The sequence below is a fragment of the Bombus vosnesenskii genome, unplaced genomic scaffold (assembly GCF_011952255.1).
Source record: "Bombus vosnesenskii isolate JDL3184/JDL3185 unplaced genomic scaffold, Bvos_JDL3184-5_v1.1 scf7180000013285, whole genome shotgun sequence".
NCBI lineage: Eukaryota > Metazoa > Arthropoda > Insecta > Hymenoptera > Apidae > Bombus > Bombus vosnesenskii.
The window spans coordinates 1,828-578,543 of NW_022882938.1; the positions used below are offsets into that span (position 1 = coordinate 1,828).

The 576,716-nt window shown below is 37.0% G+C and overlaps 38 protein-coding genes, 3 long non-coding RNA genes and 2 other non-coding genes across 71 annotated transcripts; 16 read left to right on the top strand and 27 right to left on the bottom strand.

Moving 5' to 3' along the window:
- Nucleotides 1–13,148: 13,148 nt before the first annotated feature.
- Trnav-uac lies at nucleotides 13,149–13,221 on the bottom strand. Its single transcript has one exon. It is a non-coding gene; the product is annotated as a tRNA-Val (tRNA).
- A 764-nt stretch (nucleotides 13,222–13,985) lies between these two features.
- On the bottom strand, nucleotides 13,986–21,781 carry LOC117232242 (lamin Dm0-like). Of its 2 annotated transcripts, XM_033491496.1 has the most exons (9): nucleotides 21,176–21,781; nucleotides 17,999–18,311; nucleotides 17,590–17,882; nucleotides 17,266–17,460; nucleotides 16,919–17,147; nucleotides 16,603–16,824; nucleotides 16,417–16,521; nucleotides 15,812–15,870; nucleotides 14,691–14,792 (listed from the first exon to the last, which is right to left on the bottom strand). In XM_033491496.1, exons 1-8 carry the CDS (start codon nucleotides 21,577–21,579, stop codon nucleotides 15,847–15,849), a joined length of 1,785 nt encoding a protein of 594 aa, XP_033347387.1. In that variant the 5' UTR covers nucleotides 21,580–21,781; the 3' UTR covers nucleotides 14,691–14,792; nucleotides 15,812–15,846. The 2 variants fall into 2 exon arrangements, with proteins under 2 accessions (XP_033347386.1, XP_033347387.1); XM_033491495.1 differs by lacking the exon at nucleotides 15,812–15,870 and having other exon boundaries at nucleotides 13,986–14,792.
- Nucleotides 21,782–22,778: 997 nt separating this feature from the next.
- Nucleotides 22,779–27,363, top strand: LOC117232240 (uncharacterized protein PF11_0213-like). Its single transcript, XM_033491492.1, has 8 exons — nucleotides 22,779–24,478; nucleotides 24,550–24,640; nucleotides 24,964–26,006; nucleotides 26,088–26,301; nucleotides 26,370–26,531; nucleotides 26,611–26,899; nucleotides 26,961–27,156; nucleotides 27,234–27,363. Exons 1-8 carry the CDS (start codon nucleotides 23,135–23,137, stop codon nucleotides 27,300–27,302), a joined length of 3,408 nt encoding a protein of 1,135 aa, XP_033347383.1. The 5' UTR covers nucleotides 22,779–23,134; the 3' UTR covers nucleotides 27,303–27,363.
- LOC117232249 lies at nucleotides 27,307–28,407 on the bottom strand. The gene is made up of 2 exons (XR_004493093.1): nucleotides 28,270–28,407; nucleotides 27,307–27,844 (listed from the first exon to the last, which is right to left on the bottom strand). It is a non-coding gene; the product is annotated as an uncharacterized LOC117232249 (long non-coding RNA).
- On the top strand, nucleotides 28,328–33,330 carry LOC117232241. The gene is made up of 5 exons (XM_033491493.1): nucleotides 28,328–31,631; nucleotides 31,730–31,937; nucleotides 32,008–32,117; nucleotides 32,183–32,557; nucleotides 32,640–33,330. Exons 1-5 carry the CDS (start codon nucleotides 30,498–30,500, stop codon nucleotides 32,784–32,786), a joined length of 1,974 nt encoding a protein of 657 aa, XP_033347384.1. The 5' UTR covers nucleotides 28,328–30,497; the 3' UTR covers nucleotides 32,787–33,330.
- A 453-nt stretch (nucleotides 33,331–33,783) lies between these two features.
- Nucleotides 33,784–36,642, bottom strand: LOC117232247 (transmembrane protein 59-like). Its single transcript, XM_033491502.1, has 4 exons — nucleotides 36,367–36,642; nucleotides 36,166–36,280; nucleotides 35,652–35,935; nucleotides 33,784–35,368 (listed from the first exon to the last, which is right to left on the bottom strand). Exons 1-4 carry the CDS (start codon nucleotides 36,505–36,507, stop codon nucleotides 35,039–35,041), a joined length of 870 nt encoding a protein of 289 aa, XP_033347393.1. The 5' UTR covers nucleotides 36,508–36,642; the 3' UTR covers nucleotides 33,784–35,038.
- A 767-nt stretch (nucleotides 36,643–37,409) lies between these two features.
- On the top strand, nucleotides 37,410–40,266 carry LOC117232244 (putative cystathionine gamma-lyase 2). The gene is made up of 8 exons (XM_033491499.1): nucleotides 37,410–37,555; nucleotides 37,838–37,972; nucleotides 38,247–38,534; nucleotides 38,639–38,773; nucleotides 38,840–38,975; nucleotides 39,057–39,209; nucleotides 39,362–39,527; nucleotides 39,602–40,266. The coding sequence occupies exons 2-8, from the start codon at nucleotides 37,838–37,840 to the stop codon at nucleotides 39,744–39,746; spliced, it is 1,158 nt and encodes a 385-aa protein (XP_033347390.1). The 5' UTR covers nucleotides 37,410–37,555; the 3' UTR covers nucleotides 39,747–40,266.
- A 348-nt stretch (nucleotides 40,267–40,614) lies between these two features.
- On the bottom strand, nucleotides 40,615–42,598 carry LOC117232245 (solute carrier family 35 member E2A-like). The gene is made up of 5 exons (XM_033491500.1): nucleotides 42,003–42,598; nucleotides 41,636–41,887; nucleotides 41,315–41,501; nucleotides 41,010–41,213; nucleotides 40,615–40,925 (listed from the first exon to the last, which is right to left on the bottom strand). The coding sequence occupies exons 1-5, from the start codon at nucleotides 42,262–42,264 to the stop codon at nucleotides 40,733–40,735; spliced, it is 1,098 nt and encodes a 365-aa protein (XP_033347391.1). The 5' UTR covers nucleotides 42,265–42,598; the 3' UTR covers nucleotides 40,615–40,732.
- A 175-nt stretch (nucleotides 42,599–42,773) lies between these two features.
- Nucleotides 42,774–45,217, bottom strand: LOC117232243 (prenylcysteine oxidase-like). Of its 2 annotated transcripts, XM_033491498.1 has the most exons (8): nucleotides 45,184–45,217; nucleotides 44,802–44,855; nucleotides 44,421–44,627; nucleotides 44,203–44,344; nucleotides 43,806–44,109; nucleotides 43,609–43,732; nucleotides 43,198–43,547; nucleotides 42,774–43,120 (listed from the first exon to the last, which is right to left on the bottom strand). In XM_033491498.1, the coding sequence occupies exons 1-8, from the start codon at nucleotides 45,200–45,202 to the stop codon at nucleotides 42,866–42,868; spliced, it is 1,455 nt and encodes a 484-aa protein (XP_033347389.1). In that variant the 5' UTR covers nucleotides 45,203–45,217; the 3' UTR covers nucleotides 42,774–42,865. The 2 variants fall into 2 exon arrangements, with proteins under 2 accessions (XP_033347389.1, XP_033347388.1); XM_033491497.1 differs by lacking the exon at nucleotides 45,184–45,217 and having other exon boundaries at nucleotides 44,802–44,960.
- Nucleotides 45,218–45,295: 78 nt separating this feature from the next.
- Nucleotides 45,296–46,930, top strand: LOC117232246 (ribosome biogenesis protein BRX1 homolog). Its single transcript, XM_033491501.1, has 4 exons — nucleotides 45,296–45,525; nucleotides 45,645–45,921; nucleotides 46,026–46,381; nucleotides 46,473–46,930. The coding sequence occupies exons 1-4, from the start codon at nucleotides 45,412–45,414 to the stop codon at nucleotides 46,743–46,745; spliced, it is 1,020 nt and encodes a 339-aa protein (XP_033347392.1). The 5' UTR covers nucleotides 45,296–45,411; the 3' UTR covers nucleotides 46,746–46,930.
- Nucleotides 46,931–48,999: 2,069 nt separating this feature from the next.
- Nucleotides 49,000–52,070, bottom strand: LOC117232102 (CTL-like protein 1). Its single transcript, XM_033491264.1, has 12 exons — nucleotides 51,957–52,070; nucleotides 51,671–51,816; nucleotides 51,204–51,586; nucleotides 51,040–51,129; nucleotides 50,810–50,949; nucleotides 50,545–50,731; nucleotides 50,337–50,468; nucleotides 50,118–50,262; nucleotides 49,893–50,033; nucleotides 49,656–49,815; nucleotides 49,346–49,567; nucleotides 49,000–49,269 (listed from the first exon to the last, which is right to left on the bottom strand). The coding sequence occupies exons 1-12, from the start codon at nucleotides 52,068–52,070 to the stop codon at nucleotides 49,117–49,119; spliced, it is 2,013 nt and encodes a 670-aa protein (XP_033347155.1). The 3' UTR covers nucleotides 49,000–49,116.
- Nucleotides 52,071–52,334: 264 nt separating this feature from the next.
- LOC117232104 (E3 ubiquitin-protein ligase Hakai) lies at nucleotides 52,335–54,845 on the top strand. The gene is made up of 5 exons (XM_033491266.1): nucleotides 52,335–52,685; nucleotides 52,909–53,012; nucleotides 53,141–53,452; nucleotides 53,686–53,874; nucleotides 53,953–54,845. Exons 2-5 carry the CDS (start codon nucleotides 52,911–52,913, stop codon nucleotides 54,634–54,636), a joined length of 1,287 nt encoding a protein of 428 aa, XP_033347157.1. The 5' UTR covers nucleotides 52,335–52,685; nucleotides 52,909–52,910; the 3' UTR covers nucleotides 54,637–54,845.
- A 254-nt stretch (nucleotides 54,846–55,099) lies between these two features.
- LOC117232105 (transmembrane protein 115) lies at nucleotides 55,100–58,824 on the bottom strand. Its single transcript, XM_033491267.1, has 4 exons — nucleotides 58,279–58,824; nucleotides 57,796–58,051; nucleotides 57,538–57,714; nucleotides 55,100–57,400 (listed from the first exon to the last, which is right to left on the bottom strand). Exons 1-4 carry the CDS (start codon nucleotides 58,727–58,729, stop codon nucleotides 57,196–57,198), a joined length of 1,089 nt encoding a protein of 362 aa, XP_033347158.1. The 5' UTR covers nucleotides 58,730–58,824; the 3' UTR covers nucleotides 55,100–57,195.
- A 98-nt stretch (nucleotides 58,825–58,922) lies between these two features.
- LOC117232101 lies at nucleotides 58,923–76,024 on the top strand. Of its 5 annotated transcripts, XR_004493066.1 has the most exons (9): nucleotides 58,923–59,488; nucleotides 59,615–60,047; nucleotides 60,146–60,286; nucleotides 60,617–61,305; nucleotides 61,613–61,991; nucleotides 62,066–62,231; nucleotides 74,026–74,186; nucleotides 74,795–74,935; nucleotides 75,567–76,024. XR_004493066.1 is itself a non-coding variant. In XM_033491261.1 (8 exons), the coding sequence occupies exons 1-8, from the start codon at nucleotides 59,392–59,394 to the stop codon at nucleotides 62,576–62,578; spliced, it is 2,091 nt and encodes a 696-aa protein (XP_033347152.1). In that variant the 5' UTR covers nucleotides 58,923–59,391; the 3' UTR covers nucleotides 62,579–62,617. The 5 variants fall into 5 exon arrangements, 3 of the variants coding, with proteins under 3 accessions (XP_033347152.1, XP_033347153.1, XP_033347154.1); XR_004493067.1 differs by lacking the exons at nucleotides 74,795–74,935; nucleotides 75,567–76,024 and adding an exon at nucleotides 74,333–74,373; XM_033491261.1 differs by lacking the exons at nucleotides 74,026–74,186; nucleotides 74,795–74,935; nucleotides 75,567–76,024 and adding exons at nucleotides 62,308–62,416; nucleotides 62,502–62,617.
- A 16,686-nt stretch (nucleotides 76,025–92,710) lies between these two features.
- On the top strand, nucleotides 92,711–116,818 carry LOC117232103. The gene is made up of 4 exons (XM_033491265.1): nucleotides 92,711–93,587; nucleotides 97,866–98,075; nucleotides 99,579–99,859; nucleotides 116,417–116,818. Exons 1-4 carry the CDS (start codon nucleotides 92,711–92,713, stop codon nucleotides 116,657–116,659), a joined length of 1,611 nt encoding a protein of 536 aa, XP_033347156.1. The 3' UTR covers nucleotides 116,660–116,818.
- Nucleotides 116,819–118,282: 1,464 nt separating this feature from the next.
- Nucleotides 118,283–121,136, bottom strand: LOC117232106 (prostaglandin reductase 1-like). 2 transcript variants are annotated; one of them, XM_033491268.1, is made up of 4 exons: nucleotides 120,781–121,136; nucleotides 119,190–119,484; nucleotides 118,780–119,056; nucleotides 118,283–118,702 (listed from the first exon to the last, which is right to left on the bottom strand). In XM_033491268.1, the coding sequence occupies exons 1-4, from the start codon at nucleotides 120,884–120,886 to the stop codon at nucleotides 118,361–118,363; spliced, it is 1,020 nt and encodes a 339-aa protein (XP_033347159.1). In that variant the 5' UTR covers nucleotides 120,887–121,136; the 3' UTR covers nucleotides 118,283–118,360. The 2 variants fall into 2 exon arrangements, with proteins under 2 accessions (XP_033347159.1, XP_033347160.1); XM_033491269.1 differs by lacking the exon at nucleotides 120,781–121,136 and adding an exon at nucleotides 119,850–119,905.
- A 1,777-nt stretch (nucleotides 121,137–122,913) lies between these two features.
- Nucleotides 122,914–157,719, bottom strand: LOC117232313 (HEAT repeat-containing protein 5B). 5 transcript variants are annotated; one of them, XM_033491642.1, is made up of 35 exons: nucleotides 157,605–157,719; nucleotides 132,585–132,753; nucleotides 132,261–132,472; nucleotides 132,034–132,181; nucleotides 131,857–131,967; nucleotides 131,602–131,785; nucleotides 131,368–131,528; nucleotides 131,039–131,288; nucleotides 130,806–130,949; nucleotides 130,480–130,730; nucleotides 130,281–130,392; nucleotides 129,931–130,183; nucleotides 129,729–129,838; nucleotides 129,486–129,649; nucleotides 129,241–129,273; nucleotides 128,847–128,921; nucleotides 128,500–128,775; nucleotides 128,134–128,415; nucleotides 127,811–128,000; nucleotides 127,566–127,735; nucleotides 127,140–127,461; nucleotides 126,787–127,053; nucleotides 126,529–126,710; nucleotides 126,208–126,453; nucleotides 125,928–126,147; nucleotides 125,579–125,845; nucleotides 125,340–125,502; nucleotides 125,157–125,272; nucleotides 124,804–125,088; nucleotides 124,505–124,741; nucleotides 124,271–124,422; nucleotides 123,987–124,200; nucleotides 123,864–123,878; nucleotides 123,597–123,742; nucleotides 123,325–123,501 (listed from the first exon to the last, which is right to left on the bottom strand). In XM_033491642.1, exons 2-35 carry the CDS (start codon nucleotides 132,714–132,716, stop codon nucleotides 123,325–123,327), a joined length of 6,267 nt encoding a protein of 2,088 aa, XP_033347533.1. In that variant the 5' UTR covers nucleotides 132,717–132,753; nucleotides 157,605–157,719. The 5 variants fall into 5 exon arrangements, with proteins under 5 accessions (XP_033347535.1, XP_033347534.1, XP_033347531.1 ...); XM_033491641.1 differs by lacking the exon at nucleotides 157,605–157,719 and adding an exon at nucleotides 132,964–133,255; XM_033491644.1 differs by lacking the exons at nucleotides 129,241–129,273; nucleotides 157,605–157,719 and adding an exon at nucleotides 132,964–133,255 and having other exon boundaries at nucleotides 122,914–123,501.
- On the top strand, nucleotides 139,963–157,010 carry LOC117232314 (scavenger receptor class B member 1-like). Of its 3 annotated transcripts, none has more exons than XM_033491647.1 (11): nucleotides 139,963–140,323; nucleotides 143,528–143,626; nucleotides 149,230–149,321; nucleotides 149,471–149,631; nucleotides 149,731–149,875; nucleotides 150,930–151,130; nucleotides 154,463–154,623; nucleotides 154,711–154,997; nucleotides 155,495–155,613; nucleotides 156,055–156,180; nucleotides 156,666–157,010. In XM_033491647.1, the coding sequence occupies exons 2-11, from the start codon at nucleotides 143,593–143,595 to the stop codon at nucleotides 156,924–156,926; spliced, it is 1,587 nt and encodes a 528-aa protein (XP_033347538.1). In that variant the 5' UTR covers nucleotides 139,963–140,323; nucleotides 143,528–143,592; the 3' UTR covers nucleotides 156,927–157,010. The 3 variants fall into 3 exon arrangements, with proteins under 3 accessions (XP_033347538.1, XP_033347536.1, XP_033347539.1); XM_033491645.1 differs by having other exon boundaries at nucleotides 139,964–140,236; XM_033491648.1 differs by lacking the exon at nucleotides 139,963–140,323 and adding an exon at nucleotides 141,581–141,600.
- Nucleotides 157,720–158,516: 797 nt separating the features above from the next.
- LOC117232315 (serine/threonine-protein kinase pelle) lies at nucleotides 158,517–160,724 on the bottom strand. The gene is made up of 4 exons (XM_033491649.1): nucleotides 160,464–160,724; nucleotides 159,726–160,352; nucleotides 159,208–159,647; nucleotides 158,517–159,110 (listed from the first exon to the last, which is right to left on the bottom strand). The coding sequence occupies exons 1-4, from the start codon at nucleotides 160,594–160,596 to the stop codon at nucleotides 158,769–158,771; spliced, it is 1,542 nt and encodes a 513-aa protein (XP_033347540.1). The 5' UTR covers nucleotides 160,597–160,724; the 3' UTR covers nucleotides 158,517–158,768.
- Nucleotides 160,725–161,506: 782 nt separating this feature from the next.
- LOC117232137 (lambda-crystallin homolog) lies at nucleotides 161,507–164,886 on the bottom strand. 2 transcript variants are annotated; one of them, XM_033491317.1, is made up of 6 exons: nucleotides 164,807–164,886; nucleotides 162,917–163,104; nucleotides 162,604–162,812; nucleotides 162,336–162,493; nucleotides 162,124–162,266; nucleotides 161,507–161,820 (listed from the first exon to the last, which is right to left on the bottom strand). In XM_033491317.1, the coding sequence occupies exons 1-6, from the start codon at nucleotides 164,869–164,871 to the stop codon at nucleotides 161,603–161,605; spliced, it is 981 nt and encodes a 326-aa protein (XP_033347208.1). In that variant the 5' UTR covers nucleotides 164,872–164,886; the 3' UTR covers nucleotides 161,507–161,602. The 2 variants fall into 2 exon arrangements, with proteins under 2 accessions (XP_033347208.1, XP_033347209.1); XM_033491318.1 differs by having other exon boundaries at nucleotides 164,716–164,884.
- Nucleotides 164,887–164,962: 76 nt separating this feature from the next.
- Nucleotides 164,963–170,196, top strand: LOC117232136 (nuclear factor NF-kappa-B p100 subunit). 3 transcript variants are annotated; one of them, XM_033491315.1, is made up of 19 exons: nucleotides 164,963–164,979; nucleotides 165,148–165,265; nucleotides 165,650–165,787; nucleotides 165,866–166,011; nucleotides 166,129–166,295; nucleotides 166,428–166,566; nucleotides 166,686–166,827; nucleotides 166,907–167,011; nucleotides 167,105–167,216; nucleotides 167,304–167,431; nucleotides 167,684–167,887; nucleotides 167,959–168,026; nucleotides 168,114–168,359; nucleotides 168,486–168,609; nucleotides 168,852–169,096; nucleotides 169,184–169,339; nucleotides 169,430–169,546; nucleotides 169,650–169,904; nucleotides 169,975–170,196. In XM_033491315.1, the coding sequence occupies exons 3-19, from the start codon at nucleotides 165,661–165,663 to the stop codon at nucleotides 170,077–170,079; spliced, it is 2,586 nt and encodes an 861-aa protein (XP_033347206.1). In that variant the 5' UTR covers nucleotides 164,963–164,979; nucleotides 165,148–165,265; nucleotides 165,650–165,660; the 3' UTR covers nucleotides 170,080–170,196. The 3 variants fall into 3 exon arrangements, with proteins under 3 accessions (XP_033347206.1, XP_033347205.1, XP_033347204.1); XM_033491314.1 differs by having other exon boundaries at nucleotides 164,972–164,990; XM_033491313.1 differs by lacking the exon at nucleotides 164,963–164,979 and having other exon boundaries at nucleotides 165,148–165,509.
- A 355-nt stretch (nucleotides 170,197–170,551) lies between these two features.
- LOC117232138 (vesicle transport protein SFT2B) lies at nucleotides 170,552–172,047 on the top strand. 2 transcript variants are annotated; one of them, XM_033491319.1, is made up of 5 exons: nucleotides 170,552–170,638; nucleotides 170,910–170,981; nucleotides 171,238–171,407; nucleotides 171,709–171,826; nucleotides 171,915–172,047. In XM_033491319.1, the coding sequence occupies exons 1-5, from the start codon at nucleotides 170,627–170,629 to the stop codon at nucleotides 172,041–172,043; spliced, it is 501 nt and encodes a 166-aa protein (XP_033347210.1). In that variant the 5' UTR covers nucleotides 170,552–170,626; the 3' UTR covers nucleotides 172,044–172,047. The 2 variants fall into 2 exon arrangements, with proteins under 2 accessions (XP_033347210.1, XP_033347211.1); XM_033491320.1 differs by lacking the exon at nucleotides 170,552–170,638 and adding an exon at nucleotides 171,106–171,119 and having other exon boundaries at nucleotides 170,646–170,981.
- Nucleotides 172,048–172,948: 901 nt separating this feature from the next.
- LOC117232275 (importin subunit alpha) lies at nucleotides 172,949–175,744 on the top strand. Of its 2 annotated transcripts, none has more exons than XM_033491565.1 (8): nucleotides 172,949–173,109; nucleotides 173,475–173,576; nucleotides 173,724–174,034; nucleotides 174,115–174,370; nucleotides 174,439–174,577; nucleotides 174,670–175,028; nucleotides 175,112–175,444; nucleotides 175,525–175,744. In XM_033491565.1, exons 2-8 carry the CDS (start codon nucleotides 173,511–173,513, stop codon nucleotides 175,618–175,620), a joined length of 1,560 nt encoding a protein of 519 aa, XP_033347456.1. In that variant the 5' UTR covers nucleotides 172,949–173,109; nucleotides 173,475–173,510; the 3' UTR covers nucleotides 175,621–175,744. The 2 variants fall into 2 exon arrangements, with proteins under 2 accessions (XP_033347456.1, XP_033347457.1); XM_033491566.1 differs by lacking the exon at nucleotides 172,949–173,109 and adding an exon at nucleotides 173,340–173,358.
- A 451-nt stretch (nucleotides 175,745–176,195) lies between these two features.
- On the bottom strand, nucleotides 176,196–181,362 carry LOC117232274 (type II inositol 1,4,5-trisphosphate 5-phosphatase). Of its 2 annotated transcripts, none has more exons than XM_033491562.1 (19): nucleotides 181,139–181,362; nucleotides 180,760–180,895; nucleotides 180,485–180,665; nucleotides 180,229–180,363; nucleotides 180,028–180,143; nucleotides 179,807–179,949; nucleotides 179,561–179,734; nucleotides 179,300–179,462; nucleotides 179,039–179,217; nucleotides 178,738–178,959; nucleotides 178,526–178,661; nucleotides 178,269–178,448; nucleotides 178,112–178,208; nucleotides 177,905–178,042; nucleotides 177,737–177,834; nucleotides 177,287–177,464; nucleotides 177,083–177,210; nucleotides 176,893–177,004; nucleotides 176,196–176,823 (listed from the first exon to the last, which is right to left on the bottom strand). In XM_033491562.1, the coding sequence occupies exons 2-19, from the start codon at nucleotides 180,823–180,825 to the stop codon at nucleotides 176,657–176,659; spliced, it is 2,613 nt and encodes an 870-aa protein (XP_033347453.1). In that variant the 5' UTR covers nucleotides 180,826–180,895; nucleotides 181,139–181,362; the 3' UTR covers nucleotides 176,196–176,656. The 2 variants fall into 2 exon arrangements, with proteins under 2 accessions (XP_033347453.1, XP_033347455.1); XM_033491564.1 differs by having other exon boundaries at nucleotides 180,760–180,937.
- A 393-nt stretch (nucleotides 181,363–181,755) lies between these two features.
- Nucleotides 181,756–189,679, top strand: LOC117232272. Of its 3 annotated transcripts, XM_033491560.1 has the most exons (15): nucleotides 181,756–181,900; nucleotides 182,011–182,228; nucleotides 182,709–182,943; nucleotides 183,035–183,144; nucleotides 183,205–183,237; nucleotides 183,367–183,647; nucleotides 183,726–183,996; nucleotides 184,107–184,834; nucleotides 185,087–185,359; nucleotides 185,991–186,248; nucleotides 186,829–187,137; nucleotides 187,233–187,450; nucleotides 187,527–187,643; nucleotides 187,726–187,844; nucleotides 187,914–189,679. In XM_033491560.1, exons 3-15 carry the CDS (start codon nucleotides 182,735–182,737, stop codon nucleotides 188,084–188,086), a joined length of 3,099 nt encoding a protein of 1,032 aa, XP_033347451.1. In that variant the 5' UTR covers nucleotides 181,756–181,900; nucleotides 182,011–182,228; nucleotides 182,709–182,734; the 3' UTR covers nucleotides 188,087–189,679. The 3 variants fall into 3 exon arrangements, with proteins under 3 accessions (XP_033347451.1, XP_033347449.1, XP_033347450.1); XM_033491558.1 differs by having other exon boundaries at nucleotides 183,035–183,237; XM_033491559.1 differs by lacking the exon at nucleotides 182,011–182,228 and having other exon boundaries at nucleotides 181,802–181,900; nucleotides 183,035–183,237.
- LOC117232273 (follistatin-related protein 5-like) lies at nucleotides 189,366–236,398 on the bottom strand. Its single transcript, XM_033491561.1, has 17 exons — nucleotides 235,955–236,398; nucleotides 203,384–203,470; nucleotides 197,405–197,540; nucleotides 195,279–195,518; nucleotides 194,553–194,737; nucleotides 194,338–194,472; nucleotides 194,119–194,251; nucleotides 193,786–193,946; nucleotides 193,504–193,627; nucleotides 193,142–193,435; nucleotides 191,581–191,702; nucleotides 191,215–191,352; nucleotides 190,906–191,121; nucleotides 190,672–190,822; nucleotides 190,381–190,581; nucleotides 190,159–190,305; nucleotides 189,366–190,086 (listed from the first exon to the last, which is right to left on the bottom strand). Exons 2-17 carry the CDS (start codon nucleotides 203,468–203,470, stop codon nucleotides 189,857–189,859), a joined length of 2,700 nt encoding a protein of 899 aa, XP_033347452.1. The 5' UTR covers nucleotides 235,955–236,398; the 3' UTR covers nucleotides 189,366–189,856.
- LOC117232276 lies at nucleotides 213,590–217,816 on the top strand. Of its 2 annotated transcripts, XM_033491568.1 has the most exons (4): nucleotides 213,590–214,043; nucleotides 215,215–215,615; nucleotides 216,166–216,878; nucleotides 217,095–217,816. In XM_033491568.1, the coding sequence occupies exons 1-3, from the start codon at nucleotides 213,981–213,983 to the stop codon at nucleotides 216,740–216,742; spliced, it is 1,041 nt and encodes a 346-aa protein (XP_033347459.1). In that variant the 5' UTR covers nucleotides 213,590–213,980; the 3' UTR covers nucleotides 216,743–216,878; nucleotides 217,095–217,816. The 2 variants fall into 2 exon arrangements, with proteins under 2 accessions (XP_033347459.1, XP_033347458.1); XM_033491567.1 differs by lacking the exon at nucleotides 213,590–214,043 and having other exon boundaries at nucleotides 214,753–215,615.
- LOC117232277 (acyl-CoA Delta(11) desaturase-like) lies at nucleotides 220,059–231,000 on the top strand. 4 transcript variants are annotated; one of them, XM_033491571.1, is made up of 6 exons: nucleotides 220,059–220,347; nucleotides 227,427–227,672; nucleotides 228,196–228,326; nucleotides 228,413–228,618; nucleotides 229,006–229,188; nucleotides 229,310–231,000. In XM_033491571.1, exons 2-6 carry the CDS (start codon nucleotides 227,459–227,461, stop codon nucleotides 229,572–229,574), a joined length of 999 nt encoding a protein of 332 aa, XP_033347462.1. In that variant the 5' UTR covers nucleotides 220,059–220,347; nucleotides 227,427–227,458; the 3' UTR covers nucleotides 229,575–231,000. The 4 variants fall into 4 exon arrangements, with proteins under 4 accessions (XP_033347462.1, XP_033347463.1, XP_033347461.1 ...); XM_033491572.1 differs by having other exon boundaries at nucleotides 227,444–227,672; XM_033491570.1 differs by having other exon boundaries at nucleotides 220,061–220,347; nucleotides 227,458–227,672.
- A 34-nt stretch (nucleotides 236,399–236,432) lies between the features above and the next one.
- LOC117232278 lies at nucleotides 236,433–237,597 on the top strand. Its single transcript, XR_004493100.1, has 3 exons — nucleotides 236,433–236,752; nucleotides 237,074–237,435; nucleotides 237,511–237,597. It is a non-coding gene; the product is annotated as an uncharacterized LOC117232278 (long non-coding RNA).
- A 2,524-nt stretch (nucleotides 237,598–240,121) lies between these two features.
- Nucleotides 240,122–371,111, top strand: LOC117232125. Its single transcript, XR_004493072.1, has 5 exons — nucleotides 240,122–240,207; nucleotides 241,260–241,570; nucleotides 241,857–241,956; nucleotides 370,373–370,601; nucleotides 370,740–371,111. It is a non-coding gene; the product is annotated as an uncharacterized LOC117232125 (long non-coding RNA).
- Nucleotides 243,879–355,278, bottom strand: LOC117232123 (storkhead-box protein 2). Of its 2 annotated transcripts, none has more exons than XM_033491295.1 (8): nucleotides 354,276–355,278; nucleotides 298,899–299,156; nucleotides 283,802–283,997; nucleotides 252,054–252,509; nucleotides 249,128–249,334; nucleotides 248,397–248,581; nucleotides 247,740–248,213; nucleotides 243,879–247,216 (listed from the first exon to the last, which is right to left on the bottom strand). In XM_033491295.1, the coding sequence occupies exons 2-8, from the start codon at nucleotides 299,097–299,099 to the stop codon at nucleotides 245,975–245,977; spliced, it is 2,961 nt and encodes a 986-aa protein (XP_033347186.1). In that variant the 5' UTR covers nucleotides 299,100–299,156; nucleotides 354,276–355,278; the 3' UTR covers nucleotides 243,879–245,974. The 2 variants fall into 2 exon arrangements, with proteins under 2 accessions (XP_033347186.1, XP_033347187.1); XM_033491296.1 differs by having other exon boundaries at nucleotides 248,397–248,560; nucleotides 354,276–355,277.
- LOC117232124 lies at nucleotides 307,180–312,053 on the bottom strand. The gene is made up of 2 exons (XM_033491297.1): nucleotides 311,469–312,053; nucleotides 307,180–307,790 (listed from the first exon to the last, which is right to left on the bottom strand). Exons 1-2 carry the CDS (start codon nucleotides 311,480–311,482, stop codon nucleotides 307,445–307,447), a joined length of 360 nt encoding a protein of 119 aa, XP_033347188.1. The 5' UTR covers nucleotides 311,483–312,053; the 3' UTR covers nucleotides 307,180–307,444.
- LOC117232317 lies at nucleotides 344,598–344,699 on the bottom strand. Its single transcript, XR_004493105.1, has one exon. It is a non-coding gene; the product is annotated as a U6 spliceosomal RNA (small nuclear RNA).
- A 53,350-nt stretch (nucleotides 371,112–424,461) lies between the features above and the next one.
- On the bottom strand, nucleotides 424,462–427,611 carry LOC117232187. The gene is made up of 8 exons (XM_033491395.1): nucleotides 427,449–427,611; nucleotides 427,095–427,211; nucleotides 426,909–427,026; nucleotides 426,101–426,365; nucleotides 425,918–426,037; nucleotides 425,422–425,512; nucleotides 425,216–425,349; nucleotides 424,462–424,878 (listed from the first exon to the last, which is right to left on the bottom strand). The coding sequence occupies exons 1-8, from the start codon at nucleotides 427,593–427,595 to the stop codon at nucleotides 424,731–424,733; spliced, it is 1,140 nt and encodes a 379-aa protein (XP_033347286.1). The 5' UTR covers nucleotides 427,596–427,611; the 3' UTR covers nucleotides 424,462–424,730.
- Nucleotides 427,612–429,238: 1,627 nt separating this feature from the next.
- On the bottom strand, nucleotides 429,239–430,718 carry LOC117232297. Its single transcript, XM_033491609.1, has 5 exons — nucleotides 430,516–430,718; nucleotides 430,164–430,425; nucleotides 429,768–429,887; nucleotides 429,445–429,535; nucleotides 429,239–429,373 (listed from the first exon to the last, which is right to left on the bottom strand). Exons 1-5 carry the CDS (start codon nucleotides 430,622–430,624, stop codon nucleotides 429,239–429,241), a joined length of 717 nt encoding a protein of 238 aa, XP_033347500.1. The 5' UTR covers nucleotides 430,625–430,718.
- A 2,325-nt stretch (nucleotides 430,719–433,043) lies between these two features.
- On the bottom strand, nucleotides 433,044–433,933 carry LOC117232185. Its single transcript, XM_033491393.1, has 3 exons — nucleotides 433,853–433,933; nucleotides 433,654–433,787; nucleotides 433,044–433,219 (listed from the first exon to the last, which is right to left on the bottom strand). The coding sequence occupies exons 1-3, from the start codon at nucleotides 433,892–433,894 to the stop codon at nucleotides 433,072–433,074; spliced, it is 324 nt and encodes a 107-aa protein (XP_033347284.1). The 5' UTR covers nucleotides 433,895–433,933; the 3' UTR covers nucleotides 433,044–433,071.
- A 1,370-nt stretch (nucleotides 433,934–435,303) lies between these two features.
- LOC117232184 lies at nucleotides 435,304–436,321 on the bottom strand. The gene is made up of 2 exons (XM_033491392.1): nucleotides 436,160–436,321; nucleotides 435,304–435,743 (listed from the first exon to the last, which is right to left on the bottom strand). Exons 1-2 carry the CDS (start codon nucleotides 436,304–436,306, stop codon nucleotides 435,555–435,557), a joined length of 336 nt encoding a protein of 111 aa, XP_033347283.1. The 5' UTR covers nucleotides 436,307–436,321; the 3' UTR covers nucleotides 435,304–435,554.
- Nucleotides 436,322–437,650: 1,329 nt separating this feature from the next.
- On the bottom strand, nucleotides 437,651–442,918 carry LOC117232186. Its single transcript, XM_033491394.1, has 9 exons — nucleotides 442,667–442,918; nucleotides 442,117–442,233; nucleotides 441,937–442,054; nucleotides 441,279–441,540; nucleotides 438,983–439,105; nucleotides 438,806–438,896; nucleotides 438,121–438,254; nucleotides 437,825–437,957; nucleotides 437,651–437,739 (listed from the first exon to the last, which is right to left on the bottom strand). The coding sequence occupies exons 1-9, from the start codon at nucleotides 442,814–442,816 to the stop codon at nucleotides 437,692–437,694; spliced, it is 1,176 nt and encodes a 391-aa protein (XP_033347285.1). The 5' UTR covers nucleotides 442,817–442,918; the 3' UTR covers nucleotides 437,651–437,691.
- A 2,377-nt stretch (nucleotides 442,919–445,295) lies between these two features.
- On the bottom strand, nucleotides 445,296–446,532 carry LOC117232298. Its single transcript, XM_033491610.1, has 3 exons — nucleotides 446,523–446,532; nucleotides 445,806–446,001; nucleotides 445,296–445,539 (listed from the first exon to the last, which is right to left on the bottom strand). The coding sequence occupies exons 1-3, from the start codon at nucleotides 446,530–446,532 to the stop codon at nucleotides 445,377–445,379; spliced, it is 369 nt and encodes a 122-aa protein (XP_033347501.1). The 3' UTR covers nucleotides 445,296–445,376.
- Nucleotides 446,533–450,572: 4,040 nt separating this feature from the next.
- On the bottom strand, nucleotides 450,573–452,384 carry LOC117232299. Its single transcript, XM_033491611.1, has 3 exons — nucleotides 452,314–452,384; nucleotides 451,020–451,181; nucleotides 450,573–450,753 (listed from the first exon to the last, which is right to left on the bottom strand). Exons 1-3 carry the CDS (start codon nucleotides 452,382–452,384, stop codon nucleotides 450,573–450,575), a joined length of 414 nt encoding a protein of 137 aa, XP_033347502.1.
- Nucleotides 452,385–455,326: 2,942 nt separating this feature from the next.
- Nucleotides 455,327–458,869, bottom strand: LOC117232182. 3 transcript variants are annotated; one of them, XM_033491389.1, is made up of 7 exons: nucleotides 458,766–458,869; nucleotides 458,250–458,367; nucleotides 457,913–458,174; nucleotides 457,725–457,841; nucleotides 456,353–456,646; nucleotides 455,988–456,120; nucleotides 455,327–455,896 (listed from the first exon to the last, which is right to left on the bottom strand). In XM_033491389.1, the coding sequence occupies exons 1-7, from the start codon at nucleotides 458,853–458,855 to the stop codon at nucleotides 455,849–455,851; spliced, it is 1,062 nt and encodes a 353-aa protein (XP_033347280.1). In that variant the 5' UTR covers nucleotides 458,856–458,869; the 3' UTR covers nucleotides 455,327–455,848. The 3 variants fall into 3 exon arrangements, with proteins under 3 accessions (XP_033347280.1, XP_033347278.1, XP_033347279.1); XM_033491388.1 differs by lacking the exon at nucleotides 458,766–458,869 and having other exon boundaries at nucleotides 455,330–455,896; nucleotides 456,353–456,489; nucleotides 456,556–456,646; nucleotides 458,250–458,758; XM_033491387.1 differs by lacking the exon at nucleotides 458,766–458,869 and having other exon boundaries at nucleotides 458,250–458,758.
- Nucleotides 458,870–462,476: 3,607 nt separating this feature from the next.
- On the bottom strand, nucleotides 462,477–467,250 carry LOC117232183. Its single transcript, XM_033491391.1, has 6 exons — nucleotides 465,706–467,250; nucleotides 464,725–464,911; nucleotides 463,844–463,960; nucleotides 463,664–463,781; nucleotides 463,096–463,357; nucleotides 462,477–463,004 (listed from the first exon to the last, which is right to left on the bottom strand). Exons 1-6 carry the CDS (start codon nucleotides 465,738–465,740, stop codon nucleotides 462,929–462,931), a joined length of 795 nt encoding a protein of 264 aa, XP_033347282.1. The 5' UTR covers nucleotides 465,741–467,250; the 3' UTR covers nucleotides 462,477–462,928.
- Nucleotides 467,251–481,127: 13,877 nt separating this feature from the next.
- On the bottom strand, nucleotides 481,128–563,379 carry LOC117232140 (insulin gene enhancer protein ISL-2B-like). Its single transcript, XM_033491323.1, has 5 exons — nucleotides 562,918–563,379; nucleotides 554,748–554,956; nucleotides 487,345–487,488; nucleotides 485,590–485,719; nucleotides 481,128–485,511 (listed from the first exon to the last, which is right to left on the bottom strand). The coding sequence occupies exons 1-5, from the start codon at nucleotides 563,284–563,286 to the stop codon at nucleotides 485,281–485,283; spliced, it is 1,083 nt and encodes a 360-aa protein (XP_033347214.1). The 5' UTR covers nucleotides 563,287–563,379; the 3' UTR covers nucleotides 481,128–485,280.
- Between the last annotated feature and the right edge of the window lie 13,337 nt (nucleotides 563,380–576,716).

Genomic DNA, 576,716 nt, shown 5'->3' on the forward strand with positions numbered 1-576,716 from the left:
TATATAAAATATCGTTATTTGGTATAACGTTATAACGTATTACGTTATGTGGTATAACCTTATAACGTATTACAATATATTCTATATCGTTATAACGTATTATGTTATATAAAATATCGTTACACGGTATAACGTTATAACGTATTAAGTTATATGGTATAACGTTATATCGTATTACGTTATATAAAATATCGTTATATGGTATAACGTTATAACGTATTCCGTTATATGGTGTAACGTTATAACGTTGTAACGTATTACGTTATATGGTACAACGTTATAACGTATTACGTTATATAAAGTATCATTATATGGTATAACGTTATATAAAATATCGTTACATGGTATAACGTTATAATGTATTACGTTATATAAAATATCACTATATGGTATAGCGTTATAACGTATTACATTATATGGTATAACGTTATATAAAATATCGTTACATGGTATAACGTTATAACGTATTACGTTATATGGTATAGCGCTATAACATATTACGTCATATGGTATAGCGTTATAACGTGTTACGTTATGTGGTATAACGTTATAACGTTATACGTTATATAAAATATTATTATATGGTATAAGGTTATAAAGTATTACGTTATATAAAATATCGTTATATGGTATATCGTTATAACGTATTACGTTATATGGTATAACGTCGTAACGTATTACGTTATATGGTTTAACGTTGTAACGTAATACGTTATATGGTATAACGTTACAACGTATTACGTTATATAACATAACGTCATATAGTATAACGCTATATGGTATAACGTTATAACGTATTACATTATATGGTATAACGTTATAACGTATTACGTTATATAAAAGATCGTTACATGGTATAACGTTATAACGTATTACGTTATATGGCATAACGTTATAACGTGTTACGTTATATGGTATAACGTTACAACGTATTACGTTATATAACATAACGTCATATAGTATAACGCTATATGGTACAGCGTTATAACGTATTACGTTATATGGTATAACGTCGTAACGTATTACATTATATCAAGTTCAATTATAAGAGACTTGCTCTAGCATGCATATCTGTCTTACCTTTGGGCGACAAATTGCCATCTAGGAATTATATCTACTCAAGTGTTGCAAGTGAACCAACCAAGGATGGAAAAAGTTCCAACGATAAGGGTATTAAATAAAGGAGAAGCATGCACTATAAACAGGGCAGTAGACCAACAGTGCCCAATCGCAACAATAAGTGAAGTACAGGACTGCTCAAATACAAAGGAAATAGAAATGGAAATAATACAAGAAGTCTACGTAAAGAGCAATACCAACAAGGATCTACCGCAACATAACGAAAGCTGGAAGACTGTAACTCCCAGCAAAAAAAGAAAAATAAACTCAAACACAAACGATAGGTGGACCACAGGAACAGAAAGACAGCAATGGCTACAGGAAATTCCCACACAAAACTCCTTCAGCTCACTGACAGAAGAGATGGACACAGATCCTATAGAAAAACCAAGAACACACACGCCTAAGCCACCGCCAATCTACATAGACGCAAAAATAATAGACCTCCTCATGGACCTGCCAAACAGCACGGCAAGAAATGAAAACTACACTATCAAACAGCTCAAACTGGACCAGGTAGAAGTGCAAACCAATACCCCAGAAACCTACAGAAAAGTAACTAAAGCGCTAAAGGAAAAAAACGCTGGGTATCACGCTTACTAACCCAAATCCGACAAGAGCTACAAAGCAGTAATCAGAGGTCTACACCCTAAAACAAATACAAACAAAATATGCGAGGAATTGGCCAAGATCGGACACCAGGTAAGAACGATCAACAACATAACCAGATTTGACACTAAGCAACCACTACCCCTATTCCTAATAGAGCTAGAACCGAAAAGCAACAACAAAGAAATATTTGAAATTAAAAAAATCTCAAATACAATAATCACAGTCGTGCCACCCAGACACAAAAAAGACATACCACAATGCATGCAGTGTCAACAATACGGACACACAAAAAACTACTGCAACAGAAACCCGGCGTGCGTCAAATGCGCAAGGAAGCTAACAGTGAACTGCCCACACACGGGAAAAATAAACGACGTAAAATGTCGCAATTGCGGTGAAAATCACCCAGCCAGCTACTGCGTAGTCAGAAAACAACTACAAAGCAAACTTTTCCCGCCGATTCGAAACAGGACACACAACAATCTCCACGCGCAACAGGACAACACGAAATCTATGCCAACACCAAATATACAGTACGTAATGAACAATAACCACACCAACACCAACACCGTTAGAAACCGAAGCTACGCGCAAGTAGTCAACCGGTCGTCACCCTCAGATAATCAAGTACAGAACAACCACAGCAACGACGCTACAGAAATCAAAGAGTTAATAAAACATTCCATAAAAAACACCGAAATACTCACAAAAACGATAAGCTACCAAAACGAACTCCTCAGACAGCAAACACAGCAGATAACAGTCATGTTACAATTACTTACTAACATGATGAGCAAAAAATAAAAATAGACACGCTTAAAATAGCAACCTGGAACTCTAACGGCCTACAACAAAGGGCCCTAGAAACTAAAACATTCCTGCACAGCAATAACATCGACATACTACTCGTCTCAGAAACACACCTCACAATAAAAAGCTACATAAAAATACCACACTACACCATATACGACACCAAACATCCCTCAAGGAAAGCACACGGAGGGACGACAGTAGTAATAAAAACGACATTAAACATCACCTACACAGCCAAATCAGTAAGGAACATATACAAGCAACCACCGTTACCGTACAGACTAACAGCAACCAACTGCAGTTGTCAGCAGTATACGCACCGCCGCGACACAAAATCACAACGCAAATGTGGGAAGACTACTTCCGACACTTAGGTGACAAGTATATTGCAGCGGGAGACTATAACTCAAAGCACACACTATGGGGATCAATAATCATCACACCTCGAGGCAGAACCTTGGAAAAACACATCAGAAATTATAACCTCAATATATTATCCACAGGAAGACCGACATACTGGCCGACAGACCTGAGCAAAATACCTGACCTGCTAGACTTTGCAGTTACAAAGGGACTAAACGCAAATAAACTAAACATAGCACCCAGCCTCGAGCTTACCTCCGACCATACGCCCATAATAAGTACATACAGAAACAAACCAATACTTTACAGCAGCACAGAGAAGCTATGCAATAAAACCACCAAATGGCAAATATTCAAAGAAATAATAGAGAGTAAAATCAGCTGCAACATCCCACTGAAAACACTTGAACACATCGATCAAGCAATAACAACACTCACAGCAACTATCCAAGAAGCAGCAAGGGCAACCACTATACCTGAAACAACCAACAGACAAACAAAAACAGTTCCACTAGACATCCTCGAAAAAATTAGAGAAAAAAGAAAAGCGAAAGCAAAATGACAAAAACACAGAACAAAAGAAAACAAAAAACACCTAAACAAACTCACAAAAGAAACAAAAAACAAAATAAAAGAGCACAACAACAACGAGTTCACAAAGTTCATCGAGTCACTATCTGCTCACGAGAACTACAACTACTCCCTTCGGGAAGCCACAAAAAGAATAAAGAAGACAACAAAAATGGTACCAGGAATCAGAAGAGCAGACAACACATGGGCAAGAAGCAACGGAGAGCAAGCTGAAGAATTTTCCAACCACCTATGCAACACATTCACCCCACACAACATCAACAACAGCAACCACAATAGTCATACGGATGAGGACGCGCTAACTACTAGTACACCAACTGACAATCACTACACCATACCCAAAGCAACAGCACAAGAAATCAGAAACATAATTGAGAAAACAAAAAACAATAAAGCACCAGAAATCGACCTAATTAACGGCAAAATCTTGAAAAACCTTCCGCCAAAAGCGATAAGACAAATCACAATAATAGTAAACGCAATACTAAGAATACAATACTTTCCAAAAGCTTGGAAACTGGCACAAATCATAATGATACCCAAACCAGGCAAGGACCCACATGAAACCAAGTCCTACCGACCAATCTCACTACTCCCGGTGTTCTCCAAGATACTAGAGAAAATAATCTACGACCGGATAAAACCAATAATAGAGAAGAACCAGTTAATACCGGATCACCAATTCGGATTCAGAAACAAACACTCCACAATAGAACAAACGCACAGACTCGTCAACGAAATCCTACAGGCGCTGGAAACAAAACAATACTGTACAGCCCTCTTTATGGACATCGAAAAAGCATTCGATAAAATAAACCACACTAACCTACTACAATCAATCAGGAAACAGTTCCCGGGGCAGATATACCAACTAATCAAATCATACCTAAGCAGCAGAAGCTTCATAGTAAAAATCAAAAACACACACTCGGAAGCTAAAGAAATCAAGGCAGGAGTTCCGCAAGGAAGCGTCCTAGGACCAATTCTATACACATTATACACGGCCAACATACCAACAACTAACAACAGCAAAATACTGACATTCGCGGATGACACAGCTATACTAGCCAGGCACACTAACCCTGCAACAGCAGTTACATTACTACAAGAACATATCACAAAAATAGAAAAGTGGCTTCAAGCAAAACAAATCAAAGCAAACCCCGAAAAATGCAAACACATTACATTCACACTGCGAAAACAGAAACCACCAAACATTGTACTAAACGGCACACGCATAATACAAACAAGGCAAGTCAAATACCTAGGACTCCACTTAGATTCACGACTCACATGGAAACAGCATATTAAAGCAACAATACACAAAATACAGATGGCAAGGAGACAAATGTACTGGCTAACAAGTCGAAAATCCAAACTAAGCATAGAGAACAAACTAAAAATATATAAAATGGTCATAAAACCAATCTGGACGTACGGAATAGCACTATGGGGAACAGCAGCAATGAGCCATATAACCAAAATAGAGGCAACGCAATCGAAAATACTCAGAACAATAGTAAACGCGCCATGGTACGTTAGGAACGAGGACATTCGGAAAGACCTGGGAATACCAACGGTCAAAGAGGAGATTAACAAAAGTGCAAGAAGGCACGGAGAAAGAATAGCAACGCACCCAAACCGGCTGGCAAAGGAAACGGTCGACACATCAAGCATAAAAAGAAGATTAAAAAGGAAACACCCAACAGATCTCACAAAGGACATAACCTAACAAACACGTATTATCTGAGATGATTAAAGAAATAAATCAATCAAATTCGAAGATGGTATCCCACTGGGGGTAGCCATCCACATGTTATAATACTATATCACTAAGCTATAATATTTTACCAAATGTCCTACTGGACAAATTGTAAAATGTAAATAAACAAATAAAAAAAATAAAAAAATAAAAAAAACACGAACTCTCAAAACTCGGTCACGAAGTCATCAACGTAAGTAATATAAGGCATGGAGTCTCGAAAGACCCGTTATCCTTATTTTTCATAGACATAAAACAAAAGCCTAACAATAAGGAAATTTACAATATCAGTCGCCTAATGAACTCAATAGTAAAATTCGAACCACCGCTTGTGAAAAAAGAAATAGTGCAATGCAAAAGGTGCCAAAGGTAGGGTCACACGCAGAAATACTGCTACCATATCTTCCACTGCGTTAAATGTGCAGGCACTCACTCCACTGACCAGTGCGCTAAATCACCGGAAACCCCAACAAAATGCATCCACTGTCAAGGTGACCATCCTGACAACTATAAAGGCTGCTCAGCCTATAAAACTCTATACACAAACAGGTACCCTAAACTCAGAGCAAAAGAGGTAACCAACCAAACACCCAGCCCGCCGAAATTCACGACTACCCCAATCCCCTCAACCAACCAAACACCCAGTCCTACCAAATTCACCACCACCTCAACCTCCTATGCCCAAGCAGTACAAGGCATCCAAAATAACCCGAATAGCCAAAGGGATCTTTCCCAAAATAGTGTCCCCAACTCACCTAACACAAACAACTTCTCTAGGCTTGAAAAGCTAATAGAGAAACAATCAGAGTAAATAAATAATTTGCTATCGCTACTAACACTCATCATGGATAAATTAATACGCCCCGACGCAAAATAAAACCAAGGCGCATAGCTCTTTGGAACGCCAACGGTCTAGCGCAACACAAACTTGAACTAGAACTCTTCCTAAAACACCAGCAAATCGACGTAATGCTCGTATCGGAAACCCACTTCACCGACAAAAACTACCTGAAAATAAATGGTTACAAATTCTACTATACCCAACACCCCAGCGGAAAGGCCCACGGTGGCACCGGAATCATAATCAAAACAAGTATTAAGCGAACTTCCGTCATTCCAGAAAGACTCCCTCCAAGCAACAAACGTAGCAATAGAAGACTGTCATGGTACAATCACCACTTCAGCAATATACTACCCTCCCAGACACTCCATCGCCAAAGAAGACTTTGATAACTTCCTGGACACCCTGGCCAATAGATTCATAGCTGGAGGAGACTATAACGCCAAGCACACCCAATGGGGCAGCAGACTGGTTACAGCAAGAGGCAAAAACCTCCTAAACAGCATAATAACCAACAACCTCAACTACCTCACCACATACGAACCCACATACTAGCCCACTGACACTAACAAAATACCCGACCTTCTCGACTTCTTCGTAACTAAAAATATCTCATCAAGACACGTCCAAATCAACTCCTCGGCTGATCTCTCCTCTGATCATTCCCCCGTGATAGCAACAGTCAGTTCAACAATTATCGAGAATACACCTAATGGCTCCATTCACACCAACACACCAACTGGCAGCTCTTTAGAGAAGTCTTTACACACTCAACTTCAGCCTTAACTTCACTAAAAACTAAGGAAGAAATCGAAGCACCCACGGAATACTTAAACACGAGCATAATAAACGCCATCCGCCTCTCCACACCGACAAAGACGTCTATCAGCAAACAAGAATATCCCCAATACATACTAAAAAAAATAGCAGAAAAACGTAGACTAAGAAGAGTATGGCAGACCCATAGAACACCGGATGACAAACGCAAACTAAACAACGCAACTAGAAAGCTATCCAAAACCATAAAAAACTACAAAAACGACTGTTTCCAAAAATACCTCGCCAGCTTACATACAATACAAATAATCCCACCAATCCGCCGTCCGCAAGGTGAATGGGCGCGAAGCCCTATAGAAAAAGCCGACCTGTTTGCTAAATACTTGTCTAAAGTATTCAAACCCCATTCCCCCAAAGCTGCCGCGGACGTTACTGAACACTTGCACACCCCCTTCCAACTGTCCCCTCCTATCGAACCCTTCACTTCTGCAGAGACTATAGAAACGATCAGTCGCCTAAACCCCAAGAAAGCAGCAGGACACGACCTAATAGGCAATAAAGCAATCAAGGAACTTCCCATAAAAGGGATAGCACTCATCACATCGATTTTTAATGCTATCCTTCGCCTTGAACACTATCCTAAATCCCTAACCCTACTCATCCCTAAACCCGGTAAACCGATATACGAAACCAGCTCCTATTGCCCAATCAGTCTTTTACCTAACCTGTCCAAACTATTCGAGAAGATGCAACAGTTCCTAGCAGGGACTCAGTCCGATACCTGGGCATGACCCTGGACAGGAGACTAACGTGGAAGAAACACATCTCAGATAAATCGAAGCAACTAAAGGACAAACTAAAAAAACTCTATTGGCTCACGGGCCGACGCTCCAAACTAAACATACAGAATAAAATTACCCTCTACAAGACCGTAATAAAACCTGTCTGGACCTACGGAATCCAACTATGGGGAACAGCAAGTAACTCCAATATCGAAATACTACAAGGCTTCCAATCGAAAACGCTAAGATCCTTAATAGACGCGCCTTGGTATGTTACCAACGAAACCATCCATCGCGACCTCAAGATACCCACAGTCAAAGAGGAAATAGCAAAATACAGCGACAGATATAGCAAAAGAGTCAACAAACACCGAAATCCCCTAATCACTGGACTACTTGACACGACGGACCAGATTCGCAGGCTGAAGAGGCACTACCCGCTAGACCTAAACGCTAGATTCATTTAGTTATCCAAACTAAGCATATGCACTTACTTATAATACTTATAAATTATACCTATCTATAATAAGTATTAACTTATTGTAAATAAACAGCCATGTCACTGCGCCACGCCAGAAAAATTACTGAAAATTCTCAACGCGAGAATTGATTGTAATTTCAACAAATAAATAAAAAAAAAATGTTAATAAGTATTTGTAACATGACTGTTATCTGCTGTGTTTGCTGTCTGAGGAGTTCGTTTTGGTTGCTTATCATTTTTGTAAGTATTTCGGTGTCTTTTATGGAATTTTTTATTAACTCTTTGATTTCTATAAATCGTTGCTGTGGTTGTTCTATTCTTGGTTGTCTAAGGGTGACAACCGGTTGACTACTTGCGCGTAGCTTCGGTTTTTAGCGGTGTTGGTGTTAGTGTGGTTATTGTTCCTTGCGTGCTGTGTTTTTGGTGTTGACGTAGGTTCTGTGTTGTCCTGTTGCGTGTGGAGATTGTTGTGTGTCCTGTTACGAAGCGACGGAAAATGAGTTGGTAGATGTGGAAGTTGGCGTTCAGGGTCCTAAGTATCTTGGTGAGTTTTCTGCAAGCTTCTGGGTTCGTCGGCAGTATTTTTACTTTGTTGTTATTTATCTTTAAGTTGTAGTCCTCCTTGGAGATATCTCTCTCTCTAAGGACTTGATCATTGTTTGGATGTCGATGACATCATCAACAAATATTGGTGGGGGAGGGGAGATTCTCTGTGCGTGTTGGTTTGGCGGCGGGTCTGCGATTTCCATGGCGTCGTTTATGGATTCCAATATGGCGAACCTGTTGTGGGTGTTTATTTGTATCGTTGATTGTTCGTTCCGGGCGTCGATTGTGTTTGATTTTAGTGTTTCTATTTTTCGTTTTTTTGTATTATTGGCGTCGTTGGTACGGGGGGATCTGCTGCACTTCTGCCACGGAGGAGGTAGCGCGAGGTAGTTGCGAATTTGCTCAGGAGAGCCTGGTCGTGATTGCTGGGCTATCATCGAGCTAGTTAATTCGAAATGAATAACTAGTCGTGAGGCTATGAGGCTAGTATTCGGGTTGGGGTTAGGTGCGTGGGATTTTCTTCTCCCTAAAGGGTAGGAAACACTTGGCTGTGTTCACTTTCGACGGTTGGGCGACACGTGTTGTTTTCGAACTTCACTGGGCATTAGAGACACGTCTGCACGCTTCGGCACTCCACAGCGAGCTGATTGTTCATTACATGCTGTGTATTTGGTGTTGACATAGATTCTGTGTTGTCCTGTTGACACGCTATAGATGTAAGAGAAAATCAAAGCGTTAAAAATATAACACAAGTACCGATCTCTCCGGCCAATTATTTTAATCTTTAATCGTAAATCCTTCCGAAACATTCCTTTTCTTTCCTCCAAGCACACATGTTAACGTATTTGTCACGCCATTTCCCAAGACGACACAAGTAACATCAGACTACAAAAAGCATAAAAAATGTTATATTATAGAACCATGAATACAACCACGGAGAAACTCATAATTCTTGCTCGATCGTTGCGACATAGAACCTGAAATATCATCCGGCTCATAGTTGAATCGAATCCATGGAAACCATTATTAAAGGCAATTTAATTGTTGGTTGAGATGTAACTGCAGATTAGGGTCAGGGTGAAGTTCAGCAGCAAGAATAAAAAGAGGCTGCAGGTGGAGACGGAACATTGAACATCCGTGCGACTGGTTTCTCGAGATTTCACGCTGCTTTCCAACAGGTAGTTTCCTCGGAACACTCACCAAAACAACCAAACGGAAACTCCATGTATCGTTCTAAACGAAGCCGAACCATTGAAACTGATTGTTCCACGCGGGAGGTAGAAGTCCTTGCGTCTTTTTCATGACTGACTACTTCTGACCGATCATCCCGCATCCTGAATGGGCCACCTGCAGTTACCACAGGGAACACGGATGCATGATAAATTCGAGCCGTTCGACCCGATTGTTACCTAATCCTTTTTATTAGTACCGATCTGGCTACGTTGATCGTATCTGACCTCCTCCATCATGAATCGTTTCGTTGTTTTGTCGACGATCAAGTTGAAACATGCGGTTTCGGTAGATAAGGAAAAGATCTATCGAACGATTGATGTTCGGGAATGTTAAAAGAGGGTTGCGGTTCGGTAAAAAATTTGTCATGAGCCTGTTTGCACGATAATTTAGTAACTCTTGGAAAACAGGCGATCGTAGAGTTGCAAGTCGACCCACTGCTATTTTTCGTAAAACAGTGGCAGACAGGGAAAGTTCTACTTTTTTCTACAAATTTCATAAAATCGTTTGAAGTCAGGAAAACATATCGCGGCAGAAAATAAAGTTATGATCAATTACGAGACTGAAGAGATGACAGTTTTGAGAGGTGAAATGCGTGACTAAATCCAGTATTGTCAAAATCTTGATCGACATCGCTATGAATTTTATCCAGCCGTTTGTGAATTGACAAGCGAGTAGTCGCGGAATAGATGTAAACTTGTGCTTCGTAAGTAATTTTTGCCATGTGATGTCGATTGTCTAGTCGAAATCAGCTGGCTTGTATCCTGTAAAATTGCAACAGTAATTTGTAGGAATCCTTTGTATTGAAAACTTGTAACTTGCGATATGTAAAATTTCATTAATAATATTAGTTCAGTTGTAAAAGAGAATAGTGACGATAAGTATCCGTGGGCTGAGCTATGTTATGTAGTTGAAAACGATAACAAAGTTTTTGAAATTAGGTAGTAGATAACAAAGTGGAACAACATATTTAGAAGCTAGACTCACGAGATCAGATAAATATCGTTAGTACTGAATTAGCAGCAGCACAAGCAGGGAAACATTAATGTAGACGAAGATCAAAGTAATTTCGCTGTCCGCTCCCAAAAGTGATATCTTTTTATCAGATATTTTTGTTTAATAATAAAGCTACTTGATCGAGATAAGAAACGTTAAACGACATTCGTCGATAACGTGAATTCTTACAAGTATTCAAATAAGTGATTAACCTGCGAGATTACGATCAAACTCACACACAGTAGCATTCGGACGGATCAAACAATATAATAGTAAAATTATATTTTCACAAGTTCTTTATTCTCGGCAGCGTGGAAACAATGTAACTTTTCATCGCGCGGATTCGCGTCTGAAAAGACGCGAAGCACAGAAGCGAGAGCCACGTGAATCAAAGTACGCCTCGCACAAAGATAGGAGTTGTTGAAGAACACTAGAGATCGAAGATGGCCCAAAGTATTCTCGCAACACTTGACCCAATTTCCTATTTCGTCGTGTAATTACCAAGCGAATAATCAAGTTACCAAGCAGTCATCTGCTTCGAAGGCAAACGACCGAGCACCAATTCCATATCTCCGCTTCTATAGGCGCGAAAACAAACGCGTGTTAACGTGAGCGACTTCCAACACTTCCAAGACTTTCCGGAGTTCTAGAGCGTCGAATCATATTCCAAGTGGCTAGAATTCTGATAGTCTCAGAGAACGTAAAATCGTCTCAAAACTGAGAGTCGAATGCCTGTCACTAATTATAATTCGTCGTAATTTTGTACTTTTTGGGATGTCATCGCTTAAATGTCACTGACGGAAAGAGTCGATGCGATATCAATCGCGTTATATACACACGGTACATAAAATGAGAAATTTGATGGAACGTGGGCATCGCATGAGCATCGACGATCCGTATCGTCATGCGCAGTTGAATCTTTGATGATCACGTCGATTTCGCGATTCTCTGCAAGACGAGACGAAAAAGAACGAGAGAAGAAGGAAGAAGAAACGCGATCGTTCGAAGACGCATCGATGTCCACGCTACTCTCCGTTCTGTCGTCCTGTCGTCCTGTATTGGGTCTCTATAAAACACCAGCTGAAAAAGAAGCGCTGAATAGCCGAAGCCCGACTAAAAACCGGATTTGCTCTCATTACACGATGCCAAAAAAACGAAGCAGTTGGCTGCGACGCGGTGCAGGTGGATTGCCAGATGGTTAGAACGGAAACAGTGAATGAAGAAACGAAAAGAAACGAAAGAAACACACTCTGTTCATCCCATCGTGCGAACACAAACGCATGACAGGGCAAACGCCAGCCGAATATACCAATTTTGATTTCCGGTTCCGTGATTCCCTCCATTTCTTCTCCCTTCGTTTAACTGGATTTTAAATGTCAGGTGTGATAATTAACTATAAACGAAGCGCAGATAACCCGAACAAAAGGAGTACGATGACAGCTTAATGATAGGAAATGTGGAGCAAACTGGGATACGCGGGTCATGACGCATATTAATATCTTTCTAAGATAAGAGTTGCAATATGTGGCCAACGGATGATGTTACGTTCGCGGCTGGACCTCGTGATAGTAAGAAATCAATCGCAGAACAGAGAACGTCGTAGTTTTTCATTCATTGAAAGTTCAAGAATTTCGAGTTAAAAAGTTTCAGTGTCGCGTTGATGAATTGAGCTTTTTATAACGCTCGGATTTAAAGAATCTATTACGGTAAGAACTGAATTATATTCCAAAGTCTTTACACGGTGTTTTGATGTTTTAAATGAAGCCAGGCACCTGGTTTTGCCCATACTTTCTATATACAGTGTAAAAAACGTCATTTAGTCTTCATTCCTGTTTGCTATCATTGAAAGAAAATGTTATATTTCTTTCTTTATATATTTTGAGACGAACTCTTCATTCGTTCCAAGCCATAAGACGAGTGGATACATTGCATTATAATGTAATATATTATGTTGTACGTGTTACGGAGGGCTACGACACCCTTATTTGTAATTGTTGTTCAATAATGATTAATATGATTTTTGTCTATATTTATGAAGATTATATATATATACATATTTCTCTCTTTAATGGACAGTATTTTGGAATTGTGATAAGGGTTGTATTAGAATAAAGTAGGTGCAAAAGAAGATAATGTGTTTTCTACCCTTTGCTGTTTACAACTATTATTGATTGGCGTTTTTAAGCATATTTATTAATTGTAAAACGAAAATATTTAAAAAAAATAGGATAAGTGTGGTTCCGACCGGGATCGAACCGGCGACCTTCTGCGTGTAAAGCAGATGTGATAACCGCTACACCACGGAACCCGCTGGTAGCAGTTTTTCGTTAACATGAATCTGCTACACCATTATTTTACCACTATATTTATATTATATTGTCAAGATCTTTACTTACAAATAACATCTAATATAAAAATTATACAACATTAGAAATTATAACAATCAACTAAGGAATTTTTAATTCAAAATTACTTACTCCAGTCACCATCAGATGACAGCACATCACTGATAAAAAATAGTTCTATAATTGTAACGCCATGGGATTGACTAAGTATAGAATAGATCTGATATTAAATGGAACTTCATGTCTCACATTTTGAACTATCGATCTCGAGAAGAATCACATATCTTGAAACGATCAATATTTTATTATGACTATTATTGTCAATATTTAAGATTCTCAACATTATTATATATATTAAGAGACCATCTAAAGTCTGGGCGATCAATATATATTGTCAATAGAATGTTAAGAACCTTAAATATTGACAATAATGTTGATCGTCTGAACGTTCCTATAGGTCCTTTGCGATTTGCTACAGAGAATATAGAAATTATGGCATGACATTCTGTAATACCGACCGTTCAGAACTGTGCACGATAAAATAATTAAAATCTTAGTAAAATTATTAAATAAATTGAAAGAATGGATATCATATTATTTTTACTAAATTTTTAACACAAAAAGCAAAATTGAAATTTATTCTATAAGAGAAAAATATAAATTTTGTATTGATTAAATTACATAGAATTTAATGACAGATAAGGACTATAAGAAAAGATAATAGGGATATGGTTAATTATAGATTTTTATTACTTGTATAAATGGTATAAAGTCGAATACAATTAACAAAATGATGTTCCGGATGGCGGAGCTGATACATTTTGCAATAAACATAGTTCCATTTTTTTACTTGTCTTATTAATTAATAGAAAACTCAGTATACATATCAGAAAATATTTTCCTGTCAAACGAATCAATCTGAATATTATATACGGCGGGCACCATGCTCCTATTGCATCCGGGTTTGTACTTAAAAATAAATACTACTACCTACTAAGAAAAAAGATCTCTTTCTTTTACATTTAAAAAGGCACGATAACGACTAGGTAGAAATAAATGGTACGCCAAAAATAGTTATTTGTTGAAAAGATTATTCGTGCTTCTTATTCAATAAAGCAGCAACTCTGATATAACAGACAAATAAGTTTTGTACGAAGTGCAAATATGTAAATGCAATAATCGTTTCGATCTTCATGAAACTCTTCATTAAGTTTGATTTAAACATTATATTACAGAATATTTTCTCATATGTAGTACATATCTCTATAAATATAAAGTACTAACATGTGTCGTGAATTCTGTTTTTAATCTCTTCTTTATTGTTTTCTTAAGCAAAATATATCATTCGAAACTTTATATGAATTCTTTATATTAATGAAATTTCTGAGATTTGATTTCTAAACCAAATTCTCTCGTGCTTTTTCTGTGTACCTTTTTTTAAGCATTTTTAAAAACGTGCTGTTAGAATTCTTGAAATTATTTTGTGGACTTATTTTCACATAAGGCGACAAAATTCTTCTCCTTGAGGATCACCCTGAAACAAAAAAAGAATCATATTTATGTAGACAAAAATATTAAGATTGGATACCTGAATTAAAATTGGTTCGCTCGATGAATCCAACTGGCATGATATGATTATATTATGTCATTATATATATTATTCGACAATTATTAGTTACAGAATCTTAAGCCAATATTAATGAATGTTAATTTTTTATGAAGAAATTTATGAGAGAAATAAATATTGTACGTTTATTCTTACATGCGTGTAAAGATATACACACGTACATATATTAAAAATATACACGCACATAATATTTACTTTATTGGTAAGAAATATATAATTATTTTATTACTGACGCAGGCAATTTGTATATTTTAATGGAACCTTTTATTCTGTAAATTAAATTTAACGAATGATATATATGTACTTTTGAAACAATGAAATCGTTTGATGAATATTTCCATCAACTGATTTCACTTAGTTAATACCAAACTTTTCTGGAAAAATGTTAAAATAATGTTTATGCATGCATCACATCGGCGAAATTTTCTAATAAGCCTCTATAAATACAAATGAAAAATAATTTTTTTTATTTTTATATATAAAAAAAGATGTTGATTCGTATAAATTTCAAACAATTCAATAAGTAAATATAACAGCAATAAAGTGATGGACTATATGTTAATAACTTTTTAGTATTTTAACGTTTTAGTTGATATAAGTATCAATAAGTAAGAATACCAATAGTATTGTGTTAATAACAATATCGATGATAATGAAAAATGTTGAACAATAACTGTATATTTATATGTATAATGAGTTTGTTTAAATATATATCTTAAAGACAATGTGGTTAACTAATGAGATGTTTATATTTTAACCAAAAATTACATTATATTCTTAACATTCATGATGTTTTAGTTAAGCGTGAGCATGAAAATAAAGTGCTGTGAAGAAGAAAACACAAAGCAAATAATTTCTTTTACTTAAAGCGCGAATGACATTGATCATCGACGACTATTTTAACGTTCGATAAGTAGAAAACTTACATAAATTGACCCATCAGAACCGTTCGCTCGCCCACTTAATATGGGTAGAGATATCTTCTCTATGGAATAAGAAGATTCGTTGATGATACATATCCCGATTTTATTTTATATTTAAAACATTAAATGTAACAATAAAATCAATTTAAAGAAAACTTAAAGAAACTTTGTATAAGAATTTTATAAAAATAAATGACAAGAAAATCAGAATGTTTTATAGCCACATTGTCTTCATTAACTAAATACAATTACAAAAAAAGAAACAATTTTTCGAAATAATAAGATCATTAATTATTTTGTAATTGGTTTTTAAGTTTTCATTGCAACTATGGACATTGATACAGTAACAATTTTTAAAGGTCGTATTTATGATATTTCTCACTTATATTTTCAATGTTCTTATTAATATCATTACTGAGTAAAATAGTATTAAAATATTTTTAAAAACATATAACACTAATACTTATTCCTAAATAATAAAATAAACCTTTTAAGATTTGGTTTAGCTGTGGATAAAAAAAAGAATAAGCCGAATTAAGATCGACTATCATAATGTGTATAATTCTATAACCTCTATCTTAATATTGTATCTGCATATTCATACATACCTGTTGATGGTGAAGTTCTTCCGAAGGTCGAAAACCCAAGTTTTCCCTATGTCGGGATAGAGATGTAGACAATTGTTGTCTTTTACACTCTGAAGTAGCTATTTCCTATTTGAACAATAAAATATTGAAGATATTCTTTACATTCATTGAATAACACAGTAGTAACAAAATGTAAGAAATACTCACTTCGCCGTCGTTGTTAAGAAGTGTAGTTGTCATAACATCTGATGTAAACCATTTTTGGCCTTTCATAACAATATTTGATGGTGGTTCATGGGTAGCACCAATATCAGCAGACCACACCATTACAGTTGCACCTGCTTCTAATTTTGCAGTACGATGGAACTTAAATACTGTTTCCAGAGAACTAGCTTTACGAATAATTTGCCAACCACTAAGTCCTATTTCCTATAAAAAATAAAAATAAATTGAAAACATTAAATATAGTATGATAGAATTATTGAACATGCTGGAATACTTTATTCAGTGCTAAATATCTTACTTTATTGCCTTTATTGGTGAGTTTGACAAATCGTCCTTGAGGATCAGCTTCTGTAATTTCTATGTCCCCTCTAGATGTTCCAGATACACTATAATCAGTACTACTACGTTCTTCACTTTCCTCTAACAAAGTGCGTTTTCGTTTTCCACCTCTTAATGGCGTGTGTCTTGAAGGAGTAGTCCTGCCACTAGACGCTGTTGAACTTGACTGTACAGGCATGATATTTAATCTGTAAATAAATAAATATGAAATATTTACAAAATTCTTTTTCATTTAATGCTTGTAACTACATTGTATTATAATATATAAAATTTATAAATATTTTTATAGAACATTAACTGTATTACCTGGCTTCTTCAGATTCCAAAAGTTTTCGATATGCTGCAATTTCCAAATCAAGAGCAACCTTGATATCCATAAGATCTTGATATTCTTGTATTTGTTGAGCCATTTCATCACGTATACGTGCTAGCTCTGCTTCCAAAGATGCTACATTTTCTGCATGACGGGCCTTCTCATTTTCACGTAAATTTTCTAAATCCCTGTATTTAAATTTGTACAATAAATTTAAATTTATCCTATATTTAAATTATTACAACTTGTACAATAGCTTAAAATACTTAAAATTTATTACATAAAAATATAAATTCAATTAGTTCATAATAAATTACCTTATTCGTGCACTAAAAGCATTATTTGATGCTTCCAATTCATTGATTCTTTGATTAAGTGTATCAATCCTTGTTCTTGTTTGCCTTAATTCCTCAACAGCTAAACTTGCTGCTCCACTGTTACGTTGGGCATGGGCTGCCAAATTTTTAATTTTATTTTCATATAACAATTCAATTTCTTCTCTATTAGCTCGCATCTGAGCTTCATATTGATCTCGTAATTCATGCAAAGATTTTTGCATTTTAGCTTCATATTCCTCAGCAAGACGACCATCTATTTCAGAGATTTCAATCTAGAATAAAATATAGTAAAAATGGACAATCATACAGAAACATTTATACTAAATATACCTATAACTATGTGGTTATTTTCTAAAATGGCACTAACTAAATACCGTCAAATACAAACCTGTCTCTTTGTTCGTGTTTCCGTTAATTCCTGTTGATACATTTGGTCTTTAAAGCTAATATCTTCCTTTAAACTTTGAATATTATTTTCAAGAACAATACGTTGTAGAGTTTCTTCTCCCAGATGTTTACGGGAATCTTCTAACAATGCCTTCAATTTCTCTACTTCTTGTTCTAATTCATTTCTCCTCTCAGTATCCTTTTTACGTTCTGCTTGACACTGATTATATTGTGATTGTAAATCATTATAGCGTGTTTCATATAATAATGAATTTCTTTCAGCAACTTGTAAGTCCATTAACTTTTTATCTAATCTGAGAAAACCACACAAAATATTTACAAAATTTATTAGCTAAGAAATATTTAAAATACAGTTATAGATTTTAGATATTTTAATATTATAATATTAATATTTAATATCATAATATAATATATTAAAATATTATAATCTATATATGATAAAATGTATAATATCACATTATATTTAAATATAATATCTAAAACTTTCATAACTCAACAGTGCAATCTCATGCATTGTTCTCCATTTATGTATTAAAAATATTAAATTTGACATTATATAATACAAAAAATCTTTTCATATTTCTCTTCTAAGTATGTATATATATAATAAATTCCATGAAAAAATTTTAATCATTTCAGACATTCTGGTAGTCGAAAACAAGAGAGCTTTAGCGTTTCTATTTCAGGCAACGACCCACATCGAGAATTTTATTTTGTACAACGATGTCTCGAAAAGTTTTAATATTTCGTTAGTTTAAAATGTACAGTATATTAGACTCGTAAAATATAATATGTATCAATGTGATATAAAAATGTGATAAATAAAATAAAATGTAACAAATAAAGACTAATTCAAATACTCAATTAAAAAATAATAAGTATATAAAATAAAAACGATTCTCTGGAATGAAGTAAAATTTATAGGCCACACATATATAAATTTTACCCATGACAAGATTTTACCACAAAAAACGCTAGGTTTGGATCATCATACGAAAACAAGTATTTTACAACTCTATCAATGTCACTTTCTTCACCAAGAAGTATCGTTTTTTATAACTGCTATATAGCCAACATTGACAATGTATGTATACATATATGTTACATATAATTTCATCATAATGATAACTGCAGTAAATTTTGAAGATCGATAAAAAAATGATTGGGAAAATTAAAAATATTACACATTTCGAATTTTTTAACGACTGGCTTACACTTTACAATACACTTTACAATACAAAATAAAACAAAAAGCTGAATATAAATCCGGACGCTAAAACCCTCAGCAGTCGAGTTCAAAAACATAGTGGAGATATTCCGTTAAACAAAACACAAGCAAATATATACATATGTACTATATTGATATTCCTCAAAATATACTATGTATGTAAACTACAAAGAGTCAAAGTTTCAATCCAACCGAAACATTAGTTTTTCATTTTATTACTTGTGTTTATTCATAAAAATATAAACTATTAAATTTTCGATATTTCATAATATTAAATATATGTTTACAATAAATCTAAAGACATTTCTACATACTATATGTATATACATACATACTTTTATTCGTTTCTATCTTTTAGCCTGTTAAACAAAGTAATATGTATTTCCCGCTTCTCGTTTCTCGTTTTACTTGTATTTTTATCGATTGCTCAAACGCTTGCTCGAAAGGAGGTCAATGTTTTTAGTCGAGGTTATACATGCGGTTGAAGATGACATCACCGCCGCATAGTAAACGTGACACAATCGCTCGTAGTAACGTCACGTTTCAAGTTAGTTAGGCACACCCAAATATTTCGAAAATTTTATAACGAATTTTATCAATGGAACATCATTCTCTTGAAAATTTCATTCAACTACGTTCTAGCGATATATATTTCGGAAAAATAAACATAAGGAATTGATATTCGATTTTAAAGAATACTATAGATAACTACTACAGATAAACTTCGTGGTATATTTTCTTTAGATTAGAATGTAACAATTAGGAAAAGGGAAAAGTAAACAAACGTACAAATTCTTTTCACAGATATATATCTATACCCATATTTTGATAAAGCTATACAAATGCTATAAATGAATTTCTATTGCATTAACATAATATAAAAATCCCATTTATGTTTGATGTTCCTTAGATATCTAGCCTAGTTATAGCAATCAACATTGATAGTGTCATTTGACTTATAGTGAAGCACACTTAAAGTGAAGTACATAATACATGTAATAAAACAATGTAACTAAACAATTTGTATCAATAAATGTATACAATGGCTTAATTCTGAATTAAGTTAAGAGTCATTAAATTAACATTAAACCAATGTATAAAGCATTTGCATATCATTACACATGTTTACCATTCATTAATGTATACAAGCAAATGTAGGAGTAATAAGAATTCTAACATGCAAATGTTGAAGTATAATGTACGTCTATATATCGAAATACATTTTTTAAGTATAAAAATAGACAATTATAAAATACATTACTTCCTGATATCCTTGTATTTAATTCTAATAATTTTTTAAACATGTATTATTTTCTTTTAATTCCACATATTTTATTTACAAATATACTTTATTTTGTTATTAGAGAACAAAATTTTTTTCTTAAGTATCAATATTAATTTTATCATTTTCTTCGGCAAACACATTCAAATATTGTTACATTTTAATTGGTGATATGAAATTTATAAATAACATTGAATCAGATAGAAAATATATCTAACGAACCGTATGTAAACAACCCTTACAGAATCAACCATTTATTTTTATAAATTTCGGAAATATTTATTGCAAAACAATAATACTATTTGCAAAAATATATCATGAACTATAAATATAAGTATACCTTTATCATAACTTTCCAAATAATCACCTCCATCTATACCCCAAATTTTGCGATATTTTTGTAAATAACGCGTAATAAAATGCAAATTATATACAATATATACATAAAATATAAATGCAAATCAAACGGTTTCGAGCTCGTAAACATAGCGGGAATTAACGCTAAAACATGAGACATGCTGGTTACAAGAAATCGTAAATTTTATAATCGCCTCGGCCTCGTCCCTTTGAAATCAGGCTTGCATCGATTCATACGTATTTCCGAGACGCATTATCACTCGACCAGAATAAAACTAAATGTGACTTACGTGGACTTGAGCTCCTCGTTATTATCCCATAACCGTTTGGTATCAATTTCTAACTTTGCTCGTTCTCTCGCAGTGTCATCCAATAGTTTCCTTGCATCGGACAATTCATGCTCGTACATAGATTTTATATTAGATACTTCGCGGGTGATAGTCTCCTGGGTCGTCTGTACCTCCCGCGTAAGTCTCGAATTCTCGGTTTCCAAATGTCGTACTTTGTCAATGTAGCAAGCCAACCGATCATTTAGATTCTGTAAATCTTGCTTTTCCTGAAGACGTGAATAACGGGTCGGACTCAAAGGACTCCCTGGCCGCTGGCCGATCGGCGTTGACGTGCTGAATTGTGACGACTGCACGTTGCTACTCGAACTCGCCGCTGTGCTCTTCTTCGTTGCCTTCGTTGACATTTTGTTTCACAATAAATCAATTTTTTTATTGCACTATCACTCGCCCTGGCACTATCAAATCATCAATTTGGTGCACAATAACACCGTGTCCGTGAAAGACGCTTCCAGCGAATTTAAAAAACTACCGAAGCCCAAATCCTCTTGCCTCGATCAACGGAAGAACTGTTTAGCGGTGACGCCAACATTAACGAAGCAATCTCCTTATGTGCATCTTTATATTGCGTTAGTAAACGCAACGGAGCAATGCGATAGGTTACGTCCGGTATACACAACGCTCGCTGGCCAATAGCGTGTCATTTCCTTCTAAGTCCCCGCCAATAGCGAAACGTTTAACCACTAGTGAAACGCATCGACAATCTTTGACTTTTACTAGAAAACTTGTATAAAAAGAAGGGAAATATAAAAGTTTCGACTTTATATATATATATAATAAAACTTGCTGGTATTTAAATAAATTGCCAGATTTTAAATTTAGTTTTTTATACAGAGATTATGTAAAATTTAAATATATATAAAAATAGTAATATAAATTATAAGTTCTTATTATAATTTTATACATTAGATATTATCGCTAAATCATTTTTGTTGTTTTACAATGTAGATTCTCTTATATCTGAATAAATATTTCAAGGATACCATAACGAGTTGTTTATTATCCGGTAATCTTGAATTACATAAGTAGAGATAATATAAATAAATAGTTTCTATAAACAGTTCACGATGCTCATAAATTTCATACATTTATACTCATATATTTAGAATTCAATATTAATTTAAAGAAAAGATATCATATATCCATATTAAAATATTTTGCATACTTTAATGTGATAATAATAATTTATTTTACTCATATGATTTAATACTGTAGGAAATCAAGAACGCTAATGAGTTTCCACACAACTTCTGATTTCTGATAGTAAGATCTGTGACGTATAACGGCGACTGAAATGTGAATATGCTTGTAGTAGTAGGGAATGGTAATACATGTATGAAAATATAACAATATAACTTTTAAGCATGTGCTTCTTTTATCATTTTTATGATCTAGAAATTAAGTTTCTATGCTAGAATAATTTTTTAACTTGTTAATAGTTTTCGCATATATTTATTTTTGTTTCTTAAATTATCTTGAAATACGTTATAAATAACTTCCGTTTAGCATTTAGTTTTTAAATATCTACTAGGGGGCAGTAGAGTAAAAACTTTTAAATTGTCTGTAATAGTAACTGTAAGTATCTAGACTTAGACGTTAGTATCTCCGAATACGTGAATATTATACAAAAAATAAACAATTTATATTTAAGGTGGTATTCATATAACATAAATGATTTTTAAATATCAATGATCAAAGTGAAATTGAATATACATCAAGAAATTATGTATTTGTTGAGAAACAACTCACATATTTACAGATTGTGACAACGGTGTTTGCAAATAATAATAATAATAATATGTATCATAAAATTTCGTTACGATTTTAGGAACATTTAATTGGTATGACAACATTGTAATACTATTATTGGAAGTGAAGATCTCAAACGTCGTAAACGCGAATATGTGTGATCTTATAGATTTAGATAGCCCTGACAGAAAGGGTTCATTAAGTTCAAGACTTGCATCGCCTTTAATACCAGCTCCTGCAGATATTATATGCAATAACTATAATACTCGAATGAACGAAACAAGTTCTCTAATGATAGGAAAACGTGATAGTTTAGAGAATAATCCTTTTGATATGGTGCTACATAAAACTACGGAATATATTCAGAAAAAGGATGATCCTTTTGAAATAACTTTAGAAAAAGCATTGAAAGTAAAATGCAAAAAGAATACTTATTTAAGATCAGGTTCCTTTGATTTACCAGATAGTCGTGTTTCTAAGAAGAAAAATAGACAAAAGTTAAAACTGAATAAAACATTAGATGAGTTTTTGATTAATGACAAATTAAATCTAGGCAATGCAGAAGCTAATAAAATAACTAGTAAAAGTATAATTGTTAATTCAGGTAATACTAATATATTAAGCAATAATTTTAAATCAGATAATGTTATACCTACCATTAATGTTCAAGATCTTGATTTATCCATCTTGAATCAATCTGTGATGAATGATATATTATTTGAAGAAAACAGTGAATCAAATAAAAATGAAATAAAATCTACTTTACAAAAAGAAATGTTAGTTCCTAATGCAACTTTGAAAATTGCAAAATCTAGGCGTTCTTTTTCACAAGGAGGAACATCTCCAAAGAGATCAGAATGTCTACATCAAATATCACTATCTGCATCATTAAGAACTAATTCTAATAGTGCAAGTAACATCTCTTCCTTAAATTCGCTTGACATGCTAAATGAAGGATTTTTAAAAAGTGATAGTAGAAGTTCTATATCTTCAAATTTGTCAAATATTTCTTCTATACCTAAATTAAATTCTGTTTCCTCAAATATTAGTTCATCACTAATGTTATCAAATGGAACTATGAATCGAACATTCCTAGAAAGTTGTTCGTCAGAAAGATCAGGAAATACAAAATTAACTGAAGGTGAAGATCATAATAAGGAAAGAGAATCTGCATTATCACCAACAAAGAATTTAGAGATTTCTGTAGCAAATGTATCAACAAGATCCTCATTGTCTGATTTAACAGACCGATTTAATAAACTTAAAGCAAGATTATCAGGGATTCACATTCCTCAAAATTGTACCAGTAATAAAGATGAACTCACATATAATTCTCCCAGTGATATAAAAGAATGTACAACTGTAACTGAAAAAAATGAAATGTGTGATATAAATAATAAATTAATAGATGTTGATGTTTTCACACCAGACAGTAATTGTAGCAATGAACACCATAAAAGTACTATTTCAGATACATCGTCAGATTCTGTATTCCTTGTAAGTTTCCTAATTTATATATAAAAAATTATTTGTCAAAAAACATTTCTTAGTTCATTTTTACTTTACAGGAAGGAAATAAGATTAATAAATCAATACTTCAGGAAGCAAAACTTCTTGCAAAAACTTTTGAAGAATTAGCCATAAAAACCAGTTCGGGCTGTAAGTTTTTATTACATTCAATATTTTTTAAATACATATAATAAGTACCATATCAATGTTGCTTATCAAAAATCTAATTCTCATTAACTTCTTTGGACAATGTTAATCTAATAAAATTTTAATACCAGAAAATGTAGCAAGGGTAGATAATAAAAGAGATCAATAATTAAGCCTTAAATATCTAAAACAAAAAATATAGAAATGATCGGTACTAGAATATATTTTTAAAATAAGCAAAATTGATACTTAAATGTATACATAGTTTAAATATACATTTGCAACAATAATTTAAAATGATATGTATTTTGCATTTTATTGTTTAGCAAGCATTGATGATCTCATTACAAGCAATCCTTCATGGACATTAGAGTTGTTACCAGCATTTGATGATGAAACTTCAGAAAATTTAATTGAATTGCCTGTATCTCCTGATGGAGCTGGATCAAAATCAAAAAATATAAAAGTTACAGAGAATAAAGATAATGAGTCATATAAAGATAGAAAAGACGAATTTAGTAATAAAATAAAAAAAGATATGGAAGATTTAGAAATGGAACTTGTTGAACCAATATCAATGGAAAAACGTACTACAGCAGTAACACTTTTACTAGACCTTAAAAAATTAATCAGAACAGAAAAGAATATAGAAGCAAATAAATTATTGGAAAATTTGGAGAAAGTTTTAGGTATTAATTGTGAGAACAATACCGAATTATTAACTACTTATTTTAACACAACCAATAATTTATCAAAGAGTCCACCAAAATCAAGTAGTAATTTGGAAGTAATTAAAAATGTGGCAGAAAATAATATGGAATATAGTAAAGAAGGTAATTTGACTGGTGATTCAACAGAAAGTATTAAAGAATCAGTATTCTTTGAAGACATTAATGTAAATGATGTAAATACGAGTAAATGTATTGATAATCAAAAGTACTTAAGTAATATAAATAAGAAACAAAAATGTGAAACTTCAGGAATCGAAATAAATATTGAAAACATAAACAAAGAAAAAGATAAAAATGAATTTAGTGCTCAAAAAATATCTGAAAACGATTCTTCTTGTAAAGAGAAAAATAACAGTCCATTGAACGAAAAAGTGGTAATCGAACTGCTTGCAAACATAGGAAAATTAATATGTAGACAGACTGAAGAACATCCAACTTTGAATATACTTAAAAATTTAGAAAAGGTATTGAATGTTGCTTCCAATAATTGTAATGTTGATAAAGATACAAAAAATAAGAATGATTATATAGAAATTCAACAAACTCCAAAAAAATCAAAACTAAAATCTGAAAATGAGAAGCAGTCATCATTTCTATCGAAATCGGTTAATAGATTGAGTTTAAACTTAGGATCAAAAGTAAGCATAATACTATAAAAAAATTGCAAAATTTTAATAAATTGCCTAATAAATTAATATAGATGATGATGTCTATTTTAGAAGCAAACAATTAGTAAAAATTTTATTAGAAGAAGCGTATCTGTATCTCAAACACCACCAGTTGAGACTCAATCAGGTTCATTAATATCTACCAATAAAGATACATCTCAATTGAAGGAAGTAACAAAACGTTTTCCTAGTGATCCTGGTTTTGTTAGCCCAGTATTGAATAAAAAAGTCATTATAAATAACAATAAAAATCAATTACCAAGAGGTAATTTTTTGTTTTTATAACATTGACAAGAAAAATATTTAAGATAATTAATTTATATCTCCTTTTAGATACACAAACTAAAACGGGAGCAACCTTAGATCTACAGAAAGAGAAAACTTCGATGATATGTACAGTTAAAAATAGATTGAAGAAGAAGATAGACATTGATATAATAAATAAAAAGGGGCCAATGAAAGCTATTCTTCCTATAGGAAATATGCAAAAAAGAGGTATATTGTTAAATAAATAAAAAAAATTATATTTCTATTTTTCCTTATTATACTAATATTTTATTTGGCTTTTTTGCAGAAAATATTAATAAAAAAATAACTTCATCTATTGGAAGTACAACACCACCTCATAAGATAATTAGTAGTACACCTAATTCCACAACCAACGGACCTCAACCAGTAAAAAAATCGCGATCTTCAAAACCGGTAGCTTCATCAACTCCAGATACTGAACATTCTAAAACGCGGAAAATACAATCGCATATAGCTAACAGCCCAAAAAAACGTAACTTTTCTTGTGACATTTCACCAGTAACTACACGTGTAAATGTCAGTAATAACAGTGGGCTAAATAATAGTCCAAGAAGGTATGTTGAACTTATATTATATCTGAAAACTTCGAACAATAAAAAGTAATTTATTTTTTAGAAGTAATAAATTACCATCTCCAAAGAAAACGACACCTAAACGACGACCAACAGAATCTGGTATTCCAAAAGCACAAACACCTCCTATAAGAAAACGATTACATTCTTCATTTGAGGTCAAAAATGGAAACAATATCCAGCGAAGTCCGTTAAGGGATAGTAACAAACTTATCCATAAAGTAAAGCCGACCAATTTGGTATGTACAAAATCGTATTTTAATAATACTCATCCATATTTGTAAATAGTAATTAAATTATAGTATTTTTTTAACAGATTTCAAAACTTCAGCGGCACAGTTTTACAAGTACAAATGTGATGGACAAAGAAAACAGCTATATTTAATTTATAAAATTCCTTTATAATTGATAATGGTTGTATTATTAAACATACATAAAGCTTTTTACAACGTGTGTATTTTTTACATTTACATTTTTTTACAGTGTTTTACAATAAAATATTTGAAACACGAAACAATTACCATTTTCCTTCTTTTATTTATCCATTTACTACTATGGGGCATATTTGTTAGTCTAACGTAAAAAGTTATAATCTATATTTTCTTATACAAAATATATCTAATATTGTATCGTACGTTATTTTGCGCATTAAGTATTTGTATTTTCATAATCAACAGTTTATATACTTTTCTCGATACTTTTGTTACCTTCGAAAAGTTCAATTCTATGCGTTTCAAACGGAGCCTGGTATCAAAAGCTTCTACAAAAATAAGCGTATTTAAATTGTGCCACGTGCAACATATCTTAAAATTTGCTTATGATCTGTTGCGTCAGATCCGTCGATCTGAAAGCAGGCTCAAAAGGGAGCTACTCGGCCGGGAACGAGGATAGCAGCGCTCGGGAATGGCCGATACGTCACGGTCGTTTCTAAAATCACAGACACAGTAACGTACCACATGTAAATCATAGAAAAAATTTTCTTCCAAGACATACTTTTATTTCAATTGAAATTTACAAAAAATACATTATGCTTTAAACTCATATATAATAAATTATCGCTTAATTCTGCGTAATATATCATACCGTACTAAATATTTAGCAAAATATGAAAAAAAGTGGTTATTAAGAGTAAAATTCCTAAAATCTTTTTTCCGTGAATATCTATCAATATTTTTCAAAAAACTATGTTTTATTAATTGAATTACTTCAATAAGAAGGTGACAAAATTACATAGTTAAATAACAATAGGTAGGAAAGGAAAAAGAAAAGGTGTTATTAGAATAACTGTAAAATTGGTAAAGCAATGCGCAGAAGCCGATTCCTACAGGGTGTTAAGAAAGACATCGCCGTACCTGCACGGACCAGTCCCCGCAAAAAGTGCGCTCCGCGTGTTCCGTACTCCAGCGGCGGACCGTCCACACTTGCGTGTAGCCGCACCCGGCTTCGCGCTCTTCGCTTTTGTCGAAATAATTTGTGAAAGCAGCTCGTTTGGAAAGTTAATCGGCGATGCAAACGATTTTTTGAGAATTCTCGGAAGTGACAGTGGCAGTGAGGTGAAGTGCGTCACAGTTTCTCCGAGTTCGATCTTTTTGGGCGTTCTGTAGAAACGAGCAGAGGTAGCGCGGCGCGCACAAGAGGCCGCCTCTAGGAAAAGAGCGCGTCTCACGCGTTGCGCTACATCGGAGTTATGCGATGTTCGTGAAACTATCGCGGAACGACATAGGAAATGATGAAAAAAATTCGTAACTGATCGAAGTGAAAGCGATTTGTAATAAGCGAATCGATGTTGTTGTAGGTGTGCGTGGATTCGCAATGATTTTTGTCTGGTCGAACTGGGAGTAAGAAAAGAGGCTGGCGCGCACCGAGTCTACCTCGGTAAAAGACCGCGTCTCGCAGGTTTGCCGTGTGCTGCGATAGCTATTGTGTGATACGATTGTCTAAGCTTATCGATATTCTTAAAATTGTAGTACTTGTCATCGCATACGATCGAGGTGATAGAGCGTAGAAAGATTTAGCGAACGGTTTGTACACAGTGTCAACACGTACAAAGGTATCGTACAGGGAACGCAACCGGCGACGATATATCCCGCGTGGTACGTATACGCATATACGCGTATAACATATATACACGTAAGCGCGAATACGCGTTGGTGTGGCATGCACATAAGGACTGTGGACTCATAAAATCGTGGTGTATCGTTTAGTCGCGTGTATCGAAGTGGCCTGTCGCGAAGCGCGCTTACAGAAAGAGATCCAATACTGTGGAAAAGTTGTTGGACAAACGGTGAGGGAGAGAGATCAGCGAAAGAGGAAAGGTATCCGTTTTGTTGGACGATTGGCGCGTGGCGAAAACGTTCGACGGTCACTTGGCACGTATGTAGTGCGATTATTCCCCGGTTATACCGTTTCGTCCTCGTGAAGAAGGCATTATTTATGGGTGCATGGATCGGTGGATTTTCACAAGCGAAACAAAAGAGAAAGATAGTAAGCAATTTCGAATTAATACGAAGACAGTTCTCTTTGTTCGGACTGCGATACCTCGATAACGATTTGTTCGAATTTTAAATCGTCAGTGAGGACGATTACCGGAAGGAAGTTACGTACGTGGACACGAAAGTATCCTGACGTCGTTAAAAGTGCGTGTAAAGGGTGTGAAATGCGTCGCGCTGCAGTTCGATGTTCGATCCAGCAGCGGCGGACGACCTGACTTTGTCAGATTGCTTCTTCGTCGCCGTCGTATACACCTCTCTCGGCTTCAGTCCAACAATGGATCAGCGCAGTTGTGGTACGCGATTCGAAATTCTCTCCCGGTATCGGACATAAGACGGTAGAAAGTGATAATTCGTGAGCTTCGTTTTCCTAGCCGCGTTTAATCGCTTTACTCGGCTGATTAACGCCAAACAGTTAGCGGACATTTCGCGCGTTCCGAATGCGCCATAGATTTTGCACGTTATTGACTTGGTCGATCCGTGCAATCGATAATATTGCATCACGTTAACGAGTTTCATCGGTCGTGTTATTTTTCTCATTTCAATCCGATATGCTTGTACAGTTGAAAAAAAAGCGACTAGACAATCCGTATACGTAGAAATATATTGAGATACACGTTTTTATTATAACGTATTGCTTCCACTTGTTTATATGTGTAAGAACGATTCTGCGCTTGATACGAAGCGGAGCGGACTGTTTCCACCGCAAGAATGATCGACATTTTATCTACCCATTGTTTCGAATGGTAATCAAGAACTTTCGATATTTACGCGATAATAAATTGAGATAGGTATACGGTTGCAAGAGTTTCGCTTTCATGTTACGTTCTAAGAAGAATCATTTCGAAAACAGAGCGGACATTTATGCGAAAGTCAACTAAATGATAAAGTAAGAGCGGATGTATACGCGCAATATATAGAATTTTGCCGGTCGTTATGACATCACGCGCGAATGCATCGAGCACCGTGAAAACGTGCAGAGATCATCGTGAAACGAATTTACATTGGTCCTATGTTCTTTTTAACGATCGTGTGAATAGAAATTGTCAGATATACTATTGTGGCAGAGAAGATTTTATCGACGCGTAATAATGCAGCAACACCGAGTAGAAACGCAAATACTCCATGAGGAGCAAATCCTGGAGGCAATAGATCAGTTGCGTCGACGAAAGGCGCGACCCGACGCTGATCGCATCTGCAACTACTTACTAAGGAAGTTTTCGGTAGATGCACGGGACACCATAGCCGATCTTCATCGGTTAATCGAAGCAGAAAAAGTGATACAGGTCGACTATAAGGGTAATACTAGTTACCGAAATGCCTCGAAATGGTCACGGTTACAGCTTTACAAAAATCGACCGGAGGGTTTCGTCAAAGAGAAATTAAACTCCGGGATGGTAGCGGGTGCCGTGGCAGAACTCGTTGTCGAGGAGCCAGATTACCTTGATCAAGGTGTACCAGCTTACAGATTGATTGAACAGTTGCTTGATGGTGTCTCAAATCCTACTTCTAGACGTATGGTAGAAGATTTTCTTGGAAAAGAAGTAGCAAGTGGTAATTTGACGCGTCTTTCTAACGGCAATTACTCGTTGGTGGCGACGTCTGACATGACAACCACCGCTGAGCCACATCGAGAATCTTTTACCCTTGAGAATGGAAACGTGCGACGTAAGGAATTACAAACTGTTTCATCAACCACAGGTGGTCTTTATGATTTTGACGAAACAGAAAACCTGACGATTACGGACTCTAGGTCGAATACACCGAGGTCCTCGCGTCAGGCAAGCCCCAAATCTGATCCACAGATCAGAAAAGAAGAATGTTTCGAGATAATCGTTGGAAGAAACGAAAATACCGAATCATCAGTAGAACACGATTCTTCGAAAGAACGAGAACCGCAGGAGCCATCGCAAACCTCCGTTGAAGACGTGAAAGAAGACTCAAAAAATACGGATAATCAGACTCATAACCTTAAAAGGTCGTCGAAAGCTGAGCGTAAACAGCGCCTACTAGTTCGAACAGACGACCCTATGGACATAGAGATCAAATTTGAGGACTACCAAAAAGATAATAAAGAAGAAATAAATTCGCAAAAAGAAAAGAGAGAAGAGACTGGACATTTAAGCGAAGAACGAGAGGACGAGGATGCGGGGAGAAGTTCCACTAATCCTTCGCCTACGCCATCCAACACTAATGTTGGAGGCTTTCGTAGTGCTCGTAGAAAGGTATGTATCTTTTCTATTTTTTAAATATAATTGATTGCTTAAGGTTTTTAATTCGATTTGTATATGTTGAAAAAATTGAAAATACAATTTCGTTCCAGAGAGCAAAAAAAGTATTTGATCCTTCTGACAATAATCTTGTAAAAAGAAAACGTGGGAGACAACCAGGCTCGCAAAATAAATCTTCTATACCTCAAGAATCGCAGGATTCTAAAACAACTGTTAAGGATGGACCTTGTAGACAATGTAGTCTTTGTGCCAAAGAAAAGCAAGAGACTTTAGTTGCTTGTCGTGATTGTACTGTACGAGGTATTATCGTATTTGAAAATATGATAAATGTTTTAAATTAATGATTTAATATATTTTCATTTATTTATAGCACATCCAAGTTGTATTTATAGTCCAGAAGAAATGATTCAAAAAGCAGGTAGCAATTGGCAATGTGAACGTTGTAAGAGTTGTACAATATGTTGTGAAACCTCAGACGCTGTAAGTAGATTATAAAAAATATATTAACAACTTTTTCCCAATTGTAATATAGCTTAATTTTACAGGGACCACTTGCAACATGTTTTACTTGTGATGATGCTTACCATTATTATTGCCACACACCACGTATAATAATTCCTAAATCAAATTCAAAGTGGCAGTGCAATGATTGTGTTCAAAAACAATATAAAACAAATATAAACCAGAATATTAATCTGGTTACTAGCAGGCCTGATACGCCATCAAATCCGCCTGTGTTACCCCCAGTTCTAAGTCCTCAAGTTTCCCCTGCTAGAGGATCTTCCGACCAAATGGAAGATGATGGTCCAAGAGATGGAATTGATCCAAATATACCTGATGCTTCTAATTGGACATCTGAACAAGTATATCAATATTTTGCAAGACTTTTTCCGAAAGAAGCAGAAGTATTCAGACAACAGGTACTTTTCTTCTGTTTCTAAAAAGAACTTGTGTTATCTGGTATCTATTATTAAATATTTCATATATTGATATGTATTTCAGGACATTGATGGCAGTTCTTTATTATTACTGAAACGGTCTGATGTGTTAAGTGGACTTGATTTACTTCTAGGTCCGGCATTAAAAATATATAGACATGTATTAAAATTACAAGTGAGAAGAGATGATCCAAAACTTTATTGGCTGTAAATGCTTTAATTACTTAGGATAATATTTAAACAAAGTTAATTATACTGTACAAATTGATTCCTTTTATATTTAAGAATTAAATATTTTTTTGATTCAGGATACTTTTTTATACTGTACATATTGTGGCTATCTTGAATTAAAAAAATAATTCTTTATCATAGAAAACTTCAAACTAACGTAAAAAATAATAAAAGAATTTCAAAATAGTTTTGTTTTTTGTACACAATTTTTTGCATTAAATAGATTAAATGACTTACTATTAATGTAAACCTTCCTTATTACAGTAGAATATACTTATGTTCAATGATTGTAATCAACATTTTAAAAGGTGCTGATCTTGTCACTTGTTACGTGTTAAAGTTAACTTCCTGTCTCATAATAAGAATTCTAAAAATTGTTCTGTTTGAATAAAATAGTGCGAATATGGAGTATAATAAAAAGTACTATTTGCATACCTTATCTTTTTTTTTATTTTTGCAGTGTATAATGAGATAATAAATATTAATACAATAAATTAGCACTACCCTATGTAAGGAACATGATACTTTGGTTTGAAATATACTTTCTTATCCTTTAATTATATTAATATTTACAGCATATTGCATCTTATATAATTAAAAGAAACATTTAACTTCAATTTCCGTTACAATTTTCATGACATATTAAAGTTTTGAATATATCTGACAATTTTTCAAAGACTTATAATTACTTTAGTTTTCGGTATCGATATTAAACATTAAAAAAGTTTCCTCATTTTTTATAGAGCAAATTTTGAAATCAATTCCTATAATTATATACAAGACACATAAAACTTGTTTATAAACTAATTCATCAAAAAATTTATAACATTAATGTATCATCTTAGCATCGTATTTGTAACATTTACATCAATATCTATCAATATTTATTCTGAATAAGACCATGATATATTTTATCACTTTAACGTTACAGTAATACGAAAAAGATATCATTTTTTGAAACATAAATACACTAATAATTGTGTAACTATTTCATTGACCCTTTATTTTAAATTACATTAAATTGTTAAACATTGCATATTCAATAATTCATAATATTCTACTAAAGGATAAAGACATTGTGACTTTTTTAATTATTTTTAAGTAATGTCTTACATTGGTTACATAATTATATATTAATTTTAGTTTGTTGAGAAAAAATATGAAATTTGTATATTACTGCATAATGTAGTCGACATGTACTATCGAAAAGCCTCAAACCATATTTCAATAATTACAATGACATAAGATATCATGTATTTAAATGATACAACATAATATCATACATAATGTTTTAGAGTTCCCTCAACTATACATTGTATCATATTTGTTTTTATAATTGCAATATTTCACATTTCCCCATGTAAAATAAAAGTTGAGATAAGTTGATAAAATAAATTTCTAACTATAATTTTTACAAATACATACCCTTTTACTCCAAAATTCATCTTTATGATTTTAAACTTATTAAACTACTATAATATAGGATATAAAAGATACAAAAGAATACGTGCATTCATTAAATATACAAACATCTTGAAACAAGCTGACTGTACTTAAATGTAAAATAAAATTTATCATTATTAAAATGAATAACCAATGTAAGAACAATAAAACAAAACTTCCCAAAAGCAATTGCTTTCAATGATCATACATAAATTTTCTTATATTTATACATTATATTTAACAAAATAATATATTGATACAAATACAAAAGTTTTTAACCCTTACTCAATTACTAATAAAGTACATAATTTGCAGTCTTATACATGTGCATATACCTTTTTACTTTGCAAGTTTTATTTCAATACTGATTTCAGTTACTTTATCTATTGGGAAAAGAAGAATAATAAGATCTGTTATTATAAAAACAATGTTATTCTGTACAAAATAATTTTATCATATATCACCATTTATTCAACCATAAATTTTCCCCACAAAATATTTTATTACCTATTTTATCATTTATTTTGATTTTAATTTTCATATGTATGTTTCAAAATCTCAATTAATTTTTTAAAGTCTTATTTTTATACACATATATTCTTAGAGGATTATCTTTTGTCTATGAATAATTTTGTTGAAAATTGAAAGTGCAGATACTTCTTAATAATTGTAGTATTCACAACAATCTATGATACATAATATAAACAATTTCTTGAAAACTGCGTTATTATACTGAAATTTCAACAACCTTCAAAATTATTGAAAAAATTATAAAGTTGAAGGTTCTAGCTAAACTTTGATATTAATTTCCGCAGGATCTATGCTATCAAAATATTTTGGTGGAGGCTGTTTATGAAATGGTGCTTCGTGTACATATAATGTAGCTGTTGGAGAAATATCAGATTTTTCAATAAGTATTTCTTTAAAAGGATCAGTAGGTTTTTCTGGATATAAACATAACCAAAATGCAGACAATGCTGCTGCTGCAATAGCAGAGGCTAAAAGCCAATGTGGTAGTCCAATATGTTTCGAGGCACACTGAAGCCAATCAGATCCAGGTACTGAAGCTGATTGGTCATTTTCTCCAGAGTAGTCTGATGGTACACCATAATCCACTGTCTATCATATCATGATCAATCAGATTTATATGACTTATAATAAATAAATATATTCTACATAAAGTGAAATTTTCAAACAAGATAAATATCGAAAACGAAATGTATATTATGATTAAAATAAAATAAATTTAAAAAATAGAAATATTAAATTAACAAGAAACTTTTGCTACATTGAATTATATATATATATATATATATATATTTAGTTTCATTGATATCTTCAATAAATGATTAAAACTGTATCATTTAAATTTTTATTATAAAATACACAGTTAAAAACTTACCCCAGCATCTAATGGAACAGTCTTAATATATGTTTGTGGCAATTTAAATCCATTAAAATCCCACCATCCTGGGAAAAGTTCCTTCCGCAAACCTGGATCACTCAAAATATCATTTTCAGGTATATCAGGTGACATTACAAGTAAGTTGGAATCTACACCTTCCTCTATATAGACAGCAACAGAAAATAGTGATAACAAATCTGAAACACGTTGTTTGGCCATGAAATCACAACCAGTGCTACATGCATAGCGATCTTGAGGAGCTGTATATGCTTCTGCACATGCTACAACAAAATGAAGAAATATTTTATTTAGAAATTTATTAGTTACAATAATCTTACGTAATTTTTTAGAAAGTAATTTACATTATAAAAAATATTTTTAGTTGGCATGCAAAAATAATCTTTTAAATTAATAATTATATGAAATATTATACTATATATTTTATTTTATAATTAAAATTAAATTTAGTTTTAATTTAAATGCTATTATAATCATTATATGCTTTACATACAAGCTTCACAGGCATCCCTAGTACCATTTAAGCTGTTTAGTTCTAATCCATAATGTAAATCCACTAAATTGAAGAATCTACATCCTCGCTGACAACATGATTTGACATATTTACTCTAGAATTAATGAACGTCATCGTCATCATTAATGTATCAGTTCATAATATGTAACTTATAAACATATATTTGCTGATAACGCGTACATTTGTAAAAGATAATGGTGTTTTTTCGCACAAGTTAATGCACGGATCTTCTCGATTTACAAGATTACAAAACATATCACCACGTACAAGACTTATAATAAATAATAACAGCAACGAAATAATTTCCTTTTCTTTTTTCATCTCAGAGAACTGTTGTGTTCTGTATTCTGTAAAAGAGTATTTAGCGTATCAATCAAAATAATTCGTTAGACGAAGAGACTTCACTGAGAGAAGGTTGATAGCTCCTCGAATAATCGAATAAATATCGATTTAATTATGGTGGGATGCGTCGCATTGGTCGACATGTTTGTCGTCTATAAGAATCAACCAATATTATTTTTCGGAATTATAAATGCATGTCATTCGCTAATCTGTAACATTTTTTATGCATTAGTAAAATTATGAATAAAAGCTTCATACGAGCTTCATAAAATATTATTCTGTTAGTAACTTTTTATTAAACCAAAATCTTTCTTTGAGATTTGAAGTTATGATATATTATGTTACAAAGATACATTATGATTTCTTTTTTACAAATTTTATTTTTAAGTTCTAGATTAACAGTAGTACTGAAAAAAATTACTAAAGATAAAAAGCAGTGTAAACTACATATAGGAAATTAAGACAAATGCTATAATGTTTGTCAATGTTGATTTGATTGTTGAGATAAAATGTTGAAATAATTAATAACAAATTATTTTCAATTGTTTTATAATTGTTTTCTTTATCTATCAAAAATTCACTAGAAATATTAACATATTAGAAATATTAACATATAACATATAACAAAGATCTTAAGAAAAAAACTAAATGCTATTATTCTTTATTTAATATAGATTCAAGTAAAATTCCCATTTTATATCTCGATATCTCGATAATGCAATATAATTCGATACATATCGTGAGCTTATGACGTATGTAAAATTTGTAGGATTTGAAGCAATTACGAGGAGTTTCGTGTTTTATCAATCTTTTATCAGTGGCACTTAGTAGTAATTTTCTGATTGATGACACGTGGAGTGTCTAGATAACAGATTGTAATTAGGCACTGTTGTATGCGAGGTTATCATTTTATATTGAATATAGTAAAAGTACGTGTGCCAAAATTCTTCGAACATTAATATAAATTCTAATTTATATAAGTTTTTAACCTATCTGTTACTTTTAAAAATCTTTAAAAATAACTGAAGTAAGTAATACATTTTTATCTTAGATATAATGGATGAATTTCTTTTTGCTCGATAATAACAATATATATATATCAAAAAATTCAAATCTTAATCTTTCAATGAAACTATTAAAAAAAGAAAAAATGGCATTTATTATAACATGAACATGATGTAATTGAGATCAAATTATATATGATTAATGGTAATATGCCAAATCTCATTGTCAATAATATTCTGTTATCTAAAATTCATTTTATTCAATAAAAATTACTGTTAATTATATAATAAATGCACTTAACAAGATGTCAACAGAAATGGGGTTTGCCACAAAAGCTATTCATGCCGGACAAGATCCATTACAATGGAATCATTGGGAAGTAGTACCTCCTATTGTAATGTCCACTACTTTTCGTCAGGATGGACCTGGGCAAACTAAGGTAAATGCTTTTTATTTTAAAACTAAATTAGTTTCAATGATATTTCATAAATTATTAATGTATCTTATGGTATTATAACATAATGAAAATGTGAGTACTTATATAAGTTATACATAAATTAAACATTTTTAATTTTTAAAATTAATACCAATTGTATTATCAAGTGACTATTAATCATAGTTGATAAAAATCATAAACAGTTAAATTTTATATACTTACTATTTGGGTCATTATTTTATCATTTATTAATGTTATATGTTATATTAAATTCTAGGGTTATGATTATGGAAGAAGTAACAATCCCACAAGAAATGTTTTACAAACTTGTTTAGCTGCTCTAGAAAATGGAAAATATGCATTAACTTTTGCATCAGGTTTAGGTGCTACAACAGTAGTAACTTCATTATTAAATGCAGGAGATCATATTATATCTGCAGATGATATTTATGGTGGAACTAATCGTTTTTTCCAAAAATGTTTATGCAGGCAAAATAATACAGTTACATTTGTAGATATGTCAGATATTAATAATGTTATAACCAATATAAAACCTAATACAAAGGTGTGGAGAAATTTTGAAATTTTATTTTTTATAATATTAATTATAATAATAAACAAATTTTGATATTGTTTAAGACATATGAATTATACATTTATATTTTTTAGATGGTTTGGTTAGAGACACCAACTAATCCTCTACTAAAGTTAGTTGATATTCAGGCTGTTGTTCAAGCAGTCAAACAAAAAGATGCTGAAATTATTGTAGTAGTAGATAATACTTTCCTAACATGTTATTTTCAGGTGAGTAGTACATTTTATTTGCCACTATAACATGATTACATAATTTATGTTATATATTTTTTATAGAAACCATTAAATTTTGGAGCAGATATTGTAATATATTCTCTAACGAAGTACATGAATGGACATTCAGATGTTATTATGGGTGCAACAATTACAAATAGAGATGATCTAGCACAAAGACTTGCATTTTTTCAAAATGGTACTTTTGAATTACATCCCTAATATTTCTTTAATTTTAGTTTTAGCTAATTTTCTATATAATTTCCAATTTTTATGTTAGCTATGGGTGTTGTTCCGTCTCCTGTAGATTGTTCTTTGGTTAATCGGAGTTTAAAAACTCTGGAAATTAGAATGCAGCAACATATGAAAAATGGGTTAGCAGTTGCACAATTTTTAGAATCGCATCCTTGTGTAGAAAAAGTAATCCATCCATGTATGTATCTTTATGAAGTATTAAATTCATAACTTTTATATGTTTTAACATCTCATACAATTTTAGAAAAATGTAACACAATATTCCCTACAATTAGATAGTATGTAACTGATATCTTTCGTCATCTTGTAAAATGTAAAATTTAATTGTAGACCTTCCCTCACATCCACAGCATGAAATTGCTCTTAAACAAACTTCTGGTCATAGTGGAATGGTTTCATTTTATCTAAAAGGTGATTCCAGCAAATTTTTAAAGGCCTTAAAAGTATTTACATTAGCAGAATCACTTGGTGGTTATGAATCTCTTGCTGAATTACCGTGAGTAAATGGTAGTTTATCATCAATACATATAAGTCTTTCTACCATTTTTATTGTTTTAATTTCTTGCATAGGTGCGTGATGACTCATGCTTCGGTACCTGAAGAAGCTAGAGCAACATTAGGCATTACTGACAAGTTAATTCGTTTATCTATTGGTCTTGAAACAGAACTAGACCTTTTAACTGACCTTGATCAAGCTCTTAAAGCTAGTTTGTAAACATATGTTGATTGCCGGATGATTTTCTACATAATACTTTACTAAAAAGGAAAGTTGTTCAAGCACTTTATGGTGCATTTAATATTTTAAACTATAACTATTAGAAATAGTAAAAATTTTATGAATAATTTTTTATGTAATTTACATGTAATTAATTTTGATATCAACATAATGCCAGTCATCATAACAGTCAATGTGTTAATATAGTAGGAGCCAACTTAATTTACTATGATAGAAAATTATGATACTATACGTGTTGTCTTTTGAAATTAATTAATTTTTTGGGAAGGATATATTGCCATTCATATTTTAACATTCCACACTACACTGATGTTCGCATGTTTCATAATGTACATTATTATATGTACACCATTTATTCTAATAGTGCCGTATCCTGTATATATTTTTATATCATCTATTCTTTGTATGAAAAAATTGTACGATGTTGTGCAATACCCATTGAATTTAGAGGATTTTAGACAATTGTATATTAATATTTTTAAACTGTGTATAAAAATAATGATACAAAAATAATAGTGATCAAAGAAACTTAAATACAATTATAAATTAAGGAATTTATGGTTTTTTACATTTTTTAATAAGATAAAAAATTATTCTTAAGATTTTTTAATCTTGTATTAAATCAGTAATATTTTACATACATATATGTTAATCTGTCAAAAATAAATTATTCTTTTCTTATGATATACTCATTGTATACGACAAAACTTTTATGATCATGTATATCTGAAGTATTACATGTATTCAGTTAAAGTTGTTTTACTGTAAAATGCATCTAAAGTGTAAAATATACTTTTACTTTATAAAGAGAATTGAAATTATAAATAATTTATCATTGCAGTGAATAAAATACTCTATTATAAAAATTATTATTACACTTGTTTTCATTTTTCATTACGTAATTAACGTAAACGCGTTAATTATTTTTATTAAATATCAAATTTTTATAATTTGAATAATTAATATTATTGTAAATTAACTTTAGAATTGTATCGTGACTTTGCTTTGTTTAGTTTATCATATTCTTGTGCTCGATTATACAATAACACTCCTATTATTACTAAAGATGTTCCCATAGCAGATAAACCAGTTACAGGGTTATTAAATAGTAAAACAGAGAGCCAGATTAAAGATGCTCTCTTTGCTGTATTAACGACACTGCAATGATACAAAATACTGTTAGTAATCAAATTTCAAAATATCTTATAAATATTTTATTTTAAAATAGCATAAAAAGCACACCTATGTGTCACAGGACTGATGTAATTCATAAGTACATATGCTGTAATACTTTGAAAATGGAAGAACACTCCATTAAGTAAAAATGCTGTGAATAATTTAAAACTCAAAGAATGTTCAAGTGTTGGTAAATCTACAAATAAGATCAATACTGGTATTTGTACCACAATTGATGCTAAACTAGTATAGAATTGCAGTTCTGCAGGCCTGTAATTTCATATTATTAATGAATATAAAAAATTTAGTTGAATAGTTTAAGACATAAATGACAGTAAATAAAAGATCTAATATTAATATATAATACTTACGTATACCTAAAATTATCACCACTGATTAACATTTTGGAATAAACATTTTGTAAACATTCTGTTACATTTGTAGCCATAGCTGCAATAAATCCTCTGAGGTCAAAACTAATTTCGTTTATTGAACATAGAGCTAGACCACACATTAAAGGAATTAAAGATAAATTTACATATAATCCTGTATGTTCCCCTGTAAATAATATATTAATTTAATATTTCGAATAACAAATATTTATATAACTTAAAAATATTTGTAGGTAGAAATGTTTATTAAAAGATTGTATATTAATAATAGAAAAAAAATAACTATATATTGATTCTTACCTAATAAATATCTGCTAATAAGGACGGTAAATAGTGGCGCACTACTTTTAATAGTTTCTGTGAAACTCACTGCTACATAATTAAGTGATACTAGCCCTAGTACTACAGTTGTAAACCTTGTACATCCAACCAATATCATATGCTTATAAAAACCTGCTGGTCTCATTAATCTGGGACGTGTTTTGTACATTCCACATGGAAAATACATTTGAATAAATCCACAAATTGTGGTCATTAACATTTGACAAGCACCTATTCAAATAAATTAACACTTAATATTAAAAGCAAAAATTGTTAACATTTCAAGTCTATAATTTTAAACATGAAATAGAAAAGAAAGTTTATATCAGTTTAGATATTAATTTACCCAAAATTGTAGGATTGCCTTCCATATATGATAATATGTATTTATTCAAGAATAAAGTACATCCACTAATGAGATACCATAATACTAGAAATAACATAGCTCTGGGATAGAATGAACCACCCATAGTTTCACTTGTTACAGTCGTTTCTTCGTGTTTCTTAATATTTTCTTCATATGATTTAGTTTCACCATCATGTATTAATTGCTGTTCTGTGTCACGAGGTGTTAACGCGTAATTTATACGAACCGAATGATTTTCCATTACATACAGTTTCTTTTCAAGTGAAATGTTTATAACATTACATACAACTTTGCTTCTGAGATCACATTTTTCACATGTCACATTCGTATGATATTGACATTCATATGTTTCATTCAAGGATTAAAGAGGTTATATTCTTAGAGACTTTTAAATTTATAACAAAAATCTTAATTTTAATGTTTATGCAACATGAAAAGCTTTTGATATTAACATTTATACACAATTTTTACTTGAGTACACTTGAGTAATAATAGTTATTTTATAATCATTGCATTATTATAAAATAGTATATATTTGTAGTTATACCAAATTCGTATGTTTACCATACGATCATTTCTACTTAACACTTCAGAAACTAATTGCAGTTGAAATAAAAATTTCTACTTATTTCGTTTTAATATAAATTAACGTGAATAACATGAAATAAACATAACACAATTAAAATTATATACTGTGTGAAATTATAAGTTAAAAACTGTTCATGTTTGTAATAAAAAATAATATTACAGTAATTTAAATAATAGCTTTATTACAAAAATTATACACATTTTACAATTTTTTAAATTAAAACTAATATTAACTGTTTTGTACTAATCTTATATTACAATTCAGTGGGTAATTTTTTTTTAAGTGAACTTGTCTGTATAATTTTTTCAATACAAAACTTTCTAAAAAAATCTCTATGTGCTAATAATGCAACATTTCTTCCACCTATTGCACTCATTTCCATTGCACTAGCTATCCATTCAATAGCATTAACATGATAGAGTGCATTATGCAATTTAAATTTTGCTTCATGAATTTTTGTTGAATATTCAGGATATGCCTTCCAAGCAATCTGTTTTATTTCTTGAACCTTAAACATAATAAATTAATTTTATGTTGCATGTCATATATATCACAGTTTATATAAATATTATAAAGTAGTCTTACGTTTGAAAACATTTCATTTATAATATTTGACTTTAAAGGTTTATTGCTAAATATTTTCCAAACATTACTATTCTTCATTGAACCTTCTACAGAATTTAACCTTCCCAAAGAACTAATTATCGTTCTGTTAGGATCACAGCTTAAAATATTATCTAATTCTGCCTCTAAGCCAAAATAGTGTGGTTTTAAATCTGCTTTCACAAATGTAGCTATAGTTTCATGGTACTTCGCAGGACTGAAAAAATCATTGTTTGGAAACCCTTCAAAAGTTATAGGAAATTCTTGATTATGGATAAGTGGAATTGCCAGTATTACAATATCATATGTTGCTTTCATTATATTTGTACTGTCTGAAATAGAAATCATTCTTTAATCATTATAAAGATATCATTTATTATTTTTACATCATACCTTGATTATGATAATGCACTTCATATAAATTTTGAGTACCATTGTTTAGTATGTTAATAATTTTAATTACATGTGAAGGCACAACATTTACATGTTTATTTCTATATATTAAATGTTCAGGTACCTAAAATATTAGTACAATGATTAATTATGAAATGAAAATATCTTTTCTACAAAATTAACAAAAAAAAAACAACCTTTTTATTTCCCCCTTTTACAGACCACAAATTAAAACCTGCTCCAGCTAAAGACACAAATCCAACAAAACTATGAACATTTGTGTCTTGCCCATAATTTACTACTAATGTTGTCTTCACAAGTTCATTAATTAATTTTTCTGAATAACCCAGATTCAAAATCTCACTTTTAATAGATTTCTCTAATAACTTTGGAAATTCAGGATTCATAGATAACAAAAGACTACTGATATTCGTGAAAACTTCTCCATTATCCTGTAGATGGTATATTTTTTCAAAGTTATTTATTATAGAAGTTACATATCTGTTTAAAATTAATAAAGTCAACTATTACTGTAATATCAAATATATGTGGTCAGATGTTTGATATACTTTTTTAAGAATACATATGGGATACCTGTAGAGACTGAATGGCTGAACACTATATCTGTAAATTAATTTAATAAATGATAATATCTCCCAGTTACTCTCTTCAAATATAATTTCATTGCCATTCCAAATACTTGTTTTTTTACCTTTAGATGGTCTGTGTTCTAAACCTAAATCAACAGACGTACATTTTAGATATTTATGAAACTATATCTGTAGAAATGTAAAAATAAGAAAACAAAGTACCGAGTAATTCAACAAAATCTCGCATATATTTATTTTGAGGATGTATGATTGAACCTCCAGCTTCGAATTCATTACCGTCAACTTCTATAGTGGCCAAACGCCCACCGATAATTTTTGCTTCGTATAAATCGATATTAAGATTATTATTAAATAGTTCTGTAAGAAAATGAGAACTTGCTGCGCCACCAATACCACCTCCAATAATTGCTAAAAAAACAAAGTTTTAAATTATTGTTATATATCTTATTAAATGTGAAAATAATATGCTTCATTGCTTGAAATCAGTTGAAATATATTTGCTTTGTCTCAACTTTCTTATATTTTAAACGTAAAAATATTACATAAAATTATTTTATATCATTAGTATATTCTTTCACTCACCTATATTTGGCTTACACTTTTCATAACAAATTCCTCTTTTAAAAATCAGTATACCTAACAAAATTATACGCCAATTCATGATCACGATTATCATGTTCATGTTGTACTGTTTTCATAGAAATTTAATTGTCTACATATGTATGTATATTAACAATTAACGTTATGTTACATTATTTTTTATTAATAACTAGTATATTTTCTAATTCAATATTTATATAGTCTATAAAATTATAGAGCTTATACTATATACTACATATAAATATGATTTATTATATCCTACGATGTGATTGATATCTAATAAAACATAATATAAATTACAAAATTAATTAAATTATTTTACATAAATCCAGGAATTGTATTTTAAATACAATAAATTATGTACCTACGTTAAATACATACATATAGTGGTATTTGAGTTTCACTAGTCAGCAGCCAATAGTTGCAGCGGCAATAATCAAATTTTGTTTATGTTGAACAGAATACCCATATGTAGTCTGTGTAGTTTTACTGCCTCCATGATAGGGGAAGTACGTGTAATATATTCCTGTACAGTTAACCTTACTCTTGGAAACATTTTTATATTTATTTATGTGAGTCCTTCGAATTAATAATGGCGAAAAAGGAATTAAAACGTAAACGAATCGATAATCTTAATAATGAAAATATACCACAACCCGAAGTTTTACCAGCAAAAAGAATATCCGATGAACCACCACCAAAAAAGGTTTAAAAATATCTTTTTTCTGTTTTATTTTGAACTTCTAGCAAGTAGAGATATAAATATATATAAAACATATTTCAATTGGTAATAAATTTGTTATACATTTTCATTTTATGTTATAGATAAAATGGATTAATAAGCAAAGAGTGTTAGTATTTGCTACTAGGGGAATCAGCTATAGACATCGTCATCTCATGGATGATTTAAAAACTCTTATGCCTCACCATCGCCCTGAATCTAAAATAGAACGTACTAAAAATTTACAAGTGATTAATGAAATATCGGAAATGAAAAACTGCAATAAATCAATATTATTTGAAGGCAGAAGAAAAAGGGATTTATATTTATGGTTTTCTAACATTTCGGTAGGACCATGTGCAAAATTTCTTGTTGAAAATAGTACGTATTATAATACTTAATTATAGAATGTTAAATTCTATAAACTATACCATATTATAAATAATCTTAATGTCACAAATAGATTAATGACTTCTATGTTGTAGTTTATACTATGGCAGAATTAAAAATGACTGGAAATTGTTTAAGAGGTTCTAGACCATTGTTATCATTTGATGAGAATTTTAACACAAAACCACATTATGGTTTGTTGAAAGAATTGTTTGTTCAAATCTTTGGTGTTCCCAATCATCATCCTAAGAGTCAACCATTTTTTGACCATATATATACATTCACTATATTAGACAATAGAATATGGTTTCGAAATTTCCAAATTTTAACAGAAGATGGAGGTTTAGCTGAAATAGGTCCAAGATTTGTATTAAATCCAATAAAAATATTTGCTAATAGCTTTAGTGGAGAAGTACTTTGGGATAATCCTTCTTATATATCCCCTGCTAAGGTATAAACCAATCAAATTTTTATGATAAATTTAACGTGTGACAAAATTAAAAGTACTAAATGTAATAATTATAACATTTTAAATATTATAGTTTCGACAGTCTTTGAAGAAGAATATTGCTGGTAAATACATAAATAAGGTAGAACAGAAAGTGGCACAAGAGAGTAGTAAACCAAAGGAATCATATTCATTGAATCCCATGGATGAAATATTTAAAGGTGATCCATTAAAGAAAGCAATAGAATTACAACAGAAAGAAACAAAAGAAGTACAGGCTAATGAAAGTGGAAAGAAAAAAAAAATTAAGATGCGATTAGGGAAAAAGATAAAAAAGACTAATTCTAAAAAGAAAAAAAGGAATTAATGCTGTAATATTGCACTCAAAAGTTTCTATTCTATTGTAATAATATTACGTTAATAAAAATTTTTTAACTATTTCATAAACAATATATTTTTATTTTTCATACAGTGTAATATACATACTTTATAAAGACAAGCCTAGAAGAATTAGCAATCTAAAATATATAAAATACACGTATATGAACTTTATACATATCTTGTTTAAATTTTATATAATTTATATACTACACATACATTTTCATAGAACTACATAGCAACGTGATTTATTTAAAACTGATTTATATAAAATGCATAATGTTAAACACGATTGAATAAACAAGTATAATTATTTTGTATAATTACACATCATTGAAGAAAAAAATTACATTATTGCACTTAATATAATTCATAAACAAAGATATAGACAGAAAACAAATATTTGATTCCATTAATAATAAGATAATATTCTACGTTATAATGTATATATATATGTCGGAGAAGAGTCAGGAACAGGGTTGTGGGCGTTTGATAGACCTCCCTTGGAGTTGGCCAGCGTTGTATTATAACGAAGATACGGGCTGATACTACGAGTATGAACACTACCGATTCGACGATCAACAGCGGTGATTAGACACTCGCAACACTAGTGATAATGGTCTTAGGTTCGATAACGAATCCACGGTCAACGGGAGGGTAGGTATACTTGCTCTAACTCAAACGTGTACTACTCCCTTCGCCGATTTACTTTAGTAAACTTTAGTAGTAAACTTTAATTACGATTTTACGGATTTTCCCGGAGTTCCAGGGGAAGGTCCGGTGTCCTTCCATCTCCGACATATATATATATATATATATATATATATATATATGTATAATATATTATAATGTATTATATAGCCTTCAAATAAAAGTAAATTTATTATCGTAGTATATGTCATTTGATAATATTACATAAAGTTATTCATAGATTCTTATCGCATTATAAATTGCGCTGGCACATATTTGTACTTGATTTAGTTACATTAAAGCACACTTTATAGGATACTATAGGAGGATACCTTATACATTGCATATTAATGCAGATGCTTGAATGTTTTCATGTATAAACTCTAAGCTCAAATTTAAATTGACTTAAGATGTTAATTAAGAATTATTTAAACAATAATAATCATTCAGGTATGAAAATTCAGGTATAGATTCAAAATTTAAAAATAGCGAGATGGTTATTGTAGTTACACATTATATTTTTCTTTTTTCACTTAATATTTAAAAAACACCTAAAATAAAACATAAAAAAATATTTTATTATTTGCATATACCACATGATAATAATGTATTTCAGAACTAGAAGATAAGATATTAAAGACCTTAGAACCAACACAAATGCAGTACGGAATCATATAAGTATAGAAATTGAGGTTGCAATAACATTGGGGTAGTTTAATTTAGATTTTAGAAATCCAAAATAATTCAGTCTCGACGTCACGATTCCGTAGTATACATACTTAGTTCTTTCTATTTTAGTGAATAATAGCACTTGTAGATCTTTCATATCATTTTTCACATCTTCAGTTGTGTCATTCATTATTTTCATTATATAGAAAATTATATATTTATGTTACATTTATAAATACTGATAACAATTCTAAAAGGAAAAGAAAACACGTATTCTCTCCAAGATCGTGAAAACCAATTTTTTTTTGTTGATGTTTTTATGGAAATATATGTATCTAAGGACTTTAAAAAATGCATGATTAAAATCTGTATTCTCCACATATATTAAGTACTATAAAAATAGCAAACAATACTTTTACTAATAAATTTTACAAAATCGTACATAAAATATAAACAGCCGTTGATCTTTTTTTAATTTAATATTTTTATAAAACAGATTTTAGAAGTATATCATAATAATTCAATGTTTTAAAAATATATAACATTGTTTTTTATAATCAAAATACATATTTCTCACGGTTTTTGTGTAATAGCCTTTAGAAATACTAATTAATAATATTATTTTTATGCATTTTTTAAGGATATGCTAAACTGATTAAAAACTGATTAGAAATCCTGAGTTATAAATCAAAGATATTTTGTACATATATGGCAGTAGTTTTAGATGTATAAAAAGATTTGTTAATTGATAAGTTTAAGCTGTTATCTAAATATAGCTTGTATCTTCAATGTAAGGTACATATTCGTAATCATATGTACATACATATATATATTATATAATTGCTATTACACTATTATTATATAATATTACATAATGTATGTATAATAATATATATGTATGTATATGATGATCTTAATTTTATAGACGATATAATGTTGCATAAAAGCATCTATAAAAGTGAAGGAATATTGGGAAGGAAGTTTGTGCTTTAGCATAATACTTATGTGTTCATTGGTACTAATTCATGTGATTGTTGTCCATTTGAACTAGTATTAGATCCAATTTGAGCTAATGCTGACTGACGCCACTTTCCATTTTCTCCATTTAAATTCTTGTCCTCACAGATACAAAGAAACAGTGTATCTATTACAGTCTGTAATAAAACATGAAATGATAAATATGTATAAGATTCATGTAATCTATTCATATAAACAATCTTTATAATATACCTCATAAAGAGAAATAATACAATGAGCAATAAAAAATGCAAAAACACAGATAACGAAAATTGGTGCTGCATAAAAATGTAATCTGGGATCCTGTTTCATAAATAGCAATCCAACACTCCCCGTTGCAGCAGTGACAAAACATTTACCCAAAAATAGAATAAAATCTCCTATTCCATTAATTACCGCAATTTGTAAAGCATTACTAACAAGAGCTGTAAATGCCTACAAAAGTAGAAGAATGTAAATTATTGTATTTTCTATAGCATTACTTTTATAAACTTCTAGCAGATAAAAATAAATTATAACATACGATTTTAGCTGCATTGCAAAAGTGTGTTCCTTCAATGGCAACTACAGTATATGCGTTATGATTCATATATCGAATAAATTTTTCTAAGCAATAAAAACAGCATATGCAGCATTTTAAACCACACTGTGCACATGGAGATGTTTCTTTGCTTTTCTCGAATCTGTGGAATATTTATATTACAAATTTTTATATTTCATACATCTTATAGACTCATCTATGTTTATTAGTAAAACATACTTAGCATAAAGATATGTCAAGATCAAACGAGGTAACTTAAAAAGTGTTATTAAAAATGAACCACAAGCTACAGAACCTAAGTGATAACTAACTAAATTTCCCATAGCAGAGCATACTGGGGATGTACTAGCGTCTTTGCCTCTGAAATAATAAATATATATATCATATAAATATGTATATTCTACTTTATTTATATGCACAAGACGATTGTTCTTATAATATTACCTGAAATACCAGTGAGCTACAGCTCCTGATATCACCATATCTTGACAAGAAATAATGAATTCAGACGTCCATATTAATCCTATGATATACACCCACCACATATATTTTACCCAAGTTGGGTCTACATATTCCACAAGTGTGAAAGCTAAAACACTTCAATGGTAATAACAAGTGCTAAATTAAAAAAGGGACATATTAGATATGTTAGTATAGGCTTACTTTTAAATGAGTCAAGAGAAAAGTCAAATTTCCTTTCTTCAACATATGCACTTTTTTCTCTAATTAGACTAAAATTTAGAGGATCAAATATATGATTTTTATACATCTGTACAGATTTTGTTCCAGGATAATCTATAATTTTTGCATTGTTATATAAATATTACTTCTATTTTGAGATTATGCAACACAGACAAATTAAAATACTTACTGGCTGTTGCAAGGCAAAGAATTACAGTCACCCAAAATGCAAAAAATAATATCAGAGCAGTAAATGTTAATAAGGGTTGAAAAAATAAACCTGGTAATTCTGCCAAACATTTAGCACTTTCTTTGAATAATGCTGTCATAAATCCAATACGTTTACTTAATATGCTTAAAAGTAATAATAAAATGACCTAAAATATATGAAAATTTATAAGAGAAACAAATGTTTTAATCAATCAAAAAAGTAATAGTTAATGATAATTACTTACAGTTATTATTGTTGCAATAATAGAAAAGGCTAAAAACGCTCTTTCATTTTTAACAGATTCTTCTAAAAGCTGATTTGGATTAGTTTTATCCAAAGTTCTTTTAATTTCTATATATGTCCACCATAATAATACACTTCCAGCTATACAATCAAATATATGAATTATATTCTATTGAATAACAGTTTAAATAATCATATTTTTTAACACCTTTTTGTATTTCAATAATTTACCTATAGTAGTTACACTGACAAGAATCATCACAATCCATGTTACAATACTTGCTAATAAATGAAATATGGCAATCATAAAGAGAGATAAAACTGAAATGAAACATTTCATTTAATTATTTTTATAGAACATATAGAATTAACAATGAATATAATAAATTTCATACCAAAAGCTAAGAAGGATAAAGACAAAATCTCTCTCCATGTTTTATACAAATCTCCTAAAATTTGTTCAATAATATCCCAAGAATTAATAAGGCCATATAAATTTGCAATTATAGTTTCTCCCAGATCTTTAGGAATACAACGATTAAGAACTGGTATACTATTATACACTGGTAACCCAGGACAAGAACCAGTTTTATTTTCTCTATTTCCATTACTACAAGCACTTAGATCATTTCCTGGCTTGTCATGACAAAGTTGAGATCCTGTTTCTTCATAAAATGTACATATATCATTCATTGTTGTCATATTTCGATCTGGACACTTCTTTACACAAATTTTTAAGGATTGTGTAACATTATGTATATCCAAAAAGAATAGGAATCTAAAATAATCAATTTCGTGAGACTTTATATTCTTTTACCTATATTTTATTTGTAAAAATGATAATTTTTATATTAATACTAACGGCTTATCGCTAGTATCTTGTCCAGATAATTCCATACTACCAAATTTTGGGTTATTTTTCATACCACAAGTGTTTCCAAAGCTATCATATCCATTAATAAGTCGTAAAGGGTTACCATAAACAAGAGCAAAAGCTGCTATTAAGATCTGTAATATAATATCACCATTAACAAATAGTACATTTGTATACAAAAATTATACATATCGTTATGTAAAAGATGTTTAATAACATTTTTAACTCCATATACTTTTTAAGATAAAATTTAATGATAAATTCATTTACATACCATAAGAAACCAAAATACTATAAAGCAACAAAGCCAGAAAATATCTGTGCATCCTCGCACACGTGTCGGCTCAGGCCGTTGTTCATCATCCTCATCTCCTGAACAGCAAGACATCTTTTATAAAACTTATTGTTACAAATAAATTGTTACAAATTACAAAATAAGGTACTTAAATACTATGTTAAAACACTTGAGTTGTCTTCGATTTCAGAACTACTCCCTCCATTGGATTACCTTGAAGTTGTCTTCAGTTATGAACACATTATAATGTAAAGTAACAATTTTATTTAATCATATTTTTTACATAATTTTACATTATTTAGAATAATTTCAAACAAGAGTAAAATTATTACATTAATCAAGTTTATATTGACTAACAATGGCCAAAATGCAATGATAAACATAAAGATGCAGGGTACTTTGTTTCAATATACGACTTTGCATTTTGTGTGAAGTAGACTGTCGTCTCCAAGGTAACAACAAAATACTACGTCACATGGATTACTACAATGGAGATTGTAGCAACAGCTTATTTCTTCATTCATACATATATGTGGTCTAACTAGATTCAGTGCGAGACGTTACATAGTCCAATAATAAAAAAATTCAACTTTTTAATTGTTAGGTGTAAACATTTTCTTCTCAGCAAATTAAAGCATTTATCAATAAATATGATAATTGATATTATAATCTATTACCTAGAATTAGAAATATAACCTACATAATTAGGTAAGTACCGCCTTACCGACATACAATTTTGAAATTAAAATATACCTTACAATAAAATATATAAAACGTCGAATCAATCAAATTAAACCATACTTTTATTACTGATTATTTGTTTGTTTAATTTTTGAGATAATAACTAATGTACTATTTGTTTGATCTTATGTTTCCAAAAATTAATGATTGTATAGTAGATGATTAGGTTTCTAAATTTTTATAATTATAGTGATGGAGGAAGATAGTGGTAAAAGAATGAGAGGCAGAACTCGTGGTAGAGCACGTGGTAGAACACGAGGGAGGGCTAGAGGAAGGTCTAAAAAACAAGTAAAGGTAAATCTGAATGTTCTTTTAGTTTTAAATTTTTGATTAATTTATTTCTTTAATTTATCTCTTTATTTTTTTAATGTCTATCCTACTTAGCTGATGTTATTATTTCATTGTATATATATTTCAAATAGGTCATTGAAAGTGATGAAGAAGATACTCCTCAACAAGTAGAAGAAGCTCCAACAGAAGTTGTTGGAACAGAATTAGAAGAACATGAAGCTCCACCAACACAGCAGCTTCCTTTGGAGCAACAGTTTGACTTGGAAGCTGATATATCACAATTGGAAGCTCCAACTTTTACAACTATCAATAGAGGACCGCCTGAACCAATGCTACGTTTAAGATGGGATCACAGAGTAAATCTCATTGGAGAAAAAGTGTTAAATCCTATGATACATTGTTGTGATAAGTGTTTGAAACCAATTCTTATTTATGGACGCATGGTGAGAGTTTCTTTTATGAGGAAAAGATATTATAACAAATATATATTTATATACATATAAATCAAACCTAATAAATTTTTAATAGTTAATATCTAAGTCATAAAAGCTTAAAAAATAAACATAGTATATCTTTAGAATAGACTAAATCATTATAAAATCAACTGACTTAAGTGTTATAGTTATATTTCTTAATTTAATATTCATAAATTTTTATGCTTATATTTTTGTTTCAGATACCTTGCAAACATGTATTTTGCTTATCTTGTGCCAAAAGGGAAGATAAAGTTTGTCCTCGTTGTATGGAAAAGGTTTCTAGAGTGGAACAAACTGGTTTGGGTACTGTGTTTATGTGTACACATGGAGGAACTAGATATGGAAATGCAGGTTGTAGAAGAACATACCTTAGTCAAAGAGATTTACAGGTAATTTCTCTTTATTTTTCAATTTTCCAATTTTTATTAATTTATTTTGATCATATAGATGTATCAATTTGTACATAGGCTCATATAAATCATCGACATATATCAGCTCCACCACAGCAAGTTCAAGGAATGCAAGTTGATCCTCCTCAATATGTGCATTCTAAATCGGAGATAGAATCTCAATTAACAAAAGTTTCGTCGGTTGCTATGCAGAATACCCGCATAAAATCAGTGCAATCACATATGGTTCAACCCATAATGGGAAACGATCCTAGAGTGAATTCAATGGTCAATCAAACTCCAGTGGAGCATAGACAACAACATAGACCACAGGCATTAATATCAATGCAGAATTATTCTCAAAATCCTGCACCTCCACTGCCAAATAATGCTCCATTAAGAACAAATCTTATAACTGTACCTATTCAAGATACAGCTATGACAACACATGACATACACACGCAACAAAGTCATCATTATTATCCTCCTCCACCTCCACAAGTTAATTATGGAGGATATAATGTGCCACCACCTGTTTCTCAAACACAATATTATCCGCAACCACAGCATCCTGCTCAAGTATCTTATGTGCCACCACCACCACAACAACAACAGCAATATGTATCTTCTACACCAAATTCAATAAGGCCATCTCCAACAGGATATATACAAGATCCATCATATGGTCCACCACCTCCACAACAACAAGCTCCGCCACCACAAACACAATGGTCACAGCATCAACAACAATTTTATAGGTAAAAAAAGTATATGTCTTTGTTGTAAAGACTTGTATGATATAAATTGTGATAAAATTATTATAACAGTTAAAAGTAGTTCAAAATATTGAAAATGTGCTGCCACCATTAGAAAATATTCGGAACATTTTATACTTTTCAAGAACTATAATTGCAACATTCAATGACAAAGATTATATATTATAATAGCAATAAAGTTCTTTTCATCCTATAGATATATTTATTTATTTCCCGCTTTTAAACTTATAGTTTGAGAAAGAGGATTTGTAACAAAGAATGAGATACTTTTTTTATGTAATATGAAAACATTTTATACTTATTATTTATATACACTTAACAAATTAGGAGTAATGTAAATTAAATAATAAGATATTAATATTTCAAATAAGTATTTCTATTATGTATTGAATATCTAGTGTTAATTGTTATAATTTTATCCTACAAGCAGTATAGGAAAATAGGAAATATGTATTTTTTTAGTAAAATTTAATATTGTACAGACTGTAACGATTTTAACATATGTACAAAACTCATTATATATAACATGTACATATATATAATGTGTAATTATTATATTAGACTCTTATAATGTATTTAATGAAATTAACAAATATTCATTTGTTCATACACTCCATTCTGGCCTTTCGCTTTTTAATTCTAGTAATATTTATAATAAATATTAATTGACTAAAAATCTTATAATAAAAGTACTTAAAAATTTTTTTATCAGTAATCTTTAAGTGGAAGGCCAAAATATGAATAACATACATTCTTAAGGGATAGTTTTGAACCATACATGAAAATAGTTTTTAATCTTACTCCGTCACACATGTATTAATGTATCTATCTATGTATAATTACTGCATCATTATAGTGTCTTGATCCCTTCACGTTTTACATCACTCCTGGTATTTACAACCTATTGATATATCAAATATTATCCACATTGCTATACATTTATACGAACTACTTTCCATTCACCTTTTCATACATATATATAATTTTAAACAATTACTTTTAAACTATAATAATCAATATTTAACAATTGTTTAAAAATATCAATAGATGGCGAAAAAAATTGCAACATGTGTTTGTGGCACAATAGTTGATTGTTGCATTGTTTTAAGTAAAGAAAGAATGTTACGTGTGAAAATATAAATCAGATATAAAATGAAAATAATGTTTGTGTTACAATGTAATTAAATGAATATATTTTAAATACCTGTACCTAATAAGCAGTAAGAATTATGTTAACTATATTTGAGCTATATAGGACAAGATTAGTAGAATAAATTAATAAAATACACAATGAACATAAATAATATAAATTTATGTGCATACAAGCAATACATGTGTATTAATCAAAATATACATGTATTTTATAATTTAGATAAAATCTTTAATATACCTATATTAGGTATTTAGGTACAGATATAAATATAATTATTGCTTGAATATGAAAATAATTTATTGAAGTTAAATTTGTTCTCTGTGTCCTAAAATAATTGCCTTAAAATCTACAGAAATAATGCATTTGATACTCATCTCTTCATTTTTCATGATGTAAAAAGTTAGCATTTTGTCCTACAATTTTTGTTAAAGTATGACTTTAAAATAAGCTGAAAATGTTTGTGTTTTATAATCGTCATCTCATTTCAACATCTATATGTATTGTACATTAACATTTTACACTATACAGAATATTTAATTGTAATCCTGATTGTATAAAATATTTCCTAAAACATGTTGATAAAGTAATAACCTTTTCCAAATTTAAATCTGTCTCTAGTAAAATTATTTTACATTACACTGGAAACCAGTCTATTTTCATTCATTGTTATTAGTAATGTATCTTTACCTTCCAGCTATTACTGAATAATATTAACGACGGAACATTGCTGCACTTATACAGTATTTCAGGACCTTCAACATATTTGTTAAAAAAATTTTAATTATTTATCTTTTACCGACAATACTCAGTTACATAAATAGAGTTTATAGTTTCTTAGTAACAAAGAACGCGATTTTCTTGGAAAATATCATCACAAACTAGAAAGATCGGCTTTCCTATATTTCTTGTTAAGAATCTTCTAAAGACTATATAATGTACAATCTGTAATATGGCATTATGGTTAATATATATAAATTTATTTACCGTATAAAATGCCATTTTGTATGTGGTAATATCAAAGAACAAGTCAACTCGGCGTTTATATGTTTAAAAACAGATTTAAGGTTGGATACACAAATTAATTAAAAGTTATAAACGCCAAGGCACAGCTTGAATATTACATATTGTTCTTTGAATTTACCAATAGACATTAAGAAATAAATGCTTTTTCGATGTGGCTGTATAATTACAAATTAGAAAGATCTGAAAGTACTTTCTTTGCTGTTCTTTTCTTTTTTATAATCGCGCTTTGCTTACATATGTATATTACTAAAAATTACCATCTCACGAAACATTGCCATATTATCAATATTGTTGCATATTATTAATATTTTCTTTAGAAGTTTCTTAAAATACTTATGCATGTATTTGAAATCAGTCTATTTGATGTGATCACGTATTAGTAGAAGTATGATTATGTATGTTAACACTAACTTGAGGAATGAGAGGAGATGCAAGTGGCTTGGGTGTAGCAGTATCAGGAATTGGGATTGAAACTGCAGGAGGTACTGGAGAATGTTTTTTAGCTCTTTCTTGTTGCCATGGTTTTGCATGATCCTTGCTCAATCTTTCACTCAAGGCTTTTAATGCTATTTGCCTGAAAATTATTATCAATTATAAACCTACAAATATTATTGTTTCAAAATTAACTTTAAGATTGTTACTGAACTAACAGCTCTTCTTTTTTACTTTATTATATGCATATTTTTTAATAAACGCAAAAGAATGTCAAACCTTCTTCTTTCACTATCATGTGGATCGATACCAGGAAGATTTATAATGAGACCAGGTGGGGCATTGGACATGTCAAATCTTCTAACTACTTTTCTACAAATTCCAACTCGTACAAAAAAGCCATGTACCGTGTTACTCACAACTGCTATTGGTGGTTGTAAGACATTTGGAAAGAAACTATAATCAAATTCATATGCATAAGGTTAAGAATATTCTATCTAATTTCATGTTTTTCAATAACATTAAAATAAAATTTACCTTGCAAATGTGAAATTATCTGCCATATCACCACGTGTGCCATTGTTATGTTTTTGATAGAATCTAAGATATATCCACGATACTAATAAACCACTAAGAAACATAGTTGGATGAGTGCCTTCTAATAATCCAAAAAGCCATAATATCACTCCCATAACCCATACCATTAATGGTATATTCCTATTCGTAATCTTTCCAATTGGTGTTTTAACTAAAATATGATCTGGCATTATTTGTTTTACAGCTACTGCAACACCTACAAACAAAGATAAATAACATTAATTATGTCTCAAGTTAATGCAAGTAATTTTCTTTAATTAATTTCTATATATTTCATGTATTTAATATTATCTAAAACTATAATACTATACTGAAAAAATATAACAAAATATATTATAAATCTATACATATATATGTGTATATATACACATATTACATGACATGTGTTCGATGACAACAAAAGGCTATTCATAAAGAATATACCTGCTATATATCCAGTTAGTCCATGAATGTGTATATCAAATAGCAGATCCGGATCGTTGGTGCACATATAAAGGAATAAATAAAATAAAGCAGATAATACAGCGACGCCAAAATTAACGATAGCAAAGAAAGTCATCATTTCCATCGCGCCCCATAGTGGTTCGATCAATTTGCCACAAAGACCTACTGTCACAATATCCACGCATACTTCCCAGAAATGTATCTCAAGGAAACAGAAGGTGAATGCAGTCCAAATCCAAAAAACTGGAGGCAGTAGGTAACCTGGTGTTACGCTCAATACACGTACCGTTTCCGTGGAGAAAGAAAGGCAATAGGAAAACAGAACGACTATGCATATGAATTTAACACTAGTACTGGTGTTTCCTAAAAGGGCAGCAAATTGTTGCCTCAGATAGGGGATATTTCTACCCAGGCCCTTTATTGCTGCCATTTCTATTAGGCAGCTCTCTTAACCTCTTTGAATCACGGAGCCACTTGCACTATGACCTGACGTTTGTTGCATGTGGATTAAACACATTGACTTCCTCCTTCACACGTTTACCAATGTAGTATGTATGAATTATAATTTCTCTATTTGGTAAATGTAAAACAGCAAATATATATTTCAAACGTTTCTAATAAGAGTAATTGTGTATTTCTTTATAATAATAATGATATATACTACAATAAATGAAATATACTTGACATTATTACTTGTAAAAGATAATTGTATATGATCTTGCATATTAACAGTCTCTAATATTATTTTATAATATTTATGCTTGTGTTTTGTTTTACATCGATTTGTAATTGATGTTCGACATTTTTTAACATCTTTTGGGAAATTTATATAGATTGTTTTTATATAACAAAAATTGATTATTACAAAATTAAAAAATAACTATGTGTGAAATTTATTGTGTTCTAAATGATTATTCTGTAAACGTTCATAAATGTTAGAACGTACATCGTACAGGTAATCGAAGACATTTTAATAGAAGAGGAGTTTAATATGTAAATTGTGTATAGTATAATTGAGGATAGTAATATGTAAAAATCATTGCAACATGTGTTTTCAAATACTAACAAGAAGTAGATAACGTTGATTAATAAATGCCTGGAGTTTGTCCACGTTGTAATCGCGAGGTTTACTTCGCAGAAGAGAAATTAGCTCTTGGAAAAGTTTGGCATACGTTTTGTTTCTCTTGTCGTTAGTATCGTAAATTTCTATTAAAAAATTTAATCTAAGTCAATTAGTCTTCCTCTTGTAATGTTTTCTTTCATTATTCGATCATAAATCCAAGATTATTTAAATTTGACTTTCAATGCTCCATAGGTAATTGTCGAAAATTACTGAATAGTTGTAACGTCGTGACGCATCTCGGTGAATTATTTTGCAAGAATTGTTACGTTCGCCTGTCTTTGTCAACTGCGAATCATGAAATCAAAAAAGTACAGCACTTGCCTGCAACCTTAACAATTTCGGCAAAGGAATCATTAAATTACCAGTGTTATGACACAGAAAATTCAATCGGTAACGCGTCACTAAATAGAAATCAACATTATCAATCTGACAAGCATAGACTTCGCGGTGGAGGTAGCGAAGCCGAGGAGACAAACGTTTACTTTGACAAGGAGAAAAAGCATTTCTTAGAAAACGAGTGTGCAAATCTAGGTGTTGTTAATTCAATGACAACAATTTGCGACCCTTCACCCAGTCCTAACGCAATTACTACGTGGTACAATCGTCAACATTCTAAGTTCCGCAGGTTTAAATTTATTCTCGATACATACATATTTCCGCTTTTTCTGGTCATACCTAATTTCAAGCAAAAATGCCTTGTTAATGATGCTCTTATTAAAACAGTACGTTGTCTCTGGAGTCGCAGAAGAATAACGATATCGCGAAAGATTGTCGATTTGAAGCGCAGAAACAAGAAACAGATCAATTTGAACCAAAGATTTTGTTTAGTAATAATGAAGTCAACATTACAGAGGCTCAATTAAGGTATATCGAATTTTCTGAATTTTCCTTATTCCTATTCTTCCAGATTTTTGTAAGCTATTTCTGAAGAAATGTTTAGCCCTAAGTGCAAAAATAATTGGATATATTAGACTAGCATTTACGTTGAATTTGTATTTACAACTTTTCACCGGAAATAGCATCCGTCGGTAAGATATCGGTAGTTTCAAATCCTTTAATGGTTGCTTAACAGTCTAGTTGCCACGTTGCGTCATTAATTTCAAATTTCTATTTTTATTTCTGTATTTTTATCTAAAAACATCAGTGCAGTGACAACTTGTCAAAATAAGGCTTTCTAAGCGTAGATATTTCCAGCATAGATAAAACTCAAGTGACAACTATCAACCGGAATAATAAAATTAACAAATACGACCCCGTGTACGAATTTAGTGACATTAGCGTCATTATTCCGTCAAGACGAAAATTTGCGTATCCGCCGGTACCACCGCCTCGCAGTCCGCTGCCTTCCCGACGACGAGTCTCGTTCCATGACGTCGTCTTCGGAAATATGCGCGAAAACCACCAGAATTGTATCACGAAAATGCAGGATGCTCATCATAGGCTCCGTTACAATAATGATAATAGACAGGAATATAATAATACTTACGATATTTGGCAAGCGGACGATTCGGTTGGTAAAAATGACGGCGGATACGAAAATGTTAACGTAAATCATACCGAAGATAGTGGCAGAATACATTTTGAAAAAAGCGCGTCAGAGTGCGGCGAAGAAGATACGATAAGCAAATGCAATGACATCGAGAAGAATCGTGGGCAAGATCGTTCCGTCAAAGGCAATTCAGAGTCGCGCACATACAGAATAATGAACGAAAAAGACGATGCATCGTCGAAGGAAGACATGATGACGTACGCTCATCAAAGTGGCCCGAACTCATCACTTGATGAAAACGAACGAATGCGGGGAGGATGCGGTGGACCGTGCGGAACTCGCCTTAGACCTTCGTGTGGAACAACAAAAGTTGAAACTGCCTGTCTTTGCAGAAGTAAATATACTGAGATCCAAGCATGGTAGACTCCCGCTTAACTGTCCTTATAGGGCTGAATAGTTAGTTAATCCGAAAATATATACCAATTATCACATACACCATAAGATAAACAATTATGTATCTACACTGTCTATTATTTATAAATGGTATTTCTAGACAATGTGGATAACGGAATATGTTAATTATTTTCATTTTAGTAAAAATCTGATTAAAACGGGACTTGATAACCGGGAATCTACTATAGTACATAAAAACAATTTATCTATAAAGAAAACTAGTCAGAATTGTAATTTTTATGTTTCAGGAGATCCATCAGAACAATGTCGCACAGCTGTAACGTCCTGTACAACCTGCTCATCCAATGTTCAACCAGTTATTGAGAGACGTTGTTGTTGTTCATCATCGCTTGAACGGCCAATTTGTAAGAAACCGATTTTTAGATATCGTCAACCGTGCACTGTAGAATCTCAAAGTTGTGGTGGAGGTGGATGTTGTGGAGGAGGATGTCGTGGTGGTTGTGGAAAACCTGGACAAATGTGTTTACCTGCGAAATCTTGCGTGGTACCACCTTGTCGTCCGTGTTCACCTTGTTCTCCACCACGATCGTGTCCTCAAGTAATTTGTTGTTGTGGTCCAAAAAGTGGAAATTGTTGTGGAAATGGAGGTAGCACATGCTGCTGCCGGTAAGAACATTTCAATATTGCTGCTTTATATTATTTTATGGCGCCTTACTAGTGACATTTCTTTATCTATGAAGGTCAAAAAGTCCAATATGTCGAGTAAGAACCAGAAGGTGTTGTAGCACCGATAGAGCAGAACCCATTGACCTAGGATGTTGCCGACCGAAAACTGCATGCGACTGTTTTGGCGGAGGTCTTGATTGTCAGCGCTGTGGCCGAAAAGTGTATCAAGCTGAAATGCAGGTAATTTTGCATTATTTGATCAATTAATAGTTTTCTATTAATTGACATTGAAACGCGTGAACGCTGCCCGTTCAAGATTGTGTCTGGTATACCGTTCCATAATACGTGCTTCAGCTGCTATTGCTGCAGAAAACCCTTGGAACCCTTAACGTATCAGGAGAATTGTGGGGAAATTTATTGCAAACGTTAGTTATTCTGATCTTTATAATCTTGTATATTCTTCTTTATAGTTATTAGTTAGCAAACGATCGATTTTATGTTGCTATTTAGAATGTTACGTTCGAAATTTCGGACCTCAAGGATACGGATATGGTGTGGGTCCAGGTACATTACAAACTCCCATGTAGAGTTATTATACAAGATTAATAAATGTCATTGATTGAAAACTTTAGCTATAGATAATTTAAGAATGACAATTTTTAGTTAATAGTTTATAAAGAGTGTGTTTTCTTATAAACATATATATATATATATATATATATATATATATATGTTCCTGATTTTGAACGTATATTGAAAATACACGTGTACACGTGTACTTAAAAAAAAAGGATATATGGTTTAATGAAAGAGTGTCACCTTCGTTCCATTCAAGTTTGAAACATCTCGAAATTTCCGAAATTATAGTTTTTTTTTAAATATACCTTAGTACTTCAAACGAATATCGCCAGAAAATTCATGCAATAATGAAAATGCTAGTAGACTATCACAAATTATTTACTTATTTGCATATTTAAATATTCTGATATCTAATTAAAAATGAAATATGGTGTACGGATTAATACACGTGAAATTATATAATTTCTATACACGTGTATCTGTGAAAGTCAGTACACGGATGCATGTACAGATATTACGATCCGTATACCTAACCCCATATACCCGTGTATTGAGAAATACACGGATTAAAACGTAGAGATATTAACTACATGTGTACACGTATATTTTAGGTACACGTGAAATCGAGATCTCTAATATATAATAAATAATAAATAATAAATAAATAAATAAACAAACAAATAAATATATATATTTATTTATAAATATAATTATAATTATAATTTACAAAACAATTTACATTACTTTACTTCTCTAATATTTATCTAAATTACAAGTCAAAATGGATTGCTATGTTGTACAAGGATCCTGAAAAACATTAGGAAACTTGTCATAACCAGTAAGTTTGTAACAATAATAAAAGGATTTAAGTTAATATAAAATAAAGAATATGAAGATTGCGACCAGAAAAGAAAATCAGAAGAAAAGAAACTTAATCGTAAGAGTACTGTGGCAAAGTCGATGTCTTTCGTTAGAACAAAAGGCGTCAGAGAAAGCACGAATAATATCTCGAGTTCCACGCAGAGATTTCAAGAATAATACGAGTGTATCCACGGATTGGCGAAAGTATGAAGCAGGATAAGCAGAATGGTTACTTCTTCGTGAAAAATAGAAACACACAAGGAAGATCATACACTTCGTAAAACTGGGAAGAAAGAGAAATAAGACGATTTGACGGGTAGTTTTATTGATAAAAATAAAAAAGAGATATGTAGGAAGAAAGCAAGGAACAGAGTTGGATTCTGTAAAAATGCAGTGAACGAAGGAAAAGAAAAGATACGAGAGAGAAAGGGAAAAAGAGAATGGGAAAGAGAAAAAGATGAAGGAAGAAAGAGAGTGAGTGGTTGGTTTATTGAGTCTCTCCTCTTAGTGGATTGCAGAACGCGGAACGTACGCGGCACTGCTGGCTAGAGGGGCGTTTATATAGCTTTCAAGCGCAGGAGCTTAATCTAATTTCAAATATAAATCTGTTCTCTCTCCCCGTTTTCCTTCTCTTTCTCTTTCCGCCTTCGTTTCCTTCCTTCGACCGACCCCCATCCATATAGCAGCGTGCTCGCCGGCTTATATTATCCAGCTGGCTACGAATAATCTCTTTCGCTTTACCTATTAACGTTACGAGACACGCCGATTTACTCGACTTTGGTGAATTATTAGCCAGAAAGTGGAACACGCCTCGTCTGTTGCGATAAGCACATATGCAGTTTATTAAAATATTTAGTTTTACTTAATGTACAGTTATGAAAACTAATAGATGTATTAACAAACATTTTAGACTTCGCTAAGTTTTAGTTTCATTTCATCGAGAATTTATTAATGTTGTAAATATATGATGTTCAAGCAGAAATTGTTAAATATCAAAAATGAACTTTTTATTAATGATATATATTCTAAATGATTAATTTCAGCAATATATACGGAGATAATGACAATGTAATAAGGCAATGTAATAAGACAATATATACGATAATAAGAAACGAGAGATCTTAGATATCTTCCAAAATTGTTAAAACATTGTTTGCTTATAATGGTAAAGATCACAGTAGTATTCATGTTAAATCGGGAAAGGAGCGTATAGAATTATATGAAAAACGAGCCAAGTATTTTCGCGTTGTAAAGGAAAATTCGCCTAAGGCTGAAGCTTTTTCATACACGATGCAGTAACGTGGATGCACCTGTGGTCAGGAAATCGAGAAAATATCTCCTCGGTTCGGCGATCGGCTCGCTCAGTCTTTTGCGCGCGCCGCTGACTCCGAACGGTATGAAAATCAATTATTTCGTTAATTCGTGCGTTACATTGGCTGTCACGGAACCATCACTGTGAACGACAGCGGCCCAAGGCACTATTTTTCAATTCCCAATGTCGCCCTACCTTTTCGAACGTATTTCCGTCTGATACGTTCGCGTCATTTTACGGCCTTAACTCTGTGTCCGGGATAAGTAGTAGGTATGTTTTATATTATAAGAATGAATACTACACGTATGATCAAGTACAACCATTACAATGAAATCGTCTAAGATCGACAGAACTATTGAAACATTCGACAAATATCTTTTAATACACTGCTCTGAATGGATGAACGAATTAATTTTTAGAAATAGAAAATGATTGAGTATTTAATGTATTATAAATTTTAGTTGTCGCTAGATTTTTTTTTATTGTATTGAAATATTGGATACACCATTATTATGTAGTAAAGATAAAGCTATTTAATTACATGATGTTTCAATTGCATTTATTGCAGAAAGTCCAGAATAAATCTATGATAGTTTATGAATTTTATAAACCTGATATTTTAGATTTTACATTTATGATATCTGGATGTATCTAGCGAATTTTGAGAGGAGCACGGGAGAATGAACGCGACAATCGAGGGTAGTATCCCATGACGTGGATGTCACGCGAAATTCTGGTACGTTAAAATTAATATCTCCCATTTGTCAATGGCCGATACGTTTTCGTTGTACAATGAAAACTGGCTAAAAAGGGGAGCGTACACAAATGTTAGACCCCAAAATGTTCCCTAAACATTGTCACAACACGACTAGGTAACTGGTAAGGGTATTCATTCGAATCACATTAAAATGAATTGTACTTGTAACGTGTTATAAATTGGTTATTTAACGTGAAGCAAGTAGGTAGAAACAATCTTTTACTCTGTCTAACCAACCATAAATTTTCGATCTAATAATAATACAACGGAAGTGTAATAATTTTGATTCGAAATTGTATTTATCTTGAAAATTCATTAATGGAACCTCTTGTTCATCGTAAGGTGATAACGAATAAAAATTACAATAAAAAGACGTTTTATTGCTGCGAAAAATGAATAATTGCTTGTAGGCCATGGAGGGTAATAGTGATTGTATCCTGTGTATCTAATTGGTAGACATGTGGACGCGACCGTGAAGAATCCCCCGCACGCGTTTCAAATGGATCACAGTTTATTCAATATTCTGATTTAGAAAGGGTTCCAAACCGTACTTTCAACCACGTAAGTGTTTTAGTTCCTATAATAATAATCGCTCACAAATACTAGACCATCATAGATCCATCTGCCAATTGCTGAAACTTTGTATTCAAACGAATGCCATAATTATCAATCTTCATATTCTATTCAGTAGTTTGAACAAAAGATGAGAATTAGAATAAAATTCATATGTTACGTCTATAAAATATTAAGAACGGAATGACAAGAAATTTCGTTACATATTTTTACAGGATTTTATGTATGTATATGTTGCAATTAAGATATTTGAAATAAAATGTGACTACATATTTTAAATTACATTTTTAACTACATAAAAATGGAGAAGAACATGCTAATAGGTAAATAAACCTATACAAGTTTTACACAAGTCGTTACCGCCTTTTGTTTACAATTCTCCTTAAACTTTCTTAGAATAAATGAAAGTCTTTTCATGAGAATTGGAGTCAAGTTAGATAGCATGCACAAGTAGTTAAGGAACAAGTCACAAGCACGAGACACAGTAATGAAAACGTTAAGAATAACAACGATAGATTCGGTAGGGGATTTTTGTTATGGACGAATGTTAGCCAGGCGTGTGTGTGTAGCGTACACATTTAATTTGCATCGTATAAATCGTGTTTCCGGTCGGGCACGCAATGCAAACATGCGTTACGTTTACGCCCTCGGTCCCTCACCGCATTTTCGATCCACCATTTGGGAGGAACAGAGAGAAAAGGAACACCGTGGAGACGCGCGGGCTTTTGCATGCTGCCACGTATTGTAACCCCGGTAATTTATGATTCGATAAATAAATCAGCCACGTTTTATCCGTTCTCTTTCTTCCTCTCTGTTTCTCTTTCTCTCTCTTTCGATCCCTGGCGCCGATTCCTGCGCACACTTGTAAGATGATATTGGGGGTTACGCCCAGTTTACCATTCGCAGACCTTCCTGGGAGAAGCAACCCCCTTTTTTCTCTCGTTTGTACCTGGAACATTTCAATGGTCGCGTTGTACCTGCGACGATCTCTGAACTAGTGGATCTACCCTCGGTTTTATCGCAACATAGTTGCTTCTTTCGACTAGAAGTCAAAATATAATTCCAAGTTAACTCAAAGGTCTGATTCTAACTTTTTATGATTTTGAATGATTTATGAATAGTTTAAAGAAGTTTAGACGGCTTGTGATATATAATATTCTTATGTACACTTCAGTAACGAGGTTTTGTAAAATAGTGAAATAGCTGCAGCATGAGAGCAAATTGTAAGAAAGTGACAAATAAACCGCTAATAATATGAAAAGTTGTAGGATTAACTTTCAAGCAGTATGGTAAATTTTTAGATATTTTTTATGTGTATATGCAAAATGTGGAATAGTTGTGCTGCTCTTGTATGTTTCATGATTGTCCATCGTTAACCGATCATGAATATTCATACCATTATGCATTTGTTTATTGCCCTATGCTTTGGTACACCGTGATGTATGCAAATATTAACAAAACATATTCATTTTATAGTCATCAGCGCGTGCCAAAACGTTATTTGAAAAACATTTTCGCTCGTTGCTCTCTGAAATCGATTGGAAAAGACGAGAATAACGTTTATTCTTTGATAGCTTGGAATTTTATTAATATGTTAGAGGTACGTAATTAATTGATCAGCTAGAATATCGTGCGTATGCTTGCACTGACAGGCAATTGTGGCGAAGAAGCGATCAAAGGCGCGCGTCTCGCGGGTTTCTCTCACATGAGAACGCTTAATCTTCGTTTAATGAAAATTTAGTCGACGATGTATTCGAAGGTTAATTTCCAAAGCGGCAGACATTTACCGAATTACCTTCAGTAATTAATATCGTGCAGACATAAACATGTTGAAGCTCATAACAAACTAAAATAATCGATTTGTCGTTCTTTTCGCATATTTCTAAGTATTCAGTTGAATAAATGAAATACATTTTTAATGTTTGAAATAATTGTGAATAATTCTTTTCTTTTTTTAGATTAACTATTTAATAAACATGTCTATGTTACGTGGGTATAAATTATATTTAATTTATTTATTGATCTTTACGAATTCAAGAGGTCCGATGTCTTATATCTATATTAACATACCTAAAGATATATCTTATAAAAATATATTGCATATCCATTTGCAAGTAAGTTGCTCTTTATTTTAAAAGTTTAATCATTTTCGCTAATAAACCAAGGAGAAATTTATACGTTGAGAGATTATTATGTATTAAAATGAAGATTCGATTTGATTGAAATCAACTCATAGGTAACTTCTTTGGTCCCCAAAAAGTAATACCGCCGTTAATAAAAATTTCTGTTACATTTCACGCAACGTGGTTCGCTTAAGACCGATTCGATTTTGATACCTGCGTTATACTCTGATCGATTTCTCGGAAAGGAGAAATAAATAGGAGAGTAAAACGGCGGTCCAAAATTTACGAGCTGGCCCGGTGTGTTATGGCTCCCGGTGCGGAATCAGGCCGATTTCCCTTGGCGTTTTTATTATTTTCTGATAGCATGTTTACGAGGAAGGATGAATGGAAGCGTACTTTATGAGACAAGTATGGGTTTTAGATTAGGTATAGGTGACGCTTTTGCAAAATATATATGTTACTGTTTACAGAGCCCAGGAATCATTCGTACGCATTAATTGTCAATTTGTGGCGACCGATTGCTTTTTCTTGAATTATCTGAAAATATCGTAAAAAGATCAAATCTTTTGTTAATTTATTATTCCACAAATTGTTTTCCTTAACATATTCAATAGCAAATTAATAAATTTAACAAAAATGGTGGCAACAAATTAAATCGTTTGGGGTATTACAACTCTTGAACCTGTTAATTTCAATATTTACTATATTTATGGTATTATCATTAATAGGTACCTATGTATAATTAAACTGATATGTCTATCAAGTTAAGAATGAGAAATTTTAAAAGTTACCCTAGCATGATACAAGAATGAAAATAATCGAACCAATTAAGTATAGTCGTTCGATAGCTTCAGTTACCAAAATATTCATCGCTCGATTGAAAATTCCTATATCAATCAACGTGCGATTCTTTTTCAGCAATCCGTTTTTGAATCTGGGTTTCGCGTTTTGAAGCGCGGGCCAAGGAAAAAATATGGCTACAAGTTATTAGCGGATCGGTTTTCGAAAAACAAGGAACAATTCGCAACCAGTAGCCCATACGTTGTAGCCGTTCTCGAAACAGAGAAAGAGAAACACGAGGGGGGAGGGAGAAAAAAAAGGGTTTGGAGCGTAGAGTCGGGAACCGGGGAGAGGGAAGAAAGAGAAACAAAATAAAATCAGAACGGTGTCATATGCGCCTGCTTGCATGATAAATGTAGCGATTTAAAATCGAAATTTCTCTTTTCGTGTGCACGAGCCCCGACGTTTGACTAATGGTCCCGCATTAACTATTGGAGCATTATAGAACGGCACGTTGAAATTTTGAAAAATACATTCGCCCCGACAAGAGATTAATATTTTGTAGCTTTATCTATGCTTCGTTGGGCCGAGTTCTACGCCCGTGTCGGCCGCGTTAATGATAATGATCGCGGGCATCCATCCAACGTTTTTCTCGCCCTTCTCTCGAGTACCCGAAATTTCCGCCGGGGAAAACAACCTAATTGTGGCGAACAACAAGAAACGAAGGAAGTTCTTGGACTAGAGTGAACTGCGATAATTGTGCCTTGTGATCGTGTTTTGATACGTTTAATAGTTTAAAATTGACTGGTCAATTGAATAACTCTTATCGAAACGACTTAAATTTAATTTAATTATCAGTTACCACTTATATTATTAATAACACCATAATAAAATCAGTTTTTTTTATACAGGGTGGTTGGTAACTGGTGGTACAAGCGGAAAGGGGGTGATTCTACGCGAAAAAAGAAGTCGAAAATATAGAATAAAAATTTTTCGTTCGAGGCTTTGTTTTCGAGAAAATCGACTTTGGATTTTCGCTCGGTACGCGTGCACTTTATCACGTTTCGTTATAACGGATCTCACTGTAGATTTTTAAAAAAATTTAAGAAAAAAAATAAAAAAAATTTTTATTCTATATTTTCGACTTCCTTTTTCACGTAGAATCACCCCCTTTCCGCTTGTACCACCAGTTACCAACCACCCCGTATATTAAAATCAATTATGTACATACTTAGTAACTACCCTATATGTAATATTTCGCTACGAATTTTTGGAATTTTCGCACTTGATAATATTCTAACTGTCTTTTATATCTAACCTTCGAGATAAAAAAATGGCACATTTAATATTTCGTTTCTAAGTCGAAAAATTTTGCATTTGTCGTTAGCTTATAGAGAAACGCGACAAATCGGCTAAAAGAATATGCAACACGTCCTGTAGTACGAAACACGTTGAACGTTCCGAAAGGGAACTCTTTTGGGTGCTCGAGCTCTACTCGACGAAAATAAAGAACAGTATCGAAAGGAGACCACCCGTACAAAAACGAGGCCGGGTTGACACCTAGGGCACCTAACCACCTCGTCTATTGTGCATGGATAGGGGTGGACTTGCCCGATGGACCGTGCTTTACCGAGCGTAAAATATCCCCATTCTTTAACCCGTAATGCTTGTCGGGTTTTCCGCGCATCACTCCTTTATTCTATACAAAGTATAAAACCATGAAAGGTGAGCTGTAGTTGATTCGAAGTCGAAATGAGGGATATATCATGCTTAAGATGGATTATCATAAGGATTGAAGATTCACGTTTCGCGTTTCACGTTTTTTGGCTTTATCTTTGAAATGTAAAATTATAAAACTGTATTTATTCAGAAGAATCACTGGAGTTAAGATACTTTGATCGATATTGTAAAGAGATACGTATGCGGTATTTACGAGGAGACATTTCTATTTATCATAGTTTTTTTAACAATAAGTAACATGAAAATTAGATCAACAAGAATGTTCATTATATTTCTTGTATGATATATTTGTCAGAACACATATCGACTGTGACCATAACGTAATAATAAGAAAAATAAGATAATACCTATAAATCAATCTATGGATGAAAAGAATGCCAAGGTGACCGGAGGAGACATGTTCTCGACCGCAAGTACGTGAAACCGGTAAAGACGGTTTTAATTGAAACACGAAACATAGGGGTGAACATGAACGTGAACGTGGCCAATATTAACTTCTGCCTCTCAATAAAAGGATCGGTATCGAGAATAAGGTATGGCGAGGAGGGGAATGAGAAATTAAAAGAACTGAAAGGTACTGGTGGAACGCGTGGGAGCAACGAGGTGAAGATACTGAATTCTTTTTCGACGAATATTAAAACGAAAGCGAAACAGAAGTTCCGGTATATCTGGCGATGAGAATCGAAGCGGCAGGTTGGGTGACGGATGAAAAGGGACGGGACGAGGCAGATGGAGGCAGAGCGAAGTGCGGATGGAGCCTCCGTGACAGAATGATAATAATCCCTTGAGCGTTTTCTTTCATTTCCCTTTATTATCATATTATTAAAAAAATCTCCGTGAAATGTTATTAAAATCGTTTAAACGTCGCGTGTCATGGGCCACCGCCATTGTCCTTCAATTTAATAATATTAAGCGCGAACTTTCCTGCGAGGGGTTGGAAACGTGGGACGGGTGGACACCCTCTCCCCCGAATTCCGGTCTGCACGGCGATCGTCGTAACGAACCGAGACCCACCACCCTATTATTCCTTTTATTTTTTCGTTATCGACCATTACGCCATTTATCTTTTACCAAGCTGTAGCATCACGGCGTTACGCAGCGACGGTTTAAGAAACAACAAACGATGAATTTAGTATTCGACGATTTCAACGAATCGAGTTACTGAATTTAGAATGAATTTTGCGGTTACATAGAAGACAAATAGATTTATCAATCACAAAATGGAAGATGCGAATATTTTTTAGTTGGAAGATTAGATTACGAACAAATAATGAATTTTGAGGCCAAACTAAAGATCGCTTTCCTTGGTAAAGGTTGTCGGAAAATTTCGATGAACCAGGTGCGTACAGGCCAAATCGTTTGCAGAACTGTTGATTGAATGGTGCAAGGATCTCACAGAATACTAGCGGCGCAGTGGCGACGAAGTAGAACGAATCAACGTCATTAGTGGCGACCGATTTCTGTACGATGGATGCGCATCGAGGTGCAACAAGCCAGGCCAGTTGCACATTTATTTCAGACTTAATGACAAATAGATCCTGCCTTTTAGACGTCTGCAGGATTATTTCGCATACGTAAAATTTATCGCTATTTATATCATATTACCTTTGGAATGCAAATGCTAAATGTTTTTAGTATCTATAGATCAAAATTTACAATGAAATTGTAATAAAGGTACAAGATCCTTTTGCATAATAATTTATTAACTAATATTATGAGTTCAATTATGCACGAAGGCTATGAAGATAATTACAATTTCTGTAATCTTGATAACTATTCTTGTAAACAAAGAAGGAGTATAAAATGTAACGAAATTGAAGAAGAAGTAAAAAAGAAACGCTTCGAGAGTCGAGTGCAGATGGAAAGAAGAAGGTAGAAAGAAGGGACGAATTAAAAAAATCAGAGATATATATTAAAAAAGAAGCTGTGGCTGAGTTCGGCTAAATGGCCGAGACAAGGACCGAAATGTTTCGGGTAGAATGGACTGACGCAACGAAACGAAAGTGGATGACAGATCGTCTCTCTGTTCCGCGAATAGGCATGCGATGATGGATTATGGAGAAGCGACGTACGCCGTTGATTTGTACCTATAGGCACATCGCACCTTTACGTTCGTTCTCTCTGCTGACATTCCTGCAATTGTCCTCAATGGGGTAGTCGGTTTTTTCATGGCTCCGCCTTTAAATGCTTCGCAAATGATCGCCCAATTTTATGGGAAGCTTTTCTCTCTATTCGCGGCACGATCTGTCACACTTCCGCTAACGTGCATTTTCCTTTTTTCTTATTTATAAAATTAAATTTTATTCCAAGTTCGATAATTTTTAAGGAAATAATTGGACAATTTTATAAAACTTTAAATAAACGCCTAACGCAAGTTATTCGTGAAATATGTACTTTCTGAGATGTTAAGAGCGTCGTCACACGAACACGAGACACAGCCGGGTAGAATAGTCGACGACCGGGAAGAAATAATAAACGATTGTGAAATCGACAAGTCACGTCCCGTCGCACGATCCACGATCACTTTCACAGCGTGATCCTCCCGATCTCCGGATGAATCGAAGGGCCCATCGTGTGTAAGGGGTGCGTGCCTTCGATAAAGGGACGTTATTTTATGCCTCTCTATCCATTCCACTCTGTCTATACCTCTCTCCCTGAAACCCAACAATTAGTCGCCTGCTTATGTCCGTGATTAATGGACATCTACGAGTGCAGCAGGCGTGTTCCAATAGCGGATGAAGAAGAGACGAAGAGAGACAGAGATGAGAGAATTGAGAAAGAGGAAGAGCGATAGAGTTAGTTGCGAATAATGATAATATTCCATTAGATGCTATTATATTCATCACGAGACTTCATACGTGTGCTTCTTGCGCAAATGTATATCCCTTTTATAGCCATATATTTCTTTGAAAAATCTTCTCCTTTTTTTCTCTTTTAGTTAAGGTTCGGTTAAAGTTAAGTTTTATTTCTAGTTAAAAGAGAAATTGGTAAAATTTGTTTATCGAAGAATCATAATAAAATTCTCTTGTAGCAGATGGTCATATCGAAAACGTTTCGATAACAAACTACATTCGTCGTGGCCCTTTTGTAGCAATTTGTTGTATAACTTTGGAGACAAGTGGGAATCGGTGGAAAGGCAAATACGCGTCTGCAATTGCATGCATATGCACGAGACGAGCAGACTAACCAACCAGCCATCCGGGCCGTCACGATTACAAAGAGCACGTCATGAGCTCTGACACTATTGCTATTCTAAGCAAACACGTACTGAACAGTCTTTTACCTTTTCTTTTTTTTCTTTCGTTGCAGCTCTCTTGCATTTACACAGCAAACACACATGTAAGGATAATATTTTGAATGTATAATGAACGGCGTAGCGCATCGCGAGCTGGCACGGAAACCCTGCAAAAAATCAAGCAAGAATGATATTTGCGCGAAGATTCAGTTGGTTTCATGCAGCACAAGTAGAGGTATATTTCTCTGTTTCTGATTTCCCTCTCCTCTAAAATGTGCCTTTCTGATGAGAAATAAATTAACTTTAACAATGAAAGGAAGGCTTTGTTGCGCGAAGCAAGTAACGAAATATTAAATTATTTAAGTAAATTATACTATTTAGGATGGGAACGAGGAAGAAAGTTGGAGCAGAATTTCGAATAATGCCCCTGTAATGCCCCTCCGTCGAGTAATAATATCGAACAATATTTTTCCGCTTATAATATTTTCAATAGCAGACGCGTTAGGATGAAGTTCTTCCGGAGAATTGTATGAACGGAAAATTGCTTTTTACGTGCGTGTTCCTCTGGCTCTTCGTGGTAGAATAGCAATTAATTCTATACCAGCGAAAGTGAAGTATAAAATCAGCAAGAAGCGAAAGATATTATGAAATAAATTAGAGATAATAATGGGAAATTCGCAGTATAACGCGTTACGATCGTCGAAATGCTACATCGCAGATTTATTGAAGACACTTAGTTTCTAATAACTTTATTATTTTAATCGAGGTATTTATTAGAGAATACGCATAAGATATAAAAATAATTGTGTATTTTTTTCGTTAATTACCAATCTTTTATTACAGATAATTTTTCTAAAGAAAGTATCAGTTTTCCTCGTTTGAAATACATCATGGAAGAACGTAAATCACGCGGAGCCGACAACTCTATGACAGCTACTTAAAGCTTGCGGTTTCCCATAGGACTATTTGGTCAGATTAGACCCGGTAAGTGTGTTCTAATCCTGTTAAAATGTTTGCCAACAGGGAGGTTTGGGAGCACATTCGAATTGTGCTCCTCTTACACCGATCTACACGATGTTCGTTTATATTTGCACAGCTTGGTCAAACATTGGAGTGTGCCTTTTAGTAACCCCGACGCCTCTGGCAAAAAGAGGGCACACCGTTATGGGGATTATACTAAACGTGCATTCGATGGAATCTATTGTAATCAAGAACTTTTCTGATCGCTAACAACTTTCAATGAAATCTATATTCGTAATTTTGATAACGTCTGAACTTTCCAATTCTGTGAATTTATCGTTCAATTATAAATTTTCTCACACACAAATTTATAACTGAGAAACACTGCAGTATAAACAGAGATAATTATTAATAATGTTCAGAATAGTGTAATACGATGAAATTATGATATAGTTGAATTATTATTTTCCAATTACAAATTTTGTCGCATAAAAACTTTACGACGAAGAAACACGATGATAGAAACGAAGATAGTCCTTAACAGATGACTTTCAAATCATCGTGCAAACTACCAGTAAATAGTTTCATGTATAACACAGAAAAGCAAACTATTGGCAACATTTGGGGTTGCTTATCGAAAAATACTTTATCGCAGGCAAATCTATGTATAATGTACCTCCCTTTATTCCGGCTAAAATCGAAAATATGGGAAATATTAGGCGCTAATTTATACATCAATTTATACATCATAAAGCGCGAGAACGTGCGCGACAGACGTAACAACGAGCGATGTGTCATAATAAAATCCTCGACTTCGTGTCAGGACGTAAGGCGACTGGCATTATGCCGATTCTATTATATGCCATATTATTGTCGGTCGCCCCGAAGAAAATGACTGATGACAGAGAAACTTTTCGTACAAAGCCGAATGGACGTTGGCAACCGTGTGTCGCTCTTTCGTATACGGGAATCATCGGACGACAGAGACAGAGAGGGGAAGAAGAAAAAAAAAGAAGAGAAATCGTTTCTACCGGTGTGAAAGAAGAATTGAAAAGGGAAAAAGCAGAAGTGGGCGGCATAATTCGATCGTTTTCCAAAAATGTGGAAAAAACGTAGGGGTTACAAGCGGCAGGCATGCGCGAGGTCGATTTTTTCATCCATTTTTTTTCATTTCTTTTTTTTCTCCTCTCCTTTTCAGGAAAAATGGGGTAAACGTTGCTCACACCCAGTCGAGCTCATTGTCGTTGACCTGACTCCACCGCCATTATTAGCCGTCCTATCTACGAACGCAGGATATCCCGCAAATATACCGGACTAACCGAGTCCTGTTACAAATGGTCTAACGACTATCGAAAGTAAGTTCATAGAAATACATCAAACTGTTGTATCATTATAATTTTAATAGATTTGTGATTTTTATAATTTCCTTTAATTGCTCTTCTGGCAAGATTAATATTAGAAAGATTAATATAGGATAGGAGATTAACGTTATGAATTTTATTTATTGGATTGCAAGTAGTTTAATATGAAACATATGAAGGGGGTGGAAATCGATTGCAATAGCTATACGAATAAATGTATCGATGTATATAATTGAATAATAATTGATTTTGTTTCAATACTGATTTAGACTCAAAAGACGTATTAATCGATGCTTTCTATTGGAAACATTCACTCCTCTTTTTCACTTTAATAATTGAGAAAACGTTCGTTCTCCGTGGTGCACGTACGTACTAATGTGGAGTATAATTATTTCATGTGGGCGTGTATAGTAATAATAACGAGCCAACTAAAGCTCCCTTTTGTACCTCCCCTATTGAGGAGGAACAGTCGGAGGAGCGAGGTTAGGGGATAAGAGGCGGCAGTAGCGTATTTTACAAAGGTGTTCCAGACTTCTACACCAATTCAATTCAAGTACTTATTTAATAAGGCTAAAAAAGAAATGCTCTCTTATTATTATCATTCTATTAAACCGTAGAAACTTGAAAGGTAATAATATCTATAGGTATATTCCCTATATATAAACGCGTAATAAAACATTGTCTGAATCAAATCACACCTTTATCATACGCGATAAAGATTCTGTATTGTCAAAAAATAATACTTAGTATCCCCTATTAAGACCTATTAGTATTTTTCGAATATTTGCCTATACTCTAAGATATCTTCCATTTAAATCTACTAGCTGGAACACTGAATGCGCTGCTCGAAAAGCAAACAAACCTTCAAATTTTCTGTCGTAGGTGTGCCGACAGAACGCAGCCATTAATACACCACTGTTGTGCGAAGAGCGCTGGAAGGTAGGAGAAAGGGAAGGTGGTGGCGTCTGTTCGGAGAAGAGGCGACGAGAAGAGGGTCGTCGGTGTACGGTCGAGAGGGTGAGTACCAAAAGAGGACGAGAGTGAGAGAGGGGTGTGTCTCAACGCCTGGCCGCGACATCACCAATTAGTCACCGACGCTTAAAAACAGCGGGGGCGCTCCACCTACCTTGCAAGCGTGCGAGACTGCATCCGCGAGGAAGCGCATTTTATCGCGACCGAATCGGCTGACTTACTTGCATATCGACCGTGTGCATCCGCCTGCCGCTTCTCTTTTGTTTCTTTATCGGAGTAGCTAATCAGCTGTCGTAGGTATACGACCGGGGATATCGTCTAATTGGATCTTATTGGACCGATTTGCTTTAATCCGGTGTCATGCATAACTTGAGATGGATTTTAGGATCTATTTCAATTTTGTGATACTTTATTCCTGAGTGTATCACTATTGCAGATTGTAATAAATAAAATCCGAAGGATTTCAAGCAGATCCAATATCTATATTGCATTTATTGGAAGAAAAAGAAAGGCATGGATCTCATATTTAAAAGCGCGAAAGTTTATTATTAGAAATATTAGTTGACTATGAATTTGTAATACGTTTGGGAAACTAATTTGGTTTTGATTGATTGCATGTTACTCAAATTCTTGAAAATTAAGTTTTCTCCTTATTGCGGTAGCTTCTTTATTCGTATAGATCACAAACTAAGATACAAATACGATTATTATGTATATTTAAAGTATAAAGAATTCGTGTCGAAAAGTTGAATTTCAAGTGGTTATGCTACTTGAAAACAGTATTAAAAAGTGATACGATTAGATTCCTCAAATTAATTTCTCCATTTCGCGTTTGATACATTAAATCCTTTTATGTGGTAAGAAATATAAAGAGGAAAATGATAGGGTAGTACAAAGAAAAGGGAAGTACAAATCGGTCAGAAAAATTGCGGACATTGTTGAAGCTCGTTTACCGTCTGGACATGAATATGCCTCTAGTATCCAGGTCCAAGCTGTAGATAAGGGTGAAGAAGTGAAGTGAATACAACAAGGGGGTGCCGTAGTCAGGGGTCTTGTGTGTAGCATAGCAGCTGCTATTGACACCTCGATACCCTGACTCAAATGGAACCAACCAACTCGCGTTGCACGGCATAGCTTTGCTGTATAAGGTCTAAAGCTGCTACTGTGTCCGTACCTTTCCAGTCTGTATGCGCTTGTAACGATACTATTCGTGTATACGTGTACAATATACTGAAGGTGCAACAGACGATGGAATTGAACAAACTCTCAAGACGGTCGGTCATCTTTATACGAACCAACGAAATTTATGCAGGAATTTTGTTTTCTTCCTCGCTAGAACGAAATTTTCATTTTATATTTTAACATGAATCAGTTTAAGAGTTTTCCGACAGTATGAACACTTAAAATATGTAGGTACGTGTCATTCAGTTCGTTTAATATCATGTATAGCGTTACTAGACACTAGATTACAATATCATAACGCAGATGTGCAGCTCGTATTAACAAGCAATTACATCGTTCCCAGTTACATTAATTATCTACAATAAAAGGGGCGTCATTCGTCGCGAAGAATGATATCTCTTTGTCCATGATCCGCTCGATTGAACGATTAAGGTCCCGGTGTTCTTCTTCAGGGTAGTCGCAATAAACAGTCCGTACCTTTCGTTTCTCTCCCTTTCGGCATAATTCGATAATTAAAACTGGAAGCGGGAAGAATTTGGAGCGGTCGTATTTCGAATCTCTTGAAATTTGCATAACCTGCTCCGATGCGCCAGGTAGTCGAACGAAATAGAGACAAGGTAGCTAATGTTGCGGAAACTTTTTATTACCGGATACAAAGAACCGGATAACTCTAGTATTCAGTTGGAACAAACTTGCCGTACTTCGTACCTACGAACGTCAAGTATTGTTACATCTTGATTCTTGTTGTATTTCAGTTTGCTTGGAACTTTTCAAATAGAACACTCGTAACATCTGATTTATTTAAACTTGTACACAATATTTCTCCATACTCGATCATTTCCTTGTTCGATCAATCAGGGTCAATGGTACCATCTATCGACACGTTTCCACCATCTGTTTATCCACTTTTCGGGGATCACGATTTGATATCGGAACGATCGTGCGGTAGGTCGTAAAGGGAGCTACTTACAACGGACCAATATGTAATCGCCGACAGATTAAATGCAGACAACGATTTCTACTTGCATACAACTCGTCGGACCATATACTTGGTGGCACGCGACCGATCCATAGAAATCCTTTATAGAGGCGGCGTGCGGGTGACATTTCTGGACGAGTGTTTCTGACTGCCGAGCGACATACATACGCGAAGACAGATAGCAACTATAATACCGTACGTTTGACCTTCCCATGAAACATCTCGTCTGTAGGCCCTTTAAGAAGATACTCCAAGGGCCACTCCGATCGGCCCATTATCGTCGCGTGTTACTTGTAACATTCTACCGATGATTCTTCTGGATATCGCGACATTGTGTTCCTTTCCCAGGACATCTTCTTTCATAGATTTTCTTTAACACGTGAGCCAAACTGATCAATTCGATTTTTTATAAATGTTATCACACAGATGCGCGGTTGATATCTAATTTTCAAGAAACAAATGAAACGCCGTCATATAGCATAAATAATAGCAAATTGATAAATTTAATCAAATAGCTCATATGACGATTAATATCATCACCCAAATTAATAACTCCTTCAAAGTTTGATTTCTTTATTATTACGTACGATAGATAGAAATTCCACTAGACAGAAAAATCTGATTCTACGTTAAATTTTCATTCAAAAATTATGAATTTCGAAGTTATAACCATTATTAGATATTCGTTAGGAATTCATTATACTGACTCTTTCTCACCATAGATCTCGAAATGTCTTCTCTATTCGTTTCATAGTGCATCAAGCGACAGAATTAAGACGGTCCCAAAAAGAAGGCAGAAGAAACGGAAGATTGAGCGAGCGAGGGAAAGAGAAGCAGAGGGAGACAGAGTCACGGGTAAATGGAAAACTAATAGGACGTCCCGACAATGGGTTTGGCTTGATTTTCAAGCCGCAATCAGCCGCGGTTCCACGTTTTCCTGGTTGGCGTTTGTTGTTCGGTCGCTCGTCAGCCGCAGGCTGCATCGATGTGTATGTCTCTCTTTTCTACGTTTCTATACACGTACACGCACGTGATATCGTGTGCAAGTCGTGTGTAGGAGAGTGTGTTCGTGTGGTCGGTTCGGAGGGTAGAGGCCGCATTTTTCCACTGGCACCTGCAGTTTAAATAAACGAACCGCCCATGTTCTATCTCGCTTTCTCTTCGACTGGTCGAATGAAAAACGAAGGAACGAAACGACACCGCTACGGCAGCCAATCGGCGAAACGCCGGAAAACAGGTGAATCGGATGTTAGGTATACGCGTAATTCTACAGCCCGTGTTTCAGGTACACGTATCATACATGTGTTTGCGTGCCCTGCTATTTTTTGGTATCGCTTCATCCATCTGCACTACGCCTCCACGATTTTTGTTTTCACCTTTCAAATGTTCTTTCCTTGTATCGTCGTATCTTGGTTATGTTAGAATTCGTGTAAAGAAGGATTTAAGATTTACAGAGTAGATAGTAATTCATTAAGAAAGTTGTTCGAAAAATTAAGGTTTGCTAAAGTTAAAAGTGATTTCCGATGAAGGACACGTTTAGTTAGAAAAGGAGAAAAGTCACTTGTACAACTGCGTAACTTTCACAGGGTTAAGTTTTTAACTTCTGTTTTCTTCAATTTATTCTTGATATTTCAATTATTTTACACTTTGAACCTCGCGTATACACTTTAATTCGAGCCGATGAGAGTTAGATATTACATGAGATATGAGAGTATAGATATTTTTATTTCGAATATAACCACTTTTAAGATTCTTACAATCACAAGCGACGTTTGCTGTCGGACGTCTCGATTTCCTGATAGGGAATATCTTAATTGCTAGATTCAGCCCGAAATGGGACACAATCAGATCAGTTTCCAAAGTTATTCGAGGAGAACATCTCCCAGCAATCCCTCCGAGGGATTCGTATTTCTCCCTCTCGATAAAGAGCAAATACCACGTCTGAAATATATATCAGCCGTGTATCGGCACCGCATTACGTTATGCTTAGACGTGCGCAACAATACAGTCATATAGGTCGGATATAAGCTTCGAGGCTCTTTCATCTTATCGTGGTATCAACGTCAAACGCACCAGACGCTCGACTCGACTCGACTCGGCTCGCTCTCTGACTGGTTTCCACCCATTCTCATTCTCCGTACGTATCCAGGCCGAGCCAGAAGTCAGTACCTAAACCTAAGCCGTGGCCTGACTGCTTGTAACGTATCGCCTTTCACCATGTATGTGTATACACGAACCTTGATGCAGTTTCGATTTAGCTTCCAGGGGGATGGTCAGAAATTTCAGCTTTTGGTCTGCGCGTTTTATCGTTTTTCTTCAAATGGCACTATCACGAGTTAACACGTGTATGTCGCTTGAAGGCGATGAATTTCAGGGTATATAAATTGTCAAAGAAAGTTATATTTGTTCGAAAGAACATAATTGAGTTTTCAGCTGAATGCTTTCATGTAAATGCGTGATAGTACGATTTAGGAGTAAGTAAACGTAAAAGATGTTGCCTCAAGGGTTAATGCTTTCCATTCTTTCCTTATCTTCCAATAGTATTTCCGTTTTGCATGCTATGAACTTCAAAGCAAACATATTCGTTTCCTCGGTCAGATCCCCTGCGCGTATGTCTACAATAAGAAATCGAACCCTACGCATTATGGGATCGCGCAACCTCCCGCTGGCTACACGTTCAAAACAGAAGCAGTAAAAGTGAAGAGGCCACGTGCTAGCCAGACGTCGTTCGTAGCTTGCGAACTGTCGAACCGCGTAATTCGTGAATTTTCGTGTTGAACGAATTAATGCTATAAGTAAATCCAATTTAATTTCATCCCACTGTGTAATGCATAAATTATTCTACCATTATAGTCACATATACGCAATTATTCATACGTAATCGGTCGCGTTGTAACTTTTCTAATTCAACGTTTTACGATTAGCGCTATCAGCACCGATCGAAACAAAGGTGCACCCGATAAAACATCCGTCGTTGAAACGTCATTCGCTTTTACGGAATCGAATTTCAAAGCCGGCGTATCGCGTTGTTCAGCCTCTTTTTTCCCTCTCTATCGTTCTTATTATTGCGGTATCGCTACGTAACTGGGCTGCTTACCATTGAGAAAATAGCAACCATCGACAAGTTGAAACCGATCAACGAGAAACGTCAAAGTGTCTGTACGCACGCGGTACACGATAATATCGTTAACCCTCGACTTGGCAGGCTTGTTTCCACAAACCTGATAATCCGTGATCAGCTTCGCCTATTCAGGCACACGTACGCACCGACACAAGATTCCGGACCCTGGTCATACAGATACACGCGGCACGTACGTACGTGGCTACCTATATCTATAATCTGTCGACGTATTGGGCACTGAGATTTGGCGGACCCCCTCGACTCGACTTGCGATTATTCAATTCATCGGCCTGTCAAAAGCACCAGTGCACGCTGTGTTCCCCGATCGTTCTCTCTTTCTCTCTCCACGCTCTCTGCCTCTTTTACCTCCTCTTTTCTTTCTCCCACTTTTCCTTCCTCTCTCTTCCCCCTTTATCACCCCCGCTGGTGCTCCCTTTCGCTCTTTTCCTCTTTTCCCTGGCTCACCCCATCGACGCGTACGGCCCTCCTTTCTCTCCTTCTTTCTTTACACCGGCCCTCTTCGGTCTCTCTGTTTCACGCTCGTTCTCTCCTCCACGCTCTCACCGCCCTCGCCAGCTACCGTCAGGGCAGAACGATTAGGAGCAATACGTTGCGATAACTGCCCCTAATATCTCGGCACCGCTGCCATACGCAATACAAATTAGGGAAGCGTACCGTGAAAGCACGCCGGATATTTGATCCTACGATTTTCTCCTAGCCCACTCGGTGCCGGCCAACCCGGCCCGATTTGCCACGGGCTCTCTGCAACCGATTTCCTCCCCGTTGGATATAACAGCTCTTCGATAATCGCGATCAATTTATTCGATTCGCGGATAGATCTAGCAAGGAGGAAAGAAGCTGAATCATACTTTTTCTTACGAGTTTGTTCTATGTTTATATTATGGGCGATGAGCTTCCCTAAAAGTTATTCACTGAAAATAGCACAGAAAATAACGCATACAGAATCATGTCATGAATTTTTAAAGCTTAGTAAATAAAGCACAATAACGCGTTTTTATTTTTGTATGTGTAGTCTTCTTTATTAATATCTAAGTTTCTTGCAATTAAAAGTTCTATCTCTTCTCGTTGTATCGCACTGTCTCTCGTATTTCCCGACAGAAATATATTCTAATATACAAAATTTTAAAACATCAATAGGCAAACTTGTAAAATATCGTGAATTCTTCTATCCATTCGCAAGGATACATCACCGAAGAATAGCAATTTGACGATTCGTTGGACCAATTCGCGGGATCGTGGCGTTGTTTTCACAAAAGGTGTCCGAGGCTAACTAATAGACATGTTCTCGCTGGAGGGAAAGGTCACAGGCCTCGAACGGGACAAAGTATGCACGCGTCAGGGATCGAACAAAAAGAAGAAAGAGAGAAAGAGAAGCGAAATAGACGATGGGAGAGAATTTGGATTTTACCGCCGTGAAAACAGCGGCGGCAGTGGCCCTCACGGCGCATTAGCTGTCATCGCCTTCATCCGACGCTTTCATCGCCCGCCATGAAACAAATGATCAAAGCGTCAACGCGGATGCTGTGAATGGACCACAGAATATCCCCGTTCGTGTCCTGCCCGATAAAGGCCTGGACCGCATCATTCTAGCACTTGGCCCCGTCCCTGTATCCATCGCGGTCGGCTTCCATTCGATTCGCGTGTAATTGGCATAAAAACCACATTTTAAATCCTCCCACGATACTGATTAGTGCGGACGGTGAGCTCGGTCCCGGGTGTTGCTCGTTCTCTCGGTATGTTTAATTAATTCCCTTCTCATCATCTCTCTCTTTCTTATTCGATATTTCTCTCTCTCGGCCCTCCAATCGGGATTTTCAAACAGAAAATGTTGAACGAACGAGTGAGGTATCGGGGTTAATTAAGCCGTGGCATAATACGATATCGTTCGGTTATAGTTTTTATTAATTTATCAAGCGACCGGGGGCAGCCGATATAAAAGGGCCGCGCGAATTTATAAAGCCGCCGGAAATACAAATACGGCTATTGTTAGGAGAAAAGAGACTCTATAATTTAAGGGTTCTGTAATAATTAGATTGCACCAGAGTGCAAGATTTCCTTGAAAGAGAGTATTTATTTTTTGAGTCACTTCAATTTGTTATGAATAGAGTAGAGTGGTTTACGAATGTAGTCGAGCATTTGTTATACATAGAATAGAGTGTCTCATGGGAGCAGTCGAGGATTTGTAGACTTCCTTTATGAATATATCACGTGCGTTATACGAAACAGTTTTCTATGCCAAGTATTCGAATACTACCGTGAATTACTATATTTGTTTAAAGATGGTTTTACATGGAAGATACTTAAAACGATATTATAGAATCTTCCTCGTATATTCGTCAATCCTAAAGTTTCAAAGCTCTAGCGAACGTTTATAAATCAGGGATTAATTATAGGAACGCGTAAGGCGCGCCGCAAAAAGGGGCACATCATCGATTAAACTCCTGAACGTTTACAGCGTGTTTCCCCTTTGTAACGTCGTAAGTAGTGGAGTAACCAGGCGCGACCGGTGACAGCGTAATTAATTTCACGTGCAGAAAGTTGCATAATGAAACGCGCAAAGTGGGGTACGCGTATAATCCTTCCCGCGTGTGTCAAACGATGCCGAAACGGCAAGAACAATGCCGCTGGAGGAAGCGAACCCGCGATTACCGCTTATTCGGCTTCGCCATATACGTGCATATACTATACGTGTATGTATATGGTGTGAAACGGTCTTGTGTACGCACACGCGTTCCCTATGCAAACTGTCGAGGCCGTAGAGGAACGAGAAACGGCGAAGGAACGCGATAGAAACGACAGAAAGGGTTGAAAGCGCTCACGCGCGCGGTTGAGAGAGAGAGAGAGACAGAGAAGTATTCCGGCAAAGCGGAGGCGGAGACAGATTTTAACCGGGCAACGCGTGTGACGTGATATTAATTAACACGAACCCTTCGAGTCCTCTGTCTCCTCCTTCTCCTCCCCTTTTTCTCTCTTTCTGTCTTTCTCTGTTCCTCTGTCACTTTTCTCCCTTTCTGTCCCATATGCTCGCTATTGCTCACCCTCGAAGGTGACAAAGAGAAAGAGAGAGTTCGAGTTTGAAGTGTCACGCAAGGCGCAGATATCCCACAACGAGCGGAAACTGGGAAGGTTGCTGGCAGCCGAAACAATTTGCAACGCGCCTTGATACCTGCCCTTGGATAGTGGACAGCTTGTGTAATTTCATCGTTCATTTCGGTGTCGTCGCGCACCGGTGCCCCCGTGATTTTCGACTAGATTAATACGAAATCGGGTACTGCTCGAACGTGTCCTCGATGTACACGTTTTGGGATTTAGGATCCGTATTTCGATTAATCGTGCAAGTTCTTGACTATTCATAGGGACCGACAAGTTCGGGCTTTATGGTTGACATTCATGTCGAAGAGGATGGCCTACTCGTTCTCTCTGATCGCTTCAACGACTCGATTTTAGCTTTGCTATGTTATAAATTTACCTGAACTACCATAAAAATACTTTTCATCGTAAGAAACATTCTCAATGAAAACTTCAAGAATTCCATCTCTTTTATCATCGCGAATATTTCTTAAAGTACACGCGTATACACGATATATTGTAAAACAATTTAACAGACAAAAGAAACATGAGAGTTAATCCGTGAAGGAAGGTTTCATATGAGACCGTTCTGCACGAGATACACGTCCACAGGTTGGACGATGTCGGGGAGATGAATACACGCAAGAGGTTGCTGGTGGAAGCTTTCGTGGTACCGATTCGTAGCGTGAAACATGACCGTGAACGCGCGGAGCTTTTTTAAAAGCAGCTTTCGAGCTGCCGGACGCCAGGCAAAAACGGCGCGAACGTGTCTATGAGCATGGCGGCGAACGCCGTTTCGAAGGCCGAGCACGAGCGGGCTGGAAATTGTTTTCTCACCCTTTCTCTGTCGATCCTTTCAGTATGGCCGGGTAAAACAGCGAAATGTCGTCTTTTTTCCTTTTCTTTCCATCACATTTTCCTTCGAACGACATACGTGACCGCTGTGTACACGACAGTACGTACGAGAATCGACGAGCGAAATTCTATTCCTGTTTCTATCTTTTTTGTGTTTCTGTTCTTTTTTTTCACTTTGTCTTTTTTATGTTTATTCTTTTTTAGATCCTGTTTAAGTGTATCGTAGAATACGTGTTGCGACGCGGGGAAGCAGGACGAATTAATTTTCGAGCTGTTGCTTCGGTGAAGTAACGCGGCCAGGCTTTTGAATTTAATTAAAATTTTGACAAATTAGTCCCTCAAGCTTACGCGGGCTACGCGTATATGTATGGTCGTTATGTTTGTTGGAAACAAATTTTCGCAAATAAATCGTACAACCGTTTACCGTTGATCTCTCTTTTTTTTTTGTTTAATTTTATGGAATAACAGTACGGAAGTTTGAAATGAAACTACGTGTCGGCGGTGAATTTTAGAATATTACGAGTTGATGGTTATAATTAGGATTTATGCCTGCTTTGTGATAGAGTAACGGTTTAACAGCTGTTTTATGGCTCCGATAAATTCTTTAGCAATATCTTTTACACAAGTGATAAATGTAAATTCCAAAGCTTTCCTTTTCTAACAATTGTTTGTTTTATCGCGATAAATCGTCTTCATAAACGTACCTATTGTATGAATAATTCAGAAAGGAACGAAATAAGTTCCATTACATTTGAATAATTCTTTCAATTTGGTCTATGATCGATCGTTGGAAACACGTTTTTTTCTTCTCTTGGAAGAAAGAGAAAGAAAAAACACAAAGTAAGAGAAAGTCTCGATTCTCTGTAGGATGTGTACACGGGGGTACGTACGATGTACATCGATATAGCAGCGAAGTTCTCATTTCACCGAGATATCGGATTTTCCCCGGCCACCCTACTTTCCCTCCGCCGCTTTCTTCTTTATTATCCTTCTATACCGACTTCCTCTCCTACCGTTCTTTATCCCAAACAAAGCAATCTCGAACCCGTAGCAGCAGCCCCTACGTGCGACTGCTAGGTGACAATTTATATACCCGCCCACCTATATAACAACTTACTCGATACGTCTTTCTCGCGCGAGGCTACGGACGCTTTCACAGTTCCATGCTTCGTCGTTTATTATCAAAAAATATCGGTTTCGATACGATTCAATGCCTGACAATTCAAATAGATTAAAAAAAAAAGAACACCTACAAAGTGTCCCTCCAGAATTCAAAGATCTAAATACAATACATATATAATGTTTTTTAACGATATTGGGAATGTTGAACACGTAATTTGAAAAAGAGAAGTATGATGAAAAAACACATTCCTTCTAGTGATATATTTTTCCTTGAATTTTTTAAGATGGTCAGTATATTTATCCGTATAAGATATATATATCTTTTTTGTATCGCATTCAAATCTATTTGAATTACGACTTGAATATCAAACAGGTGATCAAAATTCAAGGATATGAGAGAGTGCTATTTAAACATACTGTTTATGCTAATAAATATTCAAGATGATCTGTCGGCAGAGATATTACGTAATCATTACGTAAATGATTAGTTATGAGCTATGTGACCGCTTTCCCGGTTATACCAGTAGTATAATAATATGAATTTCAGTTATTCCGTATATTTCTTATTCTTATAATTCTTACGTTTAATGTTGCACAACAACTGACTCATGGCACATATAAATCGATAAAAATATAATTCAAGAAACAAATTACTGATACCGCTATTAAATCTTAAAAGATCGATTCTTCTTTTTAAAGATCCCTAGTCGTATGTGAAATGGTACAGTAATAACAAGTCATTAGAACGACGTATAGAAGTCGATACGTGTACTTAATGCCACGTTACCGAGGAGGGGGTGAACGTATTCAATAAAGCCGATTTCACGCGCGATTCTTCGTATCAGACGCGCTCAACAATAACTGCGTCACATACGCATATGACTGTTCGCTTGGAATAGTATCGACAGCGATGGAAAATATACACGTACACATAGGCAAAGTTGTTATGGGATAAGAGACATAAGTCCATGGCGTCATATGCTCATAACTGCCCCCTATCAGAATAATATTATTACTTGGGCCACCCCACGATTATCCTTGTGACGCGAGACGTTCGCTCCTCGCTTTGTCCCTTTTCTGATATTCTGCAAAATTGTTATGTTACGTGAAAAACGTGTCGAATCGAAAGCTACTTTATTTCGTATCCTGTTCCCGAAGTTTCCGTTTCTTTACGCCATCATCCCTTTTTTTTCGTTCAACCGGATTTTGAAGCTTTCGTCCTTCGTGAATAGGAAAACGCGCAAGTTTCCGCATCGCGGGCAAATCGTCGGCTTATCGCCGCCACTTTACATGTTAACGGGAAGAATTTTGATCTTGGTCGGACAACTCATCGGTTGTAGAACTTACCGCTTAAATATCAATTTGTACGAGGCGGTTGCCTGATTAGCATTAGCGTGGGCGAGAGGAGCGCAAAGAAGTTTTGGGCACGGCAGCAGGAAAGTTCAAAGATGCAAATTGGGGTAATATCGCGGTACCGGCAAGTGTAGGGAATTCGTAGTTTCCGTCTCGTTGACACCCGCCCCCTTCCTATCCTTGGTACATTAATTGCAGGATTCATTAAGTCGCGCTATTAACGAACTAATTGGTATTATGAGAGAAAAGAAAGAAGGAATAGTTTGTACTTTTGCGTCTACGACTACGTTAACTGTGAGGTTCACCGACTCGTACTATTATACGTATGAACTACTTAAGAAGCTAGTAAAGAAATACTTCCTATTTTTAAATTCGTTAAAAACGATTGGAATTCGCCTATCCTCATAAACGTAAGAGGCGAACGATCAAAATGTACGAACAGAGGAAGTTATTATCTCCAAAGAATCGTAAAAAGGGGGACGTGGTGAAAAAAAGGCAAGGAAAGAGAGAAAGGGGTGAACAATTCGCGCCCAAAAACCGTATTATTCGCCCATTTTGAAACTTTGATATCCCATTCCGAGGTGGTTGGATGAATGAATAATTATCTGCCGCTGGTACAAAACGAATCTTTTTCCCGGGAATATCCCTCTTTCCCCGGAGACACTTTGCAGGAGGTTGCACACCACTCGCCGAATCCACCTCCAATTTATATAAGCCGTGGCAACCTCAACCCCGGAACTCTTATAATAATTCCACGATTCCCCACCCTTGAGAAAGCCGCGCGCGCGATGTTCATTTCATTATTTTTTTTCCTTCTTCACCGCCTTTGGTCCCTCTTCCTCGAGCATCGCCAACGTCGTATACCCTTCGTCGCGTCTCGTCACCGCCACAGTCCCTCTCTTTCCCTCATCTACCACCCCCGTGAGCCCCTTTTGCACACGAGGCAACCCACCACCATCCACGCTGAGAGGGTGATAAGTCGTGACGTCGACGAGGTAGAGGTGATTCCGAAGGGTAGGCGTGGCCGTGGCATCCCACCCTCCGCAAAGGGGTGCGAGGGGTCGAATCGAGAGGAAAGGGTGGCTCGCGGTACGCTCTCGTTGGCTGTACTACCCTCCACCACCACGTGGCGCGGGCAACGCCGCTGGTGGACGCCACTATAGAGGCTGGAAAATCGTGTAAGAAAAAGCCGGAGAACCATCGCCGATGGAACCACCCCTCCTGTTTTTAGGGCCTTTCTACGCGACGACGATTCTACTTAAGCTCCCAAATATGTTCCCGACTACCAACCTTTCTAAACCACCCACCCTTGTTACCTTCTCTCTCTACGCCAGCGTAGCTCGTTTACTTCTTTTCTACCCGACTATTGTTATTTTCGTGTGTTTCGATGACTCGTTGGAGGAGTACGTGCGCCAACGGGATATCGCACGGCGTAGTTCGCGTGCCCGTCTCCAACACGATCGATCAAGATTTAGTGTAGTTCGCGTACGCTGTCTCTGTTTCTTCGACGCGGAAGCGGTCAACGTACACGGACAACGTCCGATTCCGGGGATCGTTGTGCTCATTAATTTGATTAACCCTGCCGACATTTCCGCCGGACGAACGCGACGACTTCTGTGTGTGTGTCGCGTGGCTGGATGCGTATACGGACGAAAATCAGATTTCGGACAATCGAATGCCGATACTTACGTGATTTCGTATCAAGGCTATTGAACAAAAAACTCAATTCCTACGAAGAATTAAATTTCCGTTTAATGTTTTGCGATTTCTATTTAAGATCTGTAAGGAAAGGTAAAAGAAAAGTGTTAATAGAGATAAGCAGCCGAGTTGGTTCGGCCGGCAGATCGATCGTGGACGATCGCCAAGTCGGTTGATTATTATTAATAGTATTATTATTATTATTATAACGGTTATAATCATACACCCAGGCAGCGTAATCGTTATAATCGTTATAGCGGCGGTTTAAAGCAGGAGAAAAGTGGCCGGCGAAGCAATTATACCTACAAGAAAATCACATTGGGCGAAACGATCTCGTACAACACGTACGTTCACGCGCGCGCACGCTGCCGCGTATGTACAGCATCAGTGTGTTACCAGCAATAGACGGGCCACGGTACCTAACCACGCCGATAAAACGGCACACGTACATCCGCGGCGTCGATAGTAGTGAGAGATAATAATGTTGATAAGGGTGTAGAGAGAACCGCTCGGCAACCCCTACTGGCTCCGGTGGCTAAACCGAACGAATATAAGAGCGAAAAGGACATAGCAAAACTGTGCGCGCAGTTGTGTAGCGCGTATGTATGTGTATCTGGAAGGGGCGAGAAGAAGGAGGATACAGAGGGTGAGAGCAAGCAAGAGGGAGTAAGAACGGGGTGAAAGAAAGAGAGAGGGAGAGAGAGAGAAAACACGCGTGGTAGTCAGAGGGGTGAGTAGGCGTGGCTATGGACTACCCTCGAAGCAGCCGATTGGACGGACCGTTGGTCTGCTTCGTCAAATAAAATCCAATCGTTAGGACCAAAGGAATGCGAGTCTCCTAGCTTTTTTCCTCCCTTGCCACTTGGCAAGCCACCCCTGCCTCTGTACTGTGCACCGTGGCCTTCCCACTCCATTCCTTCTTCTCCGGAGCTCCGTCCCTTTCCCGCCTTCTCCGTCTCCCTTCCGTTACCTTTAAAGGGGGTGCGCGCAGCGCCGTTTGATGGGAGTATGATTTTATTACGGCATTACCGAGCGAGCCAAACCCCGAATTGCTCGGCTTATAGTCTGTATTATCTCACCTAAGAGGGAAGAGGAGGGGCGGTTTGCACGCCGGTTTTCTCCAAGAGGTGGAACGGTATCGAGAAGGGGCAAGGGTACAGAGTAACACACTCCCTTCTCCCTTCTACACCCTCTTCTACCTATATACCCACAAGCCACTGGCTATACGTTAAAGGGGGCTGTTTCGTGAATCCCGCTTCACGGGGAAGGGGCAACACAGCTAGCTATATGCCTTTGTCGGCTTTCATTCGAGGGTTGCACGCTCTCACGTTGCGCTGCCACACTCTGGGCACCCCTTCTTTCTCTCTCTCTCTGTCTCTCTCTCTATCCCTCTCTCTGCGCTCGCATGCACGTCAGTTGACATTCCGCTGCCGAAATCGCACGTTCTTCCACGACGTAACCACCTTCGTGACAGTTCCGTGGCGGTTGATTACTTGCGAAGTGATATGACACGCGTCTACGGTTCTATCGAACGTTTCTGTGATTTTTGAGTGAGACCATGCCATGCTCCGCGGTCGCGTGCTTCGATTAACGCATCGATCCGAGGCGAGGACTCGGACATACGCACGAATGGATCGAGGGACGATATAGTGATGTTCGTTTAGTCACTGCTGGTTTTGCAAAGATGACGAAGATACGCGTGTAATGTCGATTTTGAATATCGTGGGAGCTATCGATGCTGTTTACGCTGGCTGGAGCCGGAGAACTCGAAGACTTCGTTGATCTTTGCTTAGATAGAAAGCAACCAGTGTTAAATTGTGTATAAAGCTCTTGAGTAGATAGTAGTTGTAGAAACTATGACTTTAATGTATAATACATTTGATACAAGTATCAGATTGAGTGAACGAAAGAAAATGTATTTGTGATCCATATCAGCTCAAATATTATTATCGATTGTCAAAGACAATACCATTATTGCAAGGAGAACAATACGATTCTGTGATCGAAACAGAAGACCAATCGGTGGAAACGAAGTTTGGGGGGAAGAGGGGAGGGACAGCCGTGGTATGTTTCCTTCGTCAGCGGCGATGCTGAAGAATCTGCAACAAAGTGCAATGACCTCGCCGTTTTTGATGGAGAACTTGCTCCAGAGCAAGGCGTCGCCCGGTGCCGATTTAACCAGCTTGACCTTGAACTGGGCGGCGAGTCTGGTAGCGAGACAGCGGGAACGAGAATGCGAGGCGAACCTAAGGATCTCCAGGGAGAAGGTTTCGCCGTCGAGTGCAAATCAGGATCAGCTGGATCAACGATCCTCCACCGGTGCACGTGGCTCGGATCGTGGAAGTTCGATGATCGACTGCAGGGACCATCAACGAGGATCTTCCGGGAGGATCGATCGACAGAACGATCGCATGCACATTCTACGGGAGAAGGACGGTATGGAGAGGAGTCAGATCACGTACGTGGACGTGGACAACGAGAGAATCGACGGACACGTAATCGTGGATCGTTTATGCGCGATGGAGAGGCTCTGTAACGAGAGGATCGAGAACCGATCAAGTTCCGCGGTGGACTCGTGCAACTCGAACGTCGACGAGGATCCGACAAGTATCGAGATGGACGGAGGACTTCAAGGCGAGAGGGAAAAGGACGATGGAATTCTAGGAGGTGAACGCGTGACGGCATTACAGCCGGACAGGCGGTACGACCTTGGATGCAGAAACGTCATGCACACGTCCGATGAGATGACGATTCAAGGGGAGAGAGACGTGGCGGTCGAGCGTGTCGTCGACAGGATAGGTGAGAGAACGACCGCCTGTTCCTGCGGCGACGAGCAGTGCTTAGGACCCGCATGCAGAACCATCCAGGAGAAGGAGAAGCCGCAGCTGAAGTTCAGCGTCAACGCTATACTTGGCGGCAATCATGACAGGCGACCGCATTCGGGTAACTGTTCTAACTTGAGACCTGGCACGCGTTTATCGCCTGTGATTTTAGATTTAAGATACATAGTTTTGGTAGCTTTCGATCCGTAGATGAGATTGGAGAATAGATTCTTTGAAAAAGACGGTAATGCGAATCTTTTATACGCTTATGTTAAACAGTGATCTGCAATTTTTTATGTTAAATGTTAGATAAAGGATATACATAGGAACAACAGGAGTAGTGCCTTAAAACGTCGTCTTGTTGAATATAATTATTTTCCAGGAATAATAATACTTGAAAAAGTAGTTACAAGATCGTCAATCGTTGTTTACTTAACGATCCTTGTCGTTAACGATCCTTATAATCTGTTAGCGATCCTTATTAAAGGCTATTTTAATAGAATTTTAATAGAATCTTCGAATAAGGTATAGTAAATAGTCGGTTATAATACCGTCATCTCTAATTAAATTTCGCAGAGTTATCAGTTAGGAAGATAAGTTTCGGATTAACGAGCACGTCAGAAGAATCTTAGTCATCTCTGAGCATTTAGAGTGTTGAAACAAAGCTCACCACAAATCAGTGTCGCCAGCAGACTTCTGTCGTCGGTCCCTAAATCTCATCCGCACACCCTCAAGACGAGTCGCAGCGTGCGTGCAGGGTGGAGCAGGACGTCAGCTGGTCCGCCACTTACCTTCACCCCAATATTAAGCCCTTACGATTGGTGCCTATAATATTAGACAAGCGGCAGGATCAAATGATGTATTACCGTGCCTCTTATCGCGTTTCCTTATTCACAGTAATTCCGGCGACGTCGTCACGAAATTGCCCGTCCTATTACCGAACCTTCCGATTTATGACCGAACCGGTGACATAACTGTACCATGAAAATATCTCTATATTATCCTATTATCCTTTCGGTCATTTTATTAACGTAAAATACTTCTTTAACGTAGCTTACAACGAACGTTCCATTATTCTCTCGAATCGTTTCATCATTGACCACCGATTCGAAACAAACGATGAAATCAATCGAAAATTCGTTTCTTTCATTCTTTAAAAAAAGAAAAAAGAAGGAAAAAATAGAAAGAAAGAAACAGAAGAGAAAACGAAAAACACATCACGTATCCGAACCACTTCAGTGTACATCAACCGTACAATCTCTTGCATCCCCGTCGTTCTTTTTTCCCTCCCTTCCTCTGTTTCATCCACCCTACCCTACCACTAACGAGTGATTGACACGAGTCGATAAAGTTCATGCACATACGATAAATACATAAACGGGTGCCGACCATGTTAGTGGGATAGAAAGCAGATAGGAAACCGAAAAGTGGGAACGAGACGAACGAGGAAAGAGAGAACCGAGAGATGGTTCATCAGTAGGGGGAGGGGGAGGGATGCGTGTGGACGAATGTAGATAGGTGGAGAGGCAAATGTTGCATTTAACATTGGCGGATTGCATCCATGCGCCGGTGGAAGAGGAGAAGGTAACGTTGGGGAGATAGAGAAGAGTAGTCGGGGAAATTTGGTGCACTCGAAATAGGGGGGTGGGGTTTCATGCATTTGTCGGATAGCGGATGCATTGACCGTGCCACGTGCATGTGTTACATCCCTTCCTCTGCCACCCCCAACCCACCCTCTCCTCTTGCGTGAATCCATCGCCTCCGATAGACCCTCCAGCGTCCATGAGCTGTCTCCTCCCCCTGACTCCCTCTTGATGCAACTCATCCCAACAATCCACCCCCTTCCTCCATCACCCCTTTCTCCCCCTTCCTCCCCCTTCCTCCCTTCGCGACCATGGGTACTATCGTTCGGTCCGCTTGGTTTGTACGTCATGTCGAAATGTTGTGAAATAATTGCGCGAAAAAGTGATTGGCAACAAACTCGAAATTCATCGACGGACGCGAACGAACGCCGTGGCAACGTGGAGTTAGGTATGGAAGGGGTCGGCGCGGCGCACGGTCTGGAGTGGATGGGCGTTTGACGAGAGAGCGACGTTAAATTTCGAATAGCATTTTCGCCAATCGTTGTGCGATTTACCAGATCCTCGCACTCTTTCGCTCTCCGTTCTCGTCTTCCTCTCTTTTGCAGTGCGTGGCGCGTGCTGTTTCCGTCTCTCTCCCCGGTGCCACGCTTTTATTCGTCCCCCCTTGCTCTTCTCTTTCGCCAACCCCCCTTTCCCACCGCCCCGTTGCCGCCTGTTTCTCGTTGTTGTTTGTCGCTATTATTGATATTTTTCGATATCGAGCGTGACACGACCGGAGACTCGTGTAGATGGATGGCGAAATGCGTGTACCCCGTGCCGTTTTATTATTTTTTTTCTTTTTCCGTCCTCGCTTTTTCGATCACTCTTTGGAAGTAACTCGTCTACGTTGCCAGAAATTTAATTACAGAGACCTTTGGATCGTAAGTTGCGTTAAAAACAAATTGGAAGGGCAACTGCGATAAGCAGATAGTCCAATTTTCCAATATTTCGATAAACCATCGAAAACCAACTCAAAATGAAAATCCATCGAACATTTGCACTTTAGAACATGAAACATATGCCTTCCTTCTTCTTCCAATAAATGCAATTTAAGTATCGGACCTGTCCTTATTGCTCCAAACCCCCCTCCAGTCACTAAACATTAATTACACGTAAATTTTTAATCCCACTCCAACGAATTTGATGAGCTATATAGACCCACGAAGGAACTAAAATTAGAAACTGAAATTGAAAATTGAAGACTCAAATTCCCGGTATCGCAAGAAAAACCATCCCGTCGTATATTCTCGATCGAGTTGGCACGTCAGACGTAATAAGCCGGCATGGGACGTCAGCCCGCTAACCATGCGCTAAGGCAAACATCGTTCCTCTATTATCGAACAACATCGTTTCCTACCGTGCATAAATCGTAGTACCCCCATTCATCGGGAAACCTGCAGCGGTGTCTACTTAATAATGCATCAAATACCCTAATCCCAAAGAATAACCACCGATATGTTGTATCTTGGTCGTGTAGTGAATCCGGGGGTAAAAGCGAAGGGAGGGTCTTTAAGCCCGGGCATTAAAAAAAGAATGGCGAAAAAAAGCACAGTTCTACAACTGTAACAACAGAACGTTGTGTCCTGGATATCCTCATATCCTCAACAGGCTTTCGACGTTTAATCTGCTCGATTCGAATGATGGTAGAGGAACGAAGACAGAATTGAAAAAGGAATGGAAATAGTATTCGCAAAGGGAGTAGGCTCGAAGGAGGTGGAGCAGCTTAAAAAACGATTCCCATTCAATGTTTCCGTTGGAGGTTAAGCCGTTATTAGTTGGCCAGGGCTCGCGATCCTGGCAGGCAGCTCCTCTTATTGGCTGGCTAGGAAAACAACGATAAAAGGCGATGAGTATTTTATGGGGTACACCGGTACAATAGGACGTCGTGTATGGGCCATTGTTAAAGCATTGTCTGGTTGGAACGCAAGGCAAACCTCTCTTTCTCCGTTCGATTCTGGCTTCTTGGTCGTCGTGAAACGTACGCGGGAACCGTGCCGCTCTATTATTTTATTATTTTCAAACACGTCGCCTTCGCTTCCTCTCTCTTGCTATCCTTTTTGGCTCGGTTAAATTGGGCGTGGCTATATGACTGAAAAAATGTATGTTGCAAACACACGTCGGACCATCAACCCTCTTAGACGCCTGTAAATGATTGGTGTACACCTTTCTTTTCTCTTTTATTCTTTCGAGAGTTAGCTGCGGTTTATCAAGTGCTTGTTCATTTTTAATGGAATTTCATGGTCCATACAATTGGCAACTGTTATATTCTTCGAAAACTTTTCAAGCAGATTTTCTGGATAGAAGTTTTGCTTAGAAGAAGAGAGGGTCTTTTTTTAATGAAAAAATGATAGCAAGAATATATCTATTCTTTGAGTAGTGGAAGGTAAAATATATATCTAAGCGATTCACACGTACCAAATATCCGTATATTTATATCAGAGGTGTTGAAGCGTGCGTCAACAAGAGGTTGGGTTCCGCCTGGAGCTGTTGAGGAGGGTTTTAGTCGGGGGTGTCAGCTCGAATTATGTATCGCAAGGAATACGACGACTTGAGCAATCCGTCGTGCGAAGATCCGAAACCTTGGGCGTTTCACGGGGAACTCGTCCGTAAAAAACCCGCTTTTACCTCAGTTTGAATGTTTCGAATTAATGTCACTCAACCTATTAACGGAAAATTTGACGTACTTTACACACGATTTTATCGGCAACATCTTCATCGAGTTACTTGGCTCAATGAATTTCTTATTGATCGATAAAATGTGTCTTATACTTGTGCAGAGAATTTTCAAGGACTTCCGCCGGAAGCGATACCGGCGTTCTTGCAGAATTTACAAAATTCTGCGAGTTACAATATCGCGAAACCGATCGCCAGACCAGCGGCTTATCATCCTTATCACAGGCCGAGTCATCAGCCACCTCAGCGTCATTTACCCCCGAATGCGCACCACACGTTGCAACAATTGTTCTACAGGGGACCCTACTTAACAGGTAAATACTTCTCTTTTTACGACTTGTAGATTTATATTTTAATGAGCTATGTTAATCAACTTAGTTACTAGGAGACATATCTTCAATTTTTCTGAACTTTCCACAACGATTTTTCAATTCATTATCACATGAAGAAAATAGATAAAGAACTACTGAAAAGAAAAAAAAGACATACAAAGAAAAGGTCTGGAAAAGGTTGTTGCTAATTTCTACAATCATTCTAGTCGTTAATCCATTGCAAATACTGGTTAAAAAAGAGCCGCAACGAGCGATGAAGGATGGTGTTAAATTGTTCACAAAAAAATATTGGTCATTATATATTTATTTTGGGATACTCGAGAGAGGAAAAGTTAATAAACAAGCTGGACGCGAGGCGGAAACACAATCTCGATGAACATTTAAAACCGAAACTTCCGCACATGGCGCCAAAGCGTATAAACGCGGGCACGTGCACGGGCACGGGTTTATCGAATATCTTGTTATAGGTAGGCTCGTATGGGACATGGAGTGCATATGAAGTGCAGTGAAAGCACTACCATATTATGTACATGCACCGCCACAAGCAAAATGCACGCATGCAACAAGTGCGTGCAAATATCATCGGCGCAGATAATACTGTCATGCTCAGCTTGGCAATATTGTACAGATACGATCTGGAGATTCAATTGCCCGTTCGTTATTAGATGACTTTGATTCAATTACTATCGAGACCGGGCCTTTAACGTACGAGCAATAAATTTTGCCTATTGACGTTTTTCCAAATTCTGATAGAATGGTTCCACGTTCTAACGAAAAAATTAAAAAAGAAAACACATTGCTTCAATACTAATTGACTCGTATCTGTAAATATGTGGTTGTTCCTTGTGCAGTGCAATTTTGTACTGGTGATAAAAATGTAACGTTAGGTTGTCCCAAAAGTTTCTTTCGTTTTATAAGGAAATAACAGATGTACATTTTTTGTTTTATATTATTTTATTGAATTACGTATGGCCCATTTTTTCCAATAGAATAAAATTGTGTATCTACTATTTCCTTATAAGAAAGAAACTTTTCGCACCACCTAATACTTTTGGGGTAAAAACGTCATTTTATGAGCACGATATGGAATTCAATGTTTTATTACTAATTCCAAAATTTGAATGTCAATATCGATGGAAAACTTTTGTGTGCATATAATATTATAATCATGACAGTCGTGTCTCATTTAAAGTGTTAATGAAATTCCATAATGTTTTATATAACACGTATAATATATTCATGAGATGTGTCTATAGCGAGCCACTATTTCTACTTTTATATTACTGTGCGTTTTACTTACTTTTAATACTTTGGATTAAAATCTATAGAGAATGATTTTAATATATCTGTAATTTTTATAATTTCTTATGTGTTAGATATTTCTATATATTCTTTTCTATAACTTATAACTTCAATCTCAACATTTAAAATAAAAATCATGTTTCAAGGCAATCTTCCTGAATGTAAAACGTATGTAATCGGTAGTTGCGGGTTCTGGAACTGGAGGTCATCATCCGGGTGCTCCAGGTGGTGGGACAGCGTTTCCAGGTGCGATTCAAGGTGGGCTGGGTGATTTCACGAGCACTGGCTTGGTATTTCCATGGGCAACAAACGCACGTGGAAAACCTCGTCGAGGAATGATGAGAAGAGCGGTTTTCTCGGATCTTCAAAGACGTGGCCTTGAGAAAAGGTTTCAGATACAGAAGTACATCAGCAAGCCGGATCGTAAGAAATTGGCTGAAAAACTCGGCCTGAAGGATTCCCAGGTAAGGAAATATCTGTTGAAATACTTATTATAAATGAAAATTATTTTCATCATGTGTGAATGATCGATTATAATATTAGAGACACAACAGATTCGTTAATAAGTCAAAGCTCAAATAGTTTCGTGGGTAATAATGATTATACGAGATAATAGCATCAAATATGCCATATTCAGGTAAACTTGCGTGTATTATAATGTACACAGGCTTGTCATGATCAAGCGGTTGCCTTCGTAGCCGCATGAATGAACAACGTGATGCTTAATACCGCGTTTAATGATCTTAATAGCATACTAATTTGCTAATCCAGCTAACGAAGCGAATAGTTCTTTGTTATTCGGATTCACGCTATACTATTATTAAGAATTAAATAGTTAGTTTCTTTGTAAACTTATTTTATTTGATAACACTGTTTGCAAGGTTAAATCTAATTACCTTGTTTGGAATTTTCTTTAATAACAGTAATTAAAAGATCACGATATATCTATTAATGCTGTAATACGATCAGTCTTATTACATTTTTTTATTTAATTAACGTCATAAATGATTGCATTCGATATTCGCTGATAGTCGAGCGCATAATCAAGAAATTAATCCGTACGAAGACGTAAGGGGACCAGGTTTGTCGTAGAATATAAGGTGCTTAATGACCTTATTAGGGCACTAATTGTCGCTTTAACGAAGTACGAAACCTGGTCCCAACGGAGCATTTAATTCAGCGACGAAGCCACTGCTCTCACCCTCCAGCGATTCCATTCACTGAATTGATGGAGACTAATGCTCAGGTTTCGTCGAGCCAACTATCACGTGGTATCTACATACATCGGGCCTTCAAACTTTACCATATGCATCTACTTTACATAAAAGATATACAACATGCGCATAACACAAGTCTGGAATGAAAGAAAGAGCATTACTAGTCCCGTGTACTAACAACTTTACGGGCTATTTGAACTCCTTGCAAACATTTCGATCGTAACGGTTATCCCATTAAACCGATTTAATACATTTCTGAGTCATTAGCGGCAAAGTAATCAAAAAGCGATTCTAACAATCGTAGCACTTTTATAGCGTCACCATTGTACAAGCATCGAAAGCCCGATTCTTCCTCTTATAGGGGTTATTAACTTACCTACTAATAATAGAATTATTTCTAACAAAACATTAAACTTAAAGTCATATTATACTACTGTGGGTATTTATTCTTTTTCTAAGTCGTATCTTTAATTTATGTATCGAGCTGTCGTAAGGAATTTATTTTTTCAATACATACTTTGTACTTTGACAAAACAGTATGTATACTTACTTCATTCACATATTTTCTAATAACTTTGCATTTACACAATTTTTATGGATCGTTTCATTGAAGGACAAAGTGAGCAAACCAGCACGATACATTTTTCTGCACAACTATTTTGTTCTAAACTATGGCGATCTTTCTCATATATCGAATTTGCGCATCGAGTTTTTAACAGTATCTACTCCTCTAACACACTTTTTCTATTTTCTACAAACCGACGCATAAATTATGTTAATAAGCTATATATATTACATTCAAATAAGAATAACAAGTTCATTCACATGAAATGCTATTATTTTCATATAATATCTACCTGTAATCAAAGAGTAATTTATATATTCTATCTCTCTGTATATCTTATATCTGTGTCAAAAATCTTACATATCTATCATCAAAAAATTCAAACACACGTCTAAATTCCTTCACTAACTTTCATAATATCCTACGAAATAAATATGTAACCATTACCATAGTGAAACCAACTAGCGAGCCAACGAAACAGGCGAACTAAATTTATTACCGACTCAATGGTTAAACGCAATTAGAAACGAAGTGTCCAAAGGCGCGTAATATTTTCTGTCCTATTCTAACGTCAAAATCGTGAAGTTTAAAGTTGTGGGCGGTGATCACGCGGAGGTGATCACGCGAGATATCATCACCTCGCGTCGGTAGTGTACATAGGAGAAAGAGCCGCGGCTGCACATGGTGCTAGAAGCATATAATACCCCCGGTTTGGGGTTAATCGGGCGATGCCAGTTCATTAGCTGCACACGTATATCGACGCGTGGGGTCGTGTGCAACACACCAACGTAGATTCGCCGTCGCTAGTAGGCCAGAGCTTCGTTGTGGCGACGCAAATGAAACTAAACGATGCCCAGAAAATGCCATAGTAAGTTAGTTTCATTTGATTTCATGAGCATAGTTTGCCGATCCGCTTGGATAACCGGGGGATGCGTGCGGCAATGTTCCCGCTAATTTTGTTTCCTACTCGGTCAATGAATTCCGCCGTCATCGTGCTTCCTTCTATCATGTCGGATAATTATAACATGCATTTCCTCGATCGTCGCTTCATCGCGGAAAGTTATTATACCTGATACGTGTCAGTTACTTTGTTCTGTAAATTTAACTTGTTTTTGCACGTTTAGCGTTGTTAGTCATTTTCGAACCGTTCATATGTTCTCTGTGAGTGAAAGTTTGTTATAGAGTGGTATAATTTATCGTTCTTTGAGTAATTCTGTGTCGAATTGGATTTCAGGTTGGACAATGTTAGAAGATGGATCGATTCGTTATCGTGTTGTAATATGATAATAAGTATAATTCAGAAGTTACTTTTCTCGATGCATCTGGTCCCTGAAGCAAATCTGCGATAATCATGACGCTCGAATTCTTACATCGGCATTCATCCTTTATCAAAATTGCTCGTTTCAATTTCAAACAGTATATCGTAAAAGTCTCAGCTAAATCGAACAATTACAATTTGTGCACATAGAGTTCTCGCGCTATATCGAAGAAATGGAACGAACAAATTGCCATTTATAACTTTGCAAAAATCAGGAAAGATATTATCCCGGAGAAACCTCTGTTTTATCTATCTTCAGATATTCTAATTAGTTCAATCGTCTAGTTGTAATTAAGCTACTCTATTCAAACCCGTCTGATTCGATCAGTTGAAGAGATAGCTATGAGCAAATTCAACCACGTGCATTGATCTTTCTCGGATAAAAGGTGTTCCGTTTGTATTCGCCACATATAGCCAGGTTAGAATGATACATTTTGCATAGCTACGAGCATATGGCAGTATGTAGATGAAGCGCAAATAACGGTAAGAGATAACCATTGGTTAGCAACGGGTTGAATAGACGGAGATAAAGTTGGCAGTAAGAGAAAGAGAACGTAGAAGGAGAGAAAGGGCACGGAAGGATATATTCTCATGTATAATTCACACCTCGAGCGCCATGCCTCCACTGCCATTGGTTGAAGCCCACTCTGCCTGTGGTTTTACGAGAAAATCTAAAGACCACGCATACTCCTGCACAGAAACCTGCACACACACACAAAGATACACGTATACGTATATATGTATGCCAGTAGATATATACATATACTTTGGAGTTGCAGTAAATTGACGGTTCTTGCGACTTCGCATATACAAAGAGTCCTCTCTCTCTCTCTCTTTCTCTCTTTCGTCGCTTTCTTCAGGTTCTTCTTCTTCTCCTTCTTCCGCTTTAGTTGGAACAACTAGTAGTACCAGCGTGAAGATACAAGGATCTCTCTTCTTTTACGAGCAAAGGCTCCCGCATATCGAACGAGATTTCACGAGCTATCCCAATAAAATTGTTAAAGGGTTGAAATATCATCGGTCAGCAGAATCGACAACCCTGTTTAGCGAAGGAAAATCGTTGGAACTGACGTTACCTAATTGTAGCGATATATCTTTGGAGCTTTCATTTTGTGTTTTCCATTGAAATTTTTGTGTCCGGAGAGCACATTTTTGTTAATTTTCAGACTTTCAGTCAGTCGGTGAGTAAAAAGAGCTATTTTAATAAGAAGTAGCTGGCGGCATTTTAGTTGTGCGGAGGATTTGAGTTTTGTGACATTGACCACGAATATTGAAAGTGACAATGTTATTTTTGGGACAATAAAACGTAACTCGATCGTAAATGTTTCTATCGTTATGTAGGAAACAGGAGAAAGAAAAGAACAATCTCCAAGTTGTTGGAGGGTATGTTGAGTGTTGTGCGATTTGAGGAGCATGGGCTTTGCGCACTTGGCTGCTATCTAATATCACGGTTCACCACACGAACACCCATAAAAGCGATTATTGTCCGATGATGGCTTTCTCTTCCCTCTCGAGTTCCTCTTTTCTGTTTCTCTTAATAATGTTCGACTATAAGCAGCAGATGCTGGATTTCCTGATCTCTTGCAACGAGTTCTTTTCTAATCACTACTTTTCAACTTAATTTACCAATTATTAATTAAATCTACTTTCGCTTGATACGAAGATCTCTGTAAAACGTTCAAATGGGAATTTGATTTGATTTTACTACACTCTTTGAATCATTTTCGACTCTATTATATTTGTCCGATGTTAACAAATATTTTAAATTTGAAGAAAATCCTTATTGGTATTCCGGATGTTTGAATGTTACGTTAAACATCTTCTTAAAGCATTACAAGTCCAATTATTTTCTCTTGCTGAAATGAGAGCAAGATTGAAATATAAGAATTCGAAGATCGCGGCAGGGTTAAAGTATTCGTTGAAAATTGAAGCACAAAATGAATCAATCCGTGTATCAAGGTTAGAAAAGGGAATAATTAAATTTGTTCTAAATTTTTCCATGAAAATTGTACCTGTAAATAAATAAAAACGATATTTAAAAGAAATGAATCTTGAAGAAAGACGAAGTCTCCCGTTGTATCGTGGAGGCATCTTTTTGGATTAAGTTCCGTCCTTTGTCGTATCTGTAATCATACCGGTTTTATGAATCTTTCGTGAGATTTAATTAAAGACTTGCGGTGTACGGGTGGATGATAATAATAAAGCTTTTCCAAGGGGTAGGTTTGTACTTTGAGAAGTAGCGCGGTGCAGAGAGGGTTGGGGATAGAGAGAAGAGAAGGCAAGGTGCCGTTTCACTCAGGTTCGAGTCTTCACTACAGTTTATGACGAGGGTGGGTTTAAGAGGGACGTCGAGGGTTAAAGGGGGTTGACTAAAGTAATTAGTGATGGTGAGTGAACTCACCCTTCTCCGACCGTATTCACGTCTTTGTTCCTCTCGATTCATTTAACGACAGGAAAATGTTCATCTATCGCCGGCCTTTTTATAGAAAAATTAAATACTTAAGAATTTACCTAGTACTTCCTCTTTTTCTTCCCATTTCCATATTGCTTGGCTGTGGCTACAGCAACAATATTTAATTTACAACTGTTTGTCCGTGAAGATATAAAATTTCGAAAAGTTTAGTAGGATTGATCAGACGATAAACAACGAATGAAAGAGTTTGAGTCCTGTCACGAAGTAACATTGTAGGTACAGCATCATGTCAAAACCGTCCGTATCGCCTCCGGGCAAGATTCATCAACGCGTCGACCTTAAATTAAGCGGAATTAAGAGCAGCAGGCACTTTTGTGCTTAAGACGTTTCCGTCGGGCAAGCGGAAGCGTAGGAAAAAGTAAAGAGAGGGTCCGGAGGGCTTGTTATCTTTTTAATAATCAAAACCGACGGCATCGCGTCGGTTCTTCTTTCTTACAAGATACTAGACCTGTCAGAGTCACGTCGCCAATATTAATTCATGATGTAAAGAATAATTTTTAATCTCGTCGAAAATCAAATTAAGAACGAACCTGCTTCTATTTATTTCTATACGCTGCATTTATTATTTTTTGCTTATTTTATAGTTACATATCTTTTCTAAGAATTTATCATACTTCGGTACCAGATAATTAATTATTTGATTATTGTTGGTTCGCCCCGTTACCATTTAATGAAAATTATTACATTATTTACAAGATTAATTGAGACGTAAGAAGTACCAGTTGGAAATATTTATTAAAGCATTCGGATTATTAATTTATTTTAATAAAGTAATTGCGAGAATGTGGAGGGATGAGGAAAAACAGAATACACGGTGTTAGTTGAAGATCTCACAACGCAAAATGCTAAATTAAAACCCACCCTCCATCTTTTCCATTTCTTTATCTCCAAAATAAGGAGGCTACTACTCTTCTGATGATCGAGACGTCTTGAAGATTTAACGAATTATAAAGGTCGCGCGAAGAATAGCTCGCATTCGGTGCTACTGACAGCTTATTTAATCCTCAGGGAAAAAACGAGTTTCTCCTTCTCACTGTACATTTAGTCTTCGATTTTTAATTTGATCCAAAACAATAACCCCTTGTCGATATTATATCTCACTCAGAAATATTTTTATTTTTCTAGATAGATAATAAACTTAATATTATTTTTAAAACAGAATTACAAAAGAAATTGAAAGAATAGAAGAGAGAGTTGTTTAAATTAATTTGTTCTTCCATGTTTATATCTCGACGTTTGGATGGGTTCGCGCGGAAAATAGAAGCAGCTTGCCCTTTCCCATGAAACTGACACTGACACGTTAGATAGATCGACCATTAGGCTTGCATTTCACCCAAATATAGAGTTTCCTGAATTCCGTCGGTCAAATCAATTTGTAGCCATTAGGACTGCTCTTGGATCGAGTTTACTTTGAACAACCTTTTCCTAGAACAATCGGTCACTGTTCTCTGTAGAAGGACCATCCTACTATTTACACAGTAGTCGATCTTTTACCCCGATCAGTAAACGTACAATCTTGATCGTTTGTCTCGTTTGATGAAGAATGCTACTACAGATATTTCATGTAGTTCATTGTTGGAAAAATATACGATATATCCCTTGCAATTAATTTCACGTTTTCGAGAATATCGATGAAAGTTCTTACGAAAGTATTCAAAAAAATATTCCCGAACGCATATTCTTCATTTTCGTACTCCCGAATTTCGTGAAATCGTGTTCTTTTCTTTATAGCAGTTTTTAGAAGTAAATGAATTTTAGAAACAAGTGAATAGACAACAGTTATGAAATCAATTCCTTTTCAGTGTACTAAAATAAAATAATAAAAATGCATCATGTTACACTTTTAATCTTTTTAATCAGATCATTCTTCGGTCGTAAAATCCCTCTAGGAAAACTCAGTAACAAAAACAAATTAATTCATTTGATTTCTTTCAAACGTGGAATTTCTAATCTCTCGGATACTGCCGTGACACTTGAATTTTTCATGCCCTAATTTCATTGTAGTTCCAACCAAGAAAAACAATTCTAACGTTTCAAAACAATCTTAAGATCGAGCCACGAGAATACTGCATATCAATTCTTTCACATTCTTGGTTTAAATTTAGGAAATTTTCTGAAATATAAAATCTAATGGAAAGTCTAAAATCTAACGGAAAAATGCGAGTCGAGCGAAGACGAGCCAAAGGACGATTAAAGAGTAAAGATTCTACTTCATCTTGTTTCTAATATTTTGTAAGACGCTGCGCCGTTGATCTCTTCTCCGGGAGATTTCAGAGAGGATCAAAAATTGAGCGAGAGATCACGGAAGTTGGTCATAACGCTACCCTAAACTTGCCGCGGTACAATCTGCGATGGATATTAAAAACAAAGGCCGCCTCTTACAGGGCATAACATGAATATAACGTCGCGCAATATCTTACGGCTTAAGCTGTTCGGCTTAGCCCGCGGACCTTCATGCATTATGGATTTTACTTTGAGAAAGCGCCGGCTACCCCCGACGCCAGACGAACTAAGAAACCATGAATATACAATACCGCGGTATGCATATAGATTCATCCTTTTGTGAATCAACTTTAATCACTTTCTACGAAACCGCAGTATCCGCCTCGCGACCGATAAGATCGCCGAAGATCGAATAGAGACTCGATAGATTCTTGTTTTCTCTTCATCCCTCTTGCTCGTCATTAAGTTCCATGGAATCATTAGGTTCGTCTTCACCATTATTTTCTCTATCGATTTCGATAAAAGCGGTTTGCACGTTTTTTAATCGCTTTGTGTGTCACTTGATTATTTATTACCAGATTTTTTCAGAATGAGTACTTTTTTCGTGATGGTATTGTCAATCTTGGTTTCAATGCTGCACATTCATGGAAAGTTTGAGAACCTCTTATTTGTGACGACTTTCGAGCATTATCTGGATAATTAATAGGAATTCTGAAGGAGGATAGTTCAACCAGCTAATTTAATGATGTAGTTTAAAGTAGTTTAAGTTTGAACAGTTCCTTTGATATTTGGTACACTTCAGTTTGTTTACATTGTACAATTTTTTACGATTCTTTGTTTTTAAGTATATTTAAGTTAAGTATATTCTTTAGTAGAACGGATATTGTGTTTGAACATTGCAATACAATTATTGTTCGAAAAAATGTCTCAAATTGAGCTTGCTCTGTTTTGAGAAAGGCATTTTACGTAGGGCACAAATTTTATGGAACTACCTATATTCGTTTAGCTGATAATAGTTAATTTAGCTTTGCCTATCTAGCAACACTCTTCCGAACGCGCAATTAATTAAAATAATTCTCCGTCGTGTTAAAATTCTTTAGGAAGATAGCAGGACGACCGTTTCACTCTCCCTGTCATATAACTTTCAAAACGGCCTTCAAACATCTTCACATGTCGCAATCGAATGCGTTTGATATCGCTGGCGCGACATTTCGCCCGGAAATATCGCTTCCCATTCGTGCCAGGTCGTAGCCATTCACAGCTGTACCGCGTTATACCACTGGCACGCAGACGAATTCCAAATTCGCAGCTCGTGTCCCAAGTAAAAGCAGCCGCGGTCGACGTTGATTTCCGGTTACGCTCCCCTTTTGCGCCCACCCTTCGTGAAAATTGCTCCGCTCGTGTCTATAAAATCAGACAGCCTTATAAATAGGAGAACCCGACATTTTTGTCGAGTAAATTTCTCCAAATCTTATGAAGAATGGAATTTACTTTTTATTAAAGCAACTGGGAAAGTTACTTTCTTTCTAAATACACAAAAGTATAACTACGTTTAGTACGCGTTTTATACAACTCTGCTATACTATCATATCGAAATCAAACTCATTGTTATCGTTCGGTAACAGACGATCGCAATGATTTACATATTTCTAAATTTAATCTATACTTTGCATCTTACGTGGTAAAGATGATTGACGATTTTTACGGTGTAAAATATAAAATGAGATAAAATACTCGAGAAATTAGTAATCCAAACTAATACTAACCTAAACTATTGTTGTTATTAATGTCCCAGTGATATCGAACAAGAGTAAAAATTCGACGTGGCAAATAATTTACGCGTTATGCTCCAACTTAATCGACATCGGTCTTTGAAACTAATTACTATCACAATTGTATCCCATAAAAGAGGGACTAATTAAACGTGGCATAGATTCAAGGATAAATGGATTAACACTATCGTTTATCAGTGGGTGGCTGGCTCGATTAAAGCATCACCGATGAAACGCGGGCCGCCGATATAAATCCGGAGGGTTGGATTCCCTCCCCACCCCCAACCATTAAGAGCCGACTTCCTTTCCATACATCAGCCAACCCTTCGGCCGCAGAATCGCGCCGTGGTAGCTTTGTGCCGTACCTCTTCCTCCTCTTCTCCTCCTTTTTTCTCCTGTTTCACCCACTCGCCCCTCCGCTGACCGCACCATACCCCCTTCAAAAAAAAAAAAAAAAAAAAGAGAGAGAATCTCTCTCTGGCTCTCTAGCACCCTGTTCGTGCCCGCTTCTCGCCCCTTTTCTCCGCCTCTGTGCCCTTCGATCTCTTCGCCCCACCGCACCGTCACGAAACGACCCGGTACCGTGACCAGGTTGGCGGAGGGTGTCGGTGCACCCTTCTTCCCTCGGTGCACTCTTTCCTCTCTCGGTGCACCCTTTCTCTCTTCTCTCCATGCGTCCTTCCATCCTCACTGTACCCTTCCTCTCTCGGTGTACGCGGTGGCGAGCCGCTCGAATCGAATCGGGGGAGGAAAACGAAGAGAAAGACGATCAGCGCTACGAGTCAAAAGAGGAACGAAGAAGAGAGACAGGAAGGAAAGAACGACGCGATAGGGTGAGACTATCGAGAGGGGTAGAGAGACAAAAGAGGGGTTGGAGAAGTATTATGTACAGAAGGAGTGCCGAGAAAGAGGGGAAGAAAAGAGGGGAGGGAAGACAGGCTGGCGAGGAAGAGGATCGTGGAGAGAGCGAGACTGAGGGGTAGTTCTGAGGCCGACGTCATAATCGATCGTCTTTTATTAAACTGCACCAGATGGCGCCACCACCGCTCACAGAAATACCTATCGTACCTTCTATATACATACGCACATACATACAAGCGTATTTGTATTTGTATATATAATATAGGTGTATGTGTGACTGTGTATGTGTATATACGAGAGGACGAAGGAGGGACGTGGTGAGTCGTAGGGAGATAAAGAGGGTGCCAGAACTAGGGGGTGGTAGCCATAGTCCTGAAGGTAGGGGCAGAAAGTTGGGGTGGGCAGAGGCGGAAGTAAGGGCGGTCGCGTGTGGGCGCGAGGAAGGGAGCAGAATAGAGGAGAACTTTCAGGCTACGGCGGAGGGAGAGAGTTAGAGGGTGGCTCGCGAAAGGAGAGACCGGTAGGCTGGCTGCAGCCAATCGTTTAACGATTACCCACTCTATAGAACGCGTTTCGGATGTCGTCGTTATGCCCGATCCTTTCGTATGGACCGATCCTTAGCGCGGCCCGCGTGAAACGTTTCCGGCTCCTTTTTTAATAGCCATCCCAAAGGGCTGCAGTTATATTACAGGAGAATTATATATTTCTTATATAGATCCTCGAGATGGTCTTGGGTTCGCCAGAATGATTCAGAAGTGGCAGAAGGCGAGTTAAACGGTAGGAAAGGGAGAGAGTTATGACGATTTTAGCACTTCGAATAGCGTGTCACCTTATATAGCGGGCTTTTGCTATCGACGTGTTTAATCGAGATGAGGATTTAGAGTGGATGAAAGGAACGCGCGACTGTGTGGCTACGGCCAATAAGTTAACGATTAAACGGTGAAGAGGGTGGAGAGGGTGAATCGAAGATTGCAGTCCAACGATTGAAGTGATTATATCTCATCGAACGTGATTGGTCGAGTAATCGTTCGTTATAATTTAAATCACTTTTATATAGTTTTGTTGTCGAAATAACGCGTTACGGTCATTAATGACAACTCCAATCCTCACGAGCTGATAAGCCGAGTGTCAAAGTAGTTGAAATAAAATGGAACGATCGGTGTCAGTGATGAAGGGAAGATAGATGTAGAGAAGAAAGAGAATAAGAAATATTTTTCAACACGGCTGACAGAAACAATTCGAACAATTTATAAAAATGATCGACGGCAGCGAGGAGTAGCGCGATACGCGGACAAAACGAACGAAAAGCGTGAACAACGAAATGATTCAACTTCTCCGAAAAGCCTCGCGTCTTTCACACTGAACGGAGAACCGCTTTGTTACTTTTGTTATACAGTTCCGAACCTGTCTGCCACTGACGGGACAATCAATCACCGTCGCCACTTGCAAAACGTAAAACGAAAAGAAGAAGGATCACGCCGAAAGGGGAGTGCGGAAGTACCGAATCCCTTGATTTCCCTGGAATGCATCCCGCAATTTCCGTTCTCTCGAAACTCGTACAAATATCAGCCCCAAAATTCCCTTTGCTTTTAATATTATATTAATTAGTGTTAGGTAAATGATCTATCTTTCCCAAGATTTTCTTGTTGATTCGTTTTCACAATTACTTAATTAAAAAGAAAGCCTCGTTAAATATCAAATAACAACGAATAAATGTAACATTTATTCAAAGATAGAGTAAAATGTTTAGAGATTATTTGAAATATTCTGGAATATATATGTTTCTTTGCTTCTGTTATTACATCTACACGCGATTAATCTTCTTTACTATTCATCTTCCAAATTCCATTACGATTATTTAATTAAAAGGAATCTCATTAAACATGAAATAACGAAGAATAAAAGTTAAAGCGATTAATGAGAACGACTTTCTACTTCTTTTTTTTAATATTTATATTCAGGTGAAACGACCCCCTCTTTTTGATTTTCGAGGATCCTCGGATGGAGTGTTCAACCCCAAGCGAGCAACGTCTTGAGCTCGATATTAACCTCCCTCTTTAATCTCTTTCGTTCGCAGGAAGCATCGGATTTCGAGGGATTTTTGCCTTTTAAACGAGCGAACGCTCGAGCGTTTATTTCATCCGCTCGTCCGATTTCCCGGATTTACACTTCCCTCGTGAAAAAAAAGAGGCAATTTCACCGACGCGTGTATTTCCTGAATATATCTACGCGAAGTTTTCATTTAAACGAGCAGCAAATTATTAATTATAAATCATTTAATTAACCAAGCAAAAAACAAAAGCTTTTAAACAGAATTTTTACGCACTACGTTGAAACGTCGCTGTCAAGTTAAACGTTGCGAAATTTCGCGCGAAATTGTAGATCGTACTTAAACGAATGGATTATCAAGCAATAAATGACAGAATCAATAAAGAACAATTTGTAGCAATTATTAGAATGTAAAAATGTATAATATATAATAGAAAATTATTAAAATACTATGAAACGATTAAGATTAATCTTTTGGCTACTTTAAATGCCACAAAAATTCATTTCCATAAAATCATTCGCCAAATCTACAAAGAACAATTTATATCAGTTATTAAAATATAGAAATATATAAGATCTTTGAATAATTATTAGGTACTTAAAAATGTCTGTTAAATTGGTAAATTCATGTAATATACGAAATTATCAAAATGTTATTAAATAATCCCAAGAGTAACTCCTTGATTATTTTAAACAGTATAAAAATTATTGTTACCAAATCATTTACTACAATTGCTTTAAGCGGAATAAAAATTTGTTTTCTTCAAATATTTTCGTCTAAAATTTTCAATATTTTTTCAAACATTTTTTTCATTCAATTTCAATGAACTACGTGGACAGCGCAATTACATGGCGATCGTGCAATGGTGTTTTCGCGACAAAGATGGGCCAGCCGCGGTATTGAGAATATAACACACGTTTACCCTATTGCTAAAGAGCGTATTATCGCGTCGAATCGTTAGGGTTCTGCATCCTGTCAGGCGCACACACCCTGCCGAATGAAAATACGAAAACAATTTGTGTAAATTAATCCCTGGCAGATCCATGTAATTTTCTCGCCTCTCCTATTGCGTTTAATCCGTCATATCTAACTCGCGTTTCTTTCTTTTGTCTCTTTAACGTTCTATAAGTTCAATTTCACACTTTTATACGCATGGTGAAAGTTTCAATTCATCGTTGCTCTAACTGTGTTAATATAATATATACATAATATATACATATATAGTTAATTATTGATCGAATAATGTATTACTATTTTATATTAAATATAATTATAATATATCTATATATTATGTATTATACAGGGTGGTTGGTAACTGGTGGTACAAGCGGAAAGAGAGTGATTCTACCCGAAAAAAGAAGTCGAAAATATAGAATAAAAATTTTTCGTTTGAGGCTTTGTTTTCGAGAAAATCGACTTTGAATTTTCGCTCAGTTCGCATGCGGTACGTTATAACGGATCTCACTGTAGATGGTTGTCTCGATGGAAAAATTTAAAAAAAAGAAAAAAAATTTTTTTTTTAATTTTTATTCTATGTTTCCGACTTCTTTTTTCGCGTAGAATCAGCCCCTTTCCGCTTGTACCACCAGTTACCAACCACCCTGTATAAATTATATATAACATAATTAATTTAAGTTGAATTTTTAATATGAAAGGAAGTACAGTTTTATATTTGAAAATAAAATATTTTTCTAAAACAAGTTTCTAAAAACAAGTTCGAAGTCCTATTTAAAATTTATTCTTTCAATGACTATTAACTGTTAAGTAGACTGGTAGTTGCATTCAGAATATACTTTATCATATCTATATTTACAAAAAACTGAAATCAATCTAGTTAAAACTGATTTGCAATAACGAACTCTGAACTCTGAACTTATCTAATCAGCAGCTTGAAACATCCGACTGCATATTATATGTATATAGATTCTCATTAATATCCGCGTTAAGTCAAACTAACTCCATGTAAAATTTTGATGCAAAAATCCTTACCTAGACACATGTTCAATACCCAATCTAGAAAATGATCGATTGCCATCAGCGAAACCGTCGGAATGAGCTCGTTACCAATATAGAGTCTATCAATAACGCAAACTTCATTCTACTTAAAAATTTCTATTAAAATTCATTCTCATTTCTATTAGAAAAAAAGAAGGAATCGAAAGAAATAAAAAAAAGGTAAAAATAAAAAAATTCAACAAATGAAAGTTCAAAGGATGAAAGGTAACATGATGCATCCAAATCGTTCACATTTCAGTATGTCAGATGCATGCTCACGTCCGTGAACGAAGTTTCATAAAATATTCGACGAGATATTAAAGAATAATAAACTTTTTTATCAATTTCTCGCCCTCCCTACCACTGAAGCCAAGCAATATTAATAACGACGGGGCGAACGTCAAGTGCAGATAATGTTGTTGAACGGATTTCAAAAGTTGTTGATACTTTGTGCAAAATCGTTCGTAATATCATCCTAAATTACAACCGATTATAAAACGTATGAACAATGAATTTTTTTCATCGATTTCACATTACCAATTATTTCCTGTTACATAATTGTTAACGATGAAATCAATTAGTGTTTCTGTGTGTGTCTTTCTTAAATTCGTATTTCTTTATGCCATGGAACAAGATTTTTGTACATTGTACGATGTTAGACAATTAAAGCTGGTCGCTTTTAGAAAAACTGCTAGATCATTCTAACCATCATGATATCGTTACATTGAATTCATGTTTATTGTGAATAATGCATTCATGTTTATTGTGAATAACGCAATTCATGTTTATTGTGAATAATGCGATTCATGTTTATTGTGAATAATGCGATTCATGTTTATTGTGAATAATGCACCATTCATGTTTATTGTGAATAATGCATTTAAAATCTGTATTTTCTGGACTCAATAAACTCCTTTGTAAAAAAAAAAAAAAAGATCATTACATTAAGACATCCTCACAGAGATATACGATTCCATCGCAAATGCAACTACATATTCCATTTTAAATATTATGCTGAACCTATAACTTTTCCAAGTTCGAATGAAACATATTCCACAGTATTATACAATCGTGTTCACTATTAAAAGAAAAATTCATTCTGAAAGAGTTTTAATACGGTCCCTTTCAAATAACTCATCTTTCTTCGCGATTTCTTTCCTTCACGAAACGAAAATCCAAAGTAAGCTGAAAATCTCGGATTCCGTCTCTCCAAGTAGGAGCAAGAACGAGAAATACAATATAAAGTCGATTCTACATAAGGTCTAACGCCTTGTTGGCAAGCCCCAAAGGCAAATTGAAAAGAACTTTTAAGATCCAGCAAAGATGTCAAATGCATTCACGTACTAGGCTCACAGGCACTCTTGCACGGAGTGGCGACCAATGAAAATTCGAAAAGCGGTTTAGGTAAATCAATCCACGGCCCCAGGGTCAACGCTTCGACGTAGCTTAAGGCTATAATAAAGTGGCGAGCAGGATCAGGCTGGAGAAAAGGAAGGGTGGTACGAAGGCGAAACTCGGCGGAAAAGGGATGGGAAGGGTGGAAAATTTTCAGAGTTCATGTGCGTTTGACGTTGGCCCGTTCAACGGTTCGGTAATGCATGGTCTTTAATATTACGAAAATCACGCCGCACCCTCTTCCCATCTCCATTTCGCAGGTTACCACGTTTATAGGAGAGCTGGAGAGAAATATATATATATATATGTGAATACTTATTGTATTAAGATGTGAATCTCTGAGAAGGCAAGCCGATCAACGCCACTCTTTATGAATTTTTCATTAACCAAGTACGTAACTAATAGACTGTAGGTTTTTAGACAGATTCACATTTTTTATGAACATAGTGAAAAAAAGGAACCTCAGTAGAGATTTGTTTCAGCTACTAAAAATTATATCTTGTTCTCTACTACGCGTATTTTATATATCTTCGCATATTATATACATTTCTACTGCTTCAAATTTAGCATGCATAATCTAATGATAATTAGTATCTCAAAAAAAAAAAAGAAAAAAATTACACGAGGAACTAGTTATTTCTATTTTCTTTTCCACGTAAGTGATTACAAAGTCTGAGGCATATTTTAAAAGGTAATGTTCATAATTGTCCATCGTTATTGAGTCGATAGAATTTGAATAATTTGATGTAAATGTAGGATTGACATCATCAATACGTTAATAGAAAGAGAAACTACCGATCTCTCCTCCAATTTTTATCTAATGTTCATCGGGAAGAAGGCAAAGAACACGAAGAACTCATCTCTTCGACGCCATTAGGGGAAAATTCGAGATGACCCTGTTTAATATAAAATCGCCTTTTTCGCTTTTGCTGCGGTAAAGATAATGATAGACAATTAATTCTAGACAAACTGTCTATCAATATAATTTTAACACACCTACACTTTATTACACCCTTCTCCACTGATCGTTCTATGATGCAATTCGATCAATCGTCTATCGTATCTTCTGTCATTCGAACGTTACGTTATTGAAGTAAGTTGTACATCATCATCCAAAATGAACATGTTTCGAATTACGAATATAATTTGCAGGTGAAGATTTGGTTCCAAAATCGGCGAATGAAATGGAGGAATAGCAAAGAGAGAGAGTTGCTAGCAACCGGAGGTTCTCGAGAGCAAACATTGCCAAACAAGAACAATCCGAATCCTGACTTAAGCGACGCGGATGGAGACAGGCCGAGGATGGACTTGAGCGACGTGAGTCCTTTAACGAGTCCTCAACGGCCGGAAGAACAAACAGAGAACGAAGAAGACGAGGAGATCAATGTCACGTGATGAAATTCCAGTGAACATCCTGATATAAACGTGTTCGTTTGATGAGACACGATCGTGACTCATGATTCAGGATTAAAAACGACGAACAATTAGCAGGCAGTGAAAGTGTATGAAAAACACATCTGGTGAATTTCAAAGGAAGTTTCACTACCGCTTAAATCATAATCAAAATGTGTCTGTTCGATGAAATAATAATGGTTCATTACAGATTCGGGACTCACAGGAGAAAATTCGACGATTTAGACTATAATTGAGGATAAAAGTTTTGATCGGTCGAGGTCACTAAGTTATTTATGACATCTAATTATTTTATATATTAAGAAATGTAAAAGATTGCGTTTAAATTGACTATGAATCTTCAATATACCAATACATTATATAAGAAAAAGGAATAAAAAGCAATATTGAATCATGTTTGGTAGATGTAACTTGCAGTTAAAGTGACCTTGAATGTATGAAAGCATTCTATAATTTATCCGTGATATTCTTATGGAACTTGAAAAAAACGTTCGTGAGAGTGATAGATTCTCCTGTGCGTATCCTAAGATTTAGAGCTTTTAAATGATTTCCAATCTTTTAACCGTAATACAATCTTTGTATTTAGCAATTGCAACATTATCTTTTTTAACGGTGAAGCTCATTTTTGTGTAGATGTAATTTTACTTTTTGCGATCTGTGAACACATCTTCCAATAACTAGATGATGTAAAACAATCAGAAATATATGACACGATGAAAATCGTAACAGAATTGTGACAAAATAATTTCCTAGAACAAACAATTTAAATTTAGAAAAGTTTTATAATTAAAGAAAAAAATATTTAAACAAATAAGCAAAGTTTCCTTAAATTATGCCTTACATTGTTTATTAAAATTGCATAAAATGAATGCCCGATTTTTATCGCGCCTCGAATTTTTCAAGTCTAAATAATTTTTAAAAGACAAAATGAACGAACAAAGTTAATTCATCGACAATTTTACGACAGCATTGTATACATGTTCCATTGTACTATGTTCGATTCGCGAAAGTGGATCTTATAACATATATAAATTAAATCTACGAAGAAAAGCTTGAAGATAAGAAATTGAGTTGTATAAAAGGTACTGTCCTATGAGACATTCAAAATATTTTCTGAATAACTTTTTACTTTATGGCATAACATCAACGATATCTTGATAATGTAATTATAAAAATTAATTTGTATCACCAGAAATATTTGCCGTAATAACATATATGTAAATTGAATTTAAATACATTTCTGTTTAAATTATTGAAATTTCTGTGTAAATTTTTATCTCTCGAGGAAGTTTCGGTATAATGGAATTTCCACTAAATCGAGAAATGTATTATATTGTAAGTAGAAATGGATGTAAGTTTGCGTAATTTTCAGTAAGGTATCGTATAAGGTTGTACTAGACATAACGTTACGATAACTAAGATATGTACCTAAGGTTTAAGGATCATGCTCTCGGGCATCAAAAAAACCAAATGTAATTATTCATTGTGATGCATTATGATCTGTGTAATATATTGCAATAAAACTGTCTATGCTAATTACTTTGTATCTTTTGTCTATACTAATTACTATATGAACAACGAGGGTTTATAATCAAAATTATGAAATTAAGACAAAAAATATATGTATTTTAGAGAGGTATACAAGTAGTTTTAAACAAATTACAATATTCTTTTCTTGAGCCTTCAAACTTGAACAATAGCTTTGCCAATGTTCTTTCCTTGTAACATGCCAACAAATGCATCAAACATGTTATCAAAACCTTTTGTAATTGTTTCACGATAGCGAAGCTTCCCTTCGTGTATCCATTGAAGATTCTTTTTTGTGGCTTCTGAAAGACGATTATCCCAACGAGTCACTACAAAACCTTCCATCTTTAATTGATTAAACACAAACGACGGTTGAAGAATCGTCGATTTTGGTAGCGATGATGAATCTGCGTTGTACGAAGATATAGATCCACATACAGCTACGCGACCAAAGGGTTTCATTTGGTATATAACAATACTGGAAATGTCTCCTCCCACCTGTTATTATAACATAATCATAATAAATATGTTGTGACAAAATTTTGATATTATTTTATAATGCTAGAGAACTGTACATTATCAAAATAGCAGTCAATTCCTTTTGGCACAGCTTTCCTTAAAGCAACTTCAACATCTCCTTTTTTGTAATTAATAGCATGATCAAAACCAAGTTCTTCTACAAGCCATTTACACTTCTCATCTGAACCAGCAATACCAATGACAGTAAGTCCAAAAACATGTTTTCCTATTTGACCAACAAGGGAACCAACAGCTCCTGCTGCTCCACTTACAACAAGAACCTCGCCTTGTTTCGGCTTACAAATTTCTAGAAGACCAAAATATGCTGTGGCTCTGACATAGAAAATATGAAACTTTTGAATAAATTGTTTAGAATGGATAAATATATCATATTGGTCAAATTTATAAAAAATTATATAAAAACAGATCAGATTACAAAATACACACTTGATGTACTAATTATTACCCTGGCATTCCTAAAATTCCTAGATACAGTGATGGTGATAGATCTCCAATATCAGGCACCAGTGTTGGTTTTTGGCTTAAGAATTCATATTCAGATGAACGATGTGGATTTATAATGGTATGTGTTCTCCACCCCAAATAACCAACAATTCTTCTTCCTACTGGGAAATCTGGATTCTTTGATTCAATGATTTTAGCTACTTGTGCACCAATCATTGTTACACCCACTGGATATCTCTGAATATAAACTCGCATGTAAGGATCCACAGAGAGATATTCTGCTTCAACAAGGTACTCTGAAAACATAAATCATATGTTATTCAGCTTTTAGGACATTATATGTATATATATATTTATTCCACAACATTACAATTATTTCAATATTTAATTTTTTAACAATATTATTAAATACTAAATATGCACAGAATATATTTTTATTTCTTATTATCTTTTATTTTTTAATGTCAATATTTTTGCATACAATTAGTACTTATTAATAGTATGATAATCATAATGTTAAAGATATTAAATCATCTAATGCAAGATTTATTTTAAACTTGTTATGCAATAATATGACAAGGGATATTGTCTGTAGGCTGATAATGATATCATAACTGTCTCATTTGACCCTACGGAATCGCGATAGTTACGAAATACGTACAAACACGTTAAAAACATTCTCCCCGTAAGAATAAAGTATATTGAATAATGATGTCATTTAGAAGCTAAAACATCCATTATTGTATGATACTCTTCTCCATTTATAACATTTATAGATTACTAAGTTATTCAATATACAGTGTAGACGTTGGAAACATGTACAATGCATGTATCTTTTATATAAGTTGTGTAATTTCATCCCGTCAATTCAACGTTATTTTCTAAAACGTTTTTTCAAGTTTCACTATATAAAAAATTCTTATATAAAAAATGTTTATCTGTACCATTTTTAAAATTCATAGATAAATTTTTATTGTGTTCTTCTTTTTATTTTTGAATAATGTTTTATAATATTTTCCTTTTTCTATTATATCAACGAAATGTACATATATTAAAAATCATATCAATAATAAACGAATATTTCTAAATATAATCTTCAATTTTCTCTGTAAATTCAAAGTAATGAGTATATTTTGTATGTTTTTATTGAATGATGTTTTATATCTTTTAGATCATCAGAAAAATGTGTATTAAAAAATCATAACTGAGCACAATATTCTATAGTTTTCTATTTTAGGACAATATTTTAGGATAATGCATATGTCTACAATATTTTATAAATGCCGCGTAAGCATTAATCGTGACCTCCGTTGAGTCCAGTCACGAGTCGAGGGTTAAATAAATACATAATTACATCTTATATCATTTGACATTGAAGTTGTTGCACAATGTTAAAGGAAAAAAAATGTAATCATAAACAATGAATATAATGAATTTATGAGTATAATGAGTAAGAATATCAATATAACTAGTTTTTTATTTTAAAAAATACATAGTTATCAATGTCAAATGTTGATTAATGACAAATCGTGTGACATCTACTTTCATTTGTTTAATCGATACATATATAACACTATTATTAAAATCTTTACCTCCATTATGAAGAGAAGGTAATTCTTCTTCGATCAATTGCAAATCTGATGGCTCTGGATTCTTTTGAAAATGTTTTGCTACAATGAATCTTCTTGTTTTTACCATTTTTCATAAATATTCACAGGCAGTAGAATAATGACTTCGCAATAGTTTTAACTTGATAATTTGCACAATATTGTTTGGAATTATAGTCGTTAAAATAACCACTAGCACATAAACTACCTAACTCAATGAAATAAATGGTATATAGTCGACAGATCACTTTATGCGAACTGACTAACAGACTATTCTCATCGCAATGATTACTTTCTTCTGGAACTCCCCTCTATTTCTACCTGATAAGTAATTATACAACTTGATGAAATAACAGGATTTTTTAATTCATTTGATATTTCTGCAACAATACGTTTAACTTATTAAAGGTACTAAATCGAACTCTATTAATTTACCTAATTAATAAAGGTTTATACTAAGTTTAAAAATATCCAAATTATATCAGAAATTAATGTAAGATGTAACTGTACACAATTAATATTTTATTTTCATAACTTACATATGTATATATCTGTAAAGCATCAAATTTTAACTTAATACTTTGTATTATCTAACATCTAATACAATATAAATACATTCCATTATTATTATTATAATATATGTCAAATGCATAGTGCTCTATTGAATATTTCATTATAAATAAAATTTCAATATAAGTTATAATTGGTTTTAGAAACAAAATGAGCATAATATTTGTAAGATTTACATCAAAATTTAGCATGATAAGTATACACATATACATAGAAGTAATATAGAAAAATAGACATTTAAATGAACATAAATATTATTTTAATTTCAACATATGTCTTTTATTAAGTAAGTATTAATCTCTTTAAATGTCTTTAATTAAGTAAGTATTTTATTAAGTAGTATTAATTAAGTAAGTTTGTATGTTTAAAATTTTAATTATTATTGTAATATTTTGAAAATATTTATAGTAAAGCAATACAGGACTTTTTAATGTATTTTTAAGTTTGTCTGTTTGCTTATATCTGATAATTTCTGATATCATATCTAATACATTTCTATCTGATTATTACAGATATTAAAGTTAATACATAATATCTAATACATTTTTATCTGATTATTACAGATATTAAAGTTAATATTGCGATAATAGTAATAATAATTAATAATAATATAACATATTTTTCCTATTTTATTACCTAATTTATGCTATAAAGGAGTATTTCATATTGCATTTATATAATGATTATATTTTATTCTAATATTTTTGTATTTCATTAGCGTAATTTTATATAAATTATATTATTTCATAACACATATAATGTTGCTCTTTGTTATGTAATTAATTTATTTCACAGTATACATAGTTTAATATATCTATCTTAATACTACAGATTATTAGACAATGAAAATTTATACTACTCATTTAAAAAATTGAACTATTTGTTATATTTGTTATTATGTATCACTGTATGAAATTAAAGTTTGTAAAATATAATTATTATTGTAAATAATTATATATTGTATATATAATTATATATATATATATATATAATTATATATTGTACAAATTTTAAGGTATCAAAATTGTACTTAAATAAATATAAAATACTTTTTAAATAAACTTTACTTAATAATACAGAATATTATAGTTTTATATGATATGAAAATTAACTATATGAAAAATAATTTATGAAAATTTATTGTTTCAGTTATGGAATATAAAATACTTACACTTTTCTACTACTTTACATAATTTTTATTGTGCCTTGATGTAATCCCTACTATCTCAATTTTTTATAAAGATATCAATAAAATTATGAGAATTATTAAAATTTTCTACAAAATACAATTTACATTTTTAAATAAATATAATTGTACAATTTTAATATACATTTTCAAAATTACGTTAAATTTTTTATATATAAGAGGCGAAAGCAATAATTTTTTTTATTTAAGGAACATAAATTCGTACGATGAAAAAAGAGTTTTTGAACTTATATATTGCATAATTATGCCAATGTTATCTTCTTAAATGTTTTTATATTTAAATCATTATTTTATCTTAAATAATACTAAGTGCTAAGGAATAAGTACTATGAAACAAGTACTTATATTAATGAAATTTTTATGAAAATTTCATAATTAAAATATTTTATCTTACACATAATATCAAGTTATATCTTATATCTGTTCCACACGTCATGCATGGAAGTTAACTAATGAACTAATACAATGATGATATATTATTATTCAGTAATAGGATTAGATGCACTATTTTTAACATGTTGTATATTATTTAGAAACACTATTATGTCCTATTTTTTACATTATCTTATTTTTTACTCTTCATGTTATAAAAGTATAATGTTTGTTTAAAAAATAAAAGCCTAGATTTTGTTTGTATTGTTCCTGTAACATATATTTAATTGTTAAAGCTATAAAAGTTTTAATTAGAATAAATAAACTACATTTCTTTCCCTAATAAATATACAACATGTCAAATGTGATTATAGAAAGTTTCAATTAAAATTTGAGAAATCTGTTTTGAGCTTGATGGATGGTGTAGAAATTTTTATCTGTGGCTTTACAAGATCTACTGGTCTAGTATGTCTTTGTGCTTGTTGGTGAGTGGATCTCACTGCATTTTCTAATTTAGTTTTTAGTTCTGTAGATTGAGACATTAACATCTTAAATTCCTAAAATAAAACATTGAATACTTAGATACTAGTAATTTATGTTTATTTTGTATTTTGTATTTAAAGACGAATTTATTTAAACATGAACTAAGTACCTGGGGATATTTTGGTCCTATCTTATTAAGCCATTGAAAACTTTGTTGATGAAGACTTAATTGATATTTGGAAGCATGTTGTAGTTGATCTCCCTCTAATAAATAATTAATTAGGATTGGCACAAGTAAAGTCAACATCTGTATACCTAGTTAATTATAAAAATATGTTAAGATTATAACAAATTTAAAATAATTTAAAATTAGTCAAATAAACTGCATTTTATCATATAAAATACAGAGTAAATATATTACTCTCTTTTTACAAACCTTGTAAAAGGTCTCCTGAATAGCATGTAACATACTTTTTGTCATAACACTATTCTAATATTGATATACTATTGTAAATGTTATGTAATAAATAAAATACAAATAATACAGATTAATACGTACGATGTGAAAGATCAGCAAGTCCTATAAGAGCTTCAACTGTGCTAATACATTCCAAAGTGAAAGATAATTCTAAATCAGTTGTAATCTGTTTACTCTTGTCACTATATAGATATTCTACTAATCTTGGAGCTAATGCATGAATATAAGGAGTGCTTATTGCACGATCTGGATGTAAAAATATCGTTCTCAACGTTTGAACGCATTTTAATTTGACCTATAAAATTTCAAAGGGTAAATATCTCAAATTATAAACAATGTATAACATAATATTGAAACATTATTACCATTATGTTTTCTGACTGGAAAGCGTGTCTAAAATGATTTATACACGGAAATTGTAAATTCGGTGCACTCACAACTTCAGACGATGCATGAAGAACAAATACCGCAATACCTAACATCATCGCCACTTCGTCCATTTTCGTTTCATCATTTCCTATAAATATATTTTAAAAAATTTATTAGCTAAATATGTTTTAGTATCAAAACAAATTTTATGTGATTTTAACTTCAAATACCGGTTTTAGCCAGATCGATGATTTTGGCAAGAGCACTTTGTAAAAGACTTGTCCATTGTTCCTGACTTCTATGATCTTTTGCATATTTATTTGTGGTAAGACTTTTTATACAATGTAAAGCTGCATGAACTGGTGTATCTGATGTTGTTTTATTGCATTCACTGTCCGTACGCACTGCAGTTTCTCTGATCACTCCAGTTGATAAATACAGGAGTGTTGGTAAAATTGCTACAGCTCCTAATATTAAAAGAGTATGTGTTAAAAATAAATATTTACTTTGTTTAAAAGCATATATTTACCTTGAGGAGAACAAAGAGTAGGAAGAGATTCCATTATATTAAGAGCAGCAGCTATGAGTTTCCCACTTTCTTCAGATGGCATATATCCCCTTTGGGATAAAATCGCTGTTGTTCCATCAGGATTAGGATTTAGTGCTGGGATTTGTCGGACTAAAAGACACAAACATACTTCTAGAATAGCAAATACTAATGACTTTCCAGGATTAAGTTCACCACTTTCTTCTCCTTCCCCTAGTAAATCTACATGTTGAGTTTCATTGCTTTCTTCATGTGCTGGTGCTATTTCTGTTATAAAATAATATATATATTTGTATATTTAATTTCCCTGAATATGTAAGACAACATTTTTTTACCTTCCAATTTAGATTTTTTTCTCTCTGTCAAATCTTCCTGTGCTGCTTTCATTATTTGTTTCAAAACTTCCATTACTATCATTTGTATTACGAAACTTTCTCTTGTTAAAAGCATCCTGCAACAAAATATACAGTAAGATATCATAATATGTATATTTATATTTATATAAATAAGGGACTTGCCTGTGAAGAACATTACATAATTCAATCGGTAATGAACGGTCTGTACTTAAAACTTTACGAGCCCAAGTAGAATCTAATAAAGTGTACAATGCATTTAAACATGTTTCTGTATTTTGAGTTGACTCCGAAGCACGAGGGCTGCATAATGCTTCCATACATATACCTAAAATAATTAATAAATATAACTATCTAAAAAATAAGATATAATGTTTAATTTAATATTATCGAAGAATTTTTACCAAATAATAAATGGAAACGTTCAACATTTGTAGTATTATTAGTAGAGACATCACTGTTATTATTATTGTTATTATTATTATTATTAGTTGCGTTTGATGCTTCCACTTCATTTTTACTCTCTTCTAATCCAAATCCTTTTGCATTAAGCCAAAGTGTTGCAGCATGTAAAATTGGTGCCCATGATTCAGCATAATGAGGTCGAGCAGATTCCATTGTATCTGTTGTGTAAAAAGCTCCACCATCATGAGGTAGTTGGCTGGAAAATTCTAATAAAATATTGACTTATCGTTATAAGTACTATGTACAAATAATTTAAAATATTATATACAGCACGGAAACTATTTATACCTGGAGGTAAGGAAAGTAATGCGTGATCTCTCAAGGCAGCTAGCCAATATTGACTTAAACTTAATAACTCTGGTTGCACTAAGCTTAATAAACTTTCAGTTTGAAATTCAAATTTCCCAAAATCTTCACAATTGTCATCATCAATTTGATTCGAATTTTGATTGAATGTGTCTTTACTGTTTAATGCAGAACCATCTTTTACCATAGCAACTACATACACCTGATGAAGAAAGTAATAAGTATAAAGAGAGAAAGGATAGTATTACAATTTGTTTCTTACCTCTGCCCAAGCTTTCAAAATCGCTAATCTTTCAAGTGTTAACAAACTTTCGTTATAAAGTTGTGGTCGTGTATGTCCTTCCCTTAATTTTTCTAAAGAAGATACTAGTAGCTGATGTACTCTACGAAGATCATTGAGATCCCTAGCAACTCCGCTTCCAATCCAAGCACTACATGCCTCGCATGCTGCAGCTGTAACATGAGATGCTGTTTCTGCTGAAAATGCAGGTCTCAACGCAGCTCCAACCTGTGATAATTATTAAATAATAATGTGATATATTTATGAAATATACCTCAAAATTCTATATTTATAATTAATTACTTGTGCTTGGAACTGTTCAAGTAACAAATGTCCAGGAAATTCTGGTTCAGGAACTTTGGCAAATTTATCTATGATTTCTTGTAACGTTTTCAATCCTTCAAGCCGAAGAGGATCACAATCACTTGTCGCGGCCATAAATGCCATCCGTACTAAATCGGAAAGATGTAATACTAGAAAGTCGCCTGTAATTAGGAAATATTAGCAAAGTTATAAGTTGGTAGTTATATTTAAAAATATTACAATTTGAAGAATTAATACTTTTTCCCTTAGATGTTTGCATCTCTTTCGCTAAGATAAGATCAAAGTGCGCTTGTTTATTATTTACACAAGCAGCGACAATTTTTCTAACACACTGTGCTGCAAATACTCTAGTTGGCCACCTTGGTGTAATAGTTGGCCGTTGTTTTGTAGATTCGTCTGCATGAAATTCAGCTTGATCATCATCTCCTTCTGTATCTGCATTATCAGTATCCGTAGTACTATCTTCGACGTCAATAGTATTTCCTTCTTCATTATTACATGTTTCTATACATCATAAGCATGAATATCTTATTAATCTTATTCAATTTAGCAATGGTTATTTTTGTTGACATTACAGTATATTATAATACCTGAAGCTATTGTAAGAACATCTTTACATAAGGACAACCATTGAGATAGATGATCTGCTGCTAAAATTTGCAGCATACTCGTTAGCGTGTCATGAATGTCTTTAATTAATTTGCTATCAGTTTCTGTGTCTAACATACTAAACAAGACCCCCGGTAGACCAGTTTCTGTTATAACAAGACCTTCTACTATATTAGTATCTCGACTTTCGTTAGCTAATGTCATTGCATGTTCGCATACTTCTTTCGCTTCGCGTTGAGCCAATTGTCGAAGGCAAGAGATTGCAGCTTTACGTAGAAGCAAATGATTGCTTGATAAAGTTCGCTATAAATAAAATAAATTTCAATATAAAGAAATATTTTTATATCATTTATGACAAGTGAACTATAACATGGACAAATGAAATATAAATGTAGTGTAAACCTTACACATAGTGTAGGAACCAGAGAAGATAAGTTAACATGTCTTGGTGCAAATAAATGTAGTTGCTGAAGACATCCTGTAGCTTCTGCCTGTACAAGAGGGTCTTGATGATCTTGCATAATTGCACAAGCACATAAAAACGATGAACGTGCCATACAAATCGTTGATGTATTGCCTAAAGATACAAACAATCAATATACATTATGTGTATTTAAACTTTTGTAATTGAAGTATGGTAAAAGCTATGGACCTTGTAATTCTGGCCCTATTGTTGTGATAAGAGCTGATAATACTTTTCCTATACACTGATGTACATCAATATAAGAATGAGGAACGTTAAGAAGAAGAGTCAATGCTAAAGATAATGTAGGTTCAACATAGCCTCGAAACATTGGTCCACCAGAATCAGCTATAAGTGCAAGAGCATGCAATGCCCATACCTGAATAAAAGGATAAAATTACATTTTTTTAACTAGTGCCTAACTGAAACTAACTATACATAAAAGACTATGTAAGAGCAGCCTAAAGAGTACCTAACTAAAACTAGCTATACATATATCAATATAGACTTACTTGTACTACTGGAGATGAATTATCTTGAGCAAGTGCGAGTAAAATACTGACACTTGTATTCAGATGTTGACTAGATCCCATCCCACCCACGTATTTATGAAGACACCCTAACGCTAAAGAATGACCAGTTCTACTAGCAACATCGCGAGCAGATTTTAAGCGGTCAAAACTTGTTTGTGCTAATTCCGCCGTAAATTTGGGATCAGAAATAACTTGAGCCATTCTTCCAACAGCTTCTCCAGCTGCCCATCTTAGTATCGAATTACTACTTACCAAAGCACTCTATAATATAAACAATATCAATTAAGTTCTCTATAACGAATAAAATGAAAATATACTGTAATGTTATTATAAGACAATGTTTACAATAATGAGATTAGTCGCGGATTTCTTAACATCTTCTTGACCAAAGCCAGTTTTTGCTTCATTCAGTCCCTTTAATCCGCTTAGCACAGCCGTAAAAACGTTCATCTGTATTGCTTCTTGTCTACCAGATTTTGTATGTTTTATACATTCACTGAAATGATCTAACATTTGCAATCTATGCTTATTTGCTACACGTGGGAAGATCTGACCAAACAGAGATACAGAGAGATCAATGACTGCAACTCCCAAAGGCAAAGGTCCAGGAATTATATCGTCCTAAAACAGTAACAATGGAATTAAAATCATTACAAAAATCTATATTTTTAATAAAATCTAAAAAACATTACTTGTGGTACAGGTCTATAAAGACAACATGGATTGTGTTCCAAAGCTCCAGACCCTGCAGCGCTATTTGGTTGCAGCTGAAACAAATACAATATATATGTAGATTGAGTAAATTCCATTTTTATATTTTATTGTTTTTAATATCAATAGCATGAACAATACAAAGTAAAAAATAAAAACAAGTATAACACATTTATCTTAATAGAACCTATGAACATGAAATTAATTATAATTAACAGTTTTTAAAACAAAGTATAAATTGGGACTACCAATCTTAATATTTATCATTATTTTATAAATTAATTTACGATATTCATAAGAAATAAAAAAAAGTGTAAAAGGAAAATTGTGCAGATGAACAGCAGATAATGAAAGGCTTCATAGAACATTACTCACATGTTCCAAATCTGCCCTTCTGTTTGGTTCCATCTGGATATGAGTGGAAATATGAATGTTAATTTCAATTAATATTATATATGTTAAATTTCCTTATAGTTTGACCACTTAGTTGTTACATTAAATTTCTACATTAATAAAAGTTAATAATGGTATATGAAAGATATGTTAACAGCATCTACACATAGAGCACATGAAAAATGTATGTAGAACACTGTTATAAAGTAGTATTTTAAAACACATACTTGATCTTCAATTGTACGATGATCAGTTTCTTGTAACCATGTACCAAGGATTACAGAATCATTGGCATGACAAACTGCACGCAATAATGAAGTTGTAGTATTTCCAGGATTTTCAGTTAATGTAAACTCTGATACCAACATCCTTAAGAGATGTGTATAAGAACCTGTTTAATATTTGCAATTATTCGCTTCTTTAAGTAGTACCTCCACATAATTCTTATAATTACAAATATTTATCATTACCTTCAAAAGTTTGAGGTGGTAATAATAATAGTGTCTCATATAAACGCAAACGAACCATAGCAGCTGGAGCCTTTAATTGTTGACCATAATTTTTCAATACAGGTGATAAACTGAAATGTTATTTTGGATATAACGTTAAACTAAGAATATTTTAGAAGCAACGACTAGAAATATTTTAGAAATATATATAAATATAACATACTTCGTTAACATTGCCAATGCAGATTCAATTGGTGTTAGAAGCCGTCTCGTAATATCATCGTTTAAAAGTTCGGGGCAATGTAACAAGAAACTATGCATCGCAGATAATGCACCAGCTCGACCTTCTAAAGTCACTTGCCATGTAAAAGCGTCACCTCTAGCCTTTTCACTTTCGAGTTCTTTATTTGAACGAGGAAAAGAATTTCTCCATAATAACAACATTCTAGGTAATAACCCTTTTACCACCGCCGTTCCTAAATCCATGGTTTTTTATTAGATATAATATTTTAAGGATGCGAATACATTTACTATTTAATTGTTCTACAACACATTGATTTAAGTTTACTATACCAAGAGTCATTATAGCTCCAATTAGAAGCCATCCAGCATGTGTTCTGTTTAACGATAAACGACTGTTTTGACTTGCGCTTCTCAAAAGTTCTTCTGCAGTATTAAATATAATCTAAAATAAAATTATTTTTGTTTTACAAAATTCTACGCCATCATAAAATCACATGAAGGGACATAAATGTTATTTAAAAATAATTACTTTTCCTTTTGTATGTGGAACTCCAAGTGGCGATAAACGAACGCTACCGAGAACTGCAGCCAATGCACTACTATATCCAGCTATTGCTTCTGGTGAACTACGCATATTTTCTATTCCATCTACACAACGATCAATTAGAGGTGTTATCTGACTTGGTACTGCTACACAAATGCAACGTAAACACCACGAAGCTGCAAGTCTAGCTGCTTGACATGGATGAATCAAAACAGCCATAATGGTATCAATTAAATCTGGAAAAACATTCAAATTAATATAAATATCAAAAAAATTAGTAAGTATATATCGTATATATGTAGGATACATACTCAAAGATTGATCAGATAATAAATTACAAGCTGTTGTACCCAATCCTAAGATCAAATTTCCCATTTCTTGCAGTGCACAAACTAATAAATGTTGACTGAATAATGTTTCTTGGTTACAGTCCTTTGCGTTTTCTGGACTAAAATCTAAAAATTTAGGATAAAAAGATAAAAAATATATACGTATATTCTATTAAATTACTATAACAATAAAAACTAAAAAAAATTATTCTTACCAATAGAATTCATCTGTTTCAAAATAATATAGGCTATTTCTTTACATGCAGCAGCTTGAGCCCCTTCTCCTAATAATTTCCCTACAGTACCGTGTAATATAAAGTTAACACATTTTCTAGAATAGACAGCATCAACATGTGAGCTTGCTGCTTTTGGATTCGTTACAAGATCGAGTACATGTGCAACTAATGTACCAACATTGCGTTCGAGCCATGATCCTCCTAACATTTGAACAAATACAACATATGCCTGTAAAATATCAATGAATAATTAATTAGATTGTTTTATAAAATGAATATAAGATGTTATCTTTTGTATTTTTTCTTACATGCGTGACTCCAACTCGAACTTCTCTGTTAACACTAGAATTTCCTTTTATTATTTCTCCAGTACCCTTCAAAAAACCTACTCCACCTCTTAAAAATCCGGACATTAAAATATTCAAGACTTCATCAAGTGAAATTTGTTTACAATTTTTATTTTGTGTAACTAAAATAATAATAATAACTAATAGTTCTCGCATAATGCATAATGAATAATTGAACGCGCAGATTAAAAATACCTGAAGGACTTTTTCCTTTTGGAGCTGGAAGCTGAGTCATTGCCACCAATGTACCAAGTAATTTTGCAACAGCACATCGTACTTCATAGTTTGAACCTTCAAATGCTCGGAAACAAAGTGTAGCAACACTTTCTATTTCAGTAGTATATAAAAATGATGCATGATTTAACATTTCTAATAAACACTGAAAATATTGCATCAAATATATTTTAAGCAGTATATTTACAAAATATCAAATAAAGCATAATAAAATACCTTTGCAGCAGCACATCTTACAGCCATTACCCTATCTGTAAGATAATGTCTAGAAACTTTATATATTTCTTTATGAACATTTGTAATTGCAGATCCCATGCCAGCACAAACCTAATAATTCAAATATATGTAAGATTTTCAAAATAATTTAAATCTCTGTATGATATTAAATATTACCTTTTCTAGAGTATGCATAATTTCTATTCGAGTTTGTGACTCTGCAGAACGTAAAGACTTTATTAATATTTGTACAGTTTCTTCATATGACCTGCCCATCATTCTTCCTAATTTTTCATACATGCATCCCACACAACATATAGCAGCTCTATAAACATTAACAAATTTTAGAACTTACAGAATGTGTACAATTTATTACTAACTAAATATACAAGAATTTTACTTACAATTTTGTTGGGAGAAAGCTTGGAGAATCATCTTTATTTCTAAGAATATCATTACACTTATTAACAGTATCAAAAAGCAAAAATGTATCACCAACACTAAATAAAGTTGCAAGACATCTTGCAATAAGTCTTCGTGTAGGAGGCCCAGGAGCTCCTTGCATGTGTTTGGTTAATTGTTCTACTAGCTTTTGCTGACATCCCTTAATATCACTCTGAAAGTTATATATTATTATAAAAGTTCACAACAACAAATGTATTATATATACATATTGCCTGACAAAAATACGTTGTAACAAGGAAATATATCATTTAAATCAATAATACCTTTTGTGCAGCTATTAAAACTTTATCCAAGAAACGTAACCATTCAAATATAAAAACTGGCCTCTTAGCTTCTGGGATTTGATTAAGAGCATCCTCATTGAGAGTCAAACTATGACTCAACTCCATCATCATTTCAATAAATTAGTTTCTAATGTTACCCACTTTCTTCCTGCAATTAATCATATATTATTAACAAACTTTTAATGCTATTATTTGTAATTAGAGAACTAAATATGCATTTTAAAAAATCATAACAATCTGATATCTCTCTTTCATAAAATGTACATATGTATTTTTATCACGTATTAGAAACAAACAGATTATTTATCAGTACATAAATATTAATACTAAAATTTGATAAAAATATATAATTAAATACCAGAAATACTGCCGATATCACCAGTATACAGGAAATAACATAATTTTCTATTTCTTTTTATATAATATATTTGTAATCACTCCATTTCATCAACGTAAAACTGTTGGTATTCGTATTTATTTACGTTCCACATTAAAAAATAAAACGATGCAAAATAAATCACTTTATAAACACCATGTCAGTCAGTATTTAACACCTTTCAACAATTTATATAAATGGATACAGCAAGATACAATTTTTCCACGTAATTGACAAATCTTAACTTGATTTAGGTTAGGGTAGATCGTAATCATCTGGAAGAGAAACATTGACAACGAATTATTAAGACTGCTTACTTGACGTATTTTTATTATGTTCGTATATCATCCATGTTAGATTGATTATTGATTATATTGATTATAAAATTGATGATTGATTATAAAATTAATTAAATAACAAATCATGTTAAATTGAAAAATGGTAATTATGAAATATATTATCAAAAAATTTTTTACTATAACAAATATAAAATGTTAATAATTTTTTTCTATGTATGGAAGCCAATATATAGATATATCTTATATATTATTTAATTATTATTTATAACATACTCAATCTATATGTACAACTAATATTGAATTTATAAACAAATTAATTTATTACTTTATGTCACATGCAGTTTATCATACTGTTTATAGTATACGTCTATATTCAAATGTAGTATGTATTTTTAATAATAAAAATAATTTTTTCTTATATGATTCCTAGTAGTACAAAATTTAATTTGCTGAAAATTATTTTTAAGGATATTGACGTAAATAAATTCGCACTTGTGAAAGGTGCTTTTTATTACAAATCATTATATCAGATGTATACATATTTTTGTGTTGCATACATATCTATAACGTATACATACTGATTAAAAATTTTCTGAATGCAATTTTGTATTTACTGTATGACGTTTAAAAATCAATTGGAACACGTATATGCGCTATAAATTCACGTTTGTAAGTCATGGGGGGAGGGGATGTACGCTTTTCACGAAAGAACTCAAACAATATTATCAACATTCAGTCATAATAACTTCAACATAATGGATCTCATGGATAATTATAACATTAATATCCTTCAGTAAAGAAATGTACGATCTATATACTATGTATGTATGTTTTGAATTAATGCTTTGTCACAGTAATTTCGCAGTTAATGATACGTCCACTGATAATGGCAAACATTAATGATCGTATCACTACTACCTTTTTTTTTCTTTAGTATCCTAGCGCTGATAAATTATTCGAAAAAAATTGCATCACTCCTTCTGTCTTTAATTTATGCAGAAAAATGTATAAGCACATTTTTTGAACATTTCATCAGTCAAACTACTTTATTTAAAAAAGAAAAGGATCCTTTATTTCTCTACCACGGTAAGCCCATATCACCAAAACATTTCATTTTGGATATTCGTAAGATTTTTTATACATAGAGCTTTTTAGGAATATGTATAGAAGTAAACAAAGTATTCATCTTTTCTTTGGAAACGCTTGTTAAAATTAATTTCATAACAGGAAAGTCAATTCTGCGAAACAAAGCTGTTAGTCACACATCTACGTAGATACATGATAATTGAGGATTAATATATGTAATATACGTATGTATGTAAGCTACTTTATAAATATGAATCGTGATGAAGTTACATTTTTTTCATTAGTCTCCATAATGCATAATGCACTATTCGCAAATACTCAGATTTATAAACGGTTATTATATAAACGACGGAAGTACTTGCAATCGTAGAAGGTAGCGTTCTCTTCTGCTACTTTTTATTAATTATAACTTTTTGCATATTTTTCCGGATACTAAGAGGTTCTAAAAAAAAAAGAGTAAAGATTGTCTCTCCTCTAGATTTTTATTTGAATGTCCCAAGATCGTTAAACCACAGATGCGTAATTATCATAGTTGCATGTATCAGTAAGTAATATATCAACGGATTTCACGTCACCAGTACATTACTTTTTTGCGTTCATCTAGTGTCTCGACACTCGAGCAAACATAATAATTAAACTGTGAGTGTTTATGCATTTATGGGAAATTTGAAACGCATATGATGTAAAGCTGTATAAATTATTTTTAAAAAGTACTCTAAGAAGAAAAGTATAATAAGAACAAATCTTGATTAAAAGTTTATTCCTTTAATTACTGTAAAACTATCAAATTGCAATAAACATTCGCAGACTAATAATAGCTATTACCCCTTGTTATGATGCGACAATATGTGGATAACTAGAAAGAGTTAGATTCGGTAAAGACGAGCGTCACCTCCGCGACAATTTGCCGTTTGAGGATAGCATAAATTCATGCGAATCAGTTTACGCGGGATGCAAATCTTAGGCGGGAAATTAATGCAAAACGCTCTTATAGACTTCAACAAAAATTAAATACGCAAACGCGGCAGTAATTTGCTGCGGTAACTGTGACGCTACTCGTCTGCTCCGAATCTTGGAAATTACGAAAATCAATTACATTATTTATTACGAAACTGAATGAAATGGAGCAGAAAACTCTCACTCCTAAATGCATACAATATCACTAATCATGTTATACGAACCTAGAAATTATTACATCATATCCTATTTCCATGATACATATTTTAATAGTTTTTGCCAGCTTTATCGATCGCGATTTGTGCAACGATTTAAATAACTTTCCCGCTACTACTTGTCCCTTTTATCATATAGTGTGTGTCATTTAACTGGAAGTGTAATACCTGGAAATGCCTAAATAAACATCTTAATATCTCGAAAACTATAGGCGATACGGAAAAATGTTTGAAGCGAACGTTATATAATATCAAGGGAGGCATTTCATATCGATATTTATTTTGCAATGATCTTAAAAAGATCTATGAAGATCTTTATTTTTAAATGGCAACTATATTTTTTATTTCATATTCTTGCAGCCGATATCGAAACGTTTTCAGAACACTACCTACTTGCATCTTTCGTATAAATTACTATCGAGACATTAAATTTCAAATATGATGCGTCATCAGGGTCTTAACGTTATCCATTGTAAACAACGGGGTGGTTACTCGGTCGGGCTTTGTACATTATAGTGGCTCTAGAAAATAAGTGTATGTCAAATTCTATCCTTAAAGCAATTAGTCGCTTTTCCTCCTATGCGTCTACCATTAAAAGGTATACAATTTTGTATCCTTCTTAAGAATTAGTATCTCGATAGTAGTTTATGAGAAAGTTACAAATAAATAGCGTTTTGAAAACGCTTCGATATCTGCTACAAGAATATGTAATAAAAGAATATAGTTGCCGTTTAAAAACATAAACGTGACATGTACAGAGATTTTCAAGGTCGTCGCACAGTAAGATAAATAGCGATATGACATGTCTTTTTTACCATCGTGCAGCATTTGTTTCAAACATTTCTTCGTATCGCATAGTTTTCGAAATATTTACATATTTACACATGTTTACAAATAAATGGAACACACTGTGTATTGCTGTTACAGGCATGGCTTAATTTACAAATTATTTTTTAAAACACGTTAACCCGGCATACATACAATGTCACTGTATAAACATTGAAATGAAAGTAGCATTCGTGTTGCTCGTGGTCTACAAAAGTTATCGGGAAACTCCAAGAAAATAAAAGGAAATGATGACACTGATTATTATGGTTCACGGCAATAACTAGCAACATTGTCAAGAGACTCGTTAGCTTTATGATCGAGAGTGCAGTGATAAACTATCTTTGCTGTTAAAGACGGTAAAACATGTGTTAGTATAATCATCGATGGCAATAAGTAGCCAGAATACTTTAGATTTCGTTAATTGAATTAAAGTGGGGCATAATTGCGAATAAATTGTAATAAAATAAGTGGTGTACTATTATTATACAATACTATTTAATATTGATATTTTCCAGCAAGTTATGCTTTGTCTAACAGGTAAGTGGAATATTTCACCAAATATTATAGATTCACATTCGTCATTAAATATTTATGAACTTTTTCCATCATAATGTCAGATTCTAATCCTCATATCAGCAAAACCTGATTTCGTTGAATAGTTATTCTTGATGGTACTACAGAAATACCTCAAATCGATTTTAAGAGAAATTAACATTGAAATCTAAAGCTAGACGTTTTCTATACGACATAAAATTTTAAAGCGATTCTTACAGAACACGATACATATTATTATTATATCCTTTACAGGTTCATCATCAGACATCTTGAAAAAAGTTTGACGTATGCAGTGGTAAAAAGTAATATACGTCATCGAATGGTATGCCGAAAACACATACATATGTTTATCGTAGATCTGTTGTAATTACGTATCAACAGAAGCGAACTGCACGTAAGATTATCATTATATCATTAAGGGTATCCTCAGGCTATCAATACATGTTGCCAGCATTTCAAGGTTCTCAACTAAAAGGATCAATATGTACTGTCAATATAATATTGTCAATATTTATTGACAAACTGCATTTCCGTTAAGAATCTTGAAATATTGGCAATATTATTGATTGTCTTTAAAAAGAGTCCTTAGGGTTCCTTTTCATATATACATATCATAAAAACTTTTCGGTTGTCGTGAAACGATCGCGTATTGCTTTCTATCGAATTTCATTGTTGAAATTAATGAATTTAAAAGTTCATTATTAATTTAGACAGATTATACTTTATGTATTTAATAATTAGAAAGAGAAAAGATTTGAGACCAGTTACCAGTATTAATGATGAACTGTCCAATTTGTCAAGTCATGTTAACGTAGACACTACATACATATGGGTGGAACATTATGAGTCAAAAAATTAATATAGATTTCCAGTAAGTCACAGTTCGGTTTGTATTCACAAGTGAAGCTGTCTACATTGTCAGACAATTGTCCACAGAAACATGATGCAGCCAATCAGTGTCTGTCTTTTTGCGGATTTTTTACGATGATTGTCTACGATACGTGTTTGCGGGCAATTGTCTATCAGTGTAGAATTAGCTTAAGCAAATACAATCAAAATCAAATAGAACCAGTAAAATTTAAGTAAGACCGGCGAGTTCTCGATAAATTTATCACTTCTGCAGCAGGTAATATTGTCACTTGTAATGTACTTTCGTTTTGAGGTTCAAGGTTAACAGAGGATCACCTTGATATAAGTAAATTCATTCTCTTATCGATTCACTAATAAGAATGTGCAGTTTCATCCCAGAAAATTTAAGGTTCTCTAGAATTTGAAAGAAACAAGTAGAAATAATTTATTCAATGTTTCAAAGAATTTGAAAGAATAGATAAAAACGCATTCATTAAAGACAATCTTTTTGAATGCAATTCATTTTATATAGAAAACTTTCTATTTTCAATTTAATAAGCAATAAGATATTTTAAACAGCTTATTGACTTGCCCTATATGTATACATCTAAATAAAAAAATATAATATATAAATAAATAAAAATATATCTAAATAAAAGTTAGAATATTATGTCACTATATCTAATTGGGTATCGTGATTAAATCTAATTCTTTGATTTTGATACTGTTAATTTGGTTAGAATGAATTTTAGTGATTTTTAACCTTGAATGATTATTTATGCGTCTTCTCAAATTATTTAATCCACCGGCTTGTCAATAATTTTGAATACCTTTCCTTCTGAATTACTGATAGGTTCAATGAACCAATTAAAGAATGACATTGAAAGTATACTTTTAAGAAGGATCTACATTCTGGGATACTGAACGTGGATATATGGATACATGTAAAAATATTTTAATTTTTTTAAGAGAATTTATTAAAGATTACCTATGTAATCTTTAGACGTTTATACGTCTGAAACAAATTAATTCAAAAGAATGTATAAAGATATAAAGGAGTCGAAAAAGTTAGTCCAACAATAAGAACTGGAATCTCAATATTATTTTTCAAGAGAATTTAGAGGATTTTTCAAGAGATTCAACTGTGAATAATGGTTCTTTTGACAAGTTTTATCTTCCCAATGAATGGAACATGATAGAGACCAAAAAGATTCGGCTTTGAATTTCTAGGTCAAGGTGTTTAATTTTGCAGTTCCTTTTTTACTATCTAATCTCCATAAAACCAGAGATGTAGAATGTTATTGCAATGGTACGACATATAGTTTTGATACACTCTGTATTTCTAGTTTTACTAAAAATGCATTTCTTAGTATTTAAAATATTTTGTTTGTCTACATTAATGATAATAATATTTGATATTGTAAAATATCTATTTTAATAAATGTATAATTGTGTTTATTTAAATATTCTTATTTAAAATATTTATTTTGATATTATAAAACTAAATGTTTTACTAATTACACTTCTTTACTAATTGTTTACCACAAATATTTCACTAATTATATACACTTCCTAATATAGTGATAAATACCTTCCTTCCGTTTTTTGAATCGAGCAATGAGTCTGCTTTTAGTATGAGAGATATTATTCAATTTTCACTTTAAAAAACAAGTTGACCATATTTCCAATGCTACATAATGCTCAGTATTAAGCAGGGCGTCAAAGAATTTTCTTCCAGAAAATCTAAATATTTATTACTTTTGTAAATTTTTTGCAAGCTTTGTTTGCAAAAGTTGGAACAAAGTCCGCAACTTTTTTCCAGCAGTGTATAAATAAAGATAATTTATTTTTGCTTAAAGAACAGTCATATTTGATTTAAAATTCAATGCAGAAAGAAAAATAACTTGATCACAAAATACTAAACTTTAACATGTACAGAATCGAGTCTTCTAAATTTAATCCAAAGCAAATTATTTCTAGAAATTAATTTGATATTTTAATAAAATTAGAAATTGAGCTCATATTACGAATATTTTCCCATTTAACAGGATGTCTTGGATATATCACTTTTTATATACCAGACATCGCGCCCTATCAGTATATTGATGTCCGAGGAACGAGAGAAATCGTAGACGTTGTCTTCATTGGCGTCGTATGGGGGTTAGTGATCAGGAGACAGTATAAAGCAGAGTGAACACAAGACTCGTGCTCACTAATGGCAAGATAGGGAGGGAATGTATAGTGGCAAACGATATAAAGTGTCTTGTTGGAGTAGTTACGAATTTTCATGTCGTGTTCGTGCCGCGAATTTGATCATTAAACAAACTACGTGTAGTTTTATTTTTTATTGACAACGAAATTCCGAATCGCACAGGAAAGATGGAACTGTGATACATGTTGTTCCTGTCACTCTGTGCGTTATACCTTCGAATTAGTACGACCTGTTAGAACTAAAGTTCTAACTCAGTAAGTAAAGTAGTTTGAGTGATGTGCTACAATTGTATTCTCTCCAAATTTTAGTCGGTCCGCAACAAATAACAAAATTTGCATGTGGTAAGATGTTCGTCGTATTATGTGAAAAGTTTTGCCTGATTGATAAAACAATGCGGCACCCGAAATAATACAATAAATTAAGAATCAAAAATGATGAGGCTAATTAACAATCAAATAACGTAATGTGTTTTCTAATTTCGTAGAGATTCATTGTGTAGATAGATAAAATAATAAATTAGAATTATATTGAAATTCACATGAAGCCACTAATTATTTACAATATAGTGAATAATCATTTTCTTCCAAATATGAAGATATATATTTCATATACTTTTTATGAATCGTTTTCTAAGAACAGTCGTATCAAGGCGAGAAACTACGAACTTCTATGCTAAGAAACAGCGGGTAAAGATCATAAAAATTGTTAACATCAAGGTATGCTGGAGTTATTAAGTATGCAGAATATATTTTCTTCGAACAGCTTGGTAGCTCTGATTCCACCAAGAGATGCTTCATAGGTACTCACGACACGTTTCATTCTGCATATGCACTCTCTTTCGCTTTATACTTCGATATTAATGCAAGATGCGTACTTGAAAGATGACAGATCACCTACTCGGATCACCTTGTTTATTATGTCATCATGTTAATAACTGTGCGCGATATTAGAAAATTACGCTTACATTTGTGAAATTAAAAGGGATATAAACAAATATGAGTGAATAACGCCTATGTTATAAGTTATATTTCATAATTAATCATTATAAATACAGAACTCGAAAATTATGTGAATTTATTTAACTGTTAAAAAATTGAAATTATTTAAACTGTTAATTTGAAATTACGTGTTCAAAACAAAAAATTCCCTTTTAAAAATGTAATTAAATATGTGGTCAATAGACATGTTTAGTGCTCAGACTTTATTTCATTTACGTAAGTTCATAATACTTGCGCTATCTTGTTTCCTTATTGCTTTCTAAATAAGGATAATGTTTTAAATACCGTTGAAATTTTTAACATTCAATCTACTAGCGTTTCATTCGGTCAGAAATTTGGTGTACTCCACCGGGAAAAAAGGAATAAATCCTTAGTTAAGGAAGGTGTGGAGAATATTTTTATTGAATTTGTACCTCGTTTTACATTCAAAACGATGGATAAAGGTGTTAATTGAATCCTTTTAGAATACTCGTTTTGCCTAAATGTGAAACTTCGATAGTAAATGTTTAAGGGAAGATAACCTTCTACCAAGTTTCCAGATCACAAATGTTGGTGTACATGCTTCACAACATAAAGAGTTCTTAACCAGGCGTTGAAATCACTAGACGAATTAGATCACAGTGATGTTTAACAGAGTTCCCAACACCTAAATTTAGTTTTATTAGTTCGTCCGAATTAAACACAGTATATTTGTGTACTCGAAATACAAACCACTCTACTCTACTATTACCTACTTTATTATTAGTGTATTTTGATTGTCAAATGTTCACGAGTTAACAAGCATAATTTGTATTCTTGCGTGCGAATATTTTAGAGACAATAATTTAACGACTACCTGATTCCATCAGTTCATATCGAAGGTAAAAAAAGCTTTACATTTTTTAATGACGTCAAAGGCTATAAAAAGGAAAATATGATTTAAGAAACTGACAAAATTTGAGAATGTCATGCCATACCATTATCTGAGATATTAACGAATATTTTTATATCCTAGGCGGATTTTATTATCAGAGTTACTGGGCTATTTACAGCGGTAAAGAAATGCTTATTATCTATTCATAAATTTTTTTTAGTTACGCTTTGGAGTTGTTTTAAGAAATATTTCAACTGACGTCAAATGTGATATTTATAGTATTTTCGAACCACAAATGTTTATGATTAATAGCAATAAAATAATTATAAATATCGGTTGTTTTATAATATAATTCTAATCACAGAGTCGGAAAAAAATTATAAAAGAAGCAAGATGCGAACATATTCAACGATCTTCCGATTGTATTACATAAAAAGTAATATTTAAAATCAGAAAGAAATGACATTTTCCTTATGATATATTTTATCATATCTAGAAAACAAAAAGAAAGAATCTTTTATGCGAATATTGAAGGAGATATATAGCGAGAAAACATCCAATTTATCAAATAATTTAAGAAAAGAAGGCGAACCAGAGAAGATTTATGCGTAAATCATAAATTATATATGAATTTTTCCCAAGTTTTTAACCAAAGGTTTTGGCTAGATCAACGCATTAATTAAATCACAAAGCAACGCCTATATAAGTTCTTTTTTAACCTTTATCGATTCGTTGATTTTGATGATCATTTATCTATGACATATCGATGATTCGGCTCTCACATTTAAAAATTACAAGACACACTAGCTATTAACTTATGAATTCAAAATTCGTCCAATTAATTTATCAACTGTTTTTGCTGTTCGTTCGACATAAAATAATTAATTATTCTTATTAGTAATAGAAGTCCCGAAGAACATTTTTATTCATAATGTTGCTGCAATTACTTACTCTAAATGGTTACTGTCGTATTATTATCATTGCAAATTCTCGATATATATTACCGATAAAAATCTACAATCTACCATGTAGATGTTCGAGTTATATTCAAACGCCTGTCACCAGATACATTAAATATGTATAAGAAAAACAGGAAAGGAATAAAAATTCGAGGATGAAAAATTCTACCACCAAAAAAAAAAGGTTATTTTGTTCATAGGTGTGTGAATAGCTGCGCAAATAACACGCACGTGTCAATGACCTTGACAAATTAAGATGAAATTCCGCTTCAAACTTGGAATATGTATATGTATAGTTTGAACGTAATTTTAACATGTTTCTAGATCTATTTTCCCAGTCAGACTTTGTCGAATAGATATATGTACCGTGTTTGCACATGTCTTTCTAAACTTCCCGTATTATACAATCACATTATTCCTAGTAGAATAGTATGTTCGAAACGTATACTTCATCAGATGAGTATGTTTGTACATTCCGCCTATCTTATAAAATATTAAATTAGTAATTATGGCAGTAGGAACAAGATATAATAGTAAGACTAATAAAACATGTGCTACATGCTTAAATATTATTACCTCGAAAATGAGACTGTAACAAAAATTTTTCCAATTCTTATGAGAAAAAGAGATTCTTTCTTATTTCGTACCTGAGTGAAAACAAATTATCGTATTATTGAATTAGGGTTACAGAGTTGATCAATAAGGCGCTATAATAAAGCAATCCCTCTGTTTCAGAATTTTACGATCAAGGAGACAGAAAAAAGTAAGGCAACGAGACACGCGAAAACCAGGTCGCAACCATGAAATTCACAAACCCGCTGCCGCAATTTAAGAGTGAGTAATCGTATGTACGTGTATATATGCATACGTCAATCAATAAGTATCATTAAGCATATCGTATTTTATAAATATGTCAACAATCGGTATTGTGAGTGGTTTTTTAATATTTACAAAGAAATTTTCGTAAGGCCATATAAGGCTTGCTTAACACATGATATGCCACTATTTGCGAAAGCAATGCAAGCTTCCATTTGTAGCGTCACAAAACAACTGAAAGTGTTGCTGTACAGTTAAGGCCAAGGTGATAACGGCACAAGTAATAATTTTACCCTCTGACGAGACACATATCTGATGAAATTATAAATATACCGTATTACGCGATAAAAGTAATATATAATATAGACGTATAACATAATATAAACGTTCTATTCAATAAAACCAAATTTGAAAATTTTTTAGTTCTGTTACTATTAATACCAGGCAGCGATCTATAACGTAGAAAAACTTGTTACTCGCTGCGAATGCTCGATCGCAACCTCGATCAAGTTTTAACAATATGTTTTCATTATCTAAATATATGAATTACATGAAAATAACAATATGGAAAAAACATCAGAAGTGTTGCACGAAATGATTATACCTTTTCCTTATTTTCCTGTTTTCCTTCGACGTTGTTTTTGTCAGCCTCTATTTCTTCTTTTTATCTTATACAGTATAAATAATTATTTTCAGTTAGGCGTTCCATAGTTGATGTTTTAACTCGTCAGACAAAAATCAAATACGGTTTAGATTTCATTTCTGGTTTCTAGACGTTAATTCCGTAATCTTAAATTAGTTATATAATTATATAATCATTTATGATCATTGGATACATCATAAATTTTTATGGTATACTCCATAAGTATTAGGATATAAACATATCACTTTTCGAGAATATTAAGTAATCGAGGCTTTGAAAACAATTTTTGATGAATCAAAGAAAACCGAGTTAAACGAAGTCAAAAAGTAGATAAAAGAACTTTGAGACATATGCGTATGTATTTCACTTTAACTGTCTGTTATGTGTAACAAGCATCTAACGGATAGAATGTTAATAAATTGTCCGTCAAAAAAGTTCCTTCATTGAAAATGGTTTGAGATTTCGATGATTCGGGATGTCATATATTAACATATATTAACTAGTATCAACTTTGGTAACCGTTTAAAGTTCTCGGCCATTGAAAAACTACTCAAACGTGTATAACCGGTAATAAAATACCGAAGTTTCGTAAGAGACTTTCGAAAAATGTACATGCTGAATTTCATTTCTAAAGAAAGTCAAGGAATGTTAATATGATAGCATGATTTTGACCTCAACACAAATACCTTCCTGCTTTGTCTTGAATGATCGGTAGGTCACGCTGAATTTTTTACTAAATAAAAAATCTATGATATTTGAGATCTTGTATGATATTTGAGATAAGAGGAACCTTTTACTTTTTATTAATGAGACATTTATCGCCATAATGTTACACGACATGTCAGAGACTTTCATAAATAATCCAAACTTATCAATTAGTATATTTTGATCGGAAGAACTGGAGATAACGAATTTCGTGATTCTAGTTTAATTGTTAATACTTCGTTAAATTCTGACTAAAATACTTCTACATCATAATTCTGTCTTTATCGTTTTATTCGAATACTTTATATTCCACTAATTTCCTCCTGTTTTACCTCCTGTTTCCATTAAAAACATCGAATTATTATTAAAAAAAGTTACGTGTTCATTCATCGCTTTTGTATCATTCGAAACAAAATGACATAATGATTCAATATGAATGGCAATACAACTAAAAAATTTCGATTCTTATAATACTTTTACGTAGATATACGTGAATAGTCATAACTAATGGCTGGCATGATATTTCCGACAAACTGTTTTGATTTGTGAATGGCCAGAGTCTTTAGGTCAAGGATTAATTCTTACTGTATTGGGAATTGGTTATGTTTAGTTGAATAAGGGCTCCGTGCAGAAAATACTGAATTCTATTGAAGTTGACAAACTTTATCTCTTGAATTCTTGATACTGCATATGCAACTTTCGTTTACATTTTCCTAGTTTGTAAATTAAAATTTTATGCGTTTAATGAAAAACAATAGCAATAACAAACATAACATCCTGATTCCATTAGTACATTGAATATGTAATAATATACATATATAATATATCATTTCTCTATTCATGATAGGTTTACATATCGAGATTACATATGTAATAACGTATGTTGTCACCGATTATCGTTTTAATTGTTCTTCATTCAAATCACGTCGCTAAACTAAAAAAGTAAATGACATCTGTCCACCGTAGCAATTATTAGCTCATACATAATGACATTTGCATACATTACTTTCGCTATGTAGCTGTAAATAAACACACACACCATTTTCGTATACACACAATAGCTCCCAATGGTACGCGTTACAATTACGTTTTGTTAAGCTATGTAGCTACAGAGTACAGAGTACAGACAGTATGAGACAGACCCGCGAGACCTCGCAACTCCAGCTATGTACAAACATGACAATGCCTCATATTGTTTTATAGAGCTTTAGGAAGCTAATACTAATACAGTAGTAATAATAATTTTACTTATTTTAAAATAAATAACTATGAATATCTATTCTACTAAGGAATATATTTTTAATTATCTATATTATGCAAGCTATAAATTTGCATACTTTTAAGAAAATAACCAATTATATTGATGGATCCAGAGAAACAAATTTTAATTTGTTTAGGAATATTAAAAGCGCATTGGTAGTAAGTCAGTACTTCATTATCTAGAATAATTTCAGTATTACGTTACCATGGCTAGATAAAAATAACTTTCGTCTTGTTTACTCGTCTGTCGTATTTGTCTGTAATAAAAAAAAATGACACTATCGTAGTAAAAAGGATAGGTATATTGACAAGTTCGTTGGAACGGAATCAACTATTTTTATTTTGTTTCTCTTCTTCTTAAAAAGCAATAAATCATAAATTGAGCGAATCTATAAATTTTTTAACCTTCAGTGCATCTTATTATCTTTTACAATAAACAAACAGCAAACAACCTTTTACAATTATCAAGTTGTAAATTACTATAAGTCTAAAGTTGTAAATAAAATATTTCATTACATATCACTATAAATGTTCAAAATCTCCAAAATGAAATAATTTCTCTTAGGAAATAATATTGTAATCTGTAATACATATATTCAACACTTAAATTCCGGGACGAGATGCTTTCGATACTTACATACGTCATTTATTCATAAGTGGAAATTAATTTGCTAGAATCACTGTAATCGCTCATAAAACGTATTGCGCGTGATTCACGTATTTCTGCATATTCATACAATGTAAGAAAACCTCCCCAGGAAGAATCGTCGACCCAATTTGTCCAACTTTTTGTCAGTGTAACAATAAAACGATACGAAACTTCGTGGACACCCTAATTTTTAGCAAACCATGAATTACCTGCAATTTACGTACTTTTACCATCCACCATTTACGTAATACTTTTACCATCCACCTAACCGAAGAAATCGTTTTTAAACTGGTCCTTTTTTTTAGGTTTATATGTTACTTAATGTTGAATTTGAGTCAAGGTAAGCAGGATAGTGCGAATCACAAAACGTACCGTAGAACATGATTGACGATTATCAATAATATTTATATCTTGACATTTCAAATCTGTTCCAAAAAAAATTTGCAACGTTAATCACTTTATCCAAAATACGCATCCTATAAATTGCTCTCCAATACAAAGAATTCCTTGAAAATCAAATTCATAATCGAATTCCTGTACTAAAAGGAGAAATTACATACGCGTAAATACATGCGTCATAACTTGCATAATAAATTCTTCATGTATCATTCATAATCATCTTAAGATTTAGTTAATTCAAGAGATCAAAATTGCCCTAGCATGTTATTATGTTGATCATCGGTGGTACTATGGTCAAAAAAAGACGTTTAAAAAATTCAAGGTTCGATTAAGAAATATAAATGACAACTACTTGACATTGCACTTACGTTATAATGCAACAAAAAGCTGAAAATTATCTGATATTGTTCAGTTTCTTGTTCAGTTTATTGACGCAAGATTTATTCGCGATTAACTATCCAATGGATAGAATTGTTATTAATATTTATAGAGTAATAAAATACAAATGCAAAAAGAAGATATGTATATTGTACTCCTCGCACTCCTATCAACACTTTTATCTACATATGTGAAATATATTATTTACATATCTCAAACGCAATCATTGAACGAATTATCATATGTTTTAATTTAATCTGTATATGATGTAAATATATGTACTTGTTAGTTTATCTTCCAATTTAATGAATTATTTTTATAAGTTTGATTTTCATAATCAGTAGAGTGACAGACATATGTAAATAATCCAGAATTTTAGAACTTGGACCAATCGTCGTTTCTGGCATTCAACAATGAATTTGTAATTCGTAATAAATTATTACATTTATGTAATATGCAGGCTGAGTTACCTATCTGGCAGACGATTTCCGTGTAACAATAATAAAAGCAAGTGATTTTTATGAATTTTTTTTAGACTAGCTACTAGTTATATGGACTAGACGTTCTTGGGATGTAAATATAGTCTTGAAACAAAAATGTTATGTTTTTCCTTTCAATTCTTTTTATTGTTCATTGACTTTTTAAACTGTTACGTTTAATAACTTTTTAAACTAGCGTGTACGATAACTAAAAAACAAATTGATTAGTCAATTTTGGACAAAACTCGTTCACTTTGTTACAAATTTTTGTTACAATCCAGGGATTGAACCTCAAATTTTTACTTGGTTATTTATTTATAATATTTTTTCGAACAATATAAACTTCATTTATCTGCCAAATAAAGTCAATTTTTTTAAAAAGCTAGAACTTCCAAATTTTTCGTTTATCTTTCAAAAATAGATTCAATCACATAAGCTATCTAATTTTAAGAAAATTTCTTAATTTTTGCATTCTGATGATAGTAATGCATGCTATTCTGCACGCCAACAACGTAACTATTGTTAAAGATGATCACGAGACTTGTTTAATATATAATAAACAATAAAAGAAACTGGAATAAAAAAATTACATTTAAAACTCCCTATTTATATCCCAAAAACGTTTAGCCCCATATAAACAATAGTTGGTTCGAAAAAAATTTATAAAAATTACTTGCATATAGTGTTGTTGCACGAGAATTACCCTTAAGCTGAAATATTTTCGACACCATTAATTATATTGAAAAATGTTTCAGATAAAGGATAAATGGCTTCAAGGCGGGCATGTTTTAATATTACAATTAGTTTTTCTGTAGGTAGAAGCGTAAAAATCATATGGAGGTCAACTTTGTTTTCTTTTTAATGGGATCATATATTTCTTAATACATTAATCGATGCAGCTCAAGATTTTGTATAAAAAATGACTAACCTACTTATATCGGAAAAGTATTAATATAATAGATGTTTTAACTTTTATTTTGTAAAACTTATCATATGAAAGATAGAGACAGACATAAAATACTAGTTTTATATTTGTTTTCCTATGAAAAAGATTGTTTAACAAAAAAGTTAAAAAAATTTTATTAATCATTTTTCTTTTCTATTACAGAATGCATAATATTCTTCTCAGTAGGCATCAGTTGCAGCATTTTGGCTTGCCTTCTACGTACTATCAATCCAATGAAATTAATATTAGATCAAGTAAGTGTACCTAAATTATACCATGTTCGTAGAAATTGTAATTTAAAATTCGTAAATAAGTTTCTATGACAATTCTCGAGACATTGAAACAAAATTACTCAGCTTGTCTGAAAACAAACCATCGTGCTAATTGCAAAAACTTGTTTCAGGAACTTCGAATGACACCGAATTCGTTGATTTTTGAACTATGGAGGAAGCCTATCGTAGATGTTTACATGAAAATATACATATTCAATATCACAAATGCGGAAGAATTTCTTGAAGGCGGAGTAAAGTTAAAAGTTGAAGAAGTTGGCCCCTACGTGTACCAGTAATTAATACAAACTTTTCCATTTCATTTTATAAGTTAGATAGACTATTCATCATTTTGACAAACTATTCATAATTGGTTTTTTCTTTTCACTCGTAGAGAAATTTTAGAAAACACAAATGTCACTTGGCACGAGAACAACACGATTTCGTACGTTCCAAAGAGAAAGATAGTGTATGTACCAGAACTGTCGATTGGCAATCCGGAAGTAGATACGGTGTTTGCTCCAAACATACCCATGTTGGTAAGTAAATACTAAATTCATAAATCGATGGATAATGTTATTATTTACAAATGTATGAGTAATTAATCAATTAATTATGATCGTCATAATATGGTTTCGCATACAACATTTCAATCATTCTAACGTTCTGACGGTAAGCATTCAAAAATTCCAGTAAGAAATTCTAAAAGTTTTTTCAGAGAGAATAGTTCATTTAATTAATATGGTTGTGTACAACAACAAAGAAAGATACTAATAAAAATGTATAGGATGAGAAGCTTACCGATAGTAAAGTTTATATGGGAACATTATATGTTCATTTTTTTTATTGATGGTCACATTTCAATAATGCTTAAGCATTGACATGAAATGATCAATTTTGAAAATGCTTTGATAGTTTTACGATACCATATTCTTTAACGTGAGATTGATTTAGTGTTAAGAGTATGCAAAATACTGAATAAGTACAAAACTGTTTAATTGAAGTAATCTTACAATTATCAATTTATGCTCCTATTATAATTATGTGAGCAAATGTTAATTAATCATTAGTCGCAGTGATTCATAAAAATTCCTATGATAACAGTTCAACGATATTTTACATTTTCAAAGTCGTTATCCGTGATATAATTATCCAGCTTTCGCTAATAAAAGGAACAATCATCAGTAATAAATCAGTAATAAATCAGTAATAAATCATCATAGGAGATTTACTACTTTAATTATAGTATTTTATTTGTTGTCAGTTACGACAATTAATATACGATATTACAAATAGAATTTCGAGATGTCATTCCATTAAAAAATTATTTTCTTTACGTCACATATCCATGATTATTTATTCTGAAATGATATTTAAAATGCGCACTAAATTTATGCAAAACTATCTCACGCGATGCAATAAATCCATGATCAATAAAATAAGTTAATATCATTATTAACTTATTCCATATATATATCCATGATTCTTATATCTGAATAGTTTTAGTACGTACTATATTCTTATTCGTTGTATTGTTTGTATTAATGATTCTAATTTTTCTTATATGTATTGTTATACTTTTAACACTCACAGGGAGCCTTTTCAACGCTGCACGATGCTGGATTTTTTGTGAACTACCCTTTGAATAGCCTGATAAACTTGTTAGACAGTAAACCAATATTACATTTAACCGTTCACGATTATCTGTGGGGCTATGAAGATACTTTGATTCATCTTGCAAGCAACATCATGCCAAGTTTCATAAACTTCGGCAAATTCGGGCTGCTTGACAGGGTAAGTTATTTTCTTTAATTGTAAATAAAAACAATTAATGTTAAAATTAAAATTAATAAAACAAATAAATATAGGAAGAATAAGTGATGATTTACCTCCAAGAAAACCTAAGCACATTAACAAATCTACTTATACATATGATAAGTAAACTCTAAAGTGCGATATTTATCACATAGTACTTACATACGTTATTCTGTTCTAAGAAAAGTCTTCCAAGAGTTATCATACAAAAGCTAATAAAATGTAAGATTAGTTATTCAAGACAAACACACGCAATAAATACAGAAGGAATCATACAATATACATATCATTATTATAAATTGCTTTGCCAATGCTTTCGTAAACGGAATAATCAAATGCATAAGAAACTCTTTCGCAAAAGCACTTGTAACGAACAATTACACGTCACGTTTTGTCATTGATCTTTGCTTTTCATGAACCATTGCTCTATACTAGGTGAATGGTATAACTCTCGTCACGATTCTTCAGGGACTTCCGTTAACACTGTTTGACGCGTATTTAATTTTGTATCTTTCAATAGGCGATTCTTGTAGACCTTTGTGAGCAAAATACGAATCTCCAAACTGTCCTTTCTTAGAACCAAAAAAATTAATTTTGAAAAGAATTTTACGTTTTTAACTTTGGAGATGTTTTGTGCTTTTGCAGTAGTAGCTATTGAGTTGCGGTTGAGATAAAAAGATTCTGTCGAGCTTCGACGTGCTAATTGTGATGAAATTCGGTTAAATGGAAAGCTCCATGTAATTTTAACACTAACCAAAAGGGATTATAAGGTGTGTTCGTACACACAACAAAGCAGGAGAAAAACACGAAACTTATTATTGCGAAACTTATTATTGGTCCTGACAAGCCAAGGATGCTTTATAATTTATCGTAAAAAAAACAAAATACAAAAAAAATATTAAAAAATTATATACTCAAAGATGTAAATATGAATAGATTATTAAAATATAATGTTTTTTAAGTTAATATTTATATAAAATCATTTTATATTATCTACAAGCTCCTACTCTAATAGCACAAAACATCTCAAAAGTTGAAAATTTGTAATTTCTTTTCAAATTGATTTTTTTGGAAACTGTGAATTCTAGGAAAAAACGATTCATTGAAAAAATAATTTTTTGAAAACTGATTAACTTTTGTTTGAAACATTTTTTTGTCAGATTATTGGAAGTAAAATGCGATGAATGAAATCGTCACTGAAAAATTGTGGCAATAGTTGTAGCATACATACATCCTGTATATAGAACAAATATCAATACATATTTTTACAGCATTGCTGAAAGAGAAACTTTTACCACCAAACACTAAACAATAGAAAGTTCTCAATTTATCGAAACCTTGAATAAAGGTTCGGTAAGAGAAAGGGAGAATATCAAGTTTTAGCATTTCCCCGAAAACGCAAATTTATTTTTAGATATCATAATGTCGTAGCTTCATATCTTCTCATATATCAAAATAAAACACCATTTTATTCTGCGTCATTTTCAACTTTCACTTATAATTTTAAATAACATATGTATAACACATGAATACTTCTCATTCTTTAGAGTTTAATGAGAGTTTTTTCGTTGTACATTTTAATTTTTTATAATTGCAATACTCAAAAAATTTTAATTCATAATGCGACATATCCAGTGATAAAGAGCACACGGAAATGAAGAGCATACGAAAAAATTTTGTAAATGTAAAACTAAAAAATGTCAAAATTCGTTAAAATCGGCATTCCCCTTTTTCTCCTAATCTTCAAATGCTAATAACATCCTAAAGGATGTAATGAAAATACTAAGAGCAACGTCCGGCAATTAGACATATCTGAAATATAAACTATTTAAACTGCAAACAATTTAAGACTGGCAATTTTGTAAACAAGATTGCAATAATTAGTTGCAAACACCATCGACATGAGTAGATTAACTTGACGCAAATGCGTCAATTCCAGTATCGTATTGCGTATGAGATAAATTAGCGACGAAAAAAATTAAATAAATAATATACCGGTTATTGACACAAGTAACTAACTTCGTCTGTATATGAATCGATCGAATCATTTCAAGCTTTTTGTTGCAGAACTCTCATATGCACGATCACATCAACACCTTCCAACCGTCAATTACACATACAAGCTCCACGCGATTTAACGATTGTGTGAAAAATATAACATTATATATATATATACATACACAAATACATGAGTCAAATGCGATATCAGATATACACATGTGCACCATATTGCAAGTATAATACGCCAAATTACCGAAGATTTACGCAATGATTTCTAGCCGTTGCTCCTTTCACTGTTTGTGCAAACATGCATTTCATGGTTCACGAGGTTAGTGTCAACAACTTTTAACTGCACAAAAAACAACTATATATTAGTAAACATGAACAGGTTGTCCCAGTGTATGTTCAGCGAATGAATTTGATCGGAAGTTATTCTTTATCGTTAGTCTTGTTGACTTTTAAAACTACTTAATTTATATCATGGATATTTTTATATCCAATTATAAAAATATCTCATAAATGATTAAAATCCCATCTTATTAGGCATAAAATTCTATTTTTAATAGAATAAAATTTTTAAAATGATTTTATTTGATCAATTCAAAATATTAAGTTTTAACTAATATAGAAATATATCATTTCAAATTGTAGAATAGTTTAAATAGCATATGAGAATTCAGCAACAGAAAGTTATGTTTTTAATATATGTATCTTGTCCCATTCTTTTTTTCGTCATATGGTGGTGCACAATACATTTCAAGAATCTCGCTTTTTTTCGAATAAGTCGATATAATTGCATAATATATAGTAACAAGCGCAAATCATATATCATGTCAAGTTCAATGCACGTTTTATAATAATCGACTTCGTATAACTCTTATTCACGTTGGCATGATTTCTCACTTATATACAAACAGTCATTCGCGTGTGTTTTCCTTATCGTTAGAAAATATGTGAGAAATGTCAACCCACCAAGATATAATTAAAAATAATTCTATGATCTATGATGTTTCCGCTTACTTCAATATTAATATTTCCACCAGTAACTTAATCGTTTATTGTCAATTTGCAACGGGAATGCTAGAAAATGGATACTATTTCTTAATAATATCCATTTTTCTTCTTTCGAATTACGTTTATCGATATTTTAAGAAGCGATTAAACATTTTGTTATACCTTTAATCGCAATTTTTCACGCTTTTGCGTTTGAAATTTATATTAACTGTGAAATTATATCATTTATATCGAAAATGCGATTGATCGATGATCAAAGTGCATTCACGAAAAGCATTTATTGACAACTTTTTTAGATGTATGACGAAGGAAACAACGTCGTGCTCATGAATGTCGGGCACAATGAGAATATGACCGAGGAAGAAGGACGTTATTTAAGTATTCAATTATACAACGGCAGTCCAGGAATGTCACAATGGGGATATCGAGAAGATAATGGAAACGAAACATATCCAGAGTAAGTGGAGAGGAAAAACAACAAAAATTAATTAATAAAAAGTTATGTGGAAGAATTGAATATTATCGCAAACACTTCACATTACAGGAATACTATTTGTAATCTCATTAGAGGAAGCACCGAAGGAGAATTATTCCCAGCATATCTAGACAAACGTGCTGCATTCAGAATATTCAGGAAAGCGTTCTGCAGAACGATACCAATTGTTTTCAAAGAGGAAGTGGTAGCAGAAAACGGTCTAGGTGGCTATCTTTACAGCATGTCAGACAATTTCTTAGATACTCCTGATGGAAATCCGGATAATACGTGTTATTGTAAGAAAAAAGGAAAATGTTTAAAGAAAGGGCTATCTGACATGACGCCGTGTTACTACAGTACGTATCTCTTATTAACTGATGAATACTTAGCGATATTAGATTTCTTACCAATTCTAGCTCACCATACGTTGGCTTGTTGGATGATATAAGTTCTTGCACGAATCAGACTCGCCGACTAAATATCAGAATAGCAAAGTTACTACCTGTGAGCTTAACATCATCGGCCAGACTCTAACATTAAATGTCAAAAGCTGAACTTTGCGCACATAATGCAGAGTGTTAGACCACGTGTCTACCAAACATTTCTATAAAACAATATTAGACTAATCGTTTCTTGAACGTAGCTGTTATACTGTTTTTGAAACTGATAACCAACTTTCTTAAGTACAATTTTTATACCCTTTCTTAACAAATTTAAAAGGTTAGAAAACTTAGAAATTTCCATCGAGATCAAGATATTTTATAGTGCTTTTTCTTTATAACGTTGATTGAAACGTAATAACTAATACAGATATATAAAAGTACTTGTTATTAAGGTATCTTACTTATTTAAGGTATCCCTGCAGCAATGTCTTTACCGCATTTTCTTCACGCCGATCCCAGTTTACAGGAGAATATCGAAGGTATTAATCCAGATCCAGAAAAACACACCACGAAGATAATTCTAGAACCGGTAAATACAATACTAAGCAACTAGCTTATTAACATTTGCGAGGAATTATTTGCCAATTATGATCGTTTTAAGATACGTAACGTAGCTTCTTTCTTTGATTTTATTATTTGCTTCGTAATTTATGTAAGTATTGCGAGGCTGGCTACTGCTTGAGCAACTTTTATCAAAAGCACATTCTCCTTAACGAAAGTGTTACGCCGTGTTTCACAAGTAAAGCCATAATATGCGAGAATAACGTAAATATTCGAAAGCGATCTATTAGTTATCTAATTGAACAACGATAATGTTTAATGTGCTCGTAAGATTGGTACTAATAACCATTAAAAATCAACAAAGCAATTAAATCCATTGAATAGTTTTCAATAAAGAAAAACCGAAGTCGAATTTTATTATTGAGAATCGATGATTAACAGAACATATTTTTCTCATTTTTCTTCATAGACAATCGGCTTCCCGATGAAAGTAAACTCAAAAGTACAGATCAATCTTGTTATGCATCCTGTTCAGTACAATTCACAGATTGAAATTTTTAATAACTTAGTAATACCATTATTCTGGAGTGACCTGGTGAGTATTCTTCATTCAGATTTTTACATCTAACATGCTCGTAAAACCGTTCGTAATTAACAATGGGCATGTAGAATAAAGCTCTACCTAATCTACTTTAATCTACCTTTAATGTCGACAGATCAACATTCTTAATACCATCACAAATAATCGCCTGTTTTATAAACCTGTTTAACACATTGTCCGATAACATTTTCTCTATATATACTTAAGCGTGGTAATAAAATGAGAGTAGGATATGTATGAGTATTGTGAGATGTAACCCTAAATAGCATTGAACAAATGTTCATTCAGGTTTCAAGTGCTTCGAGGTCTATTCAATACGAACATATAATGTTTAATATGTTAATTATGCTACAAATATATATTACGCTAGTCATAATCATTTTTCGAAAAATACATATTTAAAATTGGAAAGTTATAACAATTCCAATTACAAGCAACCATAATGTCTTAAACTTATATTTTCATAAATTTATTTGCAGGTAATACCTCAAGTACCCAGTGACTTGTTGTTCCTCGTGAGATTGCTGCTTCAAGTAGGACCAATAATGCAGGAGGTATTAATATGGTTATTGGCTATCGCAGGGGTGACGATGTTCGTATTATTGATAAGCACATTGTGGACCACCAAACAGCAACAACAATCACTTCCGGTAGACAGGAGAGATAGCTACGATTTACGAGTACCATTACACTATGGTCAATACACAACGATACAAATTTTATCGGCTATCAAAAACTGACTAACCAAACATTATAAAAGTACTCGTGTACGATGCTCAAATTTATTTTAATATAACTAAATATACTTTAACATTAGATAATAATATTCGTTTTTTTTTCCTATGAGTGGAAAATGCACCAACGCTCTCTATTACATACTTTGATTGACTCAGAATACGGCAAAAGGTATTCTACGTTACAGTACACATTCAGGGTTTTGCGCTAAAAATATTCTCGATATGGATCGATATTATTCTAACAGAATATTATCGTTGCATGCTTTTATTCATTTAGTAATTTACGCTCTCTTTTGATGTACCACGGAATGCATTTGATATTTCGTTACACATAATTAAAGGTACGTTATAAATAATATTGTAATAATATTTCTTCTATCACATGTATACATATAGAAACTTTATTACAGTATTTTATTTGTTACATATTGGATTTATATACTTATGTATACATATGTTACCAATATGTAACATAACCAATAATATAAATCTGCCGAATATAAAATAATGAATATATTCTGGTAATGTATAAAAAGAAAAATATAACGTATGACATTTGTATACTTGTAAAAAAACCGATTCGATTGATGGAATTCGTTCGCAAAAAAATTGTTGTTGTATATAATATTCTTTCATACTTAATGTCAAGAAGGAAACATTCAAATATAATAAATCACTTACATATTATTATTCCTGTATTCAGTATTTTAATTGAAACATTAATCACTACGAGAGCTATCACTTTGTTCCGTTTCGATTTACACCATCGGAAGTACCTAGCTTTACTACTTGTGTAAAACGAATTTAATGTGTATTTCAATACAACATTCTCTTCTCGTAGAAAATATTGTGCTAGCTATAATTTTTAATTATTGTAAAAAATTAATTATGTATTATACTACTGGACTATATTTATCAGTTATTAAGTAATTATATTTAGGACGCACAAATATGTTCTAATTTTGTCTAACGTATTAATTCTCAAATTTTTTTATATTTTCCGCGATTTCGTCTATTTAATGATATTTCTAAACTGAAATTGGAATTGAGTTTATCATACGATATACTTAAGATAATTTTAACTTCTATTTTTATAATTTGAAAAATAAAATCACCTTCGATAACAGCAATAATTTAAATACGTATTCAGATTTGTTAAGATATTTTACTTAAAAAATAAGCAATACACATATATATATAGCATGTAAACCCTCTTTGTAAAAATGAAGTTGTATTTTCTATATATTCCTTAAAACATGTATTGCTAAATATGCCTGTTTATGATGAACCATAAATATTACAATCGTTTCGTTATATGATTACTCTCTATAATTTCTCTTTTAATTCTCCTTCATCTCTTGCAATGAAATTTTTATTGAAAACACATAACGTAAAATTTATTTACTCAGTACCTGTGATAAGTTATCTATTATTTTATTATATAGTATAGATAATTGAAATAAGATGTCTTTTGTATATTCATCATTTGCAAAATTTTATTTCCTCTAAAAATATTGTTATTACATATAAAATCTATATAAAAATATATATATATATTTTTATAACAGAATAAAAATATTAATATAATTATAACAAAAGTATTACACAGCATACAATTACAAAGATTCCTTAGGAATTGGTAATAATTTGTTACATACACATGTTTATATTGTAACAAAACCATAAATTATATACTACAATTATATGAGAATGTTACATATCTTAAACATTATATATTGCCAATTTCTATACTATAATGTTAAATATATACAATTTACGAGATATTCACATCGAAACATGTAAAATTCTCATACAATTTACATAAAAAATAAAAGCGTGATCGAATTATAAATCATTTAGTTTCTTGAATACATAATCCATTTCAGGTCTATTTTGTGCCATACGATTAGTACACCACTTTCCCAAAATCATTAGGTTGTTGTAAACCTGTTTGTCTTTCTCACCTGCTTTTTTATCTATTAGCAAAGGAAGATCTTTGTCTTCCCAACTGTCAATAAAATCTTTTAAAAACCTATTGCCCAACCTAGATTTATCATAAGCTGGTAAACCAGTAGCTAGTTCAAACAGAACTATACCATAGCTGTATGTATCAACTTTCGTAGATAATTTTCGTCCATGTAAAAATTCTTCTGGGAGATATGGTCTAGTGCCGTGAATTTTGCTTACCTGAAATGAAAATAATAACAAAAAAATAATAATAATAATAAATAACAAGATATTTCATACATTTTTTCAATAATATTATCATTAGAATAGAACTTACTTCCATAGAATCTCTTTCAGGACCTTCTCTCGCTAAACCAAAATCACCAATTCTAGGTTCCAAATTTTTATCAAGCAAAATATTAGCACTCTTTATATCACCATGTATCAAGGGCTTTTCTCCGACTGTGTGCAAATATTGTAAACCACATGCAGCTCCTTTAGCTATTTCATGACGCTGGATCCAAGATAATGGTTGACTTTTCTGTTTTAACAATAACCGGTCTTCTAAAGATCCATTTTTCATAAGCTGATAAACAATACAAGGTAGTTTGCCATCTAAACTATAAGCATATAGTGGTAATATATTTTCATGCCTACAAGAATTTAAAATTTTAATTTCTCTAAAGGATTGTTGAAGTTGAAGTTGATGACTTTCATCAGAGTCTGCCCCTTTCTTTTCTATTTTCTTAATAGCTACAGCTGTATTTTTCCATGTGCCTATATAACAAAGATATAATAGTTTATTTAGATGAAATTAATATATATTAAGAAATTTATTGCTTCTATCCTAATTACCTCTATACACAGTCCCAAAGCCACCTCTCCCTAATATATTATAGAAGTTCCATTCATTGGTAGCTATACTTAGTTCATTATAAGGAACATGAGGTATAGCTGCTTCTGCTGAGAAAATGATAGCATCATTATCTTTTCTTCCACTAGTTGGAGTACGTTGTAAAGAACCTAGTGCAGGATTTGCTGCTGCTAGAGAAGCAACAAGTAAGTTGTTAGAATTACTTGGAACAACTCCAATATGCAAGGCTTGCATAGATTGATTTAAAATTTTATGGGATTCCTCCCTAGTATTTTTCTCTACAATAATCTTTGGCAGATTTGGTTCTGGTGGTGCAATTTGATTAAAATTCTGTGTTCCAATCTTCAAATCTTTTGTGTTTTTATTCAAGCGTTTCCCAAGTATTCTATGAAGATTTCCTTCCCCATTATAAAGTAATTTATGAAATTTCTCTTCGACAAATGATTTCAGTGGTACCATAGATTGATAATGCTGCATTCTAGATAACAGCACAAACAATTCCAATATTGTATGATTATAGTGGCCCCACATTGTTAGTAATTCATCTGTTGGATTTTTTTCTTTTCGCAAACTCTGTATTGTCAATACATCATATTTCATCCATGTTCCTAAATGAATTCCCATTTAATGTTAAGCTTTTTACTAAAACCTTTTATGAAGTATTGCTAAATTATACTAAATACAATTTTAATTATTAGAATTATATTATTGGAACTTACCAGCAAGTTCTTCCCACTTATCATTTTGATTAAGTATTTTACAAATCTCCGATCGTGCAAAAAATGGCAATTGATAAATATATTTGATATTATCCGTACAGTTTGATGTAGCCATAGTTAGGGTCACATACATATACTAATCTAAACCAAAGTTACCAGTCTGAACACTTCTATACCAAAAACTGTCAAAAACATAAAGCAAGCATCTGTCAAATGAAGCCAAAAAAGATCAATATGGCGACAACACCGGGCATCATTCTACATACGGTCGTAAATGCTTTAGAAATTGGCCGCTGGTCATAGCGTTAAACTTTTGCATTTAACGCCACCTTCGCCATCCTTACCACCGAAAGCAAAGAATGTAAATCAAATTACTGCTCATAAATTTTTTCAGTTTATTTAGAATAAGTTTCATGTGATACAGAAGAATGTTTTAAAAAATGTTGATTTATATAATAGGATAGAATCAGCTGCAAAATTGATCATATTGCAAGTTGCAGACACAAGTGGCGCTGTATGACAAAACCTAACAAATCGATTGAAGCGTCTTACTTCAGAAACATTTTCCGATGCGTAAGATTATCTCAAGTCCTTACCTCTCCACTGGAATTTCCAGATTTGTGCCTAACTGTGATCTAATAATCCGACGAGATCTGTTTATATGACGAAAAAAAAAATGAGAGTACTTGCGCCCATGTTCTAAGTGTGTCATAATACAGGTGCTCCATCACACGGACAAACGCTGAACTTCCGCGCTAGCATATACAAGAACCTATAAAGTTAAGGATCTGCTCTGTTTGGTTCCATGCTGGCATATGCTACGCATACATGCTATACATAGCATGATAAATACATATTTACCGGACAAATACATATTAATTATTATTATAGTATTAGTGTTGAAAACTATAAACTCTTTTATTCATTCTACTATTTTAATTTTCATATTGTTATTTTATATAGTATTATGTATTATACACATTCTATTATTTTAATATGTATCTATATATCAACAGGTATTAATAAAAAACGAATAACACGAATTAGCTTTTAAACACACATACACATAATCATTTTACTTTATTAGTTAATATACAACGAGCTCAGTTTTAACATATATTGCTATGCTATGAATATTTTTACTTGTTATTATTCAATTCTTTCTTTAATAAGGATAACTTGGTCAAAGCTTCATCTCTCCATGCACGTCTTTCTTGAAGCTTTTCTAGCGGACACATCTCATTTAATTCATTGCTAATCTTTTCTGCCATCTCACCTTCAAATTTTGGAACTGGACCGAATGTCATACTTACATCATAAATTGAATTTTTGTACGTTTCACAGTACTTTTTCATGCCTGAAATGAAGTAATTTATTGCATTACTTATTGCCATTAAAATTACAACCAGCTCTCAATTTATGCAGCACTTCTTGTACGCACTAAATTATGTCTTTGTTTAGATGGTATTTTCATACGGTCTCCTTGTCACTTTACGAGGTATCTATTTTTATTGTACTGGCAGATTTCATTTACGCGATTTTTATCCGCAAAGAAAAATTGCAAGAGGAACTAAATCGAGGGATAGCTTTGCTGCTAAATTTGTTTTACAAAAATTAATTACAAAATTAATTTTGTTTGCTGAATAATAAAAAATTTTACCTTCAGCATTTAAATGTGCTGCTTCGAAAGCACCGAGAAATGCATATCGCATTCCAAGCCCTTCACTCATGACTGCGTCCATATCTTTTGCACTTAAAATTCCATCGGCTACTAGTCTCCACGCTTCATTCAAAATTGCATATCTAACCGAATTTTCTTGATAAATATATAAAGATTAATAATAAGTTAATATATTATAAAGAAGTACATACTGTATTCGGTTAAGTGCAAAACCATCAATTTCTCTAGAAAATACAACAGGCGTTTGGCCTATTTCAGTCATAATAGCTTTTGTTTGTACTGGTATCTCAGCACGCGTCCAAGGAGCTGGCACAATTTCTACAAGTGGCACATAGTATGGAGGATTTACCTATATTTGGAACAATATATATCTTTAGTTATTGCAGGAAATGTTTTAAGATAAGTATAATACATATTTATTTTATTTCATATACATATATAATAGAAAAGCATACATACTGGGTGTGATACAATAATTTGTTCACGATGTTTTAACTTTTCACTAAATAAGGATGGACGGAAGGTAGACGTTGAAGAAGATAAAATTACTTTATTATCAACTAAGTTGTCAAGCTCGTTGTAAACCTTAAGTTTTAATGGTAAATTTTCGGGAACGCATTCTTGTATAAATTTAGCTCCTTTTACAACTTCCGTTAAGTTACACGATCCTGTTAATAATTAATTAAATTGATCTCAATAATAGGTTACAGTTATATTTATTCGAATATCAACTCTATGAATATATATATTACCCACAAACATAAATGCGAACCTTTAATTAATTTAATTTGCTGATCCGCAGTAAGTGAACCTCTCAAAAGACTGCTACTTTCAAGACGCTTCAATTGCTGGTGAATATCTTCGAGAGCACGATTGATTTGTTCTTTTACAATGTCATAAATAATTACTTCGTATCCTACACTAGCAAAAAGCATCGCCCAACTGCGACCGATTAGACCGCTAAAATAAATAGTTTAAGGAAATTCGGTATTCCCAATATTAATATATTTTCTAATCTTATAATTTGTTATTTTTCATTGTGTTATGTAAGTGAAATATTATATTTAATATTTACATAATAATAAATTGTATATATGTAGCTACATATTGTTATATCGAGAAGCGTATCTAATTCTCTACTGTTTATCATTAAATTCTTATAATATTATCTTATCAAAGAAGATTTAATTCAGAACATCAGCACCATGATTTCTAAATTGTTTATGAACTATAATTTAAAAATATTTTGTAGATAAATGCAATCTTCTAGTTTCTTGTGTAAACAACTATTATTACCAATATAATTTTGTATATTCGTTAAAAAGATTTTGTACTTATATATTTTTAATTAATAAGTTATAGATGATGAACCAGTTAAATGGAATCATCTACCGTCTGCAGTCGCAGCAATCAAATTTTATTGCCTCGTCTTGTTGGACAGACTATAAATATCTGCATTATTTGTTGTTGTATAAAAAAAACTTCTCAGAAGAAAGTTGTGCTGTTTCAAGGAGCGCATGTAATACTAAAAATAGTTTTTTTGTGATTATTCTTTTAACAATATATTTACCTTTGGATATTCTTGCAAACCGTAAAAAACAAGTTCACGACCTACAGAATCATATCCTTCGGATTATGTATTTTTGAGATATTTGTTTCTGATTATGTGGCATTTCAATTTGCATACCACATATTTGTCATACATTCGCATCAAAACGTAAGCATTAATTATTATTAGAAAATATTTTCACAATTCATTGATATTTCGGCTACAAATGTTCCAAAATGAGAAAAATGAGAAATAACCATTAATTGATGATTTGTTGTTATGGTAACTGGAATTTTTTAAGCATCTCTTCGTGCATATTTTCTAATTCTTGTGGATTATGGATGCATCTGCAGTTATAATTCTTTCCTTCATGTTCTCTGATGTTCGTTTATCGCGATAGACTAAATGTTTTTATTTACCCCACAGATAAAAGCATATTGCGTAACCCGAGATATTACGTAAAATTTTAATAGATTTAAACGCAAATATCTCAAAACTAAATGATCGGAATGCTATGATTCTATAAATTTGTTTAAATTATTGTTTGAAATTAAATTTGTTTTTTCACATTCTACAAAAATATCCAGAAATAAGTATAGGATTATCAACAAAATAATATCAGTGACCTTAAGATCTCGTAAAAAATAATCACTAAAAAAACTATTTCCAGTAATTACAAGCGCTTTTTAAAAAAATGCAACTTTTTCTGAGAAGTTTTTTTATATGACAACAAATAAGACATATATTTAGATGCTCCCATTTACTTGATCCACCCTGTATACATCATATTAAATACAAAAAATGTTAAATATATAATATTATAAAACGGATTAGGATGATATATTTTCCATGAAATATTCTGATTATATTTAAATAATTACTATTTGCAAATTATTTTATTATATTAAAACCAAGTTATATGAAATATAATTGTGTATAAATCACTATATTATTCATTTGTTATTAATAAAGCTAAATATATGTAAGAAATAATTAATATTACTAATTACATTATTTATTACCTGCCAATTATACCAATTTTTTCGCTCTTGAGAGACATCGTTTCTGAATTACTTTAAAGTATTTACAAACTTTACTCTATGAAATACGTACTTGAAGTGTACTAATGCCTTGTCTGACACTATATGAACATGCCTTTCTAATTCATACGTATACATGCATACGCATGTATTTACAAGATATCCCCACCATTGACATTTGTCAATTTTATGAAATGTAGTTTCGAGTACATTTGATTACATTTTTACAGGAGCGGCTAATATCATGTGAGAATTTTGTATGTATATATATATGAAATTGGATAAAGAAGAAAAAAACACAATCATTTTCCATAATTAGTAAACAAATACAAAATATTAAAAATTTCTAATATTACTTATAAAATTCGTATGAAACCATAATATAAAGTGGGGTTTTTTAACTGCTTGTTACAGCCCTTTCTTACGGAAAATCCATTTCTAAAGAATGATTGGTTATTTGACGGGGAAAAACCTACATTAACATCAAGGTTATATTGGGATATACAATTGAGATAAGAAATATTCACGTTCGGTGAGTACGTGAGTATCTAGAGAGGTGTACCGAACTGTTAAATCTTTTGTTATTTTTGTAAACTTTTTTATATAGTTATATATTGTCCAATATAAATATCGTCATATTTATAAATATTATATTTGAAGTAGTGAATATTTATTTAGTTGTGTGATAATTTTCTAATAACGCATAATGCCTGAAGTTTACGAGAATTACGCAGTTCCAGTTTCCGAAAATCTGGATTTTTATTCTTATGAATGTGGTAATTGTTAATTTACTTTTAATTTCAGTACTTTAAACAAATGTTCAATGTGAATTCACATAATAGATTATTTGAAATATATATATGTACATATGACATAGAAATATTCATTTACATATACATATATTATTCTCTTTAAGATTTACAAGCAATGAACAATCAAGGTGTTTATAGTCCACTTAGTGGATCTCAAGCGACAGTGAGCGTCAATTCACCTATGTCTACTACATTGTCACCATTACAGGGCAATGAATTTTTAACATTAAATGATACGACAAGTACAAAATTTTTTATGATATATGATTTCCTTTCTTTTGCATAAAGGTACTGAAAAATATATCATTGCTTTGTTTAAGTTATTGGAGAGCCATCTATAACAATCTTGGAACAACCTATAGAAAAATTTAGATTTCGATACAAATCAGAAATGGTGGGAACACATGGAAGTTTAGCAGGATCAAATAGTGCTATTAATCGTCACAAGAATGCACCAACAGTACAAGTATATATCTGTCATTCTATTCTTATAATGTTTATCTGATATTGATAAAAAAGATCAGACATTCTGAGTTTTTACATTATTTAAATAATAAATAAATAATACTAATACTTCATTTAGTTAAATAATTTCCTGGAGTCTGCAATAATACGGTGTACACTTGTTACATCTGACGAAGGCAGTCACAGAATTCCTCATGCTCATAGATTAATTCGTAGAGATGGTGGTCATGATTATGATGATCCACATCATATCACAGTATCTTCTGAAGTTGGATATACTGCAATGTACGTTATATTATATATTATATATTACATGTGTTACATACTATATTTTTTGTAAATTTTATATTATATATTAAAATCTGATATGTTATTACTATTTCGTATTATACATCACTAGTATTATATGATATCTAGATTCCATGGAATGGCAATTATACACACAGGAAAAAGGCATATTAGAGATGAACTTATAAAAAAGATGCAAGCCGAAGCTTTAGAGAAAAAGAAACTTGAAAATATGAAGGCAATTCTTACTACTAGAGAGGAAGCACAAGTATATTATTTTAATACCTTATCATTTATATTAACTATATTAATATATATGTATACTATATAGTATACTCTCCCATATTTTTTCTAAGCTTTTAATTAAGTGTACATTTTACTTTAAAGATTAAAGTTGATGCTGAAAATTATCAAAAATGTATGAATTTGAATAGTGTTGCACTGTGCTTTCAAGCATTCATCTTAGATGATCATGGAATTATGAGGCCAATAACAGAACCTGTATATTCACATGCTATTAATAATCTTAGTAAGTGAAAAATAATAGAATATTTAAAAATACATCTTATAGAAGCAAAATAATTGAAAAAATATCTACTATTTGATAGAGAGTGCATTAACTGGAGAACTTAAAATATGCAGAATTGATAAACACACTAGTAGTGTTGAGGGAGCAGAAGAAGTATTCATACTGGTAGAAAAAGTAGGAAAAAGTAATTATTAAATTAGTTTATTGATTTACAAAATATAAAAAGCAGTAACATAATTTTATACAAATACTTTTAATACAATATTTTTTATTGTAGAAAATATTAAAATAAAATTTTTTGAATTAAATGAGGATGATTGTGAAATTTGGAGTGCATATGGACGTTTTTCAGAATTGGATGTACATCATCAATATGCTATTGTATTTCGGTAAGTTGTGTATTAGGAATAGGCTACCTCAACTTTTGACATACAAATAAAATATATAATAGCTTATATATATATATATTTTTGTAGAACACCACCATATAAAGATCAAAATATCACAACGACAAAAGAAGTTTTCATACAGTTAGAACGGCCGTCTGATGGAGGTTGTTCTGAACCAAAAAAATTTTATTACAAACCAAGTGATAGGATTATAGGTAATAAATAAATATTAAGGGATGTGCAGATACTTGAAGATAGGTTCGTGTTGAGTCAAGATCCTGAAAGTTGAAAATCACATAATTATGTCAGACACCTAAAGATATCTTTGGGTTAAATTCAGGTTGGGAGGTAATCAAGTCGAATAGCAAGTACTTGAACATACATATGTGGTTACAAACTTACAAGATTTTGACATAAGCCGACACAACTCTAATCGCACATTCAAAATGACAGTAATAAATGTTTAGGTAGGAAACGTCAACGAATATCTCATTCTGGAAGTTCGGAATTTTCACATATACTATCAAGTCCCAATTGTATTGGAAATGAAAATACATCAGAACTCTTAAGTAATAGCAGTCGAGAATTATCTAAAGAAATAATAAAATTATTATCTGAAGGTCCTCCAACACCAGTGTGCAAAGATTTTCTGAAAGATATGGATGTTGACAGTAAGTAAGCAATCTCTTTTTCTTTCTTAAGATAGAATTTATTGAAAAATTTTAATTGCATCATTTTGTAGATTATTTAAAATTGCTCGTTAATGGTGAAGAAAATATGTTAACCACTGATGGCGTATCAACTGTACAAGTATATATTTCTTCTATTTTCAATTTATATTAAGTCATCTATAAGATATTTTTGAATTAATAAATAATGTGAATATTCTTTTATTAGTGCCAGGATGATGTAATGTTCGCTAAAAATATACTTATTGAAATTATGCATTGTATGAAAATGGATGTAAAAAATGTAAAAGAACATGTCCAAAAGCTATTCAGAGACCGATCAACATATGGGGATTCGCCGTTACACGCAGCACTTCGATACGGACAACGTGATGTTATCAAATACCTGTTAATGTTATTATGTACTAATAAGGACTGTAAAACGCTGGTTAATAGCCAAAATAGTTCTGGAAAAGTAAATATACTTTTTAAAATATTTATAAAATATTTACATTAATTTTAAATTGATTTTAACATTGCAAATTAGGATATTTATAAATGTACTGAATATAGTTTAATAGATATAATATCTTATTTTTAGACCCCATTGCATTATGCTGTTTTGCAAAACCAACCTGAAACTGCAAAAGCATTACTTATGCTTGGAGCTGATCCAAATCGAACAGATGAGCATGGATTCTCCCCACTACATGCAGCAGTAAAAAGTATGTTAAATTATTAAGAAGTAAAACTGACATACAATTACATATAATAAATATATGTAAACTAAATTAATTCTTATTTCTTTATATCATAATTTTTTTTCTCGTATTTCATAATTGCTATAATTTATTTATGATAGATAAAAATAGAATCTAGTGCTTAAAAAGTTCTAAAAAAGGAGATTTTAAAAAAATGTTAAAATACCTACAATTAATAGTCATTTTAATGCACCTATATATTTTAGTCCCCGATGCTGGGTTGTGTGTTGATGTATTACTAGTCGAAAAAGGAATAGACATTGAAGCACACAATGATGCTGGATGGACGCCATTACATCTTGCAGCTGAAGCAGGATCATACGATGCAGTACGTTCACTTATTCGTGCTGGAGCAAATGTAAATAATACTGATATGTCTTATGGTCGAACAGCATTACATATAGCTGTTGAAGGTGGACATAAAAATGTAGTTGAATATTTACTCAAAAAGGCATGTTACTTATTATTTTAATATAAATACACAATTATTAATAATGATTATAATATATTTTTGATTTAAATATTTTTACTATTATAGACAAATATACTTGTGAATAAAAGAAACTTTAGTGGAAATACTGCTTTGCATACTGCAGTTGTACATACAGGAACACGAGCAAAAGAACTGTGTGCATTACTAATACAACATGGTGCAGATCCGCATATTCAAAATCATAATCGGAAGTCAGATGATGTACATTATTTTTTTCTGTAAAAAATATTTTATTCTAATTTCGGATGCTTCAGATGATATATAATATTCTTTATTTGATTTCTTCAATAGGTGGACGAAAAAAACGAATCACATATTAATGTGAAAGTCGAAGTAGATTCAGAAGACGAAAATATAGAAGGAACTATTGGGCAGTCATCATTTGATTTAGCTACGAATAAACCAGACGTAATTATTATTTTATATATACATGTGAAAATATTGATTTAAAAATTTATTATCATGCGCAGTTATAGTAAGGTTTTTAATAAAAAATACATTTTTTATAAAGATTTTACAGCTTTTTAATGATCAACCTAAGGAAACCACAAGTGAAATGTGCTCAGTTGCTACAAAGTTAGAATTAAAAGATGAAAATTTACAAACAAGTTGGTTAAATGATGAACATAAAAAAGAATTGTCTACCCTTTTAGACAAAACACAAGGATGGCAAAAACTTGCTAAACATTTAGGTGTTGAATACTTATTACAACCATTTCAATATGGTTCAACAAGTCCATCATTGATTCTCTTAAATTACATTGACGTAAGTTATATATTTTATTATTATGAGAATACTAAAATCTTGGATAATAAGAAATATACAAAACTTTTAGGTAGAGGCATCCCTATCTCTCACAGATATACAAACAGTGTTAAGAGAAATTGAAGAGGAAGAAGCAGCAGATTACATAAATGGAATTTCATCTACATGTTCATAAAATATCCATTTGTTCCAAAAGATATTTACATAATGAAATGTACATATACTAATTGTACATCACTATTATGTACTTTTTAATTTTATAACAGTTACATTTATTAAAATGTGATAAAAATATTTACTATACATGTATATGTGTATATATATATATATATATATATATATATAAACGAATGTTAAGTATTTGAATATTTAATTATATTTTACACTAACGGTTTAGACATATAAAAGTACTATGTATATCGAACTTTTTTGTATTAAAATAATTGATTATACAAGTCTACTAAATGTAATTCGTGATTTACCTTATTCACAATACATTTATTTATCACAATACAGATAATATTGATACATAGTCCAACCAAACTTATGTGTCATGTACTTCTTATCATCCCAACCTATAAATAAAATAATTAATTGTTTATATAGTTTAAAAATTTCGATTTTATAGGTCTTGAAAAATTTATTATGTTGCATCACTGAATGCCTTTTAAAGACAACCTGTATATCTACGTATTTACATTCAAGATAGAAGGAGCATCTTTATGATAAATAAAGCATGTATTCAATTGTGGAGCTTACAGGGAACAGCTGTTGCGCATAGTATACTATTCATTCCCGCGTGAAAAATTTTATAACATTTTGTATTAGATTATCGTTTTTTCAATTTTAATAATATTTACATTATAATAATCATAGTTGAATGTTGAAATGAATCATATTTACGAAAGACAGATCGTTTTTAATTTTATGAAAGGATAGTGTATTGATTTAAAAATATTAAAGTAAAAGTGTTATTTTTTAAAAATAATAATTAATTTGAAACAGAAGATGGATAAGTTAAGGAGAGCTTTAAGTGGTAATGATCAATGCGATGAAGAAAGTGGTATTATTACTCAGGTAATTAATGCCATATTAAAGTTATATAATTATTAATAATATTAGCTTTTTGGTATACATATAATTTTATTTTATTCATATGGAATTATTGTTATGAATGCATACAATTTTTAATGGAATACAGATGTGGATTTTTTGGTAAGCTCGTAGAGTAAAACAGGATGCAAAGTTGTGTATATTTTTCAACATAACTGTATATATCAATACTTGAAGAAGTTTTAAATTTAAGATAAATTGTATAAATTTTTATTTTTAGGTTATGGATCAATCTACGTTAAGTTGGTCTACTCGAATAAAAGGTTTTGCTATTTGCTTTATTGTTGGTATCCTCTGCTCCTTCCTTGGATCCTTTGCCTTATTTTTACACAAAGGACTCACAGTATTTGCTGTATTTTATACATTAGGCAATATCATCTCATTAGCAAGGTAGAATAATATATTAAAATCGAATATCATTAAACTTTTATCTAAGTATTTACATGATACATTTTCTTTATAATCTGCTTCTTTACTTCAGGGGCCTCAACAATAAATAATTCAGTGAATTCGTTAATATAGTATAACAAGAATTACAAAAATTATATTAGCATAGATTCAGTGTAATCATTTTCCTAATAATCCTTTATTTTATTGTAATTACACATAATATTTGTTTTCAATGAAATTTATAGTTGAGTATAATCATATAATTCTGACTAAAGAAAAATATTTTTTATTTTATTCATAGCACATGCTTTTTGATGGGTCCATTCAATCAGTTTAAGAAGATGTTTGCACCAACAAGAGTCGTGGCAACTGTTTTAGTATTTATCGCAATTGTAATGACATTATTTGCAGCTTTGCATGTAAGTATAATATAATAAAGTTTGTTATACATGAATATTATTTCCTATATAAAATAACATTTAACTCAATTAATATGCATATTTTTAGCTGAAAAATCCTGGATTGGCTCTTATGTTTATAATTATTCAATCATTGGCAATGACTTGGTATTCCTTATCTTATATCCCTTATGCACGTGATGCTGTCAGAAAAACTCTGGAATCATGTATCACATGAAAAAGCTTGCAAAACGTACAATAATATCTCTAACTTAACAAAAATGTTCAAACTTATATACTGGTATTTTATATTATATAAATTATAAACTGAAATAAAAAATTAACTTAAGGCACAATGTAGTATTAATCAAATAGAAATTTTTACAATTAAAATATACGTATACCTCATGTGATAAGATGTTTTTGCATATATATTTAATATTGTAATATTTTATAATATCGCAAATAAAGGAAAGTAAAGGAATCTACTAGGTTTATGTAAGATATGTAATATTATAATGTTATTTCTTTTGTAATGTTTATTACGTCTTATATTTATTAATCTTTGTACAGTGTATTAATAACTTTATATATTAAATGGAAATCAAATTATTTATTGCTCGTAATATGAATTTCTTTATCTTTTTATCTATCTATTATCTTCTACTTACAAATATGTATGTCTGTAAATGTATATTTTGTATAACACTGAGTTAATCTTGCTTTAACTATTACTATAATTAAACTAAAATTGTATTAATAATGTAATTATAAAAAATTCGCTTTCTAATTTTAATAATAAACTAGAAGGCATTGAAAAAACATAAATTTAAAATATTGCTAAAATGTTCCGTTACGATTAATTTTTCAAGTACGATTTACATCTTCATTATTTAAAAGTATCATGAAGATTAGTAAAAGATTATAAAAGTTAAATGGATTATTTTATTTTAATAATACAGATTATATGAAATTCATGAAGGTAAATGGTATTTTGATTAGTTTGTTTTCATTTAAAAATTAAACGTTGAATATTGAACAACCAATCACATCTCATCATAATTGCAACCACCAATCATGATTCAATACGATATTTCGTCATACACGGATGGAAGTCCTAGTTGGTTGAAGGTATAAACAATAATTTCTTTTACGTCCTTCGATTAACAGCAACAGGTTCTAAGTACAAAGAAAATTCTTTAGCAGCCATTGTACCTTTAACGCGCGGGTCGCGATCGGTTCATGTAGTGTTCGATAATCCATCCTTTATTCTGCATATCTTGATATTTATTGACATACTTTCAGTAAGTGAAATTTTTCAACTTTAACATATACTTAAAATTACACTATAGGTAGATGTCATATAACGTAGAGAAGAACTGAAAAAAAGACAGTAAATAACCGTTAGGAAACGTAGATTTAAAATATTTTGCGTAATATTTTAACGCGATTTGCAATATAATACAGTGTTCGCATTTATACTAGGCTATCTGACAGGATATCATAATCATTACATGCAATTACGCCGAAGTCATTACGTATATAATTAGTAGGTGGGAAAGAACAAACTTCATATTCTTTTAATTATATATTGTAGAATTTTATTAAAAGTTACATCCTATTTTTTAATTGCATACATTAGTGATTCATACTACTTATATTTTTACAGAAGAAAATTTAGATCTAATTTGCTTAAGATACGAAAATGCCTGCGCCAGAAGCTGATTGCCATAGTCGTAAAGCTAATTTTAAATTCAATTACAAACATGAAGTAAGTTAATCAATTATATATTTATAAAACATGTAATTTATAAAAATATATAAAATATTATGTTACATTAACAAATATATTCCATATATGTAAAAATGAACTTCTGAATTATTATTTTATGCAATGTTGTACAAATTACTATTATAGGAAGCACGTAGAAGAAGAAATGAAATATCAGTGGAATTACGTAAAGCTAGGAAAGATGAACAGTTATTAAAACGACGAAATTTAAATATAGGCAAAGAATCACAAAGCTCTGTGACTGAAAGTGATCACTCACTTCTTTCATCTATAGATGAAATTGTTAATGGCATGAAATCTTTGGATGAAACAATTCGACTTCAAGCAACGCAGACATGTAGAAAGATGTTAAGCCGGGAAAAGAGTCCACCTATAGATAATATGATACAGCGTGGAATTGTTCCACTATGTGTTGAATTTTTGGATTATCATCACAAGTATATATATATATATAATAATTTTGTTTTAATCTTATTCAGTGTATGTGTAAAATATTATTTATATTAAATATTTGTAGCACTGCATTGCAATTTGAAGCAGCATGGGCTTTAACGAATGTAGCATCTGGTACATCAGAACAAACTCTTGTTGTTGTTAAACATGGTGCTATACCAAAATTGGTTGCATTACTTAAATCTGGATCACCTAATGTTGCTGAACAAGCAGTATGGGCACTTGGAAACATTGCTGGAGATGGAGCAATGCCTCGAGATCTTGTTCTTGGAACTGATGCTATGCCACTTTTATTAGAGTTAATTAAGCCTGACACTTCTGTATGTACAATATACATATTTATTTTAATGAAGGTATAATAGTATTACTAAGTTTGTTATCATTACAGATAACATTTACACGTAACATTGTTTGGACATTATCAAATTTGTGTCGTAATAAAAATCCTCCACCTCCATTTGATGTTGTGAGAACCGCTCTTCCAGTGCTAAATCGTTTACTTAGCAATAGTGACAAAGACATACTTGGTAAATTGATTATTTTTATTTAACATTTGCTGCATTTTTAATTATAAATATAAATCTAAATCTTGTAACTATAAACAAGTTTTTCATTATAGCTGATGCTTGCTGGGCTCTTTCATATCTTACTGATGGTCCTAACGATAAAATACAAGCAGTCGTTGATTGTGGGGTTATTCCAAAACTTGTACACTTACTTGGTTCAACTGAAGTGACAGTCTTAACACCAGCACTTCGGTCTGTTGGTAATATAGTTACAGGCAATGATGCGCAAACAGATGCAATAATACAAGCAGGTGGTTTACAATATTTGGGTTTATTGCTACAACATCATCGCCTCAATATTGTTAAAGAGGCAGCATGGACTATCAGTAATATTACTGCTGGAAACATGGAACAAATTCAAGAAGTTATAAATGCTGCATTGTTACCACCTTTGATACATGTTCTAGAGTGTGTAAGTAAATTATGTTTTTTAACTAATTAATTATTAAGAGTATTATAATGTATTTAATTATAATTACATGTTTTATTTTTTAGGGAGATTTTAAATCTCAAAAGGAGGCAGCATGGGCAGTAACAAATTTGACATCAGGTGGATCAGTACAACAATTAGCCCAATTAGTACAGTTGGGAGTGCTTAGACCATTTTGCAATCTTTTGGAAGCTAAAGATTGGAAAACAATAATTGTTGTTCTTGACGGTTTAAGTAACATCTGCAGTGCAGCAGAAAAAATGGGAGAAGTTGATAGAGTAGCCATTATGATAGAAGAAGTTGGAGGTTTGGATAAATTAGAAGCTTTACAGCATCATGAAGTAGAACAAGTATATCAAAAAGCTACTGCAATGATAGATACTTTCTTCTCAGAACCTGTAAGAAAATTTATGAAAAATTTAGTACTTAATTACCAATAACTGTATTTGTATATCATATAAAAAGATTTTTTTTATAGGAGGCACAGGAATCAACATTGGCAACACCTACAGTAGCTGATGGTCAGTTGGAGTTTAAAACAACTGAAACTGCACAGAGCGGATTCAATTTTTAAAACCCCTTAATCAGTTTTACGTCATTTAATATACTAGTGTGTGTTTCAGTTCATTTTGTAAATAGATTTACATCCTTTTGTCGTTGAAAATGAACATTAAAAACGAAATTTTCTGTCTCTTTCATAATGCTTTATTGGACATCAATTTCCAATTAATGTTCCTCTCTATATATAACTTTCGAGTTATTTGTTTTTATTTTTCCTTTTAGTAGAGTTCACTATTTATCATTCCTGGTATTAATTTCAGAATATTCTGTAATGTATGAATTATGTATTTTGTGATATTCTAAAATCATTTTAATGTTTTGTGTCTTTTTTTCAAATTTACAATACACACGTGTTGAAACATTAATTTTTGTATTTAATCATTGTTTAAATTTTATGTATGGATTATTTTCATGTCTTTTTATTATATATGTAATTGTCGTGATTTATTAAATTATGTGTCTATAAAATATTATGAACTACATTACTTATATACATTACAATTTATATGTATTTTTTAATAAAATTTTGATACAAAAGTTAACATGTATTGATAGTGTAGTTCTAAATAATCTTATATAATACAGTCATAAGCGTTGAACAAGTAGTTTATATATTCAGTGTCATAGTTCTAAATATTCAATAATAATTACAAGCTGATATAAAATTAACTTAAGTCAGTACAATTTCTTGCTATAAATAAAGTCATGTATAATACATACTTAACCGTTTTAGGCTACAAAGACTAGATGAAATTATAATATGAATTTCTTACTTATCTGATTATAGGAGTATGTCATGTAAGCACACGATGTATTCATTTAAAACGTTTCTGGATTGGCAAGTTGTTTATATACGTGCATTATTTCATCATAAAAATTTTGTTCGCATAATTGTTAAGTACTATTATAGAAATATTAATGTCATAAAATATTTATTTAACATGCTGCTACCTATAAAATTATTTTCTCCTAAACAAAACATTTTATTTCGTTTAAAGCTTGCATTAGCTGCACTGCATTTAATAAATACTTGTTTTTAAGTTTAATTACTATCGGCCAAGAATAAAGTCGCTTTGATCATTTACTAAAAAGTGATAAACAAATGCAGCTTTTTTTCGGTCAATTGTTGCTTGGACGATCTGAGTACGACTACTTTGATTTCTATCACATCTACTTCTTGGTGGATCTCTTAAAAAAATTGATCCAAATATTGTTGCTACAATATAAATAAATAACAAATAAGTTTATTAATTATAGTAATACATAGTACAGTGTAGAGCCTTACCGAGGGTTTTGGCATCCAATTCATTATCTTGAGTATGATTTAATAATTCTTGCAAAAAATAACAAATATAAACAAAAACTGTTCTCCTTATTTCTGGAAGTTGCATTACAATCTACGACAAAATATTTTAAATAATAAGGAACATAACATATAGTATTATCTTTTCTTAAATAATTACAGATTTACACACCTGTTTGCACTGTAAATAATTTGTTGCTGCAGATAAGCATACACTATGAAGATTATACGGGATTAAAGGTTCTGCTGTAGATTCTAAAAGTAAAAGTAATGCTTCCGCAACTGAATGTACGCTACCAGCTTTGTAGAAGTTAAGGAATCAGAATTATTTATAATAATGTATAAGATTGTAAGTTAGATATTTAGATTAGGATACGCATTGGATCTTGGCTCCAATTGTCTAGCCAATCTCTTATTGCTATAATTTCACTGGGAAGTCCGGGTGTCTCAAAAAGCCCCGTCGTTTTTATACCATGTCGATACAATCTGTCAACTAATAGCCATATTTCTTTAGGTATAGCATATGGTTCTTGAGAAAGATTTTTATTATTTTCCTACAATTTGATAAAATAAAGTAATATTAACTTAACTGTAGTATTTTAGTTTTATTCTTTTATATACAGGATGCCCCATTTAAATTGTACCATTCAGATATCTTCGAAGCTGTTGATGATATTAAAAGATATTTCAGATCAAAATTGAACGATTTGAAAGGACACATAATTTGATGTAAAAAAATTTTCCCAAATGACCAGCAGCATCAATTGAATTAATTTAAATAGGATACCTTATGCATATAATTTATATATATATGTAATACGCTTACGAGTTCCATTAATCTACCAATAGGAATTTCTCTAATTGGTACTGGAATGTGAACTAAAGCTTCCATTGAAGATCCGAAACAGCTTCTTTCATAAGTACCTAAGAAAATTATATAATCTGCCTTTTTGTTTCTTAAAAGCAATGTAGTAGCGACTAAAAGTATTGCTACCTGTAACAGTTATGAATATATCCTTTCCTCCCTCAAGATGTAAAATTAAAATATCATATAATTTATCTTCTCCAGAATTTAATTTACATGCCGATCTTTTGTCGACATATATTTCGAATCTAGTATCACATTTCTCTCCTAAATATGATGTATAAATAAGATTATAAAATATCTAATCAGATTAAGAAAACGGGGAAGAAATCATACCTGGTTTTATAAAACCTTTAAACGGTTCTATATCCAGCCAATCTTTACAGTAACTAGCATCGCCTAATTTTTTTATGAATTCGAATTGAACTGGTACCTAAGAACAGTATAATTATTATATACACAATAAGTGTATAAGTTTAAAAAATTTATTTACCTGACCAGTATTAGCAATAATAAGTTCTTTGCTGCTAGGTTCAAGAAATTTCAAAGTATCAAATATGATTTCTGTTGTATCAACCATCACTTGTGGTAAAAATTCGTTTTCTAACTTATCAAGTTTTTTCATAACTTCTTCATGAATCTTACGATATTTTGTCATATCTATGATTCTGATCTATAAATTTTTAGATATAAAAATATAGAGCTCAAGAATATATGATTTATATATTATTAAAAAATATTTATATTTACCTGAGAATCAAAAATTGCACTAACGGGTTTATGATCTGAAATTTTTAATTCAGGATGACTTTTATAATCTATTGATGTAATTGCTTCTCCTTTCCATAGTATACGATCACACCATGCTGGTGCTCTACCTTTCTCACTGTGATTATATACGTTTATGCTCAATGAAAAGTTTTTAAATACAAAGAGAAAAATTGTAAATGTAATTGTGAAACCTTGAGTCCCAATTATCGGTGCCTGGGTCATATTTATATGTTGGTTTAAATGTAATTTCTGCTTCTTGAAATCCTTGTAAAACACGGCCTAATCGTCGTTGTTGACCTAATTGATCTAAAGCTAAGATAGGAGCATAATTTTCTGCATCTATATGTTGTTTAGCAGCTAGAACATCCATTTCTGTTATTCGATAATTCAAATCTCCTAACCAATAGATCTGGCTATATTAAAAATTTTTGTGTTTTTAAATGTACTTCTGTTGATATATACTCTGAAACAATATTTGAATAAAACACTTACTCATGATCTTTAAAACTTTTAGGTGGGACATATTTTGCAAAAGATAATCGCGCACATATATCTGCATAATCTTGATTTCGTCTTTCATATTCTTCGCAATGTGCTGCTAAATGAGCATTAACAAAACAAATCGATGTATTGTGAATAGAGCAGCTTACTGCTACGCCTCCTTTGTTACCCTGATAAGATTTAAATTGCTATAATATCGCACATATTGAATTTTGGGATGTTTAATCATTTATGAGACATGATAAATATTACCATTTTACCCATGATACCAGTACCTACTGTATCAACTGATACATCTTTTATATAAGGTATATGACCATGTAAAGCATATATAAGTAACATCATACCGACTAATCTCACAATAGCTACTTGTTCATACACACCATCTGGATGAAGAGATTTTGCTACAACTTGCCTATAAACATATGAATAGCAATAATAACATTGATATACTGTTCAATAATGTTTTTAAATAATTATAAAAACGTAGATATTTCGTTATAAATTTTATACCTCCACTCTTCTTCTCTTGGAGTATCATTAAAAAGAAATGCTTCTTTAGTTAAATCTAATTCTTGAAATCCAATTGCATATACATCAGGAGGTGTTTTATCATAACTCAACCACTCATGCAATTTAATACCATTTGGTGGTTGACCATTTACATTCCATGTACCAATAAATATACTATAATAAATTGGTTATAGACTGACAAATAGAAATATTTCATATTTAATATATAAGGAAAATAAAACAAACCGAAATGTTTTACTGTATGTATAATCATCTTCTTTGCATGCCATTTGATATCGTACTGCTGATTCTCTGGCAGCTACTGGTGATTTGCCAGAAGCAATGCTGCGTCTTGTTACAACTAAAACTGGACTTTCTAAATCTACCAACTATAAAGAATATTTTAAAATTTCCATTATTAATTTCTAAAAAATGTCATTATAATAAAAATTAGTATAACTACTAACAGGATCAGTATTATCTTGTATTTCTTCATTGGTATTAGAACTTAAATTACGTGTATTTCCTGTCAATTTTTGAACCCACAAAAATTCTGATGCTGAATTCTTGGTTTTTTGATATACTATAATGATTAAAAAACATATATCAACTATTAATAGAAAAATATTGTTGATAATATAAAATTACATGATAAATAACATGATTACCTTCTATAGCCCTAAATATCTCAGACACTAAGGAGCTAGTTGCTACTCCAGGCCTCATTTCAAATACAAGGTGTAATTTCCTTGATGTAACATTCAGATAAACATCTAAACCATCTTGTTGCTTTTCATCAGTATCTAATAAATGAAATTTGATAAATTGTAGATAAAATATTATAATAGTTGTAGTTCAACTATAACTTGTAATTACATATAAATTGATTATTAAACATGTAAATAATTAAATAAAATTACATACTTATATTACACTTAAAATCTTGATCAATAGGCAATACTCTTTCTATGGTAAGATCACTATAAACTTGAGGAGGTGTTCTTGAAGTAATTAAAATAACCAATGCATGAGTGGTTCCCTTGTTAAGAAGTGCTATAATTCGTGCAGCTTTAACCCAACCTTGTATCAATGATGCATCCATTGCCTTTGTAAATAATTAAGGTTTTATAAATATATATCTTATATATATTCTTTAAAAACGCAAGAGACAATAATCCTGCTTTTTAATAAAAGGATACAATTATTACAGTCTCCCCTGAGACAAACTTCGATTGTACAATCATTGATTGTTCTGATGATGACATTTTTATCAATAAAGTATTATCTATTCCTTGAAAGACTTAATAGAAAATCCTTGTGTGGTGCATGAATACTCTTCATATAAGTGTAAAATATTAATGAAATTATAATTGAATTCTATCAAAGACTTATTTATTATTATGTCTAATAAGAGTGGCAATAAGAATAATGTACATGCTTGTTTATACTAATAGTAATGAATCAAAATAATCTTAGTAGTATTAATAATATCATTTTCTTAAAACTAAATAAAATAGTTATTTTTTATTAACGAATTTTCGTCATAAAATGTTATTTTCTTTCCAGATCAAACATTACCTTATCTTATTTGTACTAAAACTCAGCTATCATTGTATTTTTTTCATATAGACTGCTATATCTTTTTAAAATATGTTCTAGTACAATTACTAATTAATTTATACTATATAGTTTAATTTATCACTGAGGAGAAAGGAGTGACAAAGTACGATAATTGACATTAGACATGATTAAATTTGTTTCCCTCGTGTGTGTCAAAGAAATCAGTAGATATATAGCTTTGTTAGTTTCAATATGTGTATGGGTGTTGTATATACATATATTCGTTAATGAAAATGTGTATACACAAATGGAGTGTTTCCATGAGATAAAAGAAAGATAAAAGGATTTCTCATTAAACTCGTTAAAATCAATTAGATCTAGTTAGATCTTCTAATTCATTTATATAAAATAAAACATTATTAAAATATTTACATATTTACATACATGTATCTGTATAATTTGTTTATTTATATATATAATTAGATATAATTCTTCTGAAGTAAAAGGAATATGTATTGTTTTTTGATACATCCATATCGTCTTTCATAAAATAATTTTTTGTAGAAACGAAAACTTTTATCAAATGTAAAATACAATTTTAGGCGCGCAAATGAAATTTCCCTAGGAAGCAGGAAGTACCTACATTATAAATGAGAAAATATGCCAACTTCCTGAAGCGCCGTAGGTAAATCTTCTTTTTCTAACGCTTCCATTGACCATGCCGTTTACTGCAATGGCGGTATAGATACTTCATGAAGAAGAAAGTGGATTTTCTGCAATGTAAGTGAATATTGTTTTTGTTTTTTCTTTTATGCACTCATATTAAATATGAAATTGTATGGTTTTTCTGTGTAAATTTATATCGAATTTATGGTATTACAACATTACAGGATGATTACGATTTGAGTGGGCAAGGTCTAGTTGTACTTTTATAGACTATAGAATTCAGTTTCTTCCATATTGATCAGTGTACTAGCCAATATAACATAATCTTACTTATAAAAAACAAAAAAATCCAGTTATTGATAATAATTGTTCCTCAAGGAGTTTTCCGACTTACAAGAATAGGACGCCAAAGAATTCGCGGTAATCGTCCCCGACGTCTTAGGTTAGGATGATTTAAGTATTGTTTGATGATTTTATGTAATATAATATAATTTGTAAAAGTCTAGTTTGAAATGGCATTTATGTTTTCATGTAATGTTCCTTCATGTTTATTTATCGTTAATTTTATAGTAAATAAAACATACTTAAGTAATGCATGTTATATTAACAAAAAAATAGAAGAAAAACAAAGCAACAAATAAATCTTATAAAACCTTTTTGTTTCTAGTAAATGTACTCTGTATTGTAATATTTCATAGTATTATATATTTATACCTTGGTATATATTAGGTTTGTATTTGTTATATAGATAAATTACTAATTTCATGAATTTTTGTTAAGACAAATGTAAGCTTTAATTATTTTAAAAAGCATTAATATGGAAAAACTTTTTGAAGAAAATGTATTTATGTTAGAAGAAGATATAATGTTGATTTTAACAAATGTACATTGATTCTTTCTTTTGTAATAATTATACTTTTAGGTAACACTTGCTATTTTACTATCTGAATGGACAATAAGGTGGATGTCTCAGAAGTAGAAAATATTTCAATGATTGGATCGTCTGAAATCTTTTATCTGCCTGAAGTAGCAGAGATATCAGAGGTGTTAGATTCTACTGGTCTCAGTCCATTGACGTCTTCTTTAGATCATACTCTAACTCTTCAAGAAGATAAACTGCTTTCATCAGAAGTTAATATGGGCATAGAAGATACATGGTATCATGAATATTACTTGTTCAAATAGTTAGCAATATATATTGCTATATATAACAAATCATATTGGTCTACATCAACATTTTTGTTATAGGACTGAAGCAAATAGTTCTACATCAGATTATGCTATTCCACTTCCACCACCACCTGGTTTAAATGATTTCACAGATGTTGGTGCAGATCCTATTGGTGATAGCGGAACTGGTATAGAGTATGGCCCATTTTTACCTCCCGGTACTCCAGCTCTAAATAATTTGTTTTCAGAAGGTGGAGATTCTCAAGATGATTCTCCCATGGGTGTGTATAAATTCTTATGTATTTATGTATACACATGTATTTATGTATTCTAATAAAGTTTCATTTTGAAATAAATTTCTTTATTAAGTTCATTAAATAGTAATATTTTTGTGTGTTTCTATGTTATAGAAGATGTAGTTTTACGTGCTGGAGTATGTGGTCTTCGTAATCTTGGTAATACTTGTTTTATGGCTGCTGGTTTACAATGTTTGACTGCAACACCACCCGTCCTGCGACATTTTTTGGATATACAGCAGGGAGGGGAAAAACTACCTCCTCCAGGATCATTAATGGCACATTTTAGCGTACTTCTTGGCAAAATGTGGTCTGGAAAATATAGTGTCCTTAGGCCTACTGAATTTAAACAGACATTGGGCGCGTATCATTCACAGTTTAAAGATAATAGACAGGTAATTATAAGATATTTTTGTAAATTGTTTAATTATTATTGAATAATTTAAATAATTATTATAAATAATAATTAATAGCATGATTGTCAAGAATTTCTTGCACTTTTACTGGATTCTTTACATGAACAAATGAATACAGCAAAGTGTACAAAAAATTGTCAAACTCCTTCATCTACAACCACTGCCAACTCTATTAATTCAATTGAGAATTCAAATGGGAAAATGATGTCCCCAGTCACTGCCACTAGTAATTCCAATTGTAATACAGATATATTGGAAATGTATGATTGCTTACCATCACCAGAATGTCCAAATAGCCCTAATGTTACTATGGCAGGTTCACCAAGAGGTAAAAATATACTTAATATAGATTTATAATAAGTGAAAATTATATACATACATAGAAAAATTATATACATACGTACATACGCAGAAATTATAAAAATTAATTGATTTTAGATTTAGGTTCACCAATAGGTGAATTAGATAGTATTGCAAATTCGCCACGAGGATCGCCTTTGAATGATGGTGAAGATGATGAAGAAACACTTGATTCTGATGAAACTGTTGAAGCAAAGTCAAGTACGTTTATTCACAATGAAGTTGATGAAAAAAAAAGTGAAGTTACGCCTTCGTTAAGGCTGGAAACATTAATCGAACTTTCGAAAAATGTACCAAAATATCATGGTCTTTATGATATTCATAAAGAAGCAAAAACTAGCAATGCAAACTTTTTAGTAACACAACAAGAATGTAATAATGAGATTCATTATGATTCTCAAAAATTTCCAAAGGAAAATGTTCGTAGAATGCCTTTAGACAATTCAAATCTAATGGAAAATCATGATTTTGACAATAAAAGTGTCAGTATCAAAAGAATAAAGGAAGTCAATGTTCAAAAAGTCAATTGTGGTGTAGATTATGCATCAAGTGGTTCTGATATAGAATATGATAATGGTTTAGAAAAATGTAATGTAAAACGTATGAGATTGGATGATCAAGAGAAGAATCATAAACGTGATGGTCAAGGAAGCATTAGTTCTCAATGTACACGAATGTCACAAAGCTATGGAAATGGTACTATAGAGACACAAGATGAGCTTGAAGCCGACAAACATTGGGCAAAGCATTTAAAATCTAATAGAAGTATTATCGTTGATACTTTCCAGGGACAGTTTAAAAGCAAGGTAAATCTATTGTATCATATATGATACTTTATGTTCATACTATGGAGACTGCGTTGGGGTAATTTACACACATAATTGATTTTTACCGTAAAATGTTTCCTATATTAAACTTCAGCAGTTATACCTTCTTGCTTTGCGAAGCATAAAAAGCAGGTCTCATTTTGCTGATATATGATAATGTTTAAATTACAAATATACATGTTATTTATATATAAGATTGAAATAACTTTCATTGTTATATTTCCTTTATAGGTTGTTTGTGCAGTATGTAATCATGTTTCTGTTACATATGAACCTTTCATGTATTTATCAGTACCGCTGCCCCATGCAATGGAAAGACAATTAAACGTTACATATGTTCCCGCAAATGGTGATCAACCTATAAAGTGTGTTGTTTCATTAAATAAGCAATCACGCATTGGGAAATTGAAAAAGGAGCTACTAAAAACACTTGGCAAAGAAAACATTGCAATAAGAAATATTGCACTTGCCGAAGTTTTAGAAAATCATATATCAAAGATTCTGGTAAGCATATAGAACTTAACTCCTCCTTAACTAATTCCTATCGCATGTATGTATATATTACGAAATTTTTATTCGTTTAGTCAGTCCATTGTGAGTTTATAATATTTCAAAGAAGTCTGCAGATTTAGTAGATATTTGGATAATGAGGTTACTAGAATAATCCTTTAATCCAATATGTTTTTTAAGGATGTATCAAGTTATTTGTTTTAATTAGGAATAAAGTTCAATTTTATTCCATATCATGAAAAACGGTGCGTGGGTCTATATGTTAATGCGAGAATAATTATGGAGGGTGAAGAAGGCGGCTTATCGAGTAGTCTCGATAATCGTTGATACTGCTCTCCGAGAGTAAATGTTGTGGAAGAACATTCTCGTAGCGTAAAGTTTAGTTACGAGGCTACATTCCATCACACAGATTCAATTTCTTTGTTTCTGTATTCTTTTATATATGTTTAATTTGATTTTCGTTATATACTTTCTTGTTATTGGCCAACTATGGCCATCATTCCTCGATTATATTATTTTACCCTTGCACCGTAGGTATCAGGAATTATGTATCTTGTTTGCTGTAACTTATCACACTAGACGGAATTGTCATTGTTGGATTGTACATCAAGGTTTTACATTTAAGGATGACAATACACTCTTGAGACACATCAATGATACAAATCGATCTATATATGCCTTTGAACTCACGGAACCTCCTGATGCGTACACTTCAGTATCAGACGGTGGTGGAGATCGTATATCGGAGGCTGATTCCTGTCAAAAATGTACAGTTATGGGAGAAGAAATTCCATGTACAATTTGTCTCGAAGAATTGGACGGAGATTTGAAAAAGCATAGCGGAAATAGTTGCAACTTTGTTATGTGCGATACTTGTATTGAGGTAGGCTACTCTGTAGCTTAATTTTTCTAATATGTTCGCAAGAATGAACAGCATTAAACGATCAAAATTTCCTATTAATTTATTTTTTTACATTATTATTGATACTTTATTCGCATAATCGTAATTGGTATAATACGTAAACCCGATGATGAAAACGGCAGCTTCAATCTAGCGGAAGGGGTGTACAGGCAAGGTACATAGTTACCACGTTTTCACCTCGGGAAGGTCTGAGATTCAGTCAATAAACGTTCTAGCCGGACGGTATCATAAGGGTACGTACGGGAACCAGAAATAGCTTTTTGTTGCCAATTAGCCCAGGAAACTTCGCTCGAAGTAGAGGTACTTGGAAACGAAAAGATGGAAACCCGTATGATTCGCTATTTGAGTACAATCCGCAAGCCAAAAAACTTATACTTTGGAACTCAATTCAGACTAATCTGAAGCTGCTGTATACTGAGGGTATTATATTATCCTTTAACAGTCATATCACATTGCAAAAATTGAACTTTAAGTACATATTTAAATCTCACATGTTACAATGTAAACTTTCTAAGTTATTGTTTTATGTTTAATTTAACAGAATTACTTCAAAAATCAAACGGAACCGCAAATGTGTCCAATGTGTTCAACCTATATGACTGCATCATCCTTTATTAAAATAGATCAAACAGGCAGACCAAGACCTGCAATTAGGATCTTAAATGTACCATTGGTCTTGCGACATGATACAACAAATGAAACAACAAACAATCGTAAAGGAACAAAACTTTTTGGATATCCGCATTTAGTAAGATTACCTTCAAGAGTAAACGCTAAGGACTTGTATGATATTGTAAGAAAAAATGTACCACAAGAAGGAAATTATACACTTCATTTTGTTACAGGACAGGTTAGAATCTCTATTATTTTTTGTGGATTTAATCTCAATATAAATAGTTTTTGATATAGAATTAAATATATTAACGAATGTACCTTTCTTAATAGGGGCATCATTGTTCTCGTTGCATGTATACTACACATTGTACAGGGTGCAGTGTACCCGAAACGGGTATGGTAATCTTGTGTAATGGTGATACTCTAGCTGTACGTTATACGGAACAGGTTCCTAAGATCGCATCGCCCATTGATCATGTTAGCGTCAGCAAACAAAGGCCTCATCATCCTTTGTCTTTATATGATTGTCTTCAAGCATTTAGTCAAAGGTAAAATTTATCATTAATGATTAAAATTTTCTAGTTTCACAAATTTTTCAAATAACTAATAAATAATATTTTATAGTGAAACATTAGACGAATACAACCCTTGGTTTTGCCCAAAATGCGAGCGAAATCGATGCGCTACGAAAACTCTCACAGTTCATAGATATCCCAAGTTCCTTATAGTATATTTGAAACGGTATGTTTACTTTTGATTGTATGGCGACGTAAAGATAAAATTTGTTCTGCAAAATACGATAATTGTATTTTGTTTATTATAGATTTGTATTTTATGAGTGTACTAGTATGAAGTTAGACGATAAAGTTACATTTCCCTTGGTTGGTTTGAGCGTTGGACAACACTTATACGATCTTTATGCATGCGTTTGTCATTTTGGAGGTATATATCTTCATTTTATTTCATTCGTAGTTAAAAATGATGTTCTTATGTAGTGTTATGTGTTATAAGGGGTCTCAGCTGGACACTATACAGCATACGCAAAAAATCCTCGCACTGATATGTGGTACTACTACAATGATGAAATTACAAGCAGACAAAAACCTCAGGAGGAAGATTTTAGCAACGCATATATACTTTTTTACAGTCGGCAAGGGACCAATTTAAAATCGTGCAATATATAACCAGTGCTGGAACAAAGAAACTGGCAAATAGATAGTGCCAGTGATATACAAAGTGTGAGAAACAGAAGAGTAACTGGGAAATCAAGAGAAGAGTTTACAAGGTGCTGCGTTTATATGTTGATCGAACTATGTCATATTGAATGGAAAACTGCTTACAAATCTTTCGATCTATTTTTCCTAATAATTCGTTCATGGTCTGCCTCTGTGTCTCTTTTCCTTCCTTATTCAATTTGATGCTGTTTTAACTGTTGTCTGTAAAACATTTTACAGACGGTATAGCGTGCGGGATATACACGTGGAAATTCATTGACTGTCAATTGTATCTATCACTAGGGGTAAATTTGTGCATTTTATCGGTGATTGTTTACTGAATTGGAAAGTATAGTGTAATTACCAGATTGTTAATGACATTAATCGTGGAAAACAGCAGTTGTGCAAGGAAGAGTTGATAATTTGGAAAGAACTAAGCGTATTTATACCAGATTAGTGCATAAACGTACGTCGAATTTGTACAGTAGGTGATTAAAGTAGACTTTGGGGTTTTGAACAGACGTAATTTATTAGTGAATAAAGGCGAACGTTACGGCTAGACACACTTAAAAGTACGATTCTTAACGATGGAGCGTAACCATTCACTGTATCACTATTTCCTTTTTATCTGAATGGATACAAGACTGCTAAGATGTTCGTAATCTGCATGTACATTGTAGCAAAAAGGATTTGTATTTGCAGATTATTTATTAAATTAGTTTTGTTGTAATTTTATTACAAGGTATTCATTTTAGTTGTTATATGCGCTCGTATTTTCACGCGTACAATGGACACACGCATGCGTTATAATACATAATCATCATACCCGTTGTTAATATACTATTTGTGACCCGATGACTGTATTATACGTCTTTGCCGGATAGATTATTGTAAAAATTATCGTAAAAGAAATGGTTCTAATTTTTCGGTTAAAACCTGCCAACTACGAAGTGATTATACTGTATTATATTTGTGTTCATTCGATTTATGTAATTTCGTGATTGTTTCTTGTTTTCTAATCAACTGGTTTAGCTACGATATACAAGTTATTGACGAATCTTTGGCTATAACATTAATATCTCTTGATATCATTTAACGAAAAACTTTTAATATATCGTTAGAGATAGAAATCGCCAAATTTCTAAATTGTTTTGTTATATTGAGTTTAATAATATTAGGTTTTAATAATTTATAGTACATGTTGGGTAAGAAATAACATTATTCTAATTGCTATTTGGAAGAATTGTAATTGTATTCTTATAGCCATCAAAAATTTATTCGAAAGAGAAATATATTAGTACAAAGATTGAGATATGCAAAATCGAGGGAAACTAAGGCCACCGATAGGGTAATGATTAGGTACGTTAAATATGTATGTAAAAGACGATCTTTGGTATGTACATTAAAAATCTTATCGTTAAATGTTTCGCGATAAATATTTGTATTGTAACGATCAAAAACGTTTATTTGCTCGATGGTGTCAAAAATACGCCGTTAATTATTGAAGAGCAGTACTCGGAAACTTTTTAGATATTTTAACGATAACCATGAATAATGGTATGTTGGTGTTAGAATATATTTCTCAAAATTTGTTTCAACCGTTCCTTTCTCTAACCTAACAAAACTACAATTATTCTACCCTTTTGTTCAAATGGTGATGTACATATCACTGTTTCTTCTGTGCTTGGCTACTTTTCTTTATCTATGCGCGCCGTGTATCGTTGTCAAAATTTCGATTGTTTAATGTAAAGACACTGTAAACCATACCACTGCTCCAGGATGTTCCAGGCCTCCAATCTCGCAATTTATTGTTCGGGTTTCACCATTTAAAACGAATAGTGCATCACTAGATGGGCTGACCATATATTTACCAAATATGCCACTTTGTACAATTGGTCTATTCGGGTTTCCCCATTTTGTTAAATTAGGCGACGTTGCTTTACCCACGCCTGTTATCATTTCCACTTTACCTATAGTTAAAAATTAATGTTTTAACTTTTGATGCAATATTATATTATTGTGTTTTAAAATTTTCATCATACCGGTGGACAGATCAAGGAAGAGAATGTTTTCTTTGTCAATGGATGATGCGTAAATATCATAACCGTGCGTCGTTTGTGATGGATAGAGCGCGATATCGCTGATATTCAATGTCGTTTTTACGTCAAATGCGAATTTCAAACCATCGGCTAAAAAAAGGATTGGTGAATTGTTATTAGTAATACCGTTAATAATCTTATAAAGAAAAAATAAATTCTAGTTACATGATACTTCTTGTACGACTAGAGTTACGCCTGTGTCTTGTTTGTCTAACGTGACAAGGTGCCGAGAGTCGGGTGAAATAGTTGGTTTCCCTAAAAGATTTGGTTTGTATGCAAGAACGGTGTCAGTTAAATAATCTAACAACAATTGGCCTGTTGGTCGGTTGGTAACCGGTTCTTGACATTCGATTACTACAAATCCATCTGAAAAAATTGTAAGGTATATTTATAGATTGTTTCAGTTATGTATCAAACATTTATCAATTTAATACATAACTAAAATAAATTACTCACATAGGACTGAAAATTGGACATTCACTGGAACACAATTATAAGAACTTAAATCAGCGCTACGTGTATATTTCATATTCTTTAAATCAAGTTTATACATGTTACGTTGATTCGCATGACTCACGTAACCGTACTTGAACACGTTCTCAATATCCTAAAAGATGAAAAGTATACGGTAATACTTACGTTTACGTAATTTCAGAGTGGATGATAACTTTCAACGATTAAGAGACTTACTTGCGATTCAGGAATATAAATATTTTGGATTATATCAAATTGCGCATCGATAGGCTCTGGTCGAATGGCTCGGTGCTTTTTTTTCTGAGCAGCATCTTCTATTACTTGCACCGTTTTTACATCGATGTCTTTCTCGTTTCGCCAGTTCAATATCCATACTTGATCGAGAGAGGAAACATACCAGAGCTGAACAGGGTTTTTGTCGGTCGGTACCACCTAATACATTATAAAGAGAGTAAGATTTATTTTTAATCGTAGTAGTTGTATTAAACGAATAGAGTCAATATTGACAAATTAAAATTTACTCACATCGACTATAACCATTTGTATTTCACTGATGACAAGTACGCGATCTTTATCTGGTTGACTGACGTATACATATCGATTTGCTACATTAATCGCGCGTCCCCATGAACAAGGGACACCCTTAATGCCACACACGTATTCCTAAGTTACAAAATTTAATACATGAAAACATGAAAATGAATTTGTTAGTCCAGGCTACCATTTATAACTATTAAGTATTTGAAAGTATTCACAACGTCGATATAACAACAGTAATATTCGAATCAAAATGCAACTTACACTTAAAAACTTATTGAACAATAGCAATCTCGACTATGAAAGCTTAGAATCGTTTATACTACAATTATTTAATAACACGTTTAATTTTACCTGTGTACCAGGTATCACATCCGTAGAGCGAATTTCATGTCGTGGTCGGCAAGCAGACGGTTCGTATACCAAAATGCCCCATTCGTGGAAAGAGAAGAATCTCCGCTCTTCGTTCTCGGTCGCTAGATAAGAACACAATTGTTATTAATTTATCGAAATTAGTGATCAATAAATGATCTATATTTTATATTTGCAAATACAATTACTTTTCCTTCTTTATTTTTCATTAACTGACACTGCGTTATACGTATTATATTACCTTATCCAACATGTAGAAGGAGAACAGGTTTATGCATATGGTATGTATAGTAAGTAACTAATTTATCGCATAACTGATAAATGATATATATATATATATATATATATATATATATATATATATATATATATATATATATATATGTCGAAGAATGAAAGGACATCGGAGCCTTCCCTTTGGAACTTCGGGAAAATCCCTTAACACCGTAATCTAGATTCTATCATAGGCGTAATTAAACAATTGTCGTCAATCTATCCGATTGTATTTGTTCGAGATTTGTTCCCACTTCTGATGTCGGATTTACATTAGAATTAGGGTTAGGGGTGTGAAACGAATCTTCATTTGGATTACACATTGTCGTTATGCAATAGAGAAGACATTGACTAGTGCAAATACGATTATTACAGAAGTTAACAAGTAACCGTGGTAATTAGATACTCGAGAAGCTAATGACAATGATCCTAGGTTCAATAACGAATCCGCGGTCAACGGGATAACAGGATGCGCTTTCTTCCAAAGTTCAAATCGTACTCGACTTGCTTGGCTACGATGGAAGTATAACTAAACTAACTCTTTGTTAAAACGTGGAATATCCACCGAGCGTACAGACGCTAAGTACTCGCTAATACGACCTCATGAGAGAATGACTTTCCGTCGCGATGATGCTGCAGAGGAAAACTATGATGGGGTGTGTCTAAGGAGACGAGATCATCGGATTCGTCGAGGATAGCCTTCGTTCAGAAAGTGAGGGAAATTGACGTTGCTGTTAATTGGTCAATTTCCATGTTGGTGGTTAGAAAAAGATGCTAGCCGCCCTCGAGGGAAAGCTGCACCTGTACTATGGAAACGCATCGACATCTGGCAATCATCTTACTCGAAGAACAGGGTCTGCAAGTGGCAAGCTACGGGACAGAGACCGCGGGAATGTTTACTGTTGAGTGTTGCAACTATTTCCTTTTTAAGGAGAGCTATAGAATTACTTCATGCCTCTGTCAGACAAAGCGTTCATCCCGTGACCGCGGCTACGTTCGGCGACTGGTTGTCGCCTCGAGCCCAAGCTCATTATCACAAATCTCGAACAAATACAATTAATTACGCCTCTGATAGAATCTAGATTATGGTGTTAAGGGATTTTCCCGAAGTTCCAAAGGGAAGGCTCTGATGTCCTTTTATCTCCGACATATATATTTATTTATATTTGTGAATATAATTATATATACCAGACAGAGAGACTATTTATTTTTTGCTTTATATTAACGTATAGAAGGACAGGTTTATACATACACATAACAAGTGACTTACTTGGAGTGGGTTGTTCCTGAACCACCAAGCTACTGATATCTCTGGTAACACCGCCGATACTACTAGCTTGACACATGTAGGCTCCAGTATCGGCGTAATCAACGTTTTTAATGATGAGTTTAGTACCGTTCCCAATGATATCGTACTTATCCGGTTGATCATGGTTCAGCGCCTCGTCGTTTTTCAACCACTGCACTCGTGGAAGAGGTTCACCAGCTACGTGACATCTTACGTTTGCTTCTTCTTTCAAACGTTTTGCTTGGAATCGCGGCGTTACCCTCACTTCGGGAATAGCTAAAAAGTAATTTCGTAAAAATGATCGTTCATGCGTTAACGAATTTTGCAATATTCGTAATACTTACTGCGAATACTTAGGATATGAGTTTGAACAACGTCTTGATTTCTAACTGCATGACAAGTGTAATTTCCAGCGTGTATCAGTTGCACTTTCGTTAGATAAAGACTGCCATCGTTGAACACTCGAATCTACCGAAGAAAAAGTAATTACAGATTTATTATCGTTGAAGTATGAAAGTTCATTTGTCTATGACAATTATTAAATTATTATCGAAGTATTTATTACAAAGATATGTAAAAGGGGAGTGGTCGTCTTTTTTTAAGAAATTGTTACTTGTTCATTGTACCTCAGGTTCGTTTAGCGTTTCTAAATCAGCCCCGTTGCGTCGCCACACTAACGGAGGTGGCGGTGTTCCCGTGACATCGCATTTGATTTCCACATTATCGCTTACCCTCGCGGATATGTGGTTTATCTCGAGGGACTTGTCCAGAGATACCACCGAGACACCTATGAACGATTGCGCTAGTTTAAAAGATACTATACGTATGTAAAGATTTTAATTCTATACAAATGCACGTATCTTGGCTTTCGTTATTAAATGAAAAATATCTTGAACCTTTAAAAAGATGAAAACTTGTGGCTACAATGGTTAGATCGAGTAGTTTGAAAGAATACTTACTGTAAAGTTTGCTGAACGCCATGTAAAATTCATTCACGTTCAGTTTTCCATCGCCATCCGTATCGTCATAGCTGATCATGTGACCGAGATTGCAGCCTCTGCATAATTCTTCCAAGTCTTCGTTTTCCGCGAACTACAAATTACCATTTGTCACATAAAATACATACGACCATCGATTAAATTGATTATCATGGAGAAAGTAAAATAGAAGAAAGTTACTTGTTCTAATTCTTCGCGTTCCAAATTGCCATTATTATTCCGATCGTAGTGAGAAAACATTATACTGACAAGGTATTCTTTGCTGTGGTTATCTTGGGACATTAATCTCGCGTGATTGTAGAGCAGCAAATTATCCTGGAATGGAAGTAATATAATCGCACAACGTTCAATGATCGAATACTATAAGCGACGTTTCACTACATATCTGCTCTTGCCTTCATTATTTCGTATTCTTGATTCGAGCACTCCTTCGAGTCCGAGTCGTTCTTCTCTGGTATCAAGTTATCCTTCAAACCACCCTTCTTTCGGCTTCTGGATCTTGGGTAAGAAACGATCCTGCCCGTTTTAGGGGATGTTCTATTCATGTGTAAGGTTCTTCGAATATGAGCGTTTTCGATGTCTGGATTCAGAAAGACGAGATTTTGGATTAAAATGTGGCTCGAATTTAATCACATTAGCTCTAACATTTTACATAATTTAAATGGAATATTTTCTTCTAAAATTTGATCGACGATTTGTACTGTAATTTGTTTTACTATTTGCAACATTACACAAACAATTCATAGGGTTTGAGATTTCGATAGTAACCAGGCTGCAGAGATTTATAAAGAAATTAAAAAGTGTAGTGATACTTACATGAAATGTACATGATACGCAAAGATATATAAAATATCCATAATATAGTATTTATTAAATATTTAGTAGGTTAAATCGATTTTTGCGTAAGCTCCACTTCAATCAAAATTTCCATTAACATCCATAGTCTAATAATAAAGTAGTCTAATAATAATAATGTAGAAGAAACAATTGAAAGAATCTAAGTAGTCTGATAGATGTGTCAAAGCTAATTAGCACAAAGAGTTCGAGAATAGTTAAACAGTTAAATAGTTAGCACAAAGAGTTCGATAATAATTTGTACTGAAATAACATAAGATTTTTACCATGGTGTAGACATCGCATCAGTCTGCTTCTGGTTAACGGCGATTCAGAGTGGCAGGCAGCTTTGTGTAGCTCGCAGTGATTCGCGTAGATTTTTCCATTACTGGCGCAAACTGGTCGATGCCTTCGCGGGCATTTTCGTATGCAAACGCACACGGCGATGGTGTTGTTTTTTGGCGACAGTTCGCATTCTTTGCCGATCCCGCAATATTTTGCCACGCAAGGATCGATCGGATGTGGGCCTGTGAGAAAAATAAGGGAGACATCACGATTTCGCCATGGGCTTCGAACAACATCGAAAGCTATCCCCGAGCGATTGATTCCGCAAATACACGTGCGACTTGCTTTTTCCGATCGTTGCACGCTGGTACACGATTTCAAGTTGTCCTGAATTGAATTCGAGGCTTTGAGATCCTCGAAAATCTTCTCGCGGTTAAAGTTATTTAAATCTTTTGGCTACGAGGTAGTTCGTCCCTTTTCCTCTTTCTTTTTAGTGGTTTCGCGTTACGGAATCTGCGATCTCCTTGTCTTTGGCCTGAGTTCGTTCATCAAAGAGACTCTCTCGAATATTTTATTACCGTGGTCTTGTCCAGATTTCGAGCCCTCTTGTTACGACTTTGATAGAGAAGGGGACGCGTATTAAACAAAGAATCGCGGCTCGAAACTGGACGAGTATTTTTTTCTCTGTTTCGGGTTATTTCGAGCTTTATATGTTACACTCGTTTGACAGAGACGTAGCGTTGAATTATTGGTAAACGTCGACAGATAAATTCTGCCTGAAACTTGTTCTGGTCAACAATGCAGAATAAATATTTCATACGCGTGTTTGCCGTAATTAATACGGGTACCTGTTGTGACTGACGCTAATTAGCACTCGAATTTGTAAAATTCACGGCAAAGCTTCGAGTTATTATATCAGCGATTATAATAACATATCGACTGTCTTTGTGTTTATACAAATTCAATCGTTTTCTGATATTTAATATCGTGATATCATCGATAATTGAACCGGTTGTCGCTGTTGTGTCGAACTGCGTTTTGATTTCAATGGATATGTTCAAAGTAATCACGGGCAATATCGATATATATACACGTATTTCAATATTATTTATTTATTTTTGCGATGCGAAGTTGAGTGCAAGTCGATGCGTACAATTAAATTTACTTTCTAACCAGATAAAGTTGATATGCAATGTGCGCGTTATTTTACATAGTCGCGTTAATATTAATCCTTGGGCTTGTCCTTTACGCGATTCTAGCGGCGTATCGTTTAGTGTGAAAGAGCGAAAAACTAAAAGAGAGATCTTCCGAGGAAGAATCAAGATAACGGGAGTAACAGGAAAAGAGAATGATTACGAAGGTCTCGATAGGCGTTCAAATTTTCGGTGCGCTGACTATCACCGGCGTGGTGTTCTTTGTGGCGTTCTTTATCCTGAAAATACAGTACTTATAAATCCCTTTTCTCGAATGATGGACGACGTTTGGTTAAAACAGCATAAACAAATGGGTCTCGTTTCCGTTGCCGACGACGCTTCTTCGTTTTCCATTTTAAACGACTACCGTTCGAGGGCGAGAACGCGAAAATCTGGTCTTCGAATAGCGCCATTGTGCACTGAAAATTATACATTCATCGGAATAATCACTTAATTAAGAAATGTTGAACGAGACTCGCGGGAAAAGCAGTTGCGCTGACGAAAGAATAACGCGAAAGTTTGCTTTAGAAATTTCGTAACCACGAATAAAGCGTTCACAGTACAGATGACGGGAATGACCAGTTTCTTTTTCGCTTTTTTCTTTTTTTATTCTTGTCAGCTGTATCAAATGCACGCTGTGTGTAAACGCGTTCATTAATTTCTTCCGGCATGCCGGCCAGTTTGTTGGCTTTTCAATTTTCGTTTCTCTCGCGTGGAAGAAGAAACGACGTCTGTACGTTAATTTTGCAAAGGCTCGACTTTGTACACGTATCTTTGCTGCCTTTCTACTGCATCCGTGATGTACAACATTTTTTAATAGATCTTTTTCTTTCCTCTTATAAGACACAGCGAACGAAACGGATATTAACGAACAAAAAACGGAATAAAGTTTCACGTGGAAATTTCAAGCTATTAGATTAACCTTCGTTTCTTACTTTCAGGAAGGTATGATTCTTCAGGAAGCGAGGACCGATCGATCGATGGTGGTATCGTCATCGAAAGGCTGTCACTGTTGGAGGATGACGCATCGTAGCTCTCGGCCACAGTAAAGTCTCGGTGTCGCCTTGAGTGCTGAAAAGAATGAAAAATGCATACGTAAGAACCGCAGAGAAAACTGGGTTAAAGACGCGAGAGGGTCAAGAAACAGGTTCGTGTACGGTTGGCAGGGCGAATCGATGGAAGGCACGATCGACAGTTCAGATTAGGCACGATCGAGTTTGGAAAAAGTGCATCGTTAACGAAAATTTAGAGCAAAGCACTTTACTTATTGTCGATGATGCAGCTGGCTAGTATACATACATGTGCATTGTGTCACAGTATCATGCTCTTTCTAAGAACACAAGGAATTTCGTTCGAGTTTGACCAGGCCGGACCGACTTGCCACGAGCCGCTATTACTTTCCATTTTTATTAAAAAGTCGAACTCGGCGAGAAGAGAAGGAACGAATCGTTATTAGTAAACTTTGTTACCAAGTAATTTCTTTTGTGCTCGAGTCGTTGTTGATACAATACATCATCCGTTACGAAAATTAATCTTGTTAAAAAAACCGCTGGGAAGATGTTTCGTAAAGGGGATTGCTTCGTATTTTTACTACCAAAAGACTTTTATTTCTTATTCTTGTTAATTGTACCTTTTATTTAATTGATCGAAAATAAGGAAAAAAGAAAAAAAGAAAAAGGAAACAAATAAATTGTTTGGAGACACGATGAAATCCTTTTGTTTCTGATCTGTATTACTTCCATCCATGATTATTTCGACGAAAAATAAAGAGATCCTCGGTCTTTGACGTTCATCCGACGTTAAATTCTTGCCTGGAATGAAAGATGATAAAGTATCAATATCGAGAGACAAACACGTTGGAAAGAGGGATCGAGCATCCAGGTTTCTATCTGTTCGATTTTTCATACAGCGGAACGCCATAGGATATAGTTTGGCTGGTTGTCGCATCGTTCAGAGAAAGACAAAAAAGAAAACAGGAATTGGTTGGCGGAGATCTCAAAGCGATCGGTCAAGCTCGCCGGATACTCGGAAGTTCAGCAAGGGGTTAATATACGAAGCTGAAATATCAGAACGACATCGAAAAATATGAGTAGTTTTAGGATTCATTCATTCTCGCGACCGCGTTATTTCACGAGGAAATTTACGAGGACACCGCGGCATTCCGTATCTCCATTAGCGTCGCCTAAAATTGTTCATTCACGGAACGGGTGTTTTCAATTACTCCCTGAAATTACCGGCCGCTAGGGAGAATAACTTTTTGGGAGGGAACTTTAAGAATTAATTTAGATAGTCTGAGAACTCGTCCTTAAGAATCATTAAACTTCAAGCAGCTTCTCTCATTCTTGTGGTTGACGTTGGATCCGTTGCTTTTTTCATCAAACATATTTTCTAAACATACTCGTCTCTTCCTCGTGCCACCGCTCCGCAGATTTCGTATTTTCAAATTTTTTTTTCAATTTTAATATTTTATCTTCATCATGAGAAAAATACAGATAATGTAACTCGTACGATATTGTGACTATTTCGATATCGATCATGATACAAAAAGATCGTGTCCGTTAACGTAAGATACAACGTAAAGATCGATTAAATGGCTAAATTTTATTCAAGTATACGTTCTATTTTACCTATTAAGAATTAATATTTGATTTATAACATTTTTTACACGACGTCTGATCGATTGTATTAATATTATAGATAATATTAAGCGCGTCTAACCGCAGAAAGTTAGACTTTCACAATGTAATTATCTAAAAACAAACCACCGAAGAAAGATCTTGGTTGTAACGACACCTAATAAATCCTGTACCACTACTCGAATTCATCGAGTGATGTGCCTCTTAGTACATTTTATTTATCACACAAATTAGAGATCTGACTAGCGATTTCTGTTTCTTGTACCATTCAGCTTTCGAGCCGTATTTCATACACTTTCCTACGAAGTTTTATCAAATCGATCACCTGAACGCAAACAGCCAATTCGTTTTGGAAAAATTACGATTTCGCTCGAGGCAAGGATACATTCACACGTTCGGTAGATACGTCCGACACTGTGTCCGATCCAATTACGACCAGCTATTTCGTTGGTTTCACGACTTGCCGTATTAACGCGTGTTATTTTGGATTATCGATTAACGCTGTCAGCGTGGCCGATGCCATTGATTACAGTGCAGCCGACGGCGTATCGGGATTTTAACAATACGTTCCACGTTCGTGAAAATCGGTGCAATTTTATCGCGCGAAAGTGGAGGACTCTTCCATTTCGTTCGAACGTTCGTTGGAGGAAATTTTCAGCTCTTTGTCAAAGAAGTAATCAGTATAAGAGGCGAACTTGAAGCGAATGTAACGAAAAGGTGTTACAGGTACACGTTTGGACGTTCATTAAGAGGTAAGTTGGAGGGAACTAGTTCGGGTATTAGAAGTAACAACAGAATGTTCCTTGCCACGAAAAACGCTCGTAAGTACGCCCCTTATACGAAATTACCGTGCCATTATTTTCGCCCGAGATAATGAAATGTCGCGTACGAACGTTTCGTGTTTACCGTGGGCTTGGAACTTCTTGAACGGGGACGATAATTAATTGATAATACTATATCACTCGGACGAACCACGAGTAATAGCAGTGGGAGAAGATTATTTGCGGATGGAACGCAGTCGAGCGAAAGTTGTCTGAGAAGATCGTTAGGATCGAAATCAGAAGAACAACCAGCTATGGAAATTAGCCAGTTTGCAGCGCTCGAATTCAGTTGTCAGACGTTGTTTGCATTTACATTTATCATGGGTGTCGTGCAATCAAATCCGCTTCAGGCCGTGAAGCGAATTATCCTCGCATGTTGGAGGACGTACACGGGACAAATGCCGGCACCGATCCAACCACCTATGCGTTGGGTAAATTCTGGCACGCCGACAATTATGTTGGACTACAACGCTACACGATCCATGAGACAAGTGGTGTCTAGCATACTAGTGCACATGCATCAGAACAAACACTTCCGGTCAACATTAACGGAATGGTCAGCACAGCAGCTCGTGCAGCAATGACGGCAAGTCAGATGTCCATGCTGTGATTCCGTAGGTTCCCATAGAAGGAGAGAAACGGACTATATGGTATAACTTGGACTAGATTCTCCAGGGAATCAAAAGTAGCGAAGAAATTCTGTTCTGCTATCCCGCTGTTCTATTCTGACGATGAAGAAAGAAGGACAACGTATGTCATTCTAATGCATGGATTTGATAATATAACGCGATATGAATTGATAACACCGAGGTTGTCTCAAAGTCAAAGGATTCAAATTGGATCAATTTAGAGTTGAGAGACCTACCACAGATCGCTTTAAGATCGAGGGCTTCATGGCGAATTCAGAGTCGAGGGATTTGCCAGAAAGTATCTCAGGCTTGAGGGGACTGCCAAGGACAATCTCGGTGTTGAAAGAACCTTTCTTGGACTGCCTCAGGGTTAAGAACTTGTCATGGACTACCTAGTGGTCGAGAGACTCATCTTAATCTACCCCCAGGGTTGTGTTTCGGTCATTCCGAATTCAACGTTCCTAAACCCAAACAATACGTGGCCTTCGACCATGAGATGAGGGTAAACCATCTCAGGATACTGTAAGATGAGTCGATATACTTTGATCTCATGACGGATCTTTGGACTTTAAGATAGTCTGTAATCATCTTCTTAACTTCGAGATTCTCTGGGAATTCTTCGGTCCCAAGGTCGATTTGCGGTTTTACGATTTTAGAGGGATTTAAGATATTGTGAAAATGATATAGCATGGTTGCAAAATTTATGGGGGATTAGAGTTTCGAGTGGCGAAGCATGTAATTGGAGATATCTTTGGAGAGGCGAAGATCTTGAGTTTCGTTCAGAATTGTGCAATATCAACTTGAAGCTGTTTCTTTCTATTTTCTGCAAAAGCTTTTTTTTTAAATAAATATAAATTAATTTTTACTAATACCACAATTACAGTATAGGTTTAAAACAGGAATATGAGCAGAGTAGAATATTAATTTGCAAATAACTTTCGCAGACGAAGAATTAAATTTCATCTACAAAACGCGTACCATCCTGTGATTACATCAATAGGCGTTTTAATCCTCCCTAATTTAACCCCAGCTTTAATTTACGACCGCGCTATATCGTTTCTACATAGTATACGTCTCTCGTTCCGAGATAATTCATGATGAATTCTTTAATTTCGAAATTGCTCGATTCGTGGTCTTATTTTAAGGTAATTTGTCTTGATATAGTTTATGAAGGATTTTGATATTACATATTAAGCAGCCCAGGATTGGAATTGAATGATATCCCATTTGGATTACACCATTTTAGTGGGATTTGAATTGAGCTCAGTAATTTGGCAATACTAAATTCTACATAATCGAATATCTTTAACATTCAATTTTACGTTACGTCATCTATGTACGAGCGTATTTTATTAACTTTAGGGAAACGTGAAAATTAAGTGGAAGTAAAATGTTTAAAAAATTGTCTAAAAGTACCTTGTTAATTCTGTACGTCTCTGAGAGGTAAATTTATTCCTTCTAAATTTATCTAAACGACAACGATAAAACCGTATATTTTCGAAAATTATTATGACCTAGTATATATATTACATGAATGTAACCACAGTTTCCATTGATATATATATAAGCATAAATAATTTCAAATTAGTGACGATTGATATCAACACGCATTTCATATGTCGCGTTTATTTTGACTTTCGGGTCATTATCCAAATAACTTGCTGCCATAGAGAATGCACGCTATTTTAGTGAATCATATTTGAGTTTGATCGATTATTACCGTTACTGTAAATAGGTCAGTGTACGCTAGAATCTATTGGAAGGAACCGGTTATGCCATTTCTTGCTCGAAGAGTGGGTCGTCAGGTGAATAATGTTGAAATACGCTGGTGCATTGGGTCGCGGAATACCTTTGACAATGTCCTGACGATTCTTTGCCTATCCTTTGTGGAAGTTCTGCAGTAGAATCCCATTGTAATTGACCACATTCGGTACAGTCGGAACAGTCGGAAGGACACGTGTAAGAGGTATAAGCTAAATACACTTTATATCAATATTTTCCTTTACAACAATCGAGGAGATTCGTGGAAAGAGGCTGCATAAGATAAGAAATTTTAGTTTTAGTTTCCTAACTTTGTTCTTTTTATACTTACAAAATAAATAAGAATTTAACAAGAATTCAAGTATTTGATGATCTTATACCATACTTAAAATTCTATAACGTGTTATCTATGTTAATGTAAGATTTTAAACGAGATAATAATTCTTAGATGTTTTAATAATTTTCTAATAATATTTGAGACTTATGTCTCGTTTTAGTAAATGTTTTAACGGACGGAATGTATATATGTATGTATGTTTACCATAAACTTATGGGCACATTTTCCAGAGATCTCCTCGATTCATTTTTTTCTTTTGCGAGGGGCCAACTAAACGTAGGATTAAACGGAGGAAACGATGAATCACCGTTATTCCGTTGTTGGTCGAATTTCACGAAACAAACCCACTCGCTTTTTATTCCTTCGAGTATTCGAGCTGTTGGTAATTTCTTGCTTCTTCGTCCTGTCTACCTGCGTTCAGCTCTCGCCTTCAACGTCGATAACTTCGTGCACCACGAAGAGCAAAAAGGCGACGATGCGGGAAAAAGAATTTCGAAGGGTGCACGAGGTTGAACCATAAATCTGCTCAGTAGAATATTGTGCGTTTTCGTGGCAGACGAATAGCTAGGCTATCCTGGCTGACGGCTTAGCGTGAAACGGAACGATTTTACGTGATTCCGTCGTTTCCATGCTATTCTTTCCTCGGGTAAGCGATTTCGTGCAGAACGTCGAGGTCACGATAATTATGTTAAACGATGTATACGTAACACACAGAGGCTTCGATACTCACCTTGTAACCGGCGACAGAGACGACGTAAGTGGAGGTGATCGACAGCAGGAGGAAGTAAAGGGCTGCGATTTCAAATTTCCGTCTCATCTGGAACAAACGCGCGTATACGTTAATAGAAATGTCGCTTTTTTTCACGATTCTCGTTGCAACGATGAAGTCGATCAATCTAAATTATAGTTCCAATGTTTATCGAGTGAAACTAGTTTACACGATCCTCTATGTATAGAAGTGTAGATACAGTGATATAAGAATCGCAACATTTACGTGGCGATATATTGCAACGACCAGCAAACGCGAGCGTTTCGTTCGTTGGCAAATTTGTATTATACGATTTAATAGCTGCAGCTAGGAAGTGAAAGGTTTATTATTTATTGACCGTGGGAAGGGAAGATTCGAGTCTACGTTTATTAATTTAATCCACTTTATCTCCGCGATAAATCATCGGTCAACTCTGCGTGTCAGTCTGTTTGTAAAACGCAGTAACGATCGAGGATTCGTTGAATTTATTCGGCGGTCAGAGGTTTGCGTAATAAATGTTTATCTAGTCTGCGGTGGCTGATTTTCAATTAGCTGGCGAACAAGATCCACTTTGATTAGAATCCCTTACGATTCTCGGGGCGAAGCGTGTCCTAGAATTTAAACGCTTCCTTGCTAACCAACAATCTACCACCGAGATCTTTTCCGCCCTTTCATTTCCTTTGCTGAAACTTAATTGTTCGTGCGATATTTAATCGTTCGCTTCGTCCTCTCCTGCCCGATCTTTTTTCCGGTTGAACATCGTTTTCATAAATTGCGGGAACGAGCGTCGAGACTATTGCAACCCTGGGAACGTTTTAGAGTGTCCTTTACACGAGGGACGTTGAAATATTGGCTGAAACTGAAACGAGTCGTTCGCGGATGAATTGCCACCGCGGCATATATTCGATAAACTGGTGACACGGTTATGGCAAAGGAGAACATACATACCCGTACACGTTTCTAATCGACTTAACGCAAAGGCGATTCGCGAACTGTTCGCATTCGTGTGACCTGCTTACCATGTGCCAGGCAAATATCACGCACGGAAAATGAAGACATCAGCCGAGTATCGGGTGTATTAATTAAAAGTGCCGCTACCTGTTTTTGCTTTGAACTAGTCGGCTTCATTCGAAGCAAAAGGCTGCTTCGGGGCGAGTATGCGATTTTTTTGTCAAAAACTGTTTTCTCCGCCGAACGCTTGATCCATCGTTGAAACGCCAAGAACATTTTCAGCGGAATATGTTGCGCTGGATTATTACTATCGTACGGTGTAATCATTGAGGAAACATTGAATACATATATAAAATTATAGAAGACACGTATAAAGGTACGTATAAGGATACGCTCACTTTAAACGGAACGTCTTAAGCGTTTCAAGAAATCGTTTACACGAGTAGTATTTCAATTCGCAAATCAGAGTAAAACGAGTTGGTATTAAATGAACAATTCTTTTCGCTAACTTATTTTTCAGATTTAATATTTAGCAGCCTTTAATAGAGAATAGGCAAATGATTTTAACATTTCCACCTACCTTCTTCGACCCTTCACCTCGATAATTTAACTCAATTATCTTTGCGAACTCCTCGAATCGTTCCATCGTTCCATTCGAACGTATCACGTTTATCGATTAAAACGAATTAAAACCGCTTCGAGCCCAATGATTAAAATGAAATTTCATTCTAACGGAATCGATCAGAAACTATTTATTCGGATGTATCACGAGCTAATGTGTCCCCAAGACGAATTGTAATCCTCGGTGGTTGGAGGATGTGAAGATTGAGCCTTTCGCGGTTAGATACTAAATTTTTCTCACGTACGCGCCATATAACGTTTCAGGTGAAAAATGAATTTTCCTTAACCGTATTCCCTGGTATACGGGATGCTTTATTTAGCCTGTTTAATCCGCGCGCGTGAAGCGGAAGATAAATCCGACGACGTCTCACAGCCAGAAGTCGTAAATCGAGCGTCTCGACGCTGGCCAGAAAAGAGAGATCGTTCCGTTGTCGTTCGGGATCGCTCCTGGCATAGGTTCTCCGCCCTTTCTGAATTCATTCCCGGCTTTTCAATTCGAAGACAAATAGCTTTGATAAAGGCGGAAATATATATTGTTATTGGCCAAGAGGAGGCCCAGCACGTTCCCCGCTCGGCAGTATATTTGAAAAACGTTTATACGGGCAAACGATTGGCTCGCTGTAAATCCTCGCGTCGATCCTCCTCGGCGGAGATTCTTATTACTTTCTCTAGACGAGTAAGAGCAGAAGCCATTCTAACGAATAAGAACGGGCTCGATCGATTCCGGCGGGCTTCGAGAGTTGCACGCGCGTTGCTTTCGCGTTTCCCACTCCGTGTCGCGGTTCTTTCACGTCGGGACGATTTTCAAAGTTACGCGCCGGAACGACGAGGGTCGGATCGTTTCGATGTTCCGGGGTCTTATCTTTAAAGCCACGGCGAATCCTCGCTTTCGGATCGCTTAAGTAAGTCCTTTTCGGTCCGTTTAGCATTCTGATTTCCGACGAGTTTTATAAACCCCCTCCATCCTTAAACTCCGTTTTATCGCGGGGAAATTGAAACGCGATTGAAAAAGTTCCAGGCTTGCTTACGCTACTGATTTTTACCTCCCTCCCCCCTCCGTTCACCTCGTCACCGTATTTTTATTTCCTAATTGAACGCTTGATGAGGAATGATTTTGGTGAGAAAATTAGTAGGATGAATCGATGTACCAACATTAGCTTTTATGATATGGCCAAGATCGAATTAAAGTAGCAAGTAGCGATACCGATTGAGGCACAGTTCCCCAGGGTCGTATATAGCATCCTACTTTTCTCGATAAGAAGCAAACCACAACTAAAGTGTGCTTTATGTAGTAGTTTTAAATAAGGTCTTGAAGCATTATCTAAGGAACTTTGTCTTTTTATCGATTCAACGTAATATAAATTTTGATTTGTGACTTTATCGGTCATTGTAATGTTTGTACAATATTTATTAATTTATTGTTTCCTTAGTATCGAGAGTAATAGGTTTAACCGCTTCACTTGATATTGGCTATTGGCAAATGAACTTCTCCTTTATAATTTTACAACTTACGTCAAACACCGTACTCAGATGACTTATATAGCTTGAAAAATTTGCTTGTAAAGTTCCATTTCCTTTATCACCATATTTGCTATTATCATGTAAACGAATTCATTACGATTGTGGTAACTTGGTAAGAGTACTCAAACGAATAGATAACATTAATTTAACGTAAGAGAGCAAGTAATGCAGCATTTGCAACCATCGTTGCATGTGTGAGAATCAAGATTTGAAATCGATAATTCTACAGCTGTACATGTCCTCGTGTACCTCATTAAAGAATAGTCGACTCAAATCCGAAGATACAGTGAAACATTAGACGATGGCAGGGTGGTGGTGCATTCCAGGTTAAGCGTCGCTCGTCGGGAGTTCACGGAAGGATGGATGAGTAAAAGCACATTTTTCACACGGGCTTCTAAATAATTCCTGTGCCTTCAATTTCTATGAGTGCCTGGAGCTACCTCCTCTACCACTAGTACTATCACTACTACTCCTTCATCGCAACTACTGGCCATGGACAATATCCATTCTGTGGTCAATCAGTGGTCACTACTGGTCAGTAGGTAGTCACTTTCTCCAAAATCGATTCCAACATTCACCATATATAGTTGGCTATTGTGTCCACATTTCTAAGGATTCTCTTCTGATTGCAACTGGTTCCATGGACCGTATCCGTCTGCGATCAATGATGGAAAATAATCTATCATCTTCTACAGTTCCCCAATCAGTAAATATTTTCATTGAAGTTCACTTCATCGATGAAATTGTAATTTAAAGGAATCTTCTACATTTACAAAAGCAAGGGTTTGAAATTCTAAAGAAAATCGTAACAACAGAAGAACCATAGAAAAGTGTAAAACTAAGAAATGGAATTTTTGCAATAAAAAGAAGGACATTATAAAAGATACTATAATAACAAGTTGGATTAACGAAGAAGTAGCAACGCAAGGACACGAAGAACGGTTAAAACGTTAAAAAAGTAACGCAATTCTTTAAAAAGTAACAGTAATTCTTTAAAAAGGAAAAGGAATAACATCAGACCATAGGGAAAAGTGAAGTTTGCACGAATAAAAACACACCAGGCAGATACCAAGAAGTTTGAAATTCCAACGCGAGAACACGGCACGATAAACCAGGAATGAATTCCGAAACCTGTATAATTGATTTTTCGTCCTTACTAAATTAGAGAACGAAGAAACTAGGTTAGATTCGTTCGCCAAGATGAACCATGAATTGAATACGAATAATCATTTGTAGGATTCTTTCCGATGAAGCATATCTCCTCGTCAATGAGAAACGGATTCAAATGTGTCACCAATACGTACTCGAACGAAGTTCTCACGTTCTTCTTCGTTTTCACAGAGTTGCTTTGCCTTCGTAGATCGAAGTATCCTTTTCCATCTTTGCGCGGCGCGGCGGCTTAATCACGAAAGCTCACGGTGTCTCTAATTTACATCCCGTATCTTTGTCCCGTTTAAAAAAGCTCGGCCACCGGAAGACGAATTGCATGGCTCTGTAATTATTCGAAGAAAGAGAAACTGTGGACGGTAGAAGCCAGAGTGTAGCGAGAGAACGGCTGATATTTTTTCAAGAGACGAATGTAGAAGAGGAAATGCTAAGGGGTGGAGAAGCCCGACGACCGGAGACGGAGGAGCTGGCTGGAATGGTTTATTGCGTGTGGAGATAATGGGACGATGCGGGGTTTTGCCTCAGTTTCTGTCTTCAATATCGTCCTAAGAATCCAGCTATATTGTCCTACGATACGTTGTCTGGCAGCTTATTAATACAATCGTTTTAATATCGTCGTGATAAGTGTTAAAAAGAAAAGATAGATTCCTTGGGGGTCGTGAAGTGTTCACTGGATGTTCGTCGTAGTTTAACATTTTTAATTGAGGATTTTCAGCGCACTAATAGAAAAATATCTCAAGTGGATTTTGTCAAATTTATTGGAACGTTAAGGGGCTAAAGATGTTTCTTCTATGGCTGGGAAAGTGGGCTCTAAAAAAAGGTTGGGAAACGTTACAATAGATTCAATTTGATTCATTGTATGTTTATCTTCGATAACGAGTACGAACAAATACAATTCTCTTCCATTGAAGTTCCACTTGGCAAAACAATTTAACGTTTTACTAGGGACCCAAACATAAAAAGCAGTTATGTGTTATTTAAATACACAAGGTAGGCTGCACTGTTTATTTCTGCCTAGACTGTACCTACGAGCAGCGAGGCCAACTGAGCTTTATTCTTGTGGTTTTAAATTGCTGCTCGGCCAACGGGTCCTTCTATTAATCGCGTCCGAAAAAATATTCCATGGGCTGTGGATGTTGGTCCGTTGTTGCTCGATCTCTCGTACACCTGCGACTCCGTCGATCGATGTTCTACGGGATTAACTTGGCCAGCGTTTTTTAACCGATTTACTCGATATTTGCTTATCAATTATTTACGACAGCGCGTTTCACTCTTCTTTTTTTATTTATTACATCGATGCTGTGAATAAACACGGTTCGATGTTTGTTCTAACTGAAAATTCAGAAATACTAGGTTTTGGTTGGAAGTAAAATAATGTAGATTTTTTATAATACTAAAAAAAACATTTTCAAATGGTTTATACGTGACGCTTTACGATAAAATCGTTTTATAAGAAGGGTGTTCCGTACCTAAAAAACTCTCGATCCTTTTCTGAGTTTAAAAATCCCTTATTCTCAAAATATGACATTTTCTTTAAATAGAAGAATTCTTTAAATAAAAGAAATATAAAGAGAAACGTTAGTAAGTTAAGTAATTTCTATATTCACATTACTTTCTCATTAACCTACTATTTTAGAAAGGGCTACGATTGAAAGTAGAGTCAAACGAGCATCGCTATATACATATAAACTATTATCATCCTTCTAAGCCTCCGTGTTAGCACATTACGATATATTTCTCGTAATTATCGTGCACGAGAGCTATACTACGTACCATGTATGCTAGCTATTTGGGTGCACTTTTAAATTGTATTAATTTTGAACGAAACATCGAATGTCTGAACGTGCAAAACTTGTAGTTACCATAATTGAAGTGCGTCGTCGGACTATGTGAATATATCGATACAGTCTGCAACGGTGAAACTCGTGAGCGCAAATATTTTGAAGCAGCAGCAGCTGTTGCTCGAGTGCCGCTCATTAAGCCGGAAGCAGCTTGGAATTTGGCGTCGTTTAAGAAACATCGGCGGAATTTCTCTGTTATCGCATTACGCAACCGCGATTACCATTATTCACGAGTCCATAAGCCTATGAAAGCACCGACTGCCGAATATTTGGACTGCATTAATTGCCGAAGGTAGGTCAAGCACCAGTCGAATTTGCAATCGCTCTAGTTGCACCGGTCGATCGGAAATGACGGCCGGGATGACGAGTGTTCTGACATTTCATTCTTTCACTAGAAAATGCTTCGGCATACGCATAGAATCGAGAGCAATAAACGTATTCGAACTTCGAACAATCAATGGCACGTTTGATTCGATTGGGAGATTATTTAGAACTGGGTTTTGAAGGATTTTGTGGAGATATATCAAGAGAAAGTTTTATTGTATATTATAAATACTATTTTGGCTGTTAATATAATATTAGAACTACTAAATTTGTTAGACAGGTAGTTTGCCACGCTTTTTCATATATTAATAACATATACGATTTAAAGGAAAAATGAATGCCTATAAAATTTTGAGATCAGAATTTGATTATATATAGTCAATGTACTATTTCAACTATAATTATCTGTAATATATCTATCTAAATTATATCTGCAATATATTTCAGTATACGATAGAAACTGGTTGTTCTAGTATTAAATTGGACTGGTGTGATAAAAATAGTCTTTGTGCTTCTTCTCAAAGTACTCTCTATCCCTATATCTTCACGTTGTATATGCGTTTCCCATTTTTCAAAACAGCGTGACAATTGATCTTTTGTCAAGATGCTCAGCAGGTCCACAGTTTTCTTTCACTGCGAAGAGTTAAAGTCGATATCCATTGAAACGTTTTTTATTTGTGAGAAGAAAAAAAGGCGCAGAGTGCCAATATTGAAGCACTTGAAATGCATTTATGAATCAAAACTGAAATGGAGCTATGCATCAATGGAGCCTCTGCATGAGGCATTCTCACTGCATGATTCCAGCAAATCAATTAGTAGTATTCAATCGAAACAAAATTCGCTTGTGAATTGAATAGTGAATCAAGTTGAAATCTTTATTTAATGCTTCATTTCTACTCTTATTAAAGTTATAGTATTCTTACGACACGCAGTTTTACTACCCACTAACCAGAATAAAGTATAAAACACATTATAATATATGTCACATGACTGATTTATTGATCAACGCCCAGCTAAAACCGTTGTATCTAGAAACGTAAAATTTGAGCAGTATACTGCTTATGCGACGTAGGCATGTGATAAGAATTTTGGAAATACTCATCCCAACGGGATAGAAGTGAGATAAAATTTTTTTAAAAGAATGCCATATTCCACGAGTTGTTAAAATTGGTTACGTAAAGTTCAGCATGTGAACTTCTCACTAAAAATGGGCAAATACGCGTGTGAGCATTTTTCGAAATTCAATCTGTATAGAGATATGTATGATTGTATATATTGTTCATATATGATGCACATATATAATAAAAGGGGTATATGTTCTTTTCTCGAATGATAACTGTAACTTACTTCTATGTTCACTGAAGCTGGAGATTTGAGATTCGGTAAACAAATCACTTATTGAAAATAAACAAGCACGTATGTGAGCGTTTTTCGAAGTTGAACCCTTATGGAAATGAAAAAGGTAAGTTGTTTTCTGAAAAAATAACCGTATATCCAATAGCTAGGGGATTTGGGATTATATATTATACAGGAAATAAACTTGTCATTAAAAATAAACAAACCCGTGTTTAAGCATTTTTCGATATTCAAATCCTAAATGATGATCAAACAGAGGGTAATAAGCATAAATTGCTATAAAAACAAATACCGTGCAGGCAAAGCTGCGTGCGAGCAGCTGTGTTATAAACACAATACATGTATGTGTACCAAAAACTAGATGTACTCAATGATTTCCAGCATCGATTTATTCAGGAATAACTTTTATTTATTGCTTCACGTATCAGCTTCGTAAAATATCAATTCGAAAGCACCTTGTGCATATACGATGCGCCGAAAAAATATCAGAAATATAAATTTACACATATTAATATTTCTATATATTAATCGCATGATCCTGTCCATTGCTTCTCGAAAGCTTCTTGCCGTGCCACTGAAATTTGAGCAATTTGTCAGTTTCAATAGTGTCCGTTCGTTCCAAATACCCACTGACGTAGCTAGTTCGACCGAATGATCAGCAGCAGCCGCCTCATACTTGCATCGCGATGTTGCACGGTATGATTTGCGGGTGCAATCTGCCGAAATGTCGACATGCGACGATTAGCACGCGAATAATCGTTAAGCTTGACTGTCGCGCGGAAGGTTTGCAACGGGCTGGTTGTTCCTTTCATCGCCGGTGCTGTCGAAACTAAGGTAAAGTTCGATGATTCGACGATCCGTGTTCTGTAATTAATTCAATTCGTCGTTTAATCGCGTTCTTTCACATGTTTTGGGTGTTCAAGTTCTCAAAGAATCAACGTTAAATAGGTCTTATCTCCGAGTACCGAGCACCTTGAATTTACGTAATCAGGGCGCTCCTATTCAATTCAAATTCAATCAGACCGAGGGAACGCGTTTTATTTCGCAATCGCCGCGTCAAGGCTGAATTAACCGTGTCAGCAATTTATATTTCGCTCCTCGACCTATCGTCGGCCACCATTAGCGATCGCGAAAACGGCGGCCCGCTGAAAGAGCGATTTATGGTAGCTCGATTAAAAGCGTCAGATAGCGTCACTCACAAGTCGAACTTCTCGCTTTTTTCCGGGTATTAGCGGATCTATTTAATCGATCAGATGAAGGGTGCCGGTTGAATTCCTTATCGGCGTGCATCATTTTTATCGGAAAAGGGCGAGTGGATATTTTGAATGAAACGTAAAAACGTAACTACGATGGGATAAAGTCAAGCAAAAGAGGAAATGTTTTTTTAAAGGAAAAAGAAGACACACGCGGCACGCCATTCTTATTTTTGCGCAAGAATAGCGTTAATATTCTAACAATTGTTAATTTCTCCTCTTTTGTGTCATAGTAATAAACAGTTCTTTGAAAAGCCGATGCGAAAATGTTACGAAACGCTGTGAAATTTTTCTCTGCGATGCGCCTCGTTGCATCGCGGACGGATTAACGGTAAAAAGGATGCGCTAAATGACATTTAGCTTTTTCTTTTCACGCGTGTTACGTCATATTCATCCGCGTCGTGCCGCCACGCTTATTGCGTTTCGGCTTACTAGACTTTCTTCGTTGGAAGGGCGCGATTACGACATTTTTTTCTCCACGTCGAATGTAGTCTGAACGACTGAACTGATGCGCGATTTACGATATTACTCTTAGGGTAAGATCGTTCCCGGCATGGCCAATAAATTACGTCCGTGTTTTCGCGCATTCGCTGTATCTATAAATTGCTCGTGTTTCGCCGATTTTTACCTCGGCTGTTCGCTATCTATTTCCGTCGTTAATACGATTTCTCCGCCCTCGAGCGGTGCCCCCTCCTTCTACCTCGTGCTCTTTTTTCCCCCCATTGTTGTTCCCGTTGTTTTATTTTCTGCCACGCCACGCCCTGATGTTCCGTATTCTTCGACCAAATATTTTTAATGGCGTTCCCACCTACCGAACCAGAGACCGGGGTTTGTTTCTCGAGTACTTTTAGTGTGCTGCAAACAACTCACGGATGCAACGGGCACAAAAAGCGGTACGGTCAGCGAGAGATCGACATGGAGCCGTTGTTTCCATCCAGACATTATCGATAATACCATAAATTTACGTTCGTTTAATCTAACGCAAGCAGGGGAGAAACGAATGGAACGAAGAATAAAGACGAAAAAGCAGATAGCAGAGATTAAAAGATCGATGAAGTGAATTTCAAAGTCTCCCGATCGGATCCTTTGGCAAAATCCATTTATCCTTCGGTCGATATCTCGTCGGATCCCATGTCGGATAAAAGTTCCTTGAAGCTGTCTGTTAACCATTTATGTGTATCCGAACGCGATTAGACTAGATTGCAGCGGAACTTTGTTCGGTATATTGTTCTGGGAGAACAGGGAAATGAAGTTAGCGGACAGTCGCTACTGGATGGAATTTATTTCTCGAAAGAAGCACCAATATCTCGGTGGAAACGGCGAAGGAGGAGGAGGGTAGCGATGTCGCAGAATTGGAAAGCGCGACACGCTCCAACCTCAAACTCCGCGAAGCACATAAAGAAATAGTTTGTAACAAGCAAAAATTTTAAAATCTTCCCTACGCTCTTGACGCTTTATCGACGATAAATCAAACTCCCCGAGAGAAGTTCACGCGAACTCGTTGAAGGAAGCGTAAAACGGGCAACACGTATAATACATTATACCATGTCGTCCCTGATCGTAATGCACAACTCGCGAATTATGCTGTTGGAGGTAGCTGTGAAAAATGTGAGTAATTATAGATAAGTTGTATATCATCGCGACGTTTATGTAGCTACGTAGTCAATCGGTAAGTTACTCCGCCCCTTTAAGAAAGATACGAACGAATAGAAAAAATATTTCTCATTGTTAACGTACATTTATGTTCAGTTATTACTTCTGGCCATAGTTGAGTCGAAAACGCCTTTCGTAACGAGAAATTAACTCATAAATTACGTTTCCAAAGAATTTGTGTCCCATATCTCAAGAAGATTGTGATGTTGCATCCTCTACTTCGTCATCCGTGTTGTGACGATTCCCATCTATATGTTTTTTCACTCGAACATAAAAGTCATAGCGATAGGCGTGGATTGTAAAGGAAATATTCCTATTGTCCCCATTTTTACGTAACAGAATTTTGTCCGAGGATGGTATAACGGCAGGTATCTCGAACTTGGACGAGTTTGTTAGATGACATTCTATGTTTAACACAAGGTAATATCAGATTGATTGATACAATCGAGTTGTCGCTTACTATACATCGACAACGGTGTTGCATCTACCACTTAGTGGCAATTATATGTCTCTTTTAGAACACGAGTTAGAGAGTGGGGAAGTAACTTATTGATTGATACGTATTACCACATCTTTTTTCATATTCTTTTTTTTTTGCAAAATTGCAAGCTTTTACATAATAACGACTAAAAATACGATTTTAACGATTTGGATGATCGAAGATGTAAGAGCTTTTATAGTAAAATTCTATACCCGCATATAAATGTGGTTGCTTAGCTTCTTGTACATAAGGTTAGCCGACATCGCAATCTTTCTGAAATTTTTAAATCTAACACGTTCTGTGCCGGTCACGTAATGGCGAGTATATGGGCTAGCAGTCACGTAAGAGCGTAAGGATACGTTATATAGTATTAAAAAGTATCATACCACCGTTTCCTCTTCCTCTTTTAAAATCTGTATTTTTAGAGCATGGAATGACCAAGATGTGTGCTTCACTGCGCGAAGTCACTCGTAAAAAAAAGCTGCAAAAACCTTTCAACAAATAAATATTTCACCAACATGACATATTTACAATAAAACAACGTATCTCCACCGATGTAAAAATTACTCGATGAAACCAATCCACGTAACCTATATTTTTGGCACGGCGTCCACTAAATTCCGTTATATTGACACGATTGAACAGCTGTACATGCCATGGTCCGACGTGTTCGACTCTGCGCTTATGAAGAGGACCGTCATAATGTTTCGAATGCTGGATGACGAATGGACAACGTTGTCGCCGAATCGACGAGACTATCGTTCGTATCGTGGCTCTAATTACGAGAACGAACAATTTTATGGCGGCAGATCCGTGCTGTTCTCCGTACCGGAAACTATGTTCGAGGAGAAAATGTCCGGAGTAGATCTGCAGTTGTATGTGTACAAAGGAGTGTCCAAGTATTTCGAGCTGGAGCCACGACGGAATTTCGGATTCGCCCTCGTCAGGATGGACGATCTGTTTAACGGTATTATCAAGGACCTCTGCGAACGGAAGGAGCTGGAGGGTTATTTTTCTGCCGCACTGGAGCGAGAACCTATATCAAGGTAAATGCATTTAAATACGCGAACCTGGCGTTTATGCAAATTCGCCGGCAAAACGAATTACCGGACGGCAAATGTTACGTCGGCCGGGCTAATGTAATTTAAAAAACTGCTATACCAAGTAGTACTGAATTAGTTTGAACAGCAGCCGGTTTGTTTGTATCGAAAACCGTTTGAATCGTATCGGGCAAAATGTTTCTTCCCCTTCTGAAAAAAGGAGATAGTAATCTCGCGTGTCTGTTTGGTCTTTGTTAATCTTGTTATCTCGTTCGGATTAGTTCGAAACGTTTTACTCGCTAAGATAAACGTACAGGTGGTGTAAACGTTAAACTGGTTTTAGTGAAATTTCCTGCGCCACAATTTCTTCTCGAGTATAATACACGAATTAACGAGACACGAATTAAGAGATACCTAATGTTTCGTCGTTCTCTAAGTATGCAGAAATGCTTGTTGATACGGCTCAGACGCCTGACAGGTGCTTGTGAATCCGCTTTTCTGCGCGGTTGAATTAAGAAAAAAGTAAAGACAGAACAAAATTATGTTAATCGTCCAGGTCGACACGCGGCACGTTCGTTCTGCTGGATGAGGATTTACAAGCAACCGACGCCACCATCGAGCTCTACATACGCATCAGTTACTTGGGCAAATGCATCATAACCGAAGTACACTCCCCTACGAGCATACAAAGAGCATTCTACGCACGCGAGGAAACTGACGACCATTACCAATATCAATTCCGGGAATTAAATACTATGGATCTGGAATCCTTTTGTTGGGGCAGCTTGACGATCATCCCGCCCCTTCATCCTGACAATTTGATCTGTCGATGCAAAGATCTCGTGGACAAATTAGTGGGAGTGGCGACGCAGACGAAAAAGGCGAGAAAACGCAAACGCGACGAATTCGATTTAATGCTCAGAATGGCTCATGTACAGAAACTATTGGCCTTGATGAAAGAGATGAGAAAAAATCGTCCAGATGTAATGCCGCCCGCGGAAACGAAGAGAGTTTGCCCACCGTCACCGTCACCGTGTATCTGCCCCACGATGTGTCCACCTGTCTGCGTTTACACTATGCCCTCCGTTTGTTCCACTCCCTGTCAGCAGACAACCGTTTACTGTCTACCATGAACGAACGCCGTCTACGAGTCACAGAGAATTTGCATAGGAAGCCAGAATCGTGAAGTCGTCCTGGAAGATCCAGAGACGTTACGTCCGCGAGATGAGCTTCAAGTTTTACCATTGTTCCAACCAAATCTTTCCCGAGGTAATCACAGGGACCGTGTCCTATCGTGTTTTATGATTCATTCATCCCTCGCGATTGGACGATTTCCCAAATTGTCGGGTGAAATTTTATGGGCCAGACGAGGTTTGGGGGAGCGGTTTGTACGAGTGCAGCCGAATCGTTGGGTGACTTGGTCGAGGGTCGAGGGTCGAGGGTGTATTTTCCTCGACTTTCTCGAATTACTTATTCCGTTCACAGGAATAGACGCAAGGATGGGAAGCAAGAAAGAATTCTCTTCATCCGCGTACGTTTCTCCCTTTGTGTATCATCGATGTGCATGGAACGTAGGATAATCTGGTCCCGAGACCGGGCGATTGTAAATTGCAAAGCGAACCAAGCCGTCTTCTGAGGAATTTCATGCACCGGGACGTGCAGTTTTTCACCGTGTTCGGGGTAACTCGATATCCACTTCGCGCCCCGGATATTCCGATATTCCATGCAATTGAAAGCCGAAGAGTTTTGCATTTTGATTACAGACACCCTTTCTCCTATACTAGCGAAGAAGATCGCCGCGTACATGTACGTGTATATATACCTACGTACGTATACGGCCACGCCGGGATTTCGATTTGCAGGCAGGGGAGTATTTTATCATCGGTGGCATTATGCAAAGATTCGAATCTGGAGAGGGCGAAAAATCTTCGATCGTGAGGCACGCGGAATCCAGGAACGGGTTTGTGAAAATAGAGCGAACGCTTCTTTTCATCGGTTCGTAAATTTTTGTTGGGAAACCACTGCTCTATTTGGACAATTTCTAAGAGGACTCGATACGTAGGAAGCACTTTTTCAACGTTTTCGCATCTTTTGATATATATGTGCACATATTATCAATCCGTTGAAATTGCACGGTGATATTTGTCAAACGTTAAATCGAAATACGTGATTGCTGTCTAAGAAATAAACGAGTGGGCGTACAATTTTATTTTACGAGTAGTATTCATTAGCTGTCATATGACGAGTAAGCGGTTTTAGTTGCGGTGAAAGTTTACGAGGCTAATGACGACGCACTTTTTTTATGTAAAAGGGAGCCTGGAAACCTTAATGACTGTACGAAAAGTAAAAACCGAACAATTTCAAAGTTGCCACATTCAAAATTAATTGTACGATATATTTGTGTTTCGTAACCTCGCTTTCTTTCCTACGTGCCGCAATTGTGTGCAGCGATGCGCGTGATTGTATCTGAAAAATTCCTTAGAATATCCCACGTTTCTCGATAAAGAGTTCGTCACGTTTTACACGAGTCTTAGCTCACTGAGTGCACTATTTGTTGTCACGCTTAATTTAAACGTACGTATGGAGTGTTTTACAATTCCACGCAAATACGAGCTCCTGTAACTTGGTTGAAATGAACAAAATCCCCCAACATACGTTATCAACTTAATCGACTTTCAGACACTGACGATTTATGCAATTTTGAAATATTTTTTAACGTTATATCCTAAATATGGGGTTTGTGATACTGTAAAATTAAAAATCCTTTGTCACTCATCTGGAGTCGGAAGAACGATGATCTTTTACTGAAAGAGCATGCGCCCATGGCATAGTAATACAAGATCAAAATGATCTCGGAATATGCTCGAACGCGATAAAAAACAGCCGGCGAGTGAAAGTGTGCATTTTTACGTTCACGGGTCCCTCAAAATGCGATCGCAATAAATCACCGGAATAAAAGTGACTGGCACCTTGTATGCATGCCACTGAATGGCTATTACACGGCACTAACGAATTTCTATGTGTAGCGCAATATTCCTTGACTATGCTAGACTTCAATTCGAAAGCATAATTCCACGATCTCTAATGCAAGGTTAAGTGTATTGGAGAATCTTCCTAGGACGGAAGCTCGGAATATCGCAGAGATTGTGTAATTCTTAAACAAATACCCAGAATTATCAAACATCGAAGTCTAAGACAACTACTATATTTGCCGTAACAATCTCGAGTATTGCATTTCATTCAACAAGAAATGATGAATTATTCAATGATGAATCGACATTTTCCTGATTGGTCGATTTAGAATTTTATAAGAAACGCGAATTTAGAAAGTAAAATATTGATTCATAGTTGAAAGTTAAATAAAGTACAAGGGTCGAAACGTATAAGACTAGGTATATTTCGTGAAAGTTTCGATAATGTATGAATATAGCGGGATACAAATATTTATTTCTTTATACGTTGTCCTTATAGCGGTATTGATACCCGTGAAACAAATGCTGAGAAAAAAAGGAAACACGTTTCAGCAAAAGCTCTGTACATTCGGTGTTCACCACGCTCGACGTGATACGTTACTCTTGAATTCCCTCCAAGAGTGGATTTTACCCGGATTTTCGAATTTGCCCGATTTTCTCGTACATTCACCTTCAATTTATCGCGAAGTAAAAGCAGATGCAAGATGGATCGATCTGGAAAACTCCAAAGTCCAATAGAACCCAGTTCTGGGGAGAATTCAACGGTAACATATTAGGTCGATTACCGTGAAACGCTTCTAGACACCAAAACACGATTTCGCAAATATATCCCTTTAAAAAGAAAGAAAACGAGGATGTTCTATCCATACGTGTGTTCTTCTATAAAATTAGATTTCCCCTATATATATATATTAACAGAATTCTCCAAACGAATTTCCAAAATCAAAATTCCACCAGCTTTTGAATGAAAGATGTTAGCTTGTCAAATTTGAAGATGATAGACACTGAGAACTTCCGAGGGATAAATCTCCGGAGGCAACAAAATGCAGCTGCAAGATTAATACACTTCCTGCGGCGCGTGTCTCTTGAATTTGACTCCGACAATCTCGACAAAATCTCGTTCGATCATAGTCGGAAATGCAGACAGCTTCTTCCACCCGCGACCACGCCGACATTTAGATAAATAGCGGGGAATCCAAAAAGAGGGGCGCGTATACGAGGGCAATAGTTCGGCAAAGATAAGCGAGATGCGAAATGGCTTCGCCATAACAGGAAAAATACGAAACGTCGGTACGTGTGTTTCGTGTAGACGCTCGTCTAGACGCGAGCCAGTATACGTATATATACCGTGTGTATACGACGATACATAACCCCCTGTGCACAGCAGGATGTGGAAGACTCGGGGGAACGAGATTACAGGAGATCGAGGAGGAAGAAGGAGTAGGAGTTGAAACGGCCGGAGTGACTCGTTTTCCTCCCTGTTTTCCAGACGGGGCCTACCACCACGCGTCTCAGAAACTATGGATTATCGGGTATAGTTGGCACTCTCCCCTCCAAGCAACTCGAGAGGCATTGATAGTTGGACAGGCATCTAACAATGAACGAACACGTCAGGAGATTAGGGGGCACTTTATAAACGGCTGGCCACCAAGGGAATCGCTGTGAAACGTTATCGACAAGTTCGATGACACGCGTCGCACCAGTAGTGCTAGTGCTGTGGTGTTTAACTGGCTTTCTAAGTGGCTGGTAGTCGGCCGACACGGCGGGTGAGTAGAGAGAACCCGAAGTACACCGAGTAGCTTGACGGTCCTCGATGTTACTCCGGTCTCCGGTGTTCGCGGTGACATCGGCGCAGACAAGATGTATCGATTACTGATACTTAAGCACACCGGTGTGTACGATGAGTTGGACGGCTACCGTCGTTTAGCTAGCAGACGAGACTGTCGAGACTTCGCCGTTCCACGAAAATGTTCCTCTCTGATTACGAGCCAGAATAACGTCAGCTACCCGGTTTTCCAGCGCTAGCAATTAGCCGCTACGATTGACACGCAATTAGACTAGGAGGCAAAACAGGGAATAAAAAAAGTAGGAAGAGGATCGAATATCGAGAATACTCGTTTCGAGAGTTTCTCGCAGAGTGAACTAATTGCGACAAATCAAGGATGTACGTGCGTACAGCCAGCATGTAAATATACGCGTGATAGATAGAAGTAATAACTTTGTGGATCTTCCTTTGAAACGATTATTTAACCATGTGATGCCGTTACGTGTAATCGTTACGTTTAAACCACCCGTGCTATAAGGTATGCCGTGTTCGGCGCGTTGAAAACAGGGTAACGTCTTTGGCAATTATCGATAATCGATAGATGATGCTTCATTGCGATATATTTAACGAATAACACGTGTGCGTAGCTTGATAATTCGTAACAGCTAATACAGTGGTTTCGACCGAGTGTTTGATAAGCTAGTGTACAGTCATTAACATTTGATAAATGATGCGCTATTAAAGGATTAGCCAGCCGCTAGTTTAAACGTTGATGACCATTGATGAATAAATATCAAGTAAATTAGACCATTCTACGTATCCATGACACAAGCATATACCGAATCATTCAATATTGCCTTAACAGGGTATACAATACTATGAATGAAACGGTGAAATTTCGTGTCCCGAAACAACTTGAAACAAGAACCGTTAGCCTGGATAAACGAAGTAAGTTAAAACGCTTGGAAATAGAAAACAATTCCATTGCATTTAAAATCATGATCATTCGCTTAATTGATAATGACAGTACGAGACATCAATCTCGTTTTATAGACACGGTTGCTTGGTATTCCAGGTAGTTAGGTACATAGACGAGTCTGTACTCCGACAAACCAGTTAGAATCCTAATTTGCTCATCAAAGTCGGTACGCGATACCGAAGCAATATGTATATTTGTGTATGTATTTTGATCGGTTCTATAATGATCGTACAGAATTGCTGATGGTTATGCAAGTAATTCCCTAATGAGGTATTTAATCCTAAATTTGTATTCTCTTTACTTCTGCAATCAACGCGTTTGCAATTATGTATCTTTACCTATACGTGCATAAATAATATTTTTCGTCGTTGAAATCCATAGTACGAGTTATTAAACACTGCATTAGCGGACCAGTTGCTTTGAGCATATCTCAAACATTAGATTTATGGAATATCGGTTATTAATTTACTATATCCGCGCCAGCATATTGTGGATGTTTGTCAAACGATCCGAAGCAGCCAGAGAATTTTCGAATGTTCGGGGCGTTCAGCAATATAGGAGACGAAGCGATGTTACGAAGCTTGTATCTACCCTGGAACAAGCCACTACGAACATTTTCCGTGATGCTGGAACTTTGAAAGATTATAACTCGAACGGAAGCGTTTACAAACCCAGAGTTTATACCACGTTGTTTCGTTACCACTAGAACGCCGTATACGAAAACGGGGAAGCTCGTTTTGGCAGCAACATGCAACATGGGATGGAAAGTTTTTACAGTAATTTAACCTCGATTAATTACCATCTATACAGGTACTTTAGAGAAAATCGATAAAATTCAATCAATTTCATTAATGGATTTGGTAGTTTCTATTGTAACTTCCTTCATCACGTTCCATGAGTAGAATATTAGGAAATGAAATTTTCGCTGCGCTATGTTTTCATTTTTGTATTTGCGCGCATACAGCGCGTTATCTTTTATTCGGAGAATCCATTTCCTGCGGGGCGACAAATATTCCAGCTACAATAGAACGCAATATCCTGCACAAATCTTTCAGCACTATCACGCTTTCGGGTACCAATCTTTCATCCGCTCTAAACTCGATCTATGTATTTTAATGGTTTATTGCTCTTATTGCACAGAATGTAGTGAGATAATTCACTATGTTTCACTTTAATAAATAATAGTCTTTGCTACTAAGGTTTGCTCACGTTCCTCAATATTACTAGAAATATAAAAAATATCGAAAGTTTTGAGTGATGGTTAGGGAATGTAGATATATAGCAAAATCGAAAGTATCTCTTACTTAACGTGCATAGTCGAAATTACACGCGTTATGCCGGTCAAATGACTTGTAACGCTTGCCCAAGCATTCGTTTCTTTTAAAGTACTTAGCTTAGACGGTGTGACTAATAACGCCATTTCTTTACGACTCGATCGATTTAATGGATTGTCAAACATTTTCTCAGCGAGAAAGCGATTACTCCCGAATAGAGAAATGAGAAAGATGGATGATACAGAGTAATAGGAGAAGGACGTACCTTTTCGCGTAAAAATAAGTTAAAATGTAGAATAACACTTTTTCATAGCACGTTTTCTTTTTGAGAAAATGCAGTCTTCAATTATTGTTGGAAAAAATGAACCGGTTCTAATGAAACCTATCGTTACGAAGTCCACAACTTCGTGATTTCATTAGGTGTAATTGGTCTGCGACATATGTATACATCATATATGATATAGTTTTGTGAGCTATAGCATACTATGCCATTATCCGCTCAATTTTCATATTTGATTTTTCCGAAAACAAAGCGTTGTATGAAAAAATGTTATTTTATACTTTGATCTATTTTTACGTGACGAATAACGTGTAGTTGGATCGCAATTTCGGAATCAGCCGTATAAGAAAGATAAATAGATTCGCCGTTACCAATTTGTAGCTTTCACTCATTATCAACCTTTCAACCCTGTTCGTAAAAAGATCCAAGGCATTAACAAACGTTAAATGCGTTCTCCGGAAACTTACTTTCGCGCTCATCCACGCCGTTCCTCCGATTCTTCTTCTTCGCTAACGAACGAACGTCCGCGGAAATTCGTGGCGCGTTTCTCAAGCTGCAATTTCCTCTGTTACTCCCATTATGACCCTGCTGGTTACACAAATCGCAAAAGCATCATTAACAGATGAAGATAATTGCAAAGCGTTACCCATAGCGTTGTAGCGTAGTGTTATCCACTAGCTTGAGGCAATCGAGCATGGATTTAATATCTGCGAATAGTCACGGTGGTATCACCGCGTGTTCGTGCTACGTTGATACCGGAAGTCGGGATATGAAGCGAAGCGATTGGAAGAGAATGCAAAAACTCGCTCGAGAGATTTCGACAGTACGATATTTCGACAGGATGTTCTCGATTAGATAAACTTTTGCAATGGTTTGTTTGCGAAATGTTAATCGAATGAGTGGATTTAGAGTCTAAGCATTTCGAGACTAATGGGATAAGACGTCCTGAGATAACTGTTAGGAAGTTGCTAATTTATTCTATTTAGACTGCTGATGTTTAGGTATTTATTTATTACCCATAAAGTCAAAAGATGTAAAAATATACGTAACGCAAACAATATATAGAAATACAATAAAAATATTAGACGCGTAGCGATGTGAAATTTAATGATTAAAATAAATATCCGCTTAATTTCCATTTTAATCGTGTTCAGAATAATTGAAATTTGTATAAACATTCACGGTCTTTATAACTTTTCATGTAACAATTAGGAAATGGAAATCACGCAGGAATTTGTTTCATCAACTAAATAGCGCAAAGAAAAATTCACCTCGAAAGGTTAACTTAAAATTATCTCGTCGCCCGATTCCCAACGACTCGTCCATGATCATTTCTTTATTTATAAATGGCTTATTTTTAAATGTGTCATTTCGTTCCATATTCGTTACCTATAAAAATTGTTACACTAGCAAGAACTATAATCATCCTAACTAAAATTGATTTGTCTTCATCAACTTTTAATTCTTTAATTATAAAAGTTCTTGATTAAAGGGTGACCTGGTAAACTTTAGGATTTTAAATATATTTGGACTTTCAGTTTTCAAAGTAGATTCTCAGGATTTTTAAAGAGAATTTTAATTTTCTTGAATCTTCTATAAATTGGCACGAAAATGATACATGCAAGAATATATCCAATTCCTTCTAAAAGTTAATAGAAAGGTCTAAGTGTCGTAATATTCTATTTCCGCAACAATATCAATTTTAAACCTGTTCGCGACCTCGCTCGCATTAACGGTGAAAATTCAATTGAATTTGTCAGGGACGTTATCATGGATGACATCGTTGCTACAGGCAGGGTTTCGTTGCATCGTGAACGAACAACGCGAAAACGGACGATAATTTCAGCGAACGTGCACTTGTGTCAGTTTCGACGATAGTGTCGTTCGACGGTCCATCATACGTGGTCGTCGTTATATGGGTACGCGACCACGGATCGACGCACCTATTTTTATGAACTGGCATAGAAAACGAAAAGGAAATTGCCGTCGATGTCGAAAGACGCAATTTTACGAGCGAAAGCGGGGCAGGCTCGGTTTGATGCTCGCTATGCGCGGCGTACCGTAAATCACGGTTCCCCGAATTTCGAAAGATGCTGGATTGGAATAGAACACCATGTGGAGTAACACGCGTAATCATTTAATGACCAAAGAGATTAGCAGGTTGAATATATGAATTTTGTTGCATACGGATTTGTGAAACGTACATTAAGACCAACCGAATTAATCGCAATTGTGTGTGTGTATGTCAGAAATGCATCGAAGAGTACGAAAAACACGAAAAAATGATGAAACGTCGGCAATCATTTCGATCGGTCGACAGACATGTATTTAAGGTAGAGATTAATGTAAAATGTCTGTTCATGTCACAATATACAGTGATCGATATACAGTACGCAAAGATTTATGTAATTCGTCTGTCTTTGTGTGACTGACTTATCAAAAGAACGTACTTTGATAAAAATCCAACAGAAAATTTCTCATAAAATCGTTTACACTTACGTATCACCATAAAATGGCTTTAAAACGCGATTCAAGGGAAATAAAGTTTTCCGCTTTGCCCTGAAGAAATGAAGCGGAATGTCGATAAAATGTTGGAACAAAGCGCGGCATGCTAACAAAAACGCGATTGAAACCCGCAAAGAACCACAAATATGCCAAATGCTAGATAACCAAGATCGAAGAAATGCTAGATTTTAACTAAGGAGGGTCGACAGATCTTCCATAATCTATAAATCTATAGGACGATTGTATAGAATGCCTGGAATCGTAACTGGTTCAACGTCAAACTGTTACGAACATACGTATCGGTTAAGGAACAGGAAACTTTCCATATATCGTTGAATATCTTTTCCGCGCAGCGTGCGCCCGGAAGTCGCAGATGTCCGCCATGTAGCTTTATGCTCCGATCACATGCAGCGGACACAGAGTCGCACATGTGTCATCGGTGTTATTGAATTATTAATATAAAGCCGGACATCTGCCCAAATGCGTTTCGACCACGTTCCAACAACAAAAACGGTTAATAAAATTCCCGCCCTCACGAGGCAATTTCATTTTAAAGTGATAATAGGGGTGATAATAGAAATGATAAAGAATCTTGAGAATCTTGGCACCGCTCTCTTTGTCTTCTAATTTCACTCTGGAATAATTCACGTTGTACGAAATTGTTTTAGAATGCATTAAACTTTTGATTGAATCCGGGTGCTCGACGTAAAATTCGTGCAACGTCACTAAATGCTCGTTCTTTCTTTCACTTTGAGTGGCAGTGCCAATTAGTTTGCAATTTAAACTTGAAACAAACGGATATGGAATATAAAAATATAGAATTGATTGTTTTTCAAATGGATGGGGATTTATAGCTGAAATAAAGACGTGGCTTTTTTATTTGTATCTTACACACTATGTTCAAAGAGAACAACTATTTCATACGCAAAAGATCTCGTTGGCTTGAGTTGTAAAATTTCTCTAATAATTTATAAAAAGAAAAAAGAAATTTGTTTCACAATTCAAGAAATCACAGTCCTGAAAATAAACATTCTCTGTAAATAATTGGATCGTGTTGTAAAATCGTTGAAAATCTACTCGTAATTGTAAGGATAAGCGGTCGATTTGTTCGCCGTCTGGAAATACTAGCTTCTGTCGTGCAAGTGGTAATAAAGATTACCAGAGATTAACAGATACTTTCTTGGTGTACGGGCGACAACATTTATATATAAAATCGCCAGCGCTATTCAAGATCTTTCCACGCCATTTCAGATCGATTCAGTTACTTACGATATTCGTCCCGGAGCAAATCGTACAAATTTCGCGAGACGGGTAATCTAATAGACAGAGCCAATTGTAACGTAGAAAACATTATTTATTTTATCTCGTTTACGCAGCAATTCGATTCGATTGTTTAGCGAACAGCAATTGCCGTGAATGAAAAATGGCCTCTGGAACGACTTCGGAGTTTATTTTAGTTCTGGAATTAAACGAGCGTTCAATTAAACGGAGATTATTAAGAGTGCTTATCGCTTCTTGAAAACTTCAGTCGTGATTTATTTCACAGGCTCGCGAGTGTATTTCTACAAAATTTATATAAGTCTATCAAGCAGCGTCGGCTCGCGCGATTCGTCCCAGACCTTACACTTTCTTCCACCTTGAATGCAAAATGCCTCGTAAAAGAGATGGTTAACTTCCTTATATCTGACAAATTACGCCTATCGAACGGGTTACGCGCCCGTGAAGCTTGGTAGAATATGTGCAGCTATATAGCAACGCATGTTTCTATCCTTTATGCAGAGAAGCGAGAACCGATGATGTAACCGAAGTGGATGCAATTACTGCCTTTATATTGTACGTGTAATTTATAGTCATATCGCTGGCTTAATGGTTAATCACGTTAATTAATTAATGCGACCATAGTAAGATAATTAGAGTATCGGTAATATATTTAACGAACAGAAATTTTACACGAAGGCTGGTCGTAAAATTTGATCGGAGACCGGGGAGAGGATCATTTCTATCGGCGTTTTAGCACGCGTATCTATCAATTTTCAAATTAGGAACGAAAATCGAGTAGCATCTCGTTTCAAGAATGTGTACCACCACGGTAACATGGTACGAAGAAAAGAAGGAGGCGAATCAGACGATGGAGAAGGACGTGGAACCGCTTCCACTGCCAGTACGAACCTCGGCCAGCCAACGGATAATATGGCGAAATGTGATTGGTATCATTGTGCTTCATTTCCTCGCCGTTTACGGTTTCGTGAGCGGTTATCGAGATGCCAAGCTTTGGACGTGGATTTGGAGTAAGTACATATCGTGACTCGTTTCTACTTCGTACCGGAAATTCGCTTTTCTCCTTTTTCAAATTTCCTTCATTCTACCTCTTTTATTTTTATCCATTCAGAATTTCAAACAAACCATTTATTGACGCATCAAACATTTGAGTTTGCTGGAAAATCGATTTTTATCCCATTTTTCTCTCGATTCTATCCTTTTCTTTCAATCTGCAAGCTTGAGATTTAAGCATCCTGCGCTCTTCTCGCCCAAATATTCCTTTATCCCTTAGAAAACCTTTTAAGCTTGAAGAAAGTAAGAAGTTAAGAAATTTATTAAATGGAAGATCAATTAAGAAATTAAGTATCGATATGCGTGACTCTCCATTTCGATTTCATGCTAAACGTATATACTTTTTAAATATCAAAAATCCTCTTGGCTGAAACGAAAACGAAACTGAGATATAAATATTGAAGGATCGTAGCATAGACGTTAACGTATCATCGACTTGCGACAAATTTTTCATGCTTTTTATATTACATCATCCTGAAGGTTTTGCGTACGGTGTCGTGGCTGGTTTGGGAATAACAGCAGGAGCTCATCGCCTGTGGGCGCATAAAAGTTATTCCGCCAAGATTCCTCTGCGAATATTTCTTGCTTACTTATATTGCATGGCTGGTCAGGTAGGTTAATCCCTTCTAACTTTCTGTGTTCACGCTCGAGGAAGTGTCTCGAGCAATAATTTCATAGATGTTTCTTGTTCGATTAGACGCATTTTTATAAATGGATACGAGATCACAGGACGCATCATAGATACACAGAAACAAATGCAGACCCGCACGACGCGACCCGTGGATTTTTCTTCTCTCATATCGGCTGGCTGATGGTTAAAAGGCATCCAGCCGTGAAAGAATACGGCAGTAAAATCGATATGAGCGACATCACTGCGGATCCTGTAATAAAATTCTTTGACAAGTAAGATATTTCCTCTAAGCTAGTTTGCCTACACGTACGGCTGTCGGAACGTGCTCGCTCATCTTCATGTTTACAGTGGTAATTCAAAGATATCAGTCCTGTTCTAATGGATTCATGAATTTCCTCGTTCCTTTACGAGCTTATGATTAGCTTCGCGTTCCTTAGGAATTTTGATAAAGCTACACCGTATCAAAGCATCGAAATATTCCACTGAAAGGACACGTAACTCGGAAATGAGAGCCGACGAATATGTGTTCACGTTACCGGAAGCCGAGCCATGGAAGCTTCCAAGATCTCGTTCGCGTTAAAACAACGTGAATTACATTTCGTCGCGGCTAGTCAAACCGTGAAACGCGGTCATTTGGACATTTTGCTATCTCATTGCAGGTATTACGAGGTCATCATGGTTTCGCTGTGCTTCGTACTGCCGATATTGTTGCCGGTGTTCGCGTGGAGCGAAACGTGGTTCATAAGTGTTCATGCGATGCTCATTCGCTACGTCTGGTCGTTGCACGCCACTTTTATCGTGAACAGTTTCGCCCACATGTGGGGAAATCGACCGTATAACAGGCAAGTTTTGGCGCGACTCACTCCGCGCTACCTGATCACGGGGCCAAGTTAATTAAAACTTGCGAACGACGACGGAGCCGTTTTTCAAACGCGATTTAACCCCGTTTCTACTCGGCTGCAGGAGGGTCAAGCCAACGGAAAACCCAACCGTTTCTTTCTTCGCGCTGGGTGAAGGTTGGCATAATTACCATCATTCTTTCCCGTGGGATTACAAGGCTGCGGAACTGGGCGCATATGGCCTGAATCCTACCACCGGTTTTATAGAGCTGATGGCGCGCTTAGGCTTGGCGTACAATTTAAAAACACCGAAGAAAGAGCTGGTCGATCGAACGATACTGAAGAAGGGCGATGGAACGGACAGCCTTTGGGGACATCGGAGACACTGAGAAGATTTCGTATCGGGAGCGATATAGTCAGGTCGTAAAACGAAGCGTTAAAATAGGGTCACTAGTTGATCTAACTGCAGCTAGGGTTATGTGCATTTTGTATGCACACTGGTACTTACGTACGTCAGCTTTCTGAAATTTCTGACAGTACAATGATAAGTCATAAAATTGATAGAAGTCAGAATTTTGTAAAATTTGAACTGATCCTGAGTCGACATAGTATAATCCTGGACGAAGCTCTGGGTAATTGCTTATGTCCTTCAAATTACATATTTCAACTGTGTTATATATTCTACTGACCGATTTTGCGATCTCACTGTATCGCGTCCATTTACTATACATACTAAATTTTTTTATATGACTGCAAGAAGAAAAAACGGCAGCCTCGAATACCAAATATTATTTTTATAAAGCAAAAATGTGGGGTGGAAATATTCTTTTTATTTAAATGTTTTTGTATATTTTCGTATTTGTAGAGGGATTTATATGCTTCGGACGTCACGCGAATCCTTTTGCTGTTATCATTCCAGGTTTATTTAGCGCGTTTTCGCATCGCGTATCAGGCCAGGTCAGGTATATGGGTGAACACGTACGCGTATAATGCTAGGCCGATGTTTATGTAGGAACAAATAGTTTCCTCTACGTGTATCTACCGTACTTATGTTTCTCTCCAATTAAAGCCACCGCAAGTGTTTTTATAATAAAACCGATCACAGCGAAATCGGGCAATCTGTTCAAATATTAAATGACGCTGAAAAAACATTCGTTCGTTGGTCGTAGAAAGTAATCGAGATAGATTCACGTTAATTAGCGAGGATATTGAATATTTACGATGGTATACTATATACTGTAGCGTGCTACAGAGTACAACGAATGAAACGAAAACGAACAGAATACCTTCACGGAAGTTCGTCTCGAAATGCAAATAGCATTTGCAAATGAAACGAAATAAGGCTTACTTTACCAAGGAACTTTACGAATTTCCCGTTGTAGCATACACAACCGTCAGCGCTGAGCTGACAACAAACTTTAAACAGGGTTCACCGTTTGCAAGCTCCAAATTCTGCCACAGCGTTATATAGGACGTGAAAATTATTTATTCGATACCATGTACTATACTACTATATTTCTGAACGTGAAAAGTAACGTTTCAAGAGCATTTTCGAAAATACGATAGCGGGGCTTGTTACGCATCGCGTTGTTCATTTATTCAAGAAGTCTGTAAGAGTTGTCGAAAAGCGACCTTGTTCTACCTTGCTTTAACGGTGAAAGCACCAACGAAGGGTCGTCGTTTCGGAAGGTACGTAATGAATGCTGCAGTAATGAACCGTGTTTAGCCTATGTATTCGGGCGCACACCCATATACAGCACGGTCATTTCCGGTTGGTACTCTGTGTTGTCCATCTCTTTGTCCCTTAAAATGCCACTTCTTTCGTAGAATTATCGAGGAATAAGCGTCAATTTCTCGGCAATAAATAGACTTTAATATCGATTAATCGGAGGCAAAACGCTTCTAATCGAGCCTAAACCAATGTTAATTAACGAGCATGCAATCGTCGAAAACGAAACGATTTCAGATAATTTCGGCACGTTCCGCGTTTGGTATGCATGAGGCTCGTGTAAATTTTCATCAGGTGATCATTATTGGTCCGTGTTCGGTAATGATGGTCGCGCGTATTTTGCGTACACGCGGCAACCACTTTCACTCGTCGCGTTCCGACACGCGGCGCTTGCATATCGCACGAATTATTCAACGAAACGGCGGAAATTAATTATCGGTGCAACAACGGTTACTGAAGCTTTAACGATGTAGTAATTACATGCTGGCTGCTCGCCGTACTGAGAAAACACGTAACCGGTCGTGTTTGCAATCGTGTAATATTTCGCAGATTTGTATTAGCTACGCGATAGATATCGCGCATAGATTACACGCTTTATAAATACCGGTGGCATTTCTGCTCTCCACGTGTTCGTTCTACGATATTGTTCATCTATGTTTTAGATTACCGTTGGTACCACCCCCGTTTATTTTTAGGCAGACAGAGAGGGAAGGAAAAAAAGAAAGAAAGAAAGAAAACATTGCACGAAACTACAGGCTATCGTAAAGTCGGGCAAAAATACACTACGAGTTTCCATAAGTATGACACGAAGGCAGCGCAGTTATAGCGACTTTTCATATTTATAGCTGGACAGGACATTGTTTCACCGTATGTACGGCTACTGGCCTATAGTATTTTTATCTTCGACAGTTATTCTCGGATGATAGGTAGCCGATAATAACAGCGTAGAGACTAGTTTTTTTATTAGCTACGCAGTATCATCGTTTTGGAAGAAGAATGCGCTAAAAATGGAAAATGGTAATCGATGAATGTTATATTTCAGAGACGTAAAAATGTATTTCTAAAAAATCACGCAATAATTCGTTGGGGAAAATTTGTCGTCTAAATTAAAATGCAAAGTAGCTCAAACAGAGGGATGAATCATTGCTCTCATATCGAGCTAAGGGTATTTCTATTCAAACAAGGATGTCATGGAAAATTAACGTTTTTTTACGATCCTATTCGGATATAACATTTATCGATTCTGATTACCTTCAATTACGGTTATACCTTAGTTGGAAACGATTTCGCGGAGAATCACTTTTCTACGTTTCTCCGGTAATTCTCTCGTGTATTGATTAACGATAAGAGATGAAATCAGTGTCTGCGTCCTCACACTATGTACCGTGTATTTCTGCCATTCCCTCGGCATCGTCGAGTATTTTCCTCTATGAATTTGTTATGACCTTAGCAATAGAACGGATCGATAAGACACATTCTGTCTGTGCGCGCCTCTGATGTGTCTTTTACCGTCGCCTCGAGGCGATGGAATAAATTTGAATCGCATATATGTACAGAGAAAGATCGTTCGTTGATCCGATACGACTGGAAAAATCAGATTTACTTTGTTTCATTGTTCTTCTCTTGACCATATGCATTTCTACATTTCTAATTTGTAAGCTTCCTTCATATATGCTACCAACTATTCTTGAATTACTTACTGCCAAGAAAATTCGAGTCACTGAAAAGAAGCGCGTTGCAGCGGAGTTAACGATTTAATTAGAAGAGAATTATGATTGTACAGCGCGGTACGGGCTTACAATAACTATAAATATGGTCACAGTCTTGCACAGCTTAACGCCTTGACGGTGATAGATCAGACTAGTTATTAGGCGTTAGCGTGTGCCTAAGTTATGCATTAGCGGGTCTTATTTCGAAATATGTCTTTAAAAAAAGAATTTATACGCACGGGTGTAATTTACGTATATTTACGGGTATAATTACGTAGTATTATATAGTAGTATTACACTAGATCGCTCAATTTCATGCTCACATTTACTAAAATTTTAATTACATTTATACACCAATAAAGTTTACCAGCAGCTGTCCAGGTTTCATTATTACTTACTGATCCCATATATACGAGGTAAAACAGAGGCGAAAGACCAACTGTTATCCGTAAAATACACGATCGCCCCTTGAAACTGCATCATAGAAATAGAATATTGCGATGGAATCAAAGAAGGAAAAGCATCATCACGATCGACTTTCGAAGCAACAGTTCGAGGTTTAATCTAGCAAAAGGGAAGGAAGAACGCGAGATCCACTGAGAGACGATCAAAGGAGACATTACACCGTGCGCTAAAGCACAACCAGAATAGAAGGGAACGACAAACCACGGCTGTGACATTTCCGGCTCGTTTCGTAGGTCGTAAAGAGAGGTAAAAGCGTAGGCATTATGTGGATCGAGCTCCGAAGGCGACCAAAAAGCCGGTGATAATGGCGTAGAGAGCAGTGGCGACTCAAAGCCGACTCGGCTCGAAAAAAAAGAAGAGGAAGAAAGGGAAGGAAAGAGGATAGGTTGCAAGTTGGCGAGCGATGCGATGTGCGAACCGGTGGTGTGCGGTGCACGGAGTTACTTTCGAGCATAAGCGCGCTCGTTCGGACTTCCTAGTAGCGCATACGAAGTATTGTTTGGAAAGCAGCTCATCGCCAAGAGCCTCTCGTTAAATCTCCAAGAACTTTGTTCGTCCAGCTCTCGCTCGAGATCAATACGACTCCTAGTTCAGCTACATATGTAGTTACATGACAAAAGTTCTGAACTTTTGACCCGACGGCGGCCATTGTACTGCCGACAGACGTCTATTCCATCGCGTTTCCCTATTTTCTTCTATTCCGTGTTGCACATTTCACGCGTCCAGGACCGGCACAGCTGGACCACGGGGGTGGCATTATCGTTTTGCATGTGGCTCCTGCGTACGTATGTATAATGCATGGCTGTTTTGAAAAGGTAATGCAATTCATAACGGAACACTGTGATGCGTTCCGCTCGTGTTTTTCCGTCTCCAGAAACCACCGGCGAAAATAATAATGCTTATGGACCTTAATAATCATAAAAATGCTAATGTTAATGACGCTGGGGGATGTGGGCGGGAGTTGGCGGTGGCCGTGATATTAATGGAGGGATCGTCGTCGTGCATGGGAAACAATAATAAGAACAATGAAAACGGCCACGACAGCAATGAGCACGAGATAATACGAGGGAAATGCGAGGGTGAAACGAACAGTATTGTAGTTGTAACTGTCGCCCAAGCCAGACCCTGTGAAATTGTTTAACGAGATCACTCGGATTTTTCGTCCTTTATATGCCTTGAAAATAAAACGCTCGACTATTTGTTTATTTAGAAGAGAACATTTTGTGGTCACTATCAAAAGTTTTGCAGCAGATCGATTATTTCCCTTCTAGTGTATCGCTACTCGATACACAGGCATGTATTGTATGGAGTTGAATAAATAAAAACATCAGTGGTTTTGATTAAACAAGTCTCTATCGTAAGAACAACTAAACGACGATGATACCACGTATTTTGCCTATATTTTCTTCCGTATCCAAATTAATTTTCGTTCTAGCGAACGATGGATGAATTTTAATTAAAAAAAATATTTCTCGAAAGAGACTTAAATTGTCTTTTAAGCCACAGTCTTAGCTTGCAAAATCTATTTTCTTAAAGATCGTTTGTCAAAATCCGGATATATATCATATATAGCGAATGTTGCTTCATTTTCTCGTCACATACTTCGATACGCCAAGAGATCATGTATTCCTTTCTTTCAATCGACACAAATGAAAATCATGAAAAAGCATCTTTTTATCTCCAAGATACTTCTCCCTTGATGTGGATCGTTGAAGTAGTAGAAAGCAAAAGGATGAGTCGTTCAAAGAGGAACAATTCCACGATGTCTACGATCGAGGGATCGAGTTTCCTTATGGCGAGTAAAAGAAAAGAGTAGGAGCGACACGAATACGAACTCTTTCAATGAGATACGTAATTTTATCGATCTTCTCGTCGTTAGTTAGTTCTCTGCAAGCTACAACGCACGATGGTGCGCTGTATGATTCCGTGACCCCGAACGTTGGGACCAAATGGTAAAAAGTGCAGGGTAAAAGGATCCGTTCTTTTGCGAGAAAAGGAAAAAAAAGATAATTCTATTGATCCGCATACTCCGTCGAGCGGTCTGTTCCACCGACGGATAAATCTAGTATTTAGCCTCGCGTATCTACAGGTGGAGGCGCCTGCGCGTCATGCTCAGATATTCGTAGATGTCACTCACACTTGCGTGATTACAGATATGCAGCTGCCTCTACGTGTTCATTCCACGCGGCCAGGTACTCGCAGCCAGGATCGAGGAATTGTTCTATATCAATTCATCCTGGACCATGATATTTCCTTTTATTTTCCACTAGCCTACTTTTCTCTACTTCACATGATTTTTCTGGTCACTGCTACGTTCCTGACGTTGATGTTTTCATTTACGCATTTTTTGATTACGTGATCTACTAATAGGACCGGCTGTATCGTGAACGAAAGCTGTCGGTTTATTTTTCTTTTACGACATTTATAACCACCGGTGCACGGTTACATTTAAACCGATGAGTTTTCGTTTCGTATTTGCTCGTTTGCTCGAGGTTTCCCTGTTGTGCTCGCAATGTTGTTGTTGAGTTAGCCGATGCATGATTGAAACACGATTACACGGTGGACTTGATAAAATCGTGACGATAGTTTCACGTGTGAGTACGAACCCACGGTGAATTGTACGCGAACCTTCCACTAAATTAAAGGACCGTAAAATCCTTAAAAAACCGGTGTATAGCTTGATTTAAGTAAAAATTTATTATGGGAGCTAGTTTGTGCGAAACTTCCGAAGTACTTGAGTCACAGACCTTTAAATCAGTTACATTAAGGGAGCACGAGTTTAGTATCCTCGTGCTCCCACGCGAAAAAGTTTTAGATACTTCGAGAGTAAACATTAATCTTGTGAACTACAAATTATTTTACTCACCCTGTGTGATTAGTTCCGTCGAGACTGCTTTGTAGTAACAATCTTCACGGCCACTTTCACAACCACCGCCGCGACAACACTACGCGAGTTTGTTTAGTCCAACCAAAATTTCTTAGGCATCTTCGCATTAGTCTACTAATACGTTTCTCGATTTATGAAAAAGACGACCGTATATCTAAGAAATTCCGCAATTTTTTGACGGCAGTTTGGACAAAATTTGAATCGTTCAAACTGTATTTAAAAGTGACGGATTCATCTTTTCATTTAGTTACCCACCACCGATCTAATTGATAACCTAGATGATCGCATTGACGCGTAGATCGATGTTCAACAAAACGAATACACGATCGTGCAAGCGTATAAACAAATACACGAACGTGCGCGTGTGTGAATATGTGCGCGTGCATTCGTCGATGTGATTATACAGGTGAAACCTACCGACCGCAGTGATAGCTTGGGGTGTACTGAACATGAGGAGAGGGTTGGAAAACGATGTAGAATCTAATCTAACCTTACCTAACAGAGTGGTAGTGGCGCAGCGTGCGCGCCTCAGTGCGCTTGCGTGGCCTCAGCTTCGCTTAAACTTTTCCGGCAATTTAAGCAATTAGGAAGGAAAGCGGAAACGGGATTAACTAATGCGTTCGATTCTTATTGTATAACCATTACTTTTGTGCGAAAGTGCTCCAGCCGCCGAAAGAATCTCACGTGCAAGCTTTCTTACGGGATTTGTCGATGGGATAAAGTTAAACGGTTCTACGGTCAATGAGTTTGAACTTTCTTGGTTTTACCAGGATAATTGTAAGTACAATTTATTGAAGTTTGAATGAAATAAAGTAAATCCTGTTACTTTACTCAATTTGCCAAGTTAAGAATAACAAAGAGAAAATTTGTCATAAAACTAAGGCTATTTTAATTTAGGATGAACTATATATATATATATTTAATATATGTTTGGAATGGATTAAAAGAAGCAAGTGCACTTAATAGATTGTGAACAATAATATAATTTAAAATCTGTAGTTTGAATATAAGGTTGCAAACTTATCTAGAAATTATGTATTTTTATCTGTATGTTTTATTTTTGTATATTGATAAACTTTGCTACTATCGGTATTTCAGATTTGGTTCTTCTATTAGCAGTACCATTACAGATGAGGCACAAAATTGACCTGGCATCTTACGGGACTCTGTGTCTCATGTTCTGAAATACCGATCGATCAAAACAAATTGCGAGGGTGCTAACCGTCTGTGGCTAAAGCATTGACAAAGAACAGAATATACGTGACATCACTGACGATGTCTCCGTGCAGATGAGCGGCATTTTACCGCGCAATCCCTTTGCGATCTGTTATATCTGCCATTATTGTTCTTAATAGGAAAACAAAGAAAGACATATGATAGCAACGATATCGAGCGGACAAGAGTGATTTGCGGCAGATCGCCGCAGCGAAAGCGGGTTGGAAGAACAAGAAAATGCGTATGTATGTACCTTCCTTTTGTGAAACAGAAGAATTTTATTTCTTATTTTTTCTTTTTCTCATCTCCACCGAACCTAGAACAACGACTGATGTCAGTGTGTATATTTGATTCAATAAGAATAGAAAGGGTCTCTGCGCAGTGTTCTTTTTCGATTCCCATATCGCACCCACTTACACGATAACGTATGACTCGCATACTCTATCTCTATATCTCTGTGCTAAGAACAGCATAAATGTGATATGCAGTGCTTTTTTGTAGGTCTCACTCGTACCCTCTACCATTTTTGTGTTACATGCGTCACTATCAATTTAATATAGTATAGTGATTTGAATTAAAGGTAAAGTTTTCTATGAAATTACAAATAGAGTACGAATCAGGATATGGTGTAATTGTAAACGAAGCACGGAATTTTACACTTCTACATACTTCTACCTAAAAAACTCGCAACACAATTTATGGATAACTCAAATAGATAAGTTGCGCATAAACGAAAAGAGCAAAAGAATCATCGACAACTTGCTTGTGTGGATAAAGGTATCGATCAAGTACTTCAATCTTCATAAATATACTAAAACTAAGGCTTAAAACTAACGAAACAAATTAAAAGTAAGATTTGAAAGTAAGACTTAAGACCAAGGTTAAAATTTATACTTAAAACAAAAAGTAAGTCCCCTGTTGCCTCACGCCGTCCAACAATCAGGCTTAAGATTAACGTAATTTAGATCTTAGAATTAAAACCTATTTAAATGTAAAACTAAACTAAAAATAGATATCAGATAGATATCAATCTAGTGTACATTAGGACGTGGCCATACTGGCAGCTTTTCATATCAAAGACTTTAACTTAGAACGAAATTTAAGAAATTAAACTATATAATACAGGTACCCCAGGATGTCCTTGCAATATCTCACGGTGTTCTACAACTGGTGCTAATAATTTATTAACGAATATCTATTGTATGATTAATTAAAACTATGACGCACGCATTGCACGTTGTACGCTTTTAAGCTGAGAATCAAAACTAATACTTAAACTTAAAACTTAAAAGGACGCATACATTACGCAACATCTGTCTCCCACGCTACGTTATAAAAGCATTGTATAATAATTCGCTGACAGCATTCGGTATCACAAGAGACCTCCAAGTTCCAACGGGGAATTCCAGGATTGACCATCACACGATTCTTGTCTTGTCATTCGAAACTTACACGATCCACTGTCGAAGCTGCCGACTGATGATATTACGGTAGATTAGTCAAGGATCGAGGTAATATAAAGAAGAGCAAACATTAAAAATTTTCAGGTATTTATTAAATATGGCAAAATTTTGATTTTGCCTTCGTGTACACATAGAAGTATGACACACTCCAACCAAACAAGTGAAACTTCCGATAGGAGGAACCACCAAATAGGATTACGAAGCACTAGTCCTCGACTGAACAAGTGGGGTTCACTCCCGGTGGGATGAACTACTGAACAGGATTACGAAGGACATCAAATTACTGGTCTTAACCCTGTCCGAGTACCGAAGCACCAATCGGGTAGGATCCTCAATTGGACTCTGTAAGCACCATGGTCGTGATGAGAACTCCCGCGACTCGATGCAAACCGCGAATAGTCATTGAACAGTCATCTAGATAAGGGGGTCCTTGGAGCGATTTATGAATACAAGAGGTTGTCAAGTGCATGCTGATTCGTGCGTATCTGAAATACGCACGAACGAGTACGCCACGTAATAATTCAAAGGAATTGAGCGATTGCGAACCCATAAATCGCAAAAAGATTTTTGTTTTGTTCCAAATTAAATAAGCGTACCATTGTACGGAATGGACTCACGATGAACTTAACACATGTATCTATCTTATGATTAACTAAAGCTGAAACACACGCATCCTGTGATGTTCCCAAGATATCGCACGATTTCCCATGGCGTCTCCGAGAGGTATGTCAGTCCAGTCTAGATTATCAAAGGATTTCGTAAATAATTTTGGATGATCTAGACCGGACTGTATTAAAATAGTTCTTATCTTAATATCGTTTTCAAATAGTAATATATTCCTAATATTAAAATTAATATTATATTAGTTCTCTAATATTTATAATAATATTTCGACGTACTAATGTTTGGAAGTACAATATCAATTATTATTAATTTAAGCACTTGTTGTTTTATTTAATTAAAGTGGAACATTATACCTGCTATACTTAAATGCAGTGATGTTACGAAAGAAAAAAATGATGGTGTGAATTCGTTTATTTTTCGTAGTAATTAAAATAGAAATAAAAAAATTGATATAATGTTCGTGTTATTAATAATATCGAAAATATAATTATAATAACTACGTATGTAAGCAGAATGTTAAAAAATTGAGTCAATTCGATGATTTGGAATTTTGTAAGCACTTATTAATATAAATGCTTACAAATAATAATAGAATAGAATAAGTTAATAGAATAATTTCTATCAACTTCATTTAGTTACAACGTGCTTATTTAAACATTACTATATATTTCATTTAATATTAGTATAAAATTGAAAATAAGTAAAATTACATAGTTTTCTCGAAGTCAATTTGCTTCTTTCCTATTGGTCGTATCAAATTGAATTTGTGTGCACATATATATAAAAAAATACATATGCGCGTATTTCGTACAAGCTCGTACCACTTCCCCAACAATTTCCGCGCGTACGTTTGGCGCGCAGTATTAGTGCGTCGTTGTAAACAGTAGTTAAGATGTTTAATCTCATCTAGCATGCGTCGTTAACCGCTTTGTAAGTATATTTATACACTTTCATCAGGTTTATTTAATTACTTACTATACGTTTATTTAATCGTGTATCATTTTTGCTTTTTGATTGATCGAATCATCCTTGTATTACGAATTTCTGACAAAGGATGGCTATTATTATGTACTTCATGTAGCTTTATCTTATTATCATTAATTTTGTTTAGTATAGATTTGTGATTATGGCGATTATGATAATATGATTACGTGAATAACTAAAGGAATAAAAATTTTGCAACATAAATGTCACGGATGATTAATAGCCAATTCGATCATTTTCAAAGCAGATTTCGTAATGTTGAGTTATTATGATAGAGGCAAACCTATATATGTGCATTTATAGCAACTTTTTATAACTATATTTGTAATTTATGAATGTGTGTACTATTTCATAGTAATCAATATATAATAACACAAAATTGATATTGTGTAATTAACTCGCATATACTACAATTAAATGATAAGTAGTTTCACTTTAAGAATACCAAGGTGAAAATAAAGAAGATTAAAGAAATCATTCTTTCATATTTAAGATATACATACGTATATTTTGCTATTTCTAATTTTTGTTAATAATATTTATTACTTTTACAAAAGAGTTGCAATGGTAGGTGACTATGAACAAGTTTCGATCTTAATGTTAGATCCAATGTTTGTGAAGTGTTATAGAATTTTATTTCATAATCTTTTTTTATTGCAAGCATTATCAGGTATTTATCAAACGTAACAAAATTTATTAATAGCAGGTATGTTTTGAATTTTCATACTAAATATTCACAATTGAATTCTTGAAAATATTTATAAATATTCGGAAGTAGCAAGAAATATTTTAGAATTCTTAAATAATGAATTGAATAAAAAATAAATTTTAAACATTATATTTTATATTGATGAAAAGTGACTAATAATTAATTGGGATATTTAGTTGTATTTTCTTAAATAAATGTAAGAACAATATACTTTACTAGATTTTATTTTTTTACTTGATTTCGTGCTTGCCTCTGCTTTCCTACTAATATAGCTTTATTTTTGTTTCAGAGACTGTTTGTGATCGTGCGCGTTGCGGTCAGTGGAGTCAGTGTCTACACATTAGCTCTAATTAATTGTATCGTAAATACAATTAGGGTCACAGTTAATTGTATCTACAATATATTGTATGAAAAATACAATTCATTCGCGAAATTACAGTCAGTGTTTGTTCGTCGATTATAATTCAAATGGTCGCGTTAGTAGTAGTCTTTTATTTTTGTTTTTAAATAATTCATAATATATAGCTTTTTAAGTATTCGTTCTCTCAGAAACTCAAAACCTTTCTCAAAAGGATCTATCCCCTGCATAACTTAAAAATGGTAAGTTTTTAATTTACTTTACTCTCTGTGATCTGATGAAAAAAAATAATTTTGGAAGCTTTAAATCTTTGTTTTTTTATTGTAATAAAACCTTAATGTAATTTTAAAATCTCAATATTAAGCTGTAAAATAGGAACGTTTAGTATACTTTAGAAATCATTAGAATCTGCATTTTTAGTTAGATTCAAGCTTTTAGGTTAGAATTACAATTTTTATCGTTATTACAATTTTAGTGTTTATTACCACTAAAATGAATTTAATAGAGTCTCGTTCTTTTTTACCAAAGACTTTTCACAACCTCCACATCTACGATAAAGTTCGATGCTTTGATGACGGTTTCTTCTGGACCACAGCAACATTGATAACAACGTTCTCCGCATCTAATCGTAAGTTGCATGCATTTTTGTTCCTCTGGTTGATCAATCATGTCTTAGGGTAAAAGGTCTGAATCGAGACCGCCGTCTGGTTGCATTACGTAGATTCTTTCAACAAGCATAGTGGTCACGGGTATTTATTATACCCGTGAGTAGTAACATTTCCTCTTTGTGTTTTATCAGTTCAGGATGGAATCCTGTTGTTCATATCGCGTTCTTTAGTAATACTAATTTTATGTCTGATGTCTGATACGATATTAATATAAGCTTAGTAGAATCGAAATATATTCAGTATTGATATTGAAAAACAACCTTTTGTGAAATATTGAATATTGCCGAATATTTAACGCAAAACTATATCATCTCTTTTAAAATTATTGACTTAATTAAATAATTAAAATAGCATACGTGGAGATATTTCCTTGTTATAACTATATTTTGAAATTGTCTTCAACATGTAATATGGTTTCGTTTATAATAAGATTGCAGATACATCAGTATTATTCTGAGTAACACATATGTTAATGTTGAAATTATCTACCTGAATAGTGGTTCACTATTTCATGAAGAGGTCCTGTATATCCGTGATTGGGTATCGTTTGACTTTGTTATAACTCTCTTATGGTAATATCTTAAACAATTTAAAGAATCATTGATTTTTATGTTATACAAAGATATGTATAATTTATCTTATCTATAATTTATATATATTATTAGGCGTAGTTTGTTGCTAACTTTTTATTAAAATTTAGTTTCAATTACATATGACAACTATAAATGCTGTCTAAAATTTTAATATTATCACAGACGAGTCTACAGTATACAGTATACGAGTATATAAAATTCTTCGTCAGTGGTATTATAGATCAATAATTACGAGATCAATAATTTTATTCTACACTAAATCGGTAATGTCGGGAATGACATTAAAATGGTAAGATTGGTGGTTGGTACGGTAGAATATATTGTGATTGGTAAAGTATGTATATACATCTATGATCGACGATTAGTCAATGATGGCACTTAGTTTTAATTCCTGTTATTACCAGCGTTATCAGTTTATAACTCGTTCAGATGATACGGTTTTTGACCGATTCGGTAGTTTTACAGCATATGCTTATACTTTATTTGTTCGTCTATTCTGTTATTTGCCAGACAAGATAGATGTAAACACATTTTTTATTATGTTTTGGTATTACCGACTGTCGTAGAAAAAGAATCAACAAAAGATATTGGGTACATCGTATTGTAAAAGATAGATTAGCTAGAAAGCGAGTCGGTAATTTCACGATAAACACATTTATGAAACGTATGTATGTCCTACTAGCAAACAATTGAATCGATAAGTGAACGATTTGTCGTAGTTATGAATGAGCTATTATAGTAACAGCTATTACACGCTTCATTGAATCCATTAATTTATATGTTTCCAGAGTCGAACGTGCGGCGAAGATACAAAAATGTGTGGACACTGCTTTCGACTGTTAATGATTTGGAAGAATTGCCGAATCGATCAAAAAACCGTATCTTTTGAACCAGCTGTTGTTCTCTATTAAATTGGAAATGTTGGAAATAGCATCAACCACTAAAATGAGAAAAAGTATATCGGTTTATGAGTGCTCTCGTCTTTACTACTAAGATTTAAAAAACATCTAGTGTTAGCAGTTCTATAGCTTTGTGTAAGGATTATTCCATATAATATAATGTAATCAAATCTATGTAGCCGAATCTTTCAATCCATTTTGCACTCTATTCGATATATCATTTAGTTTTCATTTACATTTCTATTTTCTTGTGCATCCTTAACGTTTACTTTTCGATGACTTGATTTTTATATTAGAGATCATAAAAGAAAGACTAATAGGTATTAATTCATTAATTATATTAAATCTATTAATGTGTTAACTTTCGGGTTGAAAAATAACAGGAGTATATATTTTTTTATCTTCTTTATTATCATACGCTTTCGTTGTTATAATTATTAAGAACAAGATTACACAAGTACTCTACAAGTTAGTTTTGATAAGAAATAAGGACGTAACACGGTCGCTGTCGTTCCATTTTCCACAAAAACTGGAAGACTCAGAGGTTTATCGAAATTACCATCGGTTAATCGGTAATACAACGTACGAAATGTACAAAACAGAGACCATTCATGAGGGCCCAGTTTCGTTTACCATCTTACGACTACGTGTTTGACGTTTTTAAGATGAATAATGTAATTCGAACGTTACACGGACAACTCGTTTACATCGCGACTTCGTTGTCATATCACGTCATGAGGTCGCGCTGCGAGTGTTTTAAGGCGATTTTAAGTACTATTAACGGTTTTGGCACTTAGATTTACCATTGCTCTAATGAATAAAATGGTACCGCTTATTTTCTCAATGGGGAAATAATGCACCTCCTTTTCGTTATACGTGTAATGTCACTAGAATTTCGTGATATTGTAGGCAGTTGACTTTTGTCTCTCGCGTCACGATTATTTCATTCGGTATAAACGTTTTACACATCTACAAACTTCAATCTAAATTTACATTTTTCTCTTCTCTTATAAACGACGATTCCGATCGAAATATTCCTTCCAATTATTTCACTGCAGTTTTATCAGAGGTATATATATAAAGGGCATAATTTAGGTATTAAATTTATACGTATAGCTGTTATCCGTGAGAATTTTCTTTCGAAAAGTTTGATCCGTCCTAATTGAATTTCATTATGAATACGATAATTGTAACGACGATCTATAGCCGTAACTTTTTAATTATAGTCGTTAATTATAGCTCGTGTAGTCAATAACTATGTCCTAAACTCTACAAAAAGTTGACTGCACTACGCTTCCTCTCTACTTTGGCATATTGACCGAAATAAAATATCGTCTAACGCTTATAGACGCTCGTTCACTGTGACAACTAATTCGAGATGAACGAATGGTGCACGTTACGTTATCGGTTTTCTTTTTTTTACACCTTCCACGAAGACTCGAGATTGATCGCTATCCTAAATCGACGTTACGAAATTGGCAGTATTTGGAATTTGCATAAAATATTATCATCTTTTTTTTCTTCCGTTCGAGTAAGGCAAATTGTCAGGCTATCGTACGTGAAGTATTGCTTTAGCAAATCGCTTTAGCTCGGTAAAGCGATGCAAAACTGCTAACGTTACGACGCTGTGGTACCCGTTTATAGTTCATTTTGCGTAATATATTAAACTAAACCAAGAATCAAAAAAGAAAAGAATATGAAAGGGCAATGGAGGCACGATGAAATTTGATGCGCGCAATGCATTGTTTTCTGAATAATTTTTAAGCTGTATGTAAGAGCAACAATGGAAAATAATTTTTGACAAAGGAATATTACTTGTTTGATTTCTTAATAAACATCTTTATGAAAGGTGTGATAATTCGAAAAATGCGATATCTTCAAACGAGAGTGACCAATAACGATGAGTGAGGTGAAACGACAATGCAAGCAGCATTCAAATATCGCTTTGTAACTTAAATATCACGCGGATAAAATTAATTCGTATTAAATCAACGCTTGATAATTAATAGAGTTCGCCGGATTGGTTGAGTGTTGAGCTCTGAGCAACTAGAAATAAGCTAACGAATATTCTCTATGGAATGGTTGGCTTTTATTTTACACAATATAATCGAACGTTCAGCCGCGTAAGCATATAGATGATCAAATGGAAGCACAATGTTCAATGAGAATCGCATGGGATTCGTTTAACGTGAATACTATAATCAGATCGTGAAAACTGTCGGGGAAAGAGATAACGTGCGATCGTACGATACATATACTATATTTGATGAACATAACAAACGTTTATTTATTGGTAACTGTTACAATGCTCTCTCTATATGCTTAAGCAGTACAGCGTTCTTCCGTTTGCTATTTAACATTTCTACCACGACGCAAGCATACGAGATACCGAGAAGTTCATCGTGCTAAAGTTCAACCTTTCACTGTACGAAAAACGTGTGAAAAACCCACGCCCGGTTTCCTGATGATCGACGAAGAAGAAAACTTTAAACGAGACCAAAGTCAGTGTGAACGGTAACGTCGCAGTTGTTCGGCTTCTCCGCAGCTGCCATGTTGACTTCAACCAACGTGTCCACGCTGTTAATCGGGCAGCCTTTGAGAATCTTTTGCGCTGCTAGGCTAGTGAATTGAACCTGCATGTCGCTTAGGCTTGGATACGAACAAAGATCACCTCGACTGACCGTTTTCTCCAAATTCGGTTCCGAACCTTGCGGCGCTTTTTGCTGCTTCGAACTTTCCAGATTCTCTATGTAGACGTTGTTAAAGGATCCGCCGAAGCCATCGAACGACTTGGTAGGCGATGGTGGATTCGACGCGATGTTGCTTTTCGAATCCGGACGAAGAAGGTTCCTGTAGCTTAAAGCATCCTTCGATAACGATAAACTCAATTTCCTTGAATTGTTCATGGCATCGTTGGTATTCTTCATGCTGGTTAACGCGGATGGAGGATGCTCGTTGACCAAAGAATTCTTGTCTATGTTATTGGTCGATCCGTCTATTAAATGAGCTTGGCTGTTGTTCAAGCGATTCGTCAGTTTCAATTTGTTAGGCATTTCCTCGTCGGCTTTCGGCTTGTTCTCTTTATCGGATTCTGACAAGAGATGGCTCGGTTTCGACTCTTTGGAAGCGTAAAGGGAGGATGGACGTTCGAGTTTGCTCGACTTGTTCAATTTCTCTTCGTCGAGCTTCGATTTGATCAACTTCTCTTCGTCCAGCTTCGACTTGTTCAACTTCTCTTCGTCGAGCTTCGACTTGAATAGCTTCTCCTCGTCTATCTTGGTCTTATAGAGCTTCTCACCGATCAATTCCCGATCCTGTTTCTCCTTGCAGTCCATCGTTTCCTTGTCTGCTACTTTGGTCTTCACCGTGCCATTTTCAAACGTGATGACGGATCTCATGGGCGAGTTGTTCTGTTGCACGTAGATCTTTGTGCCAGGGGACCCGGAGATGGTTGTCGTACTGGTCGCATTCGAGGCTAGCGTCACGCTGTTCTGTATCGTACGTTGTTCCTGCGATGGACTGACCGGACTTAAATTCGTCGACACCTGTAGAGTTATTGAATTTTGTGCCTCTTGAAGCGGGGTTAAGGATCCTTGTTGCACCACTTTGAGCGGCGAGGATTTTGCTGGTAACGTGGATGTTTTCAACGGCGACGATGAGAGTTTACCGCTCGAAATCGACTTTCCACTGGAGTGGGACGAGTGACCGGATGATGTCTTTTGTAGAACCTGCAAAGATACGTAGAACGTGCTATTCGGTCTTCCATTTGATCTGTGTTCGAGAGTTTATGAATTTGAAATTTATAGTCATACGTTTATAACTTTGAACGCTTATCAAACAATCACGTACATTATTATATGTATGTGTATCTACGTTTCTGTAGGTAAAGCCATCTATGTTCGCGTCATTTTTTTTTCCTTTTTACTATTTTAAACTTTCTAGAAATCTGAGAAAGTCCTAGAACTCATCGCAGTCTACGAATCTAAGCTTTTAAGTCGAACGTTTAAAAACTTTCTCAGAGCAAATAAGAAGTCATCTCGAAGAAATTCGCAAGTGAAACTCCTTAAATGATCTAGGCTATCATATAAAATATGATTTTAACTCGTCTAATACTAAACAGATTTTCAAATACACATAAAATAGAAACTTTGGAAATCCAGGAATTAAACTTTATCGCCAAGTATAACGATACGTACAGACTCTGTAGATGAAGCACGATCACCACGTGTCTAAATCAAAGCTACCTATTACCTTATGCTGAGGCGATCCGTTTGATTTGGTACCACTACCAGTGGAATCGTGACTGGGACGTCTAGAATTAGATTGTCTCGTGCTGGATCTGCCCAGGGTGGCCGTTTTCGCGGGGCTAGCATTCGTAGTTCTAACTGATCCGGAACTTCCGCCGCTTCTACTAGGCGACGAGTTCGCCGAATTTTTACCATTTTGCGTTTGATTACGACTCTGATACGGTTCTTGGTTGGTACTTGGCGGCAGGACAGAAGCTCTGGACGTACATCTGCTTAAACTAGAGCACTTTGATCTGGGCATTGTCGAACACGGTGATCGATGTCGTCTGGAACTTCTGGGCGTCGAGTTCGCCAATAAACTAGAGGAATCGCCGCTGGCTTGGCGTCGATGTCGCCTGGGCAGCGTGGCGGATCGCACCGAGCTCGAATCATCCCATACTTGGAAACTGGCCTGTGACTGAGCTAGACCCTCCATCATCTGAAAACGTTACTCCGTTGTTAAGCTGATCGGCTCGCTCCTCTCGAGTTCTCGCGCGATTTAATCTCGACGTTCGCATTCAATTTCCGTCTGTCGAGAGCAAAAACATGGATGCTTTTTTTCTTTTATCTTCTTTTTTTCTTTTCTCGTTAGTAGAGTGCATCGTCCCGATTTAAAACTCACCGAAGGGCTAGCGGCTCTCGTTTGCGTGGCTACGCTGTGTAGATGAACGACACGTGGATTAAACCACTCGGTAGGAGGATACTGAGCACTGAACGTGCCCATTAACGGAGCACCCTTTCTTCGTGTACTTCGTCGGAATAGCCTCGAAAGTAGACCTATTTTCTCTGAAAAAATACCGGAGAAACCTTGAGAAAAAAGAGAGGAACCGATGTTGCATTTCGTAATGAAAGATCGGGGATCGAGGAAGGGCTTGCCAGCTAAAGGTGACTAAGAAGCTTCGTTCTTTGGTCGATGCTCAGCCGTGGTTCGCGGGTTTAGGAACTTGGGGAACTGCAGATACTCTTCAGTCAGGATTTTCGTTCTAACTCGTCTTAAGGTTTTCAGAGATAGATGGAAGAGCTGCAAAGCGTGGTTGGGTAGTTTATTTCGTTGAAAGTAAAAATTATTCAGCATTCGAATAATAATATTTTTTAAGTAAAAGCTATAACGCTGAATGTTTGTGCTAGTGCGATAAGCTTTCGGTACTTGTATCTTCCAACATATTTTTTTATATCTTGTTTCGTGCAATATAGCAAAGAGGAAAATTCTCCGTGTATAAAATTCGAAATGAGATGCTTTCTTTTATAAAGAACGTGATCCAGATCGAAGTAATAGCCTCAAGTGGAAAGCCAATACGTTCCGATTAAATGATTATCCACCACCAAAACAATCCCTTCCCCGATTCGACTCACTGGTTGGACTATGGGGTGCGCTGTCGGTGCTCGCATATTCCGCACTCGACGAAGTATCGCTTCTTTCTGGCCTTCGCGGCAAAGACCGTGAACTTCCGCTTCTGGGTAAACGTCTGGCGGATCCCCAAAGTCGCAGAGAATGTCGCCTCTCGAGACGACCCGGCATCGATCGACATCTTGCGAACAGAACCTTGTCGTTAGGGTTACCTGCGAACACCAACAGTTACATATTTTCCGTGTCTTCTTTTGCGTATACTTATATGTAAATTCTATAGAATTCAAACTATCCGCCAACCGACATTTTTACTTTTGCTTTGTTTTACCGGCATTTTACTGACTAGATTAGATAACGGGAGAAGAATGGTACTTTAGGACTTAGAAAATCAATTCTTGATTTTCCAGGTAAAATTTTTAGTAGATTTGTTATTAATTGTTGTTGTATATAATTTAATTTGTTCCCAAAATAAACTCGATTTTCCAGAATCGATCGTCTTATTTACCCCAAAGATTTATGATATTACAAATATATTCAACAATTGTATCGCTTAGAATTTTTTAAATTCTCAGTAACTGCACTCACTGACCCTATCGCTTATTGTCGCCATAAATAAGATAAAAGAAGAACAGCTTATAATCTATTTAGTATTTGATACTCTTCGTACAGTTTCTTTATTCTTATCGACTGTATCGTATTCGATATAACAATTCTTTTATACAAATCACAAGCGATTGAAGTTATTACATTCCATGCAATTGTTCTATACCAATCAAACATCAATTAAATCAACATTACAATCATCAAATATCGATTACTTATTCCAGGTGAAAATCCATTGTAATTAATAAAGAAAAAACAAAAAGAAATTTGATCGTTCGATTTCCAAATGGCGTCGAAGACTCCCATTCCAAGCACTGTTTGAGCTCGAAGTCGCGATTCTCGAATCGCGTTCTCAAAAAGTGGAACACCCTCGTCCCTGATTTTCATCCTGGTACACAGCCAGAGGCGGTGGCGACGACCGAGTGTGGGTTAGCAGCGTGAGAATCACTCGAGAAACGAGTCAGAGAAAAGTAGGAAGATTATATACGTGCCCCCCCTCCCCCCACGTGATCTCGACAGCGTGTGTAACGGTAGACATTGTCGTGACCAATAGCTAATATATCGGCTGTGCTAAACGCTTTCCAGGGATCGTCGGCTTGGCACGGACGCTATTCTCTTCTTGTTGTGTGTACCGATGCTCGCGTGTACGTCCTCCATACACGTGCTGATGTATGTAAGAGGCGAAACATGCAAGGTGCTGAAGGTGTTTCCGTGTCAATGCGCCAGAAAATTCCAGTTTGCGCGGCTCCAAAACTTTGACCGACCACGACCACGACCAGCAACAACGACGATCACAACTACAACTGCGAGACTTCGACGTGGACGAAACGTAAGCGTGCTTTCAAGCTAGCAAATACGATCGCATGCAAGGATTCATGGTGTCTGGCGGCGATCAATGGCGCGGGTAACAATGTAACATCGCTGCACGCGATATTTTAGCTATTACCGGATGGCAATGGAGAAACGCTGATAGTACAGGGCAATATATGGAAAGAGTATTATCGTACAATGCTGAAATCGCGTTGACCATAGCGAGAGAGCACGCACGATACTCGATAAAGAAGACTTTTCTTTATATAGTCCTCTGGTAATATGCGTTTCCATTTGAATTTCTAATTTTAAAGCATACCACTTGGTATAAATTCACCACCGAGACGACAGCCACTCTAAATACCAAGATAAGGGTGGCGCAATTTAAATCGAATCGCGACAATTTTTCGATTCGATCCGGCGTAGGAATGCACCGTCTTCCGCTGCGGGACTGCGTGGCTGCCAAGGACGACAACAACATAAACGCACTGGACTCGTCCATCGAGTTTAGAGAAAAAGATCTGCCGGTGCAAGCCGAGCCAACGAACACTACTCCTGGACACTCGGAACGATCCCCGAACACGTGCCGAACGAGTTTGCCACGATCGACCAGTCTCTCCGCGATTAAGTTCCTTCGCGACGCGAGAAACTTTGTTTCCTGGCTAATCTTTTACACGAAAATGCGCGATTTTGTTAGGTACTTTCGCTCGTACTTACGTACGTTTCATTAAAAGTCGATACGTATGTGTGACGGTCCTCTAAATTTTGAATTCAATGTAGCAATTTATATGAAACGTTTCGCCAAACTTTAGACGAACGATGAACGGATGTCAGTCATTAAAAACGTATTTTCCCATTGTCAATAATTACGAATCAGGTTGAAGAAGAAAATTGCTAAATATCACGTATAATTATCGCAAAGAGGATGCGCAAAGAAATATTAAGATCTTTCTATCGACCACCGTGAATAATCAGAATATTTAAGTTTCTTTATACGAACTTAAAAAACTTGCAAGAAATAAGATGAAAGTTACCGAATACATAGCATTTGGGGAAGGTTAAAGACATCCTTTACTCGACCCGGATGATGTTTTAATATACAAAATTATTTTAAATGAAGCTATAAATGGAGAAAAAACTTCAATCCAAGAGTTCTTCAATTCGAGGACTGATACTAAAAATCGAATAATGTAATTGTGTCAGTCTTTGGGAAAGCGCATCGAATCACGTGGATATTACTTTTCATTAAATACATATACTATGTATACATGTACTACGTGCAGTTTACGTAAATCTATTTCATTTGAAATTTGCACCAACATGTATCATATGCACCAACAATAATTCTCTTGCAATTAGTAATATTAGTAGTACCTTGTGTTCTTTAGCCTTTGTGTATTATAAAAGAAATTGAAAAACAAATTCCACACGATTTTCAATCTTTCTTGTCGATGAAGTTTCGCGATGAAACCTGATAGAAAAGTAAGAGAACTTTCTGTGAGCTCAGGGATTTCTTACCTCCGCAAATAACGTCTGCGAGATTCGTCTGCACAGCTTGATGCGTCACGTCGCCGTCCCTCAGGGTTAGCATCTCACCGTGTACGAGCGCCATAGCTTCGTCGTTGGACATGAGCATGCTACCCTGACCTCTCGATCCGCTCACCTCTCTGGAACATCTCCTAGAGTTGCTGGAATCGCGCCTCAGCCTCCTGGTCTCGGGCGTAACGACAAAGTAACCTTGTGACGTGTGATAAATTTTTCGTTCTTGCATGAGTTTCGCGAGGGCGTCGTAAACTAATTCGCGGCTCGGTCTCTGCATCGCCGGAAATGCGTTCCTAAGGGCGGACCTGAGCGTGTCGAGCGTGGCAGCTTGCCTCTGAGAAGTCAACTCCAAAATGGCCCAACAAAGAGCTTCCGGTAGAGGTGTGAATTGTCCTTGGGCCACTGGGGCAACCAGGCAATCGTCGATGTCGCCTGCACAGGAAGGAAAATGCCAATTATACGTCAGGTCGTTGCGCATGATGTGGAATGAATTTTATCCGTGATTCTGATTATTTTGAAATTGATTTAATCGTCGATTATTTCTCTTTCCTTTATTAAAAAATAATTATGCTTTGTTACGGTATTTCGGCTAATAGTTAACTATGGAAGCATAGTTTATTTTTGAAAACGTTAATTCTCTGTCCTTGACGTTTAAATACTTTTAAACTTTAACTACTTCCACGGTACTTGCAAATTTATACTTATAAATATATACTGTCGCATACTTTTGCATTCCCCAAGTTTAACAGTTGTCGCCTACTAAGGGAGATCAAGTTTGATTACAAGGCGAAACAAGCGGCGGATGTAGAGCTTCGTGGAAGTACGAACGATAAGATCAGACGTCAGGAGATGTGGCTATCGGATTTTTAAAGTTCTCGCGTTCATTAAAATTCTCCATGTATATTCGCTGGACAGAATGAAATCGTAACAGCCAGGTTGTCTGCTAAGAACTAGCAACATTCAGTTGTAACTGCCTTTCTAGTTTCAACCGAAACGGTTCGAGTTTCCATGCGCGTACCAGCTACAAACAAAGTGTTTCATTAAGAAACGTATGTAACTTTCTGCTCGTTCAACGTGATATTTAAACGTTTCTACGCTTTTGAGTTTCCCATAAATTCGCAAAAATCCACAGTCCCGATATTACGTATAGTACGCTTCGATTTCAAATATCTTTCGATTCTGTTCCCGATACTGTTCGGAGGTCGACGAAATTCAGCTGACTCTTCGCGCCAGATTATTCCATATAATCCCAAGATAATTCTACCACTGAATTCACGTATTCATGGGACGGAGGTTTAACAAGGCAAAATATATCGAATTTCATTTCCAGCAGACAGGGGCGGCTGTATTAAGTTCGTGACAAGTACATCGCGGCAGATCTGCGGGTGCATTCGCATGCGACCGACGTACGCCTATAAATCCACTTACGGAATATTCTCGTGAATTTGTCGTGCGTAGCATGGCGCGATGAGCGCGTAGCTATATGCTTTCGTGAAAGCGGAAAATTTAAACGACCGCGCGGATAGTTGGTAAATAGCAGTTTATCGGTATCGATTCGGTCATTCGTACAGTAACACGGGTAAACGTAGATTTATCGGTTGTATTATTAATATACGTTTATTGAATGCTTAACGACGTAATATAACGTTCCGTGACTGGTCATGCGAATGTATCTCAACCTTTCGATAAGCGGAGAAAAAGAGAAAGAGAACAATTTTCGTTAAATCGCAGTCATAACCGGGCGAGCAGATACCGATAATACCACGGTACACTTTCACATTCGTGATAAACGTCTTTTCCACCTATTTATAATATCGTCGACGGTGTAACGTCTGTAATTTCTAAATTAGGTACGAAACAACAGAAACGTTGTATACACGCGTATCTTGGTTCGTAGTCTCGATTTTCGTGAAACGCCACACCGACCAGATGCATTCCCACGTGCAAGATCACAGAGAGTTAGAACTAAAACGGTCAATTTCTAGGAGCGGAGAAAACTAGTATGCCAGAACAAATCTGCTCCGGGCTAACAATACTTAATTAGCGTTTTAAACGTCAGTCAAACGGCGTACCATAAACGCGATACACAGGAAAGGTAATTAAGGCTAAATGGAAACTGAAAATTTTCGACGCCGTAAGGAGATTGAGAGAAAAAGAAAGAGATGTTCGTGGCGAAATTGAAGCCTTTGTTCTTCCGGTCACGTTTTAAGGTGACTTTCAAGCCCCCGAGGGCCTCCTGTTCTCATACATTTTGGTCCACGCCCACGAAAAGACTATGGATTATTCTAAGCTCGCGACTCTGAAGGACTCCGAAATTCCAGTGGTATCCGCACGCTCGTGCCAAGAATATTCAATGCTGTCAAGAGCACAACGTGTAGGAAACAGCTTGTCATCAGAGACGTTGTGTTGCAATGTATGAGTAACCGTATCACCTTTGCACCATGTGAATTTTTTCTGAACACGTAGGAAGATTGTCACATTTAATCCTCCTATTCTTTTTCTTCCTACCGTACTCTGATTTTTGACATACAACGTCTAATTTAACAGTTCAGATTGCGTTGGCCATCGATAGATTACGGATTTTTATGCAAATATTTGTATATTTTTATGGTCACAACGGTAGAATTACAACTAGTTTTTATTCAAACAGAATAAAAGCTCTTACACTTTTAAGTAAATAAGACCTCTTTTTATCCATCAAAAACTACAACGAGTACTCTATTTTGGATGTTTGGTGTATTTAAATCGCAGACTAGACATCAAGCAGAGTTGACGATGTTCTGAGGTAATTCAAGGAAACGAGCTAGGCAAATCAATAGGATCAGATCTAAAAGTTAAATTTCAGCTAAATTGTCTATAATAGTTTGAAATATTGCAGTTAGCTCCGTTGTTACCTGAAAGCTAGATAATTTATGAGATTGAGTCAGGTAGGCATCCGAGGATAATGGATGGACGATTAAAAGTTGCGAATCATACATGAGAGATATGCTTCGATAGGCATGCAATGTTCTTAGTCATTCAGACATATATTTTCAAATTAATACGTGGAAAGTTCTTCTGTCAGCGTGTTCAATTTTGTCCGACGATTATACTTTATTGGAATATTGTACAATTCAAAAATATCGAGTTCATCGATATATTGTAGCTGCTCGCTTGTTACGTCGGTAGACCGATGAACGAAACAGATGGTACGCGAATTCGTCTGTTTGAAAGTTAACCCTCATTTCTGATTTGTATACACCGCACGATGGACCCTGTGACACAATAAAACTGAGTTGAATACTTTTATTCGTTCGCCGTCACTTTGGACCACCATGGGCCTTCGTAATGCATTTTAATATACATATTTCCCTCATCGCCGCGTGCCATATGCCAATTTCGAAGGGTAGCTCGGCCTTCTGTACACGATATTGCGCTGACCCTTGACAGATATCGATCGTCCGCTTCTACATTGAAAAATATTCGATGGACGTTGAACGAAGCAATTTCGCGAGTATCAGCGTTTAAGAAGAAAAATTTAATTTTTATTCTATACACACACACATACACCCTCTTAACGATGGTACCTCTGATATTTATTTCTCTTAAATATACTATTTTTTATACCTCAACAATAACCTGATGACATTTTAAACAAAATATAGTAAAATACTTATCCTTTGGCAATTACCTTGCCAATAATTAAAACGTTAGCGAAAATAATAATTTTAGCTAATTCGTTGAGTGAAAATACTCCGAATGGCTTCTTCAATGTCCAACAAGCAATTGTATAATTATTCCAAGGTCCTACGTACCATCTAAGATAAGGAAATCGTTCTGTACATAAATGGTCCGTATCCAACGTTTATCGCGTGAAATCGCGTGGCATGTAATTTTCGCATGGTTGTATCTTTCGTATTTTTGAATTCCACTAAATCCTGGGCGCACAATGAATCTACCCTCTGGAACAGGTCGCGATCACGGATCACTGCCATTTCCGTGCACCGCTCGATGACGCTCGCTGTTCTAGTCCCCTAGTTGCTTTTGAGTCTCTGTTCGCGGACAGGTAGGAAGAAACAGAGCTGTAATTACGTGTTCAACTTCACCAGAAAGCGTCTGTTGTCTGGTACGCTCTTGTTAAAGGGTGGTCGTAAATAGGCCGGACATTCTTCGTATAGAAATTACCGGCGAGATCTCGTTGTACTTCATGCGCTATCGCGAGTTTTCTCGTTTGTTCCTTGACGAGTATCGCCAGCTGTCCGTCTTCCTTGGGTATTATCGCGAGAAACCAGTTTGCATTGGAGAGTTGTCTTTCCGACGATTGTAATGTATCGGGTAATATCAGATTTTCAATTTCTACCGGCATCCGTGTCGAACGCGAGATAAAACCGAGAACTGATCGTTGGAATACGCCATCGAGAAATCAATGTTGCGTATGGCGCTAGAGAAGCCCGATCGACGATGATTGCGATTCTTTCGCGACTTTCTCATGGAATATTCATCACGTGGTTATTTCAATGGAAAAGTTGGAAACGGTCGTCGCACGAGGTCCAGTTGCCCACTTGCCTGGAATTTCTCCACGGCCCACGAGGAGGGAGTTGCACGCACGTAATTATGCAAGGAGGTAGCCCACCCACGCGTTCCTTTTAAGGAACGAGCCGCCGACGACGACGAGTCGACAACGGATGGGGAGAGCTGAGAACGGTTTACAGACAGGTGCGAGACCTTTACAGGTTCGAAACTCGTCCGGTTTTCGTGGTTCTTTCGCAGAAACGACAGCTTACTAACCAACGCCCTCGCCAAAAGACATTAGAACAGCGTATAGAATAAGTGGGCTTCGGTTACATTGACGTTATTTATCGTCTCTCGTGTTACCAGACACGCGAATGAAATTGAACGAATGAAATCATTCGTATACACGATCTTTCTAGAAATTTCGAGAGAGAGAGAGAGAGAGAGAGAGAAAGAGTGTCGGAGATAATGTAATTTCGTACGCCTCGCTCGTAGCGTTAGCATAATTCAATTTACCGATAACAATGTAGTTTCTCGCGAGATGAAAAATCGTTGAGACATTTTCCATGGTATATGGTTCGATGGAATCGCAACGATAAGCTCTGCAAATGTTTTATTCGCTGATATCAGCGCCGAAGAAAGTTATAAAGTCTCTGGTGTAAAGTACGGATAGCAAATTTTATTTCAATTTTTTCATTCTGAATGGCCGAGGTGGACGCGTATGTGGTCCCCCACGCGAGTCTCCGGGGCTTGAAATTTATTCGCGACCGTTGACTGTTTCGCATGTGGAAGCATGTATACACAAGGTGTATGGGCAGTAAATGGCCCAACTAAGACGGCATAATGTCTGCGTGGGAGAGGCCAGTTTCGATCTCGTTTACGAGATCTTATCCGGCGCGAGAGCACGGTCGGAAAAAGTGGCAGGATAATACCCCGCGTCGTTACACCCGTAAGCTGCCAACAACGGGGATCACGAAGAAACCGAGAAACGTTTCGGTTGCACAATTTTCGTGGGGCTGTCGACGAGGACGGAACGAGGGGCGCAGACAGACAAGAGTCAGGGAGAGGCCAGTTGGATCGTGGAACTCGATACGTCAGTTTCTGGGGCGTGGAACATCGTGTTCCTCGTGAGAATCTTGTCCCGGCCGCGTTTTGAATGCTTTCCACTACATATATATCGGACTAGGTATCTAATGCAGGCAAGTAGCTTCGTGCTTCTCGCCTCTGTGTCTGCATTAGGATTACACACAGGCTACGGTCAAGAATGAGAAAAGACGAGAGCAAGAGACACGGGAACCGTGGAAAAGCGGTACGTTTCGTTTGTGACGCAACAAAAACTGTCTTGAAAGATATACGTTTAACTCAACTAGAGAAGATCACGAGCGATCTTTTCTTTTCTTTCAAAAGGATCGCCATCAACTTCTCGTCTTACATTATCGAGTCATAGAATCGTCTTCGAATTGAACCTTCATTTTGGTTTTGGATTTCGTTTCCAATTATGAAATTAAAACTATTTGCAGCTAGGTTACATGTAGCGTTCTGTATTAGCTACGGTATCGTAAAAGCAAAGTTTAACGAATGCAGTCAAACAAATCATAAGGCAAGAGGGTAAGTGAGATGCAAATAGGACAGTTGAAAATCGTTTAGAAGTACGTTTCTTCGATGTATTGTAATATTGGGTCGTCAGAAAAATTTCTTTCGTTTTATAAGGAAATAGTGGATGCACAATATTTTCCGTTTTATATTATTTTATCGAATTACGTATGATCCATTTTGTTTTATCAAGATAAAGATTACAACGTTCGACAGATTAGGTTTCATGTTTGTATAAAGACGCGTCGTTGTAAAAGACGTATCTATAAAAGAAAGACATTTTTCGGACAACTTAATATAAGTATCTCACGTTAAGACGAGTAATCTTTATATGTGAGTGGCATGGTGTGGTTTAATCGAACGCTTTTGATGCTTACACTGTTCAAATAAAGAAGCAGTGACTGCAAAAATGTGTAAAACGAATTTTTTGCAGCTTTGAATAATTGAATTTTTGAATAATTTTAATAGCTTTGAATAATTATGAGCATTTTACGTCTTAATTTGCAATAAAACATAACATTCTCCTGGAAAAATCACCTAGCTATCGCTTTTAAACAAAACGTAGTAAATGAGACAAGCGATAACAATACTCTAAAGTATTAATGTTTAAAATGTTAATGGTGGAAGCTGTAAAATTCTACCTCAATATGTCAGGAATTGCCTCTTTAATAAATACTATCCTTTTTCATAAAAAATCCTACTTTCGTGTGAAACTTCTATCATCGAGTTTCGATACGTTTGCACATACAACAATCCAGGATCTCATAATTTTCCAGAAATTAAACTGTATTATAAAATACAGTTTACCATTTTGTCGTAACGATAAAGTTGAATCTTCGAGGCGGCCTTTCGGTAAATATGGATGAACACCTGCCAACCAGGCGAGTTCCGCGAGCCGCTATTATTACCAGCTTCCCTTGTACCTTTCTATCATTCCGCGAGGCCTTTATTATAATATCCAAACGGCCTACGTAGATAGCGCACGAAGTAAGAGGCAGACTTGGTATTCGGTCGATTCGCCCACGCGAATATCGTTGAGGTATCATGTAGGCAGAAAAGAGACACCCCGGAGGGGTGCAAGAAGGATGCTGGTCGCGAACGAGCGCGCATTTCGAACTTCGAGACACACGGTCGGATCACTTCCGGTGTACTGGTACACGGTGCAGAACACGATGCATATATCCTTATCGCCGTGATCCATCGTGTCGGTTGGCCGACCTCCGCCGCTTTATGGGTCTGCCCATGGGAAATGGCAAAGACCACTTGCAAGGAATCACCTCGTAACAAGACGACCTTTGAGTCCTCCGCCTATCCTCTACCAGCCGGCGACGCTGTTCTATGCAAATCTATAGATTGCTATTCGTCCCCCTTCTCTATCCACCTGGAGACCTGCTTTCTTTCTTCTTCTTTCTTTTATCTATTTTTTCTCTCTTTGATGTCCGTCGTGATTTGCCTTTCGAATTTCGACTCTTTTTGATTCAAATCCGGAGAACGGTATTCGTTACGAGTTCTCTTCGCTTTGGCGAGCAGTTTTCTTTCATCCATTTTTTATTTATAAATTCTTCGTCATCTGCCTTCCGAATTTAGACTCTCATTGATCCAGACCCATACGATTCTATTCGTTCCCTTCTCTGTTTCCCTTTTGTCGATCATCTTTCTTTCATTTGCATTTTTAATTTTTGCTATCCTATTTTGTAATCTGCTTTTTAAATTTCACTGGAAACACGAAGGATGCGATTGGTTCGATTTTTCCTTTCTTTTCCCATCTTTCTCCCTTTGTCTAATTTTTCCTCTTCGATACACGTCGTAATGTATTTTCTAAATTTCGATTTTCTTAATTTCGTCATTGACCTGTGTGTGTCGTCTCTATTGCACGTTTTACCATATACGGAGAGAGACTCGTAAGCAAATTGATGTTCTCGGCGAGGAACGCATCGAATGTCGCGTTCTCCCCGGTTACGGCTGCGTAGTAATGAGTTTTACCACCGAGGTTGATAGATTATATTAGACGCGTATGTGCGTGGTCGGCAGTCTCCTGTATTCATTAGGAAAACGCTTTACCTTTCACTTCTTAGTCGCGAGCAAATAGTGTCTTTATGGTGTACGGTAGTCTGACCAGAGAATAGTTCCGTGTTTAGAGTACCTATAACAAGCGCAATTAGCCATAAACTTGATCAAAGATATCGCAACGATGGTAAACCTTTGCCTTTCGTGTCCCTAATTTAACATTTTACCATTTCTATTCTAATACCTCGTGATGAGCATTTTCCAAATTATCATGAAAGTGAAAATTATCGTCTGATAAACTTTATCTTACCAATTACGGATACCGGTAAAATACTATTTGTTGAAATGGGGTGAGATCAGAGAAAGTAAAGAGATACGAAGAATTAACGTTGGATTCAAATCTGTATTCCTTTTCAAAAGGAATCTTTATATTTCTCTTGGGAAAGGTGTGGTTGCTGGCACTTTGGTCAGATGCTGGCCAGGTTGCTCGTTCATTCCTATCGGATTTATGTATTACTGTCGGCAATCGATACACTACCGAGTTAACAGCCGACCGTTTTGTTATCCGAGCAGCGGAATGCAAATATATTGCGTAACGTTAAGGCACAAGTCAATCGTCGATAGAAGCACGTGTTTGTCCGGCTCGTGTAATAAACGTGTTGTATGAAACGGTTGCTCGACTTAATCGTTTGGTATCGTATCGAGCCGGAAACAGCGATAGCTTATTGAAAATTATGCGAAGGAAGCCAGCTGCTGGAGTAGCGTTAGAGAATGTACAATGGCTGGTAAAAGTATTCGTACGTTTACCACATAAAGCTTTTACCGTTGATCTTATAATACATATAACACATTTTTGATATACAGTTTCAGAATCATTAAAAATCTTGCCAATATGATCTTGATAGTTGGGTGTCATTGCAGCGCTAATGAAACTTCAAAACGTTTCGTGTAACGTACGTACATATTCGTAAAAATTGTTGGCAAATGCACGAATACTCTCGTGATCGATTATGCATATTTGAACGAAAAGCTTCGTGGACACGTAATAGGACTATCGAAGTCTTGTAATAATAATCGCGATGTTCTACGGTGATTTTAAAATTCGTCCGCCACCAGAGGTGCGTATACACACAAGTAGTCCCGTATAAATAGATATTGATTCGAGAACAATGGCTCGTTCATCGTAGCCGGTTCTGTAAAGATGATTGGCACTTCTCATGAAGTTGGTCGAGTCTATGCGTCTTCGTGCCCGCACCGTGTTTCGCCTCTTCCTCCATGGACAGTCACGAAAGATGATATCTCGAGCGAAACATATCGAGGTACCCACGACCTTTGAAGAATAAAATCGCGCGATGGAAGAGGCCGCGAGACAAAAAGGCCTGTCGTTGTAAATTTCATGCAAATCTTGACTTTCCGTGAATTCGTCAGCTTTCACCGTGAGGCTGAGTCGCAACACAGGACACAATGGGGATACACGCAGCTTGCCCTGCGGGCTTTTATGAAATCCTATACCCAATGTCCGTACGTATTTCCTGTTATTTATTCACCACTACGTGCCTCTTATGTAGTAAATAGTTCATCAAATCGTGCCACGAGATTATAATCACCACTTCGTCACCGATACCGTTAGTTAATCATTTTTCTACGCTTCTTGGATCAATTGCAAAACCATTTGGCTCAAATTCCTTGTTAACGGTACAGCAAAATCTTGTCTATTATATTATACAATTTAAAAGATAAGTGTATATTCCTTAAAAGAAACTTTCGCAATTTCTATTCAATAAATTTTAATCGTTGAAACGTCGAATATATCTTCCATCAAGGGTCGTATGAATTGCAACATGTGAGCACAGTGACATTCCAATTAGCGTAAAGTAGAGTTATTTGAGATAATAGGATGTCTGAGTCAAGCTATCAGTTATTTGCGATTTGTAATTCGCCAATTTAAGAATAATTTTGAAACGATCTACGTCTGACAACACTCTATTTTATTCCTTGTTAATCATTTTTTACAGAGACATAGATTTTCTTCTATTCTTGAAAATCTAACTATCTCAACCCTTTTACCTTTTATGTCACACGAGTAGAGAGATATTTAAACTATTCGAAACAGTTTACATATTCGCGTAACCAGAGCTCAGCCTCGAATGCTGCACGTGCTGATGGAACATTCGGAAGGAACTACTGACCGACATCGTTGGAACCCAATGCAAATGGGTTGCAGGCCAGTCTCGTAGGTAGGTAACCTTTGAGTAACGACAGTCACGAGGAGTGATGGGAGTCGTGATGGGAGTCGTGATCTTCCTCGAGAATTCTGCGATCGGATCCGGGTCGCGACAATGTGGTTGGCGCACGGCGAGGACGATCTTCGCGTTCCTAATGATCGTCGGTTAAGGCCTCGTAAAGTTCCACTCTGGTTCAGGCTTCAGACTATTCGTGCGTGTTTAGCCTATCTCCAGGCGTCGACAAAGAGTTCTTCGCAGTTTAGATCGTTAGGCGCGACGTCCTCTCTCTTTCTATATCAAACGGAGAAATTAGAATTTCACAGAGTGGCTGTTTCTTTTTTCGTTCGTTGAACTCGATCCATTGCCCGCATAAATCAGCTACGAGAGATTGAAAGTGTTTCGAAAGATCTTTCAGAGTGATGGCGGTAATTTGCCTATAGTCGAGAGCTAACGAGTTCTTATTTGTTAAAAGTTCTATCCAGTTTTTCTCCTAGTAATCGTTCCCATTCTAATCTTTTTACACGGAAGAATAATGGGTTAGGTCGGGGAAAAAAGAGATCGATTTCTCGCCGATACATGCGGAGATCACGCATCGAGAAAGCTAACGCTGATATTTACCCTTTCATACTATATCACGGCGATTTGGCCAAGCTTCCGAATATATGGTATTATCAATTTTCTAAGTTTCTAGTTATGAATTAAAAAGGTACACGAAAGATACGTCTTAGCTAAAAGAAATCAAAGCTCTCGAAAGATATATAATTTTCGTCAAGAAATAGTATATGTTCTTGGTTGAAAATTATAGAGTGAGTACAACTCGAATAGGAAGGTAGAGAGCAGCCGTCATTTAATTAAAACGAATCTCTCAATGTTCGCGATTTTTCGTCGACCGGAACGAAGATACGGGAGAGGCCATGAGAATCGACTGCTAGCCTGGATTCCGCCGTCTGAGGTCGCGCCGCGTGTACCGGTACCATTAGCTCTTTCCGATAAGGGCGTAGCCGCCGGTTCCTATGTATATCTGATGTAGTCCGTTGCTGGAAATGGCGTCTTCGCCTGTTCGCCAAATACGTTTATTAACAGTGACGAGATACCTTCTTCGTTCGCTCGTGAATATTCAACACATTCTTCCAGCGAGTTTAATGGCCCAGAAAATATTTCAGACGGGAATTTCACCCGAAGAAGAGAGAACACCAAGTGAATCAGTTAACACACGTCACACATATATGTTGCTTAAATATAGAAGTTACCTTTTTTTGTTGTATATCAATGTTTCATAGTTGACATTTTCGTCCAATTCCATTTTGCAACTTCTCTGCTTCTTATGACTTATCGATCGTTATTTAGATTTTTGATACATTCTTGTAATATTTTTTTCTTTCTACAATTTTCTGTTTAATATTCTCGTATTGCTTCTTTTTAATCGCTGGAATGAATTGATGTTTTCGTATCTTCAAGCTTTTCTTTTTAATCACTGCGAGGGATACAGGGTTGATAGGTTATTTCTGATATATCTAATGCAGACGTAAGATTGATCGAGAGTTTCGTATCTACAAATAAGATCGCATAGAGGGAGTACTCCACTTGCTTCTGCGTTATGTCTCGGCGGACTTTCTTTTCCAACTTTGCACGATAAATGGCCAGGAACTAAATTCCTGTTTTTAGATCATTTCCCGATATTTTCGATATTTGTAGTATAAAACAGAAGAAGGTATTTAATCTCCGTGAAAGATGCTAAGCCACTACCCATTTTGAAAATAAAACAACGAGCGATGGTTAACCAATCTGGAATAGCACCTGGTTGTCAGCGGCTCTATCGTGGTACCGCCATACTCGAATGAACTATTCTTTAACGATGTAAGTACATACGTATGCATCTGTACATAGTAATACATTTCTTATTGATTCCTGATCTCGATTTGTACATGTAATGTTCATTAATCACTGCAAATGTTGCACCATCGAGTGTCTTTAATATTACAACTATAATTAATAAATTAATCATATCAATTAATAATAAATAATTAATAAATCAGTCAACAATGAAGATGCTCGAAGTGTATTTCAATTATTATAGTATAGTCTCATAAAAAAAAAAACACAAAATACTGTGTTTGTGTTATCACGAAAGCAATTATACGCAATCTCATTGATTCTTGTGACATATGGAGAAAATACTGGAATTTCAATTTCCCTTCCATATATAGATATTAAAAAAAAAATAAAATGAACAAGTTTAGTTTTTTTGTTGATCTATCGGTGGTTAACCAATCGCAATCGCTCATTTTCGATAATGGGAAACCGACACACCAAGGGATTCAGCCCTCGTTTTACCTTCGAGATAAACACCAATAAATTCACTGGCTAACGCGATTCTAGCGATAATTATCCAGCTTTTTTGCCGCGATGAAACATCGAATCGTACCATACGGCACGATTCTCGAGCGAGTTGCCCGTCATTAAGATGGTTTTATTGCTTCGCCTGCTATTGTTTCTTAGGCAACCAGTTGTGCAATCTCGAAAGGATCGTTGCCGTTTTTAGCGCGTTACACTTTAACCGCGCGCGTCAGCTTTGAGTTATTGAATTCGGAATTATCCAGCGATTCGACGTTTGCAACGTTTGCCTCGCGCCGTAGCTCTATCTGCTCTGCAATTATTAATCGAACGATAGTTCGACTGTTTTCGTAAGTTTGCAAACAGCAAGCGATAGGATACGTGGCTCGACTATTGTATGATTTATAGAACGAGTTCGAGCTGTCTGGTAACAGGATGGGAACGTTGCGATCGATTTCCGTATACCATTACGGGATACGTTCGACACCAGTAAATAATATGTAAGTAAATTGAAATTCTTATTGTTATCGAGCGATTTTCTTCGGTTTTTCCATTGCTGGACCTGTTTCATCGTATCCACATCAAGTGTCTTTTACGACGTGTCAAAGTGAAGAGAAACATTAGTAGTTGATGAAAAATCGCGGTTTATCTATCTACAAAGTAGCTTGTTCCATAAAATGTGTATAGCGAAAATATATCACGATTTTAACTTTGATTCGGGACAACTGCGATATTTCCTATCTTCATTGTTTTCAATATATTCGTTTCATAGAAGAAAGTTTGTGAAACGACAGTTGGCTGACAGAGAAACAACAGCGTACAATGCACGATACTCGTGATAATTTATCAAATTCGGACAGGTAGGTCCTCGTGAGACATGGCGAATGATTTTCACTTTCCATGTCACAGATTATCGTTCGGTAGGGAAATGTTTCTTAAAGTATTTCCGTAAATTACGATGGAAAAGGTCAAACACGCTCCGTACATTATATAAGGTAAATTATGTGCATTCGGAGTTAGGGACGTTATACGTAGGCCCGGTATTTTCAGGCCAGACGCGCTGAATTTCTCATTTGCAATCGCGAGCCATAGTGTTTCCTGCAAACTTAGCGAAACATGTTCGCCGATAGTTGTTAAATTTATACTCCGGTTATTGCCGTTAATGCATCAAGGATAGCGCAAGTAACGACAGAATCGTGGGCGATATTAATAACCGGCTTCGTATTTCGTGTGTAAACGCATGCTGACGATATATCTTCGCCCGTGTAACCTACGTTTTCCCAACTTTGTTACGAACACGTTAAATGGCGCCAGCGTGAATGATCGAATCGAGTAGACACACGCTTTAATTAGAAAATCGCTCCACGTTCTATACGTACGTTCGCACCACGGGCACCTGAAATATCAAGGAAATTTAAGAGCTTCTCGATTTCCATGTAGCGAGTATGGCACGCGAGAGGAGATCCAGCTCGTGTGTATGTTGCAATCGATTTATGCAATTTACTCGTATTAACGAGCATCGACAGGCCGTCGAACGGAACATTTCTCGTACACATTTAATGATATTTAAACGTCGCAACTTGGGAAGTTACACTGAAATTATCGACCCGCGTTTGCGTCGCGACGACCATTAACTAGAAACTGATGGCGTCCCAAGGGAGAACTAATTTTTCCCATTATATAGAATGCAATCGTCCGATCGCGGAAAGTGAAATCGACGTTGTCGGGGCAGGTTCAAGTTTCTGTCCGACGTTTGACAGGCCGCTCATACTCCTGTCGTGCAACGAGTCAACCACGCGATGATCGTTCGTGTCACCGTTATTACGCTAGAACAAGTAGAAAGCGTCGATTACAAAAAAAGGAAGAAGGTTGTCTCGTTAGCTGTTTTAAAGGGTAATTTCGTGCCCGGCAGAATTTTTGCAAACTTTCTCTGTATCAAATATATATTAGTGGTTTAATGGAATAACAATCGCGACGTGCCGGGTAAATGAAAATTGCGCGAGATCGAACCACTGGATTATTACACCTTAACAAGCAATTCTAGCTGTGAATTGGTCTCACGTAGTAAATTGGACATTATATAGTGGGCGATGATGCGTGTCATCAATCACATCGCGCACATTCGCGCGGCTTGTCATGCTTTCTTGACATTAGCCTACATACAGCATTAATGGGTCTTACTGGTCCGTGTGATGCCGAACGACCCGTTTTACCAACCTTTTGCCACGCCTCTTACCTCTACTGGCAGGTTAGCGCACGCTCGGTGTAATTGTGCTTCTTGTCGTGGTCGCCACTTATAGAATTATCCACGTCGTGGCATTTCGTTTAGGTAGGGACGATAGGACCAACGCTATCGGTGTCAATACTCGGAATTGTTTACAGTTGTTTCCGTGGTTTCGTAAATCGACAGACCAGTGATTATGTTTCGTAACAAGGCGCCAAGCCGTGTGTATCCGTGAAACTTTCCGCGACTTTATATTCCACTTTCGTATTTTGTCGAAACAACCTTTGTATCGACTGATTTACGTATTTCGCTGAATTCTAAAAAAATGCTAATATCTCCCACGCTTGATGCAGGAGCATTAAAATCACTAAAAACCATGAAATATCAGCGTTTACCGTATATTCTCAGTGACACGTATACCGGTCGGTTTTCAGCCGCTCCGTTCTCAGAATTTCAGTTTCTTAAATCCAGTTCACGGGTTGCAAAAAACGGATTGGTGGTTCGTGTTAATTTATGACACGGCTGCGACATCTCGTGCGACGTTTTTACGAGGCACTTGCGAAAGATACTTTTGGATTTCTCGCGAGAATTTAGACCGGATTTGTTGGAAGCGCGAATTTTATGTGTGATTTCGCAATTACGAAACCGCACGAACGTGTGCTTCGCGTAACAACGTTAAAAATACTTTTTGTCGTGGCGCGTGATATTCTTATTTTCTCTCCCCCCCCCCCGCCCTCTCTCTCCCTCTTTCTCTATTTCTCTTTTGCTCGTCCCCTTCTTACTTTGAAACAAGCCACTCGATTTAAAGGACATCACACCGGTGAAAGCAAGACATGGAAATCCACTTGGAGTTGCCTTCTGTGCGCTACGAGTGCCGCCAAGAATACTTCTGTTCGATCTTCAGACATTCAAGGACGCAACTATGCAAACAGGTGTTCGCCACTGGTGTAAGGAAAGTTTATTCGCGACCTTGCGGAGTATCGCTTAAGTTTTCCTTGATTTGGAGTTCGATCGACGAAAGTTTCTATCGACGTTTTAACTTTCCAATTTTCTCTCTAATTTCGTATATCGCAACAACGAAAGATATCGTAGAAAGAATTTTGTCTAGATTCAAATGTTCATTGTCGCGTCTAGATTAGGTTATGCTACGTATACTCTACGGTCCATGGTCTTGCGTCATGAATGTGGTAAAAGTCAAAAGCAATGAATAGCTGACAAAATTGCGCAAGCTTTTTCAGAATTTCTTCTCGCATTTTCACGTGGGTGTTATTCAACTGCTCGAAATACGAGTTTGAACTGTGAGTTGGTAAATGTATTCTTAAGGAAAGTGAATATAGCAAAACGAGAAGATATCTCGAAACAACATCGAGAGACTTTAGATTTAGATTAGATTAGATTTAGATTTAGATTAGATTAGAAGTAAGATTTCAGAGAAAAAATATGTTATGAGACTGTAGCATAAATTGCACTAGAAATAAGGAGAACGATTGTTCTATCTGCAATTGAGAGGCTTTCTGAAAAAGAGTTCTGTTAGAATCGTTATACAAATAATTTTAATCTTAAAGAATTAAAAATGCTTTAAAATTCAATTTTATATGGTCCTATTTGATTTTGAATGTAACTTGAAATATTTTCTTAATTATCGATTGAAATATAGTTGATTATATTAAATATTAAATTATATAAAATACTATATTAATATTATATTAAATATTAAAAAATTAGGATTGAAACGTCCAATGCAATTTACACGATTCATTGTATGTCCTCTTGGCCTCTTTTTTCAGAAAGCTCATCATCAATAACACTGTTCTACCGTCATTGCATTATACTTAATACACGTTAATATCATAATGAACGAAGGATTTTATTACTTCGATCTGCAATTTGATTAAATTACGATAGATCGCGGTTTGATACGCGTAGTCGGAGCGATGAAAGCAACGTAACGCAATGCGAGGAGAAATTGTTAAATTATCGTATATCGGGGGCTACGAGTGAAATGCAGATATTTTATCGACAATATCGTACAGGCGTTTAAAATGATAAAATCCCACGAAGACGAGCAAAGATGTGAAAGATGCACGAAGCAGATTTGCCGTTGATCTATGAGCAGCCACGAATCGATGGCACGAAGACGAGTCGAAGGCAATTGTGAATTCGCGATTAAATCTTTATACGCGATTGGACATTGTTTCATGTGCTGGTGACAAGTAACTCTTGAGATGCCAACTCAAAAACGTATTGTACTCTTACGGAACAATGAAATACATTAGAGAAACGAAATATTGTTTTACAAGCGTGATTGACGGCCAAGATTAAAATGTTGCCCAAAAGTTTCCCTCGTATACCGATGCTTTGTTTAACTAAAAACGGTAGAACGTCTCACGAGGAATTAAAGTTATTTTGCGGACCGGGTAGTGGAAGAAATTTTCGAGTCAACTTCGTCGAGTAAAAAATATACAATTCCATTTAAAGAAATAATCTTTAGAATCTCTCCCTCTATTCGATCTGAAAAAAGAATAATTTCCACTATATAGTGCCCCGCTTCGAATCAAACAACTTTTGTTAAAACATTTTCTTCATAACTATAACCTCTTGCGAGATATTCTATCGTTTCCAATTAAACGAAACACCCCGTATATATAGTATATGTATACGTTTCGATTGAAACATTTGCTCTGTTCAGATTTAACCCCGTTGGAATCCGCGTTTTCATTGGAAACTCCATTCTACGTAGACCAGGAGTAGCGCAACGTTTTGATTGTGGAGACCAAATCGGTGAAACGAGGTTCAATCAAATTTCCAACAGGCCAACGATGAATCGCAACACTCGATCCTGTTGGTCGGATTCGCAATCCCAGTGACGGAGCAACTACAAAAGCGTTCCGAAAGGGACGCAATTAATCCGTCCAGTCACATGAAAACGCTATTCGATGCGAATCACGAGGATGAAAATTAAACGCGTTCCCGACGATTTTTGCGCTGGAATCACGCCAAACTGTTAGCCTACATTCGCGCGAATCGCGCACGTGTTTCGGCGTAAAATCACGCAAAAAGGATGCCACACCATTTCGAGCCATTTATATCGCCAATGTTCTCTTTCTCCCAATTTCTTTGTTGCTTCTTTTTCGCCAATAACGAGGCTAACTAACGTTTCAAGCGCGCGCGTGACGCGTCAAATTTAGAAACTCGTCGCACGACGATACGACGAAGATACGAATCGCGAATCCACGATCTAAATGGGAAGTACGCGAGTAACGCCTCGGGTGGTGCAGGTCAGTATCGGCAAACGAGAAGCCGGCCAGAAGTTATACTGGCAGGCTTATGAATAACAAATATCCATTGCGGCGCAAAGTCGTGCAGAATTCTGCTGCCTATGTGTATACAGGTTCGAGTATCCATGGGAACTGGATCGTTCCGGCTACGCGTCTTTCTCCTCGCGTACGTATACCTCCTCGAACAAGAAATATGTTTCCTGCTGGAACAGGCCACGGTACTTTAACGTGCCAACCCTTAATATCTGCCTCAGCGAAATTCCTTTGTGAACTGTACGTGCTCGCGGATTCTTTGTCCGTGTCTTTCGAATTCGACGATCCTTGGAAATATTTCATCTATCCATGTTCGATTTTAAGTAAAAACAACGGAAGTTATTATTATATTTGTACAAGTTACTTGTCTATGATCTACCGGCATCCTTAAAAGTGTTTTTCCGTGTTGTTCCTATAAAAATGTTTCGCTTCTTGCTACGCATGACAGATTCGCTTGGCGTTCTAACGCGACGTTCATCTTTCAATTTTTACAACTATCTATGTTAACCTACATTCTGATACAACATTTTGCTGAAAACGTTTCGCTCGTTGAAACTCATCGAGTACAGTGTCCGTTCCAAAAAGACTCTGTAAAAATAGCATGCTCGAATCGAACAGTTTTAACAGATGACCAAGGAGATCTCAGAAGTTGCGTCACGAGTAATTGGTTCGACTTGACTTGGGTGGAAAGCTGTGTTTTCGCCAGAGTATATAGGTGGGATTCGTATAACTCGTATTGTTCCTGTTCGTTCAGCAGTGCTCGCTCGATACGTGGACGTGATTGCCGACAATCAAGGCACCGTTAACGAGGGTACTGTTTTGGAAAATTTGTATGAATATCGGGTCGTACCTTTTGAAAGTGCACTTTCACTCTCTCCAATTACGAATCCACTGGAAACCTGAATCAGTGCATAGATCTTCCTACGCTTTTCATCCACTGTATTTCGTTTAAATACACAAACGTTTACGTACTGTTAGTCCGCTATCCCGTATACTGGGTGTCGTTTCTGACGTAGAATGAAGTGGTTCGTTTCGTTTGCTCGGTTCGAAACATCGTTCAGCTTTCTACTATAATTCATGTTAAACTGACAGCCGAATATGCCTTCGAAACATTCACAACATTTATCGAATGTTTGCATAAATTATAATTTTAACTAGTCTTACAAAAACAATCGAACAGCAACATCGAACACGGACGAATATCATCGTGATATTTTTCGAGTTAATAGTAGATTTAGAAAATCTATAACTTCGTGATAAAGGTATCGGTACAGAGAAAACATATTGTATGTCTTGGCTTACGAAAGTATTTGATCACTGACACAATCCTTTTACGAATATTGCGTATTACGCGCGATGTATGAAATGTTTTAGAATTTCATTAGTGGCCTGACGAGATGTATCGATAATATTTAAAGTAAGACAGAAAATATACACAGTGTGTCTCGCGATATTTCAAAAAGTTTTGTACAGGAAACATAATATGCTTATTCGAGAAAAGAAAAGAAATATATTAAATATTTCAAAGCCTAGGATTCGCATCTTAGATTAACGTCGATCTTGATCTTATGAACAGAAAATGTCAGACAGGTTTTCTAGAATTCATCTAAAACGCAGGAAATTCCCAGACACCCAGTACGGTGGTACGCGAAGTGCACAAGGCCGTCTATGCACGACACTCTGTGAAGATTGCCGATTCTCGTTAAGATGCAGCGATAACAGTCAACGTGGTTCTCGAAAGTAAACGGACGTTGTTATACTCGTACGAGATAAACCAGCACTCTTTGCATCATGTTCCTCTAGACAAACGAGACCTTATCCTTCTCTTCTTATTAAGCGCGCTCCGGCGACGACGTGCCCAGATTTCTGTCCAGCCCGTTGCTATTTATTAGTGCAAAGCGGTAAAAGTAAAAGGCCCATTTATTACGAATCTGTTACGACTCGAACGATAAACAATCAGGTGAAAACTCAGCGAGGAGGGAAATAATTGAGCGCGTGCTCTTCTCGCCATTCGACGAAACTCTTCGTCTTTTCTCGATCGTTTTTCACAGTACATTTGGTCTCTGACACGTCTGAAATAAAGATCCGGTATCGTGGTTTCTCCTTCCGATCGTCGAAGAGTCATTCCTCCTTTTGTACCTTTTTTTCGGCGGTAAGAAACAAGTTTTTACCGCGACATCGCGCCGCAACACCATGGTTGGAAGAGCACGATAGATAATTCATTCGAACTGAGTTTTGTCCAACACCACACGATAATCCACGAGAAGCAAAAGTTTCCCTTTCGCAGATAGAATGCGATCTACGATCTTCCATTTTCTTGTTGTCCGAACCGCCGCTCCTCTGCACTGTAATTTCCCAGCCGTTTTCTCCGCGCATCGAAGATCGGATCCGATCGATCTTAGATTCTTAAGATTCTCTCGAATGCGGATTTTCAAGTGTCGTGAATCGAGGTAGATCTCTTGCTCGACGATTCTCCTATGCGCGTACCTTGATTCGTGGTAACTTTAAATCGTGTCTAAGGGGCGAGTTTCGCGACGTTCGAAGAACACTGATTGCGATTTATATCGAACAGGAGATTGTATTTCATGTCGTTTGATCCTGAACTCGGTTGATTAGGTGTCATCTTCGTCCTAGCTGAGCTATATTCGGATCTAGCGATAGAGTAGGCGAACGAATATACCTACGTGTATAGCGTCTCCGATGTATTCCAACAGGGAAATAAATATCGCGGCTGACAAACAAATAAGTCGTTGTTCGTCCATAGCTCCCTTATGTATAGCGTTGTTTGAAAGAACAGGCCATGAACTACGAGTTTCATGCATTCTCGACACGCTTAAAGTATACAAAACTTGTCGTTTGTTCGCGTCGCTTTTTCAAAGTCGCCACCGTGGACAAAAAGGCAAGTGAATAAATCGTATAAAAGATACGTTTGTTTCTGGAACGCGTCGTCCGCTGCGATAAAAGCATTAACCCCTCGTCGAGAATAATCGAATAAAGCTACGGCCGCAACTGGCGTCATCGCTGGCGGACAAACAACGTGTGAAAGAATGCCAGACTCCGGCAAGCGTGTTTAAAAGGGACGGTGGAAGGGAGTGCTGATTTACATTTGTTATTAATCCAAATTGCGGGGTGAGAAACTCGGCTGGTCCTTAAATTAGATTGTGGCAATAAAAGTTACCCTTCGTTGCGAGCCGTGTAACTTGAACGTGTATAAGCGACGAGACTCGTTTCGCGAGACGAGTCGCACAGCGCATATAAATCGTCGTTGAAGAAAACAAAATTTTAAATAAAGAACGCGCCGTTTTTCTATCTTCGCGATGGCTTCGGTTTTCTTGTCGAACCAAAGAAGCCTGACTATTACGTTTAATAAATTACGCGAGTCGTAACGCATCGGCTCGATGTACGAGCAATTAGATCGAATTAATTTGCTTGATATTATCAGAGGGAGAGAATAGAAAACTCGTTGGTCTGTAACAGGTCTCTGGAATCTCTGTTATTGAAAGCACGCGGCAGTCGTTCAATTAATATCGATACAATTAGGGCGATACAATTAAAGTTCGCATTTTCTCACGTCGCCGAGCTGATCAGTCGCCGAGCGTGGTTTTTACTCGAACACTGACACCTTGACCCAAGCCGATCAATCGCAACGGCGCAAGGTACTTATTAGACTATTAGACGATACTATACGCCTGTGGTGGGCGTGCCCTAAGGAGATCTGGGATTAATTTATTAGCCGATGCAATTATCCGTTGCTCGGTGCAGCCTTCTTGCAACTACAAATTGCGCATACCTCTCAGCGTCCTGCATCAATGGTAAAATCGATGTTGATTTAAGGCAGGCAAATTCGTTACGCTGCAAAGACGAAATGTCTTGCTACCGGTCTTGAATGATCGTTTAATTGCGAGTTTATTACGCGGAACTATGCTAGGCTCGTCTTCAACTTCTGATCTCTCCATCGGGCGAGCGGTTGTTACGCTTATTGTTGTTGATGCAACGAAGATTGCGCGGAAACCGCGGTAAAGCAAATTCAAGTTTCACCGTGGTAAATGATACGAATAACTGTCTTGTGATTATAATTACATACAGACGCGTCCACAGTTGTGGAGCTACTTTTTCAAGTACCGTTGAGAGCCGACAGATTCGAAACGAACACATAGCGCATTAAAGATTTGTACGTGCAAACAGATAAAAAATCCTTTAATAAAATATCTTTGCTTTTGATATAATTATGCCTACAAAAAATATGATAGATGTTAAACGAAGAGTAAATGAAATTATTTCACGAAAATTACCGTTTACCCTATTTCTTTGTAACTGTAACCACGCTCCTACCAAACGAAGCGTATGTAGACAGTGTATATAGCGTATATATACAAGCGGAGACATCGATGCGCGGATAGAGCGCAAGATACGTCAGTAACGTTACAATCCATTATCGTAATGATCGCTAACGGCCATTATCGTAAAGACGATCCACGGAGGAAAGCTGATAGTAAGACGACAGTGGTGTACGCGTTTCCATCCCACCGTCATCAGTTCAATTGTCACTCTTAGGAGATGGTGAGAAAGCAGCTGCCACTCGACAGGAAGTTGTCACTCGAAAACGCCATGGGCCAGCCTGATGGGCCCATAAACATTTACACCGCGGCAAATAGATAGCTACTTGTGACTCTCTGTTATTTTATTCGTGTACCGTCGCTGCCGGCGGAAGAATCAAACAGAGGGGAACCGTGGGACCTGTTTCCACTCTCTATCTAGCTGCGTGGATACGAACAAGTCCGAAGTCTTATGGGTGAGCAACCGTTGCTCGTACTAATGGCAATTTACATGAACGTCCCACGGGGCTCCGCTCGAGAGTGGCAGAACAAATAAATACGCGGCTAGAAACGATTTGATACACGCTGATCGCGAGTGATCCACGGCCTGTAGTACGCATAACTTGTCGGCATTGTGAACGGTTCGTGTTCGAACGCACGTTCATGCAACGTTGACGTATGCGCGTCTAATGCGCTCGAGAATGTGCATCAAACACGGCCACGTTGCACGCAAAACGTTTTCCTACGGTTTATTTATTTGTTCAAGCTGTTTTCGAGATGTAATCGATTAATCGCTCCCCAGGCTTAACACTGGAACGCGATACACTTTCGTATCGGCTTTAAATTTTGAGAACACGTTGCTCGCGTGCAAAGTGTTTAACAGGTTTTATGTATGTTTATTGACGAGGAATTACGCCTTTATAGGATCGTTATGTGATCGTTGCGTGCGTTGAGAGTAAGTTGAGCCTTGCATTTAGAAGAGTTACATTGGTAGAGAGCGTTAATCTGCTGTTAATCCTTGTGTAGGCAATGAAAATTTTCACAGTTTTTGAGCAATTGGATACTCGAGATACCTGACACAGCCTATTTCATCATATCTATACATATATTTCGGATATATCAGAAACATATAAATATGTTTGGGGCTTTAATGTGAAATATATAGCGAGGATTTTTTTTAGATAATTGATATTAAAATATTTTTGGAATTTTTTATATTTATATATATTTATGACTTTAGTGTAAAATTTATTAACGAATCGTGAATTATCATAATAGAGAAAATCAGCTTTCTAGGACAGTAGGACGATCGTAGTCGATCATAGTCGGGTCGATACGTAATTACATATGCATAAGGGATAAGGGACTGTGATCTCAGCCGACATGTATCTCAGATTTCGCGTTAGACGCATTAAGAATTTCGACGAGATGATATTAGAGTTGAGATAAAGCGACTACTACTTGCTCCATTATTGAATGTAATTTAAAATTGTCGGCAGATATGAAGTATATAAGAGAAAGTTTGTTTAGAGTGCAATTCAAAAAATGCCTATTTCATGCGTTTATAACAACAAATTGATCTGATTTGATCTGATCTGATCCGAGGAGATAGTCTTCAACTTTACTTCTTCGAGGTATTTTATATCTGGAAATTTTCGAAATATCCTTCTAAGCATTCACGATGGTTAATTTCCCAAGATTTCTGGTTTCTCTGTATTTAAAATTCTTTCATCGAAATATAAAGATCTACAGCAATTACGCTCACGAACGTTCTCAATTGCGCAAAGTTAAGATACGCTTCTATTTCAAGAATCGATCAAACGATCGACATCATCCAGACTATTTCCGATCGTATTTTTCTCTCCATCTGCCGGTCCGACGTAATTATACATTGTATCGACGTGTCTGTTAATTCGAATCGAAAACGAAGCGTGCGTACACAGCGTAACCAACGGCGACGGTTGTTCTTTCCGGCACCACATATGAATTATCTCTGTTCTAACGAGCCCCCTTATCTAGCCGAGGTATTAACTTGTCCGCATTAGCATCTGGAATTCTCATTTGAACGATCCACGTGGCTGGGACCTCGAAACAAGTATCTATCGGCATAATGCATGCGCCGTTGTAGCAAGAAGCGTGCGGCTATCGATATATCTCGGGGAGGAATGCGCCAATTCTGGCGTGTGGTGAAGCGAAGCGAATCGCCTTGGCGATCCTGCGAGTGCGATCTGCGGGATATCGCGGGGAACAACTCATAAACCACTTTCCAAGTCGTGCTCTGCCGCTTATTGTTATTCACGATAACGGAGACCTTCTTTCCAGGTTGTCCAACAAGCGTCGTGTATGCTAATACCCGGCATACCGAGATAAATTTATAGCGAATTAGATGTTTTCCCCAACGTTGGTCTTTCCGGAAGCAGTGGGAGACCTGCAGCCAGGTCGCCGGGCGTGAAAGTACAAGTGCGTCTGTCGCGCCGTGTTTCATTGTCGCATGCACGTATGAGTGAGATACGCGTGGAATGAAAACCGTGTTGCAACCGTCCATTACAGCCCGCCACGCTTTTCACCCGATAAAAGTGATAATTGATCGTTTCGATATCGAAATAACAACCTTGATCGCGATCGTTTACGCCGCAAGGGGAAAAAAAAGAACGGAAAGACATGCACAGATAATAGGTTAATCTCGATCGATTCACCGATCTCGGTTCTCATGGTCTTTCCGACTTAAGTCGATCAACCTTATCGAGACACTCTTTTTCTTCCTTTCTGTCTTTCTATCTAAAGATAACGACGAATTATTAAAATTACGACTTTCACAAGTCGACGATCGTTGCTTCGTCCTATACACACGGATACGGATGGTTGTCTGTAACGCTGATACAGCGCATCGGTTACTGAGCCACGATACCCATGTTTGCTTGGTGTCGATAATGGAACACCAGGAATTAGATTCCCAAGAACGCGATAGGTTTCGTCGAGACGGATCTTCGTCGAGTTACGTGAATAAAAAAACGAGGAAAGAAGAAGAAAGAAGAAACCTAGACACCGTAGGTTATGTAAAAGTGTTACATAAAAGTAAGCATGTACCAAGCTCGATCAATGTAGATGTCCTAATTAGCGGTCGAAGTAGTTCAACGAAGTGAAACGTCCTCGTAAATCAAGCGGCGATCTTTCCACGCCTTATCAATGAATAATGGCTATTCGCTGGCGACCTTTAATAGCTCGCGTTCCTTCTAATGTGTTGTCGCTTCAAAGTCGGATTATCGGTAGGCCACCTAAATCGTTAGGCCGATATATCGTTTGTTAGAAAATTATGTATGGAAACGCGCCGCTTGTCGGGTACATTTATCCAATACTGCATGGCGGCTTAATCAATTGCCCCGGAATGCAGGCAACCGCGCATGGACTCGCAGAGCCTGATTTATCGACACTCGGTGCTGCCGTGTCCGGCGTATAGATTTCAGCTAGGGGCGCGACGAAGTGGCGGAAACAGGGAGAAGGGACGAGGATAGCTGGTCTATAGCTGGTATGGCCCAACAACGTCCCTTTCTCTGACTAGAAAATGATAGGAGGGTTGGTGCACAGGCTGGCACGTGGGCTACAATTGTCTTGTTCTCGTATGGCTTTAACAGGACAGGTTCGTATAACTTGGTCCTGATCGGGCGACACGGGGATATTTATCGGCCGGTTATCGGTGCGTACGGCTGTGAGTCGCAATGATCGAACAAGTCGGACAATGTTGACGCTCTTATGATTGAATGATCTTCTGCGGAGGCAGCGCGACTTGTAAAGTTACGTGCCAGGGAAGAAGTTAGCCTTATGCTAGTTTGGCTTGCGTGTCTGGTTGAACAAACCGAATCGATGGCTAACTCGCAGAGAGGTTTCTTCCTTATTTAAGATACAAATTTCGCGTGAATACACCGTGTACGGAGTTACACAAAAGCGATCCGATCTTAATTTTAAATGCGTGGGAAACGGCTGTAGCAACGACGAAAGAATTGTATGGTATTCCTGTATATTGGTATAATATGTGGCATAATGCGAGGATCCTGCATTTATAATTGCGCATCAAGTACAAATTACGAATTTACTATTCTTTTGTGTTATTCTTGTACTACCCGGTATTCGATGAAATCTGTACGTTTTGTGTAAATACTGTATAAAGTAGCGATCTTAACTCTCAATTTATGGCGGAGCTTGTAGGGACACTGAAAGAATTGTATGGTACATAACATAGTAGCATGATGTAAGGATCATTTACTTGTAATTGTTCATAAAGGTCTCCATTATGAATTTCAAATTTGTAACACTGCTATGCTTGTGCTACCCCCTAATCGATTAAATCTGTAAACTTTGCGTAGTTATCATGTACAGAGTAGCATAAAAGCGATGCAATCTTAACTCCATCCCGTGGAAATTACAGATATTTCTGCCATGAGCGTACGGCTGTTGTTTGGCCATACTCAGTTTTTCTGCTTATAAGGAAATCACATAAAACGTAGTTTTATATCATAAAAGATATACAATACAATACTTCATTCGGTTAAAATAAATTCACTTACACAAAATTTACAAGTTTCATATCATCCTTTGTGCGGATGAAAATATTACGACGGAAAGAAGGTAACTTTTAATGCACGGAGAAGTTTGTAGGATGCGAGCAACATTGTACTACATGTTTAGGCGTCAAATTTCTTAACGAGTTTCAAATTTTCTATTCGATTCTTATATTATATTCTTACACTATCTAGTACTGAATTAAATCTGGAAATTTCGATGGATAGATATCGCCTTCTATTAGTCGGTTCCCACAGAAAATGCACTGAATCATCCCTTCGGAAGATACGAACGGTACATTCACTTCGTGCAAAGATAGTTCGGCAAGATAAATCTTAACCACGAGCAACGGCCAGTGTTGTCATTTCTATAAAACGCAATTTCTATAACGAGCTTAGAAGTCGCAAATTACGGATCTCGTTTTACTATCGCGTCGAGGGAGGAATCTTCGTTGTTAGCATGGGTGCGTAATGCTTGTCCTTGATGCGTACGTTTTGAGGTAGCTCTGCGAAATCGATAGTGATCGGGCAGAGAAGGCATGCGACTACAGCCGCTTTTATGGATCCCGCTTGCCATTCTCGTGACACACAGCCAACGAAACGATGAAAGAAGGGAAATAGAGAGATCCGATAAGCCGTCCGGCGTCCACGAGGTAGACGACAGACCAATTATGTTGCCGGCGTGAAACTCGCTTCGCCTCTCGCGTTATGTTCACGCACGAACGTGTGCGTTGCTCGCAACTACGGAGAAATCGGGAATTTATCGGGACATTAACATGATATTTCTCGTCCATTTCAACTTATACGCGAGAAGAGAATGGAGAATCTTGCAACGAGTCGAAGGGAATTGTTGTGTCTTTTACATACAGCCGCATCCTCGAGGCCCTTTCCTTCTCGAATTTCTGACACGAACGACCAGTGCCCTCCAGATACGCGCTTGATCGTCCGGGAGATCGGCTCGGTTGCGCCGTTGGCGACCTTCCGAACGAATTCTCTCAGTTCCCGAGTTAGGAAGAAGAAAAATTTCCGACGAGCTTGGAAGAGTAGACGGCAGAAGAAGGAAGCGTAGCGTCGTAATTTCGTGCAACAACCTCGTAAAAATAAGGTCACACGACGCGGGGATAATATTAAACGAGCTCCTACGCCAGTGAACGTTGATATGCGCGTGCATTAGCATAAGCCTGGTATGCGAGATAGTCACGCGTAGGCGTGTGTAGATACGAGCGGACGATGTGTAAAAAAGTGGAAAGAGAGTAAAAAGAATGCCGACAGGCTGGGAAGGGAAGCACGGTGGTTCGAAGAAGAGAAAGAGAGAAAAGAAGCTAAGGAACGCAAAGACGATGGTAAAGAGGAAAAGAATGGCGAGGAACGAAATCACATAGGTGTCAGCGCGTGCTAGTCGCCGAGATACGCGCGTCTGCAACGGAGATAGGAATGTTGAATTTGGAGCAGAACGTATGCAAACGAGGCGATAGGAAAGAGGGAAGAAACGTTAGACGACGAAGAAAATGACCGGTGCACGGTGTATGAACGACACCCTGTAGTTTAAAAGTGGAAACATAGGATCGTCGGTATGTCGCAATCGTTAAACTTGAATATGAACGAACGATTTCGACGTTCGTGCTTGACACGATCGTTGTTAATAAAGACTGCTGTTGCTGTTTGCACGCTGGTGCAAACGCGTCGCGTGTCTCTGGTTGCAAGGGCAAACTCATCTAAACGCTACGCGGGTAAACTGGTATCGATAAAGCGAGAACCGTAGCCGCGTAAAGATAAGGTACTCGAGATAAGGCAACTTCGCGATTTAAGCACTCCTGCTGCCGTTGGCACGGATCTTCTCGGCGAGAAAGGCGAAGAACTTTACGCCACGATTCATTTACATTACCATCGGTGCCTCTTTAATGATCGACGATAAAGCCGCCTTGCGCAACAGCCCCCTTTTTTCAGATTACTTTTTTCGATAAACTCGTCGAAAACCATTCGAAGATTCGCGGCTATTCTCGCTTGCGTAATACTCTTAGAGAGTCGAGATTTCACGGTGTTCAGCCGACAGTTTTCACAGATTTTACAAAGACGCTCCGAGCATAGTAGAAGATATTTATATGGAAGATCAAGGTGGATCTCGTATCGATACCCGTTGAAGGGTAGCATTTTATTACATGGTCGGGATAACTTTGAGCTGCGACACGCGATCAATTTCGGTTTTAACTCAAGTATAACCGAACGATCTACGTTACGCTGTTTATCAGGACACTTACAGAAAAACGAAGTGGAATCTGTTAATTCATTTGGAAATCATCAAACTTCGTTTGAAACTTTAGATTGTAAAGATCACGCATGCTCAGTATCAACAATTATGTATTTAATAAATATTTTTATTCATTCTATCTCACGAATATCGTTTTAGTTAATTTCGATATTCATATAATTCTGTTCTGATATACTGCTATGTTTTATATGACGTTACTTGATCATTTCCTACAATATAAACGATTTCATAAAGGAGATTTAAATTTTGGGCCATTTGAGTTGTCTCAAAATTCTTTCAACTAAATTTATAGGAAACACTGTACAGTTATGTCTACGTATAATTATCAATTCTCTATTATTTTCTAAAACTGTCGCAAACAGCTTCCATAATTTCTCATCGTATGTTAATTGTTTCTCTAGCGATCTAGATCAATTATCACATTCAATACAAAATTAACAACATTTGTTAATAATCCCATGAATAAGGGTGTATCTCGCGTTAGAGCTCCGGGTCGTTGGTATTCGTAGGTATTCGTCACGAGAACGCGGTAACGAACGAGGCCGTGAACAATGTACGAAGTTTTCTACATCCGCTTGCAGAAAAAAGTAACCGCGAGAACAAGGTATCATTAATTATATGACTGTGTCCGGGCATGTTGGAATGCATATACATTAGCATAAAACCAATACACGAGATAGCCGAGTGTAGGTGTATCCAAGTGTCTAAGTCATATGAGAACCGGCCTGCGGGAAGAGAAGAAGGAAAAAATAAGGAAAATGAAGGAGATACCGAGGCACTAGAAAAGAGACACGCGAAAAGGGTGGGGAAGGAAGAAGAAAAGCGAGCATATAAGGAAAGCGGCCCCTAGATACCACGGATGCTCTATAATCCAAGCAGATAAACGACGTAGAACGTAGCAGGCTATCGTTTGCTTTTTACAAGGAGACACCGCCGGAGCAGCGAGTCGCATAGGCGCGTGTACCCTGCTGTGTGTTTGAACGCGTTTATCAGCCGGCGCGGCGGCTGACAAAATCCTCCTGATAAAGTGGAAATTTTAGCCAACCGTGGTGTTGGATAATGCGAGGAATCGGCTGACATCGTGACTCGTTGCGTTAGCGTTACGATTGGCTCGAGTTTTATGGTGAAATGCCAAACGTGTATTTTACGGATGTTTCGATAACTGTCTGCTACACGTTATGCAACTGCCGCATTGTGTAATCAAGTTCCAGGTCGAAGTTTTTCGAGTGGAAATTTCGTGTGGTGGTATTTCTACGTGATAATCGACGCGTGAATTCTTTCGATTACGTTGCTGCAGTGCGGACAAAATGTTTCTACGAGTTAATATCTTTGTTGGGCGCTCTGTTTAGGACATGCAGCAACGAGGATAAGCATTGTTGCTTCAACGAGGACGCGGCATAAGGGAGGAGCAATGTCTCGTTTCCATCGGAATTATTTCGATCGTAGCTGTGGAGATAGCTACGACGGGACCAGTAAAACGTGATCGACTCGAAAATCCAACAAACCATGCAGGTGATCCAGCTACCTCTGAATGTTGTAGTCATGGCGTTATTAATTGCGCTGTTACGCCAATGTACCTTGGAACTTACATGCATTAGCATACGTTTGGTATGCGAGGTAGTGGTGCGTAGGTGTATATAGATAGAGGAACGCGATGCGCAAAAATGGCAATAGTGGTGGCGTGGAATGAAAAAAGAAGATGGAGGGCACGTCGATGAATAACGTGCTGGTGAAAAAGGTACACGAGAAGACAAAAAACAGAAAAACATCGCATGCTATCGACGATATCGTTCGCGTTCCTATTCGCCGCTGTTGGAAATGAATTTCGTAGAGGCATTTAGAGACACGCGGAACGACAACAGCGAACGATACTTAGGTAGCACATGGTAGCGCGTAAGAGCATGGAATACGCCGCCTGACTTCCTTGGAACTCGAATACTTGCACAAAGGAACGCGGTAAAGCGGTGCCGATAATGCAAGAACCATAGTTGCGTAAAGATAAAGCCAGTGAGATACGTTGCTCTCCTCGATTTAAACGTATACTAGCGCGATGCACAACCAAACGTTAACGCCACATCCAATTTGCATTATCATCCGCTTCCGCTAACGACACGAGATACAACCGCGTGGCATAGCAGTTCTGTTTATTTGCAACGGTGTACGCGCGTCCATTCCAGCTATGGGCATCGAACGTTCTCTTGATCAGCGATATAATCGACGCATGTCGCTAATGCGTCCGATTCGAGTTTCATTAGCATTCGAAATAAATCGTTCTGTAATTAATCGGTACGATTAGAACAGGTCTTGGTCGTTGTATGTAACAACTTGGTTTGAAAAGGACGAAGGAGTAGGTAAAAATTGAGGGTAATCATGGTTAGAAGCTTGAGAATGTACTTACCAAGGCAAGTTATCGCGTGATCGGCCGGCGGTCGTAGGACATTCCGAGCCCAGGCTGCCCTCAAGACCTCGAGGGCACAGGGTGGTCCACCGACCATCAGCACCCCAGGTGACACGTGACCCTTGTACCTGAGTTGTCGGGTTGCGTCCACCAAGGCTGCGTTCCACCAGCATTTGGAGTTCGCCTCCAAAAAGCTCTGAAACAGTTTGAATCACAATTACATGTATATTTCATTTCTTTAGCCGTGTTCACAAAAATAATTCTAATATAAAAATAATAATATAAAAATAAATCTACACAAACATCGGCAATCTGATAATCATAATTCTCTTTGACGTTGCGTAACAGATGGTCCGCAAATGTAAATTTCGCCAAATTGTCGACTACAGTGCCATAAAGGTGAATCCTCCATTACCGAGATGGCGGTCGTACGAAAGATAGAATCTTAGGATTCATCCTGTAAAATACGGTCGGGCAGTTAAGTGTTTAGTGCCACGGGGCTGGCTGGCGTTCACCCTTCTCACAAACTCCGAAACTGTGCCACCCTCGTAGTTTTCCCCGGTTCCCCACGTAGTTACGGTCCGTATATATAGGCGTAGGCCATGATGGGGGTCGAATAAGCCAGACAGTACGTACTCATAAACGAATGGCCCCGCAGGATTTTCACCGACGATTGCCCTTTTCCTTCCTTTCCTTCTCTGTCTCGCTACGTGATCAATGAACTTTGTTCTCCCTCTGTGCTTCACGATAAACCATGAAATTAGAGAGAAGTGGACGAATCGATTGGTCGATTCACGGGCTACTATGATTCATTGGCGGCCTTTGTGCGGATGGAATACAACGCATTATGCTTTTGTTCATTTCATGATGTTCGTCTCTCTATTCGAGATGGAAGGAGGAGTCACACGTGACCCGTAAATCATGCAGCTTTGATGTTGCTCTTGTCGTCAAGGTGTTTCAAAGGATGATAGTTAGATATTTGGAACGAAAGTTTTTCTCGCTACGACTTTTCTTAAATAATGGTAATAGATAGTAATAGTAAGAGCAAGTAAATAAATGATAAATCGGTAATTAGTCACGTTGAATGAGCATAGTGTTGCACGCGTTTATGTTTATATAATGAGTTAGAAAGTTAAGTCTTTTCTTATGCAATGTATTATGCTGAGATTAGAAAGACTCGTTTAGAGGTAAGAGAGGATCGTTGTTAAAAGATTCGTTTCTTTCTTCAGAAAGGTTGAGATAAGGAAACATAGCTGTTTTCGTTTCGTGACCACGGTTATTGCTCTGTTCACGACTTAATATATCGCAAGAATACGTTTCTCGTGGTTATCGCAAATTGCGATATTTTTCTCGTCGCTTATCCATTGCTACTTCCTCTCTCTACTTACTTTCTTCGGCATTAATCACGCGCTTCTTTTGATTTTAGTGTACTTTCTCGCGTTGTAACCTTGCTCAAATTCTATTTGCAACTAGTTTAATTGCAGGACTGTCATACCGTGCATGAAGCTATAATTCGAATTTTTAATTTTTATTATGTTTGAGAAATTTATAACTACGGGAAATCGTAGAAACTAAAGACAACTTGCTCGAGTATGAAATACATTTATTGTGCAAACACATATCCTTGATTAACTTCGCAGTACAGTCTACGTGTCTTAAAATGGCGTTTGAATATGTCGATAAATCTTCAAACTTGATTTTCTTGAAGATGAGGTTTCAAACGAAAAGACTTTATCGTCAATATTCGATTTATTTTCATTTATAGGATAATTTATAACTAATAACTCCTGTCGATCGCCAATTCTGTCAAATCAGAAACTGGCTGAGTTCTACTATAAGTACGTATTTAATATTCGATTTTCTTAAGAAAGGATTATATGAAAAAGTGTTATCCTATATATTCGACTTACCTTACGTGATCGTCGATTTAAATCTGGTCTTTCGGTTTCTTGTTCTTTAAAGCCAGTCACTTTTAATAATACTGTTTACTATATCCGATGCCAACAATCTCACTACCAATTTAGTGCTGTGCACTCGTGAAACGTTTTCTCCACAAATTTTTTTGTATTCCCGTTTTCCTTTTGCGCATTCAACGCAGCTCCTATGTTGGAGGACCTTCGATAGGGTCTGACTCGCTGCACCTGACAGGACATTTTTCACTTGGAGCCCCGATTGAAAGCGTTCAACGAGCTCCTCCCCGAAACGTCGCGAATAATCCGACCGTGTATCGACCGTAATGGCACTTGTGCTCTCGGAGCGTGACTTTTCGCTAACGATATCCAATTCGGGCTAAAAATCATTCCCGTGCGTCGAAAATAAGATATTTCTGAATGAAATGACTGATACTTTCAAAAATTAAGTTATCGTAGAATTCCAATAATCCAGTGTGCTCGATACTTTGGCAATGTTGAGTTATAAAATTGGCTGAATTATTGAACTATATCTGCGATACCGTAAAGACGTTTAATAATCTAATTATATTATTAGATTTATTATACTATATTATATATTGTAGTATCGTGGACAAAAGGCCTAAGAGGTATCGGGTGAATTATAAACAAGCGGTTGCGGAACATGTGCGTGTGGGGCTAAGACAAAAGACTTGAGGCTAAGACAAAAGACAAGGGGTTGCTAAGGGACAAAGACAAATTAACAGTCAGTGTTAGTTGAGAAGCCAGAGAGTGTGAATCGAGAAGTCAGGGAGATAATGTTGCTAGCGTTGTCGAGAGAGTGTGGTCCGCGTGTGAGAGAGAGAGAGAGAGAGAGAGAGCGTTGGATCCGTGGTGACGAGAGTTGCAAATTAACTATCTAGTTGTCTTAATTATAATACGTTATTGTGATTAGTTCACGTTAAGCAACCATCGTTTCCTGTTTAACCAACATATATTTAATTCATTTATTGTAAATAAACTAATTGTAGTAAAGATCCTAAAATATTATATATTATATATTATATTATTAGATTATCAAATATAAAACATATAAATACGTATTTTAACTTTCTTAATTTATGTCCATCGTTCGAGTATTATCGACGATAGATGACGGTACACGATTATGGTCGTTACTATCAAAATTCTAGCGTATAACGAAGATATTTTGAACAATTAATTTCTTTAATTTTCATTAGAATTTCAAACAGAAGAAATCCATCTTGTATGAAGACTTAATTAATTAAAAACTTCCTTTGCATTTGCATTATTAAAATGGAAATTGGAATAAATAATTCGGTGGATGTCAAGCTCTAGAAACTTTCAGCTTGGCAAGATATCGGTGCTCGAATCGCGGAAACGAAAGATATTCTTCCGAGCGAGTCTCAAAATGCAACGAGAATACTTTTCAAGTATACACGCGTAAACAGGAAAGTAGTTATCCTTTATAACATCCCTTAAAGCATACTCGAGTTCTTTAGTACTCTGATCGTCCCAATTCGAAATGCGCAGTACGATCCCCGCGATGGGAATTTCGCGTTGCTCGACTGCACAGCCACAAAACGAGAGAGTTTCGTGCTGTTCTCGATTCGATTTACTGCATATAATTCGTCGCAGCAGGAAGGTTCCCTCGTTCGGAAGTAAAGATTGGCCAATAACAGCTCTGTTCGATTTCCAATCGGTGAAAATAGTTACGCATTATCTGTGAATTCTTTTGGATGATTTTCCGCTAGTAGAAGACGAGATAATGGTCCATTTAAGGAATAATTGTAATAACACCAAACTATGGGGTGATATGTTTAGTGCAAGTCACTGTTTACAAGTTTAAATCGTTAAAGTTACGATTGCGTAAAGAAATAATCGTTTGGATATTAATCATTTAACAGTAAGATTACCAACGATCGAAGTATAAAATTTTTCGTAAAAAGAATTAAATTGAAAGGTATATGGACATAATCGCAATACAAGTCGCGTGAATGAATCGTAGGTAGTAACATTTCAGCTTTTATTAAGACGTTACTTAACGCGGTGATTTAACAGATTTATCCGTGTCAAGGTGCCTTCAAGGATGACGACGGATCTCGCAATTCTTCGATGCAGTTTTGACCAATCTCGGGGAATTGCTATCGTTTGATCGCTTTTGTGTTTCGGCAGGTGAAACTCCCTCGATTACGTCAAACTTTCTTTTGTCGACGGTCGTTGATTCGTATCTCACGCGGACGCATAACGTCGACCACATCGATTTCACGAGATCGTTTCTTTCACGAATTCTTCTCGAAACGAGACCTCTTCCTATGGTTTGCAACCTCAGTCTTCTTGGTCCATTGCGTACAAGAAAGAAAGCGGTTTCTCAGTTTTAAGTCTGTTGTTCCCATTCTTCAATATTCCAACAGATACGAACATACGCGAATTTCATTATCGCCATCATTGAGAATGTTTCGTATTAATTTGGGTGCTACAAAATCCGTTACAAAATTCTTTAATATCACGGGAATAGCCAAATTCCTCCCAATAAAAATTTAAATAAAAAATATTACCATAAAGTAAGTACCAAACTACTTTGAAATCACTTTTAACAATTAGTTCGTGCAATATAATTACAAGATTCTTCCGACAAATCGTTCCATGCGCACAGAATGCGGAAAGGAATTTTCAAGGGCAGTATTCGCGTCGCATAAATTCACCGCGATGGAAAAACGTGCGTCTGGGAACGATGCATGAAGAAAGCGGTCGAAGACCGTGTAAACAGTACATAAACTTGATCGTTGTTCTTCTTGAGCGACCATTACTTACGATAACACCAGGAAGAATGAAAAGAACTATGAGAGGGAGCCGCGGCATGCTTGAAAATACTGCTAACCATCGTATAATGTGATACCTATACCAAGAAAGAAATATCAGCGGAATACATTGTTGGAAAAGTTAAAGATACGAGAATGTGGAGACTGTTGATACATAATATGCAAAAATATGTAAAATATTCAAAATAGACTCGCTATAATATTTCGTAGATAAAATAAATTTCTACTCAGATACCAGTTCTTTCATAATGTTTACAAAAATGAGAATTTAACTACATAAATACCCGTAGTCTAGTAATCACGATTAAAGGTGATTTTTTGTGTGTACTTTTTAACTTTAATAATTCTGATTTTATATGAAGTTTTCTGTATGTAATATGAGTTCGACGGAATGCGATTTTTCTAACGTGACATTTTTTTAAACACTGATTGACACGTTATATGAGAGTTATCTGTGCATAGCGCATAAAGAAAGAGAAAGAGAGAGACAGACAGACAGAGAGAAATAAAGGGATAAGCGGGAGAGAGGTGGAAACTGAGAGAACTCTTGTAATAGCGTTGCTAATCGGCTCGCTGTTCCTGGTGCACGTTACGTTTATATTGCTATTTCTTTGCCGACAATGAACTTGCGGCAATTCACTCTACAGGGTATACGGTCGTTGGCTGCCCACTAATTATTATGCAATATGCTAGCCATGCTCTCGCGAGCATGCTTATCCTTTTAGAGGCTCGGCTACGCGAGGCCGAATAAGAACTCGCGACGAGTCGAAGAAACAAATGTTTCGAGGAAGTCGACCTCGGATTAGACAATCGAAACTCCAGAGAAGATAGATGATAGAAGGTCAAAAGGATGAACAGGAGAAAATGAAAGATTAACAACGATTCGTGTGATTTCGGTAATCGAGGGTAATGGTGATGGACGGCAGAGTCGGAAGAAAGTAGGTTTATCCCTGTTACGAACATCGAATTTTATGGTCGAGTTTGTGTTCCACTTTTACCCTTTTTCAATGGTGTAACACAAACTTCAGAATGAAACTAGAATGCACTCAAAGTTACAACGAAACTTACCAAGTCTTTCAACGATGGAAAGATACGATTGAGTTGAAAAATAAGCGAAATCAAGAACATACAGAGTTTTAAACAGATCTAACTGTGTAAGAAAAGTAAAAATGTACACTTCATTCATGGTACGTGTGAAATTATGCGAAGTCATTGGAAACCGAGATTTACATTTAAATATCGATGAAAACTTAATTTACATAAAATTTCATAAAGGTAGTGCGTTGGAAACATTTTTTCCCCGTTTGATTCGATCAAGGAGAGCCTGTCTTTCCATTGAAATATGGAAAGTCGATATCGACGGAAGATCGAAGCATTTTGTCGGCTCTCAATCGCTTGATAGGCCTTCGGATCTTGTTGCCGTCGAATTTTAATCAGTAGCCCCACAGTGCCTGTGTGGGCACGCGGCTCGCGAACATAAATCACGATAACATAATTTATATGCTAATACCGCGAGTGCAGCGTGCGCGTTTGCGCGGACGCAATGCAGAGCGAAGGGTTTAACTGGGTATAACTACGTATCCGGCTACTACATAGGCGTCGACTTTCGTCGACTGTGTTGTCCTTTTATCGACAAACTCTGACATACGATTAACTTAAACCTTCATATCTACTATTTCTATCGTTTAATCATATTTAATCATTCCCTTTTCATAAATAGATATTGAGCACTCTAAACCTGTATTAAATTCTCCATCTGTAAATAATAAATGTCCAAGGTGTATTCTTTTTTAATTGAACAAATCTATTCATGTTCATTTATTTCGCAGATATTTAAGATTAACCCAAATTAACTTTGAAACGTCACACGTACAGCGTAGTTTATAATTTTTCAAACATTTTATACTTTATCTCACTCGTTCTATGAGAATCAAGTAAGAATTCCTTGCTGTTTTTAACACATACGTTTAGAACAAGGAACACTATTTTGTTTATATTATCGGCTAGAAATTGTACACGGTTTAATCTCAACTTATTGAAGAAGTATCAGGTGAAAATATTAATACGATGCTGGTAGCGAGTATGTTAATTTCTCACATGGATTTACGATATAATAGCGCATCATCGGGAAATATTTCTCGATGGACGCCAATGGTGAGCCAGGGTTGCCGGCAATGTCGTCGTTCTATGTCATCGTAAACTTGAAACTGGGGCTGGGGGGCCAGATGCCATGGAACGGGAAGGGAGCACGCCGCGAGGCGGACGAAGGGAAAACAGGGGATAGGTCTCGTTCATTTTTTTGCAATTAAATTGGCAAACAAATAAAGGAAGACGCGCCTGCGAGGTGAATGGGCATCCTGCGGATAAACGAGTTCTCGCGCTGCGGATAGAAGTCTCCGCGTCTGTTCACGGTGCACGGCTGCACGACATGCTGATTTACGAAGTCAACGACATAGGCGACGATCGAGACGACGAAGTAAGCCAAGGATCGTTTTGATATCATATTTGGAAAAACGTCCAGTCGTATCCTTGTATTATCGAAATAAACAACTTCGTAGAATTTTTTTCTATATGACTGTTATGGAATAGTCACGTTTCAACTTTTGAATAAATCGTCCGATGGAGTGATGCATTACGCCGGCACGGGCGTGTAATCTTAATCATCGAGAGAACCTAGACGTATCATAGTCAATGTGGTACTTGAACGTTGTTCAAGGGTGTATCGAGAATGGTTCTTTTTTCTTAATTAATATCTTTGAGGCAATCGTAGCTGCATAAGCGCCTTCTCTCCCATCTATCATTTCTTCATTTTCGTTTCTTGCCCTTGGTTCTGTTGATCGTTTATCGTTGTACGTGTAACGGTCGGATTAGACGAAGTGGATGTACGTGTGACTCGTTGAACGTACACGATCGGAAGCCAGAAGCCTGAACGGCATATTAAGAAGCGCGTTGCAGTCGCGCGATTTGATTAATGCACTTGGAAATTGTATGTTTGATGAAGAAATTTGCTGGCAATTACCCGCTACTTTTTAATCCTGCGGCTGTGTTCCGTCGACGATAGAAGGAGACAGACGCGCGTTACCGGCCGAGGGAACGTTTGAAAGTTCTCTTAAACGGTCCCGTCTGTTTACCCGGTTTATTTCGCTTTCTTGTGCCGAGTTAAAAACGCTGGTCTTCGCGGTTAATCGAGAGTACTCAAACAAAAAAAAAAAAAAAAAAAAAGGAAAAAGAAAAAGAAAAAAGAACTGGCGCGAAGTGAAATGCAATAAAACGGAACGATTTTCTGGGCGATATAGCTTCCTCCTCGATTATTTTTCACTGCAGCTGCTCTCGTAGAAAAGTCAAAGATCATTCTGTCTATTTAAAAATCCCACAGTCAGAAATATTGAAAACACGCGATCCAAATATTTTGACGATCATTCCAGTCGATAGAAAATGTTTGTAATCAAATATCGAAGTCTCGGCTGTTGAGATTGTAAAAAGGTGAATATAACAAACCGGTATCCTTGGTTACACTGCGGTTATGGGCGGAGAAGGCCGGCACAAAGCACGGTGTTTTTGCGGCGGTGCTCGTGGCAGAAATCGCCATGCGGATGGAAAGTGTCCGCTCGATTGCTGCATCGACCATCCTCAAGGTAACGTGATCAATGTATCGTAATAACGGTCATTTAAGGACAGATCGCTGCTATTCGTACAGCCTCGTAGCGAAACTCAACTGGGATCTATGGAGGAAATAGAGGCAAGGTAAATATCGTCCACCATATATTTTTTGCCAACAAGGATGTACCGGATCTAGGAAGGAAATAAAATCCTAATTACAAACTACGCATCGTCGCGTAAACAGAACTGCCACTTAAATAGACTTGGTTCGAAAATGACCTTTTCATGGTCCATGCACATTGTTGCTCGGTGTTTATGCAAATCAGTTCGTTCAAACGTGGGCCGGTCTCGTTCTACGCGGCCTCCGGAACCAAAATCCTCGTGGATGTACCCGTATGCTCGACGTCTACGCCGACTGGCTGCGTTAGTGCTGGTATTTCAAGTAATACGTACATACCAGACGTAATAACGGTAATTCGAAAGGAACACAGCAATTTGCATTTCTTTGAAATCCGTTACGGGGTTTAGAAAACGTACGTGTTCGTTATTTTCGACTATCTGACACATTCCTCTTGCGATATTCACGCTATACTTTTTCGAAACGAATTAAACAGGCGATCTGAACACATCGAGATCTATGGAATCATCGTGTTCCTTCTTCTTCTTCGTTTGGTTCTTCTGGCACAGCTTGCGCAAAGCTCGCTCAGATATATGCAGCCCATTGTATTGTTCGCCAGCGGAGAGAGGCATTATTGCTCAAACTGACACTAGGACGGAAGAGAGGGTACGGGATTCACGATGTATCAGTATGAACGGATCCTAAATCGCCGTAGGGCTGCGAGCTGGCCCCAGCTCAGCGGTAATGCAGCGTAAGCGACCAAAGGAGTTCCTACAGCTTGAAGAGGGCGTCGCTTATCTTTATGCATATTTCACGGCGTTTTGCGTCGGGCGAATGCTCGCGCGGAAACGAGGAACTCGGCCGCGTGTGTATTGCATCTTTACGACTTACCCGCCATAGAAACCCTTTCCGGCGAGATGCAACGTGCACGTGCGCGTGCGCCCATGCTCAAGCTCCAACATGGCCAGTCATACACGCGTTTCAACCGGCGATACTTGCTCTACCAGTTACCAAGAATACTATTTCCAAGATTGAGCAGGAACTGTTGGCGGTCTAACGAGGTCTGTTCCCGGGGAAATTATCATCTTATCGTTTCACTCACGATCAGGTGGATCGTACAGTTTCAATGATTTTAGCGATTGTGATGCATTCGGGTTTGTTCTTGTATCATGGAAGAGTAGTATGTCGGTGATTATTATTCGTAACCGATGTATGACTTCTATCGTAATGTTATTCTAATCTTTGGTTTTAACAACCATCAGGTAAATAGGGAAAATTTCACTTTTCAGTTTCTTTCCTCTGAATATTTATTTCTATCGGGAAATATCTTTGACTTGACGCACGATTGTATCGTACTGGAAACGCTGATAGATATCAAAATTTCTCTAAATTTTTTCGATAATTAGAATCGCTAAAACTGAGGAATTGAGAATTTCAAAGTTCAAATACTCGAATCCGAAATTAAGAACCTGAAAGTCTTGCACGTTGAAGATTCGGTACGTTCCAAATATAGAAGGATGAACATGCTGGCCATCACAGCGCGAGAGTAATTGCGAAAATGCCTTTCATAGGAGTAATTCAACCATCAAGGCCCACCTGTCGCAACACTTCGAAGAATTCAATTTCTTCGTGTACTACCAACTCAGATCGCGAATACATATACCTTCACTCGTACAGAGTGACTGCCAATTTCGAATTTGAGACTTCCCTATATGGACTGTTAATGGAATAATTTTCATGACTGTTTGGATGCTTAGTTTGGAAGTTTCTCTGGAATCGTCTACGTAGCATCCGTTATAGACGGAATTACGTATTTCAGATGCAAGGCACATATGGAATGTGATCTACGCGCGTCTTGCATGTATAATACGGCATGCGGTACTATTGCGCAATGCTTATGTATATTATCTTGTTTCTAGCAGGTATCAGTGATAGCACTGAGCATCTATCATGCGTCAAGATTTCAGCGTTATTCCAATCTAAGATCAGCTTAATTTGACCGAGTTACCGTTAACCGGTTACTATGCGAATACATAAACAACATCGGCTTGACGCTGTTTAAATATCCGGGCTTTTATCGCCAAATAACGTTAGCTTGATATTTTCACGGAGAAAGCGTGCCATTATTAATATAAATTTGCATATATCGACAACGAATGTCTCGTTAATGCTTTTAGCAGAAGATTCACGAAGGTATTAAACTGCCTGAATTCTTAAATGTGTTAACCTACATTTTTCTAAATTATTTCAGTTTAATTGATTTCTTGGTGTCAGGTGGACACAACGATATAATGAAAAATAAATTGTTAATTCTTGCAAATTTTTATTAGAAATTACGAAGATAAGATCGCTCATAAGTAATGAAACGATGTGCATATTGCGTTTTTACTCTTATCGCAACGTAACAAATTGATAAAAGGCACGAGCCTGTGTCGATCCTTTAGCGAACTGTTCAGAATTATTTTCTATAAAATGTTGAACGTTATATACATTTTGTATTTCATACTGTTAATAAATTAACGTTGTTAAAATTTGTTATAAAACGATAAATTATGTTAGTCACACTTTCGATAGGAATCATAAATTTAATCGAAGCTTCTATATTTATCTAAAGGCCATATCTCATCCGATTATCTAGAGGAAAATTTTTCCAGGATATATACTTCCTAGATCTTCTGCGTCGTGATATTTATATTAATCCGGCGGTTTTACTCCTATTTACAATCCATTTCCGCTTACGGCGGCACCAGGGGTAACACGATTCCTCGGTGCATCCAGCTCGAGATGTATGTTACTGTTGCTGTTGTGTAGTGGTGTCTGCTCTAGGATCGTGTTTCACGTTCAAAAGGAAAATGTATCGCAAATATGTGTGTTCCTGGCATAATATCCGCAATAAAACGAACTATGGTTTCACTCCTTCCTCCGGTGTGTAACCGAGTACATACGTTGTTTATGCACTCGACATTCAACTTGTTTACAATCCACACGACATTGTTTCTAAAAATGTTGTTTCTCGTGTGTTTCTAACGTTTCTAACGTGTTACGGCAATATTCTCGTCGCACAAAGAATGATAAAGCGATTTCATTAATACGAAAGAATTACTGATCTACCTAAATATCGATTATTTCGTGGAGAACGATGTTTTCCAGAGGCACAAAATAAAGTTTGCCTTGATATCGATCGGCAAAGTTGGCTTGATTACGGCGACCCTAAGTAAACTGCTCACCCCTTGTGTAATCTGTAGATTATAGTCGCTCAAGTATCTGACTTTTCCGTTGCTATACAATATGGTTATTTCGTGATGAATGGAACAGCATCCTAACCTTATAATAACAGATTCGAAACATTTTCCTTTGATACGCGAGAGCTCGTTTATTTACAATATCCGGATACACGGGATTTTCGAACTGAGAACTCAATTTTCTCTATGTTTTCTCGAATAATCATTCTTTTCAAGTAGCTCTCGTTGGACTATAGCAAAATCAACACTGCACCGTGTCAGTTACCGCTAGCGTGTCGCGCTTTCACTCCACGGGACAGGTTTAATTTTATATCCGATCATTTCACAGATATTACTAATTACAATACGTTCTTGATTTCGAACGGTCTAAACGATTTTAATTTAATGTCTCAATAATAGGCGAATCCATTCTAAATGAAGAGCGACAGCGACCACTCGATCGAACAATTACCTGTTAATTGTCCCAGAGTTTAAGTCCCTGCAATTAAGTGCAATTTACGACCACAGGTACAATAAGATTCGATTGATATTTATCTATACCAGCGTTCATCGAGGATCGTAGCACCGTATAATATTCTAAAGAGAACGTCGAACATAAGGCAGACTTAAACGAGATGGAATCTGTAGCAGCAGTACCAACTCGATAGTTCCGTGCAACATTGATAATATCTCTCTTGAAGTCAGTCGCGGCGAACAATAATTAACGGTGGCAATAAATAAGCTGGTCTGCGTATTGTGAAACGACAACGCCGGCTGTAAATGCAGCAGTTTCTGCCGCGGCTCTAATTAGTCTGACAATTATAGTGCGTTGATCCAATTCACCGTAAGATTATGACTCCTTATCAAGCGAACAAGAGATCGTTTCACACCCTTTCTTAACGATCGAATCGATCTACTTAAATCATTTTACGTTTTGTTATTTACCAAGTACAAAATGACCAATAAACCGTTCTGCTAGATAAAAATGACGTAACAAGCTCGTAAATAACCGCGGAGAATGCGACTTGAGACAAATCACAAAACATGACTTGAACAACAATAAAGATAAAAATTATTAAAATTGTTGAAGTAATTACTTGAAGAAAAACTCTACAACTTTTTCTTCTCTATATCCGTGACCTGGAGACCGCTGTTACGAGGAGAATAGAATTTAGTGAAAAAATTCAAAATAAGGAAAGGTCCATATTATTGTGCCTTTGAATATAAATTTTGTTTTGGATTACAGGGTCTAGAAATAAAAGAGCTATAAGTACATTTCTATTGCTGTTTCTTGTAGCCTTCAGCTACAGATACACACCAAGGTTAACTTTTTGCTAATGCCCTTTGCCAAAAATATATCAACGTGCTCTCTATCATTCTTTCTTCCTACTGTATTGTAACACTGTAAGAGTGAGGATCTGGATCAGCATACACTATACCTATACTTATATTTATACTTATACCTATACTTATTTCAATATATTTTTCTATTACAAATTCATCTACTCGTTCCTCTATCAGTCAACCTCAATAAAAATTATAAGGTATAATATAAGTAGTACGTATATGCATACTTATTCGTACGATATTTTCTGGCTTGAAGCCTAAAAAAGGTCGTAAGCGCAAGGGAAGTAAGCATTCATGGGATGTGATCGTGTGACGATATGCAAAACAAGAAGAGGGTGGCTCGAGCTATTATCGTTTGCCCTTCAACGATCGATTCTTCCCCGACTGCCTTTGCTTGCTAAGCGTGACGAAAGCATCTGTCTGGCACCAATTTATCAATTTGACGTTTTCACGTTCTTTCAAAGAAGAAATACCTTGGAGATTCGTCGTCTTCTTTGATCTTTAATACAGCCTCCAAAGTAGTCAACGACTTTGACTCTGATCTCGTAAAAAGGGCATGAAACCTTTTAAACTCTCATAAACTTTTACAAAGTCCCTCCTCCTCCATTCAATACTCAAAACTTTGACTTTCTAATAGAAGTTTCTTGTCTTCCCCGTAGTCTTAAGGTCCTTTGAGATTTCTCTTCAAGATTAACACCTTTGCGGCATCAAATTTGCGGAGATGGAAAGAATTCATTTGTTAAATTTATAACCTCGCTATATCTGTGTGGCACATACTACACGTCTAAAAAGATGCTTCGCAATCCGACTACTGAATTTATGTGCGAGGGCAAGTGTTAAAATAGACCCAGACAGAGATTGTAAAGTCAAGCTTCAGTGAGGTGCAGGTATAAAGTTAAAGGAAAAGTTAAAGGTTGCCGAGGATGCTGGCACGAAGGCGGCATTGTCGTAGATCGAACGAATCAGTGAGCCCTGCTAGCTAAACTATTATCATCTTATTTCCTGCGTTGCAAGAAGGAGCAGCTGTGGTTAACGTTCCCCCGGAGAATGCTCCACCCCCGGCTAGTGCTCATTGAAACTGAAGAGGTGCTCTTCCCCGTCGAAAGGCGGATCCCAATTTGATTTCCTTTGCCTGGCAGCATGAGCTTCGATGAGCAACCATTGAACAGATCGTTCTCTCCCGAAGAGAAAAGAAATCTAGGTGTGGTCAATAAACGGCCTGTCTTCACGAATGAGCGTCGATTCGGTTAAATTAGCGATCAGCCGTTCTGGAACTTGTTTATGGACAGATAGAGACCCATGGATGGAACACGTTTGCGTGGAATCTAGGTGTTTGTAGTGTTTGAGCGGCTTTGTCACGTTCGCTGCGTGTCGCGTAAATTCGCAACCGACAGAGTAGAAGAGGCCACGTGGACCAGGATTACGACAGATATCGAAGAGTCGACAAGACCATAGAACATCCGCCACTTAACTCGTTGTCTCGTCTCATCCTCCCCTGCCGTTAAGGTTGCCTCGCAAAATTGCTCGTAATTCATATTGTCTCATTCCGGCGTAACGGTGCATCCAATCAACGCCAATCTTCGCTTCGGAAACGCTGAGTTGTAAAAACGGCTCAGCAGTTCGGGAGAGATACACCGTATCGTTTTATTATACGTACACGTGTATCATATACGTCGTTAACGTCTAATCTGGCCGTTTCCCAAAAACAATTTCGACCGTCACGTCTCATGGTGTTCGTATTCGATTCGTACCTCGCGCGAAAGGAACAAAAAGAGGGTACGTACGAGGATTTATAATAGCGTAACGAAATGTCGCTATCATCGAGTCAGATTATACGGAATAGCTAGCCTCTTCGACGAGGCATAAAGCATGTAACTAGTTGTGCTTCTGAATAAAAGAAAAGTATGTTGGGTATAATGGACGGACAATCGGTAGCCACACGGTACGGTTGTAACAGATCGTTACATGGAAAAATGTTGGGAGGCTAACTCTGCCGAGAGGAATGCGTTCCGCGGGCTATAACACGCATAGAGAAGTATACAGATAATTCAGGATAATGCGGCGTGTACATCGACTCACCTGAAACAAATTGTAACCTTTATCGTACATCCACATCTCGTCGGCTGGATGCTCCTTGGGACTCTCCCGTGGGCTGGCGTTCAGAACCTGAGGAGGCGGGCCCCTAGTCAGCTGAATCGCCAGGGACCTTTGTAAAAGCAAGAGGCATCGGGAGGGTCCTGAGCCTCCAGGGCTCGTCCCGTCTCCCAAGATCGAGCCCATTTTTCGAGGCCCGTTCTTAACGATTCCAAACACTCGGCGGTGGTGGCATCACGGAATCTGAAAAACAGGAAACGAACCCGTTAACGTACTTCTGATGTAGCAATTTCGCGTTGAGAGAAAAAGACGAAAGTTAGAGTTTGAATTAGATCGAAGATCGATTTACTTTTTGCCACTATCTCTCGATCGTAAATCCGCGAACGAAGAAGTTTGATGAACTCGTAAGAGTGTTTTCTTTCTTTCTTAATGGTTTTTATTCATTTACTTTCAACCGACAGGTAGACAAGCGTTGAATTCGTTTGTGTATACAAGCTTTCCTCTGATAATTCTTATCTACGATTACGTAGAGGAACGATAACACTCGTGGAGTTCGCGGTACCGTTATCCTCGTTTGTGAAACTTTCGCGCAAACTCGAGTGCTGCGCATACTATCAAGCTACACGGGTGGATGGGACGTTGAAGCAGCACCTTGCATTAGTTGCATTATTCCACGAGGCTGCTTCGAGGAATTCTGCAGCTGCGCGTTCACCTCGAATCGACGTTCGGCAATTAGTACCTCTTAAAAGTAATTAAACGCAGCTGGATAATACTTAACGCGCGAATCGATTTGTAAAAGGTTTCGAGCTGCTGCGTTTCTCAATATGTTTAAGGTTTCCTTCCATTAGCACGATCGTAAACTTTTGGAATAATCGTATGGGTGTATATATATATATATATATATATATATATATATGTATTTAATTTCTCTGTAGAAAATCTTTGACACGGTGAAAGGATGTTTATTCTTCCAATTTGTACATATGTGCCTCACAAAAGTCAAGTTGATTAACCTTATTTTTTTTTTATAAATTTCTTAATTTCGTTATGTTAGGCAATATATGCGATGTTCAATTTTCAAGAAACAGATAATTTACTTTTATAATTTCGCTAATTACAAGTAAATGGCGCAACTGACAGTAAATTCCTGTTGGAATTTAAAAGAATAATATTTGTAACATCGTTTATCTGTACTTTCCAATTTACAGAGTTGATCACTGTGGCGTCCGAACGCTTCGTATTTCAACCTCAGTTTTATCTCAACAGGCAAAAGAACTGATACCATTACCAAATTGAAACAAAAATTTGGGCATACGTGCCAACAATGATTCTTTCGCATTTTCTTCGAATTTGCAAGATTTTTTAACGACAGAAGAGTTTCAACCCAGAAAACTGGGAAGAATTAAGTAGGATAATTAGCGAAGAAACTCGATGAAATGTAACGGATGAAACGTTCATTTTCATCTCGACACGTTCGATTCGCCCTTCGTCTCGTTTCCTGCCGGTCACAAAGCAACGTCACGTTTCTCTTTATTGTATCAACAACTACCACGCCGGCCTCCTAATTGATTTACGCCCAGTCCCTTTGGTCATCAGCAAGCTGAAGGAATCTCATCCGCAAAAATCCACGTGGTCGCTAGGACTAGAGGTTGCAAAAAGGAGTGCTGAAGAGGGAAGAGCCGTTTCGGAGAAGAATTATGTGCGAAGGGGACATGATTGCATCAACGTGACGGCTCTGACGTGAAACACCGTCGGAAGAAATTGTTTTCTCGTGGATGCTTCCTTTTTGGAAATTTCATTATGAGCGAAATGTAGTAGAAGACGAAGAATTCTTTTTCTCGGCACATTTTCGTTTTCTATCGAAAATATTTCATATAAAAATGTGGCGTGATGTTTTTCCCGAATCTATCTTAACTCGAAGCACTGGAGAAATATAGGTTTGCACATTTTTATTTCGTAAATTAAATCGAGTTCGTCATAATTTTACTCGCCACTTTATAATCTTTTTAAGTTGGTTAGCCATCTAGAGATAAAGTTTATTATATTATTCTATTCTGAAACTTGTCTCTGCTTTATAGCAGAGTGGAAAAATTCGCTTCGCGATCTAGGTTCGATAATGATATACAGCGAAGAAAAATGGCTTTTGCAGCTATCACCGATAACAGCATGGATGAATATTATATCGCTGTACAGCGTGCCAAGATACACGCTCTAAAACGTCTAGATCTTTTTGGTAAAACAGAACGGTCGTAAATTTGGCACGGAAGCCTGGCAATTACGGCCGCATCGAATTGTGGGGCCCGGAAGGAATCAACGAAGTAATCTCGCGCCTTTGGCAACGCTCCAAGGCGCAGCCGATCCAGACAATTCCTCTAATATAGTGTTGCAGTTTGCGCTACCCTGAAGAAATTGCACCGACCATGAAATTCGTCCGCGAATATTTTTCTCTCTTTGGTCCCTTGTCCCCTGGGGTCAGACGAAATTCATTGGTCCTATAAACTTTTTGACGTCCCTTGCTGAAATATGGGAACAATGAGGGAAACGTTGACAGTCTTTGAATACTTTCTTCGCGTTGACAAATAACAACCAAGATATTTGATGTTTTAATATTTGCATATTTTCGTTAGTGGAAATATTTTCTAGCTCGTCATTCGATAGAGAGTAAAGTGAAATTAGACGTAAATTGGATTTTGTTAAATGTTATTACGAATCAGAAAATTAAATATTCTCAGGAGAAGTAATAGTCGTAAAGAGGAAATTGCGGAGATTTTATTGGTCGTTTTGTAAAGAATTACAGCTCCGTGAGACATCTTTTATATCTCATTACATATCAAATGGAGAATTTTCTGTAAAACGTGGAACGAGTCGAGGAACGTAGAGAGGATAGATCGGTGTTGTTAATGGAACAATAATGTAACTTTCTCAGTATTCAATTAGCAGACCGTTCATCATATTTTATTATCGTGCCGATCTTGAGAACAGGCGAAACTTCTCCTGCATTGCGGCGATTGAATACTAGAAATGTAGATATAAAATGGCGCATAGACACGCAATCCCTGCCAGGTAAAATTGTTCCGTTAATGCTTTTTGTTCGTATGGTCGCTTAATTTCCTTCGTTTCACCTTGTGCTAGTTTGCCTAGATCGTACTCGACTAAAAATCAGGAAAACGGAAAGGGAGAAAAAAAAGAGAACTTCCTCTGGCGTGACTCACCGACACATGCACTTTCTTGAATCGCGTAATACGTTCATGCTTTTTATGGATAAGGATAAGACAGGAAATAAAATCAACCATATTTACAAGGTAACGTTAAACAAGATATGTACGTTCGATAAAATCGCGATGAATTTATATACTAAGTCTGCGAGTGAAGGTCGCAATGACGCGGCAGAGAAAATTAATTTGTCTCGGAGTGATTCATCAATGAATCTTGGGAAGTATGACCGAGTAAATTTGTCTTATGAGACAAATTAACCGCGTCGGCGAAAGTTGATCGTGAACAGTTGTCATTCACAGCTTAAAAGGTATATAAATTATCATTCGGCTTCGAAAGTCCAACGAATCTCTAAAGACTAGTAGGTTTCTATTTCTAAAACAATCTTCTGAATAGAATATTTGCAGTTTTCGATTGAAGTTCGGTTTTAGTTTTGTAAAGTTTCGAATACTAAGATTCGATAACTGAAAGATTTCTAAATTTCTGACAATTCGAATATTTGAATATCTTCAAAGCATCTAAAAATATAAAAATTGGAATATTCCAATATTTGAAAATTTAAAAGTTTGGAAGTTTGCACGTTTGAACATTTAAATATGTAGAAACCTGAAAATTTGAAATGGTTAAGATTGTTCTGTCACCGGCAGTGTCACTGACTTCGTTTCACCTCGTGCCAATTTAAAGAACGGAAGACATCCGGTCTCGCTTCGCTCGGGGTAGACTTCCTGCAGTATGAGTCATCAGCGTGTCTTTGCATTGTGACGAATCTCATTAAGTCGCCGTCAGTCATGCCGGCTCTGTTGTTAACCGCTCGTCTCCCGAAACTGGCCATCCAGATATGTCGATAGATTGATTCCAAGATAGTGCAATGATCCTTTTCAGCTCGTACCAATTTCGTTCATCGACGCGCGTGTCGAGAGAAAGTCATTCGACAGACGCCTTATTTTTCATTCAAATCTGAACCGCTTTATTAACTCGTCTCTGAATTCGATCGAACACAAACTACAATGACTTTACAGCTTTCTGATTCGTTTGCAATATAAAAAAATACGACGTATATACAATTTTCAAAAATCGAAAAAATATGTATCGATTGTATGGAAGTTACAAAGAATGAACCATATTCTAAGGGAAGGCAGATTCAACTATGATCGTCCTTTACATCGTCCTTTAACAACTTCATCGACATAATTTTTCATCGATCACCCTCACTTTCCCAAAGTTAGATAGAACAGGGGATAGAACCGTTCCAGCGGAGTCCCATTCCATACGCAGGACTTTGCTCACAATGGAGCCATTTAAATGCATTCCTTGCGTCAGTTATGTGTCTTTTCCAAAGGATGTCTCGTCTTATCAAAGAAACTGATTGCTTCATTCTGTGAAACGATTCCAACGGAATTTATCCAATATCTTTGCTTGTCGATATTCACGTGCCCCTTTCTTGTTTATTTCATTTATTCTTTTCTATTTATATCTTGTTTATTTTATTTTTTTCTTCTTGAAAAACTAATTTCCAAAAAACCACTTTCTTGTCGTCTGTTTTCCTCGTTCCACTCGTGCAACGTCTTCCCATCTGAACGAACATATTCCGCGATTCTTGACCTACAATGACGATCAAGATCTCGCAGGCTCTACATTCGAATATTGTGGGTGGGTTGCTTCTAGTGTTCCATGGTAGAATGAAAAAGTAGGCCGCACGGTTCATCTTCCACAGTGAAGACTATCGTGGCTTGAGAAAGGCGAGGATTGATTGCCGGTCCGATAAGCCCGCTGTAATTTCTTTCTTACCTGTTACACGTTCAAAATTGAACACGATAATTACACCCTTAATTGCCAGCACATCAACGCAATCCTCCGTGTCTTTTTAATACGCACCTGTAACGCCACGACACGAAGCACAGTCACGGTGCTTTAGTAGTAGTTGTTCATAATTGCTGCTCAAGGTCGCGTAGAATATCTTGTACAAGCAGATCAATTTGAAATATTCGAAACTGACTATTGCTGGAAAGTGTTTGCCAGTGATTTCCAAATGGAAAATCTAAAACGTCGGTTGAGAAAGCTTAAAATAACAGTCGAGTTAAGACTGTTTTCCCAGGAGGCAGGCAAGAAGGCCGCGAGTTTATCATAGTCTCGTCGTTTCGTTTCACAATTAGTCGACGCTAGACGCGGATGAGCATGCCATTGCCCGTAAGAAAATCTGTTTAGCCTTGCACGGATCTGTATATGGACATATCGGCGCACACACGAGCGCGTACACACACCGGTGTTTATGAAAGATGAATAATAGCGCGAGCTATAGCAAGACTGAGAAGTTGAATCGTGCCTAGAGAGAATCGTGCTCAACTATAATACTTTTTAACTTGTCGATAAATACGTGGCCGTTCGCGTACATAAATATTTGTCAGGATTTCAGTGTTCCCCCTTCTTTGCTCATCGGCGAGAAGGTAGAATCGCCGAGAACGATGGCTACCACGGAATATTTGCACAGGTACCATTTTTACGAGCGAATAAATCACCCAGCGCGCTTTCGATCCGTTGTAACATCAATTTGCCACTCTGTCGTTATTCATCCATCTGTTGGTACGGTGTCGAATCGGGTATATACGTAGAATGCAGACGCGAGGCGAGTAGAAGAGGTTTGCATATATTAACCGTTGCCACGGACCTTTTGATGTAGCACCGGCTCTTCCAGCGAACGGAACGAGCTTCGTCGAGTGTCTAGAAAGCACATCGTCGGACCATTCCTCGTAAACCGTATAACGGGTAGGATCGAACGAGCATCGTCGCCCCTAATGATAGGCCAAATAAAGGCAGACGTCCCTAAAGAGAAATTAGGTAATTAAAAGCAAGTTGACGCGCCGGCAGATACAGTCGCGCTGTAATTTTTACCGAAGGTTACTCCGCTCATTCCGCGAACACCATGACCAATCTGATTTACCACCGAACACGATTAAAAGCGAATGTCGATTATCGAAAATATGTATAAGAAAAGAGAAACTACTACTCGAGTGATCGAACGTCGAAGAATATTTTTAACGTTGGTCGATGGGATAGTTGTATCGGATGATCAAGTCGCTGACTTATCCATCATATGTGCCCAAATAAATTACTCATTCTCGTTTTTTTGAAATTCAGAATCTAGAGAAAGCGTAATCGTTCAGCTGCGGTAATCCTTTCCCTATTAAACTACCGAGAGTATAGAAAATTCTTAAAAATTACGTACAGAGGTTCTTTCGTTGGAGATCCAACTTCTGTCAAGAAACAACGGGCTTTTGGACTTTGAGTCGTAATGGATTTTCCATCGGTATTATCGATGCTACTGGTATATCATCGAAAGTACGATCTTAGCCTGAAGAACCACAAATATCTAATAAACATCGTGACGATCTAGAAGCTAAATTTCGTCGTAGCGTTTCACGCACAGATTCCAACAGTTAAAACGATTGTTCGTACCTGTTCCGTTTCCCTTTCGATTATCCGCCATATAATTGAGCTTACCCTCCGTTTCTGGCTCCGTTGCTAAACTGAACGAGGCGTGTAATTTTCAAATTTACGATCCTTCGAAGTCATAGGAGGGATGAGTTCTACGAACAATGTTCCATCCCGAAAGAACGATCCCCGAGGGTTTGCTACGTATCTACGTTATTGATGGAAGAGATGCGCGTATTAAACGCGGCGTTTTCGTGATTTATTAAATCAAGCAGCACGATACAGCAAAGCGACGGTTTATGTTGCATTCAACGATTCAACGTGACTTCATTGTAAGCACCAGCAAGGGCAACAATGAAGTGGAAGTCTTGGTCGTTCTGTCTTTCGACTATAAGCACACACGGCGAAGAGGATGTATCCACCTACCGCTGAATCACGGAAAAGAGTTGCGGCTCGAGCAGCCTCGATACATGCAGATAACGAGCCAACTGTTGAACGCACGGTTTATATTCGTATCTACCATGGTGTAATTATATAACAGTGACCAGTGCGGTGTATAATTATGTTTGAGTTCACCCTGCAGCGATACTTGACAAATATACCAGATATACAACGTCGCGCGTCGGCCCGAAGAAACAGATGACGAACGATCGAAGGAACGCAAGAACAGAGAAACGAACAAAGAAGCAGAGAGAAAGATAAATCAAACGCGTGTAATAAAATATCGATGATATTTGTGAAACCGTGAAAGTAGCGGGATGATTTCTTCGTAGAAGAGGCCTACGAGATAGCGTGACTTTTTATTGTTTTAGATGAAATGAATCTTTTTTCTCGAGTCATGGGAAAGATTCCAGATCGGTGCAAAGACCTGCAAACAGAGGGTCATTGTAAGCAAGTTGTTATACTCTTTCTACTTCATTGTGAAGATTTCTTCGCGCTATGCAGGGAAAAAACGTATTATTAGATGTACAAAGGTAAACGCTGCTTATCAACCATGTTCTGTAATTGTGCGTAATTCGTGGAGACAAAACTTTATTCAGATCGACGATTTTCCAACAAAGAGGAGAATATCGCAAAAGCGTGCAGTACGTGTACTTGCTCTGTCTGTATATACGTACATATGTATAAAATCGTAGTAACAGGCATTTTATAAGTTCTCCATAAGGATTAATAACAAGAAATATTCCTAGCACCCATGAAATTAGAAGCTTCGTCATTTCTGTCAAAATCGAGTCCAAACAATTTTGTGACCTGTTCGGTTAAAGCTAATTTTGACGCATGCATATCTTTATATACATATACATGACATATTTCACATATATTACTTTTCAAACTATATTTACGTGTTATTATATAAGCATAATAACAATTACATTTTTCGAACAAATTTTACCATCACATAGTTAAAATGCTTTTCATTCGGCACTTCGCTTTACCGCTATAAAATAAAAAAAGTATTTAACACAACTCGGAGTTATTTCGTATCGATACGCAAGCGTAAAAGATTCCTCAACAACGCAGACGAATAAATCGAGTGAACGTAAACAGACTTCTACAATCGGTTACATTTCCTCTTTCTCACGTATACCCGCGCACTCCACACGTTCGTAATTTATTAAATCGAGGAGAACGCTGGATCGCGTCTATCTGGCATTCATCGATTCCGGCGAGGCAACTGGATCGTGATCGTCGCGTTGTCCCGTCAACGGAGGTCGAAGACACGAAGTACGCGCGCTCCCTTTCGACGGGACGGCTCGCGGGAAAAGTTTTCGCCGCATGCGGTCTCCGCTCGGATGCACAAGCCGCGCGGACACATGCCGCGGCGCGGCTCGCAAACGTATACATAATGAATGGCGCGCGGTATTATTTTCTGCGGAGCGTGGATAAGGTTATGAATACGTAGCGCCGCGAGCACGTATAACTCTCGTGAGTACGTATCTATCCGGGACCACCCAGGTCCGCGCGTTAAATCCTTGCCAGCAGCTGCCCATTCGTCCATTACGCTCGTATACCATAGTCGCGGTCGGTGAGAGAAGGAGAAGAGGAGTCCCGGAGAACACACGCGGCTCAGCCGCCTCGTTCTCCGTTTCCTTATGGACAACCTCCGGTACTTCGATCTCCCAGTCTTCGATCCTACGCTCCGCTTCTCTTTCTTTACCCGCTGACAATGCGACGGGCAGGTGTACCATTCTATGGCAACGTTCCACGGTGGAATCTACGAGGTTGCTGTGTTTTCTATTAAAGAGGTTTTATTTTGTTTTAATGGATATAGCGAAAGTTCAGAGCCTTATCTTGATGTTTTAGAGTTTTCGATTTGCGTGATTCGGTTGTATAGTGGTTTGATCAAGATCTTTAGATTAGGATTGGTTCGTAGTTATAGAGTTTACGATTGTTTGAAGTTTCTTACTTTTTATCAATCTTAAAGGTGGAAAACGATAGACAAATTTTCTGACGAAGTTCTTCCTTTCTTTCGTGAATACTATGTTCCTTTTGAGATACGATAGGTATCTTTTATCTTTGATACAAAGGATGTGAAAAATGCATCGTAGGAAGCGAATGGAAAAAATATTTCATAATTGCAAATGATATGATTTTCCGTTAGTATAAGATTAATAAAAGTCTAATTGCGTGTATTAGCAGAAGTGGTAATTAATTCGTATTAACTTCTAGATCCTCCTATTTTATTTCTTAACGGGCATTTGATGTATGTGAGATATCCGGATGGAATAAGCCAAACAACAAACTACGTGTTTCGCACTCGCGTATGAAAATAATTTTGCACCTATCGGCGTCGTTTAGCATCGCCGCGAGAGAATGTGTAGGAATTCCTATTTATTACGCGCCTCGTCACGGACTAATTTGCACCTGTCTGCACTATCGGTGCGGTATTCACAGGAACTTTTCAATTAAATGCAGGTTTAAATTCTATTTCAATATCAACCTATTACAACAAAGCTACGTGATACGATGAAAATGTTTTGTATAATTTTTTATGTAATACACATTATACAGGCGAAAAATGCCTATCGTTAGCGTTTTTGTATCACCTTTATACTTTAGGTACCTTCCTCGTTTCATTTTAATTGCCTCGGCGATCTTTCGAATCGTTAGGTTGTATTTGCAGCGGAACACGTAGATACTAAAATTGCCAGTATCAAGCGTGTTTCCCGCGGACGCTGTAAATGTCCAGCATAATTTCGTTCTTGCGAAATTGCTTCTGATTGTCTGTTAAAATGATCGTCCTCGTACGTGAAATAGAGCACGGAGTTATCGTTACTCTTACTACATGCATTATGCATTTACTTTCATTTCATTTGTTGTTTTATTTATCCTTAACGCTTTTGCGCGCAACAGTGCCACCGCTGTTGGGTCCTTGTTAACGATATAGTATATCCACATGGGAAAGCTGACCAGCAGCCTATTAAAGCTCGTGAAGTCAATAATTATAAAACTCGAGTATTCCTGCCGGGATAAATTATCATTTAAATCGTCTATCGATTCCGCGGATACTTGATTTCCGCTTTTAACCGTATTTCAGTAGACGGCCAACGAGCGTCTCGTATCAAGATTTATGTACACATGGCCACGATATGCTAACGGGAAGCCTCAAATTGTCCGTAATTTGCACGGTCTCGCCAACGATTAGCGCAAATCATTCGTTCGAACGTGTTCGCACTGCTTCGCTAATGAGTTGAGTTAATTTCGCGATTTTTACGCGACGATCATGCAATACGTTTTGGAAAACGGTGGAACAATTAAGATTAATGGATTATTACGTTATTTTCTTTCGTATTAGAACGCAACGAATTTTGGATTTTTAAACCTTTTGCGAATCCTTGTATCTCAGTTTTGTTCATACTGTAGCAAATAAGAAAGATTTGTTATGTTTTAAGGAAATATGTAACACGAAATTTGGAACGGAGGAGCATTTGTAGCAAGTTTGCGAGTTTTGAAGATATTTTTTTAGCGTTAGAAACATACAATTAGGTCGAAAATAAGTATATGCTTATAAGGTAAAAGCTAATAAGACTAATTCTATATGTAAATGTTTTGGTTTATTAAGTTACTAAGTAGCGTAAAGGTGACTTTGATACTCACCTGAAATGACAGTATATATATTATGTAATTCTTATGAGTACAAAAAAAGCGTTTGAAACGTGCGTTTCATGTAATCGAATATGTGATTAGAATATCGCTAGACTATCTAGCTTGTTATGAAACTCACTTGCAACAGGAGTATAAAAAGCTGTCAGTAAAAAGTCGATACCAATTACTGTCTTTATCAATTTAACTATTTTGCACCTTATGCAATATCCACCTTATGAAGTAATGAAGATGATATAGCCGCACATTTTTAACAGTATACTCTTGATTTTTGATTTACACTTCCACTATGACTTTTCAGATGTTACTCATACTATCCACATCATGCTCCATTATCCAATATCGCACAAATATCACAGTGTGTATTTGAAATTCATTATCTTTCTATCCATATAATTGGCGTCTATTTCACGCGCCAAGTATAATTCTGCTGCCCCCTTTGGCTCACTTTCGATCAGATTGTATTTCTTCATTCTTAGAAAATTTCTTCAAAGAATTACCGATATTCATGATTTCTCTCGTATCTCAAAGATTTTCTTAAAACATTAAGAAACTTTTTCTCGGTCGAGACGATAATAAAACAAGACTGAGACGTAACAGAATTCGAGGATCGTAGCATATTTCGTAGAGAAACATTGTCCATGATAAATCCAGAGAACTTTCCAAGGATCGCTCGAGACGATTTCCATAGAGTCATTCGCGTGAAATCTGTTGGGCGTCGTGTGAAAAAATAAAAGATGGGAAAAATACAGAAAAGCAACTAGCGAGCAGGGTCACGAGGGATAACCGAGGCTTCGTATCTCCATAATGACAAGCAACGGTAAAACGGCGGATGACGAGGATGACGCCGTGAGGAGCTGATGCATTCTCAACTAAAGGATGTCAATTGCGTCGAGGCCGTTAGCGCATGGGTCACCGCGAGGATAATGCGGCTCAAACAGTATAAATTGCACCGTACATGAACATTATTGAAATAACGATAGAGGGAAAGGTTCGGTTGGCCTGGGACGAGCTTGACCATCCCAGCGAATCTCAGTTTTATTTGTCAAAAAACGATCGTATCTACGCAGACGTGTTATTATCCCTGGTTGCTCAATTATTTATTAAAAATGTAAACAATAAAATTATTATTATCTCCCGTAAAAATATCGCAGACCAAAGTTCAAAGTTTAGTATTAGTAGATATCTCATTGTAAATGGATGTACAGAGGGTATGTCAAGTCTGTTGTTTTAAATGGTATCATACATTTTTTTACTATAATACAATGTTTGATGTCACTCATTATTATTTATAAAGAAAGTATTATTCTATTTACATCAAGGAGCTATTACTTTAGGAGATATTTTAATTTCAATATCGCGCTATTATTGCTGATTCAACCAAACACAGTTGTTGTGATCTGAGATGTTTGATGAAGATCGTGAAAAATTAGTATTCATAAGTCACGTGGTTAACGCATAAGAATATGCATGAAGCTTTAACGAAGATAAAGGTGGAAATATAAATTATCTGATGTATGTATAAATAGTAGCACAGTAATCAATAAACACTCACAATTCTACCGCTTAATTCTTTCAAAAGAGTGAAAAATGGAAATTTAGAGCGAGCCTAATTCAATAACCAGTAGCTATAATAATAGGTTCGCACTGTGAAAATTACGAAGATCGCGTTTAGCAGGATGAATTCGGTTGTTAATGGCGTCGACTTATGGAACTGGGTCTCGATCAGCGATAGGCAAACGTAGCGGTACTGCCGTGGCGTATTATAAATTGCCGTTAATACACGCTACGATGTTAAGCACTAATTACCTGGGTACCACCATGAAATTAGCTCCTATCGATACTGTGTACGCGAAAGAGTTTTCTACAAAACTAAATTTTCCGTGATTGTCTCAGGCAAAGAACACGACGTCGTCAGCGTTACGAAGCGAGGCAATTTCGAAATTCAGTTACGTGTACGAGACGCGAGATCGAGGATCGTGTATGGAGAGGAAAGGAACGATTAGAAAACGAAGGAATTCGCGCGGGTCGCGTGTCGTTAGCGAGGTAAATGGTGCGCGAAGGAAACTCGGACTCTCGACGATGCCGTTCCAACGAGGCGGTTTTATATGGCCGCTTCCAGGGTAGAAAATGTCATCGTGCCGGAGATCAGGTTCTACGAGTCGCTAACGAACAAACGTAAATCGAGGAATATGAAGCAGTCGCCTCTCGGTATCCAGGCAAAGGATGTCAACTGCAGTCGAGTGTGACTACCGGTTGTCAGGAGAGTAACACTAGCCAGCAGGATAAATTGCATCGGACATAACGAGTTGAACGAGTGATTCTTGACGACGATGGTGCAACGTACACTGGGCTCCATAACTTCGACTTCGAATTATTTTAATAATTTTCCGTCAGAATATTTCGATTTCAGATTTTTATGATTCTCGCCTGTTATCGTCTCAACTAGCTTCTATTTGATATCAAAAATTCAGTCGTCCTTTGCATACGTTTAGATTGAGTTGATATATAGTGACATATATAGTGAGATACACATTATTAAGACATATGTATACTATTGACCTAAACAATTTTTGAATCATCGATCATCAAAGATGATATGGCAAAGGCTTCCTGACTAACTAGTCAGCAGGGTAATTAGAGAAGAAAATGTATAAAAGATACACCACAGGAAGCAGAAACATCTTTCGCTCTTGAATCATTAGTTGCTCTGTGATTTTACCGCGTGTATCAGTAGTTGTATTATCCTATGTAGCAATGAATTGTACATTTAGGAAGATTAGTATTTTCTTATGTTTACTAGAAGTTGGCATCGTGTATATTTGCTCGCGGTACATAACATCGAGCCTCACTATACGGCCTTCTAATGGTCGACAACAACATATGGGTCATTTGTATGAAGTTGAATTATCAATCAATTATCGGATTGCAGTCAAGGGAATTGTCCTACTAAAGAGATGAATTATGTAATAAGCTGTCTAAAGGATACACTATCGGATTAAGTAAAAAATGGATATCCCACAACCACACCATCCATCAACCATCCATCATTTTACCAAAATACAAATTACGCCTGCAGGGACGTCAGCCTCCAGGGAACAGTCTTGTGAAAATACTCCGGTCTCGAAACAATTACGAACTTTTCATGCACTTTAACACGACGCGTTAGTAAATATCGAAGACAGATAGGAGAATGGCTGTGGTAGAAATCTCGAATGACACGGACAGATTAGTCGCGACGCCCGCAGACAAATTAAACCTCGGATGAAAGTGTATCCAATGGAAACTCGATTGCACGAAAGTGTCTCCAGGATGGAAATTTACAAGCGTCGTAAAAACAGTTAACATCCTGGACAATGACGGTGACTTAATGATTTTTCCCGCGAGGCTTCCAGGAAACCGGTAGTTTGAACGCGGAAACGAGAGATTCTTTAAAAGTATGATTAAAAGAATCGTTAGCTGATTATCGTACACACGGCGAAATAATAAGTGTCACGTGGTTGTGGGGGAATAAGAAAGCTCGGCGCGTCGAGGTCAGAGTTCATCAACGGGAAATTTTTTAAAACGTCGAAGGATCGTGAACGAACACCGATCCGCGTGGCATTATTAATTGCGGGAGCGCGGATCGAGCGCGTGCACGAAGATCATTACGCGGCGGCATCATCCACAACCATGCGTTTCCTCCTCAGTTTACTTCGCTAGGCGATTAATCGACGATCTGCGCAGCCACCGGGGCTAATTATAGTCGCGTGGATCATTATCGATGTGTCGTACCCGTCATGGTCCTATGACTATGACATGCCATCGCTTGGAAACGGGAGTCAGCCATTTTCACTTTCCACCGACCCCGGGAACTTGTTCAGAAACTGACGTGTATACGTACAAACGTGATTTAGAGATCGTGTAGGAGAATGATCAATGGGTTCGATTACCATCAGAGAATCGTGTGCCAAGTAATTACTCGATGGCTGTTCGGTTTCGCGATACCGTTTTGCCTTTCGAAAAATATACGATGTTCCAGAACGCGGATTAAGATGGATACGAATCGACGAACCGTTAAAAGGCTGTGCAAACACGAGACGATAGCGCGTTACAAGGAATACTTGACACCGTGACACCATGATTTTCCTCGTATCGTAGTTGCGTAAATTAGATCACGTGTTTAACGTTATCGAAGAGGAAAATGAACATGCAGATCGTAATTATACGATAAATATTCGTGACAAGGCTTCGTTCGCAGAGATATACAGGTTTAATTGTCGTTAACCATCTGAACCCTGTAGAAAAAACGACGGAACACTTGCGTAGATACGTATCTGCTATTGACGTCATGTGGTTGAAAAAATATGCAGGTCGGCGTCGACAGGTTCGTCTATAAACGACCGTACCGTGAAAAATGCGTTGAATCGTGAAGATCGAGCGGAGGCGTAAAAGATATTCTACCAATGAAAAATTGATAGTTGGATGAATAGAGGACGTATCGAGATCGCTAATGTCTCTCTCGGGTGAAATTTACATAAGAATCTACTTTAAACACGAGCAGGTTTCACCGATAGATCTGTTACGGTATATGGTTCAATTTACGACTCGACGCATCCGCGGAAGTTGATCCGAACTGCGAGGTATGCAAATAACTTGTCTAGAGATAATTATTGCCTGAAAGCAGCACGACCTCGTTGGTTTCTCGAAATTTGATTTCACTACCACTTGGGGATCCATTAAGAGACCCACTCTCGATGCGCACACCACGATATGCTTCTGTTTTCCTTTCTCAACTCCATTTCACGAGTTTAGAACGCATCCAGTCTTGTTTAACTATACTTGCACGACCGATCGATCTTAATCCTAAAACACTGAACTGCTCCATCATTCATAGCACAGAATATGCTTGTCTTTCATTATATAACCCATCTCGCCACTTTATCTTCTACATTCACGCACTAGAAGAGGCATGTAACATTTGCAGAGGCATTCGTGGAAGCGAATTATCATTCCTGATGTCAGGTTGTCGCAGTACGAAGGTGGGGAACACGAGCTAAAGTCTTGAAAGCGGGATTTTTTCGCGGCGACCTGCTACGTACGAGAGGAAAGTGACGGCTGTAGGAGGAAAACAATCTGGCTGCTGGCCGCGTGTGTTCTCCAGGCTGTAAAGGGAACAGCGAGACGAGTTCCTCTCCACGGTCCACGATCATTAATATCCTGCGGTTCGCGAATAGGTGCGCGCTCGTTAAATCATTTACTTGATTATCGTAACCGGACCCGAGATACATTTGCTCGGTCGATTCGCAATTCATTCGACGTTTCCATACCGCTTCTAGACCTGCCTCTCTCGGATCATATTTTATTACCACAATTTTCCCTTGACTCTTTACCGTGGATTCGTATCTCAACATTAGTTTATTCTCTGCTTGTTAGCATATTGGAAGTCTGTAAGTAGTTGTTAGTAGTTTCGGCTGTTCGTAGATGATCATCGCTGTAGATGTAGATATAGAGACGTAGAAGTACAAGGAAGATTAATTTAACTCTTACGTTTCGTAGAATCTGTAGGTAATGTACCTACACAAACGTATAGATCTGAGAAAGATAGATTTAAAATCTTGCGGAATGTTTATATTTCGCAACGGACGCAAATGCGAATACGGTAAATACCGAGCAAGATTTATGTCGACTCTTTTGGCATTTTTACATCTCGCAAGGTTTATAAATGAAAACATGGGCCCGTAAAGGAGGATTTGCTTAAGATATTTTAACGCTTTTACATTTTGCAAGATATTCGACGTTACGGTGCTTGTATATTTCCTTCGAATACTAGTCACGAAATTATGCGACCACCGCCAACGAAGATAATTAATCGCGTGGATGGATTGCCGGTTGAAATTAGTAGCTGTAATTACTAAATTTATCCTTCATCGAGAAAATCGAGGCCTATCGACCGCACACATTCGTGCACACACAGCATTGTTTCCTCAGGATCGTAATAACGTCACGTAAGAGCGAAGGCAGAAAGGTATTTTCTTCTCTGTGCGGATACTTTTCACGGAAGAAAGTGTTCGTGGGAGGGAAACGGGCCGGGTGTACCCGCACCAACTATCCTCGCGATACCACAAAACGAACAACGGGTCTTTGTTATACACGTCGGCTCGCGATCATTAATATCACTACCTTCCGAACCAGGTAGTGCTTATGCATCGACTAGACCAATTACCGTTAGTTGTTCGCTGCCGCTGGAAAATGATTTATCGTGGATTGTCCTCGCGTACGAAATTTATAGAGCGAGTCTCTCTCTCTCTTCGCGAGCCCGCAGAAAATAATCGGACCTCGATCGAAGCGCGTGCTCCGCGTTCGTTATTAAACACGTAGTCAATTGCCAACGTGGTTCTGGACTATCGGCACTCGCTACGATTGTGTGTTCGCCTAGTCGCGTATCGTCAAGAGCGTATGAATCGCAATTACGAAGCGAAAGAGAAGAATTTGAAGTTTTCCGGTATTACGAAGATCGGAGTTACCTTATTATATTATACTTCTTATATTTACCAATGGAAATTTATTTTAATATTCTTGTTACCAAAGATTTTGGTACTGAATATTCTTTATTATTGTACTTATTGTTATTATTAAAGTTGTTATTATATAGTTTTTATGATGTCAAAAAATGGAGTACCTTTTATAAGATAGTGATAGATCAATAAATATAAAAATATTCTACTGTTACGTATTTTTTAAAGACCAGTCGTTTTGACTGGCTTTAGTAGAGATAGCTACGTCTCAAATGCCGGTAGTTCTAGTGTTAAAACACAAAATAAATTCGACATTGTAGTTTCGTACAAGAAAATAGGAGCAAGAATATTGAGAAATTGAAAGGGTGTCTCGGTGATAGACGGTAGATGTAGTAGAGTAGCGGTGTCGTTTAACTGTTTCCTGTATGCCTGCCGAGAACTACCTGCTACAAATATATTTAAAACTGTCGAAAGCCCTAATATCTTTTCAATGTTGAATCTTGATAAAAATCGATTTCGAAAATATCGTGAAACGAGTCCGTCGTTGGTAGCGACGCTCGATCGAGTCCAAGTGTTTTCGTCACGGCGCGATAGCAATTCTCGGCCGCAGAGAATTTACTGTTTAAAATTCTGCGAGAAAGCGATACGTGTTCCATGGTACGGCAAGTGAGACGAATCGGTGTAGCTTGAGGGGAAAAAGTTGCTTTACGAAACGTAACACCGGCTGAACGTAAATTGACCTGTAATTACATTACCAATACGGTCAATAGGAAGGAATACGACGTTAGTTAAACGCGTTGAACGATCTAGTTCTAACATCCGATGGACGCTGGCATAAATTCTATTTAAAGCATTCCCATTGTTCGTTTATCGTTCGTTTGGTCTTACTACTTCGTCTTCTTGATTAGAGATTCGATTTCCGAGACGGTTATATCGAGTTAGCGTCAGAATATCGTTCCATAGGACTCAAAGTAACGAACGAACTCGCCGGAGACCTTGATAGACACGGAACACGCAAGTTTCTCGGTTAAAATCACTCTTGCTTTTTGGTTTTTTCTTTCCGTTCGTTCTTTACACGCGCAAGGACAGACAAGAAGCCTTTCTCCGGCGGTTGAACCGGTCTCTTTCACTCACTGGACAAAGACCAGCGTCCGGATGACTCGCTGAATTATTTTTTTATATACCCTTCTCTTACCTTCAACCCGTCTTCGGTAACCTTTCATGTGCTGAATTATACTATTCTTATATGTTATTGCTATTTTAAATACTTCAACACCGTTCTAATAATATACATATACGTTAAGCATGGTAACTGTACAACTTTTTTTGCATTTACTAGAGCATAAATGCATATATAGAACTCTATGCAAGTCATATCTTTACACATCATCAATTATACACCATATATACGTTATATATTATCATACTTGGTTCAGGACAGCATCCTAATAAAAGAAATAACACCGTGAGAACATAGAGGGATTAGACGATGGTTCTAAATTTTTTACCAAATGCGTTTCTGAATTTGATGTTATATTTTAGGATTCTAAGCATACTTGATTCATAATTGAACATAAAGTTTTAATGGAAAGGTACTTTCAAGACGTTGAAGAAGCGAAAAAATATAGCTGAAGGATCGAAGGACTGCGCCTTTCATAAGAAGACGATAATGATGTCATAAGAAGAAAAAAAAGTGACGTGGATAAAATTTTATGATCCATTCCGTAGAGATTGGTGAAGTTTCTCTAAAATATCGGCTATCTTCCTGGATGATATAATGTGATTGCATTTTCGAGCGATGGTATTGGTTGACCGCATTCCACGCTTACGTCGGCTGCCTCGTTTAAATATTTCGATTTAGGAGAAACGGGCACGTAAAGGTCAATCGTTCGAGACAGCGGATTTCAACAAGAAAAGCAACGGAACAACGAACTGGAAATTTTCGGACGTGAGAAACGAACGCAAACACCGTGAACGATAACCGTGAATCGGCTTTAGACAACACAGTCGGTTTCGGCCATTAGTCAGTATGATCGATGTCCCGCATGACGTTTGTCACGCTTGTCCCGTAAAAGTTGAACAGTTAGAAAAGGAGAGAATTTTATCTGTGACTTACAAAGTGTCTGAATACGAGTTATGTTCGGTACTGTAACTCGAACGCTCCATCTGCGGGCTTTCCCTAAGGTCAACACTTTTCGAACGAGGGTGCGAGTAATATAAGTTGGACTTTGAAGAATTGTTTCTTCAACGCGTGCTACAAAGTTTGCGAGCTGAAATAACATAGGATCCACTAAGGAAGAGAAAGCTTTACCAAATGTTTGTTCGAGAAGAAAATATTTCATACTCGACTAACAGCAATAATCTTCTACCAGACTAAACGTGTTTTACATTTCTAATTGTATTGCAGTTTCGTGAATGTTAGAGTTATTTACTCTTTGGTTTAAATGCCTTAGTTTCATTCAACATCAGCGATATAGCGACGAGCTTTCTGTGTAAGTTGACCAAAGCTACGAATCGTTCATTTTCAGCAATCTGATACTTGTAATGTTGATGATTACGGGACGATCGCTCTCAACGTTGGTCTCTGTAGCGATCGATCACGATAGAGGGATGACAGAGACACGATCGCAGGTTGTTTTCACCGGATCTTTTCTCTTGATCCCTGGTACACATAGCCTGTTCCCAGCTAATCTTTGTCGTTCTTCGTCGTTTAGTTGGCCAGTCTCCTTGCCAGTTCCCTGTCTGTGCGTGTACACGCTGCTGGCACGGTTATAAGGTTACAGGAGAGGCCAACCGCACGTCAGACGAGAGTCAACTAGTAGAAATCTCGCCGACGAATATTACACGGCGGGCGTTAATCGCTCCAAGTCCACGGTATTTATTTTGCTTTCCTACCGTTTGTTTTTCATCGGTCTCTTCGACGTGGATGTTTCTTTCATTCTCAAATTAATCCTTCAAAACCGAGCACGATTTCGTCGTTGGAATATTTTTGCACGCACGGTGCTGACGTTCCTCTACAATTATTATTCATCCATAATAATAACAATTTATTTTACAATGTTCAGTATAGGCATATATCATACGATACAATTCCACAAGTTGCAAACAAAATCGCTAATGCGATTAGCGCACTGTAAAGCGTATATAGCAATATCGTTATCGTTTATTACAAATTAATCAAGTAAATGCAAATATAATAGCCGAAGAATCAAACTTGTTTCGATGTAACTCCAAAGTGTGTTCTCATCCAGCGACACGGATCGATTCGTTCGTCGGTCGAAACAGCCGGCTGCTTGTCAAATATTTACAAATCCGACATATCCATTCGGCGAATCCACCCACGTCAAATCAAACGAGCATACAGACGCGGTATTATATAAATATTTCTTCTTGAAATCGTGACGATACTTTTCGCTGCCGCCAGGGAAATCTCCTCTGTCCGAGCGCAGAGTCTCCGGGGCAGAAAACGGGACAAAAAGCACGGTCAGTGTTCACCAATGATCCGATCCTTGGTCCTGAATAGCCTCAGCCATTCAATTATGTAGAGGCGCTGTTTAGCGCAGCCGTTCAAAGAAAAGATAACGAGCTCTCTTTTCCCTCGGCTTCTGCCGGCCAGTTATAGGCGCCGCCGACTCCAGAGTGCGCCGCTTCACGGATTTTTCGCTGTGAAACGGCTTTTTGTCCGACAACTTCGTACTCTCTCTCTCTCTCTGTATCCATTCGTCTACGCGGCTTGTCTCTAAGCGGGTGGAACGGTTGAATTGTCCTTTAGGGGATCGATAATCGTTTTACGCGGCAATCGTGCGCGTTTTTGTTGCACGACGCTTCCGAATAGACGCCCGCGAGAGAAAGCTCTCGAGGATCGAAGCACGACGACGCATGTCGCTTCTGGGAATTTGACTTGTACGGAATATTCGGAACAAGTAGGTTGACTTTCGAAGGATCGCAGAGATACTGTGGCATATAAACAGGGAAAGTCCTTATATCGAATACGACTTAATTTAAGTCGTAATTATTGCTCGAAACGAAGATTTGAAAGCTGTTTTATGTTTATGGTGCTTACAAGAGATTTATTTTTAAACTGAGTTTATATTTCCTTATTTATACATTCGACGTTGCAGTTTACAAGAAGAACGCGAGATCTTTGCATCGTTCATTAATTGAGATTTTGCCTATTGATAGACTTCGCCATTCTGCTTACAGGAATTTTTCCAATGTAGCTATGAATCTTTTATATCATTTAAATACTATCTGTCAAATATATAAAAAATTTGTTTCTTCATTTTTACATTTTTCATAGTCGACGTTGTATATACGCCATATTGTACTTTGACAAATTAGTACCTGACTGAAGGATAAATCTACTTTCGCTGAAATTGATGTTTTAATCTAGTACATTATCAGCACTTATTTATCAACCTTAATAAATAATTATTACGAGTCTTCTTCGCGTACGAGCAAGGGGCGACTTTTCTCACGAAGTAAATTTTATCGACAAGAGTTTCCGGCAGGCAAATCTCGAGACGAAGGCGGCTTCTCATGGAACACAGCTTGAAATAAAACACACGGAAACAAGGATCGGCTTGTGTTCGATGATCTTAGGACCAGCGAATGTCGAGGGGGAATGGGAAGAGGAAGGTGGCGATGCCAGGCCGAAAGAGGAATTCCGGAGGAAGATGTACGCGTTTGCGATACCACGACGGATTTCGCTGGAGGGTTCGGGTGTGGTCGATCGTTGGATAATGCTCGCGCGGAGACGAAAGAGGAGATACGAGAGGGAAGCTCGGTTCTTCTCGAGATCGATGCCCAAAGGCGAGACGAGTTCACCTTCTGTGCCCAGCTGCGATAGCCTTGCATCAAGTGCCAGATATCTCGGTATAAATTTCTTTCGCGGCATTCTTTTCCTGTCTTTTTTCCCTTTCTCTGACTTGGTAAAAGTCGCAGGATGCTAGAGATTCCTTTTCGCTGGTCGAACGATCGAGCACGGTATTTCTGTTATACGATGTTTTTCGTGATTATGGCGAACATCGACAGGCCGCACAAGAAGAATACCAACGACAGGGATTATGGTCCAATTACCACAAACACGAGTCGCATTTACCACGAAGACTCGTTGTAAGAAGTAGTCGAACGCCACGGGTCTTTGAGAAAATCTGTTGAAAAAATGCAAAGCGGTATCGGTCGTGCCCTTTTCCTGTTTGCCGTGCCATTTTTTCAGGTCTGTTGAGAAGACTCTGTTGAAAAGGTCTGTTGAAAATTTATCGGGCATTCCGATAGTTGCTTCAGCTGGTATAATCATAGAGGGATGCACATCTTGGGAGAATTTACACGACACGTATACAATGAGCGTAAGCTTTGACGAAGAATACAATAGAATGGTTAATAAAAGTGACAATTAGATGTATTTCGAACTTGACGTACTCTCTACAGTTTGATCCATATCGCCTTCGTAACGCTATTAAAACAATCCTTAAAAGAGTTCAAACAAATGAACGTTCCACGTGTTTTTTCTTCGCCACGCTTATTGTCGGAAGAATAATAATAAGCCCGACTATATAATAGAAGACCATAACTGTCAGACAATACATCATAAACCAAGCAATTGTGTTTTCTTATCACGAACCAGAGAAAGTAATTAACAGTCGCAACGAGGCACCTTTTTCCATCAACGACTTCTTTCGTTGGAAGTTCGTTTTCCATGCGGATTCTATGCACGAGTCAACGTCGGAACGTTAAACAGAGACGTGGCAATGTAATAGGCCAGCTACCGTTATCCCTTTATTTCAATGCCTTGCCTGGTAACGTTCCGTTTCGTAGCTCGCGATCTTCCTACGGGCTCGCGTGATGGCTTGTGTGTACGCGGAGCTCGCAGGAAAGCATCTTCCTCGTTCGTCTTTTTTGCTCAACTTCTCACGACTATTAGATATCCTATGATCAGCCGCATCCAAGCCCGGCGGTGGTGTAATATCCACGCACGCGTATCCACCTTCGGGATTCTCTTCCAAGCGGCGCGTCTTTCCGACCAGCTCTTCCCGGAAGAACATTTCTTCTTCTCTGGCGACTATCCTTGAACCACTAGCAAGACAAGTTTCAATTTATAGACTCTGGTTAGTTCCTGTTAACCGATGATTGGTTTTCCTCGATTTACGGTAATAACGATCGCGACGATGATTGGAAGTACTTTTTTATTTGAATTCGGCGCATAAATTGAAAAGTAGAATCGAAAACTAGAATATTATTTAATCGATAGATAATAATGTCTTGGAACGAATAACAGAGAACAGCGATGAAGATATATCGCAAATATACTGCAAAATAATCTCTTCATGGAGATTGAAATTGTCCTAATGAAAGGATGAAAAGGTATCGCGAGCAAGACAAAAGTAGTACGAGTAAACAATTGATTCAACTCGCGATCGATCGATTTGTACATGAGGATAAAATCGATATGGATGCGAGGGTAATCTGGAAGGCTCAACCGAGGTCGAACGCCTTGATCTCGATAGCGTGAATCCGTTGGTTCGGCCGTCCGTAACAATGACTAATTAAATAACAATTAAAGCGGCCGACGTCGAACGAACAATGCCGTCTTTATCCCGAGGATTAGGGTCGTTATCGAGAAAGCAGGAAGCTGTTGGCTGCGAATTGAATTCGTGAAAGTTTTTGCACGCCACCGCCGCGTCTCGTCTTCTTAAGTGTTTAAACCAATCGAGGGGAATGAAAGATCGATATCAATGAAATAAAAGAAACAGAGAGAAGAAATATCGTGAGAAGATATAGGTGGAAAGTTGGTTGGAAAATTTGTTTCTGGTGAGAACGAGAGAATCTCCGTTTGTTTCGTGAGAAACGTTCGATGATTAAACAAAATACGAGCGTAAGAACAGGTAAAAGCGATGAACATATATCGCGCGAAGAGAAAACACGTGCGTCGAGCTGTCGAGCGCATCGTTCAGACAGTCACCTCTTAGTGTCAATCATTGTGCTACTCACGGGCACCGCAGTCAAAGAAGCTCCCAACAGCTTTTTACGTCGTAACATCAAAGCCACGTGTTTCCGAGACGGTGCGTTTTAAAAGCAGCGCACAAGTATATCCGGATGTTTCATGCCGGCGTCGAACATTTATGCCATATAAGCCGATCAAGGAAAGCCTTGTAGTAGAAGGAATTCTTCTAAGGTGGAGCAAAGGGAAGGATACTTGGAAACTATTCGATCCTCCCTTGGGATGCGATGCGTTTAGTCTCGGTTGAAATTTAGTGTTACGACGTTAAGTGTTAGGACAATTGAACATCGAGTCAACTCTCCTATTATTCGCGTAAATTATGATCGCATATCTTTTCAACGAATCTAATGATACATTTAATCGCATGTTCTAAAATGCGTATAGAAAAAATAAATAAGACAAAAAATTATTGTTTTCAATAAAGTTCAATACAAGAAGTTACATTAATTTGTAAAGATAATTGCGATCAGGTCATATAGACTTGAGCACGGTAGACAAAATATTAGTCGACGAAAATTTTGATCGTTGGACATTTGTTCAGATCGTCCATAGAAATTTACTTTAACCCTGGAAAATTATAGCGAAATATTGTATTTTTCATTATTTTTAAGAGACGGCAGGCCTCTGTTATTAATAGTTCCTGATAGCGTCTTAACACGGTAAGACGAAAACTATACGATAACAACTATAAACTAATTTAACTTTGACTTCATTATATTTATAAAACTCTATTTCACAACTCTCTAAACTTAACTTTTACTTAATTTCATAATTGAGATATCCAAGATATTCAGTCCCTGATTATACCGTTAACAGGATTATGTTATGACAAGAAATTATAATTAGACCTCAGGTGGATAGATCTATCCACAGAGTAACGAATAATTCTATTCTTCGTAGAATTTGTGAGACAATAGCTTCAGAAATAAATCTCCAGAGGTGTAAAGAACGGTCTCACCTTCCATAGAATCACTGATAATGGTCTGTCACAAACCGTCGGATTACTCGAACAAAAGAGCGGTCGCGTGACCTGAACTTCATTCACAGCCTTCTGCCATTAATACCCAAAGGGCACGCTTAAATTTCTCGGACGAAATTCAGTGAAAAGCGACACTGCAAGCGCGGCGCAACCGGGGATATTTCCTTTAACATCAGACCACATTGTCCGAGGCCGGGCTGCATTGTTCTCGACAATGTCGTGGCAGGTAGTCTTCGAGGTTCGTTTCCGCGGCGAGACGTATACTTTCTATCCGTCTCGGTGGACACGCGACCGTGTAACATGCTGGTGTGTCCAGCTGCCGGACGACGCGTGCCTAAATGCAGGAAGGAAAGTACCAGTCGAGCAAAAGGCAAACCTTCTCTCCTAGCGGGCCGCTCAATTGGAAATTAACTTACAATCAAACCTTTCTACGTTGCGTTACGTGTTTAATAGTATCCTCCGAATAGTATTTTCTACAATTTAGGTATTTAAGTAAGTATCTTTTGTTTTAGTTGAGAAATGCGGAAATATCTCGGATATCAGAGATATGCGGAAATTGACATTACGTGAGTTGTTTCGTATGGTGTAAATCGTATATGAATTGTAAAGGATGAAATTATTGGGCAGATTTCAAAATTATATTCATTTTTCCAATGGAATGTTTTACGATATTATTTATTATACAAATACAATAGTATTTTTTTCTACGGTGCGTCATGTAGAGTTACTTAATGGTATAAAATGTTTCATTATTAAATAGCACTAGACATGCTATTTCAGTTAAGTCTTATCAACATTACTTATCGTCTATGAAGTAGTTGAGATCAAATATTAAACACTGTTTGGACTGCGAAATATTACGGAGTCAGGATGATTGATATTTTCACATCTTCAACGATCCTTTAGTTACTCAAACGTTTTGATTCGTATCTCTAATGGTTCTCCAGATATTTCAATGTTTCCATTTAAAAAAGGCACACTAAGAAGGATTCGTCTAGAAAATGTTAAATATGACGAAATATTTAGATTCTAACGTAATTCCGTGTCGCATACAACGAATAATTTCATTTGTATGACACGGTAGCTGAATGCTGAGAATTCAGATCGCCTTACGAGTAGTTGACCTATTCTTCCACATGTCTGACGGATTTGTCACTGGGTTTGCAGCGCTTGCGGTTATGGCAGTTAGATGACGAGGCTGGTTCTCGAGCCAACTACTAGAGCATAACTCGCAAGAATGGGCGTATAACGAACGGTAGTTTCGAGAATAAAAGTCCACGATAGTCATTCCTGCCTTACGATTATCGATGTTTGTTTTTCTCTGAGCTTTAATTAAATGCCGCTCGGTGAATCGGTCTAATAAGCGCAAGGTCGATCTGGACGATAGGAAGTCAAGGGTCGAGGTTGAAAGCGGCGCATCCTTTGATCCCGTTTCATTAATTGCAGCGATACGTTCGCCGTGATTCTTCCATGGAGTATCCTAATGAAACGTGAAATCTCGTTCGTAACGGGATGATATTGAAAGTCCAATCAGAGACAGACGCTATACGTGGCGCCGAATATGGTTGTCGTCGATGAACGAAACTGAACAGCCAAGATAAAAATTAGGAGAACTCATTAATCACTTGGAACTACGATGAAGGTAGCGGTCGTTAGTTCTCTTCACTCGATGATTATGTAGGACTCTTCGGTAGGTTGAACGTTAAAATATTCCCAGAACGATCGGGCAGAACGCGCTTACGTTTAATCTTTGATACGAATACGACTGTGGTTGAGCTGGAAGAATTTAATAGGCACGCTGAATTTAATATTCTTTGAACGCGCTGTGTATACTCTACTTAAGTATAAATACTGCGCTTTATAACCTAAATTACATTCAAATTATGTTTTTATTCAAATTGCATCCACCGCGATTAAAAAATAGTATTTAATTAGGACCAGTCGAAGTTTTTAATATTTTTCATTTATCCAATTCTAGTGGCGGAGTTTATTCGTTACTAAGGTGTTGTACATAAAACAACAAACTGCCTATAGCATTCAGCCGTAACTTTTGTCACATAGGTAAGCTAAAATCCAGTTAGAAATGGTCAACGCGTTCTTTCCGCGTTACTACTCGTCTTTTTATTACACCGTAAATAGACGAAGAAGGGAGGAATGCCACACAGGTAGATATAAATCCAGCTGTATCATTCTAATCTTCGTCTATTTTGCAATACTGCAAGAAACGTGGTCGTTTAGCAGGGTACACTAGGCACACGAGGTTTAATAAATCATCGTCGCAACGAATCGTAGCGCGCAACGACCGTGAACTGATAAACTTCGCTCACTTTAATTTCTGTATCTGGCTTTGAGACGCGTTCACACCTTTCTTTTGGCTCTCTACACCTATTTCCCTTGTGTTTGCGCATCAGCTACGTAGGTACGGTATTGCTTTATTATTACGTTGGTGAAAATGTAATACATTTTCAACTTCGCAACGTTCCACGCCCCCCCTCCCCCCTCGTGAATCCTTCCCATTCAAATTGACACGCTCCTTTTATGGCACGTGGTCGTTTTATGTAACCCGCGGACGCGTTACACCACGCGGCCATTTTTGGCAAGGAATTGCACAGCCGCCGTTAATTATCCTTCTTTTTGCTGCAGTGTTTCTTTTTCACCTCGGCGCAAGCGAGCCGAGGTGTGGCGGCAACCGAATCACCAAATAAAATCGGACGGCGTTCCACTTAACGAAAACTTACCGCCCCATAAAAATTCGGCACCGCCGCGCGACAAATTTCCTTGCTCACCAACCCACGAACGATAAGATAGAATGGCCTTTTCTATATACATTTTTTGCTGCCTGCTCACGGACACGTAATGCCGCGTAACGATCATCGATGCGTCCAGAGAATTTACGCGAATTGCGATCGTGTCATTGTCTTATTAGCCAATTGTACGTAATCTGCGTATTAAAATTAGTAGTAAACTTTAATTTCTACGGAGTTGTTTCTCCCAAATTCAAGCGATCCATTATTCCTCGCTATTGACCGTGGCTGATTCGAGCTCATTGTTAACAAAATCTAAACCTATTTTTAAACGCAATGAATAGAAATAACGAGATCAGGTGAGAAGTATTATGGTTCTCTCCCTTGTTCTTGCCAGATCTATTCTTTTCCCTTGTTAAAGAGCTGGAGAATAGTCCCGGAATAAAATCATTACTGCTCCGCGAGAATTACAATACGGAACTCCGATTTATTAGAATTCGAACGAGCTCTACCATATAATATTCTAATTTCGAATTCTATAGAATTTTTAACTCGTAAATAACTACGAAATAGGGAATATTTCCATAACACGACACGAACAACAGTACAGAAATAACGTCACGCAGGTAGAAAACTATCATTCATTTCCATTGACAGAAAGAACCGTGCTCTTTTCATCGGTCATGCTCTTTCCGGAGCAACTCGGCTCCTTCGAAAATGGTAGCCGAAACTTGCTTTCCATTCACCTGGACCGTTCCGCGGCTCCCTTGTCGGTTAACAGAACGAAAGAAAGAACATCTCTTGGCGAACCTCTCGCGAGAGAGATCAGGTTGTTTGACGAGAGACGAGACGCAGGAGAGAGCCGGTTGAGAACCTTCGAGATTCAGGTTCTACCTGGTGCGACCCGACAGAGCACGGAGAGTCTTGGGTGGCATGAGAGTGCGGTGGTCGCGCCCTATGCTAACCCAACCTAACATAGCCCAAGATCTTTCTTGGCTAGATTCTCACCGCTCGAAACCACATCGGTTGGACTTGTTTCCATAAGATCGTGGCACATACATAGAGGAGTTGGATCGAGCCAACTCACGTACACCCGTGGCTACTTACCGGCCTAACCTCGATTCTCACGAGCTTCGTCGGCCTTCTTCTACATGTATCTGCTTTAATCTACGGAAGTTAGGATAGGTTCAGTTTGGCTAGGTTTCCTGGTAACAGCGATTTGTCGGAAAGAATCGTAGAAGGTTTTCAGATGCGTCTATTTTTAGCTAATAGTCGGTTCCTTTGGGTCAAGATTTGTTGCGTGCGATTCTCGTTCTTTCCGAAGGAGTTTCGTTTTCCGGTGACCTTGGATTCTCGTGGTCCCCCGAGCGCATCAATACGAGCCGCGTTTTATTCAGTCGGAGCTGAATTATGGTTGGGACAGTTGCTTGCTACTTGGCGAACCGAGATTTAAGGCGTTTTCTTGGAACAAAGATCTTCGAAGAACGAACAATTCTCAGTGGGACGCTGGATATTGTACAGTTTTATGAACGTTCCGTCACCTTGCTAGGCGCAACTAATTGCCAACGCGGTTTCTTTTTAAATGGTTCCGAAGCATCAGATTCTGTTGTTTATTGTTTCTTGCTGTAGCCGATCGGTCGTGGTGGCGTTGCGTGAAAAATCGATTCGCCGATTAATCGATTTTCAACGGTCTCGTTCGCGGCGAGACGGGAGGGCAAAGGTGAAGCCTAGGACAATCGTGAGAGTACAGAGTTTCGCGAGAGATAAGAAGCGAGAAGGGAACACAAGCAGTACATGGCCTATAGATTCACGATGAAACTCCTCCAGCCAGATCTTTGATCTTGCACGATCCACCGACCTAATTAATGGTATGCGGGTCAGCTGCGGCAATAATTGAGAGAACCGGATGCAACTGAACGTCTCCGCGGCGTATTATCATTCAAATATCTTTCGCTGGTTGTAAGTTCACTCGGCCCTCCGAGTGTGACGATGCAGAAGTTAGATTCTAATTACGAGATGTGCAGGTGAATGGTAATTTAATGGTTGTGCTAAAACAAACAGCGAATTATCGTCGAAGGGATCAGCCACTTAATTCTTCCTTTGTTTTACGGTTAATCAAATTTTCTTTCAAGATTGAAGATTCTTCTTGAAAACAACGAATAATACTATATTTTTCATAATCGATGTTAAGTTCCTGTACATTAGATTAGAAAGATTAGGAGACGTTAGAAAAGAACTATTTGCGAAGCTAGTGTTACACGATTGGTTGCAACGATCAAATCGTACATCGAAGAACAAGAGCAAGAAATATAGATTTTATTTGAGATATTCGACTCCATATATTTCATTCACCAACAAACATCGTCCACCTATCAATTATTCTACAATTTAGAAAGTTGTTTTTACCTCAAGAAAAGTGATTTGCGCAAACTACTTCAGAAAGATGTATCCGTGGAAGCTACTCAGTGACTGGTAAACATCCACGTAACGAAACGATGCACATACAAACTAATGTCGTTCTAATTCTACAAAAGCATTTTGAACTACCCCATACTTTTTCTTCAAAGAATCTCCGATAATTTCAAGTTTAATATTTCACTTTTACATAGTCTTTAACAAATCTTTGAAGAAGAACAAAAGAAAAAAGAAAGAAAGAAAAGAGGAACGTTAAAGAACAAGTATTTCAATGTGAAGAGACAATTGATCGGTGTCGCAAGGTGTATACAGCGGACACATCGATCTTGACGGAAAAATGCAGGAGGAAGAGCACGGTTTTCGAGGCGAAGATCAGGCCGATAAACTCTTAGTGAACACGGCACGGGTAACAAGTTATGAAATGCAATTTGCATGCGACCGAGATTCGCGTGGTAAACCGATGGCACGGTGCAACGCGCGGATACCACGGCACTTGGTCTGAAACCAGACCTGAACTGGATTCCATCGAATTCGGGGCCACGGTTCGGCCTCTGAAACAGATCCGCTTTCGATCATCCTCGATCATCGAAATTGGTACGTCAGCTCGTTGAAACGATCACGGAGAAAAAAAGCCTTGCCTGTCGACGTTCCGCGTCCCTATCCAAACGTTTCATCGATGAACACGGAAAGCAACTATTTAGAGTATAAATGTTGCGCGTTTTCCAGTTGGATCTATGCCAGTATTTGAACGAATAATGCACCCGCATCGTGTTGGACCAGGCAGCGAAAGGTTATGAAAGACGCATTGCAGAGGAGGGAATTAAATTTTCTATTCAGAATGCCGCTTCGTTTAGGGGCACGAGGTTTATTCGATTAATTTCACGGTAGACGAGATTGGACGCGAAACCACAACCAGGAGTGACGTTGTTAGGAATTTCCCCGGAAGTTAGATAGTGGACGGTTTCTTTATGCTTGTTTCTTCTTGTCCTCTCTTCGCTGTATTCCTGAAGTTAATCCTACGATACAGGGAGACTTAATTCGTTCGTTGTTGTCATCAACGTCGAATATTTTACTTTAGAGTAATAAAGCGAAGACAAGGTGTTTTGCCCCTATATGATAACTAAATTTACATAGGAAATGCAATATTTTATATAGTTCGATACAATGATAACTAGTCTGACGTATATTTACCATAATATAAATTATGTATGGTATACAAAATATATGAAATATCCCAGACAAGCCACTTATTATGATATTTAGTTGATGGTAAAAATCACTTTCTAGGTTCCGTCTGTCCATAAATAATAAAAATATCAAGCAGTAACACGTGAACGTAACTTAAAATATAATAAACGTGAAATGTCTGGATAATCAGAATTCGTCCATTCTTCGTTGTCCGAGAGTTAAAGCGTTTCCAATTGACGTGAAGTCACTACACCAAAGTTTTAATCGACGACTTATCTTGAACAGGACGAGCTTCTTAGTACCTGGTCCTCGTTAGCTCGCCGACTAGTTTCAATCGGAGCAATGTACTTGGTAATGGAGTATTCATACCCCACCACTATCAACTCTCTTCTCCACCACCGATTACAATCCAGAAGCTACTAGTTGGAAATTGATTAAGCAATAGTTGGAAAGCCGGTTGGCTTTCGGAGATCCAGATGAAATCACGAACTGGATCCTTTAATGGACACAATGGCAACGAGGTATGCGTATACGTACGCGCACGAGAGGAACGACATGAGGGAAACAAAGTGACGTTTGTCTCTCGCCATTGAGAGTCTGTAATGGCCGCCCGTAACAAACAGTTCTCGCGATTAAGTTTATATGGGAGGCTGTCGTTGCGTGGAGGAAAAGGAAACTGGCGATGAAACAGTAGGAAATATTCCTTGAGCAAAGGCAGGATTTCCTGTAAGCGTCAGGCACGAACATTTAAACGTATACGTTCTCTGCTGTCAGCTGAACGCGGCACCCATGCGCGGATGAGATTTCTCATAAACGTAAAATGGTTCGACTGAGTTACTTTTACTCAATTTCTTCGGTCAACTTCACTTTTAAGCAATTTCTCAATTTTATTACGTAAGTACACGAGTAACGTTCAATTCATAAAAACCAAATTATTTCCACGAGTTCATTTGTCACGAGTCGATGATAAATAATGGCAAATTCACAGATAAGATTAAAAAGTAATATCTGCAACATGACTTTTTTCTGCTTTTTAATGTACACAGTTGATCTATGTGACTTCTGAACGGGTTGTACGAGCATAACGCGTTCGTTTCTTTATGTATTCATTATTTAGTATATTGTTGTCTACCAAAAGAGAGAGTTACGTACAGAGAAAGTGAAATATGTGTTTAAAGTGAACTGAAATTCTAATCTTTCTCGCTACTATCATATACAGTGGCTACGAAAAGTATTTGCATACCATTGTATTTATTATAGCATTTACATACCAGTTGATTAGGTCCAAGTACATTACATCTCGTATTATTTAGTAGCATTCTTATACGACTATAAGAATTTGACGCTATGCAAATGAAATGTAGGATCTGACTAAAAATTCTATTCATTGGCAGATATAGATATCTGAAAGTACTTTTGTAGAATAAGTTAATTTGCAACGTATTCCAAGCTTTCATTCTCTTCGCAAGAAAAAGGAGATTTTGTTGAAACTTTTCAAACACGACAGAAATCGATCGTTCGCGTGTAGATTGCCATTGCAGCAGGCGGTCGATCGTCCGACGCGTACGTAACGTATAAAACTCGCTTATAGGAAAACGGAGATATGCTTCTCCATTGTATCTGTGTTGTAGATGTATCTGACGTTTATAGGAAATCCCGTCTTAACCAGAAAAAAGCGACACGTCGCCTCTCTGTGACTCGATCGTCCGAGAATTCTCTCATTGTGATCGGTTCGAGCGTGACTCTTACGACGAGCCGGTTTTCATACGCGAAAACGGATAGCTCGAATAAACATCGCCGCGCGATCCGAGTCTCCGGATATATTCAGGGAGAGGCAATGAATCATTGGAAATTCGCGTTTCGAGAGTTCGTAATGGATAGGTTGCGTTGCAAATTGCAAACACGATGTTTCGTGAAATCGATGACCGAGCAGAAAATAATAGAGCATCCACGTGTGGAAGCTACTTTGTGCCGTCTATCTAAAGCGAAAATCGTAATGACTTTTTGATACAAGTGTGTGGTTGCGTTCCCACGATAAGGAATACACGATATAATTACTTAATTGCACGATACCGGAGACGAGAGCCAGAATCGAAAGAAGACGAGAACAACGGTTTCAATCTCGTGCGATGATCCTCGCTTGACGTGTGTCAATTTTATTAGCCGTTCTTTTTTCTCGCGGATATAGCGGCTCCTTTATGGTTCGTTATTTCGCTATCTCGTTTCTTGGTCTTGTTTGAATAGCCTATTTCCTTATATCGTACTAAGACTGCTAGTATCATTAAAAACGATGACTTTAAATACGATATTAAAAGAATAATCCGCGATTTCTCTTTTCAACCAAACGCTATTAAACGCGTTTCTTTAACATTTACGTTGCAACGTTCGACTGCTGTCGAAGAATGCCGCTTATTTATTCGCTGTTTATTCATTCGCACTGAGTATCGGTTGAAAATGTCGGAAACGAATCTCTTGCGATACTTTTCGTTATTATGTAATCGTACGGTGGTACATTACACGATAAAGTCTGTCTTAAAGAGTTAAAAAAATTAATTACACAACATAAAGGTTAATAAAACAGTATTCGAACGTCGCAAATATGATCAAATTAAATTTACTTAATAACTTATATAATAATACAAATTATAAAACAAATAGAATACGTATGCAATATTAAAGGTGAAAAACTATTCTAGACCATTGCAATAAGATAAATAATACCAATAATAAATTTTTCTTGCAATTGGGAATATCATTCGCCTATAGGCAAACGTGCAAACGCTGCAGAAACGCGCAGTTCCGTTAACCCTTTCGTTTCTCTATAGAAGTATACAACGCTCCCCCACGAGCAGGACAGCCAAATGAACTGCGAGTATGGTAACAACGGCACGTGTGTGGGAAGAAAAATGAGAGTAACGGCACGAATCGTATGGGATCGCGGCTCTGCCAGAGCGTACGCTTTGCTCTGCGCGTCTGCATCTACATTTGATTCCCCGCTATGAATCTCCGAGGCTTAAAGGGACCCTTTCATATTGCAAGGGACTCGTGTATACACTGCACGCGTTCAGCAACATGTTCACCAGGGATTTCCTCTCTGCGAGCGCATATTGCCCGCTGCGAAACTTTACGATGCATTTTTAATCGATTCGTTTATCGCACCGGGTTAGAACGGCCGTCCACGTTCTAAATCATCTTGCGTCAGATTTTAGCTCGAGCCGGAATTTATAATTCGATCGTTGAAAATGTTAATACGTTGTACGTCGTAGATATCTCACAGCCAAAGTTTGCTGGGCTTTTGGAATGCAAACATTTACGTATTCCACGTTCCATCGTGGTTGCAGGGACGTTCTCGTACGAAAATAAACGACAAGATACGTCGAGAAAGCATTTTGAAGCTTTCCTCTATAAATACAATGTGTACACCTAAACCTATATTGCTCTCCACGTGGTTGCGTCTCGCATCCGGAAGTCCATGGTATAAATAGAAACGCCGGCCTTGAAGCTATGAAAACCTTTGGTACACCTTGCTCATTAATTATCCTGCATGCGATTGTTTGTAAATGTTACGGGCTCCTTTATAACTTGACGGATAACATCGATGATGTCTCTAATGAAAATTACTTTACCGCTAAGGTTGCGTGTTTTTTTCTGCCTGATACAATAACGGATAATTCGTTGTGGTTTTTGTCTCTTTACCACGCACGTTAGAACAGAACTATGGGATTGCTATTCGTACAATAATTTGTCAACTCGCTATTAATTTTGCAGTGGATTACAAAAGATTACGATATTTCACTAGAGTCAGAGACTTTGATCGAATCGTTAATGACTCAAGCGAAATTCGAAAGTGCATACTCATCAGCGAATAGTGCTATTTCTCACAACCTACAAAAACGTGTAGACGTTGCAAGGAACTGTGTTTCACGAATATGATCGCGAACGAGACAATTTATGAATAATTCGAAGCTTTATTATATCTCTTAAAATTTAGAACAGCTAAAAAACACAGCTGCCCAAATCATTTTGCCAATCAAATCACTTCAGAAGACTAGTGAGTCGTGATATCACAGTAATCGTATCAGAACAATCAATACTTACAGCACGAAAACTTAACGATTACAATTTCTTAACGTAATCGCTAATAATCTTAAAAGGTGTACGTAGCTTTAAACACACAGCTGCAAAAAGGAATTACAGTGGGTCAAACATGAAACCTAATCTGACAAATGTTGTGGACTTTATCTTCTATTGTCTTCTAGCTGTCGTAGGACACGTTTCGTTTACATTAAAACGAAAAATGTTGTGCATCTATTATTTTCTTCTAAAACGAAAGAAACTTTTAGGACAACCTAATAATTCTGTAAACTTGATATACTTATAAGACTCATGACTCATGACTCATGACACCAAAAAAAAAAAAAAATTGTACCAGCCTTGTACTAGTATTCCAAGTACAAAGATTTAGCAAGCGTAAAGAGCCAAATTCGAACGAAAGGATCGCGTGGTTAGAAGCAACACACGACCGGTAAAAATCTTGTTCCGTGAAACCGCAACGCCATCGAAACCAGGCTCCGTTACCTCGAATGATCGGCCTGGTCAGGTGTACACGTGCACGACGAGCGTGCCGGTGACAAGCTCGCGAGCTTCGGCATTATCTAGTCGTGTGTGCACACGAGCGATGAGCGGTCTATGGGAAAATTCAGTCGAGGTTCCCGTGGCATCGCGAGCAGACGCGGGCCGATCCCAGCAGCACCGTTAGCAGGCTTCAAGGATATCCTGTGTCGCGTGCAAGCAAGCCGCGTGAATTACCTTACGGAGCTTATTCGATGCACAGGACGAGAAAGGATCGTCAAGGATTACCGGTAGTCAATGGCCGACGCTGTTTTTGTCGACCGGTTTCCAAGCCTTCCGTGCGCTGCTGTTTGAGAAAATCGTCCAATTCCTGACGGTGAATTTATTGAATTATAGATGCTTTTTGTTGAGAATGGCTACAGTGCTTATCAAGAATTACGGTAGAACTTCACGTTACACGAATATACAAAAGTAAGTGAACAGTTAGCGGAAACTATTAGCACTGTATTTATTATCACATTTACATACTAATCGATTATATTGAAGTATATTAAATTTTGTACCGTTTAACTGTACTCGCATATAATTATAAAGAATTGATTTTTTGAAAATGAAATGTAAAACCTAACGAAGAACCGCCTTATTTCGTAGCCACTGTATATTTATCTATACTTGTATTATCTATAATTGCGACCATTAGTTTATCGATAAGATACAAATATCACGCTACTTGAAGACTACTTGAAGAAGACGTTAAATTACATTTAAATATCGTAATAGAAGTCCAGGTTCCGGTAAGTCGATTTAGTCAACAAGGACAGGATACGAATTGTTTCAATAAATAAAGTTTAGAAAAATTCTACTCTATGGTTTTGACACGATTAACGAGATACATACATATTATTCGTATTTATGGTTGGTCGATTGTACAATGTACGAGTGATTGTACAATTGATACCGGTGTGATCGAACAACGAAGGACAGAATGTTTTAATCTTTCGCCGAGTTATTTAGCATCGAGATGGAGTGTCGAGATAGGGTAATGGTTTGTGAGTAAATCTCGCGTTGGAATTCGAAAAAGTTTAGATATCTTTATTTAAGAAGGGCGTGGTGTGTCGGATCGCAGATAGTTTGGCATAGTTCGAGAAGGTGAACAGGGTACGCGAGATGTTATGATATTTTTCGACCTACATAAGAAGCAGTGTAAAATTTATTCAAACGAAGTTTTGATGAAGTCCATTTCAAAGATTAGATCGTATGCATGATAATGTCAGCTACTATTTGCATGTGATTAGATACTGTTGATTTTTCGACGAATCACTAATTACGGTGCAGTCATTATGATCACGGTTTACCGTTTAATGTGAACGATGAAAATATAATATAATTTCTATTCCATTAGACAACTAAACATAGAATAGCAATTTCTTCTTCTTTTCCTATATTTTTTAAATAAGAAAATTTTAAAGCATCCTTGATCCTATAATAATATGAAAATTCAGAATCATTTCTATTTTTCAGTATCATTATTCAAATATTCCAAATTGGCAATCGTAGTTAAATTATGCTTCAAATCGATCTCTGCGTAAGAATCGCGTGTTCGGCTAATGAACGAAACACTTGAGTTAAATATGTGATAATATGTTTCAATTACACTGCTGTACCAGGTTAGAATGACTTGTACTTTCTGACGTGTCGTAAAAAAACTCTCTCGTTCACAAGCACATTATACTCTTACAGGTTTCACGTACGCAGCACATATTCTTACCACGTGCAGTTAAATCTCCACATGACACCGTGCATCCATATGCGTTCTCAGAACTGTTCGCTTCAACAAAGATGAAAAGGATAAGCAAATTTGACATGTTTCTTTTTCGAAATTCTTTACGATGCAAATGACCATTACGAAATTATTTGAAACTTAACATCAGGCGATATATTTCGCTGTGGTTAGCCAACTTCCGCTTGTTCTGGTTCGCAAAACGAACAGGCATTGCAGCCGATCTGCGGGCTTTATTATTGCTAATTATTGCCAGATTCGGCACGAACATTTTTATTACAGTGGTTAATATGAGCGTTTCGCGTGTCACGAGTTATACTTTTGACCTTTGCAAACGCACGCTTGCTCTTTCACCTTCTCTCGGTTATGCCGAGTTAACTAGCGCTAGGCACTGCAGCGATAGAAAAACTAGTTCCGATACGCAACCATGTCAAGCAGAAAAGCCGCAATGCGCCATGACGTCACTGCTGAAAAGAGCTGCGTCCTGGGATATGGTTCTCGTTCCTGATATTATTGCTTCGCTTTTTATTCGTGGCCCCGGGGCACGAACTGATTAAGCGATGCTTATCTAGTAATGCCCCTTAGTCACGAGTTTTCTGAAACGGCCGATGGCAGAGGAAGGAACTTTAACCATTTCTTCAGGATTTTATCGCGGAATAATCGCTTGAATGTGATACTTCGCGAATAATACTTGGGATCAACGGATAGGGCATGTGAAATGTACCGCTTTAACCTTTTCACGACTGAATATTTCTCCAGATATATGGAAAATTGTGTTGTCGATTATTGACGATAGAAATACATTATTACGTAATGCATTAAAATTAGCATGAGTTTCATCGGAAATAAATGAAATGTTTGCTTAATCAGTTAGTAACGTTTTAATAATAATATGACGATAACGACGTTAGACCTTTGAATTATTTCGTCATTTATAAGCTTCAAAGAGTAATCCGACGACTTTCACGTTTGAATCTTTCTGAAAGAGAAATGCCAGAAAATTTTAAGATTAAACATTATGAAAAGTGTACACACCGTGGTACATCTGTTGCACGTATATTGTTTGAATGTTCTTCGGAGCCGGCGATTCTTACAAAGAATACCATTTCTCTATGTCGTAGTGGCAAAAACTTGACCCATGACACAGTACAAAGTACTTAGAATCTAATTTATGACACTTTCGAGACTTTATCGTTTTCTCTTGCTGACAATGAGTCCTGTAACACTGACAAAAATTAAACAACCATTTTGTACTCTTAAAGCTTCACATTATCCTCCAAAGTAATCTGTCAATCTGTTGATCTATCAATCAAAACGTTCGATTCTTACACCTTAAATGATTGATCTCTTCTAACTAACAATAAGTGCCGTGCAGAACTAGAAAGATGATTAGCGGGACTGCGCAGGGACAAAAGAAGTATTATACGTTAGCGTCGTGCTAACATTATTTTATTTACAGTATTTGTGTACGATCGAAGACAAAAATAAATGAACAGGTAGTCGAAAAGAGAAAATATCGATAAGATTTTGTTAAATATGGCTTGTTACAAATCGATTCAAATGATACGACAAATTACGACGCTTGTATTACACGAAAATGCAAACGTTAATTTCGATTATTCGATAAATGATCTATCTACTGTAAAAGTGCAGTATAATAAATAAAACTAGTGCATTACCTATACAACTATTTTTATCCCAGATTGTATACAACACTTTCGTCAATGAACTTACTAAATGCTAAAAGCACTTCGCCAATACGCGTGTCTGTCTTTCTGGCAGTAAAAGCTCTGTCAGAAACAACTAATCAGACCTGCACTCCTTTCTCTAATCATCCTTTCAGCTTCCTACGACACATACGAAGCTTGAATCCTCTTGTGTCAGTACGTCAGCCAACCCTTACCCTTCATCCCTTGTTTTCAACTGAAAGGCGTGACTTACTGACACGTTGTTTGGCTTTCTCGAAGGCCAATTGTTCGCCACTGACCCGAAGAGTGACGAGGTACGAACAGTTGAAAAAAAGCGGCGCAGTCTCCGGATGGCCTATTCACGCGCTTCGACCGGCACAAGATCTCGAATTCCGTTTTGCCACGGAGAAAGCATGAAATTCGAGAGACCCCCACGAAACTCTGACGGAACGTGGGTGTTTCACACGTGTTCCACGTCCAAACAAATCACGAGGGCCAACACTGTGAGTCGCATCCACGCCTCTTACCGTGAAACGCTCTTACTTTTCATCGGAAAACCGGCTTTCCGAGCTGGAAGTGCTGCGCGAAGTTAGAAATCGCGACTACGCAGGAAGTCGCATCGGAAACCAACGGAACGAAACTTTCTTTTCGGGGCGAACGTCAATTTTTGTAAGTACGGCGAGCTTCGTTGGACGAACTGGTAAAGGAATATGGTTCCGTGTGCACGACCAAGATCAATTTCAACGGACTGATTTCAGCAAATTGTGCGTTCGAAGCGAAAGCCACTCTTCGGATTTACGGGAAGCAATTTTTATTATTACCATATATTGGCTGGATTTTCTTCTTTTTCTTTCGCAAATGGAAATTCGTTATTGACGGAAAGCACGAAACTGGAGAAAGTTCGGAGGATAATAACACCTTTATAGGTGAGTTGGATCGTTGGTGACTTCAGTGGTATTTTACCCTTGAGTTTCTTTCCTCCGAACATTCATTTCTCTTGAAAATGTTCGGAACATTCGAGTTAACAGATGGTTGATGATAACGTAGTTGTTTATTCGATCAGTCACGGAGAGACGCGATCACGAGGAAACGCGTCAACGGGAGTCATAAATTCCCGTTACGATTAGAATAATCGACGCCACGAACAGATTGATCCCCTATTTCGATTAGGATAATAGGGGTGGTTGCATTAGTATAACACTCAGGTTAACAGCTTATAATATATATTTCCAACAACTTTGTAGAGAAGATAGTTACGCTGTTGCGTAAGGAATAAGAGAAGTAGGTGAATGATTGAAGGTATAGAAATGTTGACTGATCTGTAGTCATAGATCCAGTCTAGAGATGTCGACAGATCTGTAGTCGTAGATCCAGTCCAGAGATGTTGACTGATCTGTAGTCGTAGATCCAGTAAAGCCCGGTGACGATGCTGTTGCAAAGGAAAACTCTTATTCGCTGGTAATCGCCCCGCTACTGGTCGCTTGCGGGTGGAATCCCGGGAAACACCCACGTTTCCCCAATTTTTATCTGATGGAGCAATAACCATAAGGAACCTCTTGAATCGAAGATGTTTTATGCCACTTACCGGTCTTAACGGTAAATCAAAAAACCTCGTTTTATGTACGATCCTTAGGATTATTACGACCCGCTTAATTCTATGTGCACAGCTGGTGGACGCCTCGACCGTAGAGAGTCACCGGACGTAACAGTAGTAGAGAGTTTCTAGTATCAAAGAACTTTTTCAGAAAGTTTGAAAGCCTAGAATATTAAAAAGTACTAGGTTTGAATAAACAAACGATCCAGTGCAAAGGATTAAAATAATCGACAAACACCATGGAAACAGAAAGATTTCTACGATGCTCGTATGTATGTTTGTAAATACCTAGAGATTTCGGTCGGCAACTAATATTAATCGAGGACACGAATGGCTCACAGGAGATTCGCCTAGTCGAATGAGAAAAATAGCAAACGTAAATCTCGTGAAACTGTTTGTGAGACTATCGGTCGGGGATGCAGCGTATGATTTGTGACGCTTCTTAAGACGCGATTTGCGTAGAAAGTCGCCGGTACTATTTGTAACCGCTCGGAATAGAAAAGTCACGTGGACGTTTATTTCGCAAGAGTTTTCGTCTAGGAGTGTAGCGTTTGATCCTACGATCCGCGTCGATCGCGGCGGTTTGCGTTTCACGCGCGACAGGAAGGCGCGCGTGCACGTTCACATTGGCCTGTCAAGGGTCGCGTATCCTCGACTTCCGGCGCGATCGCGATGGACGCAAACGGAGGTCGCTGTAAATCGCCAGGAATTACGTATAAATAACCGCTAGGAGGCTAACGCGACAATCGGGAGATCGAGTTGGCAAATTTACGACTCGGCTGTAACAGTCGTTTCCCCACTGGTCGATCGTTCGATGGAAATGTGCCCGTGGAATTACGTAAATCATCCTTTCTCATCCGTTTATTCCATGGCCACGATGAAAAGTATCCAGCGAGAGAAGAAAGTAAACGCGTTTTACATCCGATGAAACGGGTAAATTTCTTGTTGCCGACTCGTTCGGTGGGAAATCACGAGTTTAGGAACTAGATAGCGTTCGATCGGGCGTGATCATTCGGAAACGGTTCGCGTGGCGACTTCTTGCCGCAACGGCGCATAATTTACCGGTTAAGCGCGGTTCTCATAGAAAGTAAAGGAAGCGGGTAGTCGATTTGCCTGCGTGTCGACGTCCTGAAAGCTTCCCGCGAACGCGTGCCACGCGATGGCTTCCTTTTGCACGGAAACGGGTTTAACGGACTCTTCGAACGCTACTGAGCGATTCCAGGAGGAAAATCGCCTTTCACGTGTCAGCTTTGTTGGTGAGGTCGGCTCGAGTCCGCTTCGCGGTCTCTTGAAAATTCGCCTTGAAATTTGGTTGTTCTGAGGTCCTCGTTTATCCGAGGTTAAGTCGGTTAGGTCGAACGAGATGGAAAGTCTGTGACGCGGAATGAAGAAGCCAATTTTTAACTAAAAGTTAGTGTAGAATACGATATTTAAAAAATGTTATGCGATGTCAAGGAAAAAAGAAACAACAGAATAATTATTCTGCCACTTTTCGATTCTCCACTTTCCACGAATGTATGTTAATGTTCAAGTAAATACCGAATGTAAAGTAGAACGTGGAATGTATATGAGTTCTCTTTCTACGTTTCACTACTAACATGACTTGTTTCTCGCTAATTTTTTAATTCGTTTATAGGATGTTCCAAAGAAGTAGATAGAAAATAATCTTCTTTGAAACAGCTTATGAATGCATCGGAGAATTATTTTCAACAAAGTCGCGTTTCTATAAGGTAAAAATGTGAAAAGAGAACTAATGTACATTCACGCAAAGTGGAAACTTGAATATTCCATGTAACATTAGTTTATGGACACAAGTTTATCGAGAATTTTTTGCCAGCTTTCGACTCCTCTCATCCAGTTCTGTTAGCCTATAATTCCGAAACAGTCTGCACAAGGTAATAACTTTCAATAACCGTAAAAGCAGGATGCACCGACGTCGCGGCGTTATTGCTTCTGATTAATGGACGTTTCGCGAACAGCGCGAGCCAACAATTTACCGATGGCGGTCTGGTCTCGCGAACGGCGTGAGAAACGAGTCGCGAGATCGACCGTTTTCCTTTTTATTTAGCGAGGCTAATTGCACGTCTCGGGGTTAAAGACGATACACAGTCAAATTGTGAAAACGCGCGAAAATTCATTTCTCCGTTTCTGACGTGCGCCTCGTTATATGGAATGCTGCTGTGCGTTTCACGCACTTTCCATATACGGAGTCACGCGGACATTAAGAATAGAACGAACGTGGCCCCTTGCGAAATGGCACGCGAACAGCTCCATCCAGCTGCACGCATGATCGATAGTAACGACGTCTCGAGAAAGTTAGCGAACCGCTGATTTACAACTTTGTTACGAGCCCCCTACGAACTAAGCATTGTACTTTTGAACTGATTACTACCCACCTGATATGTGATTTTCAAGGTCTGGCATGTTGCATTCGGAGTTGACACATTGATAGATTGTTGAAATTTACATACGTAGAAAATCAAGTTTCGACGAAGCGCGAAGTTGCAGAAGAATATATTTTCAAATTTTCAAATTCCCGAATTTGTTTAATTTTTGGTTTACTTAAATTTGCGAATATAAAAATTCTACAAAGCTCAAACTTTCGAATATTTAAACTTTCGATCTCTTAAATTTTTTAATATTTACCTCCGAGTATACAAATTTTCAAATTTTGTAGTCTTCCACTATCCAAATTTCCGAACTTAAAATCTTTCAATTTTCAACTCTTTAAATACTTAAATATATCTCAATTCTCAAATATTTAAACATTCAAATCTATCAATTGTTCAAATCTTCTAATCTCTGAGTGGCAAATCTTGTAAATGTTCAAATCTCCATATCTTGATATCTTATTTAGCAAATCGTTGCGGCTATTACTACGCAAGATTGAAGTGTTTATCGAAGCGAAAAATGGAGGACGATTAAGCCATTAAATCGTACGAAGTAAGCTGGGTATAGGCGAGTCGAAAAGCTGTAAGGCAACGATTTCGAAGGTAACGAGCCGCCCCGGCATGTTCTAGAGTACGTAAATTCTAATGAAATACGTGATCGATCCCAGTGAAACTTGAGAAACGGTGCCCGCCACTCATATCCGGGGCGCTTTTAATTGAAACTTTCAAATCCATCGAATCACGTAGTCGATCATTTTTCGCCGCCAATTTCCACGTGTACCAGGCTAACTAAATATCAGTAACATTGCCGATCTATAGCGGAAAAATTCGTTACCGCACCGAGGTGAAGGTGCTTACGGTACCAACGATAAATAACGAATCTCGTATAGATACGCATCTCGATAAACGTGTGATTCTTTGCTCTTTCACTTTACTTCTCTTTCGAAAAGATCGTCTATTGGCGAAGCTAACTTTACAGATTGAACAGCCATCCCGTGTGCTCTGATGAGTTTCAAACTACTTCGGTTAAACTTTTAACTATTTCTTCTGGGGAATGAGATTAAAGACTCTCCTACTTTCTGAAGATTCTTAGCAAAATCATACTTTATCAAACTTTGTTTAGTGCTATGATAAAATACGTCGTGATAGTATAAAAGTTAATTTAACCGTTGAAATATTACGATCCCCAAATTTCATTAACATTAGTCACAACATACGTGCATATACGATATAATTTAATCGATTAGATAATGAAACGTGTTAAGATTTCGACTAAAATCTTTCGCTTCTGACAAATACAGCGCCCTTTTTATCGATAAATTGCTCCTGGCATATACACAATTAACGTTTCAACAAAGACGAATCTGATAATAAAAGTCAATAAAATTCAATAATTCTTTATCTTCTTAGAAAATTCTGTATAGATGCAACTAATTTGATAGATCGTTTAACTATCTCGTGCACTCGTTAGTTGGAAACTTCTGTGGCAAACTTTTTTCGACGAAGTACTCGTGTTTGCTCCGAATAAGATCGGTCATTGTCCTCGAGGAGAGAAGTTGCTTGAAAAACTTTTGCTCGCCCGAAGGCGAGTAATTTTCCGTCTGGCCCGATGCTGATTATAGTTGGAGGAAACTTTGGGATCGTTTTTGGAACAATTGGATTTGAAAGCATGACGTTCAATGAACTAGTCAAGCTAGTAGAAAACTAGCCGGGTTTGCCAACTCGTAGAATTCGTTTCTTGTCCCGGTGGGATACAGAGATTGCTCTGTACCTCTGTACAACCGTTCCACGAAAGTTCCACGCCAACGCATAGTTATGTTCAAACAAACTTTTATCTGCCAACGTGATAGATCTCAAGAGTTTCACGGTACCAGAGCATTGCTGGAATAAAACTTGGCAGCTACTCGATAAAATTCCTTTTGAAATATTTCACTTCTTCTAAAGTGTTTTTTAAAACCTGCAAATTTCACGAGTAAAGAAATACCTACTTTAAAATACCAATATCACCAAGGATCAAGTACGAGATACTTGGTTTATTTGAACAAGCTATACGTTAATATTATCCACTGACAAATCCTTCAGAAGTACAAAGACAAAATGGAACGTTTCAGGATTCTGTGTGTTATCCTTATACGAGGACCACGCTAATCTTGCCTATATCTTTCTAATTTTAATACGTTCCCACTATCGAAGCAAATAAGTACCAAGGTGAAAACGCGTCTATTAAGTAAGAACGCTATAGGTATATCTTGATCCATTATCAACAACGATATTCCGTCTCCTTTCGTTTCATCTCCAATCATTGTCTCGTCTCGAAAACCACTATCGAATCCTCCATCAGGCGCAACGCAACTTTCATGTTGTCCAGTCCACCTACGACGTCACCTAGAAACCATCTCGTCACCGGTCGTTATCACATGGTTGTGTGGCGATCGATCGAGGCGGTCGAACAGGATGAAGAGACGCGACAAGCCACGTACGTACTTACACGAGAGAGAAGAGGGAGAGAGTTCCTCGACCCATTCTCGAACGTAACGAGGCTAATGGGAGAACGATCGTCGGTCGGCTTTTCGAGCCGACGACCGGGTAATTTCTCCTACGCTCGATTCCGCGGGAAAAACAAGACCGGCTGCAGGAAGAGGAACGATCAACGTGCTTCTCGGCTACGTTCCTCTCTTCCTTCGCGACTTGTATGCACAACCGGGTAAGAGGCATTATCGGCCAGATACGGTTAAAGCAGACGCGTCGGGGAAACCTGGACGAGGTTTGAAAAGCCGGCGTACAGAAACCAGAAGGACGGCTTAGTCACACAGCTCGCGTCTGGTCTCGACTGGATCAACCAGCGACATCGTGGATTTTCTAAAACGATTAGAAGTAATTGCGTTCGCGCGAGCCTTCGCTATAGTTAATGCGGTTCTAGAAAAGCAACTGGAAATCTTCTGCAAGTCGTCACGGGGCACGCAAGCACCGTTGGTCACTGTTTACGTCGTATAATTTCTTTATTAATCGACTATCGAGGACGGCTAGTTATCTCGACCAGGCAACTCGCCCGTGGTGTCGGTATGGTTGACACGCCCGTTAGGAACTTTTCCTGGCGCGAAGTCGCCTCTTATTAACGATCCAATGGCTACTTGGCTTTTTTGCTGCAATCGTAATTACATGCGTTAAAATGGACATGGCATATATTAGCTCGTTGGAGAAATGAAACGCGACGGAATCGAGATACGTAGCTTTCTATCGGTCCGTTGTAATATTCTTTCGGTAGTTTGGTCGAACGATATCAATCCTTTTGCGGTGACGATACATTGAATTCGTCGTCGCAGATAGCTTAGCGTTCAACGCTTTTAACTGCCTTTCGTTTCTCGATGGTTCAACAGTAAAATTGGCATTCGTGGACGATGAAAGACAATTCGTATCTGGTATTCGTTTTTCTCGCGCGTATAATTAATCGTAACTTTGCTGGTAATTTAGATTAAACTGAAATCCTCGAGCACTACGACAGATCACATCCGTTAGAATAAGTAAGAAGCAGGCAACGGATGGATCTTTTTTTCACTCGAGTTCATTATTCATTTGTTATTGGAGCAAGAAGCAAATTAGGATCGACGACGTCGGTCCAGTTTTAGAGTTTACATTTCGAAACTATCAGAAACGGTTCTTTTCGTGCTCCCTGATTGACAAATGTTCCTCTAGCTGCTCCCCTGAATCACTTCCAAGACACCGTGATTATTGATGTTACAGGAAGAGTAATTGACAGCAGCTTTCTGTCTGCAAATAGTGCAATCGCTTGGAAATTACATGCGAGTAGAAATCGTGTGTAGCGTGTCCCGCCCAAAAAGTAAAGAAAATGACCGATTTATTAATGTCCACGGTGTTGGGTTGGTTATTGCTCACGTTTACCGGAAACTCGACGAGTTTCTCGAAGGGATAAGTACATTTTTCTACTTTATGGCCGGGTAAAAGTAAAATAAACGAATTTATGAATTAATTTATCAATCGATTGCGTTAATATTTTTCTGTAGCATGTACTAAGGTAGTTTAAAATGTTGAAGTTTGCGCAGAATTTAGTATGCTTCTTCAATCTTCGTTAGAAATGTTGTTTTTCATTTGTTATTTCATCTGGAAATTATATAACAAGTAATTAAAGCACGTTTATCTTCCTCGTCACACGGTCTTTGATCATCGAATTAGAACCACTTGCACTACCGCTCATAATTATTCGAATCACTTGAAAAGTTGATGTACATTGCTTGAATAATCTAAATTTAATACACGAAAATGTCTGACTAATGATACGCTGCTTACTTAGCGTTTATAGCAGAAGCGAAATAAAATACAAAAAATCCTGTAATTTACGAGCGCCATAGTATGCGTATAACGTTAGAAATGAATAATCTCTGCCATGAGAATTCATTCGTGTCTCTCGTTCTTAACGACGAAAAATATTGAAAGGTTTGAGTGATTCTCGTTAAATGATCAGACTCTTCCAAATTTTCCTATATTTATTTCCGCTTCATTTAAAAAAAAAAGACAGTTTACACAATCCAATTTACAGGAAGCTGTAGCAAATAGCAAACGGCAGCATAACGTAGTGATACCATAGAGATTTAATAGGTTCGCTGGCGATGCTCGTTATCGAGCGCGTGGTGAAATCAAGGGCCGAATCAGCAACGCGCGGTCGAGTGGCCGATCGCGGAAAGAACTCGGCGATCGCGATCGATCGTCGAGGATGTTCCTTAATTGGACGTCGTAGCTATGTTTCGGCACGCGGGATTTTCTAAACCGATTAGAAGTAATTGCGGCGACAGCTGCCCCGCGGGCTGGAAAAGCACCATTCGCAATGTCTTTTTATCGTCGTGGCGATTTATTAACGGCCATCCCGCGGATCGATCGAGAGACCAACGTCGTCGTCGGAGAAAATAACTTATCCCCGAGTAATCGACGTGATCGTTTGTCCCCTCCACGAATTCTATCAATTATCCCCCTTACTTCATCGATTACCGACCCGCGTGTATTGACAAAAATTAACGCCGTTGTCCGTTTTAAACTTATCTACGTGGCAATTATTCTTCATTTGTCCGTTGGATACATTGAAACGTTGGAACGTGGTGATTGCAGATAACGCACGGTGCGAATCGTATGAGAAATCGAATCAAAGGATGAATAGAAGAGTGACACGACATGTGATTGTACCGGTGATCGTAGCATTTGTTCAGCAAGGTCGTTGCATGCGTCGCTTCATCAATAGTTACTATATTTATCTTCATTTGTCTGAAATCCTATTGCGAAACGACTGGGTTATTCGTGCAGAAATCATGAAGTTTGCAAAACCTGAACAGCCTTGGCTTCGATTATTACCTTCGTATGTTAGATTCCAATTTTGGAGACAAGTTGCTGCCGAGTTAGGTGTAATATGGACTTATTTTGTACGTGTTGGAAACTTGTAGCAAATTTTCTATGAATCTGAAATAATAATAAAAAATCGAAACATAATTTATATGTTCTTTTGCGATGACAGTGGAATAACAAAGCTAATCGAGCCATACGAAACACGCTTTCTTCTACAGAAAAGCTGTTAATCACGTTTGGAGAAAGAACGAAAACAGAAAGGTAGCACTTGAGCTTACGGCGATTGCAGGATTAAATTGATGACGCGTAACCTAATCGTAGGAATGAAAAGATTAATTCACCTATGCATCGAATATCGGATGAAATCGAAATATCTGCATAGAGGTTTTAATCTGGCAGGAAATAACATTTGGTCGAGTCCAGGTCAAACGCGGATGCCACGCGGTTTCCTTGGCAACTCGCTTTTTCCTGACAGATTTACCGCGTGTCCCATTCATAGCCGAGGAATATGGAAACGGCGGTAAAGGAAAGAGAAAGAAACCCGTGTATGCAGACACGATCGTACGCTGCGACAGTGACGTCCGCGAAGAGCCTTGTTAGTCGACATTGAACTTCCTTTCACTGTGTAATTGAATTAATTGCCGGCGATATTGCCGCGTTACTTTGCGTTTATTGTTCTCTAACATCGCCAATCTTCCATTCTGCCTTTCTCTTCTCGAACCCTTAAAATTCGTCCCTCGTTTTACCACGACCTTCGTGCCGTAGACTTTCTTGTTAGCGGGCATTAAAGTCTCTTTCACCGGCGTGATCCAACCAATTCCCCGCGATTTCAAGCTTTTCCCTGGTTTTACGTTCTACTCGCTTGCCCATGGGAATGGGCAAGAACTTCGTTACGCGTTGATTTCAATGACGTCTTCTTTTTGCCTGTTTTTATAGAGAGAAAAACGATACATTTTTGGTGATTCATAGCGCGGAAAAATAATCAAAGAAACTCTCTGTCTGTTACTTTCATTGGCAACATTTCTTCAAATAACCAAATTAGTCTAGTTTTGTGATTATTATTTGATTGCATTTTGGTCTCTAAGATATCGCGTATTGAAGTTTTCTTGGAAATTTTCAGGATATTTGCTCGTTTTTTATATGTAGAATAAGTCTTTTCATACGGAACAGAGCATCCGTAATGCAATAAATAGCTCCATGTCGTAACGAGTTTACGAATCGAAGAAATCTGTCATAACACTAATTGAAATATTAGCAAACACACTGTAATGGACATTCAAAAAACAGACAACATTCAGACAGGAATATATTTGAAATAAAAAGACAACGCGCTATGTTTTCGTCAAAAATGTACGTGAAACAGAAAATACTTTCCATCAATAGTATTTATGGTACATACTTGTTAAGTACTATCAGTAGTACTTGTACCTGTTTATTCGTCTACTATCCAAATTTTGGCTATAGAAACAACACAGACATTATGTTGAAATTCAATCACTTTTTTTTCTACTCAAAAAATTCCATCATTTTCTAACAATTCTCCCTCAATTTACCCATTACTCGTTCTCATTGGTAAAAAGTAGGAAAACCGCACGGTGCAGCTTCGTAAGCGCGAAAGAAGCGACGCCGATGAACGAGGAAGGCCGATCCGAACGGAACGTTAGAGTTCGCGACAGGTTCGCAGACAGATCTCGCGTTCACGCCCGAGTTCACGCGGTTTTTGTCGCGTCGACTGAACGACAACAGCTACCACGGGAACCGGTAACCCTGGACTAACTTACTTTCAGCCGATCCAGCCGCTGAATTACAAGTAGCCTAGCGTACTCTTCGCGGATCGCCCTGAGGATTGTTGTAAACAGCGCCTAAACGGCGATCCGCGTGCAAAGCGTAAAAAGCATAAACGGCGTGCTCTCGGCGTAAACCGTAATTTTCCACGCTACCAACGAACAGCGCAGTCGTTTGAACAACGCTAATTTTTTACGACGTTTCATCTATTGCTAACGATCGGTGTCTGGAGAAAGAACGGCGGCTCACTTGTACAATGAAACGACTAGCCTCTTTGGATGCAAATATTACGTGGCGTGGCACGAAGAACGCTGGCTCGAATTGTCGTTAATTATCGTGTCTTCGACGGTAGCGGCATTTGTTTGAGGATTTATATGGAATTTGTATAGTAGTTTGGCGTGACACGTTTAAGATTAGAAAGTATAGTCTTTGCGTTTTTTAACACGTTGTTAGCACGCGTGGTATCTAAATCGAGGATGTTTATGCCTTTAGGATACACTTCAGAAACTTAAATGTAAAATGTATAAAACATCCGAAGTAAAACGTTCATTGTTATATAACAAATCTGTGTATTTCCAAATTTTTCCATTTTTTCTAGAATATGTACCATTTGTTCTAGAATATGAAATTGCATAAACAACAGTTTAATGATGTCATTCACATAGTTACGTGTGACGCAATGGTTTTGCATGAAAGATCAAGGTTACGTGCATAAGTATAACATAGGAATTTAATCTTTTAATTTGACAAGGCAGATAAAGTCTTGTCTCTACATAGTAGAGATGATTTTTTACAAAGTACGACAAACAATGTTTTACAGTGGCTTGCAATGTGTGCTGATAATTTTAAAGAATGAGGTATTTTGAAAAAGTAATTCTTGTTTATCGATGAAGTTTTTGAATGTATGACACGGTTTAATACGATTTAATAATGAATTTATAAACATGTTAAGATTATGGTCGAAATGTTTCGCTTATTTCGAGAGTAGTAGTCTTTTCAATAACACGCTACTTCAAGTAGTATTGTAGATACACAATCAACGTTTCAAGTGATACAAAGACGAACGTGATAATAGAATTCAATAATATCTCGACCCAGATCTCATGTATTCGCGTGCATAGTACGCGATCCCGCAAATCTTTCGATCAAATCGTGAATACATAAATCTCATTTTCGCAAGGTTAATGTATTCTAAACGATAATATTTCAGCTTTCCCTGCACCGAGGACCATAAATCGTCTTCTTAGCCGTGAGTTCGACCAGCTGGTTTCAGCTACGTGTCGCACGTTTTGACCGTGAAACGGTGGCGTTGCGTAAACCTGGACAAACGTTACGTCACTCGCGACGTGATCTATCATTTGCATTCCTCTTCCGCCTGTTGGATGAATCGCCGATTAGGTCAAGATTACAGTATAGACAGCGTTTGGTACTTCGTGTTGCCGGATGAAAACGGCCACGTTCTTCCTGAGTTGTTCGATCAGTGAAACATTAAGCCATCGTCTCTTCGCGAACTTGCCTCGTGAAGCAAACGACTTCTCGATTAGCTTCATCAACCCGCCGTCTGTCGAAGTTATTATCTTTAGCTCTTTTGCTTTATTTTATACCGACATTTCCTTGAAAATTTAAAGGCTCCTTGCTAATCTTGTTATCGATAATTGGGAAACATTTGTAATGAGTTTTAGGCTGCTTTAACACGCAGATTTTTTAACTAATCACTGCTTTTTCGTAGAAAAAACTTTTTACAATTATCATATATTGTCTTGTTTAATTAAAAATCATTATCTATTCAAATTATAAGTATTCGGCGAGCAGAATCAGAGAATACTAGTTTTATAGCATATAGAGAACTTGTGAAATTTAAGCTGAATTCAAATCTGGATATAATTGAATTTAAAACCTTAAACCAAGTCTCATCTAATCTGATCCCGATTCAAACCTACTCTCGCTTACTGTATAAACTAAATGCTGTGACACATCGAGACTAATAAAAATAATTTGCAAAGGAACTTTTCTAATCTAAAAGCTAACATTCTTGTTGAGTACTTGCTATTAGAAAATATAGGGATCTGGACAAAATATAGCGAGAAATTGTTGACGTCCCAAGATAAAGTTTAATGAAGTTTCGCGTTAGCGGAACGCAGAAGAATCTTCCATGGTAATCTGGTATAATTGAATAGACGAAAAGTGGATTAGGCCACTTTCCTCTAAGAAGGGACGCAATCCAGCTTGATTATTGTCTGCGCGAATTCGAACTTAATAACGTCCCCTATTTTCTTCGTTCCCAGCGCGGCTCTCCGAAGCTAGATTACGTTTAATTACTGTTATGACGTCTGCCAACATGGAACAATGTACATAGGTTCAAAACGAAGAATTCCGCGGGGAACGCAACCTCGGTCTCTCTCATCAACGTGGAAACAGAACTTTTCTATGGAAATCCTGGCTCTTTTATCGTGTGATTTTTTTACATTGTCTCGTTCAATGCAACACACGTTTGCTAATAGTCGAACAGTTCCTGGTTTACGGTTTAAATGAAACGGAAGAAGCGTCGATGGAGAGGGTTAACCTTCGTTCGAGTAATCGAGCTGGATATCTGACGAACGATGCAGATTCAAGAGTCTCGAAACGAGAGGCGATCTCACCTCTGGCCTCGAGATCTTCCGTCACGTTGCGTCCACTCTTTTAACTATCCCATCGTGGAATTATTCCGCGGTTATACCTCGAGGTCGAGGTCGTAAGAACCCTGGGATTCGTGTAAGGAGGTCATCGACCTCCGTTGAAACGGTCTGTTTGAACAATCGGTAAACGAGAACGTGGACGAGCAAAATGATTCGTTATTCTCGTCATTGATGGGACGGTGAAGGTGTTGAGTTTCGCCTGAAGGAAACTTTTCTACTCTTGCTCGGGCACGACGCGACGCACACAGAATTCAGGTGGAATCCACCGGTTTCGAGAACGTTTATGTGGGTCACTCGGGGAATCGTTAAGTCGAACGTGTAATCGTTGACGAAAGTGGTGTAAATTTTATGCGAACCTTCGATATTCCGATTTCTATGTAATTAATCGATAACGTTAACCTTCATAGAAAATTTCGATTGGTCTTTGTACGAACGTTCCCGTATAATTAGTGCAACTATGTATATATATATTTCTTCTTGCAGTCTTCGCATTTCTTAGTAAAAACATTACTAAACCGCTCTGGATCTCCATCCTTGAAATATTTTTACGGAAATTCCAAATTTGTCGTGTTTATAGAAAAGTTGAATAATTCAAAATATTTCTTTTCCATGTTACAGAATTCGGTAAATTTTTGCAAATCTATAGGACTACTGAAAATTTACTAATAATAATTATATAGTAACAATTAACACTCACGTAGTCCGAGTGACGTCATAATGCTGAAGCTTCGGACTTATAAGTACATTTATTACATAACATCCTGACTGTCTACATCGTAACTCGGAAGATTTCGGTTCTCTAGATCTTCTGATATCTTGAAGCAAGTCGCATTAAGCTCGTTTGCGTGTCACGCGCTGGGCACCTAAGAAAGTTCAGTATCTTCTCAGAGATTAAGATCACGGGAATTAACATAATCGTCCGGCTTAATACGATCCTCTGAATGACTGGAGGTCTCGTTATGCGTCTCTGTTGATCATAGGACATAGCACGGAGATTCCGGTAACGTTGACTAGTCCCTCAAGTCGATTGAATCGGAGCTGCTCACGGGACAGGGATCAACGTGATCCTGACCGTGCTACCCGGACGATAATGGGAAGATGAAAGATCATGCCGGTAATTTTCTCTGCTTCGTAATGCACCTAGTATGACTTATTACTGTCGATCCAACGACGAGCACGTTTTCCACTTTATCGTACCAATGTCGTATTCGAGGATCCTCTAACAGCTGCTTTGAAATTTTCGTCCAGCTAAAATTCCCATTCGAAACGGATCGATCGTATATTTCAGCGATCGTATACTTCCGAGAAAGTTGTCGAATTATCGAGAAAGTTAATCAGGGGGGGACGAGGTATGAAAATAATTAAAGCCTGTTTTTGCAAAAAGAGTAAAAGCGCAGGGAGAGAAGACGATACGGGATACGCATTTTAGCCCAGTTATTTGCTCAGCTGCGTCGAACGGGATAATCGCCCGATCGCCATTGTTGATCCTGGTTAATTTCACCATCCCAATTTCGGAGCGGAGCTCGTTTCACGGTCGTGAACCGTCCGCGACGTGCGTTCACTTTCCACGAGCTGATCACGTCGACGCAACCCCATGGTCCCACGGTCGCGCCGTCAGAACAATCACCCTTCGACGTAGCGTGTGCGTGGTAATAGGAAGATGAAGGATCACGGTGGTAATTTGCTCAGTCAACGGTCGGCGAGATCGCGAAGATTTATCACCGGTATGTTCGATGGACAGAGAGAAAAAGACAGGACGGGAGAAAGGGAAACGATATGACGACAATGCGCGAGACAGAGAACGACGAAGGAAAAGGAAGATGCGAGACCAAGAAGAAGAGAAAGAGACAGAGAGTCCTAGAACTCGAAAACCAGTCTACACACGTCGCGACGCGCGAGAGGTCTGACCGCTCTTGACCCTCGTGCCAGGGTGCTGGAATTTATCGTTCGAAGGACTCACCTCGCCACTGATGCACACGCTGGTTGCCCGTTCGATCCAACGACGAGCGGTTGGTTCGACGCCACACGTTCCTTCGAGATCCAACCACGAGTTTCTTGCAGTAGTCCGAAATATCCAAACGAAGGGGTGATGGGATACAGGCTCCACGGATTCTCGTTCGAGTAGCCGAACCACGACACCGGAGGAACGAGTTTTCACTTTTATTATACGGAGTCCCGCACGCGTCTCCTCTTTCTTCACCGCGTTTCGTATCACAGTTTCTTCGCGACCGGTCGACCTCGTCACGCCGCTATATATTATAGAAGACGCGACGAAGTGAACGTAAGGAGGAGGTGGAGGAGGATGAACTGGAGCAACGTCGACAACAACGACGATGATAACGACGATGATAACGACGAAGAAAGAAATGGCAACCTTACCCAGCGAAGGGTAAAGGAATAAGAAACACTGGAGGAGCACAAGCCGATCGCCGTCCGATCACGTCCAGGAAGAACCGGCCGTATTAAAGGCGAAGGAGAAAATATAAAGAGGAACAGGGCTAGAGAAATAAAGGGAGACGGGAGATTTCACGAGATCCTCTCTCGCGGCGTCCCGAGGATCTTTGTCGAGGAATCGCTCGGATCGATCCTCCTACCTCCTCTGTATTATTCCACTGAACGATCCACGGGAACGGTTTATCCAGAGGCACGGTATATATACTTGTGTGTCAGCCGCGCGACGTATCTCTTCCGCTCAGTCCTTCTCGATGAACGAAATCGGAGCCTGAAGCACGGTATCCATGTAGTATCGGTGTCGAGCGGTTGTATGGATCCACGATCAGGAGCGTCCGGCGAGCAAATCACCCGAGCGTACGACGAGCGTAGTTGTCGCGGTAGACGGGACGACAGGTGCAGCAGCTGCAGCTGGCACGGTCGTCGGCTTCATACTGAAGGGGCGCCTCGATGCCGCCGGCTCACCGATGCTACGAGAAACTGGCTCTGCCACTGGCGACGGCACTGAAAAGTCGGAGCTAGCGCAGACTCTACGCTAGTTCCACGCTTGCTCTCCGCCGCTGTTCTCCGGCTCCTTCCCCCACTCCTTTTCACATCGTTGGTCCAAGAGTGGGAATACACGGCTCGTGCAACGTACTCGTGCCTCCCCTCGACTCCTCGCCCCAGTTTTTCGCCTTCTCCACCTTCTCTTGTCGTGGACAGCCTCCCTCCCCCTACCCTCGTGGAACCTCCCCACAGCTACCCCAACAACCGCGCTTCGAACATCCCCCCTCCTCATCTCGATTCATTCCGTTGGTCGCTGTGAGTCGCGAGTCGTGAGTTCTCGGTTGCTCACGGGCACATCGAGAATCGCTGATATTCCAGCACTTCGTAGCCGGTCCTCGATGGATGTTGGGTGAGTTCCACGTTCCGGTAGGTCGGTGCCAGAGGAGAACCGGACCGGCAGCAAAACGATTGCGTTTTGAGACGAGGGGAACGCTCTGGGCTCTCGTCGATGGCACGGGCGCTCAGCCTGGAAAAGCGTTTCGCGCCATGTCCGAATGAGCCGCTGGACCCCTTCGAACATGTTTCACGGTTATCGACGATTTTTTTCTTCCAGTTCGTTGTTTATAACCGGTGGCTGGGGTTACGATTGAGTTACAACCGAATAGATAAATGTCGGGTTTTTTTACTGATACAATTGCACAATCGTTTAGATATGATCCCCGATTCTTGTAATTAGGTAGAAAGCATTAGAATTTGAAACGTTGCCTTTTAGTATTATCTGTTTGAAAGAAATAAGGCGTTGGATTTCCGTGGAGATAAAACGAACGTTCTGCCTAAGAGTTCCCCGCCATGCAACACAACATTATCTTTCAGCCATTTTGGTTCTGATTAATCCAGACATCATAACTATTGTAAGATAAATTTTAAAAGTTATGGTATAAGAGTTAATACCTGTAATTAACAAATTTTGGTTACGGATAACCATTATAAATGATTAAAAATTGTTCGATTTTCGGTGATCATTATCGGTGAGGGAAATTTAATTTTGGTTACCACTGACTAATATAAAAGATCCGAATTTTATTTTTATTATCGATAACCGTTATCGATGGCGAAGAATTTTAATAATGGATACCAGTGTAATCAACTCCGTTTCAAGATTTAAACTTTAAGTAGTAAACCTGTAAAAAAACCTGTAAATGCGTCTCGAAAGAATCTTCCTGCCGTCGAGATGGAAAGTGGAATATAAAAAGCTCGCAAACAGCTGCACTGGGCAGGGCGAGCCGAACGCACGGTTAGACCCCGTAAACCGACGATTTTTCTCCTTGTATACGCGAGTGCTAGTTGTGTGGGTGAGATTTCTACGAGGGGAACGGTTTTGACAAGGGGCGAAGAACCCTCGTAACGTTCAGCCTGATGAACGTCGTTAAATCAAAGCTGTCCTCCGAAATTCAAGGCGTTACACCTTCCCGAAACCTGGTCCTTCGAGTGTGTTCGTGCTCGTACCCATTATATATATCGTACTTGACGTATATACTAGCTCGAGAGTATGCGACCTGTCTCGTCGTGTGACCTTTCCATAAACCATAATCCACCCCTTGGTCAAGATGGCTATCACCTGTACAAACATATTAACTCACATCAGTAATCATCCTAAGGACTCCCCATAAAGTTCAATCCTTTACTTTTCTGTCAAAGGCCCTTAACCATTAGAAACATCTCTCAAGCCGAAACGGTCCCTACAGTTATTACTCATTAAGGGAAAAATGGGAAAAGCGGATTTTCTCATGTACAATATTCAACGGCCACTTCCACCTGCAAGCGACCGGTGATGAAGAGCGGGCAACAGCCATTATTAGTTCCGTGTAAATATTGGCTTCACGGAAAACACCTTACTTGCTAGCAACCTTTCAACAGAAGGGATAGCAACAGAATACATCTCAACTTGTCAGTCACACTTCACCTTATATTCTTCGAGGGAAAGTTGTTGGAAATAGAGAGTGTATTTAAGCTGTCAAATCAGTGTTATAATTATTCAACCACCCCTATTATCTTAATCGATATAGGGGTCGACTGATTCGTGGCGTCGGTCATCATATCGTAACGAGAATTTATGACTCTCGTTGGCGCGTTATGCTGTGAAAGCGTCTCCCCGCGAAGCGATCGAACACAGCCATTTGCTTATTTCTGATGGAATCGAGTTTAGTTGAAGAAATACAGGTGGAAAGATTTAGTACGATTTTATGCTTCATTAAATGCAAATTCACATTTTTATAAACATACAGTGGTTACATACCCTTATTTTCTAACGAAGAATTCCTTTATCAGGTTCTAAATTCATTTCATTTTCATAATATCAGATTTTTGTAATTATACGAAAGCACTATTAAATAATGTAAAATTTAATATACTGAGATGGAAGTAATCATTATGATTAAATGGCTATAACAAATACAATGGCGAATACCTTTTGTAGCTACAGTAAATTAAAAAGGAAAGAGACCATTGAAATGGACACTTAGTGTTCGTGTACTTATGAGCAACGGTGTACGCTTGAAGTCGAACGACGAGGCTCGGTGGAACGTGGTCCCTCGTGCCACGACGCGAAAATACAGCGATTGCGAAACAACGGAGACATTTCTGTCGGTCTATAAATTCGAACTAGCGTCGCCGACGCGGGAATAATAATGTCACTGATAAAATACCAAACACTAGAGCGTGGAGTAACCGTACTTCATTCAAGGCATTACCGTCTGGCGAAGGTATTCGCCAAGAGAGAGAAAGCTACAGGACGAAGAGGACGAGGAGGACGAATGGGAGTGACAAGGAAAATGGGTGGAGCAGACGGTGCAGATGGAAAAAGAGGTTCGATCGGAGAAAGAAGAAAGAAGAGAGAAAGATACGAGAAGAAAGGACAAGACAGAAAAGGAGATCTTTCAGAGTAGAACAAAATGATCCCAGCGTGGTCGGAGGAATTTATAACTTTTCCACTTTTGCCGATACCGAGTCGCTCTTGGTTGCTTGGGTTATCGCCACGAAGTTGCACTTGTTTTCCTACATTTATCGGGTGTAAAGATCGAAAATGTCTTGCGTCGTTGGCAATCTCACGACTCGTCGAATATTTGCCAGTTACCGAGCCTCGTGTCAAACACGAGTCGGAAGGCGACACAGAGTTAAAACAAAACGCGAAAGCACACAGCGAGCCTCCGCCTGTGCCACGAACGACTTTCCTTTCAAATCGCCAGGACGTTTTATGTGCCGACGCTTGACATTTACAGTGAAATCTCGGCCGTAGCCGGTCGCCTACCATTTGCCTCAATGACATCTCGGGGATCTACGGTTTCTGCCGTCGCCAGAACCTGTTTCGAACCCGTGTTCCTGCTTTGGCCCGCTACGAATCCGCGAGCGACCGTGTCCGTCCGCGAATCGCCGCTCCACCGCCTCTATCCAACGTCGGTGTCCACGTAGCTCGGAGAAGCTTGCTCTCTTGCTTCTTACCTCTCTCGCGATTTAATCGGTCCTGTCGTGTTTTCAACGGTTACATTTCGAGGCACTTCTCGGACCGATAGCGGCGCGAGGACATTCTTCTAGACACCACGGCAACGGTATCTGGCGCCTTCTATCGCGATGAAAGTTTGTCGACTTTGATTACGGTTTTAGTAAAATTTGAATTTTCTCTGTGTCATGAAACGACGATTACGTTTAATTCGTACTAACGTATAACAGTTGATTTATAGTTTATATATCAATATATGATAGTGGATAGCTGATGGTTATTAATATATGGCAGGTTGAAAAATTTGTGATTTAACAGTGGAAGTACAGTAAAGTTTTTCATATTCGAGTCAGATCGAAACAGATAAAAATGATAGTGGAATTTTTACATAATGCAACGATCACTTTTCTAATAACGAATTTCGCGTATTCAAACAGAGTCCAGGGAAATCGTTAATTTGTTTCAATATTTATGAATCCTCTGTATCCTCGGCTGGGATTTAAATTACTGTTATTTTTTAACGTAGTTCCCTTTGATTTTGATGAACTTTATCTGAGCAATGGTTCAATGTTTTTACGTTATCTAGGAAACTGGCTTCTCGAACTTTTTCAGAATAGCTTTGTTTACCATAGATATCAGTTGATTATGCGATGAAAATCGCTGACCGCCAGAAAACTTTGAGCAGCGTTTAAAACCGCACGGTATTTTCTGCCGTTTGGCTGGCACGCGAGCGTGACTCAATGCGTTTCATTGCGCCACTAAAACAGAAGCTGCGTGCGCGTCGTGCATTTTAATTCGCCGAGATTAATATGTGAACCACTCGACTTCCTGCCTATAGACAGATCGTAATGCGCTGTAAACCGGAAACGATGCTGAGGATAATTGCACAGGTAAAACGAGAAGGATACAGTTTCGCGGTATTGCCGACGATCGGCTTAACACACATTTATAACATTACGATCTTCTGTTACGTGTATGGTACTTAAAGGCTTAGCGGAAAGATCGATGGTTTAACGGCAACAAGTTTGTTGTATCACCAAGGTTGAACCTTTTGGATCTCCTTTTTCGGATCTTTAGATGCCCGAAGTTCCAGATCTTTGATTTCTTTCACTTTGTGGCCTTTTGAAACTTCAGGTTACGATGCTTTGGATCTTTTTATCTCCGCTCTTTTATCTTTTTATCTTTTGGTACTCAGCCAATGTTATTCAAATATTTTTAAACTTAGACCATTTAAATCATTGCCGTGAATCGTTGGAACATCGTGCGATTCGCAAAAGATCACAAAGAATAATAATCAATGGAGAACGTATCACAACCGTATTTTTCCTCGACACGCGTATAGATCTCTTATTCGGACTGTTTGTTCTTGGAGTTCCTCCGCAGAAGCCTTTCCACGGATTCTGTAAACACTGCCATGGAACGTCAACAAATTTTCCTCGCCTTGTGATATCGGTCCATGCAGATCGTTTGCTTGCCGTTGAAAAATTTGGGAGGCGATGGCGACAGCTGAACAAACACGAGCGCCCTATTAATCGACCATACCTCGACAGGGAAACGCGAACGGCGAGCCGCTTTCAAATATTTGAGGAATCTGTTGCGATACGACTGACTCCGGTAAATAATACATTATGCGCCATAATTAAACACTGTTTGAAAAAGACGTGAAAAATGGGGCGCGGTGCTCCACTATTCCCCATATTATGCCTATCAACTTATTTATCCAACGTTATTAGTCAATCGCGAACCGTCAAAGTCAAAGAACCTATAGACGTACTTTGTCACAAAATTATTTGTACTCACATAACGATACAATTATCATTTACACTTTGACTACCACGTTAGTCATATGACCGGCCACGGTTTCTCCTGTGATGCCACGGTGGTCATTGGTGACCGGAGCGCTTGAACTTCTTACAATTGTAAAAATTGAATGAAAATTGACAGTTAGGACATTTTGAATATAACCGATAAATAGAAGATACTTTGAAATAAAAAGTGCCCCATTGAACAATTAAACATTGTTATAATAAAAAAATAATGAGAACAAAAATGAGAATAAACCTTGCATCTAACGGTGCACTATGTTTGCATCCATATCTTTGAAGGGTAATCTACGAATATTATTATAAACACAGCTTAGAAAATAATCGTAAATGCTGCTTTATAATCATATAATTGAAGTTAGAAGTGTGAACATATCTTGCTATTATATATAGAATGAGCAAATACTGTTTACTAATATCTTCTACACGTTTCAACAATATATTCTGGACGTTTTGCTCACGACGAAATTTCGAATGCGAATGGGTTGTTGAAATAAACGAAGCCTTGTTATAATATGTCGCTATCAACTGTTACCAAGGCGCCATGGTCGTTACCCGTGACCACCAATAAGATAAACGGTCCATCGAGAAAGAATGTTGTCTTACATCATCAATTTATTATTATTTTGCCATTATATGCTTTGAATAACAAAAATACTCCCGTGGCGTCCTGAGCGAAACATGTGATTTCGGCGTGGTAGTCAAAGTGTTAACAATTCCATATCCGGTGGCAGGAACGTATTATCAAGCCAAATGCTAGCGTCCAGTGAGGTCACGTTGGTGTCACGCGCAAGTTGACCTTTTACGCAAAGTTTACGAACTTAAAATTTTCTACCAAAAAGACGCTGGCTATTGGTTAAAGTTACTAGACAATTCATGCTGACAGCAAAATGTAAATGTATTTTTAAAGCAGTTTGAAAAAATTAAAACATTTAACTCGCCAAAAGCCTTGGTATAAAATTACGTTAAAAAAGATTTTAATTTTTTCTACGTCAATTCAATATGCAGAGCAATATTCAATTACTAAAGAATTTTGTTAGCGAAATCAATTAGCAAAAAAAAAAACGATATTTACACGATACTTCATCAACCCGCTATGTAACAATGTCCACGAATTAAAATAAAAGAGAATCGAGAAAACCTAGAAACTGCGCTTTTACTGTCTGATGCGTATCGATTTAAATTCCCGCGATCACGGTTTCACACAGTTTCCCTTGTTCGCCATATTGGAACACCCGCGTTCGTTTCATTTGCCGTTTAATTGCAACTCTCTCGCCTCCTGTCTCGATCCTACGTCAAAATAGAAATCACCAGGAACACGTGGTGTACACTTTTGCTGTGTGACTGTTTTCACGATGTCGATTGTCATGCGGTGGATTCCAAAAAGGGACGTGAAAACAAGACCATATTCGAGGTGAAACGACGTATAATTCTGCGGGGAATCTTTCCAAACTCCTTTAACGCGACTTGCAGGAAATTCCACGTGGAATGCCCGTAAACGTGGAAAATCTCATTTCTTCGTCTCGACCAAGCCGACGTTATACACGACTATATTACGTACGCGGCCCTGTTTTCTTCTGAAATAGCCAGGCTTGTCGGAAAAATTAGCATAAACGCCGGGAACGCGTAACGTTGTTATGCCTGTGTGGGACAGTGGGAAAACACTAGTATATATCCTCGTGCCTGTGACTAACGTTCCTGTAACCGTTGTTACGGTAGTTGTATGCTGAAGTTAACGTACTGAAGTTAAATAATAGATGCCTATTTTTGTTATTCCGATAAAAGTGCAGCTTATCAGATCGCAATTAACTGCAAGGTTATTCGCTCTTAATTAAAATTACATACACCAGCAGAAGGTTAAAAATCAGTACTTGCTTGCGTGTTTAAATATTAGTAAGTTTTGTTTCAGAAATTTTATAAATATTTTTCTACTTATTAGAATTTATTACTATCATCAATTATAACTTTTCTTGAATTATAACACGCCTTCGTACTATTTATCTTTCAAACATTCTTTCATTCGCCACTGTATGTATTCACATCTGAGAATTTCATATTCACAGTACGTGCATTCGTTAATGAAAATCTATATTCGAATAATTATAATCAACCTGCGATGATAACATCTTACGCACTATCCAATCATTATATGCGTGGCGATAAATATACATTTGACGCATCCTTTCATACGCGAATTACACTTCAATCGCGTTCGTTACCAACTTGTCGAGATACAGCAACTTCCGCGCTCTAAATATTTTCTTCCAGAGCGAAGTTTAGAGTTTCCAGTTTCGTTAACATAGCCGATCGTTGCCCAAGTGATTTTATCCTCGCCTCTCTAAATGATCTCCCCCTTATTTCCCTACGCATGATCGAACGCCCCTCCACTCTTCCTCTTGCATCGGTAAATGGTTTATTAAACGCGATGCTGTATTATTATAATAATTATGCAAATATTCCAGTTAGCCTTGCAGGGGAGCTGTAGGGGCTACGGCGAGACCTTGTATTACTATCTGGTTAAGAAAGCTGTCGTCTCCTCTCTTCGTACGCTTGCGTCGATAATTAAACTAGCGCGCAAGCTCACGACGCGACGTTGAAAATGGAAATTTATCCGCTCGTCACATTCAGACGCGCTAATTCCTCCTCCGGCTTTTGCCATCGTAACATTAATCACCGGCTGCTAAAACCATTATTTCTACCCTATACACGAGTGTGTACATACAGGTAAACTGCATTTCTTCGCCTTTCGATTTATCAATTATTTTACTATTTCTTCTGGTTGTATCAGTCATGTTAGGATATCACGGATGGGACGTCGTTGGATATTTGGTTGACGTTACTACTCACATTGATTTGTACGCCTTGAGAGAATATACGTAGGTTCGGTTTTTAATAAAATCGGAGTAATGAAGAAGCGATTTCAGGGCCAAACTTTAATAATGTAACAAAATAGTGTAGTATCGTGGAAATTAAGATATAAATTTTTTCCGATTACTTACAATTTATTAATAGTGAATTAAATATACAAATATAAATTGGACAGAAAACAATGTTTGTTTAACTGAAACTAAATGCGATACTCTTATCTATATCAAATAACTTTACAGTTATTTGGCAACTCTCGTCCCAACAAATCTAACATACACTCTTTCACTCTCTCTATAGCAACTCTAACAACTGACAACTCGATCAATTCTCTCAACTCTACTCTTCGATGTCTCGATCAACTCTGACTCTCGCAACACTCACTTTTCGACTCGCATACTCTGACCTCTCGGTCGTCCCTCCTTGAAACACGAAACCGTCCTTCTGCTCTAACGTTGTTTGTTGTTTTTCTCATATCTCTGTAAGAACTAGGTGACATTAGTCACATAGGCGCTTTTAAATGTAAACGAACCACAGAAGGACGACGTACACGGTTTTTTCTAATTTCAACCGATCTCTAATTCAAATTATTTTACGATATTACAATAGGATAATTGCTTATGCAGATATCTGCAAATTTTTGTAGGATATACGTGTTAATAATTAGAGCAGGGAAAGCTTCGATAAGATATATACCTCTTCAAGGCTTTCGTCAGAGTCAAAGAAGTGAACGCCAATTTCTTGCGTCGCAGTCGTAAAACGGTTGATCCATCTGGCTTATGACGCAGTACCGAAGAAGGTCAAATTTATGGCGCCTTCGAGTATTTATCACTTTCTCTTCTTGATAATGAGTTTCGTAGCTCTAACAGATACTGGACGTCTTGAATTATTCTAAATAATCGAATCGTTGTGTTCTTCGACATACGTCTTGCCAAATGAATTTAAAAAATGACACTAACTAACGTGGTAGAAATTATGGAATCGAAGTTCTAAAACCAAAGAGTTCCTTTATTCGAAACGTTCCTGGTAAGTTAAAAAAAAACTTTCTGTAAATTAATTATCCTCGAGTTAATCGATCGGAATTACAACTTTAATTTAAAGACATCACATCCCAACCGTCATTGAGAACAGTAAAAATGATCGTCGTTTAATTTGCTCAATGTATCTATTAGGTTGTCCGAAAAGTTTCTTTCGTTTCATAAGGTCATAACAGATGAACAACAATTTCTGTTTTATATTATTTTACTGAATTAGGTATGATCCATCCCGTCCTATTTCTATTATTATGTTTGTGCATAATTCAATAAACTGATATAAAACAAAAAACATTGCGCGTCTATTATTTCCTTATACAACGAAAGAAACTTTTCTGACAACCTAATATATAGCAACCTATCGCAAGATATTTATATAAGAACGTGGATAACTTTTATTTGCCTTTTAATTCGTACGTGTCTCGATCGTATACTTGCTAACCGCGAGACAATGCCATCCTGCAAACGCCTGCACGATCGTCTCGTGGAGTACGTGTTACCCCTGCCCGATCACAGCGTCATTCCTCGAGCATTTGCGTTCCAATGGCATCGATGGAATCTTCAAACGCGCTCCTAATACACGGATACGTAAAGTGGCCGGCGTTGTTATGGGGTCAAACGAGATACCGTTGCCTCTGTTAACTTAACCCGAGTCTCTTGCGCAAACTGCGGCGTATTTGAACGGCAGCCTCCTGCGCTTTCCTAATAGGATATTTTTTCCATTTCATCTGGGACAGACCGGCGACGCTCGTGGCCAGATTGCTTTCTATCTTGATACAGTCGGCCACTTATCACCGACTTATGCACAGAGGTCGAGCGATCGCACGAAACGAGGCCTGTATGCATCTATGTCTCTCGTGCCTCGTGTAGTTCTTACTTCTAGCGACTATGTATCGCGGGACGACGCGACGTGATGGCTTTGTTCAAATTTCCTTGTGAAATATCTCTAAACAATGCTCGATCGATAGAATAGAGATAGATATGAAACTGCTTGAAAATGTTTCATCGTTTTTGGAGAAAGCGTTAAACATTAACATAAGCGCTGATTGCTTGATTTAATTGTTTACTCGCGAACAACTCCATTTCACAGTGGTTAAAGCAAGCTAATAAACAGGAAAGGCTGAAACACAGATTGTTGCGTACCGTATTTTGATAATGGAAATTATTCCAACGTGAAATATTCATAGCGCTAACAAAAATTTTGCATTTCAGCGAACGAATGCAAAAAATTCACTATCATCGCGGATATTTTATTCTTCATGTATATAAAATTACACTCGCGTAAATATTCGCATTCGTCAGGAAATTTTAAGTGGCGTTTTGCGATCTCACAGATCTATATTTCTAATGACGCAGCACACTTAAGTGTACGATATCATTATTGGGAATATAATTAAGCTTCAAGTAACGCCGCATTAAAATCGCATCAACATTACACACGGAGTTCTCTTATATTAGACCGAAGTATTTTTCGGTTCTCGTTTCACGGTTTTTCAAGGGAAAGAATATTTCGGAAGTTTTGACGCAGTAAAAAAACACGACTAAAATTATTCTCGGCCTAGTAACGCAGCGAAGCGGCTAATCTCCTTCACGAACGGTATCACAGCGTTTCCATGAAAATGAAAACGTCTTGTAGATGCAGCGACTCGTTTGCAAGTTTCCTTAATTAAATCGAGGTAAATGGACCAGCGTCGATGTGTTGGCAGCTGTTCGAAACCGCAGAAGAAGGTTCCGGTACGCTGATGTCGACAGTGTAATACGTATACACCATTATTCAAAAGTAGAGTCTCAAAAGTCTGAAAATCAAATAAGGCACAGTAGGAAACTTTCACGCGGAGAATGGGATACTGCTTCCGTAGGGAGAATCCTATTTTCCATTACGATTATCACCACGTTCAACGGACATTTGTCAAACGTCAAACTGGCACGGTTTCAGCGTTAGCAAAGCGACAAGAAGCGAACGCTAACAGGAGAGGCTCGATCAATTAACAATGAAAAGGAGCGCGGCGAGTGGAAAGGCGCGCGAGCCTCGTGCGAACGCGCGCGGATTTCACAATAACTTGTCAACGTAAGCGAGCGTATTAGACGCAGAGTTCTGAATCGATCGTCGTATCTTGCGCAACCGACGGATTGTTTGATACACGCAACGTGTGTGCATAGATCCGGTCAGCACACGTTGCGTTCATTCGATCGGAGTGCGTTGACTTGGCCCCAGGCTCGTGTCTCCACGCTCGAGCGAGCTTCCCACCTCGTTTCTCGCGTTTTTCTGCGCGTTCAGTTTTCGGCCGTGCTTTCAATCGCCTCGTGAATTTCCTTGCATCTCGAGTACACCAAAATTCCATTTATCTGATTTCGTCGAGCCCGTAAAGGGAGAACTCGCAAATGGTGAATTTTTCGAGATTTAATTCAAGGGCAGTGTCGGCAATTACACCGCGGAGATAACACTGTGCGCGTACGATTTATTATCAGAGGTCGATGGTGCTCCGGTGTAATGGAACAGACGACTGTATTTGTATACGTTGGTATAGCTACAGCGATTGTGCTGAACTTTCGAATGACGATGGGAATTTTCGTTGACGTAGCGATTTTTGACACGTGGGAATTTTACGCGCCAAGATAACGACTGATGGATGTGCAGATGTGTACGGGTGATAGGGTGGTTCGTGAGACGCCAGTCTATTCATTATATTTCCTACCACGCTTTGGTTTTTACTTTTGCTTGGTGAAGTTTGTACGTTAAGGATAGAGCATCGAATGGCAGACTGAATTCGTGATTTATTAGTTATGTATTCACATTGCACGCTTTTATTCCTGAGCAGAATTTTCTACCTGTACTATCAAGATATTTTATAGCACAACTTTTTCCTTGGAGATTTTACATACAAAAGTGCCAATTCATTTCGACCGAGAAAGAATATGAAGCTTAACAAATTATGTTAGCTGCGTTCGTCTTATATGATAAGCAAGCAATTCGTACAAATATTTTAATATTGAGATAATATAATAGGAAAATTACAATGTTATAATGATATTAATAGGTAAAGCAGTTCATGAATGAGACGAAAAGTATCTATAATTTTGTTAGTTATCTTTCGACGAAGGTAACATTGTGCTTATAATTCTAAACGTTCAACCATCCATCGATTGTGGGAACGTGCGAGTTAGGAAACAGAAGAATTCCCGTGAAATGTGTTACCTCTTCTAAACGTTTCTCTAAAATCTCTAAAAATACCGTCTACGTATATATTTTGAGGAAGTTTGCACAAAGCGAATATGACGTAAACGTTAGTTTCTTCGAAAGACATTTAAACTCGTTTCCACCGGAACAAGTATGCGTAGAAACAACAAAACACCGTTTTACAAACGACTAACCCGTTTCATTCTAGAAATGAAACGGACTCGTATGCAAATTCAACGCGATTGAATATTCTCTGTGCACGCACACGTACAGAAAATCAAAAAAAGAAGAAGCTGAACGTTGCAATCGCCGTGTTAAACAGGTAATTAATTGTTGTTAATAACGTGACCAGTTGCATAGTGGATGCACACAGCGCCCGTTAGACGCGATAAAGAGTATAAATCAAACGTTGCATTCCGGTGTTGCGATTTCTTGTCCATTTTTTTAGGATTAACCGTGAACTCAGTGCCACGAGTTCGGTTGAAAGCGGCGGACATTTACGTAATATACGACTCGGGTTGCTGTAACAGTTCTACTGAATAATCGAGTAACAGTGTCGCTGTTACGTCTGACGGAATTAATGAGTCCTTGATACCATGACGATTTCGTGGGAAGAGAATCTTACACGGTTCATAGAACGTGCAACTTGCTGCGATCTTAGCTTTGATTTTTTATTGAGAAAATATATATTGCACTTGTCAAGAAGAATACCTGTTCGCTCCTTAATTTTGCTCTTACTATAAAAACATATCCAATATCAGGGGTAAATACTTAATCGCACATTGTTTTTCCTGGTATGTGAACTTCTCAGTGGTTACATCGATCAATTCCATGTTGTACGAAGTTTCCAAATTCGTTATCTAGATATATAAATAATATTAAATATTTGAAAAATAAAGAATGTATTTTCATGGATTCATTTACCATAAGGAAGTAGCATAGATAGCTGCAAATTCCATCTGCTCTCTTCTACGTCTTACAAATAACTTTTACAAATTCCTAGATCGTTGTTCTGCATAAACACAATCGCTCAATTACTTTTCTCCTTTGATAATTTAAATCTCAATCGATCAGTAGCATCAATTATCATTCTTTGTTCTAATACTTACGAATAGTGGATATATCATAATTTGCCTTAATCCTCCTGCAGTCCTCGACAAACAAAAGGATTTTTAATGTTCTAAGAAAACATCTAACGAAACTTCTAATAGCCCGAAACTGAGCCAAGGAACATAGCAGGGTCGGATTAGTTCGTAGCGAATCTTAACGGTTCCTAAACGTTTCTAACGATTTCTTAACAACGACCTCGAGTATATAATTCCGCGTTAGAGCCGATGTCAAGCGATTCTCAATCATCCTCGATGCCTTCTCGACCGAACCGTTCGGTGAGGACGGTTCGGCGAGATCGGTACAACAATAATGACGTCCGTGGCAGGCGGTCATTAGCTGCGATCGTTGTAACGATTTCCACGCTTTCGTTAATTTTCGAGCAGAGCCGAGCGGCAATGGGTAAAAAAACGTTAGGCGATCGCTCCAGCGAGAAAGTCCATCGGATACGAGGAAAGAAGTTGTGACGGAAAGACGAGCAGGTCAAGTTCTCTGCGTGCGTTGGCTCGAAACCAGACCGGCTGAATCACGACACTCCATTTATGGATGATGCGCGGATTGGCGTTTAAAATTAATATCGGCCGTCGCTCGAACGTCACAACAATTTCGCCCGTAAGAAGAAAGTCGAGCGGTCGTTGCGCGACGCCCAGGATCTTCTCTGCGATTAGTAACGCTGTAATTAGTCCGCGGGCCATGCCTAACGAATAAGAGCGAGATCTCGTCGGTTTTCTCGCAAAAGTCCTACCTTTTCCTCTGGAAAGTTTCCAGAAACGAGTAGACGAGGAAATGTTTAAATTGAAATTTTGTTCAAATCGATAGAAACGTACACGAAACGTCGAAACACAGCGCAACGTATCGACTATAAAAAAAAGAGCTACCTGAATTCCTCCTCAAAACGGAAATTTAGTTTCTTGAATGCCCCTAAAAGACATTCTGATAGAATGTATGAATAATCGAAAGAATTATGGGAGGCTAGAGTGCAAAAATTATCGGATTCCAATTATTATTGGCAATGTGTACTTCTAAATTGGCATGAAATTATCGAATGATCTAATACCTATTTACATGTATGGGTATTGTAGAAGTAATTACTTGAAGAAAAACTCTACATATTTATTTATGTACATCCGTGACCTGAAGACCGCTATTACGCAAAAAATAGAATATAGTGAAACAAAAATATTCTAAATAATGAGGGACCCATATTATTGTGCCCTTGAATATAAATTATGTTTTGGGTTATAAGATCTAGGAACAAAGGAACTAATAAATAGATTTCTATTTATGTTCCTTGTAGCCTTTAGCTAGAGCTATAACTTACTTTTGGTAATCCTTTGCTATAAATATATGAACGTGCTCTCTATCGATTCTATTGTATTGTAACACCATGGATGCAAAGACCCAGATCAGAGTACACATATACATTATACTTATAGTTCTATTCTTAATTATAGCTATACCTTTATTGATTTTTTTAATTACTCTTTAGGTTCAATATGAACAGGTATGAACATTGAAATTTTTTCATTTACATTCTTCTCACACAATTCGAAGTTACTTTCCTATTGATTTACGACCAACTTACAGAATAAAGAACATTCTTCATACTTTTTCCAGCGATGCAAGATAGTAACTGTAGAAAATGGAAAATGAGGATAGAGTGGCAACTAAACAGCAATACGCGGCAAGAAGAATCGTTCCCAAAAAGGCGGGTGACCGTTAAGGTCCGCGACCTCTGGAATGAACCTTCGACTGGAATCATGGATATTCGTACGGAGCTTTTGTGACAGTACCGCCGCGAGTATTCGTGACTGTTTTAACGACACCTTAACCAGAGGACAAAAAGGTAGGCCTTGGTTTAAATAACAGTTATTAAGACGCGCATTAACCGTTCTCCAGAACTGTAAACTTACTTAACAGCTTTATCGATTATCTTTCGCATTTCATTTCGTATCTATCGCTCTCGAATCCACTGTTTTTACAGTTGTCCAACAAGCGTACAACGAATCGCATTCAACACCATCCACACGCCACACGCAAAGTTCAAAGAAACTCGCAACATCATGTACCACTTCAAAGTAATGTGTTAAAAGCGGCAAAAAGCGTGATCGCTCGAACCGTTAAGCGAAAAATGGTACAGCACGAGTTCTACGTTTTATAAATGACATAGTTCTATTTTTTTATTATCATATTCCTCGTATAGACGATCATATATAAGTATTTAGGCACTTGCAAATTAATATCTAGCAAGAAAATATAGTAACTGTATTATATAGCAATTAAGTTAGAAAAATATATAGAATGTATAGTAATAAGCAAATGTACATAAAATGTCCGAACTAGAGTAGTCTCTATAATATCGAATAAAAAAAATCATTTTTCCTCTAGGATACTATCTGTTCAGTTACATTCGTAAAAACACAGATGACAAGAATATTAATTTTTTGACCGAATTGCACCAAGTCTTCGAATGCCTATGGACAATAGCGCACGTGCAATTAACATATCGTTTTGATCGATTCGTTGGGAAGATGATTCGGTCTAACGATTCTTTTAAAACGCGATTTAGCGTAACGGATATGCTAGCTGGGAACTGGTTTTCATTTTTCGCAGGAATTGCTATTGATGCGAATTAGAGGCCGTTATCGACGGTGGACGGTGAAGTGTAACGAAACAGTGTGAAAAAACGGACGCGTAGCGGTCGATCAGCTAATTGGCTGGCCTCGAGCGTAAGAACGCTGTCGATATTTACGCAAACGACTCCATTTTTGGCGATCGATTATTATCAACGGCCGCGTATAAATCGCGAAACGTCGCGTTCGGTTACTCTCGTCATACTTTAACGTCCGCTTAGGAAACTTTCGACTCGTTGTGTCCATACGCCAACAACGTTACCGAGGTGTCAATTCGCTGGAAAATGAAAGAATCACTCAACGACATCGAGCGTTACTGGTGGTTTCTTTTTCGGTTCTACGCCTGGCCGTATTAAAGCAGAGAGAAAGAGAGAGAGAGAGAGAGAGAGAAAAGAGAGAGGGAGAGCGAGAGATAGAGAAACCGGTCGAAAAGGTTCCGGCCTTAAATTATCCGGCTTATTGCCTGGAATTTGTTAGTCGTCGTTTTTACCCATTATCTTTCTGTCCGTTGCACGCATGGGCACGATCGATCCGTGGTTGCGTTCGTGGCAGATAACGAATAAATTATGTAGCGAATGGACCAGAGCGGAAACATTTTTCTCCGATTTCCATTCGAGACATGTAAGCGATCATTGTCGTTGAAAACATCGTGCTATTTCTGTTACGAGCGCCCCGCTATGCAGTGGTAAACTTACACACGAGGCAGTTTTTAAATCGACCAGGATTATTGGTCTATAATTAACTTCGCAAGCATCGGTTTCGAAAAACGAGGCAACTTATGTACGAACCAGTTTTGTCTCTATTATCGTCACGGTTAACGTGCAGAGAAAAGCAGCAGCAGCTATGGGCGCTACTAAACTCATAGACAAATGTTATACCAAGTTATCCCGCTGGTAGACGTTTCGCACATTTTAAGTCAACACGTTATCCCAGTCGTAACTATCCCTAACTTGAAAAAGGAACGGAGAAATGAAGGAAAACAACAGCGTCACCTTTTTACGAGAAACCACACCACTACTTAAGATTCATAATCTTCGCTTTCTTTGAATGGCCGCGCGTTGCGGACAAACAAGAGGCCGCCTGCCTACAAACAGACACGAAACTATGAACAAATCTATTCTGGCAGTCGTTGTTTTCAAAAGCGGACAGCCTGCTTCCGTTTTTTCTTTCCCCTCATTCACGCGTTTTTCATCCGTTCTATTTTGACCAATGACAAAACGGCTGAGCGAGCAGAATCGCTCGTTCTTTTGCATTCCACGAACGAAGCGCCAGCGTCGCTTTACGTCGACCTTCGATGGCTCCTAGTAAGGTTGTAAGGCAAAAGATAGGCGGAAGGAAAGTAGAGGGAGACCGTAGGTGATCTTACCTCAGCGAGGTGCCATCGGTGAACAATGGGGAACAAGTGTTTTCTTCTACGTTCCACGTGTACCTAGGCTGTAATGTCATGCTATGTTGTGTTTCGCTATCTTTTAACTCGTTCCACCGTACAGCTGGAAAAGAAACGGCGCACGAGTATCGTTGACAATGAGATTTAAGTCCAAGTAATAGGTATGTCGCGAGCAGAGCTCGATTTTCGTATGCTAGTCGTGCATCTAGTAGTGCAAGGTAGCTCGTGTTTTAATTGTAACGACTTGAGCCGGAAATACAAAGGAAAGTTAAACTAAGTTAGACTATGTTGTGCTAAGTTTCAAGATATTCGCTGTGATATGTATACGTAATATATATATGTATGTGTAATACATATAACATGTATATGTATATGTAATGTAGAGCGAACCGTTTTCACTAAAAGGTAAACCGTAGCACAGTTTAATAGTCTCTCGTGCGAATCGGTCACGTGCCATGTTGAATCTCTATGAAAGTGTTCGTGGAGAATAAAACGCAGACGAAAATGGAGCGTTTGAAGAGAGTTTAAAGAAAAACAATAATTTAGTATGTGCGGCACAAGGTTAATACGAGTACAAGTGTTAATATTATAAGGTTAATAGCCACTTTCACGCGTTAGAGACTGACTGTTCGTCTGACGGAAGTTATATACCACTTTGTCAATGTTCTTTCATTTCCCAGCTTGCATTGCATCGGAGGATTTTTAACAAATGTTGAAAAAACGTCTGGCATTCAGATCGATTCGTAAAAGCGTTTATGCAACATTATTGTAGAAATACGATCCATTTCCGGTCGAGATATTAATTTTATACGAGACTTCTGTAATTGCTATGCCACCGGTGATCGTTTTCTCGTGCGATTATAAAAGCTGGAATTTTCGTGGCGTGGCTGTTATTTTGTTCCGTGATTACCGTCGTTTGACATCCTGGTTCTTTGCCCGTACAGACAAGTTGAGTTACGTAACAGGATTTTCTACCTAGAAGGAAGACGACGAAGATTCTCGAATTTATGCTTCTTCACGGATTTGATAGTGGACGATGGATCGAGATAATTAACGTGATACGATCACGAGTCCACGGTTCGAAGCACCCAGAAAATTGCTGACGCGACCGTCGTGAAACGTAATTGCTTCGTGTATGTAGGATGAATACTGCGCGAATTTTGCAAAAAGATTAACTATAGCGTCATCAAGCTATCGACATTTGTTCTTTTTCTATGTCGTGCTCTTGACACGATTTCCATGTGTTTGCATATGGATCGAGCAACAGAGTAGCTCGAGTTGTTGAAAAACAGAATGAAAAGGCGCTCATGGTATCATATGCATATATAGGTAAATTTAGATCAATGCGTCATCCATGATACGAACATTAATAATTGTGACACACAGAAGATAAATTGATCAACTTTTGGAAAGTTTGTTAATTTTAATATCAGGATACGTGATTGGTAGACCGTGGCTGTTCATGCAAATTCAGATTTTTGTGCATTTATTGGGTCAGTGCAAAGGTTCGTGTCCGATTCTAATGGATGTCACTAAATTATTTCTCTGCAAATCACATCTGCTGTTGCATGTGCAAACTTCATAGCAAAATTCAATTGTTACTTCAACTTCCAGCAGACATCTGTGTTCTGACAGTTTCTATATTGTGGAAAAGATTTCGAAAATGAACAGAGAAAGGGTTCATTTGCGTCATGTCATTCTTTAAGAATGGGAACTGATGTAATGAGTGGGAACTGCTGTAAGACACATTCAGGACGTTTACCAAGACTGTGCACCTGCTAGCTCTTGGTACAATAAAAAAAGTTTCTCTGAAACTTCTTCAGTTGAAATTCGATGATCATTTTGCAACGAATTAAACATAACGTCGTCATCTATAAAAGAAGATCGGACAGAGCGTGGATCGTCATCTAATTGGAAATTGCCCGAATTTTGCAAACCATTCTTCCTCACGAAGAACTGGTGCATCATCTTGGTAAATGTCCTGAATGTTTTTTACAGCAGTTTCCACTGTTACACCTTCCCGGAACTTTTTCATCCGCTATGAAGTTTGTACATGTAACAACAAACGTGGCTTGCAGACAAATAATTTAGCGACATTCATTGAAATCGGGCATGAACTTTTGCACTGATCCAATAATTAAAAAACTAGGACTTGAGTAGGCAATTTTTTTTACTAATTAAATATTATAAAGAGTACTACAGTTTGCCTATTTTTATATGCGTTTGTGTATTACATTAGTCCTGTGCATTGTCGCACCTTCAAATTTCCCACAGATGTATAAAAATACGCAGTCTAATAATCAGTGTTTCGAATGTTCCGTAGTGTTTTTTAAATTCATTTAAAAGTGAAAAACCATGATAAACTATAATCAAAATTTTAGTAGTAACACGAAAGTATAGCGTCATCATTTTCTCAGTAAAACACAAAGTCTCTATTAAACAATTAGATACATATCGAATTAAAACATCGGGTTAAAAGTGATTCGAGTACAGTACGTCCTTGATTAGAATGGAATGGCTTCCTGCTTCGGTTTCTCAAGGCTTCTGAAGCAATTACCCTGTTTGTTTGGAAAGTATGTTTTCAGGAAGATATTCGATCGTGGAGCTACTTGTGAAATTCTGGGAAACGCGAGTACTTTCTAATCAGATGTACATTGTTCCAAAAGTATTGAAAGATCACTTTTACAAACAAATCATCGCGTACCACTTACAGTATGGTTGTTCCATCGTTTCCACAAAAGCAATGCACCGATCGTCATGGCATGTAAGACCTTGAATCTACCAGGATACAGGAATGGAACACAAAGGAGTAGACGACGCGTGACGATAAGCCACGCGTGTACTTAACAAATCAGGAGCTCCATAAATGGAAACCAAATGTACGAATATACGGCGATGAAACGAAGGAAACAAAAGCTGAAACTCACTGTCGAAAACGTTGCCGATTTAACCAAAGTATACCATCTATATCTATAAGAAAGTTGCTTCATTATGCAAAGATTTCTCTTAATTATAGACCGCGATAATTTGTAGAAGGCTAATTGGACGTTACGAACATCCAAATATCACGAAACGCAAAGAATTATGTTTTACATGCGAAGAACTTTTTATCGATGCACGATTTATTCATTTAACGTCCAAAGCCATAAATCGTTATCTGAAAATTGTGAAACTGATATATTGATTTTTAAGTTAATGATACCGTGATTAGAACTCCAACTATAAATTATTCGCCACTTTCATAGAAAAAAACCTGAATACAATCAACTATCAGAATTAGTTTATTAACAGAAAAATTCATTTCTCATAAAAATTAAGTATACAATTATTTTATAAAGCATAATAAAATATTTCAAAACAACGCAAGAAAAAAGTATCGACTATTAATTTCCGAAAAAATACTTGAGCTTTTTCATCTTAAACATCTAAACTTTGTTTCATTGAAATAGAAGAACCTTGCCGGAACACATCAAAATATTAATCGTCGACAGAGATTAATGCATTTTTGGAAGAAACGTTTGCAACAATACGACATTTGAAGCTAAAGTGGTAAAGTAAATCTTAAGTACCATTGAAACACCTATAATTGTTTAACGAGCGTATATCTGCTCTCGACCGGGGCCCCTTTTCTCGATGTGATTAGCTCACAGTTTCTCTTTCCGGTCGACCCCTTTCCCGTCGATTTCCTGCAGCACCTGCGTCTGTCCATGCCAAATAAGCCGAATAAGGTCGTCGTGTATACCCATCTGCGTAGCGGACTCTCCGCGTGAGCATTTCCAAACGGGAAAAATGAACTCCAGCGTGAGCGCCTTCTTCGCCAAACGATCGAATGCAATTTCGCTTCGACAGCAGGATCTATCGAAGCTTTCGAGGGAATCCGAGAAATTGCTTCTCCCTTTGCCTTGTCCATTTTTCCAATATATGAACATTGAAACAATCGTTAAACGATATCGCTGATTTGATAGAAAATGTGATATACTTTAAAAATCAGCAGGTGATTTTAGGGTCATTTTGGTTCAGTTAGGCTTTAATGTCTTAAAATTCAATTTTCTACTCTGCACACGATAATTGGATTTCACTTTCAATAGAAATTTATTGATTTTACTCCGCTGGCTATTAGTTTTCATTCGTGTAATGAAACATGTTTAGGTAAATTAAATCAACAGATAAATTAAATCGTCAAAGATCGTTGCTAAAACTAAGCGAAATTTTTTGTAAAAGTTTATGCAAAGAAACTTGTACCGTTAGTTTTGCATAGGTTTATTTCTCATAGATATATTTCTCATATTCTAAATGATATAAACCATCGTTCAGAAGTATTTTCACACTTCTGTGACGTTATATAATATTCGTATCTTCTACATTAGGTATTCTGTTGTCATATATGTTACAAACATTCCTATAAATCAGATCCAAACTTTGTGCTATTAGTTTGTCTCAAATTCTTTTAACGTGCTATAGATCGAAAAAATTGTATGATCGACGAATTAGTTATCGAATGGTTATCACAATATTTTACTGTGTATATTTTGAATTATTCGTTTACACAAATATAAAATTTCACCTAATTATTCCTCTGACGGTCTAATCATCAGATGAGTTATCACGTAGTATACAGAATTTACAGGCGTTCTAATACTTCTGAATGAGAATGTACATACAGCTAGGTCAGAATACTCTGCCACAATCGTCAGTATTGTATGTCCTATTATCGTTCTCTGTAAAATCACCTCGGCAATAGGCCGTTTTTCTATCAGCCTCGAGCGAAGCACTCCTCTGCAGGAGTAGCCCTGGCAGGAGGCGTTGGTCTTCCGATCAGATTTTCCTGTTCATGCAGGAAAGCTCGATGTAAGCGGTTCCACAACATATTGCACGTTCATCAGCCACTTTCTAAAGTGCACGCGGATGAAGTGGCGCTAATGAAGCTATCTCGCCGAACGAGCGGTCGATGTAAAAGTTAGTTAAACTCGCTCTTACGTCGAGTGAAGCCATGTTAATTAAGAGACGAGGTCACCTACATTGACAGTGAGACGCCCGTGCCGGAGAAATGTCGGGCAGACGTTTGCTTTCCGCTTCCCGGCCGGTGTGGACTCGACCTCGCTGCATCTCTTCGTGCCTCCATGTCCCTTTTCTTCTTCCAACAGGGATTCTTGACGTTTTGCTGGTGCCAGAGAAGTTTGCACGAGTAAATGTCCGTCACTGTTTTCTACCGACGATGCGGAAACAAGAGGAGAACTTTCTAATTTGAATTTCATCGCGCAGCGTTGGGGATCAAACTATTTATATTATTATATTCATACATTCCAATGTTCAGACGTTTATACGTCCATTTATTTCCACCTTGTAAGTTTTACATGGAAACTGTTGCAACAAATCGAATAAACGATCGCCTCTTCCATTTTATTTTCCATAATGAGAGCTCTGTAAGGTTCTTTGCGTTATAAATTTATGAAATCTGGAAATGGTACCTTTAGAGATGCAATACGTTGGCATCTCTTCTTTTTGCACATTGAGACGTTTTCATATTTCTAGAGTTTACGATTTTTTCTTACACGCAGGGTGAATACGCGTTTGCTTTACTTTTGCCACATCAAGATTTTTCTATGACTTCTCTAGGCTTACTTGAAAAGCTTGCGAAATCGGTTAAACTTGTCCTATTTTTCTTATATCAAGACCTTTCTGTAGTTTGATAGTTTGTAAACTTTGACTGAAAAACGTTTAGAAGTTGGATAAACTGTCGTAGCATGTCGATATTAATCGTAACTTGCACGTTCGTGACTTCACATCTGCAATCTTCGCCTATCGAGAATTAAAGTTCCCTCTTACGCAACGGCCTGTCGGATATAAATTTATATGGAGCAGCCGTCTGTTACATATGTATCTACTTTTTTCTCTCTATGCCGTGGAACGCACCTTTCCGTTGCAGTAAATATAAATCAAACGTATCGCGGGATTTTACAACACACCTCGGTCCGAGTTCGATCCAAGGCACGTTTAATAATTGTCCAGAGAATTGCTTCATCTCGAATTCGATCGAGTAAATAAATAAATTTTTCGTACGATGGCGCGATTCCACTATCGCAAACGAGAGTCGAGCGATATTTTATCGTTCAGTTACGCCGGATATATTAGCCAGAACGATCATTACGTTTTTGGTACGATGCAGTGAAACGCGGCACAGAGGTCCCATTTTCAAAATGCGATTACGAAAATCGCGTGTTCGCGTAAAAGTGAGAGTTCGAGTAGTGATATAATCCGACCTTATCGTTTCGTCGTTCCGTCGTTACGAGAAGTCGTTACGTTTACATTGTGAAAAAAAAAAGAGAAAAAGAGGAGACATAAAAGGAACACCTAAGATTACGTGTTTCCTGGCCAACGCAGTGCTCGCGAGTTACGTCTTAATTACGCGCGAGAGAGTTTCGTTGTTAATCGCCGAGGGACCAGCGACAGACGAATGTGTATTTTATCGTCAGAGGGCATCGCACTCCGGCGACAGGAACCTCTTCTGGCTATCCTGCGTGACCTGGGGCTGAGTCGCGCGGTTTCCTCTCGTCTGTCCTCTTCGTTCGTTCTGTATTGTTAGAGGAATCACGTATTTTCATGGTGAAGAAACTCGTTGTGTTATGTCACGCTGAATATTCCTAAAGGCGCATTTAGATCAAGCAAGCGAATGCTCGTTCTTCCCTCATTTTAGTAAAATTGAAGTGTAAACGAACATTCTTTTGACTTTTGACGATTGCTTGCCGAACCGAAAATCGAATCCTCTAAGAATTCTCTGAAAATAATGCAAGAAGGTTTGATTATTGTAAAAGGTAATGAGTCTGCGAACAGATGATCCATTTAAGCGAAAGGGGCACAAGTTTACAATAAACCTCGTCTCTTTTTTTTTTTTTTTTTCTTAATGTGAAACTTATATTTCCCCAATAAATACGATATAGATACAAGGGCCACCTTTTTACCGCTGCAAACTCTGTAACTACAAAATTCATGAAGATAAGTAATATATATCTTCTAAGACATTGAGTTATTAGGTAGTCATGAACCTGAATTGAATGGAACCTAGAACTTTATAAAAGGTGCCACGTGACCAATTTATCTTCTAAGAAGTCCATATTACTCAGACACCCGACAGTGCTATCGACTCGCTCAAAGATTCTCATGGAAACTCCAAGTTGCAAGTGCGCTTTCATAAACATCTCATGGAACGAAGCTGAGACAAAAGCAACGAATATTCCCACAGTCAAACCAGTCTACCAGCAGTCGCGTCTCGATCGTTCTCTACCGAAAGCAGGCAAGTTCGGTTTGAACGGATAGTTGGAAGGTTTGCCAAGCATTCGCTCGTTCTTCCCACCCAGGCTAGGGTCCCTAGGCCGATCTAACGGACGTCGTTGGCACGGTGACAGTGTAGCCGACGGTGAACACACGGGTCACGCCTGCAAGGGCCACGGGATAATGTCAAACGGCCGTAAATTACGACCGAGGCGAATCCTCGCCGCTACATAACGTGGGAGTCAGAACGTAAGTCAGGACATAATCGTGTGAGGGATAACTTGCCCGGACTTTCCCCTCGTTTATTATTTTCTCAGTTAAACGGGCCGTGCTCCGCGAACCGCCGCTGTCACCTGGACGAAAGGTCGACGCTTCTACCTTTATCGATTGGTTGATATCGTTAGCGCGCGATCCTCTGTCATTCTTCGTCGCTTTCGTGATAGTCAGTCGCATATCTTGGTGATTAGCGTTGAATAAAATCGTCGATGATACGTGAATCGTGTATTGTATTTGGAGAGTAAGGAGGAAGAAGGGGAGGAGCCACGTCTTGCACTTTTTACGGAGCAGTTTTTAAATTCCATAGGTTGTCAGTTATAGTAACACGAGTCATGTTATGAAAATTCCTGTTATAATTCCGAGAGTCCTGTTATTTCATTTCCTCCACTTGCTTTATAGCTAAAAATATCGCTCGACGAAAGAGAATAATATCGAAACATTGATATTAAATTACATATTAAAATATAATTTCTTCTAATTTCGTGATCATGTCAGTTTAATTCTTTAGGACAGATCGAGAAACTTGAAACGTCAGAGAAAAGCATAGTACGCTATGAAAAAGAACAATAGGAGCCGGAAGAGCCACGAATACATCATCCAGTAAACATCGTAAAAGTTTGAAATCTAAAATTTTCCATAGCGTTTGAGATTTCTGTTCCAAAGTTCGAACATAAAAGTATTAGGTTGTCCGAAAAGTTTCTTTCGTTTTATAAGGAAATAATAGACGCCCAACGTTTTTTGTTTTATATTACTTTGTCAAATCACGTACGATCCATTTTGTTCTGTTGAGATACACACCGCGTCATTTCACAGACTTGGTTTCACGTTTATATGAAGGTATATTGTTGTAAAAAACACGTTTGTGAAAGAAAGACACTTTCCGGGCAACCTAGCACCAACATGTATGTTCTCTGCTGGCATTTAAATGGTCAATGAAATCGACTGTATGAATGGCCGTTGTGCACATGCCGGGCTATGACTTAACCGTAGTTGCTGGTTAAAAGTACGGAGAGGAGGCTAAGAAAACGAGATTCTATCTCAATTGCCGCAAAGACGCTGGCAAAGAAATGCTCAACTGTTAGACCCCGATTGACCGATCTATGCGAGCCAACGAGCCGTACGCTATTACATCCGGGCAAAAAGAGCTACCTTACGGAACTTACAGCCGCTTCGACACCTCGAAGAAACGGCTGCACCGCCGTTGGATTGTGCAAACCAAATTGCGAACCAAGCTGTTTAATTTATAAGCGGATTGTTAAATGTTTCACGCGGCAAAAACCATGAAAGATTTTATGCAACTTCTTCTTTCTTTCTTCCTTTCTTTTTCTATTTTGACGTGACTTATTGGTTAGCTGCAAGACTCTCTTTTCCTGATGCGAGGTCGCCGCTTTGAAATTCCTCCCGTTTCAGCGAGCTCATTTATTTGCCAGCGGGATTCCGATTGTTATACGTGAGCCGACTGAACGTCAATCGAGACAGCATCGTTATGTATCAGTTAATCGAGATTCCTGCGTACATCATAAGAAGTAGGTACAGCCGCCTGTTAATTCAGATCGGTAGCCAGTACCTGCAGGCATGTTTTACCGTGGTTCCATTGCGATTCCCGCTTTGATGAAAGGGTAATTAGTTGAAAACCTTGGGTGCTTGAAAAAGTTTAGGTTCAATGGAATTGGTGTCATTTAAATGACTATTGTGTAATTAGATTAATATTGTTAGAGGTATTTTACAAGTCACAGGTTATTAGATCGGTGCATACAAAATGTTGTTTCTCGAACAACTAAGTACTTATTAATGGGGTTAACACTACTTATTAAGTGGGCGATATTAAAAGACAAGATATTTGCTATGAAGTACATACATCCAATCTTATACGTTAAAAATATTTATAAATATTTGTATCTATAAAAATATGAAAAATTCTTATTATATACATTACAGAAAAAGATAGAAATAAAGTTTTAATATCTTCATTTTAGAAATAAAGTAACAACACAGTTATTTCAATTTATGAATAAACATTTCCCTATTTATACGCTCTCTGCTCTATATTTCAATTCCCATTAGTATTCTCAAAAGGAAAGCAAAATTCACACCGAGGAAAGCAAAATTCAACTATCGAACCACGCTCTATATCGTTTATCTCTTGCTCAGCAAAAAGAAGTAATCCGATAAAAATCTGGAAAGAAGTCCATCGAGCCACCAACGCATCGTTTGATCTCGGAGAAGATTCCAGCGAGCGTGAAACGGCGTGCAAAGAGGAGGGAGACGAGTTCACGGTTTGCAGGTTCGACGTTAGCGTCGACCAGCAGCGAAACTGGAGATCCGCCTGTGTGGAAACGGGCAACCGGGCACGTATGCCATTTCGTATCTGGATGCACGATCTGCGTAGCGGCCGAAGAGCCTGGCGACGGCGGCGCGGCGATGAAGTTACACACGTGTGGGATGCCACGAGGGCCTATACGAGCAGGCATGTACTGTTCATCGTTCAGAAGAAGGCACTTGCAAGGAATGTTGATCTGATTGGTTATTTCTCATAGGTCCAATGCAATCGTAAAAATAGACACGTGTATTACTCAAAAGATTCGCATCAACTGTCAGTCACACGGCCAGCAATGATGGCAAAGAAAAGACAAACACAAATAACTAAATTACCTTCTTGTGGAAATATCGCCTTAGTGATTAATAAAGTTGGTTATTACAATTTGCACGGGTTCCTCAATTTTATCGGAAGAATGATATTGGAAATTTTGAACGATGCTAATTCGATGATTAGGAACCATACAAATAAGATCGTATAGCATGGTGTATTATTGTAATGGGTAAAAGAGAAAAGTATTCCTCTCGACCCTGTGTCGTCGTCTCAGATACCATCTTCTAAACGAGGAATAGTACTTGTCTGGTGGAAAATATGCTAGAGCATAATCGCAAAACGACATTAACCAGCGCCGCATTCCACGGAGGGCGACGGGCCCAATTCTTGGTACAACGCCGCTGGTACCTGAAATGCATTCCACCGAGGACGTCGGGTTCCAGCCGCGTATACGTCAGCAGAGAGTCGGAAAAAATACGGGAAGGGCGTGTGCACAGGATCGAGGAACGCGGCCGTGCCAGTGCTCGTGCCTCGCAAAACTATCTATCTCGCATGAAACATCGGCCGATAGTATATTTTGAAAAAGGAATCTAGTCAAAAATTTGTGCCTAGAGTTTAGGTTTTTTGTGGATTTTAAAAACATTTAACAATATCAGAATTGTCATATCTGTGATTCTTCTTATTTTAACATTTCTTTTTACATCTCTCTATCTTACGTTTAAAGATATTCTATTATTAAAAAATTGAAGATCTTGTCGTATCGTATGACGGATTTTTAGTTTCCTATTTGAAATTCTACGCATCTTAAACTTCGTGGAATTTATCTTACATACGTATCATGGCGAAGGAGTATGGGTATTGAATATTTGTTATTCTTGGAATATCATTCTTGGATACAGTTTCCACGTGACAGAGACTCTTCCGGTTTTCCCCGGAGGATCACGGAATCTCTGCAATGCACAGCTTTTCGCTTTTATTCCATTTCCATTCGTCGTTATAAATTCCATATATACGTCAATGCCACTCAGTTTCATTTTAATCGTGACGGTTTTACAATTCAATCGTGTTAATCGACACTTCTATTTTTAACGTCGTTAGAAAATGGACAATTTGCACGTCGGATACACCGCACGCGTAACGAGCACCGATTTCCCGTAGAAGGAGGCGGTCGGTTTAATTATCGTTCTCGTCACGTTGTTACCTGACGTAACACCTGACAATACTTCTTTGTATGCGCCGCTAATGCGATGCAAATCGAGAAATAGTTAGTTGTCGGCTATTAGAAGCAGCACATGATCGTGACGATCAACGAGACTATTAAATGACTGGAAAAAATTCCTCTGTCATTACTTTTTAACAACGTAGGAAATAACCAATAAGATTTAACTTATGTATCATTCTATAATTTACGATTAACATTTTCGCTGTCACTGGAATATCTGTTGCACCAATTGAATTATTGTACATATTTGTTATATATTAAACATTATTATACATATTACTATATCAGATCCTAATTCCAAATAATATTGTTAGCGTATCTGTTGCGTCTTTAAATCTATGAATTTCGATATAAAGATTTCAAAAGAGCAACAAGACAGAGAACACTATATTAAAATAACACTTTTGTTTTTTCGACCAGTCGCGGAGAGACGTGGTTGCGAGGTAGCGCGTCAACGGGAGTCGTAAATTCCCGTTACGATTAGATAATCAACGCCACGAACTGATCGATCCCCTATTTCGATTAGGATAATAGAGGTGGTTTAATTAGTATAACGCTTGATTAACAGTTCAAAGATAGTATATATTCCCAACAACTTTGTAAAAAAGATAGTTACGCTAGTGCGTATGGTATAAGTTAAGTAGGTGAATGATCTAAGGATGTAAAGCCGATAAAGAGATGTTGACTGTTCTAAAGATGATGAACCAGTCTAGAAATGTCGACTGATCTGTAGTCGTAGATCCAGTGAAGTCCGGTGACGATGTTGTTGCAAAAGAAAACTCTTACTCGGTAGTGATCGGCTCACCACTGGTCGCTTGCGGGTGGAATCCCGGAAAACATGAGAAAACCCACGTTTGCCCAATTTTCACCTGATGAAGCAATAACCATAAGGAACCCCTTGAATCGAAGATGTTTTATGCCACTTACCGGTCTTAACATAAAATCGAAAAACCTCGTTTTATGACCGTTCCTTAGGAATATTGCGACCAGCTTAATTCTATGCGCGCAGCTGATGGGCGCCTCAAACATAAAGCGTTAATAATAGGACGTAATAACTGTTATTTAAAATAAATATTTTTCCGGCTCCAAAAATATGAGCGGTAGCCATATTTTAGTAGCAGCGAATGCGTTAAGTAAATCTAGACCACCTATTGTACAGATAATTGTGATTATTTATCATTTATGAATTACAAAGGCGAAGGACGTTTAAGATTGGCAATTTAAGCGACGAGCATAAATTAAGACAACTCGAACTCGCGGTTAGATTACGCACCTTAAGGGTAGGTTTAATTGCTCCACGCTCTTCCACTACCTATTCATCTCGATAAAAAAATCGTTCCTTTTTGTAAACGATCCAATACATTCCCGACGAGAATGGGACGACCGGGTTGAAGGTTTCGCTGAAGTTGTCCCTCGGCGTTGTTCATGTTCACGCACCGCATTTATTGCAGTCATGCAAGCAATTCCGCTTCGACTTTTACGACCCGCTTCGGGTCATCCGATTTAATTTTCCCAGTAATCAACGGCCGTGATCTTCCCTGTCTTTTATCTTCTTGTTCCTTCTTTTCCTTTATATAACCCTTTCTGTTCGAGGTACTAACGTGTTCACAAAAAAGTTGGCATTTAAAAGTCTCCTGTTTCGTGGCACGAATTTTTTCGAATTTCCTCACTGATTCCCTAATTCCACTTTCACCAGCAATGCAGGCAAAACGTCTGGTCGGCCTCCGTGTGTTCGCCAATCAAGAGACGAACAATACGAGCCGTTGAACCCCGTAGAAATCCCGGGAGTCGGCTGGCCTAATCGCTCGTCGAACGAGTCGCACGCGAACGATCGCCTCGTGCTAGAGAAGATCGGAGCGAGCGTCGCCACCGCTGTTCGCGGGTTCAACGCGACGGAGAAACAGTACTCGACTTCCGTCTTCGCGAGTTGAAAAAGCTGGCTTAATTGTACAAAGGTGAAAGCTAATTAGTAAAATCCAATTAGCCGCTGCATCGCTTTCGCGCGATCTCCAATCCTAAATACGTGGTTCGATTTTGGTTCAACCGTTGGTAATTAACGTGACGGGACCTCGTTGACGTTGCAGTTCCGGTTCACCGTGTCATGGTTCTCAAAGATATTTTATTGAGCAAAAATTCACAGTCTGAAATCATTTATGAAACGCCAGAGACTAAGGAACGACAGATACAATGAGAAATCTGATAATACAAATATCAAAATTCATCACTGATGAATTTATAATAATAAGAAAAGTAATTTCATTGTATTATTTACAATTAATGGGATTTTTATATTATCACGTACAATATACAGGCCCCTTATATTTCAAGATTTCAAACAAAATAATAACTCCAAAGATTTTAATAACCTCCTAATCATTTGTTAGATATATCTTACTTTCGTTAAGTGTTCCAATTCATATTAATAACGAGAAACGTATGTGTATTTATGTCGTAATTTGCATTCATTTATCTCTTCCTCTAACAAAGACGAAACAATATACTGACAATAAAAATACACGTGTAAACAAGCGAAAACTCGGTGTGAAACGCATTTTAAAGTAGAAGCAATAGCTGCTTCGATCGTTTTCCTTGACATAGGAGTCATCTACTTCCGGTTTGTATAGCTGTCGATGGCGCGTGTTGCGACGCGAGATATCTTCTATGATCCATCGATCATATCCGATAATTATGAGCATGAAAAAAAGCTATCCCCAGCTCGACTTGTCTGTTAACGTAACGGCCAACTTTTTGCCTGTCTCTACCGATCTCTCTCCCAGTCGATGGACGCATCGTGACGATTTTCTTGCGACGTGACGTGGCGCAACACCTTGACTACTGGTGTCGTCGTTGAAAAACTGTTCGTATTCAAATTATTTCTTCTTGTTGCATCGTCTTTGACTGTAATTTATGGACGCTATCCCTCCATAAGCTCGGTCACCGTTTGGGAAATTGTGTCGTTGCTCGAAGCTGCTTCTGACGCTTTTTGTGAACGCCGCTTATGGGTTTACGTAAGATTGCTGGGTCCAGCAAAGAGAAGTTTATGTATTTATATTTTAGAAATTTGAAGATGAAAAGTGCACACACTAATATGCGGAGATGTACAGGATATCTTAGAATTTGATAAGCAAACTTGTTTAGTATGTTCTATGGATATAATTAAGCAGTTTGTTATATAAACAAATTTAGTATTAAAGATATTTATTATACAAACGATATTATACAAAAACGTTAGGTCGTTTCAAGCTTTATTAAAAGAGTAATAATAAAAACATGATTCAGGAGAAGTTAGGAAACAATAACAAATTTATGGTATTATTATTATTATTATTATTATTATGACTATAACTCTTTAATAAAAATTTGGATACCTTATATTGACATAACATTTCTTCGTTTGATTACAAAATATACAAAATGTAGTACATACTTGTCATAAAATTTAATGACTGAAACAAATCTTTACTTAGAATTCATCTCTTTAGTTGTATTTATAACGACATAAATTTGCATAAACACAATCCATTTGTACGACAATCCATTTGTCCTTAGTTCCTCCTTCTTCTTCCTTTCCTGGATTGTCGAGTGCGTTTATGTTATTCAAAGAGTATGCGGATCTATTGAATGATCATAAAGAGTATCCTTGTGCCTGTAATAGAATATTCAAACGTTTCTTACTGTCGATTGTAAGATCGAGCATTTGAATACCTGTCAATCCAGACAGGATCGATTTAGAAACGATTTTCTGTGAAATCATCTTTCTCTGACACAAAACTGCCCTTCATAATCGTCGTGTTGTCGTGTTCCATATTTTTCTCGTTGCGTAACATTATATTTTTCGAGTACAGGGTCTTCGCTCAAGGTTTCTGAATATCTTTGGTACATGTTAGTAACTCGTACAACACGTAATCTACGAAGCAACAAAATAAAGAATAATCAGTTTAGTCACTCATATTAAAACTTTACTACTAAACTTTCTATACGCACGTTTACACGATTTTATAATTTATAAATTGAAGAGTTTTCTTAAAAGGGAGCTTTGAAAGATAAATATAGGATGTATAAATGCTCAGCGTATTTTCCAATCGAATGGTTGAATTATATTATGAAATTTTTCTTCATCTTGTAAATATGAAAAGAAAAAATTGATTATCAATTCAAATGTAGCTAACATTAAAAAAAAAAAAAAAATGGCTGTCATAATCGTCGTGTCCCATAATGAAAACCAAGCATAATTTACTCGATTCATTATTTTGTTGTATGAACCTATTTATCACAAAGCACTACAGTTGTTTCTGTCAGAATAGAGACGACGATGTTTCCGAATTCCTCTGCGAATGCTTCTTGAATTGAATGCTTCCTGTGAATTTACCGTTTGCTTTTACATTCGCGCGTACTCTATTATCCTGTAAGTCGCGCTTTTACACTTTCTCGACGCGTGAAAAGGCGAACCGAATATTATGGCAATGACCGAGTATATAAAATGGCACGACCTTCCTGCGTGCCAACGATAATTAGCTGTTTGAACGCGAAAAGAACTGGCACATTAGTCTATTATTCGACCAGACTAATTTGCCTGAATGGTGCCACTTATTGTTAGACGACCACTTTCTCTTTCGTATTGCATATCTATGAGCGTGTGCGTTCGTGACTGCTTTTTGCATCCGTTTCCTTGCACACGAGAATGCGCGACACCTTGAGAAATGGGATACATGGGATACATGAAGGTAAGTTGAATTTAATCATGCAATTCGTATCAGATAATATGGAACGACGCTGGGAAGGTATAACATCTTAATAATTTATAAACTCAGGATTTAATGCGACCTTCTTCTATATAAAATCGAATCAAGATCATTAAAATGGAAGAATTTGTGAAAGTTAATTGCTAATTAAGTTTAATAGAGGAGTGATATATTTAAAAGATCGTCGATCTAGAAATAACTATGAAAAGTAATTTGAAAACTGTTTCAGCTCTTTTCTTTAATAGTAGGTTAATTGCACTATGTCTTCTTTGTGAAAACATAAAAGATGCATGTTTCTGGTATCAATAATTGATAAAACACAATCTACGAAAGATGACAAGCACGATCTAGAAAAGGATGGTTATTTCTCTTTAAAAAAAAGTAAGAAAACAATATTCTTTCAGTTTTCATAAATTCGTCTGTGAAAAGGATAATAATTCATTCCCACCGTCTTTATTGTTAATGTCAAATAATTGGAAAATTTTCCTGTTCAATCAAATAGCTACCCTTTCCATGGCAGCAACTTTCTAAAACTGATCAAACGGTGGCATTCCATCAATATAGTTGTCAAGAAGCGACAGTTAACACTTACACACAATGAAACTAATTTTCCTAATAATTGAATGTCGAAGACACGACCAACATCAATAGCCGTACAATAACATCGGCGCAACGTGGCATTATTTTCACACAGTCGAGTGGGCTTTCCAAACGATAGACCAACGACTTTCCGTTAATATAATCGCTACGGAGCCAATGTTTCCTCGCAGTCGGAATCATTTTCTAAACAACGAAACGGCGAAGTTTCACCGTCACGAAACGCCTATACACTGTTCAGACATTTTTCTTAATAACCAGGATGGGAATGATCATGAAAGAAAGAAGAAAAAAGCCAATCGTCTTGCGGTACATTTACGCATTTCCCTTTCGAGAATTTTAAAACAATCGACGGTAGTAAAAATCGAGACTTTCTTCTCGTCCGGAGGTATGATTATCGATGAAATATTAGCCTCATCGGCAACATGTGGAGTATAGACAACTGTAGCGTATCTACCTTCACTCGAAATGAAAAAAGCAGGATAGCAGGAAGAAAGGAAAGAGTCAACGTCAAAGACGCGTTCGAATATCATAAGGATCAGAATAGAGTGAAACGTCAGCGGGAATATATCATTCAGTCATCGTGGATCGCAGACACCAGCGAGGATACGATTAATCATCAACAGCTTCGCTCGCAAAACGTAGTCACAGTTATTTGCAAATATAATCTTATTAACCTTTGAGCCGAACAATTCGAAGCGTTCCGTCAGATTCTGCGCGAACCTGCGTGTATCAATTAATCAGGCCCGAGTTTGAGAAACCATCGAACGAATATATCTTGTTTTTTTTCTTTCTACGGTGCCCTTATGGATCAACGTTAGTTATATAATGAATCGTGGTGAGTATCGTATCTCTGTCAAATAGTACATGGACATGGAACATTAAGTTAATAGTAGATGAATATATTCGATCGGATGGGACAAGTCGCAGGCGAATATAGTTGTGTAGAATGGATAGTCTGAAAGGTGAAATCGTGGTAAGAACAGATGCTCGTGAATGTAACACGATTTGTCATAAACTTGTTGCACTTTCGGTAATTTAATATCGTTACGAATAATTGATTGGACGTCTTTCTAATGAAATTGCGCGTAACATGTTACTCGACGTATCTGGTACTCCCTTTTTATAATCATCTCCACGTCTTATTGCTGTGTTTGTAAAGTACGTTAAAAATACATTTTTTGATAGATAGCGAATGATTCTTATAATTCGCCCTCCAAAAACACGTTCTCCAATCTTGAAGGAAACTTGAAGTTAACTCGTAGAAATTATACAGAGGAATTATCGCTAATAGAATTATCTCGATCGAGTTATACAACACACCATTACTTTCCACATTAACATTGGTTCTCTTAATGTTAGAGCCGGTATAGCGCAGTAATCAAAATAAGTAATACGTAATTCACAGAAACTTGAAATCTAATATTAGATCAGAAATGTTATAGGTTTATGACGATTTACTTTTTGAAGATTTCAACGATTTTTTATCTTTGTTAAACGTTTTTGCATATCATACATTTTACTATTGCTATAAGTATTATATTTTATTCCTTAGTAGTAATTTTGAATAATATATAAAAATACAAAGGAATAAAAAGAGTGGTTTAAGCAAATTATTCAGTTTGATAAAAGCTATCCGAATAACGAACAATTAATACCCCTTTTCGTTTGAAAAATCTAGAAGGCCCCGCTGTTTCCTTCTAAAAATCCATCAAAAAATGGGTTGCAAAAAAGAAAGCAAGAATGAAATCGATATTTTCGTTAATTTCTGAGAAAACAGCTTGTAATATTTTATTTATGCTACCTTGTATAATATATGTACTGCTGTGCTACGATCTATTACGACATCGATCCACGTTCGAAGCTCAAATCTGCGGAAATGAAAGCGAATTCAGGCTCGGTACTCGAATTTTTTATTGAACGAAAACAAAGTCGTTCCGTCGAAACGATCACGATCGTTCCCACGCAATTGCGATCGCGTAACGAAAACGTCGGTGGTTGTTGAACGAGACGATCGTCGCGACGATACGAACGAGCCGGTTACCCCATGCAGGAAGTTCAAGGTGGAACTGGAAGTTGTCTCGAACGCGGAGGTCGCTAAAGCACGTCGTAAAAGCGGCGCTCATAAAGTGACTTTGTCAACCGTGCTCCCAGGGCATCGTCCCGTCGTCTCCGCCTTCCTCTTCCGTCCCCATAGAATCTCAGTGGCTGGTCTGGGATCTTTACGCGAGGTTTAACACGCGCTGCGGCGAACGTACGCCTTCGTAACGCTCGAGGAACGCCGGCCACGTAAATGAATGGAACCCGTTCACACAGAAGGAGGAAGAGAGGCCGGAGAACGAGGAGGAAAGATACCAATGCCAAGGTTGTTTGTAATTACGTTCACGCAACTGAAATCACGCGTCTCGAACCCTGATCACCGTGTTTTTCTTATCTTCGGGATCTTCGTTTACGCGAGATGTTGCTTCCGTGGATCGATGGATTGGTAGTTGCGAAGATTGAAACGATATGGAAACCAACGAGATGAAGATTTAGCTTAAAATGTTCTTTTTTGGATTTTCTTGATTTTTTAGCAAGGTCACGTGTTTGTATGTTTACAGTTTTGCGTACTTTTTTCTTTGTCCCTTCTTTTTGCAATGCAGATATATACATATGTATTGTTATATACATATCTTTTTGTTTGTTCGTTATTGTACGATACGTGTGTGTATCTTACTGTTCATAAGTTTCCGAACGTTTGATTCAGTGCGAATACAGTTATATTAGAACAAAGAATATATTAATGACGAAGTAATAATTGGAGGCGGTACTTACTATGAATTAATATACATAGCATTAATACATTGTATATACATTACTAGATACATTTACTCTTTCAATATATATAATTTATTTATAATTTAAAAATATTATTGTTTGCATTAAAGTCACAATTAAATCAAATTGCATTAAAATCAGAAATTAAATTCTTCTATCTGATCGGTCGGTTAATTTGACTTTATAAGTCAAGAATGGAATAATCTGAAGATGAAGGACTTGCCCAGTGACATAAAACTTACACGAGGTTTGCCAATTAAAAACGCCAGTTTTACTACTAGATATCGACTTTTAAAAATCAATCGAATCGTCCCATGATATCCTGTAATATTATACGTAACTATGACGATTACGAAGAATAAAATCATTGCAGTACAAATTTCGTAATTAAACACTCCTTTTCCAAACGACTATTTCAATCAGTGCCACTTAAGAGAAGGTGCATTTAAATTTTATAATTATAGCCTTTCACTTATACTAGAAAAAGGTGATGTTAGAAAATAGATTCACCGACACCACTTAACATTTTTTCACCTCCAACTAAACACGAGTTCCACTTAGACCTATCCTGTATTTACTGCTAATGGAAACGATGTACCGATGTAAAAAAATCATCAGGAAACATTCTGTACGTTAGGCAATAGACTCTCCCTGAGCTTGATATTCGCTAAAACGAATATCACCTGGAAGAATGTTGAAAAACGATTAATCAGTTCACGATCGCGCCACTAAGGATCGCGGAAGACATATATCTTGCAACATGCAATAAAAGTAGTGGAATTATTCGCGATAACATCTTAAGGAAAAAAGGAGAGACACAGGAGTTGGTTCGCTCGAGAAATTCCATTTCAGTGGTTCGCTACGGTTTTTAATCGGCAGTAGGTCAGAAATGCACGCTGTGGCAGAAATTAATAATCGTGTGTTTGTCGCGATATATCCGCGTTCCACGCCGCTTTCTATGCATCCTTTTATCTAATTGCAAGATAGTTGAAAAGGCCGAGATTGGCGAAGGATTCTTTGGCCTCAGAATCCTTCGTACTGTTTAATAGGACGAAGGTGAATTCTAACCAGGTAGTAAAGCCGATTCCAATTATCGTCTGATAAATCAAGAGCCGCGTTTAGCGTCATTAACGGTTGCTTTTTCACGCTTGATATCATTAGCATACAGTCATTGAACGGGAAGAGAGAAAGGCGATCAGCTTCGGAAGAGCGGGTTTTTTTCTACCAGCTAGCCATAAATCAACATTATTTTCGCAATTACACGTTGCTTGTCAAATTAATTCGTCGTCACCGCTTTCTCCATACCACTGCACCGGAAGCAAGCTCACGTCGCAACCCGAACGACCTTGACTCTAACCGATTACTCGTAGGATAATTAATGGGTTACGGTTACAGTATTCTGACAGTTTCAACAAATTGATTTTTCATTTTAACTTTTTGAAATTCCGTAGAAACGAGGTGCGTACGATATCGTATTAAATGGATTTATCAATATTCAAACCCTCGACGAAATTATAGAGATGATGAATTCGTGAGAAATTTATTAGAAATTCTTTGACATATTTTTCGAGACTAGTTCCATCCTCAGGTTCAGCTTCGAAAAGTATATATATTTGCATGAACATTTGGAAGAATATTCTGTACAATCTGTTCCATAATGTTAGGTTGTCCGAAAAGTTTCTTTCGTTTTATGAGGAAATAATAGACGCACAACGTCTTTTGTTTTATATTATTTTGTTGAATTACGTACGATCCATTTTGTTCTGTTGAGATAAACATCGCAACATTTCACAGACTTGATTTCACGTTTGTATGAAGGTGCACTGTTGTAAAAAACACGTTTGCGAAAGAAGACACTTTCCGGACAACCTAATAGCTCAGGATTTTTCTCATTATTTGATCTGATAGAAATGTGTAGTGTACTTGTGTAGGATGGTTGATCGTGATTTTTATTAGACATGATTGCTCGTTGTTGAAACCGTCAAATATATTTAAAATGTTAAATAAATAAATACAGTTAATGTTCGCAAAGACACTCGTATTAACGGATTCGCTAAGACAGTGTATAAGTCGCAAAATAAGATCGCTAATTAGATCACTGATAACTCGTTGATAACTGATCGATACTCGTAGATGCTCTCATATTTATTCGACTAACTGATAACTGATAGATAACTAATAGATAACTGAACTCCTTACGATCGTATTTGTTTATTTATACTGGTTGGGAGAGAGCCGGAAAATTCGAATTCGTCTACGTTTGACGGTTGCACGTAGCGGCGACATTGTTTTTCCCGGAGTTTATTTATTATTACATTTTGTGTATCCTAACGATATTGCTACTCCGAGGCAAAACAACATGATTTGAATTGTCCTCTAGCTCGTGTGTCGCTACAAATATTTAAAGTTAATCTTTTCAGACAGCGCAGTGCCGGTCTTTTTCTTAATCTTTAATTTAATCGAATGTTATGGATAATATTCTGTGGGAGAAATAGAAGGGCCGGAAGTTACGTATTCAACGTACCATGTATTATTACAACTCTTATTACGAAGGAACGACTTGTCGCTGCCTTATCCGGTCTCTATGTTCTACAGGTGGTTCGTTTACCTGCTTTCTACGCAAATGCTCAGACTACGGATTACCTAGAACTTTACACCTCGGTCTGTGGCTTCGTGCGAAACGTAGTTCATTAATTCGTCGCAGGAAATGGACTGCGAGCTGAAGTTCCGCCCTTGCGAACCGTGAAATCTTTCTCCCTCGCGTTGATGCGTGAAAAGATTAAAAGTCGTTCGAACTGTTCGTTGGCATGGATCTTGAATCTGGAATCCAAGGTGGTTCGAATATTTAGAACCGTGCGAAACTAGTTTTCCCATGGAAAATTAAGTGGAACGAAGTCGATTGGGAATTAAGCCAGAGGCATGACGGGATAAGTTTCAAATGTCTAAACATTTGAAATCTTCGAATTACAAGTAAAATATTAATAATCTAAATTTCCAAGCTTTTAAAATTCCAATTTTCTAATTTTTCAACTTTCATGTTCATGAATTTCTATGCTTTAATACTTTCAATTCTTCGAATCTTGAGAATTTGAAATTTACAAATTTTGTATAATCTAAACGCGTGAACTTCCACCTAAATTTTCAAATAAGAAATTGAAATATTCTCAAACTTTTAATTTTCAGATTGTCGATAATTTCAATCCCCACGGGTTCAAAATTTTAACTTTCCAAACTTTCGAACTTTGAATTCTCAAGTTCTCAAATTTAAATATATTCTCAAATTTTTTCTCCGCTTCTAAATTTCTAAATATCCAAATTTTCAAGCATTCGCATTTGCAAACTTTCAAACTTCCGATTCCTAGATCCGTCGTGCCTTCCGATTCGTCTCAAACTGGCGCATGTGACAAAAATGGCAATGCTTTGCAGCTGTATATACCAACAGCAAGTACATTTACGTGTCGCTTCCTTTAAAGCTTGTGTGATGTGCACGTATCGCGGGACAGGATTCTTGAACGACCCGGTACACGCGTACACGCGCTTGTGAATGTTCTTATCGAGGGAAATCGTGAATGGGGGATGATGGCGAGATTGCCGCAGTCGCACAGTGAGTGGTGCATTCTCCGGCACGTAGATAAATCTGTTCTTTCTCAGACTGAGTCACGAGTTCTTCGTTTAATTCAGAATGTAAGGGGGCATCTTCAAAACAATGTAGCATTCAACCAGAGTCAGGATACGTTTAATGAAATTCTACTTGTATACGGGACAGGATATACGTACTAGATGCATGCGTTTCTACAGAACGATACAAAAGCAACCTGCTAATCCCAAGAAAGATTGCATCTGCAATTAAGTAAGCAGAAGGAGTTCATTGACGCTTATCTCATCTAAGTCACACAGCTAATGCTCAAAGAAAGTATCAGAGGTCTCGCGTATATGTTCTTTATACAAATTTCCGACATAATAACGAACAATACCAGAACATGTAATTTTTTTTTATTATTTAATTTGTACTTTATAATTTGTCCAGCTGGACATTCGGTAAATTTTTCTAACTTTATTGCTAAATAACATGTAGATGGCTATCCCCAGCGGGATACCATCTTCGAGTTTGTCTATTTTATTTTTTTAGTGAGGATGTTTCCTCTTTGGTCTTCTTTTTATGAGAGTTTTTCCTCGCTTTAGTAGGTTTGGATGTGTTACCATTCTTTCTTTGTATTCTTTTGTGTGCCTGCCGATTTCTTCTTTGACCGTTGGTGTAGAACGTAAAGAATTCGTCTTTTGATGTTACATTTTGAGGAATATCATGAAGATTTTTGATAGTATTTGCGATGTATGAACATATAATAAATAGTTATATAAACGTGGCTTATAATTATACCATTTAATAACAGCAACGTGGAACAATGGATTTGTATGTATTTGGTAAAGGAATTGTTTGTTAGTATACGCATCCGATTTCAGACTTCTTTCATATGACGTAACAGAAATTGTTACAATCCAGTTCAGTTCTTTTCTTTAAGAAACTTTTTTAAAACAAATTGACATATTATATAACTCTGTCTCATTTATTAATTATGTAATACGCATAAATATCATGATCGCTAGTACCATAATGAATGATGACTTTTAAATAAATACATAAATACATAGGAAAACAATTTTCCAATATTTTTCCAATTCTATACATTAAATAATGGAAGTGGGTAATACAATTCAAGAATCTTTCTTTCTAATAACTTTCTACAGTTTTTTCAAGAAGTACCTTAATTCTTAAGACCATCATCGAAGCATTTAATCCACGTTGGCATTACCATTACCATTTTCATTAAGAAGTCTCCGATCTAGAAGAAAGCAATGTAAGAGCTCCTTAATATTCATTAGAAACGCTCTGTTCATTCCAGCTTCGATCTGGTGCTCGTTCTTGAATCCCCACGAAGCTTCGAATCATAAAGAATACATTTTTGAATCGGCCTGTAGGTTTCGCCGTACTATAGAACGCGCGACATGAAATTTCCACGGCGGCGTTCCCATGTGGCGCGAGGGTTCATCGGGATGTCACATCAAGAGACGTCCGAGACCGTGAGATTTCGTGTGGCCGAAGAATGGGCCGGATTTCATCGCGAGCCAAGAACCGTGGAAACGGTCGAAACGTCGTTTTGAGTAACGAGACGATACACCGCGAGTGCCGTACAGGCCGCGAAGTAAACGATGCACGTCCGATAAATCCCGCTAATGCCAGCGATTAATCTCGGACGCGACCTGGCCAGCCTGTCTTCCGGAATGGATACCAGTGTCACGAGAGTACGTTTCTTTTTTCGTACCTAGGCCAACTGACTTTCCACACTTTGTCTTGTGTAATCCGCGATGTAATCGTTCAGCTATCTTTGCAACTTTAGACTGCAGATATGTTTATGATGGTTTTATTGAAGACATAAATTTGGAATTTTCATAGAGCTTGGTTTTTCACTGGCTATTAGATGTTACTGTTAAATGATTATCGGATATTAGAAGGGTAAAAAATGCATAGAATGCACGTAATATACAAAAGTACATAAAATGTCCAAAATAAGACACTTGTTATCTTAACGAGCGAAACAAATCTCTATGTAAATTCTATTTCTTTAGTGTCACTCATAAAAATGTATGAAATTACATAAACATCCGCAGTATATTTATGTGAATTATTTCAAAAAGGAACAAAGTTTATTAAATAGGTTATTGAATCAAGCTACAACGTTAGACTTCATATTATGTCCATATAGAGTGTATATTCCTGACTAATTTACAATTCTGTCCAGTTGTACAAACTAGATAATTTATTTCGCTGGAGTTAATGATTCAACTAATTTCACGATGTCGATGAATCTTGCTCATCCCAAATTGCCACACTGGAAATGAACCACGATTCATAATGAAGCAATTCGCAAGATGTAATAGCATTCGAGAACGACGACAATAACTTTCTGAGGAATTATTCCGGAAGTGACGTTTAGTGGAACTTTCTTAGCAAGAATCGCGCTTCGTATTCAATGAACAGCGTGTTTCTGCTGCGCAGAAAGTCGCGAGTAGATGCTGGTCGATCCTTTCTCGCGATGCTCCGCCATTCCGACAGCGATGAATTAGTATCGTAAGGGCTACTCGAAAGCGACGAAGTGACATAACGACTAAATGGTGAAACATATTCTCTAGATGAGGTCTAGCACGAAAGTCACAACAGACCGACTATCCGCAGATAATATTCGAGAACGCATTCTAAGTCTGACCGTCGATTGATCGATCAATCCATTGACACCTTTAATGGTTAATACAAATCAGTTTTGACTGCTAGATTTTTCGCATGCTGCATATAGATGCGTTACAGATGATTGGTAGATTTATGTTGTTGTGGGTGTATCTGCGTGGCTGAAAGTGTTACTTTCTCTTCCAAGAATTGTCCTGTGCTTCTTAGAAATCAACCTGCAACGATTAGCCGATGTAAAGAATCGCTCAAAAGCGAGATATATGATCGAAGGGGTTGGAAATACGGAATGTTTAATCGAAGAAAATTAATCTTTACTCGAACTTTCAAGAGAAAATCCTCATAAAGTTATTCAAATCTTTATAAAGCATCAGAAATATTGTAGCATTTAAATTTCACATTAAAACAGACATGTTACTTTATTCTGTCAATTAGAGCACATCTTGATGCACTCGTACTTACCTACTCGAGCAAGTATAGGTAATAACACAATCAAAACAACGTTCGTTCTTCTCATAAAAAACCGTATGTATTTAAAATAGTAAGAAATCCCTATTTAATTTGTATTAGGTTGTGCGGAAAGTGTCTTTCTTTCGCAAACGTGTTTTTCACAACAGTGCACCTTCATACAAACGTGAAACCAAGTCTGTGAAATATCACGGTGTTTATCTCGACAGAACAAAGTGGATCGTACGTAATTCGACAAAATAATATGAAACAAAAAACGTTGTGTGTCTATAATTTCTTTATGAAACGAAAGAAACTTTTCGGACAACCTAACATTCTAAAAGTAAAATAAAATATCAAAGATGTATCATTTGAATAATTACGAGCTGTAGTACGTGTAATACCTTTCTACGAATTTTTACTACAGACGAAACCAAGAGCCTGAATTCATCTCTGCAGACGTTCGACATCTATTAATCGCTACGATGCGAGAATTTCTCAACGCGGCGAACGAATAACCGTGAAATTCGCAGAAAGCAAACCGCGTGGTCTCTGCCGAGTGTAACTCTTCTACTGTCGAGCGCGAAAGTCGTCGACGAATTATTAACGTCCAGCTCGCGCCGATCGGACGCGTTCCACGTTGAGAGCGGCGCTTTCTAAGCTCGAGTCGACTTTAAAATTCGTCTCGTTGCGAAAACTTCCCTTGATCGAGGCTATGTTCAATTTCTCTCTCTTTCCCTTCTCTCTTTCTCCCTATGAACGAGCAATTACCACGGCTGTTTGGCTTATCGTGCAACGATGCGACCTTTCCAAGGCGGTGAAACCGGCAACCGCCTGAGACCCAGATAAACGACGCGATGTAACAATTTCATGCGAAAGAGAAAAACGATCGACCATGTGCTCGTACTCGTGCACGCGTCTGCGGTGAAAGGTCTGGCGTTGCTAATAGGGAACTCGCCACGAACTGGAAACAAGGTGAAGTCGGCTGATTTTCCGTCGAAAGCTCTTCGTGTTCATATTGTATTTGCAATACATGGATACATATATCGTTTGGTTTCGTCGATACTCAGCCAGTCGACAATGAATGTAGTTCGGCGAGTCGAGCGAACAAGGCTGACGTTGATTAACACGCATTTTTCGATTTCCGTGGTCGACAGCGAGGCTGCCCCCGCTGTATTTACGTAATTACTTTCACCGCGTAGCGTCGTTTGCCTCCGCTTCTTCTAACGAATCGCGCACACTGGCCATTTTCCTTTTGTCGTAAGCTGCTCAGGTTTTGACCGAGTTTCGTACAACGAATCGATTATCTTCTCCGATACAAAGTTTTCTTTTAACGATTCATACGATGATATAGCGATAACGGCCATATATGATAAAATATAATAGGTTCATTATGTATAATATAATTGGAATGAAATATACTTAATAAAATATAACATATTTCAAATCTGAAGAAATAAGTCAAACATAAATTCTTAAAAGGAGATTCATAGTAGACGTGAATGGCGTTATCTCTATAGTGATTCTAAAACTTATTTTAGAACATACAGAGTGTTGTAGCTTTTCTGACAAGACGTTGTGGGTATATTGTATAGATCAAGATAAGAAAAAAGTCGTTGTCGTTGGGAGTATTGTTAAGGAGTTGTAACAAAAAATTCGACATACAAAATTGAGAGAACGAATGCTACTACGGGGTACAAAGTATGAATAGATAAAGAAATTTACATCCAGTAGTAGTCAGAAGGTGTCATAATATTTCTACGACACCAACGATAACTCCATTTCAGAATGTTCACCTCTGCTGTCAAGACAAGAACAATTGAATTTATTACTCTTTGAAGTTCTCGTTTGTTATTTGTTGAAGTTCTCGTTTGTTACTTGTTGAAGTTCTCATTTATTAGTCGAAGTTGGAATGGTAAGTATTATAATACCTCTACTGACTACTACTAGGTGCAAATATTCCTGATCTATTCATACCCACTCATTTGTTATAACCATTTAACAATGCTTCCAATGACATATGTCTATATGACATTTTTTCCTTATCTTGGCCTATAGAATACATCGACAACGTTTGGCCGGGAAGAACTGGGACAGCCTGCAACGTCTCAAGTACTTTCGCAAGAGTTCGTAATTATTAACTTGAATAACAAATATTCTGTGGCAAGTGTTTGAACGCTTTCGTGATCCGTCGTACTATTCAAAAGATCGATCCAATTTGAACCACCATAGATCAATCCACCAGTTGATTTCAATCGGTCAGACAGCACCTTATCTCCGTATCATTGGCTTGGTACCATTGGTTTCATCGAAACGCGACGAAACAATGGCTCACGCGTCTCCCACGCGAGAACACGTGTGATCGACGATGGAACGTGAAGTCTCTGGAGAAAAAGAGCATGGCCGGTGGAAGGTCACCGGGGAATAGAAGGAAAGTATCGGTAGAGGAATCGCACCAATAAAGCATCGAATACGTCGGTTCTTGCCGTGTTATCGGTGTAATCGGCCGCGCCACTTTCACTAATGCACCGTTTACAACAGACGAGTTACGTTCACGTCGCGCTGTTACCCTGCTTTCGTCTTTCTTGCTTGCGAGGTACGCATAAAACAGAAAAGATCGACGCTCGACCAGCTTTCCTAATACAAGGGTGCCGGCCATTGTAGAAATCGCGATGCCGCCGTGATAAGCCGTGTCCCGCGCTCGCGTAATTTAATCGCATTGACGATGAATCCACATAAATAAATTTCGGATATTCAGATAATGGGGATCAGACAGAAAGCTCTGCTGTATTAGGTTTGGGCTATAGCTCTTGATAAGTGGAATTTGTCTTCGTGTCCGAAGAAAATAAATTCGACGTTACAGCGTGTAGCGACACGATGATGAGTGTAAAAGTTAAAGCCAAGATTATCGTCTGTCAGTCTTCGATAGCACTAAATTACTATCTATTCTTGGTGTTGTTAGAATAATTAATAGACCTGGCTTCGAATCTGCCGAATGATTTGTCGTTTTCTCTACAAATTGCGCCTTTCAGCCGCCACCTGTTTCAATCTTTTCAGGGATCTTCAAACAGCTGAACGCTGAAAAGCGATTGGTGATGTAATCGAAGGAGTGAATGACTTCTCGAATGAAAGAATCTACTCAGATACGAAACAAAAATTTTCCTAATAGCTTACCAACCACATCAGCTTCACGATTTCCTTTTCCTCGTTTAATAAATTATAGATAAATTTCACCTACTTGATATAATAGCGTGTTAACGATTAGATTCAATGATACTTCATTTCTACCTGTATTTTTCATTGATGAATTTGTCGAGTGATTTAACGTGGTATCATCGTGTACGAGGATAGTATTGCATAAATTTCTCCATCTTACCCGCCGGGACATCTTCCATTATTCTTGTCAAATGATTTAATGAGGCACGCTGGAATGTGTGCAATACGTTTAGCGATCGGGCGCGAAACCTGTGTAGACACACCTTTCAACTGGCATAGCTAGTCAAGGATAACGCCTACCGTGCTAAAATTAAATATCATTGCACCTGTGGTGAGCTACGCGTAACGCGGTTCAAATATAATTTCATCGTTGAATCACTTGAGTGGCCTTGAATCGACTGTTGAAACTACTACGCGATTAAGAAACGAACTATCATTTTCATTTCTGAAAATTATCCGTATACCTTGCCTTAAATTGTACACTGAGAAAATGATCAAATAATAAATATGTATCACTTTATGACTGTACTTAAACGTCATTGATCAATAGGATCCAGCTGTAGCCACCTGAAACAAGATGATAAACTTTTCAGAACTGGCACATCCAATACCGATTATTCGAAAACTTAGTAGATTCAATAAATACTGCTTTTGATCCAAGCAATTCAATATGGATATTCTTATGTTCACGATTATAAGATAGATGTATTTACATTAAGACGTCTCAATTATCAATCTTCAACAGTGACTTCTTAGCGAATCTCAATGATCTTGTCAGTCCAACAACCCTAAGATCTCAAGAACGCAGACTTTCCGTTCTATTAATTTCGCATTTTACCGATCTTGGGACTTTGACAATCTTAGAAACTGAGCGATTCACGAAACTAATCTGTCTTTGAATCTCGGTAATTTTAACGCTTTAGTAACTTCTGGTGTCTTAAGCAATTTTTGAGCTTACAGTTTCTGACGCCTTGAGAATTTTAGTCGCCTGTCGATTGCAGTGAATTTCTCCACTAATAAATGTTCCAACGCTGCAACTTTAAAACGTAATCTTTATTTGTATACAGCATCTTTTATAGCTGCGAAGGCGGACGAAATTCCAAATAAAAATTCATATAATTGCGTGTTTGTCTGGATCGTAAAAGAATTACCATTGGATTAAGTTATGAAGCAGCGGCTTAAATTTCACAATTTTTCGCTCTACAGGTTTTCTTTAGCTACCCACCTACGGCGTTCGCGCTAATTTTACGTAAGGCCAGTCCTGTCTTTATCGAAGCACGCCGCGAAAAGCGTCATTAATTTTTCTTCGGTTTTTATGTCCTCCGGCAGGGGATATTTCATCTAAGCGGCTGTATGCAAATAAGCGACGTTCGCAATTCTCTTCGTGTAATCGTTTCGTCTCGCGTCGTAATTTTTCGACACGGTTAAGCGTCCCACTTTATTTAACATTTCGACATCATAATACGACGCATCGGTGCTTCAGTCATGAATATCGAAGACGAGCTTTATAGCACTATACCGGAGACCCTGCAATTTTTAGAATAAAATACCTACTGTCCTACTTCGATCCATAAATAGATGTCTGAGAAAGTGCGCTAAATTGAACAAAAAAGCTAAACATTTGTTAGACATTTGAAAAAAGTTGCGGGTGTCATTAATGTTTCGCGTTATTTAACGTATTGACGGCCACGGTGATTATCGCTGACCCATGTTACTAAATTTTTCAGAATGATCAAAGTAAGACGAGTTTCATGGACTAAAAATTTCTCTGTGGATTTGTAGAATTCAGATAATGTGCAAGAATATATAAAATATACAACGTATTACTATAACTTGTTATAGTATTTATATACTGAAACATACCTTTAGTTAGACTCTGTTTCTTTAATTATATTCATACGAATCTGAATTTCCATAGATGTTCATAGTTTAATTATAATTAACATACGAAACTCCTCAACACCAATTAACATAGAAAATCCGCACGAAATATAAAAAGTTACAAAATAAACGGTCCGCTGGTTTCAAAAACTGAATCTCCACTCTTCCTCATTTCATTCTTAGGGTATCGTGTAACGCATCTTCCTGTGAACCGGGTCGACGATGATCCATGCGGCGCGTAACGCGTTAATAAACAATTTAACGGTGCGGTTAGGTATAACCGTGGAGTTATAAGGCATCCCTTTCCTGAAAAAAGCAACGGGCGAAGAGGCAAGCACCAGGAAACCAATATCGACACTGTGTAATTACATTTTTTTATCTGAGAAATCTTCTGGCGAAACGGAGACGAACCGGACGAGGAAATCGAGCATTCGCAATAATCTTTGTCGACCGATTACGTAAAGAACGAGTGCAGAAAAACGAAATTTATATGAAGCTATCAAAAGATAAGCAGGTCCGTGTAATAAAAGTTCAATTACCTAATTCATTACCTTCATTACTTATAATTTGCGTTCGTTTAATGGCAGCTCGTATTTTCCAGTTTAAATACTACAAAAAATTTACGAATTAAGAATTCAAGAATTTAATTTTATAAATTAGATCGACGAGTAAGAGAAACTGCAATAAGCCTTAAAGAAATGTTAAACCAAGTGAAAGGAGAATAGAATAACATTAATGCGGAATATTTAAAAAAATAATTCACGATATGTTGTAATGATTAAAAAAGTTAAAAAATAATCGGTTATGCTATATATTTTTTTTTTTACGATGCATCGACGAGCACGTAGAATTTTCTCGACGGCTTGGTGCGTACACGAGAAAACGCGAGAAGGAGAGAGCGTTATGTCATCGCAAACAGAACGATCAAGGAGGAAGTACGATTGGTATGCAAATATTGCGTGACGGGACGCGCCATGGTTGCGTAACGTTACTTAATGTTTTTTGATTTTATATATGGTTATCGTAACACTCGAGATTCGCACGTTGAAATTTACAATATGGTCGAAAGTTGGCGTGGTCTGATGATATCCTGCGTGTTCAGCAAACTTATATTTGATGTTACTCTGCGCTTAAGGTTGAATTGTATTTGAGACCGCATTTTTGTACATTTGATATTTAAGCCTCGGATTAAATTGTATTTAATACGGATAATTTGTAGAAACTTTTTATGAATTTTATGAGTATATTATATATTGGCTGGAAAAAGTGTTTACATATATTACTTATTTTCCAATGAAGCATTTTTCTCATTGGGCACCAGAGCAACATATTGAATCTTTGTAGTCATACGCAGGTATTGCCAAATGATATGAAACTCAATACGCTTGGACTTAATTAATTAGTGTATAAACGCTATTATAAATACGATGATGTACATATATTCCTTGTAGCCATTGTATCTCACATTCTTCTCCTGTAATTTTCGAATATAATCATTCACACAGTTCATGACTAAAGCTACAAAAGTGTATATCTATTTGCCACGAATTGATTCTTGATATATACTATCCTTTGCCATAATATGTCGGTGTAGAAGTTCTGTTAATTACGATGATCGATCGAACAAGCAAAAGTTCGCCGTTGAAAAACTATTCCATCGACAACAACACAATTTCGCGCCTTTCTCTCGTCAGTTTCATGGGAATCGGCCAGATCTCCAGCAGATATGTAATCGAGAGAGTAACCGGAGGTTCTCCTTGAACTTGACTCTCCGTGATAGTCTCCTCTCTTTCTTTCTCTTTCTCTCTGTTCCTTACGGTTCGTGGCCACGATCTATTCGGGACAGCGTCTACGACGTCCGCAAGTTTCGAGCTTGTATATAAGGTCACGATCGAGAGATCGAGGTGGGCGGACGTCGCGAGAGTAAGAATCGGTCGTTGCGAAAGCAGAAGAGGCTGCGGAGATCCTCTCTGGCAGACCTCGACCAGAATCCCCCACCAGTCTTTATCCATCGTCGTGAATTGCAACGTTCTTTTAATGAAACAATACCGGTCTCTCATGCGACGACAACGACAGCGATGCGCGATGACATACAACGTCAGCCCGCGTCCCGTGAATTGTACTCGCCTTTTGCTGTTCACCGCGAAACGGAAATGCAACGACCGCATCTTCGGCGACCCCATTGTGCGGGGGATTGCATGTCCTACTTCGCTGTTTTGCCCGAGGTTCGATTATGTTGGTCGTATTTGACGTTGGTCGAGTCGCTCCATAGTTGTAGATGACGAATTTAGATGGTGTTTTTCTATTTAATTGCATTTAATTGTATTTAATTGCATTTAATTGTGATTAATTGGATTTGTTGAGGTAATTGACCCCTCTATGTCCTTCGAACTGTTTTTAACTCAATCATGGGCTTTCTAATGTTAAAAAATTTCTTAGGTTTAGCGGAAAAAACATAGGTGAGAGGTACATACGGTATATACATACACAAGTATACATATACATATACATATCTGAATAGCAGCGAATGTCTTAATATGTGTAATTTCTTGTTTCAATTTCGTTACAGTTTTTCTTCGAACGTTAAAAGTATTTTCATTTGAGATTGGATCGTGAACATTCAAAATTTTATACTGTTCCTAGTTTCTAGACACGAAGTTAGGATCACATGCAGAAATTTCACATTTATTGCTGGAATATATGCCTCAGAATATTATTAAAAAGTAAAATTATTAAAAAGTAATGAAAAATATCGTACGTTTGATCGTAACGCGATAGCCTGCGACTTCGTGTTTTACTCCAATATCAGACTTGGAATAATTTGAGTAAAAGTGGTGAAACGTAGTTCAACCTTGTACGTTTATTTATGAATATTACTTCCATTTTCCTTAATTACACTTTGGTACTTACAGATAAGTAAGCTGCTTAATTCAAATATTGAGTTACCCGAACGTTAATGACTTTGAAATGAAACCTAAATTCTTGCTCGTTTTTATTCCACTCCTCCCATCTTTCTCCGTTTCATTCGCTAAAGATCAATGGTCAAGTTATAAATAAGATATTAAAATGTTAATCGGGCGGAAGCGGCCGCGTTAAAGAGCCATCGCTGGGATGCACGTGTTGAAAGCGCTTTTGCGGACGAACGAACACTTCACACAAACGTGCTTGTGTAATTACACGCGCGTACGCGATAGCGAGTACATAGAGACAGCAATTTACCAGTATAAATTACACCTGTTGCGGTTAATTTTACCGGTTTAGACGGCTGCTCCGACGCTATTTTCGCTTCGAAGGGCGACCACAACGTGACTGCACCTTCTAATCTCTCGAAATGCTGTTTTTGTACGTTTAAAGCTGCTGGAATACCTCTAACGCTAGCAACGATCCTTAATTGAGAAATAATTTTAATTAGTCGGCCTCTTCTGCTTTTCCCTGACCATAGAAATAGTTATATATCATTTTACGAAGAAATATGTTTTATCATCTTCTCTGTTATTGATGAATAGAAATAGATTATGACAAAGTACTTTTTTATTACAATCTTCTGTTCTACTAAATGTTTGAATACAATATAATAATAAAAAGAGGGAGAGAAACGTAACTCTATAATGTCAACGTAATCCTTTACTTTGAAAACTACGTAATTCGTTCTAAAATTTGATCCTTTCGATGAAATTGTACCAACTATAAAAAATTATAAGAAATTTATAGAAATTTCCAATGTTTGGCACACTCTACGAGTAAAGTAATCAATTTACGAAATGCCACAGAGAACTATACTTTTCTACTTTCCTCCCAAAACCCGTTCCTTTTAATTAAATCTAATTAAATTTTGTACTTTATTTAATTACATGTTATCGATTGATCGTGAAAACGATCTTTAGCGCTCGAAACGTGCCATAGAAATATGAAAGTAATCAAAGTAGGAAATTTTACCGCTTCAATTAAATTTTATTGATTGTAAGAAATCATAAGGTTACAGTGATTTTTAGTGTTTGAAGCATATTACGAAAACGTGAAAGTAATCAAAGTGAAAAGGGCCACAAGGGATCACTTTCAAACGATGCGTAGTCGTCAGAAAAATACGTGGGAATCGAGCGAGGTGCGACAAGAGGCACGCGGTCTCATAACAAAAGGAACCTCACGGTGTCTCGAGTGAAAGTCTGCGGGTCGCGAAAATGATACAGGCTACGACATCCAGGAACAGGGTGGGGCAAGCCATTAATTCTCTCGGGCCCGCGAAAACGAAGAGACTTCTCCAATGATCTGACGTTGGATTCCTGCGAGAAATTATCCGTGTAACGTACGGAAATTATTTAATTGCTGGCATCAGACGACTGTGTAACCTCAATTTGAAGACTAAGCGATGACGGCAATTACCATGATGAGGGTTCGTTTCCCTCCTCACTATGGAAATTGCAATCGCCGACAGCATTGCTCAATTTGAATTAGATGTTTGATGAATTTGAAAGTTGATAGAAAATAAGCAGAAAATTAGGTAAATAGCGTTATGCAATAGGTTACGATCGTGTAAAATGCAAGCAACGAAGAAAGTTTGTATATAATTATCCGGGACCCAGGTTTGTCTGATCTTTGTCGTTGATCTTTCCAACCCGTCAATTACTTAAAGCATAAATTAATCGTCAACCTTCAAATACGTCACAAACGTTTCGGAATTGCCAATCATATCGTAGGACAATAGAATCATTTTTATTTGGGAGAAACAGTCAAGTGGTTACAAGATATAAAGAACATATACATGGATGATAAATTAATTATTATAAGAATATACTTTGTTGAACATAGATCACGGTCTTCCAAGTATTTTAGCTTAACATTTTGAATATAAAAGAAAAGCGATAGGAAAAGGAAGAAACTCGAGAAAGTGCAGAAGAGCAGAAAATGCAACATCCCAGCCGCCTAAATGTAAAACGTCGGAGAAGCAGTGTTGTCGTTTGGGTTTCTCACGCTGTGGTCCCCGATCGCAATCCATCCGGAAGGTAAAGGAGAACAGGAGCCCGTTGAAATCACCTTGGAAGCGCGTAGAAATCCGAGAAACAGCTTCAAGGTGAGATGCCAGCGCGTGCCCTCCATGCAGATCGACCAACACAGGCTTTCGTTCATTTATCATCTATGCATTTTATTTTCTTAAGCTCCACACAAAACAACAGAGACACATAGACACGTCTATTGTGTTTCTTTCGAGAAGAACATCCAACTGGTCGGTCATAACCATCTTTACACGAAATCGCGTTTACAATGGACAACATTGGTTAGCCAGAACAAAAATAACTCAAAGAACGTAACAGGATTAACATACTCGTAAGAAATACCACGCATTTGGTATAACTGTAGTCTAATATAAACGTTGTTTTACTCATCCGACCGTACCTGTGCCAACGTATCGTTTCATGTGGTGGAGCGCGTGGGCTAACACTTGTTGCGTCGCAGGGTATCGTTGTACCAGCAGCCATTATGCCCCGGGGCCACCTTCACCCATTTTAATGCCACCTACATGATATTACGCACCGTGGCACGACGCGTTCGCGCACTCATAAGACTAGCGACACATTCACCGCTGAATTACGCTCGTGGACCTCACTCCTCCCGTGCTAATTCCCGCGATGACTCACACTGTGAACGAGCAGTACCTTTTTCGAGTCGCTTCCCGAACATGCCAAGGACCATTTCTGAGCATCGAGTTCGGTGAACCCGGCCATGTCTGGACATCATTCGGTCGACTTGAGCGCCGTGCACAAATACAGAAAAATCTGTTTCTTATTTTATTTCATCGAGCTACATGTGCGGAATTGCGAATTATTAGTGTTCACCTGTCTCTGCTATTATTATCTGCATTGTTAGTACCTTCTCAGAGAGTTGCTTGATTATGAAAAAACGAACATCGATATATTCCCGTGGAAAGAATAAATATACGATCACACGTGTCGTTCCGGAAACAGAAACAAATTGCACAATTAGTTTCCCCACGTGCTATCTGCAAAACACACATGGGACATCCGTTGAAAACAGGAGCAGGAGCTGAGACGTTTCAATTATTCGCGCTCATTTTAACCTTAGTCGGCGGCTAACAAGTCCGTAGAATGAAGAAGCTCGTGTACACGCGGTTACCGAGTAAATGGCGAGCGTGCTCGAAGCGGATTAACGCGGAACATCGTGGCGCGTTCTTTCCAAAGAGCGTTTAGATAGCGATAAATCCACGCCGCGTCTGGACGTCACGCGGCGCGCCGTATAACGTAGGTAGTGAAATGAATTGCGGTTAACAATCACGCCATTATCTGGTAATGTCCACGCTTGTATTTATTCAACTTGTTCGAGAGAACGAGACAGTTTGGTGGAAGGGATAAGGGAACGCAACGATAGAGAAAAGAAAAAGAAAGGAGAAAAGAAAAGATCAACCGGCGATCCCGTGGGCCGCTAGGTAGATAAACGGCTGGACGAAAATAGAGTCGCCGAGGAAACACCTGGATTACCATTAGCGGCCAGACGCTCTATAAATATGTTGCTACGTTCTGCTACGAAGCCGCGTGGCAAGCTAATTTGTCACTTGCCGCGAAATTCCGCGGCCCTCTTTTATCGGACCTCGTTCCCGTGTTTTCGTGCACGGTATCGCGACAGCGAAAATAAAGAGTGTCGCCTCGCGGACCCGCCAGACACCGCCGCCATTCTGGCGAACAACTTTTGCGGCTGTGTCTCCTGGTCATCGTGTAGCCGACTCGTGCGCGCGACTTTGCTCCGAGAGAGGTTTTGTTGCTGGCGATTTTTGGACAACAACGAAGTTTCTCGGCTTGTCCGCAGAGTAAGCGAGAAATGTTTCTTTAACGTTGTATAACGTGTTTAACGACCAGTGAAATATATATTGTGACAGAGTCGCGGTGAGTTAGTGTTTTTATTACATGTAGTATCCGGCTTACCTAGCATTTTTCCGTTTTTCTAAACTATTTTTGCTAAAATATTTGAAGTCTCACTCCCTATTTACAGTGTTTGTTCTTAAATTGTTAGCTATTACACTTCCTGCTGGTGACATTTTACACGCCTCTTTTCAACTATCGTCACGAAATTCTTGTTTCCCTCCAGTTTCCATCGATTTATTTGAACAAATCGCCTGTCCTAACACCGTATACCACCGCCCACTCGAACGCCATGGCTGTCTTAGGTAGCCTCAATGCAAAATCCATATATAAAGTCAGGACAAAGTGCATTTTCACTTCGTTCTGTTCATACCGCAACATTTTATGCAAGAATAAAATATCACCTCTTACGTCAAATTCCTCCATAACTGAAAAGTTTTCTAAAAGAAAGTCTATACATCTGTGGTAAATTTATGTACATGCATGTGCCGAGTGTAGTTTCTCAATCGGTCATCGAATAATTGAATTATTATGAAATGTTTCTTCATTTTCTGAATATAAAGAAAATACTGTTCTTTTTGTAGTTTGTTGTTCCAGAAAGCTCCTCGGTCGAAGAACTGTGAATCATAGCATTGTAAGTCAGTCAACTGCTATCTTTTATTAAGTAGCACTTTGCGTTTATTTATCATTATATAGAAAATTCCTTATATTTTTCACCGATTAAATTAACAATTTAGATATTTATGAACCTAAAAAAATGATACTTTCAAGAATTAAAATGTGTAATTAAATCCAAATTCTGAAACTCTTGAGTTATCTCACCATGATTTTCACTCCGTCTCTCTCGAATCACCATTTATGCATTCTACTTCTTTTTCTTTGGATGATTTGCTAAACCACAGGTCCTCCACGACCACCTACGATCGACTTTCCTTCTCGAAGGAGGAGACGTCCACGCGGCTAACTTATTACTTATGTAAGTTGCGTTAAATAATAACACGGCGGGTGGGATGGGGGCGGCGAAGCTGGCGTTCCTTCTTTTCGAGTCGGCGAGACGTCAAAGGGGGCAAGGTTGAACGATGGCGCGTTCTCTTCATGACGATGAGCCGTGGTGCAAAAGTTCACCACGTCGGCATACAAATACATAAGGCTCATACAAATATTCAAACGCTTATCGTAGAAAACATTTACGAATATATTTTGCGTGTCACGTAGAACGTTTAAAAATTTCACTAGCAATATAATAAGACACGATTGTCATGATGACGTTGACAAAATTTGAAATCTTAGATCTGAAGATGTATACAGAAGTTACAATTCCCTGCAACCATATACTTTGCCAGAGATTACCAAGGCACTTGAACTATCAATTGTCATTATATTGATAGATATTTAGTCACAATTATACTGGTGAAATTTGAAACGAATTTGGAAATCTATAACAAGCTTACAAAATATTTAATGATATATTTATAAAAGGTATTTAACGTTCGAATACTTTTGCCATTCTGTATCCACATTTTTGAAATTTCACTATAACTCATTGAAACACCTTGTATATTCTTAAATGTTTCCTATGTTAGATTCAAATAGTTTCTTGAATCGCTGGATGTCGTACTATCGGCGGCTCGCGCGAACGAATAAGAAAAGATTGCGCGACACGTTGTCCGCATACCAGAGAACCGCGAACAACGCATCTAGCAGGGTCACAGGGAGAACTTTGTAGTTTCGTATTAATATATTCGGGGATTGAAATGTAGCTGGCGCCCCTTCCGGCGAACGCGTGTTTCGCGTTTAAAATGCATTCTTTTCACTTCGTCGAAAGCTTTTTTGAGTCTGTAATATCGTGATATAATGTGTTTACAAAGAGTGGACAATAGAGATGTTAATCAGACAGAAAAAGACGATTGTTGTTCAACCTGAACTATTCACGCCAAACGCACAGAAAACAGCGCAATCCACACTCTCTCGGCAACGCCACTCGCAACCTCTGTCTCCGCTCAACTCGCACACGGCTCCTCGACTCGCACTCTCTGCTTTTCGACTGCCTCTCGGGCCGTTGTAGCGCTCTATTGTCTATTGCTGGGCCCACCGCACACGTGTTTTACAGACGCTCGTAGCCAGGGTCACGAAGGTCTTTTCGGCTATTTACGTATTTACCTGAAGGACCCGGTAATGCGTTGATGGAGCCGACAGCGCCTCGGCTCTCGCGACATTGTCTGTAGTTAGCTCGACGTTTCTTGGGCCTTTCGTCCACGATACTACAAGTCGATTTCAGAACGTCGAGAAAAATAACTCGTATATCCTCGGCTACATATTTTTTATGAAACAATCTTTTTCTATACTGTGTGAAAATTTTCTGCTCGATGGTTGTTTTATAATTGTTTTATTGTATTTACGGAATAATGGTGAGTGAAGAATCTTTATAAATCACTGGAATCACAGATCTAGAGATGCTATTTTTCAACTTGGATACAAAGGTCTAGTTTATTCTTATCAAGAGAATGTCTTGTTATTACGCGTTTCTATGATTCCATGGCATTATGTCACTTGGATGGTAGCCTTGAATGTCATTATCTAACTCAGACATGCTGTTTATCTGATTTACAACCTTGTAAAAAAAGAAAAAGTCGTCGCTTGGAAAGCTTGTGTTCAATGATTTACTTCCATCAGTTTTTTATGGAAAAATGAGGAAGAATAATATGGAGAGTGAGGACTTTCATTAAAAGAAAAAGTTTTAATAAATTGAACGATTTACACTAAAATGACCAGCAATGACATCAATGGATGAATCAGCAAAAATTATTATTTTTAAAATATTAAGAGCCATAACAAGATAAAGAAAGTATAATGTTAAAAAGCTAACATTCCTTACGCAATATCGCTATCGAAAAATTTCAATTCTTAATTACTATTACGTTCTTTATTCCGATGTACAAATATAGCAAAAAATTAAAATAACTGTAATTTGTTTGCTCAATTTATGCCCGAAGGTGGTCGCGCATTAGCGATGTAGTTTGTTAAAGCAAAGTTCGTTACACCTAGTCGAACGCAGGGAGTAAGTCGAGATTCGCCAGTGTGAATCGGTAACCGGCGCCAAATCATGCAAAAAGTCTCCGACAGGACGGCACAGGTTTGGTAAAGTATTTTTAAAACTTGTCTGACTACCCGAGACACAACCGGCCCATCTTGGAACGCCGATTCGGCGAATACCTCGCTCCGTGAATTCTTCGGTGAAGAAAAATCTCAACCTTGAACTTTCTTGAGTCAACAATTAATAGAAAATAAGACAAGTACTTTTATTCTCCACTTAATTATTTTAATCGCGTTAATTTATATATATTATTCTTTGGTGATTATTCATTGTACCTCAGCGTTGTTTAGATTTTTAGGAACTTTTTTTTCAACTTCTTTTATCAACTGACAGATGTACGTATCATAGCAGGTAACTTTATTATATTTTAGAATTTTTATGACTCTGATCATGCTACCGATTATCCCTTGGAATAAAGGAAATAGTTAACGATACAAAAATTTAATAAACGCTTTCGCGTTAAAAATAAATTAATTAACGACTTCAAATGATGGAAAGACGACATTAATTTAAACATAATAATTTAATATGCGTATCGTATTTCCAAAAGAATGATAGCGAGGTAAATATCTAATTTTACTTTGTAGTTCCTCAGTTATTGTTCATATTAGCCAACATCCTTTTGGAAAATAGGTTCGTAGTAATAAAAAATTTAATTGATACGTTCAGTTCAGAACCTTAATAAAGGCGTTATTTTGAAACATATAAAAAAGTTCGGATATATCTGAGTTTTAATTAAAAACCCGCATTAAAGTATCACAAAGTATGGCTGAAAATCAATGAAACTTATAAATTAATTCGTGTTTCAGGTTATACGTACATCTGTATTACTTTATTGCTTCGGGATAATAATTTACAATTTTAAAATAAAAAGAATCGAAGTATAAGTACGACACTTAATCATTACCGAAAATCGATCGTTACCGCTAACCTTTGACAGGACAGACGATTTTACGAGAATTCTTTCGCCCGAACGATCGTCACGAAATTCTTTTACGAGTCTCGACAAAAATAAAGGCGAAATAAAAATATTGCACGGCCGAAAACGATCTCAAAGACGACCTGTTCTACAAACTCCAGCATAGGAGTTAGTCCACCATAGGAAAATCCAGCAGAGCATAGGTGACGATTCTTGCGAAGAATTTATGCGAATGATACGTTCTGAGACTTTCAACGAAACCGTCGATTTCGAGTACGAGGCAGCCAAGAAAGGAATGTCACGCGTTGGCCGTCGTAAAGCGCCTTGTCTCGTAAAGAAACTTTTACGAACCAAATAAATATGGCCGCGTAAATATGGTTGCGCACTTGCCCTCGAACATTACTTAACGAACGGTCGTCTCTTTATCACCCTTTACCGCCCTCGTGACTTCACCGCGAATCGAACACGTTACATAAACACAAACCTTCGTCTGAAAGGAGACAAGCTATTAAGAGACGAAGAGAACAAATGTTCTTGCTGTGTAGATCATCGATTTCGCTTCACGGATCCATCGATTCTTTATCTTTGTAAGATGTTTCTAGCTTTTTCGGGCAAGTTACAGAGGTATAATATCGACAAGGAAAAATAAGAAGAAAATGTTGTATGAAGTGTTACCTTATTTATGTTAGTCTTTCAGCAAACCGACGATGATATGTCGTTCCATATGAAAGGTTTTCTGGTTGAACGTTTCCGTATGAAGCACAAAGATTAAAAGTGTAATGTCATCGAAGTAGATCTGAAATGTTTACAGCTAACGGAATGAGTGTAAACGAATCATACATTTTAATAGAATGTTTCAATTTTCAAGAGGCTGTCACGTCACTGCGTATTACGATGTCCATATCTCCGACGAGAATCCTTTTCCAAACTCGCCACCCTACGCTTTCCATTTGCGTATCAGTATCATTCTCCGATCAAAAAGATCAACGCACATTGGAAATAAGTCGTAACTCGAATATTTGAGCGTATTTCGTTCGGACCTTTCTCCATCTTAAACCGAGGTTGATGTCTCAAGAGAAACTCTTATCATCAACAGTATAAAATGAAGAGAACGTATACGTTCCTTAGCTTCGCTTCGTACAAGAAATATGACGATATACAGAGTACGTTTCTAATCTTCTCGACAAATTACAGAAGTATAATCTACAAGGGAAAATAAACGAGATGTTATATAAGGTTTTGCTGCAATTCTTTGTTGCAAAGATATAAGCAAACTGTCGTGCCAAGCTTAAAATCTGCAAGCATGACATCCATCAATCATCAGAAAGACTGAAAATTTAAATACCATATTACATGTTTGAAGAAGTTTCGTAGCACACCGGTTGAAGATCACAGCTTTAAATTGAGTCAGCAGTCGGCTAAATGAAATTCATGCGCGCTCGCGAGAGTCGAGGAACCAATCTCAGCGAAGCGTTTCCGCTCGCGTACTGGCTTTCGAAGATTTAACCGTAGATCTCTATCTGAGATACGGGCCCCGATATCAACGGCGATCTAGTTTGTTCGAAGAAGCGCCTAACGCTGTCGCAATGCATCATTCCAGAGGGAGGAAACCACTTCCTCCTACGCAGAGACATCTTAGACGCAGACGTCGAGCCATTCACAGACTCGCCAGGATCAATATGAGAAAGTTCCAGGACCTCGAAATCCTCTACAGTTCCGCGGAACTGTCGACGTGCCCTTCCTATTTGCCCAGCCTCTGGCTACGTTTTCGCTCCCTTTTTTCTTTCGTCGATGGGGCGGCTCGAGGAAGAGAGAGTACGAGGCAAAAAAGCGTCGTACACGAGGAGAAATTCTAAAAAGGGACCTCCTGATCTCGAGGCTCAATTTCAATGAGTTACGGTCTTCAAAGAAAAGACACAGAAAAAGAACAGAAGAAGAAAACGATCCGAGTTAGAAGGAAAATTGTGGAATGTTGATTGCATTACATTTGATAGACGAAAAATGATTAACTTCAAGATACTTCGCAGGTTCAAGATACTTCAAGATATTTGCTGTATCGCAAGATACAAGAAATTCGCAGTTTTTATAGGTTCTTAAAGGTTATCGCGTTGATTAACGTTATTGATACCATTTGTTAATGTTCAGGAGAGTGCCAGAAAACGGTTTTCATCCTACAATCAAACGAAAAGATAATCTTCACGTGGAATTGGTTGACAACGTATTGGGTTTTAACCGTTCAAATGGAATTGCGAATTTTATATTTTTATTATTACCTCCCCGTAATAATCGATCTTGTTTCCTTATAATAGGTAAATAAATTTATGAAAATGAGATTTCTTTTCTGGAACACGTGTCGCTGACACGATGGTGGACGTATGGAAGAAAGTTCATCGATACTTGTGTACATAAGTACAAGTAAAATTTGTGTTAAATCTTTCCTGCTCTAAATACTCCTCCATTATAGGACATGCAATGTGTACATTCATTTTTCTTGTCGATAAGAATTCAGTCTTGTTGAATAACTGCGTTTTTCCCGTGCAATTTAAACTGCAATTTTCACTTTTCTTTTGACCGTAACTTCGTGTGTATTAAGTGATCAAAGACGCTTGTAAACCAAAGTCCGCTCCGAAAGAGCCATTGGTTCATTTGAGACACAATTTCATAGAACTTGCAGAATCGCCAGAAGATAAATGCGCGTATAAGCGGCTGGTCTGTCGCAAGATCGACGAGAAATTCCACGAGGTGGCTCGCGAGACGAGGCAGAAATTAGGCTAAACCGTATATGGCTCGAAACGAACTGCCACGCTTTTCCTTTATCGAACGAACACACTGTCGTTGTCGTCTTCCATGTTCGTTTGTCCGTGAAATTGAGCGGATCAGGGAGCAACAGCTAAGTACACACGGAAGCCATCGTCGTCGTGGAGGACATTTTTCGTTCGATCGTTCGTCATTCGAATTTTTTCGCGGCGCGAGAAAGCGGAGTGAAAACCAACGGCAGATTGTATATTTCCAGAACGCGCGGCTCGATCGCGATAGGTGCCGATATTCAGGACAAAGATAGATCCGCGTTTTGCTGCGCGTAAATTATGGTCATACAGATTCGCGTAATTTCGCTTCATGGAACCGGATGCGCCTCGATGCAACCATGGGATTTCAGTGGCAGTGTTTCTTCCACGTAGATGCGGGTAGTAGGTGCACGAGGTGCCTTATATTTTACTATTCTGCTGGTAGTTACTGTATGGCGAAGATTGGATCTCGTTGAAAAGAATTGAGTATAAACGATGGTTTGGTAATGTAGATTTTTATAAGTATTTATTTTATCTGTTGGGTGAATCGTCTTTTAGTTGAAGATTTGCATAGTTTCGCATCTGAAAGAAACATCAATTTCAAGAAATGCCAAATTAGATTCAGTTCTTGTGTGTGTGAATATAACGCAAATTATTTTTGATAGAAATAAAACAATCTAAATAAAACGATTATATCCAAGTGATTGGCAATTCGAATGACGGATTAACTGGTCTTCCCAAGTAAACGGATTAATTTAACGTAGAGATTAACGATGAAACTGCCTAGTTTATAACTAATCGCATATTCTTTTTTTGTAATTTGTTGATTAAGTTCCTGTGTACAATAGAAACATTTATTCATTCTATTGATCGACGCATTTCGTAACGCTAAGTACATTTTTAGATTCATTTAAAATTTTGTCGATGTAATTGTTATAGTCGTATCTCGTTACAGTTCGAAAGAAATTTACAAATATGTTATATAACATAGATATGATACAATATACATATACATAAAATTTTTCTATACCAGGTGTTCAAATATTTTTATGAACTATTGTGTTTTTTTGTAATATTTCTATCTTTCAGTAATCTTATCAAGATGACGCGGCTACCCTGTTTGTCACCGGTACTTATCGATTGGAAGACACGTCGCATCGTCCCCAATTTGTCACATCGTACACCCCAATGATCCACCCCATCTGATTCTATGTATAATCTATCATATCGAATGAGTAGGGTGCCCCCTTTTTGTTGACGACAGATGCAAAAGATATCGAATTTCGTGTAACTACTATAGAAAACATCAATGAATCGTATTTTTAATCGTAAATTTATTAAAACTTCGTACGTATAAAAAGAAAATTATTTTTGTTTTTATAATATAGTTGGAGATTACTATTTGTTACGCCGCGTGTTACGAAATATGTCTTAAAACACTTAAGTTAAAAGTTTCGGTTTAGGATGGATTCCTAGGTTTATTAAGGGCCGGAATGACGATGCGTGGGCCTTAGAAGGTCCGACAGCGAGGGATGGCGTGTGTATTGTCCCACGCGGCGTAACGCTATTAGTTGAATAAAAATAACTTTATACCGTTACGATATCATACAACGATATCACATCGTCTAAAATTATGTATACAAATTATTATTTACCTAGACATTGAGAATTTCGAATCACAAAAATAGCACAATGTTTCGAACTTCTGAAACTTTTTCAGTTCATCAATCAAAATGAAAATCAAAGGATTTCGAGATTTTGAGGTTTCAAAGGTTCTAACCCTAATATAATATAAGTGAACGATATTTCTCGTTTAAACATCGATCAGGCATCATTTCCGAGATAACAAAAATAAACACCAGAATATTCCTTTTTATTGTTATTTAAATTGTACTTTACAGTTTGTCCAGCTGGACATTCGCTAAATTTTTTTAGCTTAATTGCTAAATAACATGTAGATGGCTACCCCCAGCGGGATACCATCATCGAGTTCCAGAATATTAGGTGCTAATTATCCTGATAGGAATACGCGAAAATGATAATATTGAAATGTGATAAAGCGTACTGACAAAAGAGAAACAGCGAAATCGCGTAACTATTCGACGTAACGTCTGCAACTTCCTGGAGGAACGATGCAGCGGGTATCGTTGCAAGAGAATAACGGTGGTCGTAAATCGTGAAACCTCTAAATCCGTGAAATGGAAAATATCAGACGCTATTACGACCCGGTTATCGTTCGGTGCTGTTTCTTATTTGCTATCCATCTTGTTTATTACGTTTACTATTACCGTAATCTTTCAGCAGACACACTTTCATTGATTTTGCATTGAGAAGATTGTTCAATTATTTAAGTTTCACTGATAATTTATAAAATTCACAATTCTTCGTAGCAAGTTCAAGATACACATCTTTCGGATAGCTAAATCGTATCGTCGGTTTAGGTTTCCCCAGCAACCAATGCGAAACGAGTTTCATTTAGCTTTGCGGTTGAGGAGTCGGGTCATTAGATTTGATGAACTGCGGTTACGTCAGCGAGATGTTTCCTGCGTAAAGTACATTCCTTTTAGAGCCGAAAAATTTTATAGGATTCTGACTTCTGGTCAATTTAATCCTCTATATTATCCCATTACATTTCAATTTTATATACAATATTTACTAAAAATATTAATTGTTGTGATAGCGAATAAAATTGGTAAAAAGATCCTCCAAAACACATAATAGTTATTTCATAATAATTTTATATTTTATAGCATTATAATGTACATATATGTACAATGTAGAGATAAAAGTTTTCTACGACCAGTTCAAATACTTTCGTGAGCCAGTGTATATATAAACCCTATACTACGATGTTTTGTATATTACATCCAACGAAGAAGCAATGTGGAGTTACTTAAGATTATTTTCAAAGGAAAAATCACTTAAAAGGAACATCTTCCGCCGAATAACCATTGCGAATTTTCAGCGAGCGTTTTCCTACGCAATTCCATTTTCTAACGCAATCCCATTTTCCAATGAACGCCCCTGAAGCAAGATTACAGGACGTGGAATGCTCGTCAAGTCGCCTATGGACATTCACCGGTCGGAACGAATCGAAATTGCACAATTTTCAATCGACGATTCTCGTCGTGTTTCCCGTCGGAATTAACGAAACCACCAGGTTCGTTCACTACGCTCGTTGCCACCTATCCTGCAGCAATTTATTAACACCGTGATCCTTGAAAATTCCCGATGAGACAAGTCGTTAAGACCGATCGTTCCTCCAACGAGTTTGTCGATCACGAGTCACGACTTTTACCTTTAAGCGCTTCTCCTACGTTCGAATCGACGTACGTCGCGAAACCATCTTGCTGGATTTTATTCCACACCAGCCACGAAATCCATCTTTTTATTTTCTTCCTCCTCGTTCTTTCGAAATTTCAAATATCGAAGCTGATCGCATGGATGAGTCGGCCCGCGATTTTTCGACGTGATTGTTCGATGATGGGCAATCATGCGATGGGAGAGAGATTCAATTGGCAGTCGGAATACCGCGGGATTGATTGTTTCGTAGAAATAGCCTGGCGCTGAATCAGCTTACGGGCAGGTGAAAACTGGCTGTTGACGTAGAAAGAAGAATTAAAATCAGTGATTGTGTTAGGAGAATATGAGGTGTAAATAGTTCTCCTGATACGACATATATCCGAAGAATTTTTCCAAGCAAATTTCTCGAGAATCAATGAGAATTTTTGGTGCAAGACTGGGAACTTGTATTAGGAAAATATGATTTGTAGTAGATGATAATAAATTTGAGAAATGGGCATTCAGGCCACTGAATACTGGGTTTTATCGATATAATGGAATATTGTATGTTTAAATACTTTTGTAATCTTGACAAAGCATATACGCACTTGTAACTTAATATAAGCATCGTGTAACTTCTATAAAGTTTCAAGATGATTCAACACACATAGGAAGGTATCCATCGTGGAAGGCACTCGGAGATGGTGTCCCTCTGGGGGTAGCCATCCACATATTATTTAGCAATTAAGCTAGAAAAATTTACCAAATGTCCATCTGAACAAATTGTAAAGTACAAATTAAATGATAAAAAAGGAAAAAAAGTCGTGGAAAGTATCTACAAGCCTTTCGTGGGCCTGCCAATTACATTGTTCAATTGATATAATTTATCAATTGGTCTGAATGCAGGGAAGCTAAAGTAAGATAATTTTAAGCAGAAGAGACTCAACGCTACCATTCTACAATTACTCATAGAACCGTTATTGTCCCGTAAGCGGGGGGATTAACAACGTCCACGGGCGATAGATATCCGCTGAAAGAAAGAAAAACTCGCTCTCCTTGTCCCGACGTGGCCAATTACTCTAGATTCTCTTTCGCGAGAAGCCTGTGCCTCGAGTCATGAATAGCTCGTGACGTATACGCGAGATCGCGGCATAATTTAACGAATCCAGCAACGCTCGATTAACGTGGAATTGAAATTCATATACGTGACACCTGCGCCGATGCCCGGCCTCTTTTCCGTTTCTGAATCTAACAACGTTATTGAGAAACTAACTAAACATCATTGCGTGCACCATAGTTTTGCCTTTCGACATCCACACGGATTTATATCCGAATGTAAAAGAAGTAGATACGCGCAAGTCATACGAAGCAAAAATATTTTGCTATGTTAGAAAGCAGTTAACGAATTAACTGTTATGAACAAATGTAGACAATATTGCGTTGCACGATAATAAGAATGGCATTTTAGAATGGTGTTCTAAGAGAATTACGTTTCTCTACGTGACGATGAAATAAAGGAGACGATTAGAACGTGGTTAAAACGAGGGATTTCTGTTCTTGCCTCGGTAAATCCTCCAGTGGACGATCTTGGATTGAAACGATTAATTTCTTGAATTTCGATCGTTTAAATACCCAGTAATGTTTATATCCATGTCCCTAAAACAGTCTGCATTAGTAATTTACAAATGAACACACGTTATTTATATGGTACATTCTAATATTATTATAATGGATCTCTTTAGAACCATTCTTTAAATATCAACCGTTTCCACGATGATTATAATTATCATGGAACAGTGCGTGGTTGCACGTAGGAAAGCTCATTTTTAGCAAGTTTTTTTTTCTGATTTAATTTGTACTTTACAATTTGTCCAGTTGGACATTCGGTAAATTTTTCTAGCTTTATTGCTAAATAACATGTGGATGGCTACCCCCAACTGGATACCATCTTCGAGTTTGTCTATTTTATTTCCTTAGTGAGGTCAGTGAGGTGTTTTCTTTTTAATCTTCCTTTTATAAGGGTTTTACTCGCTTCAACAGCTAGCTGGTTTGGATGTGTTGCAGTTCTTTCCTCGTATTTTTTTGCGTATCTGCCGATTTCTTCTCTAACCGTTGGTATTTCTAAGTCTTTGCGTATATCCTCGTTTTAACAAAGTGATGCTGAAAGTTATCATTGAAAGAGCAATGCAAATACGAAGATACGTAGAATGACTGGCTTGAATAGTTTTCAGGAAACTGTTTCGAAGCCATTAAAACAGTTCCATGGTATATGCAAGTAAATGCATTAAATTAGTTTTAAACAACTATCGTTCGGGGTTTGCAGTAGCCGTCGGTTATTTTCCGTTACCCTCTACATAAACCAGACTCTATCCCACAGGCAAGATGACCACCAGATCTTTAAGCCCCTCATTGCGGACTCTCAATAATCTTAAAGACTTATCATACATTTTAGCATTTTCGATAGTTAAGGTCCTTAAGACCACGCAAGTATATTTTAAGTTGAAGCATTCCTTTGAGTTGTCCATTCCGAGAAAACACGGGAAAGCGGATTTTTCCCATGTACAATGCCATTGTACTTTCATTGGGCCAGCATCCATCCTTACCTACCAGCCTTTTTCTCATTCAGTTAGCAGCAATGACCGTTGCCCTCACTTTCCTAACTAAAATTGCTATCAACGAACCTGCTTATTGTATGCTTTAGACATAGCCATCACTAGTTCTCCTTCGCGACAGCAGCATCACGGAACTGCTAGTACAATAGTTTTTCAATCTTCGATCAATCAGCTGACAAACACAGAAAAAGGTAAAATAATCGTATACGTCATACGAAAACGTATAAGTACATGATACTTCCTGTTATCGATATAACAATAAGCAAGATAAATGTATATTAAATCAGGCGTTTCGTTCTTCGGTGAAATTATGTCCAAAATAAATGGCGTTAGTGATAGTTGTATGAAGCCTGTAGCACAGAAAATATTCCTGTAAATTGATTGCAGCGATACGTGAAATAAATTGTAGAATGAAACGACGTAGTTTTCTTATCATTTATCTCAGCAAGATACATCCGACAAAATGAAGCAGCTTTTTTGGCGTACTCTACCATAACGTCAAATTCATCTTTCACTCTATTGATTGACTAATCCTTCCACATAGCATTGAGCAGCATCTCATACTGAAAATTTTTGGGTCTCGTGAACCAAAAATATAGGAAAGGTATATGAAACTTACAATAAGTCTCATCTGTTCCAGAATAGCAATTTTATAATCATTTTTCCGTGTGTAAAATTGAACATTACTATTCGAATTGGTAATTCGAAAATAAGGTGTTCGCGTCGATGAAAATGTTTTCTTTATTTCAGATGTTAATAATGTCAAATAAATACAATTAACTTCATATTCTGCTATAATCTACTATTACGTGAAAAATAAAAAAATTACTATTTGCCGTGGTCACAAATCACGTTGTAATAATAATATTAAAAGGTCAATAACGAAATAAAATTCACATAATGAAAGTGCATCCATGATAGCACTTGAGGTTAAAATCCAATTTCACAAAAACTAGTTTCAAAAGTTACTATAATTCAGTGTATATCGGTCCGTTGTTTATGTTGATCTCAACACTGTGTAATAGGAAACGCATAGTTTTATCACCTGAAATAGATCAATATTGTCCAGCGAATGTATCGTAATTATCGAAGATAATATTATTGATACATTACTTCTGAGAAGCTTTGCATGTTCAATTCTATTAAACCACCAGCAGTTAAATAGCGTGGAGTTAGACTTCGCCGCAACGCTAATATATACAACGCTTGCGTCTTTGGATTTGCATTGTACCATGATGCCTCGTATCTACGAATTACATTATAATCTATAAATTTCATACATTTAAGTCGTACAAACAACCACTCCAACGAGGTGAAAATAGATTAGAAATTTCTGGTTTACACAAGCTTATGGCAAACATAGTTACTTTATATTTAATTTAATTCCAAAACATGCTATACAGGAAAATTTAAAAGAGCATAAATAGATAAAAGTACTACCCAATTACCTAAAACGGTTTATACTATACAGGAATATAGAATCATAATTCTTCGTTCTTCCGCATTATTAATAGCCCAAGCGAGTGGTTGATAAGACTACATAAGAAAATAAAATGTTCATGATACTCATGTATTATACCCACATTGCATTGTAAATCATATCGGACGAATTTATGATGAACTGTCCCTGCATCGTTAAACAGAACAGATGCAAGAACTGAAGAATCAGAAAGCTGACAAACTTATAGAAATCCAGACATATTTCCATCGTAGTGATCTAATTTCAAACAATCAATAGTTCACTGATGAATCATGGTCAATGACACAAAGATGATTAGAAGAAGCTTACCTGTACCATCGTAATACTAAGGCACAAGACTATTATACCCATACACAGAAGAAGGTATATAACATGTGCGCTCTCGATTTTTGTCAGAAACCTGGTAGCGAAGTAAAATTAAGAAAAACGTTTCTCGGCCGCAACAGAAATCCCCGAAAGAGAAGCGGAAAAATATATAATTAAAAGTGAGAACATAACAACACGGGCTCAATAATAATTTCTGTTTATGTCGAATACCACGATCGCTAAATATTCAGAAGATTTATCTGATACTGAAGTTATAAAAAATATATATCAATTTCAATGTTGACAGTAATTGAAAGTAATTGAAGATTGAAAAAGTAACCAATAGCAATTTCTGACATTGATAATGGTTACCAGTAACCAAAAATAATTAAATCATTTGTCATGGTTACTGGTAAAAAAATCATTGAAACTAAGATATGAATTCTTATCTTTTTTACTTAACCATTCAAATTGTTTATAATCACTGGTTAATACTGACATTATTGCCCGTTGGTGCCCCTGTATAGAAAAACGTAGCCTTTTATTTATCTCCTTTGCCTCCTTTTCGGGATTCCTCGTATTGAAGGGAAAGTCATTGATGGCATTTTTGAAGCGATATCTAGAAATATTACAATTTATTCAATAAAACATGAAGTATGGAGGAAATTTTTTATTTGCTTACCCGGCCACTGTCAACAATCCGCATGCATGTTGCACAAGAACCATGTAACAAGTATCACAACCGACGAACACAATGACCACGATATATATAGAGAGGCCCAGATACATTTGAATGTAGTAATAATATTTGCGATCATCCTCGACAAAATAATAAGCTGGTATAGCGTATACCATTGGCAGCGATGTATTGTGTGGTTTTATCATGTGCATTAGGCGCACTGTCCACGGCAGTTGTAAGAAAAGGATTGCGCATATGCACGCGTTTACTAGAAGTAAATGGTTGTTATCTTAATTATTACATTACGGATATTTATACAAATACATATTATTGCACATACATGCAAAAAGATGGAACCTAAGTAAAGATTTTTCTCACTCATGACATTGTATAACGAATGCTATATATCTTGGATATTTATTATTTTTTTGCATATTATGTGTATTTCGTCCATTTTCATATCTCCAAGTTTCTCATAAATGCACAAACATTCGTAGTCTATCAATTATGTTACAAAATGTTAAATAATGAACCCTAGTGTGGACAACCGGACCCCATTTTTAATTTTTTTATTTTCTAGTAAAAATATCACAAAACCACACCATATTTCCACTCATTGTGTACTTTTAAGTCACGAATGCAACAGTTTTCGATATTGACGTTTCAAATTTAGTTATGCATTTATTGAGTAATTTAGAATTAATTGTTGTATTTTGAATATCTACGTAAGCGTTAACTAAATCAGTGTATGTTGTGTACTAATGAAATTATCAATCAGAATTGCAACTGGCTTTTCTAGATATTGATTTACCAAGGTAGAACATCGCAAGAGTGGTTCCCCTACATGCGTATGTCGTCATAATGGCAACTTCTTCTTTCAATCGATCGATTGCCCAATCCTCGGACATGTCATTCAAAAGGGATTTAAGCTAGAATATTTATAAGGTTAATGTGAAAATTAAAAGTATCTTGTAGTGATTAGCAAACATTTTCTTACCTTCTTTGCGTTCAGAATATAGTTACCATGTTTTACGACCATGACAACTCCTGTGCCGATTATAGACGACTGCTCTATCACGACTTTCAAAGTGCCTATATGTACAATTCTTGCTACCTAGAATTGAAGTCAATGGTCTATCCATAATTATTTAGAAATTTTACTTCTGCTCTCATCACTTAAAAGCCACAAGTAAAATTCTTCTCTAACTGGAGTATTGATATTAAAACGAAATTTGCAAGGTGTGAAATTTTAATAATGATAGTATTTAAAAGTTAATCATGTTTCCTTGAATTATCTAAAGACTGCGAGAATTTTTTACATAGACACGTAGATAAATTGGTAGACACGTACCTGTACAAAGACAAATGATGCCATAGTAATATGCACCATGGCCCACAAACTAAATTTAACTTTATTTTGATCTGGCCAAATGCCACTCAGTTTCCCGAATAATTTCGTTATCCTTAAGAATCGCTTCTCGAATGTAGCTCGATTCATGATAAGAAGCCCAATGTTAACCAACTGAACGTTTGACAATTTCGTACGTCAGTGTACGTCATTACTACTTCTGGATCTGGTTCTGTTAATGGAACCGTAAAGTACACATTAAAATTGTATTTACGGTAAAGTGCATCAATTTCAAAATTACTGTTAATCATATGTCACTAATGTAACGTATATGGTGCATGCGCATTAATATTTAATAATTGCACTTACGGAAGGAATCAGTTGTCCTTATTCTGCGTAGGTATTACTTATAGAATATGACAGGTGTTGGAAACGAGTGATATTTGCAGAGTTATACATTGTCGAGGTGGGGTTTTACATATAATGTGAAAAGCAAACTAATATAATGTAGTAGGTTTGCAACAGAACAACGAAGTTAAGAAAATAAAGACATAAGAAGAAGATAAAGATTTTTGAGTGTTTGATTATTCTTATAAAGTTAATAATCGTAATTCTATTTCACGTTAAAAATTCGTAATGTAATAAGTAAATTCGATAATGAACTCATGAATAACCATAATTATGTACATTTTATTGATGTAATGTGTAATGGATTATGTTTCGTCGTGATCTACGTTTTCTACAATTACATGTAACAAATATTTTAATTAACTAACACGCGTATTGACATAATGATGATATATAATATATTGATATGAATCTCACACGAATTACGTAACTTGTTCTATTCCACATTATGTTTATTATACTCCATATTATTTATTAATTATTATAATTTTCACATTATCGCTATATTCCATATGAACAGTATCACTTAGTTTTCATTACCGTGTAATAAGAAACGGCTGCTTTGATGATCTGGAAACGAAAATTCCGCTCAAACAAAGTTGTGCGTTTAAAATGTTTAAAATCAACTTGGAATCAGATTGTTATACTACCTCTGCGAAAGATCGTAAATTTAATACTATTAAACCACCGGCTGTTAACAGAGGAGGGGATAGACAACTTCTTAACGCTAATATATATAACGCTCGAATTTTTGCTGGAAAAGTATACCATGGCGATTCATATCTATAAAGAACAATTTTATTCAATAAGAAGATAGAGAATCGGAAGATAAAAAGAATGAATTAGACTTGGAAACTGGTTCAAAACGTCAAATATTTTCAGTGTATTGAAGAAAATCACAGCCGCGATATGAAGATTTTAGGTATTCTTTTGAGAGAAAATAATATCGTACCCAAAAATTTCATTATGTTCAACATATTCGAGACAGGTGTATTTGGATATGATTATTTCCAGTGACCGAGTAGTTTTTGTATTTATAATCAGTATACAAATATGTACTTGTTTATAGGATATTTATAGATACAATTTACACACGTAATAACAGAAGTTATACAAAATATCCAAACTACAGCGTACATTATAATATTTGGTAAGTGAAATAAATCTCCATTTAGGTCTCATTTTTTTAATCACTTTGATAAAGGTATGAATTTGCACAAACATCCAAGGTCTAGTTATAACTTGTATGTATTTATAAATTCCAGAAAAATTCAACTTTAAAAAATTTTTGGACCAATTGCTATTTTGTTTTAGGAATAGATTATTTATCATGATATATATCAAAATAAATTCGTTTTACTTTTTTATTAATATTCATTCTTTACTCACATAGAGTCAAAAACACTGTCTAGTCCGTTTATTACAAATTGTCCTTGTCCAGTAAGAATAAGCGTGTGAAACAATTGAGCAAACAAAAATATACACTGAACTAGCCATGAGTCATTCTTCTCATTTGCCACCTAAATTCGAGTAATTGATCAATCAATATGGAAAATATATGTAAGATTAATAGTAATAACTGACATTATACCTGTAACAACGACACACAGATACACATTATCAGCATTCCCACAGAAATGAATAAATAAGTGTGATGATTGGTTTCAATTAGCCTCAGATATCTACGTTAAAGTGTGCAAATTAGTCTGTCAAAAAAAATTCATAAAACAATATCATTTTTTTCATTAAATGAGCCATTACATAAAATGAGAAGCGAATTTGCCTATGATATTTTAAACGAAGCAGATTTAGATGAAAACTTGTAGAATTTTAATTTAAAAAACGCTTTATTGCAAAAGTATTTCTCTTCTCGTTATATGATGTATTTACAGATCTTTGAGTGGTGATACTGACCTTAGAGCATGTTGATGTGCCTGAATCGATTTACACACGTTCCTATAATTGAATTTCGATAATTTTGTATCATTTTTATGATGATCTAACACACCTTCGCTTACGTTTCTGAATCGATATCTATATAAATTGTTCATAATTATAATTTTTATTATATAATTATATACTATTGGCCTAAGGGTTAAAAGTAACGAAACAAATTTTATTCAGTAGTTTACATTATAAGGTACACACATATAATACATAAGAAGCAAGGTATCTATAACAAAATTATTAGAATACAAAGTCAATGAAGACGGTTCGATTTGTATTTTAAATATGAGCAAGTATCCTAATACTTATAACCAACAGCGTGCATCATCACGGAAACAAACTAAATTTGCAAGAGTTTCTTACCTTGTAATGGCCAGCAGTCCACAAGCATGCTGCACTGCGTATACGTAATTCGCATCACATGCGCAATATACAAAACCAGCCATGCACATGACAATTATCATATGTATCGCTAAAATATCGTAGTATTTTTCGTGATCCACGAAATAATGAGCTGGGTATATGAACATGCGTTTTCGGGATTCGTTTAACGGCATAAGGATATCTAAAATAGGTGGTACAAGGGGCCACGAAATCATCAATATGCCAGTAATCAAAGCGTGTACTATAAATGGAAAACGTAAATGGTATCTATTACAAATAATGATCAGTATCGGGAATTACCAGAAATTTGAGCATTATATGAGAAACTTACAAGTATAGCTTAGCGTGAGAAGAAGTCCTCTTTGCGAATATCTGATCATAATGTCATTTTCTTCTTTCGATTTTATCGTTGCCCAGTCTGTGAATATGTGGTTCAGCATTGATCTCAACTAGAATTTCCCGATAAAGCTTGAATGTATTGAGAACGGAGTATATGTATCTTTCACAAATCTTAAAACATTCGCGGCTTATAATCTTACGAAAATCCTAAAGTAGAAAATCAGTTTTTGCAATTACGACAAGGACATGAGTTTGAAGAGTTCGGTGTCTATAGTCAAAAGTGACTGATAGTCATCAACGCCTACACGAGAATTCAACGCGTATAAGACTGAGAAAGGGGTACATATATGTTTCCTTCTCGAAGGGTGATCGTATTTCTATATCCAGTAAAGTTGGCAATTTGGCATTCAACAAACAAACTCCTTATTAAAAATAAATATACACTGAGCACCAACGAATTTTCGAAATTCAACTGCTAAAGAGCGTTGAAGCGAAGGTTAATTAACATTAATTGTAGATTGTCTCAGATTCATTGATATTACATATACTTCAGCCACGATAAAAGCTTAATATCAGTGATCGTCAATGTGTTAATATAATGTTAAAACAATTCGAATTTTGAATAGATCGAGTAATTTCGTAAAACACTCTTACCTTCGTTTCGTTTATAAAGTAATTACCCATTTTCACAAACGTCCCAAGCACTAGTATATAATAAGGCATACTAGTCACAATTCCACGTATACTGGGGAAAAGTATAAGGTACGCGGTCTATAATTACAAACAATGTTTATAACGTTTATCCCCTTTTCATAAGTCTTTGTTACTAATTTTTCTTTTTAAAATCATTAAATAAAAATTTAACTTTGCAAGGATCGAATTAGAACTAACTAAACACCGATACCTGCGTAACTAAAGAAGTAAACAATATCGTAAGAGCAATGATTCTTTGTATTAATCTTGGGAAAGGTCTTTGATACGGCCAAACACTAGTTAGCACTCCAAACATTCTGTTGATTTTTAAAAATCTTTTCTCCATTGCCTCCACGTCCATTGAAATAATATAAAGAACGCGCAGAAAGAACAACTTTTCACGAGACAATAGTCTATCTTCAATGATCTTATGATTTTTATCCCGTGCGGTGTTCTCTTGAATAATTTCTTAGACAGATACAAGCCACTATTATAGATTGTCATTGTCCTTATTAAGCGCTATCAATTTAATAGCTCTTCATGACTTATTTACTCTTAGCTTAAGAAAATTGCTCACGAACAGCTTTATTACGCGCAATTCAATGCCGAGTGCTTTCTTTCCATTTGGAGAACTACATATTTACGAGTGACTGAAAGCAACGGTCGTGCATAAAAGCTTATTGTTTTATTCAATATTAATCGCTGCTAGAGTAGCTACTGTCCTCAACATGCACAGAAAATTTAGTTTCAGTGGTAAAATTTGATTTGTCAAGTGATGTCTGTAATGAGGATGCTTGTGTATTACTCTTTTGATCGCACTTTTATTAAATTATTTGTGTATGAACAAATCTGCATTTTGCTTTCAGTGGAGTATTAGTGGTGAAACCTCATCCCCACTGAAGCAACAACATGTTACTGCACAGTTCTGTATATGTTACTAGTGTTACTGTATGTTCAAAACATCTCCAACAAACAGCAACTTATAGAAACATTCTTTGCACACTGAAGTAACATTGGAGCAACTTTTTCAAGGGAAAAATGTTTCTTTTCTTACTTTTTTTTTACTATTACGTAAGTATTTAGATCTTAAAACAATTACTTGGAAAGATGTTTTAACTTTGATTTAGTAAAATTTATCACACGGGAGAGAAGAGCTGGAAATAGTCTTGTGTCTTATGATAAAAACGATCTTTGTCGAATTTTTTAATTTTTTAGATAATAATTCATTCTAGAAGCTAGAAAGAAAATTTACAACGTGGTAAAATCGGTATTGTGAAAAATGTTCTATGTATTGATTTATCATTGAATAAAGATTAAACGACTTGACAGATGCAAATTTTACAAACAACATTCATTTTATAAATGTTTAGTAACTTAAGGTGCAATCAGTTACGTCAATAGCATGGCCACTAATACGAAGAATTTCCACATTTAATTTTCCTGAATCCACTCATGCTCATACTTGTATTAAATATCTTCTATAAATACTTTCAGATTTGCTTCAAACTTTACCAACGCAATCATGACATGCAAGTTCCACTACAGAGTCAATTTCAAGCACACAGAGTATATATTCATTAAAGGGGTCTTGAATACAATCTGTGTGAGATGCTGTAAGTAAAAACAAAACCATATATTTTTAAATATTTATTTCTGTAATATCAGTTTATCATTCGTATTGATAAAACAATTACTCTCAATAACTTGTATACTGTGTACTGTGTAGTATAGAAAATTATATTTAAAGAAGTTACGATGTTGTTCTCAACACTGTATAATAAGAAACGCATAGTTTCATCACCTGAAATACACCAATACTGTTCCAGCGAATGTGTCATAATTATACAAAATAACATTAATGATACATTACTTCTGAAAAACTTTGCATGTTCAATTGTATTAAACCGCCGGCAGTTAAACGGGGTGGAGTTAGACTTCGCCGTAATGCTAACACGTAAAATGCTTGCATTTCTGGATTCGTATTATACCATTGTGCTTCGTATCTATGAATGTCATTATAATTTATAAATTTCATATACTTATATCGATCAAACAACCACTCGAATGAAGCGAAAATAAATTATTAAATAAATAAATTTTCTATTTACAAAAGCTAATGGCATACCAAAAGCATACGAATTGTACTTTAATCTTATTTCTCTTAAAAGTTACAAAATTCATTTGTTTTTCTGGATATTAATTAAATTTGATAATAAAATATTCTTTTTATAAAGGACAATTCTAAAATCTACTGTAAGGGTCAATAAAAGAACTACTAAATTACATGAAATGCTTTAACCTACATAGGACATATGATCATAATTTTTCACTCTCTTGCATTATTATTGCATTCTCATGCAAGTGGTTGATAAAATTACAATATATGGAAGAATGTAATAGAAGAAAATAAAATTATCATTATGTGTATTATACTCACATTGCATCGTAAATCTCATCGGACGAATTTATGATGAACTGTCCCTGCATCGTTAGACAGAACAGATGCAACAATTGAATAATCAGAAAGCCGACGAACTTGTAAAAATCCCAACAGGAATCCATTGTAGCGATCTAATCTCAAATAATTAATTGATAAATCGCGTTCAACGATATGAAGTGAGTTACAAGAAACTTACCTCTACCATAGTAATACTAACACACAGGACTATTATACCCATACATATAAAAAGGTAAGTAACATGTGCGCTCTCGATATCCCGCAGAAACCTATTTGAGTAAAATCAAGGAAAATATTGCTCAGCCAGAACAGAAATCTCCAAAAAAGAAGCGGAGAAATACATGATTAAAAATCAAAATCTAATACCTCAGTCGCGGATCAAGAGTAACACTCATTTCAAGTATTGTGACAAGGTCAATTTTTTGTTTAAATAAAGGTAATGACTGACGATTCAAAAGATTTTTTAAAAAGAAAAATTATTTAAAAATATCTAGTAAAATTAAAAAAATGATATCATTAAGAATATAACATACAATTTATTAATATAATTATTGATAGAAGTAATGTTAGTAGAAAATATTACAATGTTGATGATGTTTGAAAGTAATCGAAAACAATTTCCATCATCGATAATGGTTACCACTAACCCAAAATAGTTAAATCCTTTGTCATGGTTACATAAAAAAGAATCATTGGAACTAAGATATGAATTCTTGTACCATAACTTTTTCACTTAAGCATTCAAAATTGTTTATAATCGCTGGTTAATACTGACATTATTGCCCGTTGGTGCCCCTGTATAGAGAAACGTAGTTTTTTATATATCTCCTTTGCCCCCTTTTCGGGATTCCTCGCATTGAAGGAAAGGTCATTGATGGCATTTTTGAAGCGATATCTAGAAATATTACAATTTATTCAATAAAACATGAAGTATGGAGGAAATTTTCGCTTTGCTTACCCGGCCACAGTTAGCAATGCGCACGCATGTTGCACAAGGACCATGTAGCAAGTATCACAACCGACAAACACAATGAGAACGATATATACAGAGAGAGCCAGATACATTTGAATATAGTAATAATATTTGCGGTCATCCTCGACAAAATAGTAAGCTGGTATAGTGTATAATATTGGTGAGGATGTATTGTGTGGTTTCAACATGTGCACTAGGCGCACTGTCCATGGCATTTGTATAAAAAGGACTGTGCATATGCACGCGTTTACTGAAAGTAAATAGTTACTATCTTAATTGTTATATTACGTATGTTTATGGAAATACATATTATTGCAAACACATATAAAAAGTTGGAGACTAAGCAAAGAGTTTTCTCACTCACTACATTGTATAACGAATGCTATATATCTTGGACATTTATTTTTTTTTTTTTTTTGCATATTGTGTCTATTTCGTTAATTTTCATACCTCTAAGTTTCCCATAAATGCACAAACATTCGCATTAATTATATTAAAAAATATACGATAATGAACCCTAGTGTGGACAACCGGTCCCTATACTTAATTTTTCTATTTTCTAGTAAAAATATCACAAAACCACACCAGATTTCCATTCTTTGTGTACTTATACATCACGAATGCAACAGTTTTCCATATTGGTGTTTCAAATTTAGTTATGCATTTATTGAGTAATTTAGAATTAATTGTTGTATTTTGATTATTTACGTAAGCGTTAACTAGATCAGTCTATATTGTGTACTATTGATATTATCAACCAGAGTTGCAACCTGCTTTTCTATATATTGATTTACCAAAGTAGAACATCGCAAGAGTGGTTCCCCTATATGCGTATGTCGTCATAATGGCAAATTCTTCTTTCAATCGATCGGTTGCCCAATCCTCGGACATGTCATTCAAAAGGGATTTAAGCTATGATATTTATAAGGTTGGTGTGCAAATCAAAATATCTTGTCATGATTGGCAAAAATTTTCTTACCTTCTTTGCGTTCAGGATATAGTTACCATGTTTTATGATCATGAGTATTATCGCGCCTATAAAGGAGGACTGCTCCAGTATGACTTCCAAAGTGCCTATATGTATAATTCTTGCTACCTAAAATTAATATTATGAGTCTTTCGTTAACTATTTATAATTTTTTTCTTTTATTTTATACCCTTAAAGGCTATTATCAACGAAATCACGATAATGCTCCTTACATTTTTTTATTTAGGAAATCATTATTTAAACTTGAAATCAGTGGGATGTTGATGTTAAAGCGAAATTCGCAAGATGTGAAATTTTATTGTGGCATTTACGAGTTAATTATGTCTTCCTTAAATTATCTAAGGATTTCGAAAACTTGGTTTTGAAATGGAAATTATTAGGAATATCTATGAATCTTATTTACATTTTATATTAGTTAAATCGAGACCGTAATGGAATGTGATCTGCAAGTACCGTAGAACGTTCCATTACAATGTCGTGATTTTTTGTGAAATATTGGTGGATATAAATTTATAGACACGTACCTGTACGATGACAGATGATACCATAGTAATATGCACCATAGCCCACAAAAGGAACTTAATTTTATTTTGACCTGGCCAAATCCCACTCAGTATCGCGAATATTTTCGTTATCTTTAAGAACCGCTTCTCGATTGCAACTCTATTCATGATATGGACCCAATGTTAACCAACCGAACGCTTGACAGTTCCGTACGTTAATGTACTTTTACTACTTCTAGATCTGGTTCTGTTAATGGAACCGTAAAGTATACATTAAAAATGTATTTATGATAAAGTGCATCAATTTCAAAATAGCTATTAATCGTATGCCATTAATGCAACGTATGTGCTGCATGCACATTATGAATATTGAATCATCATACTTGCTGGAAGAATCATTATATTGTCTGTTCTCATGTGTAAGTACACACATACATATGTATGCAATGTTACATGGGAACTACATTTATTCAGTCGTGAGCCGTAGTGTTAAGTGTGACATGAAAAAGATGATCTGTACATCTAGTAAGTTAAAAATAAAGTACGACAAGACGGGCCAACAAAAAAGATGGTATTGTGAGTATGTAATTATTTTCATAATCATGGATAAATTCGATAATAAATGGTTTAATAACTATGTTTCATTGGAGTTAGAAGTGATGCTTCTATTAATATCTATTATTTTTACAATTTCTGGTAATTGACTTTTACACAGGGTCTTTTATACGCGACTTTTATACGCGAAAAAAGAAGTTTATACGCTAAAATATAGAATAAAAATTTCTCGTTTGAGGCTTTGTTTTCGAGAAAATCGACTTTGAGTTTTCGCTCGGTACGCATGCACTTTATCACGTCTCGTTATAACGGATCTCACTGTAGATCGTTGTCCCGATGGAAAAATTAAAAAAGAAAAATTAAGAAAAAATTTTTATTCTATATTTTCGACTTCTTTTTTCACGTAGAATCACCCCCTTTCCGCTTGTACCATCAGTTACCAACTACCCTATATAGTTCGAAATGAAGAATGCTTAAGCCTACATCGCTATAGTTCAGATAATAATATTTTATTTCTTTTGCAATTTAAACATTGGGAATTAAATGCTTTTAATATTTAATTAAAGACGTTTAGTTACTTACTTTGTATAAATAAAATAATATATTGACCGATTTGTTATCATCGAGCAGCTGAAAAATAAATTTCATTTCCGAATGTTTCAGAAATTTTATGAAAGTAAAGGAATTAAAATAAGGGCCGGTAATAATAAGACTTATTCGTCACATACATATGTCTGTCATAGCATCAATAACACTTAAGATATTTATATATTCGTTGTATCAAGAGCAGAGGAAAAGAGAAAATGAAAGAAGTAATGAGAAAAAATTATATTTTATAATATGTTCGAAGTGAAATGTTAACAGCAAGTAACTAACTCAAGTGAAACGTAAAATATACACTATACTAAAAATATTGTCAACATTTGAAGAAAGAATTTCACTTGAATGCATGTAACGATAAATTCGAACCATCCAATTCGCGCTGTTCTTTCTTCAATTTATGCAGATCTAAACACTGTATAATACGAGAAAGATGCTTTTAAAACCTAGAAAGATATTAATCGTTAATAAATAGTCAATTATTTTTTGAAAACTGTTCTCATGTGTATTTCGTGGAAGTGATAAGCTAACCTGTACAAAGCTCTCCAAATTCAAAGAGATTACTCCTCCACCAGTTAGTTTAGGCGGGCTCAAACACTTTCGCAACACCAATAGATATAACGATTGCGCTTTCGACGATCCATTATACCATTTGGCTTCACATCTATACAATGGATTCTACCGTGAATTTAAGTCGGTCAAATTAAATTAAATAGCATTTTGACATTTTTTTTTCATTTACTTGATAATTTAAATCAATTATAACATCTTCTATGGAAGCAGAAAGTGCCTTAATACTTATAAATGGGAGTTTATATCGATCTTACATTGCCTGGAAGGTCTCATCATTGGAATTTATCAGAAACTGTCCCATTATCGTCAAAAACAAAAGATGAGTCATTTGGCTAATAGTGAACGCGCAGAATGTGAAGTATCTGACTCCTATTTCCATCGTCGACAACTAATTGCAGAGAATAATATCACATATTAAGTCACGGCAGCGTAAGTCTATAGTCACAGTGGATGCATATTTTGACAAACTATGTTGTACTAATAAATAGACGCATCAAGACAATTGAGTATATATAGTGGCTCACGAAATTATTCGAACATTTATTATAGAACATTTTGATGGATATGTTCGTGTTATATAAAATATTTTGAAATTTCAAGAGTACATACTGTAATGAGACATGGCTATCATATCGTGTCAGATTGATTTCAAACTTTCTCAATATAATGATGATTGTTGAGTCTTAGTGCTAATGAAATTTCAAAATATACATAATACGTTCATAGTAGATGTCTAAAAGCTACTGAACACTTTCGTGGCTTTACGATACTTTCTGGTAGATTCTTATAATACTGATTACATTGCATGCTTCTCAGTTTTTAAATGTTTCATTCGTCAAAACATTATTTCGTTAGGAAACGCATCCACTGCAACCATAGCCTAAGTTGTCTCTGTAAATTAAATGTAAATTAAATGTGTATTGGTGAATTGAAACTTACCCGCACGAACGTGGATGTAAATGTTACGATTATCAGACCCAATATGATGAAGAAGTAGTGTACGTGGCAGGCGTCAACTTTATCCACATATCTAACATGACAAAAAGTGTATAAAATTTGGTAAACGACTTTACGTGTATATTATATGTATATTGTACAATATGCAATAATACTAACTCAACGGCCTTTTTGTGAGCATCGATGGATCGGCTTATTTTCGCATAGGTTTCATCTAGTAACACGTTCAGGTACTTTTCATTGGAAAAGCTCACGTTATCCATTGCGTGCTTGAAACGATACCTGTGCTCATTGTTTCATTGGTTATAGTCAAAGTTTCGCTTATATATTATATAGGGCGTTTAAAAAAAGTGGGTAATATTTATATAGTGTGATTTTAGACATCAAGATAACGAAGAAAGTTCCTGTATACTCACGCACTGATGGCCAATAAGGCGCACCCATGATGTACAAAATGAACCAAATTAATGTCACAGGCAATATAAACGGCTGTGAACATTGATGCTCCTAACGTCGTACGTGCTAGTATGGGATAGTGATACTGCTGTATGCTATAGTCGGTAGAAGGACGAACATAAACGCATAAAAAGATATGTTAACTAAATGCAATAGGAATAAAATATGAAATAAAATACTAATTATTTACAGCAAACACATTTCACCAATTTATGTGACTTCGGAATATATTGCCCAATAATTTTAGTTTATTTCACATATTCGTAATGGTATTTTCAGTACTTATACATATATATGCTACATATCATATGCTATATATATATATATATATATATATATACAAAAATATATAAAATAACAGGTTAATTTTATCCTATTTATTGAAAGATTTATTGAAAGGAGATTTCGGGTTTTGACCAGCTCAATAAATATCCATAGTGAGAATATATGTATACTGGTTAAACGTATTGTAATAGGTGAAATTATCTATGCGTTGCCCTCTTCATGTTACACCTGGAGCTGTATCTGTACATTATCATGTAAGTAGCACCATAGGCGGGGTACGGTTTGTGCCGCAATAGACAATTGTATTACCTATTACTGACGAGACTGTGTACCTTGTATTATACTGTATCGTTCGTGGAAACGGTTTTTTTTTCTGTAACAAAAGTTGATTTCATCAATATCCCGGCTACCACAGACAAAAAGCAGATCTGCTTCATCAGCGTATCCAGGCTGAAAAAAACGCAGGACATTTCCCATCTACGATTAATAATTGACTAATTTAAGAAAAAGGGATTTTCGAACGAAATTTCTGTGTATTTAAGTTTCTTTACTTGTATTTCATTAAAATATGCATTTCCATGAATATTCACAGTCTAACGATCGCAGTTCTTAAATATATAATAAATACGATTAAAGATAAATTATTATTTACGTACCTGGGTAATAAGCGATAGCACAACAACGATATACATGTATAATCTTTTGCATGACGAGTTTTGAGAAGTTTCTCTGATCAGACCAAATTCCAGCCACCATAGAACATATCTTCACTACTTTCATGTACTCTTCTTCTACTGTGGTTTTGTCCATGGTAAGATGAAAAATGATGTAAAGATTACACAGCTGTATATAAGTCTTACACGTGAAAGGTAGTAGTCACATTGTTTCAATGGCTAATAACTACATGATATAATTATAACTATTATTAATAATTATATATTTCTTACTGTTGCTGATTATATCACATTAGGTGTATTTTACGTAACAACTGTAACTAATTGAATCTATTCAGATAAGTTAAGTCATAAATTTACATAATACAATAATAATTTACATAAATTTACAATAAATTACAATTTAAATGGAAGAACATCTTTATGCATATATGTAATATACTGTAATGTAATGCGACAAAATTGTCATAATAATAGCAGTAGGTATTTGAAACGAATCTAAAAATGTATATAAAAGTTACAAGACATTTACTGAAAATATATCTGCAATGAGAGATTAATATTCAACCTAAACATGTAACAAGTGTTAAATATGATGCTATTGAATATTGAGGCTTATTAATGTAATGGCTAACTGACTATTTAATACTATTGTGATCTCCACGAAATATATACTTGTACTAGACATTTGTAACTTTCATACATATTTTCAGGTTCATCCGCTTTCAAACTTTATAAAACTAATCATGATTGTGAAGTTTCATTTCAGTTTATTTAAACAATTCTAATGAATTTTCAAAATATATTCATAAATTTCGGTACTTTTCTCAGTCTATGCAAATTCTTAAGAAAGTGATTACGTTGCATGCATTTTGATGTTCCGATGATGTAATCGTTATTGTGGTATTTCGTCAGAAAACGCATAACCCACTGTTGATAACTCGAAAAATAAATCAATTATAAATAATGCCCACTTTTTTACCACCCTGTGCAACATAAAAGGCGCGGAATCTGCACAATAGGAACCGAAGTATACTCACCCGCTAATGGCCAACAAGGCGCAACCATGATGCACGACATGAACCAAATTGATGTCACAGGCTATATAAACGCTTGTGAGTATTACCGCCACGCTTATCATATGCACAAGTATGGGATAGTAATACTGCTGCTCATCCACGAAATAATAAGATGGGTAGATGAATTCGCGACTTCGTGACTCGTTCAGGGGTGCGACGACGTTCAGGATAGGTGGTATAGTCGGTAGAAGGACGAACATAAACGCACAAAAAGATATGCTAACTACATGCAATAGGAATAAAATATAAAACAAAATTGTAATTATTTACAACAGACGCATCTCATCAATTTAAGATTGAGATATATTGTCAAATAATTTCACGTATAATCCCACTCATACTACTATGATTTAAGATAAGCTTGTAGTGGGTTTGGTTTAGGTTTTATTTCGATTAAATTTGTAAAAACGGCATTGACATGTGCCTCCTTATACGCGATTATTAATAATAAAATAGAAAAAGTAAATATATGAACATTGTTCAAAGAATGTATATTTTCATTGAACAATGATGATTTGTGTTAACAATATCAACTGAATAATTATTAAGGCCTTCGTTATTGACTATCCCTGTGGTATTTGATTCTGTAATGTAAAGATCTGTACATTTCCTTTGTCACCTTGGTATAAACAAGAAAGAAATGTTGCCTTCTTGGAGTACATATCCAAAATCTCTAATTCCTCCTTCGGTCGTTCTATTAGCCGGTCGGCCACAATATCGTTTAGAAGTCCTTTCAACTATAATTTTAAAGATATTTATAATTATCAGAGAGATTACTGGATGTTTATCGGTCTTTCACCTTCTTTTCGTTCAGAACGTAATTGTACTGCTTGATTAAAATGACGAATCCTATATCGAGATACGGCATCTGATCCGACAATACCTCCAAACTATAAAATACTACTACCCGTGATATCTATAATATATAGAAAACACACTTCTATTATATATTGACATGCGAATTCTCTGTGATGTAGGAAAATACTATATTTGAAAGTTACGAATGAAAAACATGAAACGTCACACTTCCCATTTTTTATAATGATTTCGAGATAGGTGTTTTAATATTTTCCCCCATATTTCTAGCACCATATTTTTGCTAAACTTCAAATAATCATTATATAATATTTTTTGTTCAATTATATTCATTATATCTGTTAAATACTCGTACACTAACAAAGTTTAACTGTTAAACCTTGGGATATCTTGTATAAGTGTAATCTCATGTTTTTATATTAAATTCTTACTAATGGTTATCAGCAAAAAAAATATATCAGATGATTTTGAATCAATGAAAAACACATAGACTGGATGCAAGTCCCATATGATAACATAGCTACAAAAAATACCTGAGCTGTAATTGTGGTAATAATAATAATAAATATGACAAATCGTATAATAATTTTCGTGAATTTTTCTTGATTAGGCCACACACCAACAAGCTGACCGAAAAATTTGTTGGCTTTCAGGCACTGATCCTCGATCGTTTGCCAATCCATAGTCGTTCAAACAAGAATCTGCATTATATCGCTGGAGATCGTAAGATATAAAATTCGTTAAATTAATCCAAAATTTAATTATATGGTTTGATTAGTGGCTAGAATTAGCAGACTGCGAATTGTTATACATTTATACAAAATTTAAAGCAGAAGTAATGCATAAAAGTATAAATACAATATTTATATATAAGAAGATACAGAAATATATACAATAACAGGATCAGAACACTAATTTTTAGTAGCACTATTATTTAGTAAGTGAAAATGATTAAATATTATTCTTTAGTTATGTTTATAAAAACATAAATTCTCATAAATGTCTACAACTTTAAGAATTACTTAAAATAAATTGAAATGCAATTAATATTCGCGTGGCCAACTTCAATAATTCTCTTGATTTGTTTATTTAATCCTGAATAATGGTTTATCAACAGTATTCATGTCCGCCACTGTTCAAACTGTAGTGGTCGATTAGGACAAGTTCAAACCTGTATATCCTCCATAACGTCAATAACGTAGTAATTTTATTATTATTTTACTCAATTGTACTCGCTTTTAGAAGAAATTTCCGGTTTGACTAATTTATACGGAAAATAGAATGATTTCGTGCCGGGTAATAACAATTTTAAAGACCTCCTCTTTTCCGCTTACTTTGTCCATGAAAAAACTTCAACGTTTCAATGTGAAAGAGGTTTGGTTACAACTTAATGTAATTTAATTCGCCATAGTCCTAGGATATTGAAGAGAATAATTTATATGCAATAAGTAGATAAGTGGGTCTATATAAGGGATATGAAAAATTAATGATTGCATGCATTGATTTCCAGTGTGCTTCAGAATATGACAGGGTTGGTGTTTCGCATAACGCACGGACTATTTTTTAGCAACAGCAATCAACTAACGTTTTCTTTTCCAATTTTATGAAGCGTACGTTTCTCGGTCAAAATATTTTCGTGTTTGGTGTACAAAAAAAATTCTATAAAATATAAAACCTTGTGTTATATCTCTTATTAAAACGTGTATATGTGTAATAGACTTGAAATAATGATATGTTATTCTATAAATTGAGATTAATTAATATAAATTGATGATAAGTACTGATATATTGATTAAATATATTCCAATGTATGTAATTATGTACGTGTTGCCCTCTTCACATTCCACCTGGAACTACATCTTTGTATTATCATGTAAGTAACCAGAAATATGTAGATAAATTGAAACATTTCCAACATTCTGCAAAAGATTATTAATGGATTAAATTGGTCAAATAATATATTATTTTGTATTCGTTATATTCTGTGTATAGCTAAAGTGCTTTTAAAACGATCGTGAAGTTTTCTGTGATACTTCACGGCAAATGACGAATATCATGATTAAATTCAATTAAGGATTCAATAATGTGTTAAATTTCGTATTAGGATGGTCCTCAGCTATGGAAGTCAAAAATTTCTTTTGAATGTACTTTAATGTATCTGCACAAATTGTCACATTTGATGGGTTATATATAAGCGGACATGAGGTCATTCCATATAAAACAAGTAAGAAAAATATAAACTTTTTTGTCCAAGGGATAGTTTTTCAGAAAACTAAATTTAGTCATCAAGTATATTTGAACATGGTTAATTTCAAGACTGGACAGGACTAAATAACTGCGAGAATGTAATTCTAGACGCAAAAATGAGTAAAAAATATAGAATAAAATTCTACCATTTAAGGTTTTATTTTCAAGAAAATAAAATTTGAATATGTTTAATTATGAGGTGTCTGGTACATGCGCATAATACATTTTCAAACTTTCCTTGAAAATGAAGCATCTTATGCAGAAATTGCATTGAGAAAAGAGATGTAGTTTAAACGCCTGTCGATTATTTACTTTTGTTATTTGATTATTTACTTTATTTAGTCCGGAATTAATCAACTTAAAGTATACTTGTCAAATCTTCAAAGACCATTTTCTTGAAAGCGAAGCCTCAGAACAAAATAATTTCATTTTATATTTTGTTTTATTTTTTCATAAGAAATCACCTCGTGTTCACTTGTACATAAGTTTCAGACACACCAGTTATATTACATATGTATATAAATGTATATTATAAATATTATATACTATGTAAAAATATGTGTGTGTATATATTTACAGAAATATTATTATACATTTAAAACATTGTACTTCTATTCAAAAACATTTATTAATACTTTCCAAATAGCGGGCAAGATTACGTTCGAATTTCATGCGAGACCATCAAAATTTGAAAACTTCCACTCAAATGCGACACAGGTTCTCATTATCTAATCATTCTGAAATTTTGCACATATCACTTCTTTGTAAAATTCATTGCCATATTCTAGGAGGATAGAAGCAAAAATAAATTAGTGGTTGAGAAGTAAGCACCATTATATTTCTGTACATATTGTATCATATATTGATCTTCGTTCGTTCCGGAATATTGTTTCTCATCGTCTCAGTCAAGAGTACTTTACGATTCACGTAGATTTCAATACGGTAAAGTATGAAACAGATGCTTTTATAATCTGGAAGGTATGATATTACATAGATTTATTTAAAAAAGGTATTCTTAAAACTTGCCTCTGCAAAATTTTTCAAATTCAGGTCTAAAAGTCCCCCAGCTGATAGAATTGGAGGACTCAAACAGCTTCTGATGGATAACACGAACAACAATTGCGTTTTTCTATTAGCATTATACCACGATGCGTCGTATCTGTGAATTTGAATTTATTAAAAAAAAATGGGGCATCCGTTAATGATAATGAACAATTTAATTCAGTTCTTATGATATAGTATTAATAACACAAAGACAAATGAAGAAACCTTATAAGTTTGACACATGGACATCTCATTTGTTCGATACTATAATAAAAATTCATTCCAAGACAATCTTATTACCATTCTTTTAATTTAGAAATGAATATAAAAATGAAAGTACTTAGCGCTACGTATATTAAACAATATTTATGCATCACTTACATCGATTCGATAATTTCATCGTTCGAGTTCAGTACGAATTGTCCTTGCACAGTTAAAAGAAGTATATGTATCAATTGCGACAAAAGAAAAACACTGTCCTTGATGAGCTCTCCAGAAATTTCCGACTGTGATGCAACCTGTTTTGAAGCATAGTAACTTCGACTGTTGCGAAACAGTACGAGATTAGACCGAAAAGCTTACCTTCACCAATGAGACTGTGAAAGATGCCATTGACATACCGATGCAAATGCAAAGATAGACGGAATGACTGGTTTGAATACTCTTCAGGTAACTGCTTTGATGGTATCAAAACAGGACCAACAGGTCGTTGTCCATAGAAAGTTCAATAGTATACATACATATGTGATACACGGAAATAAACGCATTTAAATCTCACAAAATTATATAAACTATTCTTGATATTGTTTGAGAAATTTCAAGAACACTTATTAGCTAATTATTATTCTATAGCACAGTAAATGTTCAATTAATGAAAAGAAGTCATCAGCAATCAAAATTACACATATGCCGTTTGAATTATATATTTTTGTGAAACAAAATTATTTATTCCTATCAACATTGACATCAAACGGTAGGGCATACCCTTTTTTCAAAAACAGTTGTTTTTAATGTCTTTGGAGAAAAGTAAGCTAAATACATGAAATAAGCTAACAAGAGAATGGCGGCAACTAATGTTTTTCTAATTTCAGTACTGACTTTGTAGCATATTGGTGTTCTCGAATCGAATGAAGCACTCTCTCATAACTCTTATCCTGCATTCCACCCTTTTCAGTGTCGACAGACAAATCTGAAAGCGCATTCTTGAAACGATGTCTGTGAAAAAATTTAATACCTGTTGCAGTTTCAAGTTAAACGAAGATTATTTAATCCAACTGATATTTCATTTTATTACCCAGCTACCGCTAACTGCCCACAGGCGTGTTGCACCATATATATATAACTCGCATCACAGCCGACATACACAAAAAATGTTGATATAACCGTATATATCATGTGAAAACTTATAAACATACGGTACTTCCGGTCATCGATATAATAATAAGCTGGATAAATGTATATTAAATCTCGCGTTTCGTTGTTCGGTGAAATTATGTCTAAAATATATGGCGATAGAGATAGTTGAATAAAACTTATGGAACAGAAAACGCCAAGTCCTGTAAATCGATTGCAACGGTGTATAAAATGAATCACGGAAGGGAAGTACGAGTTTTCAATATGATTTATCCTACCGCAGTACAACCGAGAAAAAAAGGCTCCCCTTTTGGCGTACTCGACCATAATGTCAGATTCATCAATCCGTCTATTGGCTGACCAATCCTTCCAAATAGCAGTAAGCAGCATCTTGTACTACAATTTGATTAGTATCGTGCAACCAAAAGATATATATAAATACATGAAGAATACAATAAGTCGTATTTGTCGTCTTTTCTAGTTCTGCTATTTTGATTCTTATCAAAAACTATTATCAAGAGAGAGGGATGTTAAGTAAGTTCATTATTGCTGACATATTTAAATTCTAGATCTTCTTTTCATTTGGAAATTAATTATGTCAGGCGAGTGCGATTATAAGTTAGGCAAGCATAGAAAATATACTGTTTGCAGTGATCATAAATAATGTAACAAAATTAATAATACGGAGCGAATTTAAAACAAAATTGAAATAGATGAAACTTTGGGTTTCAAAGTACAGTTCCAAATGATACTCAATTTTAAATATGTCTTTTATTATAGTCTTGACCATTTAAAAGATACATTAGTAATATTTGTTATACAGACTTATTTTAATTACGTCAAACTATCTGTTCTTCAAGTCAATTATATCAGTCGGCAAGACACGTGCAAATACACCACGAAGCTAAAACGCCGATCACAAGTCAATACTGGGCATAAGCGTTATCATAAAAACCGAGCAAATATTCTTCGTTTCGTATGAAACATTGCAGATTTATCTCCATTAGTATGAAAAGGCATATAATTTCAAACCTGCCAGGTTTATTCCATCTAACATAAGAGTCACAAAATCAAAAATATCGACTTATCATATCGTTCATTGTGGGTTTCATATAATGTGTAACACAAAAATAATAGAAAATGGAAAGTGATACGAGAAATTCCTTTACCTCCGCCATGTTTACAATATAATTCCCTTGCTTTATCAATACTGCAGCTACCGCATTAAAAAAACAGACCTGCTCTACTACGGTCTGTAGACTGTAGAAACACACGACGTTTGCCATCTACAATCAACGATAGAGTAATTTAATAAAAAAGGAATTCTCATATTAGTACATAATGCCATAATTACATCAAGCATTAAAAAGATTTGAAGTTTTGTGAAATATTCGACAAAGATCACAATGTTCGTGTGTGATTACTAATATATAGGCCGAGGCGGTAATCGTAATACAATCGGGGAGGCGGCGGTTCTGTGAAAAATGAGAACAAGAATCTGATATAACATTACTTCCCCTGAACCTTCATTTTCGAGAAAATCGACATTAAAGATCTGACAAGTGCATTTTATCTTGGCTGAACAAGAGCAAATAACCGAAAGTGGTAAAACTCATATTTGGAAGCAAATAAAAAGTATAGAATAAAATTTTTTAATAAATTGTTTCATTTCCTAATGCACGTGTTCCAGATCATTTCGTAATTAAACACTTTTAAACTTCATTTTCTTGAAAAGGATACCTGAAACGAAAAAATGTTCTTTCACATTTTCAACTTATTTTCACATGTATGACAATCTCCTGTTAATTATTTACCTATATCTAGTCTGTAATTAGCCAAGTTGAAGTATGCTTTACAAATTTTCAAATTCAGCTTTCTTAGCGACGAAGCATCAAATGAAAAAATTTTATTTTATATTCGGATTTTTTCACCACAGTTGAATCGCCACTTACTCGATTGTGATACGATTACCAAATTGCCTATAAATTAATGTTCTTGTACCTGCGTAACAAGCGATAGCACAATGACGATGTATATAATCGTTCGCATAACGAGTTTCGAAAATTTACTCTGATCAGGCCAAATTCCGCCCATCATAGTACATATCTTCACTACTTTCATGTACTCGTTTACTACTGTGGCTTTGTCCATAGTAAAGAGAAAACTGATATTAAGAGTGCAGGGAAGTATATGCGACTGACACTTGATGAGTGACAGTGAAGTTTGTTGAGTGTCTAGGATTGGCCATTATGCTTTTATTTTATTTCTACCATGTAATATTTACACGAAGAGTGCAACTAAGTAATGCGTACCTGCTGTCATTTCGATTGTCATAAACCAAAGTGGTGATTTAATAATTTATTCGCCCTTGTTAATTTATACCCTTAAAGTACCTTTGATAAAGATGTGTAAGTAACTCGATCGAAGTATTAGCTCGTTGTTATCGTGTGTTCTTTACACTGTGACTACTTGCACGCGGAGAACCATCTTGAAACATCAAATATCCTCTCGAAAGAATCGATCGATTGACAAATTGCTAGTAACGAATAATTTAAGACATCACTACTTTGGATGCCATGAATAAATTTGATATTAGAGAACTTGATATAGAATAGTTGGGTGAAACAGACAGTTCCTATCCGAAACGGCTAAGCGAAGTAGAAAGATAAATGATTGTTGAAGATCGAACAGATCTGTACGAACTTTTATCTGGTTATAATTCTCTTCAAACTATGAATAAGCAAAATACAGTTTGTCTCTGTGTAAGAAAGTGTCGTGTGTTTCGTGCACGTTTAAACTGATTTGTTTCGCCAATTCTGGTCGCAAATTAATTTTTTATGACGGTAATAAGAAGCACCGGACAATGTGTGTTAATAGTTCAACTTCTGCTCATGATAAACAGTTGTATATTTTTTACTTTTACCAATATCACATTAATGGCCTTGTTGAAATATCCATAATTGACGTGAATTGTATAAGTATGTCAAATCAGACGTAATGTTATAATTTTAACTAATATATGTGGGAAATACCTTTGCATACATTGTACGTTATGTAGAAGATTTTAAAATTCTGTTATGCTATTACAATAGCCAATTTTCATACGGCATTGATAATTTTGTACAAGAAATGATATTGTATATTTTTTTAGAGAATGTATATTTTATCCTAAAACAACACGTTTTCTTTATCACATAATCATAGGTACAGTTCTACTTTTCATGCACTGTGAAACAGCACATGCGATCTTGCTTTTACGGATCAGGTAGCTAACTCAGACGCTGCGTTATATCCCAAGCATAATGTTAAGCAAAACTAAACAATTTTGCATATGTATATTTTTGGAAGAAAAACGTACGTGTTATTAATATAAATCTAGAAAATTGCACATTGATTTAAAATTATTCACCAATATTTCCAAGATATCGAAATATTATTATGCTCGTAATAGATGTGAAATTATACATAATTTGAAAATTTAAACTCAAATGTGGCACGGGTTCTCGTTGTCTAATCATTTAGAAATTCTGCACGTACCACTTCTTCATCAAATTCATTGCCATAACCTAGGAGAAGGAAACCAAAAATAAATTAGTGGTTGAGAAGCAAGCACTATTCCATGTCAGTACATATTTTATTATATATTGATATTCGTTCGTTCCGGAATTGTTTTTCGTCGCTTCAGTCAGAGGTAGATTGCAGTTTACGTAGATTTCAACACGGTAAAGTATGAAACAGATGCTTTTATAATCTGGAAGGCATGATATTACGTGGATTTATTTAAAAAAGGTATTCTTAAAACTTGAACAATAATTGTGGATTCAAGGAGGAGTAGATACTTGCCTCTGCAAAATTTTTCAAATTCAGGTCTAAAAGTCCCCCAGCTGTTAGTATTGGAGGACTCAAACAGCTTCTGATGGATAACACGAACAACAATTGCGTTTTTCTATTAGCATTATACCACGATGCGTCGTATCTGTGAATTTGAATTTATTAAAAAAAAATGGGGCATCCGTTAATGATAATGAACAATTTAATTCACTTCTTATAATATAGCATTAATAACACAAAGACAAATGAAGAAACCTTATAAATTTGACACTTGGGCATCTCATTTGTTCGATACTATAATAAAAATTCATTCCAAGACAATCTTATTACCATTCTTTTAATTTAGAAATGAATATAAAAATGAAAGTACTTAGCGCTACGTATATTAAACAATATTTATGCATCACTTACATCGATTCGATAATTTCATCGTTCGAGTTCAGTACGAATTGTCCTTGCACAGTTAAAAGAAGTATATGTATCAATTGCGACAAAAGAAAAACACTGTCCTTGATGAGCTCTCCAGAAATTTCCGACTGTGATGCAACCTGTTTTGAAGCATAGTAACTTCGACTGTTGCGAAACAGTACGTGATTAGACGAAAAGCTTACCTTTACCAATGAGACTGTGAAAGATGCCATTGACATACCGATGCAAATGCAAAGATAGACGGAATGACTGGTTTGAATACTCTTCAGGTAACTGATTTGATGGTATCAAAACAGGACCAACAGGCCGTTGTCCATAAAAAGTTCAATAGTATACATACATATGTGATATACGGAAATAAACGCATTTAAATGTCACAAAATTATATAAACTATTCTTGATATTGTTTGAGAAATTTCAAGAACACTTATTAGCTAATTATTATGCTATAGCACAGTACATGTTCAATTAATGAAAAGAAGTCATCAGCAATTAAAGTGATACATATGCCGTTTGAATTATATATTTTTGTGAAACATACAAAATTATTTATTCCTATCAACATTGACATCAAGCAGTAGGGCACTCCCTTTTTTTAAAAACATAGTTGTTTTTAATGTCTTTGGAGAAAAGTAAGCTAAATACATGAAATAAGCTAACAAGAGAATGGTGGCAACCAATGTTTTTCTAATTTCAGTACTGACTTTGTAGCATATTGGTGTTCTCGAATCGAATGAAGCACTCTCTCATAACTCTTATCCTGCATTCCGCCCTTTTCAGTGTCGACAGACAAATCTGAAAGCGCATTCTTGAAACGATGTCTGTGAAAAAATTTAATACCTGTTGCAGTTTCAAGTTAAACGAAGATTATTTAATCCAACTGATATTTCATTTTATTACCCAGCTACCGCATACTGCCCACAGGCGTGTTGCACCATATATATATAACTCGCATCACAGCCGACATACACAAAAAATGTTGATACAATCGTATATGTCATATGAAAACTTATAAACATACGGTACTTCCGATCATCGATATAATAATAAGCTGGATAAATGTATATTAAATCTCGCGTTTCGTTGTTCGGTGAAATAATGTCTAGAATATATGGCGATAGAGATAGTTGAATAAAACTTATGCAACAGAAAACGCCAAGTCCTGTAATTCGATTGTAACGGTGTATAAAATGAATCACGGAGGGGACTCGAGTTTTCAATATGATTTATCCTACCGCAGTACAACCGAGAAAAAAAAGCTCCCCTTTTGGCGTACTCGACCATAATTTCAAATTCATCAGTCAGTCTATTGGCTGACCAATCCTCCCAAATAGCAGTAAGCAGCATCTTGTACTGCAATTAGATCAGTAGCGTGCAAAAGATATATATATAAATACATGAAGAATACGATAAGTCGTATTTGTCGTTTTTTCTAATTCTGCTATTTTGATTCTTAAAACTATTATCAAGAGAGAGGGATGTTAAGTAAATTCATTATTGCTAACATATTTGCATTCTAGATATTTTTTTACTTCTAAATTAATTACGTCATGCGAGTGCGACTATAAGTTAGACATGTATAGAAATGTTACTTTTTGCAGTGATCTAGAGAAACTACTACGGAAAACTAATACGGAAAAATATTAAAACAAAATTAAAATGGATGTAACTTTGCGGTTCAAAGTACAATTCCAAATGATTCTCAATTTTAAATACGTCTTTTGTTATAGTCCTGACCATTTAAAAGATACATTAGTAATATTTGTTATACAGACTTATTTTAATTACGTCAAACTATCTGCTTCTCGAGTCAATTTTGTTAGTCGGCAAATCACGTGTAAATACCCCAAGTAGCTGAAACGCCGATCGCAGTCAACACTGGGCATAAACGCTATCATAAAAGCCGAACAAATATTATTCGTTTCTTATGAAACATTGTGGATCTATTTCCATTACTTTTGAAAGGCATATAATTTTAAATCTATGAGGTTTATTCCCATTTGTAAATATTTCATGCCAGATTATTTTTTTATAACATCCAATAACATGAGAATCAGATGATCAAAGATATCGACTTATCATATCTTCCATTGTCATTTTTATATAATGTATAACACAAAAATAGAAAATGGAAAGTTATATGAGAAATTCCGTTACCTGCGCCGCGTTCACAATATAATTCCCTTGTTTCAGCAGTGCCCCAGCCATCGCATTAAAAAAACAGACCTGCTCTACTACGGCCTGTAGACTGTAGAAACACACAACGTTTGCCATCTACAACCAACCATCGAGTAATTTAATGAAAAAGGAATTCTCATATTAGTACATAATGGCATAATTACATCAAGCATTAAAAAGATTTGAAGTTTTGTGAAATATTCGACAAAGATCACAATGGTCGTGTGTGATTTCAAACATATAGGCTGAGGCAGTAAACATAGTACAACCGGCCAGACGGCGATTCTATGTGAAATATGAGAACAAAAATCTGATATAACATTACTTCCCCTGAACCTTCGTTTTCGAGAAAATCGATGTTAAAGATTTGGCAAGTATACTTTATCTTGACTGAACAAGAGCAAATAATTGAATGTGATTAAGTTCGTATTTGAAAATAAATAAAAAATATACAATAAAATTTTTTCATAAATTGTTTCATTTCCTAAAACGATAATTTAGAATATGTGTGATACACGTGTCCCAAACCATTTCGTATTTACACATATTTAAACTTCATTGTCAAAATGATACCTTAAATGAAAAAGTGTTCTTTCACATTTTCAACTTATTTTCACATGTATGACAATCTCCTGTTGATTATTTACCTACATCTAGTATGTAATTAGTCAAGTTGAAGTATACTTCACAAATTTTCAAACTCGGCTTTTTCAGCAACGAAGCGTTAAATGAAACAATTTTATTTTATATGCGAATTTCTTCACGTGGAATCATCACTTACACGGTTGTAATATGATTACCAGGTTGCCATTACATTAATGTTCTTGTACCTGCGTAACAAGCGATAGCACAATGATGATGTATACAATCGTTCGCATAACGAGTTTCGAATATTTACTCTGATCAGGCCAAATTCCGCCCATCGTAGTACATATCTTCACTACTTTCATGTATTCGTTTACTACTGTGGCTTTGTCCATAGTAAAGAGAAAACTGATATTAAGAGTGCAGGGCAGTATATGCGACTGACACTTGATGAGTGACAGTGAAGTTTGTTGAGTGTCTGGGATTGGCCATTATGCTTTTACTTTATTTCTACCATGTAATATTTACACGAAGAGTGCAACTAAGTAATGCGTACCTGCTGTCATTTCGATCGTCGTAAACCAAAGTGGTGATTTAATAATTTATTTGCCGTTGTTAATTTATACCCTTAAAGTACCTTTGATAAAGATGTATAAGTAACTCGATCGAAGTATTAGCTCGTTGTTATCGTGTGTTCTTTACACTGTGACTACTTGCACACGGAGAACCATCTTGAAACATCAAATATCCTCTCGAAAGAATCGATCGATTGACAAATTGCTAGTAACGAATAATTTAAGACATCACTACTTTGGATGCCATGAATAAATTTGATATTAGAGAACTTGATATAGAATAGTTGGGTGAAACAGACAGTTCCTATCCGAAACGGCTAAGCGAAGTAGAAAGATAAATGATTGTTGAAGATTGAACAGATCTGTACGAACTTTTATCTGGTTATAATTCTCTTCAAACTATGAATAAGCAAAATATAGTTTGTCTCTGTGTAAGAAAGTGTCGTGTGTTTCGTGCACGTTTAAGCTGATTTGTTTCGCCAATTCTGGTCGCAAATTAATTTTTTGTGACGGTAATAATAAGCGTTGGCCGATATGTGTTTATAGTTCAACTTCTTCCCATGACAAACAGTTATGTATTTTTTGCTATTACTAATATCACATTACTTGGATTTGTTGAAAAATCCATAATTGACGTGAATTATTTATGTAGCTCAAATCAGACGTAATGTTAGAATTTATACTAATATATGAGGTAAATACTTTTGCATATATTGTACGTTATGTAAAATATTTTAAAATTCCGTTATGCTATCACAACTGTTCTACTTTCCATACACTGTAAAACAGCACACACTAAATGTATCATTAGTAAAAATATTTGATTAAATAATTTGAGTATCATCATGTTCCAACAGGTGTATTACATCAAAGTTTCTTATTTCCATCTTTGTATGTTCAATCCCTCTTTGAATGCAGTTCAGCCATATGAACACGTCGAAATCTCAACTAAAAATGAAACAGACGCTTGCAGTTACTAGCAAGATACAAATAATGGCTACCTTTATTACAATACTTGTGACAGGAGGGAATTCATATGTAAAAGTCTGTAAGATTCGCTAAATGAATTGCTGGCTTTTGGAAATCAAGAAGATGACTCAAACCGAACATTTTCATATGTATCTTTAGAAGTAATATATACGCATTGCTAGTATAGATCTTAGACATTGTGCTTTTATTTTAAAACATTCCTTAATATTTCCAAAACAACGAAACACGATTATGCTCATAACTAATGCAAAAACATTAAAACGTGAAAACTTCAACTTATATATGGTATAGATTCCTGTTGTCTAATCACTCTGAAATTTAGCATAAATTATTTTCTCACCAAGCATCACTAAGTGGGGGTAAAACCAAAAAATAGTTAGTAGTTTAGAAATAAGAATAACTGTAATTATTTTCATATTTTATCCACTAATCTTTGTTCTGGAGTATTGTTTTTCATTACCTCTGTCGGGAGTATTTTACGGTTTACATAGATTTCAATACGGTAAAGTATGAAACAGATGTTTTTATAATCTGAAAAACATACTGTAGTGTACATTTATTTAAAAAAAATATTCTTGAAATATTTCCACATTAATTTGTGGTTAAATAAAAAATTACTTACCTCTGAGAAGCTCTTCAAATCCAAGATAATTAATCCAGCAGCTGATAAAGTGGGAGGATTTAAGCAATTTCTTAGTGCTAATACAAACAATAGTTTCGTTTTATTATTAGTATTATACCATAACGCGTCATATCTGTAAACGGTGTTAATTTAGTAAAAAAGGTTTCATATAAGATGATGATAATAAATGATTTACATCAGTTCATACTTTTAGCATCAATCACACAACAGAAATAAAGGAACCTTACAGGTTTAATGGATCCACCTGTTATGTTATGTATGTTATTGTAATAAAATTTGATTTCCGAACAAAAACCAAAGTACTTTGAGCAAAGTATATTTCTCAGTATTTATAAGTTACTTACATCGATTCGGTAACTTCATCGTTCGCATTCTGTACGAATTGTCCTTGTACCGTTAATAGAAATATGTGTGTCAATTGAGATGAGAGAAATACAACGTCCTTGATAGACTCCGCAGAAATTTCTGATTGTGCTGCAACCTGTTTTGAAGCACGGTAATTACAATTACTGTCAAACTGTGTGAATTTGCACGTCGAAGAGCTCACCTTTACTAACGTGACGCTGAAAGTTGCCATTACCAAACCGATGCAAATGCAAAGATAAGTAGAATGAATGCTTTGAATAGTTTTCAGGTAACTGTTTTGGAACCATTAAAACAGAATTAAGAGGTCATAGTCAATAAAAGATTCAGTAATGCACATACAGGGTGACAGATTTTATTCTATAAATTCAAATTACTAGTACACTATGAATTGTATGAAAAAGTAGTTCAGATATGTAGTGAATTTTTTTGAGGGGGTGACAAATGAGGTGAGTAAGAATTTTTTTGTAGACGTGTCATATGAAGGTGACATCAATTTTTTTAAGTGGAATTGCATATTTTCTAATGTACTAATCGATGCAGCTCGTCATTCTCTACAAAATTGTATGAAGTTATTTATATTGAAAAGTCACATTAGTCTAGGAGATATTTTAGCTTTAATTTGTCGCATTTAGCGTATGAAGGACAAAGATAACGTAAACGCAAAAATATCTAATCGCGTCTTTCATTGTTTTTTATACGTTAAATTTGATAAATTGAAGTTAAAATATTTGCAAATCCCTATGCTTTCTCGGTATAAGTATGTTAATACAATTGTCTAGAAAATAATAGGTTGCACCGTTTAATGCATTAAAGAATATACAATCCTAATTAGCAAAACGGTTGTTATCTTTATATGAAGTCTACGTGTTCATCTACAAAATATTCTTACACCAGGTTGTAACCTTCCTAAAAAATGTTTACTTCTTATCTGAACAATTTTCGTATACAACACACAATGTTGTAATGTGCATTAGTAGAATAAGTCCGGTCACCTTGTACATAATGCACGCAAGTATATGCATTAAATTACTTTAAAAGTATTTAGGATATTCTTGACATTGTTTGAGAATTTTAAAGAATACATTAGCTAATTGTTTCGCTACAGCACAGTAAAATTCAATTAATGAAAAGAAATCACTGTCACTGCTTATTAACAATTTAGAAGAAGTATATGGTGTTTGAGTTACACATTTTTGTAAAAAAAAAAACTTTTTACGCCTAACAAAATTATCTTTAAACGGTGATGCACTTTATTTTGTTAAAAAATAAGATTATTGAAAATATATTTGAAGTTTAAAAATAAGTTTAAAAATACTTGAAAATGAATGTTTTGCCAGTTTCAGTACTGACTCTATAGCATGTTGGTGTTGTCGAATCGAACGAAGTACTCTTTCATGAATCTCATCCTGTATGGCACTCGTTTTATTGACAATAGACAAATCAAAAATCGCATTCTTGAAACGATGTCTGCAAAAAGTTTGTGTTTCTTGCAGTTTCCAGCTAAAATTATTTGGTCCAAGTAATATTTCTTTTTTTACCCAGCCACTGCTAATTGTCCACAGGCGTGTTGCACAATGCACATGTAACTTGTATCGCAACCAACATACACAATAATTCCTAAAATATATGTATACGCCATATGTAAATTTATAATTGTACGATACTTCCGGTCATCGATATAATAATAAGCTGGATAAATGTATATTAAATCCCGTGTTTCGTTCATTGGTGAAATTATGTCCAAAACTAATGGCGTTAACAATAACTGTAAGAAAACTAAGATACAGACAACACCAATTCCTGTAAATTAATTACAGCGACACGTGAAGTGAATTATAAAATGAAAACACATCGTTTCAGTATAACTCATCCTACCACAGTCTAACCAAGAAAGGAGTGCTCCCTTTTTGGCGTACTCGGCCATAATGTGAAATTCGTTACTGTGACTATCGGTTGACCAATCCTTCCAAATAGCGGTAAGTAACATCTTGTACTGCAATTTGATCAGTCTCATGTAACCGAAAGATATGTACGAAGGTATGAAAACACAATAAATCGTATTTCTCATCTTTTCTGGTACAGGAATATTTTTGCTAGCACACATTAACGATATGCAGACTTATTAATTGTGTCCAAATTGTGTTATTCGCTTCTTACAGAATATTTTGAATTCATCACCATCATTTTCAAAAAGCTTTTAATTTACGAATCTATCGAGTTTCTACATTTTTACAAATATTTCATACCAGAATAGTTCTTTGTAGCTTTTCAATGACGTAAGAGTCAGTATCTCAATAAAAGTGGACTTATCAAATTTTTCCACGTGATTTTTATACAGAATGTGATAAAAATATAATGGAAAATGAAAAATGAAGCAACAAATTTCTTTACCTCGGCAGCTTTGATAATGTACAGTCCTTCTTTCAACAATACCCCGCTTAACGCAGTGAGAAAACAAATCTGGTTTAGTAGGACGCTCATGTTAAAGAAATGCACGACGTTTGCGATCTACAATCAACATTCGATTAATTTAACATATAAAGAATTTCGAATCAATATATAATGCCATTAAAAAGTTAAAAAAGCTGTGACTTTGCGATATAGCGAAGTGTCGCATATTTTTACTTCGCTATTCCATAAATTTTCGCCTGCACTTGGTAAAAATTCGTTGATTAAAGGTCGGTCATTGTTCGTTTCCAGTAAAGTTCCAAAGAGTTTTTAGATGAAGAACGAATTCAAATGCTCAGCACCTAACGTAATGTTGCCCTCAAACAATCAACAATATAGTTATGATATCTCAAGATTCTCAACGAAAATGTAGTTTGTAAATATAATTTTGATGTGAGGTGTAAATGTTGTCCGTGATAATTGTAGCGCTAGCTGTAGATGTCGCTGCTGAAGTACTGCTGCTTTTTCTTCTGATTTAGATGCGTGGAAGAAAAATCGGACTCCGCTCGCCGGAATTTGAGAACCCGGGTCCCGAACGTTCGTAAGCTAAGGCGCTAACCACTGCGCTGCCGTTGCCCGATATTAGTTAGTGTCGAGTGATGGTATTTGTGCTGTCGAGTGCCGCCACAAATGCTTTTAGTTGAGAATTTTGAAATATTGATAATATATATTGATAGTCTCAGGGTACTCTAATGGTTCTCTATACTTCATAATACCCATGTTGAGCTGGTAGAACCACCCTAATAGTTACTATCCACCAATGATTAGATTCTTTGCCCCGCTCATGAGCATATCACGCTACGGACGAACCTGGAGGGTGCGACTAAGGGTTGATCGTCTGTTTCTACTGATAGTACAGTAGTCGCGGTTTGACAATCGTATTGCTAAAATATGCTACACGAGGAGATTCCAATAGCGGTGTGTTGTAAGTGCGTGTGTTATTAGAGTCAGTGGCTAATATAATCCAGGTTGAGTAGGCTTGTCACTTGGCAAGTGTATTGCCAAAATGTCATAAACTGAGAACTTTCAACTTAGAATTACTTGAAGTGCAAACAAATGCAAGTATGTAAACAGCAAGAGGGCAACGATAGTTAAAATTCAGCGAACCTAATGGAAATTGATAAACCATCAGCCAATGGTTCTTAATCAACATTAAGCACGAAACGTAAAATTTCACTATTTATAAAAGGAATTACAAACGCCTCAAATGCAATAACAGATGAAGGTAAATGGTTACCAGAAATACCAAAATTCTTTCAGCTTACTTCCAGAAATTACAAACGAACCTCTTCAAGAAGCTGCAACAAAAATTATTCAATTGAAGCCTTCTCTAATCTACATAGATGCCAATTATTATTAAGCCTCTATTAGATCTTCTAGAATCAATTACTCAAGACGCAAGCCAATGCTATTGATTGTTATGGCAAAATTGTCTTAGTCAAATGTTCCTTAGGACAAATTGTAAAAATTATTGGAGATAAAAGAAGACAGTATAGAGATAGATAAACAGAAGACACCTAGTCTGTCGGAACACAACCTACCCTTGTATATGTATATGGTTAAATATAGAAACTCCCCTCTTATGGCCTTATACCTGCATCATGGAGTATAAGAAATTTAATCATATCTCATTACTAAGTTCGATTACTAACAGCAAAATATCTCGACTAACAAATTGACTTGTTACACGCAGTTACCTACGTCATCGATTACAAGGGCATAATAGATATACAAATCACAATATAATTCCTACTTTACGGATAAAAAGCTATACCGGACTTCTATCTGCCACAAATGCGCGACAGGCTAATTTTCAATGTCCAATGCACGCGATCAGATGCTTCCCTACATATTTTCGTATGCAGGCTGAGTCACCTAAGAGTGGGAGATCTAAAATATCTTCGAAACTGTTAATTATATCGAGAAATGTTTCAAATAAAAGTTGAATGGCTCCGAGGGAGACATCAATTGATGTAATTAGTATTTTTGTAGGTGACATTTGAAGGTCTCTCGTCGATCATTAGTTGTCTGTCTTCTTTCGATCATCACTCGTCTGATACTCTTAGTCATTCGTCTTTGATTAGTTAGCCTTTATCGTTATGTACCATTAGTCAACAACATAATCTATTTGTTTGTTGAAATACATAGTTTTAATCTCCAACACGGAGTGGTCCTTTGAGCTAATTTTATTAGTCGGTACAGCACATGCAAACGCCAACCGATTCCGAACGATCCATACAGGTCAATCACAGGGAATAAACAATCACAAAACAATAAAAAATTATTACTGTACAATACAATACTGATGTTATATTAATTAGTGTAGCAGACAAAATACTGGTAAACCAAGACGGTTAGTATAGATTGTTGGTTATAAATTGTTTTACGTACCTGCGTAACAAACGATAGTACACTAATGATGTATATAATCGTTCGCATGACGAGCTTCGAAAACTTACTCTGGTCAGGCCAAATTCCGATAATCATAGTGCATATCTTCACTACTTTCATATACTCGTCTACTACCGTGGCTTTGTCCATTGTAAAGAGAAAACTAATGACGTTAATAGTACACGCTAGTATATAAGACTGACATTTAATGAATGAAAGTGAAATTTGTTGAGTGTCTAGGATCGGCCACTATACTTCTACTTCATTTAAGCTATGTAATATTTACACGAAGAATGCGACTAAGTACCCTATATCTGCTGCCATTGCGACCGTCATAAACCAAAGTGATCTTTAATCATTCATTCACCCCTGTTAAGTTGTACCCTTAAAATACCTTTTATGACGATGTACAAGTAAGCTGTCGATCAAAGTATTAACTCGATATTAATGTGCGTTCTTGTCGCTGTGTTTTTCCTCTGAAAAAACCATGTCGAATCATTAGCGTGGTTGGGTGTATAGACAAGTCTGTATAAAAGAATAAAGAATAGTTAAATATTAATTAACACTTTCGCTGCCACGCCTCTCACATATGTGACGCTCTATTGCTTTCCACAGCGCCAGGCGTTACGCATATGTATGTGACGCATTCTAAGTGCAGCATAAATTGTCTGGTTACCATTTTCTATTATTATATACGTAAAAATATATATCATATTATGCAACATGTTGAAAATTTGGAATTTGGACTAGATTTTTTCCTTAAACAATGGTAACAAAAAGGTTAAAAAGATCTATACGGATCTTGATCTCGTTATTTTCTTCATTAAGGTACGATTAAACGAAAGATATTTTGTCTATAGATCCCCCGTCTATCTTCTCCTTGAGAAAATACCCTGAGTTACGTAAACATTTAAGCTACCACGGATCAGATTCCAGGTTGAAATTTCGCATTAAATTAATGGATGTCCGATAATACGCACGTGAACAGTTCACCTCCCTGTCATGATTAATAATTCTATACCTTTTACCGCTACTAGTGATATCACATTACTTATACTTTAAAAAACAACCATAACTTATTGAATTGTTCAGATAAGTCAAGTCATAAATAATATCACAATTTACATTGAAATAGATCTCTGCGTATGTATTGTACACGTTACGTAAAACATGTTGAAATTTCATTAGTATCGCAATGAGATACGATTGTCGTGGCAATATTGATATTTGAAATGAATTTGAAAATTTATATAGAAGTCATAAGATATTTAGTGCAAATATACATTTAATATATATTTAAGAAGAGATTCGTATGCAGAGTGAATAACGTATCTTAAACGTATAACAAATGTTAAATATGTTGTTATTGAACGTTAGAGCTTATTAATAATATAATGGATAACAGTTCATATATTTTTCTGACCTGTGCGAAATATACACTTGTACTAGACATCTTGTAATTTCTAAACATATTTTGAAATTCATGAGATTTCAAGCTTCACTCGTATAATCGCAATTGTGAAATCTTATTAACAATGCTAATGAATTTTCCATATACAAGTATATTCATAAGAAATGTTTACAAATGTTTGGGCGCTTTCTTCACGAACTTATAGAAATTCTTATGAGAGTGATTACATTGCATGCATTTCGATCTTCAGATGTTTCATTCATCATTATGGTATTCCATGAGAATACGTATCCACTGTAACCAATCATATACATGTATAGCTTAGAAAATAAACCGGAAACGACATTTTTCTGCAGAAACTTTCTTCATTGTGCTGATGTCTAAAATCACATGCTATAAATATTGGCCACATTTTTTAATATAAAAGGCGAAGAATGTGCAATGTGCGCGCAAGAACTAAGATATACTCACCCACTGATAGCCAGCAGAGCACAACCATGCTGAACGAAGTGAATTAAACTGATGTCACAGGCAATATAAACAGCTACAACTATTGACACCGATGCTACCATATGCGCTAGTATAACATAATAATATCGCTCTTCGTCCACGAAGTAATAAGCTGGGTAGATAAATTCGCGGCGCCGTGACTCGTTCAAGGGCGCGACGATGTTCAGAATAGGTGATATAGCCGGTATGAGGATGAACATAACGGCGGTGACAAATGTGCTGACTAAATGCAAAAGGAATAAAATACAAAATAAAATAGCAATTATTTACGGCAGACACACCTTATCAATTGATGTAAACTTGGGATTTGTTGTCAAGTAATTGCACTTCATATTCATATATGTATTATATATTCATGTATATTTCATGTATATGTATGTATATTCATTTCAGATATTCGCATAAGCATTTTTAGTGTTGCGCGAGTATATCATACTGTTATGGTTTGAAATGAATTTAGAGTAGGTTTCAATTAGTCTTTTTAATTAAGTTTAGTGCAATGTGAAAATTAGTTCATTTTCTTTGTCACCTTTGTATATAAAGGACAAGATCATTGTCTTCTGAGAGTACATGTCCAAAATCTCTAATTCCTTCGTTGGTCGTTCTATCAAACGTTCGGCGATGATATCGCTTAAAAGTTCTTTCAACTACAATTTTAAAGATGCTTATAATCATCAAAGAGATTACAGAATGTCGATCTGTCTTTCACCTTCTTCTCGTTCAGAATGTAATTGTACTGCTTGAGAACAAGTATTAATGTTACATCCAAATGCGGCATTTGTTCTAACAGTATGTCCAAGCTGTAAAACACTAGTACCCGTGATATCTACAATATATAGAAAATATTTACATTACATATTTACATATACAGGGTGGTTGGTAACTGGTGGTACAAGCGGAAAGGGGGTGATTCTACGCGAAAAAAGAAGTCGAAAATATAGAATAAAAATTTTTCGTTTGAGTCTTTGTTTTCGAGGAATTCGACTTTGAATTTTCGCTCGGTACGCGTGCGGTACGTTATAACGGATCTCACTGTAGATCGTTGTCTCGATGGAAAAATTTAAAAAGAAAAAAGAAAAAATTTAAAAAAAAATTTTATTCTATATTTTCGACTTCTTTTTTCGCGTAGAATCACCCGCCTTCCGCTTGTGCCACTAGTTACCAACCACCCTGTATAATCTCCATATCCTATCATATCGAAAGATTCTATTATATAAAAGCGACATGTGAAAAACATGATATCATATTTCCCATCTTTTGCAAAAGTTTAAATAAGAACTTTAAAATTCAACATGCTGTCAACCAATATCGCACTAGAACTATTTTCATATCTGAAAACCATTTCGCATATAGCTTTGTGATCTATGTATATGTATTATATGTATTAAATACACTGACACAGTCTAATTCTTAACCTCTGGAATACATTTTACAGATACTGTGTCTCCAACCAGTATAACACATTTTTATATTAATACCGTTAATGGTTACAAGCAAAATGGTTATAGGAAATAAAACTCGATTGTTAGATATTTTTTATAAATGAGATGCGTATAGGCTGGATATAATATTAATTAATGAAAATAATACCTGAGTTGCAAAACAGGCAATAGTCACAACCAATGTGACAAATCGCATTGTAATTTTCGGGAATTCTTCCTGATAAGGCCACACACCAACAAGCTGTCCGAAAAATTTGACGGTTTTAAAATATTGAAACTTGGTCGTTTGCCAATCCATAGTCGTGTATAGCCAATAATCAGTATTGCATACGTCGCTAGAGATCGTGAGATATAAAATTCGTTAGATTGGACTAAAATTGAATTATACGACTTGATTACTGACTAGAATTAATAGCCTAAGCGATGTTTATGCATTTATAGAAAATTTCAAGCAAAAATCCGTAGAATGTATAAGAGAATGTACATATAAGAAGATACTAGAATATGTAAAATAACGAGAGTAAAATACTCGTTATAATATTTAGTAAATGGAATAAAATTGATCAAGTACTGTTCACCAGTATCATGTTTATGAAAATGTAGATTCAAATGAATCTCTACAATTTAAGAGTTACATTAAATGAACAGAAATGCAGCTAATACCCTCCACTGTCCAAACTGCAATAATCGAGTAGGCCAAGTTCAAACGTGTATATCCTCCATTACATCAATAACAATAGCAAGTTTGCGATCGTTTTAAGAAATTGCACTCGCTTTTAGCGATCTGATTAATTTATACGGGAAATGGAATTATTTTAGAGGCGAAACACATCTGCATTTTCTCATTCACTGTATCCATGCTATCACTAATACTTCTATGCGAAAAAAGTTTATTAATTTAAAGGTAATTTAATTTAACATAGTACTAGTGTACATAGTAAGTACATAAACGTTGAAGAGAATAATTTATATGTAATATGTTGGTAAGTGCGCCTATATAGAGAACATGAAAAATTAATGGTGGAGGGGCAGCTACATTCCTTTTGGTATCGGCACCATATTGTAAGCTGATATACCACAGGTGATATTTCATATAACGGATGAATCGTTTGATACAAGCAATACCTACCAATCAATATTTTCTTTTCCAATTTCACGAGACATAAATCATTTGATTATAAATTTCTCATGCGTGAAGTATAGAAAAATATCCTATAGAATAAACAAGTTGATTTTCATTCAAGTTTATGATATGTACTATTTTGTTCAACGAGAAAAGTCAGCAGAGTTAAACAGAGCGATCACGTACTAAGCATGTGACAGACGCAAGAAACGCTGGTTATTGGCTGACGGATGTTCGACTTCTCGGGATTATGGCACGAGAGATGGCAGTGCCAAGTAAATACATTACGCAGTATGGACATGAACCTACGTTTGTTTTTAACATTCGAAAAAAAGATCGTACTTTGAACAAGGTATTTTCATTGATTTATCAAATACAATTTCACAATCGATATGTCGAGTAGTCCTAGATAAATGCTCTGTTGTTTTCGTATAAAAGCAACTTTCCATCGGCGTAATATTTTGAGTAGCTTTTTTCTTTGCATGTTACCGCCGCTCCATTTTAGTTTTCAAGATTATTCTAAGTGACTGTTCGTTCCTCTGCTTTTCTATTGATCTATAAAGAATATAAGAATTAATTGAACATATCTCTAAATTACAAAAAATACCTTCTTCATCGCTATCTTCATCACTGCTCTTTCCTCCTCTCTATCGTCAAATGCTTTATGGCAGTAGTTTTGAGTATTCTTCGAACCGTTATGGAGTTTATTTCCGTGTTAGATTCGTTTCTTACTATTTCACCCATTTCTGAGGATGTAACTTTTGATTCTTTGTTCATTATATTGACTATTTTTTTGTCTCGGCCTGTAAGGTCCTGAGGATATCCGTTTCACGTGTCATTTGTCAGATCTTTTTTGCCATGAAATCATTCAATCACACTACTCACGGTAAAACGACTTCTGTCGTTTTATTTACTAATTATCATGTAGTAATAATTATTATGTAGTAAGTACGGATACACGCACTTTCTATATTGAGTTTTACTCAACAATTTGTGACATTTCATTTTAAACGATTAAACTAAACAAATGAACAACGTAACGTACGAACGTAATTTTCTAATTACTACCTAATGACAAAATCCGCAACTACCTAGTTCCCAACCCAATAGATCGATTCCGATTGTAAGTACGACTTAGTTATAATTTCTATCGTTCCAGTAGCGCTGCTATCTTATTCTATACTGAACCGATAATGTCGGATGTAACACCTAAATGGTGTGGCGGGCTACGTTAGTTTCCGCACCGTGGGACACTATTCTATTGCATGCAAAACCTATCTTATTCTTAGTCAATGATATTACGGAGATTTATGATAGAGATTTAATAAAAAGAAAATGTACAAATATATCCCTGTAATCACGTGTAATGTGTAACTAGAGAGGTATTTTTACCACAGATTTTTACTCCTGTTGACTTTACGATACTCGTCTGTAGCTTTACCAACTATATTAGTTGGATTGAATTAATTGCGCCGCTCACCGCTGTAAATCGCAGAGGGCGTAAGAAACACTGAGTTTTTGCACGGTCGGTATTTCAGAACACGGAACACGAAGTCCCATAAGATGCAAGGTTTGTTTTGTATATGTATATATGATCGTCTGCTATAGAATATATATAAATCGATTCCGATTGTAATTATATCGATCATTGATTCAAGTATAATTTATACCGTTCCAGTAACGCAAGTATTTTATTTTACCCTGAACCGATAATGTCGCATTAGACATTAAAATAGTATTATATGAAGGGTTACGTAGCTTTCAAGCTATGCAACGCTTATTTACATTGCAGGCAATATCTATGTTATTCTTAATCACTGCGAAATCACAGACGAGATATTCTCGTCCGCAATCAGAGATATCGTTCTTAGCGCAATTACATGAACAGGTTTTAATATTCGTATATCGAAGTATAGGGAAAACCATTCGAAAATTGAGTCATGAAAAATCAATATGGAAGACAAGAAGGTTCTCGTTCTATGCATGCGTCGCATGCTATGAATGTGTCAAACAGAGACGGAGACACTCCGTTCATCTCTGTCTGCCTCGCAGAACGAGAACCTTCTTGGCCTCCATGTTGATTTTCCATGACTCAATTTTCGAGCGATTGTCCCTAGCAAGTGTTGAGTCCTGTTTATGCGATCGTGGTCCTTAGTCAATGCCAGGTCGTATTTGTAAAATAATGTATTACTTTATTAGTCATTTCCTGCGTTTAGGCAAAAAGCTTTTAAAGAAAGCATAGAGACAGGTTTACGAAACCTCACTACAGATGGCAGCACATACATACCAGCGCTAAATTCAAAAATAAAATCCTAAATTGTGTCGTACTTTTATTTTTCCAATTTTCAAATGTTTAAATATCATTTCAATAGTAACGCTGAATGAAGAATAGACGAACTATTATATATAGATCAGAGTCATGTCTGCCGTGATGGACACAGACACCAGCGGCACTACAGATAAGCTTGAAAATATGTAGCATGATTTGTTTGTTTGTTTTATTAGTTCTTATATAATACTTTCTTGTTAACTCAAATTCGAATCGTTTCCTCGTTTTTTATATTACCTCTTGCTGTACCTCGTAAAATATACAACATTTTATATTCTTTCGTTATTATATTAATTATTATTATATTATATTAAATACTAATTACGTTGTATAATATACAAGTTTGATTATTCTGTACGAAATTAAAGATTGAACTTTAAAATATTCAGATTTGACTATTTCAGCTATGTGCCCGTACCTTATTATGTATGTATGTATATAGATTCTTATGAAACATCTATTTCGAACTCCAAATATTTCATTTGCCCGCTGTATATACACATTTTAACCATATTCTTAATACAAGCAACGACTGCTTATTTTCTATAGGCTCTAAACATTAATTCACCACACTCGTTTTAACGAGTATTCCCAGCTATGGAGTCCTCTCTTTTTCTAACAAGTATCTTCTCTTTCTTCTTTTTCAGTGGAAGGAACGTTCCCTCGCAAAGATATTGCGAGTGCGTAGCCATGATCGTTGTCGTACGTGTTAGCTTTGCTACAATAGAGTGGAAGATACGTACTAATTGGATGCAGCCTTTTAGGCCGCTGCCACGGAGCAACGGGGGTTGGTTTAGATTGGAAGAGTAACGACATAGACTGTAGCTGCTGCTACTGACTACTACGACAGATCAAGTTACACAAAGGCAGCTTTTTTAATTGGATAACGTCATATCGGCGCGTTCGCGCGCGTATCCTAACTTTTTTTCCCATCGATTTACTCGGTTTGCCAGCGGCCACCTATGGAACGACTATATCCTCCCCATAGAAAATCGAACGAATTCCTCTGGCTGCGCTGTCAAGCCGAGGAAAACGTCGGACCCGTTGTTGGCCTGCCACCGATACACACATCGTGTGTGAACTCGTTAGCCGTTTCGACATAGAGTTTCCGTGACTGACGAAAAAAAAAAAAAAAAAACGAGATGTGCCCTCTCTTTGGCCTGTGTCGCGCATCGAGCTGCGCGAGAGACCACTTATCAAATAACGCGATTGTACTTTCAATTTTCAATTAGTCGTGGTGCCTAGCGAGTCTGTCAACGGCTAACTTCCCGCTTGTCGTCACTGGTCACTATTCAACACTTTGACTATTTTTGGTTTCCTGCCGGTAGTAATAACAGGCGATAAGCAACAGCTGGAGACCGCTTTACATCTTTGTTTCTCTTTTTCATACTTATTCCAAATATAGATACCACCTGTTATCTTGCGTATTTTATAATTTTCGATACTTTGGTTCGTATGCATGATTTGCAGTAATAAGCAAAAGTGAACGCACACTTTGTACGACAGAACAACTTTTTTTGAAGAAGTTAGAAGTTAGAATTTACAATTTGTCGGAATCGCGAATAAGAAAGTAAAGGTCACTTTTTACAATTTTTTTACCTGAACCTGTAATGAGAACTTAAATAACACATTTTCTAGAGTTTTGTCAGTTATATATGTACGTGCTGAAAATTGTATCGAAATCAGTTGATACGGAAACAAGCGACAGACATCGAAAGATGTAAGAATCTGTACATGTTAGCCCGAATATCGCGAAACTGCGATTTTTACTATTTTTAATCATTTGTTGTTCATAGTAACGTTCGTCGATTTCGAGGAAAATTTCGACGCATAGAAAATAAGTGTGAAATCCACCGCAACGTAATTCTAAACCTCATTGAGCATGATTTTCATTGCAACGTAATATATTCATCAGGAAGAACGAAAGTCTCGAAAAAATCATGGATCGCAAATACCCTGCCTCCACCCCACCCCCTGAAAAAGAATGTTAAAATTTTAATAATTCTTAAACTGGTTTTATTCACAATGTGTTTACATTTATGATCAACTTTAATGAGAAAGTAGCGTGCTATTTTACGAAGCAACAGGATATTAAAAATTGCCTCGTGAAATATATGAGAACACAAGAATAATGGCAGATCTCTGTGTGCAGAAGACATTCCGTAACAATGCGATTTTCAAACGGCCGTATTAACAATTTGACTATCAAGAATTAATATCGCGACATCTGAATGCAGGTCGAGTCCGTATCAATTGGCGTGAAGAAGAACAGGTTAATTATCACGTTCGCTCGTGCTGATCCACTATTAGACTTACATAAAACAGTTCGCCGAGTGAAAATCAATCAGATGACAGTGCGATGAATAATTCGAGAAGAACGCTTACTACTGTATAAAATTTCTTTTACTTTTTCACTTTTCCAAGCGTGTATTATTTACGGATGAAAGCAGTTTCTCAAGTTGTAGTATCCTCAATCGACGAAATATCAGGATTTAAGTTTATAGGAATTCCCATGCAACGGTTGAAAGATCTAATCAATAAGCATCGTATTATTGGTTGTATCCTTCTGGCTATATCGATAACAAGTGCAATATATTTGCGACTCGATTTTCATGCTCACGTCTCTTAAGCAAATTACGTGAAATTATACCACGCCAGGGTAGTCACTTCGTCTATTTTATGCACGATGGTGCTCCATCTAACCATAGCCAACTGGTTCGGCAATTTTTAAACGAAAATTTTGGGTTACCGTGAATAGCACGTGGACCTGCTCCTCATATTTCTTCTTCCACTTTTCTTCCACATTCAATCTCCTTGTTTATGAGATTCGTCGGCGGTCCTTTTGGGGGGAGAAGAAATTATTTGTAGTTCAAGTGAACAGATTACATGTGATTGCATGTGACTTTTTTCATACAAAATCAATACGTAATCTTGGGGAGTAACTTGGCGGAAATGTAGAAATGCGAGTTCAGGGCTATTTAAATAGACGGAAAGGAAAAAGAAAAGAAGAAGAAAGGAGAAAGATAAAAAGGTAAAAAAGAAATAAGATATGGGGTATATAATGGTGGATCTGAGGCATCTACGTGCAATAGTAATATTTAATAGCTATTTTCCCTGCATCTGTCTGCAGAATGTAAACACATTGTACATAAAACCAGTTTAGGAATTATTAAAACTTTAACATTTCTTCCGAGAGGGGTCACGCGCGACCAGTGGCCCCTTTGAGACTTTTGTTCCTCGTGACGAGTAGAATACACTAGACTAAAAAAATGTTGACCCTGAAAATCATGCTCGAGGTCGCTTTTTACACCTTTTTTTACACTTACTTTTTTGTACGCACTGTATACATATAACTGACATAAATCTACAAAATGTGTTGTATAAATTTTCATTATAAACTTAGATAAAAAAGTTGAAGAAAGTGATCTTTCGCTTTATTCCACGTGATTTCGAGTAATTGCACTTAGAAAACTAATTTGCATCTAGTGAACTAATCCAAAGAATATCAAGTCGTTTGGCCCAATTTTAGAAAAGTGTTTCTGTTTTAAAGGCTGTCCGAATGTTCACGATTGTTACAATCGTGAATATAAAAATGACACATGAAATTAACGAATAAAAGATTGAAAAAGAATGAGAGAAAAGACTACCGAATAGAACAGCTTTCAAAGAACATTTTTTCGATTAAACAAATTTGAAAATTGTTGAAAGCTAGTACGAGTATCTGGAATATAAAGAAACCATTTCATTTTGAATAAATAAATGAGGACCCATTTTCTTCGCCATTTTACCACCAAGCAACTGAAATCTAAGCCGTGCCACCACTAATTATATGTTTCCCAATACGTATATTTCACCAATAGCCTCATAACGTGCTAATAAATTTCAAAATGTTTCGTATAACGCGCATAACGTATTCATAAAAGGCGTCTACAGGTATTCGAATAGCTTTTTGAGCCAGTGCATGTACGTGTATGACATACTGTACTTATAAAAGTGACAATTCTGCGCATAGTTCTATTTCGATGACGAAGAGCTGTAAAATCATATATCTTATAGGTCGAATAAAATCAGCTGATTTACAAAATCAGTCGAATTACGAGTAGGTAGTTACGTTTGAAGAAACGGTTGTCGTTTCCAATAATGGTGGGCACCGGCTAATTTACTAATGTAAAGCCATCCGTTTTCACGCTCTCCCCTCAAACTTCGCCGTTTATCTCCCTTTTGATTCCACCCCGTTTCATCCCAACTATGTCTCTCACAAGCATCAATTTCGTTTTCCTTCGCCTTTCTTTCTTTCTCCTTTGTGGCCTTTATGCGATCCTGCGATCATCCGCCTTTGCCAACGCGTTATCTATCCTCTTGAACCAAGCTATTACGCGATTGTATCTTAAATAAAATATCGCCAGCGTTCCGACGCCAGCCACTCGAAATAATAATTGTCATCTGGATGTCAGCTTTCGCTCTTGCGTTCCTTTCACCCTCGTCTCTGGGCCCATGTCCCTTTCCTGTCCATCTTCTTGTTCCCCTTTCCGCGTTTACGTTTCAAGAAAATGTAAAGATATGATCGCTACAGTCCGGGAGAATTCAAGTGAAAACGTTTCGATTTTCACGAAATATTTCTTTTATTTCGGATTCGTATATATCTTAGAAGTTACTCCTATCGATATAGCAAATTGTGCCAAGGCGAAATTAGTTGGTTTAGGATGAATAACATTGACTTTAAGATTTTCTTCCTTTGAAGCTATTTTTGTCCAGTTTTCAGTGTCACGAATATATTTTTATTCTTTACAAAAGACACATTGCAGTACTTTTGTAAGATATATCGTTCCAGTGACGACGAAAAAAATATACGTAATGATCCAGCAATGAAAGTTATCTTGAGACGTATCATTCTCTTTCTAATCTTGAAACATTGAAACGCATTAGCATAGATAATCATAAGAGTATAACAATTTCTACAAAAATCCTTTTCAGTTTTTCTTTAGTTTACTTAATAGAAAATCTTTTCTAGTTAAACACATATAATAAATATATACAGTTAAACATGTATAATAAACGTTGTTTCCTGTATTTATTTAGTTACTGTTAAAAATTATGTTCATTTATACTACTGATATACGAATTATGCTTTATTTTAACTAACGTGACTTAAAAGAAGGAACAACAAAGCTATCCCCGCCTCAGCAATCGAATGGCATAGCTTAGAGAATTAATTAAATTTCAGCTTAATACGCGAATAAAACGAACGATTTAATAACATCAGCAATTAATATCTACGTTGTATTTTTTCTTTCTTTTTTTTTTTTTGCGTCGAAAAGTATTCATCAACCATTTCAATTAAATATGTGAAAATAAATTCCTTTGTGAATTCCCCTGGACCAGAAAACTTGTTCCCTTCCTCCCTGTGCTTCAATTTTTTTCCTTTTTCCTTCTCTCTCTCCCTCTTTCTCTGTTTCTCTATTTCGCGACACAATATTGTACTTTTAATTATTTCGAACGCCGTGATCCTGCGAGCGTTATTAAAGCAATTGCAACAGGTATCGTCGCTTGATTCCGGAACGGACACTGGGAACGCTGCGAATATCGAGTGTAAAAGTTTTAGCAATGGAGGATTTCCATTCGAACGTTTCTGCCAGAGGTGCAAAAGTTAACAAGATTTTTCCTCTGCGACGTTTATTAAAATCCTCAAGTATGGAGAATCATTCGATTGATTAAAAGAAATTATATTCGTTTATCAGATACACAAATGAGTTTGGTGTAGCGCTTAATTCGTTTGTCCCAATGGTGTACTTTCTCTTTTGTCATCTTGTTTAGACGAGGTACTTAATGAAAAAATATCGAATATAAAGTTATGATAAAGGACGATTTCTTTAATATATACATAATATACCTCTAACGTTCTACATAATGTAAATAATATATAATACATAAAATTGTATAATAAATTAAAATTCAAACATACATTAGCTGAATACTTTAAATAAGCTACTCAAATCATAGTAATTCATTTGTTTCTTCTTTCTTTTTATCATTTCAGATCACCTTTTCACGGACTAAAATTGCAGCCAACTTTTAATATCTTCTACTCAAACATACCGATGGATCCACACCTCATCATATACGCACCATATTTTGAAAGGAGTTGGAAACCAACTAACTAACATTAAACCAACTAACCAAAAGTCCAACAAATTTTTAATATCTTCAAGTGAAACACACGAATGGAGCCAGGTCTCGCGCACCGTATCTTAAAAGGAATCTGAAGAACACACGGAGCGTTTCGATCACTAAACCAACCGACCAAAATTGCAAGAAAATCTTAGTACCTTCAACCGAGACACACCGATATAACCAGCGTATACGCGTCATATTTTACGTGCATTTCGATCGGCCAACCTTTGCTGGCGGATATCGTTTCGAAGGTGAAATAATTATTGTACCGAAGGCAACGAGCGTGCAGCGTGCACGATAAAATCCTTTCCGTAGATGGCGAACAACACATATTCATTCGCACGAACATGCACACAATCTCCCTTTCTCACGCATGTGTACTTGTGTATGTATATGCGAAACATACATACATACTTAGTTGAAGCAAGAAAGAGAGTCGAGGAGCTTATTTACTTAGCCTGCACACCACCCCCAGACGCAGGGAAAACAGTTATACGTAGCTAACTACGTAGCTACGCTAATTAGAACCACTCCGGCGGAATAATTAGAAATTAGACCGAACGGACTGCCGGCGAACTGGGCAGAGAACGCCGTCGGAGACACTCTTAATATATGCCTTTTATTTTTCCGCTCTCCCTCGTTTCACAGGATTGCACGCAACGGAAAACGGGTGTCGTTGGAAGGAGGATAAAAAGAAGCGGAGCGTGCGGTTACACCACTTCCAAGACGTCCGCACGATCGAACGCTCAGTCGCTTGTAATCTCGTTTGCTCCTCCTTTTAATAGATCGTTAATTAGCGAACGAATTAACTAGCCTTCCATTTCTGGTATAACCTTCGATCGGTAAATTTTTCTTCTTCTCGACAGATGAGGTACAGTGATTCGCGAAAGTTATTCGGACGCTTATTATAAGTTCGTCATGAGTTATATGAAAAATTGTGAAATTTCTTTAACGTTGTAATGAAATACGATTATCATAATTATATTGGAAAGAAACCAATTTGAAAATGGACATATGTAGAAATTGTAAGACGTTTGTTGCAAAAATATATTTAGTAAAAAATGAATATATAGTATGAATAGACATTTAATATATATATACTGAAGTGTAAAATATGATATGTAATATATAGTATATATCTAATAAGAGTCTTATTAATATAATAATTGACTGTCTCTAGATATCCTTGACTCTGCAAAATATACATACTTATACTAAATATCTTGTAGTTTCTGTATCAGATTTTCAGATTTGTTTCACATTTTATCGATATAATCATGATAATCGAGTCTTCTAACAGTACTAATAAAAGTTCAAAACGTTTCCTTTAATACGCGTAATATTCATATATGATTTGCGCAAAGTGTTCCAGAGAAGATATTCGAAGCTATTTAATACGATTAACTTGAAGCTAAATGATTCGACTATTAAGAATGATCGTAAACGAGCAACGGATGCTCGTGAACAGATAACTAAATTAACCAAAAATTTTATAAAACTATCAATCTGACAATTATCGATCTTATAACTAATTCATAAAAGACGCAAATCATCGCACACAATAAAAGAATCGTAGCTCGATCTCGAATTAACCTGTTACTAACAGCTGGTTGTCTCGAAACAATCGAGCCAGGTAAAAGCGGGTTAAACGGATCGCGAACTCGTTTCTACCTTAATTATAATGCTGTTTCTCTGTTTCTCCTATATCAGAGAGAAAGAGTGGGGAAAGTTTGATTTTTCGCGTGACAAAGGCAAAAGTTTATCGGTTCGACGACGCGTAATTATCGTTGTTTCGATGGGAGGAATAGTCAACGACAGAGTCTTTCAGAGTACACGGGGCCAATTCCGATGGGGCAGCCCCCGGTTTCTACAACTTTAGCGGTAATTAACAATCGGTCGCGCATAACAAACTGAATTTAATTAATTGCATAACTGCACGGAGGTCCGTGCTTCTAATCGAACCGGGTACATATTGTTGCAGCCACCCTTCTACCCCTCATCAGCCACCGGCAATTAATTATAGCATTCCGGGTTAGCCGGGGAATTAATTACGTCCAGAAGTTGGACGTAGCCGGGGGATCGTTAGAAATCGTCCTTCGTTAGAGTTAAGCGAGCACCGGTTCCGCTGGTTATTGATGGTTTCTGGTTCCTCATCGGCCTGTTACTGACAGGGCCGAGTGCCCGTCCCGGCAATTCTGCATCCGTCTGCAATCAGACGCACTTTGCATTTTAATAAGAACCAATAATGTTATGGGATTTCTCTCTTTGCTCGGCCCTATCTTTATTTTCCCATGTTTTCTCCTTCCTTCAAGTTAGTAAACTTTATCTTTTTTTGTCGTTTTTTATTTCTTCTTGTCAATGATCGTCATTTCTGTTTCTTTCCTTGTCAACCTTCTCGCGTTTGGTATGCGATGCGATATATTTCAAAAAATTATTAATCCAACGATACATTTATTTTTCGTAAAACCAGTCTTTATTTTAATTTTGCTTCCTTGCGAAAATTTACCAAAGATGAGTTATTAATAGGTAAAGTCCATTTTAAGGTAATTATTCGAATTTAATATTCCAAGAAAACCGTAGCTCTCTAGGTAAGTAAGTTACTTCACCAGCGATAAGTTCTAGGATCTTCATCGTTCAAGCTGGATGTTCTCCAATTTGATCTCTAGATGATCAACTACAATCAGCCATCTCTCTCGAATGATTCGATACGAAAAAAGAGAAATTTACATGTTAACCATCCAATTCAAGACGGCTGTCCACCGTCGGAATTTCTAAATTGAAACACGCGTCCGAGATACATCGGAAGAAATAACGGCTTCTTGATCGACACAGGGCAAACGAGCCAGGACTGCGGTTTTTGGTCTGGGATTATATTTAGAGGCATCCGGGGCGTCCGCCAAACATTCGTCGTAATTAAAGACGGTTCGGTAACGAGTTAGCGACAGTCAATTAAGAAAAATTCCGACAGTGTATTATTAGAAATCCGCGGTCATTAAGGGGAATGAGACAAAGCGGATCCGTTGGTCGGTCAGATGGGGTGGGTGACGTTTCTAACGAGCGAAACACGTCGTGGTGTCTCGACGCTTTTTGCGAGGGTTACACCTCGCGAACACACGCCTATTTATACGACCACTTTTATTTAAAGTGGCATAAACTTACGGATATAATAGGTGCACGTCGGAGGTCGCAGGGTCCTCGTACACTGAGACCGACAGAGTGAGGGAGAATCTGGCATTCTCCGTCCCGTGGAGGAGGCATTTAACAGACGTGCACGTGTTCGACCATATTGCATTTGTGTCGTTCGATAAATAGGTAGGTAAGCAACTCCAACGGAAACCCGTGTTAATTAACGTTGAGTTTCAGGACTGATTTACGTGGCGTCTAATTAGCGGGCCTGCCGGCGACGTAGTAGGCATTTTGATTGGCCACTCCGCGAATAGAGCATGGGCCGATTGGCCTTGCTTTCCTGTTCCGACAGTATCGATTGTTTTCGTTTCTTCTCCCTGCCCTGCTGCCTCCTCCGCTTCTCTCCTTCTCCAACCCCTGTCCCTCCTACCTCAACCGTCACCCATTGCAACCACCCCGTCCCAGCCCTTGTGGTTGCTCTTTTTACGATCTCCTCTTGGAACAAAGCGCAGATAGCTGGAGCAGTTGCGCGTCCTCAAAGGGATTCCGTCGCAAGAAGAGTGTCGGCTCGAAAATAATGTATTACGGCCGTCTGCTCGGCCATTAAACCGTGCGCTTTTTACGCTATTATTAAAGTTTTATTTCGGCCCATCGGTTCCCCCGCAGGATCACATGCATTGTTCTTCTTTTACATACTTGCGATCCTCCATCTTGTCCACCGCGTGCTTGTCCGCCGAGTGATTCATGCACCCTGCGCCGGTAGGGTTATTAACGATTCCTTAATTAAATAAATTCTTCCGTTTCCCTTTTTATTCGGCCAACTGTCAGCCTATTTTCTCCTTCCTGTGCAAGGAAATGCGTAGAGCAAGAAAGAGTTGGTCGAATTAGTGGAATACTTGAATCAAGTTACGCGATTCATTTTGCGATATATCAAATTCGATTACGAATAACTCTTTCCAACGATTGGTCTATGAAAGTAGATTCCTTGACTCGTCGCTAGTGATATGAGAAAATCTTATTGACAGTTTGACGGTCATAGTATTCTATGAGAATATAACTTTCACTCATCGAAAGGAAAGTTTGTTCAACTAATATTAATATTCTCGGCTGTAATTATTATAATTCAGTAGCGTGCGCATACTACTTTATTTCTGAAAGTTATTCGATTGTTTATTTTATTACTTCCTGTATATTAAATACCTCCTTCTATTTTAGATAATCCTATTAAAGGATTATCCGAATGATTTTCTCGTTTTTGACATTTTCTCTTGCTCCACCTACAGTACACGATATTTTTCATTTTTTCGTTATCATATTATAAACTAGTGCAAAGTACGAGATCGAATATCGAGAATGTTGTAGCTTAATTGAGTCGAATAACTCTACTTTAGCCTATACGTTGCGTTGTTCTCTTTCTTCTTTGTTTCCCTATGTACAAAGATGGAATTGATTTGTTTCTTCGAAGTCAATTCACAGGGGTTAAATTGAATTTGCTGGCACCAATGGCTGCCAATTACCGCAGTCTGTGTGTATAATAATTCGATCGAGTGGAGCTGGCCCCGGTGCTTATGCGCCGCTTGTATTTAAATTGTGTTATTGCCGTACAATAGTTTCGTTTATCGTACGCCCAGGAAAACGATACAGCGCGGTGCACCGTAGTTCGAACTATGTTCAATTCCATTGTATTTTATTAGAGCCGTTCCAATAAAATCTGATTACATGAAAAATTGATTGCGTGCGCGCGAGCACGCGCTTGTGCGTTTACCGATTCTATGTTTGCAGCCGTGTGCCACGTTGAATTTTCCAAAAAATTAGACGTCCAAAGCTATGAAACTTTGATATGAGATTTCTCTGTCAGAAATGTCCGATATTGGGATTCTTAATTGTTTCACAGATAATCCTTCCGATTCGATAAACATATTTATACTAGAAACTTAAGAAAGTACACCGGGTTGTCAAATAAATTTCTGCAATGCTTTATTTTTTTCAAGTTATTGTTATTAAATGTTATCTTGATTTAATGTGCAGCGTAATGTATGTACATTTTATATATACACATATGATGATGTATTTACAAATAAAATACAAGAGAAAGAAGTAAATATACGTCGTTAAACTTTTATACTATCGTAATCTCTGTCGAAACTTGTTATTTTTTGTAATACTCCATAATGTTGATTATAAAATGCCTTAGAAAATACATGTGCGATTTAAGTATTTCTTTTCTTATTCATCGATCGCCGCAATTCTTTTACTGAACCTCCATAAAACACGAAGTAACTGAGAAATATTAAGAGACGTTATTCACTGATGATATCTCAGTCGGTAAAGTTGGAAATTGCTAATATTATAACCTTCGTATACTTTCTTAATAATCTCTAATAATGAAACTCACCTGTACTTATATCTCGCCATAGTGAAATGAAAATCAACTATAAAAGATTTGTAGCAAGATCTCACAACAAAACTACGTTCCGTTTTTTACAGAAACCTGCAACTGTGCCGCGTAATGTTAAAGTCTGCCATAGATGTCGCACTAGTAGTTTCTTTAAATCGATTGCTTCTTGATCTTTCAACAAATTATTTCCCGTTAACAACATTATTTCACCATTTATTCAGCAATTAATCACATACTTGCAAACTTTCCAATTATCGGGAAATCAGTTAATAAAATTTTACGCAAACCTATTAAGTTTAGTACAGGGACAAAGACACCTGTATAGGTTTTTCTTTTTTATCAAAATATCTGCGCTCAATTGCGTAGCATTATCGTTCTGAAATTCGGTATTCGACAGCCAACTTTCAGCAGGATTGCTAATTCATAAACGTTTATTACATCCATTTATGTCCTTTTTGAAAATATCGTTGATGGATGAGTAGTAGATAACGCGTAGACGAATAATAATAATTGATTATCGAACAATTCGATCATTTACTCGATGACAACTACATCGTGGTCGAATGTTTTCAAAGTAAGTTGTAGAACTACAGAAGCATGAACTACAGAAGAAATAAAATCTATAGATTCTAAAATAACTGATGAGTATTTCAAATATTTTTAGAGCAAATTAATCTGTTAACCAGAGGAGACGAGTCAACTTGTCACTCAAACTGCAACTTTCTCAGTTACGATAATATCTTCAATTAAAAATCCGCTACTTGTTTACTTAATCGCCGTTAAAAACGAATTATTTTACATTTATGTTTGCAAGAACTAAAACCGACTTAACTGAAGTTGATCTGTCTTTTATAAAGTTCCTGGCTAACAACGACTCGGTTAATAAATTAATTAAAATTCCAATGATTTTGATAGATATTCCACTGGCTCTTTTCGTCCGACCTTGAAACGTCCTTGATCCTTTCTCTCCCAAGAAATAAAAGAAATTGCCATCGCGTCCTTTCCTCAATGGCAAAACAACTTCCGCCACGGGGAGAGAGAAACTTTTTCCCCGTCTCCCGAAAACGCGGCCAATAAGTTTCCGAAGGTGGAGGCATGAAAAGTTTGGAAAGCTCGCTCATTAATCTCGCCACGCTGGGTACGATATCTCGTGAGATTCAATTTCTTAAATTGGACAGTAACGTTCGCTTACCTCGAGGTCGTTTTGGGCTTCCTCGTCTGCGTCTGTTCGCGGTAGACTGCCAAGGAAATGATCGTGTAAGTATACTGCGGAAGAACTGGGACGGATGTGATATTTCTCGTATATACACACATCAAGAATCGAACGTATGACCAAGCATATATATGTGACTCACATGAACGAACGACGTTCTAAAAACTTGTGATTTTTATTTAATTAATAAACGTGTTTTGTATGTGTCTGTGTGTCGTGTGTATTTTTTTCTTTTTTTTTTTTTGTATTTTACAAGAGGCCGCGAGAAATCATTCAGAGATGTCGTCGGGTCCCGAATAAGAAGATCGAGATAAATCAAATAACAAAATTAACTAAACGCGAAAAGATCGTGATCTGATCCAACCGCGTGTACGCTCAACCGAGGACAACGTTCTTCGACGTACCACCACCAATGGATGCGACCTACGCATACAATCTTTCCAGTTTTCTTCGATCATTTCGCAATATTGGAAACCACCATCTTGTGGTTCGAGTCGAGACGAGCGAATAGATCTTGAAATTAAGATTTCGAACTGAGTATGAGGAATCGTAATTTCACGTCGCTTTAAACGAAGATAGATAAAAAGCAAATTGAACGAAATCTTCATTAACGATACAAAGGAAACAAAACAAAATAGTCAGTTTCATACTAGAATAAGACCGATGAAAATGATCATCTCGCTCGAACAATCATCAAGCGAGTCACACGTTCGATCGTACAATGTAGCGGATGATCGAAATCGTGCATCCACTAGTGATGGCCGTCGAGGCATCGTACCCGCGATCGTCCATCGTAGGACGCGCGGTGTCCCGTCGCCGCATTTAATAGTAAATACATAACCATTTATATCACACAAACTTTTAACAATATACAAAATGTACCCTATGTACAAGATTAAATTACACGATCCGTCAGCAAACAACTCCTTCGTCCGATCGAGCTTCTTCCATTCGAGAGCATGAAGTTTTCGTTTTCTCGCACGATCGCGTCGTGGGTCGAAAGAATTGGAGAACACGCGCGCCATATTCGAAGAGAAATCAACGCGAAATCAGCAAGGGAACGAACGCGCTCTCCCTTGGATCCCTTTCGTCGAGCACCATTGTAGCGATCGTGCGTTGAAAACATTGTCATCCGCTTTTTCTTTTTCGTTCTCTCCTTTTACTTTTTTTTTCATTCCGTTAACTCTTTAACTCTATCATTCTCATCTCGAATCCTCGTAAGCGCGAGGCGGCGTTCTCAGAGACGAAAGTTTCGCTAAGAACGATACGGGTAAACGAGTAACGATCAGTTGCACGGCACGGAGGCGGTCGTTCGGTCGCTTTATAGAAATTTCGGACATGGCACTTGTCGATCGATTTTAAAATAACGCGGAAAACATACAGTGACTCGTATTGATATTCGAACACGTGGTATGCGAAACATTATTGTTTGTAATTAACTAGTTGACTTGTTTTTAATATATTAGAATAAATACTGTAGTTGAATAGTGAAATATTGTAGTTGATTGAAACATTTTATCTAATGTACATAGCTTTCCTAAATAAGAAATGCTAAGGTAAATAATTCTCAAATTTTATGAAATATCCGATTACTAATGCGAGTCATTGTATATGAAAAACGTCGGAAAAAATAGGGGAAAGGATATTTTTTATTTGTCACAAACAAAACTTATTACTTTGAATAAACCTCGAAGAGGAAGTCGTATATTATAATCAGAGAATCACTGATCGTTCGTCAACGACTTTTCTTTTTTCTATTAGCTAGTATGCTATTTAGGTCTATACAATGTATGAATTTTTTCACAATGTTCGTTAGAATTCGTTCGATATATTTTTGCAATGATCTCGACGATCGTTCGTCAAACGAAGAATTCTACATATCTCGAGGATGAGAAATCGACAAGAAAATGTAGACCGCCATAAAGCGAACCGAGGCAGCCGTTTCCGCGTGATTTACACCCAAAACATGTGTCTTTAGTTTCGCATTGAGCTTCGAACGTGCCCGAACCTGTGTCGTTTCCGGTTTCCCTGCCGGTTCGTCGACTTCGACAACGGAACAGCGTGTCTTGATGGAAAAAGGAAACAATTTGTACAACTTGTAACGGGGGACTTCGACACGGAAACCGACGACAAGCTCGGGCGATAGTAGATATATCGTAACGTGTTCACGATTATACATTTACGTAAATGTTTATTACGGATGTCGAAACCCTGCCACTTAGAAAAAGTATTGTTACACGTTTCAATCCTTCGCCATGAGCATCCTTGGGCAGCGGAGCTCGCGCTCTCATCATCCGACAGTGTATCAACTCTATTTCCTGTCTACAAGAATTTTCTTTATTGTGCAGCTTACGCGTCAACTTTTTAATAAACAGAAAATATCGACAAAACACTTTGCTTTGATTCAGGACGATGAGTTTCTCTCTGCAGAAATTTTCTTTATCGTGCATCCTACGTATCAATTTTTTTAATAAACAAAATATATCGATCATATTGCTTTGATGCTGAACAAAAAGTTTCGTAGATTCTATCGACGTTTTGGAATTGTTTAAATTGAATATAATTGTATTCCCGATCGTTATTGGAGAATATTAAATGAAAAAGTTCTTCATCTTCGTGGATAGAATATTACAGTATCAAATGACGCTAATAACAAACTGCGAATGCGATGTTTGATGAATACAATTTTTTGTTCGATGAGAATTGCGTAACGTCTCATGAATCGTGCACATACAGACTACATTTCGCAAAAGGAAAAGAATCAATCCAATCACGAGGGCATTGGCAAGGAAAATTCGAATAACAATTTCGCTCATTCGACAGTTTCACCTCGATGTGGCCTTTTATTTCACCATGGGAGAGACTCGATTAACGCGAGAACAAGGAACGCTTAATGAGATTACAGGGAGAGGCCACGCTTCAAGGACGGAGATGGGGCGACATTGAAAGAAAAATAATTTCGTAAGGTCCGGAACCTGACAATTTCAATCGTCGAATTATCTAGATCGATGAGATCTTCCGACATACGCGATTTTAGATCTCGAGGTTCCCGCTTCAGGTCCTGACTGCTTTAGAAATTCTATTCGAAGAGAAGAATACGTAAAGCCACGTGTTTGAAAGCTTCGATCGGTTGAACCTTTGCGAACGGAGAAACTGTTCTTTATGTTGTTATTAATATTTTTCCCTCGGGATTAAAGCAAAGCCAATAGGCCATAGATTAATAATCGCTGCAACGTTAATAAAACGAACAACCTGCCGAAGATTAAAATAATATTATCTTGAAACTAAAACGATGAAAGGGGTGATTTACAGCAATCACGAGACATATAATGTTTACAAAGGCTAACCAAACGAAATCGATTACAAAATATCGTGAATAAACAATCGTAAAAGAGAGAAGAGAGCACTAAGCGCGGATGCAAACACGTTACAGAGGAAACGCAGCGAAACACAAGCGCGAAAGTGATTGTCGATTGGCTGACGTGAGATTAACAGGATTACCGATTCGATTAAACAGTGACGAGTACCAAAGAATCGACTGGAGCCGAAGAGAACTTGCGTTACACTGCTGTCGGCGACGATACACGCGTCCGTGCACCGCGGGACGCTTCGATTATTCTCGATTCTCCGTGATTGAGCAAAGATTATCGATTAAAGGGGGGAGACCAGTTGAGAGGATGCGTTCAGCGTTCTCGCACGTGGCCGTACGCGCAATTTACCGAGCAATCCAACGAGACATGTGCACGCTATTGCTCGAAGTTCGTCTGGATCGCCCTCAAAGTGGCGATCGAGAAGATCGTTGGCGCACAAACAATTATCACGTGACGAAAGACCGAATCGAAGATACGTTCGATCGGTCGGAGCACGTCGAAAGACGAAAAAGAAACATTGTCCTCTCCATTCTTTATGGAGTACTTGCTAGCGACATATAGTTCGGTCACAAGCAGAACGAGAACCTCGTATTGCAGGCAGGTTCCTCGTCCACCAGGATAATCCTTCGTTTCCTCTTGCACTCGTACACAGAACTCGCGTCGTTCACAGGACAAGATACAGTCTATCACTTGTTTCCTTTATCTCCGCGAGAGGAGACCGCTCGCGAATCGGCTAATCAAAGCTACGAGGAGTTCACGATTCGAACGTCGCTGCAACTTTTTTTTCAGATGACAGATCGTAAGAACTCTATGTCGTACTCCATTCTTCCTTTCTTCCATCTTCGAATCGACGACGATGATGGAACTGAGAGAGGAAGGAGACTAGCGGCGGCGCTCGAAACCAGGGCGAGGATTGGTTCAGCCAGGAAACGGGCCTGACACCTCGATAAAGTTAATCAACGAGGGTAGTTGTTCAATCACAGGTGTCCTGTGCCCACGGAGACCAGTCCTGATAGGTGGACGCCTGCAGGTGTGTTTGCTGTACCGCCAGTCCAGGATGTACGAGTGCCATCTGATGATGATGGTGATGGTGGTGGTGATGATGGTGGTACTGCTGATGACCCGGCGGAGGCGGCGAATAGGGATCCCCTCCGACAGCGACGTCCACGACATCTACCTGCGATGGTACGACGACGGGCGTCGGCTGCGGAGAGGCTTGTACCTTCTTCGGGCGACCGACCGGGTTGCCACCTCATTCGCGGCTTCTTCGAGGCCGACCAACCTTACCTTTTCTTACCGGTGCGCCGCCGTTCCCGGCCGCCGCTGCAGCGGCGGCGGCCGCGACGCTCGACGATTTCACGATTTTATGCCAGTCCGTTTCACAGACCGGTGAACCGGACAGCAGGTAGTACCTGTGTAAAAAAAAAGATTCTTATTAATCTTTGCCGTTATTTGTATTATTTATGTAGGTTCTTAGATTTAATTTTAACATTACAACTACCTAAGTATGACCTGTAACATGTTACAGCGAATATAAATGATATATATATATATATATATATATATATATATATAGATGATGTAACTGACCCTCTCACAACGTGGCATGAGGTATATTTAAAGATGGGTATGTCGGTAAATATGGTACCATAAATTCTGCATTTTGAAGATCATACATAATGTAATTATCAATAATTCTTGTAAAGTACTGAATGTATGGGAAAACAGAATGAAACATTATCTTTTTAATTAATTTTTAAATTTAGTATTATTTATGTCATCTTCTTATACTCATGGAAGTAAGTAATTTGTTTTTGAGTATTGAATATTAATCGTGTACTTATATGATAAGATTAAGAAATTGATAAACCGTTTTGATTAATTAAATTTAAAATTACATCAGCATAGATGTATTATTGGTTACGAGAATAAGAAAAAACATCCAAATTAGGAACAACCATTGAAAGTAGCTTATCGAATATGAATCAATTATTGAAATAAAATATTAAACATCGCTGGAGCCACAAAACAGTAAGGACATTAACACTTGACGAAAATCGTGATAGTATAGAAACATGGATGTGAAACAATCGTTTCAAACGAACAAAAACCGTGGTTCGAAACGAATGTCTGGCAATCAAGCAGAGCACGACGTGCGCACAGAGTATCCACGAAATCGATGCTCATAAACAAGATTGCTTCATTACTGGCCTGCAATAATTGTGTCCCTCCTCCTTTATTACAAAATCCCCGGTTGCGATCCCCACCAATTAACCGACAGTCCCGTGTGACACGCCTCTTTTCCAACCCTTTAATTGCCGCGTTTCCTCTTCGAGTCGTATCTATGCTCCCTAGCAAAATTCGCGGCCAAATCCTAACCCCTCAACCGATTCCTCTTGATATCCCTTTGAACCCATGATCAATATTGTCCTATCTTAAGATCCAGTCTTTAAAAATTCAAACACTAATGTTATTAATGTTTCAACATTTTATATAATAGCGAGATTGCAAAGCGAATGTTCTAGTTTGATCGCGATTGTTGGATTTAATTCCAACCCCTTGATACACGTTTCTTGATACATACTTCTTTAAATCTACTATATGGTCGATTCCATTTTATACCGAAATTTATACTTCAAAACAATTAAACAGTGGATGTTTATGCAAATTGGTATTTTATTGGGACTTAGTAGTGACTAGTAAGTAACCCGTATTGATATTTTACATTATATTCTTATTATTATTATACTTATTATTATTATATTTTATATTATTATCGTATATCATAGGTATATTTTTAGCTGGACATTTTTCGTAAATGCGTAAACATCCGTAGTCTAACAAAAATATTAATTTGTCTATTAACTGCATTGATAAAACTAGTTTATTAATTTCGATCGTAATTTTGTCAAATCCTAACTTCATGATTCACTTCTACCTATATATGTGACAGCCAAAACTAAGTACTTTAGTAGCTATTAATGCTTTATCGTATCAATAACACTTACAAAGTTCGTTTATTAGTTCATAATCTTACCTATCGCCGGAAACGAGTTGATTTCCACATTTGCTGCAGGTGAAACATTTCTGGTGAAATACTGATCCACCCGCCCTCATTACCAGCTCGGTGGCAGGTATCGCGTTGCCACAGCCTGCGCAAGCACCACTGCTTCCAAACATCCTGAAACAATCGAGAACAATACCGATTAATCGACAATCTTGATTACTTACACATTAGATTAATCCGCAAGTCTAATTATTATTCCATATCTACGGTATTATAAAGTTTGAAGAAGTTGGAGCATGTGTAGAACTATGATAAATTACATTCTTCCAAATAAAACATTTGTTTTGCGTGTAGTCTATATAGCACGTCACTTTAAAGCATCTATTATTCTAATACATTTTCGTATCTTTAATAATAATGAATAAAATATTTGTATTTAATAATATCGTGTTTGTTACTTGTATATATTATATATTTCACTGTTTGAGTTAATTCGACTTTGATTTATGCTTGAAGAGGCTGATAACGAACGATAAGAAGGAATTTGTAAAAAGAGGCAGTGGGTTTTAGGAACGATATTGTATAAGTAAGGGTTAGGTCGATCAGAGAAGGAATGGATAAAGCGAAACGAGGCGCCGATAATTACGAGATTTCTCTTTGTTTCGCGAAAACGAATATTTCTACGTTCATTAATGTTTCATTGGGTTATACGCGTAGCTGGCTACACTAACGAGTCCACATTTATGCCAGCTACGCATTATGAATTCAATGATGTTGACTGAAAACTGGTAATTCACAAAAACATAAGTACCCATATATGTACACGGCGGGTGTTGAATATATGTATATTCTACGTATTATCGTGGCATTAACAAAGTGATTTTCCCTCGAAGCCGAATAAATAGATTCCAATGGTGTCCGGACTCGTTACGACGCATTACCAGTTAAGTTAGTAAAAAAATTTCTCCGAAATGAGATTAATCTAATTAACCTGCTATTTCCTTCACTTTTTCTTCATTAAAAACCCAATCTTTTTAATGCTAATACATAGGAATTTATAGTGAGATAGTCGAGGTATAGAATATAAAAATCCTATGTCAGACAAGCAGAATTTTTGTTTAAACCTCGGAATTAGCATGAGGAAAAGTAGGTTTTAATGGTTTTTTCTTCCCTTCCTTTTCTTGTTCTGTTCTTCTTTTACTCTTCTATCCTTTTGCACTTCATCCTTTCCATTGTTTCCTTCACTTTATTTTCCAACTTCTCTTTTCCTTTCCTTTCCTTCCTTCCTTTTAATATAAAACCACTTTTATTATGTAATCCATTGTTACCATTACAGGATAGTTGCACAATCATTGTCAATATTTTCCTTTCCTGTCCCATTACTGCAACATTACTCTTGTAATATTAAATATTATAAAAACTCTTGCATTCTAAAATGAACTTGTAACAAGCAGAATAACATCGAAGCTGTCTCGCCTACGTAGAACATAATATCAACCTCAACATCATCAACCGTTCTTCCCCAGGAAAGATTTTAAAACCCAACACAGCTTCATCGCTTGAACTCGTCGCGAATCTCCGAAACATGTTCGTTGCCGAGGTTCCTGGAGGTACGCCATTAGTCCGAATATACAAATTTATCATTGGGTAGGGGGGGTGGTGGCGGCGGGTATCCCCTGGAAAATCCTGGCGGTCGGATGAAGCGAGAAAGGCGACCAATTACGGTCGCGGCCGAGGGCTCAGAGGATGACATTCTCCGGCTCCGGTTTGAACGCGATAGACACGAGGCGTTTCCAATTAAACCTCGCGCCAGTCTCATCGCGCAAACACTTTCTAACTAAATGAGGTTAGGCCGGTAACAGAGGGACCGTGTAGAATCCTATATTCAACCCGCCACGTTTCCCTTTCTTTTCTCCCTTATTATGCGTCGTCCCACTGATGTTCCAGCTGCTTTAAATGACACAGAGAGAAAGAGGAAGAGAGGTTGAAACAGACGAAGAAGGTAGAAGGGAGAGAGAGACCGATTATAATAAGGCGTCGCATATATAATTGTCGCGGTGTCTTCGTTCGCGCGAAATCTATCCTCCTCTCCTTTCCTAAATACGTTTCAAACTGTTCTAGTCGCGAGAGGAAGAAAAAACGAAAGGAGAAAATAATATAGAAAAGAATAACGAAGAACAGCGAAATGGAGTGAGAAGTCGGAAATATGCGTCGCTGCGAATTTCGCAGCTTTCAGAAGCCGCTAGCTCAATGAGCGTTATGTACCCACCCTTTTGATCCCTTCAAAACAAGCACGCCTTCTTTCAGGCTAAACGTCGTCGTTAGTCGCGTGCTAGCTACACCAACAAGCGAGTTAATAAACCCTTTTTCTCTCACTTCGTCCCTGTACCTGTGTCTTTCTCTCTCTCTCTCTCTCTCTCTCTCACTGCTCTCGTTCGCAATTAATACGTCATATAATGGATCGTAACCGGGAACTAGAGATGGTGTTAGTTGTTAGAAAGGGAGCCTAAAGAATTTACGAGAAGAAGTCCTGTCGTCATAGAAATCGTCACTTTTGTTGGCTTTAGGCAGTCTTGTTGTGTAGAGCGATTACCGAAGGTGCTTGATAGAAATTTTGTATTGTAATGTAAGAGCTTGATTCTTAGAAAAATACGATCAAAAATAAGTTGGACGTAATTGAAACAACATAACAAGGTTAACAATGTACTTTTAAAAATTCATCATTTAGATATATTTCCATATTGCATCAAAGACAAAAGAAAATTTGACATGTCGGTAATATTTATCTACATATTAGGGGGTGTATGTGTATTATATTTATATTGTTAAATTTTATACATGTGTATACTATATCATACTGTCAAATATAATGTTTTCTCTTACGTTTTATCTGTTAAATCAAACTATAACACAAGAGAAATATATTTTTCATATTACAATTGAAAAAGTTCAGTGAAATAAAATGACCAATTCATAGACATAAGACAGCGAAGAGATCAAGATTCGAGAGCAACGCTGTATAATTTCAAAATAACAAATCCTCATCCTCCTTCATCATCACACTATCTCCTTATCACTCTGTTCTCCATTAACGAATTACAATGATCAGAAAGCAAAGTCAGAATTCAGATTCGCGCTAGAATACGAGTATTCCAAAGGGCAGAAGGATTAACGAAACTGGAGAGACACTTGGAAATTTCATCCGTCGCAATCGTCTCGGTCCAGCTTTTGTCAATTTTACAGGAAAGTACATCGTGAACGTTTCCTTCGGCGATCTGGTCGAGCGTAAACGGGCAAACGTCCGCGCCTCGAATTCCTGAAAGGTCCGCCATGACTCCGGTAAAGCGAAGAAATAAATAAAGCCCTCGGTGCTTCGTGCTATCTCGAGATACCGAATAATCGGCTTTATAAAATGTACCGCGTTGCGTGACTAAAGCTTTATAGGTCTCTATAATCTTTAAATGCGCGCAGCATGTCGCGTCAACGCGTGGACGTTTCCCTCGTCGTGTACAATTCGCGACAACCCCTTTAGGTTCTGTGTATCATTAAAATTCCACGCTTTATAATCGCGAGGTCCTTTCTCGAAGCGGTTATTAATACAGGCTACGGAGCAATTAAAATAATCAATGTTAATATATTTGGGTTAAGTGGGTGCGGCTTGACGAAGTACCTATACGATATATAAGTGCGTTACTGAAAAATTGGCGATATTTAATGATCACACGAAAAAAATGTGATAATTAGATCGTAGATATTTATGCATTAAGAAGATATAAGGTAAAAATCTTTTCGTATTTTATACAAACTCGAAATATGTTTTAACGTCAGATAAATACAATTGATATGGAAATATCCGAAAGATGCAGCAGGGTTGAAAGATGCTAGAGATGTTCGCTAAATTTCTGTTTGGTAAGTTTCTCTGGGTGAAATGTCGAATTTTTTTTATCGGGGTTAGGCTACGTACGCTCGCGTATATCTGGTTTGATAAAAAATAAAAACGACACGCTGCCAGCGGTCAACAATGGAAAATATATTATCGAGGCGTCGGTGAATATTTTTTTCTAAGCGCGCGTTCTTTCGCACCCGCGTTGGTTGCGATGGAAATTCCCATTAATTCACCGGGCGAACTTCGATATTTCACCCAGCTCGATCGGACAGCGTCGAGCGTTTTTCGTCGGTTCGTTTCAATTTGCTCCCTTCTCGTCCCTTTTACATCTTCCTTTATCTGTTTCTTTTCTTTTTTCCTTTATTTTACTTTTTAACTCCCCTTTTCGCGTTCTTTTTCTTCGTATATGTATAGGTACTAGGTGTTTAAAAAAAGTAAACGATATTTATACCTGCATATGATTCTGAACAATAAAGGAAATTCCATTTCCAATAATATGATAATTATTTAACTATAATTAAGTGTTTAAATACTTTCAGGATTTCGTATGTAAGTGTATGTAATATAGGTACTTGTATTAAATGCGTTAATGAAATTTCAAAATGTTTCATATATTATAATACATATATTGATAAAAGACGCTTACAAGCGTTCGAATACTTTCATGAGTTTATGTATATATATCGTCGTATCGTCGATAGTATAATAACGTAATGTCGTCATCTATCGACGTTATCGAGGATACAGAGTTTCCGGATTAACAGGCCTGCCCACAAACTGGTTACTCGCGGTGTACGGAGCTTTTCACCCCAACCTTTCTATATTCTCTTGACTCTCTCTCTTAACTTTAACTCGCGATATTCGCCAGATTAGTTAAAATGTATTCGCCAGGGGTAGATTAATATCCATCCATTAGCATTACGCCGTGTTATCTCGGCCAATTTCCTGGAATGTTTCGCGTCAGGTGTTCGATTATGGGACGACGATCTTCAACATTTCAGCCTCTACTCTCCCTTGACATTGCGGATCTTCAAACCACGGACGCATCAATACTGCGGCCTTATATCTTCGTTAATGGTGGTTAATGTTTGCCAGCCATACACTGGTGCCTCGTAAAGTCCACTGTTTATACCGCAATTAGCCGTGTAACGATACGTGGCCACATCGAATCGAGCATAACGCAATGCCTCTCCTTCGATCCTCGGGAATTTCGAAGCGGAAATTTCAAAGCTTTAAATCCGATGAAGGATCGACGAATAGACGAAATCATTCGATTTTCTGCTTGGTTATGTATAGAGGCAGAATTTGATCGATGATGAAAGCGTCGCAATCGTCTATAGGGTATAGTGATTTTAGTTTAGCAAGTTACATGGTGGATAAAGGCCCCTTTTTGATGGTAGAATTGATAGGAAAAGTTGACTGTAACAGGCCTCGACTTTTGTTGCTTTTGTAAATTGAGGTCAACATTTTTTAAAAATCATCTTTATATATATATATATATATTTCTTTTTTCGTTGCTAGGGTTCAGTTTTTATTTATTGGAATTCTTCGTTGTTCGGAAGTTATAGTGCTTTTTAAATTATTCGAATTTTTTTTTCAACGTTCTTACAAACTTTCTTTATTACTGGAACTTTTTTTATTTTGCTATTTTATCGTGTTATATCTTTACTTTTTTATTTCTCTTTTATTGCTTTTGCATTGCCCTTTTATAACTGAAATACTCTCCTTTTTTCGGAGTGCTGCGTCAGAAATCCTCTTACAAGATTCCTTTTCGTGAATGTGGAAATTTTTCAAGTTCCATTTTGATTACGATAAATAATAGAATATTTGAAGTAATAGAGTGTTTTCACATTATTGATTCGAAATATTCACGAAATAAGTTGCAGCTAAATGTAAAAATTTCAAGTCTCAATATCACTAAGAATATTTGATAAAAAGAGCGAAAGTTCGGTGAATAGCATATAAATTATTTTTCAGCCACGATTCTAAACTTATTGATAAAAGTAAAATATCGTGCTTCAATTTAGAATCTCATTGTATCGTAACGTCTTCCACGCTACTCTGTAATTACTAATCACTTAACCAGTGTGAAACAAATTGTCGGACAATAGAACCTCTCATCATTTACTATAAATCCTATAATTACTTAATACTCCGAGTTTCCATATTCCCGCTGAGTGAGAGAATTACGTTGATCGAGCAATAAAACCGCGCAGACTCCCGTGTGTTTTTCCCGCGTACGAATCACATACAAGCGAGTCGACTCGATTCACCGGATTATTTATGCCAGGTATAACACACGGGGAAGTGAAAATGAGAAAGCGTGCAAGGAGAAAATGAAACAAAGTTCTTGCCGGTGTGCGCGCGTCACGGGAGTGGTTGTGCGTTTAATTGCATCGGATAGAGGCGGCGTTTTGCATACGTGATCCATTCGACGGGATCGATCGTCGGAAAAAAGAAAAAAAACGAGCGAGCGAGAGAGAGAGAGAGGGAGGGGGAGAGGAGAAAAAAATAGAGGACGAACGGAGGAAAGCGGGACGATACAAAAAGCTCGAAGCGACCAGATGCGGAAGAAGAAAACTCTTTCCATGCTCGATTTTGTCCCCGTGTGTTTTCTCATTAATTTACGATGGTTCTCGGAATGCGATACTTATAATCGTTCGTCACTGAACCAGATATGTTGTTAAAATGAACTTTTTCCTACGGACCACGAGTGCAAAATGCCCATCGAGCAAATTTTCTCCGGAATGTGAAAGGCCTCCCACATTTATATTCCATGGTTATGTGTGAGTATTTGAATACATAGACGTCCACACGTATTACTATAGGAACACACATGCGTAGAATCATTGGTTCGTTCCACCTTCACGAACACAGGTACGCGTCCGATATTGTCCAGAACGACGAAAGGAATCGATCGAAACGAACTGAAATTACCTTGGTTCGTTCGATTTTCGATTCATTCGGCCGAGAGATCGATAACTCACCGGTTCGTTGCACCGACTCGTTCTTGCTGCTGATTAATCAAGTACGCTAATAATTACGGTGACCTTTTGAACCGAAGGAACAAGTTGCCCCTCGAAGAGCCGCGAGTTACTTAAATGAAAGTTTGATTAGTTTTTGATTTTGATTCTAGCGAGATCAAGGGGAATATATTGGCTATCTTGTAAATATATTTAAGTAGATCGATCTACGTTTGTCAGACACAGTAGAAACTTGACCGTGTTTCGAAAGACCGAAACTATAGTACGATTCATTTTACTTTTATTATTCTACGTTTACTGGTATAGTAGTTGTAGTGAAACTTTCGATTTTAACTTTTAATCTATGAGCTTCTAGGTAAGCCATAAATTTATTTCTCTCTCTCTCTCTCTCTCTCTCTCTCTCTCTCTCTCTCGTGATATGATTATTTTTATCCTAACTTTACATCAAGCGTAAAGTAACTTCTATGCTATTGCTATCTCCGATCAGAAACGTCGTGACATCTTCTAAACAATAACAAACTTTTTTATAAATGAATCAATAAAAAGTAACATAAAAGAAACTCTAACTTTATTCTCATTTTGTATTCCTTCAAACTGAGCTAGCGCCTATAATTACCAAGTCTATATGGAACGAATAAAAAGTATCATTAAAAACAGTAAAGAAATAACTAATTCTATCTTCGGTTCATATATCCGTAGAATTCAATGAAATTCTAATAATAATTCAGTGCGAAGCACACGTAAAATCTCAAAAAATGGAAACAAATATTTTAAATACAAACCAATTGCCCAAGCGCAGGTACTTTCTGTAAAAGTCGTACAACGATAAAGAGTAGGAGGAGAACCTGAAGCAAATCCAGCCTCGACGGAACGATATCGAGCCATTTTCCGTCTGTCGTGGTACGCGGAACACGTGGCTGTCCGTTCACGGTGCTCGCGTTCGTTGGAGCGTAACGACTCGGACACAGTTACTGCACCTGTATGCACGTGCAGCTTGCATACCGCGATACTTTGTCGGACATTCTTATATAGGGCATACACTAGCTACAGGATGGTTCACGAATCTGTGCTCGATTCCTCCTTCGAAACGATAATCCACGCCAGAAACGAAGCACAGATCAACTAGGAAACCTGTTGATTCTTTGCGTGGAAAATTCGATGAAGAGGAAGAATTAAAATATCGAAGGATGGCATCAAACGTGGTGAATTCGGCAATTTAGCCACGTATAGACGATGATCGCGAGCCGATCGACGTCGATGAAAGTTTCAGGCGCGTCTCCGCTCGATTCCCCATTTATGTTGCATCGCGAGGAAGCGTCGAATTCGCCGCGCCGACCATCGTGCCGCGTCGATAAAATATCGGGGAATTTTAATCGGGCCCGGGTTCACCGTCGACGTTTAATCTCGTATCGGCCCGCCAGCCTGTAAACACTTTTGCTTTTCGTATATTGGATCACGTGAGCTCCACACAATGCGATGGGATACGGAGGTGTTCTGACTGGCGTCGAGGATGATCGACGTTTGCAACCTCGTCTGTAGACCGTAGACAGACAGTGCCCTGTAACAGTCTTAGAACCGTAATTTTCAATCAGCGTGACGCAAAATTTTTTTAAACAATACTTGACTATTTGGTCAACAGCACTGACCTCTTTTCCCTTAGATTGTACAAAAAGAAGAGGACAATAACCGTGCGGTGAATGTCCTGTCTTGAGTCAAACAGAATGTATCTTTTAGCGTGTCGTAGAACTTTAGCAATTAATTTATGTGCGCTATGAAATGAAAAATATGGAAAATTGTCAAAGACTTTTATACAGTACAGTGTAACCTTTCATGGGACGTTGAGAGTGGAATCTACAGTATAAAGGAATATCTTCAATTCCTTAACCATTCCATACAGTAACTTCTATTCGAAGCAACAAATTTTAATCATTTTCCAACTTATCCGAAAAGTTTACCACTGAATTTTCATTGGCGTCGAAGAACCACCGTTAATCAAACATGACGAACTTCCATGATATTGCGAAGCACCCCAATTACCAAGTAAAAACCTGTGCCATAAAACGAATTTTATCTGTCCCAAAATTCCTCATCAATCATGTCTCACGATTCTAATAAGCATCCCTTCATGAAAACGCTGTTTAATTCGCGTATAATTTACCTCTGCTGGGTCTCCTCATACCGAACAGCGAAGAGAAGGGGGGGAGAGCAAACGATGAGAAACAAGCAACTAACACAGCACCGACAAAAACAAATATAAAAGAAGAGAGGAAGAGGAAAGAGGATAGAGAAGAAAGAGCGCGAATAACGAGATAGAGGAAGCGAGCTCTTGCGAAGCGTAGGAGAAAATTGTCTGCAATTTCTGACAGCCTTCAAAATGGCGCGACGTACACACGCGCGCATATCGATGCGATATCGTCGGACGAGACCCGTGGAGCGCGTAAGGTTGCCACGACGGATCGGATTGGATTCGAGGTTTCTCGTTATTAATTTAATTACCGCCTGACAGTTCCATAATTAAATTGCTAATTTATCTGTCCAGGATCTGGCCGATCGCGCGCCAGCCAACCAGTCAGCTTGATGATTGCTCCCGGAATGACGTTTCAATTCTTTCTCCAATTTTCTTCCTCGTTTCCTTTTTTTACTCTTTTCCTTTCTTTTTTTTATTAATTTTATTATTCCAGACCTCTTCTATCCCGTTCTTTCTATCCTCTAGCAAACCTTCCTCGCTCTTTGCTTTTCCACATTGTTTCGATCGTTTATATCGTGATTATATTTCGTTTAAGCATACACATAATGCGTATGTGTTATATTCGTTTAACAACGAAGAAATAGAGATTTTTATCCAGGAATCAAGGAACCATGAGAATCACGATGATGAGGAGAAAGTATCCTAGCTAACTTTCCCACTTCGATTACGATGTTTCGATGATTTATACTCGTGTGTTGTGGCTCACGAGCGTTCGTTTTCTAGTTTGATGCGAAGCGTGATTTTCTTGTATAGGTTATGAGGAGTCGTCTAATAAGCTGTTTCTACTTTTGTCGGGCTCGTCCGTCCAATCAACGACGAACGGTACATTCGACGACATAGAAATTAATTTACCGATTTCATCAACGATACTCGTATTATAAAATATGTTTTTCGATTAACCGTAAAACCCAAGTCCCGATGTCGAATAAATCTCTAATTAAATCCTTAATTTATTCTCAAATCTAATCCCGCAATCTTCAACGACGTTAATTAAATTCTTCTCGATCAAAAAGAAATCTGGGTAGAAGATATTAATATTCGAAATCAAAGCGATAGCTATTCCGAACACGTAACTGTTTCGAACTTTATTATGCTCTTATTACGCGGTTAGTCGCGCTTTCCTCGGATTCAATTGGCCAGATTGGTGAGCAGAGATCGCGCCTTGATCCTCGCCAAAAGGGATCTTTCGATCGACGCGGCGTACCGTGAAACTTATTATCGTTCGGCCATCGCCGCCGCGACTCCATTGGACAAATACCCGCGCGCACACGTGGCTATTCCCCTAACGGGTCCAGCAATTTCCAAAGACCGTTATAACACCGCCGTAAGAATCGTCGATCGCCACGTCGAAATGCAATTAATTATATCGAAAGGCGGTAAACGCGGCGCCACGGAATGCGACTTAATCACCAAAAGACCTCCCGGTCTTCGAATCACCCTCGCTCATCTTTTCTCTTTTCTTTCTATTTAACGTCTCGTTACTCAGCCCGGATCCCGTAACTAAAGTCTTTTAAGATACCGATTTCCCCTATTAACGAGCAGTTGAAATAAAAATATTTCCTGTGGAGGTTCTGCCTTAACCTTCCAGCGTGATTCGATTATTTGTGAATCCCCAAAGAGATTGTCGGAGGAGATGTATAGTTTATTGGAGAATCCAGATTGGAAAGTATCAATTCGAAAGAGAGAAGTAACAAATCGAAAGGTACATAAATTAAGTTTCCTTCTTTCCATCTCTGCCTTACAATCCCACAATAACTTTCAACAAATAACTTCATCTACGACTTCGCATTCCATTCGAATCATTCTCTCGTCTCATACACAGCCAATAAAACGATCGCACACGCCAATCAGAAAAATTAAACACAGAGAGAAAGAGAGAGAGAGAGAGAGAGAGACTCGTGACTGTAATTCAAAGCCGTCTCCGGTCGAAACGTCCTCCGCGTCTCATGGCGAAAGACGCCATGGAGAGAACCCCGTTAACGAAGACACGGACAGATTGATTAATGGAAAATACACGGGGACACGACGAAGAAGAGAGAGAAAGGACGAGAGGGAGAGAGAGAGAGGAAGAAATTCAGCCGGCGGAGGCGGCCTCGTGTATCAAGGTTAAATACAGATTCTATACGAGCGAACCGTTTAATAATTTTAATGAGCGAAGTTCAGCGCGCGGCTTACTTAAGGAAGTAATTGGTGATTACAGCCGGCGGGCTCGATCTTTAACGAGCAATCCGCGCTATTTCTAATTAGTTGATTTCACTAATTCGAACTTCGAAATTGAACCAAACCATCGGGTACACCCTTGTGTTCTCCATCTTCCGTCTTGCACGCAATTCATTTCAAGTCCCACCCCCACACGCCACCCGCCATCACCTAACGCCCCCCACTCTCGCGTCTTAATTATACGCGCGGTGTCAATCTTGCCGCGGTTAACGAGAATTCGTGCCGTGTTGGAACGGTTTGTCGCGGCCTCGTGTCGCTAATTAATACGGTCGATTTGCACACAATCCACCGACTGAAACGGCGAAAGGAGGGCGAAAAAAAAGCGGAAGGAGAAAGAGACGCGATCGAGCTAGAAGGCGCGCGAGGATCCAGGCCGCGGGAACAAAGCTCCGCAAATTGGGAGCAGTCGGTTGCCGAGATGGCTTTAGATGGTTAATAATACGACGACTTGGGTTATCGACTTTTTTGTTTTCATTGACGTGTTGCAGAAAGGAAGATTGGAGGATAAAGGGATGTTTGCATGCACTTTGGTATTTTCTATTTTTAGTTAGATTTTATGTGAAGGAAAATCGATATCGTCCATTTCGTGACAATATCGTGGATACAGGAGACTTGATAAATTATTCGATAGAAATTTAGAATCGAACGTTGAATAGCGAGATAATTTTGGAGACGATAGATCGAGCTTCAGATATGATCGATGTTGTTATGTTACTTATGCTATATGTTTCGCATTTAATTCTCTTGAAGAGCTAGAAGGCTCCAGCTAAGAGCGTTATTTGATAGAAATTCGTAACAAAAATGCTAAGAACAACCCCATATGTGTATCTAGTACTCGATACCAGAAACGCAAAAAATCTTGATGATAAAGGAACGATTATTTTCCAAATTTCTGTCATTTATTCGCATTGTCGATGAGTGAAGAATCCAAAATACAAATCACAAGGCATACGTGCGAATAACTTAGAAAATTAGAAACGTAGATGTATCGGGGAACTTTACCAGTGCGCGTTCCAATCTTTTCGGGGTGTAATCCATTCCGCGCCCTCCCCCCTCACATCCCTAAATCGGAGCGATTGTACGATCCGTACGTAATAGCCGTAATTACGGGCATGCCAGGGCCCCATCTGCCACGCAGGACAATTAATAATCTAATCAGACGGCAGTGATTAACACGTTAGACACGGACAAATGCCGAGCGAAGGTACAGCCGAGATGAAAAGGCGCCGTGCCAGCGAGAGAGCCTCTTTGTGCGTCCTCTTTCAGGTCGCTCGTCCCACCGCCACTGCTGGGAACAACCAGTATCCATCCCGAGGAAATTATTCCACCGAAGAAAAAGGAAGCGAGGAAAACGGATCAACCGGGTTCACGAAATTGAAACGTGAACGCGCGTGTTATTTTCATCGAGGCTCGATTATATTCTACCAGTTTAGCTACTTTCTCGTGCTCGATTTTAGTTGAATAAGCCAATGGATGTTTCGCTGAGAAATCGATATTTTGATTGCTTACAAGAAATTGAAAATTTAGTATGCTCTACGTCAAGATGAACAAGAACTGTATTATTATTGCTCTGTATATCAAACAAATTCTATGATCAATTTCAAAAACAGTCTCCGGAATACCTCCACTTCTCTGAACATTTCAATGTTTGCTATGTAGTTATCTGGAAAAACAGCGAAGACTTCGAAACTAATAATGTGAAAAAAATAATGAAATATATAATAAGCAAAATTTACTCTTGCCTTACCAGCAACAGTATGAAAGCAATGTTGAGCACATACATATACTGATGATTCCAATCAACAGTACTTTGATCTATTACCTCTACTCTAAAATACACTGCGTCAACTCTCCAAAGATTACCCTAATTGGAATTATGAAAAATTACTAGATAGAAAGATGTTGTAATTATGACAAATGAATTGAAATTATAAAAAAATATTAAATAGAAAATAATGCTAAATTTTAACTAATAAGGACAGTGTGGAAAGGTTCAATTACGAAATGTCTCAGTGCTTCGCACTCTCGCCGAATCTTCCTCATCTTCTATCGATTGTTATTTATCGTTTCGAGTATAACGAAAATCCCAATCGAAGCGGGTGGCTGTTTATCGACGTGGCATGGCGTGGCGCGGTGCGTTCAAGGGCCCCCTCTCTCAAACGAATCGACGTGGCAACTTTTAATTGCTCCGACCTTATCGAGCCAACGATGGATCCGGCGCGCGTCCTTTGCGGCGTAATGAGCGGAGATGCTCGACCGCTTGACCGAATCGCTCCATTTTCGATTTCTCCTTAATTACTAATTAGAGGCCAGACCGTCCCGCGTCGATCGACTAGAACGAGTAGAAGAAATTACACAGACCCGACCGGCCGGTGATCGCGCGCATAAAAATCTCCTTCTCCACCTCCTCCTCCTCCCTCGTCCTCTTCTCCTCTGCTGCGCCCAGACCGCCGTCTATCGCGCGTCTCCTTTTTGCTCCACGATTCTCCCGTTATTATGCTTTTTCCCACTTCTTTCGTCTCCTAATTAACCTCCGGAATGTCCGATGGTGTACGCGCTCCTCGTAGCTTATGAATGTTTCCATGTCACGTGCGATGATAGTTTCACGAAATTCTATATTTGTAATCGTTGGAACTTTTTCGTGATCTTAATTGTTGTTCAGATATTTGAAATATTCGAAGTTACCCCTCTTTCTTGAATATTTAAATATTGTGATACAAGTACAAGCTACTTATGGTTTTAAGTCTATAACTTTGTAATACATGAAACAAATTACGTAATCAAGATTGTGTGCCTTAAGTATCTTTATAGTGAACATACAATAACAAAAATAGAATTCCAAATCTTCCAAAATCTCTTCTCTTTTTAGAAGATTTTTTGTTACGAAATAATGGCTAAATATTCTTAATGAATAGAGGAAGACAAAGATGACAGAAAAGAAATGATAACACTTTAGTTTCTAGTTTCAAAAATTTCTACAATTACAGATTTGAAAGATAACGAGGATAAATGAATTGGTACCTGAATATTTGAATGCTTGAAAATGTAAATATGATACAATTTATTTTTAACAGAAGTGGACGATACGTAAGAAAATAGGAAGTCCTCGAATAAGAAATTATTATATTCAGTCTTTAATCTACTAAATCATCAAGCACAGTTAATACGATGGCGAGAGAAATTGGAGCTTCGCAACGAGTCTATATTTTAAAAATTATTATGAAAGCGTAGATATAAAAAAAAAAGAAAGGAATGGAGTAAAAATAAAACGTGGAATAATAAGGAACGTTAGAAAGTTGGAGATTTCGTTCTTGTTCCTGTTTTGTCGCGCTTAAGCGCCACGATAATGGCCATTATGTAAATAGTGTACGTAAAATATGTTTCAAGCGAAAAGCCATCCGCGCCGGTCTTATCCATATTGTATCCACGCGTATGTTACTATTACGGGCAATTTGAGCTTCCTATTATTACTAGCACGTTCGCCGTGTAATAATATGGCATTAAATCAAATTGCACGGGACACCGGTGCGTTTCGTGCAAAAAGTCCCTTTTCTAATTGAAATTTGATTGCACCTGCCGAAAGAGAGAGAGAAAGAGAAGGAGAGTGAGACGACGTAGAGTGGTACAGAGAGAGGGTGGGAGATGGTGGAGAGTGAGAGGGGCGTATTTAATTAAGTGCCTCTGCAACGGGGCACCCATCTCCGCGTGAAATTCCTCCATTGTGTTATTAAACGGCCTTACGATTAAGGAACACTTTTCCACGATTATCCTTTTGTCTTCTCCGGGGCACATTTATTACTAGAACTGAATTCAGTTAATTAACACCACGAAAATTGCGCAATCGACGATGCTCGCGTAATTCGTGTTTCTTCCTTCCCATCTTCTTTCTTCAGTTGTCGATTCAATGCAATATCAATGCATCGATGATAAAGATACGGCCTGTGTGCCAATTTACGAGAATAAGGGAGAAGAAGAAATTTTTAATCGATCTCGTTTACGCGTGACGCCAAAGCGCGGCTTTTTTTTTTTTCTTTCTTCTTGAATCTCGCGGCTGGCGAAGTTCGCGCGAATTCGAGCGAGCGAATGAATATTTCATGTCCCTCTGACGGGGCGAATAAATCGCGCGGATTCAGTAAATTGAATAGCGAATTATTACATTCCATAGCAGGGAAAATGAGTACCGCATTCAATGACGGCTGTGCCGAGAGAGGGCGCTACGCGTGTCGGAAGGGTGCGCGCCCGAAGGGGTAGGTTAGAACGTAATTCCAATTATAGTTCGGTCGGACTCCGTGTGTACAGAGTGTTTCTAGAACGGCGTAAGGGAAATTTACGTCTGACGTAATATATGTATGTATAATGATGTGATAAATGATGTTTGATCGCGAACCCATTCCGATTGAAAATAAGAGGAAATATTGACGAAGACGGGCGGAAAACTTTTCCTTATCAAATATCGATCGTTTTCGGAAACACCTTGTACATACAGCGGCTTATTACACTTGCCAAGTTGCGAAACTGTTAAAGAGACGAGTCAAGCCGATGGGGGTACGTTCGGCGAGTTCTATAAATACACGTTCGTTCTCTATTCATCGGTGCTTGATGTATTCCATCAGGTTAGCCGCGGAACGCTTTGGCTCGTCAATGAGAGAAGAAAGAAGAGAGAAAAAAAAAAGGTAGTAATTTATAAACACGATCAGAGGCCGACTTTCCATGTGAGTAGAATACACCGCGAAGCAGAACAATAATGAATCCATTTAGGAACAGGAACGGACACTCGATCAACGGAGATCTTATTTCATGGCTGACAAAGAAATATGGATCATTATTACGGACGTGTGGAACAAGTTCTTGTTTCTGTGCAACGTAGAACGTACCGTTCAACGATGTTCAATGAACAAATTTCCAACATCTTTCGAGTACTATCGAACGTATATTCCACTTCGGAATGCAAATAGGTGTACCTTTGTCCTCAAGTATGTACGATCTATAAATTACTCGACAAATTTAATTATCTTACACGGAATTTAAAAGAAACAATGAAAGACACACGAGAGATATTAAACCTTCTGAATACTCTTGGAATATTCTCTTAGACCCAGAACCGGAAGGTTTTCCTATATACTGCAAGCAGCGACGATCATACGCGTATTTATTAACACCATCGTACTACTCTACGTAATGAATTCCTGTACCATTGAGTCTATTCATTTGGAAAATCAAGGCACTAGACATAGAAAATTGGACACAAGTTCAAACGAAGGCGTGGCGTTGTCCAACCGGTGAACTCGGATTTTTAATCGCGCGAAGCGCTAACGAATCTATTTAGACGGGCCGCGGAAAGGGTGGCAACCACCGCCACTCTCTCCCTTTCCCTCGGCCGCTCGATACAGGGATCTTGGATAAACGGACAAACGAACCAAATAATTACGCTAATTAAAGCCGCCCAATTTGCGCTTTAGACAATTAAAGTGGCGAGGGTAAGGTGGTCTAACTCATTAACAGCGAGCCGGCCTCGTGTATGCACACGTGTGCACGTCGGGAATGCGTGTGTGAATGCGTTCATTTCGACGCGCCCGCGCGTTTCCATGTTTCCCTCTTATTCCCTCTTGTTAGCGAGACACGGCGAGGTGAGAGGGGGTGGAGGGGCAGAAGAGGAGGAAGAGGAAGAGATAGAAGAGGGTGATCACCCTCGAGGAAATGGGCGAACAGACAGACGAAGAGACGGAACGGAAAGATAGAACGAGAGGAAACGACGAACGAAAGATGGCGGTGGGGCCAAGTTGTTTCGTGCGCCGTGAAACAAGAGAATTGAGCGAGAGACGACGGCAAGGGTTGCCTTGGGGGAGTTTCGGCGACTTTTTTTGCTTGAATTTGATGCACCGTGCATATATACTTGTTAATACCGAGGAAGAATTACGAGGTCACCGCCGTATGGACAATTGTCCGGTATCAGCCAAGTGTAAGGATTAAGCGGGATGAAGGCACAGTACAACTCCATTTTCCATGGCCTACCAATACTAATCCTTTCTATGGATCACTTTCTACCGAATCGTACTTTTCTGTCGTTAGAATATTCCTTATGTTTGAAGAAAGTATGAAGAGCCAAGCACCATAACGATGAAGTCAGTCCACTTTTATTCTTTGTAAAATAATGTTCTGCGTTTTTTGACAGACAACATTTTGCTTTTTATTAAGCCGTCTGTATGAATTTCTCGGTTGAAACGGACGTGAGATTGAAACGTAAAATTTGAGGATCGCAGCAGAATTAATGCAAACGTTCAGTGATACCTAATCGGTGGAATGATGATTTTTAAAATGTGTCTAATTTGAGAGACGTTCGAAATTCATAGTTCGGAGTTCACGAAATGACTGTCTTTGATCCTTGCGCTTTTGGTTGGAAATGTTGTAATATTATTGCTGTAGTGCGTGCTTCAAAGAGAATGGAATCAATTACGACAGCTCGTTAACGCAACTGTAATACAGTTGCAACGGACTTTCTGTTTCGAATATATTATCTATAGTAAGAAGATTAAAGTGAGAAAATCACGAATCGATCGACTTAATTTCGCTCCAGTATTATTAATAATTTTTGTACTCGTCAGAAGTTGCGAGAAACAATCAGGCAACCGTTTCGATTCTACGATATCCACGAAATAAGGAAGCAAAGTGTATCCGAACTCATTAGGATGATTATTCCAGGCTTCAGAGAGCAGAAAGGATAATTAAGGACACGGTTCTTCGGTGTGCTCTCAATTCTCGTGTTTCAGATTGCGTATACCTCTTTCACGAGCCCCGGTGGCAGACTAAATGGGTTAATTCTCGAGATAAAATGAAGGCGATTTTGGGCGTCCGTCGAATTTCGCGTGTAACGCGATAGGGTTATATAAATTTTGATCGCGCACCAAGGGGCCCGACAGCGCAATTTAGTTAATCTGCATATAATTGCCGCGATGTATAACCGCTGAAGGCTTTTGAATATAATTAAGCTACTTGCCACTTCGATCATATCGCGTCTTCCTTATAAACGAACGCCTAACAGTGTACATATATAAAGATTATCCAGAAACGCTGAACGTTATTAATGGCAATGAGTCTCGAGAAAGTAGCAATCGTAAACGAGCTCAAAGTCCGACGAATCGACGCGAAAGGAAGAAACGAGAGAGAAAAAAAGAGAGAAATAACAAATAGAAACCTAAAGGTACAGGAGATCGATAATACAAAAGAACCACAGAAAAGAAGATACGGGGAAAAGTGAAACACGTAAAAAAGAAAAAAAAGACAGAAGGGAAAAACGAAAACGCATTATCTTCGTTTTCTACCGTGAATCGCATTCTCGAAGCAGTGCGCACACATTAATCCAATTACGAGCACGAATTTTTCGACTCTGGAATCATAATAATAAAGCAAACGTACTGGACGGGGCCCGCGTATCGAATCAGTGGTAATTAAATAAAAGCTGCAGCAACGTGGAAAAAAGCGAGCGGCAGACCGTAGACGATGCGGACTGAAGGGTGGTATACGGTCGCTGAGGAGAAAGAAGGAAATGCTCTGCGTATCGTACGAGGATGCAATAGAGACGGGTAGAGGGAGAGCGAGGGGCGCGGAAAGGGAGAGGCAATGAGGAAATTAAATACCGAGCGACTGCAATCGTGCTAATTTAACTACAGAAAATTACGCCGCCAATTCTACGAATCGCGTTCGTTCCAATACCGCTAAATAAACGCGCGTGCCGCACCGCGCACACCGCGTCGCGCACGACGAGTGCGTGTATCGGACAACGACGGACGTTCTCTAGCGACGCGACGTTCGTATTCGTCCGAGCGTCGCGGGCTAATTGCGCGACCGGAAGGTATCTTCGAGAGCGCGCGCGGCCTCGAACCCGCGTTTTTCATTTTTCCTACATAATAACGATTAATCGCGTACGCTCCCGGAGGGACTAGCCCGGTTTAATTAAAAAGCGACACGGCATATGACGAACCAGTAGCAACCCCCTCTCTGATTCCACTTCCTCATCCCCTCACAGTCCTTTTACTATCCTTCGTCGTCGTTCGTTACCCTCCTCCCTTGTATGCCACCCTTCGCCACCCTGCGTCCTTCTTTCCGCGACGAAACGGCCGACCGGCAAATTAGATTGAAATTGACTAGGTCCGGTAATGAGGTGGCCCGCAGGCTCGACCATATTAACTAGTGTGCGTTCCAGAAAATGAGTTCCGATTTAACAACGAATTACCTCGGTGAACCCCCTCCCTCATCTCAATTCTAAGTCTCGTTCGAGTTTCGTCTGAGCTCGTTTCCAACTGACTGCCCCCCATCACTTTCACAACCTTCCTCTGCCCTTTTGCATCGACTATCTGGACAATTCGGTCCTAATATAGCTAATCGATACAAAAAGCCCGAATTTCCAATAACTATTTAATTCAGTCAATCAAAATTCCTATTAGCTCCCGAGCGCAATTTGGCCGGATATACCGAACATCGCGCTCATATTAGAAGTTCGCTGAGATATTGGATGGGGCCAGCAATGGCTACGAGTCGGTCGCGAAATCGAATTAATTCCGTCCTGGTCCATAAAGGAAGACGTTTTGTGCTCTTTCGACTCGTTCGGAGGTTTAAGCGTCCGGCAAGAAATTATTGCTTCTCTTTCTGTGAAATTGATTTTTTTTTAAGGATGAAGAGACAAGTAGAATGAAACGTTGAACGAATCGAGGTCGAGGTTTGTTATAGAATGGACGAAGTTATTTCGCCGTGAATCCGGCGAATGAGTAAACTAAATTATGTATACATCTGGATGTAGAAGTCCTCGTTTTGATTTTAACTACGCCCGTGTTCTACAGTTCAACTATTCCTGACCCCAGCATAGTTCGAACAGCCTCTCGTTTCGCTCCATTATTATTTTTTCAATTTAGAAAATCGTGATTTTACAGCGGACCCGTAAAATTCAGAGATCGTAATGTCGCTCGTAAAACAATTCGATAGCGAGCAACTTCCATACGATCTTATACCAACTACATATATCAATTTTCTATACACACGTGAAAAGTTCGATTCTCGTGAAATTTTGGAAATTCTAGAATAGCAAATTACTCTTCTACGGTCTTAAACAAACTATATGAATTTTCTATACGCATGTAAGCACAGTTTTCAAGATGTTTGAAAATTTTATAACATCATGCATAGAGCGAGAAATTCAATTATCAAGAAATTTTAGGAATCTTAGATGATGTACATAAGAAGTTCAATTTCCAAGAAGTCGTAGAAATTATATAATAGCAAGCAACTCTCATACGATCTAAAATTAATTTCTCAATTAATTAAAATCAATTTCTAAAATTAATTAATCAATCTCTTATGTAGGTACGCGTGAAATTCAATTCTCAAAATATTTTGAATTTTTAAAATAGCAGGAAACTTCTATACGTTTCTAAACCAACAACATCTATTCTCTATACATTCGTAGGAAATTCAATTTTCAAGAAATTCCCAAAATCTTAGCGATTGCTATGCGATATCATAAACCAATTATACATAATATACTTTAGTAGTTTGAAAGATCCTAAACAATCGAAATGTTCTGAACCCGGTACGAGTCAAGTTAGATTTTTGGTATACACGAGTTCGAATGCCACTCGAGGCCATCGTCAGGCTACTCTGATTGGTCTGATCTTCGACTCATTTTAATGTAATTAACGTTTTGATTGCATGCTTTGTTTCCTCGTCTAACCTTCCTCTCCGTCGTTCGCCTACCGTCCCTTACCCGCCACAGTCCAGTCCACCCCCGTAACAAGGGGACCGTGCAGTAGGAGGATCGATCAGTCGTGACTGGCACTCTCTGTGTGTGCATGTGCGTGGGCCGTGCACAGACGCTCATACACATACACATGCCCACCCATACCGAACACAATTTCACTTTCCTATAGTTGTCACTTTACACAGGCTGCGCATTGTCTTTCGTTTGATCTACCTTCTGATATTTAAACACCCTATCGAACCGGTATCGAGAACCCGTGTACGCAACACCGCTGTCAAGACTCTCGATCAACATCTCAATTTCCAACGTAGCTCTCTGTGTACACTTTACTCAATCTTTGAAGCTAGTCCGATATACGTGTTTCTTAAAAGCGATACTTGTTACACTTTCGTAAAATAGCAGGTATTTCGGAAAATACCAATGTATTTCTATTTTTAAGATCAGTTTCAAGTTATGTAGCAAGATTTTAATACTTTCAATAACTTGAAATACTCTGATAAATGTACAGAGTGAGTATGTACTGACTGTCTGTGTGGCCGGCACTCAATTTGATCGTGGCGCTATGGGGGTCACCGGTGACCGGCACACCAAGATTAGTAGAAATACATAATTTGAACAAATATCAATAGTAATACATTTTTTATCATTACCATCGTTACTACAATGGTGTGACGAAATTAATGCAGTATAAAACATAAAAATATGTTTTATTTATACATGAAATATAGATCTATTATGTGCGCCCTCACCACTGGATGTCGAAAATGGGAAAACACGCTTTTTCCGTGTTTCACCTTAATGAAAAATAACCCTTAGGAACTTTTCGGCTTGAAAGATGTATGATGGCAATTAAGGACCTTGACAGTAAAGTAGAAAATGCTAAATCTCGTGACAGTCCTTTAGGATTATTGGAGGTCCGAATAAGTATGACTGAGGGATGAATTATGGTTTATGGTAGGTCCCGGAACGTAACAACATAGAGCAATTATTCAGCAACGCGAAGAAAGTATGAAACAATTGATAATTATAAAAAATAAGTGAACCGAGCGAAGTTACACTATAACGCCATGGGGGTCACCGATGACCTCGGTGAGATAAATTCATTAATAATGATTATACACCGTAACTCTTGTAGGTAATATTTTAACATTATATGTATTGCATAATAAATAAAATATCGTGGCGTCACGGCCAAACCTTGTAAAACTAGCGTGTTAATATGTTAGCGAAGAATACGAGTAATTTTATTTGCTTGAACATATTATTGAATTTTCAATCTTTTGTTTCCAGTAGAAGATTGTAAAATTAATCGTCTATCGTTTCGTTATATTGATTTTCTATTAATATGTCAAGTTTTAAAATAATTGCCAAATGATAATTTGCTGTTATTTTGAACTAAACGTGGAAAGACTGTCATCTTTTTCTCAATTCTTTAATAAGCTGTCCAAGTATTAATAAAATAGAATGGAATAAAATTAATTAGAAGACATAAAATAGTCATTCCCCTATTTTTACCAAATCCCCGGTTACGAAATAAAATAACTACGGCTTAAAAAAATAAAATCGTGTAGACAGCCAGTATTTCCTCAACGACTTTCATAAATCCAGACCTCATAGTCCCCCCTCAAAACACACTAAACGTCATTGAAATGGAAAGTAATACAGAATATTATTGTACCGAGATTTATAACGTGGATGAAAGTTCAAGGAACACTAGGGTTCATTCGTCGAACAAGTTTCATATCCGGCAAGCAAATCTCTTTACGAATTGCTAACAAAACGGCGGAGGACTAAAACGCGGAACCATTGTTCCTTCTGAATCTTTTTCGCCGCGTATAATCGAACCCTACGGGGTCGTAAAACCACAGATGTCCTGCACCGGTAATAATTGCTCGATTTGGTGAAAACCGTAAGACTGGCTGACGAAAGAGAGAAAGGGACAAGGAACCTGAGCTTCGACTTAATTAATCTATTTAAATTAGCCGCTTCCTTCCACCAGAAGAACGCTCGTTCCGACGGCGTTCGCCTTAATCCCTCGGCTATAGTCGACAACGATCCCAGAATGGGGTTAAAAAGGGGTGGGCTGGTGTACAAACTATGAAAAGAGAAACGTCACGGACCGAAGACAATTTCCTGTCAGTTTTCCGAAATTTCAGCGAGACGTGATTTTGATGATCGCCTTGTCAGTAGAGTAGAACTCATTTCCGGACATATTGGCATCATTTTAGGTAAAAATTGAACAGAGAACTGGAACGAGTTGATCAATGATCGTTAGCTTGCTAGCAAATTTTAATATTAGTACATGGACTAATTGTCGAACACTTAAATCGAAAGGTAGAGCAAATGTGATAATATTATGAATATTATTCTACTAAATTCATTTGGAACGTACTATTATTCATGCGATTTCCTTATGAATCCATGAAAGTAAGTTATTTATTTTAAAATTGAATATTAACCGCGTGCTGGATAATAAAATTGAATTATTTATAAAAGGTTAATCAGTTCGATTATAGATTTTTCTAAGAAATTCATTTTATTTTATTTCATATTTGATAGTAATAAAGGAGCTATTCAGCAGGTTTAAAGAACTAGTATGGAACAGTAGCTTTCTGGAAGTAGGTGAACGCGAATTCCTTGCGATATCGCGTGCGTATTGTACATTTATCACACCGTTCGCTAGAAAGTGAAAGAAACAAAAGTGAAAGAATAGCCATCGCTCGGAGCACGGGACGTGGAAAGTGTATCAACCGATCTACACTACGTGTAATCGTTGGCTGAATTGCTAGCTAAAAAAAAAAAAATCGAGTGCTGCTTCGATAGCCAATGGTCGACTAAATATTTATTAACCTTTTCATCTACTTGTCTGTCATCGAGTTATTAAACTAACAAAGTATACTAATAATTCATAATAAAATACAATTTCTGTATGTAATAATGTAATATGTAATATTTCGAAGACTATTAATCAAACGTTACTTATAATAAAATTAGATGACAGAACTAAATTAATACGCTTCTTTAACGAAACGTGAGTGAATTTATTCTAACAACTTAATATTTCTCATCTCTCCTTTTTCTAAAATTTCAACTCGCGATCAAAACGTACACAAACTATAATTTCATGATATGTAATACATATTACATAAATTAATGAAATTCTTATCACCGTTGTCCTTCTTGCCATTATAAAAATTTTACATTTTTATACAAATCAATTAACGCTTCGAACTGAACAATTCTTTCAATAAAAATCTCGTTTTCTACGTATGCGCGAGGAATCGGCAGTTATTCGTTCGCGATGTGGCGTAGTAATTAAAACTGGGTTCATTAAACCGCGGTGACTGCGTTAAAAATCGTGCTCGATAAATCCGGCCCACAATATGGCCAGAAATATTTGTAAACGAATAACGTTCCATAGTTAGTGGTGGGTTTTTGTCGGGCAATGTGAACTCGTTAAATGATTCGCGACGCCGCGCTGTTCAAGGTGGTCGTCTGACGTTGAACGCAGGCCAACGGAACGCGATGCAATTAATACGTCTTGATTAGTTACCGACGAGACACGCACTTTTCTCTCTCCCTTCTTCTCCTCCACATTCATTTCCGGTGACCACTGTCAGCGATAACGCTTTCGATGAATCGGTCTTAATTCCGAGTATTCGAGATCCGAGAAATGAATGAATGTTTTCTCAATTAAAAATTAGTAAATTTATTATTACAAGTAGTATATTTGTTAGTATAAAAATATATTAATTTGCAGATTCTATTTAATTCACGCTAAGTTATTAATATGAGATTATTATTACGAATATAATTAATCAATTTGTATTGCACTTTAATAAGTTATTAATTAATTAAACGAGAAATGCGTTTATTTTTCGTAAAACTGATCTCGGATTTTATTGTATCCGGTCTTTCTTACAAAATCAACCGAAAGACAATTTGTCTTACAGGATAAAAAGGGGATTCTGCCCTGACAGCGTTGAAGAAATGAAACCTAAGCAGAGATTTGTTTCATCTACTAGAACATGACAATTTAGGTATTTGATATATTTTTATTACATTATTACGATGAATGTATTCTGGGTACTTTTAGATTTCCAATAAACGTATAAATATCCATACCTATAATTATTAACAATCCCGATATTGAATAAAAATTAAGAAATATATTATATATATCACAATACACAAAATTTCTTTCTGAAGACTACTTTTTGAGAAGAACAGATGTCCTCAACTAAATATATAGATAAAAAATTAATAAATACAAATATAATACACATATATACAAATATAAATAAATAAACCGCAATGCAAGGAGATTAAGGAAAAAGACGGTTCTATCCAATAACATCTAAAAGAAACAACGTTACTTTTCAAGAACCCCTATCGTCTTTCACCGAACAACTTAATTTTCAACTGGATCGCTAGTTAAGAGCATACAAAACCGATCTATTATATCAGGCTATTAACCCGGTCGAAAACAAATAGCGAGAAGTAACCACCAGCAAGCGGCAATAATCACATTGTCGGCGATAGGAAGTCAGTCGTTTTACTCTTCTTCTCTCGTCCATTCGTAACCCTTTTTCCAGTTCCTTCTCACCCGCTGAAGGTCGCACATTCCCAAACTCGTTCCCATCCCTGGGTCGCCATACAAAACGAGGATTCGCTCGATCGAACGCGCTAATTGGCGTTGTTTATCGCCGAGCGGGATTTTCGTACGAGAAGGTTAACGAATTTACTTTCGGCCCATAGCAGATTTCCAGCTAGCTAGGGGTCCTAGCAGGGGAATAATAATTTTTTCCCGCGGATTACGTTTATCGCGCGTATCAATTCTAATCAAGAAAGGGTTTGGAGAGGAAAAAAGACGAAAAAATAAAAAAAATTGGCTGGTACGCGCCTCGAAGCTCGTAAATTCGCGCGTACAGTGGGCGGCGAAGAGAGCGGACACGTATGTGTGTATGTGCGTGCTTTTTCGGAACTTATTACGGGTCCTGTATATTTTCGACGCTTAACAGATATTTTCGGCGATAACAGATTTCTCGCGTACCAGTAGATTGAACCCTCGCAGCCGGTGGAACACGATGCACGCTATTTTTCAGCAGAAATTGAAGGCGCCGGAGCATCGAGGTCGACGCGCGCCCGCTCGATATTACGATGAACGCACACTTTTCCCCCGCGTTTGCCTGCCCCGCGAGTAACTCTCTCTCCCTCTCTCACTCTCTCTCTCTCTCTCCCTTTCTCTGTTTCTGTCTCTCATCGCCGTGTTTGAACCGCTTTTAGATGCGTATCAATGGGATAGGGGAAATAACCCTCGCGTCTGCAAAGGCTATGTCGATTTAATATTTCAAGATTTCGTTAATGATTGATGGTCCGAACAGTGAACTCTTTTCTGGAATCGAACTTTGCGTTTGTTCTCATTCCTCCGTTGTCTACCCGTACAACTATGAATTATTAACTTTCTTTCATTTTTCTAGAGAATATCCCTATTAAACTTTTTTTTCTTTCTTCTTGAAACATCGTTACTTTATATTTCATTTTAGGATGTATCCATTTAGAAAAATTTGGAAGAATTTATTTGAATTTTGTAGCACGTCAGGCACATTTATTTGCAACCGAGAAAGTAGCGAGCAACAGCTTATCGTTCGTTTTCTTAATCATAAGTGGCACCGATTCACTACGACCGCAAATGGGACAACGTCATTAAACGAAACGAACCGCGTTTCACTTATCTCGCCTCTCCTCCGTTTCAGTTGATCCACTTATTTCTCAAAGTGAAACGATTCTGGGGCGAGAAACATGCGAGCAGCAGATATCGATCTGTTCTATTAAGTGAATTTTCTCATAAACCTTCATCCCACCGCGGGCGGAGTCCATCTTAAAAGCAATCGAAGAACCGTGTACCTTTCTCGTGATTTGATGGGACGTCGCGAGAAGGGCCAAAGGATGAGACAACGGGACAATTAATTGCAGTCAATTACAGACATTTTTCTTTTTTAAGAAATAGAGAAAATTCCAGTGACAAAAGATTAAACTTGTATCGAGGTTCATTATAAAACAAGTAGGTGCTGAAAGTAATATGGAACGAAACATTGTCATTTCTTTCTAAATATTATTTTACAAATCAAAAAGAATACAAAGGCTCAAAATGTATGTGTTAATTGATCCTTTCACATTTGATCAATTGCTTTTGTTAACTTCTATAAGTACAAAATATTTGTCGTTGTATACCTTACTAATTGATATGTATATAACAACAAATGTATTAACTTTCAGTACAGCTGCTTTCAAATTATAATATTTTACACCTTCCTTATAAAACGACAAAAAATATATTTCTACTATCAACGAATAATAAATAATGATCTTTCCCAGACTAACAGAAATTAGAGAAGGTTAATACTTTACTAATAATCCTATTGCAACACCCAGTCCTAGAAGAAATTCCAACTTCGATACTAAAATATCCATAAGATAACAACGAACGCTAAAGAATTTGAGCATAACGCTCCTGTTACTGAGGCCTGTGTATTTACTACTCTAAACTCACGCTAAAATCGTGAAACAGGGAGCGTTCAGTCGCGGAACAACCTGCGCCCCCGGCTAAAGTCGACTGGAAAGGTCGTCGCAACCGGGTCCTCCGTCCAATAAATTCACCGTGTAAGGACTGAAATCCCCGGATAGCGGAGCCGCGGAGGCTGGATTGTGCACGTGGAAAGGTGGGCAAAGGATAGGGTCGGCCACGAAGGAAGATAGGTAGGTGGAGCATGGATGTGGGTGGCAGAAGGGTAGGTGGAGGTTGGTATCTATCGCGGGCAACGAAAGTTTCTAAACGGTACGGTAATAACAATAATAACTTTTGTAACTCTGCCGACACACACCGGCACGAGAGAGAGAGAGAGAGAGAGAGAGAGAAACGACAACGGCGACGACGACGACGACGACGACGACGCGACGGGGCGAACTGAACGAGAACGCGACGCGTGCGCTCGCGCACACCATGTAGAAGAGAGGTACGAACGAGCTGGTCGCGAGGGCAGGAGAAGAGCGGCAAGGCACTCCGACGCGTAAATTGAACGTCCAACTTGTATTTATATGATAATAAGCGCGTTTAAATATACCCGGTGTACCTAAACTCGCTACTTAAATATCGGACGATTACGGGATACCCGTGGCTTTCTTTCGAGCCGAGCCTCGAAGCTCCACCAACCGACCATCCTTCTCTTTTTCTGGGTTTCTTCTTTATCTCTTCGGCCGGTTTTACGCAACGTGCAACGTGTACATGTAATAACATCCACTGGCCTCATATTTACATATTTACCAGAGCCCACGAGTTCGCGTAAGTTCCAGTTAATGCCGCCTTTATCCGGATGGAAAGTATTTCTCTTCTTAGCCACGGCTGGGCGAGTTCCTTACGAGCGTGGAATCCTCCTGCTCACGCTCGTTTCGCGATCAGACACCCCCTGGACCATTTTCATCCTCCTACCATCTAACCGATTTGGTCTAGGAATGGGGATAGTTTGGAACTGTGATGGCTCTGCGAACGAACCTTCGCTGGCTGTTTGACGGGCTCCTGGAGAAAGTACGATACTCCAGAGCCGCGACCGGAGGACATTTTACGAGCAAACGACGCGGTTCCGGTGATTAATGATTTTCCACGGATACTTGCGTCGGGACAGGTTATGTAAAAACTATGACCGAGACTTGGTCGAATAGGTCCGTCCGCCTGAAGAAATGCTGGCGAATCGTTCTTCTTCGGCAAGGAAATAACTTGCACGAGTAACATCTTTGTCTTGGTCGACAGTTTGGATAAACTGATTCGTCTCTTCGTAACATTGGCTATTTATCGTCTTGTCTGGCTAACTACATTACGAATGCTTTCAGATGCTGTTATGCTTGGAACGATGTCAATCGATTGGGAACATTAATAACTGCCATTTTATAACTACGGCAAATTTCTATTATTTCGATATTTTGCTAAATATCTACCTACTATTATTTATTTACTTTCATAATGATTTAATTTTGTACGAATTTTGAAATATTTCAAATATGGTATCCATTTATTCCAACAAAATTTTAATTAACGTCCGATTAAGTGAATTCCTGTCAATTGAATCAACTTACATGGGCTTCTATTATATGATAATATATGATAATCCATTCAACTCTCCTATAATACGGCTAATTCGCTCCACGTTGTATCGAAAACGTGTTAAGCGAAACCAAAACAATGTGATGGAAACATTCGTATTATATGAGGGTTATCCAAGTTTATTAAGTCGTTGTATGTGGAACTGTGACGTAATTTTTGCACCGTGTTATATCGACAACAAATTTTCATAGTACCGTGTTATAAAAGTGTAGAATGTATATTATATAAAAGAAAAATCATAGATAGTGAAAAGAATCAAAGCACTTTTATTTTTTGAATTCATACAAACGGTGTCCTATTGCACCTGTTTAATTTATGGAAGATTATTTTCCTTAACGCAATTAGCGTTAAACAACGAGTTTTTTGACAAAATACATTTCTAACACGTCCTCGAGACTCTCATCTTTCAAAACACAGGATATAATATCGCGAAATGTGCAGAAGTTGGTCGATATTCGATTAAACGGACGCGTCTTGAAATCAGTAGCGAGTGGTTGGCCCCCGAGCGAAAAGGGGGGTTAAAAATACGAAACGGGGCCTCCGGATGGGTGGCGATAGGCGGCAAAGCTGGTGACGCTAGGCGATGGAGGACCGGGGTGGTGATACAGGCGGTTGGTTATAATTTTAATGACGGCGTGTCCGCGCGCAGACTATTAAGAATACGCGTCGCTAGAAACTTTTAACGAGACGCTGCCTCCTCTCTTTCTCTCTTTCTTCCCCTTACTCTCTCCTTCTCCTGTACAAAATCTCTCCCTCTTTATCCACACAACGGGTAGGAGGGATGCAGAAGCAGCAGCAGCGTACACACACAGTCGGTGGAGGTGAGCAAGAGGGAAGCACCGTCGCGCGGGCTGGAACGCGCCGGGCGCTCACAGCCAGAGAAAACGAGGAGGAAAGTAGCGAGTTCGGTCGACGGAATATAGTGGGGCGGGGGCAGGGGATAGTGGAGGAGCAACGAGGGGAAGAGCGAGGCAGTAGGCGACTCGGCATTATGTATTTTATAATGATCTCACAACAAAATTGCAATTTGCAGCAGGCGATGTCGCACACCACCCCCACCCCTCCGCCGTCCCACAACGCCTCATCCACCCCCTTTGCCCCGTTGCACGCTCGTTTTCTCTGCTTAGTACACTTTCCCTCCTTCCCTTTTTCACCTCCCTCTACCCACGTCCTTTCAATCTCTCCTACTCTGATCATTTCTCTGTCTCTCGCTGTCAGTTCTTCCCTTCATCCACCACTCTCTTCGTCTTTTCCTTCGAATCGTCTCGTTTCCACTAACCAGACGAGCCTCACTGTCGATGCACCGGCGCACACCTGCAAACCTTCGCTTACCTCCGATTCAAAAGACCTCCTTTCTTCCAACCTTTACCTCCATCCTCCCCCCCTCGAGGCTGCCGCCTTTCTCGCTCTGGCCCCCTTTCTCTCCTTATCATTCGTACACAGTATCTCTCTCTCACAGTGTGGCCGACGCTTCGACATGATCCTTTTCTTGCGACCATCAACCATTCCCTGTTACTCTTTCCCCCTCTCGCTTTTTCTAAACTTCTCGTTGTCTCTGTCTATGTACCCAAACCATCCCGCTAGATGCACCTTTTTCACTTCTCCTTTCTTTTTCGGTGCATCGTTATATATGCGTTTAACTTGGTGCTTGCGGGATTTCTCCGATCAACTATCGTCCGCATTTAAGTAATGACGCGGACACGAGGGCAACGTGGTACGGGCAACCATTGCCAAAACTGTCGAATTAGTGGTCGCCGCGTGAACTTTGGTGATTTAATAGAATCGATTGATTTTTTGACTTGTTATTATCGGATATAAATTCCTTGTTAATAGCAGTGAATATGTGAATGATAACGATCCTTTCTTATATTTTTCTCAAACTTAAGAAATCTTTTACCGATAGAAACACCGCGATTAGGGCGAAGATTATACCTCGAAGCTTATCAAATTTAATTAAACGAAAACCCATCACCTACAATGATAAACGGGTACATCATATTCATAAATAACATTGAATGTTACCGAGTGTCGTCGTGAAATCGTGTTCGCGAGAAACACCCGGTATGTTAGACTCGCAAGGCACTTCCCATATTGTTCGCGGTCGAGGAGGAGGGATGCCCGTCGCCAGAGAATGAACGGGAGGCTAAATGAAGGTTGCGAAACAAAAGTGCGTTGTCAGTACGCGTCATTACTGGAACATTTGCATGATGTTAACAGTTCTCCGGGGCTAAACAGAGTTTGGCGACGTTAATTACAGCGCGCGTCGCGATTATACCGACTGCTTGTGATTAATAAACCGTTAATTGCATATTACACGCGCGGATTTGTCGCTTAGTAATTGATTCGACGTCAAGCAAACGCGGTGGCGTAGAACCGATCGATCGTTGAAGGCGTTCGCTTCTTGCGGAAATTTTGTAAATGAACGAAAAGGCTTGTGGAAGTTGCTGGCTGTAAGATATATCGGGATAAACTTTCGTGTTTTCGGGAAATTACAGACGAGCAACTTACATCCTTCCGTTGCAGGATACTCGTCTTACCTGGCGCCTTAAATATTGAAATTTTTAATGCACTCGCGTTGCCAGGCTTAATTAAAATTTTAACGTAACCTCGTATGCTGAAGGGAAACGTGCATTTTGCAGCAGCAGAAATTTCGAGTGGTACGTTAGAAATTTTCTCCAGCTATCTAAATTTCATTCATTAATACATTCGGCAAGAAACTTCTCGAAATTATCTACGACTACCTACGAGAAATAAAGAAACTGCAATTTCATGTTCGATCTAAAAGCTTCTAAATTGCGATAATGACTTGATAAGGAGCTATTTCAATATTAATTATATATTATATAATATGTCATATATAACGCAAGGCTGTAACAGATCATTAATTAGTTACACGATAAATGTAATCGTTAGGGTAAAAATTCTAATTTCAAAGTATTATATACCTATTCCTTACAAAAGCAACAAAAAAAATTTATTTCTACTATGAATTATAGGTACATAAGAAAAATTTTTTCCGTAGAAAATATAAATGGGTTAACTGAATTTTGAAATCCAGGTAATATTAATCATATCTCCGTTTATTAACGATAAATGATTTACTGTCCATCCAACTTGAACCGCGCAAGAGACAGGGTAGAGTCAGCCGGTGTCGGATTTATTATCGTTAAAACTAAAAAGCGAAGCGCGAGTGTTACATATTCCAATGACATCGTCAACTCCTGCCCGAGGGCGCAGCCCATTACGATTCACAACCCTTAAGCAACGTTCTTTGAGCCTCCTTCCCCTCCACGCCACCCAGCAGCCCCCACTGACGGCACTGTTGAAACCCCTAACCGAGATAACGACTCCGCTTTATCTCTGCGCCAACCGCCGAGCATAATACTCACTCGACGCTGAGTATTATATAAACGAGTGCAGACTCGCAAATCCATGGTTCCGGATTTGATCCACGACGAGTTTCTCCGCGTTTTCTCTAGATGATGTGTATCGTCATAATTTACGTCGTGTACTTACTTAACCGTTTCGTTTTTGGTCAACAACGGATCCGATAATGACCAAGTTTAGATCGTTTGGAACTTTATATAACCTAGCAACAGTTCTTAAATCTTCAAGATGTTCAAACAGATTTTGCAACGATATAAGAATATAATACAAGAACAATGTAATATAATATATTAAATAAAGATCATTTAGATTTTAGATGTGGATATTTGGTTTCGTATTAAGAGCGAAGGACAATTTTAGTTTTTTAACATTCGTATTTACTTGCTAAATGTGTATATAAGTAACTTTTTATATTTTATGATTTCGTCGAAGAAATTTTAATATGTCCAACTGTATCAAAACCTATTATTTCTTTGACTGCAACAAGAATTTAATTAGTTTCATCATTATAATCAAAGAAAATTTTCTGCGTTGATTATGTACTTTGGTGGTTACACGTGATTCTAAAAATCAGCAGGACGGTAATTCTCTCTTTAATCTTCCCTTGCTTTGATATTCACAGCTATAACACTTCTTAAAAACTGAGCAAAAGGATTGATCGAAGTGATTATTCATGTACCACACTTCGAATGATTTCCATCGATTACGTCCAGCAGCGAAAGGAAAACAGGCGTTTTTCAAACCATATCTACTGGACATGCCGACGTGCGTTATCTTCGCGGCGTTCGTCCCGTTTCCCTACGCCACTGGCGTATGGGGGCTGGAGGATAAAAGGAGGGTTGCAAACGTGGGGGCCAGAGGGAAGCAGGTTGGTCGTCGGGGCCACAGTAATGAGGGAATGCGTGCCACCCTTCTGATAAGGGTGTATCTCACGGCGCCGCCGTTGCACTCATGTTTACATCACGACGCACTCTGCATTACGCAACATCCACCCTGTAACTCGTTCTGATTTGTTTTAGTTTGATCAGCGCGAAAATCCGCGTCAGGGATGTTCTATGCTGTACTCTATGATTTACGAATCAGACGTTGATTTTACAGTAAAATTGCTCTTGCTCTTTTTCTGTGATATCCGATAACATTTTATATTTTTATACAACTTCAACGATCTTAAATAAAACACGTTAATTTTAATTTCAAATAAATCCATTTTAATCTTTGGAGATTATGTATTCAACTATTCGTTGTTTATATTCCCATAGTACATTCAACAGTTCAGTAAAGAATGGTTAATTGATTAATATACATAAAACTAGAAAAAGTATATCGATTATGATACTACATCAAAATGATCACGATTGGAGCAGTAAATCAAATAAAATTTCTAAAATTCTAATGCATATTAGCAAATTGATAAGGATTTGTTTTAACGAATGAATCCTGGTAAAAGTATATTTATTTTGACATGCCAGTTTTAGAGTTCCTCCCAATTTTCATTGCTAATAAGTAATAATTAACTGTAATAATAAGCTGGAAGATAAAGAAACGATTGGCTCAAATCCTTCATCGCCAGCTTCACTCTGTTTTACGAACTCGCGATGCCCATATAACACGCGTTTAACCTATCGTGTCTAGGAAACTGCGTTTCGCGAGTTTTTCAGCCGGTTCTTCTTTACTCGTGGCCCGGCTACAGCAATGAATTATTGCAAATTGTACATTGTGTAAAGCGGCCGTGGACGCACAGCCGCGGCGGCGATAAAACGCTGGAAACTTTTGGAACTGGGACAAATGCGGTTTCTTGCGAAAACACTGAGATATAATGTAGCGCTATTACGACTTAAATTACAGACTGGAGCCCGCGGGGCTGGAAGCACGATGGTACGCTGGATAAAAAGCAGTCACGCATACGTAGCGTAGAAACGCTGGAGGCCTCTTATTTATCGCAATTAGTTCCGTGGGGTTTCTTAGAAAGGCTTTGGAATCGTCATTAGTTAAAATGCGCTGTGTTCTCGCGATTTCAAGCGGCGGTTCCCTTCGAAAACACCGAACGAGAAATTATTAATCGCGCGCTTTTCAAATTGCAATTAATTCCCGGCGCATTCTACCCGCTCCCAACCGATCATTCCTTGCACCTCCTTCCACCATTCAGCTGCGGAAAGTTACGATATTAAATCGTTATGAGCGGGTGATTCACGGCTGAAACTCGAGCACCGCCATCCTGATGTATCCGGTATTGTGTATTTGTGCCTTTATTGGGCTAAGTCAGCGTTTTTAAATCATTGTTAATTGCAAATTTTTCTAGTTTGATGCAACCTTTCGATCGTGTCGCGTTGTTTAATTTTTCATGTAAACAGTCGCAAGATATAATATTTGATTCGACGTATTGTCAGCGTATTGCGAATGAAGATTACATGGAAGTTCATTTTTACGTTACTTGACAATTGAGAAAAAGGATATTAATTATTATTTATTGAAATGTTGATAAAAATTAGGAAAAACATATATAAACCGAAAGGTGGATAAGAATATAATACTGGTAATAGAAGATGGAATAACAGAATTACTCTGTACAAAATCCATCTCTCAGTCAAGACGACCACTAGCTGTGGAAATATAATTAGTCGAATAACCCTAAGGAACTGTCATAAAACTAAGCATTTTTATTTTACCGTCAAGCCCTTCATTGCTACAAAACCATATTTCAAGTTGAGACGTTCCTTAGGGTTATTGTTCAATCAAGTGAAAAATGGAAAGGCCGAGTTTTTCCCTTGTTCAACGGTCATTTCCAGCCGCAAGCGACCCTTGGTAGAACGACCAACACTCATCAATAGTTTTCCTCTGCGACAGCATCCTCACCAAATTTTACTGGTTTTTCATCCGTTGACCAGGCAATATCTTGACTGGTTTTTCATCCTTAGATCAGTTCCCATCTCTTGACTGGTTTTCTGATGATGATTTATCAGTCATCAGTTTAACTTGTTACTTAACACTTCGTTGAAAATACATCTACACTCACCACGCGTAACTATTTATATTTACGAAGTTGTTGGAATAAAGTGGATATTTTAATTTGCTAACTAAGTGTTATCATAAGTTCAACCATCTCTATTATCCTAACCGAGATAGGGGATCGTTCGAATCGTGGCATCCATTATTAAATTGTAACAGGGATGTACGACTCCCGTTGGCGCGCTTTTCCGCGATCGCGTCTCTCCGCGAACGATCGAACAAACAGTATACTGAATTTTATAATGGTCTCCTTATTAAATCCACAGAATGTGACTTATCATGCTCGTTATCCGAGATTTTCAAAAGAAATAGAAAATGAAGAAAACGTACAGTGAATAGAAATCAAATACCTAAATAGTTGGCATGATTTGTGCATGGATGTTCATTAAAAAGTGTTGATAAATCGTAATTAACGCAAAGGAATTGATCATGGTCGAAAGAATAAAATTTGCAGAGAAACAATGCAACACACGATTATTCTCATTTCGCTCGTAGAACATACACAGTATGTGGGTGTATGGGTTGTACACCTTTTTCTTTCTGGGCCGAAGGGTGGAAACAACGAGGTACTCTACTCGAGAGCCCATTACATTTATTATTGCCCTCCCGTTCGTTTTTGTTATACCGCGCTCCGGAAGAAAAGTTCGTTAATGAATTTACTATAACTGCTTGGTTGAAGCTTTATAATTGGTATTGCCACATTCGCGTTATATAAAGTCTCGACTTGTAGCCCACATTGTGCCAAGACACATAAAACATATATATGTATGTGTATATGGATATATGTATATATGCGCGTTTATAAATATACCACATTTACTACGGGGGCGTTTTTGTTCTCGTAAAAAGCGCGTTAACGATTATCGGCCGCGTTATAATTAGTTATAACGAAATTACGATGGAAATCAATTACGCACCGCGGTTTATATAACAATCCTGTTTTCGGATCATGATCAGGAAGTTAAGTCGATTTTTCTTACTCCCACGCGGGAATTAATCGATTTCACTTCTGCCGTTGAAAAATTAACGTGTGGACAATGCATAGAATTTGAACGCGTGGGTACGTGAACTTCTATAGTGTGACAGGATTATTTAGAGACAAGGATAAATCATTTAGTGTCTGTCAAAATGGAAATGATTCGAATTAGTGATACTTATACTATTCTAGATCTTCAATCAGATTGTCAAGGAGTCACTGAACCATACACTGTTCAAAATACTTAGAAGATTACCATTATGAATGATTTTATTGCGTCAATCAAGCAAATAGGAATAAAGAAGTTCTATAAACTTGATAGATTGGCATGTTATAACATGATACCGCAATAAAAGTGATTTAAGACGATCATTTAAAACAGAGCAATCTTCGAATTAATTCGAACGTTGTATACTATAAATTCTCGTGACTGATAACTAAACAACGATGTAGAAACCGGTTACCGTTAAACTCGATATTCTACATCGAAGAATCGTCTATTAAATAATTCTAAAACTAAACCAATTCCAAACAACCACTTAAAGCCCAATTGGTCCCCACGCTATACACAGATCTATCCTACGCTTTCTGTTTCGCCGAATCCTCCTAGTACTTGTCCCCGCTTATCCTACCTGTGCAACAAAAAATCCTGCTTCAAATTAACCAGCCCGTGCAGGTGCACTTTCGCGAGTTCACTTTGGGCATTATTTATTCCTTAAATCGTAAACTCCGAGACGAGACGCATCACCAATGCAAATCGTGGTGACGCGGGCGAAGGAAAGGAGAGAAAAGCTTGGCTAGAGGTGTATCTACGAGGGTGAAAATCGGGGGTGAATGGTAAAAATGGAGAGACTCCTATAGCATGTGGCGTGGCCGAAAATCAATTCACCGAGTGACCGGCAGCTTTTACTAGCGTCGTCCGGACGCGTTCACGTTGTGGCCCGATATCGTTCAGCCGGTTCACGACGTCTGTCCCCTCGATCCCCTTGTCGCTCCACTTTTTTCTCTCGTTTCTTCGCCGCGAGGCAATTATCCTTAATTCGGTCCTGTGGTCCCTCACTCTCCCCCTACCCCACGTTCGAACGTCCCGCTCCACCCCATCGTAGAGGTGGACTCTCTCTCTGCGGGTCCACCGATGCCAACCCTGGTCTACGTAAAAAAAACCGCGACATCGGGGCCTGGTAGTCCTGATACACCCTATGGAGTGGGGAAGCATAGGGGGAGGCGCACGAGGAGAAGGAGGAGATGTCGTTCAATCTACATAATCATTAACAGAAAGGAAATTTATTTAATCCCGCGGCCGAAGGACTCGTTATTTCCCCTCCGGCTAATTTGAATACATTTGCCTCTCGCGGATGGTAAATTAGAATCCAATTTCGGTGTAATTTCGTGCTATTAAACGCGATTGGACCCCGGAGCCCCTCGTCTCCACTAGTGATCTCTTTTCGTTTCTCCCCTCCTCTTTCCTCTAACCTTCTCTTCTTTGTTACTATTAAGCAGCCCCTCCCCGTCTAGAGTATTCGCCTGGTTCTTCGAATTAACGATTCAGCACGCGGACTGTCCCATCCAGGCGCTCTCTCTTTCTCTCTGTCTCTCTCTCTTGGACTTCAAGTTCCTTCTCGTTTTATTCGTCTACTTTCTGATCTTCGTTTCGGGTGAAGGGTATCTTGTTAAGTTAGCTGCTACGATAACGTTTTTTTGTAAATTTGATGCGACAAAATCACAAGACTGGGCCCCTTCTTTATTTTGAGAAATCTATAGATTTACATCAAAGAGATGATAGGTGTATAATAATTTTATGCTCGAGTATTATGTTTGATACTTTGGCAAACTAACCGAAAAAGTGTATCGGCGAACACTGGTAGCGCGCAATTTTACTTCGTTACTACCATTATAACCCGATCATCATAATCACCGATCAATTGTCCAGGCAGAAACCGCCCCGCACATCAAATCCTTACGTCATTAGGGTCACAAGCGTATGCAACGTCGTCGTTTTCAAAACGAACGACCAGGGGAACACATAAGAGGTACGAGTTTCATCGGCGCGTAATTTCAAGCGTGCCGGCCGCGGAAATTGCCACGAATCGCGCAGGTGAATCGACACTCGCGCACACACGTGGACGTTAACGGAGGCCTCTCGACGAGGTATTAAATAATCGTCCAATCAACGTTCGAGCAACTCCCAAAGTCTTTAGAGGGCAATCTGCATGTTAAGAGGTTGTTAATGCCTTTTCGCCTAGAACCGCGCTGCCCACCAGTCACTCGATCCCACACACAGTCTACTCTCGTGGCAGTAAAACGCACACAAAGACGTTTCCCGTAGCTCGTTCGCGCGCAACCACCACCTTCTCCCTCGCCAGGAGACAATCTACGCGTAACCAGTTCCCTCTTTCGTCGTCGTTCTCATTTTAATCCTCCGCGCTCTGGACAACGACGCCTCCGCCGCCCTCGCATCCAGCACACACTGCCAGACCGCGTGAAAGTGACCGAACTCCGGAAACTGGTTCGAGCGACAATTTATGCGCGAGTCAATCAACCTGGTAAATAGCAATTAACACCTTTTGCTCCGGTGGAGAGCGTGCGTGTCCCGGATGGTTCGAGATGTTCAACGAAAAATCTATTCTGATTTTGTTTTCCTTGCGCGATACTTACAATTGCGTTCGTTAGGACGTATGCTGATCTTATGCAAAATGTGGCAATTAGTTTAGATTATTAAGGGAATGGTCATCGGCAGAAATTATGTATTCGTATGAGATAACAATTCAGAATGTGTAGGAAAAGTTTCTACAAGTTATTCAATTTAAAAGTTAGAAGTTATGAGAACGTAGTGAATTAACTATTATCTGTATATATTGATGCCTGCAATTCTTTGATTAAATCTTGGTGAGAAAATGATAAATTAGAAAGACTTCAAGTATAAATTTTAGCTCTCAACTGATTGTACGACTGCGTAATATCGTTTTCACGTGTAATATGTTGGAAGTGATTTTCAATTCATATTAGGTAATTTTTTTTGAAGAATAATGTGGCAATAGTGATATGTAGATAATGATAAAATACTAAGTACGGCAGGTAATCTGTATGATAGGGTGATAATGCGATAATTGTACCTTGGGTTGATTATACACGTACGAGGCAAGAAGGCGTGGAAAACAGGATACGAATAAGTGAGTGAAGAAGAAGCAGGGATAATGGTCGATATATATCAGTGGATATATCGTCTAAGTTTTAATCGGTAGACGATTATAAAAGGATTTTAAAATAGCGGTGAATAATATGCGCAAACAATTCGCAACGAACGGTCAGCGAACGCGATTTTCATGCATAAAAGCCCGCAAAATTATGCGTGCCGTTTAAATTCCATTCTTTCGAAACGTTTGATTCACGTCGACTCGACCATCCCTGCCGGCCGCTCGGCAATTTCGCGATATATATGTATCGAAAAGCAGGGGAAACCAAAAACAGCCGCATTTCAACCTTCGCGAGATCGTGTTCTGGAATCCGCAATATTTTATCCGTTCTCATCAACGCGAATAATCGTTTTCAAATTCAACCAGGAATTCTCAATTGAAACGTTCGATCAGTCGCGAAAAAATTTGATAATCAAAGGAAAATATACGTTAAAACCAAAGAAAATACTTGACATCTCTTTTATCTTCGAATATCTATTATATTTATTTGTTCATTTTATATCTCATTTATGCTTCTATTTTATTCTTTGTATAAAATTACTAGGCATATTAGGAGATTTCGTAAAATGATAAAAAAGGTTGGTGTCGAGAGGAGATTTCCAAAGAGATTCATTGTAGAAGAAAAGGTTCGATCCGACCGTAATCGGCGCGACGTGGCACGGCGTGTGGAAAATTTGAGGGTCCGCAGGATGAGACACTTCGCAACCACCTGTGGCGTGGCGTTTCGAGAGGCGTTCGAATCTTGCGGGCTACCGACTGTAGGGAACGCGTATTATCGAATTTCCACCGGTGTGGATCGAAAGTCTCGGCGTGTCGGCCCTCGAGATCGTCGAACGGAAGCTGAGCGTGAAACCGTTCGCCCAGCTCGTTGCCGTTACGTGAAATGATCGTGTTAAACGTTCCTTTCAAACACACGGAAAGATGACTTTTATGATTTTACCAATAATTTTCTATCATCATAATCATTCCATTATCATAATCTATAATCATAAACTTGCAATCATAATTTTTAATATGGCATAATAGATTATGGAAGAAAAGATGAATCGAAAAATGAAAAACGACGACAAGAAAGAATTAGATTTTTAAGATATTCCTTCGATTAACACATTACGAATAATTCATTTTATATTCTCACTCGATCCCCATCCATGGGAACTCAAATTTGGCAGGCTTTCCCTATTCGACACAATTATAAATTTCATCAGGACGATAGCATCTCGAATTACGCGCATCGGAGACGACGAGGAGACTAACGCGCTCACGTTAACCTACTAAATTTCACAAATAAGGGGTTTTTGGAATTCCGATCGGAGCGTTGACAAATCGTGCAGACGAAACATAATTTATCGGAAATACTGTGTACCTAGGCGTTGTTTGTCCCACCTCCCATCGCGGAGAACACAGTCTTTTCTCTCCCTTTCTCTCTCTCGTTTTCACCCACTTTCTTTCTCCTGCTTCGTCCCTTGGTTTCGATTCATATAACTTCCCCTGACTATCTTCCCCTCTTTCTCTTCTCTAACTTGCTGTTCCCAGCACATTGGCTCTCGTTATACAGGTACACAGATGCGTCTCGTTTCATCCCTGGTAATTGCTTATTAAATTCCAGGGCGATGAGGCAACAACCCGAAGAGCCCCGTGTCACCCCGCCTCTAACACACCACCATTTCTCTATCCACCTAAAGGTATGTACCGGGCCAGAAGGGAAACGACCGACAGAATTGTTTTCCCGTTACCGTGAAAATATGCCGTAGGGAGCTGGATCTTACCGCGTAATTGGATTATTAATTAGATTGTTAATGAGACAGATTTCGCGTTAAAAGGTATCGCCGGGGCGAGACGAGGAACGCCATCGACGTACCAATCGCGCAAAATCCGGTTACGACCGCAAGACATTATTATTCCGTCGCTAACCTCGACCCGTCTGGCAAATCCACCGAAAGAAATGAACTTCCTTTCATGGCGATGGCGAGCCGGAGGGGGTTGTTTGAATATATGGCTCGGTTTTCTTCGAAAAAACATGGTTATTTGTATATTCCGTGTTCTAGGTAACCGCATAAGAATGGAATATTTTATGTTACTTGTTTAAAATGTAGAACTTTAAGCCTTAACTATAGGCGCCCATTTTCTTGCAATTTCCCTTAAATAGTAGGTTGTTACATTTAATGCTGCTGTTCGATGAAATTTTTCAGTCATTTTAACATCATTAACGTCCTTTAAACTGGGTCTTCACTACCAACGACTACATATGCGTTTGAACGCTTCCTATTGCATTCTATTATTTTTGTATCACGATACCTTGAAGAAACATACTTCCAAATAATTTTCAATTGTCGCGCTCCGTACAAAATATTCCACTTTACTGATGCGTCTACTACCAAGCTCCGCGTAAAACACGCTTCTGCTTTTCTATCCTCATAATTATAGCGCTATAGAATGTATTAAAACCTCTAGATAAATACAAATTTAGTCCCGAATAAAGAATCAAAATCGACCATTCATTTCCCAAAAATATGACTAAATGATTAAAGAGATTGTTTAACTCTAACCTGCGAAACATAGCGTAACATCTTCAAAAAGAATTATATAGCATTTCATAAAATGACGTATAATCCACGCTGGCGACTATTCGATACCAGGACTAGTTACACGGCGCGTTCATCGTCGCGCGAATCCGCGGGGAATAGCGTTCGGTCGAGCGCAGCGCACAAAGAAACGTATCGGCCCAATTAGCGATGATCGTCGAATCGAACCCTCGTCAGGGTGCACCGCCATAGATTTCTAGCTCCCAAAAACGGGCAACGATGCGACGGGTCGTCCCGCGCTACTTAATGGTAATGAGTCCGCCGTCTAAAAGGGCTCGCTAACGCGAGACGCTGGACAGCAAAACAATTATCCGCCGCGTCCAATTACGCGCTCCTCTCATCGATACACTCGAAACGAGAACGGCCGTGCAAGGTGGGTCCCTCGCTTTGAAATCGACCGGCTGAAGGATAAAGGGAGAAGTAATGCCAGCCGGAAATACAGAGGGAGAGTGGTAGCACGAAGGGGGAGGAAGGGAGGGTGGTATGCGTACAGGGGACCCTGCCACGTTTTCGTGTTTAATTGACCGGGCCACCGGTGGTGTGCGCTCTCGTATCTACAGCCGGGATAATGATACGAAACTGCGTGGCTCTCTCGCTATAGATTTCCGGTGTTTCCGATTTCTAGTTTCGGATACAAGTTGCTGGACACTCGAATCGTCCGATTTTGAAACGATATCGCTATATCACGAACAGTCGCTACAAAATCTATTGACACGTTGCTAAGTTATAAATTGTATAACTTATCCTTTGTGATTTTATAATTTTTGATCGAGTAATCAGGTAACTTGTAATTTACGAAATTTTCTCGTAGAATTTCATTTGTTTTAATACCAATCTTTTTACTGTTACATGAAATTATTTATTAATATCTATCGATAATTTGTAACTTGTTAATAGTAAAATTTCGCTAATCATTTCATTAATCCAATTTGCGCGGGACGGTCCTGAAAATATTAAATAGCATCATTCTAGTCCATAGAGTGCGAATTAACTGTGATCGATTATAGTAAGAGTAAAATTTCTTAGATCGTTGAAGTCCGACTAATTAATTAGGAATTTTTTAAACAGATGAAAGTTGGACATCCAGATTCCACATGGCGCGTTATTTGTACATGTCGGTACGCAGCGGCTCGCGCGAAATTCAATTCCCGCGTATTCTCCACCGCGAAAGGGAAAACAGGCGACATTGCGGCAGCCAATTATGCGCGCAGCTCTCCAGCCAGGTTTTAAATTGCGTTGTGGAGCCGCGCAAACTTAGCAAAGAGTCAGCGCTGGTCCAGAATTCAGAGCGTCCCTCCTCTTTCTTACTGATCGTACCATATTTAGAACGACTCTTGAGTGATTCGACGAGACAACCAAGATCGACGCACAGTGTTAAAAAGTGACGATTCGATTCTGCTTGTTTTGCATTTTTCCGTCGCTGTATGCACGAAATGATTCGTAATTACAAGGCAAGAACACGGAGACACTATAAAAAGGGGTGAAGACATTCGAAACGACGGTACTCGTTAGTGAGTGGACGAAAGTGGTCAGAAGTATTTGCCAATTAATCCAACCTCCCTTCGTGACTCGTCAATTTCTTACATAATTCATGCGCGTTCCCGCGCTCGTGTTTGTTTTTAATCGAAATTCTCTGACCCCGTAAGGAAGCTGGAAACGAACGCTCAGACGATCGTCAATCGTAGCGATTAATTAATCGCTGTCTGCCGAAACTTCACAGTTGATTATGATTCGACGAACGTGCACGCTGGCTGATCGAGAATATCGCGATAATTAAAATCCAACAGGAAAGTACAAAGAAATTTTGATACAAAACTCTACGACAGTTTTTAAATAGATGATCCGAGGTATTCGTGTCACAGGCGGTACAATCAGGAGAATAACTTAATTAACAATTAGAGGAGAAGACTTTCAAATAACCGAAATATTCTTGTAAGCGCACAAATTTTGTAATTACCATTTAAGATAATTTGTAATATGCAAAAATATATAGAACAAATATATTATGAAAAATATACAAAGATTCAAAGTAAAATGGACTATTTAAGTGATGAAACGAACCTCTATTTATATTCTACTTCTAACATATCAATAAAAATATGAATTTGCTTAAACATCCGCAGCCTATTAATAATATTTGAGGTTCGCCTCATTTTCAGTAAATATCCTAATACTTATAAATGGGCTTTTATTTCCATTTCACCCTACCAGTCAAAGGTAAAGAACGACACTCGAGAAAAAGCAAGTTATATTTCAATGCGCCTCATCTAGCATCATAAGCAGAGTCCAGGAGTTTAGACACGCACCCTCTTTCTATGTCTAGCGCCGGGCGGTTTGTCATTCGAGGCACGCCGCCATAATTTGATATATTAGGTACACATAAGCGACGGCTGATCGCGGTTATTAGGTTGAGTACACGGTAGAACCGTCCCCGAACGTAGTTCGACCGAGCCCTGACCTGTTCGCCAGCCCACCCTTCGCTTCACCCTTCCGCCGATCTTCCTCCTCTGTTTCCCTTTTCTTCCTCCACAACGTTCCTCCATGTTCCTCTCTTTCCATCGCATCTGCCTCTTCCGTCTCTCTTAACCAACGTTTCAGCCTTCAAGCAATGTGTTCTGTACCCCGTGGCGCGCGCACAATGTCACACGAACTAGCGGGCGCGCGCGCGCGCGTGCACTCTGTTTCGAACCGAACGTCGAACCACACCCCCGTCGCCGGAGAAATTCACATCGCGGTGCTATTTGCTATGCGGCCCGTAGCCGCAAAATACGATTATTATTATAGTCGTGCTCGAACAGCAGCGCTGACAGGCGGCCGCCCCCGCAGGTGTTTTAACTGCCTCTCTACGGAGAATTTTAAAGAAGAGAATTTTAAAGATTGGTACATCGTGTAATTTGAAACTTGATTATTCCGTATCCACGATATCATACTATCCGTGGCTGGTTGTGGTTCTAAACAATTAAATAGAAAGTTCTGAAATTCCACCATGGAGAATTTTGAAAATGTGGATAGATAGCAGAGGAAGGTAAGAAAATATTAAGTTCAATTATTTACTGAACAATGTACCTGCTATAAGCAAACATAACTCTAAAGTTAACATTGATACTAGTCCGATTGCCTAAACTTCTCTCATACCTAATTCCACAACCTGTGTGCTTATTTTTATTCCCAATTGTATAGCATATACTACAAAAGATATTGTACTTAAGCCTAAAGATTCTAATCGAAATTAAATTAAACCCATGTTCTCATCAAAAAGAAGCTTATTTAAAAAAAAAAAAAACGAGCTCGTTTTCTCTCTAGCTATTTAAACAGAAGCCCTTTACAACCACTTCAAATGGCGTCTGCCAAAACAACGAGAAACGTCAGGCAGCATCAAACCCGGCGGAGAAAATGGAAATTCGCGGAATCGACGGATAACGACCTGTGTCGTTTCATTCGACGTATCTAAAGAAAAATCAACATGAATTTGCACAAGGGCCGGGGGTCCGCGTTAACGAAACAGCCAAAAAGGGTCCGAACTGAGGCAAATGGGGAAAAAAGAAACATATAGGAACAGCAGGAGGCAGGCATATCGTGGCGTGGATTAAGGGTGTGTGAGCGCTAATTCCAGTTTTCCCCCGAATCGTCACTATTTTTACAAGCAAACGAAACCAAAGTGTCCGCCACGGGGGTGGTTTACCCTGGAGGCGAGCTTTGAGGTGTTCCCGACTATGTACATTCTGGCTACACGATCGTCCGGTGGAAAGAAAAATTCAGACTTTCCTTCCGGCGAGTCCCGAATCGTTTTTAATTGAATCGCCCCAACACGGCCAACTCTGCGAACCGTTTGAAATTCTAGAAACTAAACCGTAGTGCCTAGAAGACGCCCCGTGTTTAAAATATGAGCCTGCATACATATGACAGGAATCGTAAAGAATGAGAAGAGCAGGGAGAAAAAAGAGGTAGAAATTCATCAATAAAAAGAGGATACTTAATTAAATCTCTCCAGCCAAGCAACGAGGTACATGGTCATAAAGCAGTGATTATTAAAACACTAAATCTGTTGGCGAAATTTTACGACAGCTTAATCGCGATAAATCTAGCAAGCGGTAAAACATTTTAACCGCCCGTTTAACTTCGCGCCTCCTCTTTGTTTTTTTTCTCTTCTTTCTTCTCCTCTTCTTTTCTTTTCAAATTAAAGAACATCTTAAGAGATTCGACGATTTATTTTCCACGTGTCGTGTGAGTCGCGAATGTTGGATAGAAAACGCGGGTTACTCGTACATATACTTACATAAACTCGATCGCTGCTAGATGGAGAGAGAGAGAGAGAGAAAGAGAGAGAAGAAGTATGACTATTGCAAAGAAACGGGAGTCGGAGAGAGCTTGCCCAGAGCGAGCCGTTTTACCTCAGCCCCTGCTAGCAACCCGATCCCTTCTCTTCTTTTTCCCAACTCTGGGGGTTGTTACCGACCGCCACACCACTGCACGCCCATGAATTTTAATTCTTCCCGTCGGATCCCGGGAAAAGGAACACCGCAAATATATTTTTTCCTTTTTCGAACGGTTCGTCGAAATAAAGAGAACGAAGGCCGACGTCGTTGAAAACGAGAGTGGTTGAACCGGTGACGTTGACGTTCTCGATCGTTAGCAACATCCTCCTATCTCTCTTATACATATGCACATTACGCATACGTGATGATACAGGCCATAAGTATCAGGGCACCTGCTGATATTTAATTCAATTTGAAATATTTAATTCTTTAGTCACCTCATTTACTAATTATTGGGTTGGGCGTACCTATTCAGGTAAATTCATATTTTTATGAACACATAAAATGAGAAAGTGATAATATAGTAACATTCTAAATTACTAAATGAAATTAATCCGCCGAGGCTTGTAACGATTTTAATCAGGCAAAGTAATTAAACGTTGATGTTAGGTTAAAATTATTGGCGTTTACGATATGTTAAATTAAATCCTTTGTACGAAAAAAAAGATGTAATAAATGGATAAAAAAGAATGTTTACGCCGAGCTATAAAGATAAACTGTTACAAGTTGAGCGAACATAAAAACGACCATAATTCAAATACAAGGACAAACGCGTAAACCCGCTTTTACTGCCTTTTAATTACCAAAATATGTAGTGGATCGTTGCGAACAATATTCAGGGGCAGTATCAGATTTTATGCTCGCTATTCTATCTTACAATGTTCCATTTGCATTAACATTTCAAGCAAATAGTTTACGAATAATAAAACGCTCTATGGAATTCTTTACAACATTTTCCAGACCGTGATGAAAAAAGTTTCTCCGGTAATATTTATATTTTTCCGAGGAAAATATGTTACCAATAACAGTAATAGTATAACATGTAGAATTTTCCAAAACAATGTGGAATTCCAAACTGTAATAAAAATACTCAAATTCGATTTTTTTCTAACATCAGCGGGCAAAAAATATTCCGCAGTGAATAAAACACATTTCAGAATTTGCAAAGAAAAAAAAAAAAACATCAATTTGCTAGAGAAATATTCAGAGTTATCTCGAAACAATTTCTTCCTGAAACGCGCGTGGCACGTGGAATACCACTTGAACGAGGTATGGCGGTTTCCTGGAGTGCAAGCTCGCGATGATCTCACCGCGAAGAATCCCTTCGGAGCGTCGCAACCGTTAAAATCGCTCACCGGGACCGTTAACTTCGATTATCCGTGGCAATTAGCGAAGTTCAGTTCGCCGCGAAACGGCCGCCGTTCCATCTTCCTGTCAACGTTTACAATTTGTCCGCCATTAAGGGTTATCGATCCGCGTACGCGACGCGGATCCAGCGGCCTAACCGCGGAAACGTTAGGGGTCCCCTTGAAGACCGCCATGAAAATTCCACAACCGTCGCCTCACGTTACATTCACTTCTTTCACTTCCGATATCGCTTCGTAAATTACTTGATAGCTTAATTGATTACCTTCAAAAGTGATTATGCACGGCGGTTCGTTGATGGATCGATTACATAATATAATAATAATAATCGCTTGTCCAACTTTTACAACTCTAAACTTTGTGTATAAAATTTAGGATTAGAAACTTTCCAATTTTAAATTTCGCATTCTGAAAGACGAAACAAGGGTTTGGGTTTGATTTAAGACGAAATACAGCAACAGACCGTACTAATCGAAGCTTAACTTTATCGGGTTAGAGTAGGAAACGAAGTAATTTAACGAAAGAATATTTAAAGACTCGCGAAGAAAAACATCGATTTGTATACAACATTTTCAAAATTTCAAATGTCAGGAATTAAACATTTCAGTTAAACATTTACGTAGGTAAATAGTAATCTAGGACGAAATGAAACGGCAAAGTAATCGACCTTTAAGTTTAAGAAAAAATATAAAATGTTTAAGATCGTCGTAAAAAAACAAAAGAAAGATGCGATTATCAAAATTCAACTATGATTATCAGATGCAAGTTTGTGAGGACCACAGTATTCTGCAAAAAGGCAAAAAGGTAAGTCGAGAGGTAAAAGGAAACACAAGGGAGAAATTCCAACAGCGTTGATTCGTGAGCTGCACCATGACTGGGGGCATGGACGGTTCGAGCTATTTCCGATATGGGGGCGGCATCAAACGGAGCCACAAATCACTCGGAAAGCACAGATTTGTCGGGGCCACGATTTAATTTGGCCCTGGATTAAGTTGCCCCGCGGCCGACTAGCTTGTATTACGTCTCGGATTTATCGACGCTTATTTGCGGCACGCGCGCGCCTCTATTTTCTCCTTCTTATTCTCTTCCTTCTCCCACCCTTTCTTATTCTACCCTTTAAGCCGACAGCCTAACTGGAAATCTCTGTTGAGGAAAAGTTTCGCACGAACCAATAGTATATCGATGCATCAAGAAACAAATATAGGCGCGAAATTTGAACCTGTTAAGATAAATTCCTCTTGTATCTACTGGATACAAGAATGAATTAAAATCGTGTTTTCACCGAATCAAAGTCGCAGATTGTTCGTTCCACAAAACGTTTTGTTTCTTGACATGATGGTATCAGAATGAATGAAACGCGACACAAACACGGCTTAAAGAAAGTCGGTAAAGATGAACGAGCGATTAAAGAGAAGAGCCTGTGTCAATCGGTTTCAACGTGTAACCTGGACCTAGACGTTTGTTACCGCGTATCTGTGCAAACGTGAAAGCCATTGGTGACCCGTTCCGGGAATATTCAGCCTGCGAACGACTCAAATATCGCGTTTGATTCGCCATCGAGCCGGGTAATGATATTTGGACAGCGCCTCGTATGACCTGGAAGGTTTACTAGAAGGGTTCGCTTGAACGTCTGTTACGCGCACACAAACGATGTCTTCCTACACGATCGTTGAGTAATTGTGGGTAATAACGGTGTTTGCTATATCCTATAGTATTCTGAAGTTTCCTCGATGAGTGGATAATTTTTCTGGCAAATTGATCGAATAATTTGCACATGCATTTCAAAAGTGATATAACTCGAATGAGATTTTCAGAAAAAACGGAAAACTATTTGGCTGCTTAGAAAAAATTATTCACTAAACACATAACGTTGGCAACAAAATAGATTCCAGGAAATAATGGTTAAATATTACTTTTTTAATTTTACGTTCTTCTTCCTTGAAATTCTTCTTTCGCATTTTTTTAATGTTCTTTTAACGTGTTAACACAGGGATGAATTATCTTCAATTGTGATACCTTTAAAGTGCATGTGTTAATTGTTGAAAACTTTTCCTCTAACTATGTATCCATTGCGGACTAGAAAACTGACGTCGTTTTGAGTTTCGTAGAATAATTAAAAACAAAAAAGTTTAGAAATCAGTTTAAAATCGTATTATCTTGAATAACGATTGTTTGGAGACTTTCAATAGATTATTAGGTTGAGAATCTTTTAACAAATTTGTTAGTAAAAGATAACTAAGATAATGAAAGCAAGCTAAAGAATTGAACTTAATCTCTTGTTTCAACTTTAATTATATTCGCCGGATGCTTGGCTATTTTCTTAAGAAGAATTTATTATTCTTCATTAGACTTGGAGGTTTGGAGACTTGGTACGTCTCTAGCGGTCGTTCCGCGCGATCGCACCTTGAAAATCGCGAAAATCTAATTAATCGCATGCAGGAAACTGCGGCGGATGTTCGGCGCAACGCCCGGTAACTAATTAACCTTCGTCGATCCATCATTCGACGTCGTTGCAAGGGAGAGTGGGCAACAGGCAATCACATCGAAAGCCTGTTACGAGGCGAAGGAATATTAGAAAACACGGATGCTCGTTGAACGATCGGAAAACCGATTGTTCGTGCGCTACCTCACTCGTTTATTTTTTTCTTTTTTCCCAACTCTCGATTCGCGATTAATATTTTAACGACGACTTCCGCGTGCAATTTACATTGCGATTCTATTACTGCGTAAGCTGTGAATATAACACATCGAATCTTTTTGCGAAAGGTTGCAATTTTTCAAGAATAATTTTATGTATAGCATTAGATTGTTTGGAAAGTTGGTAACTGCATTTGCCAGTCAATACATTGTGTATTGTATGGAACTGGTAAAGGTATAATTAACTACGTGAAATGATAAATTCTGCCAAGTTAGATAGTAACAGAAATTCATGAAAGCTATTATATAATTTACGATGTTCGCTGATTTCGCTGATTTCAAAGAATCCTGTTCTTTTTCCTTTTTCAATAAGACAACGTTGAGCCTCGTATGTCGATGAAGAGGGGAGATAAATAGGAAAAATCCTGAACCTTAATTGGGATAGTTTAATTAAAAAAAATTAAATAATTTAAAGAATTGAAGGAATTCGTGTAAAATCTGCATTATTAGAGCATATCGATATACATCATTACCATTAGGTAGATAAAGCTTTAGTTTGTGAGTCGGTAACAATTTAAAAAAAAAAATACGTTGTTACAGTATATAAACGGGCAGATTATCAGTCGGTTCAGTCGGTTTGACGTATCTATCTGCAGCCTAAAAGGTTCGTACTTTCATCACGGTGATACCTTGTTAAAACTTTGCCAATCAGTTTAATTAGAATTTTCTAACTGTTTGGCTGGAACTCGAGATAGCGGAGCATTGAATTCGATCACTACGCGCACTATAGCCACTCAACTTAGAACAGAATTCAGGTTAGATCCTCGATTCGGTATTTCGAGTTCGATATGTTGAACGACTTACATTTCATTTTTCTTCATTTTTATCGAAAGAAACCAACCGAGTCACCAATATGAGATATCCACTGTGATCCTTGCCAATTCCAACTTTTTCAGACGATCGTATTAACCCCTTTAACGCGGTGCGTATCGTTTTCTTTCCTGAAACCGGTTCTCCAACTCACCTCTGTTATTTCGTGACTCGGGGAATATTTTTGTCCGAGTGGATATTCTTCTGAGGCATCGATGCATAAATTCGGTTTCGTTTCAGATGCCTTCGCCGATAGTCAGCCTGTACTGAACTTCTCGCTTTTAACTGGCCTACAGTGTTCTCGTACTTTTCACAATGAGATAACTCCGTTATTACTATTAATTGAGACCCGTCTAATCATTTCACCCTCCATGTTGTATATATATGTTATTAATTAACTATTTGTTTCTGGTAAAAGTGATATCAAATTGTAGCGCATTATGTCTTCTTTGTAAAATCATTTAAAAAGTATCTTTCCATTGCTAGTAATTAAGAAAAAAAAATTTTTCTTCCAAAGTAAAAATCGAATTCCGTTTTAAGAGAGATAATTGTAGCTCATTGATATAATCTCTTATGCATTCATTATTTCGATGGGTTGGTTTGAGAGAGAATGGGGCGAACATCTGATGTTGTATTTATACTCTACGGTTATGCTATTATTATTACGCGCTAAATAGAACAGTCACAGTGACGAGCATGTTTCGTAAATAGGAACAATCCGTTTTTACCACTCGCGTAAAATATGTAAATATTACAATATCTACATCGACATATATTTCATTAGTGATACGAACATTTCGCATTAACCGAAAAATTTCTTAAGGTTTATGAAATGGTAAGTTATGGTAGCTTATGTCAATGGAAATATCGAATAAGGATCTATAGCACATTTTGGCCAAAGTTCAATTAACAGTAAAATATGATTCTGCAATTCCTGTTGGTCGTCTTAGTACACACAGGTTGCAAATATTTCGTCAGAAGGCAATATAACGTTGCGCATAAGAATCACATTCGTCACAGCTTATCGAATATAGTGTAACATAAAAACCATTCTTTCCTGAAATATGCTAGATATGGTCTGTAGATCCTTATTTGAGATTTCTATTCAATTCTATTTGCATCTAGCCTAAATCGTAATTCGACCGATTTATCGAGGTAACAAGAACAGCCATGGCCAACGATTCTCCCTTTGAACGTAGACGATTCCGCGTTTCGCGAGTTTCCTGCGACAAAGCGTCGCGTTTGTCACTAGCAACGTATTACACGGACATTTATGCGTGGTTCGCGTTGACAGGCTCCCTTTGAGGTTAATAATAGACTCGTGGCTGTGCGTTCTTAATATTTCAGTAATCGCCGTGGCTGACTACACTTTATACGTTTAGCCGTTTCATCTTTGGTTCCTGGAATACGATGTTCGGCGATCATTCTGTTAAGATTTGCTTTACTTTGCTCTACGCTTACTCTAATCACAAGACCCACATATAATGTACAGCCGAGTTTAGATTCCTGGATGTAAATTTGGATGTTCTGAGAGGTTTTTACGGAGGTTACAGAGAGTTTATGGTCGTTGTTCAAACGTGATCTACGAAACTTGAAATAGTAGTGCTGATTGAGATTTTCGTAGTGCTTGCTGTGGATACTGTAATAAGACGTTGCCAGTTTTGTGACCTCTTCTCCATACACAGTGTAACTCTCGCGACAGACAGAAATCCTTTTTAAGTCCTTTCTTTCACAATATGAGAAAATTCAATGGTATACATAGTTTAATTATTTAAACGGTACAAATTTATCAATCCATCAAAACATCATAGATAAATTGATTAACTTTATACAGGTTAATCGGTTGATTTCTGAAATACTAAATCATTGACAGACTGTAGGTATTAAGATAATTATAGGAAATTTAAAGAAGTAAAAATATGCAGAATGCATGCTATATGCGTATTATACCTACTAACCGTGTGTTCTCTAATTCAGATTAAGATATTTTCAGAGAATCATAATTAATTTGCTTTTCTAATGCCTCAATTGACTTCGCTATCACAGAATAGCCTAAACGAACTTCAACTTTGAGTTTTAAAGTTTCGAAGGACGCTCGTTTTCGGATAATCTTCAGATATTCTTTTGGCCTTCATCAAGGGATACTCAGCTTGAGATTTCTATTGTTCAGAGATTTAACTTGAGATTAAGCTTAATATTCAAATTTATTCAGGCGAGCACGTTCGCTCGATCTGTGAGAAGAAAGATTAAAAGGAGAGGACCTATTCTTCCGGTTGATCGTGCACCACAGGACCGACAACTGGTATCCGCGGCCGAATGAAATGTTTGCCTGCGCGATCGATACTCGCCACGTTCAGGATCGCGTGTTGACAAAACGATGCCATCGATGTTCATTAAATATTCAATAGCTGTTGCTCTATGACAATTCACGCACCTGTCCCGCCCACATGAAACAATGGCAACGAACGTTTCGAGCAAAGGAAACCTACCCCTTTGCAGAGAAATCAGTTATCTCTAGACATCGATATCGATGAAAATTGCTTACACCGATGGAAATTTGTTAGAAAGTTTATATTTCAAATTCTAGAGTCTTTCACATACCCGATATAGGTGCATTGGTTATTGATTGGAAAAATAAAAGTTACAGGAAACTAATTTAAAAGGTACCTGTTCTAGTCGTTCGATAAATAATTTATACACAAATCTGTACGAAGTAATTAGCGAGCATTCATTGTCAGATATTATGTGTAAAATAACAGCTATTTTTTAGTTTTATGAGAAACGATGCGCATGAATATTAATTTATTGAAAATTAATTGGAAAATAAAAATTCTCAATTTGCATCGCTCCCAATAATAATCCATCGAACTAATAGTAATCGAGATTAAGTTGGACGATTCATTTTAGAGTACATCATTGTAGTTTATATTCTGTATTAATAGCATTTATCGTGTCAAATATCAAATATAAATTGAGATTAGATATCTGTATTTACATATTCACATTATTGCGAAGAATATTTGTTATTATAACGATACTAATTGAGGTATAATGCGTTTGCCGCTATTAAAATATAACGACGTGCCATTTGTATCTTTTATCACGAGTAAGTTATTTATTTATCTTAAACAAGCACATTTATTTCAACACAATGTTTGGCTTATACCGGAACTCGACTTAAACCACACGGATCAACCCTATTCTTTCTAACAGTGGATCAAAAACAGAGGAAATTAAGATTCACCAATTACAGGTATTCTCGTTCATCATCCCCTTCTAAAAACCACACGATGTTCGAACAACAACGTATTACACCTGAATCAAATTTAAATCACTTTAATCAATTCTAACTAACAATTAATTCAAAATAAAAAAATTCTGATCCACCAACTCTTACTCCACTATCCCCCTTCCACCCTTCAACAAGATTCGATCAATGAAAAAGATTCGCGAATAGGGAGCAGCTCCCGACGCGGAAGGAAGCAAACACAAGTTTCGTCGTGGCGCTTTATTCGAGCGCGTACACGTGAACGACGTTAGTCCCGCATTGATTATTCCCCGAATCAATTCCGAGTGAGCCGTCCTGTCGACGACGACGACGACGACGACGACGACGGCGGCGGCGGCGGCGATGGCGGCGAGTGTGCACAGGCCGATGCTCTTGCATGTTCGCGAAAAATCTAATCGTTAAAGTAAAGCCCACATTACGGTCCCGGGGACGTTTACCCACGATCGAACTGCACACACGCGCCTGGGCGAACCCTTTTCAGCAGCTGAATAATAAATGCCGCGGCGATCCCCATACCTCGAAACGTATTTGTCCCGGCGCTACTGCTGCTCGGCCTTTCCTTTGACGTGGCTACTCGATAACGTCGATACTCATATTCCCGCGTACCTACGTATGCATGGTCGGTTAATTGCTGGCGAAGGAAACACGAAAAACCTGCAGCCAGCGATGGCGCGCAACTTTTCCTTTTGCGTGAAAATGTACTTTCCTTCTTCGTTTGGGTCAGGTACCTGCCATTTCTGGACAATGAACACACGGTAGGCCATCGAAGAATTTAAACTTGGATTTGTTTCGTAGAGTAGTATACAGCATATTAGGATTTTCTTGTAAGCTTTTGTTCTGTCATTATGAGGTATATTGGTTGGAAGTGAGAGAGAATCTGATTCGCCAATGGGACAACGCTTCGCAATTATGTATCATTTTAAAGTCTAATTAATACCAATCTCCATGTGTGATTGATATATATCTGCAGCGGCACTCGACAACAAACTTTCCAACGGTTTCTGTCCCGTGGCTTCTTGCTACACAAAACAGACTCTATGAGAGGGTCAAGATGACTGCCAGATGTCTGAACATCTTCGTTGCATACCTTCAACTACAATAGATGTTTCTAGTTAAGGTCCTCCAAACTGAACAAGTATTTTTTAGTTTTAGCATTTCTTAATTTATTATCTACTCCGGAAAGATACGGGAAATCTGGTTTTTCTCACGTATGATGCTTCCCGCTAGCAACTTACTCTCGAGGGCGGTTAGCATCCTTCCTCACCTGGTAGGTAGATTAATCAATTATCAGCAACGTGCATTGCCCTCACTTTCCTAACGAAAACTTTCCTTAACGAATCCGATTATCTCGTACCCTTAAACACACTCATCATAGTTTTCCTCCGCAGCATCATCGTCACAGAAACTACAGTTCCTTGAGCGATCATCATCTTAACTTACATCGTGCACTCTGCTCAATCGCTATCTTAACTCATCGTCTATCAGTCGAGTTCTAACGGAGAAGTGCGAATCGTCAGTTGTAATCGCGAGTTCTACGTAAAGTGCCGAAAGCGAGAATTGCTAGTAAATATACTGTTTAACACGTTGACTGTCACGACACCCGTATTCAGGTGACAGCAAAGTTTCCGGTAGGGCCGCGTCACCCGTATTCGGGTGGCGCTTATTTGACTACTTGCGAATTGACTACTTTCTAGAGGAAATAAAACTATTGAATTGTTATAAAGATAATACAAAAAGTTTTATTAAAAAAATTATTTATTCGCATTACTAAAATATCGATGGGAGTACCTAGCAGAGAATGCTTGGTACTGTGGCACGCGTGGCCTGATAGAGATTTCAGTGAAAACACGTGTGCAGTCAACGTGTTAAACATCTCTGAGTGTTTCTTTGACACCGACCACGTCCTTGTCACGTAAACTTAAGGGTTGGTTGATGAAATAAAATAGCTGAGTCGGAACACAACTATTAATTTTGTTTTAATTAAACTTTATTATGAATTCAGCAATCACAATGTAATACACACTGAATTAACATAAATCACAATTCACTCCAACCACGTTATGTAAGACTTAGTTACACTGATACGTTAAGTACGCGACTGTTATAAAGGTAGAGACCGGTAAAGATATGTTGACTATTCTAAGGATACAGAATAAGTGAGTCTTACTGACGATACTGTGTCTGAGGAAGGCTAAGGGTGGGTGTGTCTAAGGACACGGGACTATCGAATTTGTTGATGACAATTTTGGTTAAGAAAGTGAGGGCAATAGACACCGTCTCCGATTGGATAATAAAACGGTTGGTGGACCAGGAAGAGTTTTAGCCGCCCTCGCGAGAAAGTTGCTAACAGAATATACCAGATGTGAAGAAAACTAACTTTCTATGCCAACACGTGGTAGACGTAAAAGGAAATCTAAGACAAGAGATACTCGCTTGGTCCGAAGGACCTTAACTACGAAAATTTCAAGACCCCTGGTGGGTACTTAAGACTATTGAGGGTACGCGCCAAGGATGTGCAGACATCTGGATGCCATCCTGTCCGCGGTGTGTGGCCTGGTCTCTGATGTGAATTGACGTTACATCCTATCCACCTCATATCAATTATTAATTATTATCATGAAAACAATAATTCGCTATAATTATCAAAAACATCTTATAACTGCATTTCGTACCAGCCAATAACAACTAAGCTTATAATAGTTACATTATCGAAACAGATCATTCTCAATTCAGTGCTCTAGAAAAGAGCACACCATTCAAATCACACTCCTTTACGAAAGTCGAGAGGCTGTTTCACGACCTCGATAGGACGAATCGTTGGGTGCTCGACAGGCAAACGAAGCAACGAGAACGAGGAGAGGCAATTAGCCGCGCGACGCTCGCCTCGTTATCTTTCCTTCACCGGTTCACTTCGCGATTTCCTCAACGTCGATTCTCATACGGTACATCGCACGACGATCTCTCGCCTCCTCGTGTTTTCTGAAACGTTACCGATCGCATCGCGCGCCTATTGCTCAACCTACACGTTAGCCACGGAAACTGCTTATGCAATTGGCGAGTGCCGCGGGATACGTGCGCGTCAATTAGCCCCGTCTATCGCGGAACGTTTCAATTAGTCCATGAAGAAATCATTGAGAAAGAATTCATATCCAGGCGAAAGTAATAGAGAACTGTTGCAGGCGCGTTTGCAGATTTTTTGGCTCAACTTCGTTTCCAGATATCACGAATTTGTGACGCTTTTGTGACATACTGAAGATTACAGACGAAGCATATAAGTACAGTTTCTTCCACTTTCTCATCTTGATATTATTTAATAGTTAAAAGAACGTACTTTGATATAACAATTAAAAAGAGCAACAGCCTACCTGGTCCAAAGATATGCCTACATACTTAAATCTTTTAGTGGCAGATTTTGTGGCACTTTGAAAATCGATAACCCAATAGGTCTATATCGTAAATTTAAAAAACAATATTTATCATCACAACATCGCTTGTTTGGACTTTTCAATTTATGAGACTGATTAATGTAGCTTCTAAATGACTTGATTAATATTATTAAGGAATAAGTTGCTGTCTGATAGATATCAGCTAATTGGCGTTCTGCAAAATATTAGACGCTGACAGAGAGCGGTATCATAATAGCTTTACCCAATTAAAGTCTATGAGGCGTCCAAGCAAACTGTTCAATGAACTTTATACATAAAAATTACGTACAAACGTTATACGTAGAAACTAGTATTTTTATATTCTACGCATCAAAGACTATCATACGTTACAAAAAAAAAGAAAAAAGAAAAAATGAGAAATTCAGTATGGCCCAAAACGAAGTTGAGCTGAATTTCGTATTCGCAGGGAGAGGGTCGGCGTCGAGCCGCTTAATATGCCGTCGCGGTTCGCGGTCGAAATACGGGAACACAAAGCTTAACGCCGTCAAAGGTGGCCCAATAATGTCGTGTTTGTTATCGACCATTATTAGCCAGATGTCCGGAATTTCGACTAAATTGCCGACAGAAATTCCATCCCCGATCGAGGGACCGCGTTAGTAGTTAATATCGAAATGCGCCGTTTCATCGGTAATAAAATCAGGGGTGGACCTTTTGCGTCCATAAAGTCCCGATCGAACATTATCTTGCCGTTACAGGCTATAATCACGGGCCCCGTTTTGTCGTGTTTGCGTTACTCTGCCACCTACGGTTTACTATAAAAGCTGTCAAATGAAAAATTGAGGCGCTTCCACTAGGACGATAATAAATATCGAAGATATTCGATACACGCTGAGCCATTTGAAAGGCCTCTCTGACATTATAAGTTGTGATTTTTTTTAAATGAGATCGAATATTCCCTTGTTGGAGCTATCGAAAATTTATACGACGTTTAACACGTTGATCGTCGTGTTACTAGATTTTTTACAACGATTAAAATAACGCATTTGCTAACTTGAAACATTTTCAACGATGCAAATAACTTGGATAACATTATTGGAGAAAAAGTACTCAAATACAATATAATATTTCGTAAAAATTAAACGTGGCGATGTACTATATTCCAATCTAGTGCGGTTCCAAGGACAAAGTATATGGATTAAAAATCGCGTGTCCGTTAAGGTGTTAAAGAGATTGTTTTATATAGAAACTTGTTTTTTAGATTAGATACGGAGATATTACTGTGATTATTATGTAGGGTAATGTCGTGTTAGAGCATCGACTGTCATTACAGCAATACGCTCGCTGGAGAACGGACGTTGTTATTTGCTAAGCGGTGAAATATTACCTTCATTAAGACAGCCGTTTCCAGGGATTAGCAGTCGAAAGAACGTACAATTAATTACGACACGTTCGAGCCGAGCGCTCGTGTTACTTCCTACCAAGCATCGGACAGGAAATTTACGATCGCTTTTTGCCCCCCATCTCGAAAATCTCGTAACCAAAAAGAGAAAAAAAGCAAATTATACGAGATATGAACACTTACGAGATACGTTTACGAGGCACGGTCGAAGATCGTATTATATTCTATGTTAAAGATCTGCTTCTAGTCGAATCAGTATATAGTAATCATACGATAACAAGTTACAATTTCTCTTATTAATCTTCAGAAATCGGACTACTCTAATAATGTCGAAGACTAATCAAAATAGTTCAAAATACACATATATAATTATTGATAAAAAACTTCGTACATTCTACTTTTTAAACCGATACTATTTTTGATAAAATAAAATCCTACGAAATCTCATTGTAACGTTAGTATATTCTATGCCAAGAATAAGAACTGGATCCAAGTACAGTTAAAAACGGAAATATCTTTAATAATTCGAAAAATCGATTGTTGCTGGCTTATTTAAATATAGGTACATAGTACGAAGAATATTCTGTAAAAATTTCGTTAAAAGACTTCCAAAACTTCGCTTAGAATTATAGTCAAATATATATATAAGTTACCAGAGCGCAAATATAGAAAAGTAGAAAACCAACAAAGAAAACCAACTCGGGCATCAGCGTCCGGTCAAAATGACCGGGGTTCAATGTCTGACAATTAAAAACCAAAATCCTCCGTCCACCTGTCAAACCTACCAACCTGCAACTACTAATTATCCCACTATCTCGGTATTAAGCAGATCCCATTGTGCAACGGTTTCTCGGCGAACCAGGGTCGAGGAACATCCCACGCAAGCCGAGCGTGAAGCAGTGGGCCGAGAATTGGAATAATTAGAAGTCACCGGTCGCGGGCGAGTCACGAGAAGCATTACGAACTGCGGCGGTCAGGACACGTCGCTGACCATGGACAGGAAACTTTCGAGGCGAAAGGTGTGAAAAGGGGCTCGTGGGGGTAAGAGCGGCAGACGTGGAACCGGTAGGGGAATAAGGATGAAAATATCGTCTCGATAGTGGCCCGAATTAAACGTTTAATTGTAAAGGCAACACATATGAGCGTCGTACGCGGTGCAAAGAACGAATAGAAAGAGGAATGGTAGGGAGACTTGGATGTAGAAGAGACAGAGTAAGAGGGTTAGGGGAGGTTCCGCAAGGATCGAGCCGGCGGGGAAGCGAATATGGGTAGGTCGGAGGTGAGAAGGTGGCAGAGGTGGAGGTAGCAATTAACTTCTCCTCGCGAGATTAGAGCGAGATATTACGAGATATCGAGCGACTTAACGGCAACACGCGAGAGACTTCAAAGGCAGTAATAAACTGTCTCTAATGAACCCCTTATCGTTGCTACCACCACCCTCAAACTTCTTCAGCGACCTACCACCACTACTACCACTACCACGAAACCAACACCCCGATAGTTGGCAGCAGCCAACGACTAACCAGGCCGCTTGTACGTGTCCGCGTGTTCTCTACCACTCGAGCCCGCATCGGTCTGAACGCTGAAATACTCTTCTTCTTACTTTGCCTGCATACCAAACCCGCACTTCCTATACACTATACATGCGACACGACCAGCGTGTTTCTCCTCTCGCAGCGTGTTTCTTGTCGCTTGTTTTTCTTCCCTTTCCTCTTCTTAAACTTTTTCTCCTCCACTTCAGCGGACTTTTTTCTCCAACCCTTTGCCCTCTCTTATCCGTGACCCTCCTCCGCGCGCGCCGCGTCATCAGATCGTGTGTTGTCGCACGACCAGCGCGATAAGCTGCCATTACCACGTCGATCGCGATTCCTGTCATGCGGAAAACTCGTCCCGCCACGTCGTTCGCGTGCCAGCCTCTATTACGCTCTCACCACTTTGTAAATACGTTCCACCGTCCGAGGAACGATCGTTCGCGCGTATCACGCTGCTCTTTGCACCCGGGATGCTGCGTTGATCGTACGATCAACGATCCTTTGCCGGTGAACTCGTACGTCGATGTATAACCAACGGTGATACGATGAAATCCTTCATGGAAGAGTAGGATGCCTCGTGTATCGTGTGCATTAGATCGATTTCTAACGCGTCATTGATCGCGTGTCGACGCGGAAACCGCCGCGAGGAGAACGTCCCGAGTGTACTCCGATCTGGCTGAACCCGTTCGGCTTTTCTTTCTTTTTTCTTTTCATTCCAGCCCCTCAAAGTGACAACGGGGCGAAGAGCCGCACGCCACTCGACCGCGTCTACTCTTAATGGAATTACAAGCTACAAACCGGTCCCCGGGACCGCGAAAGGGTTAGGAAGTGAAATGGCGGGATCGCATCGGCGATGTCCTCTCCCGGCAAGCAGCCGGTCGGAATCGCGGCACGACGGCAGACGAAGCACCCTGTCGCCGGGCTCCGTCAAGCCCAATCATGTTGATTCAACAAAGTACCCACCTACCCAAATTGCTGGAATTTGGTATTCGGCCAGAAAGACGGAGCGAGGAGAATCAGAGAAAACGGTGAACAGAGAGCGGGACACAGAGAGAGTGGGGCGGAGGGGGTGGTCGGGAGGATGAGGAGAAGTGGAGAAAGAGAGAGAGAGAGCGAGGTGCTCTGAAGCGGTCTGATTGCACATCTAGGCCAAACCAGCACCACGACGACGTCGCTCCAGCGGAAAGCCGAGCGATGATTGGCCGCTCTCTTCACTCCGCAACCCATGCCCCTTCACCCTCCGTACACCTTCAATCCCTTCAGTCCTCGTCCGTGCACCCGAAACCCGATGGCGTTGGAGGCTGGGGGTGATTGGACGCATCTCGGTGATTGTGGCACCCGCCACCCTACCACCCTCCCTCTTTCCTCCCGAAACTACCACCCACTCAGCCACCCACCCTTCGTACCCCGTGTGTCCCGACTCGAACCGTTCCCATACCTATACCCAAACTCCCCCATCTTCCTCTCTCTCTCTCTCTCTTTCGCTCCCTCTTTTCCCCTTTCTCCCCATACCCCTCGTGCACGGCTGTAAATCGAGTTTACCCTCTTGCCGTGGCTCAGCCCTTCAATCAAACTGATTGAAACATTCCTTGAATCCAAAAGAAACGAACCACTACCTCCTACCCTCGCCTATCTCTCCGCTCTGTCTCTCTTTTCTTCCCCACGCTTATCCTATCTCACTTTCTCTCTGGATCAACCTTCTCTTTCGCCTTTACTCCCCATTCACTCGGTCGATCGCTGGTTCTCCCTCTGTTCCGGGTATCCCTCTCTTTCTCCCTCTTACACCAGCTGTCTCTGCCGCCTTCTATCCACGGATGTGCAATTCGACCGTCTCTCTCCCACCGTCCGTCGCGCTTCTTTCTCAGCTGGCTCCCCCTTCTAGCAACCCCTACCGCAAGCCTGATGTCGATGCTTCTGTCGCGTCACTCCGCTCCGGAGTGCTACTTCTCTCAATTCGGATAGCGGCTTGTTTTTCCTTCGAAATTTCACGGGGAAATTTTCTCCACGAGTTACGCCTTTGCAGGCAGATGAGGGGGCAGGAGGCGGCCGCCTCCCGAATTGTCGTGGCTGACTCGCAAGTATACACATACGGGTATACACGAAGAAGGACCGTGACGTGGTTGTGTCTTGCGAGAGTCGTTCCGTCAAAGGATTGTCTTTAACGATACTACCGGCTCCGAGTTCCCGGGTAACCTAACGAGCAAACTGAACAGGATATTAAATTGAGGCAATCGTTGCCGGCAAATTGAACCACTTTTCGTTCTGTCGAACTCCCGCGATGAAATATGACGTTGAATCTTGTTTTATGTATTTTAAATATCTCTTATTCTCTCGGAGTTTCACTTCCATCTTCAAAGTTCGAACGATCGATCCAAGGACACTGACGTACCATCTTTTCCAAAATTTGCCTCTTTCGATTCAATTTTTCCGTCGCCTCGAACTCTTCCTCGGGAACTTCGATCTTTACAGAGTCAAACTTACTTCGTGTAACTCCATCCGCAGTGATAATACATTTTCTATATTTTGTTTCTATTCCTTTTTCTTTTTTTTTTTAATTTCACTAACAAAATATACAGCTTTCAAGTTGCAATATACATCCTAAATGAGTTTCCTGCGAAACAGATCAGCGAGGAAAACACGCGATCGTAATTAACGCCAAGTTTTACTTGCATTGTGTTTCCAGCGAGATCGATTTCTAGGACGACGTCCGACTTCCGGAAATACGAAGGAACCGCGCGCGCCACTGGACATCTGGATGGACGAATCCGTCTCCAATTCCGGCATGCGGGACGGAGACGCCTCGTAATCAAATATTGATACTACGCTAGACTAAATCGTTGGACTGTGCTAACAGATTAGAGCGTACGTGTGCTGCTGCGGACGAGTCTCTCGCGATTGGTTCGACAAGGAAGTACCACGACTAACACGACCACGAATACAAATGTCCAGCGGAATCTTATAATCACAATAATTCAATAGAAAACGAGATTTTCTATTTTTACGAGGAATCTAAGGTAAACCTTTCAATGTTTCCTCCTTTGATCGATTAATAGATTTTTCATATATTTATACACAGGATTCTATGAATGACGGATGAGAAGGGACTACGTTTAGCACAGTCGCGAATATAAATGTTTAAAGGAATTTTACAATTAATGCGACTTAAGGAAAAAACAAAATTTTCAATTTTCACCTGTTCTCCTTTCGTGTTCATGTGTAGAATTATATATGCTTCATTAAAAATGTCTCCATTTAATAACACTTTCTTCCATCTACTTTTATCTTGTTTTTTAAGCCATTTTGCCAAGAATGCAAAAAAATAAAATAACAGTTATGAATCTGTAATATTATTTACGAATGATGAAATAAATTAATTAGAGGAATGAAACGCCTGTACCAACGAAGGTATTAATCATTAAATTTTTAATTTTGCACTAGATCTTGTGTATAATTACATGTATTAATCTTCTTGTGATTATGATCTGTGATATTTTTACGATCTCTTCAAAGTAAAAATTTCAAATGTTCCTTAAAGCCTTCGCTACACGAAACCAGTCCCCGTCGAAGATCGTAATAAAGGAATTAATTAAACGAAGTATAAAATTTCATAACGACCAGCCGACCCGTTTTACTTCGAACTGCCACGGGGCTGAATATTTTCCTTCATTGTCGACCGTTTAATTAATTCGTTCCATCCCCGGAACGCTGGCCAATTCGTTTCGACTACGTGTCACTCTCTTTCATGTTTATCTAATTTGTCAATTCTCCAACAATTACGTAACTCTCAAGAAAAAAATAATCGAGAGAAAAAAAGGCAGGTAATACAACTTTCGAAATATTAATTTATCCATCCAATCTACTTAATGAGAATCAACCATAAATTTATCAGATTATATATATGCTGTGATCAATAACGAGAACAAATTACGTTTCAGTATCTATTTCATCACGCTTGCTCGTTCCAAGACTGTATCATATATTTTCCAGGTTTAATCAGAGATGAAAAGAAGCATCGTTTCGCGGCGAATTAATAGGTCGACAAAGGAAAAAAGAGAATACGGACAGACTCATTGGATTCTGTACACACCGGCTGCCCCGGCCAGATTGTGCCGATCTATTTTAAGGTGATGCCAACTAACTTCTGCGTCTGTTTCTCATTAAATTGCGCTTTGACCTCGAATCTTCTAAATTTGGAACGGTCTCCGTCGATTAACCGTTTTCAAACGCGACGTAGACCATCTCGGTAATTTTTCAATCTATCGAAAATGAGAATCGATTTGACATATCGACGAGATTGTTTGGAATCCTAAACCTTCGCCAATAATGCAACTCTAAATATCAGTAATTTAATGACCGGTATCACATTATAGCGGAACAAACAACTTTGAAAATTGTAAAGTTTTCAACGTTATATCGATACATCATTAAGATCGTTATAATAATTTTGTCACATAATTTTTGCTTAACCTACCATAGCCTCCGTATCAGAAATCAAAGTTTCACACTTTCCCTTCGTTTAAACTTAACGAACTAAAAATGAAGAACCTCTGTTCACTCGATGATAAACCATCTATTCGAGAAATCGATGATAAAAGGTATGATCAAAGAGAGTCGCGAAGCGGGGCAAAACATCACGTTGTTACAAAGACAGTATTCGAAAAGAGGGACGAAGGAAGCGGCGTATAATCAACGGCTAAGTGTCACAGCGAAGTGACAGCTTCGTAGATTGCAGCTATTTTGCGCCAGCGGAATGTTGATTGTTCGATACTTGGCGCCAACGAGTCTGTTCGGTTGGTGATCATCGATGCACCGGAAGTGGTGCGATTAATTCAGCCGTAGTAAGCGTTTATCAGCATGAAAACGTTACGTATCAATTATCGTTAATTCCTATGTCAGTTGCGAGCCAATGCAACTTCGCTCGTGTAATCCACGCCTCTTTTTCTTCCGGCGCTTAAAAGTTTTATCATCTTCATCGTATTACTTATCCGCTAGTGCAGACACGTTTAATAATCGAACAGGCTGATACGAATACGCGGCCACGGAATTAATCGGTCGAGCAATTGCGTGTCTGCGATTTAATGAAGCTCTAAACGCGACGTTCGTGCCGTGTAATCCTGTTTCGCGATCAATCAACGGCTGCGAGTTGGGACGTTTCAGGCGAGCAATCGGGTCATCCCCCTAAGTAACGCCAGCGTTTCCAACAATTGATAATAGCACCGCTAAAACGTAATTTGTACTTGAATAAATGTCTTCTGTAGAAATTAGAGTAAACGGGAAAAGATTTATAACACTTGACGATAACGCTCGATTCAACTTTGTATAATCAAGTTGGAAGAATTTTAACGAAGATTAGGTTGCAGGCGTTCATGCATTTATGGGAAATTCAAGTACTCTGAATTCGCATAATACGCAAAAAGAATATAGGATATTCAAAATTGCTCGTTATCATCTCCATGTGAGTTTCACTTCTCTAACAATTAATTAATTCTCTACTAATAACTTCTCATAGAAATACAAATTTACATAAACATTTGCAGGTTACTACTGCTGCTGTTGCTAATGACATAGAAACCGAAGAATTTTAACGACGAAAACGATTAAAAAAAGTATCGAATAATTATAGCATATTTTTCCTAGTATAGCGGCAGTTCAAGTTGAAACGGAAAATTCAAATCTGGCAGAGACCCATATTATTGTGTCTTTGAATACTAACGTTGTTTTGGGTTACAAAGTCTAGAAGCAAAAGAACTTTGAACATTGCTTAAAAAATTATATTGCATAAAAATAGAAAATTGTTATTGCTGTTTCTTATAATCTTCAGCCAGAGTTACACAAAAAGGTTAACCTTCTGTGGTAACGTCCGTTGATATAAATATATGAACATTATTATTATTATCCATTCTTCGATTGATTTAGTAGCATTGAACGAGCGATGATTAAAACCGGCATACATTATCTCTGCATTTGTACTTATTTTAACTCGTTACTTTATCAAATACGCATACACGTTATAACCACCTCACTAGTGTAATTTCTACACGCAAAAATTGTTATTATACGTGATTGATATTTTTCAATTTGTCTCTTTCATACATGAAAATATAAAAATATTGGTGTGGTTGGGAAACGAATTTCGCGATTGTACGAATTTTGTAGTTCGTTTCACAAATTCGCAACGATACTCGTACCATTAGGTAGTTGAATGGTTAGCTGGGCTACTTTCAAGAGAAGTAAGTACGATCCTTACCTTCTGTAGTCGCTTTTGCAGAGGATCATGCCGCTCCTGGTGTAGCACGAGTGGCCGATTTCCGCCAGTGCCGCACCACAGTACGAGCACTTGAGGCAACCGTTGTGCCAATACCGATCCATCGCCAGCAACAGCCATCTTTCGACTATTTGACCGCCGCAACCGGCGCACTGCTGGATCCCCGTTGGACCACTTGGACCACCTTCTTGCTGTAGCAAAAAGGACACACCATGTTTCATCGTAATGTGCATAATTCCTTATATAATACTAAAACTTGCAAATCAATTTATTCAATTTATTATATCGTCTTACGGGCGCTTTTTCCAGAAAGCTACAATTATTATTTGTCAGCAAAGTGAAAATCATATTGAAACGATTTGTAAATTGAAATTCGGAACGATTTCAATTGGTCAATATGGAAATTAAAGAATGGAATCTGGTTAGAAATATAATAGAAGATTTTTGGTAAATTTTCCAAGAGTTTTCCCAGGCAGAGTAAATAATGTTTCAGGATTTCGAAATCGTGTTTCCTAGAGAAGTTCTCGAATAATAATTGGCTCACGCAATTAGGAAGCAACGAAGTTACTCGGTGACTTCAACTTCTTGCGGCACTGAGAACTGCGAAGTTCTCCAACCAAACGGCGCGAAGTGGAAATTGATTTGTCCAAACAAACTGGCGAATGCTACTTTCATGGATACACGTGAAAGTACATGGAACACTTTCCAATTGATATTCTGCTACAAGACAAAAGAATACACGAAGTATAACATATACATTTTCCTAAATTTTCGCACGGTGTATTTTATGTGCGCAGAAAACAGGATATGAAGCACAGAAATTTTAATTCTTTTTTATAAAGGAGCTATATATATTGCCTTCCTCAGCTAAAACGGAATTTCCTATCTAGTATTCTCTTATTTTTCAAAATGTCTTGAAATATGAATGAAATTCCTCGAGCTTTCTACTTTAGGTGAAGTTGCATTATACAGACCCGTTACAAAATGATGAAATATTTTAAATGGAATGAAGAAAAACAGATAACACGAAGAAAATAATGAAGCTTTGGTTTTCCTTAATTTGCAAAATGGTAGTATCTACATAAAACTTTGATTAATAAGGACATAATACGGTCTAACCGTGAAAGCAATAACTGTAAAGAAATGTACGACGAGTTACTTTGTATCTTTGAATAATTACGAACATTTTGTGCCTTGACTTATGACGAAGCATACAGTAAAATATAAATTCCACTAAAAAGAGTCAATAGTATAGTAATTTTAAACAAACCATATTAAACACAAATAAGTAAAACAGCAAGCGTATTATGAAGTACCTACTATCGTTTGTAATGTTAATGGCTGAAGCTATAAAAGTTTATTTATCACTAAGCTGATTTACCACAAATTGGTTCTTTAATAGAACCTGCCTTTCCCCATAGTTGGACAATATAACAATGACTTACACAGTATCATTCTACAAATTTTATTCATTATTCCAATGGAATCAGAAAAAAAGACAAAAGTACGAAATTTACATTTGGAAGATAATAAATCATCGCATTGTTCCTGCGCGACTTTTTCACCATTTCGTAACAAGCGAGCACCCATTAACGTGAGCGCAATTACATGTGAGCGTAATTACGTAAAGACACATTAGCAGATCGATTAAACGGCGCGGTATTTCTTGTTTTAATCGGCAAAGACTTTGGCTGTTTTATCGAGTGTCCACCGGCCGATTACACAACGAAAATGTTAAGCGTAATAACACGTTGCAATGCGAGCCCGCGACGATTCACGGTACTTCTATTACCAGGAAAGAGGGAACGAGGAGGAAGAGGAGGAGGAGGAAGAGAGAGAAGCATTGCTATAATTAATACGAAATCGAAAGTCATTAACTGACGATAAATCATCGTGAAGCGTCAAGCGGGCAATCTCGGCGAACACTTAGTCGCTCGATTATGTAAACGCCGGTAAGCGTGAATAATCGTGGTCGACGTCGCTGATTATTAAAATATACGGCTATCTGATAAACCAAGCTGAGAATTGTCGCTGCTCAGCTCTGCACCGGGAAAATCATTGCAACCTTTCGATGTACGGAGCTTCCACGAGAATACTGTACGTGCTCTATTGTCTCTCCTTGAAACGTCTTATCTACCACATCATTTCGAAATATTCGAGAAAACCTAACTTCCATAGTATACCTTCTCCTACCTTCGTTTTTTTTTTTTTTTTTTTATTAAATCGGCGACATTTAATTATTATTTCATAGCAACCGGTATAATTAGTGTACACGCAATAGCTCACGAAGGTATTAAATTGTCCGGAAAGTGTCTTCCTTTGACAAACGTGTCTTTTACAACTATGCACCTTCATACAAACGTGAAACCAAGTCTGTGAAATATCGCGGTGTTTATCTCAATAGAACAAAATGGATCGCACGTAATTCGACAAAATAATATAAAACAAAAAACATTGTGTGTCCATTATTTCCTCATAAAACGAAAGAAACTTTTCGAACAATCTAATATTTGGACATTTGTAGAAACCTTTCCTATATACGTTACATGTTCTATACAAAACAATCTGAAAATTCATGGCTTTGAAATATCACAGTAACGAGAGTCCACTGTCATTGTTTATAGCGGTAACGAATCTGAACTTGTATATACATAGAAGTTACGTGATATTTTGTCCAAGTATATAAAGGATATTTCGTTTATCTTGGATTCATTAGCATCTCTGTTATTTTACCAATCGTCGTGACAGTCGTGTCTCGTTAAACACATTATGGCGCTAATAAAATTTCAAAATGTTTGGCGTAACAGATATAATCATATTCACGAAAGGTATGCATAAATGTTAAAATATTCTCGTGAGCCATTGTATATCTTGAAAAATGACAAAACGCTAGAGGACAGGACATTTGGTAGTGTCGCCATCGAAATTTTCGTTCGTTTGATCGAGTGTTCCATCGCGTGGATTCTCGGTGGATAAATTCGAGGCACCATACCGCGATTGTAATCTGTTTCAAAGTAAAAATTCACGTGAAGCGTGACTAACGCGCGGAACAATTAAGGGGTAGGTTATCTTTAAGGCGAATCTTTTATTACAGGAAATTGAAAAGGAAAAAAGAAATATAGACAGGCCCAAGTACACGTTTTCTGGGAACTTGCACATTTAGACGCTTCCAATTTGTTGGGAAGCGGAGAGTGTCGTTTCAATAAGCCCGAATTCAAGCGACGTACCTTTTCTTGCCGGTCATGAACGTCATTAATTTCTGTCAAGCGCATAATAAACTCTAAACGGATTGGAGTGAGCCATGCTAAAGACCGGCCACTTCAAGCTTTTTCTTCGGTTCACTGTTCAACTAGAGGAAATCAATTTCGAGTGTCTAAATGATACACGTTAACGTGCATATTTTTCCTCCTATTAAAATTGAAACTTAAAGAATTTGAAACGTGTAATTGGACGTTAGAGTATGTATACGAGTAGCGTGAAAGATGAAGGAAGGTTGTGTAACAAAATTGAACCTATACAATTCAATAAATGTATATGAAATTGAAATGTAAATCGAAACGAACTTTCCGGCCAATATATCACCATAAATAGTTATCGTCAAATGAACCGAAAAAAAGTCTTATAGGCTTCATAGATTGGCATGTTCTTCGTGTAACAATAGAAAAGAGAAATTTGAAGACGGTCGTTTAACCAAAATTTTAACTATATTACTTTACTATAAGTAATTTTCCAATATTATAAAATCGATTTATTCCGAAAATGAATGATTCAATCAGTCAACAGAAAAAAAACGGTTTCCACAAGACCGATCAAATTTAGCGAGTCTATTCCAGATTCCGTCATCTCCTGCAACCTGTTCGGTGAAACGAAACTATTTCTGACCGAGTCGAGCGTTATTACACGCGCGACGACTGCGCGATGAGCGGTCGCGCGTACCAGCGTGGAAGCTTCGAAAAACAGCGAGCGCGCAACTGGTTCCGAGGCCGTTGCTTGATTTACTGGAACGATTTCTATGATAATCGGGCGGAACAAGCCTGGACTTGAAGAACGCACAAACGAAAGGACCAAGAGACACCGAACGTGACGCCGTAAATTCAAAATCGAGGCCGATATTGGCGCTACAGTTCTCCGCGAACTTTGATCTCCATGGAAAACTTCTTGCAAAATCGTTGTTGTAATTTGCTTACAAGAATCGCGTGGCTTATCGTTCCACTTGCATCTCATGAGATATCGCGACAACGACCTTTCTGTCCACGCGAGTCCGCGAAAGAAAGGTAGAAAATGCAACAACAAGTAGAGAGCAAAAGAGAAAAAGACTAGAAGTGTGAGAGAGTTCAAGGTGGCTCGTCCGAGTAAACGTCAACAAAGAAAAAAAAGTGTCTTCTTAGAAAGCGACGCGTGCAGCGGCGGTAATTTATCGAGGAACTAGAATCGCACGGTAAACTCGGTGCTCGTGTTCGATCAACGAGGAAAATCGTTTTCCTTCTCACTTTTTGCCTCGACCTAACGACACTTCTTTCGCAATTACCACGCAATTACGATCGTCCAGTTACTATAATCGAATGAAACTCGCGTAATTGCGCGTAGGAGGTGAGTCACAATGCAGTAGGGAACAAGAGACGACGTTGATCATCGTGGATTCGATTGTTCTTACGGTTCCGAGGCAACGAGTCGAAGCAAATTGCCAGGGAAAAATTCGGAGAGCAGAAGAAAGGGGGAGGGGAGAGTGAACGTAAGCAGCGACGCGTCGTATTAAACAAACACAGGAGAAACGTTCTCTGCGTTGCGCAATCGTTAGCTTGTTGGAAAAATTTAATTAGTCCCCCCACAGCTTCCCTAATGAGAACCATTTTCGCGACACGGGCAAAAAAGCATGGTGTATTGTCTTTCGTTGAATGGAAGAGATAAAAAGGGATAGAGAAAGGGATGGATCGATGAATATGCATATTTAGGCGGGAGAACGTGGCTAATACGAACGTTCGATTCACAACGATACCATTAACGCGAGGCTGAGATCGGAAACAGCCGAGCATCGGGACAAATCAAGGCAATCGGAACTGCCGGAGTCGTCCGGGCAATTTGCTTCAACTAGGATCACTGTCGAACGTCCCCGGTCAGATTCTGACGAAATTCGAACGTCCAGCCTCGAAATTTGCAACTGAAAATCGATTCAGAATCAGCGAACGTTGAACGGTTTTCTTTTTTTTTTATTTCATTGATCCACGTTAATTATTCGTACAATTTATGCAACACGAAAAGCTATGTAACGATGGTATGGATTCACTTCTAGATACTTTAGGGTTACGAAAAATATTCAGGACGAAATAAGCAAACCACAGCTTCCACTGTGCAACTAGTTCGCAGATATTGCCACGTTTGTCGCAATGAATACCACAGAGAAATCATCCAAATGACGAAAGACCAAGTAATATTATAATTTGGCTCTTACAATTTTATCTCCGGTGAAACATTTCATTTGGTTCATCCGTGACGCGATGGCGCTGTAGTGATGCGCGTGCACCTCCATGATCACCAACAGGCTCCCTCGACACAGTACCCGAAAATGATCGTCCTCAAGCACTTCTCACGTATTCACGCGGGCACTGATATAATTCGTTCTCGTTCGAATCGCCAACACGAAAATAAATTCTGTTTGGTATACACCTTGTTTGAACCACCTTGCACCAACCACCACGAAGAACCATTCAGGAAACACGATATATTTCCACGGACCCGCACGGAGCACGTTGTTCTTGGAATCTACGCGTCGCGACAAAGTTGCGTTGCCGTCGGCAACCGACAACAAGCTTCTCCTGGTTCGTTGTAACGCGCCGAGTGTAGCATCCCGTGGGCTTAGTCCAAGCTATATACACGGTGATCGGTCCCAAAAACCACTACGCGTGGTAGCGATGACGATCGCGATTACACGACGCAAAAAGCGGTCACAGAGCGCGCGAAAGACACACAGAGAAACGGTGTATATAAAGACGGATATATAAAGCAAGGAAGAAGGTGAGAGAGCACGCGCCACGAACAGAGGAAAAAGACGAACCGGTCCCGACCGAAGTCAGCAGCAAACTGACTGGTCCGTGGCTGCTTTGGGCCTCTGAATGCCTTGCGAGAGGCCCCGGGTTCAGGTAACCCAGCCAGCCACAGCAGGAGTGGGCCTGCTGGTGGGGGAAATAAAAAGGTGAGCCTAGAAAGGACCTAACTAACGTTGAAAGGGGACGGGACCCATCCATAGCTCCGGCCAGGCCGAACGAGGACAAAGATACGTGGTAGGGGAACGTGGAACAGAGATCGTGCTAAGTATTATGGAGTGAAACACGTTGCACGGAGAGAAGAGGGGGCGGCGTTCGAGGGAAAGAGGCAACCAGGGGGCAGCCTGGCCTCCTCCAGTTCCCCTCCGCCCCTATTCAATTATATTTCTCCATGGTAAATGCCTATATTGTTACGTTTGTCAATGGCGAGCTAAGTGAGGGTCACGTAGACGGATAATGTCTTCTGAATTTTAGCCTGCGACCCTGCTGCCGCGATTCTCTCGTTCGTCACTCTCGTTACCGACCCATGCAATGTTACTTGTAAAGGTATAGCTCATCGCACCTGTACGTCACACTGATTTCGCATCGAGGTGAAAAGTCGTTTCACACGCTAATCTATTGACACGATCAAGGTGCAAATATTTGCATATTAGGGTGCATGGGTTAATCTGGTTACTCGGGGTAAGTTTGCTGCGGTAATAAAAGAAATGTAAGACTTTGTATGTATACATACTTGATGAACAATTACTGGAATTTGTAAAAGTGCGTTGTTGTAACGAAGGAATTGAACGTTATGACCACTTTTGTAGTTCTAGTATTAAAATATGGATATATTTGGTGTATCAATAATTCTCAGGTTACGTATATAATTGTCGCCTACGATTAACATTTTTTCAAATGAGAAGTATTATTGTTTAGGAGAAATTAGACAGTGCAGAGGGAATGAACTTACGTAATGAACGGCCGACGCTGGTTATTACGCGAACAATGAGCCGCGTACACGTTCCAGCTGTTTCCGGTTGAAAACTTTTTCTCGTGACCATCGTCGCGCGACCAGCCAGCGTAGAAAGTGCATTTTAATCGTACGAGGAGAACCGTTTCGCGGTACGAAACGCTTCCAAGACCGGACCGTTCCTTCTCTCCTTTCCTCCCCTTCGATGGAACAGAGTTGGCGGGAAACGAACGCCACTCGACCAGGCCTCATTAACGAGGGACTTTAATTTAATTTCATTCGCCGTTTGATTCTGTAACGGTCGTCGGGAACAAGAATAAGGGGAGAGAATAGCAACGAATGGGATAATAAAAGCGAACAGGAAGTACAATGATACGGGGAATGATTCCTCTGTACGGATTGAGAACTGAAGATGTGAAATTAATCTGAAGAAATCATCTATAGAGTGATTTAATTTACGATGTGATCAAATTTACAGATACATTTCGAGATTCGAGATTCGAGATGAGAAGGGAAAGAGTTTTTAATGTTTATGGATTCAAATGTCGAAAGTTATACGATACCGACGTAGCACAGGTTCGAATTTCGCAAACTTTACAAAATTAAATAGATTGCTACGTTACTCGCATCAACTCTCAATACAATGATACGGGGAATGATTCCTCTGTACGGATCGAGAACCGAAGATGTGAAATTAATCTGAAGAAACCATCTATAGAATGATTTAATTTGCGATGTGATCAAATTTACGGATACATTTCGAGATTCGAGATGAGAAAGAAAAGACTTTTTTATGTTTATGGATTCAAATGTCGAAAGTTATACGTTACTCGAGGTAACACCGGTTCGAATTTCGCAGACTTTGCAAAATTAAATAAATTATTACGCTACTCGCATGATTTCTCTGTACCAATTGAGAACTGAAGATATGAAATTAATCTGAAGAAACCATCTACAGAGTGATTTAATTTACGATCAGAGCAATTTTACAGTTACGTTTCGGGATTCGAGATGAGAAAGAAAAGTGTTTTTTATGTTTATGGATTCAAATGCCAAAAGCTATACGCTACTCGGCGTGGCATAGGTTCGAATTTCGCGCACTTTGTAAGATTAAATAAATTACTACGCTACAATCTTCTCAATAAGTTGACAAACTTACCTTAAGCGTACAATTGTTGTTGTGATTGACCGGTGGATAAGCAGGATGTCCCGGTAAGTGGGGGTGTGGGTGTCCGGGGTGATGTGGATGATCGGTCATCATTCCAGCACCGCTGTGATGATGTCCGTTGCTGCCCATGCCCTGTCCAGGCTGAAGGGACCCATAGGGGGTGGCTGGGTCCATTGATGGCCCATGAGGCGGTGAATGGGGACTTGGTAGGTCTGGGGTTGTTGTGGTGCCGCCACCGCCACCCCCACCGCCTCCGCCGCCAGTACTGTAGCCATGATGGGGCCCGGAATGATGCGGACTGCTCGAAAGCGAGGGATGATGCGGGTAGGCTGCGGAATGGCCCGGATGGTGGGGGTTCATACCAGCGGTTAAAGCGCTCGCCAGCTTGCTCGGTGGAGAGGGTGGGCCCGATGAGCCCACCGACTGCTTCTCACAACGAAAAACAACAGTTACTGGCCTACGGTAGCTTACTGAACACCGGCACTGTTCGAACCGGATATTTTCTTCCGGCTCTCTACTGCGACCTGAAACTAGAAAAAACAAGGTTATACAGGTGATTCTGAAGGTTGTTTGCGGGGCTGTTTGTATTTATAGGCAATGGCTACGGGTATTGATGGGTAACGTGGATTACAGTTGCAGGTGGACGTCAGGTTGGAAAGTGTTATAAAGACGCGGTAAGCGGTATTCAAGTTGGTTTATAATGAGTGTTTGACAAGTTTTAAAGGTATAAGATACGACGTTATGGCAACCGGTGATGCCACGGTAACATTACGCGTTAGGTCGTGCATTAATAGTCACTAAGCCACATGGATGTACGAGTTGTATCATGATATTTATTAGAGAAAGCTTCATAAAAGTTATTAAAATTACGAGCGGAAGATCTGCGAATGGCTTGCTATCGAACTCGTACCAAGACTTTCGTAGCCCTGACTTTCATTCTAGAATTTTCAAAACACTCTATGTTACGTCGCGTGAAACGGTCCGTGCGACGTTCTTCAATCTCTGGCCGTCAAGGCTCAAGCACCATTAGACAGACCCTCAATAAACCTAAGGCCCCACCATAAACCGAATCTTATTAGCTTGCAAGAACCTTTAATCCTGCAAATATTTTCGGTTTATAGCTGGTACTTAAAAAAGTCCTTAGGTCTATTGCATGTTCTTATAAATTCACTCCTAACGTTGGTCATAACCAATCGGCATCGCAGATCGTTACCCTCACTTTCCTGACGAAAAGTGTAAGCAACGAATCTACGTTCTTCGTTCAAAGGGCACACCCTTACCGAACTCTCCTCCATATTACATAAGAATGAACTTCACTTCTACGACATCAGGAGGGTCAACTCAACTTTTTCTACTACACTAGACTTGTTCCACAGTAACATTCAACAGACAAATCTCATCGGTTAGTCTACATCAACTCGAGTCAGAGGACAGTGCAAGGAACAGCAAGAATCTCCAAATCGAAGATAGTCAATCGACAGAAGATATATCCTCACCGTCGTCAATACGAAAGGAGTCTCAGGTCGTACTCGTTCGTAGTTGTCATTTCAAATACGCAATCTTGTATCACACTGAAATTAAATAACCTGTTAATAGCAGCGGTATATTCAATCAACCACCTTTATTATCTCACTAGAAATAAGGGATCGAATGATTCGTGGCGTCGATTAGTTAAATCGTAACGGGAATTTACGACTCCCGTTGGCGCGTTTTTTCGAGATCGTGTCTCCCCGCGAACGTCCGAAAGTTCACTCTATAAAGAAAGTCTAATTACCACCAGAGTCAATAATATCGATCAACACATTCGATCGGTCATCGTTACGAAGAAGTTGAAGCAGCCTTCGAAACTTCTTTCATAAGAGGACGGTCTGGCGAAAAATCTCGAAAACACACAATGTTTAGGCCGAAACAGTTTCCGAACTAGTCGTAAAGACGACCGCCGCATTGCATACTGCGATGAAACTGTACTGGCTGATATTAATTTCACCGGCGGCCGGAGTTCCGTGCAATTTTATTGGCCCTTAAGACGACGCGCAACGATTTCATAATGTCTCTCTCCTACCCTCTTCTTCTCCATCTCTGCCACGATTCCAATGAAACAGCAGTTCGTAGCAAAACGATTCGTCGGTGAGGTTCGCGAGAGAAAACGTAGGGAAGGGGGTGGTAGGGAAAGAGACGGATGATGGACCTTTTACGACAGGGCAATTCGCGAAAGAGTTCGTCCGTCGAAGGAATATTTAAATTCAATCCGGATACAACGGTAGTAAAGCATCACGGTTCCTGCAGATAGAGTGAGGGAAACTAGAGGGACGAAAGGTGGTCGAACAGAGGTGGTAAACGTGGCCTTGTTCACCGTTCGCTGACTGTCCTGTTTCTTCTTACTTCTGTTTCCTTTGATGCTTCTTCTGCCCGTACCAACGTCTCTTCACCCCCACAGAACCACGCGATAAAGACGTGCTCGATTGTTATTGTAACTACAGACATCAAGGAATACTGGGACGATTGGTATAATAAACATTTTACGAGAATCAGTGCGATGGTTTGTTTATCGAGCTTACGAGTAATTATAGTCGAACGACTAAGGGTCATTTCGAAGTTTCTAATTTACATCGTGAAACTTGTCTCGTTCATTTAGATTTTCTCGATTTATGAGTTTTAAAACTTGAATCAAGTTAAGTCACGTTACGGGTTTAAACTTTAGATATTAACTTAGAGTATTAGGGTGATTGACAAATGGTCTCCAGCTTTTTTTATTAGATTTTTTAGAACTAGGTTGAAAAGTATTTTACTTTTCAGGCAATTAGTCGACAGAAGGGAAACGTCGAATTTGGTGTAACGGAGGATTTATGTTTCCATTTCGTGGCACTGCTAGATTTTTTGCGGCTGATGTAGGCGTGACGTCAAAGATCTAATTTTCCCAGCTATAATTAGAATAGCGGCCCGGAAAAACGGGGATTCAGGGAAATCGATAAAAAAGATAATTTCGATCGGGACGTTCCCCAATGGGAACCACGGACACCGGAAACGAAGCGTCCGCTGTGGCGAAGAGGAACAAAGCCTGCTCTAATTACACACCTTTGTGATCTTTTCCGGTATCCAATCGGATCTCCTCGTTTTCCTCGCTCTTCGCACGATTAATCTCGTTAACTCATCGCCGTTAACACCTTCTAGTCACGAGCCGACACGTGATATAGGTGTTCCTCGAAAGCAAACGATTCATCTTCTAACCATTCCACGATTCCTATGAAATCTAACACGGTTATAAAGATCCTCTTCATAGTTCTATCTAGTGGTTACACGGAAGAAAATTAGAACAGAGTGGGGAGCTGACGTGGGTCATGGTGAGGCAAGTGACCTTGAATAATGAGATTTCTTGTTTCAGTCTATACTCTACGACTTATAATTCTAAAATCATTCTACCTTAAATTTTCTTTAATTCTCATACAAACATGAAGTAAGATATACGTAACACGAAAAAAAGTCTAATTAGAAGTATAGTACAAAAACGAACAGTTAAAATTATAAAATTATTGTTGAGAGTAATTTTATTGCATGGTAGCCTGAGTTTAACTTTTACGTCATGAAATATCTTATTAGGCTGGTTATAATTATCAAATAAAAATAATGTAGTTTCTTAAAATTATTTTTCTTAAGCTTCGAACAATCCAGTTTACACACCTCACCCTCACAATTGAATCTTCTCTTTCCAGAAACACATACGTATTCCACGAAGTCGTTAACAGTAACCTTACCAGACCCGGTTAAATGGGCGGTTTCAAAATTTTATTTAAAATTGTACGTTCATTGTTACTTCTCTTGTTCATCGAACTTTATGTAAATTCTCCTATATTAACAAAAATTGAGAAACTGATTAATCAGATAATATAAGAATTTACATAAAGTTAGATGAACAAGAGAAGTAACAACGAATGTACAATTTTAAATTAAATTTTGAAACCGGTCATTTGACTGTGCCCGGTGAGCCTAGCGTCAAGCCCGAGAAACACATTTGACGAACAATGGCTGTTCGATTGGTTATCAAACAACCTCGTTAACGTCGGATAATCCCGCACAAAGGTGAATAGGAGGACTAATTACATTAAGAGGCGACGAGTCGAAGAATAAGAGGGAAGAGGGCGCAAAAGTCTGGTGACGACGATGAAATGCAAATGCTTGGTGAATTTTTGGTGAAGGGGCCAAGTCGGCATTAGGATTCATAAAACGAGCTGACCTGTCCCTTCGTTAAGGGCCGTGAAACCGGCGTGCGACTTGCCCGACACGCCCACCTTAATTAACAATAATCTTCCTTCCTGGTAGCTCAGCGGGTGTCGCTTCGGGACACGATCGCCGACCTATACGAAACTTCTGTCTTTTTGTCCGGGGCCGGATAACGAGTACCTTTTCTTCTCTTCGGTCGCGCCACGTCACCCTATTTTGCCCGGTCCCTAGCATTAAGAATATAACGGTGCCCGGTTCCTGACCGTTTTCTGGAGAAAACTGCGCGTGAAACGAACCTGCGTTGCTCTCAGATATATTCTCCATGGAATATCCAATTTATTCTCTTACAAAATATTTTCACCGTTCGCTTGTTCAGAACCTGGTAACTTTGTTAATTCGATTTTTTACAGACAGAGAAGTTAAGATTACAAGCGTGATGTGGCGAGTATCGTAAGGCTCGGTTGCGTGCGTAAATAAAAGAGGTGAGAAAGTATCGCTGTTCGACACGTGAGGCTCATCGAAACGAAGCAAATTTCAATTTTATATGAAACACAACGTACCATGTAATATTTCCCTGCTACAATTACGTATATACATTTGTGAGATGGGTTTAATACGTAGAACACTGCGAATTATTGAAATGCATACAATAGTCGTGCAGAAAATAATCGAAGAGTGATTGATCGACTGAGTAGCTCGAGTGTATAAACACAACTACAGAGAGAGAGAGAGAGAGAGAGAGAGAGAAAGTTGGAAAGAACGATTATACGGATTCCCTGCGTTAATTGCAGTTTACTGTGACTTTTATCACAAATAACGCGCGTCAACTAGAAAAAAATTACTTGCAGACGAAACAGAGTCTATCGCTATCCTAGATCCTTTAGATTTGTATCCTCGAGGGAGAATAATAGCGTGTTCCGTTTCAAACGAGCTACCTACTACGTTCCAGGTCCCTTCTAGCAACCTAGTGAAGAATGAGCAGTGGCCAACGTTAGGTATAACGAACACCGAACAAAATTTCGTCGCGCCATCACGTTGCCTGATTCGAACTTCTTCAACTTCATTTTGAACGGTTTCCCGTGAAAGTTGTGCGATGCGGTTATACTGACCTCTTCTTTGTTGCAGTCGTGTGTACGCGGCTTAAAAGAACGCGCCAGCGTCCTTAACGTCAAACAAGAATAACAATACTTCGTTAGAAACTGCGTTCCGACCTTGTTATTCTTCAAATTTTGCATCGATATTCCTCGCGATAATTAAAATCACCGTCAAATTCGGAAAGAAGACAAACGTTACACGCTCATCATACATAAGATTTAATTTACGATCAAACATTTTTGTAATTAACAGTATAAAGTACGAGTGGAAGTACAGTCAATCAAATTTAGATCCAATTAACTTCCTTCACTCTGAATCAGATTTCATCTTTCTCGTTGATAAAGTAATCTCACACCCTATACCTACTATTCTTAGGGCTACAAACAAAATCGTATCTTGACGAGTCGGTACTTTCGTGCGATTCCAAAAAATCCACCGGAAACCATCGAATCGATAAGAGATTACCGGTTCTTCATCATACATGGAAACAGGAGTCACTGCGCCTATTAAAACGAATTACAAAGGCAATCGGAACGGATGCAAGGTGGAAGAAAGAAAAGAAGAAAGAAAGATATAGAAAGGAGCGAGAAAGTGGAAGGTGAATGACGACGCGGCCGAAGCATTTTTACCGGATTTAATTATACGGACGTTTGAAAATCTCCCGGGGCCCGCAATATTTATCAGCCAATGTGTACCAGGGAGGAAATTAAATTCAAAGCGAGACATCGAAGGAGTCGTGCGTCCCGTTGCGCTACCACCTGCCAGTTTCTCTATCTACCTCTTTCTCTTCGCTCGTCACATAATCTCTCTTCGTTTCTTTCACCACCCAAACCCTCCCACTTTTCGTGTTACATCCAATTAAACCTCGCGGTGTTACACGTTAATTTCAATCTTAATTGTTAACCATTAATTATTAACTACTGGTTGGGCTTATCGGTCCATCTAGACAACAGGAGCGTTTAAAGTGAACGATTGTCGATAGACGCGTGTATCGGGCGAAACGATCGATGAAACTGCATTTCAAAATCGCAAGTGTGTCCTGTTTAAGGGTTGAATCTTCTTGCGCTAATGTCATTTTTCTTTGAAATTTACATAGAATTATGTTGATTAAGTCTTTGTATTATTCTAAATTTTCTAATTATTTTAAGTTAGTTTTCAAAAGATGAATATCCAATTTACGGAATATTGGTTGGTGTAAGGGGTGCTGCGAAAATCGTAAAATAGCATAAAATTATCTTTCAACTATCCTTTTCGAAGGATTATAGGAATATCTAAGTTAATCCTGGCTGAATGAAGAAGATGAACCGTGAAAGGGGGGAAATATCGGTATAAGATGCAACGATAAACGCTATTATCGTACAAGACTTCTTCATAATATTATTATGTAATTGGTTTTCTTTCTGAGCCGTGTTCTTTATTTACAATATCGTTATATCGATACAACATGGATTCTTAACATAGGTTTTCAAACGTATCGGTTAACTCCAACGGTAATCATTGTTGTGCGAACCTTTGTTCCTTCCTACTTTGTGGAATAATCGCAAAGTAATAATCGCAATTAAATACAAGTAATCGGAGGAAGAAAAAGAAAGAAAGGGACCGGGAGACAAAGAATAATTGAGATATGGGACCGATGCAATCGTTACGCACATTGGTGCAACGTCATGGCACTATTAATTGCGAAGAAACGCGCGTGCACGCACAATACGATCGTACGTTCAATCTGTTCCAATTAGTTGCGAGGTTTGTTCATTACGTTCTACGATTATTCGGCCGGATAAAGGCGAGACGGTGACTTACGTTCCAGTTAACGAAGGTCAATGCAGAGGCAGTCGCGCTTGAAGTCTTTACGGCCAGACTGGCCGAGGAAGCGCGGCCAATATGTTGAATCGAACGCACGAACCTTCGTCGACTGGCTTCCTCGTTACAAGTCGTTTCAGAAATGATGCGTAACACGATACTTTGGAAGAAAATAAGTCGACACTGTGATCTCGATTTCTTAATCGAGTCTTTATTCTCGAGAAATAAACCTTGAGGTTGTAATTGAATTTATTTTTAAACATCATAACATTTTTTAACTTGGAAGAATCCTTTTCTGTTCGAATTATGTGTCTGTACTTATATGGATAATTTATGATATTTATATTGGATGTTGATACACCTGCGAGTAAATGGAATTCTCAATCGGCGTTACAAAGCATTTCAGACTTTGTGTATCGTCGACGTTCGAAATTATTTTTAGGAATTGTGTGCCGCCTTTCAAAATGTCTTAATGAATCTGATTCCTCGTCTTATATTTAGATATGACTTACGCACCACGAGCGCCGCTTACGTAATGTTATTGTCAGCTGATTAACAGCAACGCGTCACAGAGTTTCACGTGACAAGTCTATTTCGAATATTTCCCAGTTTTTTTATTCTCTGAAAGTGAAATAAAGCTTCGATACAACTTGATATTTTATTCTCTGTTCTCAGTTAAGATCGATCGACACCGATCAATTTGCCCCTCCAAATTTCTTTCCCATTCCGAGAGAAAGATTTTCGTTCGAATTCTACGTTTCTTCCAAATAATCACGTATACTACGAGCACTGAAATTACACAGCAGGCCGCCGACAGCAGGATGTTCATTTGGATTCGATGAGATCGTGCTGCCTCTATACTTAAAGTCGAAGTCCAAGTGCGTATTAGTCGAATTCAGGCCGATCGAAGGCACATCTCTAAACGTTAGGGTGTATTGCGTTTCCCATTCCAGCGAAACATTTTGAACTAATTGAGGCCCTGTAAGAAACGTTTTCAGGCTATCGTCGCTCCTTCTCCCCTTCCACAGATAATGCATTAAAATGGACAAGCATAAACGTCGATCTTTGTATTAATACGTCAAGCCTCATCGACACCGGTTGGTATCATACAATTAATCCGAATTCGAGTTCTCACGACTATCATTAAATTCCATAGATCGACGATTATTAGCTATCAAGGAACATTATAGAAACTTGTCGATTATATCTCCCTAAAGTCGTTTCCATGCAATACAAAATTCTCACCTTTCAAACGGATTCAAGTAAGATAGGGTTATTTAAGCTAAATTAAGCTTCGACAGCTTAAAGTTCAACCTTGAATTTTACACGGAATAATTATACCGTTATATTATGAGACTATTAGCTTTTAACAGCCGAGATATCAGTGCAAGCAGAATGATTGGTATCAAATTTTTTCATTTTTTCATTACTAAGAACATGCAAATATTTTTGGCAATATTAATGTATACTTTCATCACGACAGAAATGTATATTGGTACTTCTTATTCGTCTTTGTCATATTGTTTTAAGTTTAATTAAATGTATAACATACACTTAATTTTATTAAGCCCTAGTATCAACCTGTTACCGGATCATCCTTTAACCAGAAGTCTCTATAATTGTAAAAACAAGTTAAAAAAATTAAACTGATTTCAAGTGGGTTTTGAATAGATCTAAATATAAATATGACAAATTATTTGTAACAAGAATAAGACGATACATTTGAAATTAAAGGATTCTATAAATAAACATGTAACTATGGCCAAGAACAAATTTAACAAGAGAATGAGAAAATGTTATGTATTTCAGATCCAACAAGGAGAATACAAATAAAAAAATCGACAAAATTCTCTTCCGTAAAATGGCGATCGATATCTCTCTTTTTTGACAAGAAGAAGAAGAAGAAAAAGGAAAATTCGATCTGGAACATCTGGCTCGGGGGACCGTGTTTGACGAAAATCGCGAGATGCAGGATCAGAGGTCTGTTTACGACCCCTGACCCAGGGAGCCCTCGAAATTCGATCAGCCGCGGAAGCACGACGGCCAAGCGATAACAAGATGATAACGAGGGAATACACCGATAATTACCGGAATGATAATGACGAGGAGAACGACGACAACAACGACGACAGCGACGAGAGAGAATGTGGATGGGAGGAGGATGGACGCGAACGTTTCGAACGAAGTGGAGGAGAGAGAGGAGGAAAAGGAGGAGGCGAGGGTAGAGAGGAGAAGCAAGAGAAGAGAGAGGACGATCAGCTGCGATAGGGATAATTAACGATCGCAATCGTACGAAAATGAGGACAGGGCGAGTGCGACGACGACGATAACGAGCGGTCCAGCGATCTTATTAGCGATAAGCGACGATAACGAGGACGCCTCGTTCCATACAATAACGACGCCGTTCCGATGCTTGTAGTGGACGACGAAAAGAATCCCTGCTACTCGAGGGGAGCACAGACTCGCGGGGGTGAGTTGACCGGCAGCCGAAGTTGATCCGCGTGCTACGATTATTATGGCTCCATTAGATCCGTGAAAAAATGCAAATACCTAATGTCTCCAGCATTGCGACCACGCTGAATAAAAGGAGACAAAAAGACTTTCTTTTGGTAAAACAGATCGGGCTGCAGGATCGACGTCAAACGCGTCCACCGGGGTAACGATCATAAAATAAAGCAACGTGTTGTTCGGTGAATATCTTATGAGGTCAATATTTATTCTAATTAGTTCGGTGATGGAAGGCAGGAAGATAGTAAATTGATTTTGTAAATTATTGTATATAAATTAATGGTGATCCTATACTTGGTGTCACGTAGTGTGTAAAGCCATTTCAAAGATTGATCGTATATACGAAAACGATGAAACGGGCTCGTATAAATTGGTTCAGGACACAACATATATAGTGACCAATTTATATAAATCTTACTGCAGTTCTTCGCCGTTTCTTACAAAGTCCTTATATCAGATGCGAAGAAAAATCGGAACAAAGGAGCAAGTGTATCGCGATCCATGGATTGGGTTCCATTTCCTAGAAGGAAGGATCTAAATCAGCGGACTTCGGTGTCGCAAGAAAATGGTCCGCGGAAGCACAAAGCGAGCCATCGCGGTGAAACAACGCGTCCACCTTGGGGCACGAATCATTTCAAAGTTGTTGCATTCAATGCATAGCCAAGCGATCGGGTAAGCTTTCTTCCGCCGTCAGGATTCCTACATAATTGCACGCCGGGAACGTGGTCCCTCTTTCTCTCTCCTCTTTTCAACATTCTCCATTTCGTTCTTCGTCTTTTCGTTTCACGTTTGCCCGCGTGCACACACAGGCTATCTCGAGGGCACACGGTTCCTCGAAAAAGAGGTCCGTAGGAGTGTACACCTTTTCATTTGACCGCTCTCATAGGCAGAGTATACCTGTAATAGGTGGGCTGTGCGCGGCAAACGGGGAACCCGACTTCGCCCCGGCCCATGGACGCTGCATCTAATTACTATAATCGTCCCCGCTAATAATTAGATTATTTTCAATGTCTTCGAGCGCTGTCCCTCGATGCTCATTATACCTGACTCCAAGTTATCATTATATCCGTTCTTCCGACCGATTCCTCTTTGGCCCGGCCCGGATTCTTCCTTTGTTTGCCTCCGCTACGGTCACGGGGTGAATATTTTTCATAACCCGGCTTTTGTTTCACTTATTTCAGTCGTTCTGTCGCGATTTTTAACATTTTTTTAGATAGAATTTTTAATCTGTATTGGCGTGACGATTCTTTGATTTTATTACGTCCATATCTCGGAGTATTATGTTATAACCCGGTGTTTTCTGGTTCAAGAACCACAATGTTTTTCAATATTGGTCATTCTTATAATTAATTTCATATTGCATTATACGTTATAAGATACTTTTCTTCTATGTTATACCTGTTAAGTTCAGGTTAAACGAAATGCTAATCATCTACTACCTCTGATTTTTGTTGTTTTTTTTTTTCGTATACATACTTTAGTTATTTTAAGACTACACGTTGGAGTTCTAAAGAGCAGAAAAGGTGCAGAGTGCCGGTCTAGTTCTTAAGGAGAAATGCCCTATGAGCATCAGAGATACGCTGTCTTTCAACTGTACAGTGTTCATACACAAAGTTTCTATATCAATATAAGATGCGTCTATTATGCAGTAATATGTAAATTGAAGAAGCATATTTTTAAATGATCTTCAACTAATATTACACTCGTGAATTTCTTCGCTTATAGGATATCCCACCTTTACGCTATCAACGTATGATGCGTAGTTTCTGATCGTTTCGAAACGATTCACGACTTTAGCCTATAGTCTTCAACGATAGATTTCGCGTCAAAAGCGTAAATTTGCACGTTTCTTGGAGCAGACAAATCGTGGCGAAGATTATATTGTAAAATGGCGGCTGGCACCCGTTCCACGAAAGGGCCGTGAGGGCGCTCGCGACTCTGCGAAACGTTTATTACTGAAAGCAAATCTTCTCGGGCGGATGAGAACGTCCAAGTGGAGGCGCTATTCCGAGATAGTAATGTTTTATTTTATTGTCGTCGGCCAGTTGCTCAGGAATGCCTCTGGACGTTAGCCCGTTGGTGTTTCGCGTTGCGAAACGGCCGGTCGCGACCTGCACCAGGAAGAACGGACTCTTTGCTATCATTATGGACATTCTCTCGAAGCGTTTACGTACCGAGTATTTTGTTGCGCGCGGCCCGGAGAAGACAAAGGACTGAAAAACGACGCTAGAGAAAGAAAGAGAGAAAGAAAGAGAGAGAGAGAAAGAGAGAGAGAGAAAGCTCGTTCCACGGATTATCATTTGTTTGTTCTTAAATCAACCTATGAACGATTAAAATTATTATATACATCTTCATCCATAGAAATTACCTAAACTTAAATTCATAGCTCGCTATTCGGCTGTCTAACTCGCTATAATAATTCGCTATATTGACATGCTATAAGGACTCGCTATACTGTCCTAGAGATCATGTTTGTCTATTCCTAACTACATTTGTTATTATAGGAAGTTCGAATGTAAATCCGGTTGACGATTACAAATAACGGCGATAATTATTTTGTCCGGTATTCGTTTACTTTTGAACCTAGTAAACCAAAACAACATTGATATTCCAAGGTACAACAATATGAGTTTCTTCCGATTCGAATCTTCCGTTGGCTCATGTGCCGCTACAACGTAATTACAAGAACGAGATTAGAAAATGAATTATTCACTCTAGTTAAAACTTCTCTCGGAATTTCAAGGATCCAAAAAACTATCCGGTAACAGGTCGCAAAAGGTGATTATTCCGAAGCAATTCGTGGTGTCCCTTGGTGATGTCGCACGTTCACAGGTGAACATATATTATCCCATGATACGGGCGTACATTGGAACACACTCAGCCCCTTAATACGTATTTAATTAAGTATGCCCAACCGGTCGATGGGGCACAGGCGGGGTTTATGGTGGATATCAGTACGGGCCACCATAATTCTCGCGCCTCCACCGACATCAGCCGGTACCAGCGCCACTTATGTACGCGTACCTACCGCGATGGAATTTCATCCTGCCCGTTACGACATAAATCTCCGACGCATTAACGCCCTTGTCAGTCCACCATTCCCTCTCCGTCTCTCGTTCTCCATACTGGCCCCTTAATACGGTCACTCGCGACCTCCAACCATCGAGAGACCCTTATCGATGTCCCCATGCGGTACTTTTTTCACCCTTTCTCCCTCTGCTTTAACATTCAGAGATTTTTCGTAAATATTTTCGAAGAGCCGTTCTTTATTCCGATTCCCAAGGTTCCCACTTAACCCTTGACCTAAGAAACGAAGAGGAAACGAAGGACATGTCTATAAATCAGTCGGTTCGACCATTTGGCACAATGTTGCGTGACATGGTGGATGATACAAGATCTCCTGATTATGATATGTTCCTATAGTTATCGCAATACTATTTATTTACCACGGTTTTTAGTTGTATTTTTCGAGAACTTAACCTCTACCTGAGATGAAATTATAATGGTTTGCGGGAAACATTGTATTTTATCAATTATTAATAATAGAAACATATTCTATGTGAAAGGATTAAATAGAGCACACGAATTTTCATTATTGACTGAAGCGAGACTTGAAATTAATTTATAGATTATCTACATCTACGGACCAACAGATCTCGTTTTTAAGTTAATACTTTCCAGCCATGCATAGTATATTCTGTGTAAAAGGCGAGTATCGTAAGCGAAAGAAATTGTCATTGTAATTTTGTAACATTGACGTTATACCCTTCGGTAACTCTATATTTTGTATAGAAAAATCGCAGTGATCATGTGCACCGTATCGTTAAAAATTCATTAATGTTTGCTTCTTCAATGGACTGGTTTTGTCCAAATTTAAGTGAACCATTCTCGCCTTTTTCTACTCTACTCGATCTATTGACAAATAAACCTATTGACACAGATAATAAAAAGGATACAGAAAAACTGAGCTTGAAGTATATCTTTCTCCCTTGTACTCACTAAACATTATATTCCTTCTTCTTGTTCAGAGACTGGAGAACACTGTACAAATCTAGCGAATTTCACAGCGACTCACAATCACAAAATCGCAAGGAAATTGCGTGGTAAATCAACAGAGGACGTATTTATCAGGATCAGCATTTACTTACGAGACGACCGAAGAAAATTGA

Coding starts and splice junctions, on each gene's coding strand:
- LOC117232242 (XM_033491495.1), bottom strand. CDS start 21,579: ATGTCAACGAAGGCAACGAAGAAGAGCACAGCGGCGAGTTCGAGTAGC. Junction 17,883..17,998: donor AAACACGAACAAAGAGACAG/GTTTGTATTTGA, acceptor ATTTTATTCTAG/ATTGAAATCTCTGAAATAGA. Junction 17,461..17,589: donor GCTTTTAGTGCACGAATAAG/GTAATTTATTAT, acceptor ATTTAAATACAG/GGATTTAGAAAATTTACGTG.
- LOC117232240 (XM_033491492.1), top strand. CDS start 23,135: ATGTGTGATCTTATAGATTTAGATAGCCCTGACAGAAAGGGTTCATTA. Junction 26,532..26,610: donor AGGAAATATGCAAAAAAGAG/GTATATTGTTAA, acceptor GCTTTTTTGCAG/AAAATATTAATAAAAAAATA. Junction 27,157..27,233: donor AAGTAAAGCCGACCAATTTG/GTATGTACAAAA, acceptor TTTTTTTAACAG/ATTTCAAAACTTCAGCGGCA.
- LOC117232241 (XM_033491493.1), top strand. CDS start 30,498: ATGCAGCAACACCGAGTAGAAACGCAAATACTCCATGAGGAGCAAATC. Junction 31,938..32,007: donor TCGTGATTGTACTGTACGAG/GTATTATCGTAT, acceptor ATTTATTTATAG/CACATCCAAGTTGTATTTAT. Junction 32,118..32,182: donor GTTGTGAAACCTCAGACGCT/GTAAGTAGATTA, acceptor TTAATTTTACAG/GGACCACTTGCAACATGTTT.
- LOC117232247 (XM_033491502.1), bottom strand. CDS start 36,507: ATGAAAAAAGAAAAGGAAATTATTTCGTTGCTGTTATTATTTATTATA. Junction 36,281..36,366: donor CACCATTATCTTTTACAAAT/GTACGCGTTATC, acceptor CATTAATTCTAG/AGTAAATATGTCAAATCATG. Junction 35,936..36,165: donor TAGGGATGCCTGTGAAGCTT/GTATGTAAAGCA, acceptor ATTTTGTTGTAG/CATGTGCAGAAGCATATACA.
- LOC117232244 (XM_033491499.1), top strand. CDS start 37,838: ATGTCAACAGAAATGGGGTTTGCCACAAAAGCTATTCATGCCGGACAA. Junction 37,973..38,246: donor ATGGACCTGGGCAAACTAAG/GTAAATGCTTTT, acceptor ATTAAATTCTAG/GGTTATGATTATGGAAGAAG. Junction 38,976..39,056: donor ACTTGCATTTTTTCAAAATG/GTACTTTTGAAT, acceptor TTTTTATGTTAG/CTATGGGTGTTGTTCCGTCT.
- LOC117232245 (XM_033491500.1), bottom strand. CDS start 42,264: ATGGAAAATCATTCGGTTCGTATAAATTACGCGTTAACACCTCGTGAC. Junction 41,214..41,314: donor GGTGATAATTTTAGGTATAC/GTAAGTATTATA, acceptor ATGAAATTACAG/GCCTGCAGAACTGCAATTCT. Junction 40,926..41,009: donor ATCAGTCCTGTGACACATAG/GTGTGCTTTTTA, acceptor GTATCATTGCAG/TGTCGTTAATACAGCAAAGA.
- LOC117232243 (XM_033491497.1), bottom strand. CDS start 44,901: ATGAACATGATAATCGTGATCATGAATTGGCGTATAATTTTGTTAGGT. Junction 44,110..44,202: donor CAGCCATTCAGTCTCTACAG/GTATCCCATATG, acceptor AATTTTAAACAG/ATATGTAACTTCTATAATAA. Junction 43,121..43,197: donor TAAATGAAATGTTTTCAAAC/GTAAGACTACTT, acceptor ATTATGTTTAAG/GTTCAAGAAATAAAACAGAT.
- LOC117232246 (XM_033491501.1), top strand. CDS start 45,412: ATGGCGAAAAAGGAATTAAAACGTAAACGAATCGATAATCTTAATAAT. Junction 45,922..46,025: donor AAAATTTCTTGTTGAAAATA/GTACGTATTATA, acceptor TCTATGTTGTAG/TTTATACTATGGCAGAATTA. Junction 46,382..46,472: donor CTTATATATCCCCTGCTAAG/GTATAAACCAAT, acceptor TAAATATTATAG/TTTCGACAGTCTTTGAAGAA.
- LOC117232102 (XM_033491264.1), bottom strand. CDS start 52,070: ATGTCTTGCTGTTCAGGAGATGAGGATGATGAACAACGGCCTGAGCCG. Junction 51,587..51,670: donor CAAGATACTAGCGATAAGCC/GTTAGTATTAAT, acceptor TGATTATTTTAG/ATTCCTATTCTTTTTGGATA. Junction 49,816..49,892: donor TTGACATATCTTTATGCTAA/GTATGTTTTACT, acceptor AATATTCCACAG/ATTCGAGAAAAGCAAAGAAA.
- LOC117232104 (XM_033491266.1), top strand. CDS start 52,911: ATGGAGGAAGATAGTGGTAAAAGAATGAGAGGCAGAACTCGTGGTAGA. Junction 53,013..53,140: donor GGTCTAAAAAACAAGTAAAG/GTAAATCTGAAT, acceptor TATTTCAAATAG/GTCATTGAAAGTGATGAAGA. Junction 53,453..53,685: donor TTCTTATTTATGGACGCATG/GTGAGAGTTTCT, acceptor TTTTTGTTTCAG/ATACCTTGCAAACATGTATT.
- LOC117232105 (XM_033491267.1), bottom strand. CDS start 58,729: ATGGCAGCAATAAAGGGCCTGGGTAGAAATATCCCCTATCTGAGGCAA. Junction 58,052..58,278: donor ACTAACTGGATATATAGCAG/GTATATTCTTTA, acceptor CTTTGTTTGTAG/GTGTTGCAGTAGCTGTAAAA. Junction 57,715..57,795: donor GATAATTTCACATTTGCAAG/GTAAATTTTATT, acceptor ATTTGATTATAG/TTTCTTTCCAAATGTCTTAC.
- LOC117232101 (XM_033491261.1), top strand. CDS start 59,392: ATGCCTGGAGTTTGTCCACGTTGTAATCGCGAGGTTTACTTCGCAGAA. Junction 59,489..59,614: donor TACGTTTTGTTTCTCTTGTC/GTTAGTATCGTA, acceptor AATGCTCCATAG/GTAATTGTCGAAAATTACTG. Junction 60,287..60,616: donor ATTACAGAGGCTCAATTAAG/GTATATCGAATT, acceptor AGATATTTCCAG/CATAGATAAAACTCAAGTGA.
- LOC117232103 (XM_033491265.1), top strand. CDS start 92,711: ATGTTTCCTTCGTCAGCGGCGATGCTGAAGAATCTGCAACAAAGTGCA. Junction 93,588..97,865: donor TGACAGGCGACCGCATTCGG/GTAACTGTTCTA, acceptor ATACTTGTGCAG/AGAATTTTCAAGGACTTCCG. Junction 98,076..99,578: donor CAGGGGACCCTACTTAACAG/GTAAATACTTCT, acceptor TGTAATCGGTAG/TTGCGGGTTCTGGAACTGGA.
- LOC117232106 (XM_033491268.1), bottom strand. CDS start 120,886: ATGGTAAAAACAAGAAGATTCATTGTAGCAAAACATTTTCAAAAGAAT. Junction 119,485..120,780: donor ACCTTCTCTTCATAATGGAG/GTAAAGATTTTA, acceptor TTATGTTTTCAG/AGTACCTTGTTGAAGCAGAA. Junction 118,703..118,779: donor TTGACTGCTATTTTGATAAT/GTACAGTTCTCT, acceptor TTATAATAACAG/GTGGGAGGAGACATTTCCAG.
- LOC117232313 (XM_033491640.1), bottom strand. CDS start 132,716: ATGATGATGGAGTTGAGTCATAGTTTGACTCTCAATGAGGATGCTCTT. Junction 132,473..132,584: donor TTTTAATAGCTGCACAAAAG/GTATTATTGATT, acceptor TATAACTTTCAG/AGTGATATTAAGGGATGTCA. Junction 128,001..128,133: donor ATTCATCTCCAGTAGTACAA/GTAAGTCTATAT, acceptor CCTTTTATTCAG/GTATGGGCATTGCATGCTCT.
- LOC117232314 (XM_033491647.1), top strand. CDS start 143,593: ATGAAATTCACAAACCCGCTGCCGCAATTTAAGA. Junction 143,627..149,229: donor CCCGCTGCCGCAATTTAAGA/GTGAGTAATCGT, acceptor TTTCTATTACAG/AATGCATAATATTCTTCTCA. Junction 154,998..155,494: donor CATGACGCCGTGTTACTACA/GTACGTATCTCT, acceptor TACTTATTTAAG/GTATCCCTGCAGCAATGTCT.
- LOC117232315 (XM_033491649.1), bottom strand. CDS start 160,596: ATGTATGTGACCCTAACTATGGCTACATCAAACTGTACGGATAATATC. Junction 160,353..160,463: donor TAAGTGGGAAGAACTTGCTG/GTAAGTTCCAAT, acceptor GAATTCATTTAG/GAACATGGATGAAATATGAT. Junction 159,648..159,725: donor CTTTGGGACTGTGTATAGAG/GTAATTAGGATA, acceptor TTTGTTATATAG/GCACATGGAAAAATACAGCT.
- LOC117232137 (XM_033491317.1), bottom strand. CDS start 164,871: ATGTATACGTATGAATTAGAAAGGCATGTTCATATAGTGTCAGACAAG. Junction 163,105..164,806: donor AAGGCATTAGTACACTTCAA/GTACGTATTTCA, acceptor TATTTATTTTAG/CGGTCTAATCGGTCGCAGTT. Junction 162,494..162,603: donor AAATTATTGTATCACACCCA/GTATGTATGCTT, acceptor TTCCAAATATAG/GTAAATCCTCCATACTATGT.
- LOC117232136 (XM_033491313.1), top strand. CDS start 165,440: ATGCCTGAAGTTTACGAGAATTACGCAGTTCCAGTTTCCGAAAATCTG. Junction 166,828..166,906: donor ACATGCTATTAATAATCTTA/GTAAGTGAAAAA, acceptor ACTATTTGATAG/AGAGTGCATTAACTGGAGAA. Junction 167,217..167,303: donor CAATATGCTATTGTATTTCG/GTAAGTTGTGTA, acceptor ATATTTTTGTAG/AACACCACCATATAAAGATC.
- LOC117232138 (XM_033491319.1), top strand. Junction 171,408..171,708: donor AATATCATCTCATTAGCAAG/GTAGAATAATAT, acceptor TTTTATTCATAG/CACATGCTTTTTGATGGGTC. Junction 171,827..171,914: donor CATTATTTGCAGCTTTGCAT/GTAAGTATAATA, acceptor GCATATTTTTAG/CTGAAAAATCCTGGATTGGC.
- LOC117232275 (XM_033491565.1), top strand. CDS start 173,511: ATGCCTGCGCCAGAAGCTGATTGCCATAGTCGTAAAGCTAATTTTAAA. Junction 174,035..174,114: donor TTTTTGGATTATCATCACAA/GTATATATATAT, acceptor AAATATTTGTAG/CACTGCATTGCAATTTGAAG. Junction 175,445..175,524: donor ATACTTTCTTCTCAGAACCT/GTAAGAAAATTT, acceptor TTTTTTTTATAG/GAGGCACAGGAATCAACATT.
- LOC117232274 (XM_033491562.1), bottom strand. CDS start 180,825: ATGTCATCATCAGAACAATCAATGATTGTACAATCGAAGTTTGTCTCA. Junction 180,144..180,228: donor GATATTTAGGGCTATAGAAG/GTAATCATGTTA, acceptor TAATCATTATAG/TATATCAAAAAACCAAGAAT. Junction 177,211..177,286: donor TTGGAGCCAAGATCCAATGC/GTATCCTAATCT, acceptor ACTTCTACAAAG/CTGGTAGCGTACATTCAGTT.
- LOC117232272 (XM_033491558.1), top strand. CDS start 182,735: ATGGACAATAAGGTGGATGTCTCAGAAGTAGAAAATATTTCAATGATT. Junction 183,648..183,725: donor AGTTTAAAGATAATAGACAG/GTAATTATAAGA, acceptor AATAATTAATAG/CATGATTGTCAAGAATTTCT. Junction 185,360..185,990: donor ATCATATATCAAAGATTCTG/GTAAGCATATAG, acceptor TTTACATTTAAG/GATGACAATACACTCTTGAG.
- LOC117232273 (XM_033491561.1), bottom strand. CDS start 203,470: ATGAGACGGAAATTTGAAATCGCAGCCCTTTACTTCCTCCTGCTGTCG. Junction 193,628..193,785: donor AAACGCTAAACGAACCTGAG/GTACAATGAACA, acceptor TTTCTTCGGTAG/ATTCGAGTGTTCAACGATGG. Junction 191,122..191,214: donor TACAAATGGTTATAGTCGAT/GTGAGTAAATTT, acceptor ATAATGTATTAG/GTGGTACCGACCGACAAAAA.
- LOC117232276 (XM_033491567.1), top strand. CDS start 215,140: ATGAAACCAATCCACGTAACCTATATTTTTGGCACGGCGTCCACTAAA. Junction 215,616..216,165: donor GAGCGAGAACCTATATCAAG/GTAAATGCATTT, acceptor TTAATCGTCCAG/GTCGACACGCGGCACGTTCG.
- LOC117232277 (XM_033491571.1), top strand. CDS start 227,459: ATGTGTACCACCACGGTAACATGGTACGAAGAAAAGAAGGAGGCGAAT. Junction 227,673..228,195: donor GCTTTGGACGTGGATTTGGA/GTAAGTACATAT, acceptor ATCATCCTGAAG/GTTTTGCGTACGGTGTCGTG. Junction 228,327..228,412: donor TATATTGCATGGCTGGTCAG/GTAGGTTAATCC, acceptor TTGTTCGATTAG/ACGCATTTTTATAAATGGAT.
- LOC117232123 (XM_033491295.1), bottom strand. CDS start 299,099: ATGGGCTCGATCTTGGGAGACGGGACGAGCCCTGGAGGCTCAGGACCC. Junction 252,510..283,801: donor TCACGCGATAACTTGCCTTG/GTAAGTACATTC, acceptor CTTCCTGTGCAG/GCGACATCGACGATTGCCTG. Junction 249,335..252,053: donor CGCAGACGTTATTTGCGGAG/GTAAGAAATCCC, acceptor TGGTGTTCGCAG/GTAACCCTAACGACAAGGTT.
- LOC117232187 (XM_033491395.1), bottom strand. CDS start 427,595: ATGAATCGAGCTACATTCGAGAAGCGATTCTTAAGGATAACGAAATTA. Junction 425,350..425,421: donor TTAGTATTACGATGGTACAG/GTAAGCTTCTTC, acceptor GTTTGAAATTAG/ATCACTACGATGGAAATATG. Junction 424,879..425,215: donor GATATGATTTACAATGCAAT/GTGGGTATAATA, acceptor TGTAATTCGTAG/ATACGAGGCATCATGGTACA.
- LOC117232297 (XM_033491609.1), bottom strand. CDS start 430,624: ATGCTGAACCACATATTCACAGACTGGGCAACGATAAAATCGAAAGAA. Junction 430,426..430,515: donor TCTCACGCTAAGCTATACTT/GTAAGTTTCTCA, acceptor TTCCATTTATAG/TACACGCTTTGATTACTGGC. Junction 429,374..429,444: donor TCTGTGTGTCGTTGTTACAG/GTATAATGTCAG, acceptor ACTCGAATTTAG/GTGGCAAATGAGAAGAATGA.
- LOC117232185 (XM_033491393.1), bottom strand. CDS start 433,894: ATGGGTATAATAGTCCTGTGTGTTAGTATTACTATGGTAGAG. Junction 433,788..433,852: donor TTAGTATTACTATGGTAGAG/GTAAGTTTCTTG, acceptor ATTTGAGATTAG/ATCGCTACAATGGATTCCTG. Junction 433,220..433,653: donor GATGAGATTTACGATGCAAT/GTGAGTATAATA, acceptor TGACATTCATAG/ATACGAAGCACAATGGTATA.
- LOC117232184 (XM_033491392.1), bottom strand. CDS start 436,306: ATGAATAGAGTTGCAATCGAGAAGCGGTTCTTAAAGATAACGAAAATA. Junction 435,744..436,159: donor TATCATCTGTCATCGTACAG/GTACGTGTCTAT, acceptor TATTAATTTTAG/GTAGCAAGAATTATACATAT.
- LOC117232186 (XM_033491394.1), bottom strand. CDS start 442,816: ATGGATTGGCAAACGATCGAGGATCAGTGCCTGAAAGCCAACAAATTT. Junction 442,055..442,116: donor ACGTTCTGAACGAAAAGAAG/GTGAAAGACCGA, acceptor TTAAAATTATAG/TTGAAAGGACTTCTAAACGA. Junction 437,958..438,120: donor GATGAGACCTTCCAGGCAAT/GTAAGATCGATA, acceptor TCCATTGTATAG/ATGTGAAGCCAAATGGTATA.
- LOC117232298 (XM_033491610.1), bottom strand. Junction 445,540..445,805: donor GATGAAATTATCGAATCGAT/GTAAGTGATGCA, acceptor TCAAATTCACAG/ATACGACGCATCGTGGTATA.
- LOC117232299 (XM_033491611.1), bottom strand. CDS start 452,384: ATGCTGCTTACTGCTATTTGGGAGGATTGGTCAGCCAATAGACTGACT. Junction 451,182..452,313: donor GAATTTGAAATTATGGTCGA/GTACGCCAAAAG, acceptor GTTTCGCAACAG/TCGAAGTTACTATGCTTCAA. Junction 450,754..451,019: donor GATGAAATTATCGAATCGAT/GTAAGTGATGCA, acceptor TCAAATTCACAG/ATACGACGCATCGTGGTATA.
- LOC117232182 (XM_033491387.1), bottom strand. CDS start 458,478: ATGTGTGCTAGCAAAAATATTCCTGTACCAGAAAAGATGAGAAATACG. Junction 456,647..457,724: donor CAACACCAACATGCTATAGA/GTCAGTACTGAA, acceptor GTTCCAAAACAG/TTACCTGAAAACTATTCAAA. Junction 455,897..455,987: donor ATTTGAAGAGCTTCTCAGAG/GTAAGTAATTTT, acceptor TATGTTTTTCAG/ATTATAAAAACATCTGTTTC.
- LOC117232183 (XM_033491391.1), bottom strand. CDS start 465,740: ATGTCTCGTGAAATTGGAAAAGAAAATATTGATTG. Junction 464,912..465,705: donor GGAAAAGAAAATATTGATTG/GTAGGTATTGCT, acceptor CACGATCTCTAG/CGACGTATGCAATACTGATT. Junction 463,782..463,843: donor ACATTCTGAACGAGAAGAAG/GTGAAAGACAGA, acceptor TTAAAATTGTAG/TTGAAAGAACTTTTAAGCGA.
- LOC117232140 (XM_033491323.1), bottom strand. CDS start 563,286: ATGAACCCCCACCATCCGGGCCATTCCGCAGCCTACCCGCATCATCCC. Junction 487,489..554,747: donor TGCAAAAGCGACTACAGAAG/GTAAGGATCGTA, acceptor CGATTGTTTCAG/GATGTTTGGAAGCAGTGGTG. Junction 485,512..485,589: donor CACCGGTAAGAAAAGGTAAG/GTTGGTCGGCCT, acceptor GCCTCTCCGCAG/CCGACGCCCGTCGTCGTACC.